This window comes from Chrysemys picta, chromosome 14 (genome assembly GCF_011386835.1).
Source record: "Chrysemys picta bellii isolate R12L10 chromosome 14, ASM1138683v2, whole genome shotgun sequence".
In the NCBI taxonomy this organism is placed as follows: domain Eukaryota; kingdom Metazoa; phylum Chordata; order Testudines; family Emydidae; genus Chrysemys; species Chrysemys picta.
In genome coordinates this window covers 44,354,832-44,839,752 of record NC_088804.1, presented here as the reverse complement: position 1 = coordinate 44,839,752, position 484,921 = coordinate 44,354,832, and the positions used below count along the sequence as shown (strand labels likewise).

Here is a 484,921-nt window from a genome sequence, read left to right as displayed (position 1 = left end):
CCTTCATAATCCCACCACCCATGTACCTCCCCACTGCCTCACCCCCACACCCCTCACCGCTGCCACCCCCAACGCATCCTCACGCATTGCCACCGCCTCATTCCGTCCCCATTTTCCCCATCCATCCACCAATCCAAATCCCTGCACCCCACCATCCAGGGCCTCTCGCATCCCTTTCATGACAACCCCTCACATCATGTCTCCATTCCCCGATCACCTCCACACTGCATACCTTTCTTCTCACCCTTTCCCGACAAACCTCCCTCACCCATCCACCTATGCATCCACCATCCCCTCACCCTTATCCCCCCACCCTACCCCATCCATTCACCCATCACACCTTATGCTTTCTTTCACTGCCATCATCCCCTAAAACCAAAAACCTCCTATTCATCCACCATAAATCCAAACCACCCCTTGCTCCTATTAAGTCACATACTCACTAAACTTGACTATGCCATCACCACCCTATCACCTCAGCATTACTTCCATCCCCTCAACCTCTCCTTATCGGCCTGTTCTTCAGAGCCTCACAGCCCTCTCGCTTCTTCTTCCCAATCTTCATGCTTCCAAACTCCCCATCTTTACCCCACCACTATTTTGCCACCCTATCACAATACCTCTCAAATGCATTATCAACCATCTTGGTACACCAAATTTTGAAGGGGAGTGTCACTGGGGGCCTCACACTGAGATTGCTCAATCAGGGCAAACTGCAAAGAATGAAGCAGATGATCCCCAAAACTGGTGGTTATTCTAATAATTAGATTTTACCAACCCAGTGTGACAAAACAGCTTCTACAATACCGTCCTGGTTACCCAGAAGCCAAAACCACAGCTCCCTTAAATCAACCCAACCTTGGGCTCCCACCCAAGGCAGCCAAGTCAAATATGACGAGGATTACTGAAAATCTCAAGAGATCAGATGTATATCCACCTGGTCAATGAATATTTCAGATCTTAACCTAATTACACACTAACAGCCAATTCTTATTAACTAAACTAAGATTTATTAAAAAAAAAAAAAATAAAAGAGTATAATGTGTTAAAAGATCATTATACATATAGATATTCATAGAGTTTCTCAGTTTCATAGTAGAGATGGTGAGCTACAAAAATTCTTTCCAGAATTAATTCATCAGGTTATAGTCCAAAATAGGCAGTTAATGTCCAAATATCAGGGTGAGGCAGACTGGAGCTGGAGACCTCAGTCTTGCTACTCAACTTCCCCTACCCAAGCTTAAGCAGATGTGAGATAACAGGATCAGGTCCTAGAGTTCTTGTATAGATCTCTGGCAGGCTAGCTATAGTACTCTTAACAGCGTGATAACACAACAGGCCTTCCTTGAATGAAGAATAGGCAAATTCACATAGTTGCTCTGAAGTAAAATTCCCTATTGCCTATGTATACACAGGTAAACGAATAGTATTCATGGACATAAGGCAATTATCCATTCAAACTATCAAGGCATTCCATTATTGCACAGACAATTTAAATGGAAGACAATTTAAGTAATATTATTTCCTGCAATATCTTACATCTTTGACCTTAAGGTTAACTGAACCATTCACAAGCATAATATAATGTAATTAAGACATCAAAGTGAATTAGCATCCACAAGCTAATCTGGTTGCATGGTTTACATCTGACAAGATATAGGTAAACACACAAATAAGTTTGAATTTCAAAAGCTCTACTCTAACGTGCTTTGTTAGCTATTGATAAGGAATGTCTCTAATTACCATTTAGCCTGCTAGTTGCTTAAATCCTTTCTGCTCAGCGTCCCACCAGTCAAACTAAAAAACAGGGCGCCTGGGACCTAACCTGGCGGTGTTACACAGGCAGTCTGACCCGACAGACCAGGGGCAGTTTTTCTTTATAGGGCTGATGCTATGATACAGCACTGAAAATACCTCGCCCCTCAGCAATCTGCCTGAGCCAATCCCCTTCCTGGGGATGGGCTCTAGGACCCGCCCATATTTCTAACGCAACCTCCCCACACTCCAGGTGCTGTGCGGGGCTGGGGGCGGGGCCCAGGCGCTGTACGGGGCTGGGGCGGGGCCAGGTGCTATGCGAGACTGGGGGCGGGGCCAAGTGCTGTACGAGGCTGGGGGCGGGGCCAGGCGCTGTACGAGGGCGGGGCCAGGCCCAGCACCGGCGTTGGGGGGGGGGCAGACGGCCGTCAGGCCAACCTCCCCCCAGGCCCCGCCCCTCAACCTCGTCGCCGGCCGGTGAAGCGGCGCCCGGGAGGCGGAGCGCGGAGGGGTCGGTCCGCGCTCGAGGGAGGCGGAGGCGGGGGCCCGGGCGGCGGAGTGACTCCACGGACGGTCGGGACAGTGGCAGCTCCGATCCCTCCAGCAGGTAAAGTAGTGCCTGAGCCCCCCGCCCGGCTCCGGCTCCTGCTGCCCCAGCGCGGCCCGCTGACACAGGGCGGCGGCCGCGTCCTCGCCGCGGTGCCGAGTCCCGCTCGCGCGGATCGCTCCGCCGGCCGTGGTGCGGAGGCCGGGCTGCCGCCATTTTGGCGCCTGGCTCCTGCTGCCCAGTCGCGGGGACCCGGCCGGTGAGTGGGGGCAGCGGGCGGTCACCCCGCTCGGCGCGTCCTCCGGGCCCGTCCGACAGAGACCCCGGCTCGGCCCCGACCCTCCTTTGCCGCCCCCACCCCGGCGCAGGATTTGCTGCCCCGCTGTCTGGGGGTGGCCCCAACCCCCCCCCGCCGGTCCCGACGCGGGGCCGCTCCCACCCCTCTGCTCTCCCCCCCACCCCCGACGCGGGGCCGCTCCCACCCCTCTGCTCTCCCCCCCACCCCCGACGCGGGGCCGCTCCCACCCCTCCTCCCCCCCGTCCCGACGCGGGGCCGCTCCCACCTCTCCTCTCCCCCCCACCCCGTCCGGAAGCGGGGCCGCTCCCCCTCCCCCCCCCCCCCCCGTCCCGACGCGGGGCAGCCCCGCCCTTGGAAATGTGTACAGGGCCTGCAGACGAAGCAAGGCTGGGAACCACTTTGCCAAGTCCAGGCGCGGGAGGTCTAGGCCAGGGCGGTGTGTTTGTACCGCGCCTAGCATCTGGGGGGCCTGTGCGGGGCCCTGGCGATCACTGCACTGCACAGACCAGCAGCAACGGCAGGGCTCCTACGGAGGGAGCAAAGTGTGTGTTTCGGGCCTGGAGGTAGCGGCGTTTCCCCTGCCAGGTCCAGCCACAGGTTCTGTAATGCTCCCCGCGGAAAGTTAGGGGCAAGAGGCTGAGCAGGGTCCCCGTCTGTTACTCTGAGTAATTGTGGTTATGTGTGTCCCCGGCACCTGCAGCACCACTGGTCTCTTCCCTGCTCTTACCTTCCAGTTGCTGAAGTCCAGTTCGTCCATCGGATGATTTAGTTGCATAACATTATACTAAACTAGTAAAACCAGAATGTTTGAATATTTGTGTACTACTTGGGAATAGTATTTCAGATATTTTTGATATCACCTCAAGGGTTGGTTAGGCAGATGATGCCTTTACACTTTTATCTTTCTTTTCAGCTCTACTTCTTTATCACTTATTTTAGTCTTAACTTACATTTTAAGATATTCAGCATAGGGTCTCCTCCTCATTTGTCTGTAAAACGTGTGCATACTATTTATGAAACTCTAGATAAGTCTTAAACATTTTACATATATTAACCTTCCATTGAATACATCTGCATCTGGGATGGAATATACCAGCAATTTTGCATCACCTACACGAGTTTTAAATGTGATTAATTCTTGGATACTTCATTACCAAAAGATATTGACAGATTTGAGAAACTGTAGAGAAGAGCATAAAAGTGATTTGAGGAAATGTGGAATGAGCTACATGTGTGTATGTTGGTTAATTGATAGGTAAGTAGTGGGAGAGAACATGAGTCTACAAGCATGTGACAAAGATAAACATCAAGGAGGAAATGAAATTATTGAAACACGTAAAAAGTGATTCATGAGTGATGTAATGAAACTGGGGGGAAAAAATTGACTGTGTATTGTTGACAATAACATTAAGATATGTTAGATTGTGGAATAGTCTATCAAGGGAAATGGTAGAAGCCTAGTTACTTCCCATATTTTAATCTGAAATAGACAATTAATCCAGACTACATATATAGGGACCTATCTTTTACAATTTGAGGGATGGATAAAATGATTTTCAGTAATTAACCATTGCTTATTCCTAGCAATCCATAGTGTCTAGAGACCCTGTCAACTGAAACATTGCATCTGTCTGAACACTTTTACTACTATTGGTGTAAGTAACATTAAAAATAATATAACTCAAGGATTCCCAAACTTTAGTAGCAGGATTCACCCACTCTCACTTGCAACCCTATAAAATTGTTTACATGTAAAAGTAATATTAGGAAGGTATTGTAGTCTAGCCATCTTCTAATACAGTGCAGCAGCTGGAAATGAGGCACTAGCACCGTGTGACCAGCCGGCTCTCTGGACCATCAGCAACCTCTGTTAGAACTGAAAAAGATTAGAGGGAAAAATTAATTTGACTTTGTGTGTTTGATAGTCACTTTCACTGTTTCCCTTGTTTTTGTGGACTTTTCACAGGCATCAGGGAAGAGAAAAATATCTTTAGGAAACTGTCTGCAAAATGACAATTTGGCAGGGACTCAGAGACATGCCTGTGACCGGCGCCTACTTTTAACTTTTTTTTTTTTTTAATTGGCTAGATTTCAATTTGACATTGTCTGTGTAATAAGCCATTGCTACTTATGCAGTATGATGTGTCTTATATACATATAGACTGTAGTGACAATGAAAGAAACTGACTTAACATATATTACACTGAAAAGGATCCATGGTTAAAATTGTCAAAAGTGCCTAAGGGACCGTGGAGCCAAATCAATGGATTTAAGCTCCTAAATCTCGTACGTACTTTTTGAAAAAATTATTCTGTCAGTTAATGTGTCTATTTTAAGGTTTTATAGCCTAGCCGATTGCTATAGTAACTGAGCACCTTCCACATAATATCAATAGCAAAGTCCCTAGTGGACTGGTTCCTCCTCCCTTTTTGAGGTAAAGCCTGCTCAGGGCGCTTTGTTTTTGTTGTTTTGTCTGTTACAGACATTTGGGTGGTGGTGCGGGTGTTTGATTAAATGGGATATCCATGTTAAGACTCATGCTTGCTATGATGCAAAGTTTTTTTTTCAAAGAGGAAGATTTTGCAGCATTTCCTAAAGATGGTCAGACTGAATTGCCTAGTTCATTTAAATAATGAAACGGTTTGGGCACTTTGCCTGTAAAGCAGATGGCTGTACATTCAACTGTAAGTTTAAAACAAGTGTAAACTTAAATTACAAATATCAAATGTAAAATTATTTTAAAACATTGATTTGTGTCCATTGTGGGAGTTGCACCTAGTGGAATAAGAGGCAGGTGCTAAAACAGGAGGAATTACCCTTTGAGCTGCAGAGATAGTTTATTGCCTTGTTCCTTGAAATCTGACCCATGCTGTGCTTGTAAAAAAATTCAGAATTTAAAACTTTGTCAGTTGGTAACTATGCAAATCTTCCAAGTATGTATACCACGCTCATCACTATTGGACAAGAGGGTTTTGTTAAAATATCAGAAGCTTGAGTTTGGGTCTTAATGGAATAATAGGTGTGTGAGAAACTAGAAAATCTGTAAATCCCTCCACGTACTTGGGAAAAGAGCATTAAAAGCCATGAATCCCCTTTACTGCATTATAAATGATGCAGGACTTTAAGCTTGGTCTTGTGTGACAAAGGAAGGAGTAAGAACAGCAAAATAAGGATAATCGACTTGAAAAAAAGCAGACTTTAACAAACTCAGGGATGTGGTAGAAAAAATCCCATGGGAAGAAAATACAAGGAATTTAGGAGAGCTGGCAGTTTTTCAAGAAGACCATATTAAAGGCACAACTGGAAATTATCCCAGTGCAAAAGAGAGAGAGCAATAGTGGCCTCTTACTACCTTCCTATATCAGGAGCTCTTTAATGACCTGAAATCAAAAAGGAATCCTACAAAAAGTGGAAATGTGAACCAAAAAGGGCTGTTGTAAAGAGGACAGTGATCGATGTTCACTGAAGGCAGGACAGGGAGTCATGGGCTGTGTTCCCTCTAAGCTGCGCAATCGGACGGCTGCCCAGGAGTGATTCAAATGCCGCACACTTGATTAGCAGAGCTGCGCACATCCAGCAGCGTGTGTTCAGGTGCCTCTCCCCCTGCTGTTTTGCTGCCATGTCGCTCTACCCTCTGCTTTGAGCCCCTGGCCAGCTGCTCCCGGGACCCTCCTGCTGGCTGTGCTGAGTGGGGGGAAGAGGGGAGTGCTGATGTCAGGGTGTCCCATTCCCCCTGCGCCATACCCCATCTCTGTAGAGCAGAGGGGCTCTGGATCAATGTTTATAGTAGGGGTGCCGAGAGCCTTTCAACCAAACTGTAAACCCTGTATATAATGGAAACCACTTCAAGTCACAGGTTTCAGAGTAGCAGCCGTGTTAGTCTGTATCCACAAAAAGAACAGGAGTACTTGTGGCACCTTAGAGACTAACAAATTTATTTGAGCATAAGCTTTCGCTCAAATAAGTTTTAGTCTCTAAGGTGCCACAAGTACTCCTGTTCTTTTCACTTCAAGTCAGGGAGTGCTGCAGCACCCCCCACACCCTTAGTTCCAATACCTATGGACAGGGCTCAGGAGTCAAATCAGGAGAGAGCTTCTGAGGTCTGAGCAAGCCTTCTGGGCGGTGAGTGAGGGCCTTAGAGACAGCGCACGGCCCTCATAGACTTCCCCAGCAGCCAGCACACAATCTCTCTCTAACTGGCTCCCCCTACCCAGGTACCCCATCTCCGCAGAGCAGGGGAGCTTTCAGTGAGTGCCTTAAAGAGACTGTGCACAGCGTCTCTCAGAAACTTCCCCAGCAGCCAGCACGCGTGCTCTCACTCGCTCACTCACTCTTGTATTGTTGTTGTTACATCTTGGTACTTCCTGCAATGTGCATATATTCTCTGTAATTTTAGTCTTTCAAAATGCATAGACCAGTCAAAAAAACTAAAATAATACATTTCATATTTATTTCTCTCTTACAATTAAATTTAATTCTCTGAGTAGCGAGTTCTAAAATGCCTAACCTCTCCTGGCTGGAGTAATTATCGCTATGGTAACTTTTTAAAAATATATATTATATCTAGGTTTTTTGTTTCTACTGGTGGTGCACCTCCACACATTACCTTGGTGCGCAGAACAAAATTTATTCCGCACATAGATGGAAAAAATTAGAGGGAACATTGGTCATGGGTGTAATTTGCAGCGAGAGAGAGGTTGTAGGAAAATCGTTCTAACAATTGGGGTAATTAAGTTCTGGAACAAGCTTCCAAGGGAGGCTGTGGAATCCCCTTCACTGGAGGCTTTTAAGAACAGGTTAGACAAACACCTGTCAGGAATGGCCTAGGTTTACTTGGTCCTGCCTTGGTGCAGGCAGCTTCCAGCACTGCATTTCTATGATTCTGTGATGTGTTCCCACAGGGTGCTGTGAAGATCAATATTTTCAGATTGTGAGGTGCTCAGATGCTGGAGGGATGGGGGCCAGATAAGTATCTAAGATGGATACAGATTGTTGTGGACATGGCATCATAATTTACGACTTTCCTTAAAGAAAGGAATATCTGTCTGATTCAGTTTGCCTATTCCTGAGGTAAGAGTGCTCTCTGCTCCATCAAACATCTTAGACTTTATAGGTGCTAGTGCTGTGAATACAAAATGTATTATTTGTATTACAGTAGTGCTTGGTGGCCCCATTGTACTAGACACTGTGCAAACCTGGAGTACGAGAAGACCCCATCCGAAGGGTTTACAATCTACATAGACAAGATAAAGGGTGGAAGAGAGAAATCATTGGACAGTACCTTTGTTCTTAGGACTTCCTTATTTTTTATTTCTTTAGCCTTGTGTGTGCAGCATTTTACAGGCAAGAAGAAAGGCAAGCCCCTGGGGAGTTTACACTCTAAATTAGGTGTGACATAGCAAGGGGTTGTGTTAAACCAGTGCTGAAGAATGGGGATGGGAGCACAAGGCTTGTATGCTGTCTGGTCTGTATTGCATTAGTCTCTGTCCCTGCTTTGGAATATGGCTAGTTGGAGTCCTGCTGAGCAAAGCACAGAGATGCTATTGTGACAGGATGGCTAGGCTCCCCGGCACTTGTGCTGCTTGCTATTCATCTGACTTCTATAAAATGCAAAACCCTATGTTAATAAAACATGTCCGCCTCTTTCTTCTCCCCTCTGTACTGTTTTCAGCGAAAAGAGTTCCTTCCTTCCTTCCCTATAGGGAAAGGAGCAGCAGCCCCTAGTGCTGCTCTACTTCTCCTCTAGTATGTATAAAACCAAGCTGATCCACTTGCCTGTCAAGAGTTTTCAAGCCCTGAGAAAGGGCGAGGTGGCTCATCGTGATATCTCTGTGAATAATAATTTTAAAAATTCGGACATCTCTGCTTGTACAAATCTCACCCATAACGTTGCAGTTCTGTTTTAATTTAAGTTTTAGGTTTGAAAAAAAGCAGAATGAGTGATCAAAACCTGTTCACTCACTGACACCTTTACGTGAACGTATTTGGATAGCTGGACCCAATGTGGTCCTTAAATCAGGAAGATAAATAGTGTTCGCTTTGTTCTGGACACTATTTTTTGCTTGTCAGTAAACTCATTTTGCAACCTTTTTTTTTTTTCCTGCGTGGCAAAGCCACGTTCTTCATAGCAGGGAGGAGCAGGCAAACTTTGAACCTTTTAAAAATAACTTATCCAAGTGCAAAAAAACTTGAAATGTCTTGTGTGAAAACTGATTCCCAACCTGAACACCTAAACAACAGCAAAAAGCTGTACCAACTTTTTTGAACAAATTCCCTTCTGCCCTGAGACACAGCGTAAGAAATCTCAGCCCAAAGAGTAAGTTTTTCAGGCAAGTTGTTTGCCTGAAAATAGGGGCTTAGACTTTAAGTTCTTCCTGATGTTTAACTCCTCACACTCACATTACCGTTCCCATCCAAAAACATGTCAAATGAAAGTTATGGTTATGTAACAATAAGTACAAATGCTATGAAGAATTTTACCATGAGTAAAAAGCTTTCCATAAAAGAATGGATATAAGAGTATGTATGAACTTTAAGGAGTTTGGTCTTGAAGATGTTAGTTTCTATGATACTTAATTTCAGTACCTGACTTTCACATCTACGCTTGTGAAAATTCCTACTAGACATTCCAGAAACAGCCTGTACTGACATAGTTACCAATCAACAAACATCACCCTTAGTTTTTTTGTTACTTACATTTGTAATCCATGCCACACCCATCACCATAAAGTCAGAGTGCCTCAATTTAAAAAAAAAAAAAAGGTGAAACTCAAACAATTATTCAAGGAAAGCGAAATATGTTGCTTAGCAGAGGTGATCTTTTGACAAAGGAGGAACAAAATTACTCATATTTTGGGGATACTTTGTGGTAGGATTAGAGTTGCCTACATGAGTGGACTTTTGTACAGATCTCACTACTTTATATTGAAATATGTTTGTATATATTGCTAATATCTGTAGTAACTATGACTACATAACCACGTATTATAATAATGTAGGGGGGTGTTGATTTTTTAAATCAGTGATTTAAATGGCTGGTTTGGGGGATTTTTTTTTTTCTGCATTTATACTTTATTTCCCCAAAGAAAAGTTTATTTTTATTGGTTCGTAACCACTCCCAGTCAACATGTTTTAACTACATACGGTCTGAACACAAAACCAGGTGTTCTTTGTTAACCAGGACAATACATTATATCTAGTTACTTAAGTAATTATATAGCTTAACATACATTTATCCAGATTCTTTTAATGTTTACATTTTTATGTTAGAAAATGATGAATGATGCATTTCTTATTTCCTGAATGAATAATTTTATGCTTATGATTTGTGTCAAGCTCCATTTGGATCGAAATTGGAATTCAATCCAAAATGTGCATTTTTTATTTTTTATTCGGTAAATAAAACTACCTTGGATACATAAGGAAAAATGTTTATCAAAATGTATTTTGCATTTAAAACTGAGTTCTTAAATAAAGGAGGTATTCTCTCCAATTAATGTATTGAAGTGATTGTCTCTGATCACATCCATTAAGATTTTAGAACTAGCAGATCTCATCCTCTCACACCTAGCTTTTATTCTTATATTGGAAGAGGAAAATAACCTTTTCTGCTTTATCAACTCCCAACTGGTTTCTTAACTTTGCATGAGCTAGTCATTGAACTGAACTAGTTGAATAAACCGAAATGAAGAAAATACTCTCTCTCTCTCTCTCTCTCTCTCTGAAGCTGCAGCTTTTGACAGCAGTAGCCTCTGCTGGTTTATCACTTCAGCAAATTGATTCCAGGTGCTTAGTCAGTCACCAGTTTCAGTGGTTTGATTTTCTTTAAAACTTAGCAGCACACATACTGGTGGAATTTTTTTATTGAATAGATTATAGTACGGTTGGGTCTTAGCATAGGCGGTCATAATTTGAAACAGGTTTATATTTAAAAACAAATTGTTTTTAATCAATTTTTTTGTACAATTATATTCTAACTATATGTAAGTGTTTATCGTACACCTCTACCCCGATCTAATGCTGTCCTCGGGAGCCAAAAAATCTTACCGCATTATAAGTGAAACCACGTTATATTGAACTTGCTTTGATCCGCCGGAGCGCGTAGCCCCCCCTCTTCTCCCCCCCCCCCCCCGGAGCACTGCTTTACCGCGTTCTATCCGAATTCATGTTATATCGGGTCGCGTTATATCGGGGTAGAGGTGTACCATATTTATCTTGTACAAATACATTTCAGTAGTATACTAAAGTTTGTTCAATGTGTTAACGAGTGGTCCGTTATTAAATAAAAAGTTTAATGTGATTTTTCACACCATTTTAAAACAGAATGTTTGATCTGCACTGGGAATTTAGCTTTTAGCAACCCTGAGCTTCTCTAACTTTTTACACATGTACCACGCTTGATATAGCGATGGTTGTTGACACCTTTGTTGTGTGGTACCATTTTGGATCACACATCATCCTGTGGCTATAGCAGCTTTTTACAGGGAGAAGTGATAGTTAGAAAGTATTTATAAATGTTTAATGAAAATTCAGTATCTCCTTTTGGTCTTCATTCCATCTGGGCCTCTGGCACGTTCTCTTCCAGCCCCTTACACACACTTGCAGGCACATGCTTGTAGGCTCTTCTGTATATTTTTCTCTCTGGCTGCCCCAGGATGCCCTGCCCCCAATCCTCCTGTTTAGTTATCTGGGTCTCTTGTTCCCTGGACATTTCTCTACCACTTTTGGCTGGCAGCTCATATATCTGTGGATGCTTCCTATTTCTTCTCTTCTGTAGCTGTGACCCCTAGTGGGGCCAGCCAGGTTGGCTTTTCCTTGTTTAGTTGAATCTACAGATATTCATTCTCTTCCATTGAGGAGTCTGTCCAACAGTAGAAGCAGCTGGAAATGAAGGTAGTAATTCCAGGTGATCCTCCACCTCTGTGGGCTGACAGCGAGGGCTTTGTTTAAGTGCCTCTGAGCTATATTACCGTGACTGATTATTCCCATGCTTCTCAAAGCTTCAATTTTGTTAACAGGCATGGTCGTGAATTGCATTTTTTGCTAATGTTGCTTAACTCCATGCTAACAGAACACTTTCTTGGAACATCCTTTATTTAATTATAAGTACTTTATATCAAAGGCCAGGTACACTCCCTAACATGTCTGTGGATTGAAGAATCTGGTCTGCCTACAGGACGACGCGATTGTAAGGAGTGGCTTAGCTAAGTGCTGGGAGATCTACCAAAGGGCAAAGAGAGAGGTCTTTCTCCAGGCCAGGGGTTCTCAACCAGGGGTATGCATACCCCTGGGGGTACACTGAGGTTTTCCAGGGGATACATCAACTCATCTAGACATTTGCCTAGTTTTACAGCAGGTGACATAAAAGGCACTAGTGAAGTTAGTATAAACTAAAATTTCATATAGAATTTGTTTATACTGCTCTATATACTATACACTGAGATGTAAGTACAATACACCTCAACCCCAATATAAAAAATCTTATCGCGTTGTAGGTGAAACTGCATTATATCAAACTTGCTTTGATCCGCTGGAGCGCTGCTTTACCGCGTTATATCCGAATTCGTGTTGTATCGGGTCGCGTTATATCGGGGTAGAGGTGTATTTATATTTCAGTTGATATATTTTATAAATGTATGGTAAAAATGAGCAAGTAAGCAGTTTTTCAGTAAGTGTGCTGTGACACTTGTATTTGTCTGATTTTTATAAGTAGTTTAAGTGAGGTGAAACTTGGGGTCTGCAAGACCGATCAGCCTCCTGAGAGGGGTGCGGTAGTCTGGAAAGATCCAGGCCACTGGGTGGTGGTGAAGCTGCTCCTGAATCAGGTCCATGGAGAGCTCCTCTTGTGAGCTTCATACGGTGCTAGGAAGGCGGCTGTTCTCCGGGAGCAAGCGTTGCCTCCTGACTGCCTGGCCAGCTATATTTCTTTCCCACTCTATGGCCTTAGTAAGGCTAACCAAAGATTTGATGAGTGTAATTGTATTTCTGCTTCTGTGGCCTGATTAGAAACTCTTGCAGCACATAGTGCTAACAGCTAATTTTTGGGAAGGAAGCCCAAAACCAACCCTAGTCTATGTACAAGACTTTGTTCAGCTTTTCATTTAACATCCGTTTCAAGTGCTAAAACATTCTAATTAGGAAGGGCATTCTTAACAATGATGCTAATTAACCACTGGAACAATTTACCAGTGGATTCTCCATCACTGACCATTTTAAAATCAAGATTGGATGCTTTTCTCAGAAATCTACCCTAGGAATTATTGTGGGGCAGGTCTCTGGCCTGTGGCTATGCAGGAGGTCAGACTAGATGACCAATGTGCTCTCTTCTGGCCTTGGAAGCGGAATCGGTGACAAAAGTCACTCATTGTGGTGTGATTATGATTGATAAACATTTGTTTTAAACTAGGATTTTCATAGGGCCTAAGGGAGTGAGGGGCCTAACTGGCACCTCACAACTGTAAATGCTTCTGAAAACCCCACTCTTAATCCCTAACAAAGTAATTGAAACCTCATTTAACCAAACAACTCAAGGCAACCTTATCTGCTGCTAATGATGCCTTCGTAATGAAAATGGCCAAAGCTTGCGCAGAGAGGCTTTTCCTTTCATTCCACTGATTGCTCAGACACGTGCTGTCCTGCCAATCACAAATTGGTGGAACTCTAAGGCACCTCCTATTGTCTGTGTTAGTGGAGTTTATTCATCATTGTTCACTTTGTTTACAGAGAAAATGGAGGTCTGCAGTCCCTCCTCCTCCTAGATGCCAGGTGATTGGCTGTGACTGGGATGGGGAGGAGCTAAACCAGGGTGTATACCAATAGGTTTTTAAAAATCTATATATTTTTAAACATTAAATACATTTTTCTTTAAAAAAATCAATTTTGAAATTTAAATTTGAAATTGACAGCCTATAAAGTTTAAACTAGGTTCAAAGGGGGAAGGTGACAAAAGCCTAAGGGTAAATATGAGGAAAGGTGACTGACAGGGGGTAGGAAGTTGGGGTGTGTTATTAGGGAAAACTTTCTAACTATAAAGATGGATAGAAACTGGAACAGGTTACCAAGGGAGGTTGTAAAATCCCCATCATTGGAGGTGTTTGGGAACACCTCTCAAGGATGGTCAAGGTCAGTGATTCTCAAACTTTTGTACTGGTGACCCCTTTCACATAGCAAGCCTCTGAGTGTGACCCCCCCCCCTTATAAATTAAAAACACCTTTTTATATATTTAACACCATTATAAATGTGGGAGGCAAAGCAGGATTTGAGGTGGAAGCTGACAGCTCACGACCCCTCGAGGGGTCCCAACCCCCAGTTTGAGAACCCCTAGTCTAGGTTTATTTTGCCCTTCATCAGCATTGGGGGATGGACTCAGACCTCTTGAGGTCCCTTCCAGCCCTACCGTTCTATGATACTGTGGCCTAAACTATTCAAGCAGTACATGTTTGCTGTAGAAATTTTAAAGAAAGCCAAACCAACTGAACTGGTGGAGGTAACTGGATAAGCACATGCAACAAGAGTGAGTGCTAAGCCTGCTTTTAGCAGCAGGAGACTCTTCCACAGCTGCAGAGAGAAGATTTTCTTTATCAAAATCCTGCATCCTGGCAGGGGTTAGACCAGTGGCTGTAGAACTGATGAATGAAATTGTTTTTAATTGTTCACTTTATTAATGTAACTTCATAAGTAAAGTTTTATGAATGAAACAATATTCATTCATCAAACCGGTTACCCCAATAACTGGCTAATTAACAATTAAGATGCTTGTTAAGAGCCATAGCTGTTCAGTCAGCTGCCTTTGTAAGTTTCACTATCAATCCAATTCCTGCTTAAATCACTAAGACTTGCACTGTTTCAGTAGTGTAATTTCTGTTCACCATTTATTACACTTGCCTACAGTGTAACTTCTGTTCACTGTTTGCCATCCATTATACTTGTCTATATTGTGACTTCTGTTCACTGTTTGCCATATTGTAATTCAAACCCCATTTTAAAATGCTTACTCCATTTTGTAAGGGCTTGCTGCAACCTTCATTTTTGCAAACCCTGCTGTAATCTTATTAGTTTAGTTTAGATGTGTGAATGAGGTATGTATGGATGATGGAATCAACCTCCAGCCTGTCCTGATTAAATAGAGTTCAAACACCAACGGCTGAAGATGCAGACAAGAGCCCTAACAAAGTAAGAAGAATCCACCCTAAAAAGAAAAGGTACAATAGAAGGAAGATCAAAGCCCGGTCCAAGGCTGAAAGTCATGTCTGCAATTGACGGGTGATCAATCACCAAACCCAGAGGCAGCGTAACACAGCAAGACCTATAGACTCTGGATTCAAACTAAAGCCTACAAAAAGGATGGGTGAGATGGAAAACTTTGGAGGAGGGTAACATTCTGCTGCCAACATGGAAGGACATCGGTGCATGCCCAACAGAGACCCAGCTGGTCCTTGTGCCCGGCTTTCCTGGCCAGTTAGCCGCCACAAGCTACGAACCCAAGCTGCAAACTCAAGCCACAGACTCAAGCAGGACTGGTAACTATGCAGCAGCTGCAGAACATCTGATGGGTGGGGGTGTGTGTGTGTAGGTATTAGGTATAATGTGTGTGTATAAGGATTAAGATATTAGTTATTGGTCATAAATCAAATTATCATAATAAATGTGGCATCTTTATCTTGTCCCCTTTAATAAGATCCTGCTAGTTTTTATTGGTATAACATGGCTCTCAACCTTTCCAGAGGACTGTACCCCTTTCAGGAGTCTGATTTGTCTTGCGTATGCCCAAGTTACACCTCACTTTAAAACTACTTGCTTACAAAATCAGACATAAAAATACATATGTCACAGTACACTATTGCTGAAAAATTGCTTTCTCATTTTTACCATATAATAAAAATAAATCGATTGGAATATAAATATCGCACTTGCATTTCAGTGTATAGTACACAGAGCAGTATAAGTAAGTAATTGTCTGTGAAATTTTAGTTGGTACTGACTTCACTAGTGCTTTTTTGTATCCTGTTGTAAAACTAAGCAAATATCTAGATGAGTTGATGTACCCCATGGAAGACCTCTGTGTAAGACCAGGGCCGGCTCCAGCATTTCGGCCGCCCCAAGCAAAAAAAAAAAAGCCGCGATCGCAATTGCGACCGGCGGTGGCAATTGGGGGGGGGGGGGGAGCCGCGATCGGGGGCAGCAGTTCAGCGGTAGGTCCTTCGCTCCTAGAGGGAGTGAGGGCCCTGCCGCCCCCGAATTGCCACACATGCCGCCCCTCTCCCTTGGCTGCCCCAAGCACCTGCTTGTTAAGCTGGTGCCTGGAGCCGACCCTGGGTTAGACTAGCTGACCCTTGCCGTCCCTTCTAACCCTATGGTTTTAGGATTTCTCAGCAGACCAAGCTGAACTCTGACTAGCTCGCTGAAAATTGAGAAACAGATGTGGAATTGAAAAAGCAGGAAATCTGGTTTTCCTTTTCCAATCTATGAATAAAAATGATGTGTGAGAGAGAAGAATTTCTAGTGCTAAAATCTTAAAGGACATGGTGACGAGAAACAGTGAGTTCAGTTCATTAACTGAAGATAATGCTTCCTTTGCTTAATCATTTAGTTTTATATACAAATATTTAATATGCTGGGTATAAGGTAGTTACTGAAAACCCAGTTTTTAAAAATGCTGGTTATGTGCAATTTTGATTGAATCCCAGTTTCCATCTAAATAGAGCTTGACCCATCACAAAGACAAATTAATCTAGTTAATAAGAAAAGTGTCATTCACCATTTTCTAACATAAAGTAAAAATCATGAATCTGAATGTTAAGCTACATAATTGCTTAAAAATAAATGTATCAATATAGCTTTTCCTCCTGGCTAGCAAAAATTATCACCAAATTGAGTTGTAAACCATCGTGTTTGAATGGGTACCCAACAATGAGTCCGCTTTTCCTTTGGAAAATAAAGTACAAAAACAAAACAAGATTAAAAGGTTTTATTTAAATCAGTTTCCTGCTTATGGATTCATGATTAAGGCCCTACTTCATTTGCAATATTGCAGATCCTACAGTATTAGGCTTCCACCATAATTTTTATTTTTATTGGCTTACTTTGAACAGTCCACTATTTTACATACATTTTGAGGTTTGCAACATTAGTATTTTGAGGTCTTCCCCATTAGTATTTCCCACCTTAACTTAGGTAGCTTTGGCAATACAGTACGCCCTGAGTATAATGCCCTTCACACTAGTGAACCTTGGACTATACCGAGCCCATCCCTGGATCCTACCATTGATGCCAAACCATTGATGCAAACCATTAAATCTTTGGAGATGTGTTCTCTTTCTATCCCTCAATCGCCCAACAGTGTAATGGATTTGACACACTGGGCAGACTTCAATGCAAAAGAAAAGCACAGCGAAGATGCAGAGCAGAATGGGTTTTTCAAGGAGTGTTCAAGGAAACAGTAGACAAACTGAAGGAACGCGACTGGAACACTGAGGAGTGGGTTGCCAGACTAGCTCAGCAAGGACCAAGGTTCACCCAGCCCCCACTGTCCTTTATAACAGCAGTTTGGGTATTTGGACTTGTCTACACTGGGGGGGAGGGGAGGGAGGATTGATCTAAGATACGCAACTTCGGCTACGAGAATAACGTAGCTGAAGTTGACGTATCTTAGATCGATTTACCTTGGGTCCTCACGGCGTGGGATCGACGGCCACGGTCCCCCATCGACTCCGCTTCCGCCTCTCGCTCTGGTGGAGTTCCAGAGTCGATGGGGAGCGTGTTCGGGGATCGATTATCGCGTCTAGACGAGACGTGATAAATCGATCCCCGATAGATCGATTACTATCCACTGATCAGTCCGGCCCTTAGATGTGAAACAAATGAATGTGTGATCAGTGCAGGGGCTCCCTCTGGAGGCAATCCCTATATTCAGCCATAAAGCTAAAGCACAGCTTTCTCATACACATTTTTAAATGAGCTTGAAGAGTTTGGGGAGTTAGCTGCAGTTCTACAGTGTTTTCCAGAGTTAGCAGGGATAGCAAAGTTACCACTAGCAATCTTGCGTAATTTTGTGGATGCTGAGTGTGCAGTATCTCGGTACGGGCAGGTCTTCCCAAAGCAAAGACAGGGCATGATGGAGACTACTGTAGCGGGCTGTACTGCATTAACATTCAGTGCTTGTAAATGTAAAAGACTAAAGGGACTGAACTTAATTTCTAAAGCAGTTGTGTTAAGACTTTGTCTTCTGAATTTTATATTAAAAAGAACAGGAGTACTTGTGGCACCTTAGAGACTAACAAATTTATTAGAGCATAAGCTTTCGTGGACTACAGCCCACTTCTTCGGATGCATATAGAATGGAACATATATTGAGGAGATATATATACACACATACAGAGAGCATAAACAGGTGGGAGTTGTCTTACCAACTCTGAGAGGCCAATTAATTAAGAGAAAAAAAACTTTTGAAGTGATAATCAAGCTAGCCCAGTCTCTACGCAAAAGAATTAATGGACACAAATCTGACATCAGGAATCAAAATACTCAAAAACCAGTGGGAGAACACTTTAACCTGTCTGGTCATTCAGTGACAGACCTGCGGGTGGCTATATTACAACAGAAAAACTTCAAAAACAGACTCCAAAGAGAGACTGCTGAGCTAGAATTGATATGCAAACTAGACACAATCAACTCCGGTTTGAATAAGGACTGGGAATGGCTGAGCCATTACAAACATTGACTCTATCTCCCCTTGTAAGTACTCTCACACTTATTATCAAACTGTCTGTACTGGGCTAGCTTGATTATCACTTCAGAAGTTTTTTTTCTCTTAATTAATTGGCCTCTCAGAGTTGGTAAGACAACTCCCACCTGTTTATGCTCTCTGTATGTGTGTATATATATCTCCTCAATATATGTTCCATTCTATATGCATCCGAAGAAGTGGGCTGTAGTCCACGAAAGCTTATGCTCTAATAAATTTGTTAGTCTCTAAGGTGCCACAAGTACTCCTGTTCTTCTTTTTGCGGCTACAGACTAACACGGCTGTTACTCTGAAACCTGAATTTTATATTGTGCCGGTCACTTTTTTTGGCTGTAATATAGCTGAAGCAAAATGTCTGGTTATCAAAAAAATTCAAAGGTATAACATACTACTTGAGTGTTTATATTGTTCCAGAAAATTTTTAACAAATAGGTTTACTCCGGCTTTTCCAAATTACCACAGTTAAAGGTCCATTATCACTTTTCTGTGATTTTTTTCATGTCTTGTCTGCAGCTCAGCTGCCATTATTTGACAGTCATCCTGCAATTCAAGTAGGGCCTTATTCATGATTGAAATGGGTGATTTAAGCCAGTCCATTCAGAAGGAACTCCTGGTCCCAGGCCTGTGGAGCAGGATTATTCCACTTGAGGTGGAGTGTGGGAGTGCCCTGAAGAGGAAGGGTTGGTTGCTCCAGGGGGCTGTAGCACAAACTGCAGAACAGAGGCTTTTGTTCCGTTCATGCCTTTCAGGCATCTAAGTTTGGCGAATTGGGCAGCTCTCCAGCTGGAGGAGGTGATGCTGTATTGGCGGAGACACTTGAGGGCTGCAGGAGACCCAGTGACCCTCCTTTCTTCTTCCTGCAGGAACTGGACGTCATGCTGGGCTCCGGGTTCAAGGCCGAGCGTTTGCGAGTCAACCTGCGCCTGGTTATCAATCGCCTCAAACTGCTGGAGAAAAAGAAAAGTGGGTATCTCATGGTGGTAGCTGCAGGGCCAACCCGACCGTGCTCTCTGCCTGACCCCAGCACTCGCCGCTCTTGCTAGCTGGGCCCAGCTGGGTGTGCCAGCCCTGCTCCCACAGCTGGTGTTTCCATCTTGTTGTAAAACTTCCAGTGTTTGAGAGGCCGAGGACTGGGGCAGGGAAGATGTAGGCAGCTGCAGAGCCACGTATCTGGGGCTCTGCTTTCCCTGGAAATAGAATTGGCTCAGGGCTTAAATCGTGCCCTGTTCCCAGGGTGTCCTAGAACTAAGAACGGCTATATTGGGTCAGACCAAAGGTCCATCTAGCCCAGTATCCTGTCTTCCAATAGTGGCCAATGCCAGGTGCCCCAGAGAGAATGAATAGAAGAGGTAATCATCAAGTGATTCATGCCCTGTCACCCATTCTGAGCTTCTGGCAAACAGAGGCTAGGGACACCATCCTTGCCCATCCTGGCTAATAGCCATTGATGGACCTATCCTCCAAGGATTTATCTAGTTCTTTTTTGAATCCTGTTATAGCCTTGGACTTCACAACATCCTCTAGCAAGGAGTTCCACAGGTTGACTATGCATTGTGTGAAAAAATACTTCCTTCTGTTTGTTTTAAACCTGCTGCCTATTAATTTCATTTGGTGACTTCTAGTTCTTGTGTTATAAGAAGGAGTGAATAATACTTCCGTATTTATTTTCTCCACACCAGTCATGATTTTATAGACCTCTATCATATCCCCCCTTAGTTGTCTCTTTTCCAAGCTGAAAAGTCCCAGTTTTATTAATTTCTCCTCATACGGCAGCTATTCCATACCCCTAACATTTTTGTTGCCCTTTTCTGAACCTTTTCTAATTCCAATATATTTTTTAAGATGGGGTGATGAGCTCTAGAAGGTGCAGATTGTCCTAAGGTCTCCCCACTAGTTCTCTCCGGCATGTGACCAGTAAGACAGGACCTTGAGCTGACAAGATGCAGGGGCTGGTACTTTTGAAGCAAGCTCAAGGGCTATGTGAGTGATCATTCCTCCCTTGGCACAATGGCCTTTAACCCCCAGCCTGGGGCTTGCAGTGCAGGAGGCAGCTTCTGTGCCCTGAGGTGGAATCTCAGGGTGACCATGCTCTTCCTCCCTAGACATTCGGGCAGAAGGATGCCCAGTGCCCCCATTTTTATTATTGCCCACAGCACCCAAAGCCTGGAATCCCTGGTCCCTGTCCAAATGAACTGGTGCTCTTGAGTGTGACAGAGTAGGGAGGCCTTGGTGAGGATGGGAGAGGGCTCCACAAAGCCATCGCCAGAGGAGAGGAAGGAGCTAGTGAATAAGATGAGTTCCAATGCTGGTGGTAGCAGGGCAGCTCTTGGCCACTGGGTAACCAGCGCTCATGCCTTGTCCTGTAGCTGAGCTAGCCCAGAAGGCAAGGAAGGAGATTGCAGATTACCTGGCATCAGGGAAAGATGAACGAGCACGGATCCGTGTGGAGCACATCATCCGAGAAGACTACTTAGTGGAGGCCATGGAGATCCTGGAGCTGTACTGTGATCTGCTCTTAGCTCGCTTCGGCTTGATTCAGTCTATGAAGTAAGACCTTGAATACAAAATGACCTGTGGGGGAGTGGGGGCGAAGGACCCGCTGGGACCTGGGGAGGAGTTATCTAGAGTAAGAGTTTGGCATGGGCTTCCCATAGTTTGGAGGGGGGCTGGGGTTGTCAGTCTGCTGAGCCCTCTGAGGACCTGTCTACACTGCGCTTAGACCCCATGGCTGGTCCATGCCAGCTGGTTCGGGCGAAGGGGCTGTTTAATTGCAGTGTAGGTGTGCAGGCCTGGGGGGAGCCAGGGCTCTGGGACCCCCCCACAGGACCCCTGAGCCTGCATGTCTACACCACAGTTAAACCAGCTGTCAGTGTAGACACACCCCTAAAGATCTGCCCTGGCTCAGGCAGACTGTCCGCTCCTCTCAGGCCTGGCAGCTCTGGAGCTGCGCACACAAGCAGCAGAGCGGGGTGGGTAAGCTACGGATTCGTGTCTCGGTAGGGATCTGGACACTGGCCTGGCGGAAGCCGTCTCCACACTAATCTGGGCTGCCCCACGACTACAGTCTGAAGTGGCCGAGCTGAAAATTGTGAGTACAGCTGTGTCTGCAGTGCTGGTTGTGGGGCAGTCTCCCCGGCCGTTGGGGACTGTTGACTGCGGCAGAGGTTTATATTCCCAGCCTGGGCTGTGTGGAACAAGAGATGGGTGAATCTCTGTGGGGAGGACTGCACCCTTGGGGTCAGAGTAGGGTGACTGATTGGGGCACCCAGGGCATGGGAATGAGAGCGCACCAGTGCGAAAGCCACCATGGACAGGAGTTGAGGTGTGTGTGGAATTGTGGGGAGGAAGCTTTGTATGTATTCTGGTTGTTTTACCTTCTTTTGATGCATTGGGGGTTGGCCACAGCTGGGGAGAGGACAGCCTGGGAGTCCGCCGAGGTCGTGCAGAGAATCTTTCCTTGGATGGTGTTTCTTGTTCACATGCTCAGGGCCAACTGATCACCAGACTTGGGGTTGGGAAGGAATCTTCTCCCATTTTCAATTGGCAGGGACCTTTGGGGGCTTTTGCCTTCCTGTGCAGTATGGGGTGCGGATCACCTGCTGGAATCATCTGGATATATCCGATCTAATCAATTCTCTGCCCTGCAGAGGCCTCTGGCATTGGTGCACCTCAGTCTCTTCTGTTTTCTGTGACACACAAGATCTTAGTCTCTTGAAAGTTGAAATGGCTTAGTGTGACTACAGTCACTGGGCTCAATATAGGGGTACCTGGGGAAATGTCATGGCCTGTAATAAACAGGAAGTCAGATGATGAGCTGGTACTAAACTCTATGAAACTATGTTGTTCTGCTCAAATTCTCCAGAATTTCTTTTCCGCTGCAGGTTGCTGACCAACTGTGTGCAAAGTACAGCAAGGAGTATGGCAAGCTATGCAGGACAAACCAGATCGGGACAGTCAATGACAGGGTAATGGCCTAGCAGAGAAGGCTAAGGGACGGGGTGGGGGCTGCATGTCACATACAGACACGCTGCTTCCGGGGAGACATCGCCTGGGTTGTTCCCAGGGTGCGTGTCACATTGGGGAGTGCTCAGAGCTGAGATAGCGCAAGCAGCCCCCCTTACTGAGATGTTGCCTGGGGCAGGTCTGGGGCGCAGACTTGCAGAGGCATGAAGTACGCAGCAGGGCCGGCACTTCCTCTCCAGCTGGCTGCAGCTGGAGGAGAAAGGCCAGTGAGCAGAGTCTTCTCCAGCAGCCCTGTCCTAGGGGGCAGCCTCACTCTGGAGCCCTTGCATCTAGCTGCCCAACAGCCGCGTGCCGGCCCAAGGATGCCAGCTCCTGGCCGCTGCCATGCTGGCTGATGGCTCTGTCCCTGTGTTCCAGCTGATGCACAAGCTGAGTGTGGAGGCCCCCCCCAAAATCCTGGTGGAGAGGTACCTGATTGAGATTGCGAAGAACTACAACGTGCCCTATGAGCCTGACTCGGTGGTGATGGTGAGTGGGGTAGAGCTGGAGACCTCTGAGCTGGCATCTTCCCCTGCCACTCTTCTGACAGCCAAACCATCTCCCTCATTCCTCTGGCACTGCCATGCGCTTTGCAGCAGCCCCCACCCTGGGCTTTGAGGTAGCCGTGAGCTCTGTCCTCTCACCTGCTCCATATACACGCCTCTCGCGGGCGTTGGAGTAGCCAGGAACCCTGCCTCTTGCTCCCCCCTTCCCATAAACTGCTGGAGCAGGCACGAGTGCCCCCCCCCCTAGTGAGGGGGGGTCTCCTTGACACTGCAGCGGCAGCCACTGGCTCTCTGGGTTAGCGACACAAGCCCTTTCTCCCCCCTCAGGCTGAAGCCCCGACTGGCGTTGAGGCGGATCTGATCGACGTCGGGTTCATAGATGACATGAAGAAAGGTGGACGTGGAGGAGGGGGCGGTGGGTTCACGGCCCCGCTGGTTGGTCCTGACGGAGTAGTGCCAATGCCTATGCCCATGCCATCGCCTTATCCACCTCTAAAGGGACCGGTGAGTGTGTCTGGCCGCCCGGGAGCCTACACACTGACTAAAGGGGAGGCGTAAGTAGCGGGGGCAGCCTGCTAGCTGGCGGGTTTGAAGGATGTCTGCGGGAGAGGCGCTGCCTGGGACCGAAGACATTGCCAGTGTGGCTGATGTTGCCCACTGCCCCTTCCATAAGCTCCAGCAACCTTCCTCTGTCTTAAGAGAGTGAGAATCCTGCAGGAAGAGAGGGTTCTCCCGTCTCTGACTGGGGCATGCTCTCACTGTGCAGCAGCTGCTTGAAGCCCTAAGCCCAGATGGGGTGAAGAACTCAGGTAAGTTCGGTTAGGTGGTGAGCACAGAGAAGAACCTGCAGGAACTCTTTGCAAGCCAGTGAGGGGAGGGGGAAAGGACCAGAGGTCTTCAGGGGAAGCCTGTAGGAGTGGAAAGACATCTGGGGGAAGGTTCTGCCTCTGACTGTGGAGCCTGATGGGCTCTCCACAGGGCAGGCGAGTTGGGAAGCAGTCCAGCCACTCAGCCGCAGGATCACGTTCCCAGCAAATGCTCCACTGGCGCCTGTGTGTGTTCTGCCCGGATAGCCTGGGCAGTGTCCAGGTTTGGGGCAGTAAACCTCTGGCCATTCAGTACAAGTCTGGAAGGGTCTCTGCCCAGGTTCCCGGAGAGAGTCCTGCATCATGCTATGGCCCCTGCATGTGGGTGGAATGCTTCAGGATCTGGGGCCGTGGCATTCTTTCCTCTCTTGGCTGGATAGCTGCGTGCACTGGAAGATGTAATGTTCAGGTTTTAGTACCTGGAGGCACTGGATTCCCCATGGCATTTGATCTGGTGAATAAAACCATTTCTCGTGTGCCGAGGCTGGGCTTGCCACTGCAGTGTCAGTGTCTGAGGCGTATTTGAGATGTTTTCTTCAATGTGTTTCCAGACATGATGATGATCACTGATGATACAGTGAAACCCAAAGCTGCTGCACTGTCCCACCGGTTCCACCCTTGGCTCTGCTGACTTTCCTCTCCCTGCTTACAGGAGATCTTCAATGGCGTACCTGTGGGGACTTACCAGCCTTTTACCAACATCCATCCACCTCCGATCCCAGCAGCTCCCCCAACGTATGAGTCTGTAAGTGCCTGAGCCTTCTTTATAAGCAGCAGCAAGAGTCCTGAGAAGAGGGCAGAACAGAAGCCAGAGGGAAGGCAAACTTTCATTGAACACTTCTTCCTCCCAAACTCTGCTCGTTTCTGAGCGGCTGGTGCTGCTTGCATTGCAAACTCTGCGACACGTGCAGGGTTCCCAACTCAGCCCCTCTGGGCAGGCTGGGGCGGAGAGCTGGCCTCTAAGCACTGAGCATGTTACACTTCATGGCCTTGGTGATGATGAAACTGTAGCAGACTCTCCTGAGCTGCCATGTATTTAACAGGCAGACTGTGAAGGGTCTGCATCTGCAGCCACCGTTGGTGTTTGATTTATCCCTCTTGGATCAATTTAATATTTAACCTTAAATGAGAATTTTGGCTGACGCCAGCTTATATGGTTTATACAGAACAAACTCTTCCTTACCCCTCACCGAGTCGTTGAGGGGACAGGGAGGGAGATTTCAGCTTGGCCTTTCTGAGCATACAGGTGTGTGTGGCTACAGTGGCCCCATCATGGCTTTTCTTCTGTCCTGTGGCTAGCATCCATGTATCTGTCCTTGGACTGTACTGAGTGGGGTGGAGGTGGGCGTGTGGCTCGGTCCCTGAGCATGCTGGCCCAGTGCCGCTTGTCATAGAAATGCAATAGCTGCTGCTTGGAGCTTTGTGTCCAAGTTCTGTTGGTTTGGTTGGATGGGACATTATCTAGAGTGGGTTCTCTCTGCGCTCCTGGCCAGACCTTGGCCCCACATCAGGTGGGAACAAAGGAGGGATGATTTCATCCCTCCATGTGGAACTCCAGAATTTCCTTGCTGCATGCGGCTTAGCTTCTTACCCCTGCCTTGTGAGCGAAGAGGAACAGTTCGGGGCTTGTCTTCTCTTTCCCCTCCTGAGGATAAATATTTCAGTTCTGCATTTGGATAAATCCTGGTTATCCAGTTCCAGTGTCCCCCGAGGACAGCTGCTTTGTCATCTGGGCTGGAGAACATGCCCCTTGTCTCAGGAAGGGAAGAGAAATGTATGGGGCATGTCTGTGCTGGCACGGGGCTCACATGTGACTGCTTCCCATCCGAGCAGCGCAGAGGGGAGCTGCCTGTCTCCACGTGGTGCGGGTGCTGTGGTCGGTGAGGTACACCTGGAGGACAGCCCCACGCATTGCTTGCTTGGAGTCAGGTCTGGGTGTGTAGTGACCATCTGTCTATTTCAGGTTGATGACCTTAGTACTGACAAGGATGTGTCTTCTGCACAGGTGGCTGGTGAGTACACCAGGGAGGCACTGGGGGCCAATGACAGCCAGGGGCATGGGTTCCTGGCATCACTAAGAGAATGTTCCCTCCTGAGAGAAGCTATGGTGTCTGGTTGGAAACATCCGTCCAGAAATGGAGCGGGCTGTGAGTCCAGACTGGAAGCGCTAACACATGGGGATGATTCAGAGTCGGGTGGCCGAAAGGACCAGCGGCTTCCCCGGTGGGGAGTCAAAAGCCTAAGACTGTTCAGTTCCCAGCAGAGAGGAGTAAGGTGATGAGAGCTGTAAAAGGAAAGGAGTGGGGTAGATATATATAATGTAGTCACTGATACAGGAGAGGGCCCTGTGCGCCTCTGGCCTCTTCTCTACGCCTGGAAGTAAGGCGAACATTTTTAGTGGTGAGAGTAATTAACCATTGGAAAACTTGGCCAAGGGCTCTGATGGGCTCTCCATCACTGACCGTTTTTAAATTGAGAGGCGGTTGTTCTGAACGCTGTGCTCTAGGAATCATCTCTCTGGCCTGTGCTGCATGGGAGGTCAGACTAGATCAGTCTCCCTTCTGAATCCGTAAGAACAAGGGGGCAGAGAGTGAAATTAAAAGGCAACAGTTTTTAAACCGATACCAGGAAATACTTTGTAAATGACATAATTAACCATATTCTGCTGCAGAAGAGAGAGGAAATGGCACAAGGAGCTGTAGGAGAGAAGGGGATGTTTGAGAACACCAGCACTGATCCTGGCTTCTGTCAGAAGATGAGCAGCAGTGAGAAAGCTTTGCTGCTGACCACAGATCCACATTCTGTAAAGGCTACTGAGCTACCCACATGCTTCAGAGTAAAAGCTCATCAGCAGTTCCCCACCAATGAACAATTCGATGCGATGTGCATTTCTGAAGCACCCTCCATCAGAGTGGTGTCTGGACACTCAGCAGGGGCATTGACCATAGGCAGAGATGGGATTCCAGATTAAATGGGTCCCTTGTCTGTTCCAGCCTGCTGCTTCCAACAGTGTGGTGGAGCTTTCTGTGCTGAGGAGGATAGTCCAGATAGTTGGTGGTGAATGCTGATGTGAGGGTTGGGCCCACGGGAGCTCTGGGGTTGGGCTCCTATGCCCCTGCTCACTTGGCATTCGAGAGTTAACTAGGTTGACATGAAGCGCACTTTGGAGAATGTGACGTTTGTCTCCTTGGGCTGGCAGAAGGGATGGGCTTCCGGAATTCAGAAACTCATTGGCCTGGGACTTGCATAAGAACGGCCATACTGGGTCAGACCAAAGGTTCATCCAGCCTAGTATCTTGTCTGCCGACAGTGGCCAATGCCAGGACTTATCTGTATTGTTCTGGGCAGTTTGACCTGCAGAACTAACTACGCTAGCGCCTTGTAGCGGGGAGTTCTACCTCCTAATATGTCAGCTGTTGGCTAGAGACTGACCTACCCATGACCAGGCGTGTTCTGCCATAGAATGCAGCTTCCTTCAAGTGTCTTCTATGATCTATGGGTTCATTCTCACCTGAGACCTGTTGGGGTTCCCCAGGGTATCTGAATGCAGCTGGAGCTGTGTGGTTCAGCTGAGTGCCAGATGCTGTGCTGCACTGCGGTAGCTTTCTGGTGCCAGGAGTCTCAGTGCTAAGCGTGCTCTCTTTTAAAAATGTAGGAGTTCTGCAGCCTTTCTGATAGGTGTCCTGGTTTGCTTGGCCTTAGCTTTTCCTGGAGTGGGGAGCCAGGATAGGAGCACTTGTCCATAGCTTGTAATTCTGGGTTTCTCATCATAAACAGGTCCTGGGCCTAAGCCAGAAGCCTCTACAAAGCCAGGAACTGGCGCTCCAGATATTTATGATAACTTTGTGCTGCCTGAATTGCCATCTGTGCCCGATACATTGCCAGCGGCATCTGCTGGAGCCAACACCTCTGCGTCTGAAGATATTGATTTTGATGATCTTTCTCGGAGATTTGAAGAGCTAAAGAAGAAAACCTAAGACTGACTCAGCTGTAACCAGTGTGTGGTCTGGGAGCTGGGACCATGCTGCTTCTCTGTGAAACAGACTCCCCTAGAAATCAGTTTCCTGTATTAACCTAAAATGAATGCTCTTTCTCTTGACCTCTCTTCCTGCTGTACTTATACCAAATGCTGCTGCTGTCCTGGTATCTGCTGCTCCAGGAGGGGAACTGTGGAGGATCCGGTAAGACTGGAGCAGGGAACAGCTCTGTCAGTCAGTAGTTCCACAAGAAAGCCTTGTTCTGCCTTCTGGGTTTGACTCCTGGTTCTCTCCATGGCTCTTGCAGTGTCTCCCACAGGGATGGAGAGGGAGGGAGGATGAAGAATGACAAGTGTGGGTCCAGGTGGAGAGTCACCAGAGGGTGCCCACCTCACACATAGGGCACAGAGTGCTGAGGGTGATGGAAATCCCTTTTGAAAGGGTCACTGAGCCTGCTGCTCAGGCTGAGATGGGGAATATTATGGCAAGTAGAAGTAGGTCTTCCTAGAGGTTTTGCTGTACCTTATACTTGCCCAATTCCCTGGCTCCGCCGTGGATCCAGTTGCAGAGTTTATCTAGGAAGCTGATGGCCTGGTTTAGTCCCACTGGATTCTCAGGGAGTCCTTCGTGGCCTTTACTGCTTTATTTGGGTGGGAGGGTCTGTTTCCTTTTCACAAGAGGGCAGTGCTGTACAGTCTCCTGTTCGTCTTCAGCCTGCATCTGTTGGGAGTGCACACTGGCAGAGCAGCGGATAAAGAGCAGGGTTCTAGTTGGGCGCTTGGCAGCAGCGTTATTGGTGCCACTGGACTCAGCGCAGCTGAAGATGCTTGTGGCCAGACCAGAGATCAATAGGCAGAGCTCCATCATTCTCCATCTACCCCGTCGCTAGCCAGTTCTGCTCTTGCTCACTGGAAAGGCCTTTAGAAGACGACTGTTGCTCTCTTCTGTGTAATGTACCTGTACATAACATTTTCAAACAGATTTTCTTTAATGGTTTTTGATTCGTTTGTATCTTGTAGATTAGTTCCTAATAAAGTCCAGGACCATAAGCGGCTGTGTCCGAAAGGCTGCGTGTTGTCAGGGGCTGGGGGGCAGTGAGTGAAGCCACTCACCACTGCCCACTCACCTGGGGAAAGGGCATCTGTGTGGCGCTGAAGTGGTGGCTCTCTCAGAAAGTGATTAACTGAGTCAGTCGTTGCTCCTGGTCGTAACCCCAGCTCTGTAGAGGGGCCTGCGGGGCCAGCCAGCAACAGGCTGGCTTGTCATTTATGGGCATGTTGTGGTTAGCCCCTCTTGCTCCTGCCTTACTGTAGTTGATGCTTTCAGCAAAACATAAGAACATGGCACTGGAACTGACTTCCTGGGTCATCAAGTCCAGACCCTGTTATCCCAGGCTACCCTGGCATATTGTATCCCATTTGCAAATATATCAAACTAGTTAGAGCAGTGACACTCAGACCACCGTGGTTCAGGAGCCAAATTAGCGATCAGCATCACCCAAAAGAGCCCCAGTCGTATGAAATCAGTGTCATTTACTCTAGGGCAGTGGTCACCACCCGCTCGATTGACCGGTCAATCCTAGAGACTCTCCCAGTCGATTGCCATCTCTGGCAGGGCCCCAGGCCCATGCTTCTGGGGGGTTGTCTCCTGCATGCTGCTCCTGCCTGAAACCACTGCTCCCATTGGCTGGGAAGAGGGAGCTGTGGCCAATGGGAGATGCAGGGTTGTTGCTCGCAGGCAGGAGCAGCATGCGGAGCCTTCCCCCCCCCCCCCCAGGGGCTGTATTGGCCCCTTCTGGGAGCAGTGTGGGGCTGGGGCAGGTGTGGAGCCTGCTTTAGCCTCGCTGCGCTGCCAGCTGGGAGCCAACCAAGGTAAGTGCTGCCCCGTGAGAGGCTGTACCCAGCACCCCATACCTCCTCCTGCACCCTAAGCCCCTGTCCTAGCCCTGAGCCCCCTCCTGGAGCCAGCACTCCAAACCACCTCCTGCCCCCCAGTCCTGATCCCCTGCCCCAGAGCCAGTACCTTAACCCCCCCCTGCACCCCAGCCCTAACCCCATGCCCCAGCCCTGATCCCCCTCTGAGCCAACACCCTGCATGCCCTCCTGCACTCCAACACTGCCCAAGCCTGGAGCCCCATCCTTCACCCAAACACCCTCCCAGCACTTGCACCCCTCACCATGTCCTGCACCCCAACCCCTCGGCCCCAGGCTCAGCCTAGAGCTCCCTCCCACACTGCAAACCCCTTGGCCCCTGTCCTAACACAGTGAAAGTGGGGGGGGGGGAATGGAGGGAGTAGGGAGGGGACTTGGGGAAGGGGTGGGATAGATCCTGGGTTGCCCTTAAATTCAAAAAGTGATCTTGGGTGTAAAAAGATTGGAGACCACTGCTCTAGGGCTATAGATGTTTAAACAGGATGGGGACTATTTAGTTGCATATTATATTCTCTCACTAAAATGACAAAGTATTACTATCTTATCAGCTACAATTGGTTAACAACACAGTAAAAGCATCCTGATTGGTTAATAAGTTAATAACTAAATCAGTGTTTTAATATCCTGTGCTGCAAAGAGCTACAGGAGACGCATTAAATTACTCCTAGGGGAATTCTGTGACAAAACATAAATAAAATATGAAGAATTTTTAGTTGAAACTGCCATGATTATATTGTGTATTTTCAATTATTTTGATAATTGATTTCAAAATATGTCAGCAAGTATGTCTGTAACAATACAGACCAAAAAGAAAAAAAGATTCTGGTAAAAAAATTTTTTTAACATATTCCTTACTGGGTATATGAACACAGAACTTTGAGTAATTCATTTAAATTACAATACAGAACTGTATTTCTTGCACCTCAGAAGCAGTGCAAAGGTTTGGGAGAGTCAGGGGTAAAGGAGGAGCTGAGAAGCCTGGAGTGAATTTGGAGGGTTGTTGGGTGTGGGTGGGAGAACTCCAGAACACAGGGGTTTGGGGGGGGGGGGAGGGGAAGGGGCAGGATTGTTAGGGAGCCTCCCTCATGCAGACCCTGGCTGATCCCAAACCTCTTCCATTCAGTCAGGCACATCTGCCCCTGTCCCGGCAGGGAGCCCCCCTGCCCCACATCCCCATGTGGCTATGAACCCTCACTGCCATTCTGAACCCCAGACTGTGACCCCCTCAGCGTTCCTGTGTGCCCTACTCTGTCCTAACCCGGCTCCATGGGCCAGGTGCTGTGATGAACTTTCTACTCCTGGGGGAATTCTGTGCTACTGGGCATGCACAGATCCCCCCACCCCACCTTCTGCCCCAGAAGTGCTGCAGTTCTACCTTTTGCCCAGCAGAGGCCGCTGTGGCACCAGGCCAGCCTGCTGCGTTCATGCTGTTGGCTGTTTTGGCACCACAGCGGCTCCTGGTGGGTGAAAGGTGGAACTGCAGCACTTCTGGGCAGAATGTATTTTCTGCAGAAAACAATGATGCAGGACACATGAATTCTGCACATGTACAGTGGCGCAGAATTCCCCCAGGAGTAACATTAAAGAGCCACTGGCAGCATGTGAGCCCCACTCAGAGTATCACAGAGTTTGCACCCACTCCTGTTACTGGAGGCTGTTCCAGAACCTGGCTCTTCTCCTGGTTAGAAACATTCTAATTTCCAACTTAAGAGTATTAATGGCCATCTTATCCCCTTTGGGTTTTGTGCCAACTCTCTCCTGTAGTTTAAATAGCTCTTCACCCCCTCTGGTGTTGAGAGAGCAATCAGATCTCCTCGCACCTGGAGTTTTGCCGGGCTAAACAAACCAACCTCTCGTGAGATCGGCCTTCCATTCCCCAATCATCCTCACAGCCCTTCTCTGCACCTGTTCAAATTAATCTTTCTTGAACATGGGTGACCAGAACTCCATAGTGTCCTAGATGAGGCCGGGCCAGTGCCCTGTCCAATGGCATTAACACATCCATTAACCGAGGCTCCAGGGCGCTGCCGTATCGTTACGTTTAGGGGGGATTCTGACTTAGAGGCATTCAGTCATAATCCCACAGATGGTAGCTTCGCCCCATTGGCTCCTCAGCCAAGCACATACACCAAATATCTGAACCTGCGGTTCCTCTCGTACTGAGCAGGATTACTATTGCAACAACACATCATCAGTAGGGTAAAACTAACCTGTCTCACGACGGCCTGCTAAACCCAGGGTTGTGAGTTCAATCCTTGAGGGGGCCACTTGGGGATCTGGGGCAAAAATCAGTACTTGGTCCTGCTAGTGAAGGCAGGGGGCTGGACTCGATGACCTTTCAAGGTCCCTTCCAGTTCTAGGAGATGGGATATCCCTGTCTCTACAGGAAATGCCTCACCTGATGCATCCTCGGATCACCTTTGTCTTTTTCACAGCCACAGCACATGGGTGTCTACAACTATAGTAATTCTGTGATGGACTGATACGCAAGTCTTTCTCCTCTGCTTCCAGTTGGTGAGCGCCCAGCTTAGACCAGAAATTCTTACAACCTCCTAAATCCATGACTTGAACTTTATACTATTAAATTCATCCTATTTCTGTTACTCCAGTCCTCACGGTCATCCAGTCCTCCCTGGGCAATACTCTGAGCCTCCTATGGGCCAACCATGCTCCCAGCTTTGAGATATCACATTTCATGAGCACACTCCTACTTTTTGTGCCAAGGTCATGAATTAAAATAAGTAAATTAGTTCAGTCCCAAGCCAGATTTTTGAGGCACTCACCTGCTAACCTTCCTCCAGCTGAATAGTTCTTTCAGCACAGCCTGTTGTCATCTCCCCTTTAGCCAGTTCCTTAGCCACCCTACAGATCTTCTGCTGATCCCATATTCTCCAGCTTTACTCATTTCCCATGTGGCATCATATCAAATGCTTCACTGAAATCCAAATTGATCCATTTCCCTTGCCAAGAGAAGGTTATTGTCTCAAAGAAAGCTCAGGTTAGTCTGGCACGATCTGCCTTTGGCAAACCCATGGTGCCTTTATCCCTTTACTTCATTAATTTAATTATATTTTTCTTCAAAATTTGTTCTGAAGTTTGCACGCTATGAAGAGAGACCAATGCGGCTGTAGTTGCCTGGATCACTTTTTTCCCTTTCTTAAATATAGAATATAGTAGTTCTGTAGCTACTATTCTCTAGTGATATGGTGCCTCCCCAGTCTGATAGATTTGTTAACAATCCTTTCTACCGGACTTGCCAGTTCTTGTGCCACTTCTTTCGGTGTTCTGGGCTGGAGATTATCTGACACTCATGACTAGACTGCATTAAGCTCTTGAATGTTACTTCCCTCCATTTCCACACACTCATTGCCTTTAGCCATCTTGCCTTTCCCCTACGGTTCAGTTGGACTGTTATCAGTCAGTTCCCTTTTAGTAGCCTTGTCCCATGAGCTCGGTCTTTAAAAATCTGCCCCTCCCCAGGGGGCTTTTTGTGGCTGAAGGAAATGCCTAGGCTGGGCGTGTGAAGACACTGGTGAACATCTGTATGAAGCACGGCCCATGGGAGTGCTCCAGCCCTGGGCTGCTGTCACTGCAGGGCTTCCCCAGACAAGAGTAGCTGCTCTGGGGATGCTGTAGAAGTGAATGAGACAGCCCTGGAGCAAGCCCTTTCTGGGTCCTGACATCGCAGTACTGCAGAGGGCTCAGGGTCTCCCCACCCTTTTTAAGGAGTGTGATTGCCCTCAGCCAGCAGGTCAGACACTTTCAGGCCAGGAGCATAAACAGCCACTCTGCTAGAAAGTGATGGAATGTAATAACCACCTAGTGCTCCCCACCAGCGCTGCCTGGCCCCTGCTGCTGCTCACGGGAACAGGGTACGACAGCGCTTCGCAATCTGGGAGATTCAGCCGCTAACAGTCTGTCGCTGGGCTAGTGCCACACCTGAAGTGGAAACATTTGTCACCAGGATGTTCCTAAGGCTTCCTTAGTAACAGAACGAAGAGCTGAGACTTTTCAGTCGGGCCGTAGGCAGTGTGGACTGGAGGCATGAAGCTAAGGATTGGGGTTGGGTAGTCCTTGGGCCGATCTCTTTATCTTTGTCTAAAATGGGACTCGTGCTTACCCCGCTGGCTGGGAAGGGTTATTCAGTTTGGCTGTACAGTGCTGTGAACAGCCAGGAACTTTGTGGCTGCTAAGTGGTAAATTGATTGTCTCGCTAAAGATCGGAAAGTGCAATAGTCAACCAGCTGGGCAAGATGGGGCTCGACCTGCCTGCACCTGTCTGGCCAGGGCCTCTCTCTACATCGCCCACAGCCCTTGTTCTCTGGGCGCCAGGTGGACGCTTCTTGTGATAGGGGCTCCTAGGCAGAGCTGCTGAGTGGCAGAGCTGAGCTCCACGAAGAGGAATCTGGTGACCAGGGTTGTAGGCATTTAACTTTTACACTATTTATTGGAAATATAACTGTCCCGCTCCTTCATTGCTCCCCCGGGCCATGCGCAGGGGGGGCAAACGATTAATCAAGACAACAGCTGAAGTTATGTAGCAGAAACACATCTCTGGGGGATGGAAACAACAGCTGTGGGCTCCTGCTTCAGACAGGTCCAGCCTTCTCGGCCGCTCCAGCCAGCCCGGTCAGCTGCAGGGCCTGCTGCTTAATTCCGAACAGGCCCCAGAGCTTTAGGAGCATCCCTTCCATCATGGACTCATCCTTGTTTGCCTGGAAAGGAGGGAGGAAAATAATAAAGGCTAATCCCCAGCTTGTCAGCAGAGCAAGTGGAGGCAGGGCCAAGCAACAGTGTTCGGCTGGGTGCTGGGAGCCAGCTGTGCTGAATGTAAACCTTCCACCTGCTTCACAGCCAAGCACGCCTGCTTCTGAGTGAGGCTGCCTCCTGCCCAGCCACCACAGGCCTAGGGGGGAGCTTGGGCACGGAGCCCGAGATCTGTACCTACCCTGGCAGACGCTCGCTCCTCGCTGAAGGTCGTCAGCAGGCCAGAGACAAACAGGTTAATGACCACGTACAGCATGGATATGACACTGGTGGTGATCAGCAAGGACCCCAAGACTGGGTCTAAGTTGATAACCTAGAAGGCAGCAGCACAGAGCCCAGGATGAAGGGGGCACAAGTACAGAGTCATGCTTCCACCTGGGCCTCTCCTTAGACCTGCACAAGCAGCTGCTCCCAGGGCCTCTTACAGAGGCTGTGTTTAACTCTGGGGCACATGCAAATGTTGCCAAACTTCCAATCTGCACAAATGCCTGTGCCTATAGCACATGCCCTGCGAAGGGGCATGTCCCAGTGGAGGCTGAGAGCTCCCTGTGGGAGGCCGAGCTGCGTGCTCGCTCCGAGGGGAGTGTGGAGTTGGCAGCAGCCCTGGGTGAGGAAGTGCCTGGTACCAAACCTGGGGTGAGTAACTGCACAGCTCCACTTCTGTGGGCCCCACCCTCTTGTTTCTCCTGCTACACTGGGATTGGAAGGGCAGCAGCAGGTCCTTGATTGCACTGAGCCCTGTTCTGGGGGAAACAAAATGGTACCAGGCTCAGGGCTCTCACCGTGTCATAGTTAAAGATCCCGATCAGGAGCCCAACAATGGTCACAGACGAGCTGAAGAAAGTCTTGTAGTTCACGATGCTCCAGCCAAACAGGAGGTTACACTGGTCAGCAATGAAGGAGAAGGACGGTGAGGGAGAGAGGGAGGACGGAAAGGGGAGCGTGCAGTGTGAACATAACGGCCAGACTGGGGCAGACCAAGGGTCCATCTAGCCCAGTGTCCTGTCTGCCGACAGTGGCCAGTGCCAGGGGCCTCAGAGAGAATGAACAGAGCAGGGAATCACCGAGTGACCCATCCCCTGTCGTCCATTTCCAGCTTCTGACAAACAGCGGCTAGAGACACCATCCCTGCCCGTCCTGCTAATAGCCACTGATTGCCCCATCCCCCAGGAACTGATCTCGTTCTGTTTTGACCCGCTACAGTGTGGAATTCATGGCCCTGCTGCTTCTGCCCAGTGGAACATGCTTTAACCCCCCTGCCTCTCTGTGCCCCCCCCCCACACACGCCAGGGCCGGTGCCAGGCCCCTGCAGAGCAACTTACAGCCATGGAGTAGCCCACCAGCAGCAGCAGCAGCACCAGCAGGAAGCCCAGCACCTCCTGCCAGGCTCGGCGCAGCGTGCCGCTGATCAGCTGCATTCTGGGGCTGAGGCGCAGCAGGTTCCACAACTTCCCCGTGGCCAGGGCGACCAGGAAGGCCAGTAGGTAGGTGAGAGCAGAGGCCACTTGCGCTGCCTCGTAGAAACTGACAAACCTGCCCCAAAGAGGAGTGGAGCCCGTCTGCACACGTCCCCAAGCGCGTCCCAGCGTCCCGCAGCCCCTGGCCCACCCAGCAGCAGAGATGGGGCCTCGTAGGCCCAGCACCGGGCTGCGTTCCCCACCCGCCCCGGGGGTGGTGCAGTGCCGGTTCCCCCTGGCTGCTGGTTCCTCCGGGAGCAGGTGGATGGTGACTCGTGGGAAGCAGGGGCACTGCGCAGGCGCAGGGGCTGGGAGTCGGAATACCTGCCCTCTATTCCCCGCTCTGCCGTGGGCCCTGTGAGCTGGCTAAGCCGTCTGGCCAGGAGCTGGGGGTGTGGGGTCTAGCCAGGGGCTGAGCATTCTAGCAGCAGTGTGAGTGGGATTGGACTAGGGCAGCCGGCTGCGCACGCCGCTGGGGCCGCATGTCTGTTGTAGCACGCTAGCCTGATGAGAGTCAGCGCAGGGACTTCCAGCTCCTGTGGGCTGCACCCTCGGTGTCCCTCTCAGCGCAGGGGGCCGGGCCGTGGGGAGTTGGGAAAGTCCAATACGGAATGTCTGTAAGACGCCAGGAGAATCTCTCGATCCCGGGGCTGTAGCAGCTCGTACTCCAAGGCTAGAAGGGACCGTTATGATGCTAGAGTCTGATGGCCTGTACAGCCCGGGCTAGCGGCTTTCCCTCCAGCAATGCCTGTTGGAACTAGACTGTGGCTCCAGTCGCGATTCAAAAACTGCCCGTGATGGGAATTGACACAACCCCTGGTAAGATGTTCCAATGGTGAATTCTCTTCTTAAACTTTTACACCCGATTTCCAGTCTCAATTTGTCCAGCTTTGACATCCAGCCCTTGGATCACGTTAGATCTTTGTTTGCTACTTTGGTCCTGTTTTCAAAGCTCTGCTCCCCTGTAGACACTTAGAAACTGGAATCCAGTCAGCCCTTAACCTTCTCTTTTCTAGCTAAATACATTGAGCTCTTTGAGCCTCTCACTCTGAGGCAGGTTTTCTGATCCTTTACTCATTCTCCTGGCTCTTCTCTGAACCCTCTCCAATTTATCAACATCCTGTTTGAACTGGACACAGTATTCCAGTGCTGACTGCACCACTGCCAAATACAGTGCAGAGGTAAAATAGCCTCCAAGGATTGTATTAGCGCTTGTGGCTACAGCTTCACACCGGGAGCTCATAAGTCTTTTTCAGAGTCCCTGCTTCCCAGGGCAGAGTCCCGCGTCCTGTAGGTGTGGCCTGCATTCTGTGCTCCTGAGTGCCCTACCTTACAACTGCCTGTAGTGAAACACACAAAGGGTAGGTCTAGACTTACCTCCGGGTTTGGCGGTAAGCAATCCATCTTCTGGGATCGATTTATCCCGTCTTGTCCAGACGCGATAAATCGATCCCGGAAATGCTCACCGTCGACGCTGGTACTCCTGCTCCGCGAGAGGAGTACGCGGAGTCGACGGGGGAGCCTGCCTGCCGCGTGTGGACCCGCGGTAAATTCGAACTAAGATACTTCGACTTCAGCTACGTTATTCACATCTCCATATATATCTCCTCAATATATGTTCCATTCTATATGCATCCGAAGAAGTGGGCTGTAGTCCACGAAAGCTTATGCTCTAATAAATTTGTTAGTCTCTAAGGTGCCACAAGTCCTCCTGTTCTTCTTATAGCTGAAGTTGCGTATCTTAGTTCGAAGTGGGGGGTTAGTGTGGACCAGCCCAAAGTTTGCTTGCGCCCAGCCTACGAAGCAATCCAAATCGCTCAGTGACTTGTCCTCTTCTTATTTACCACTCCCTCAATTTTGTGTCACCTGCAAACTTTATCAGTCAGCCGTTTGTCTTCTTCCAGGTCACTGATAAAAATATTAAATAGCCTCGGACCAAGAGCCCTGAAGGACCTCACGGGAACACTCTTGCTCAGGGGGTCCCGTTCACAGGTACATTTGAGAGCTGTCAGGTAAGGAGTGTCTCATCCATTTACTGTCTGCCCCATTGACCGCGTCTCACTCTAGCTTTTTAATACCACTGTCGTGCAGCACCATGGCAAAGGCTTCACAGGCCCTATTGCATCAGCATCATGAATCCCCTTCATCAACCAAACCTCGAGGGTTACCCAAAAAGAAAAGCTACTTTGACAGGCTCTATCTTCCATCAACTCCTGCTTCTGCAAAGCACGTTCTCTGCTGCTCCCCCCAGGCCGAGGCGGCAGAGACAGTGGGGGATTGTGGGATGGTCCCTGCAGCCCAGCTTGCCTGGTAAGATGTCCTTGGCGTGGAGAGAGATGCAGCTGGAGGCCTGCTCTGACCTGTCTGGGGGCCCCGTTTTCACAGCTCCAGGGCAGGACACGGGGCAAATTCCAGTTCAAACTCACTCAGAAAGGATTTCAGTAGCCTCCATCACCCACCTCTGCCCATAGGTGCTGGAAATAGGGGTGGTGCCGCACCCCTGGCTAGGAATGGGGTGGTGCCGCACCCCTGGCTAGGAATAGGGGTGGTGCCGCACCCCTGGCTGGAAATAGGGGTGGTGCCGCACCCCTGGCTAGGAATGGGGTGGTGCCGCACCCCTTGGCTAGGAATAGGGGTGGTGCAGCACCCCTGGCTGGAAATAGGGGTGGTGCAGCACCCCTTGGCTAGGAATAGTGGTGGTGCCGCACCCCTGGCTGGAAATAGGGGTGGTGCAGCACCCCTGGCTAGGAATGGGGTGGTGCCGCACCCCTTGGCTAGGAATAGGGGTGGTGCCGCACCCCTGGCTGGAAATAGGGGTGGTGCAGCACCCCTGGCTGGAAATAGGGGTGGTGCCGCATCCCTGGCTGGAAATAGGGGTGGTGCAGCACCCCCTGGCTGGAAATAGGGGTGGTGCCGCACCCCCTGGCTGGAAATAGGGGTGGTGCCGCATCCCTGGCTAGGAATAGGGGTGGTGCCGCACCCCCTGGCTGGAAGTGGTTTCCATTATATGCAGGGTTTACAGTTCTCAGCACCCCTGCTTCTGTCTTTGAGGGAGAGAGAGAGCAGCGTCCCTCAGCCAGTCAGGCCTTGTCTGGCTGCCCCATAGCTACTCACATGAAAACGTGGCTTCTTTGCAAAGAGGCTGACTGGCCAAAGGGTGAGAGGCGGATGAGGCCTGCCAGAGGAGGTGAGGCCTCCGCAGTTCGGTTAGAGCACGTTCCTCAGAGCACAGCCCCGCACAGCGCCCTAGGACCCCCTTGCAGCCTGACTTGGTAAGTGGAGTGGGGCTTTGGAGGCCTGAGAGCCTATTGGTGACTGAGCGCCCGGCCCTGCAGCAAAGGGCAAGCGGCTGCATTGTGCCAGGCCAGCGGCTCAGGGGCCTGCCGCTCAACCATGGCTCTGGGTATGGAAGAGACTTGTCTGGTTTGTGCTAGAGGTGACAGCATGTCTGCCCTGCAGGAGCTCTTGGCCCCACCCTGCTCTCTGGGCCTTGCTCCCTGCCCCCCCGGCTCACCGGCTGCGGTCCTGGTGATATTTCTCCATCACACTCTTCTGCAGGAGACGGCACTTGATGTACACCCCAAATGCTGCAAGGCTGATGAGAATGATGCTTATGTCCAGCACGTTTCTCTGGCTCCTGAAGTATCTCCACTTCTGCTGCTTCAGCCGCCGCCCCTGGACACCGGGGACGTGGTCAGGGAGTGCCCTGTGAATCCCTTACTCAGCCGGCGCGACAGCCAGTGCGAGGGGCTCCGCTCAGAGCAGAGCGAGAGGCCAGGCTAGGGGAGAGCCTGAGACAGGGAGTGGGCAGCCGGCAGAGCGCACTAACGGCGCTGCGGAGTGGGAGCACGAGGCCCAGCTCAGGGGCTGGACACGGGCCTGTCGGGACGCAGCGGATGGGCCAGCGGCAGTGTTTGTGCTGGGAGGGTCCCCCGGAGTGAAATTAAATGCTGTGCGCTCACCGCCAGGGACGTGCCACCTCCTTGGAGCAAGGCAGGAGGGGCTCGTGAGAGCAGGCAGGTGCGCGCCAGGCCCTGCTACCTGTCCTCACGCCCCGCCCGGCTCACCTGCACCCAGAGGTAGAAGAGCAGCAGCAGGAGGTAGGTGACTTGCGCGCAGGTCAGCTGGGTCAAGCCGCTGCTGCTGTAGAGCCGGATGCTCTGCAGCTCCGCAGAGGGGAGGAAGGCACCTGAGAGGGACGAAGGCAGCGGGAGAGGAGAGCACTCGGCTCTGGAACTCACCACCTTCCCTGCCTCCCTTGGAGCAGCCCCGAGGGGCTGGACAGGGGGAGCTGGGCCCTGCTCGGGGCCCCTGGGGCAGGACAGTGCCGGCAGGGGCTGGCTCCTGTTTCTACTAGCTGTGCCCACTGGCCCCTCTGCCGTCGGGCATTTGCCCTGCCCTCCCACTGTGCCCGCCCTGGCTGCTGAGGGAGGCACCCCGCCGCTGGGAGGAGCTGGGGGCGCGGGGGCTCTCTTGGGGCGTGAGCTGCCAGGCCTGGCTCACGGTGGGGCCACCGACCTGTCCCGGGGGTCTCCAGGAGCAGGGTGACCACACATAAGAGGTTCACATTGGCGTTGTAGACTGTGAACTCCACGAAGATGGCGCAGCTGCATCCATCCAGCCACCGGCTCCGCTCCAGGTACCGCAGGACACTGCAGGGGTGGGGGCTGTTACAGGGTGAGGCTGGGAGCCCGGGCGGCAGGACACTGCCCAGGAGAGCAGCCAGCCTGGACCCGGGCCTGGAAAGAGCAGCAGGCCAGGAGCACCGGGGCATGTGCTAATGGCCAGTGATTCACCACTGACCCCCCCTGCATTGGGGGCCGGCTCCTCTGACAAGGGACCGTGCGCCCCACCGGACCCCCGGGCCTGCTCAACTGCCATGGGGCCACCCCACCGGACCCCCGGGCCTGATCGGCCGCCATGGGGCCACCCCACCCCCACAGGAGCCCCGGGGCTGTCCCCCCCACCAGATCCTCGGGGCCATCCCCCTCAGTGGACCCCCAGGCTCGCTCGGCAGCCATGGGGCCACCCCTCCCCCCCCACCGGAGCCCCAGAGCCCTGAAATGCTCCCCACGCTGCCATTCTTTACAGCCCCCTGCTGCTACCACGTCCCTTCAGTCCCTGGTGCCTGAGGCCCGGGCTGGCTGCTCGGCGCAGCGCAGGGCTGCACAGGGGGAGTGCGGGCAGGTCCAGCACCCCGCCAGCCTGGAGAACAGGGCCTGACAGACACATGGAGTTCGCTCAGTTGAGGGATAGAGACCGTATCTGTCCCCACAGCAGGAGGCTGCAGCGATGGCAAAGCGGAGCCAAGCCGGCGGCACAGAGGCCATGGGGAGTGCAAAGGGCAGGCAGCTTGGAGGAGCGTGACCCACGCGGGCTCTGCCCCCACCTGTGTGCATGGCTGGAGTTGGTTCCCAGGTGTGCCAGGTAGCCTCCTCCCGGGTAGAGGGACAGCTGCCCCCACACGGGGTGTTCCCCCAGGCTCTCTGCGCCGTGGTTCACCCAGATGCTATCCTGTGCCCCCCTGCTCTGGCCAGGGGGACCCCAGCCAGGCCCATGGCCCCCTGCGTCCTGCTGGCGGCAGGAGCAGAGCTGGTGCTGGGGCTGGGGCCGGAGCTGCCGCAGCCGCACGCTGCCGAGGAGGAGGGCGTTTCCGTCTGAGATGAACCCTGCGGCACAAGGCGAAAGAGTCTCTGATGAGTACAAGGCGCAGGGGCATGGAGTGGCCGCAGCAGGCAGGGGGTGCTGGGATACTGGGCCCCACTGCCTACCACGGGCCCCATCGATTGTCACCGAGGCAGCCCCCCCCCCTCAGAGCCTGGGCTGCAGGTGCATCGTTTCAGAAAAACAGGGGGGGAGGCAAAGTTGCATCAGCCTGGTGCTAGGGTTACCACCTCTGAACTGCAAACTGATCAGCCCCCTGCCACAAGGCAGCTCCGCACCCCACTTCAGCAGCCGAAGTAACACGTGTTGAGAACCGCGCACGGCTCCTCACGCCCTCTCACGCGCACAGCGCTGGCGTGCTCGTGGTGGCCGACAGGTGCTGTATTTTCAACAGCTCCGATCTGCTATGGCTTAAACTGGGAAGTGGGAACACTGCAGCATCTCTAGCTGGACACAGAAACTTTTACCATTCGCTACGTCCGTGTATTGTGGTGATAATGCAAAGCTTTCGACCCAGGTAAAACCTGGCAGATTAAATGAGTTTTCTGGCAATGGCAAATACATAAAAAACGGCCAGGCCAGTCAAATCCCAGCGGGGTGGGAACCCTCCGGGTGGGGGTGTGTGGAAACCCTCCTCCCCCCCCCCCCCCCCCAGCCCAGTCTTGTTTAATCTTCTATCATTGCGGACCCCTGAAAACCTAGGCCTGGGGCCACGGCCCCTTTGGAAATCAGAGCTGGTCCGTGGAAGCCCAGCTGAAAGCCGCTGCCGGCTCTGCTGGTCTCTGGGAGCCCAGCCCCATGGGCCCCACTGCCAATGCCAGGGCAGCCCGCAGAGGTGAGCAGCAGAGGATGCACCACCCCGGGGGGCAATGAAGGGGAGCAGCCCCTCCCCCCAGCCACACCCTCGCTCTTCCACACCACGTTCTACTGTGCGGGGGGGTGAGGCGTTCCCCGCTCTGCCCACGTCTGCGTCCGCCCTGGGGACAGGGCAGGCCCTGGGGGGGCCTGTGGCATGGGCAGAGGGTGGGGGCACTCACCTGGGCGTGGCCCGTCGAGGCTGGGCAGGAGCGTGCCGTGGGCCCAGCGATAGAAGTCCCCCAGGCCGCGGATGTGGTAGAAGTTGGGTGTGATGCTCTTGCGAATGGCCTCGTTGAAGTACAGCTCGTGGGGGCTGCGCTCCGTGTAGCACACGACCATCAGGGAGGCCAGGAGAACGAGTTGTGCTGCCGGGCAGACAGAGGATGGCCGCTCGGAGCCTGCCCAGGCAGGGCCGTCCTTAGGAGTTATGGGGCCCTACGCAGTATTATTAAACTGGGACCTACAGCGCCGGCGCCTTCGGCTCTGTGAATACAGCCCCTGCCTGCTGCCTAGTAAGGAGACTGCAACACACGGGGAGCCGACCCGCTCTGACCGACGCCGTGGGTGGGTGCTCCGGGGCTGGAGCACTCACAGGGAAAACTGAGTGGGTGCAGAGCACCCACCGGCACCAAGCTCCCCCCCTCTGTCCCCCTCCCCCCGCGCCTACCAACTCCTCCCGCTCCCTCCCAACGCTCCCGGACCGCCCCGAGCAGCTGATTTGCGGTGTTCTAGCTCTGGGAGGGAGGGGCAGGAGCGGAGACGGGGCGTGCTCGGGGGAGGAGGCGGGGAGGGGGTGGAGCAGGGGTGGTAAGAGGCGGGGTGGGGGCTTGGGGAAAGGGGTGGAGTGGGGGGGATTGAGCACCCCCCCGGCAAGATGAGAAGTCAGCGCCTATGGTCCCGGTGATGCCCCACATTTTTGGATGCCCTACACAGCCGTGCATGCTGCGTATGCCTAAGGACGGCCCTGTGCCCGAGGGAGGCCAGGCCTGACCCGGTCTCCTGGCGAAGAGCAGGTGCGTTCGCTGGGACGATGGGCACCTCCAGAGCCCACAGAGGCGTGTCACCCCCACTGCCTTTAGCGTCCTGGTGGCGGCCTGACCCAGCCCCAGCCCCAGCCCAGCTGGCGGGGGAAAGACCCAGCCCCCATGGGCCCTGGTGCTCTGTACCCCCATGGTTCCAGCCCCATGGCACTGGCCCAGTCCTGCCAGCAGGCTAATTGGGGCACTCCCCATTGTTGCACAGCCCAGCCCCTAATCTGCAGCTCCCCAACCCTGCTGGCTCCTTTCCCACGGGCCGTGGGTCTAGTGGGATCTTGTGCGGCTCGGCCCTGGCCCACTGCCAGCCCTGCCTCAGGCAGCCCCCAGCGTCCTGCTCCATGAAACTGGCCCGTGCTACCCTGCGCCCGGCTCGCTGCCTAGTGCCAGCTCACCGCCCTCGTTCCATGCTTGCAGCTGGTCTGCGTGCTGGGCTCCCGGGGGCTGGGGGCCCCTTGGCGGCGCTACTGTAATACATGTCACCGACAATGCCATGGGATGAGGTGAGTGGGGGCTCCAGGGCTGGGGGCAGAGCCTGCAGGAGCTGCCATCTCTCTGCCCCATGGCACTGGCTGCTGCAGCCTCTCGCCCTTGCTGGGGCCTGGGCAGAGCCGGCCCCGCCCTACCTACGATCTCTCCCAGCTGTGTGTACAGCTTCTTCTTCTTCCAGGTCCTCCCCCTTCGAGGGGGCGCTGGTCTTGGGCACGGGGGGTGGTAGACAGGGTCATTCCAGTCTCTTGTCCCAGGCAGCTCCAAGTAGGGGCACCTGGCTGCAGAAAGACATGTCAGGGCTGCAGCACGGGTAGCGGCCGCGAGGGCCTGCCGCGGGACGCCCTCTCTGGCGGCTGGGTGGTGGGTCGGCCTCACCCCGTAACGCTCCTGGACGCAGGCCGGCGAGAGGCTCAGTAACCAGGCGAGCAAAGGGCTGAGCCGATGGCGAGCCTGGGCCTGCAAAGTTACCAGCAGGAGCCAAGGGACAGGTATTGGCACCACACCCAGGGCCTATCTAACAGCCTGCCAAGGGAGCGGAGAAATCACTGAGCTTCAGTGAAGAGTGGTGGGGGACATGACTCTGATGAGGGCACCCTCTGGGGCTAGCAGCAGGAGCTGCCATCGGGTGGGTTCGTGTCTGGCAGAGAGGGGCCAGGAGCCCCGCAGTGCGCATACAGATCACACAAAATCAGATTAAAAATGGATGGAAGGAAACGTGTTTTGCTCACTACCGCCCAGGCCTGTGGAACTCTCTGCCACAGGATATTAAGGCAGCCAGCTCAGCAAGGCTCCAGTTGAGTGAGAAGATTCTCTTCCTTCGTGCCCAGGGAGCAGTATTGCACCAGCTGGTGCATTCTGGGGCACTTATACCTCTATGAGCCCCAAGTGCTGGGCAGGGCCAGCTGGTACCATCAGCCTGTCCCGCTCAGGCAGCTGCTGTTCAGGGGTGTGACGCGAGTGTGGGTCCTGCCCCGCTGAAGGGCTCTGCAGAGTGTCTGGGACACGGCCTGGCATGTCTGCCAAGTGCTCTGACGGGCTGCACCTAAACACGGACCAGCCAACATTGCTCTGCGGCAGCTGGGCTCCATTTCGGGCCAGCATCAGGCAGCCATTGGGGCCAGCCCGCGGTACCGTCCGAGCCACACAGGGGGTGCAGCCCTGCAAGAGTCCAGCTTTGTGGTGCTGCAGACTAGGGTGCCCCTGCCCAGCCTGGCAGAGCCCCGTGCAGCCCCGTGCGCCGTGCAGCGCCTCCTGCCCTGGGTAGCTGGCTCAGGGTTTGCGATGCAAATGGGTCAGGGTAAGCCAGCTCTTGGCTAGGGACACAATGTGCTTTGCCAGGGCCCTGCCCCGTGGCAGCCATGGCTCTGGGGCAGCGCCATCAGCCGGAGTGTCTGGCGAGCTCCTGCACTTACCCAGGAGAGCCAGGATCCTCTGTAGCTGTTGCTCCTTCCCCTTGTCCTGCCAGAGCATCTTCTTCAGCACCAGTGAGAAGAGCAGGGTGAGCCCGGCCACCTGTGGGGAGAGGCCCAGGCTGTCAGCGCTGGGGCCTCCGCTGGGGCCCACAACTTCACCCTAATCGCCAGTGTCACTGTCCAGGTCACACAAGGTCTCCCGCCCACCTGCTAGCGGGAGAAGCTACACACGGGAGACAGAGACTGGTGGGTTCCCTGCGAGCTGCAAGGGCTGCATTCACACAGGGCTGGTAATCAGGAGGTGAGCCAAGCTGGGGCTATCCGGAAGTGGGGCTAATTGGTGGCCAGTGCAATAAGGGGATGGCTAGTCTGCCCATCACCTTTCTTTTGAGGTAATTAAAGAAAGAGCCTTTGGAGGAAACCAGCGGCTACTGGAGCAGCTTCGCCAGCCTGGCTGCTACCCCACCCTCTCCTGGGACCCTGGGCTTTCATTATCCTGCTCCTGAGAGAGGTCCTGGCCAGTGAGCGGGACCGAGACCAGCGCCACCTACACCGGCTGAATCCCGACGCCAGCAGGGAAAAGGAGCGCTGTCTGGGCTGGCTTTCACCGGGTCAGGGGTTACTGGGCTATAAAAGAACCCCGTCGTTACCCATTGCTGGGGAGATACAAGCATAGGTGCTGTGGGGCTGCCGCACCCCCTGGCTTGACGTGGTTTCCATCACATATGGGGTTACAGTTTGGTTCAATGGCTCTCAGCCCCCCCCGTACACATTGTTCTAGCCCCCCAAATACAAGCCACCAGAGCTCTTGTACCTCTGAGAATAGTGACTCTTCTGGGGGGCTGAGGTTGCTGGGAACTGACTGTAGGTGACTAAGAGTGTATCTTGCTGAAGTTAAGTTTAGTCTTCGAAGTGTATTTTCATTTTTGTTGGTTGCCTTTGTGAGTGTTACCCCTTGTGCCTGCACCACGGGAACCCTCTCACGTCTGCATTGAATACGCTGGTTTGCCCTGCTCTCTGAACCAGCCCCATGCTTTGATTCAGCTAAGAGACAGTTGACGCCAGTTGAGAAGAAGCTGCTGGGATGAGAGACGTGTTCCTAAATCCCATGTGTGCAGGTGAGTATGAATGACACGTTCACACATCCCAGGGGAGTGACGCGTTCCTGGATCGTGTGTGTGTGTGTGTGTGTGTGTGTGTGTGTGAGATCCCATGGGGGGGGAGGTGGCGAGTTCCCAGATCCTGGGGTGTGTGTGGGAGGGGGTGGCGAGTTCACAGATCCTGGGGTTGGGTGTGAGATGCGTTCCCGGATCTTGGTGGATGGGGGTGTGTGATGCTTTCCCAGATCACATGACGCCAGGTGAGACATTCCCAACTCCCAGGGCAGGGGAGCGGCAGACTCTGAACTCTAGAGAAGATCTGTCTGGCTGCATCTGCCTGTCAGGTGCTGTAGCTCACACCCCCCATGTCTCAGCTATCTCACCTCCACCCTGGAGCCCGACATGCTGCTACTGCCTGGGGCTGTAACCTGCCTTCTGGCGGATGCTCCATTGCTCCTGCCACTACCAGCCACGGAGCCTCCAGGACCCAGGGGCTGAATTTCCTCTCTAGGCGGGTGGCGCTCCAGGCCTTAGCAAGTCACCCCATGCACAGCGGGGATGAACTGGGCCTGCATTGCTGTGTGCTTCTCCCTCCAATGCCACTGATGTGCAGCCACCTCTGGGCTGGAACATGGATGTGTTTTAACAGCAACATGACAGCAGATTAATCTAGGAAGTGAGGTAGGATCCTGGATCCAATCACAAATGTGGAGAGAACTGCAGGAGGCCGGTAGGATTGTCTGGGCTGGGCTGCTGACTGTGTCGTGCCTGTGATTGTGCTGTGGCTGGGCCAGGCCTGTGGCTGTACCATGGCTGGGGTCCGTGGCTGTTCTGGGCTCGTGGCTCGGCTGTGGTTGGGGCCCCGGGCTCTGCTGTGGCTGTGGCGGGCCCGTGGCTGTGGCTGGCCCGTGGCTGTGCCGTGACTCTCACCCAGTTCTCTCCGGGGCTCCCGCACTGAGCTCTTTACCTTCAGTGGCTGCATTATGAAGATGTTCTGGAGGAGAGAGAGCAGCATGGAGATGACCCAGCTGGTGGTTCTCTGCCTGTCCAGCTTCAGGCTGAGCAGGACGGTGAAGTAGGCTGAGGCCAGGCTGGCGGCAGCCACGGTGACCCAGCAGATGAACGCAGCCTCTCGGGGGGGCCGGCAGGGGATGGTGGCCTTCTGCACCCGGGGCTCCGAGATGGGGAAGCTCCTCCCGCCCCTGGAACGAGGAGGGGCGGTTAGGTGTGAGTCGCGCTCTTGCCGGCAGCTGAGGGAGAGCAGCAGGCTGGTGCGTGGCTACCTGGCCGGTCCAGGCTCCGGCCGCCGGCCTGGCTGCTCCAGCTGCTCCAGCAGGCTCTGGAGCCGGCCAGCCGCTTGGAGGTAGTCGTGAGGATTGCAGAGCTTGTTCAGGTCCAGAGCTCGGAGCTGGGCCTGCACAGGCCCCAGCACATGGCGCAGGTGGCTGCTGAGATGGTGATGACTGTCTGAAAGAGCAGGTGCGGCAGCGTTAGTCCTGTCGCCCCGGGCCAGCCCCCCATCACAGGCCATACAGTTCCCAGTGCAGAGCCTGCCCTGAACCTGGGAGCCCCCTGGGGTGCGAGGGCTCATGGCTACAAGCCTGCGGGGAGCTGGATTCCATCCTGCCCCAGGCCTCTGTGCCCCGCTGCACCCAGGCGATGCCAGTTCCCAGCCTGCCAGGGGCTGGGATGGATTTGGAGCTGGTCTGAGACGATCTCGACTTCTCTTTGTTGGCCTGGTTGCAGGGGTGTCTGTGATGCACTGGGGGGTCTGTGGCGTGAGCACACGGGAGGACACCAGGGTGCGAGCGCACTGGGGGGTCTGCGGAGTAAGCACACGGGGGGCACCAGGGTGTGAACGTACTGTGAGGGTCTGCAGTGCGAGTGCACGGGTGGGTCTGTGGTGCAAGCGCACTGGGGGGCACTGGGATGTGAGCGCATGGGAGGGTCTGCGGTGAGAGTGCACGGGGGGGTCTGCGGTGCGAGCGCATGGGGAGGTCTGCAGCGCGAGCGCATGGAGGGGTCTGTGGTGCAAGCACACTGGGGGGGATCTGCGGCGTGAGCGCACGGGGGGGTCTGCGGTGCGAGCACACTGGGTGAGCGTGTTGGGCTGGCAGGAAGCACAGTCAAGGAAGCAGAGAATGGCAAACCCTGCGGGGGGGGGGGGGGTCAAGACCCAGCTGCTAGCTTGGGGTGGGGGGGGTTGCCTCACCTCCAGCCAACCTGCAAACGGGTTTTGATCGGGGCAGGCAAGCCCCTCCCCGCCACCCCCAAACTAAGGGCTAGAGCTGGCCCGTTCTCAGGAGAGGGGGGAGCCCTGCTACGGGCCGTGAAGAAGCTCGTCCTGCCCATCAGGGATGGTGAACAGCTGGGTGAGAAACGGGGTTGTAGGCTGCTGGGTTTAGAACTCTGCTCTAATTGCTTTGTGCCTACAGCTAAAATCCTCCGTGCTGTGGTGTCAGCCGTCCCGTCCCTGCCCCCCACCCCAGGCTCCCCAAGGGATGAGCCGCAGGCGGGAGCAGCTGGGTCCCTGGGGCTATAGCCCAGTGCCTGGCCTAAGAGAATGACAGCGGGAGAGCCTGGCACCTGAGGGGCGCGCTCCGAGAGCGGGCAGAGGCGCCATGGGCACATGCACTGACGACCTGTGGGCTACCGAGGGAGCTCAGCAGATGCAGCCCCCGAGCATCCCTGCTCTGGGCCGGGCCCTGGGCCTTTTGGGGATCCCTGTCCCTTTGGCACACAGGAGACGGCAGGCTTGGCAGTGGCACTGACGGCTCCCAGGGGGCGGGCACATGGGGCTGCTGGTAGGGTGGCCCAGGCCCAGTATGGACGAGCCAGCAAGGGCTAAGGCTGTCCAGGTGGGCGGGGCGGGGTGGCTCCCAGGAGCAGGCCGTTGGTGTCTGTACCGTTAGCCAGGCAGGGCTCTGCTGTCTCCACGCCCCTGTGGCTGGACCTCCGGAGGTGAGAGCCAACAAGGCAGCAGAGGCTATGCACGAGCTCAGGGACGCTGTCCATCTCCTGGGGCAGAACCTCGGGCTCCAGGCAGACCTTGGTCCTGGACAGAAACCCCACCGTCGCCTTCAGCTCCTGGATGGGGACAAACGCCAGGGACATGGCTGGCCCTGCCCAGCACCACAGCCTCAGGCCTGGGCGCACACGCTCCATGGGGGCAGGGCCGGCCCTCCCTCATGGCTGGTCCATATCCAATCACCAAGGGCCGAGGAGCAGGGCCAGGCTGGGCCGGGTGGCAGGAGGCTGCCAAGAGCCAGGGGAGCTGTGAGTCCTGAGCCGTTCCTGGCTCGCAGGGGCCCTGATCCCGAAGCTCCCGATGGCTCCCCCCTGGCCCGCAGCTGCCCCTAGGCCAGCCAGAGCATTTTGCCATATTGTGCCCCTCATCCCATGCGCTGTGGGACCAGGAAGAGACTCCCACCCCTCCCACTGGGCCGGAAAGGAGCCCCTTGCTCTGCACTCACCTGCGTGATGCGTGTGAGGGGGGACGGCCCCCGGGGGGGTGCAGAGGCCCGCGGGAGCCGGACGCCTGTGGGGGGCAGCGGCAGTTCTTGCGGCGGGACCAGCTGGAAGATGTGCCCGACAACCAGGTTTATAGGGAGCAGGATGAGCGCGGTCTGCACGCTGGTAACAAGCTCCTGCCAGGTGAGCAGGACGCGCCCTGCCGCAGGGAGAGACGGCCGTTAGCCCAGCGTGGGGCACGCGAGACTGCGCAGCGCAGGGAGAAACTGAGGCAGGGCGTTGGCAGCTGTTGTGGGGGGCCACAGGGGCATGGCCCTGAGTGCAACCCCCCACGCCCTCACCTTCCAGTCCAGCCCTTTGGAGCAGGGCACAGGGGGGCGGGCTCTCCCCCAGGTGTCCATGCTGCCCTGAGGCACCCAGCACCTGGCACCCGCGGGGCACTCCGGACAGCTGAGGCTGAGTGTGCCCTGGCCTGGAGCAGGCAGGTGCCCTGGGCCTCCAGGCAGGAATGGGGTTCGCACAACCTGCTATGGGACTCCTGGCGGGGGAGTCCCGGCTCACCTGGCTGCAGGGCCGCCTGGTTGCCAGCCTCCGGCGGGTCTCTCCAGAACATGATGTTGATGACCATGGTGCAAAGCAGGAGTGTCAGGCAGCAGGCCAGGCGCTGGAGCCGTGTGAAGGGGTTCCAGGGGCAGTGGGTCAGCACCGACAGCCACAGGTGGTCGTGTGTCACCTTCTCCACAAGCGCCGAGCAGAACAGATGCCTGAGAGAAAGGGGGGTGCCAGGCAGTCAGAGCAACCTGCCCCGCCCAGCACGGCCAGTGCGGGCCTGCTTTGGCTGTGGCTGCCCACAGTGGGGGGCGGGCGGGTGGGCGCGGGGCGCGCAGTGAGCTGGGGCTCTGGGGCGCTTACCTGGAGGAGAGCAGCTCGCTCCTGGAGGCTGCTGGGAAGACCTGATCGAGCTGGCAGTCGCCCAGGTCCGCAGCCAGCCAGGTGCTGCAGAGGAAATGCCACTTCCTCCTGGCTGTCACGTCACTGACCACCACCTGCCTGACGTACCTGGGGCAAGGGGCAACGGCTCACCTGCTGCCCATTTATGCAGCCCCAGCCCCAGGGGGACATACTCTAGGGGTCTCTCCTCCCCTGACAACAGGAGCTGGTGCCCCCTCCCTCGCCCCCTGGCACCCTCTCCCCTTCCCCCAAGGAGCACCCTCCCTGCCCCCAGGCAGCACCCGTCCCCTTGCATGTCCACGGGTGCGCTGGGCCCTGGCTCACTCAGCGGGCGTTACCAGGAGGGGCTGGAGCCAGAATTGTCATGCCAGAGCCTGATGTTGTGCAGCTCCCCCAGGGAGCTCCGGGTGGTAACGAGGAAGACGTCCAGCCCACCGCGTTCAAACACGGGCTTGTGGGGGTCCCGCAGGCAGTGCGGCTCGCTCCGTCCCTCTGTCCCGTACAGCGTGAGCACGACCTGCAGCCACAAGGGAGAGCGCCTGGCCATGCACGGCACTGCACAGAGCTTCCTGCCCGGTGCTCCTCCCTACCCACCCTGCCCGGGTCCTGTGCCGCTCTGCCCTGCCCGGCACTCCTCCGTACCCACCCTGCCCGGGTGCTGTGCCGCTCTGCCCTGCCCGGCACTCCTCCGTACCCACCCTGCCCGGGTCCTGTGCCGCTCTGCCCTGCCCGGCGCTCCTCCCTACCCACCCTGCCCGGGTCCTGTGCCGCTCTGCCCTGCCCGGCGCTCCTCCGTACCCACTCTGCCCAGGTCCTACGCCACCCTGCGTCAACCACACAGAGCTCTCTGTCTGGCCACCTCCCTGCCCATGCCGCATGGGTCCTGCGCCACCCTGTGTCAGCTGCACAGAGCTCCCTGTCCGGCTACGCCGCACTGTGCGCTGCACAGATCCTGCACCACCCCATGTGGCATATCTCCTGCGCCTCCCTGCCCTGCGCAGGTCCTGTGCTTTCCTGCGCTGCACAGGTATGACATTATGAGTGTAATATAATCTCTCATTGACGGCCAGAAAGTATTAATTATCTCACAGACTGACCTGACCCATGGCCGAACTTTAGAGACTGGTTAGGAAGATATGTAAATAAACAGAACTGTGAAATGCAGCCTGCATTGTTAGAGATAGAAGGGGAGGTGTTTGCTCAGGTCTTGTGATGTAAGCAAACAAGTCTTGTCTATTGCTATAACTTTGATTCAAAGATCAAAAAAGGAGTATTAGTATTTAGGAAGACACTTGAGTGAAATAGTATTATTGTCTATATGTCTCTTTGAAGGTTGTGGTAACCTGTATCTGAACTCTTTAATGGATAAATTATCCTGTGATAATTGCCATGATGTTTGGGAGAAGGAGAGTTAGGCCTATTGTTTTCTCAGGCCAAAAGGCTGCAGGAAATGTATAAAACCATGGGACACGATCCTGCTTCATCTCAGATCTGCTTTGAGTTTCAAGAGCGGGAAACCTTAAGCCACAAGGATTGAGATCCCTAGTCACTGACTAGAGCCACCCTGAATATGGACATTGGACTATAACCTATGGACTATTTCTAAAAGGACTTTTGGCAACTACAAACGCATCTCTGCTGTGTACCTGAACCTCAAGAATTGAATTCAAGTCTGTATGTATACTGATCTTTTAACAACACTATCTCTCTCTTTTTTTTTAAATAAATTTTAGTTTAGTTAACAAGAATTGACTATAGCGTGTATTTTGGGTAAGATCTAAGTTATCATTTGACCTGGGTCTGCGGCTTGGTCCTTTGGGGTTGGAAGAATCTTTTCTTTTATATGATGAGATAAGATTCTCAGTCATCATCATCATATCTGACAGGTGTGTCTGGATGGAGGCCTGAGGCTGGGCACTTTAGGGGAACTGCGTTGTTTGGACTCTGAGTAACCAGTGAGGTACTACAGAGGCTGTTTTGGGCTGGTTGGTAAATCTAGGTATTGGAATATCCACCAGTGTTTGGGGTGTGTCTGCCCTGTTCTGTTTGCAGTTCACCCCATGCTGCAGGGTCCTGTGCCTCCCTGCACCGGCTGCACAGAGCTCAGCACGCTGCTCCTGCCTGCAGCTCCTGCTACCTCCTCCGCTGCACAGAACTGTCTCTCCCTGGCCCAGTTACATGGAGTTCACCCCCCGGCTGGCTGGAGGGTGTTGGGCTGCATCTGAGGTGGGCTCCAGGAGGTGGATGTGCTGACGGGTACCTCGTAGAAGCCCCCTGTGGGCACCAGCACCCCAGAGCGCAGCCTGCTGGGTGGGGCAGTGAGCGTACCCAAGGGGGTCACTCGCAGCAGCTTGCCTACCTTCGCTGTTGTGTCTGCTCCCCTGCGGTATCCAGTGAAGACCTGGACCACATACCGGACGTGAGCCCCGGGGTCGCTGTCTGCCAGGATCGTGACCTTCACCTGCAGCCACAGGAGAGAGCCTGGCTGGGAACACCGGGAGCGCCCACCCCCGAGCAAGGGAGCGAGGCAGGCTTGGCCCCAGCACCCCCGTGAGCAGCGCGGGGCAGCACCCTCTGGCTCAGCCGGCAAGGCCTTTGCCAGGCTCTGGCCTGGCCCGCAAGGGGGACCTGCTCCTGTACGAGCCCGGCTGGCCAGGCTGGGGCTGCCTGTGGGTACTTGGGCAGGGGTGCTGGGGCCATGCTTACCCTGTCCCCACCAGCGGTGTGTTTTCGGCATCCCGGGGCCCCTAAGTGCGGGTTGTGGCCCACAATGCCTGTGGAGCTGGAGCAAGCACCCCGCGGGCAGGGGAGTTCTGGGGTCCGAAACACACCTGTGGCCTCCAGACGCTCCCCAGTTTGGGGTTCCCCTCCTCGGCTGTGCTAGTCAGCAGGGGACCCTCCTCTGCACCTGTGTAGCCACAGCTCCCTTTGGCCCAGCGCCCCCAGCCAGGTCGCTTTACCTTTCTGACATCCACCTGGTCTCTCCTCCATGCCCACACGCCAACAACACCATGGAGCACCAGCAGGCTGGCCAGCAAGGCCACCCCAATTGGGTTGCTGGCCACCTTGCAGAGGAGCTTGCCTGTGTCCTGAATGTCCACCGTCCTGGGCACCGTGAAGAAGGAGCTGCCAAAGACGCTGAGGTGGTTGCACAGGCACTGGACGCTGCTGACTGTGCTCTGAGGTCCCACCTGCAAAACAGGCCCCTTGAATCCTGGGCGAGGCCGGCCAGCCAGACCGACCCTGGTGCAGGTGCTGCGCTGGCGGGGCAGGAGGCTGTGCCGGAGCCCCAAGGAGTCTAGGGCTGGGCCACGGCTCCAGCCCTGCGTCGCTGCAGAGAACAGCGCCTCCTGCAGGACCCGGGAGAGAGGCATCTCTGCACCCCGCTGGGTGAGCAAACTGCTTGCATGCCCTAGCCCCAGGCCCAGCCGGAGGAGGATGTCATCCTGTCCTGCTAGCCCAGGTGGTGAAGCTCAGCATGGCATCATGTTCTCTGGGCATTGCTCTGCGGTGCACAGTCTTGGGAAGGCTTTGGCTGCCCCTGCTGCTCTCCAAACACTGCCTGCGCCGTGCTGTGCCTGTGGGTGCCAGCGCCCCGCCCTGCCGGCCCTCAGCTGACGGGACAGCCCCCCGTGTGCCAGACTTTGCTCTTTCACTCGTGTGACCCCATTTGGTGATGCAAGGTGGTGCCAGTGGGTTTGGCACCGTCCGTGTCTCACTTTCCTACACAAGTGCCAGCGCTCAGAACTTGTGCGCCTGGCATGTGCTCATGGAGACGGGGCTGGTGGAAAACCTGCCTGCACAATATCATTTCCCAGGTGGCCCCACTCCCAAGCCCCAGCTCCCAGCCCCGACTCCTGGTCCCGCTCCCCAGCCCCAGCTCCTGGCCCCGTTCCCCAGCCCCAGCTCCCAGCCCTGCTCCCCAGCCCCGGCTCTGCCTCTCAACCCTGCCTCCCAGCCCTGCGCTGAGGTGACTGGCCACCGGTTCCTCACCTGGCAGCCATCCTGTCTCCAGGCCTTCCTGTGGTGGTCCCAGAAGTGGCACTGCGTGGCGACAGTGGTGATCGTGTATGTCACGTGGCTTGGCAGCTCTTGCTCCGGGCTCTGCCTTACCACGGCCTTTATGTGGTAGGGGCCTGGGCCGAGCTGCAGCATCGCTGGGGGCAGCACCCAAGTGTAGTTGTCACCTTGGGACAAAGCATCAGTCGCACAGCTGGGTAGTAAAGAGCCCAGCAGGAGGAAGGGCCCACGCCATTGCAGGGGTGGGGGGAGGGAGCGGCAGAGGCCAGGGCCGGGCGGAGGGCGGGAGCAGTGGGGGCCCGCACCAGAGAGGTGGGGGGGCAGTGGCAGGGGTTCACACCAGGGCCGGGCGGAGGGCGGGAGCAGCGGGGGCCCGCACCAGGGCGGACGGGGGCAGTGGCTCGTGCCAGGGTCGGGGTGGGAGGGAGGGAGTGGCAGAGGCCAGGGCCTGGCAGAGGGCGGGAGCAGCGGGGGCCCGCACCAGGGCGGACGGGGGGCAGTGGCAGGAGTTCACGCCAGGGCCGGGCGGAGGGCGGGAGCAGCGGGGGCCCGCACCAGGGCGGATGGGGGGCAGTGGCAGGGGCTCATGTCAGGGATGGGAGCAGCGGGGGCACACCTGAGGGAGGCTGGGCTGCTGGGGGCCTTACCAGGGTGCTGCCCGTGGCCTGTGGGCAGGGTGGTGTTGAGGAGAGCGTGGGTGCTGTTGGGCGGGTGCTGGTAGCCCAGGTAGAGCTCGATGGGCAGGGGAACGTCGGGCAGCACACGGACGATCAAGGTGTCTTCCATGGATGTGACGTTCACCTCGACCACAAACTCCTCTGTGCTGACGTTGAGCCTAGTGGGGGACGTCTCTGCGCGCTCGTCTCTCCACAGCCGGATCTGCCAGGGAGCGCAGAGGCCTCAGGGCTCTCGGTGGTGGGCGCTCTCATAGCACCGGGCCAGGGGGATACAGGCTCTGCGTGTCTCTGAGCTGGGCCCCCGCCTCGCAGCCAGGGTACTCCACACACTGCCAGGTGGTGCTGGGCCGTGGGCAGGGCAGGGCAATGGCCAAGTAAGCTGGAGACTGAAGGCACAGGCTGGCTTGGGGCGAGCTCAGCCCGTGGGGCAGCCGTACCCTGGGGCTCACAGCCACTCATGTGACCCCAGCCATTTGGCAATGCAAGGCGGTGCCAGTGGGTTTGGCACTGTCCATCTCTCACATCCCTACACAAGTGCCAATGCTCAGAACTCATGCGACCATAGCGTGGCCAGGTGCCTGGTTTTCAACCGGAAAGTCCAGTCGAAAAGGGGACCTGACAGTGTCTGGTCAGATCTACTGAAGACACCCAAAGTCCGGTTACTGCGGGTGGGGAGACGGGGAGGTGCTGGGTCATCACCTGCGCCAGCCCCTACTCAGCCGGGGCTGCCTCCTACCTGCTTTGGGTGGCTGTAACTCCCAGCCCTGGCTCCCCAGGCGAGGGGGGAGGGGAGAAGAGGAGAAAATGGGGGATGGGGACTTTGGGGGAAGAGGTGAGGCAGTGGTGGGGCCGCAGGGGGAAAAGGCAGAGCAGGAGAGATTCCAGCACTTCTGCTGGAGTGTTGACCGGTTTTTAAATATACCAAGTTGGCAACCCTACGTTCCTGGCATGTGCTCACGGAGATGGGGCTGTTGGAAAACCTGCCTGCACAATGGCATTTCCCAGGTGGCCCTGCTCCCCGGCTCTCGGCCCTGGCTCTCAGACCCACTCCCTGGCCCCAGCTCTCGGCCCCACTCCACGGCCCTGGCTCTCAGCCCCACTCTCCAGCCCCGGCCCCACTCCCCAGCCCCGGCTCTCAGCCCCACTCCCCAGCCCCGGCTCCCGGCCCCACTCCCCGGCCCTCAGCCCCGCTCCCCACCCCCCACTTTCAGCCCCGCTCCCCAGCTCTCAGTCCTGCTCCCTGGCTCCCGGCCCCACTCTCCAGCCCTGGCTCTCGGCCCCGGCCCCACTCCATGGCCCCAGTTCCCGGCCCCGCTCCCCAGCCTCAGCTCCCAGCCATGTGTAGGTGACTAGCTGCCCAGTTGAAACGCACCTCAATGTCCTCGGGTAAGTCCTGCACCTCGATAGAGTCCTTGTTGGCGGTGAGGAAGATGTTCCCAACGCTCCTGATCTCCTTCCCGTCCAGGTGCTTGAAGGGGTTGACTGCCAGGACTGTTACCTAGAACACCAAGACCCTGAGCTGCTGGCCCCATTGCCATGGGACTTACAGCCCTGGGACGGCCCTTCCTCCGGGTTTGAGGGCAAATGTGAGCAGTGGGCTGCACCAGGGGCCATGCCGGGACTCTAGCCCAGATCAGCAGGTCAGGAGGCTGGAGACCTGCCCAAGGGGTGCGCTCCAGGCCACACATTCCCTCTGGGGCACCTGGCAGTGACCACTGTCGGTAGACAGGATACTGGGCTAGATGGCCCAGTGATCTGACCCAGTACGGCCGTTCTTATGTTCTGTTCACACAGACACACTGGGCAGGGCACCAGGCTATGCGGGACGCCTGCAGAGGCCTCTGGGACCCAGCAGCTGAAGTGTGTGTGTGTATGGGGTGGGGTGTTAGGGTGGAAATGGGCTGTGACGTTGGCAGGCCAGGTGCCAGCTCTCGCCAAGCTCCCAGGGTCTCAGCTGAACGCTGGCGATTCCTTAGCTGGGAGCAGCCTGGCTCCCAGGGCTGTATAAAGATTAGAATGGGTTTAGTGTTTAGATTAGGGCTGTTGATTAATCACAGTTAACTCACGCGATTAACTAAAAAAAATTAATCGCGATTAAAAAAAATAATCGCAGTTTTATTCACACTGTTAAACAATAGAATACCAATTGAAATTTATTAAATATTTTTCGATGTTATTCTACTTTTTCAAATATATTTGATTTCAATTACAGCACAGAATACAAAGTGTACACTGCTCACTTTATATTATTATTTTTATTACAAATATTTGCACTGTAAAAATGATAAACAACAGAAATAGTATTTTTCAATTCACCTCATACAAGTACCATAGTGCAATCTCTTTATCATGAAAGTACAACTTACAAATGTAGATCTTTTTTGTTACATAACTGCACTCAAAAACAAAACAAGGTAAAACTTCAGAGCCTACAAGTCCACTCAGTCCTACTTCTTGTTCAGTCAATCACTAAGACAAACAAGTTTGTTTACATTTACAGGAGATAATGCTGCCTGCTTCTTGTTTACAATGTCACCTGAAAGTGAGAACAGGCATTCACATGGCACTTTTGTAGCCAGTGTTGCAAGGTATTTACATGCCAGATACGCTAAACCTTCGTATGCCCCTTCATGCTTGGGCCACCATTCCAGAGGACATGCTTCAATGCTGATGATGCTCATTAAAAAAATGATGCATTAATTAAATTTATGACTGAACTCCTTGGCGGAAAATTGTATGTCTCCGGCTCTATTTTACCCACATTCTGCCATATATGTCATGTTATAGTCTCGGTTGATGACTCAGCACATGTTGTTCATTTTAAGAACACTTTCACTACAGATTTGACAAAACACAAAGAAGGTACCAATGTGAGATTTCTAAAGATAGCGACAGCACTTGACCCAAGGTTTAAGATTCTTAAATGCCTTCCAAAATCTGAGAGGGACAAGGTGTGGAGCATGCTTTCAGAAGTCTTAAAAGAGCAACATTTCAATGCGGAAACTACAGAACGTGAACCAAAAAAAAAAAAATCAACCTTCTGCTGGTGGCATCTGACTCAGATGATGAAAATGAACATGTGTCGGTCTGCATTCCTTTGGGTTGTTATCGAGCAAAACCCGTCAACAGCATGGACACATGACTCCTGGAATGGTGGTTGAAGCATGAAGGGATATATGAATTTTTAGCGCATCTGGCATGTAAATATCTTGCGACACCGGCTACAAAAGTGCCATGAGAACGCCTGTTCTCAGTTTCAGGTAATATTGTGAACAAGAAGCAGGCAGCATTATCTCCCGTAAATGTAAACAAACTTGTTTGTCTGAGCGATCTGCTGAACAGAACTAGGACTGAGTGGGCTTGTAGGCTCTAAAGTTTTACATTGTTTTATTTTTGAATGCAGTTATTTTTTTGGTATATAATTCTACATTTGTAAATTCAACGTTCATGATAAAGAGATTGCACTACAGTACTTGCATTAGGTGAACTGAAAAAATACTATTTCTTTTTTTTTTTTACAGTGCAAATATCTGTAATCAAAAATAAATATAAAGTGAGCACTGTACACTTTGTATTCTGTGTTATAATTGAAATCAATATATTTGAAAATGTAGAAAATATCCATAAAGATTTAAATAAATAGTATTCTATTATTGTTTAACCGAGCCATTAATCGCAATTAGTATTTTTTAATCGCTTGACAGCCCTAGTTTAGACTTTACTGAATGCTTGTGAGCACTGCCTGCCTCAGCGCTCCTCTCCACGTATAGCGCCGCACTAGCACTCAGTGAAGACGTGACCGATGCTGACGGGCCAGCTTCTCCACCTCCCCAGGAGGCGCTGCCTGTGTCCCACCCACATCCTGCTGGCTGCGCCTGGGGTTAGGTCGGTGTAATGATGTTGCTCAGGTGATTTTCCACACCCCTGAGTGCCATAGCTAAGTCTGTAAAAAGCAACAAGGAGTCCTGTGGCACCTTATAGACTAACAGACGTATTGGAACATGAGCTTTTGTGGGTGAATACCCACTTCGTCAAGCCACTTATACCAGCTGTAGCCCACGTTGTAAGGGACTATCTGAGCAGTTGTATTGTGAGCCTCTGTGACTGTGTAAACTACCAGCCAGGAGAGAGACATTACTTAGGGTGTTACGCCCTGCCCAAAAAAGAAAGTGTTACGCCCTGCCCAAAAAGAATAGACCATGGATACCAGATGGACTGTTGAGGGATTGGTACGGTCAACAAGAGGACAAAAGACTTTTGTTGTTATTCTACCTCCTCCCTGTGAAGATGAGTCATGCAAGGGACTCCTCGCGTCAGCTGAGCTTTGCAGCCAAAAGCATGTGGGAAGATGAGACTGAACCCTGTAACAAGATCTGATGAGCTCTATGCTGCTCGGACTCTGGGAGAAAGGTTTCTAAGCATACGCAAGAGATTCCCCAGGGCTTAGGTTGGCTTAGCCCTAAGGACATATGGATCTTGCTGGTTTTAGAATCTTCGATTGCCTTTTGAAACTGAAGATTGTAACTTGTGTGCATCTCTGCTGACCCTGCTTTAACCTTGTAAATAACCCTCTCGTTTCCTTTGCCTGTTTAACAAAGCTTCATATAGCTTATGACAGGATTGGTGACAGGCTCTGCCTTTGGTGTGAGATCTGAGGCGCAACTGACCTGGGGTAAGTGACTGGTCCTTTGGGACTGGCAGCAGCTTGAATATTGCTGTGATTCTTGGTGGAAGGGACCAGCCGTCACAAAGGAGTGCCCAGGGGGACTGTCTGTGACCCCATGGTAAGGCTGTGCTGGTGCCTGAGGAGGTCACACTTGATATTTGGTTGGTGAAATCTAAGCACAGACCTCCCAGCCAGTTTGTGCCCTGGTTCCTAGCAGGCGGCCCTGAGGATGGCATGCACGCTGTGGCGTCACTGCAGGCAGCATCACAGGGAACCCTGCACAATGAGCTGACAGAGGCTCTAACCCTATGGGCAGAGGCTTGCTGAGGAGGGGAGAGCAGCTGCCGTCTCTTGGGGACTGCCCTGCAGGCCAGGCTGTGTTGCTTTGGGCTGTAAGGAACCCAGGCAGTGCTTTCTGCAGCTAGCTGCCCTCTCTGTGCCCAGCTGGGCCTGCTTAGCACCCAGGGCTGGGCCCGACGAGGGGAGCTGCAGCCGTCAGCACTGCCTGCCCACTTACCCGGACCTGCACGCGGGGGTGTTTGCTCAGCAGCACTCCCCAGGCAGAGGCTGACGGGAAGGCCAGCGTCAGAGGCACTGGCTGAGCCAGGTGGTACGAGCTCCGGGGCAAAGTGGAGGCGTTGCGGCTAGGGAAAGGGAGGGACAGGGTTAATACACTGCAGCTGCCCTTGCCCCCTAGGCGCAGAGCTGTTCGGCCCGTTACCTGCTTAGCATCATGCTGGCCACGGGAGAGGTCACTGTTACAGACGACTCCACAGCACAGCTGCCCTCCCAGAGCACCGTCTGTATCGCCGTGAGCGCAGCCATGGTGTTCTCCAGCGCCTCCGTCAGCTGCAGGAGACAGGGCATGTCACCACCGGCCCAATGGGACAGGGGGCTTCTGCTGCTCCCCCAGGGCAGAAGGGCCCCCGAGCGCGGCTTCAAGCTCAGTGAGGGCAGCCTGGCAGCAAGCCCTGGGGCCTAGGGCTGCCTGCAGGGAGGCCAGGGAAGAGGCAATCCTGCCACGGGGACAGGCCGGAGACGTGCCGAGCCCCAGAGAGGAGCGTAGGCTCTGGCTCGTGCAATGGGGGCGAGGGCTGCCTCAATTAGGGTGGCCAGGTGGCCAGTTTGTGACCAGAAAGTCCAGTTGAAAGGGGACCTGTGCAGTGTCCGGTCAGTACCGCTGACTGGACAGCAAATGTCCAGTTACCGTAGTGACCACAATTGGCCTCTGCCACCAGGAGGGCAGGAGAGCAGCTGCTGCTGAAGGAGGCGGGATCCTGACAGCATACGGCGCTTGAGGAGCCCATCCCGTCTCAGCGTCCGGGACCTCAGTCCTCTCCGGCCCCTCGCTCCAGAGACAGACACCCAGGGCCGGCTCCAGGCACCAGCCGAGCAAGCTGGTGCTTGGAGCGGCAGATTGAACGAGGCGGCCTTCTGCCCAATCCTAGGGCGGCACGGCCGCTTTTTTTTTTTTGTTCTGCTCCTGCCGCCCTGTAAGGGGAGCGGCGTGGAGGACGGGAGCGCCCTGCAGCAAGCCCGGCAGGGCAGTCCTCGTCCTTCCCTCCCCGCCGACGGGAGCGGCGCAGAGCCCTCCCGGCAGGCGGTGGGAGGGGCCGCATGGCAGCGCCCTGCTGAAGCCCTGGCCGCCCCCCTTCTCGCTCTCCCTGCTCCCTCCTCCTCCCCCCCGCTAGCCGGGGCACATCTGCAGGGCTGGGAGTCCCCCTGCACCCTGGCTCCGGCCGCGCCGCAGTTTTTTTTTTTTTTTTTTTGCTTGGGGCGGCCAGAAAGCCAGAGCCGGCCCTGCAGACCCCCCTGCCCCGCTGTGCCCCAGTTGGGCAGGCAGGCAGGCTCCGCATCAGCTGCTCCCACCCCGGCTCTGCGGGTGGCAGGTGAGTCCCGGGGAGGGGAGCGTAAGCGACAAGGGGCCTGTAGTGTTCGGTTTTGAAAAAACAAAAAGTTGGCAACCCTACACCCACTGCAGGAGCCATGCTGAGTTTGGGGTCGCTGGGCCCCAGAGAACCTGAAGAGAGCAGGGACCAGACCCTCCTCCCCTTCCCCAGACCCTGGCCATGCCGGGTGTGCCCTCCGCGCCTCCCCAGGCCGACCCGAGTCCCACCTGGTTCCGGGCCCAGTGCGACGTGGGCGTGCTGCTGTCCATGGCCGTCAGGAGGTGGCTGAAGGACTGGAAGAGCAAGGTGGCGGCGGATGTGCTGGTGTCGGAGCCACTGCTGTTGCTGAGGAGTGGTGCCTGCAGGAGCTGAGTGCTCAGATATAGGAGCGACTCACTGGCCTCTCTCTGGGGATATCAAGCCCTGGAGAGGTCAGTGGGCTGCCAGGCGAGGCAGAGAGGAGCTCACGGTGTGACCTGCCTGGCCTGGGCATTCCCGACGCCTCCCCACGGGCAGCTCTGAGCGCCTGGCCCCTGCAGCAGAGTGGTGGGGACAGTGCTCAGCCTGGTCAGTGTGGGGCCGTCGCCCTGCTCAGCTAGGAGACAACGCTGCTCCTAGAGCCGTTCTGGCGCTCAGACAATCCCCAGGGGCCGCAGGCACTGCATGGCAGCCTACCCCTTCCTGGCACCCTTGCCACCTGTCTCTGCTCTTCCCCTCTAGCCGCGCAGCTGCCCAGCCCGCCCTCCGGCTACCTGGGCTGCCTCTGAGAGCAGGCTGGTGCCCTGTGTCAGGCGCTGGAGGGTGTGGCAGGCTCTCTGAAGTGCTGGCAGATGATGGAGAGTTCGGATGGCCTGGTTGAATTGTCTCATTGTTTCCTCCATGGCCTGTGAGGAAGCGAGCGTGTGATCAAAGCTGGCACCAGGAGCCCCCTGCTCTCTGCCAGCGAGGGGACGCAGGCTCTGCCCTTGGGGTGGGACCCTGGGCAAGCTGGGAAGGGAGCTCAGCTCCAGGTCTGCCGCTGCCAACGGCGCTTCATTTAACGCTGACAGCGGGATCAGCGCTGCTTATGTCTGGGTGTCTTGGGAGCAAAGAATGAGCTGAGAAAAGCTGCTACCATGAGCCCAAAACTCAGCTCCATGGTGCCCATGGAGCTCTGGGGCCTGGGAACAGGTGTCACAAGGCATGGGGCAGGCAGCCCCAGGCAGTCCCTGGGCCAGGAGAGGGTGTGAGGGAGGCGGGCTGATCTGTCTGGGGCTGGCTGGACTCTGCAGAGCCCCAGCAGGGCGGGTGGCAGATGCCACCAGGCTCAGCCCATCGGCTAGTGATGCTGCTGGGCAGAGCCAGTGCACTGGGGCCGGATCTCCTTGGTGAGGTGCAGCTGTCCCGGTCAGCGCGTGCAGTGACAGAGCCCGAGAACTGGAATGAGGGGCAGCTCCCAGGCAGCGCGTCTGGGTGTGTCCAGGCTTGTGTTTGAGGTCGGGTTGCCAAGTGTCCAGTTTTCAACCCGAACGCCCGGTCAAAAAGGGACCCTGGCAGCTCCGGTCAGCACTGCCGAACGAACTGTCAAAAGTCCGGTCAGCAGCACAGCGGGGCTAAGGCAGACTCCCTGCCTGCTCTGGATCTGCACAGCTCCCGGAAGCGGCGACATGTCCCTGCAGCCCCTAAGCACAGGGGCCAGGGAACTTCATGTGCTGGCCCCGCCCCAAGCACCGGCTCTGCAGCTCCCATTGGCCAGGCACCACAGCCAATGGGAGCTGCAGGGGTGGCACCTGCGGGCACAGGCAGCATGCACTGTGCAGAGCTGCCTGGCTGTGCCTCCGCCTAGAGGCCGGACATGGCGACCGCTTCCGAGAGCAGCACTGAGCCAGGGCAGGCAGGGAGCCTGCCTTAGCCCCACTGCGTCGCCGCCCAGGAGCCGCCTGAGGTAAGTGCTGCCTGGCTGGGCCTGCAGCCTGCACCCCCTCCCGCACCTCGAACCCCCTGCCCCAGCCCTGAGCCCCCTCCTGCACCACAAACTCCTCATCCACGGCCCCACCCCAGAACCTGCACCCCCAGCTGCAGCCCACATCCCCTCCCACACCCCAACCCCCTGCCCCAGCCCAGTGAAAGTGAGTGAGGTTGGGGCCGGGGAGAGCAAGTGATGGAGGGGCTGGAATGAGTGGGGGTGGGGCCTAAGCAAAGGGGCGGGGCTTCATAGAAGGGGCGGGGCCGGGTGTTTGGTTTTGTGGCAACCCTAGTTTGAGGAGAAGACAACCGGTCCCCTGGGCCTTGTCGCTCTGGATCCTGCTCAGCTCCATGGGGTTGCCCTGCCCTTGAAGGGACCAGGCCAACGCATCAAAGCCAACCCCCCACTTCAATTCCGGGGACCGCAAATGCACCTCCCGCGTCTCAGGCCATTGCGCTTCCATTTCCAGAGCAGCGAGTGGCGACACGTTCCTGGCAGCCCGCAGAGACCTTTGCAGCTGAGAGGGCCGGTTCGGTGAGGGCCCGGTCAGCTGGACTGTGCAAAGGACAGAGACTGGCAGCCTGCTAGGGCCCCACAGCCAGGAGAGGGGGGACATTAAACAACCCAAGCCCCCAGCACCTGATCCCAGTGTGCCCTTGAGGGCCCACAGAAACAGAGCGAATGCCCCAGGAGCCTGGCTTGCCCTCTTACCTGAATGGCCCTCTCCGAAGAGGCTTCCTGGAGCAAAGTCCAAGGGTTTACTGTAAATGGGTCCAGGTTAGGGTCCTGCATGGTGGTGGCTGTTCCTGTGGAGAGTGGCTGCAGAGGGGCCCCCAGAGTGGCTGGCTGCGTGGCAGGCCTCAGTGTGACTGGCTGTGTGGCAGGTCTCTGTGTGGCTAGCTGCGTGGCAGGCCACAGTGTGGCAGGCTCCCGTGTGGCTGGCTGCATGCCAGGCCTTCGAGTGGCTGGCTGCATAGCAGGCTCCGGCATAGTAGAACCCAGTGTGGCTGGGTGCGTGGCAGGCCCCTGCGTGGCAGGCTCCCGTATGGCTGGCTGCGTGGCAGGTCCCGGCGTGATTTGCTGTGTGGCTGGCTGCCTGCCAGGCCATCGAGTGGCTGGCTGCATAGCAGGCCCCAGCATAGTAGGACCCAGTGTGGTTGGCTGCGTGGCAGGCCCTTGCGTGGCTGGCTGTGTGGTTGGCTGCGTGGCAGGCCCTTGCGTGGCTGGCTGTGTGGTTAGCTGCGTGGCAGGCCCTGGTGTGGCAGGTGCTGCTGTACCTGCGGTCGTCTGGGTTCCGTTGCACATATTTTTCCTGCAGGAATGCGTCTGCTCGGAGGCAGAGAAGAGGTTAGGGGGCAACAATGTGTCTCTGGTTGAAAAGCAGGCACTGCTTCCGTGGGGCTGTTCCTTTCCCTCACAGCCCCCGCCCATCAGCACAGCCATCACCGCGATCCTGTACCCCACGCACACCTCCCCATTCACATAGCCCAGCAATCCCAGTGTCAGGCACCGGGGGCTGACTACTCACCGGCCAGGCCGTGGCTGCGTCTCTGCGCTGCACGAGGTGCCCTGCTGAGGAAAGAAGGAAGCTCAGACAGAATCGAGCCAGTTTCCCTCCAGCTGAGCTCCCAAAACCAGGGGGGTCGAACGCTTGGCCTGGAGCTGTGCCCCTGCTCTGGAGCGTGCACCCACCTGTGTGGCAGGAGGAGGTGGCCGCGGGCTCTGACTGCTCACTGCTAGGCCCACACATGCCTGCACCTGTTGTTCTGCACAGCCCGGTCCCGGGGCTGTGGGGCTAGAGCGCTGGGCACAGGATCCCCGTCAGCTCTCAGGTTGTCTGGGTCTCAGCGTGGGCAGCCAGGGCTCTGCGTAGGATGGTGGGAGAGGCTCTCAGCTCATGGCTAGACCCTCACAGAGGCCCGCACTGGGGACATGTTGGCTCACCCTGTCTGGCTGAGCAAGGCTGTGCAAGGCCCCTGGGGTGCTTCGGACAGGGAGGACTGGGTGGAAATTTGCAGTGTTTGCTCCCCTGCAGCCACTGTGCCTGCCACAGGAGGGGCAGGGTCTCCTGGCTGTGCCATGGCACAGAGCGCTGTGTGCATGGCAGTGAGCACAGGGCCGGCTGGCACCAGTCGGGGACCCAGCCCAGGGCAGACAACCTGAGAGCTGACGGGGCTCCTGTGCCTGGCAATCTCCAGCACCCTCCCAAAGACCAGCCCTCCTGCACCCTGGCCAGCGCCACTCATGGGCACAGCAGCTGAGCCCACACCCTAGAGTCCTCTTGCTGAAGCCATTCCTCGCCGAGTCCCAGAAGACAGGGCCGTGGGGCGATGGCCCTCGAGACAGACTGTCCCAGTGGCTCGGGCAGAAATGTCCTTACCTGCGGCGGGCCTGATGTCTGTGCCGGTTCCCGCGGCCAGTCTGGTGGCTGTGCCGGTCCCCGTGGCCGGTCTGGTGTCTGTGCTGGTCCCCGTGGCTGGCTTGGTGTCCTCCTGTGAGGTTTCTTTCTTGCTCTCCCCAGTCTGGTGAGCGGCGTGCGAGTCCCTCTCAGGGGAGGGATCTGTGGAGAGCTCGGCATAGAGATGAGTGTTGAACGTGGCCTGCACCGCCCTAGCCCAGCTGTAATTTTGGGGCTCTGGGCCTCTGGCCCCGTTTCTGTGGCTAATCGCTGAGTTATTTAGTATTCGGCCCTGGGAGCCTTTCGGGAGCCAACACTGAATAACCACGAAACCCACCCGCCCTCCAGGCAAGGCCTCCAGGCGCCATGGCAAGGCCGTGAGGGGACCATGGGGCAGACCAGCCGTTCCCAGCCTGCTCCACGGCACCTCCTCATGGAGCGGGAATCTCCTGGGGCCGGGGGCCTGGCTCCTCTGCCCAGCCCGTCTCTTCGCTGTCAAGAGCTGATGGGAGCCGGTTGCTGGGCCGCCGCGGGGCTGGGATGGGAGTGGGGAGTGGGAGGGGAGCGGCAGTGCCAGGTGTGTGGCGATGCCGCAGACATGTCCCGGCCTGGACTCCAGCCATGGTGGGCGAGTCTCTATCCATTGAGCTCATTCTGTGGGACTCCCTCCCCCACCAGGCTGTGGCTCATTTCCCAGCACCCTGTACTGGTCGGACCTGCCCAGGCCCACGGCGGGAGCCAAGGGCCCCACCCATGTGCAGCTTCCCCACCCTCCTCGTTGCACAGGTGAGCCAGCCAGGCACCGCCCGGGGCAGCATGGGACCCTGGCAGGCTACTGCCCCTCACCCACATGGCGCCACAGGGAGGGGGCCTGTCCCAGGCTAGCGCACCCTCCCCACCCAGCTCAGCCCCGCTTGCATAACGGTGGCCTGGGCCGTCCGGCTCAGCCCCGCTCACGTAACGCCCGGGCCATCCGGCTCAGCCCCGCTCACATAACGGCCAGGGTGTCCGGCTCAGCCCCGCTCACGTAACGCCCGGGCCATCCGGCTCAGCCCCGCTCACGTAACGCCGGGGGCGTCCGGCTCAGCCCCGCTCACGTAACGCCCGAGGCGTCCGGCTCAGCCCTGCTCACGTAACGGCCAGGCTGTCCGGCTCAGCCCCGCTCACGTAATGCCCGGGGCGTCCGGCTCAGCCCCGCTCATGTAACGCCCGGGCCGTCCGGCTCAGCCCTGCTCACGTAACGCCCGGGGCGTCCGGCTCAGCCCCGCTCATGTAACGCCCGGGCCGTCCGGCTCAGCCCTGCTCACGTAACGCCCGGGGCGTCCGGCTCAGCCCCGCTCACGTAACGCCCGGGGCGTCCGGCTCAGCCCTGCTCACGTAACGGCCAGGGTGTCCGGCTCAGCCCTGCTCACGTAACGCCCTTGGCGTCCGGCTCAGCCCTGCTCACGTAACGGCCGGGCCGTCCAGGTTAACCCCGCTCACGTAACACCCGGGGCGTCCGGCTCAGCCCCGCTCACGTAACGCCCGGGGCGTCCGGCTCAGCCCTGCTCACGTAACGGCCAGGGTGTCCGGCTCAGCCCTGCTCACGTAACGCCCTTGGCGTCCAGCTCAGCCCTGCTCACGTAACGGCCGGGCCGTCCAGGTTAACCCCGCTCACGTAACACCCTTGGCGCCCGGCTCAGCCCCACTCACGTAACGCCTGGGGCATCTGGCTCAGCCCCACTCATGTAACGCCCAGGGTGTCCGGATCAGCCCCGCTCACTTAACGCCCAGGGTGTCCGGCTCAGCCCCGCTCACGTAACGCCCGGGGCGTCCGGCTCAGCCCCGCTCACGTAACGCCCGCGCTCTCCGGCTCAGCCCTGCTCACGTAACGCCCGGGGTGTCCGGCTCAGCCCCGCTCACGTAACGCCCGGGGCGTCCGGCTCACGTAACGCCTGGGGCATCTGGCTCAGCCCCGCTCACGTAACGCCCGGGCTGTCCGGCTCACATAACGCCTGGGGCATCTGGCTCAGCCCCGCTCACGTAACGCCCGGGCTGTCTGGCTCACGTAACGCCCGGGCTGTCCGGCTCACGTAACGCCCGGGGCGTCCGGCTCAGCCCCGCTCATGTAACGCCCGGGCCGTCCGGCTCAGCCCCGCTCACGTAACGCCCGGGGCGTCCGGCTCAGCCCCGCTCACGTAACGCCCGGGGTGTCCGGCTCACGTAACGCCCGGGCTGTCCGGCTCAGCCCCGCTCACGTAACGCCCGGGCTGTCCGGCTCAGCCCCGCTCACGTAACGCCCGGGCTGTCCGGCTCACGTAACGCCCGGGGCGTCCGGCTCACGTAACGCCCGGGCTGTCCGGCTCACGTAACGCCCGGGGCGTCCGGCTCAGCCCCGCTCACGTAACGCCCGGGCCGTCCGGCTCAGCCCCGCTCACGTAACGCCCGGGGCGTCCGGCTCAGCCCCGCTCACGTAACGCCCGGGGCGTCCGGCTCAGCCCCGCTCACGTAACGCCCGGGGCGTCCGGCTCAGCCCCGCTCACGTAACGCCCGGGCCGTCCGGCTCAGCCCCGCTCACGTAACGCCCGGGCTGTCCGGCTCACGTAACGCCCGGGCTGTCCGGCTCACGTAACGCCCGGGCTGTCTGGCTCACGTAACGCCCGGGCTGTCCGGCTCACGTAACGCCCGGGGCGTCCGGCTCAGCCCCAGCTCCCAGCCAGCACTCACCGAACTGGCAGATGAAATATAGCTCCTGTGCACACGTGTCCCTCCTGGACCTGATGGCGCCTGAGTCCCTGAGGATGTAACTGCACCCGGCAGGGGAGGGGGTAACAGCTGCGTCCGCCCCGTGGGCAGAGAAGCCTGTGGGAGAGACACGGGGAGCAATGAACCTGGGGCAGGCGGCCCTGCGGGGAATTCTCACTGGTGCAGGGAGCCAGGTGCGCTCGGCATCGCCCAGCTCTGGGCATCGTGCATGGCTGCAGAGCTCAGCCTGCGCGGGGCATGCGCCCAGTGAGCGGGCAGGCAGGGCAGGGACTGGCCTTTCCCCAGTGAGCAGTGCTGGCCCCACCTAGCAGCGTGGCCTCGAGCTGCCCCATGTCACGCCAGGCAGGGTGCTCCTGGGAATCCCTGGCTGAGCTCTGAGGCTATGTCTACACAGCCAGCAGCAGCCCACGGCCCCGAGTGTTAGAGCCCAGGTCAGCGGACTCGGGCTCGCGCTACCCGCAGACGCTAGCCAGGTGGGCAGCACTTTGTCTCAGGCAGGCGCTCGAGCTCTGAAACCCAGGCTCTAGCCCGAGGCTCTAGCGCTGGGACAGGCAGAGGGCATTGTGCCTGGGAGCCGCCCCTGAGCACCGCTGGGGCCGGCTGGCCTTGTGGAACGGAAAGGGAGAGGGGTAAGGGAGGCCGAGAATGAGCCCCTGCAAAGCCCTCCTCCCAGCACAGAGAGGGGCAGCAAGTCCCAAGACCCCTCGCCCCCCACCTGGGTTCTTTTCACCTGGATGCTCTCGCAGGCCGACCCACCACTTCTCCCCTTCCGCCAGGCAGTGGCTCAGGAGGGCCTGCGTCTCTGGGTTCCAGGGGTGCGCCAGGCGCCCGCCATTGGCCTGGCACCAGGCCTGGGCTCCGCAGAAGCTGTTCCGGAGCCGGACGAACTTGTAGCAGACGTCTCCCATGCATGGTTGGTGCCAGGGGCACCTCAAGGCAGGCCCAGCTTGGGTAACGCTTGCCAAACAGAACCAAAGACACATCCCTGATGGTAGTCGCATGGTGCCGGTGGCTCCGGCTGCCCGTCCTGCCCTTTATACAAGCCCGGTGCTTTTGTCCCAGGTCCAAGCCGAGTACTGAAACAAACCCGCCCAGCTCGGGTTCCCACCCCGGGGCTGCCGAGCAAACAGAGAGAGGCGAGTGCGTCCCACCTGCCTGCCCAGGCAGGGCCATCGAGACCGGGGGCTGTTTGCAGAGAAGGGTGAGGCGATTGCTGGGCCCCGGCATGGCTGTGGACACAAAGGAGAGCGGAGGATGCACTGTCCCCATGCAGGGCACAGGGAGCTGAACACCTGCTGGGGCTGGACTGACAGCCTGCCCTTGGCGAGGGAACCCGCAGGGTGGCGGGGAGGAGGATGGGCCCAGTGTTTCTATGTTGTGATGTGAGATTCACACACAGGGACATGGGGCCCACTCTGGCTGACCCCCTGCGTGACAGGGGCTGCGCCCCCAAGTCCCCAGGATGCCAGCACTGAGCCTCGCCTGGGGCTGAGCTGGAAGCATCTCATCTAGAAAGACACAGCCTTGATTTAGGACCCCAATGAGGTCTTTGCAATGAGAATCGGGGAGCCCCACACTGGGCTGGGGCTGGGGGCGCTGGGCCTGCTGCCTGCCCAGCTTGGGGTGAGGGAGAACTGGAACTAGGGCTGGGCTGGGGATCCCTGGGGCTGGGCTGCAGGCAGGGCTGGGCTGGGGGCCCTGGGGCTGGGCTGGGGGCACCGGGGTAGGGCTGGGGGCACGGGGATAGGGCTGGGGGCACGGGGATAGGGCTGGGGGCACGGGGGCTGGGCTGGGGGCACTGGGGCTGGGCTGGGGTCTCCAGGGTAGGGCTGAGGGCCCTGGGACTGGGCTGGGGGCACAGGGATAGGGCTGGGGGCACGGGGGCTGGGCTGGGGGCACCGGGGTAGGGCTGGGGGCCCTGGGGCTGGGCTGGGGGCATCAGGGTAGGGCTGGGGGCATGGGGGCTGGGCTGGGGGCACCGGGGGCTGGGCTGGGGGTATTGGGGTAGGGCTGGGGGCATCGGGGTAGGGCTGGGGGCCCGGGGCTGGGCTGGGGGCACTGGGGTAGGGCTGGGGGCTTGGGGGCTGGGCTGGGGGCACCGGGGTAGGGCTGGGGGCCCTGGGGCTGGGCTGCAGGTGGGGCTGGGCAGCGAGAGCTCACTCAGCAGGCTGTGGAAAGGGGACAGTTACTGCCAGACAGTTGAACCGTTTCAGCTAATCCAGGGTTCTCCTCTTGGATCCTGGGGCCTCCCATAGCCCAGCTTCACGCTGCGGGCGTGATGGGCAGGTTCATCTCAGCCAATTATGCAGCATCCTCCGTGTAAATAGCGACCTCTGCCCAGGGAGCGCTGCCAGCTGTGCCCACTTAGTACGCGGGGAGCCCGTGTTCCTGTGCCAGAAATGTGCCAGCTGGAGCCAGACCCACGCCCCCAGAAGGGAGCCCCAGCCTGGCTGGGCAGCACGCGGGGCCGTTGCCATGGGAGAGCTGCAGGGAGGGAGTGCCCCCCCCCGAAGGCCGGTGTGTGCCCCAAGCTCCCCAGCACAGCCAGGCTCAGCACAGGTGGGCACTGCTGCTGGGCTCAGGGCTTGGCTGCATGGGACACTGGCCCCAGGATATGCCTGGCGTGAGTTCAAACCAACGGCACCAGGCAAGGACTGCAGAGCCACCTTGGCGTACGAGTGGCTTGTGGCAGCACAGTTACACCTGCTCATAGTTTGGGGTGCAGGCTGCCCCGAGGCTACGGTCGGAGAGATGACTCCCCCCAGCTCTCTGCCTGCAACAGCACCTGGGCTGGGGGGAGAGGTGCCTCTCCCTGCCACAGCAGCTCCGGGTCTGGACCTGTGGGAGAGACGCCTCTCCCCCAGCCACGGCAGTCTGGGCTTAATAAGCTGCTGCGTGGCCACGCAGCTTAGAGGGAATTTAGGTCCTGGTGTAACGTTATTGACATGAACTGTGACCATATAGATCATTGTTGCAACCAAGGTCCTACAGTGGCACCAAATCTTGCACAAAGGAGGTCAAATAAAGTGTCCATGCAAAGGTTATGATTTGCTGGTTATGATTATGCTGTCTGTATGCATGTATCATTTTTGTATTTAAAGTTATAAGTATTGGCTCTATACTGTCTGTATTTCAAACGTATGCTATGCTTCTGGGTGACACCCAGGGCCGGCTTTAGGACCTGCGGGGCCCGATTCTGCGGTCTGGGTCTTCGGCGGCACTTCGACGGCAGGGGATCTGCTCCGCGTCTTCCACAGCACTGAAGGACCCCCGCCGCCGAAATGCCACCGAAGATCCCGGAGCGGACCCCCCCCCCCCCCCGCCGCCGACAAAATACCGCCGGAGCAGACCGCCGTCGGGGGAGCCTAAGGCGCAGGGCCCTCTTACCCGCGGGGCCCGATTCCGGGGAATCAGCCTAAGGCCGGCCCTGGTGACACCCCAGACAATTTGGCGTCAGCACTGCCTAGCCTGCTTGATGGTCCATTAAGGACCATCAGCTATACAATTGACCCATTGAGAGAAGGCAGATACACCTTGTGACTCCACAAGGCATGCAAGGACATGCCTATGGACAGAACTCTAAGTTTTTTTCCATGCCATGTGCTGGGTAGCTTGTTTTTGGAACAAAGGAAGCACTGGCCGCCTGGCAAGAGACTATAAAAGGCAGCTGCATCTTCTCCATCTTGTCTTCAATCCTGCTTCTTACCTCTGGAGGGACTTTGCTACAAACCGAAGCTCTGAACAAAGGACTGAATGACCCATCCCAGCTGGGGATGTTCCAGAGACTTGATTTGAATCTGCAGTTTAGCCCATCACTGCTACAAGCCTGAACCAAGAACTTTGCCATTACTGTATGTCATAATCCCATTTAACCAATTCTAGCTCTCATCTGTATTTCTTTCTTTTTATTAATAAACCTTTAGATTTTAGATTCTAAAGGACTGGCAACAGCGTGATTTGTGGGTAAGATCCGACTTGTATATTGACCTGGGTCCTGGGCTTGGTCCTCTGGGATTGGGAAAACCTTTTTTCTTTTACTTGGATACTGGTTTTCATAACCATTCATCCCCATAACGAGTGGTGCTGGCGGTGATACAAGAGAACTAGAGTGTCTGAGGGAATTGCTTGTGTGACTTCTGGTTAGCCAGTGGGGTGAGACCGAAGTCCTCTCTCTTTGGCTGGTTTAGTGTGCAAAGGACCCCAGCCTTGGGCTGTGACTGCCCTGCTCTAAGCTATTTGTCCTGAATTGATACTCTCAGGAGTCTGGCTAGAGTTGCCATCAGCCCCTTGGGACAGGGGCCAGACCTTGGCCTCTGTCACCTGCAAGAGCCGACATTCACCTGAGTGTGCGCGACTCCTTCCACAGCCTGAAACGCCCTCTCCGCACAGACTGGCCCAGTCCCCTCTTACCTCCCACACCATAATGTGGCTCCCAGTTTGACCCGGGGCAGCAGTTTGCCAGCACTGGGGCCTGGGCTTGTTTCTGCCAGGAGGAGAAATGGCTGATGGAGGCAGTTGTTTATTTACAAGGAAGGTACAAAATCCCATTTCCTGGGACGAGGAACTCAACAGGAGGGATTTTTTTAGGTCACAGTTCCAACCCTCTTTCAGCCAGTGCTCAGCCCCAAAGCTCTGTCTCTCGGCTTTTCCCAGGGCCACGCTCCCAGTGGTTGTTCTGCTATGTCCTTGGCTTGCTGCTCCTTCCGTGTCTGTTTCTGTCTCTTGCTGCTTCCCTCAAACCCAGACATGCTGTTCCAATCTGCTGTCCCTCTTAGCTCCCAGTGCCATGTGGCTAGCCCTGCCCCAGCCTTGCTTTGGGCCACTGGTTCAGGAGCTTGTCACAGCGCGACAGGCCCCTCTAAGTTAATTGGGTCCAGTCCCAGGAGCGTGGGAGAGCATCTGGCACTAATCAGTGACAGGAAGGCAGCTGTGGCTGGGGAGGAGGTTCCTGAACAGAGTTCCCTGGGGACAGCCGAGGCCTAGGAGCCCAGCAGGGGCTAGCTTGCTGACCCTCCCCAGGCAGAGGCATGGAAGCCAGGAAGAAGCCTGGGAAGGACTCCAGGTGGGAGGGCTGGGGTGGCGGTTGTGGTGTGACAGCAGGCAGGGACCGAAGGCGAGCCCGGGAGTGGCAGGAGCCACTGGACCTGGTGGATGAGCTGTGTTGTTGGACTTTGGCACATTTATGGACTGTGTGCCCTGGGCGTGGGATAAATGGCCTGTGTTTGGGGCTCTCAAGGACTATTTACATTATGTGGGATAGTAACTGGTCCTGGGTAGGAGTAATATTGCACCCAAGAGAACTTGTGGAGGTTCTTTGAAGGGCCTGAGAGGGAAAATGAAATGTTAGTTTCCTGTTGTCCCACATGTGCTTGGTCAGTTGGCCGAATGTGGTAGACACCTTTCTGATGCAAGGCTTAAGCTCGTCATCTAGAGATGAGTTATCCAGTGCAGTTGACCCTAGATAGCAGAACTCGTGCACAACTTTGAGCTTGGTGTTAGCCGCTGAAACCTCTGGTGCAGCCAATGTGCCTTGTGCCATAATCATTGTCTTCTTCAGACCGATGGCTAGTCCAAGCTAGCGCAAAGCTGCACCTGGAGCTCCTCTTCACTACGTGCGATGAGCGCTGCATCACTGGCAAAAAGACATTCTCCCATCTGCAGGCATTTAACTTCACCTTTTGCTCTCAGACGAGCAATGAGGAAGGGTTTTCCAGCTGATCTCGTATGAAGATGGACACCCTTTATACTAGAGGAGAGAGAGTCTGACAAAGCAGCAGAGAGAAGAATATACTGAAGAGTGTTGGTGCCAAAACACAGCCCTGTTTGACACCACTATGGATTTCAAAGCTGCTAGACTGACCACCATCATACTGGACTGCAGCCCGCATGGAAGGCTTGAACCAGACTGAGGAGGACGGGGGAGGGGGGGGGGAGCAGTTCTCTTGAGCAGTTGAAAAAGGCTCTTTCTGTTCAGCGGGTCAAAGCCCTTTGTGTGTTATGCTCACAGAAAGCACACAGGATCTTTAATAGGAAAAGGCAAATACGTTGCATTTATTGAAAATACAACAGTTAGCATATGCTTTTCATTGAGCACAAGTGAGGAGCTGGGCTCTGTTGGTCGCGATCCGATGCTATGAGGCTTTGCAGGACTGAACCCAGAGTTTCCTGGCAAAACACCCCAGCTTTATAGTTGTAAATTCCCATTTGAGTCCCTGCATTTTGCAGTGTCATCCTGTAATCATTACTCCTTAAGTGGGGTTAATCTTGGGGTTTTCTGCTGTTATCATTTGATGGTTCTTGTCGGGCTTCCCATCGTTATCTCCTATTTGTTGTCTCGCCTTCGGGGGTGCCTGCCTCACCTCTGAGGTCATCAATGCTGTTAGCATCGGATACAATGGATGTTTTCTGATTGTCTCCTGGTTTTTCCAAGTCTCTCACTTTTTCTTGACCATCTGGACATTTGTGATGGGTTTCACACCTTATCTTTTCCTGATGCAGGCATTCCTTATTCACACAAACAATCTCTTACAGAAACCTTCAAAGGTATTCAGGCAGCAGTATTTTATATTCAGCAGAATACATTGTAAGTCAAGCCTTGCTAAATCTTATAACTAAAACAATTCACATTGGGGCTTCAGACCCTCAACATTCCTCTAATCTCCTTAACATAGATCCCGTCTCTTACTTTCTAAACCTTAAAACAAAGAAATGTATATTTAACTAGAGTGCCTAATTTGTAATACATATCGGAAACCATAGTAGACATTATAACTTATCCTAAAACAAAAGGGTGACCATAATCAGTCATAAGGATTGTTCTGGTCTGTCATTCCTTTCTGCTATTCAAAAAGGGTGGCTGGCAGGATGAAATCAAATCATACATTAATTCTCATAGTACAATTATAAAATCCTGCTCCTACACGTGAGCTCCAGGAAGGCCATAGAAACAGGTTTTCCTTCTTCTTGACACTTCTTGCAATTGCTTATGGTAGACCATTTAACTCCTTGGCTGTAACCTAGGGTGACAATCTCTTCAGCTTCCCCTCCCCCCGCCAGCTTGGAGCCAAACCCTGGCAGTGTCGATGCTGAGGGGTGTGAGCCCCACACCAGGCTTCCTGCCACGCCCCCACTAGCTCTCGCCAGGCAGCCGTGGAGACTCATCGGCAGCGTCTAAAGATGTGGCTGGCAGGTAGCCATGCTGAGACAGAAAGGGACCCCCGGGGAACCTGCACTCCAGCACCCTGTCTCCTCTGGCCTGAATCTCACCCTCCTCCATGCCCCATCCCTTGACAATGGGGTGGCTCAGATGCTTGGTGAGTTTCATGCAAATGCCAAGCCATGAGCAACAGACAGGCCAGAGACGTACAGTTTCTCCTGGGGGCAGATTCACGTGGGCAGAGAGGGGAAGGCACCGGGGTGTAAGATCCTGAGATGGGCCCGGCGTCTCCTCCAGCCTCGTGCGCACCAGTCAATAAGCAGCCAGGACTGGCATGGCTGGAGAATGGGCAGGGGCCTGAGCCTGCAGGGGGTTTCTGTGCCCCATTGCACCCTGTGAATGTCCACACGCAGCCCAGCTCTCCCTGGTGCTCCCTTCTGGGATGCTGCCTGCAGTATAGGGCAGGGAGCCGGGGCAGCCAGTAGCTTCTCTCATCCAGAGAAAAGCAACAGAGGGTCCTGTGGCACCTTTGAGACTAACAGAAGTACTGGGAGCATAAGCTTTCGTGGGTCAGAACCTCACTTCTTCAGATAGTATCAGGGGGTAGCCGTGTTAGTCTGTATCTACAAAAACAACAAAGAGTCTGGTGGCACCTTAAAGACTAACAGATTTATTTGGGCATAAGCTTTCGTGAGTAAAAACCTACTACCCCTCTGATACTTCTCATCCAGAAAAAGAAGAACAGGAGTACTTGTGGCACCTTAGAGACTAACAAATTTATGCATCCGAAGAAGTGGGCTGTAGTCCACAAAAGCTTATGCTCTAATAAATTTGTTAGTCTCTACGGTGCCACAAGTACTCCTGTTCTTCTTTTTGCGGATACAGACTAACACGGCTGCTACTCTGAAACTTCTCATCCAGAGGTTTTTAGTGAAGAAATGAACCAGCTGAGCCCAGGAGTGCGCTGCATCGCTTGGCATGGGGGGCTGCTATGGGGCGTGCCGATTAGTATTATCTGTATTCTCGCAGCAGCGAGGGCACCAGGCATGGAGCAGGAGGACTAGGGTGACCAGACAGCAAATGTGAAAAATCAGGACGGGGGTGGGGGGTAATAGGAGCCTGTATAAGAAAAAGATCCAAAAATCGGGACATCTGGTCACCCTAAGCAGGACCCCACTGGGCCAAGCGCTGTGCAGACACAGAACCAGGACAGGCCCTGCCCCGGGGCGCTTACAACCTCTGTAAGAGACACAGGCCAGAGGGACAGAGCAGGGAGCCAAGGGCACAAGGAGACGCTGTCGGAGCCAGGCACTCAGCTCCCCTTCCGAAAATGCACATGCCGAACCCTGTGATGAAGGCCCAGATGCCTGGGTTCTGTCCCGGCTCTGAGAGGGGGCGGGGTCTGGGTTAGTGGGCGGGGCCAGGACACCTGGGTTCTGTCCCGGCTCTGAGAGGGGGCGGGGTCTGGGTTAGTGGGCGGGGCCAGGACACCTGGGTTCTGTCTTGGCTCTGGGAGGGGGCGGGGTCTGGGTTAGTGGGCGGGGCCCGGACGCCTGGGTTCTATTCCGTCTCTGGGAGGGGGCGGGGTCTGGTGGGGAGGGGGCGGGGCCCGGACGCCTGGGTTCTATCACAAGGCTCACAGGCTCTGTCGAGGCGGGGCCCCGCCCCTGGTCTCGGCCGCGATTGGCTGGGCCCTCAGCCTATCAGCGGGCTCCGGAAGTGCCGGCGGTCTCGTGCCCTGTGTGTGTGTCCGCGGGCGGGATGGCGCCGCCGCTGCGGGTGAGGAGCGGGGGCGCTCCGGGGGGGGGCACTCTGGGGGGGAGAGGGAGCACTCGGGGGAGGGGGGAAAGGGGGCACTCTGGGGGGGAGAGGGAGCACTCTGGGGGGGAGGGGGGCACTCGGGGGGGGAAAGGGGAGGGGGCACTCTGGGGGGGAGAGGGGGCACTCTGGGGGGGAGGGGGGAAAGGGGGGGAGAGGGGGCACTCTGGGGGGGGAGAGGGGAGGGGGCACTCTGGGGGGGGGGAAGGGGAGGGGAGGGGGCACTCTGGGGGGAAAGGAGGGGGAGAGGGGGCACTCTGGGGGGAGGGGGGAAAGGGGGGAGAAAGGGGAGGGAGCACTCTGGGGGGGAGGGGGCACTCTGGGGGAGAGGTGGGGGGGAGGGAGCACTCTGGGGGGAAGGGGGCACTCTGGGGGAGAGGAAAGGGGGGGAGGGAGCACTCTGGGGGGAAGGGGGCACTCTGGGGGAGAGGAAAGGGGGGGAGGGAGCACTCTGGGGGGAAGGGGGCACTCTGGGGGAGAGGAAAGGGGGGAGGGAGCACTCTGGGGGGAAGGGGGCACTCTGGGGGAGAGGAAAGTGGGGGAGGGGGGCACTCTAGCGGAAGGTAACTGGCAGCTCTCGCTTTGCAGCAGCGTCTCCGGGAGGCCGTGGCGGTGCTGGGCGGGGGCGGCCTTCTCTGCGCCTCGTACCTGGTGGCCGTGGGTGAGGAGCGGTTCTACGCCGAGCGTCTGATGCCGGGGCTGCAGCGGTTGCTGGGGCCCGAGACCGCCCACGTGCTCGCCATCCGCCTGCTCAGCCTGGGGGTCCTGCCCCGCGTGGCCCAGCGCGACTCGGCCATGCTGGTGCGTCCCCTCCCGTGGGGACATGATCTGCACGGGCTGAGCCCCCCTGCGGGGCGGCCCTGACGCTCGGTGGGTGGGATATGTGGGGTGTGCGCCTGGCCCCGGAACCCACCCCACGTCGGAGCTGGTGGGATGCCCCAGTGGCCCTGGGGAAGGTGATGTCCCTGGGAGCTGAGCTGCCCCTGCTGTGCCAGCTGCACCCCTGGGGGCTGGAGCCGGAGCCAGTCTCTGTGGGGGAGGGGGCTGGCTGTTGTGGGGCTCTGCCCCTGCTGAGTGTGGGGAAGGGCCCTGGCAGCCTGTGGGAGGTCGGGCTAGACAAAGTGAGCGAGGGACCCATGTTCTCATGCGGGCTGTGGATGGTTCCCCCACACACACGCCCAATAACCTATTGGGGCTGCTCTCATGACTGGCCCTCAGCCGGGCCCCGGGCCAGTCACTGTGTGCTGTGTGGGGGGTCACGAGGCCTCACTTGCTCTCCCAGGAGGTGTGCGTCCTGGGACGGAGGTTCCGGAACCCAGTGGGCCTGGCGGCCGGCTTTGACAAGCACGGGGAAGCCGTGGACGGGCTCGCCAAGCTGGGATTTGGCTTTGTGGAAGTGGGGAGTGTCACCCCACAGCCTCAGGAAGGGAACCCCAAACCTCGGGTCTTCCGGCTGCCAGAGGACCAGGCTGTCATTAACAGGTAGGCTGGGGTCAGAGGCTGCTGTCACAGGGGGGAGGGAGGGGAATCCCATGTTTGCCTCTAAGTGCTGCCCGGGGGTCATTTTCTCCCTTCCCCACCACCATTGACCTGCAGCAAAAGAGCCAGTAAGGCTAGAGTCAAGGCTGGGAGGGGACTGGTTGGGTAGGGGTTGGGAGTCAGACAAGCCGGTGGGCCTTGGCTGTGGGCAAGGTGGGAGGGGCTGGTGGCCTGTGGGGGCAGTGAGCAGAGGCATCTGTTTCCATCCTGTATCTCTTGCTGGGCTGAGCAATGGAGGGCTTGGAGATGCAGCTTCCCCCTCTAGGTAAGTGTCTTGTGGCCCGAGGTGTGGCAGCCAGCAGCCCCCTGCATCCCACAGGGAGACCGAGGACCTCCCTTCCCTGGCATATTGTTCCTGGGTGGGAGCGATTCTAGCCCAGCTCTGTGCTGCTCGCTGACACCTCTCCTTGTTCCTGTGCAGATACGGCTTTAACAGCCATGGACATGCCGCCGTGGAGCGTAGGCTTCGGGCCCGGCAGGGAGCACAGCTCCAGCTCACGGAAGGTAAAGCTCCTTGCTGTCATGAAGATCCTTAACCAGGTTACAAGGGAGAGTGCTATAGCAGTCAGTTGTTAGCCTGTGGAACTCACTGTCACAGGATAGCGCTGAGGGCGTGATGGGATTCAGAAGAGTATTGATGTTGGGATAACGAGGAAGGCCATAAGGGTGGTGGCTGCCCCTGCTTCAGGGCATGAGCCAACAGGCCATGGCTCGGGAGAGCTTTGCCATTTCATAGCAGGCCACTCCGTAACTGCCCATCTGGAGAGTCTCACGCCTTCAGCACTGGCCACTACTACCTGCTTTTGGAGGGGGATGGGGACCCTGGGTAGCCCAATGTGTGGGGGTGTGACCTCCTACAGCAATTCCTGCGCTCTCCAGCAGGGGGTGGGCGCTGGGACCCCTGTGCATCAGGGATGGGGTAGTGCTGTGGGTCTGGTGAGTGCAGGGAATTCTCTGCCGTTGGTCTGGCACCAGCACGGCCACCCTCGGCTAGCCATGGTGCTGGCATCGGTGCAGAGCAGCTGCCAGCGTTTGGACTCTGTCTAACCTGGCCCGGCACAGCCGCGTAGCTGGCGCCCGGCTGGGCCTGGCGCATCCAGGGTTTGGTCCAGCAGCAGCTAGTAGGGCCCATACTTCCAGCCCTGGTGCCGTCTCTTGGGTGGCCTGGTTGGGGTTGCGGACAGGTGATAAGGCCGGCCCTCCTGCCTCTCTGAGTGGGACACGTGTGTTCCAGCTGGGATGCCCCTCGGAATAAACCTGGGTAAGAACAAGGGCTCGGCAGATGCTGCGCCAGATTACGTGGATGGGGTCCGGACGCTGGGCCCGCTGGCCGACTACCTGGTGGTGAACGTGTCCAGTCCAAACACGCCGGGGCTGCGGGACCTGCAGGGCAAAGCCGAGCTGCGCCGCCTGCTGGCCAAGGTGGGTAACTGTCCCAGGCCAGACTCAGAGTCCTGTGGCACCTTACAGACTAACAGACGTATTGGAGCAGGAGCTCTTGTGGGTGAATACCCACTTCGTCAGACACAACTGTCCCAGGCCAGCCTGTGGAAGCTACCCCAGTGTTTCTCGGTGCAGTATGACGGGGACAGGTTCTCCCCTCGCTGCTCCGGCTGGCGCTGCCTGGCTGCCAGCCCTTTCTTGCAGCGCTTGTCTGAGCCAGAGGTGGCTAGGGCTACCATATTTAAAAAATAAAAAAAGAGGACACTCCACAGGGCCCTGGCCCCGCTCCTTTCCCACCCCGGCTCCGCCCCTTCCCTGCTCTAACTCTGCCCGTTCCCCGCCCCTTCCCCAAAGTCCCCGCCCTAACTCCCCCTCCTCCCTCCCAGCTACGCGAAAAGGGCTGCCCAAGCGCTACCGGCTTCACGGTTTGCCGGGCAGCCCCAGACCCTGTGCCCCCGGCCGGCGCTTCCCCAGCGCAGCTGGAGCCCGGGAGGGGAAGCGCCCAGCCGGGGGCGCAGGGTCTGGAGGCTGCCCGGCAAACCATGAAGCCGGTAGCGCTCGGGCTTCGGGCAGCCCCCTTGCCTCCGGACCCTGCGCCCCCAGCCGGGCACTTCCCCTCCCGGGTTCCGGCTGCTCTGCTCCTCCCCTGACTCTTTGGCTCTGTTTAAGAGCCGAGCTGCCCGAGCGCTACCGGCTTCAGGCAGCCCCCATGCCTCCGGACCCTGCGCCGCCGGAGACAGGGAGGGGAAGTGCCCGGCCAGCGGTGCAGGGTCCGGAGGCAAGGGGGCTGCCCGAAGCAGGTAGCGCTCGGGCAGCTCGGCTTTAAACAGAGCCGAAGAGTCAGGGGAGGAGCACAGCAGCCGCAGGAGGGGATGTGCCCGGCCGGCATTTTCCTGGACAGGTTCAGCTTTTTGGCAATTCCTCAAAAAGCTGGACATGTCCGGGAAAAAACGGACGTATGGTAACCCTAGAGGTGGCTGTTTTCTGGGACGAGGGGGGAGGTGGGGAACCCTGCAAAGCAGCAGATGGACAGGAAGCTGGGACTCAGTGGGGGGCTGGGTGTCTCGCTTTGGAAGGCATGGGGGGCTGTGCTTTGGCCCCAGGGAGGGGATTCATGCCAGGCTTCCCTCCTTCCCTCCCCCCCACCCCCCCGCAAACCAGCTGTGAGCTGGCCACACTCTGCTCCCTTGTGCTTCCTCCTTGCTGAGCCTTAGGCAGCAGCACTGTCTGTATCTCTGCCCTGCCCCCATTCCGACTGTGCCTTTGGGATCGTTCTGGGGGGGCCCCTGCTCCCCAGAGACCTCTCTGTGCTGCTCTGACATACCCCCTCCGTTTCTTCCCTGGGCGCTGACCTTGCCACCCCACCTGGCTCGTCAGGCCTTCGTAACACCAGTGTGGGAGGCTGGCTGCTGGGGCTCTGTGGGTGTCCCCCTTGGCATGTCGCTCGCTGCAGCAGCTCCTGGCCTTGGTGTCCCTGCAGGTGCTGGAGGAGAGGGATGCCCTGAGGTGTGAGCGCAAGCCGGCTGTGCTGGTGAAGATTGCCCCTGACCTGACTGCCCAGGACAAGCAGGACATAGCCAGTGTGGTGACCGAGGTGGGGGGCAGGTAGCTCTGGGGAGGCTCCCGCTGCTCCAGTGTAGGCCTCGCAGTACCCAAGGAAGGAGGGCAGACTCGGCAGCTCAGGGAAGAGGGGCGGGGAGGGAAGGGAAGGGAGGAGGTGGTAGCGCCGGGGCGGCCCTAGGGGAAAGGGGCTGGGACAGGAGAAGTGCAGGCTGAACAAGGGGGAGGGCGTCCCAGCCAGGAGCTCCAGCTTGGGGCACGGAGCAGGCTGCAGTCCAATGGCTTTGGCCAGAGGGCGGGAGATCAATGGGGCCGTGTGTCAATCCTGACCGGCTGCACCCAGGGGCAGGCTCTCCCCAGCCCCCGCCAGGAGCCGCTGGCTCTGGCTGCCGGGGGTGGCTGCTGTGCCAGGCTGCTTGGGCAGCCAGTCGCTAGCAGGCTTCTGCTGCTCACTCCCCCCTAGCTCTGGTGCCCCCAGGAGGGCGGCAGGGGGCCTGGAGCTCTGCTGCCATCATGTGCCCTTGGTGTCTCAGCTAGGTGTGGATGGGCTGGTCGTCACCAACACCACCACCAGCCGTCCCAGCAGCCTGCGGGGCACCCTGCGCGCGGAGCCTGGTGGCCTCAGCGGGCGGCCCCTGCGAGCACTCTCCACGCAGACGGTCAGCGAGATGTACGCCCTCACCCAAGGTAACACGGTGCTGCCGCCCCACCGGGCAGAGCCGTGCCAGGCACTCCGCCCACCCCAGGCCAGGGCTCCATCCGCCTCTAATGCCCCTCCTTGCTCCTAGGGAAGGTGCCCATCATTGGCGTGGGCGGGGTGAGCAGCGGGCAGGACGCACTGGAGAAGATCCGGGCCGGGGCCTCCCTGGTGCAGATGTACACGGCGCTCACCTACCAGGGGCCCCCTGTGGTGGGGGTGGTGAAACGGGAACTGGAGGTGCTGCTGAGGTGAGTGAGGGGCTGGGCTGCTCCCCAGCAGTGCTCTGTGTACGAGGAGGTGGGCCTCCGTCACACCCATGGCTCCGTGCCTCAGTGTCCCCAGTGGTGTGGGAGCTGCTGGCTCTGAAAGGCCTCAGGCCGACAAGCACCAGGCCTGGTGAGGGCTCTCGCTGGCTGCTGCCATGGGCAACGTCCTGCAGCCCCATGCTTTGGGATGCTGCGAGCTGTGACCCACGGGTCCAGCAGGCTTGTGCTGCAAGCGGAGCTATTCTCTGTGCTGGGCTTCGCGCAGGACAGAGACCAGAGCATAGGGAGGACCTGTTCCTGGACTGGGGGTGGGAGCGCTGGGCTGGGCCTTGTGGAAGTGCTCACCGCTGTTTTGTTCTCGGCTTAGGGAGCAGGGGTTTCAGAGTGTCACAGAAGCTGTTGGAGCAGATCATCGGTGCTGACGGGCGTGTGATGCTGTGAATGGGGCTCTCTGCGCTGCCCCCGGATGCCCCAGCCTGGAGAAGCTGCAGCACCCTGGGAACAGGGCTTGGTACCTCTTGGGTGTGAGCCAATCTGGTCTTTGGACTGAGTCATCCCCTGTGTAGAATGTGTGTGGGGGGGGGAGGGGGGTGTGTGTCTCGTGATGTACAGAGACCCCTGAGTGGGCTAACGGGGTCATGGTGAGCTTGTGGTCTCTGTGCCAGTGGTGCCCTGGGCATGTGGGGAAGGCTCCCAGCTGCCCTGCATGGAGGGACCTGAGCAAGGCCTGGGCAGGGGAGCTCTTCCCAGATGTCTGCTGAGCAGTGCTGGCAGTGTGGGGCCGGGCTGATCCTTGCCAATCCTGAGCAGCTGCAGGTCGGGGTCCCTGCCCTATGAAGCTGTGATGCATGCTCTGGTGGCACGAGGCCTGGCCCGCTGCTGGGGTGGTGCCAAGTCCCTGCCCCCCTTCTCCAGCTGGGAAGTCTTCGCGATTTGCCTGCGAAGGGGCTCGCCTCCCCCCACCCCCCATGTGGGTGCACAAGGCCTTGAGCCTGACGCGGCCCTGGCCATGCTCTTCATGGAGCCAGCTGGGCCAGGCAGTGCCCTGAGCAGCGTCACTGGCAGCCCTGCTGTGCGCCGCTGCCCCAGCCCAGCCCTCGCTGGCCTGCAGGGCCCTGCCTGAGCGCTGGCTTGGCCTTCACCTCCCTGGCCATAGCTGTCTGTGCTGCTCCCCGGGACTGGCTGGCTGGGGGCTGTATCTGAAGGAGACTGGGGTCGGAGGGGCCATTCCTGGGCCTGGCTTCTCACTGGATTGTCAGTAAACTTGCTGCTCGTTCAGTCTCGTGTCCCTTTTGTTTTTTTTTGTTTTTTTGGGGCGGGGGGGGAGGCTTGTGGCTCTCGTCCGCAGCAGCCCGGGGGCTGGAGCAGTGGTTCAGGATTCCCTTAGCCCTACAGCCCCCCCAGCCCTGGGCGCTCTCGGGGAGGGGCAGGGTGCTGGCAGCTCGTGGGGCTGTGCAGCTGTCACTGGAGCAGGGTAGCTTGGCTGAGGAGCTGCCTGGGGTGTAGGGGGAGGGGCTGGGCTGGGCTCTACTCAGCTGTTGCCAGCTGCAGGCAGGGGGCCTAGTGCCCTGCTCTTGTCTGATTTTTAGGAGGTTAATATTATTAATTTGGCTAATACTGGTTATAGGTTTGCCAGTTAATCTGATTAGAAGATAATAGGGTTTTTGTTTCAAAATCAGTGCAAAGGACCCTCGGGGGTATGACAAGATACTTATACTGAGACAAATATAGTCTTCAAGACTTCTATTGAGATAAATGGAATTATAATGGTAATTAAATGGTTTAATAGTACTGCATTTGTAATTCTAATTATTTAAGATACATATGGTATTATATACTCTCAAGCTTTTGATTAATATACTTACACCTTTTCTTAATAACCTGGTGGTAAGAGACTGACGGGCTAAGAGAGTTTAGGTTCAGGTTTCTTAATTCTTGAATGGGAGGTGCAGAGCTTAGCTTCAGTAACTCTTAGCTCTAGCTTCTTCTAACTTAGAGTTTTACTGAACTAACGGATTTCAAACTTGACATTAAGAACTTACAGACGAATAGACTGACTTAAAACAAAGAACGAAGAAGTTTGGAGCTTAGAAAATTTAGAAAGCAAGCTCAGAAAAAACGTAGAAGCTTAGAAGCCTAGACACTTCCTTGGCATGGTGGGTTTACCCCCTTTTATAGGGCATGGGTGCTTGAGCCTTTCTTCTCTCTGTAAACCTAGTTTTCTTACCCAGCGAAGTGTTGGGGTAAATTACTCCACAGGCTGGTATGTTTGTACATATTAATGACATTAGATTATTTTTACATTTGTTATTTTTGCCCTCCCAGTTATTTTGGTTCTTTCCTTGCAGTGCACCTGTTTAGCTCCTCTGCCAACCTCCTTCAACACATTCTTTATCTGTTAAAGGTTGCAGCCATGTATGGACCTTGTGCTTTAACTTATTACTATTTATCTAGGTGAAAGGTCCCAGACGTATGTATGCTAACTTCGTCTTAGCTCAACATGCAGGCTGTGGCCTGTACGTCCCTTGCGTTACAGCCAAACTACTTTAATAAATGCCTATTATAGAAAACAAATCATTAAAACCCTAAGAAAAGAGAGAGAGGTAAGCAAGCAGGCTGCACTGCCCAAGGCAGCAGGGAAGAGCTCAGGTTGCTGCTGGCAGATGAGGATCCCTGGTGGCAGCTCCAGCCCTTGGGCTTCTCACCCCAGCTCTGGTCCTGTCTCCTGCAGCTCTCGATGTGCTGGGTAGGGATTGCTCCTGCGGGCCTGACCCCTGCTGGTGGGAGGGGTGGGCTCTGCTCTGGGTCAGGCATGGGGGCGAGGGGGAGGCTTTGGCTGTCCCAGCAGGAGGGGAGGGGGCTCTGTCCTGGAGCATGTTCAGAGTGTCATGTAGGGGTGATGTCTCAGGGCCTGTGTAGAATCTGTCAAGTTCTGGTAGCACTCAGCCCTGCCCAGAGTAGGGGCAGGATGGCACCGGCAGTGGCTGGGAGGGTGGGTGGCTTAGCTCGGGTAGGCCCTCCCAGTTGGCACTGGTCAGCCTCCTGGCTCTTCTGTCCCTGGGGGGCTCTGCTGTGGTGTCAATGGGAGTTTTAATAGTGGGTGCCATGCTGGCATGAGTTGGGTCCCCACTCCCCTTGCTGTTATCTGCCCCTGGGCACGTCTCCATGAGCTAAAGGCAGCCTACTGCGTGCTGCTTTCAGCACTGGCCCCAGCCCACCCAGCTGTGCTGGCATGGGGCATTGCCCCCTCTGCCACGCACTGGTGTGGGGTGTGGGCTGCACCGCACAGACAGGCCTCTTTCAGGGACCAGCCCCACTGCTGCTGGAGGCTGACAGACCAACAGGCCAGGTCACAGACCATAGATGGGGGACTGTGTCTATCAGTCCAGGGTCAGCACCCCCATGTCCAGCTGTCTGGTGCCCCATGTCCATCCCTGCCTGGGCTCTGATCAGGGCATGCTGCTTTTCCCCCCCCCCGCCGCCCCCGGGTCTGGCCATGATGTGACCCCTGCGAGGGAGTAAGGGGCTCGTTCCGGGCCCTGTTGTGCTGGAGGAGAGGGGTGTCACTGCCGCCCCTGCTGTTGCTGGGGCTCTGCAGGGAGCCTGGCCTGGTACAGCGCCTTGCTGGGGTCAGGTCTGGTGCCAGCTGCTGTGGGGGAGGGGGAGGGAAAGCCCTGGTGTGGTCCCAGGGGAGCACCTGGAGGGGGTGTCTGATCCCATCAGCTGCCCATTCCTCAGGCCAGGAGTAGGGTTACGGCCTGGCTCATTCTCACCAGTTGAAAGTAATGCTGGATGTTCTCTCCCACAAACACCTCTAATCCTGTCTTAAATCCTCCCGAGCCCGGGGCCCAGATTTCTTGTGGCAGTGAGTTCCACAGGTTAACTGTCACCGGGTAAAAGCATATTTCCTGTCAGTGTTTTGTTGCCTTTTGATTTCATGGCCTGTACCCTGGTTCTTATGTTCTGCAATTTACCAGTGTGGCCCCGCTGGTGAATGTGGGTCCCTCTTTCCTGCCGCCCTGCACGAAACGATCCCAATTGTCTCCTTTGGGAGACACCCCACTGAAGGGCACCATAGGGAGCCTGCTCCAGTGATATCAGTACGGGCATCGCTGACCCCGCTCCTGGCTTGGACGCTGCAGCCTGTGGGGCAACCCCAGGATGTAGCATCTGCTTGAGTTGCAAACAGGCTGTGTGGAAACTGCCAGGTGTGTTCATGGATTCCAAGCCGGAAGGGCCCATTGTAATCGTCGAGTCTGACCCCCTGCAGCGGGGCTAGAACGATGTCCCAGCTTCCTTTAAAAATGGCCAGTGCTGGAGAACTGGCCCAGGGGTTCATTGCTCTCCCGGGTAGGACTGTGCGCCGCGGTTCCAGTCCGAATGTGTCTAGCGTCAGCTGCCAGCCAAGAGCATCAGTAGGGGCCGTGCCGTGCCTGTGGGCCGGGCACGCTAGTGGAACTCAGATAGGGTGCATGCAGCAGGCAGTGCCAGAGAGCTGGCCCTGGTCCGTGCTCACCAGCTAGGCAGAGTCCTCCCGTGCCAGTATCTGGGGAGACACGGCCGCAGTGCCCGGGGGGTGCCGGGGGTGCTGTGCTGCAGAGGGGATGCTGGGCCCAGGGTAGTCCTAGGGGCACAGCTGGGAGTGACTCGGGGCCTGTGGGCTCAGGCTGGGCACAGGCCGGGGGACATGCAGGTGTGCACAGCTGAGAGGCTGAGTCTGCAGAACCCTCCTAAACGCCGCCAGATTCTGCCAAGCTGGGGCTCCCTCTGCTTTGGAGTATGGCCCAAGTCTCCATCAGGCCCTGTCTGCTCCCCCAGGCCCGGTGCAGGAGGCCAGCCCTGGCAGGGATCTCCACTCGTCACCGGGGCCAGGGACAGGCTTTGGGGAAAACAGTGACGCTCTGAGGCAGTTCTTGTGCCCAGCAGCCACCCACTGTCCCCAGCCAAGCTGCCAGCGACGGCGCCGAGTGCCTGGCTCGGGTCAGTGCCGTGCCTGCTGCCAGGGAGCAGCGAGACTCCAGGCCCCCTGCATGTCCTGCACAAACCTCGCCCCTGATTTTTTTGGTAGGCTCCTTTTCTGTCTTGTGAACTCCCTGCCCAATGACCCCCCAGGCCCACTCCCTGGCCTTTGGGCCTCCCCTCCTGGCTCCAGCAGAAAAGCTCCTGCAGGCTTCTAAAGACTTGCTCTTTCCCTAGATTTCTCTCTGGCACTGTTCTCTGCTTGGGCAAACCGCTCGCAGTCTCCAGCCCTCAACCATCTACAGGGGCTGGGCCTGCAAGTGCCAGGCGGTGGAAGCTAGCGCTGGCCTGCTGTCCTCGAACTCTCGGGGAGAATTGGGGTCCCATCCTCGGCTCCAGGGCTCCTGCTGCCACTGACTTCACAGGTGCTACGTCTATGCTGCTGCTCCAGGGCCCTCCCTGCTCTCACACTGTCCTGGCCTCCATGGCCCCCAGGCCCGCTCTGCAGTGAGACCCTCTGCCCCAACCAGCTCACTCGCTGACCCAGTCCTTGGAGCAGAAACACGGTGTTCCCTGGGAGCCGGCCAGCCTGCAACGCCCTGGCCTTGGGCTGTGGGTCAGTGGCTCCCAGTGCTGGCATGAAAACCTTACTGCAGGGGCCTGAGCAGGGGGGCTCTCCCCGGCCGTCAGAGCTGGTCACCTGGGTGGTGCGAGGGAGTTAGGGGGAGCAGTGCAGGGGGCTTGGTGGGGGGGGCTCTTCCCTGGCAGTCCATGGTTGAGGGGACCAGTGGGGGGTGCTGGCACTTGGGGGGGAGCCGGGCTTGAGGGATCCAGTGGGGGGTGGGGGTGCCGTCACGTTGGGGGGAGCGGGGCATGGGGGACCAGTGGGGGGCATTGGTGCTATGCGGAGAGCTGGGTGCGTGATCACGTTTGGAGCAGTGCACGATTTCTGGGTGGGGTATCTCATGTGGGAGAGGCTGGGAAGCGTGTCCCCCTTTGGTTTTCCGTGGGTCTGAGGGACAAGCTCACCCAGGGGGCCTGGAACAATGTGTACAGTGGGGTGCTGAGAGCCATCGAACCAAACTGTAACGGGACGCACGTCAAGCCAGGGGGTGTGCAGCTCCCAGCCTCCCTTGGTTCCCCCCAAGGGGACAGGAAAGGGGTGGAGAAGGACGGCTCCCGTTGGGTCCCTGCTGCATGGGGCAGACCCTGTGGGCAGCCAGGATCCTGCGGCTGGAGGCTTGTGCCAAGCAGGGCTCAGGGACCCAGGCTGCGTGGCCCCCTGCCAGCCCCAGGGTGCTGTGCCGCAGCACGGCCTGTTCTCTTCGGAGAACCCTATCAGCAGGGCTGGCACTGCCAGCCTGTCACCCCTTCCCCGGCTCCTCCCTACCCCCCTGCACTGCCCTGCACCACCTGCCAGCCCATCACCCGCTCCTCCGGCTCCTCCCTACCCCCCTGCACTGCCCTGCGCCACCTGCCAGCCCGTCACCCCCTCCCCCGGCTCCTCCCTTCCCCCCAGCACTGCCCTGCGCCACCTGCCAGCCCGTCACCCCCTCCCCCGGCTCCTCCCTACCCCCCAGCACTGCCCTGCGCCACCTGCCAGCCCGTCACCCCCTCCCCCGGCTCCTCCCTATCCCCCCAGCACTGCCCTGCGCCACCTGCCAGCCCGTCACCCCCTCCCCCGGCTCCTCCCTATCCCCCCTGCACTGCCCTGCGCCACCTGCCAGCCCGTCACCCCCTCCCCCGGCTCCTCCCTACCCCCCTGGACTGCCCTGCGCCACCTGCCAGCCCGTCACCCCCTCCTCCGGCTCCTCCCTACCCCCCTGGACTGCCCTGCGCCACCTGCCAGCCCGTCACCCCCTCCCCTGGCTCCTCCCTACCCCCCTGCACTGCCCTGCGCCACCTGCCAGCCCGTCACCCCCCTCCCCCGGCTCCTCCCTACCCCCCCAGCACTGCCCTGCGCCACCTGCCAGCCCGTCACCCCCTCCCCCGGCTCCTCCCTACCCCCCTGCACTGCCCTGCGCCACCTGCCAGCCCGTCACCCGCTCCTCCGGCTCCTCCCTATCCCCCCAGCACTGCCCTGCGCCACCTGCCAGCCCGTCACCCCCTCCCCCGGCTTCTCCCTACCCCCCAGCACTGCCCTGTGCCACCTGCCAGCCCCAACCCGCCCCACTTTACACTACCCTGTGTCCCCCACTCGTCCCCCAGGCCTTGGCCCACCCCAGTTCAGCCCTCCAGTGCCCCAGGATATACACCCCAGGGCACCCCTGGGCCCTCTCCCCTCATCCTGCCCTACACTGCCCAGTCCTTTGCCCCCTCCCCTACACTGTCCTCTGCTCCTGGCCCCCCGAGCCCCTATGCTTTCCCCTCTCCACCCAAGGGGCTAGGCGTGGCCCCTTCCAGCTGGCCAGAGAAGGGGAGCAGGTCAGCACTGGGCCGGGCTCAGGGTTCCTGGCAGGCGTGGGGGCAGGGCTGCTCCATGGCCAGGCCCTGGAGTTCCTGTTACTCTGGGCACAGGGTGTCCCTGCCTGCGGGAGCAAACACCTGGGACAGACAGAGGGGGTGGATAAGCGCCGGGGGGGGGGGGGGGAGCAAGGCCTGGGAAGGGGCCAGGGAACGGGAAAGTCCTTCACTTCCCGCAGGAAAAGCAGGAGAAGCCAGGCTGCCCTCACCCCGCAGAGCGGCAGGCCCCACGTCCAGGGCGCAGCTGTTGGAGTAATGTCCCCCCCAGCGCCCAGCTCCCCCGCCAGCGCCATGGGCTCCATGCCATGGGCTCCATGCCACCGGCACCATCACCTGGCTCCCCCCCCTCCAGTGACATGGGCCCCATGCCACCGGCACCAGCACCCGGCTCCCCGCCCCCAGTGACATGGGCTCCGTGCCACCGGCACCAGCACCCGGCTCCGCCCCCCCTCGCCAACGCCACGGGATCCATTCCACCAGCACCCGGCTCCCCCCCAGCACCACGGGATCCGTGCCACCGGCACCAGCACCCGGCTCCCCTCCCACCAGTGACATGGGCTCCGTGCCACCGGCACCAGCACCCGGCTCCACCCCCCCTGCCCAGCGCCATGGGCTCCGTGCCACCAGCACCATCACCCGGCTCCCCCCCTACAGTGACATGGGCTCCGTGCCACCAGCACCAGCACCCGGCTCCCCCCCTCAGCGCCACGGGCTCCGTGCCACCGGCACCAGCACCCGGCTCCGCCCCCCCTGCCAGCGCCACGGGCTCCGTGCCACCAGCACCCGGCTCCCCCGCCTCCAGTGACATGGGCTCCGTGCCACCGGCACCAGCACCCGGCTCCGCTCCCCCCCGCCAACGCCACAGGATCCGTGCCACCAGCACCAGCACCCGGCTCCCGCCCCCCCAGCACCACGGGATCCGTGCCACCGGCACCATCACCCGGATCCCCACCCCCAGCGCCATGGGATCCGTGCCACCGGCACCAGCACCCGGCTCCCCCCCGCCAGCACCATGGGCTCCGTGCCACCGGCACCATCCCCCCCTTGCCGTGCAGTCTGGAAGTGCCCAGCTCCCTGTACCCCGCAGGCCAGACACCAGCTGCTGGGAAAGTCACTGACCTCGGCAAGGTCGGGCTGCACAGAAAGCAGGTGCCGCGGCCAGGCGGGCCAGGATAAAAGCAGAGAGGAGGAGGGAGCCCTCACAGCCAGCGCCTCGTACCCGGAGCAGGAGTCGCAGCCTGAGCACAGCCCGCCAGGATGATGTGGTGAGTGTGTGCCCGGGGCCCAGCTCCCGGGGCCCTGCTGCAGAGCACTGGGCGGGCACCGAGGGGAATGGCTGCCGTCCCAGTGCCATGCCACGGGAGCTGGCTGCTCCTACACAACACTGCTGGGAGGAAGCTCACCTCCCAGTGGTGCCCAAAGCCCTCAGTGCTGTGAGCGTGGGGCTGAGGGCCCAGCTCCTTAGGCAGAGATGTCAGTGTCCTGCGTCCTACCAGAGGGGCAAGGGGTCGTCTCGCTGCTCATGGTGGCTCCTTTCCCTGTAGGATGCCCGTGCTGCTGGTCGCCAGCCTGCTCTGGGGGGACCTCGCCTCCCCCAACACCAGCCTCAACGAAGTCCAGCTCGGCAACGGTAGGGGGCAGGGGGCCCTCGGACAGGGAGGGGGCCTGGCAGGGGGCTGGGGGCAGGGGGCCCTCGGGCAGGAAGGGGGCCTGGCAGGGATCTGGGGGCAGGGGGCCCTCGGGCAGGGAGGGGGCGCCCGGCAGGGGGCTGGGAGCAGGGGGCCCTTGGGCATGGAGAGGGCGCCCGGCAGGGGGCTGGGAGCAGGGTGCCCTCGGGCAGGGAGGGGGTGCCTGGCAGGGAGCTGGGGGCCCTTGGGCAGGGAGGGGGCGCCCGGCAGGGGGCTGGGGGCAGGGGGCCCTCGGGCAGGGAGGGGGCCTGGCAGGGGGCTGGGGGCAGGGTGCCCTTGGGAGGGGGCGCCCAGCAGGGAGCAAGGGTGGGACTGTCTCTCGCCAGCAGGGGGCGCTTCGCTAAGGGTTCTCTCTGTGCCCCAGGCCAGAGCTGCCCGGTGCCCAGGTGGATCGAGCACGGGCAGGTGGAGCATGTGGCCCGTTACCAGTGCGACCCGTACTACCAACTGCGCAGCCGCGGTGACGGTGAGACATGCCCCCCGGGGGCTCGCCCCCCCAGCGGATACGCACGGGGCCCTCCCCCGCTCCCGTGGGGGATACACATGGGGCCTTACCCCCCACCCCGGAGGAATACACCTTGGGATCTGTCCCCCCGCCCCCGTGGGGGATACGCACAGGGCCCTCCCCATCCCATCCCAGGGGATACACATGGGGCCCTGCCCCCCTCCCGTGGGGGATACACATGGCCTCCCCAAGGGGACATGCCTGGGGCCCTGCCCCCCGCTGGCACGGGCACAGAGGCCTGTGTGCCCTGCCTGGGGGCGGCTGGCACTGACTCCGGTTTTCCGGCCCCCAGGCCTGTACCGATGTAGCCAGCAGCACGTGTGGGTGAATGAAGCAGCTGGAGAGGCGCTGCCCATCTGTGAACCAGGTGAGCGGGAGGTGGGGGCGGGGCAGAGCACTAGGGTGGGGGTAGGGGGCACCTGCTCTCCCAATGGCGCTGCGGCTGCCCACAGGCAGCATTCCCTGAAGCAGAGCTTCCGCAGAGCGAGGCAGAGGCCACGGCCCCTCTGGCAGCCACGTGGCTGGGTGCTGTTCCCTCTGCCAGTGACACACCCAGCCCTGGATGGTGGCACCAGGCCCTGGCCGGCCCAGGGCTGGGTTGGGTAAGGAGATGGCTTGTTGGAGCTGCGCGGTGCGGTGTCGGGGGGGCTGTGCTCTGCAGGCCAAGGGGCGGCTTACACTGGGTCCCTGCCCTCTGCAGTGTGTGGGAAGCCCAAGAACCCGGCCAGACAGGTGCAGCGCATCATTGGGGGCATGATGGCAGCCGAGAACAGCTTCCCCTGGCAGGGCCGGCTGCTGAGCCGCCACAACCACACCGCGGGGGCCACGCTCATCAGTGACCAGTGGCTGCTGACGACCGGCAGGAACCTCTACCTGGGCCACAACGAGAACAGCACGCTGGAAGAAATCGCCCCCACCCTGCGGCTCTTTCTGGGCCGGGAGACGCCCGCCGGGGCTGTCGAGCGCATTGTCCTGCACCCTGCGTTCCCGGGGGCTGTGGACCTGGCCCTGCTCAAGCTCAAGCACAAGGTGCCCGTTGGGGAGGCCGTGATGCCCATCTGCCTGGCCCAGCAGGACTATGCAAAGGTGGGGCGGGTGGGCTTTGTCTCTGGCTGGGGCTGGAACACCCTCATGGAGCACCCAAAGCACCTCAAGTACGTCCTGCTGCCCGTGGCCGAGAGCCACAGCTGTCAGGAGTACTACCGGGCGCACCCCTGGCAGCCACTGCCGAACAACCACACCTTCTGCGTTGGCATGAGCCAGCTGCGCGAGTCCACCTGCGTTGGGGACGCCGGCAGCGCCTTTGCCATCCACGACCCTGAGGACGACACCTGGTATGCGGCCGGGATCCTCAGCTTTGACCGCAGCTGCCTGGCTGCCAAGTACGGCGTCTATGTGCGGGTGCTCAGTGTCTTGGACTGGATCAAGGAGACCATGGCTGCACCCTGAACCCAGGCTGGGCCCCAGCCCCTGGACACAGCCCTGAGCAATAAAACTCTCTCCTCACACCGGCCCATGTCTCCTCTGTTCAGCAGTTCCGAGGGGGCTCCCTGGGCACCGGGCATTCAGCACCAGCCCCCTCCCAGCCTGCAGCAGGACACGGGGCGGGAAGCACCTGCCCTTGCTCCGCTCTCTGCCCTGCCCTGCCCTTTCCCCTGCCTCCCAAGGCTGCGTGCCAGACGGCAAGCCCCTGGCGCCTGTGGGTGCCGCCCGGGGGAGAGTCAGGCCGTGCCCTTCTGGGGAGTTCATCTGTCCCTACCCCCAGCACTCCAAGGCCTGGCCCCCCCGACACTGACCCAGACTCCTTCCTGAGCCTTGCGGTGAAACGCGTAGCGGGGGTTCAGTTCCCCCTACCGGCACCTGCTATGTCAGCAGGGCGAGAGCCCGCTCCATGGGCGCCTCACACACAGCAGGGCGTTGGAGGGGCATGAGCCCCCCTGGCAGGAAGGGGGTGTCACGGAGTATTGGGGAACTCAGGGCCCTGCACCCCCGGCTTCCTGCGATTCACCATGACTCTCAGCCAGACAGTAAAGCAGAAGGTTTATTTGGATGACAGGAATACAGTCCAAGACAGGTCTTGCAGGCACAGACAACAGGGCCCCCCTCAGTTAGGTCCAGCTTGGGGTCCCAGGGCATCCCAGCCCCCCCCCCCCTTTGGGGGGAGGGGTCAGAGCCATCTCTGCCTCCCAGCCATCTCTCCAGCCCGCTTCCAACACTCTGCCCTCAGCGACCCCTCCCACAGCCTTTGTTCAGTTTCCCGGGCCAAGGTGTCACCTGGCCTCCAACCCCTTCCTGGGTTCTCATGTTACACGCTCAGGTATTCGCCTTCGGGCAGACTCCCATCCCCCAATGCAGACTATCCTAGCCACACTCCCCTGTCAGCATTCACAGACCACAGTAAGAACAGTCCCAGTTCGTCACAGGGGGCAATGGGGCCTCCTCCTGGGGCTGCCCTGGGATCCCCCCACTTAGCTCTGGGAGCCAGTGCTGAAGGTGCAGCTCAGTGCCTGGCCTGAGATCAGCAGGGTTCATGCTGGAGCCCTGGGGCGGGCTGGGCTGACTGACACGGAGTGAAAACTGGCTCTGAGACTGGACACAGGCTGCGACCTGTGCTGGGGAGGGGGAAGCCGCTGTGGGGCCAGGCCGAGCACTAACTGTCTCCAGGGTTTTCTATAGGGCCCACTGCATCAGAGCAAAAGGCTGAAGGGGGGTGGGGTGGGATAACCCTGCGGGAGACATTGGGGCTATTGCTGCTGGGTTGGGACGGCACCAGGCTGCAGGCTCAGCCGGAGGAGCATTTACAGCAGGCCCTATTGCTCCAGGAGGCAGAGCGGGGGAGGCTGGGCAGCAGCTCGGCCGAGGGCCTGGCAGGCGCAGACACTGGCGGGGACCGTACAGGAGCCGAGCTGTAGAGTGGGAGAGAGGAATTGGGCGCTGGAGGATAAAGTCCAGGCCAGATCCTCTCGGCTGGGTGCGGTGCCATCGTCAGTCACTCTGGGCAGGCTGGGGCAGGGTTGAGCCTGGACCCGCTGTGCTGCCCCCAGGGCCGGCCCTGCCTGACCTGCTGCAGGACACCAGAGTGTTGTTGCTACAGGGCGGCGTTGTCTAGTGCTTTGTCTGCCCTACTTTGAAATGTCCCTTGCGCTGAGACTCCTTCCCCCTCCCCTTGGGAGACTCTCAGCCTGGGACGGCTCAGTGCCAGGGAGTTTTTTGCACAAATTTCCTCTTTCCATTACATCTTGTTACACCTCCTGTCCCAGCCTCAGTAACTCCTCTCTCCCCCGGCTGTGTAGAACCCTCCTTCTCCTCGGAGACCGTTGCTTTCTCCCATTTCCTGGGGAGTCCTTTAGCCAAGCCACGTGGATTTAGCATCGTTAGTCTTTCCCTCCAATCAACCCCTCCAACCCCCTGCTCAGTGGTTGATGGCTCTACGCCGCGGCCTAGGAACTCCAGCCAGTGAGGAGAATGCGAAGCCTGGGACTGTCTGGCTTAGAAAGGAGACGAACGAGAGGGACTCTAAAGCACTGACTGGGCTGGAGAAGGGAGACGGAGAGCTCTGGGGTTTACTTCTTTCTGTGTTAGAAATAGGAAGAGACTTAATGGGAGGCAAGTTATCCCACTTCTCCTATTGTGGGGCCAGGGGTGATGGAGCAGGCCACCAGGCCCGTCCCCTCTGTGGCCCCCCCCGTCCCCGCCCCATGGCCAGGCCAGAGCCGAGCCAGGGAGCCCAGGCCCCTCCACCTGCTTGAGAGCAGCCCCCGGCCCCTGTATCCCCAGGGCAGACGAAGGGTCCGTGGCTCCCTACAGCTGCCTGGGTCGCCTGCATGCTCTTCAGCCCCCAAGGCACCGCCCCCTGGCCAGGCCAGAGCCAGGTCGGGGTAAGAGCTGTGGGGAGCCGCAGACCCTCCGCCTGCCCTGGGCGGGGGCCCGGTGGGCAGGGACATGGGCTGGTGGCTGCTCTCGGCCCCTGCACCCTGGGCAAGTGGAGGGTCCGTGGCTCCCCACAGCTGTCCAGGCTCGGCTCCAGCTTCCGGCCTGGCTGGGGAAGGTGGCCTCGGGGGGAGAGGAGGGGCAGGGGACCGGGCCCGTGGTGACAAGTGGGAGGGCCATGGCCCCTTGGTGCCCCCTGTTCCAGCGCCCCTGGGATCTTATACCTTCCTCTGGAGCGTCTCAGCATTAGCCAGCTCTGCTGCCCCAGCACCGGGCCCCATCCCAAAAGCTGCACCCTGAGCATACAGGGCGGGGTCAGTATCCGGGGGGGGTCACGGTGTAACCCACACAGCTCCAGGGTGTGGGGCTCTGTCCCATCCAGTGGCACCCAGACACCTAGAGCGAGTTAAGGAGTCTGCTCGACAGCCTTCGCTAACAGCAGCTGGCTTTTAGCTCACACTGTAGAGGCTCATGCACTAAGCTCCAGAGGTGCCTGGTTCGATCCTGCCGGACGACGACCAGGGTCTGTTGGCGTTACACCAGCACGGGCGGGTGGTTGGGGAGTCACAGCACACAGGAGAGCAATGTCTTGGGGGCGTCACAGCATGCAGAGGGGGTATCCTGGGAGGCTGTGGAGGTCACAGCATGTAGGAAGCAGTATTCTGGGGGGGCTGGAGGGGGTCACAGCATGTGGGGGGCCCTCTAACACAGGGTGGGCGAACTACGGCCTGCGAGCCGTTTTAAGATGGCCTGCGAGCTGCCGCTGGGGAGCAGGGTCTGGGGCTTGCCCCGCTACAGCCGGGGCACTGGGTCGGGGGCGTACCATGGGGCTTGGCCCTGCTCCGGTGCTCCGGCTGGGGTGCTGGGTCAGGGGCCGCACCACGCAGCTCCCGGAAGATGCCACATGGCTCCGTGCCAGCTCCTACGTGCTCCAATGACCCCCTCTGGTGCTCCAATGGGAGCTGCAGGGGCAGTGCCTGCGGATGGGGCAGTGTGCAGAGCCACCTGGCCGCGCCTTTGCATAGGAGCCGGAGAAGGGACATGCCGCTGCTTCCGGGAGCCGCTTGAGGTAAGCACCGCTCGGAGCCTGCACCCCAGAGCCTCTCCCCACACCTCAACCCCCTGCCCCAGCCCTGATCCCCCTCCTGCTCTCCAAACCCCTCAATCCCAGCCCACCGCACCCTCCTGCACCCCAAACTCCTCATTCTCAGCCCCACCCCAGAGCCCTCACCCCTTCCTGCACCCCAACCCCAATTTTGTGAGCATCCATGGCCTGCCATACAATTTTTATTTCCCTATGTGGCCCTTGGGCCAAAAAGTTTGCCCAGCCCTGCTCTAACACCTTATTATGGAGGAATTTTGGATACATGTCCTTGCACTCAGTATTTTCAAAATTGCAGCAAATTTGTAGTTCAGCTTTCACTGTGCCCACTTCCAATTGATTTCACTCATCTCACTGTATGGAATTCATTCATGAAAATACTTTCAGTATATGCACTGGTACATACATTGGAAAATAGGTAAGAACATATTTTTTTCCAAATTCTTTAAGTTTCTGCTTCCACTTGGATTTGTCATCTTGAAAATGTTGTAGTATTTCTCTTTAACACTTGTGCAGTCTAGAAATTCAGGAGACTTTGATTGTTCAAAATTCTTCATTTAATTGGCTCATGTCAATAAAGATATAAATGTTGCATGCTTCAACAGCTTCTGTAAATTCTTCCGAAGAACACTCTTTTGCTAACGATAAGACAGTTTCTTGTGCACATTATTTTCCTTGAGGTCATATCTGTTTCATACATACCTTTGAGCTTGCTGATAAAAAAGCAGAAAATCTGTTTCACATTTTTTTCATTCATTTTCACTGATATTCTTCAGTTTGGAGTTCACAGCGTAACCATAAAATTGGTAATTTACTCTGCATTCTAGTTTCTTGTCTAGGTTGGACATTAATTCAACCATTGCAGTTACTGTGAATGAGTTTGGCTCCAGAGCTTCAATACTGTCTGTGACTATTTGTAGAACGTGGCTCAAGAAGAAACAATTCAGTCATTTCATTCTTGTTTCCAAAAAACTCTCTCATTACTTTAGGGCATTTATCTTCCCGCAGAGATTGAAAGTGACGTGTAACACATTGCCAGTGGGTCAATACCAGGCCAGAGTGCCAGCCAATGAGTGACCACCTGACAGAATTTTACTGTTTTCTACCCCAGCACATTTGCAAAACACGTTAGACTGTTGAACTCTCAGTGAGCGAATGCTACAATAGCTGTCAACTTTTCAAACTAGGTTATCTACAGTAATGTTTAGTTTGATCACTGCAAATCTTGTGCTGTTGTGTATGACACGGAGTTAGGGTGACCAGATTAGTAGAATAAAATATCGGGATGGGGGTGGAGCAAAAAAAAAAAAGGGGGGGGAGCAAAAAAAGGGGGGGCGGAGCAAAAAAAAAAAAAGTTTTAAAGGGGCCTGGGGCATTAGCAGGACCCGTGCGCTGCTCTCCCCGTGGAGCCTCCCGCCCCCTGGCCTGCCACGGGCATATGCGGGGCACGGTGGGTCCGGGCGGGGGCAGCGCGGAGTGGGCAGGGGCCGGGTGGGCGGCAGGGGCGCTGCTGCCAGGGAGCCCTGCGCCTCTCCCGCCCGCTCGTGGCTGCGGCTCCTTCCTGGTGGGACATGCCTCCCGCCGCCCCGGCCACATGCGGCGCGCGTCCCCCGCGCCTATTCTCCCTCCCGCCGGGAAGGAGCAGCTGGACGCGTGCTGCATGTGGCCGGGGCAGGCCGGGGGGCGCGTCCCGCCGGGAAGGAGCTGTAGCCGCGAGTGGGAGGGAGAGGCGCAGGGCTCCCCGGCAGCAGCAGGGATTCGGCCCATGCCCCCGCGCCACCCACCCAGCCCCTGCCCGCTCCGCGCTGCCCCCAACCGGACCCACTGCGCTGCCCCGCGGGCTGCAGGGCTGGAGCAGCCTCCAGGCTGCGCTTCCGGCCCCGGGTGCAGCAGCCCAGGCAGAAGCCCTCTGGCGCGGCGGGGGGAGTTCACAGCTGAGCCCCCGTCTCCTTCCCTTGCCAGACCCCCTTTGCCCGCCCGGTGCCTGGGTGCCGGACCTGACTCACCAGCTCCAGGATCCAGGCACCGCCACCACCCCCTCCCTCCAGGCTTGCACCACCATGCTGCAAGCCTGGGAGGGAGGAGGAATGCTGCGTGGTTGGGGAAGAGGCGGGGCCAGGGCGGGGATTTGGGGAGGGAGCCAATGGGGGAAGGAGAGGGCGGAGCCGGGGCAGGGGGGAGGGGCGCGAGCGCCAGAGTGGAGGGCAAAATTTCTTTTTTGTCCAGTGTCCCGACCAAACATTGGTCGGGAAGCGGGACAAAGAAGCAAATATCGGGACAGTCCCGATAAAATCGGGACGTCTGGTCACCCTACATGGAGTGAAACAACTGACAGCAGGATCACTGTTTCCCTCGGTTGGTTTTGGGAAAATACCGATAAATGTAGAATAATTAACACTCTCATTGTCTCTATGTATACTGACATGTCCAATCGTTGAGTCCAAATGTGTGCAGGTCAGTATCCTGAGGCTGGGGGGCGGCACAGGAGTCAGTGCCCTGGGGGTGGGGGGCGCAGCACGGGGAGGGTCGGTATCTGGCGTGGGGGGGCACAGCACAGGAGTCAGTGCCCTGGGGGTGGGGGGCACAGCATGGCGGGGATCAGTATCCGGGGTGGGGGGGGCACAGCACAGGAGTCAGTGCCCTGGGGGTGGGGGGCACAGCATGGGGGGGGGATCAGTATCCGGGGTGGGGGGCACAGTATCTGGGGGGCACAGCTCGGGGGGGTCAGTATCCTGAGGCTGGGGGGGTGTTGGCGTCACTAGGCATAGCTACCAGGTAACTCGGGGGGGTGGAAGGCCATAAGTGCCGATGAAACCCCCCTGCTCTGGGTCTAAGTGAGCCACAGTAACTCCATCTTGTGAACTTTAACCAGCCTCCATGCTAACAGCCTAAATGCTGAAGCAGAATATGTAACGGTCAGCATTTTTAGCAGACAGCTGCAGTTTCGCTCACACTAGCAGAAGCAATAGTGATAAGAGCGGGGAAAGGAGGAGGGAGAAGCCTACTACGTCTTAGTTTGCAAGGCCAAAGATAAACGTGCGGACGAGAACTTTTCTAACAGGCCACAATGTACTGCCTGCTGTAACCGCTGTCGGGAAGGGAGGGGTAAACGGGGAACAGAACAAAGGCTTGCACACAAACAGCTTGGAATATAAAATGGGAAACTTGCTTGTATTTGCTACGCTTCTGATTTAAGACATGCTGGTCTCCTGAGTGCCTTTTCGAGATTCAAATAAATCTGGTTTGCTTCTCCACCCTGGTGTGTCTATTGGTGCGACGCACACCGGGCAACGAACCCTGTTGCCCCCTCGGGCCCTCTGGGCTGGCAACAGGGGCACAGGAGTCAGTGCCCTAGGGGTGGGGGTCGCAGCACAAGGGGGTCAGTATCCGGGGGGGCACAGCACAGGAGTCAGTGCCCTGGGGGTGGGGGGGCACAGCATGGGGGGGTCGGTATCCGGGGGGGCACAGCACGGAGGGGGTCAGTATCCGGGGAGGGCACAGCACAGGGGGGTTGGTATCGGGGGGGCACAGCACAGGGGGGTTGGTATCGGGGGGGGACACGACGGTGGGGCACAGCACAGGGGGGGTCAGTATCCGGGGGGGCACAGCGGGGGGGGGCACAGCACAGGGGGGTTGGTATCGGGGGGGGGACACGACGGTGGGGCACAGCACAGGGGGGGTCAGTATCCGGGGGGGGCACAGCACGGGGGGGTTGGTATCCGGGGGGGGCACAGCGGGGGGGGGGGTCGGTATCCGGGGGGGGGGACACTACGGTGGGGCACAGCACAGGGGGGGTCAGTATCCAGGGGGGCACAGCACGGGGAGGCACAGCGGGGGGGGGTCGGTATCCGGGGGGGGCACAGCACGGGGGGGGACACGACGGGGGGGCACAGCACAGGGGGGGTCAGTATCCGGGGGGGGCACAGCACGGGGGGGTTGGTATCCGGGGGGGGGGCACAGCGGGGGGGGCACAGCACAGGGGGGTTGGTATCGGGGGGGGGACACTACGGGGGGCACAGCACGGAGGGGGGTCAGTATCCGGGGGGGGCACAGCACAGGGGGGTTGGTATCGGGGGGGGGACACTACGGGGGGGCACAGCACAGGGGGAGTCAGTATCCGGGGGGGGCACAGCACAGGGGGGTTGGTATCGGGGGGGGGACACGACGGGGGGGCACAGCACGGGGGGGGGGGTCAGTATCCGGGTCGCGGCACAGCCGGGGTGTGTGTGTTACATCACATGATACATTTCCTGTTCCGGGTTAGCCTGTATCACGTGTTAAAGGCATCTTCCTCCCTCTCCCCCGCGCGGGGCGGACCGGAAGAGCTCGGGCCTCTCTAGCCCCCGGCCTCGCTCTATGATGGGAACCAGACTCCCGGCTTGTCTCTCTATGGTGCGGGGCGGGGTAGAGCGGCTGCTGTCGCGGCGCATTGTGGGACGGGAATGGCGGCGCTCAGTGAGCGCTGAGGCGGCTGCAGAACGGGCGTCGAGGAGAGGCGCGCGGCGGGGCTGGGGGGGCCGAGAGGTGAGAGGCCCGAGGGGGACCCGCCGGGGGAGGGGAGGCCCGAGGCCGGGGGCGGGACCAGGCCGGGGGGGCCGTGAGTCGCCCCGTCACCACCGCCTCGGGCGGGAGGAGCTTGGCGGGGTGTCCGCCGCTCGCCCCCGGGCAGCCCTGGCGCCTGGCCGGTTAGCCGCGGGGCGCCGCGTCCTGGAGTCCCTCAGCGCCCCCAGCCGAGCCTGCCGGGACCTCCCAGCCCTGCCCCCCCAGGAGCCGTGAGCCCCCCAGCCCCGCCCCCCCAGGAGCCGTGAGCCCCCCAGCCCCGCCCCCCCAGGAGCCGTGAGCCCCCCGGGAGCCGTGAGCTCCCTGCCCCGCCCCCCCGGGAGCCGTGAGCCCCCCCGGGAGCCGTGAGCCCCCCCGGGAGCCGAGCCCCCCAGCCCCTCCCCCCCGGGAGCCGTGAGCCCCCCCGAGAGCCGGGCCCCCCTGCCCCGCCCCCCCAGGAGCCGTGAGCCCCCCAGGAGCCGGGCCCCCCTGCCCCGCCCCCCCAGGAGCCGTGAGCCCCCCGGGAGCCGAGCCCCTTGCTAGTCCCACTGTAAATCAGCCAACACTTGAGAGGACTTATCATAAAACAAAAATAGGTTTATTCAAGGACGTGTAGAGATTCTGCTAAGAACAAGAGAGCGAGGGAAACGGCCCTACAAAACAAAGCCATAACCTGCAAGCTAGAGCCAATACAGTACTTACCTTTCTTCTCTAATGAAGTGGGTTCCCCCCAGAGATTGGTTTGTTGTAGGGCTGGCTGGCCTCGTGAGAACAGGGATGCAATCTTCCATGAAACACTCCCAGTCAAGAAGAATGCCTCCAGGCTGTGGTTTCTCTATTCATAGAGAGGGTGGTCCTTCGTTATAATGTTGCTTTTTACCTTCAAGTGGTTTTGATGGTTTTCTGTTATCTTTGGTTTTCCATTGACTGATGTGGGATGGGGCAAGTGAGGGCAGCTGAACCTTGCATTACATCAGTGGGCCATCACTGAGGCATAAGATTTCCTGGTGACTGTCTTTTACTCCAAGACCATAGGGTGAAGTTTTCAATAATGCTACATTATTCCTTAACTGTTACACATAGATGCATGTCTTAGGCTATGTCTACACTACCACTTACAGCAACATTTATGTTGCTCAGGGGTGTGAATATGCCACCCCATGGGTGACATAAATCACGCCAGCATAAGTGCTGGTGTGCACAGCCGCTCCTTGGGGGGAGGGGGGTTAATTATGTTGGCAGGAGAGCTGTGCCACTGTAAGCTCTCTAGTGTTAACATAGCCTAAGTGATTATCAATAAATTAATACCTTGAAAGTGTGTAATTGGTGTACGCTGTGTTATTGTAGCTAGCTGTGTTGGTCCCAGGATATGGGAGAGACAAGGAGGGTGAGGTAATATCTTTTATCAGACCAACTTTTGTTGGTGAGAAAGACCAGCTTTTGAGCTACATAGAGCTCTTCAGGTCTGGGAAGGGTACTCTGAGGCCTTGTCTACACTGCCACTTTACAGCGCTGCAACTTTCTCGCTCGAGGGTGTGAAAAAACACCCCCCTGAGCACTGCAAGGTTCAGCGCTGTAAAGTGGCAGTGTACACAGCCACGTTACGTTACCACGGCAGCGCTTTAACATTACTAGTAAAGACATACCCTGAGTGTACAGCTAGCCTAAATAGTTACATTGTATGAGACCATTCTAAGCGAAGTGGCCTGTTAACACCTTTGCAGTAACCCAGGAGCCCCCTCTTCTTGCCTTCAAACAACCCCCAATCTCATGAAGCTCATCATCAGTCGGCTCCCCACAGAGACACCAACTAAGGCCTTGTCTATACTTTACAGCGCTGCAACTTTCTTGTTCGGGGGTGTGAAAAAACACACCCCTGAGCACTGCAAGTTTCAGCACTGTAAAGTGGCAATGTAGACAGTGCACCAGCGCTGGGAACTGCTCCCCTCGTGGAGGTGCTGCAACTACACAGCCGCTGGTGAAGACATCCCCTCAGAGTGGCATCAGACCCTGCCACAACAGCACATGCAAAACCTGCAGACATCAGTACCACTCAAAACACACCTTCCAAGAGCCATGGTCCTACACATGCTTGTCACAACATATGGGGTACCAAATGCCCCAAGAAAAACTATGTGGGTGAAGCAAGGCAATCACCATGCTCTCGAATGAACTCACAGAAAAATAACAGACAAAACCAGCAATACCGATCATGGGAGAACACGTTTCACAAAACAATCGCTCCATATCTTACCTCTCAGTCCTAATCCTCAAAGGAAACCTGCACAATGCCTTCAAAAGACGAGCCTGGGGCTTAAATTCATAACTGCATGACATCAAAAATCAGGGTCTTAATATAAGATCCTGGCTTTATGGCGTATTACAACAGTTTGTAACCCGCTAACACCTCCGCCCCCTTTTTTGGGGTCCTGTTACTGCAATGGGCCATGTTAATGGGCCACTTCCCCTTGAATGGTCTTTTACCATGTGTTAACTACTTATGTTAAACAATCTGAGACACTCTGAGCACCTTTCCCAGGCATGAAGAAGCTCTCTGTGGGTACGTCTACACTGTCTACACTTACCTCCGGGTCCGGCGGCAGGCAATCGATATTCTGGGATCGATCCTGGAAGTGCTCGCCGTCGACGCCGGTACTCCAGCTCGGCGAGAGGAGTACGCGGCATCGACGGGGGAGCCTCCCTGCCACGTCTGGACCCGCGGTAAGTTCGGACTAAGGTACTTCGAATTCAGCTACGTTATTAACGTAGCTGAATTTGCGTACCTTAGTCCAAAGTGGGGGGTTAGTGGGGATCAGGCCTTTGTCTAGAAAGCTTGTCGCTCACCAGCAGAAGTTGGTCCAATCAGATATTGCCTCACCCACTTGTCTCTGTATTAGTTGTAATGAGTTTGTTAGGTCTGAAACAGGAGTTGCTTGTAAAGATCAGTGAAGCTTTTGCCTGTTTGCGTCAATGGGATGCTGTATCACAGGGGCCCGAGGGTCCCTCAGGGTGTCGCTTGTGCCCAGGAGAGCCAAGCCTGGGAGTGAGGTGGGGGCCTGGGCTGAGCTTGTGGGCTCAAGACACTGAGGCAATAGCTTGGGCTGTGCAGAGCAGCAAGGCTAAGGTGGTGGGCAGTGAGTGGGTCCAGCTGGGCCCCACGAACCTCTTGTTCACTGGGGCCAGGGTGCTGTGTGGGGAGATTTGTGCTGCATCTGGGGCAGGGGCAGGCAGAGGTTTTGAACGGAGCATGCCAAACGAGCACTGTTCTTAATCCCTCACAGTACAAGAGCGAGGCATGTGCAGTGACATTGCACGTTTAAAACTGATCAAAGGAAATATGCTTTAGCCTATGTATAATTAGCTTCTGGAACTCATGGCCACAGGATATCACCAAGGCCAGTATTTTGGTAGCGTTCAATAAAGGACTGGGCATCTGTATCATGAATGAGAATATCCAGTTTTGCATTAGGATAAAAAGAGGGGTACAATTCCTTCTCTTTTAGGGCATAAAGCACCTGTCTAATTTATGGGGTTTTTCTGATGGGCAAGTTATTCCATAACTACACGCTCAACGTTTCGTGCACCTTTTCTCTGAAGCTGCTGGTGGCACAGGCCATGTCTGAGACAGCCTTGTGTTCCTAAAGGATTGCTTTGTACAGAGAATGTTTTAGGATGCCAGAAGGAGGTCAGGTTATCCAGACATCGAGCTTAGAAAGGACGTGGAGCAGGATGGGGAAGGCTGATGTTTTTTTCTAAGAATGTGGGAGGGGCCTTTTTTCTAGTAGTCAAAAGGGCTTTTACCCATGAGGTGGTCTATTGCTGAGGTGAACTCTGGGGATTGGGCTTTTGAAAGGAGACCTGGCTCCTAAGTGTCAGCCTGACAGTGTAAACGTTCCCAGTGTAGTGTCTTGGGGCTTTGAACTTCTTCAGCACTGATCCAGAAATGATCGATTCTTCTTCCCCTCAAGGGAAATTGGAACTCTGAGCTCCTCCCTCCTGTCTCCTGGGGAAGTGAGAGGCTTGCTATTTTGGGGGAAGAGCAGTGCAGGGGGCCCCATGTATGCCCCCTTCCTCTGCTCTTGTTGGTTAATCAGAAGCCCAACCCCATGAGTCTCAACAACCTTGTCTCCTCATACCAGTGCCTGATTGTTTCCTTTCAGAGAGCCCCAGGGAAGAGACAGCTTGGGCCACAAGATCCTAGCGATGGAGGATGTCCCTGAGGACACTTCGATGCACCGGCTGGAAGGAGCTGATCTGGAGACACAGGTTGGAGGCTTGATCATCAAGAAGAAAAGTGCCTGCAGCGAGCAGCATGTCTTCAAAGCTCCAGCCCCCCGCACCTCACTGCTGGGGTTGGACTTGCTGGCTGCACAGAAACGCAGGGAGCGAGAGGAGAAGGAAGACGCAGAGGACAAGAAGAAGTCCAAAGTCTCCTCCTACAAAGACTGGGAGGAGGCCAAAGATGACTTGGGAGGCTCTGAGGAGGAGGGGAGCGACAGGGCCAGCAGGAGCAGCCGGCAGGACAGGTGAAGGCCCTGGCACTTGGTGTGAGGGGAGTTTAGGGCCTCGTCCATCCCTTGGGTGGCTGCCATGTCCTCATTTTCAGGAAGGGCCTTGGAGTGAGTGCCTGAAGGCAACTGGGCTAATTCATGGAGCTAGTTGTGCTGGATCCAGGGCACATAGGACGGAAACTGTGGGCCCCAAGTGCCTGGGGAGAGGAGAGACTGAGGATTTCTCTGAGCTGGGAGCTGCTGGAGGACTGAACTCTGCTAGACAGAGTGAGGGCTCATGCATGGGGATGAGGTCTGGAGGCTTCCCCGAGTGAAAGGCCTTGGGTGGAGACAAGTCTGGTTGCCACATACATATCTCGGAGAAGGAGCCAGGTGTTCCTTGGGCAAGACCTTGTCCCAGCCCCCTTGCTTTTGGGGGTGGGAGTGTTTCCTCCTGGCTCTTGGTAGCATTTTGTCTCCGCTACTGAGGCTTGTGCTGTCGCCTTGGGGTGGAGGGTAGAAACAGGCCTGCCAAGCTGGGAGCAAGGGGAATTTGCAGGCAGGCTGCCAGGCTCAGCTCCTTGGCAGAGGTTCCAGTTGCACACTCCTTGCCAGGCTCACGTGTGATGTGTCAGGGAGTAGTGGGGGCTGCAGGCAGAGTCACAGCACGTTCCTGACCCTGCCGAACTGCCCTTTGCCCCTCAGGCATTACCGCTCTGCCCACGTGGAGACGCCATCCCACACGGGGGGCGTCAGCGAGGAGTTCTGGGAGCGCAGCCGGCAGCGGGAGCGGGAACGGCGAGAGCACGGCGTCTACGCCTCTTCCAAGGAGGAGAAGGAGCACAAGCGGGGGCGCAATAGAGAGCGGGACCACGACCGCAAACGGGACCGAGGTAACTGTCCTGGAGACCTTTGTGGTTGCTAAAACAGGCTCTGGGACCCTGGCTTTGGCTGCTCCGAATCCCAGGGCATGGTCCTGAATCTGGGGTGTGGTGGGCTCTGGAGGGTGTTCCCACCCTGGAGGTCTGACCTGGTACTCTGTTTGCAGAGGAGCGGGACAGGAGCCGTCATAGCAGCAGCCGGTCAGAGAAGGATGGCTCGTCAGAGAGGGGCAGCAGCAGGAGGGGCGAACCAGAGAGCCCCAGACACCGACCTAAGGGTAGGAGCAGCTGCCCTTCCTCCAGTGCTCTTCCACAGGAGCTGGCGGGAGGCCTGCACTCCTCTTGAGGGGCTCTGGATCCTTCCCAAGGGGAGAGCTGAGTGAAAGTCCCCTGCTGAAGAGACCCAGGACTAGTGAACTGCCTCATATCTACAACCTTCCCTGGGAGTGGGACTGGGGTGATCTTTGAGCCTGTGCCTGTCCCCCGGGAGCAGGTCTGTGTGGCTGGTATGGGGAGCTATGGCAGCTATTCCCCTGGGGGCATGTCTCCTTAGACGATCTGGGTCAGCCCATAGAAAGCCCAGGGTGAGTCTGTAGACGTGTAAGTGGGCCCCCTTGCTCTGCTCCCTGTTGGAAGGTCCCAGGCCTTGGCTGCAGCTGGGCAGGGGCCTAGGCTGGCTCAGCAGGAGACATCAATCCCAGTTTCCTTTCCCCAGATGCAGCCACGCCATCTCGCTCGAGCTGGGAGGAAGAGGACTGCGGCTATGGCAGCTCCCGGCGCTCGCAGTGGGAGTCGCCCTCCCCGACGCCTTCCTATAGGGACTCCGAGCGCGACCGCAGCCATCGAGCATCCTCCGCTCGTGATGCAGACAGGAGGGACCGGGACAGGTAGTGGGGTGGAGGGGCGGGGTCTAGCGGGGCTGAGGGGTAGCTGGAGGGGGCTGCGCTCCCTGGTAATGCTGCAAGGGTGGCGGTCTAAGTTCCCTCTAAGCTCTGCGGCTGTGTGGCCACGCAGCTGCCTATTAAGCCCTGCGCAGGGGCTCAGGGCTGCGGCGGGGAGAGGCGCCTCCCCCCACCGGACCTGGCACCGAGCTGCCGTGAGGCTGGTCAGTCATTCCTGTCCTGCTGCTGTCTTTGCAGGTCAGTGAAGAGCAAGTACCCGGATGAGACACCGTTGCCCACCCCTTCCTACAAATACAATGAATGGGCTGATGACCGGAGGCACCTGGGGGCCACGCCACGGCTTTCCAGGGGCAAAGGTGAGGCAGAGGAGAGACCAGACTGCCTAGCCCCTCCTCCATCACTGAGAATAACACAGGGGCTGGCTTCCTCCTGGCTGAGAAGCAGGGGGCGAGGGCTGGTGAGGGCCTGCACTGACCAGGTTGTTCCTTTCTCCAGGGAGGCGTGAAGATGCAGAAGAGGGTATTTCCTTTGAGACAGAGGAGGAGCGGCAGCAGTGGGAGGACGACCAACGGGTAAAAGCCTCTCGGGCGCAGGGCCGTCCTTAGGCATACGCAGAATATGCAGCTGCGTAGGGCACCATGTAATTAAGGGGAACCAAATTTTGTGGTGCCCTAGGCAGCTGCATGCTGCATGTGGCGCTGGATCCAGTGGCCAGCCCCATACCCCGGCCAGGCCCCCGCTCCGCCCCTGTCCCCATTTGACCCCTTTCCCCAAGCCCTCTCTCCTGCTCCGCCCTGCCCCACTTGTGGAAATGGCAGGAGGGGTCTTCTGGACCTTGACTTGTTGGGATGAGGCCGGCGGAGCAGAACGCACCCAGCCTGGGTCTGAGGCGCACCAAGGCAGACAGAACTGCGTCGGGGTCTGTAGGGCCCCAGTGGGTCTGGGGGAGGAGGCTCAGCAGGGTGTGGGCGGTTGGTCTGGGGTTGCTGTACATGGATGCTGTGGTGATGGGGCAGGGTCCCTGTGTGTGTGGGGTCGGGGAGGAGGGAGACTCATTAGGGGCTCAAGGATGGGATCCCTTGGGGGTTGGTGGGCTCAGTGCAGGGTCCCTGTGTTGGGTGCTGGAGGGTGAGGCTCAGTGTGGGAGCCCATGGATGCAGGGGGTCCGTTTGTGGAGATTGGATGCTCAGTTCCCAAAATGCTGCCCGAACACTTTTCTGGATCCTGTTCTGAGCTGTTGGCTCCCCCAAGTGGTGAGACTGAGTATGGCTGCGCTCCATTGCAGACAAAGCCCCCCAGCTAGTGTTAGCTTGGGGCAGCCCCTCCTCCGAGCAGGTCCTGCATGTCAGAGCAGTTCCCCTCTGGGACTGTGGTAGCAGACTGAGTGCACAGCCCTCCCGAGCCCTCTGTCTCTGGCCATTCTCACCCTGCCTTCCCCATCTCTCTCCTTCCCACCTCCATGCCTGCCCCCGTCTTTCAGCAAGCCGACCGGGACTGGTACATGATGGATGAGGGTTATGACGAGTTCCACAACCCCTTGGCCTACTCGTCTGAGGAGTACGTGAAGAAGCGGGAGCAGCACTTGCACAAGCAGAAGCAGAAGCGCATCTCTGCACAGCGGAGGCAGATCAATGAGGTAAGAGCGCAAGGGGGGCCAGGCCACTCTGAACGTTCAGGGCACTTTCCATCTCGGGATTCCCATATTACTGGGGGGTGAGGCGTGGGGACGACAGGTCCTGCAGATCAGGAGGGTGGAGGGAATAGAAGGTGACTTTGGGATGGCCTAGCATGGACGAGGGACACGAAAGAAGCTTCTGGCTTTGGGGAGCCATGCCCCATCGCTTTGGTGTTGTCCCCACCTCCACCCCCGGTGTGGGGATGGACAGTGGGAGCTGTGGCCCTGCCCTGAGTCTGGGTGTCCCAGTGCTCCAGATGTACATGGTGTGGAGGGCCCCTAGGTACTGTCACTTGGAGGCTGGGATTAGAACTAGAGTGATGGGTCCCTTGCCCACTGCAAGCACACCCAACTCCTGAGGGAATTCTGTGGCAAAAAATTAAAAATTCTGTGCACAATATTTTAAAATTCTGCACATTTTGTCAAAAAATAAATGTGGAGGCTCCAGTTGGCAGTGGGGAGCACGGGCGACTGGCTGCACAGAGGTGGGAGATCACCTTGCAGCCCCCCTTTGCCCCTCTGGGACAAGCACTCGGCAGTGAGGCTGCACTGAATCCTGACACAGCACAAGGGCAGGACCTGCCGCAGAGATCGGTCCCTGGGGGAGGGTTGCGGGGTGATCTCTCACCTCCGTCATTTTTCTGCGGGGAAGCAAAGAAATCTGTGCGGGACATGAATTCTGCGCCCATCCAGGGGTGCTGAATTCTCCCAGGAGTAACACCTGGATGCTGCCTCAGCACACTGGCTAGTGGTGTATCCAGACTCCCTGCACCGTCCTGAGCTTTGGAGTGATCCAGAGGTAGTCTGCCTGTCATACAGCACCCAGTGATGAGGGCCTCCTCCCAGGGCATCAGTTCTACAGCCCAGCCTGCCTCCCTGGTAGCCAGTGGTACCCTCCCAACAACTGTAATGTTACCCCAGCCTCTGGCTTCCCCCTCCCCATGGGGCCCCTGGTTATCGCCTCTCCCTTGAGCTGTGCGCACTGACGCCATTATCTCCTCCTTAGTGATCTCTCAGCTGGGCAGGGCAGATGGAGTGCTGCTAATCTTCCCTCCAATCAGCCTGCCAGCTTCTCAGTCACTTCTGTGGCTTGTCCTTTGAATTGGCTCAGCCTGCTGTTAGTGTGGTGACCAGATCTGAACACTGCATTGCCAGTGCCATCTTTCTAGCCCTCCCTGAAGGGGGCGCTCCCCTCTCTGTTTGTGGGCCAGAGACCTTTGCATATGCAGCCCCAAAGCCACTCTTTGTGGATGGGTTGCGTTGCAATCGGACCTGGCTTCCATCCCACAACCCTCTTCCCGGGGAGTCTCTACTAGCGTTTCTCCCAAGGCAACTGGCCTGGCTGAGCCCCATGTCCCCAGCTCACCGGGTACGCATTGTATCTGTCATCAGCCTAAAGTTCACTATGCCCAGACCAATGGCTGGCCCTGCAGCCCCTCCACGTCACTATCTTACTGTCCTGGAGCTCCTCTGTGACTCTCTGACAGTAGGGTAGCTATACAAGTCAGAGTGCTCTTTGTAGGTGAGTATGGGGGATGCCCTATTGTGCTTCCCTGCAGCTTAGATGTGAGGAATCTCTTCTCCATCTGTGAGTGTGGCAGGCTGATGAGGGAAGCTAGGGTATTGCGCCCTCCTCACAAGCCGGAGTGGGGTCTGTGACGCTGCTGCCTGTGGTTCTCCTTCAGGACAATGAGCGCTGGGAGACCAATCGCATGTTGACAAGCGGGGTGGTCCATCGGCTAGAGGTGGATGAGGACTTTGAGGAAGATAACGCAGCCAAAGTGCACCTGCTGGTGCACAACTTGGTGCCCCCATTCTTGGATGGGAGGATCGTCTTCACCAAGCAGGTAGGGGCTCTGCTGGGGGAGAGCCACTGGGCCACTGCAATGAAGCTCAGGCCTTGTCTACACTACAAAGTTTTGTCTGCAAAAGTTATGCCTCTTTAAGTAAAACTGCTGTTGTATGTCCACACTAGCTCCTTGTGTCAGCAGACCGCATCCACACTAACAGCTCTTTCATGGACACAGACAGCCGTGCACTGTGGTAGCAATCCCATGGTGCAGCTGGCTGCGGGGTGCTTTGGGAAGGGTTTGCAATGCCTCATGCATTAGGTACATCGTCACATGATGCAGGTTTCTCAATCCCATCCTTCCAGGGGCATCCTACTAGATTGTCAGCCGCTTTTTCAACTGAAGCATGTTGGGGAAGGAGAGGAGAGTGGTGTGTCTGGGGCGGGGGAGACAGCAGGCTGAGCGACCTATGTCGAGGGGGGGAGGGGGTCAGCCCCCTCTGCTCAGCACAGGAGTCTCTCCTAAAGCAGCCAACTCTGCCTGCCCGTGATTCCCTCCCAGTTCTCCCGCAGCATCCTGAGCAGCTCTGGGAGCTCTCCATGCTGAGGAATCTCAAAGCTGCACAGCTGTCTGTCCCCCAAGTGCAGGGCGGAACAGGAGCATTCCACGCTAATGATTTGCTTTTTGTTCCCCAAATAGCTGGGCTGTCAGATACTTCCCAGAGCTTTGAAAGGGGAGGGGCGCATGCCTGCAGGCGGCAGGGATCAAAACAGGCATTTGGGGATTCTGGTGCCAAAACAACCAGCAGTGTCTATACTGAGGCTTTGTCCCTTTAAGTTTGAGCAAGAACTTTATGCCTCTGGTTGTGGTTCTCTTTTGTCACAAAAGAGCGGAGTTTTGCCACCAAAAGTAGCTTTGTGGTGCGTACACCTCCCCTGTTTTGTTGGCAAAAGCTGCCTTTTGCTGACAACTTTGTAGTGTAGACAAGGCCTCAGTCAGTGCTGCTTTGGAACCTCTCCCTCTCTTGCCCCTCCAGCCAGAGCCAGTCATCCCGGTCAAGGATGCCACTTCGGATTTGGCGATCATCGCCCGCAAAGGCAGCCAGCTGGTGCGCAAACACAGGGAACAGAAGGAACGCAAGAAGGTAGGCGCCGGGCACGGCTGCTATCTCCTGGGGGTGGTGATCTGTGCCTAGGAGCCCCAGTCTTGGACCAGACCCCCACTGTGCTGGGCGCTGCACAAACACAGAACCAAAAGATGGTCCCTGCCCCAGCGAGCTGAATGTGAGACAAACGACGGGCTATAAACAGGCCAGTGGGGGAATCCAAGGAAACCCTGAGACAGCTGGTCTGCACGATAGGCTCTGCTCTCTGCACACCAGCAGCCTAGCCACTGTCCAGTTATTTGTAGGCATCATGACAAAGGAGGGGGCAAGATTGCATTTGTCAAGGCCCGAGACACAATCAAGACACCCGACGAGGAGAGCCGGGCCGAGAGTTTCAGCTGTGTGGATGGATAAGAAGGGCTGTACGTTAGAGATTTTATGCCAAAAGAACCTGCACTGTTTAGACATAGCCCAGAGGTGAGGACCTGGAGAGAGGTACGAGTCGAAGATGACTCCCAGGTGACAGGCCTGAATGTCAGGCAGGATGGTAGTGTTGTTCACAGTGATCGAGAAAGAAGGCAGTAGTAGGAGCTCAGTTTTAGCCGTGTAGAGCTTGAACTGATAGCTAGACACCCATGAGGAGATGTCAGCGAGACAGGCCCAGACTTTAGCCTGGATCAGTGGTTCCCAAACTGGGGTTCGCGAAAGGTTACAGGGGGTTCCCAGGAAAAAATTCCCTAATGGCGGACAGAGCTGTCCCTAGGGATCCCGGCAGCACGGGCCAGCAGCCTGGAGCCCCTGGACTTCCAAGAGCTAAGCAGATCAAAGCAAGCACATCTATCATACTGAGGAGATTTAAACTTCAAGACTCCTTATAAGAAATGGAAAGGGAGGTGGATATCTTTTGCTGTTTTTAAAAATAAATAGGCAGCTAGTATTGTTTTTAAAATTACTATGAAGAACAAGTTTAAGCTTTGTTGTAACATGTGTTGTTTGCCTGGACTGCTCAAGACCTGAATGCTTGTGTAGGAGGAACTCTTTGAGTTGGCTTCTTAAATCCCTTCCTGCTGTTTCACATCTGACACTCCTTGATGAAGCATAGGAGCCTTGTCTTATAACTGGCTTATTCAAAGTGATACAAGCTACGAAAATGAGATCTTGGAAGAGTTTTGCATCTTCATAATGTAATGATAAATAATAATTAATAATAAATAGTGTGTAATAAGCATGTCATAAAAACAAATTTTATATTTTCAAGATCACTGCTTTTATAATTTATACTCAGGTAAAGGAGAAAATCTCTGGAAATATTTATTTTTAGGAGGGGGTTCACGAGACTTGATATTTTAGTGAAGGGGGTTCACAGGTTGTTAAAGTTTGGGAACCACTGGCCTGGACAGAAAGAGATGGGTGTGGGGTTGAGAGGTAGCTCTGTGAGACATCTATTAGAGATGATAGTTGATGCAAATGAGATACCCAGAGAGGGGAGAAGGGGCCACAGAGCCTCATGGAACCCCCATGGAAAGCTGGAGACAGGATGAGGAGAATTCTCTGAAGAACGTGCTGATGGAGTGGTTAGAGTGGTAGGGAAAGAACTAGGAGAGAACAGAGTCATGGAAGCCAATGGAGGACAAGATTTCAAGAAGAGCATGGTGTCAGCAGCTGACAGGTCAAGGAGGATGAGGATGGAGGATTGGCTCTGAGCTTTGTCTAGAAAGAGGTCATTAGAGACTTTGCTGAGAGGGTTTCAGTGGCGTGCAAAGGGCAGAAGCTGAGTTGTCGAGGATCTAGGATGGAATTGGAGGAGAGGAACTCCAGACAGTGATTGTAGGCAGCGTGGTCAGTGAGCTTAGAGAGGAAAGGGAGATGAGGCGGTGGTTGGAGTTAAGGGACGTGGGGTAAAGGATGGGTTTTTAAGATGTAAGTGACTACAGCGTGCTTGTGTTGGAAGGGGGAAAGAGCCAGAGGAGAGCGAGAAGTTAAGCAGAAGAATAAGGGAAAGGATGGAGAGTGGGTGCGAGGAAGATCGGGAGATGGGACGGGGTCAGTGGAATTAGAGAAGGAGAGTAGATGAGAAACTTGAGAAACTTCTGCGTCTGTGACTGGGGGGAGGAGTGGGAAGGGAAGGTTAGCTGAAGAGGGGAAGATCATATGTTGTATTTTGCCAGTTTTTCTCTTGAGAGAAAAGGGGGATGGAAGGAGGAATTGAGGAGCAAGTCAGGTGGTGAAAAGGCGGCTGGCGTTGTGGGTGCGGGATTCAGTTCAGCTGGAGAAGTAGAGTTGTTCATCTGGGAAGATGGCAGAATGGAAGGAGGAGATTATGCATTTGTAATGGAGGGAATCAGCCCAGCCATGGAATTTTCACCCAAGACGCTCTGCACCACGAGAGCCAGAATGGCAGAAGTGGCGTTGTGGCTGATCCATTGCTGGGAGGTGGCAGGGTAGATCTTGTGACTGGAGAGAGGGACAAGAGAGTTGAGAAAGGAGGAGAATGAATCATGGAGACACTCAGGAAGGATGTCCATGGAAGAGAGGGAGGAGAGGGCTGAGAGCAGACAAGAAGTCAGTGCTGATGGACTGGAAATCATGGAAAGACTGAGTAACAGTCTGAGGTGGGACTGATGGGTGATGCTGGGAAGAGACCAGGTGAGGGTCAGAGAGTGGGGACCTCAACAACCAGAAAGAGCAGTGCTTGTTGGAGACCAGATCAAGGGAATGATCCTTTTGATGAGTAGGAGAGTTGAACCAGGGTTGTAGGGCAAATAAAAAGGTGAAGGCTGGCTGGCGGGGACTCAGCCTCCTGTTGCTGGGTTCCTCCCCCAACCCCTGCAACGAAGGAGACCCCTGTGTCCATGGGAATTGCATTAATAGATTCTAAAGGCAGAAGGGACCCCTGTGATTTTAGTCTGACCTCCTAGAATCATAGAATGTCAGGGTTGGAAGGGACCTCAGGAGGTATCTAGTCCAACCCCCTGCTCAAAGCAGGACCAATCCCCAGACAGATTTTTACCCCAGTTCCCTAAATGGCCCCCTCAAGGATTGAACTCACAACCCTGGGTTTAGCAGGCCAATGCTCAAACCACTGAGCTATCCCTCCCGTCCTGTATAACGCCAGCTGTAAAACTTCCTTGAAATAATTCTGGTTTGAACTAGATCAGGGATTCTTAAACTTCATTGCACCGCAACCCCTTTCTGACAACAAAAATTACTATGTGACCCTGGGAGGGGGAACCGAAGCCTGAGCCTGCCCTGGGCAGCTGGGCCAGAGCCCAAGCTCCACCACCCCAGGTGTGTGTGTTGGGGGGCAAAGCCATAGCCCAAGGGCCTGTAACCCTGAGCCCCTCCGTCAAGGGCTGAAGTCCTCAGGCTTGGGCTTTGGCCCTGGTGGGGGGGCTTGGGCTTTGGCGCTGGGCCCCAGCAGTCTAAAGCCAGCCCTGGTGATCCTATTAAAATGGGGTTGTGACCTACATTGGGGTCCCGACCCACAGTTTGAGAACCGTAGAACTAGACCATAGCTTTTAGGAAAACATCCAATCTTAATTTAAAAATTGCCAGTGATGTAGAATTCACTGCAGCCCTTGATAAATTGTTCCATTTTTTAATCCTCACTGGTAAAAATGTGTCTTGCTTCCAGTCTGAATTTGTCTAGCTTCAACTTCCGACCATTGGATCATGTTATACCTTTCTCTGCAAGATTGAAGAGCCTGTTCTCAAATATTTTTCCCCATGTGATCAAATCACCTCTTTATACTTCTCTCTGTTAAGCTAGATTGAGCTCCTTGAGTCTATCACTGTAAGGCAGGTTTTCCAATCCTTTAATCAGTCTCCTTGCGCTTCTCTGAATCCGCTCCAATTTATCAACATCCTTCTTGAACGGTGGACACCAGAACTGGACACAGTATTTCAGTAATGGTCACAGAAGTGCCAAATACAGAAGTAATATAATCTCCCTTCTATTGAATATTCCCGTTCATACATCCCAGGATCACATTAACCCTTTTGGCCACAGCGTCACAGTGGGAGCTCATTCAGCAGGTTATCCACCATGACCCCAAGTCCTTTTCAGAGTCAGTGCAACAAGGACAGAGTCCCCCCTCCTGTAAGTGCGTTCTGTGTTCCTAGGTGGATTGCCGTATGTTGGGCGTATTGAAACACACTTTGTTTGCTGTGCCGTTTACCAAGCAGTCGAGAGTGCTCTGTATTAGTGACTTGTCCTCATCATTATTTACCACTCCCCAGATCTTTGTGTTCTCTGCAAATGTTACCAGTGAGTTTGTTTTCTTCCAGGTCCTTGATTAAAGATGTTAAATAGCGTAGGGCCAAGAACCGATCCCTATGGGACCACACAAGAAAGGCAACCACTCAGTGCTTTCCTGTTTACAGTTACATTTTGAGACTTGTCATTTAGCCAGTGTTTCAGCCATTTAATGTGTACCATGGTGATTCTGTGTATTAGTTTTTTAATCAAAATGTTGTGTAGGACCCAGTCAAATGCCTTACAGAAGTCTAAGAATAATCTTTATTCTTTCTGTGGCCTCCCGCTGTGTAGGGCGTCCGCCAGGTTCTGGCATTTATTTCAGCCTTGTGCTGGTCAGTTCAAGCTGAAATTATGGACTTTGCTCCTTTCTCCAGTGTTCTGTGTCATGTTTCTATAGGTCGCTGTCTTTTTCTCCATATCATCACTTGTGGTGAAAGTCATGTTGGTGGCATTGTTAAAGTGTGTCCTAAATATTTCCGTCGTCGTCGTCTTAGCATATTTGATGCTTTACACTGGTTTGCAGTTTTTCCAATGGTCTTTGACGATCTTCTGCAGACATTTCCTTTGGAATGAGATGATCTTAACAATTTCTGTTGTAGATTGTCTTGTCTCTGCTCCCTAAAGGAGGACAGACATGATGTCAGTACCAATCAGCTGCTCTTCCAAATCTTTTTAGAGTTATGAAAGTTGTTGCTACTTTTGATAGTCGCTGCTTGACAGCTAGCATGCGTCAGCATCATTGCACATCTCACTCTTTGTCCACTCTGATGGTTACTCTGGGGACATTGGTAGCTATGTACTTTGTCTCCCTCTTGTTGATGAACAAACCAACTAGTTTTTGCTGTGTCTGCCAAAAGCTGGGCGGTGCTTTGTTTGTCCATAAAATTCTTCAGTTTCCTTCTGTGGTTACTTTCCTCATGACATAATCAATGACCAGTGCAAACAGTAGTGAACATATGAACAAAAGAACAGCCAGACTGGGTCAGACCAAAGGTCCCTCTAGCCCAGTGTCCTGTCTTCCAACAGTGGCCAATGCCAGGTGCCCCAGAGGGAATGAACAGAACAGGGAATCATCAAGTGATCCATCCCGTCGCCCATCCTTTTACTTTGTTGTTTAGCCACGGTGGCTCTTATTTGGTTCTCTTACTGTGTGTTTTAATTTGGGGGATACATTTAAGTTGAGCCTCTATTATGATGTCTTTAAAAAGTTTCCATGCAGCTTTCAGGGATTTCACTTTTGGTGCTGTACCTTTTAAGTTCTGTTTAACTAACTTCCTCATTTTTGTGTAGTTCCCTTTTCTGAAATTAAATGCTACAGTTTTGGGCTCCTGTGATGTTTTCCCCACCACAGGGGTGTTAAATTTTAATAATATTGTGCTCACTATTACCAAGCGGTTCAGCTATATTCACCTCTTAGACCAGATCTTGTGCTCCACTTAAGACTAAATCAAGAATTGCCTCTCCTCTGGTGGGTTCCAGGTCTAGCTGCTCCAAGAAGCAGACATTTAAGGTGTCAAGAAAGTTTATCTCTGCATCCTGTCCTGAGGTGACATGGACCCAGTCAATATGGGGATAGTTGAAATCCCCCATTATTATTGAGTTTTTTATTTGTATAGCCCCTCTAATCTCCCTGAACATTTCACAGTCACTATCACCATCTTGGTCAGGTGGTCAGTAATATATCCCTACTGCTATATTCTTATTATTTGAGCATGGAATTACTATCCTTAGAGATTCTGTGGTACAGTCTGGTTCATTTAAGATTTTTACTTCATTTGATTTTACGCTTTCTTTCACATATAGTGCCACTCCCCCACCAGCATGACTGTTCTGTCCTTCCGATATATTTTCTACCCTGGTATTACTGTGTCCCATTGATTATCCTCATTCCACCACGTTTCTGTGATGCCTATTTTATCAATGGTTTCAGAGTAGCAGCCGTGTTAGTCTGTATCCGCAAAAAGATGTTCTCAATGTTCTCATTTAATACGAAGCCCTCTAGTTCACCCATCTTATTATTTAGACTTCTAGCATTGGTATAGAATTACTTTTAAAACTTGTCACTTTTTAGCTGTCTCCATTACGTGATGTAATTGAATGGGACTTTTTTTCATTTGACTGTTTCTCATCAGATCCTACCTGTATTTTATTATCTTCCATCTTCTCCTCCTTAGTAGGATATAGACAATCTCCATTAGTAGATCCTCCCCAAGGGATGTCTCTGTCCAAACCATGTGCTCCTCTGGACCTGTCCGCTTTCCCCCAGCCCTTAGTTTAAAAACTGTTCTACGACCTTTTTAATTTTAAGTGCCAGCAGTCTGGTTCTGTTTTGGTTTAGGTGTTCCTGTATAGGCTCCCCCTTTCACAAAAGTTTCCCCAGTTCCTAATAAATCTAAACCCCTCCTCTCTACACCATCGTCTCATCCACGCATTGACACCCTGCAGTTCTGCCTGTCTAACTGGCCCTGCGCGTGGAACTGGAAGCATTTCAGAGAATGCTACCGTGGAGGTCCTGGACTTCAATCTCTTCCCTAGCAGCCCAAATTTGGCCTCCAGGACCTCTCTCCTGTCCCTCCCTATGTCATTGGTACCTACATGTACCACAACCACCGGCTCCTCCCCAGCACTACATATAAGTCTCTCTAGATGTATCAAGTGGGGACATGGAACACCCTTACGTTATTCAGTTGTCACTGCAAATCATTGGCTGATGATGTCACCATCTCTGACAGCAAATTCTAATAATAAGAATAATACATCAAGACCACAGTTTCCAACCAAACTTGTAATCTCATGAATTTGATATCAGGTTAGTTTGACAGGATCTATTTCCCACAACCCAGGTTGATTGGCATTAATTGCATTACTCTCCTTTAATTCTTTATTAATGGAGTCCTATATCAGCTTCTACATTATCTTGCCCAGGATCAACGTCAGGCTGACAGGCCTATCTTTACCCGGGTCGTCCTATTTACCTTTTCTAAATATTGGCATGATATACGCTTTTTTCCAGTCTTATGGAACTTCCCCAGTGTTCCAAGAGTAACAGCCCAGCAGCTCCGTGACCAGCTCTTTTAAAACTCTGGACCTGCAAGTTATCTGGACCTGCTGATTGTAAAATGTCCTAACTGTAGTAGGTGCAGTTTAACATCTGCCGTGTTATTAATGGAGTGAAAAGTGTTGCATCAGCATATGATATGACTGGTGACATGACTACATCATCGTTTTTTTCCCTAAATATAGAACAGCAATATTTATTGAACTTGTCTACCTTTTCTGCATTGTTGACAAAACTACCTTTTCTATCCAGTAATGGACTGTGTTGTTGGGATCTTTTTTGTTCTTAATTTACTTTAAAAGGCTTCCTTATTGTCCTTAACTCTGCTGGCCTTAGAATTCTCCTTGTGTCCTTTTGCTTCCCTTACCATTTTTCTATAGTTCCTACCTTATGATTTATATTCATAGAATCAAGAGATCATCTAGTCCAGTTCCTTGCACTCATGGCAGGACTAAGTTATTATCTAGCCCATCCCTGACAGGTGTTTGTCCAACCTGCTCTTAAAAATCTCCAGTGACAGAGATTCCACAACCTCCCTAGGCAATTTATTCCAGTGCTTAGCCACCCTGAGAGTTAGGAAGTTTTTCCTAATGTCCAACCTAAACCTCCCTTGCTGCAAGTTAAGCCCATCGCTGCTTGCCCTAGCCTCAGAGGTTAAGAACAATTTTTCTCCTTCTCTTTGTAACAACCTTTTATGTACTTGAAAACTGTTATCATGTCCCCTCTCAGTCTTCTCTTCTCCAGACTAAACAAACCTGTTTTTTTCAGTCTTCCCTCAGAGGTCATGTTTTTGAGACCTTTAATAATTTTTGTTGCTCTTCTCTGGACTTTCTCCAATTTGTCCATATCTTTCCTGAAATGTGGCGCCCAGAATGGGACACACTACTCCAGTTGAGGCCTAATCAGCGTGGAGTAGTGTGGAAGAATTACTTCTCCTGTCTTGCTTACAACACTCCTGCTAATACATCCCAGAAGGATGTTCACTTTTAGTTGTTTTGCAACAGTGTTACACTGTTGACTCATATTTAGCTTGTGATCCACTATGACCCCCAGATCCCTTTCCGCAGTACTCCTTCCTAGGCAGTCATTTCCCATTTTGTATGTGTGCAACTGATTGTTCCTTCCTAAGTGGAGTACTTTGCATTTGTCCTTATTGAATTTCATTCTTTGAACATCATCTTTCTTCCGTTTGTTTATATCTGTATATAAAAAGTTATTTATTTTTCATAGCTGCATTCACTTTCCCTCTAAGCTAGGTTGTTTTTTTAACCTGTGCAGCTTTCTCTTGATTGTGGCTTTTTGGGCCTCTAGAGTGAATTAGAGAGGATCCCATTGTTACTCTGTGTTCATGAGGGAGATGTTGAGGGTTTGAGTCAAGATCTAGTGGCTGGAAGATGAAGATGGACAGATTCAGTCTAGAAATAAGGCATGAATTGTTAGTAGTGAGAGGAATTAACTGTAGGAACAATTTACCAAGGGATGTGTTGGATTCCCCAGCGCTTGAAATCTTTAAATCAAGATTGGTGTCTGTCTAAAAACAGTTCTGCTCTAGCTCACCCAGCAGCTGTGAGCTTGATGCTGCAGGAGTCGTGGGTGAGGTTCCAGATTAGATGGTCACAATGGGCCCTTCTGGCCATCTACGAATGTCCCATCTGGGATGTGACTGCAGAGGGTTGGGCTCTTTTTTCCTCTGCTCTTGGCACTGCTGGTGGTGAGCTGGCACTTTGTTCTCTGCCTTTCAGGCTCAGCACAAGCACTGGGAGCTGGCTGGCACCAAACTGGGAGACATTATGGGCATCAAGAAAGAGGAGGAGCCAGACCAGACTCTGACAGAAGATGGCAAGGTGGATTACAGGTAGGAGTCTGCTTGGTGGGGTTCTGAGCCTGGGACTCGGGTAAGGTCCATGGAGTCACGCACTCAGGGGCTGCTGTGTCCCCCCAGGACAGAGCAGAAGTTTGCTGATCACATGAAGGAGAAGAGTGAGGCCAGCAGCGAGTTTGCTAAGAAGAAGTCGATTGTGGAGCAGAGGCAGTATCTGCCCATCTTTGCTGTGCAGCAGGAGCTGCTCACCATCATCAGGTACCGCTGCTAGCCCCTCCCTCCCGGGCAGCTTCTCTCAGGCAGAGAGGTGAAGCCGAATGGGCCGTCGACTCCTGTACGGCTCCTGGATGGAGCCCAATAACTTGTCTGACTGAAGCATCTTCCAGAGAGGCCTCCAGCCTTGACTGGAAGGCATCAGGAGATGGGGACCTTGCTGCCTTCCCCTGCTTTCCCCCCACCCCCCAGGCAGGTCTCTGCACCGGGGGGTCCCTCGGCTGCGGGAACAGGCTGCACAGCTCGTGCGCTGGGGCAGGGACTGAAGCCTGCTGCTGAGCGACCTCTGTCTGCTCTTCCCTAGGGATAACAGCATTGTCATTGTGGTGGGGGAGACTGGAAGTGGCAAGACCACCCAGCTGACTCAGTACCTGCATGAGGACGGCTACACCGACTACGGCATGATCGGCTGCACCCAGCCCCGCAGAGTGGCTGCCATGTCGGTAGCCAAGCGGGTCAGCGAGGAGATGGGCGTGAGCCTGGGAGAAGAGGTGAGTCTGGCCAGGCCCTGGGGTAGCCCTGCTGACTTGCTGGCAAGGTGCAGGTGCTGACTTCTCCGCTTTCCAGGTGGGCTATGCCATCCGCTTTGAGGACTGCACGTCAGAGAACACAGTCATCAAGTACATGACGGACGGGATCCTGCTGCGGGAGTCCCTGCGTGAGGCCGACCTGGACCATTACAGCGCCATCATCATGGACGAGGCACACGAGCGCTCGCTCAACACGGACGTGCTCTTCGGCCTGCTGCGGGAGGTCGGTGCACCCGAGGGTGGGGCGGGCCATGGGATGGGGTTGGGGCAGCAGAGGGCACAGGCCAGAGCCTGGCTGCTGGTAGCATGGATTGGATGCCCTGCTGGGACTTGGGGAGGGAAGGGTAGGGAGATGGAGGCTCTGGGGCAGGGGCAGTGAGCCGTGCCCCTCGCAGAGAGGGGAGGCAGTCAGTACAGTACCCTGCCCTCCGGTTGCCCTCGCAGTGTGTGTGTGTGGTGGGGAGGAGTGGCCTGGGCCCTGCCCCCTGCTGCCCTCACAGTGTTTGTGTGTGGGGAGGAGTGGCCTGGGCCCTGCCCCCTGCTGCCCTCGCAGTGTTGGGTGTGTGTGGGGGAGGAGGGGTATGGTCAGCCCAGTGCCTGCCTGAGCCCTGCCCCCCCTGCTGCCCTCCCAGTGTGTGTGTGGGGGGAGGAGTGGCCTGGGCCCTGCCCCCTGCTGCCCTCGCAGTGTTGGGTGTGTGTGTGTGTGGGGGGGTATGGTCAGTCCAGTGCCTGCCTGGGCCCTGCCCCCCTCGCAGTGTTGGGGGTGGGGGGAAGAGTGGCCTGGGTCCTGCCCCCTGCTGCATTCACAGTGTTTGGGGGGGGGAATGGTCAGCCCAGTGCCTGCCTGGGCCCTGTCTCCTGCTGCCCTCGCAGTGTGTGTGTGTGTGTGTGTGTGTGTCGGGGGGGAGTGGCCTGGGCCCTGCCCCCTGCTGCCCTTGCAGTCTGTCTCTCCAGGTGGTGGCGCGGCGCGCGGACCTGAAGCTCATCGTCACCTCGGCCACCATGGATGCAGAGAAGTTTGCCTCCTTCTTTGGGAACGTTCCCATCTTCCACATTCCTGGCCGCACCTTCCCTGTGGATGTCCTGTTCAGCAAGGTGCCCAGGGCGGGCGTGGGGGGAGGGGGGTCTGGGCAGGGCTGGCCGTGCAGGGGCGGAGGTGGATGTGCTGTGTGATGGGTCCTGTGCATGGGGGGGATTCGGGCTGTGGGCAGCCAGGCCCCCCTCGAACTGCTCTCTGCCTTTCAGACCCCGCAGGAGGACTACGTGGAGGCTGCGGTGAAGCAGGCCCTGCAGGTGCATCTGTCTGGAGCCCCTGGAGACATCCTCATCTTCATGCCGGGCCAGGAGGACATCGAGGTGACCTCAGTGTGCCTGTAACGCTAGGCCCCCCCCATCCCTCCCTGGGACCTGGCAGCGCTAGGCCTCCCCCCCCCCCCCCGGTCCCCTTGTGCCTTTTCTTGCTTTCACTCCCCTCTGTCCCCAGGTGGCCTCGGAGCAGATCGTGGAGCATCTGGAGGAACTGGAAAAGGCCCCAGCTCTGGCTGTGCTGCCCATCTACTCTCAGCTGCCCTCTGACCTGCAGGCCAAGATCTTCCAGAAGGTAGCACCTGGCAGGGTCTGCTGGGGGGAGGGAGCAGCGGCTGGGCCTGCTGCGGGGGCACCTGATGTCTGACTGGGCAGAAGGTAAAAGCCAGGGACCCACCGCTCCCCGGGGGGCGCTGATCCTGGCACTCCTTGTCTGCATCCCTGGGGGGCACTGTCCGTCGGGAGCGGGGGGCTGCCAGCCCCTCAGGGCGCTGACACCTGGTGTGTTGTAGGCTCCGGACGGTGTCAGGAAATGCATTGTCGCCACCAACATTGCGGAGACCTCGCTGACTGTGGACGGCATCATGTTTGTCATTGACTCCGGCTACTGCAAGCTGAAGGTGAGGCGAGGGTCGGTGGCGGATCCCTGCTCCCCGGAGCTGCTGCGTAGCCACCTTTTGGGCCCTGCCCGGCACCTCCCACCCTGTCTGACTGCTCCTTGCCTGCCCCGCCAGGTCTTCAACCCCCGCATAGGGATGGACGCCCTGCAGATCTACCCCATCAGCCAAGCCAACGCCAACCAGAGGTCGGGTCGCGCTGGCCGGACGGGCCCAGGTCAGTGCTTCAGGTAGGCGCCTCGCCGCAGCATTAACCCCTTGGGTGCTGAGCTGTGGACACAGCAGCTGCTTCCCCTCAGTTGGCTTGATTCTAGCTGCTCTGTGGGAAGGGTCCTGGAGCTCAGGCGAGTCTGAACTGTGTGCACACCCCAAAGTGCCCCACCTTGGAGGGGGTGCTCCCATGTCAGGGGTGTCCCGACTGCACCACAGGGAGCAGCAGGTGCAGAGCCAGGTGCCTCGGCCCCCTCGGCTGCAGCGATGGCGTCTCCTTGTGCACCCAGCCTCTCCTGCACTGTTGCTGGGTGTGTGTGCAGGGTCCACTCCCTGCCCCAAAGCAGGGCAAGCTGGAGCTGCAGCTCCTGTGCCCGGGATCCCTGCTCTAGAGAGCTCGCCGTGGCGGGGCAGGAGGCTCTGAGCTCGGGGGAAGCGGCGCTATCTGAGGGGCTGGCTGGGCAGGAGGGAATGGCGCTCACAGCATCGGTTCCCCAGGCTCTACACCCAGAGCGCCTACAAGAATGAGCTGCTGACCACCACGGTGCCCGAGATCCAGCGCACCAACCTGGCCAACGTGGTGCTGCTGCTCAAGTCTCTGGGCGTGCAGGACCTGCTGCAGTTCCACTTCATGGACCCGCCCCCCGAGGACAACATGCTGAACTCCATGTACCAGCTGTGGATTTTGGGAGCCATGGACAACACGGGTAAGGAGGAAGGGGAGCGCTGGGGGATTCGAGGGGGGGGGGGGGGAGTAGGGGGTGCTGGGAGCTTGCCTTGCTACCGGCTCCTGTGTTGCTCTGGCAGGTGGCCTGACCTCAACGGGGCGCCTGATGGTTGAGTTCCCGCTGGACCCGGCGCTCTCCAAGATGCTCATTGTCTCCTGTGACATGGGCTGCAGCTCCGAGATCCTGCTCATCGTCTCCATGCTCTCTGTGCCTGCCATCTTCTACCGGCCCAAGGTGCGTGCTGCTGCCCCTCCTCTCCTCGGGTGCGGGCTGGGGGGAGGACATCTCTCCCCTCCAGCCCTAACCCTGCACCCCCTGCTCCCACCTAGGGCCGGGAGGAAGAGAGCGACCAGGTGCGGGAGAAGTTTGCTGTACCGGAGAGCGATCACCTGACCTACCTGAACGTTTACCTGCAGTGGAAAAACAACAGCTACTCCATGCTGTGGTGTAACCAGCACTTCATCCACGCCAAGGCCATGAGGAAGGTGGGGCCGTGCTGGGAGGCAGGGCCTGGAGGGGGCAGAGGGTGGGGCCTCTGAAGTGGGGCAGGCCTCTGACAGTCATGTGCTGTTGCAGGTGCGGGAGGTGCGTGCCCAGTTGAAGGACATCATGGTGCAGCAGCGCATGAGCCTGGCGTCCTGCGGCTCAGACTGGGACATCGTCAGGAAGTGCATCTGTGCCGCCTACTTCCACCAGGCTGCCAAGCTGAAGGTGAAGTCGGGCGTGCAGGGTGCAGGCCGCGGGAGGGGCAGGGTGCAGGCCGCGGGAGGGGCAGGCCGCGGCAGGGCGCGGGAGGGGCAGGGCGCAGGCCGCAGGAGGGGCAGGGTGCTGCCCGGGGCTGTGCTAACCCGGCTCTTTCCACAGGGCATCGGGGAGTATGTGAACATCCGCACTGGCATGCCCTGCCACCTGCACCCCACCAGCTCTCTCTTTGGCATGGGCTACACTCCAGACTACATTGTGTATCATGAGCTGGTCATGACCACCAAGGTGAGCGGGCCGAGCCCTCCCTGCTGGTGGGCGGGATGTTCTCAGAGGGTGTGTAGGGGGCGGAGGGGGGGGTTGGGGCCGTGCCCTCCCTGCTGGTGGGCGGGATGTTCTCAGAGGGTGTCTGTGTGTGGGGTGGTGGTGGGGGCCACGCCCTCCCTGCTGGTGGGCGGGATGTTCTTGGGGGGCGTTGGGACCTGGCCCTCCCCAGGAGCTCTGCCTTCCATCATGCGGGTTAGTGCTGGGCTGAGGGGGCTGTTGGGGCCACAGGAGGCAGACAGTGCCGTGTGGCAGTGGTGCCTGGGAAGGGGAGGGTGGGACCCGTGGCCTGCCCTTGCCCTTGCCCTTTCTCCCCCCAGGAGTACATGCAGTGTGTCACGTCTGTGGATGGAGAGTGGCTAGCGGAGCTGGGCCCCATGTTCTACAGCATCAAGCATGCAGGGAAGTCGCGCCAGGTAAGGCTTCTCCCAGCTGCCAGGGGTGCAGGCCAATAGCTCTGCAAAGGGGGTGGGGGGAACTTCCCATGGGGCAACCTCCATGGAGACTGGGCTTTGCCCACAGCCGAGCTGATGCCGCCTGCTTTGTGCCCAGCTACGCCCACGCACCGGCAGGCCCGGGGAGCTGCGCAGGGCACCCAGCTAGGCAGGATTGGACGTAGGCTGCAGCCTATGCCATGGGCCTCTCCCCTTCCCAGCTCTGAGCCGCTGGGCCGCTGCACTCAGAGCTCTTGCCCTTGCTGCCGCTGCAGGAGAACCGCCGTCGGGCCAAGGAGGAGGTGTCGGCCATGGAGGAGGAGATGGCTCTGGCTGAGGAGCAGCTGCGAGCACGCCGGGAAGAGCAGGAGCGCCGCAACCCCCTGGGCAGCGTGAGGTGGGTGCTGGGCATGGCAGCAGGGGCTGTCCCCAAAGGGCCGCGGCACGGGCTGCCTGTGGCATGTTCTCTCCTGCAGGGGGATAACGACTGCTGTGAGTTGCGCCCAGGGGGCGGGGAGCAGGTCTAGCACTGGGGCTTCTGGCCTAGCCGGCAGGGTTCTAGGCCCTCCGGCCCTGTGGCTAACGGCCCTTGCTCTCCCTCGCAGGTCTTTGAAGATCTATACTCCGGGGCGAAAGGAGCAGGGGGAGCCCATGACGCCGCGCCGCACTCCTGCCCGCTTCGGCCTGTGAGCAGGCGCTTCCCTGGAGCTGATGGATTCCTTGCGGGGAGCTGTCCCCACTGTGTGTAAATGTGACTCTGGGGTGCTGGGGCCCTGCCCTGCCCTGCCACCTGCACACACCTTGGCACTGTTTGCTACAGAGGAGAAATAATTTTATTTGTATAAATGTTGGTGGCCTCCAGCCCTTGCTTTGTCCTGCTGCCTTTCGTGGAGCTGGGCCGGGGGCAGGGCCCCTTGCAGGTGCGAACACGACTGGAGCCAAGGCTGTGTGAGCATGAAGCAGCCCCAAGCTGTTGGGCACCGATGTGTGAGGCCCAGCTCCCACGCGCCTGGCACGGCTCCGGCCTGGATCAGCTGCCCCTGCGTCGCAGGGCTCTACGAGAGGGGCTGGTGCAAGTTCCCCAGCGCGCCGCCACCGTAGACAGTGCACACCTGCCTGCAGCCTCGCGGGGAGGTGAATGATCTACGCTGGGGGAGAACCCTGCCCTGCATCTGCCACATCCCCCGACTCTGGTCCCTTTCCCTCCCAGAGCCAGTGATTTGTGGGTTGCAGCCCCAGTCCAGGGCCCAGCACGGCCAGTTGCTGTCGGCTTCCACTAAGGCTGAGGTAGCGGTGCCCTTCCTGGGCTGAGAACAGGCAGCAGCCCGGCTGTCGCTGTGGGGAAAGGGGATGTGCTGACCTTTGAGCCCCCCATTGGCTTGATCGCTGCCCTCCTACGACAGCAGGCAATGGTAAATGCCGGGCTCCCTGCGGTGCGGCATCCTCTCCCTGGGCTGGCTCGGCCCGGCTGCTCGCTGGGGCCTGGCGTCAGAGCAAGGGCCTTGGCCACCACAATCCCAGTGTGCTCAGCTGGGCTGTTTGCTCCGCAAGCCTGCGCCAAGGGCTGGTGTTCACAGCTGCGGGCTGGGCCTTGGCCGCTGCACCTCTCCTGGGGGGGGGGGAGGGGAGAGAATCTGCCTCAGGGCTGGTGCTACGCACGGTCCCTGGCCCGCACCCCTTCCAGCGATGGGATGTGGCAGGAGGGAGCAGAGCTGTTCCAGTGACTACGCTGGATAGGGGTTGGGGGCTGTACTAGCAACACCTTTAATGGCTGAAATACATGGGCCGTTCCTGGCAAGCGGGGTTTGCTGAGGGGGCTGCAGCCCCCCCGCCGACGTGGCCAAACCACATGTGCTCAGTGACAGCCTCTGCCTGTGGCTTTATTTCACAGTGCAGGCTGGGCCCGGGGCCCGCACGGGTAGCTGAGGTAGGTGCAGAGGACGTGCCTGTCCCGTGTACAGTCCTTGCGGGATCCAATCTGCAGGTGCCAGGCTGGAAGAAGGGAGGGACCTCACTCCTCGCTCAGGAGCAGGGGCCATGGCTGCCGAAGCACGGCCCGCGCAGCTAAGCCGCTGCCCTGCAGAGCCTGGGACAAGAAACACAAAATCAGCAGCAGCTCTTGGCAGCAGGGACCCCCCAGCCCCTGCTAACGCCTGCTCACCTTCAGCCGCTCACACTCAATGCGCCGCTCGGCCACTTCGCCTTTCAAGTGCCTGTTCTCCTGCTGCAGCCTCGCCAGCACCTCCTGCAGGTGGCTGTGGGGAAGGGCAGGGAGACAGTGAGCAGAACAGGCCATGGCCCAGGGGGCAGATGCAGCTCAGACTGGTGTAAAGTATCAGAGGGGTAGCCGTGTTAGTCTGGATCTGTAAAAAGCAACAGAGAGTCCTGGGGCCCCTCTAAGACTAACAGACGGATTGGAGCATAAGCGTTCGCATGCGTCTGACGAAGTGGGCATTCACCCACGAAAGCTCATGCTCCAATCCGTCTGTTAGTCTTAAAGGGGCCCCAGGACTCTGTTGCTTAGCTCAGACTGGGTTGCTCCCCTGCCCCCACGGCCAGCTCTGTTTACATGCTGCACGTAGTGCGTGGGCTGCCCCCCACGCCTGCAGGGCGCTGGTGTAATCCTGGGGCCGGGCTCTGCGCCCAGCATGGGGATGCGGTCCCAGCTGCCAGGACCCCCCCTGGGTGCAGCGGGGGATGGGGCAGGCTCACCTGCTTCTGTCTGTTCAGGGCAGCTGCAGCAGAGCGGCGCTAGGGCCAGGATGTGGGAGCCAGCAAAGCAGTGGGGGTGCTAGCGCCCTTCCCCCACTCACAGCTAGGGCGGGGTCAGAGCCACCGACCCCCTCCCTCCCCCGTCTCAGATCCCTTAGGGCTGCTGCACAGCCCGCTGCCCTGGTCTAGACAGGTGTCTGCAGCGTGCCGGGCGCTGGTCCCACTTACTCCTTCTCGCCTGTCAGCTGCGCGATGTGCTTGATCTGCTCCCGGATCTTGTGCCCCAGTTTGTCATTTGCTTGCCTGAAACGGGGCCGGAGGGGAGGGTCAGCTGGTTCCTGGGCTGAATGCAGTGGTGGGAGCCCAGCCAGAGTCCCTGTCTCTGGGGCTCCCAGTGATGGGCACAGGGGGGGGCAGCTGTTGGGCTGGTGGCCGGCGTCTGGCGGAAATGCCGCGCAGGCAGGAACATGGCTGGTGCCGGGCTGCAGGGACGCCGCCTGATGCCTTGTTACCCCGATGCCACGGCTGCTCATGCGGGAGTGTGTGTGTGTGGGGGGGCTAGGCAGTAGTGCAGGGACTCCCAAGGCAGCTCCTTTCAGCTCCGCCCCAGCCCCTTCACTTACTTTTGCTCCTTCACCCACTGGCTGACGTTGGCCAGCACCAGCTCGCTCTCGCGGTGCAGCCGGCGGCTGTCTGAGCGTGCAGCCCCCAGGGAGGAGCGCAGCGCCTCTGCCTGCAAGAGAAGTGACACAGCACCAGCCCCGCAGCCAAGCTAGGAACGCCCCCCCCCCCCCCAAGCCCACCTGTGGCTGGGTCACGTGGCGCTGCACAGCTGCCGCTGGACACAGACGGGGTCAGCTGAACCAGGCTCCTAGCTCGAACCGGGCAGGAGCCCACCGGGGACAACTACGGAATAACCTGCCCCTAGGCCACGCGTTGCCTGAGCCCTCGGGTGGGGAGCGGCTCACAGCTGGCAGCAAACACCCACTCACGGGGCGGCTATGCCTACCTCATTGCTGGAGGCCACAAACTTCTGCCTTAAGACGTTCAGGTCCTGCTGCAAGCGGTCTCTCTGCCAAGGAAGGGCACGTTCTGAGCAGGGGGCTGGGCCGATTCTCCCAGCCTGCCTGCTCCCCAGGAACATGAGTCTGGATGAGGTTAGGGTGCGAACAAGGCTCCCCTCGAGGGTCAAGCTCACAACACTGTCCCCCCGTGGCCCGACCCCTAGATCCCCAGGCGCTGACCAGTCAGTGAGCCCTACGGAAGAAGGCACCATGCCCCCGTTGCCCCAGGCCTGGGGCTCAGAAGGGGGCTGAGCTGCACAAAGCGAACGGCCTCATCTGCCCTGCCAGCATTCAGGGCCCTGTACTGTGCCAGCCCCAGGGTTCTGCGTGAGACGCCATCGCCGCCCCCAGCCACTTACCTCTTCAGCGGCACCATGGAGCTTTTCTTTCAACGAGGCCAGTTCCACCTTGACTACGACCAGGTCCTCGTCCCGCTGCGCCAGGGCCTGCGCGTTCTCCTGGTACCGCCGCTGCCAGTGCTGCACTTGGCTGCTCTGCTCCCCCAGCTGCTGCTCGAAGGCCTGGACCTGCCAGGGATGAGGGGCGGCAGGTGGCAGGTGGGGGCTGGGTGGAGGGGGCTCAGGGAGGCGGTTGCAGCGCGCGGGTCACTCACCTCCTGCTCGTGCTGCTGCTGGAAACCCTGCAGCTTCTTCAGCTCCCCGTTGAGCCGCCTCATGCGCTCCTCACAGGCTGCCGTCCCCTCCTCCAGCTGGGCTTCCCTGGCCCGTGTCTGCACCAGCTCCGCCCGCAGGGCCGCCATGTCCTGCGCCGTCTCACTGAGCTGTCACACAGGACGGGGCAGTGGGGGCAGGGCGCTCTGGAGGGGCGGCAGGCCCTGGGGCAGACAGCTGGGCTGTACTGACATCCCCCAGCCTGGAGCACAGGCCACAGCCTTCCAGCCGAAGCGAGAACTGTGCACGAGGCAGCCGCCACGCTGGGTCAGGCCTGGCTGGGAGGGCTGAGACCCCTACTGAACCCCTGCCCCAGCACAGGCCCCCAAAGCTGCACTGAGGCCTGGGGGGGGTAGCACTGACTGCAGGGAGCTGGCACCAAAGCGGGAATGCTGGGGACGCGGTCGCTGACGGCCGGGGTGAGGGGCTGCTCCCCATGGGTGCCGAAGGGTAACATGCTCCTAGGCAGCGCGGGCGGGCTGTGTGGGGCACCCGCCCGTCTGGGCCGGTGTGAACACCCCACTCCCTGGGACCGCAGGCTGGAGGCCAGGGCGGGGCCGGCAGGCGGAGCAGGTGCACACCACGCGGCACGGGGACAGAGAGTGGGGAGCCCGAGGAGCTGTGACCCGAGTGCTCCCAGCACCAGCCCCTGGGGGTCAGCACTGACGCTGCCGACCCTGCTCCAGCTCAGGGGAGCTGGGGGGGTCCCTCTGGCAAGCCCTGGCTCTGCCCTACCTTCTCCAGCGCCTCCCTCTGCTTCTCTCGACAGGACGCAGTCGTCAGCCTCAGCGCCTGGAGGGTCTCCTCGGCCGCAGTCAGTGCGCGGGCGCTTTGCTGCTCTCTGGCCTGAGCTGCTTCCAGCTCCACCTGCAGCTGGGCCAGGGCCGACTCCTGGAGCGTGGCCTGGGGGAGGACAGCGCTGTCAGCTGGGCACCAGCGCCTGGGCCGGCTTTTGGCCCGTGCGGCACAGTGCGGCGGGCGCTCACCTTGCCGGCCTGCTGCTGTATCCGCTGCTGGTGCTCTCCAGCTGGGCGCAGCACTGCCCCAGGCTGCACTGCAGGGCCCGGCTTGTCTGCTCCTGCTCCCGCAGCTAGCACAGCGGCAGGGCTGTCAGCAAGCCGGCTCGCTCACCCCTCCACACACAGGCCCCAGCCAGCCTCCGGCTCTCCCCCCCACCGCCACTGCCCCAGCGTGGCCTTGTCTCCCGCGCTGCTGGGACCCGTCACGGGCTCACCGCCTGTTCGCTGCTGTGGAGCTCTCGCTGCAGCTCCTCGCGCTCGCTGGCCAGCACGCGCTCCCGCTCCTGGGCTCTCCGCAGCTGCCGCTGGCGCTCGTCCTCCCGGCCCTGCAGCTGGCTCAGCTCCTCCCGCAGGGCCTGCTGGGTGGATTCCTGCTCCTGGAGCTAAGGGAACAGGGGGCTGCAGGTGCGAGGCCAGGCCGCCCTCTCCCCCACGCGAGCAGGGGGCAGCGGCCAGGGCAGCAGGAGAGCCTAGGGAGGAGACGCTGGGCCGGGCAGGGCTGTGGGGTTGATGGGCTGTGGAGCTGGGCAACTGCTGGTTGGGGTGAGGCAACGCTTCCTGCATGGCTGATACTTCCAGCGGGCGACTGTCCCCCCGCCCCCACCCAAGCAGGGCGCTCCCTTTCGGTCTCGCCTGCCTGGCGCCCAGGGGCCAGGCCCCCCTGAGCAGCCCCAGGGGGAGGCCACGCCCGGCCTGTACCTGCTGCTGCAGGGCTTTCGCCTGCTCCTGACTGCTCCCCAGTTTCAGCTCCATCTTGGCCATTGAGTGCTGCTGTTGCATCCCCTCCTGCACAGCCACCTGGTGCCTCTGCTGCCACTGGCTCAGCTCCGCCTTCAGGTGCTCCAGCAGCTTCCTGCGGGCGAGGCCCAAGACAGAGCAGCTCCAGCCTCTGCTCCTCCTGCCCAGGAGCCCAGCCGGACGCCCCACACGCCAGGCTCACAGAAATCAACCCCGGCCCCTTCCCACCCGGAGTGGCTCTGCCCCGGGTCTCCCTGCCCCACAGCCAGAGCTCTGAGTGCTGCCTGGCGCTGCTCTGGGTCATGGAGCCTGGCACGGGCAGGTGCCAACATCCTGTGCCCCTTGCTGGGCTCGTCCCACCTCCGCCAGGGGCCACTGGCAGGTCCCCGGCTGCTCCCAACCTGCTCTGCTCCACCTCATCCGTGCTGCTGGACAGCTGCTCCTGCAGCACCCGCTGCTCGGCCTCCAGCCTGCGGCTGGCCTGCTCCAGCCGGACCCCCTCGGCCACGCGTTCGCTCAGCTGCTCCTGCGTGTTCTGCAGGCTGCTCTGGGCCAGCAGCAGCCGCTCCTCCTGCTGCACCAGCTGCTGAGCTGCCAGAGACAGGGAGGGACACGCTCACCCAGCCGCTGCCCCCCCAGGCCGGGCAGCAGGAAGGAGAAGGAGAATCCCTGCTCCTGAGCGTGCCCGGTGCGCCGCCCTTGACACAGACCTGAGCTGAGGCCTGCGCCTCATGGGCAGCTGGAGCCCATCACCTGGGTGTCTGGGCTCTGAGATGCCTGGCACGGGCAGGCTCCGCCGTCTGCCATCCACCAGGGTCAGCGATCCCTGTACGGGGGCTCACTCGGGGGGGGGGGGGGGGCGGCGGTACGCGGGCTCCCCCACCCTGCAGCTGGCAGATTCCAAGCGGGAACAGCCCGGGCCTGTGGCGCAGGGACCGGCACCTGCCAGGACTCGGGGGGGGGGGGGGGGGGTGTCTCTCTGGGGGATGCCCCAGGCAGGCACCGTGTCTCGCCCGCCTTCCCCGAGCCACGCGAGCCTGGAGCCGGTGGGGCCGAGGGTGCGACTGCCTCGCTCACCGGCCGCCTGCTGCTGCTGCTGGCTGTCCTGCAGGCGCTGTCTCAGCCGCTGGATCTCCTCCTGCAGGCGGTCGCTGGCCGCCTGGCTCTGCTCCCTCTCCCGCTGGGCCTGCTGCAGGCGCACGTCCAGGCTCCTGGCCTCTGCGCGCTGCTTCTCCACCTCCAGCCCCCTCTCCTGCAGGGCACTGCGCGCCTGCCGCACGGCGGCCTGCGCCTGGCGGAGCTGTTCATCCCTCCTCTGCAGGAGCTGTGCCAAGAGAGACCGCAGCACTGCCAGACACTGCCCCGGGGCCACGCCACCCGCAGGCTGGACCCTGCCCCCCGGCCCAGCCCCTCCCCAGGGCCCCACAGGTGCTGCCGCAGCTGCCTGCGACCTGCGGGGAGGCTGGAGCTGCTCCTGCTGCGAAGGCGCGTTGGCCCAGGGCCCCTGGCTTGTCCCTCCTCTGGGTCCCCGTCTCCTGGGCTCACCTGCTCCTTCTGCGCACACAGCCGGCGGCTCTCCTGCAGCTTGCACTCCAGGGGCTGGATCAGCTGCTGCAGCTTGGCCACCTCCAGCTGCTTCCGCTCCCCTTCAGCAGCTGTGTCCTGCCTCAGGCTCTGCACCTCCAGCTCCAGCTTCCCGAGAGCTGAAAAAGCAGCGCCAGGCTAGTGCCAGCTCCTGCCGACGCCCTGAGCCGCTGGCTGCTGTCGGGCGTCTCCGCCGGAGCTGTGACTCGCAGCTCTGCACACACGCCAGGAACCGCAGTGCAGCCGGGGTGCTCAGGCCGCTAGCCCCCCACCGCCACGGCCACACTGCCAGCCGGAGCCGGCGGGGGCAGCTCCAGCCCCACTGCACCCTGTGTGCAGCGCGACACGGGGCTGGGCACAGACGCCCGCACTGTGTGCCCCAGGCCAGCACCTGGCTGCAGCTCCGCCCAGGCTGATGGTACGATCCTTGCCCGGCAGCCAGGACTCCGGGCTCCCCACAGGCTCAGCAAGGAAGGCAAAGCGGGCCTAGCCCCCGCCCCCCCGCCCCCCACCAGGGCTCCTCGTGGTCGCAGCTGGCGCAGACGCCTGGTGCGTAGCCCACGGCCTGAGCAGCTCCCGGGGCAGGCCCGTGGCGCTGAGTCTCACGCTGATGGGCAGCGCTGACGTGGCTGGGGCAGCGGCTTTCCCCCAGGGGCCCGGCTGGCAGGAGGAGCGGCTGCCTCTTGCTCTACCTTTCATGGCGCTGTTCTTCTGCTCAGCCACTCGCACCAGCTCCAGCTTCAAGTCCTGCACCAGGCACTGGTACTCCTCGGCCCGCTGGCTGTGCTTGGCGCGTTCCTCGTCGGCGTGGCTCAGCTGCTAGACGCAACGCAGCAGCACAGCTCAGTCACTGCCGTGGGCAGCCAGCCAGCTGCCAGGCCTGGCTGGCCCTAGAGCAGTCGCAGGGCGCTGGGGCGGGGCAGGGCAGGCGCTGGCCGCTCAGTGCCGCCCGGCACTCCCTGCCGACAGCAGTATGGGGGGGGCTGGTCCTACCTGCTGGAGTTTCTCTGCCATGGCGGCTTGGCTCTCGTAGCTGACGTTGGCGTGACTGTGAGTGGCTGTGTAGGAGGCAAACTCCGTCTGCATGTTCACCAGAGTCTCTTCGTCTGCCAAGCACTGAAACCACAGGCAGCAGGACACCAGTGGGCCGGGCCCCAGAGAGCCCCGGGGCAGCAGGGTGCAGAGGGTTTACTGGACTCCCCAGAGGCTGAGTCTATAGACTAGTGTGCCAAAGCACAGCATGTGAGGCCTCCCCCAACAGCCGGGAACACCCAGAGGTCCCTGTGCCGTGCGTAGAGCTGTGAGGTTGGCGTGACAGCGTGAGCCTGAGACAGGTGTTCGTATGCTGTATGCGATACGCCACACACCCGTCACGCTACCCGGGCTCTGGTCAGGCAGGGGAGGAGATGCTGACCACTGTGTATTGCGTGTCTTACACGGGACGGATATTTGCATATGGGGCTGCTGCGGCTCAAGCCTGCAAAGCTGACAAGCGCTCACAGAAATCGGCGCAAGGCAAACCTAGCAAGGATGCGGCTCAAAGAATTAACCTGGTGTCTCAGGAGCGGCAGCGCCACCCCCTGGCCATCACGCAGGGTAAGCGCAGGGAGCCAGGTGTGGGGGTGCACCAAGTCCTACTACGGTTTTGCTGTACAAGTAACCATGTTCCCATATGGCGACTTGCTGACATGGGACTCGCTGCTCATGGGTAAAGAACGGCCCCTTGTCACAGTCCCCCCAGGGAAGTGGTGAAGGCGAAGCAGCGCGGTGACCCGGCAGCAAAGCTGCTCGGGGAGGGGGGGGGGGAAGGGTGTCCCGTACTGTGGGACGCTGCAAGGGTCGGGTGCTGGACATGCGTGGGGGGTGTGGGGCTCACAGGCCTTGGGGGCAGAGGGACAGCGCAGCCTGTGTAGGCTGGGAAGGGAGGGCTGGCGCAGTCGGGGAGCTGGCCCCTGCCAGGCACAGACGAGGCTCCCTCACGCTAAGGGCAGGTGGTAGCGAGGTGCCACCCAGCCCTCGGTACCCTGGTGGGAGGGTGGCGCGGGAAGCCTGGGAATGCCGGGGGGGTACTAGAAGACCGGCGCCTAGGCTGCTGCGCACGTTGTGAGAGGCCGTAGGGACGATTCGAGGGCGGGAGAAAAGGCCTGGCCTGACGCTTCATGAGCTCGATCTGTCGCTCGTCTCCATGGGAGACTGAGAGGTGACGTGATTACGAGGAGCCAATACCAGGCCTGCAAGATTCGACCCAAGGGCTGGGCGTTAAAGGCAGACCCGCTCAGCTGAACACAAGCTGTTACAGGGTGGGCGGAACAACCCGCCACGGGACGTGGGGCTTCGCCAAAGCCGATACGGACACCTCTCTGCAAGGGGCCTCGGCCACACAAGTGGGTCTGACCGTGGGGGTAACCAGGTGACACTCCTGGTACCCAGGTCAGCCTGGATAATCGGCCGCAGAGCGAACAGTTACTTGCCCTACAGAACTGCAGCTCTGCCAGCCATGCTGGCTGCATGGCTCCCACGTGGGCGAGACCAGCAGCGGGGCTGGGCCTGGGCCGTTCATGGCCCCTCTTGCCTGCCTGAAGAGCTAGAGAGCAGAGCAGCTGCACCCAGCCCTCCCTTGCTCACGCCGACCCCCAGCTCTGGAGGACTCTGGAACGGCAGGCCCAGCGAGCGGGTCGTGGGGGCCACACAGGGCAAGTCACCAGTTCATTTCCGGGTGGGGACTTGCAAGCGTGGGCCTGAGGAGGCCTGAGTGCGCGGCTGCCCTACCGAATGGGGTCGCATCCTGCGGCCGGCTCAGGGCACAGCCGGGCTTCCACCGCTCAGCAGCCGACACGGGGCTGCTCCTGGGGCATGCGGCGGATGCAGCTTGTGCTCTGGGGGCGTGAGCTGCGCTGGTCGGAGGGGGCGGTCCATCGCCATATGGTAGCAGGCTGATGTATGCGGCATCATCCATCTTGAAAGGCTCTGGGGGGAGCTGGCGTGAGCCTTCAAAGCACAGGGCTGGGGAAAGGCTTAGCCCTGCCAAGGTAGGATAATCAGGCCCCGGTGGCTCCAGCGTAGAAATGGATGTGGGAACGTAGTGGCCTGGCTGACGTGACAGCGTGACACAGCTGGGGGACGACCCGTGCGGTGAGGCTCACCACAGCCTTGGGCCCGTGGGTGCTGGGTAAGGCAGGGCAGCCACAGAGCTGTTTGCTGGCCCTTCTGGCTGGTGGGCTAGCGAGTAACAAGGCCATGTGGAGCATGAGCTGGTGTGACAAGCCCCTGGCGAGCGGCTCCATCAAGTTAAGGGCAATCCCATGTCAGACGCTCTCTCCCCAGTGGTCAGCACACACTCACCCCATCCGCCATCTGGGCAGCGTGGGGGGGGGCCTGGCCCCGCCTGCAGGGGGCGGGCGTGCTGCCAGGTGCACTTTGAGGGCACTGAAGGGGCGTCCAGGTCTAGTGGAGGGTTTGGGATGCAGGGGCCTGCCCTGGCTCACTGTGAACCCCTTTTCCATTGGCGGAGTAAATCTTCCTCATGGAGCGTCCCACTGAGCAACAGGGTCTTGTACTTGCAGGGAGCTGCCGCTGGCGAGCTGCCAGCCACCCCCCAGGCTGTCAGATGGAGCAACGTCGGGTCTGGGTGGAGTGCCTGCCCTTGGGTCCGCGCTACTCTGTCTGGAGCACCCGGAAGTGACATGGGCGCCGGGACACACGTTCGGAGGAGATCTGTCAGCATCCTGCTAGGCCTTGCATGGCACGCTTGGCAATCGGTGCACTCAGGAGCCCTTGAGCCCATGGTAGGAGGAAAGTGTGTAATGCCCCCAGGTTCGTCTCCTGGCACAAAAGGCTGGACACGTCGTATAATCCTTGGTGGTAAGCGGGTCTATAATGGGATTCCCTCCCCTCAGTGACATATTGATTGGATGATGGAGCTGGTCAGGGACCACGCATGGTTGGTGGATTGTCTGTACATGACGTCTGCCAGGTTGTTGCTGACTCCTGGAAGATGAAGAACAGCTGGCAGCCGCTGGGCTTATCCTCTGTTGTTGACATCACGTCCTCCCTCCCTTGCGTGCTCCCGGCCTAGGGGTGATGGGCAGACGCTGCCTTGTTGGGTACAACTGTAGAGAACATTGCAGCTGTGCTGGCTCTGAGCCACTGCTCTGGGGAGGACAGTGGGACAGGTTGGGATCCCATGCAAGTGAACCGGCTCACGAGTACGTTTATGGTGAAGAGCCACGTCCTTTGGAGGCGAAGTCCCTGGTGTCCGGAGTCGGTTCAGGTGTGTGCGGCACCTGATTCTGGATGAGTCTGTGACCCGTGTCTTTGCGGGAGGAGATGTGGATAAGGACCCCTCACCTGATGGGTCTCTGGGAAATCCAGGGCATTGCCCTGGGGGCTCCAATGGCCGTTTCTTCTCTGCAAGCTGCTCTTGTTCTTCCCTGTCTGCAGCCAGGGGCTGGCAGAGACGCAGGAGGGGATTGAGAGCTGGTTACTGCCTCAGCCTTTGGACACTGCGGGGGGATCCTGACCTGAGCATTTGGTCAGCCCAGTTGCTAGGAACATGTGGAAAGATTTTATCTTGAACCAAGTCTAGTTTGTTCAATTTTAGTTACTAGGAAGTGTTCTGTGTTTATTTCTCTTGTAACCATTGCTGACTTTAATAGCTTATACTTGTACTCACTTCAGATCTACCTCTTTGTAGTTAAATTTAAACTTGTTTAAATTGAATTGTTAAAGTCACAAACTGTTTCCCTTTTGAGGGTCAAAGCTCCTCTAATCCCTGAACTGGACTGTGCAGAACACACGTTTTTGGGGAAAATTCAGGACTGGGAATGTGCTGGGATCACCCTGCGGGTAGTAACCAAGGCTGCTGGAAGCCAGAGTGTGGCTGCTTTGTGGCTGACAGGCTGCTGGGCTCAGAGGGGCTGGCCCAGGGCTGTGGCTACACACAGACAGACACTCAGGGGTGACCCGCAGGCTGTCTGGCTGGTTGTGAGCTGCCCATGCTGGGAGCTACACAGCAAAGTGTTGTGAGGCACCCCAGGTCGCAGGGCAGGTGGTGACAGCCCCTCGCCGGTCTGGACTGCTCCCCGGAAGGGGACAGGTACCCGTGACTTGTGTTTCCAGCTGGGGCCAGTGCAGATTCCAGAGCACTGGTGTCCCTTGTCCCAACAGAGATGTGCTGCGTCCCGCACTACTGCACCAGAGCATGATGTGGCAATCTGAAGGGACAGTGTGTGAATGTGTAAAGGGTAAGTGTGTCCACGTGCGGTGGGGTGTGACTGTGAGTGGGCAGGGGAGCGGGTGTGAATGCTGGCGTGCAGGTGACGTTCTCTAAAGCACTGACAACATGCCAGCCCTGCACACAGGCCCTGCCCCAGGTTGCCCAGGCTGACCCAGAGACAGGCAGTGCACCGGGAGGGAGAGAGCCAGGCCAGCTGCCCCACTTCTCTTGGCTCACCTTGGTCTGAGTGGCAGCCAGCCGCTCTCGGAGGCCCTGGATGCTCTGCTCACGCTGGTGGGCGTGCTGAAGGCTCCTGGACAGCTCCTCCTGCGTGGCGTGAAGTTCTTGAGTCAGCTGCTCCACGGCCGCCTGGTTCCTCCTGCTCGTCATCTCCTGCTGCAGAACCAGCTGCTTGCTGCACAGGCTGATGATGGTGTCATCGCACTCCCGCATCTGCAGCAGGGACGAGGAGCAGCTCTCAGAGGGGCCAGCCAGCAGGACCGGCCCAGCCCGCGGGGCTGATCAGGGGGTGGGGGCTGGGCCAGTTCCCCTGCCTGAGGCCTGGCTCCCTTCCGAGGGAAGGATTGAGAATGACAGGGGAGGAGGCCAGCGGCCCACTCCACGAGGCTCCCAGGGAGGAGAGCAGAGGCAGCCAGAGGCCACTGAGCACCATGGAGAGCCTTGTGCCTGAGTCTGTGCAGCCTGACACCGGGGCAGAGCGGGTGTCCAACCTGCCGACTGTCACCGGGCGCTTTCCCAACGGTTCTGCCCCAGGCCAGTGCTGGGCAGTGCTTCTCTGAGCAGAGCTGGAAGTCTCGTGTCGCACGCTCGGCACCGCCAGCCCGGTCACAAGCCACGGGAGAGCAGCGCTAACGGCCTTCTCGTGGCCCCTGCACCAGGATGGTTCCCCTCCGATCCCAGGCGTCGGGAGCATGGTGCAGCCCCTCCAGAGCCCGGAGCGCCAGGGCAGACTCTGCTGGCATTGTTCGCTCCAGCCCCCACCCCAGCAGCTGAACTGGAGAAAGCCCTGGAGGGCGACCACAGGAAACCTCTCAGCATAGACAAGCCATGGGGCCTGTGCAGCCTGGGCCCTGTGCTGGCAAGAAGCCTGTGGGGAACCTGCTGGCCCAGCTGGGCTGCGGGGCTCCTGCTAGCATGGCCAGGCCGATGCCCAAACCCCTCCAGGGCCACAGGAGGCAAAGGCACCAAGGGAAAGCGCCGCCAGCTCGTTTCTAATGCGAGGCGCAGGCCCACCTGGCTGCTCATGTCCCGGAGCTCCTCCTCCAGGCTCTGCACCTTGCCCTCCAGCTCGCCAGCTCGGTTCAAGGCGGCCTGGTACTTCTTCTTGTACAGATCCAGGCTGCTCTCGGTGGAACTGCTCTTGCTCTTGGCCATGGCCAGGTGCTCCTGCGCCTCTCGGAGCTGCTCCTGCTGCAGGCAGAGCTCCCGTTCCTGCTTCTGCACCACCTCTTCGTAGTACAACACCTGGGAGTGCGACAGCACAGGGGAGCCGCCTGCCGGCCTTGGCCCCGCTGCGCGTGTTGGCAGTGCGGCGAGGGCCAGGCAGGGCTCAGGCCCAAAGGCCAGTCAGAGATGGACAGGTCCAGTCCGGTCCATCCCCTGGCTTGGGCAGGACTGGTCCTTACTGGTCTAGTCTCAAATCTCCCAAGCAAGAGGGCTCGGCTCCTCCCCAGAGCGTCTCCCCCCGAGCTGGGCCTGGCTCCCTGGCAGGGGACGTCCTCCTTGTCACTCCCCCGCCCCTTCCCCCCCCGATCTGTTCTCAGACTGGCCAGGTGCTGCCCCTCCCCGTGCGCAGTGGCACCGGGTCCCTGCTGTGGGTGCCGACCCCCTGGGGCAATACACGGCTGTCAGCTGAGCACAGGGCTGGGGCTTGGCCGTGGGAGGCTGCTCCTGGCACAAGCTAGTTACATTGGCCAGGGCTGCTGCTAACCAGAACCAGCCCCTTCCCTGCCTGTGGACCCACGACAAGGGGGCCCTGACGGTGCCTGACGCGAGACTCTCGCCCTCCCTGCTCCACGCCCGGGCAGTGGCCCAGCCCCAGCGGGGGCTGATGGGACATGCTGGGAGTGAAGGAGGGCTCAGCTCTGGGCTGCCTGCTGAGAGGGGGTGACTCTCCCAGGAGCCGTACCTCCTCCTTCAGCGTCTGGCATTGCTGCAGCAGGAACTCCAGGTCCGAGCTCTGCCTCTCCATCGTGGACTCCCGCTGCTGCAGGTGGCTCAGATTATCTTGGTTCTTCCCTTTGCAGATGTCCAGCTCCTGCTGAAGGTGCTGCAGCTTGGCCCGCAGCTGCTCCAGCTCTGTCTGGTGGGCTCGCTCACGGGACGTGAGCTCTCCCTGCAGCTGCTCCACTAGCATTGCCTGCTTCTGGCCCTAGACACAGCCCCGACAAGCAGGGTCCCACACTGCGCAGTGCAACGCCGGCAGCTCTCAGCGAGGCGCTGCGCCGTAACGCTCACTGAGGCTCCCCGGTTCTCGCCCCCCTCCCCGCACACGGCCCTGGCCCGGCGGGCTCTCCGGCCACAGGGGACCTGGGAAGTTGGAGTGAAACCCGTCACGTCACGTCTGAGTTATTCTCACAAGCTCGAGATTCGGGGCTGGGCGAAGGCCAAGGTAATGGAGGCCAGAAACGCACAGTGGGACCAGTTCTGTGGAAAACGCCAAGGAGGACGTAACCATTTACAGCCTGCAGACTCATGCAGGCCACTCAGCGGGCTCTGTCCCCAGTGGGAGGGTGTAGCTGAGTATCCCAGGCCTAGACCGTGCACAGACCGGCCCCCCCGCGGTACCAGACAGACCGACGGACAGGACAGACCGGCCCCTCCGCGGTACCAGACGGACAGGACTGACCGGCCCCTCCGCGGTACCAGACGGACAGGACTGACCGGCCCCTCCGTGGTACCAGACGGACCGACGGACAGGACTGACTGGCCCCTCCGCAGTACTAGACGGACCGACGGACAGGACAGACCGGCCCCTCCGCGGTACCAGACAGACCGACGGACAGGACTGACCGGCCCCTCCGCAGTACCAGACGGACAGGACAGACCGGCCCCTCCGCGGTTCCAGACAGACCGACGGACAGGACAGACCGGCCCCTCCGCAGTACCAGACAGACCGACGGACAGGACAGACCGGCCCCTCCGCAGTACCAGACAGACCGACGGACAGGACTGACTGGCCCCTCTGCGGTACCAGACGGACAGGACAGACCGGCCCCTCCGCGGTTCCAGACAGACCGACGGACAGGACAGACCGGCCCCTCCGCGGTACCAGACAGACCGACGGACAGGACTGACTGGCCCCTCTGCGGTACCAGACGGACAGGACTGACCGGCCCCTCCGTGGTACCAGACAGACCGACGGACAGGACAGACCGGCCCCTCCGCGGTACCAGACGGACCGACGGACAGGACAGACCGGCCCCTCCGCGGTACCAGACAGACCGACGGACAGGACTGACTGGCCCCTCTGCGGTACCAGACGGACAGGACAGACCGGCCCCTCCGCGGTTCCAGACAGACCGACGGACAGGACTGACCGGCCCCTCCGCGGTACCAGACAGACCGACGGACAGGACAGACCGGCCCCTCCGCGGTACCAGACGGACCGACGGACAGGACAGACCGGCCCCTCCGCGGTACCAGATGGACCGATGGACAGGACTGACCAGCACGCAAACGGACTGACGGACAGGACTGACCGGCCCCCCATCGCTACCAGACGGACCAATGGACAGCACTGACCGACCCCTCCGTGGTACCAGACGGACCGACGGACAGGACTGACCGGCCCCTCCGTGGTACCAGACGGACCGACGGACAGGACTGACCGGCCCCTCTGCGGTACCAGACGGACCGACGGACAGGACTGACCGGCCCCTCCGCGGTACCAGACGGACCGACGGACAGGACAGACCGGCCCCTCCGCGGTACCAGACGGACCGACGGACAGGACTGACCGGCCCCTCCGCGGTACCAGACGGACCGACGGACAGGACAGACCGGCCCCTCTGCGGTACCAGACGGACCAACGGACAGGACTGACCGGCCCCTCCGTGGTACCAGACAGATCGACGGACAGGACAGACCGGCCCCTCCGCGGTACCAGACGGACAGGACTGACCGGCCCCTCCTCGCTACCAGACGGACCAATGGACAGCACTGACTAGCCCCTCTGTGGTACCAGACAGACCGACGGACGGGACAAAGGAGCCAGGAGGCGGCCCCAGTTTCAGACAATACCGAGCTGCTGGGGCTGGGAACTGCTCAGAGATACACTGAGGGGCAGACTTAGGCAGCAGAGGTACCGACTCCGTGGGTACTCCAGGGCTGAAGCCCACCCATGGAAAAAAATTAGTGGGTGCTTAGCACCCACCGGCAGCCAGCTCCCCTCCCCCCAGTGCCTCCCACCCACCGGCAGCCCCTGCCGTTCAACTCCTCCCGCTCCCTCCCAGCCCCTTCTGTTCTGTGGCATGCAGGAGGCGCTGGTGGGGAGGGGTAGGAGCGGGAACGGGGCAGGAAGAGGCGAGGTGGGGGCGGGGCGGGGCCTGGGGCGGGAAGAGGCGAGGTGGGGGCGGGACCTGCGGCGGGAAGAGGCGGGGTGGGGTGGGGGCAGGAAGAGGCGGGTGGGGGCGGGAAGAGGCGAGGTGGGGGCGGGACCTGTGACAGGAGGAGGCGGGGTGGGGGTGGGAAGAGGCGAGTTGGGGGCGGGACCTGCGGCGGGAAGAGGTGGGGTGGGGGTGGGAAGAGGCGAGGTGGGGGCGGGAAAAGGCAGGGTGGGGGTGGGACCTGGGGCGGGAAGAGGCGGGGGTGGGGGCAGGACCTAGGCCAGGAAAAGGCGGGATGGGGGTGGGAAGAGGCGAGGTGGGGGCGGGACCTGCGGCGGGAAGAGGCGGGGGTGGGGGCAGGACTTAGGCCAGGAAAAGGCGGGGTGGGGGTGGGAAGAGGCGAGGTGGGGGCGGGAAAAGGCAGGGTGGGGGTGGGACCTGGGGCGGGAAGAGGCGGGGGTGGGGGCAGGACCTAGGCCAGGAAAAGGCGGGGTGGGGGTGGGAAGAGGCGAGGTGGGGGCGGGACCTGCGGCGGGAAGAGGCGGGGGTGGGGGCAGGACTTAGGCCAGGAAAAGGCGGGGTGGGGGTGGGAAGAGGCGAGGTGGGGGCGGGACCTGCGGCGGGAAGAGGTGGGGTGGGGGTGGGAAGAGGCGAGGTGGGGGCGGGACCTGCGGCGGGAAGAGGTGGGGTGGGGGTGGGAAGAGGCGGGGTGGGGGCGGGACCTGCGGCAGGAAGAGGCAGGGTGGGGGTGGGACCTGGGGCAGGAAGAGGCGGGGTGGGGGCGGGAAGAGGCGAGGTGGGGGTGGGAAGAGGCGAGGTGGGAGCGGGACCTGCGGCGGGAAGAGGTGGGGTGGGGGTGGGAAGAGGCGGGGTGGGGGCGGGACCTGCGGCAGGAAGAGGCAGGGTGGGGGCGGGACCTGTGGCGGGAAGAGGTGGGGTGGGGGCGGGAAGAGGCGGGGGTGGAGGCAGGACCTAGGCCAGGAAAAGGCGGGGTGGGGGCGGGAAGAGGCGGGGTGGGGGTGGGAAGAGGCGAGGTGGGGGCGGGACCTGGGGCGGGAAGAGGTAGGGTGGGGGCGGGAAGAGGTGAGGTGGGGACGGGACCTGCGACGGGAAGAGGCGGGATGGGGGCAGGACCTAGGCCAGGAAAAGGCAGGGTGGGGGCGGGAAGAGGCGAGGTGGGGACGGGACCTGCGACGGGAAGAGGCGGGATGGGGGCAGGACCTAGGCCAGGAAAAGGCAGGGTGGGGGCGGGAAGAGGCGAGGTGGGGGCAGGACCTGCGGTGGGAAGAGGCGGGGTGGGGGTTGAGGGAAGGGGGTGGGTAGGGCGGGGCGGGGATTTGAGCACTGCCAGGGCCTGGAGGAAGCTGGCACCGGTGTTAGGCGGAGGCTCAGGCCGTGCTAGCAGAGATGGTAAGTCTGCACATTGAACGGACCCAGGGCCAGGGCTGGCAACGCTCCCAAAGCCAGACAGCTCCCATCGCTCGCTCCTGTCTGTAGAAGCCCCAGGAAGCCAGTTGCCTGGCTGAGGGTAACTCCACGGCAGCACTGGCTACGGGCAGGCAGTGCTGGGCAGAGAGCAGGGCTGGCAAGCGCTCACCTGACCGATGCAGATTTCCCGCTCGTGCTGGAGCTGCTGGATGCAGCAGGTCTGCTCCGCCATGGCCTCTTCCCGCTCCCTGCAGATCTCTTGCAGGCTTCTTACGTCATCTTGCAGCTGGTGGAGCTTTCCCTTCAGGCCGCTCCCCTCTGCGGCTCTCTCCTTCCCCTGGGCAGCACGGCAAACACACGTCACTGAACCCGACCGTCAGGGCAGAGGCAGTGGGACGGCGTCATGTGTTAGCCTCAGCGCACACAAGCGACAACATGGCGACAATGCACTGGCTCGGCTGATGGCACTTGGGGCCCCAGCCCCTCCCTGCTCTGCTGGGCTCCCTCACACCAGCGGGTCTCGCTTTGCACCAGTGGTCAGCGGCTGCACAACTCCGCCCTTTATATCCTTCACCCCGGGCTCCCAACTGCACACGAGTCACATAAATTGGGGCTGCAGAGCAATTGTCCTGCGTAAAAGGCCACGGCGTGTGTTGGAGCACGGCCCGAAGGGGCTGCTCGCCCAGTCTCCACGCCCAGCTGCCACCCCGAGGCAGCGAGAAACGGGAACGGACTAGCGGATTCGTCCTGGGGGGACCTGCTAGTGCTGTGTTCAGTGAGGGGCCACGCACTGCGGCCCTCGCCGGGCAGCGCTCCACACATAGCCCCCTCGGGCAGCTCGCGGGGCTCAGGGATATGAGACTGGCCGCACGAACTGCAGAGCAAAGGCTGTCACACAGGGCACGAGCCAGCACTTGGAACTGTAGCCAACCATGACGATTCCCCGCTGGGCCCACCGTGCCCCACTGCAGAGGGGCTGCAGGGCAGATGGGTCCCCAGGCCATGGACAGACTATACAGCCAGCGCTTCGGCAGTGCTGCACCCTGCAAGGAGCTCCTCGCCCCAGGAGACGCTGAGATCTGAAAGCTCACCTCATCCTTCGCTCGCGCCAGCTCCTCCTCAGCACTTTTCAGGTCTCCTCTGAGCTTCCCGATGGTCTGCTCACGGCTGCACACCTGCAAAGCCCATGGCTGGTAACGCAGCCTTCCCGCAATGGGAACTCTGGAGATAATGCTTAGAACTTAGAACCCCACTTCCGAAAACATTCCACCGTGAGCACGGCCTGCCCCGCTCCCGCAGCCTGGGGGGCCATGTGAGGAGGAAGGCAGCCGGCGGGGGCAGGGCTAGCAGGGAGACAGACAACAAAACCGAAGCAGCAATTAGCCCAAAGCATCAGAGCTCCAAGAGCCGGGAGGTGGCCGAGGCGCTGCCCTTCGGAAAGGGACGCTCAGGCAAGGTGAATCTAGGAAACCGCAGGCCGGGGGACAGCAGGAGAAACCCCCGCCCAGCAGCCTGCCGAGGATGGTCTGGAGGAAGAGAAAACCTTGTTGTCCTCTTCCCAGTGCTGTCTGCCTACCTCCTGCTGCGCGGTCTTCTGCCTCTCCCTCAGGACGGCCAGCTCCCCAGCCTGCTGCTGTTGGTCTGAGCGCAGCTCTGCGAGCTGCCCTGCGCACCTGGAGAGCTCCTCTCGGGCTGCCACGAGATCCGCTTTCTGCTGCTCCACCACCTGGTCACGCTGCAGCAGCTGGGCAGAGGAAAGGAACAGCTGGAGCCAAAGCCAGCTTCCCAGACACTGCAGCCCAGCTCAGCTCCCCAGGCGAAAGGAGCCCGGGAGCGCTGGGGAGATGGGGCAGGCAGCCCCGCAGTGCTGCTTTGGAGCGTCACACCTGGAGGCACTGCTAATGCTGCTGCTTTACCTGGCCAAGGCGAGGCCCTGCTGGCAATGAATGGGAAACGCAGGTGGCCCACACGGGAAAGGAGCAAAGACTCCTGGGACTGCCCGAGACAGGCTGCTGGAAGGGAGACGGCTCCCGGGTGCTGGACCCTCGGCCTGAGACAATCTTGCCAATACAGCTCTTGCCACATGCACGCTCCTGCCTTAGCCCAGGGCAATGGGAAGGCCCAGGGGCTCTGGATGTGCCCAGGATCCATGTTGGAACAACGGGCCCCTCCGTCAGAGGGCAGGGCACCAGGACACGGGCCTTGGAGGGACAGGAGGAAAGAGGGGCTCTGCGTGGCTCTTGGGTTGCCAGTTGTCCTTGAGCCAGGGCAGAGGGAGCAAGCTGTGGGGACTAAGCGAATGGTCACCCCGGTGCCGATTGCAACCCCCCCCTGGTCCTGCAGCAATGCCACCTGGTCGCGCCCCTCTGTCCTCCAGGCCGAGTGGGAAGGACAGGCAGGATCGGGGTCGGGTGTGGCACCAGTTCCAGGAACGCTTCCCACTCGCCCCACCCCAAGGAAGCCGCATGAGCTGGCCATGTGCATAGGCACAGACAATGTGAATGGAGGCTCAGGGGTCTGCTTCTTTCCCTGAGCCTAAGCTGGGGCCTACCTGGGTCTCTGACTCCTTCTGGACGTCCTCTTTCCCTTGCCTAGCACCCTGCAGTGCTTCCTGCGAATCTCGGAGCTGCTCTTGCAGGCGCTGGAGCGCCTCGTCTTTCCTCTGCAGCTCCTTCTTCAGGGAGCATGACTCCAGCTGCGACGTGCTCAGCAGCGCCTCCAACTGGGCCGCCTGGGAAACAATGCAAGAGGCTGTCTCAGCGTGTTGCTGGCGGCCACTGCTGTCCTTTGGGCCTGTCCTGGAGCAGGAAGCAGAACTTGCAGTGTGAGCCAGACCAGGCCTGGGCAGAACAGTGACACACCAGGCACTGGCTACCCAAGGGAGCATATTCCTGACCGGCGAGGATGGTGCAGATCTCTCACGTAGCTGTGTAAACGCATTCTCAAGGGATAGGACAAGAACACCCGACCCTTCAAAGGACCAGCAGGGGCTGACAGACTAATGGCGACAGGTACAAGGAGCAGGGTGGTCACTAACCACGTCAAGAGTGTGACGTAACTTGTCTGGATCAGGGTATGAAAGGAGATGTCCTAGGAGGGTCTCTTTGTACTTGCCAAGGGGATGGCAGCCTGGTACGCTGACTGAGCTGGTACCATTGTTGTGTGCACCAGGTGTTAGTGCACCTCTAACCACAATGAACCTGGCCAAGCGCCTTCGCCACCGAACCCAGCCAGGTCTGCAGAATGAACACACTGCACTGGCTGCTAATGCCGCTGGCACCCGGGCTCCAGGCACAGCAACGCTGCAGCATCAGCAATGCTTCGCAGTACTGACCACGTCTGCCAGCACGGCCTGCATCATCGCCCTCCACCAGCCCCAGGCCTGGGGCCTGCGTGCTGCCGAGCCTGAGGGATGCTAGGGACACAAAATGAAAATGGGAGCCATACGGCCACAGTGCCTGCTCCAGAAGCCTCTGCCCAGCGATCTGGGACACTGCCCACAGCCTGGCAACACGGTGCCAGGCAAGACTCTGCCATGCCCTTTGTGTGTGAAATTAGAAGGTTCCCTGAAACTTCAGCCAGAGACCCCTGTCACGGAGTATTGGGGAACTCAGGGCCCTGCACCCCCGGCTTCCTGCGATTCACCATGACTCTCAGCCAGCCAGTAAAGCAGAAGGTTTATTTGGATGACAGGAATACAGTCCAAGACAGGTCTTGCAGGCACAGACAACAGGGCCCCCCTCAGTTAGGTCCAGCTTGGGGTCCCAGGGCATGCCAGCCCACCCCCCTTGGGGGGTCAGAGCCATCTCTGCCTCCCAGCCATCTCTCCAGCCTCCTTCCAGCCTGCTTCCAGCACTCTGCCTTTAGCGACCCCTCCCACAGCCTTTGTTCAGTTTCCCGGGCCCCGGAGTCATCTGACCTCCAACCCCCTCCTGGGTTCTCATGTTACAAGCTCAGGTATGTTCCCTTGGGCCGGCTCCCATCCCCCGATGCAGACCATCCTAGTCACACTCCCCTGTCAGCATTCACACACCACAGTAAGAACAGTCCCAGTTCGTCACATCTCTCCCCCCTTCGAGACCGAACTGAGCGGGGTCACTTTAGCCAGTGACCTGGGGAAGTTCGAACCTACCCCCGTTCCCATGGATGCCCCCGCATCCCTCCAGTTCCTTGGTGGGAGTTACACCAGGCCCCTTCCGTTCCACGCCCCCCCTTAGGTCGGGGGTGCTTGATGGCACTCGCAGTTCGCATGTGGGAAGGTTTATGCGGCCTGTGCCCTTTCCCCACCCCCATACCTCTGGGGTTCCAACTGGGCTGTGGTCTTCTCCCAGCGCTCCAGTCTGGAGGTCTGTGCTTTGGGCTCTCTTGGTTTAGAGCCGCCCTTTTAACCTTGGCCACACTCCGGAAAGGCTCCTCTATGCTGGGCAAGGGTCCTAAGGCTGTTTTCCCCTTGTCCCAGGCCTTCCTCCCCCTCTGACAGGGGTCACAGGATCGGCAGTACTGTCGGACAGTAACAAAGACCCCAGGCCAGTAAAAGCTCCGTAGCAGCCTCTGCTGGGTACGCCAGGTTCCCTGGTGCCCTGAGAGGGGAATGTCATGGGCCCGGCACAGCAGCTGGCGGCGATACTTCTGGGGTACCACCAGCTGCCTCCTGATCCCCCCTGACTCCATTTTCCCTGGGGGAGCCCATTCTCGGTACAGGAACCCCTTCTCCCACAGGAACCTTTTCCGGCCGCCTCGTCCCATGGTCTGTACCGCATTGAGGTCGGCCAGGTCCCTTATCTTCCGCAAGGAGGGATCTCTCTGTAACTCGGCCTGGAACTCAGCAGCTGGGACGGGGATGGCCACCTGCTCTTTCTCGCCCGCTGGGTCCGAAGCTGCAGCCTCCCTGAGCCGCGTCCCTGGGCGTTCCCTCCCCACCAGGTTAGGGTCCTGCGCCTCAGGCAAGGCACCCCCCCCAAGGCCAGGGCGCAGTGCCCCTCGCCGGCTCTGACCGCGGGTCACAACTAAGGCGGTCTGGGGGCTGCTTGGCCAGTCCTCTAGGTCCCCCCCCATCAACACCTCAGTGGGCAAATGGTGGTGCACTCCCACGTCCTTGGGGCCCTCCTTGGCCCCCCATTTCAGGTGTACCCTCGCTACGGGAACCTTAAATGGGGTCCCGCCCACCCCGGTCAGGGTCAGGAAGGTGTTGGGCACCACCCGATCTGGGGCCACCACCTCGGGCCGGGCCAGTGTCACCTCTGCGCCCGTGTCCCAGTATCCATAAACTTTCTTCCCATCCACCTCCAGGGGAACAAGGCACTCGCTCCGCAGGGACAGCCCCGCGCCAACCCTGTAAACGGAGAACTTTGAATCCGGAGCATCTGGCCCTCCAGAGAAGCTGGCCGGGGGCCCTTCTCTCTCTTGAGCAGTTGATAAGCTGCCAGCCCCTCTTGCGTGGGAAGCCTGCCCCTCGTCCATCTGGGCCTCTACCAAGTTAACCCGGTGCGGGTTCGGTCTGCTCAGTCTGTCCTTGAGCTTGGGGCACTGGGCCCGAACGTGGCCTCTTCGGCCGCAGTAATAGCAGCTCAGGTCCCGTGGGTCCCCTCGAGCCGGTCGGTTGTCCCTGATGCTGGGCCTTCCCCGTGGGAGGGGATTCCCCATATTTCCCCTTTGGGAGGTCCCAGGGTGACTCTCTCTCTGCATCGCGGCGGGCCTGTTCCTTTGGGGCTCCTCCCTGCCACCCCCTGACCGGCTCTTTACAAACTCATCAGCCAGCTGCCCGGCGTGTCGCGGGTTCTCTGGCTTTCTGTCCACCAACCACAGCCTCAGGTCGGATGGGCACCGCCCATACAGTTGCTCCAGTACCAGCAGTTTAATCAGGTCCTCCTTCGTCTGGGCCCCACCAGCCCACTTGCTGGCGTATCTTTCCATGCGGACGGCTAGTTGCAAATAGGAGATCTCAGGGGTTTTATCTTGACTCCGGAACCTTTCCCGGTACATCTCAGGAGTCAGCCCAAACTCTCGTAGCAGGGCCTTTTTGAATAGTTCGTAGTCCCCTTTCTCTGCCTCTCCCAGTTGGCGGTACAATGCCACGGATTTGGGGTCCAGTAAGGGGGTAAGGACCCGGAGTCTGTCCGCGGGATCCACCCGGTGCAGCTCGCAGGCCGTCTCAAAGGCCTCCAGGAAGTCATCCATGTCCTCCCCCTCCTTGTATGGGGCCATGATGCACTTATCAAAGCCCCGTGCAGTCCTGGGTCCCCCCTCACTCACCGCAGCCGGGGGTTCGCTGCCCTTCAATCTCGCCAGTTCCAGGTCATGCTGACGCTGTCTCTCTTTCTCCTCCCGTTCACGCTGATGCTGTCTCTCATTCTCCTCCCGTTCATGCTGTCTCTGTCGTTCACGATCCTCCAGCTCTCTCAGTTTTAGCTCTTTCTCCCATTCCAGCCAATTCCGCTCCCCGGATGCCGAACGTCGCCGGGAGGATCCTCTGCTGGCCGGCGGGCTTCGCCGGGGGGACCCCCTGCTGGCCGGGGGGGTCACGGCGCCTTCGGTATTTGCTGGGCTCCTCCCCACCCTTCCCCTAGGCATAGGAAGGAGGGGTCTCGGGAAGCCCTCAGCAGCCGGCTGACCACTCCCAGCTGGGACAGACACTGGTGCCTGCGCTGCATTTGCCAGGCTGCTTCCCTGAGACACAGGGATCAGTTCATTCGCGCGATCTTCCGCCTCCAGCTGGGCAATGAGCTGTTCTTTGGTGAGCCTCCCAATGCGCAGCTGCCTCTGCTTGCACAGCTCCACCAGGTCGCTCTTAAGCCGCTTGGCATACATCTTCCTGCTGGCCACTCACCGGCCTGTGTGCTCACAGCTCCCCACGGTTCCCAGGGGGACCCCTAGTGTGCCAGCCCTTCTCGAGGTCACCACCTCTCTGCCAGGGTCGAGCTGCAGACTCCTCCGCCCCTGGGACCACTCGCTGCGATCCCCCCGGGGGACCCTGTTACTGCAAAAGTCCTTCTCGCTGGTCACACACTCCCAGGGGTAATAACCGTCTCTCTCCCACTCTTCAGCACGCCTGGTCCCCGTCAATCCCCCTTCGTTTTACTGCTCCCCAGTCACTTACTGCAGGAAGCGCCGTCCACGGGGTGCAGTAGATCCCACCGCTGCCACCAGTTGTCACGGAGTATTGGGGAACTCAGGGCCCTGCACCCCCGGCTTCCTGCGATTCACCATGACTCTCAGCCAGCCAGTAAAGCAGAAGGTTTATTTGGATGACAGGAATACAGTCCAAGACAGGTCTTGCAGGCACAGACAACAGGGCCCCCCTCAGTTAGGTCCAGCTTGGGGTCCCAGGGCATGCCAGCCCACCCCCCTTGGGGGGTCAGAGCCATCTCTGCCTCCCAGCCATCTCTCCAGCCTCCTTCCAGCCTGCTTCCAGCACTCTGCCTTTAGCGACCCCTCCCACAGCCTTTGTTCAGTTTCCCGGGCCCCGGAGTCATCTGACCTCCAACCCCCTCCTGGGTTCTCATGTTACAAGCTCAGGTATGTTCCCTTGGGCCGGCTCCCATCCCCCGATGCAGACCATCCTAGTCACACTCCCCTGTCAGCATTCACACACCACAGTAAGAACAGTCCCAGTTCGTCACAACCCCCCACGACAATCCTGCCAGCGCTAGCAGCAAGCAGGAGGGGTGGAGAGCGGAAGGCGGAAGAGACAGCAGATGTAGGTTCTCACTCAGTGACGGTGCAAAGGGAAGAGGTGCTAAGTAGTGGGCAGGCAGGCTCCAGGCGGGGTACCTCTCTCTGCGCCATCTCCAGCTCCTGGTGCAGTGACTGCCCTTTCCTCTGCAAACCCTGCAGCTGCTCTTCTTTGTGCTGGGCTCTGGATTCGGCTGCCTCCTGCGAGACCTGGGTCGCTGCCAGGCTATCCTTCAGCTGCCCGATGGTGTCCTCCCAGCGCCGGGCCTGTCCCACAAACCACACGCATGTCAGCAGAAGCCCTCCCCCCCCTCGCCTGCCCTCCTGCTGAGCTGGCAGCCCAGGCGGGAGGAGGTGCACCCACGATAACAGCATGAGGTGGAGCCTGGGTTCCCTCAGCCGCCCCCCTTCCCCCCCAGGACTGGGCGGTTCTCCCGCGGGTCACGCTGGAGGTGGGGGCTGGCAGGGGAGGGGCACCTAACACAGCACCCACTGGTACCAGCCTCGTTACCCAACAGCCTTCTGCACCTGCTGCAAGCAGAAGCCTGCGCCTGGCAAAGCACGCAGGTGAACTGAGCATCAGCCTCCATGTGACCAGCGAGTGGCTGAACGGGGTCAGGACTGAGCCCTGAGCAGTGCGGCTCTCTCACTCCGGGCCATGGTGCAGAAGAACTAGGAGCCCAGAGCTGGGGGCAAGAGGAGAGAGGCTGGAGTCGCACAGCCCAGGCTGCTTGCTGGCCGGGGGTGCAATGGTGCAACCCACTTATCGGCAGGCACAGTATATGTCGCTTACGTTGCAATACCCACAGTGCCCATGGGGAAAGGGAGGCTGCGAAAGGCTGGGCACTCCAAGGCAGGGACAGGGCTTAACATCAGCCAGGAAATGGCCCAGGAGAGCCCCAGCCCTGGTAACCTGCTCGGGCTGTGGGCTGCAGGCTGCATCGGAAGGTGTCCTACAGGAGCCTGAGTGCCTCCGGCTGGAGTGTATAGACAGGACCTCAGTGGCGAGTGGGGCGGGGGGAGAGCCAGAGAAGTTCCTGAAGTTAAGGGAGGAGCTCACCCCAAGCCTGCGCCGCGGAGAGGTGGGGACGCCCGCTCCCGAGGGCCTTGGAGAGAGACAAGGGTGAAGCAGAGGTGATGGGGGAGACAGGAAGGGAGTGCGGAGCACTGCCTGCCCTTGCAATCCCAGCCCACGTCCCCCCGAGGGGACGGGGGAGACAGGAGGGGAGCGCGGAGCACTGCCTGCCCTTGCAATCCCAGCCCACGTCCCCCAGAGGGGATGGGGGAGACAGGAGGGGAGCGCGGAGCACTGCCTGCCCTTGCAATCCCAGCCCACGTCCCCCAGAGGGGAGGGAGGGACATGTACCTTCTGCTCAGCTGCTTGCACCTCAGCCTTGGCCTTCAGCAGCTCTCTCGTTAACATCTCCACCTGCTCCTCTCTGTGGCGTGACTGTGGAGAGCCCAGAGGGGAATCCAGACATCAGAGCTGGGAAGTGCTGATAGGTCCCATCTAGTCTGTCCCCCGGGGCAGTGCTGGATTGTTTCCTGTGGCATATTTTTCTGGTGCTTTGCCCAGTCCAGTTTCATCTGGCTGAAGCACGGGGGCTTTCTCCCCTCCCCAGCTGGCCCATGGCAGACAGGCCCCTGCCCCAAGGAGCAACCCATCTAAGTGATGGGCCTGACAAAGGGGGGGATAAAGTGCCCCCAGGATGGCTGGGGTGAGGGCAACCATGCACAGACGCCTTGAGCGAAGCCAGGCGGCACAAGAGGGCTTTCAGAGAGGGCACGGGGGAGCACATTGGCAGGGCGCTGCCTGGTGAGACTTGCGCAGTAGCTCTTCCCATCAGTGGCCAGGGCGGGGACCCATAGCCCAGCAGTTCTACACACTCTAGTCTTTGTGGGTCTTTCCTGCTGGCTTGTTAATTCCTTCAAGGCTTTGCCTGCGATCTGCGCCCTCGGCTCCACAGCACGACAGTCTCTTGTCTGAGAGCCAATGAAGCTGTGAACACAAACCTGGCCTCGTCCACCAGCCTTCCTGCTCCAGCCTCTCCCCAGCCAGGAGCTCCCCCCCGGCTGCCTGGTGCTCAGTGCTGACAGGAGTAACGGCTCCTCAGACCCTGTCTCCATCGCTGCGGGAGTGGGACCTGGAAGACGTTGCCCTGGCAGCAGCCCGCCTGCCGACATGAGAGGCTGCACTGGCCTGTTGCTCCCCGGGGGCAATGTGCCTTGAAGCCTGCTGGCAGTCCGGTGGCAGGAAGGGCGCACACAGGGGGTGTCCTTTGCTCTTACCAGGACGCACAAAGGGCATCTCAGGAAAAGGGGACTGGTTCCTGCCAGTGTTTTCCATTAGAAATTCAGCTCTGGCACCTGGGGAGACGCTGTGGCAGTGTCTGCAGCAAGGAAACTTACAAACTGCTGCTGGCGTCACGAGAGCGCCGGCCGGAATTCCCCCGGAAACGTTCTCTGAAGGCGACCAGGGAAGGAGTGGAAGGTGGGAGCCCAGTGCATGGTGGCAGCTGGGAGGGATGGCGGGTCAGGCCGGTGGCTGAAATCAATTTGGTTCTTGTTTTCCTGTTAACACCTTCAATTTGCAGAGGACTGAAAGTGATTCGGGTGAGTCAGGCCTAGAGCAGACTGAGGGATGTTGGAGGATGGCAGGCGCCAGTCAATGCTGCTAAATACAAAACTCTGCGCATTGGAGGGCACAACGTAATGTCAACGCCTCCCAGATTCTGCCCGATCAGCTGTGCCAGCCCAGGGAGCTGGGCGCCATGGCAGATGGCAGCCGGATGGCGAAAATGAACACACGTGTCCCTGCTGCAAAGAGCAGGAGTGCTCATCCTTTCTCCCAGTGCCAGCGCTGCTCACTTGGTTGGTTACCAGCATGTGCTCATTCTCCAGCACCAGGCCTTGGGCCTCCAGCCTGGCATGCAGAAAGCCAGTCTCCTCCTCCAGGTGGTGACAATGGGCCTGCAGCTGGGCTTGCTTCTCTTCCAGTGCCTGGATGATCTGGTGCTGCCTGCTCATCTAGGGGACAAGGAGGTGTAAGAGATACTGGCATTAACATGTGTCTTGAAAATACGTTGTTGACAATCTCTCTCTCTCTCTACTCCCATCTAGCTATCCAGTGGCAATCACCCTCATGCATATCCACACCCCAGCTTCCTCTCCAATGACAGTCAACAGGCCCATCCCCACAGGCGAGACATCCTCTTTGCGGAGCGTTAATTAAGCTAAAGCTAAAATACGCCATTCCCAGGGAAGTACAGCTCTGATGCTTGTTGCGGAATTTTCCAACTCTTGTTAGTTTCTCAAACCAAAGACTCCCATAACTCACTTATGGATGAGCCACCGCTGAGTCTAGCTATGGAGAGCCCCTGGCCCCTCTCCCGTGCAGAGCGCCTGATTGTCTCCCATGTGTTATACAGAACGAGAGAAGAGAAAAAAACCAAAGTGAAGGGTTAAACCAATCAGGACTACCTCGGCTGGTGCCCCAAAACCAGTGAGCGTTCCAGAGGTCAAACTTCCTGAGACCTCCAGATGCCGCTCTCTCTCTCTCTACTCACCTCAACTTACACACTGTATGCTTGTTTGCCTTCTGAACCAGAGAGTCATCTCTCCACATGACTAATTTGGCCAGTTCCCCTAATGCAAAGTCTCATATGCAATGGTAAGCCTTGAACAATGTGAAAAGGGTTAGATATAGTCAAAGAATGTATGGCTAATGTCCACTAGACTTAGAAGACTCTAAGGGATTTTGTTTGTTTTCTTTGTAAATGATTGTTGCACCCTAGAAGTGAGAAGAATTTTAGGGCTCTAGGAAGAAGAAAGCGTATTTTTAACATGCTTTCTTCTTTCTAGAGCCCTAAAATTCTTCTCACTTCTAGGGTGCAACAATCATTTACAAAGAAAATAAACAAAATCTCTTAGAGTCTTCTAAGTCTAGTGGACATTAGCCATACAATCACATTGTCTAACACTAGAATATTAAGAGAAATTGCTTGAAAAGTGGGATCCCAATTGATAGTCGGGGGTAATAATGAAATACAGTCCATGTAATGCTTGCCTGGAGAATGTGACTGAGTCTGCCGAGACTCATCAAGCCCTCGGACCGCTACCCCTTCCTACTTCGCCATGTGGGCACCAATGATAGTGCCAAGCATGACCTTGAGCGGATCACTGCAGACTACGTGGCTCTGGGAAGAAGGATAAAAGAGTTTGGGTGCAAGGGGGGTTTTCTTCCAGCTTCCCTGTTGAAGGAAGAAGCCTGGGCAGGGACGGTTGAATCGTGGAAGTAAATGCATAGCTACGCAAGTGGCAGGGCCGGCTCTAACTTTTTTGCCACCCCAAGCAAAAAAAATAAAATAAAAAGCCCGCCCTGCCGTAACAACCCCCCACAGCGCCGCCCCGCCAAACCAAAAACAACAACAAAAAAACCCGAGTGCCGCCCCGCCGAACCAAAAAAAAAAAAAACCCCTGAGCACTGCCCCGCCAAAACAAAACAAAACAAACCAACCAAACAAACAAACAAAAACCCGAGCGCCGCCTCGCCACCCCAAGATTGGCCGCCCCTTACAAGGTGCCGCCCCAAGCACGTGCTTGGTCGGCTGGTGCCTGGAGCCGGCCCTGGCAGGTGGTGTTGGCAAGAGAGTTTTGGCTTTTTCGACAACGAGCTGATGTTCCAGGAAAGTAGATTACTGTGTTGGGATAGGCTCCATCTATCCAGTACTGGGAAAACCATCTTTGGTCATTGTCTGGCTAACCTGGTAAGCACAGCTTTAACTTAGGGATGGTGACAAAAAATCCAGCTAATGCGCATCTAAGCTCAAGTAACAAAGACAAAGGGAAGGGGTAATTTTTGAAGACGGGACTAGAAATCAAAACTTGCATTAAAAAGGCAAGAGGAAAAGCAAAATATCTTCGATGCCTCTACAAATGTAAGGAGTATGGAGAACAAGCAGGATGAACTGGAAGTCATGATAGATGAAGAAAATGATGATTTAATTCGCATCACAGAGACTTGGTGGGACAACACCCACGATTGGAGGACCAGCGTTGAGGGCTATAGCTTGTTCTGAAAGGACAGGTATGGGAAAAAAGGAGGAGGTGTTGAGCTGTCAGTCAAGATTGGATACACAAGGTCCAAGGGGAAGTGAGTGACAGACCTAGTGAGCACAGGCAGTGAGTTATATGGGCCCATGGTGCCCGTGCGCCATCAATATTTAGCAACGTGGGCCTGGCTCCACTAATGTTTGGGGTTATTGTGCTTTGGGGGGCCCTGCACTTCAGGGGGACACAGGGTCCAGGGCGGCCTGGGGGGTTAGCAGGGAGTCTGGTGCTTCCCAGAATGTGCATAGGACAGACTGGGGCAACCGCCCTGGGCCCTGCACTTTGGGGGGGCCCTGCACTTCAGGGGGACGCGGGGTCCAGAATGGCCTGGGAGGTTAGCAGGGAGTCTGGTGCTGGCAGCAGTGAGTGACCCGGCTCCAGCCTGCCCCACTCCACTCCCTCCCCGCCCCCATTCCACCCCTTCCCCCAACCCCAGCCCTGCCTCTTTCTGGCTTCCGCCCCCTCCCCCTGAGCGACTCCAGGAGCCAGTGGGGTGGGCTGGGGCCTGGGGCAGATGCCTCGGTCTGTCCTATGGACGTTCTGGGAACCGCCAATAATTATACAAACCTGGCGCCCATGCTATTGAGAGTCTCTGGGTGAGGATAAGGGAAAAGAACAGAAGCGATGTTATGGTGGGGGGGGGGTCTATTATAGACACCGAATCATGAAGAGGAAGTGGATGACTTAATCTACAAGCAGGTAACAAGATTAGCTAACATACGAGCTAGTATTGATGGGGGATTTTAACTTCCCTGATATCTATTGGAAGGCAACTGCTGCAAAACATAATACATCCTGCAAATTCTTAGCATGTGTACGGGACAGCTTTCTGACTCAGAGGTCGTGGAAGCTCCTTCACTGGAGGTTTTTGAAAGGAGGCTGGAGAGCTCCCTGTTTTGGATGGTTAGACTCAACAAATCCTGCATCTTGGCAGGGGGCAGACTGGCTGACCCTTGCAGTCCCTCTAACTCTATGGTTTTCTGAGTCTATTAATAGAGCCCTGCAAATCTGCGGATATCCGTTTTATTTCTGCAGATGAGGATATCCGTGAATGACTTTTGCAGAGCGCAGATCAGATGCGAATACAAATGTTGTATCTGCGCAGGGCTCTATCTATGAAATGGATCAAACCCTCCGAATAAAAGAAACATTGAAGAAATTGACTATACACTTCTGCCATCTACTGGATATTGATGGAAGCAGCAGAGAAAGTGAGCAAGTTGAAAGCTGCGCGCCAGTTGGCAAATGACCAATAGAAATCCGAGGGTGGCCCCGCCAATGAATCCCAGACTCAGGGTAGATAAAACTGAGGTCATCAGCAGGTGGCACATCCCAGAGCTGACTACAGCTGCAGAATCCCCAGTGCAACAAGGAAGTGGTGAGATTCCATTTCCGAGATTGTTTCTCCTTCCGTTCTTTCACATAAATAACTGAAGTTTACCTGGATGAAGTTGACACTCTGTAGTGACCCATCAAGTACCCATATTTTAGATTCTGGCTAATGCTATATGCATGACTGCCTTTATAAATTCAAGCAAACTGACCTAAGAGAGCTGAACTGTAACTTCAAACAATTGCTTTTGATATTCTAAACTTGCCCCCTTTGGACCAATCCACTCAAATACCTGGGACCATATTCTTGAAAGTCCCTTAAAGACAAGTATGTTCTTGCTGCTTGGAGAAGTACTGAACACATGATAAATGTATTGGGTACTAAGAACTGATGATTGATGTCAGAAGTAAATGTAATATGAGATAAGACGGTTACTCACCGTTGTAACTGTTGTTCTTCGAGATGTGTTGCTCATATCCATTCCATTAGGTGTGTGCGCGCCGCGTGCACGATCGTCGGAAGATTTTTACCCTAGCAACACCGGCGGGTCGGCTGTGGAGCCCCCTAGAGTGGCGCCTTCATGGCGCTGAATATATACCCCAGCCGACCCGGCGCCCCCTCAGTTCCTTCTTGCCGGCTACTCCGACAGTGGGGACGGGGGGCGGGTTTGGAATGGATATGAGCAACACATCTCGAAGAACAACAGTTACAACGGTGAGTAACCGTCTTTTCTTCTTCGAGTGCTTGCTCATATCCATTCCATTAGGTGACTCCCAAGCCCAACTTAGGTGGTGGGGTCGGAGTGAGACATTGCTGTGTGCAAAACCGCTGATCCGAAGGCAGCATCGTCCCTGGACTGCTGCACTAGTGCATAGTGAGCCGTAAACGTGTGGACTGATGACCAAACCGCCGCTCTACAAATGTCCTGGATGGGAACTTGCGCCAGGAAAGCCGTCGAGGAAGCTTGGGCCCTCGTGGAGTGAGCGGTAAGGTGCGGTGCTGAGACACCCGCCAGGTCATAGCAAGTCCGGATGCAAGACGTAATCCAGGAGGATAGGCGTTGTGAGGAGACCGGTGAGCCTTTCATTCGGTCGGGCACTGCAACGAAGAGTTGCGTCGTCTTTCTAAAGTGCCTTGTGCGGTCAATATAAAAGGCCAGGGCTCTGCGTACGTCCAGAGAATGCAAACGTTGATCCTGGCGAGTAGCATGTGGTTTAGGATGAAAGACCGGGAGAAATATATCCTGGTTGATATGAAATGGAGAAACCACCTTAGGGAGAAAGGCAGGATGTGGGCGGAGCTGCACTTTATCCTTATGGAAAACTGTGTAAGGGGGCTCGGATGTAAGCGCCCTGAGTTCAGAAACGCGCCTTGCTGAGGTGATGGCTACGAGGAAGGCTGTCTTCCAGGATAGGTACAGAAGTGAACAGGTGGCCAGTGGCTCGAATGGAGGACCTGTGAGCTTGGAGAGAACCAGGTTGAGGTCCCACGTCGGAACGGGCTGACGTTGTTGTGGGTACATCCGGTCTAAGCCCTTGAGGAATCTAACGACCATCGGGTTAGAGAATACCGAAGACGCGAGTTCCCCTGGATGAAAGGCCGATATAGCGGCCAGGTGAACTCTAATTGAAGATATCGCCAACCCTTGCTGTTTTAGGGAGAGGAGATATTCCAATATGAGAGGAATAGGCGCCTGTAACGGGGACGTGGTTCGTTGTTCGCACCAACAGGAGAACCGCTTCCACTTGGCCAAGTATGTGGTCCGTGTTGAGGGCTTCCTACTGCTCAGCAGAATCTGTTGGACAGAGTGCGAGCACTGCTGCTCTGCCTGGGTGAACCATGGAGCAGCCACGCCATGAGGTGGAGTGATTGCAGGCCGGGGTGACGCAGGCGGCCGTGGTCCTGAGAGATGAGATCCGGGCATAATGGAAGCGGGATCGGTGTCTGAACCGAGAGCTCCAACAGCGTGGTGTACCAATGTTGTCTCGGCCACGCTGGGGCGATCAGAATCACCTGTGCCTGGTCTCTGCGCAATTTGAGCAGTACCTTGTGGACCAGAGGAAACGGAGGGAAGGCATAAAACAGGTGGTCTTTCCAGGAAAGGAGAAACGCATCCGAGAGGGAGCCCGGAGCTCGACCTTGCAGGGAGCAGAACACGTGACACTTCCTGTTGTCTCGAGATGCAAACAGGTCTATCTGGGGAAACCCCCACTTCTGGAAAACGGAATGTATGATGTCCGGACGGATAGACCACTCGTGCGTTTGAAAGGACCTGCTGAGTCGGTCCGCCAGAGTGTTCTGGACTCCAGGGAGGAACGATGCCGTGAGATGGATTGAGTGGGCGATGCAGAAGTCCCACAGGCGAATGGCCTCTTGGCATAGAATTGACGAACGTGCTCCTCCTTGCTTGTTGATGTAAAACATGGCAGTGGTGTTGTCGATGAGAACTAACACACAGCGGCCACGTAGGAGATTGAGAAATGCCTGGCACGCCAGGCGCACCGCCATCAGTTCCCGAACATTGATGTGCAGGGCTATCTGGGGTGCAGTCCACAGGCCCTGGGTATGGTGTTCGTTGAGATGGGCGCCCCAACCCAGGGATGAAGCGTCTGTGACCAGGTGCAGAGAGGGTTGTGGGGCGTGAAACGGCATCCCCTCGCAAACCACCTTGTGGTCTAGCCACCATGTGAGGGAGGTCAGGACCGAGTTCGGGACCGTGACCACCATGTTCAGGCTGTCCCGATGTGGGCGGTATATTGATGACACCCAGGTCTGGAGTGGGCGAAGCCGAAGTCTGGCATGCCTGGTTACGTACGTGCAGGAAGCTATGTGACCCAGCAGGGTAAGGCACGACCTCACCGTGGTAGTTGGGAAGGCCTTGAGTCCTTGAATGAGGCTCGTGATGGTGCAAAAGCGATTGTCTGGCAGGATGGCTTGTGCACGTCTGGAGTCTAGAACCGCGCCGATGAATTCTATTCTCTGGGTAGGTTCTAGAGTGGATTTGTCCTTGTTGAGTAGGATACCCAACTTGTTGAATGTGTGCACTATTCTGTGGACGTGATCTCGAACTTGTTCTTTGGTGCGACCGCGTACCAGCCAGTCGTCTAGGTACGGGAACACCTGTATCCCTTGCCGACGAAGGTACGCTGCCACGACAGCCATACATTTCGTGAGCACCCTTGGGGCCGAGGATAGGCCGAAGGGAAGGACTGCAAATTGGTAGTGCACCTTGCTTACCACGAACCGCAGGAAGCGTCTGTGAGGCGGGTAAATTGCTATGTGAAAGTATGCATCTTTAATGTCGAGGGCGGCGAACCAGTCTCCAGGATCGAGGGAAGGGATAATGGTCCCCAAAGGGACCATGCGGAACTTCAACTTTACTACGAATTTGTTGAGTCCGCGCAAGTCCAAGATGGGTCGCAGACCTCCTTTGGACTTGGGAATGAGGAAGTAACGGGAATAGAATCCCCTGCCCCTTAACTCCACTGGAACCTCCTCTATGGCCCCCATAGTAAGGAGCGTGGAAACTTCCTGTATAAGAAGTTGCTCGTGAGAAGGGTCCCTGAAGAGGGACGGGGAAGGGGGGGAAGAGGGGGGAATTGAGGAAAACTGGATAGCATATCCCCTGTCCACAGTGCGAAGGACCCAACGGTCCGAAGTTATAAGGGACCAGGCATGGTGGAAATGGGAAAGGCGATCCCGAAAGGATGGGGCTGGATCCTGTGGGATGACTGGGGCGCCGTCCTCGACCGCACCTTCAAAAGTTCTGCCTGGGGCCTGAAGGTGGTCTAGGTGGCCCCTGGTTCTGACCAGGTTGAGGGCCGGTCCACCTTCTTCTACCACCTCGCCCTCGCCTCCGGGTCGAGTCCTGTCTCTGACGAGGCGGGGGGGGGGGTAGAAGCGCTGAGGCTGCGGTCTAAATGGCCTGCGCTGAGGGCCCACAACATGCATCCCCAAGGAACGCATGATCGTCCTGGAGTCCTTGAGGCTCTGCAGGCGAGAGTCCGTCTTTTCTGAAAACAACCCTTGTCCTTCAAAGGGCAGATCCTGCAGGGTTTGCTGCAGTTCCTGAGGCAGACCCGAAACCTGGAGCCAGGAGATCCTCCGCATAGCGATACCTGAGGCCAGGGTTCTCGCAGCAGAGTCCGCTATGTCTAAGGAGGCCTGTAAGGAGGTCCGAGCCACCTTCTTACCCTCCTCCACCAGGGCTCCAAACTCCTCCCTGGACTCTTGGGGAACCAACTCCTTGAACTTCCCCATAGAGTTCCAGGAGTTAAAGCTATAGCGGCTCAAGAGCGCCTGTTGATTAGCCGCTCTAAGTTGCAGCCCTCCGGCTGAGTAAACTTTACGGCCGAATAAATCGAGGCGTTTAGCCTCCTTCGATTTGGGCGCTGCGGCCTGTTGACCGTGGCGCTCCCTTGCGTTCACTGATGCCACCACCAGTGAACACGACTGGGGGTGGGTATACAAGTACCCGTAGTCTTTAGACGGGACAAAGTATTTCCTTTCCACCCCTCTCGCTGTGGGTGGAATAGAGGCAGGAGTCTGCCATATCGTAGATACATTGGCTTGTATTGTGCGGATCAGGGGTAACGCCACCCTCGATGGGGCATCCGCTCCGAGGATATTCACGATGGGGTCGTGCACCTCCACTATCTCCTCCGCCTGCAGGTCCATATTACGGGCCATCCTACGCAGAAGATCTTGGTGAGCCCGAAGATCTATTGGAGGTGGACCTGTGCACGATGTGCCCGCCACTGCCTCATCCGGAGAGGAAGAGGAAGATGCCTCCGGTGGAACAGGATCCAAGGGAGGGTCCTGGTCTCCCTGCTCCTGGGCCGGAGCATCACCTGCGCTTGAGTCCAGGGCGTCAGGTGGTGCGGACACGGAAGCCTCCATGCCCCCTGGCGGAGGCCGAGAGATGGTGGACTCCGGGGCCCTTCTAACAGAGTGGCCGGAGCGAGAGGTCGAAGCAACTGGAGCCCCTTGCGCCTGATGGTACGCCCACGGGGTCCAAAACGACCAGTGAGATGGGCCATGAGAATGGTCCTCTGTTATATTCTGCCAATGGCTCAAGTCCTGTTCCTCGGCTTGCCCCTGAGGGGGGTATGCCGATCTCGAGAGGTCCTCCGAGGAGCGAGACCCCGATCTCGATGGCCATGGCGGTGCCGAGAGCGTCGAGACGATTCCCGTGGGCTGCGGTGCCGCACGGTGCCGGTCTGGAGATGATCTATCTCCACGCGGTGCCGGCGATCGGTGCCGGGACCGCGACCGGTGCCGATGACCTCGTCGGTGCCGGGAGTCGGATCTGGACCTCGACGAGGACCTGGAGTATGCCCGGTACCGGGAGCGGCCTCTCGACGTCGAGCGGCGACCGTAGCGGTGCCGAGAACTACGTCTCGACGTTGATCGGTGCCGACGATCATAGCGGTGCCGAGACGTAGAGCGGTGCCGCGAAGAAGATCTTGGCCGCGAGTACGACCGGTGCCGAGGTGATATTCGGTGCCGGGACTGCGAGCGGCGTGGGGACCTGCTTCGGGACCTGGATCGGTGCCGAGGTTCCAGCCCTTGCGATGGAGGGCGCATCAAGGCAGGTTTCCCCCTCGCCTGGACCGGGCGAGGCAACGGTGCCGTCGGTGCCGGTGGTTGAGGCGGTGCCGGCTCCGTGAGAGCTATTAAGTCTCTCGCCGCCGCGAAGGTCTCTGGCGTCGACGGGAGGCACTGTATCACCGCCGGCCTCGGTGGAGACGCCGTCTGCACCGGACTCAACGGCCTCGGCGCCGGAGTCGACGGTGCTGGAGGCACCTGTTTCCGGTGCTCCACCGGCGTACGCGGCTCTACCCCCGGCACTGGGGGAGCCAGCGTCTTCGGCACGGAGGTCCCCGTCTTATGGGCTTTCTTATGCCCTGGGGATAATGACCGGCGCCGAGGCACTTGCTGTGCTTGCGGTGCCGACGAGGTCCGGTGCCGGGAAGGCTCATCTGACGCCACTCGCGTGGTCGTCATGGCCGGTGCCGCCGGGGCACTGCGCACCGAGGTGCTAGGTGCCGGGGCCTGACTTGTAGATGGAGCGTCCGGACTAAGTGCCGCCTCCATCAGGAGTTGCCGGAGCCGAAAGTCCCGCTCCTTCTTGGTCCTTGGTCTGAAGGCCTTACAGATCTTGCACTTATCTGTTTGATGGGACTCTCCCAGGCACTTCAGACAGGAGTCGTGCGGGTCGCTCGTGGGCATAGGCTTAGCGCAGGAGGCGCACAGCTTGAAGCCGGGAGCGTTGGGCATGAGCCCGGCCCCGCGGCCGGGGGAGAAAGGGGGAGACGACCCCCTTAATCTCCTGAACTATTATAACAACTAGATAACTTTTAAAACTATTGAACTATTTAACTATAAACACTAGGACTATAACTATAACTACGAATAACGAACTAAGCTAGGGAGAGTGGAGAACAGCTAAGCAGCGCTCCACAGTTCCAACGACCGTCAGGGGCGGTAAGAAGGAACTGAGGGGGCGCCGGGTCGGCTGGGGTATATATTCAGCGCCATGAAGGCGCCACTCTAGGGGGCTCCACAGCCGACCCGCCGGTGTTGCTAGGGTAAAAATCTTCCGACGATCGTGCACGCGGCGCGCACACACCTAATGGAATGGATATGAGCAAGCACTCGAAGAAGAACTTGGTGATTTGCATTGTTCCTCTGTGTAACTGCTAGCATCGCACTACTCTGGCCGGTACTGGTGTAGTTAGTACTTGCCTAGAGCACTGGTTGTGTCTACACTCGCTTGGTGAACTGCCACTTGTATATTGGTGTGGCGCTGCATGAATTCATAAACTGTTGACTGGTTAAGAATAAGCAAGTGTCCTGATTTGAGAAATACTGTTCAAGTTAAAAGTTGACCTGAAAAGACCCCAGCACTGAAATCAGTAAGCTAACACTCCCTGGACTCAGTACACAGGGCTTATTCTGTTCGATTCCATTCTAGATATGCTAGAACATGTAGCCAGTTGGCAAATCTAGGTTCCAGGTTTAAAATCTAACTGGCACCTCAGAAAATTCCTGCAATCGACTCCCTTGTGAGCTTACAGAGTCTCTCAGGATTGTCATTCTCGTGCCCTGGGTCGACAGGGTGTGAGAGAGGAGAACCCGTTTGTGTCCTGCTTTGGGGCTGCCCAGAGCTGCAGGGCAGAGAGGGGGCGGTGACTATATTGGTAGTTATGAGGCACCAATTAGGCTGATGGGTCGCGTTCCAAAGGCAGGAATTGGTGCGTTACTTGGTGCTCGGGCAGTTGATGCAGCACAGGAGTGCCATGGGCACGGCACATGGGATTTGCAAGTCTGTGCATGTCAAAATCTGGTCCTAGAGCAAAATGCTGAGAGCTCAGATTAGTAAGCGTACCGAAAACAGTCCCAGAAGCAACAGGTTAGTCAGTGTTTCACAGCAGCAGGCTGAGAGCGTCGGCTTTAACCAGGTCCCCCGTTTAGTCTTGCTGGGGCCATGCTGGCACCTGGTCAATTCTTCCCTAGCTCTCACTGCTCTGTCAGCGCTAGCTGCTTTCTGGAGCCGAACCCCCCTCCGTACAGTGCCAGTTCATCCACAGAGCCCTCCTGAGACGTGGTACCGCTCCACTGTGCTCCAGCTGCAACTCAGCAAGGAGCCAGCCACTCCCCGGCAGAACCCAATGAGAGATTTACACCAAACCCAGGTGTGTGGCCTCCAGCAGCACGTGGGTTAAACACCCTGTGGTCAGTTCGGCAGTGAACTGTTGAGTCGCTAAGGTTCTGGACAGCAATCAAAGCCAGGTGCAGCTGCAGGAAGCACAAGACACTGATTTCTAGTTTCATAGCAGTGACTTCCACTAGAGTGACAGTTCTGAATGTCACTTCACCACATCTGTCAGGACCCTGCACAATTCCTCCTCTTTCTGCTTATTGTGCCTAATCTCCTGGCTCGTGGGCCATGCAGGCTCCTGTCCGGGGAGGAGTCTCGGCGCTCCTGGGAAAGCAGGGCAGGGGCTGGGTGCAGGATGGAGAGAATGGGGTGAAAGTCTGTGGGCCTGATCCTGCTCTCACAATGGAAACGCCATGGCAGCCAGTGTGTTACACAGGGGTAGGTGAATGCAGAACCAGGGCCACTGATTCCTGATGGACTCCACAATACGGGGGGAGGGATAGCTCAGTGGTTTGAGCATTGGCCTGCTAAACCCAGGCTTGTGAGTTCAATCCTTGAGGGGGCCACTTAGGGATCTGGGGCAAAATCAGTACTTGGTCCTGCTAGTGAAGGCAGGGGGCTGGACTTGATGACCTTTCAAGGTCCCTTCCAGTTCTAGGAGATGGGATATCTCCATTAATTTAATTTATACTCTGTCCTGTCCCCTCTCTGAGGCAGACGACCAGGAGGTGGGGACAGCAGGCTCCCACCCGGGAACCTCACTCACAAGAATGAGGAGCTGCAGGGCTGATGCAGTTGTGACAGGGACTTGGTGTTCAGCCTGGATCTCTCCAGATGCAGCCACAAGCTTTCTCTAGTGAAGCCGGGCACCCCCAGCCTTGTGCTAAGCTGGGCTGGCTTAGTCCTGACACGGCATGGGAGAGCCCAGCATGTCCAGGCAGTGCATGGGGCTTGGGGCATGCCGTGTTGCCCATGCTTGCAGTCATTCTAGTTCCCAGCCACTCTTCGCCGGAGCAGGGTGACAGTATCACTTCCTGCCCTATGGCCTTGTGTAATGTTGCTGTGGCCATTAAGTAGCTGCCATGCTTCCCTCCAGACCTGGCTGCACGAGGCCAGGTAAGCCGATCTCGCGGGCTGTTAAGGGTGCTTTAGTGCTTTGGGATTCCTTAGGACAACAGGTGCTCTCTGCTAACAAGCACTGCCCAGGTCGATGGGGAAGGGACCCTGGATAGCTAACAAGTATCTAAGGCAGGAGGTTGCCTAATTTCTTTCAGTTCCTTAACCAGAGATCCCATGCCCCATCTCCTGAGGCTAGCCATTGGGTGAGTGGAGCGCCAGGACCTGCCAACAGATTTCCTCTTGCTCACTTTGAGCATCTGGGTGTAGGAAAGAACCTTTACCCCGAGCGACGCCCCCTCTTTCTAGCCAGTCCCTTTCTCGAGAGCAGGGCCTGCTGGACATGCCCACCCCGCCAGTACCTGCTCCTCAGCGCCCTGGCGCTTCTCCAGCTGTTTCTGCAGCTGGCTTTGCAGCGTGCGGATGGTCCCGTCCTGCTCTGCTGTCCTCAGCTGCTGTGCTTGGCTGGCCTCCTGCAGGCTCTGCAGCACCTCACCTCTCTCTGCAGCCTGCATTGCAATGGGACAGTGTAACTCGCTGGCCTTGCTGGCATCGTACACACAGCTGGGCCAGGGGCGAGTGTGGCATGGCAGGACGGTCAGGGTGGGGGCACCTGCCAGCCTTTTCCAGGATGCCTGGATGACTCAAAGCAGGAAGCCACTGCAGGGCTGAGGGGCAGAGGCGGAGGCTGGCTCGCACCTCCAGCCTCTGGCTTTGTAACCCCAGCCCTGCAGCCACCGGAAGGCCCTGGCAGGAACGTGCAGCGCGCTCGGCGGAGCTATTGACCACCCTTTCTGAGGCTGTTGCTCCGTGTTTCTACCTGTCCGAAAGGGTAGAAATAACAGAAACAAGTTGTTGGAAATGAAATTTCAATCCCTCCACGCCCTTCCCTGGCGGCACGGCTCCCCAGCACGGATCAATAGTCTTTAGACAGCCAAGGAGGTTTTTCTTCCCCTTAAAGCATCAGATCAATAGTGAAAAAAGCTGTCCAGCCCTCTGTGCACGTTGTAGTAAATGTGAACATCAGAGGCCTCCAGCTAACGGATTGACTGGAGGCAGTAGCAGACCAGCACTTGGTAAGCAAGCGCCCGAGACGGGGAGGGCGTCTGCCCGAATGGGGGGGCCACGGATCTCTGCAGCTGGAGCCCCTAGCCCCTCACAGGGATAAAGGCAGGCGCTGCTGGGCTGAAGCCCTGAGCCTTGGTGCCTCTGAGGAGCTGAAGCTGGGAGCCAGGGGGCTGAATCCCTGAGTCCCCCCACAGGGCTAAAGCTGGGAGCTGTGGGGCAGAAACCCCGAGCTCTGGTGCCCATGCAGGGCTGAAGCTGGGAGCCATGGGGCTGAAGGCCTGAGACCTGAGTTCCGGTGCCACCATGGGGCTAAAGCCCTGAAACCCCTGGGCCCTGCCCCCCCAAATAAAAGTCAAACTACACTTATCACGAAGGGTCCCCCTCTCCCCGCTAGGCCCTGTTTTTATAGCATGTTGTGTGTGTGTGGGGGGGACGCAGAAAGAAAGAGGGTGAGACCCTCTGCTCTGCACCGTCAGGCTCCGAGATGGGCTCTCTCTTTCCCCACTATCGTTGCTAGCAGAAGGCCAGGGCTGGTCACTGGAGGTAGGAAGAGGCCCTCGCTGCAGCCATTGTCACGGAGGGCAGGAGAGGTGGCAGCCGACGTGCAGGGCAGGGGAAAAGCAGCAACAAAGCTGTACCCGGCTATCGCAGCCCTATTGTAATGTGCCTTAAAGTGGGTTTCTGTAGCTTGGATGGTGCATTTCCCACTGGTGCGAGCTGGGGGCCTGAGCACCTCTCAGCTGGGCCGCTGCAGGGGAGGCAGGGCTGGGCCCGCACCCCGAGATGAATGGCCAGAGGGCAGAGCAAACAGTGACGGCTCCTTGGCTCAGTCACCGTTTGGCCTCCTGAATGGGACAAGGGGGCCAGGTAGCTGCTCGTTCGCTTTGCGGGCTGAGGTGCCTGACTGCACCTGCAGTTGCATGCTCAGTAGCCTGCCTGAAGTGTCTGAAAAATCTGCCCTTGTGTCTGTTTAATGCACATGAAGGTGATGGCACCAAGGGATAAACTCGTTTGGATCTGTAACTATGGGATAAATTGCATTTGTTTTGTCCCCGTCGTCCTCACTTGTACAGAACTCATGGCTCCAGCCCCAATCCGCACCTCCCAGCCACCTGCAAATAGCACCACCTGCTTTTAAACGACCCCGCTGCCAAAATGGTCCCCCCGCTCCTCACAGGAATGGATCACGGACAAGCAAGAGCTGAAACTGATACTGAATCAGTCTGGCCTGGGCCAGGGAGCGACTCCAGGGTTCAGAGCCCATCGGCTAGGCGGGGTAGAAATCCTTGGCATTTCGGGAAGATGCTATACACAGAACTTGGCCCAGATGCTCCAGCTCTGTTGAGGCTGCAGAGGGATGCTCAGGCAGCAAGCACTGGCTGGACAGCTGCTCCGGCGGGATAGCTGGCAATTTCCCCACTTTGGGGGAATCTCCGGGGTGTTATAAAACCGATCTGCCGGCTCTCCAGGGCCCTTCCACAGAGGGGTGTGTGGAGGTATGCAGGAGGGCACAGCCCGCTGGCCAGCCTTTGGCATGCAGCGTGCTCTCGCTGATCAAACACTCTGAAGGGCTGTTACAAGTGGGGCCGGCTGGAAAACAAGAATCCCATTTTGCAAAAGGTGGAGGTTTAGGAGTTTGTGTTTGTGCCGCAGCAGGATGGAGTGGCCGACTCAACCTCTTAAAGCTTTTTGTGAAAAAAACAACCACCAAGTCAGAGACATCACCAGACTCGGTACCACATGACACTGATATAAAATTAACATGGCACAAATTCAATGGATTAAAACCTGGCTACCTGCTAGGTCTCAAATTGTAACTGTAGAGGAATTATCGAGTGGGTCTGTCTCCAGTGGGGTGCTGCAGGGACCAGGTCTTGGCCCCATGCTATTTAAGGTTTTTATCAATGACTTGGAAGAAAACAAAATCATCACTGATAAAGTTTGAAGATGACACAAAAGTTGGGGGAGAGGTAAATCCTGTAGAACCTCAGTGTTACAGATACCTTGGGAATGGAGGTTGCTCATAACTCTGAAATGTTCCATAATTCTGAACAAGACGTTACAGACTTCAGCCACAGGGGAGTTGGGTCTGCAGCCACAGGGTGGGATCAGAGCTCTGCGGCGGGGTCGGGACTTCTGACCCTAGGGGCCACTGGGGCTCCGAGTGGGAGGCTCAGGGCTTCTGCCCCACAGGAGCACCAGGGCTCTAGACCTGGGGGAAGCACTGGGGCTCAGGGCTTCAGCCCTGGGGCTCCATTCCCAGCTTCTGCGGCTCTGGGGTTACCCAAGGCTCCGCTCCCGGTTTCAGCCTGGGGGGGGAGCACATTGGGGCTTTAGCTACGAGGGGAGTGCTGGAGCTGAAACCGTAAAGCCCTGAGGCAGTACAGTATTTGATTGGGTTTTTTTTTTGGTTCCCGCTACTGCCTGATTGATTACTTCCAGTTTCACAGGTTGACCGGCAAGTCCATAACTCTGGTGTTCGTAACTTTAAGGTTCTACTGTAACGAAGAGGACAGGTCACTGATACAGAGCCAGCTGGGTCGCTTGGTAAATTAGGTGCAAGCAAATTATGCATTTTAATACAGCTAAAAGCAAAGACTGTGGGCCACACTTACAGGGCGGGGGACTCTACTCTGGGAAGCAGGGACTCTGAAAACGGTTTGAGGGTCGTGGGAGGTAATCAGCTGAACATGAGTTCCCATGTGACTCTGTGGCCAGAAGGGCTAATGGGATCGTTGTACGTGTAGCCGTGGGCGAGTAGGAGCAGAGAGGTTATTTTATTTCTGTATTTAGCACTGGGTCGACCACTGCTGGAATCCTGGGTCCCGTTCTGGTGCTGCCCACAGTTCAAGAAGGATCTTGAGCAGCTGGAGAGGGTTCAGAGAAGAGCCACACAAATGAGGAAGGATTAGAAAATCTGCCTTATAGTGACAGACTTCACTTTCTGCCCTTTGGGGCTGCCCTGGCAGGCTATGGCCCCCTCATTGAGGGGAAGCTGTGGATGCCTTGGGCTGAACCCCCTCCTCCAGCAGCAATACAATTGCAGGTCCCATAGGTGACTAGACTACATGGGGGGGGGGGGGGCAGGGACTGCATGGTGATTTGACCTTGTTATTCTTCATAACCAAGAGCTCCGGGTAAACTCGAGAGCTCGTCTCTCACCAACGGAAGTTGGTCCAATAAAAGCTCCTATCCTGGGACCGACCACTGAATAGAATGAAAGGTTCTCGTTCAGCAGAACCCTTATCTCTGCCCCGCAGTGACCCCATGCAGGCAGTTCTGATTAACGCACTTAGCGCTGCAGATCTCAGATCAGATTAAACTGATTGTTAAAGGCAGGTTCCATTTTTTCCTCCCTTTTATTTCCCTTCATGGTGTCACTGCAGGGCCAACCTCAGGGTCTGTCAGTGCCTCCCCGCACGGAGAGCCTCCCGTCGCAGTGAGGGCCCTAAGCACTGGCGGTTCAGAGACTCCAAGGCCAGCAGGGACCACTGTGGTCACCTAGTCTAACCTCCTGCACATCACAGGCCAGAGACCGGCCCCACAATAATCCCGACAGCAGATCTTCTAGAAAAGCCTCCAACCTGGATTTGAAATGAGCAGTGATGGAGAATCCACTGCAACCCTCACTAAATTGTGCCAAGGCCTCTCTGTTAAAAATGTGTGCCTTGTTTCCAGTCTGAGTGTGTCTAGCATCAACTCCCAGCCCTTGGACCATCCTCGACCTTTGGCCGCTCGGCTGAAGAGCCTGTTATTAGATATCGGTTCCCATGCGGATACTTACAGCCTGGGATCAAGTCACCCCGTGCCCTTGTCTTGGCTAAGCGCAATAGACTCAGCTCCCTGGCAGAGGTTACAGCTGCCCTCCCCTACCCCAGCCCTGCTGCCTGCCAGCTCCAGGTTCCTCCCCGAGCACAGCAGCTTGGCGGGACGCTTGTCCCTTCTCCTGCTGCTCACCAGGAAAGGAGCAAATCCCCCCAGCCCATGGCCAGGACTGGAGGCCTCAGTTCTGCTCATGATTGCCAGTGGGAACCGTGAGAGGATTTTTACAAGCTCCCCTCTCCAGCTAACTTGGCTTTGGGAGTGGCTAGCGGGGCTTCTGATTCAGCAGCGTGCAAGGGCCACCACTAGGGTCAGTATCCACCCAGGGGCAGGGTTTGGCTTGTAGTGAGGAAAGGATTTATCTAGGGCAGGGGTCCCCAACACGGTGCCCGTGGGCGCCATGGCACCCGCCGGGGCATCTAAGTGCACCCGCGTACTGGCCGGCGGACAAACATCTGCCAAAATGCCACCGACAAGTGGCAACGTCAATAGGTGTCGCTGCCAATTTTCGGCGGCATTTCAGCGGTGACACCTATTGACCTTGCCGCTTATCGGCAGCATTTCGGCAGATGCTCGTCCACCATCACGGTCCTCCATGTCTCGTCGTCTGGCGCCCGCCAGACCAAAAAGGTTGGGGACCACTGGTCTAGGGCCAGCAGAGCCAGCTCCAAGCGTGGATCATTGATTGGTGTGGGACTTGCTTCTGATCTGTGACTATCTACCACACTGAGGTTGGGGCAGCAATTTCATGGTGCCAGGTCCTGCTGCTCCTATTTCTCTCCAGGGCTCTTCCTGGCATCCTGTGGCAGTCAGACCCTGTTGGAGGGCCGGGCAGAGTTGGGATGGGTTTGAGGATTGCAACATCGATGATGATCATTTCCTTGTACAGCCAGAGGATGTTGATAATGAGCAAATTACCTTCTGCTCCTTCTGGTGGGGATTTGAACCTGGCTGTTAACAGAGTTGCTAATGAGTTTCAGACTAGCAGCTGTGTTAGTTTGTCTCAGCAAAAAGAACAGGAGTACTTGAGCCACCTTAGAGACTATCAAATTTATTTGAGCACAAGCTTTCGTGGGCTAACGGCCACTGGATGAAGTGGGCTGTAGCCCACGAAAGCTTGTGCTCAAATAAATTTGTTAGTCTCTAAGGTGCCACAAGTACTCCTGTTCTTAGAGTTCAGTTAGCACCCGACTGTTCTAGTCTGAGTCAGCTTAAGCTTTGCCTGGGGAACAGCTGAGCTGAAACACACATGGAGTTGCAGGCCTACCTGTAGCACTTGGTGTCAGGAAGTCGGATTCCCTTCCTCTAGCCCAGTGGTTTTCAACCTTTTTTCATTTGCAGACCCCAACAATTTTTGCATGGAGGTGCGGCCCCCTTTGAAAACTCAGAGTCTGCAGCCGCCAGGGTGAAAACCACTGAACTAGCTTGAACTTGGCTACCGCCTGGAGCTTCGCGTTCCTTCCCAGGGTATGTCTGCGCTGAGTGCAGTGCTGCAGCTGTCACATATTCCTGGGCTATGCTGGGAAATAAGGTCAGTCTAACTGTGTGGCCAGGGCTGTGAAAAATCCACCTGAGCGACGCAGCTAGTGCGACCTAGTCCCCGGTGGAGACCGCACTAGGTAGATGAGGGAATTCGCCTGTGGCTCTAGCTACCCCCTCTCAGGCGCCGGAAACCTCCGTTGAGGGGAGAGCCCCTCCCACTGACATAGGCAGTGCCACTGCAGCATCTCCCTGTGGCACCGTAACCCAGTTCCCCCCAAGGAGCACTGCCTACACTGGGGGCTAGGTAGCCACAGCTACCTCTCTCAGGGGCGTGGAGATGCAGCCCCTGTAATTTCCCAGTGTAGACCAGCCCTGTGTCTTTTCCCTTTCCATATACAATGAAAAGGCCTGAGTTCCCTCTCTCATTCTCGGGCCCTTCTGCAGCACATACAGTATACCTGGCGGGAGACTTGGGGTCTGGCTAGAAACACTGCAACAGCACAACCGGAGCATACACTGTAGCAACAGACGGGTTTTCCCATCCCTGTAGTAAATCCACAACGAAGGGCAGTAAGTTAAGCTAGTCCAGTTCCTACTGGGCAGAAGTAACATGGATTGGGGCGGAGAGCGAGAGCAGGGCAGGTGAGAAGAAAGAACTGGGTAGAGGATTTTCTTTAGTTGCAAGTGTACAATTAATGCATTAGCCACCTTACTCTGCTAGCACAAGCAGGAGAGGGCTGTTTCATGAGCAGTTCAGTCCCTGGAGGAGCTGTGTGTGCAGGAGATGGAGAGGAAGATGCCCTCTGCCTGCTCCCCAGCTCAGTATGGCACCTCTGGCCCGGAGCTGGAAAGACCTGGGGGAGGGAGAAAAGAGGAATGAGCCTTAAAGGGCAGGAGAGAAGGAAAGGGGACATGGGAGTATTTCAGTCTAACCATTCAAGTCTCCCAAGGGAGAACACAAAGTGTGGGGAAGGTAGAGTATCCCTGTGCCCATCGCCTCACCGCGTCAAAGGGAAAAGGATCAGCCCGTAATCCATCCTGTTCCCCTTATGGCTCCACCAAGGAGACAGAGGACCAGCCTGCAAACTTCCACCTCCCTTGGCAAACTTCCAGAAGCAGGAAACAAAACACAAATACAGCGCCAATGGAGCTGCCTCTGAGAAGCAGTTTCCCAGATGAAGTGGGAGGGAAGGTGGATGAGGAAGAGGAACACTGGCACAGAATTGCCGGTGGCTGCCATATACCCTGCAACCTACCCTAAGAAGCTGCAGCAGGATCCATCTCCGACAGGACTTTCAGAGCCGAGGGGGGCACACCCTGGTCCCTGTGTGGGTAGGGTTTGAAAACCAGTTGCTATAGGGGAATCCAACCCTTGGAATGACTAAAAGAGGTGCCACAAGCAGACTCTTCAGTCGGAGATAACCAGACACCAGGATTTACGGGGAGCTGCATTCTCAGCGCTACCGTGTTTTTAAGGGCCTGCTTGACACCTGGTTTGTGGCAGCGTCCCTTGTGATTAGGTCAGGCTGGCAGGAAGGACGCACTATCCCAGAGGCTCCGGGGGTCACTTGTGAAAGCTTCTACAGCGCTTGGCCCTATTTTGCGGAGGTTCAACAATTGGACCCAGTGGACAAATCTCCTTGTGCTGAGGCCACAGGGGCAAGGCCCTGCGAGAATTGCAGGCTTTTAAAAATCCACGGCAGCATCCCGAGAAGGTGTTTGAATTTCACGGATATGCACAGCCCCCGAGTCCCCACGCACCCTGAATGGCGGGGATTTTCCCAACAGGATGGAGGTGGACGTGGCCATCCCTGCTTCTGGGGCTAGCGGGCCAGTCCCATTGTGGAGGGGGCAACCCAGTCCTATCCCAGGGAGAAAGGGGAGCAGCAGGGGGTCTTTCACTTCATGGCACTGGCTGTCCAGCCTGGCCTGGGGCAGGGACCAGGGCCTGGCTCAGTCCTGGCCCAGGCCACCGCTGCTGCTTCCTGTCTGGTGGGGAGCTGGGGGTGGGGCTGACAAAGCAGCGATTAGGGGCCTCAGCCCGCCCCACAGTGGCCCCCAGCAGGCCCAGAGAAAACCCACAGCACTTGCTGCTTGGAGCATGAGCAGGTATATGGGGATGTGTGTGTGCCTAACCCTTCACCCCTACCCCGATCTCCCACCAGCGAGGTAGGGCCCCTCACACACCTGTCATGCAGGGCTCCTGTGTGCTACTGTGATACTATAGGTGGATATACACCTATCCGTAAGGTTGCCTGACATTTCCTATTATAAGACCCTGTTTTCAGGTGCTTATGACTTCCCTAACTTTAACTGTTTTTGCTGAAATTTTCCATGCCAGGTGTCTGCTTCAGGCTGTTTTTTGGAAAGTTTCAGCTGAAATGATTCAGCCATTTCCAAGAATGAGAATTAGGGAAAACTGTCTCATGGTTTGTGGGGTCTGACTCATGAGCTATGAATTGTGGGGTTGGCAATGCTCCTTTTTCTCCCTGCTGTTCCCTGCCTCAGTCACTACAGCCCATCCAGCTTCTGCAATACATCAGGCAGGCATTGACCAGACAGCCTGCCTGACCACCCAACTCTGATTTACTCCCAGAGGATCCTGTCCAGTGCACTAAATCAGACAGAAAATAGTATGTGATCACATAGCTGAAGAGCATATCAAACTGCAAAGAAATGCACAAAGGGCCACAATCTCAGCTTTCTACTGCTTCCCTTTGCATCCTTAACGATATCTGACTGTGGTTCTAGTCTAGCAGATGTACACCTTACCCAGAACTGAATCAGGGAAAGCTGGGGAAGGGGAGGTCATTGTGCGAATAAGGGGCAGGTCGGGGATGCAGTGAGTGGAGGAGGATGTGGCTGCAGGGAGGGAGTGGGAAGCACTGCACGAGGGTAGGATTGAGGCGAAGGGCTGACTGAATGGCAGGGGCACAGCAACCAGGTCGCAGCTCACACTGAGAAGCCATTTTACCAAGGAACAAAATAGGAGAAACAAACCCCAACGTAAAACGAATTGCAATGATTGTAAATGCGACGACAGGAGCACCACTGCACCTGCTGCACTGGGCGTGGAGGAGCTTCTGGGGCTGGGGTTAACTGAAGCTCCCTGAGTGTTTTCAGAGAGCAAACTGGCCACACAAATGCCTTAGCTCATCAGGATGCAGGGAGACACTGGCTGCTGTGCTTAGACATTGCCTGGAAGTCTCTCCAGAGACAGCGCTACTGAACCTCACCTCATTAGCCACTCTCTTGCCTTTGAGGAGGCCTGATGACCTCTGGAAAAGAGCCAGGACTTAAACCGATGCTCACTAGGTGGCACTGCTGTTCTGCACAAATGTCACTTGCAGAGCTCTGCTCCGCCAGAGACCAGGGGCTCTGAGGCTCGCAGGACAGTGGTCTCCGCTGGAATTTCACGCACAGCACATGCTCCATGTGGCGTACCAGGGCACAACGGCACTGCACAAGTGTTGGGGCTCGGAGATCACAGCTCTGGACAAGCAGTCCAGTTACTCTCACATCATTTTAGCATGTCCAGCTCTCTCTGCATGGATACCATGCTCCTCACGGGTATCTGCTAGCATGGTCTCTTGGGAGAAGAGCTATGTATGCCTGCTGAGTGCCAGGAGACCCTGGTGCAGCGCTCAGCATGGCAGCAGGGATGCCTGTCCCTGTGGACAATAGCAGGGGGCACTAGTGAAGCAGGGTGTGAGCTGGATGGACACTGCATCACTCACTGCCTTTGCAGGGAATGGGGAGCTTCAACCAATCTTTCAGGAGAGCTGGTTTGTGCCCTTCATCCAGCCAGACTTACATCTGCACCTGTCCCTTCATTATCCAACTGCTGGACTGTGGGAACCTCCCTTTCCGTTAGTACCATGGTGAGGATGGAGGATAGCATCCTCTCCTCCGCCGGCGGCGTCTCCAGGGGGCTGTGTGCTGCTCACTTCACCTGGTGCTGGTGTTTGTCCAGATGGTCCCCTGAGTTGCTCCAGGCCACCAGTGTCACCAGGGGCTCTGTTGAGCCTCCTCAGTTACTGTTGGTTCTCAGGTGGGCTGCACAAAGGGCCAGTCCCTCCATATGCTTTGGCACACTCCTTGTCCTTATCATGGCTTCCGGGAGGCAGCGCATCACCCTGCTCCATAGCTGGCTCATAGGTGGCCTGGACATTGCCCTCACTTTCAAGTTGCCCTTCAAGGTCCTTTCTTGCCTCTCCTCGGGCAGCCTCCTTTCAGTGCTGGCTTCTTGGTCACTGGCTGGGCTACTGTCCATCCTCAGCCTCCTCTTGTCCGATTTCTCCCCTAGATGAGAACATGGCCGCCCGGGGGGAGGGGGGGGGGCAAGTAGGGCAATTTGCCCCGGGCCCCACGAGCCCTGGCCGAGAATCCCTTCCCTCGCTACTCACCCGGCGGTGGTCCGGGTCTTTGCGTCTGCGGCAGCACCGAAGGACCCGCCGCTGAAGTGCCGCTGGAGCGAGTGAAGGACCCGCCGCCGCTGCTGCCACGGAGCGCCGCCCAGTGAGTACAAGTGCCGCAGCGGGGGGCGCCTTTTTTTATGTCCGCTCCCCCACTTTGTCCCAGGCCCCCTGAATCCTCTGGGCAGCCCTGGATGGGAAATCTCCACAGCTGAATGGCTCCATGTGCTTCTCTAGTTCCATATCCCTGCATCCTCCTCAGCTGTCTCCCGTGCCTTCCTCTCGTCGATCTAACTGGCTCCCCTGCTTTTTCTTGGCACCTTCTGGTACAGGTCGAGTCCGTCTGCCTCCCCCGGCAGAAGAGAAAGCGCCTGGTGTGCAGGTAGCTCTCCTGGGCTCCAGGCAGGAAAAGGAGCATTGAACATCTGCCCTGCCAGAGGGCCTTGCTTCCTGCAGAAGATGGTCTCTATCCCAGCTGATGGCCCCTTGTGATGCCCGCCTCAGGAAGTTTATCACCCTCTGGACTTCCTCAGGAGTCCCTTTGTCAGTCCCTAGGTTTGCTGGCCCTTGGCTGAGATGTTTGGCTCAGCTCTCCTCCACTTTTGAAATCATTCACAATTTACCCCTCCCGCAAGCGCTCTCCTGGCTCTTACACAGGGGGCCGAATTCTGCCCCCACTTTGCCCACTGAGTCCGTGAGGTTGTCTGAGAAGAGAATTAGACCCAACTCCCCCCGCTCCCCATGTATCATCTAGCTCAGCTGCACTGGCCCCCACCCAGCCCGGGCTGCATCGCGTACCAGGCCACTCGTGACCTGAGTCTGTCGGGCAGGACACAGGCCCTGGAGAATCAGTACATTACTTCACTGGCATTCTCAGCACAGCTGGACCCCTGACAATGCTACACATGAGAATCCCCAGTCCTGGCCCAAGCAATCTGCGGGACACCAGCCTCCCAAGCAGGCCCTGGTCTCATCTCAGGTGAGAGCCTGTGCAGGCCACGCTGCACATGAACTGCACCCGAGGAGCTCAGCAGCCAGACTATACTCAGGGGATCCCGGGAACAGGCCACAAGCCAGCGAGGGGAGAGGTTCCTCAGGAGCCCACCAGCTCAGCTCCTCAAGGACATCCGATTCCCACCCCCACGAGTGCAGCCCCTCGTTCTGCTGGGCGGCTGCCTGCTGGGAAAGGCTGAAATTTCACCCAAACCGAGCAGCATGAGGGAACTGAAACGCTGACCTTCAGCTCCTCAAGGTCACTTGGACGTCTGGATTTGCTTATGCCAAAATCTGCCAGGCTGCTGGGTCCGTATCCCAACTTCCCCTTCAGCCGTCTGGGGAGAGCAGGCAGTCGTGGCCTGCTTAGGGCCACACGTCGGCCTGGCTTCAGTCTCTCTCTTTCTCCCTCGCTGAAGTTTTGTGTTTTCTCATAAATAAATATTTTAACTGGGAATTTCCAAGCGTCAGCCAGGCCCAGAATGTGAACTCACATGTACGGTAATAGAAATCATCAGTTGCCATGACGACCTGTTCTAAGAGCAGACTGCAGTCACATGAGCTGAGAGAGCGGAGTAACAGGAACACATCAGAGAGCAGGGCCACTTAACCTCAGTTGCTGCCAGCTATTGTGCAGAATGCAATTGAATTTAGGCCTAATTTCTGATAGTGCAAAGGAACAAAATTTCCCTACAGATTTTAATCTCGCTCCGGCGGCAGCAGCCAGTGCTCACAGCCTGGTCAGGCCTTCTTTACAGTCTTATGCTTCACCACTTCATTACTCTTCTTTTTAATAACAGGAGCTTCCCCTCCCACTGCAGCATTCTGCATGTCCCTCGGCAGCCTGGAAGAAGCGCCCTGCGGCAAGGAGTATGGCACGGCCACTTGGGCTGTGCTGCTCCTGCAGCCCTAGGATGGCCTTTATTGTAATAATAACAAACAAGAAAAAAATTTAGAGCTTGAATTTTTGCCCTAAGCATAGTTGGGTTCTTAAGGCCCTTAAGCAGCTGTTGAAATGGTTAAGATACATGACTAGTTTAGAGAGACAGGCAGACATGCTGAACAGGTGACTGAAGCCCAAGAAAGGCAGAGGTGATGTTGGTGAGCAGAGGAAACACACTCGGAAGAGTTTGCAGTGATGGTGCAGCATCCCCTGGTAAAGGTTAACAGCCACAACTGGCAATTCGGTCCATAGCTGAGAAGTGCTCCTGGACTTCTCACTGGTGCTAAGCTCTCACACAACAGCACCCATGAGAAACGCTATCTCCAGTTGGCGAAGAGACTCTGCCGAACGGTGGCCTTGCCTTGGCTACCCACTCCTGTGTCACCACCCATCTGGTCAACAGCAATGCAGAATATGTGGGCATGAAGCCATCAGCCTTGAGGAAACTCCGGCTGGTACAAAATGTGGCAGCGTCTCCTCAGCAACACAGGCCACTGCAAGACCGATCACTGCTCTATACACGGACTTCCCGCAAAACCTCGAGTCATGTTCAAAGTCCCAGCCCTTATCTTCAAGGAGCTCCGTGGCCAGGGCCTTATAAGCGCCTTATAATCCAGGCTGAGGGCTATGGACAACAACTCTGCTCCGACCACAACAGAACTGTCTGCAATAAAAGCAAAACTTGTCTGCAGGAGACAGTCTTCTCAGGGACCTGTCCTACCTTAGGTGCACGACTCCATTACTGTAGCATCAAGAGCCTCACAATCTTTCCGGTACTTCTCTCCACCACCCCACATCTCCCCTGTGCAGCAGGCAGGGCTGTCATCCCCACTGTACACATGGGAGAGGGCTCGGAAAGACTCAGGCCACACAGGGAACGAGTGGTGGAGTAAGGAAGTGAACCTGGATCCTTGAGACCCCAGGCTAAGGCCCTAACCACTGGACCATGCATCCTGCCTGCCAAGCGTGTGGAACAAACTCTCACAGGAACTGAGGCCATCCCAACCCTCCCACACTCTGCTCTCTGTGCCGGACACACTTCTCGGACATAAACATGGAGCACCGGGGCATTCCAAACCAAAGCACTCCACACACAATTCTCCCCCAGGCGGGGACATGGATGAAAACAAACTGTATGTGACAGACATTAGTCACATCCCTTGGGAATGAGGGACTGGAAGGGACCTCCTGTCACCAAGTTCAGACCCCTGAAATCACAGGCCACCCATCATTTAATCCTGTTCATAAATGTAGCAAGCGCCATCTTAAACCCAGTGAGGGTGTTTGCCCCCCTGCACCTGTGGGAGGAGGGTCCAGAATCTCCCTCCTCTGATGGCTAGAAACAGTCTGCTCATTTCCAGCCTCAATTTATTAAGGGCCACTTTATTTCCATTTGTTCTTGTGCCAACTTTGTATTCAGCTTAAAAAGCTCTTCACCCTCCCTGGTGTTTGCCACCGACGTGTTTCTACAGCAATCAGATCCCCCCTAGCCGGAGTTTCACTAGGCTAAACAAACTAAGCTCTTTTAGTCCTGTAACAGGGTGGCTTGTCCCTGTTACAGGACTGAATGGCCTATAGCCAGCCACCCCGATTACTACAAAGGTACACCTGGGCTGGATCTGGTAGGGCCTGGAAGCAGCCTGCCAAAGCAGGAAGGCCTGGGAGGAGGAGGAAGCGAGGGCCAGAGGACTGAGCTCCAGCAAGAAAGGGATGGGACTGGCAGCTTCAGGTGAAGCAGATTGGGACCGAGGAAGAGCTCCAAGTATGGCAGAAGAACCAGGCCAAGGATGAACTTTTGGGTTATGGTTATGGACTTTATTCTGGGGCCCTGAGGGTTGTTTGAACCATTTCTGCTATTAAACTAGCCTTAGGGCTGAGGCGAACATGGGGAAGTTGCCTGCAAAGCAACCCCTAGGCATGAAAAGGCCAGGGCTGGCCTTACCATGAGGCGGCCACCTCAGGTGCCAGACTGTGGCGGGGCGCCACTAGGACCCAGAGTGTAGAAAATTGTGTCTGCTGGTGGTGCGTATGTATTCTCTCTGCTCTAGATGCACAGAGATGGTGGAGTGCTGGGCTGGAGGAAGGAGGCACAAGAGACATAAGAGGCAGGCAGGAGAAAAGGGGAGAGGGAATAACAGAAAGCAGCTGGAGCTGCAGGGAGAGAGCAGAGGAGCCTCTTATGTACCTCTCTAGCAACCCCAGGAGCCTGGACTGATTAACACCAGCTTCTCAGGGAGCTTCCTGTTTCCTGCTGCTTCCCTGAACCCACTTGAGGAGAACAGGCAGTCAACTGAAGTAGTAGGAGCCAGTTAGGCCCTTAAGACGCTGATATCTTCCCTCACTCAGGCCCTGCTACCAGCCTGCTTATTTGTCCCCTTCAACTGAGTGTTGAGAGCCACTCTAGCTGGCGCAGAACAGCAGTCATGGGTGAAAGAAGAAAACGCCCCCCTGGGGCAGCATTCAGAAAAAGAAAGAAAGCAAAGGAAGCTTTTCTATCTAAGCAGGAAGGAGCTCTCCTGAGATACATAGACACAAATGTTCTCGGTGAGCCTTCCGGACACAGTGAGGATGTGAGTGGTGAGGAGATGCCTGATCTTCCAGTTAGTCAGAGTGCAGGTGACCTGACAGATACTGCAGCATCCAAATCTCCATCTCAAATGGATGTAACCAGGCACATTCCTGAAGAAAAGTGTAGATCAGAGAAGAGTGTGATGGAGGCACAAGAAACAGCTGCTGCTGAGTTTAGTTCCTTAAGTCTAGATGATCCAGGACTGTGGACCCACTTGAGCAGTAGCCTAAGGGACTTCCTTGTACTGCATGGGCCACAGCAAGTGAAAAACTTCATGTTCCCCAAAGACAATGAAAATAGAAGTTTCCATCCAACACATTACTGGTGTGAAATCCCCAATGGTGACAAAGTGGAGAGGCCATGGCTTATGTACTCAAAAACCCAGAATGCTGCATACTGTTTTTGTTGCAAACTCTTCCAGTCTAATGTTCCAGCCACATTGGGTTCTACAGGAACAAAGGACTGGAAAAATCTGGCTAGAAATCTGGCATGCTGCGAGAAGGCAGCAAATCACCAGAGAGCATTCAATAGGTGGAAAGAGCTTGAGTTGAGACTAAGGTTAAAGGCCACCATAGATGATCAGCATCAAGAGTCTCTTTACTGGCAAAAATGTTCTGAAAAGGCTCATTGCCATTGTGAGAACGCTTGCTACCCCAAACCTAGCACTGCGTGGCACTGCAGATCAGCTGTATGTGCCAAACAATGGAAACGTCCTTAAAATTGTGGAGCTGATGGCTGAGTTTGATGCTGTACTCCAGGAGCATCTAAGAAGAGTCACCACCCAAGAATTGTACACACACCACTACCTTGGAAGAACAATATAAAACGAGATAAGACGGTTACTCACCGTTGTAACTGTTGTTCTTCGAGATGTGTTGCTCATATCCATTCCATTAGGTGTGCGCGCGCCGCGTGCACGATCGTCGGAAAATTTTCTACCCTAGCAACACCGGCGGGTCGGCTGTGGAGCCCCCTAGAGTGGCGCCTTCATGGCGCTGAATATATACCCCAGCCGACCCGGCGCCCCCTCAGTTCCTTCTTGCCGGCTACTCCGACAGTGGGGAAGGGGGGCGGGTTTGGAATGGATATGAGCAACACATCTCGAAGAACAACAGTTACAACGGTGAGTAACCGTCTTTTCTTCTTCGAGTGCTTGCTCATATCCATTCCATTAGGTGACTCCCAAGCCCAACTTAGGTGGTGGGGTCGGAGTGAGACATTGCTGTGTGCAAAACCGCTGATCCGAAGGCAGCATCGTCCCTGGACTGCTGCACTAGTGCATAGTGAGCTGTAAACGTGTGGACTGATGACCAAACCGCCGCTCTACAAATGTCCTGGATCGGAACTTGCGCCAGGAAAGCAGTCGAGGAAGCTTGGGCCCTCGTGGAGTGAGCGGTAAGGTGCGGTGCTGAGACACCTGCCAGGTCATAGCAAGTCCGGATGCAAGACGTAATCCAAGAGGATAGGCGTTGTGAGGAGACCGGTGAGCCTTTCATTCGGTCGGCCACTGCAACGAAGAGTTGCGTCGTCTTTCTAAAGTGCCTTGTGCGGTCAATATAGAAAGCCAGGGCCCTGCGTACGTCCAGAGAATGCAAACGTTGATCCTGGCGAGTAGCATGTGGTTTAGGATGAAAGACTGGGAGAAATATATCCTGGTTGATATGAAATGGAGAAACCACCTTAGGGAGAAAGGCAGGATGTGGACGAAGCTGCACTTTATCCTTATGGAAAACTGTGTAAGGGGGCTCGGATGTAAGCGCCCTGAGTTCAGAAACGCGCCTTGCTGAGGTGATGGCTACGAGGAAGGCTGTCTTCCAGGATAGGTACAAAAGTGAACAGGTGGCCAGTGGCTCGAATGGAGGACCTGTGAGCTTGGAGAGAACCAGGTTGAGGTCCCACGTCGGAACGGGCTGACGTTGTTGTGGGTACATCCGGTCTAAGCCCTTGAGGAATCTAACAACCATCGGGTTAGAGAATACCGAGGACGCGAGTTCCCCTGGGTGAAAGGCCGATATAGCGGCCAGGTGAACTCTAATTGAAGATATCGCCAACCCCTGCTGTTTTAGGGAGAGGAGATATTCCAAAATGAGAGGAATAGGTGCCTGTAACGGGGACGTGGTTCGTTGTTCGCACCAACAGGAGAACCGCTTCCACTTGGCCAAGTATGTGGTCCGTGTTGAGGGCTTCCTACTGCTCAGCAGAATCTGTTGGACAGAGTGCGAGCATTGTTGCTCTGCCTGGGTGAACCATGGAGCAGCCACGCCGTGAGGTGGAGTGATTGCAGGTCGGGGTGACGCAGGCGGCCGTGGTCCTGAGAGATGAGATCCGGACATAATGGAAGCGGGATCGGTGTCTGAACCGAGAGTTCCAACAGTGTGGTGTACCAATGTTGTCTCGGCCACGCTGGGGCGACCAGAATTACCCATGCCTGGACTCTGCGCAATATGAGCAGTACCTTGTGGACCAGAGGAAACGGAGGGAAGGCATAAAACAGGTGGTCTTTCCAGGGAAGGAGAAACGCATCCGAGAGGGAGCCCGGAGCTCGACCTTGCAGGGAGCAGAACACGTGGCACTTCCTGTTGTCTCGAGATGCAAACAGGTCTATCTGGGGAAACCCCCACTTCTGGAAAACTGAATGTATGATGTCCGGACGGATAGACCACTCGTGCGTTTGAAAGGACCTGCTGAGTCGGTCCGCTAAAGTGTTCTGGATTCCAGGGAGGAACGATGCCGTGAGATGGATTGAGTGGGCGATGCAGAAGTCCCACAGGCGAATGGCCTCTTGGCATAGAATTGACGAACGTGCTCCTCCTTGCTTGTTGATGTAAAACATGGCCGTGGTGTTGTCGATGAGAACTAACACACAGCGGCCACGTAGGAGATTGAGAAATGCCTGGCACGCCAGGCGCACCGCCATCAGTTCCCGAACATTGATGTGCAGGGCTAGCTGGGGTGCAGTCCACAGGCCCTGGGTATGGTGTTCGTTGAGATGGGCGCCCCAACCCAGAGATGAAGCGTCTGTGACCAGGTGCAGAGAGGGTTGTGGGGCGTGAAATGGCATCCCCTCGCAGACCACATTGTGATCTAGCCACCAGGTGAGGGAGGTCAGGACCGAGTTCGGGACCGTGACCACCATGTTCAGGCTGTCCCGATGTGGGCGGTATATTGACGACACCCAGGTCTGGAGTGGGCGAAGCCGAAGTCTGGCATGCCTGGTTACGTACGTGCAGGAAGCCATGTGACCCAGCAGGGTAAGGCACGACCTCACCGTGGTAGTTGGGAAGGCCTTGAGCCCTTGAATGAGGCTCGTGATGGTGCCAAAGCGGTTGTCTGGCAGGATGGCTTGTGCACGTCTGGAGTCTAGGACTGCGCCGATGAATTCTATTCTCTGGGTAGGTTCTAGAGTGGATTTGTCCTTGTTGAGTAGGATGCCCAACTCGTTGAATGTGTGCACTATTATGTGGACGTGCGCTCGAACTTGCTCTCTGGTGCGACCGCGTACCAGCCAGTCGTCTAGGTACGGGAACACCTGTATCCCTTGCTGACCAAGGTACGCTGCCACGACAGCCATACATTTCGTGAACACTCTTGGGGCCGAGGATAGGCCAAAGGGAAGGACTGCAAATTGGTAGTGCACCTTGCTTACCACGAATCGCAGGAAGCGTCTGTGAGGCGGGTAAATTGTGATATGAAAGTATGCGTCTTTCATGTCGAGGGCGGCGAACCAGTCTCCAGGATCGAGGGAAGGGATAATGGCCCCCAAAGAGACCATGCGGAACTTCAACTTTACTACGAATTTGTTGAGTCCGCGCAAGTCCAAGATGGGTCGTAGACCTCCTTTGGACTTGAGGATCAGGAAGTAACGGGAATAAAATCCCCTGCCCCTTAACTCTACTGGAACCTCCTCTATGGCCCCCATAGCAAGGAGCGTGGAAACCTCCTGTATAAGAAGTTGCTCGTGAGAAGGGTCCCTGAAGAGGGACGGGGAAGGGGGGGAGGAGGGGGGGATTGAAGAAAACTGGATAGCGTATCCCCTCTCCACCGTGCGAAGGACCCAACGGTCCGAAGTTATAAGGGACCAAACACGGTGGAAGTGGGAGAGGCGATCCCGAAAGGAGGGGGCTGGATCCTGGGGGATGACTGGGGCGCCGTCCTCGACCGCACCTTCAAAAGTTCTGCCTGGGGCCTGCGGGTGGTCTTGGTGGCCCTTGGTTCTGACCGGGTTGAGGGCCGGTCCACCTTCGTCTACCACCTCGCCCGCGCCTCCGGGCCGAGTCCTGTCTCTGACGAGGTGGGGGGGGGGTAGAAGCGCTGAGGCTGAGGCCTAAATGGCCTGCGCTGAGGGCCCGCAACATGCATCCCCAGGGAACGCATGATTGTCCTGGAGTCCTTGAGGCTCTGCAGGCGAGAGTCTGTCTTCTCTGAAAACAACCCCTGTCCTTCAAAGGGCAAATCCTGCAGGGTTTGTTGCAATTCAGGGGGCAAACCCGAAACTTGGAGCCAGGAGGTCCTTCGCATAGCGATACCCGAAGCCAGGGTTCTCGCAGCCGAGTCCGCTATGTCCAAGGAGGCCTGTAAGGAGGTCCGAGCCACCTTCTTACCCTCCTCTACCAAGGCCCCAAACTCCTCCCTGGACTCTTGGGGAACCAATTCCTTGAACTTCCCCATAGAGTTCCAGGAGTTAAAGTTGTAGCGGCTCAGGAGCGCCTGCTGGTTAGCCGCTCTAAGTTGCAGCCCTCCGGCTGAATAAACTTTACGGCCAAACAAATCGAGGCGCTTAGCCTCCTTCGATTTGGGCGCTGCGGCCTGTTGACCGTGGCGCTCCCTTGCATTCACTGATGCCACCACCAGTGAACACGGCTGGGGATGGGTATACAAGTACTCGTAGTCTTTGGAGGGGACAAAGTACTTTCTTTCCACCCCTCTCGCTGTGGGTGGGATAGAGGCAGGAGTTTGCCATATCGTATTTGCGTTCGCCTGGATCGTGCGGATCAGGGGTAACGCCACTCTCGATGGGGTATCCGCCGCGAGGATATTGACGATGGGGTCCTGCACCTCCACTATCTCCTCCGCCTGCAGGTCCATATTACGGGCCACCCTACGTAGGAGGTCCTGGTGAGCCCGAAGATCTATTGGGGGTGGACCTGTGCACGATGTGCCCGCCACTGCCTCATCCGGAGAGGAAGAGGAAGATGCCTCCGGTGGTAAAGGATCCAAGGGAGAGTCCTGGTCTCCCTGCTCCTGGGCCGGAGCATCACCTGCGCTTGGGTCCAGGACGTCAGGTGGTGCGGACACGGAAGCCTCCATGCCCCCTGGCGGAGGCCGAGAGATGGTGGACTCCGGGGCCCTTCTAACGGAGTGGCCCGAGCGAGAGGTCGAAGCCATTGGAGCCCCTTGCGCCTGATGGTACGCCCACGGGGTCCAGAACGACCAGTGAGATGGGCCATGAGCAGGGTCCTCTGCTACCTCCTGCCAATGGCCTATGTCCTGCTCCTCGGCTTGCCCCTGAGGGGGGTATGCCGATCTCGATAAGTCCTCAGAGGAGCGGGACACCGATCTCGATGGCCATGGCGGTGCCGAGTGCGCCGAGACGAATCCCGTGGGCTGCGGTGCCGCACGGTGCCGGTCCGGAGATGTTCTATCTCCACACGGTGCCGGCGATCGGTGCCGGGACCGCGACCGGTGCCGATGACCTCGCCGGTGCCGGGAGTCGGATCTGGACCTCGACGATGATCTGGAGTAGGCCCGGTGCCGGGAGCGGCCTCTCGACGTCGAGCGTCGATCGTAGCGGTGCCGAGAACTACGTCTCGATGTTGATCGGTGCCGACGATCATAGCGGTGCCGAGACGTAGAGCGGTGCCGCGACGAAGATCTTGGCCGCGAGTACGACCGGTGCCGAGGTGATATCCGGCGCCGGGACTACGAGCGGCGTGGGGACCTGCTTCGGGACCTGGACCGGTGTCGTGGTTCCAGCCCTTGCGATGGAGGGCGCATCAAGGCAGGTTTACCCCTAGACTGGACCGGACGAGTCAACGGTGCCGGTGGTGCCGGTGGTTGGGGCGGTGCCGGCTCCGTGAGAGCGATCAAGTCTCTTGCCGTCTCAAAGGTCTCTGGGGTCGACGGGAGGCACTGTATCACCGCCGGTCTCGGTGGAGACCCTATCTGCACCGGACTCAACGGCCTCGGAGCCGGAGTCGACGGTGCTGGAGGCACCTGTTTCCGGTGCTCCACAGGCGGACGCGGCTCTACCCCCGGCACTGGGGGAGCCGGCGTCTTCGGCACGGAGGTCCCCGTCTTATGGGCTTTTTTATGCCCCGGGGATAATGACCGGCGCCGAGGCACTTGCTGTGCTTGCGGTGCCGACGAGGTCCGGGGCCGTGGGGGCTTGTCCGACGCCACTCGCGTGGTCGGAATAGTCGGTGCCACCGGGGCACTGCGCACCGAGGTGCCAGGTGCCGGGGCCTGACGCGCTGATGGAGCGTCCGGGCTAAGTGCCGCCTCCATAAGGAGTTGCCGGAGCCGAAAGTCCCGCTCCTTCTTGGTCCTTGGTCTGAAGGCCTTACAGATCTTGCACTTATCTGTTTGATGGGACTCTCCCAGGCACTTCAGACAGGAGTCGTGCGGGTCGCTCGTTGGCATAGGCTTAGCGCAGGAGGCGCACTGCTTGAAGCCGGGAGCCTTGGGCATGAGCCCGGCCACGCGGCCGGGGGAAAAAGGGGGAGACAACCCCCTTAATCCCCTTGAACTATATAACAACTAGTGACAAGTGAAAAACCAACTATTTAACTATAAACAACTAGAACTATAACTATAACTGTGACTAAATAAGCTAGGGAGAGTGGAGAACAGCTATGCCGCGCTCCACAGTTCCAACGACCGTCAGGGGCGGTAAGAAGGAACTGAGGGGGCGCCGGGTCGGCTGGGGTATATATTCAGCGCCATGAAGGCGCCACTCTAGGGGGCTCCACAGCCGACCCGCCGGTGTTGCTAGGGTAGAAAATTTTCCGACGATCGTGCACGCGGCGCGCGCACACCGAATGGAATGGATATGAGCAAGCACTCGAAGAAGAACATACAGTTACTGGCAACAAAAGTCAAACAGAAGATTGTGGCAGATCTGAAGTCAGCAAGATATTACTCTGTTATTCTGGACTGCACACCTGACATCAGCCATACGGAACAAATGACTTTAATGGTGCCTTTTGTAACAACAACAGAACCTAGTGAAAATGTCCCTGCAGTGGTGACTGTCAGAGAGCATTTTCTAGACTTTATTGACATTGATACTACAGGAGCTGGTATGACAATTGTGCTCCTTAAAAAGCTGGAAGATACGGGAATTGCGATAGCTGACATGAGAGGTCAGGGCTATGATAATGGTGCCAACATGAGAGGAAGGAACAGAGGAGTGCAGACACGGATCCGAGAGTTAAACCCTCAAGCTTTTTTTGTCCCATGCAGTTCTCATTCATTGAACTTGATGGTGAGTGATGCAGCATCAGCTTCTAGTGAGGCTGCTGAATTTTTTAATGTAATTCAAAGCATCTATGTATTTTTCTCTGCATCAACTCATGGATGGCAAATTTTGAAGCAACATCTGGGAACATCCTCTCTGACACTGAAACCACTGAGTGCCACACAATGGGAAAGTCGAGTGGAGGTGATAAAGCCTATCAAACACCAAATTGGGAAGATAGATGATGCCATAGTTGCCATTATGGAGGAGAATGCTATGGCAGGAACTGTTCGTGGGAGAACAGTGGCAGAGGGAAATGGAATCACCAGAAACATACATAACTTCAAATTTCTGTGTGGCTTAGTGTTGAGGACATACTGTTTGAAATAAATGTTGTAAGCAAGAGACTCCAAGGTGTTGACCTTGATATATCTGGAGCAATGGAACAACTGGATAAAGCAAAGTCATACCTACAGTCTTACTGGTCAGATGAGGGATTTCAAAACATGCTGAAGAGTGCACAGAAGTTGGCAGAGGAACTTCATACTGAAGCTATTTTCCCACCCATTCAAGAATACAAGAGTCACCGAAGAAGATGACATTTTGATTACGAGGCACAGGATAATCCCATAAGAGACCCCGAACAACAATTCAAAGTTGAATTCTTTAACCAGGTGCTAGACTGTGCAATACAGTCAGTTGAAGAACGTTTCATGCAGCTCAAGGAACACAGCAGTATATTTGGGATGTTGTATGATATTCCAAAACTCCTCACTATACTTGAAGACCTACACCAGCAATGCAGGGCACTAGAGACAGTGTTGACACATGATGACATGCGCGATATTGATGCAAGTGATTCAGGTGATGAACTGAAAGCCCTTTTAAGATACATTTCAGCAGGATCAACTCCAAAGGCTGTTCTGGAATATATGTGCACAAATAAGATGACCACCCTCTTTCCAAATGCTTTTGTTGCTATGTGCATATGTCTAACACTTCCTATAAAATAAAATAGGAATGTATGAAGATATACCTATCTTCTAGAACTGGAAGGGACCCTGAAAGGTCATCAAGTCCAGCCCCCTGCCTTCACTAGCAGGACCAAGTACCGATTTTTCCCCAGATCCCTAAGTGGCCCCCTCAAGGACTGAACTCACAACCGTGGGCCAATGCTCACGGGCAAACCACTAAGCTATCCCTCCCTGTGACAGTTGCCAGTGGAGAACGCAGCTTCTCCAAGTTGAAGTTAATAAAAACACATCTACGCTCCACAATGACACCGAAGAGGCTGGTTGGCCTTGCAGCCATTTCAGTAGAGCATGAGCTGGCCCAGGCTATGGACCTTCAGCAGAAGCAGTTCAAATCTTGGCAACCAAGAAGGCCCGGAAACACCACTTTGATTATTCAAACAGATAAAAATGCCAGTGTTTACTATGCAGACAAGAAAAGTTACATTTGCTGTTCAGGTGTTTGAAAGTTAAGTGTTAAAATTTTTGAACAAGGCATTTTAAGTTGTTAGTTTTTCTTTATTGGGGTAGGTAGCAGAGCAGTACCATGAGAGGAGTAGAACAGGAAGAAGGCAGAATTGAGATCTTGTGAAGTTTTGGCCCAAGCGAGGGGGCATGGGGGCATCATTTGAGCTCCCCACCTCAGGTGCCAAAATGTTATGGGCTGGCCCTGGAAAAGGCACTCAGCAACCCTGCTACAACTCTTCTCTTGTAAGATCGGCCCTCAATTCCCTGCTCATCCTCGCAGCCCTTCTCTGAACCTGCTCCAGTTCGAATTAATCTTTCTTGAACATGGGTGACCAGAATTCTAGTGTGTCCCAGATGAGGCCGGGCCAGTGCCCTGTCCAATGGCATTAACACATCCCTGTCTCTACAGGAAATGCCTCACCTGATGCATCCTAGGATCACCTTTGTCTTTTTTGCAGCCGCATCATGCTGGCAGCTCACAGTCATCCTAGGACTGACTAATACACCCAGGTCTTTCTCCTCCTCCTCTATGGTTTCCAGCTGATGAACCCGCAGCTTAGAGCAGAAATTCTGATTGCCCCTCCGTACATGGCCTTGCACTTTGTACTATTAAATTTAAACCCATTTCTATTACTCCAGCCATCCAGTCCCTTCTCTATAATAGTTAGGGCGTCAAACGCTTAAAAACCACAATTAATCGAGAGATTTAAGAAAATAGTTGTGATTATTGTTTTTACAGTGCAAATATTTATAATAAAAATAATTGTATAAAGTGAGCACTGTACACTCTGTATTCTGTGTCATAGTTGAAATCAATATATTTGAAAATGTAGAAAAACAGCCAAAAATATTTATAATAAATTTAAATTGGTATTCTATCATTGTTTAACAGTGCGATTAGAACTGCAATTAATTGTGACTTTTAAAAATCTAGTTAATTTGTTGTACACTAATTGCACGCATGTCTGCAATTGACAGTCCTCATAATATTCCGATCCTCCTCTATACTGACGATGTCTCCGAACTTCATGTCATCAGCAAAGTTCATTAGCGCACTCCTGCTTCTTGTTCCAGTCCGGAATGAAAATGCTAAATGAGACTGGTCCCCAAACTGGTCCTTGAGGAGCTGCTTTTAGCACAGCCCCTTGTCATCTCCCTGTTAGCCGGTTCCTGACCCACCATAAAATACCCCCATTAATCCCCATATCCTCCAGCTTTACTAATAATTTCCCAAATGACACTGTATCAGGTGCTTGATTGAAGCCCAGAGAGATTAAATCTACTCCATTCCCCTTGTTTAAGAAATCAATTATCTTATCTGGTAAACTTATGTTGCATTTTATCCCATTTTCCTTTTACCTCCAAGTCTTTAATTATTTTTTCCTTCAGAATTTTTTCTAAACTCTTGTATACTATTGAGGTCAGACTAACAGGTCTGCAGTAGCCTGGTTCACTCCCCCCTTCCCTTTCTTATACATAGGGACTATCTTTGCCATTTTCTAGTCATATGGGACCACCCCAATTATATTTGCTACTGGATTAGCAATCTCCTGTCCCAGTTCTTTCAGTATTCTGGGATGGAGATTATCCAATCTTCCCGATTTGGGCACATTAAGGTCTTTGAGTTTTGTTTTCATCTCAGATCTGGTAATTTCCATGTCTATACACTCATTCCCATTAAACATCCTGCCCTTTCGCCCACATTCTACATTAGCTTTATTAAAGACTGAGGCAAACATTCATTTAGTTTTTTGGCCATACCTAGATTATCCGTAATCTCTGCTAATTAAATTAATAGGCAGCAGGGTTAAGGAAACATAAGGAAGTAGTTCTTCACACAACACATAGTCAGCCTGTGGAACTCATTGCCAGGGGATGTTGTGAAGGCTAAAAGTATAACACCTGTCCTCCATGAGTTTATCTATCAGTGGCTATTAGCCAAGATGGCCAGGGTTTCCCTAGCCTTGGATTGCTGGAAGTTGGGACTGGACGACAGGGGATGGATCACTCAATAATTGCCCTGTTCTGGTCACTCCCTCTGAAGCAGCTGGCACTGGCCACTGTTGGAAGACAGGATACTGGGCTGGATGGATCTTTGGTCTGACCTGGTCTGGCTGTTCTTCTGTACCTCATCCTCACCGCATGGGGCCCCGCTTCTTCTTCTGATCTCTCTTTATTTATGTGGCTAAAGACCTTTTTATTCTTTTTTCTTTGCAAGGTCTAACTGAGCTTGACTTTTGGCAAATTTCACTTTCTCCCTACACTTTTTGACCTCCAAGATGTAGCCCTCTTTGCTGATCAATCTCTTCTTTCATGCCTTGTAGGCACTCTGCGTCCTCCTACTATCCTGTGGGAGGCAGTGATTCATCCAGTTAGGTCTGGACCCCTTTCCCACAAGCTTTACTTGCTTGGAATGCACATTCCAGATAGCTTTTGCACCTCTGACTTGAAGAAATTCAAAGCCTCTTACACATTTACGTCCCTGAGCTCTTCAGTCCAGTTGTCTTTGCTAATTTGTTCCCTCAGTTTCCCAAAGTCTGTCCTTTTGAAATAAAAAACCTTAGTTACTGGTTTGATTATCCTTCCATTGAATTTAAACTGAATCAACTTGTGATCACTTGAGCCAACGTTATTTGATACAGCCTATTCCCATTATTTCTATAATGTCCTCACTACTTACCAAAATAGAGTCTAAAATAGTATTGCCTCTTGCTGGTTCAGTGACTATTTGGTGAAGAAATATGTTGTCTATCACATTTTGGAATAACTAGGCATGACCATTATTAGTAGCATTTGTTCTCCAATCTATAGCTAAGAAGTTAGTCTCCCATAACGGCATGATTTCTGGTAGTGTTTCTCTCTCTAGTCATATCTAAACTTGACCCCTAATAGAACCTCTCTCACAATCCTTCCCCAAGGTGATTTTGACTCAGACTGATTCTGTTTTATCCATACTCTCAATTCTTATTTCTTTACAGTCTACTGCACTATAGATGTACAACACTAGCCTACCACCTTTACTTTTATTTCTCTGTCCTGAACAGTGTATACCCGTCAATACCTGAATTCCAGCGTGGCTGCTAGTCCACCATCTTTCTGTTAGCCCTATAATGTCCAGGTTGATGTCCTGCACCAGTAGTTCTTGTTCTTCCATTTTGTTGCCCAGGCTCTTCAGACTAGTGTCGAAATATCTCAGTTGTTTCTCTCTGACCTCACCCAATCTCACTCCCTGCACTACAGGAGGGTGTTCAGATACTAGGGAGATGAGGGCAGTGTAAGGACCTGTACAGAACAGAATAGAATCAGAGAGCGCTTTGGCAGACATCATGGGGTCTTGCACTCAACATCCCAGCAACAAGGATAAGAGCTGGGCTCCCTGACAAGTCTGCTCCATGGCCCTTGGAGTCCCTGCACTGCTTGTATTAACATGATAACTCACAGAAGAAGCCTTGGGGTGGGGCTGGTAGCCACCGAACACTCCCCGCAAACCCTGAGCAGAACTCAGCATCTCCTGCCTCCTTTTACACCCTGTGACGAGGCCTGAGTGGAAGCTGACACTTCAGCTTCAGTACAAGCTGTTCTTGCTCCTGGGCTCTGGTGTTTAAGGGGAAAGGGAGGCACCACTCCCCTGGTCAGGTCCCGTTAGTGGTCAGGCTGGACACCAGGAAAGGGAGAGACGCTCCTTCTCTTGACTGTCCTCGCCAGGCTCTTGCTTTTGCAGTGACCTCCCCATTATTAGTGTCACTTCTTCGTGACTAGGAGCCTGTTTCAATAGCTAAACAGAGACCATCTGGAGCTAAGATTTAAGGATGAGCACAACTGAGCTCAAGACACCCATTAGTAACCTTTAATAGGGGAGCGGAGTGGAAAAGCTCATGTGTTTGATTCCAACTGCAAAGCGAAAGGTGCCAGCCACTTCATCTTAGGTGAAGCTGGAACAGAGGGGAAGGAAGGTAGCTGCACTGGCTTCAGATCATGGTCAGATTTCCAAGCAGGGCTAGTCTGATCTTCAGGATCACTTCTCCACCCACAACAGCTCACTTCTCCAAGTACAGTGTGCGTGTGTGTGGACATGTATAGAAGGGAGCTGGGGAGCACGGGCTGGACCAGCTGGTGCTATTAGCAGTGCTGTATGCACAGAACAGGGGAGCAGTGCAAGTCACTCTCTTGCTAAAGAGGAAATATCTGGTGAGAAATGAAAAGGTTTTGTATTAGAGATCAATAATCAGGCAGAAATTCTCACACTAGGAGCTGGTCTCACACCAGACATTGTCGTATGGCTCCCTCTGCTCCTAGTGTGAGAATTTCACAGCTGTGTCCTACACAGCACCTGGGAGGTGAACCTGCGGTTCCCACCATCACCTCCTCTTCTGGCACGTTAATTTCCTTCCTTACTAAGAAGATTCCAGCTTAAACCCCAGGACAAACCTACCCTGCAGCTTTCTGCTGAAGCAAAAAACAATGTCCTGCTACTGCTGATAAACTGGGGTGCAGAATTAAGTCCCACTATAAATATATGCTAGCAGTCGTTACCATGGTACCTTACCAAGGAGTTCCGAATCTTCTGTTGTTTTAAGTGTCGTGTTTAGAGCTCATTAGAAGGAGCCAGACGGAGAGCTCTGGAGACGGAAGCTCTCTACCGACAGCAGATCCAGGCCTGGCAGCTGCAGTGCTAGCTTCCTCCCACTGCCCAGCCATGTGCATCAAGCCTTTTGGCTCTCTGTCAGGGTATTACCAGAGCCCCGATTTGTGCCTGGTGTGATGGTCGCCTTGTGACATGGACACAGCTCAGCAGAAAGTGAACGAGGACACATGCTACCAAACAGCTATTGGAGGGGAACAACTAAGGACTTCTCAATGGGAGGAAATTTCCTGACCCAGCTACACCAGAAGATATTCTGCTATTGTTACAGCGGCGCCAGTTCCCACGAGGACACTGCTCGTGTAGACAAGCCCTAGGCTAGGGCAGATTCAGATCAGTGACATGGAGGTTACAGATTCTGTATCTCCAGCCCTGTCTCATGACCAGTGCAGCTACATCTGTTCACACATCATACGTGTTCCGAGACAATACAATCACACGTACCCAGCTTTCCACACCCACCCTGCCTTGCAGCTCTGCCAGCCAGAATTGTCCTCACCATTTTAGAGCTGGTATTTGCCTGTGATATAGCAACATTTGCATTGGTGCAAAGCGGTAAAACAAAAACAAAGGTTTGCAGGGAGCGTTAGGTTTCTGACAAGCTAAAAAGTCTGTTGGTTGGAGCAAGTAACTGTTCATGCCACGCTGCCTGTTTCCAGATATGCCCTTTGTTCTCTCATAGCAGGGCTGTCCTGACTATCCTGTGGATGCCCTGGGTCAACTGGTTATTCCTCATTTTGTTTTTCATACTTTGAGGTTCATTGTTTTTTCTTCCCACAACCTGGTGAAGCAATGAGCTATGCATGAGGAAAAGGGGCCAAACCATGAACAGCTGTGCCTGAACTCGGCACTCGGAGGCAATCCACATGTCCACCGCATCATCGGTCTGCTATTAAAACAGGTGTTTAGGTAACACCCCAGTCATCCATCAGGCAGCATTTGTGTATATTAACTATCCTGTGCTTCTCTTTGGAGCATGGATTTGCCATATGTAACACATAAGCTGTTTCCACCTTGATCAAGTTTGTCAAATCCAGCAAAGGCGCCAGTGCTCCATGAGGACCAGACCAAGACCAGATTTCAATTTCCAAACACTTTTGCTCTAATGCAGCCTAAAAAATGTGGTTAGAATATCTTTAGAACCAGAACAAGTGTATTTTTTCCAAACTCAGTAATTACTGATGAGTAAATCTTGGCAAATCTTGGACAGAGCATCACCCTGGGAAATTCCAGGTCAAAAGAGGCATGTGAAAATGGGAGCTTTGAAGGGAGAATGGTTTGCAACATCTCTCTCTCTCTCTCTCTCGTTACTGTGGTACCTGTCAGGCCATCCTGTAACCTTAACAAATGTGAGCACCTGTTATAACACACAGCACTTACAAGTGTCGGGGGCATATAGATACAAGGCAAAGAAATTAAATGCAAAAACTTATGCTAATGAAGCATCAAGCTTGCAAAGTTAAACACTTAGAAGTCAGGAACTGCAAAAGTAAGGGTTGAGAGCACAGCCTCCCTCATGTCCCTGACACGCCTGCATAAATAATTAAGGGACTACTTATGCTAAACGATCTGTTGGACCTTGTATTCAGCTGTGAACTCTGACTACCTTTCCCAGACATGAGGAAGAGCTCCGTGTGGCTCCAAAGCTCGTCTCTCCACCAACAGAAGTTGGTCCAGTAAAAGAGATTACCTAAGGAAAAGCATTTCTGTCCTGATGACTTCCTATCCAAAGCATCAACACCACATTTCCAGTCTGCACACCCAAGTAGTTCACTGTAGATGTGAGAATGCCACAAATGAGCTGTTAAAATCCTACCTATTCCTTATCTGTTTACAAGACTTGCTCCCCAAGCCAGGAAGACGATAAATGGGTTATTCATAGATTCTAGGACTGGAAGGGACCTCGAGAGGTCATCGAGTCCAGTCCCCTGCCCGCATGGCAGGACCAAATACTGTCTAGACCATCCCCGATAGACATTTATCTAACCTACTCTTAAATATCTCCAGAGATGGAGATTCCACAACCTCCCTAGGCAATTTATTCCAGTGTTTAACCACCCTGACAGTTAGGAACTTTTTCCTAATGTCCAACCTAGACCTCCCTTGCTGCAGTTTAAACCCATTGCTTCTGGTTCTATCCTTAGAGGCTAAGGTGAACAAGTTTTCTCCCTCCTCCTTATGACACCCTTTTAAATACCTGAAAACTGCTATCATGTCCCCTCTCAGTCTTCTCTTTTCCAAACTAAACAAACCCAATTCTTTCAGCCTTCCTTCATAGGTCATGTTCTCCAGACCTTTAATCATTCTTGTTGCTCTTCTCTGGACCCTTTCCAATTTCTCCACATCTTTTTAAAAATGTGTTGGAGTGCTAATAACTGCATAATGCACACTAAAAGTTCAACCGTCCTTTCGTAACCAGTCATGACACTCATCTGATTCAGCAACACACTGTTCACACTGCTGTTTTTTCCACAACACAGCCATGTGTCAACCAAGCTTGTCACCCACACCTCTCATGCTGCCCAGCTGTCCGCATCGGTGCATTCTGGGAAGTTCAGGACAGTTTTCTACACAAGATGTGCACACCCCACAGCATGTAGCACAAGGCACTTTGCAGAGCTGAGGAAGGTGGGCCTGCCGCCCAATTCATTAGAGGGTCTGTGTGCACAGCAAGCCAAGCATTACAGCTTGGTTACAGGAAGACAGACATGCTCGTCTTGGCCTCTCCAAGGGGTGAAAACACTTTTAGCTGCCACGGTTACTATGCATTGACCATCCTCTTTAGAGCCAGCCATGCCAGTAGCCAGTAGCCAGCTACAAATGTGGTTAGAAGCAGTAGTGTAGAGTGGTCTTAGAATGTACCGGATTCCCTCCAAATGGAGTATGTGAAGGGCCAGGTGCTTTTGGAGAGGGGAGAGGGAGCGAATCAGGAAGCTTGTCCAGCGGGATGGGAAATCAGAATGATTATCAGTGGGGAGAGGGCTGAAGAATCAGCAGCATGGGAGAGTGGAGGGCAGTCGGAGCCAAGGAAAGGAAGTGGGGTGGTTACAGCTTGTTGTGGGGAAGGGGGTCACTCCAGAGCGTCTGGGGGGTGTGGTGGCATTCAGGCTAGCTCAGCAGCACGGAGTGGACACTACACAAAGCAGTAAGTCTAGTGAAAGTTGCACCCCTATAGCCCTGGGCTGCCATTCATGTGACAGGAATAACAAAGCCCAAAGCAGCAGAATTCCCCCAAACCCAACTCAACCTCCTTTGCTATGACTCAGCTCCCCACAATCAGGCAAGCGCTGGAGGTGAGAGAGAAGCCCTGTCTCACTTTAATTACTGCCTTAATGGTATTCTTTTCAATGCCATGTTAATTGAAATTAAACAGCTGCCACGTTCTGGCGGGGACAAAAGCAAATCCTCTCTCATTCCTCTCCGATTTAATGAAGACTGACATGCTGTGAGAAAACCAAAAGGCAATACAGCTGCCATATTTCACTGAAACACACACACAATCACCAATTAAAAACAAAAGGAGCTGTAAACCAGAGGAGGGAACAAGTTAAAAAGAACAGACTGAGAAGCAAAATCCATGCTGCCGTAAAGAGACCAGCAGCCACTGTTCAGGTCAGGCCCAGGAACTGTCCCTGAACTCGAAGATGCCGGCTTGGTCCAATAATTCCAGTCCTCTCTCTGTCTTCCTGCTTCGATCCCTGAGTCCCCAGCAGGTCCGAGGAGAACATGGAGCTGCCTCATCTCCCCCCACAGCCTCAGCATGAGAAGTAGGGAAGCCGAGGGCAGAAACCTCACCTACAAGTGAGATAATCAGGAGCAGGAGGGGATGGCGAAGATGATGTGGGGAGAAAGTGGGGCATGGATGCTGCCTATGTAAGTACCAGGAACATAAACAAACACTACAAATCTGTAGGGACAAAATTAGAAAGGCCAAGGCACAAAATTAGATTAAACTAGCTAGCGACATAAAGGGTAACAAGAAAACATTCTACAAATACATTAGAAGCAAAAGGAAGACAAGGACAGGGTAGGCCCATTACTCAACTTGAGGCTGTGTGCGCGTGGGAGAACAATAACAGAAAATGTGGAAACTGCAGAAGTGCTAAATGACTTTTTTGTTTCCGTTTTCACCAAAAAGGTTAGTAGTGATAGGACATCTAACATAGTGAATGCCAGTGAAAATGAGGTAGGATCAGATACTAAAATAGGGAAAGTACAAGTTAAAAATTACTTAGATAAGTTAGATGTCTTCAAGTCATGATGGCCCGATGAAATGTATCCTAGAATACTCAAGGAACTGATCGAGGAGATATCTGAGCCATTAGCAATTATCTTTGAAAAGTCATGGAAGGCGAGAGAGATTCCAGAGCATTGGAAAAGGGCAAATATAGTGCCCATCTATAAAAAGGGGGAAAGACAACCCGGGGAATTACAGACCAGTCAGCTTAACTTCTGTACCTGGAAAGTGCTGGGTGACGGATGATGGAGACTACTGGCTGGCACTCACTTGTGCTAGGGCCAAGGGTCATGCCAGAAAAGGGAAGGGTCCGCCTGAGGCGGAAGGGCAGGGGCAGGGTCAGCCTGCCCTGGCACTAGTGGTTGGGGAGCGCTAGGACCCTGCGGCAGCAGGCGATGCCGGGAGCCAGCGGAGCGGAGCGTGCTGGGGCAGGGTTGCTTGCTGCTGTTGCCGCAGAGACTGAGCCCGAGCCTGAGGGGCTGTGGGCAAGAAAAAGAAATAAACGTCCGGGCCGGTGAGTGTGGGGTGTGGGCCTGACCCCGGCTGCCGGAGTCAGGCTCCCTGCTAACGCTCTGGACTGCCCTGGCCCCCCCGCGCCTCCCCTGATGCGAGGGGCCCGGGGTGGTTGTCCCGGTCCGTCCTGTGGACGGGATGGCTCTGGGAGGCGGAGTCCCCAATGATTGCATTGTGTTCTGAAAAAGTGTGGTCTCACACCCATGTCACTGCTCTACCGATCTCCGATAGGGACACCCTTGAAGAAGGCGACAGAAGAAGAGATGGATTCGGTAGAGTGTGTAACCAATAGGCTGGAGGAGTTGTGCTGTGAGCGTGGGCGTGGTCACACTGTCTGGTGCACGTTGAGACCCACTTAGAAAGACTTTGGGCAGATATTGCGGAGCCCTTGGATCTTTCCACTCTGGAGAGGAAACGCGTAGGGGACTTCCCGAAGGCCTTCGTCCTGTCCAGGTAGAAGGGCAGGGCTCTCCTGCCCACCAGGGCATGCAGGATAGCCTCCCTGCTGTCTTGGTGAGGCTTGGGGTAGAAGACTGGAAGGAGAATCAACTGATTCATGTGAAATGGGGAGGTTACCTTAGGGATGAATTCTGGAGGCGGCCTAATCGTACTCTTGTCTGGAAAGAATACCTGGGGGGGGGGGCGCGGCAGGGATGCACCATCAGAGCAGCTCTCTCCCCTATTCTCCTGGCCAAGATAATCACTATCCAGAAGGCTGTTTTCATTGATAGGTGCGTAAGCAAACAGATATCCATGAGTTTGAAGGGGGGCCTAGTCAATCCTTTCAGTACCAGATGAGGTCCCACGTGGGAGTTGGAAGTCAAGGTTGTGGGAAGAGGTTTACTATACGCTTGAGGAACTTCTTAGTGATTAGGTGAGCACTGAGTACCTGTGTACAAGTTAGTGGAAAGCTGTTAAAGCTGCTTAGTGGACCCTGAGAGAGCTTAAAGATAGGCCTGATCTCTTTAGAGTCAACGCATAGTCTAGGATACGTGGAAGAGTCGCGGATGTTGGGGAGAGCACCAAATTTGAAATCTGGACCATTTCTGCAGACAAGTATGTCGAGTTGAGGACTTTCTGCTGTGAAACAGAACCTCTTGTACCACCCTTGAACAGGAGCTTTCTAGGTGTTGGAACCAAGCAGGAGCCATGCCTTGAGGTGGAAAATCCCCCAGTTCGGATGTAGGGTACATCCTGTTCTGTGAGAGGATGTGCGGAATGACTGGGAGAGGGATCGGTGGGCATGTCATGAGCTGTGACAGGTAAGGATACCAGGTCTGTCTCGTCCAAGTAGGAGAATTCAGAATGATGTGGGCTCTGTCTCTCTCAGGACCTTCAACAGTAGCAGAAATGGAGGAAAGGTGTAGAGAAGGTCCGTGTTCCTGGGAATGAGGAGAGCATCGCCCAGGGAATGATGACCTATCCCAGCTCCAGAGCAGTAGTGTGGACATTTCTTGGTCAGGTGAGAGGTGAACAGGTGGAGGGCGTCCCCCATCATCAAAATACGTCATGAAGTACTGTTGGGTGTATCTCCCACTCATGGTTGTGTGGGAATTTGCTACTGAGACTGTCTGATATCAAGTTTTGTGTGCCTGAGAGGTACACCACAGAGTGTAACATTGTGGGAGAGACACCAATTCCATAGCCTCATCACCTCTGCACATAGGGAGGGTGATCTGGGTCCCCTGTCAACAGATGTAGTACATACAGACTATGTTGTCTGTTAGGATCTTTGTGTGTGATCTTGTGATCAGCGGGAGGAAATGGGCGCAGGCATTTCTGACCACTCTTAGCTTGAGGAGATTGATGTGAAGGGACATCTTTGTCGGTGACCATTTGCCTTGCATCGTGAGGCTGTTTAGGTGCGCGCCCGAGGCTATGAGTGATGTGTTGGTGGTGAGGAGCAACAATGGTGATGTTTGCTAAAAGGGGACCCCTTCGCAAATGTTGGCAGGGTCCTGCCACCAGTCCAAGGAGTTTTTGATCCTGGTGGGTGGTGAAAGGGATTTATCCAGCCTGTTCGTGTTTGGTCAGTAGACTGAACTGAACCACATCTGGAAGGTATCGCAGGTGAAGCCTGGCATGTGGTATCACCGTCATGCCCACTGTCAGATGCCCCAAGAGTTGAAGGCAGAGTCTGGCTGATATTTGTGGGCTGTTCTGAACAGTCTCTCTGAACGTGACTAAGGACAGGAACCTATGTTGAGGCAAGGGGGCTCTGTCCTCTAATGAGTTGAGGTTGGCCCCTATGAACTCCAGGCGTTGCACTAGAGTGAGGGTTGACTTCTGGGTGTTGATCTGTAGACCTAGTTCTGTAAAGAAGTGCATCATAGCTTTGGTGACTTGGTGAGCCTCCTGGAGAGATTGGGCTCTGAGGAGACAATCGTCCAGGTAAGGGTAGATCATTATTTCTTGGGAATGTAAATGAGCAGCCACCACTGAGAGAACCTTAGAAAATGCTCTTGGGGCCACTGATAGCCTGAAGGAGAGCACTCGGTACTGATAGTGGTCGTGTCCCAGAGTGAATCTGAGGAATCGTCTGAGAGTCGGTAGGATCAAAATGTAAAAATAAGCATCCTGAAGGTAGAGGGCCAAAAACCAGTCTCTCTGTTCCAACACTGGAATGAACATTGCTAAAGTGTCCATCTTGAATTTTTGAGCCTTGACAAACTTGTTGAGAGCTCTGAGGTCTAATATGGGTCTCCAACCTCCCTTCCTTTTGCGCATTAGGAAATAATGAGAGTAGAACCCTTTGGCTTGTAGATGTTGAGGTACTGGTTCTATGGCTCCGAACTGGAGGAGACGGTCTATGTCTTATTGCAGTAAACTCTCGTGAGAAGGGTCCCTGAAGAGGGATGGAGGGAGTACCCAGCTTGAACGATCTCTAGGACCCATCAGTCCCACATTATGCATTCCCAGGCACTGTGGAACACTGCCAATTGGCCAAATGGGTGTGAAACTTTGGTTGGCTGTGTCAATTGGGGGGAGTGGTCTAATGGCGCCTCAACCCTCATGTGAAAATTGGTGCTTCGAAGTAGAGGTCTGGAACAAAGAAGATTGTGGGCCAGGTGGTTTGTGCTTAGGGAATTTCTCTTTCTTTCATTGCTCTCATAGTGGCATTCAGACTGACACTGAGATGTGTGTGGTCTATGTTGGGATTGGGGACTAAATCGTCTCTTTTGTCCCGGTGTATGGATATCCAGTGACTGAAAAGTACCCCCGGAGTCCTTGTAGCGATGTCTTTGCCACCAATTGGCCCTCCTGGATAATGGCCTTAAATTGGTCACAATGTGATTCTGGCATCTTTTCAATAAAGTCATTCAGTTTTGAGTAATTTATATAATCATATTTCGCCCTGAGGGTCTGGAAGTTGGTGATACAGAATTGGAGAGTGGCCAAAGAGTACGCTTTTCTACTGAAAAGGTCTAAGTGCTTCCAATCCCTATTGTAGGGAGAAGCCCTTGACTGGTGGTGTTGACCACGGGAGTTAACAGCATCCACCATGATGGAGTTGGGTGGCAGGTGGGAGACTAGGAATTCAGATTCCTTGGCAGGGACATAGTATTATTTGTCCACCTGCTTGCAGGTAGGCGCCACTGACCGGGTTACCCACACGGTTTTTGCTGAGACTAAGATGGCCTCGTTGATAGGGAGGGCGATCTTTGAGGAAGAAGAAGAGTGGAGGATGTCAAGGTGTTGATGGTGGGTGTCCTTAACTTCCTCCAGTGGTATCTGATGGGTGTCTGCCACTCTCTTTGCCAGCTTCTGGAAGAGGCAAAAGTCGACTACCAAAGATGGCTTCGTACCGAAAAGAGGAGGATATGGTCCTCAATGTCACGTCTTCCTTGGCACTGGCCTCCTATTCTATATCTTGTGGCGGTTCCAAAGCCCTGGATGCTGTGGTTTTTTGGGTGAGACTTGAAGCCTGAGAGGCATGCTGGCAATGTGCCACCCAAGGGTCTCAATATGGCCATGGGGGGGCATAGAGCCCGGTGGTGGTGCCTATGGGAAGCTGTACCAAGATGGTGGTGGTGGGGCCATCTACGGGTATATCCTTGGGCTCTGTTGGTAGTGAGTATCATATGGGGCTTGGGAGGAGTACTGGAATGCTATCTCCTCTGGCTCACTGTCTTAGCCCTCGCTAGAGAGTGGAGGGGCATGTCATGGCAGCGGGGATACTTCTCGTGCTCAATAAAGGTCTTGGTACCAAGAGGTGGGACTCCGGTGCGTCCGACATGCGGAAGTCCGTGGAATGGTGGGATTCCACTGGTACCGACTGACTCAGCGTTAGTGGTGGTGCCAGGGGGGAATGGGGACATTGAGTGCACTGGCAGGGTCGCCCAGAGGGGGGGGGGGGGCAAGTGGGGCAATTTGCCCCAGGCCCTGGGAGGGGCCCCCACAAGAATATAGTATTCTTTAGTATTGCAACTCTTTTTTAATGGAAGGGGCCCCCAAAATTGCTTTGCCCCAGGCCCCCTGAATCCTCTGGGCAGCCCTGGGCACTGGTCGTTCCGGTGCTGGGTGAGCTGTTGCTGGTGGTACCGATGCAGACTTGTGTACCATGCATGAGTGCTTACTCCTGTCTTTCGGTGCCAATGATAGTGCCCGTGCCCATCGGGTCAGTGGGCCTATCACGGTATCGGTTACTGTCAGTATTTGAGCCACAGGTCCCAGACTGAGATGGTCTTGGTGCCAAAGGTACTGAGCAAGATGGAGATCACTTATTGCTATCTCGGGGCTCACGGTGGGGACTTCCCATTCTCTTCTCAGATGATTTCTGAGAGGGGTCCTCAGCTTGTTTCTTAGATGTAGAGGGCTGGACTCACGTCTGACAGGTGATTTGGGAGGGAGAGCAGCCTCCATGAAGATGATCTTCTGGCAGAGCTCTCAGTCCTTATGGGAACTTGGCCAGAGTTGTTGGCATATTTCTGCTGGATGTGGCCTCCCTGAGGTGGTGAATGCACGGAGAGTGCATTTCCGCACCTGGGATTACCTCTTTACAAGGCACTTTTTGAAGCCCAGTGAACCAGGTATACCCTGTTGGGGGGAAGGGTCCCCGATGGGGGTGGGGGGTGGAAGAGCGGGAAAGAAAATAAAGGTTTTTATTTTTTAAGGATAAAATAAGAAAGGAGAAAACCCCCCACAACTAGAACTAGACCGAGGCGTGTGGGTCACGGGTGTAAGAGGCGTGGGGAGGCTAAACCTCCCCAAACAGGGCATGAAATGTTGGATGTGGCGCACTTCCTGCTGCCTTTGGAGCACTGCCGCCGGAAGCTCCTGAGAAGTGGGGGGCCACCAACGCCTGAATCATGGCCCCACTTGCACTCTGCACCGAGGCTTAGCTTGGCCTCTTGTCCCAAAGCCCCACCCTCGCTCTGCCTCTTCTTGCCCTTGCTCCGCCTCTGCCCCACCCCCACCCCGGTTGCTCACCCTTAAGGCAGAAAGGAGCAAGAGGACAGAGAGGAGTGAGTGGTGGGTGAGGGAGCCTCAGGGGACAGGAGAAGTGGACACGGGGCTTCGGGCGGGGGGCGCAGAGAGGAGCACGGAGGGGATGGCTGAGTGGGGGGCAGGGCCACAGTCTGGGTGAGGGTGGCCCCCTCCCCACTTCTAGGGAGCTTCCGGCGCTCATGTCCAGCCTTCCCAGACGCAAGAGTCACACGCCGCCTGTGACTAGGAGACTAACTAACTATCGGTATGTAACGAAAAGCGACAGTCTTAACGGATGCTCACGGCTCTGTCTCTAGCCAGGGCAGCTGAAAAGGAACCAAGGGGCGTTAGCCTGCATGTGCTGAGTAGCCTCCTGGCACAGCACAAGGAGAGACAGCACGTGTGCAGGCCCAACGGACACGGCTACCCAAGTTCTGCGATCAGCACCGCAGGGGCGCACCCATAGGGACGCTGCTCGAAGAACTGTGTGTGCAGCACACTCGTGTGTAGTAGATTCACACTGGCTTGCTGCACTCTAAGGCTCCATGCCGACAAGCCTGTAAAAAAAATGCACGCAATGAGGATGAGAACCTTCCCTGCTGGAGATGGATGGCGTATATGCGTGAATGAAAAGGGGTGCTATGGGATGAGGTTCTGGTGGTGTGGTTGATGGTGTGAGCAGAGGGAAGAGTACATATGGCTGCGATGCAAACCTAAACACTGATCCATCAATGTACATAAGTATAGGGATCCCAGTCCAAAATCCAGCTCCATGTCACACGGTGAATGACCTTCCCCTCAGGGAAAACTCAGGACTAAACTAGCCTGGAGAAGCCAGAGGCAGCTTGACTGCCAAGTAACACGGCCAGGTCACATGCAGGAAGGAAGCTTCCACATCTCCGGACCCGAGAGTGCGGAGAACTGAAAAGAACATTAAACCCCCCCAAGGAAGCGGCTGATGTTCTGCAATCTGTGCAGTGCTCAAGTCTCTGTGAGCTCCATATTTCCCACGGGCTGCAGGGTTATAGCAGGGACTGCTCCCCTGGGCTACCCTCAAGTGGAGGGGCTCAGCTCCTCCGTGCCAGACCTAGGAGCTCACGCGGTCAGTCATGCCCAAGTGAGTCCTGTCCAAAGGCACCACAGGCCAGGAATGAGCTGCAGTGTCTGGTGGCCATTTGACAGACCAAAGATGAGCGAGGAGCCCGGTCTCCCACTCAGCAGTCATGATGTCCAGAAGCTCAAATAGCCTCAGAAAAGCATCACTCCAGGCAGACTCTGCGTGGCTGGGAGTCACCATGTTACATCGACTCTCCCACTTTTCTACAGGCCTGTAGTTTTCGGATTGTGGGTTTGCTGTAAAAACGAATGGGCTGTGACAGGTGCTGGGAGTAGCTAAAGAGCGAGCCCTTTGGAGCCAGCACCCTGGTCCCTGGGTGTAGGTAGAGTGGCAGGCACTCAGGTGGTTTGGGTTTGGAAGGGAAGAAGGGATCACTTGCACCGGCAGAGGGCCTGATGAGGTAAGCAGCTCACCCGTGGGTAGCTCAGCAAACAGAACAAACGGCTGAGCGAGGGAGCAGGAAGGGGGCTCCACAAAACTGCTGCTATGTGGGGATGTACTTGGAACATGAACGATCATAAAGACGCTTGCTGAAGGGACCCCGGTGGACTGGGCATGCTGGTTAATTCACAAGGAGGGGTTAACCAGCCAGGGTTTCCGGAAGCTCATTGACATGGCCCCAGTGCTGCCCTTGAGTGTCTCCTACAGTAGCCCATGGACCTTTCCCATCTCCCCACTCAGATCTGCATTCTGGGTAAGTGGCCCTGGCATTCAGCCGTGGCACCATGGCAGACTGTGCACTCTCATTGCACCTCGTGGAGTCAGAAACCATGGCAGGGTGTGTCAGGGAGACCCACCACAGACCTGTAAAGTCTGACAGGCTAAGCAAAGAGAGAGGCACTACATTAGAAAAAATTCTGCATCCAACCATAAGCAGTTTTCCTGCTTAAAACTAAGCGTGCGCGCTTGTGATGCCATTCAGCACTTTAAAATATGCAAAATGAGGAGCTGGTGTAGACCTCATTAACACCCGCCTCCAACATCATTAAGATGTTTCCAAGAAAATTAATTGAGAGACTCATTAAAAATAAATTAAGAAAAATGTGTTGCAGAGCGCCTGCTCCGAGCTCGTAAATCACAGCTCAAAGCTTCGGGCCACTGCGCAGGCAATTAATGCCAGCCGATTTGTTTTATCCTGACTGGGAAAATTAGAAAGCAGACGTGGAGATTAGATTAGGCACGTCTGTCAAGCGGAACTCGGAGTGAATATTTTAGGATACAAAATGGAAATCAGGAAAACAAAGAAAGCCGAGCTTTCATTCAGAAGAGCTGACAGACAGAGATGTGGCAGGGAGGAGAGCAATAGAGATGTTTTCTATTTCGAGGAGCGGCACTGTGTCTGTCCTTAGACACCCCTACCTCGCTCTCACACTACCAGACACCCTTTCCATCCCCACAGGAAGACTGCACACCCCCAGTGACTGTGTGCAGAGATACTGTCTGCCCAGGATGGGGAAGAGTTCTCATGTCCAGAAAGTGCTTTGACGTTATGTATTATATGTCCTCAAGCCGTCTCTCATCTACATGCTGATTACCCACGGATTAGCAAACACACTCCAACAAGGCTGGGTCAGAGGCTCGGGACTTAGTAAGCGTTATGCTATCAGTACTATTTTGTCCATCTCCAGCACCTTCCATGTGAGGATCTCAAACCACTCTATGACCATTAATTAATTAAACCTCACCATCCTCCTGTGAAGTAAGCAGGTATCATTATGGCCACTTTGTACAGCTGGCAATTAAGGCATGGTCAAATTAAGTGCTTGATTTTCTAAGCTATATGCATGCCTAAACTGCACATGCTGTTACTATGACTGCACATGCAAATATGGTATTTGTGCAACCCAATGGCCAGTTATATGCATAATGGGCATTTGTGCAGACAAATACCTAGTTGTGCATGCAGTCTAAATATGGTCATTGTGCACACAAATTAGGTCTGTCATTTTGCAACTTCTGCATACACAGCTTAGAAAATCCAGAGCCAAAGTGACTTGTTCAAGATCTAACAGAGTCTATGGCAGAGCTGGCAACAGAAGACGGATCTCCTGACCTAGTGCCTTCTCACAGTAGATGTACTCTTCAGTAGGCAGCAGAAGTACTGATCAGCTACCCATTGGTGGAGAAGGGGCACATGACCTTGTGTATGAAGTGACCAGGTGACCTAATTTTCAATGAGTCAATTGACTTTTGGCCTAGCCTAAGGTAGGAGGCCAGGTGTCCTATTTCTTGACATAGCCATCCGAACTGTCCTACGTTTAGAGAACAAAGTTCATGCTGCTCCAGGCCAGAAAGAAAGGAAAGCTTCACCCTGGGCAGAGGGAGATTTTCAAACATTTCTAACTTTATTTCTTATCCAAATTTGTTCAAACATGTCCAAGGCCCCTGTGACGAGTGAGACCCAGCTCCACAACACGCCTGAAGGTTTAAAATAAGGAGCTCTCAGAGTGTGAAAAGGTACCAGATAAACCGAGCAACGGAAGGACTTGCTGCCTGCAAGTTTATTTTGGAGGAACCTTCTCTTAGACCAGCTGTCCAATTACCCTGGCTAATGAGCGTGGTCCACCCTGCCAGAGTCATTTTAGCCAGGGGTTTCAGAGTGATCCTGGAATACATTTCAATACAGCCAAATATAAGTTCACACATCTAGGAACAAAGAATGCAGCCCATATTTACAAGAGGGGAGGGACTCTATCCTGGGAAGCACTGAATCTGAAAAAAAGACTGGGGATCACGGTAGACAATCAGCTGAACATGAGCTCCCAGTGTAATGCTGTGGCCAAAAAAGCTAATGTGATCCTGAGATGTTTACATGGGAATACTGAGGAAGAATAGGGAGGTTATATTACTTCTGTATTTGGCACTGATGCAACAGCCAACTGGAATGCTGTGTCCTGTCCACAACTCAAGAAGGATGTTGATAACTTGGAGAGTGTTCAGAGAGAAGCCATGAAAATGATTAAAGGATTAGAAAACATCCTTATAGTGATAGATTCAAGAAGCTCAATCTCTTTAGCTTAACAAAGAGACAGTTAAGAGGTGACTTGATCACAGACTTGAGTCACAAGTATCTATATAGGGAACAGAAATTTGAGCCTAGCAAACAAAAGTATAACAAGATCTGATGGCTGGAAAATGAAAGTAGACAAATTCGGACTAGAAATAAACTGCACATTTTTAATAGCGAGGTAATTAACCACTGGAACAATTTACTAAGGGTTGTGGTGGATTTTCCATCACTGGCAATTTTTAAATCAAGATTGGATGTTTTTCTAAAAGGTCTGATCTAGTTCAACCACAGATGTTGGACTTGAAGCAGGAATTAATTCAATGAAAGCTGATGGCCTGTGTTATGCAGGAGGTCAGATCAGATGATCAGTATGATCCCTTCTGGCCTTAAAATCTAATAATCTATTTTCCACATTCCTGAACTGGATATACAATATAGTGAGATGGTCCTTTCCTGACAAATCACTTATTATTCAGGTTTATGTTTAATGGGGCTGATCAAGACTTTGAAGAGATTGTCTGAGAATTCCTGTAGGAGTTCTTGGACTGAATGAATTATTCCAGCTGTTTGTTCTCCTTAGACAGGATATTCCATTAGAGCAGGTGGGCTGAAGTTACACACACGCTTGAGGGTTTGCAGGATTGAGGAAATAGTTAGGATCACAAAACAGCTGGCATGAAAACCTCCCGTGTTCACATGCTCAGAACTCTCTTAAACAGTCACATCTTGGGGCTGGAATTTTCCATGCTGAATCTCTGCCTGAAGATTCATTTATTCAAATGTTTGAGTAAAATTTCTTCACCTACTTTGGAGTTATGGAGAGAGTGAAAAAGCTACTTCCACCAGCATCAAAGAGTTCTGACCACACTTCTCTAAACGGGGCCATAGAAAAATAGCTACATTTTTAAGCTTAGCTTGGACAACCTTCCCGAGGCCTAGCACCTTCCCAAATTGAACATCAAACTAAGCAAATGCAAAATATCACTTTGAGTATGCTCAGTGGGTATCTGCTAAGCTCTTTTTCTTAAAAAGAGTATAATGGAAGCCCCACCCTTTTGACAGATCCCAGCACATTCACCTTTTGGGTCCGGACCCAGGGCTGCTGCTGGGACAATTTGCATAAGAGATTTTAAAGGTCTCACTGAAAATCTCCCAGGAAAATCTCCCATGCACCCCAAAAATACAAAAACACCCCAATACATTGACAAAGAAAAGGAGAAAATTATGGGCATGGATCCTGTGATTTAGAGTTTGCTATTTTTGCTGCATTCTGCAACTTTCCACAGATGTATAATTTTTTTGCATTTATTTATTTATTTAGACTTTAAAGCAACATAAAAGACACCTGTCCCAGGTGTAGATGCCCTGCATCAATTAAAACTACCATTCAGAACAATAAACAAAGAACAGCAAAACCACCCACAGAAAACAGCGAGACAGCGCGGAATACTAGGGAGAAAACGATTCCTTCCACTCTCCCCAAACAGATGGCCTTTATAACACATCCCGGAGAACAAGTCTGGGCTGTACCAGCCTGAAAGCAGACATGCCCTCACAGAGAATGTTCTGCCAGCAGTTCCCTTCCTGTTACAGCAAGGGAGCCCCGGCTCCAGCCAGTCAGGGGTGCACCACCATGGCATGGGGCAGAAACAGGTCCCAGCCCATTTATAGTTTTATAGGTCAAAACTGAACACCTTGGACTCCATTCTGCTGGGAAGCACAAAGCAGTGACAGGGTGGGACTCAACATGCAAACTCAAAGAGGCAAATTCCCCAAGTATCCCAGTTATTTACTTTTGGGGGGTTTATCAAGAGCACCTTGAAGAAGTCTGTGGGCAAAAGCTGCACCAGCTGAAGGCTGTATATTGATTTTGTGGTGTTAGTGAAACACTTGAAGCAAAGACATGTAGCAGTTCTGCAGAGCTCTCCGCATGTAACTCTGTCCTTTTATGCCCACAATGTAGCAGTCCCCTAGTCAAATGATTCTTAATATCCCAAGGAGGAATTTTGCTAGAGTCGGATAGATTAGAAGCCATGCTTTATCAGGCTATCATTTAAAATGGAAAGCATCTGCCTTCACCTCTCCCTAATGCTCTGCAAAGAGAATATGATGGCTTGTTTAACAACCAGGGTGTGCAATGACTTTTCTAGAGCATGCCTGAGGCTGGAGTAAAATGGTGAAGAAAGAGACTCTGGTTCAAATGAAACACCATGTTCTTTTTAGGAACTAAATCTGGAGCTAGGTGAAGCATGATTTTATTGGGAAAGGACTGCAGGTAGGGATTTCTGATTGAAAGTAGTTCACTTCATCTTCTTGTTGAAGTAACGGCTAGGAAAAAGACTACTTTAAATCTCCTTTAGTACAAGCACAGCTGCCTTTCTTCACAATTTAATCAATACGTGAAGAACCAGACTCAAGGTCTGCTGGCTGACAAAGGGATGTCTAAATGGTCTCTGAAGAATCTGGTGGTATGCAGCTATAGAATTAGGTTAGAAAATGGCAAACGTGGCTTGAGAGTGCCAGAAACCAGAACCTCACATCTGAGGGAGCTGAGGCTCATGTCTTTATGAAAACTTGCTCAAAGAAATTCCAGTGCATCTCTGACTGCTGTTCGCAAAGTAACTGAGTTTCTTTCCGCACATGATACCAACCAAACTCTTCACACCTTCCTGTCAGAGTCGTGCCTCATCTGGAATAAGGAATCGTTCAGACACTGCAGCAGCTCTGCTGAAGCAAGCTCAGTCTCTCACCTCCAGGCCATTAGGTGCCGTCTCAGGACATCGGGACTCACCCGAGTCGCACAGGACAAGTGTAGGTGTCCCCTCCCTGTGTGAAGCAGCAGAGAGTTAGGCCCTTCATTGGCCAGAAAGGTGGTACTAGCCCTTCGAGCTGCCTGAGCTGCAGTATGTGGAGAGAAGCGGGGACAGCTAGGCTGCTGGCAGGCGGCACTGAGAGCCGTGCCTCCTGAGGGGAACCATAAAGCAAGCAACAGAGGCTCTGGGGAATGGGAGAGAAAGTGAGCTTTGTCTTTCTTCCCAACACAGGAGACTCCTGAGCCAGGCCTTAGCTAGGGGAATGGAGGAACGGGGGATTACTTGCCTAGCTTGTACTTTCCAGGCATTATGCTGATGACCACAAGCTGTAACTGCAGCAAGATCTGTTTTTGTTTGTTCCTCCAAACATGATCCTAGGCTGAAAGATGCGACCAGGTGAGGCTCTGCCTTGTTACCATTTTATTTTCCTCTGGCTGAGACTGTAATGTTATTTGTCCCCTTCTTCCCAGAAGCTGACTTATCTGTCCACCAAGAGAGTTACCTCCTAACCCCTAATAGTTAGAGATTGGCTTATGCTTTGAAGCACGAGGTTCTCTCTCTCTTCTAAAATGTTACCATTAGCTATAACAATTCTGTGTATTCTTTTTATCCATCAAAATGTCCAGGTCTTCTTTGAATCTTGCTAAGTTCTTGTCTCAACAATATCCTCTGGCAATGAGTTCCACTGTCCAACGCTGTATAAAAAGTATTTATTTTTATTGAGTTTGAATTTGACAACTTTAAGTTTCATTGAATGTCCCACGGAGAAGAGAAGCTCCTATCCTACTCTATCCAGACCATTGATTGTTTTATGTACTTCCATCATATCTTCTCTTATTCATCTCATTTCTCAGGTAAAATCCCAATCTCTCTTCATATGAAAGCTTTTCCAGCCCTTACCTGTATCGCGCTTCTCTGATCCCCTCTCATTCTGCAATGTCCTTTTTGAGATGGGGTGACCAGTCCTGCACACAGTATCCAGATGAGAGCAAACCATTGGTCTCTATATGGTGTTATATCAGCCTCTGTATTTTTCTCTACCATTTTCCTTACGCAGCCTAACACCTTATTTGTTTTGTTTTTTTTAAACATAGTTGCATGTTGAACCAAGGTCTCCTGAGCCATCCACACTCCCATGAGCCCAGGGCCTTTCTTGAATTGATATTGTTAATTTAGAACCCTGTAAGCTGTAGTTCACATTTTCCCCTCTCCTTCAAGATAACCCTGCAGATGTCCTTACTGGGTAAGGACATCAATGACTGTGGAGCGAGCAGAGCAATGAGGATACATTAATTGACCTGGACCTGGGAAGGAAAATGCAGTTCTGTCAGGCCTAAGGATACCTCTGACTGGGGCAGAAATCCGGGACCTTCCTGTTGGAGAAGTTTGCAATATGATCCACTGGTGGTACAAAGTACTTTTGGGTCAGATCAAGGGCACTCTTGGTTGAGGTTCCACGTACTTGGGAAAGAATGTCTCCTCACGTACCATGTTTTCCTTGCAGACATTGCTCAGAGGAGCAGATGGTTTCTCTGGTCCCCTGGCTGCTTGTTGCCATAGGGGAGGGTTGTCGCCATTCATACAAGTGGCTGAGATTCCCTTTAGGAGTTTGGAGAGGAGAGCTTTGGTGTCCTTCCCAACTGCTTGTGATTTGAGGGGTTTATACTTAGCAGGTTTCTATCCAGGTCCATCTTCCCTAGGTTACATCTCTGGATTACTGGCTGGCGTCCATTGGATATGGATGGATGAGTGCTCTGACAGCATTTTCCCTTAAGAAGGTTGGCGTGGGGGGAGCAAGCAGTTGCGTGTGGGATTTCATGCTGTGGGCTGAATGGCCCACAAGTGTAGTATTGGCTTCTGGGCCACAGTGCTCACAAAGAAAACAAGTGTTCTGCAGAAGGGATGGGGCTGCAGCCTAGGAGACCTGTTACTGAGTGACAGAGATTTGATTTTTTTTTCCGGAACAAGTTCTGAGGACGGGCCTCTGTACCCCCATGTGTCTTGGAGCAGGCTCCTTGGCAATGAATCGGGGAGCTCTCCTCTATCGATTATGAGTTGTGCTGGTGAGAATGGGTGGTTTGTGGAATACGAGAAGCTACTTCTCTTGCTCAGGCAGCCTTTCCCAGAGATCCCATAAGGAGAGAACGCTGCACTCCTGGCTCACTGGTTCGAAGCCATGATTCCCATCAGCTTTGGGAACGCCGTGAGGGCCAAGGGCACCCCAAATAACAGTCCTGCACTCTGGAGGAGATGCTGTCTGCTATGAGCTGAAGGAATTGTAGATGATCAGACTGGTATGCTTTGCAGATATGGTAGGGTCTTGAGGTCTACAGAGCAGATAATGGGGGAAAGGAAAGCGAATATTGCCTTCCAAATCCTCATCCTACCAGAGACTGAGCAGTGACAGACACAGCACTGGACGAAAAGCCTCCTGTCTCCTTGGACACGACTAAGCCCTGAAATGGAAGCCAGGCCCTCCTTCATGGCTAGGGGAGATGCCCAGTATCCAGCAGCTTCGGGACAGCTGACATGACTGGATTTCTGTCAACCTTACAGCGACGAGCTTCCTTTGATCGGTGGGCTTCCCCCCTGCCAGGCTGCTCAATATCTGTCGCAAAAGAGATTCCCACAAAGAAAATGACGAGGACAACATGTGTAAGGGTCCTTTGAACTCTACTGGGTAACTCTGGTGAACTCCCTGGAAGTTCTGTGTCTTCAGAAGCGGGACCAGTGCCATTTCCCAGCCTTTCTCCTCAGGGCACCTGCCCTGGCTTGCACCATATACCCTGCTGTATGTGGGCAAGAGGTGCCAAAGAGAAGAGCTGGCAGAGGGTGAGTGTGGTTCCGTGGGTTTTTCAATAACGTGACCAATAGAGGGGTGTGTGTGTAGGAGGGTGTTTGTGTGCCAGTCTAGACATGGGCTTGTGATGAGCACATGGTGACAAGCTGGTGGTGACCCACTGGCTTGCTGTCTGCACTCCTGCTTGAATCCAAATCTCTCTGGAGGACTGGTGAAGCAGACTCAGGCCTGGCTGCCCAAAGGGCATCTCTTAATGCTGCAGTGATCTTGGGTTCTTACCCTTAACTCCCCTACTGTCCACACCCCGCCCCCTTCTCACCCCAGTCTGGTGGTGCTTTCGACCCAGCCTAGCTGGCCCAGGTGGGGGCATAGGCTAAAACCCAAGTGAGGCTTTCACTTGGGCTGGTAACTTGTCCACTCTGCAGTGAAGATACAGGCTAAATCAGTGGAATACTCATGACCCTCCAATGACATCCCACAATTCATCCTATGTGCCCAGAAGGACAGACAAGTTCTCCTACTACTCCCTGGGACAGACTCCTAGCGCAGTGCAATGCAAAGAACCATGGGCTGTGCCCACAGGTCCTAGCAACACACACAAGGGAGTGCAGCGCCAGGGAAGACACAGTAACTTGAGTGTGAGTTTGCAGTGTGGTTGCTCACACCTGGGCTAGGCTGACCTAGGTGCTCCCACCTGGGAGCCGATCACCCGAGTTAAAGCTGCAGTGCAGATACATCCTAATCGCTGCCGGGGCAGCAACAGGGATTGCCAGGCTGCCAGGGGCTTAAGATTTTGTCTCAATTTTGATTCGTACCAAGGGAAAAGATTGCAGCTTCCCACGAGGAGGAGGAGGAGTAGAGTCCTCAGAGACAAGAGAGAGCTTCTGCGCTGGCTGATGGAGCCAGGGAATAGGCTTGCGGTGCAATGCAGCATCTGACCAGCGGGGAGAGGGGGGGGACGGGGAGGAGGAAGGAGTCTTCAGCAAACCTGCCTGCACAGATGAACGAGGTGGGCAGAATATCAGCCATGTGGCACCTGAGCAGAGGAAGTGCCAGGTGTGCAAAATCCTCATTTTAAAACTCTGCAGTGGGGTCTCCACAGGGAGCCTGCACATACACACTCTTGCTTTGTGCAAGCGGCTCCTGGCTGTAATGTCCTGGCTTGGCAGAGGGGGAGGAGGAGGGTGTCCGCCACAGACGAACAAGGTGCTGTGGTCTGTTAGCAGGGCTTTTGCAGAGGATGCTATGCAGGGACTGAAGTCTCTTTGCTAGAGAGAGATGCAGGAATCCATTTGAGTAGCCCTTTGAGAGAGCATTTCCTCAGAAGAGAAGAGGGGAGATAAGGCTCACCCAGGTACCCAGCGCTGACCCACCACTGCCACAGCCAGGGGAATGCCTGTGCTTTTAGACACAGAGCCATGCGGAGAAGCTCAGCACACAATGGCACAAGGCTTTGAAACTTCAGCTTTAAATCCCCCCAGCATAGCTCAGTGGAGACCAGGACCCTAGTCAAAACATCCTGCTACTATTTATAGGTGCCCAGCTCTCTGAACAATAAACAGAGAAGCCATCCCTGTGCTTCCGTGTTCACGCCGTTATTGTATAACGGAACAGCTCCACTGGCTTAGAAAAGCCACTAGAAACGTCTCTTTGTGACTGCGGGTGATTGGCTACACATCTCTCCTCATGCGGGAGTGTGGCCACCTTGGACAGAGCGGCAACCACATTGCCTTTAGTCAGCCTTTGTTTACTAGGCATTTCAGCGTGTGAACAGCAGAGACTAGGTCACAAAGGGTCCAAAATCCTTCCTTCTTCATGCCCCCCCAATTCCCTCTGGGTAGGTGCCTTAGCTAGACCTCATTTCCACAGGCATGGCTGCTGACCAGCACTTGGGGGGAGAAATCCTTTTTCCATGTGGATCTTTGGACCATGTTATTTCATGGACCACAATATATTCTGTAGGTACAGAATCCATTCCCCCCCGCTCAAAGGGTTGATAGCTAATTCCAGCACCTAGTCTATTTTAATTAAGACTTTTTCTCCTGTGTATACAATTTTCATTAGTGCTGAAGTTATTTTTAATTTGTAATTAACACAGTCTACTTCCCATTATGTATGTCTTGCTGGAATGACACGTTCCAGCTTACATTTTGCAGTACCTCAAAGGGGCAGTAGGTGTCTCTCTTAGCCTTCCCTTGGCCCACCTGCCCTCCTTGTCCCTGAGACGGTGATATAGTGCATAATTCCAAAATGGCAGCTTTTTGAAAATTCACCTTGATTATCAGACATTAAAAGTGACTCATCCCGCAGTGACTGTCTGGCAGAAGGATGGGATCAGACAGCAGACAATGAGGGACTGGACGCATTAACACACTATATTACAGAGCCCATCAAAAATACCTTTGTTCTGTCAAAGATCCAATCATTTCCTAGTTGTGTTCTTCTGAAGAGAAAGAATAATAATAATAAAAAAACACAGAGGAATTTAAAACCTCCCCCGATCTCTTTATTCTGGGAGGGATGGAGGGAGGGAGGGACATGTTTTCTTAATGCCTGATCAACAATCAGGAGGAGATGGGACAATGGGAGCTGCTGGGCTGTGGAAATGGGACTCTGCAGTAACACACAGCACTTGTTTGCTCTTGAAAACCACCATATTATTGCCCCCGATTCTGCTCATTGAAAACTCATTAGCAGGCAGATGCCTCAACTAAATATTTACAGCTGCACTCACACCTATGCTGCAATCTTCTAATCTCACCCAACAGCAAAAGCAGGGACCAAAGGGTTTATTTCATACTTAATGTGCAAAACAACCCCAACAACTGGAGCTTTAACCTGTAATCATCCTGGCGTATTTCATCTGCACAGAGAGCGAGAGTGTGGAAATGCCACCGCTGATAAATACTTTATAAGCAGCCATAATAGCCCATAAGTATAAGCACCGGAGTCTTTCCAATAACTGTAGAGCTTGCAGTCTTGCAGCGTACATGCATGTGTCTGTTTATAGGAAACCATGTGTGGGTGTCTCACTGGGTGAAACATACCAAATCCTCAGCACCGCTGAGAGTGTAAGAGGCTCACGCACTTGCCCGAGTCCCCAAGGAGACAGAAAAAGCCCAACTGGGAGGTTTTGGCTCTGGTTTTATCATTTCCATCGCTTGCTTATGAAGCTAGGGAAACTGTCCAGGGCTAAGCAAAGCCTTTATCAGTCACGGAAAATACCCCAAAGGCAACATGCCACAGATCAAAGGCATCTCTGGCGTTTGTGCTCATATGGGTTTCCCTGCCAAATAGTTTAAGTAATATGATTATGGAATTTGTGTTTTAAACATCAATTTCCCATCTGTTTAATAATAAGAAGGTTCTGTGTCATCAGTGGTTTCATTCCCCTCATTGGATTCATTAATATTCCATGGGAAAGCAAGTGTTGCCCTCAGCCCAACCTGCACAAGGCGACACCTCCTGGCAAAGGGATCCGGTTCCCCAGTTGGGCACAGGAGCTGAAGGAATATTCCATCCTTGGGGTGGGCGCAGGGAGCAAGGGGAACTGCTGCAGACGCAATGAAACGGTAGGGGCTGCTGTAATTAGCAAATACAAACAATACACCCCAACACATCACATGGGGGCAGAGAGCTGTCTGGAGCATCCTGCAAAGCTTCTCTTTTCTCTTCTGACTCCCACTGTTCATCAGAGGCCAAGACCATGCAGTAAACAAGGCCCCCCACCCTCTCTCTCTCGTTCCCTGAACTGCACCAAGCAGCAGCAATTTCACTTCTCCTCCAGACAGCCAGAAGCAGGGACAGGACTGGGGGCGACCAGAACTCCACAGTGACATTGCCTTCTCCGATCTACAGCACACATCCCAAGGGGCAGGAAAATGCAAAAATGTTGTATGCAAAATCTCTTCCTGAACCTGATGAGCGGAGCCCCAACCCACCCCACATTGAGGGTCTGCAACACTGGGCTAGATTCATGAAGGGAAAACAGGAAGAGAGTTTCTGTTTATAGAATTTTAATGAGCCCTAAAGGTTATTTCTCTGCAGTTCTAATGATAATTTCCAGCTCTCTATGTTCATAGGAAACTGGTCCTTTAGCTCTAATCACATTTGGATACTGTCTAGAGCACACACTGCATGTCGGGCTGCTGCAGAATATCAACAAACAAATGATCAGCAGCATGCTCGGATTCTACAGGGGAGAAACAATACACAGGGAAGTCTTGTATGGTTTGCACTCTGCAAATGAGAATGATCTCACTACCCCTGCCAGGGACTCAGCAGGTCACTTGAAAGCCCTGCAGCTCTTGGGAGAGGGTCCCTCCAAGAGAACGAGGGAAAAAAAACGAATGTGGAAAAAAAAAGAAAAGAGAAAACTCTCAGAATGGCATCAATAGCCAGGAACCTGCTTTCCTGTTCATGTGACTGCATGTCCGACTCCTCACACGTGAGCTGAGCCAACCCCCAGGACACAGGGGCGCTGGGCTGCGCTGCCTGCCCCCCGCTCCCCTCCCATGCCATGCCCGACACCCCCGGGACACAGGGGACACGCTGCCTGCTCCCTGCTCCCATCCTACACCCAACACCCCCAGGACACAGGGGACACACTGCCTGCCCCCCGCTCCCATCCCACGCCCGACACCCCCGAGACACAGGGGAGCTGGGCTGCGCTGCCTGCCCCCCACTCCCATCCCACACCCAACACCCCCAGGACACAGGGGGACACGCTGCCTGCTCCCCTCTCCCATCCCACACCCGATACCCCCGGGACACAGGGGACACGCTGCCTGCTCCCCTCTCCCATGCCATGCCCGACACCCCCGGGACACAGGGGACACGCTGCCTGCTCCCTGCTCCCATCCTACACCCAACACCCCCAGGACACAGGGGACACACTGCCTGCCCCCCGCTCCCATCCCACGCCCGACACCCCCGAGACACAGGGGAGCTGGGCTGCGCTGCCTGCCCCCCACTCCCATCCCACACCCAACACCCCCAGGACACAGGGGGACACGCTGCCTGCTCCCCTCTCCCATCCCACACCCGATACCCCCGGGACACAGGGGACACGCTGCCTGCTCCCCTCTCCCATCCCACGCCCGACACCCCTGGGACACAGGGGACACGCTGCCTGCTCCCCTCTCCCATCCCACACCCCCGAGACACAGGGGACACGCTGCCTGCTCCCCTCTCCCATCCCACACCCGATACCCCCGGGACACAGGGGACACGCTGCCTGCTCCCCTCTCCCATCCCACACCCGATACCCCCGGGACACAGGGGACACGCTGCCTGCTCCCCTCTCCCATCCCACGCCCGACACCCCCGGGACACAGGGGACATGCTGCCTGCTCCCCTCTCCCATCCCACGCCCGACACCCCCGAGACACAGGGGACACGCTGCCTGCTCCCCTCTCCCATCCCACACCCGATACCCCCGGGACACAGGGGACACGCTTCCTGCTCCCTGCTCCCATCCCACACCCCCGAGACACAGGGGACACGCTTCCTGCTCCCTGCTCCCATCCCACACCCGACACCCCCGGGACACAGGGGACACGCTGCCTGCTCCCCTCTCCCATCCCACGCCCGACACCCCCGAGACACAGGGGACACGCTTCCTGCTCCCTGCTCCCATCCCACACCCGACACCCCCGGGACACAGGGGCGCTGGACTGCGCTGTCTGCTCCTCATTTCCCATAAATCTCCACGGGAGCAAAGATCTCTGTGTTGAGCAGGTTTGGAGGCACCCAGGGCTCAGTCACACTTTCGTGATTCCTTGGCACTGGGGAATCGGGAACGTTCTGGCTGCCTGAACGGCCAGGATTGAAACTCAACTGCAGCACAGAGGACGGGATTCCATGTCTGGGAAGAGCTCAGGTGGGCGGCCCTGAGAACGGAGATGCTTGCCCTGCCTCGCTCCCACTTCTCCAGCTCTCTAATGTTGGCAGCATTTCCTGTTTCTTAGCCAAGGCCAAAGGGAGCACGGCTGGTTCAGAGAACTAGAGTCAATGCTCCCACGTTAGCACTAGGCCGGAGTGACCCTGAAGAGGGCTCACGGGCAGCATAGGGCTGTCCCTTCTGGGGGGGGTCCCATTAGGTTGCCTTCACTATTGACAGTACCTCTTTCTGTGCCATGCTAGATTTGCTCCTCATGGTGACCACCTCCACCTCTGCTTCAGTAAGCTGATTCTTTGTCTCTTGTGCCTGTAGGTCAAGAAACATTAGGAACCATTAGGAAATGTATAACCAGACAGAAATATCCCATAATGCCACTATATAAATCCATGGAATGCCCCACCTTGAATACTGCATGCGGTTCTGGTCGCCCCATCTATAAAAAAGATATATTTGAACTGGAAAAGGTACTGAGAAGGGCAACAAAAATGATGAGGGCTATGGAACGGCTTCCATGTGAGGAGAGATTAAAAAAACTGGGACTGTTCAGCTTAGAAAAGAGACAACTGAGGGGGGATATGATAGAGGGCGGCAAAATCATGACTGGTGTGAAGAAAACGAATAAGGAAGTGTTATTTGCTCCTTCTCATAACACAAAAACCAGGGCTCACCCAATGAAATTAACAAGCAGCAAGTTTAAAACAAACAAAAGGAAGTATTTCTTCACACAACAATCCATCAACTGGTGGAACTTGTTGCTGGGGATGTTGTGAAGGCCAAGAACGTAACTGGTTTCAAAAAAGAATTAGACAAGTTCCTGGAGCACAGGTCCATCAATGGCTATTGGTAATGGCTGGCTACATGTTAGTCCTTTCACTGCCACTGCATTGTCTTCTCCCCTCCCCTCGGCCTGTCCAGCACAGCCTGGGTCCACCCTACTCCCCATGGAGAGGCCGGCCTCGGCTTGGGACCTGCAGGCAGAGCTGGGGAGAGGAGGAAGGAACAGTGTGGGAATTAGCACGGAGCCAGTGGGGCCATTTTTTGATCAGGGGGACAGACATAGGGGAGACGGGGGAATAACAGATGTGCGAGGTTTGGGGAGACAGATTAAGCCCCCCACATTCCCCATAGCACAACTCTGACCCCTCCATTCCACCTCACAGCCCCCCTCAACACATCTTTAATGGAAAGGGAGAATATGGGGCTGACAGGCGCCTCTACCCCTAATCCACCCCCCCACCACACACTCCCATTTCCCCTCTAATCCTCCCCCTCCCTTTACCACCCATCCTTATTTATTCTCTGCTCCCCAATCTCCTCCCCCCTCCTCACTGCACTATTCCAAGGCCTTTCCATATTCCCCTTCACTGCTCCGACACCCCATATTCCCTCACTCTGCACCCTAAAAGTTACAAGAATCTGAAAATGACATAAGCAGCTGATGTTAGGGTGGTTTCATGTCAGGAACCCCAAGACCGAATGACGCAGTGACTTGCTTTCCTTTGATCGCACTCAGGTCCAGTTACATTACATTATCCTAATGTAATGGGAGAGGGATAGCTCAGTGGTTTGAGCATTGGCCTGCTAAACCCAGGATTGTGAGTTCAATCCTTGAGGAACCACTTAGGAATCTGGGGCAAAATCAATACTTGGTGCTGCTAGAGAAGGCAGGGGGCTGGACTCAATAACCTTCGAAGTCCCTTCCAGTTCTAGGAGATAGGATATCTCCATTTATTTAATTTATTTTTAACTGCTCACTAGAATCCTTCTTCCCACTAATTTCTTTGACAGCATTTCTAAAGTAAGATTGGAGTCTGTATATGGATTTTTTTCATAGATTCCAAGGCCAGAAGGGACTGTTGTGATCATCCAGTCTGACCTCCTGCACAGCACAGTCCAGAGAACTGCCCCACAATAATCCCTAGGGCAGATTTCTGAGAAAAACATCAGATCTTGATTTTAAAATTGCCAGTGATGGAGAATCCACCACGACCCTCCGTAAATTGTTCCACTGGGTTAATCACTCTCACTGTTACACATTTATGCCTAATCTCCAGTCTGAATTTGTCTAACTTCAACTTCCAGCCATTGGACTTTTCTGTGCTAGATTGAAGAGCCCATTATTAAATATTTGTTCCCCACATAGGTACTTACAGACTATGATCATGTCTCCCCTTAACCGTCTCTGTGTTAAGCTAAATATAGTGATGGACTCAAGGAGCTCAATCTAAGGCAGATATTCTAAGTCTATATTCATTCTCATAATTCTTCTCTGAACCCTCTCCAAATGATTAACATCTTTCCTGAGTTGTGGGCACCAGAACTGGAAACAGAATTCCAGCAGCGTCACACCAGTGCCAAATGCAGAGGTAAAATAAATTCTCTACTTCTACTCAAGATCTCCCTGTTTACGCATCCCAGGAACAAGCTAGCCCTTGTGGCCACAGCACTGCCATGGTTGCTCTTTAAAATATTGCTCTGAAACCAGAAATGATGGTCTCATGGAAGAACTTCCCAAAGAAGTCCTGCAGAATGCAGTCTGAGAGTCTAACATGGGGGTTACACTAGCTGACCCTTGTGATCCCTTCTAACTCTCTGGTTCTGAAAGTTCCCAAGGTTAGGCAACCACAGCATGTCACCTTGTGCCACCTGGAGCCTGGCTATCCCGTTCCTTCTCTCCAATGAGCTGCCAACCTGCCCTCCTGTCTAGCAAGCAATTTGCTGCTTTGTCAACTGGCCGACTTTAGAGCTAACCCGGCTCCTCTTACTCCCAGGGAGTGGTCTCATTGAAGCCAATGGGATTCATATGCGCAAGTGAGTCTTCACTGCTCTGACCCGGATGTGGTCCCTAAACCCCTCTGGTCCATACACAAAACCCAGTCATGCCAGGTCAGTGCTTTCAAGTTTCAACCCAGGCTAGCTGGCTTGACTAAAGGCCGAGTGAGGCTTTCGCTTGGGCTGGTAACCTGCCCACTTTGAGTGAGGAGGCCAGCTAAATAACTCAAGTGCTGATAGTCCTCCAGTCCACCCAAAATTGCCCTTGTGTGACCAGAAGGACAGACAAGTTCTCCCACAATTCACTGGGAAAGAATCATAGAGCTTCTCAGCACAAAGAGCCATGGGAGGTGCCCCCAGAAGTCCTAGTGATACACACTGAGGAGCGCAGCCCCGGAGAGGACACAGTACGTCGGATAGGGCTTTGCAGTGTGGCTGCTCACACCTGGACTAGGCTAACCTGGGGGCTCAGACCTAGGAACCAATCACCCAGGTTAGCCCTGTATTGACGATATACCCAAAGGGAAGCCAACGACCAACAGAACATGAAATCCTGACCCAATGCTGAGCGCTATAGCCAGTCAAGCCTTCCTGAGTCTACGAGCCCCTGATCAGCCTGGCAGCCGGGCACTGCCCAAGCAGGTTGGATAATATGCATCCTACTGTATTTTATTTAATAAGTTCTCTTAAAATCTTGCTGCGAATCAACACATACATAAAAGACAAGACAGGGAAACAGAGGAAATGCTGCAGGCACGGATACAAGTGGGATGACAGCCCCATAGTCACTGGAGCCCACGGCATTGGCGTATGTGGAAGGGGCAGCACCAGCAGGATGGTTGCAAGGTGTTCCAGGTAAAGCGCCGATGCCCGTGGAATCGCAGCAAACACGGTTTAATTCTGTCCTCTAGAGCAGGGCAGAGCACGAGGCACAAAACCTAAGGAACAGTAAAGAGGGATGTATGTAAAGAAACGCCCACGGGGAATCTGCGGTGTTCCAGCTCACGGAGCTAGCAGCTGTAATAACGCCGTTTGCACATAGCCACAATGACACTATTGCTAACATCAGGTCTTTTGTCTTAAAGCGAAGGCTTTCCCACTGATATTCAATGGAGTGCTTTGCACACAGCACATCAGCCAGTTTAAAAAACGTATTTACTGACCATGCATTAACCTGACAAAATACAAGGAAAGGGCTGGCCACAGGATCAAACTGCTCCTTAGCAACACTCTGGGGAGTCCACACAAGGCTGATGTCTGGAGCCCCAAGCATGCTAGGTCAGTGGTGCTCAAACCACTGTGCATGGCTCTTTGGTGTCAAGAACTGCCCTTACTGCCGTCCTGCAGACAGCTGGCTAGTCACATGGTGCTGGCTCGCCTGGCTTTCGGCTGCTAAATTTAATTAAGACAGCTAGAACAGATCATACACTTTCCTAATATTACTTTTCCTAGTAAGCAACTGCTGCTGTTGCTGCCACAGGCATGTGCAGCCATGAGTGGGAGGAAGGAGATGGTTTGTGCCAGCACAATTGTGCAGGAGAATCTCGCTATGTACTTCTCACTGTAAAATATCCAAGAGCTGCTGTGTAGGCGCTTTACAGGCCGAAGGAAAGAAATGGACGTGCCCTGAAAAACGAACTATCCACATTCAGATGTGACAGAATCAGGAAAGGGAACAAACAGCAGCGAGAAGGAAGCAGAACGGCTACAACCATACAAAGCGACAAAGAGTCCTGTGGCACCTTACAGACTAACAGACGTATTGGAGCAGGAGCTCTTGTGGGTGAATAGGCACGCCTCCGACGAAGTGGGTATTCACCCACGAAAGCTTATGCTCCAATACGTCTGTTAGTCTATAAGGTGCCACAGGACCCTGTCGCTTTTTACAGATCCAGACTAACACAGCTACCCCTCTGATACTTACAACCATACAGTCTTGCAGAGACTACCCAATAGATGAATGCACACATCTCAATGGTTCCATTACAGTCCTACAATCATTCTGCAAAGCTTCGTAAGTCACGGCCATGACTTCCCCGATCTTTATTGTTATTTCTGCCCCGAAGTATGTCCCTCCAGAGCTCAGAACGCCCTGACATACACTGAAAAATACAATAAAGAAGAGTTACATAATCAAACAAAAGACACCCTCATGGTCACTTCAACCTGGTCTGCCTGATCCCGAGCAAATCGCCTCCGGGAATTGTTACATCTCAGACTGTGTCTTGCTGTGGGAGTCGTTGGGGCTTGGTGATCGTTATATACTTGTAAAACACTGACAATGACTATTTAATCATTTTCCAATGGAAAGTCAACATGCCCACAATGCCCTGGGTGTGCCAGGATGCTCCCCGTTTGCCATTCACTAAAACGATGCCCGTCTGCCATGACAAACAACCAGCCTGTTCAAGAGCTGGGGTCAGTTCAGGGCAAGGCTCTGCAGCACACCAAATCAGGCAACCTCTGATTTCTGTCACGTTTCCCATCTTCCCTTGGAGTTTATCTGACCAGCTGCTGTTCCCACAAGGCAAATTTAGATGAATGAAAAGAACAAGCGTTTTCGATACTGTGTCATGTGATCTGGAAAGTCCTAGTTTGGATGAACTAGCAAAATTCCAAGAATCAATCACCACGATGCAGTGTCGTATTCTAGAATGAACTACCAGCGGAGAAACCAAATGAGGATTTTAGGAGATGGACCCAAGCTTCACTGTCTATTTGAAGCCTCTGACACTGAATGCAGGTTCCTGCCAAGGGTATTGACTCTTGTGTGTGCCCTGCTGCAGGCAGCAAACAGGGCCACACCTGCACGTGAGGGGAGCACCTCCCTGCACCAGCAGCGTCACTCCGATCACAGTGGCTGCCTTCCTGACAAGGCGAAATGCTCCAGGAATCAGCTTCACGTCGAAACACATTACAGGCTGAACGTGCCCCCACTTCTCCTGGGCAGGGGTTCAGGCACATCCCCCAATGCCTGTGGAGCTTAAGTGTGGGTCTACACTGGAATAAAAGACCTGCGGCATGGCTGCACCTGGCCCAGGTCAGCTAACGGGCTGTGGGGCTCAAAATTGCGGTGTAGACATACGGGCTTGGGCTGGAGCCTGGGCTCTGGGACCCTCCCTCCTCCTGGGGTCCCAGAGCTTCCAGCCGGAGCCTGAACATCTAGACCTGCAGCCCAAGCCCCGTGAGCCTCAGTCTCTGGCCTGTGTGTTTAACTGTTGTGTAGTCGCACCCTGAGGCCAGTTCTTCAAATGTCCCTCGCCTAGTGTCGTGACTTCCTGTAAGTGCACACACAGACCCTCAAAGTCAGCACACGTTTCCCATCTCCTCCCTCCCTCACGGTGTTCACTGCAATCCTCCAAGCCTTCTAGCTGACGTTTGACTTGAAACACGCAGGGACTGTGTCGAGGGGAGCAGAGCACAGTTCAGGATCTGTACTAACAAAAGAAGACCCTGTCATTCCATATTATGGTGAACCTGGAATCCATGGAGTATGAAAAAACTCCCAGAATGTCAGGTTGGGGGCTTGGTTTGGTACAGCTGGTGCATGAAGTCATTCTGTGCTTACAGCGTCTGACAGAAGATGGACCCAATCAGAAGCAGATGCTGATTATTCTGAATAACCACCCTGCTCCCCACACCTTGACTACTCTTCCCCCCCTTTACACCTGCAACCTTCCTCTTCAAGCCCTCCTGAGAAACCGCCTTCTTCCCCAGTGTCTCCATCAGAGATACCAACCCCCTCACCAACGCCTGACATTCCCAGCGTGATGCACCTTTCCAAGTACATCCCACAACCGCTTTCTCCAGAGCCAGTGTTCTCCCTCCCGCTCATGCCAGGGTGCCTGTAGCCTACAGTGGGCGGCACAGGGGAGATCCTCTGAACTGATTTGCTCTGGCACGGTATGCAACTGTCCAGTAATCGATCTACAGCCAGGAGAGCAGCTCCTTAAGCTTAGCTCTTCCTTGGCAGCATGCCAACGGTACCGGGCATATTTTACAATACCAGTCACTGTGTCATCACTGGAGTGACTACGCAGTGTCCTCTGCAGTCTGTTACGCTCAGCTCTCTGCAATGTTCTGACGTAAATGCTCCTGCCTTCGGATCCATGTCATGGTTCGAGTGTCTCTTCCCTCCCCATCAGCGATACTCTGACCAAGGCTCGCGAGCTGCCAGTGGCTCTTTAATGTGTCTCCTACGGCTCTTCGCAGCACAGGATACGAAAACAATGTCATTTACTTATTAAACAGGCTAAGTTATTAGCCAATCAGGAGGCTTTTACTATTCTCCTATTGCAGTTGATCAAGTATTATTATTTTGTCAGTCATTTTGCTGTGAGAATTACATGTATATAAAAACTCAATATTTCCCCTGCCCTACGGTTTGAATAGGAATCTGTAGTCCCATAGTAAATGACACAATGATTTCACACGACTGGGGCTCTTTTGGGTGATGCTGATCACTAATTTGGCTCCTGAACCACTGAGGTCTGCGTGTCACTGCTCTACATATCCAACTGCATGCCGTCTAGCACCTCAGCAGAACACAGGGTCCGCTCTGGGCCACAAGGAGCCTCACCCATCCCTTAGCATGCCCCACTCTGGGTGACCCCAGAACTTGCATGGAACACCGTGTCACTTCCTCAGATCAGAAGCACAAAACTGGGGTAGCTCTTCCCAGGACTGTACTCCTCTGATGAAGTGGGCATTCACCCACGAAAGCTTATGCTCCAATACTTCTGTTAGTCTTAAAGGTGCCACTGGACCCTCTGTTGCTTTTTACAGATCCAGACTAACACGGCTACCCCTCTGATACTTTTTCTTGTTGTTACAGCACAGATTTGACACTCTGGAAATGCTCCCCTCTTCCTGAAGTTTATTAGAACAATCACAATTCTATAGCTGTAATTCTTTCCATTCCTTTCTTTCATTCTGAATTAAAGACCATCCACTTCAGAACCCAGCCAGGTGCTTTCTGATATCAAGGAAAGTGCCTGAAGAATAAATTGCTCCTATCAGAAATAAAGCATTTTCGTTCTGCCACAAGCAGGGAGATCTGTGTTTCTAAGTCTCTCCAAAGGCAACTCCATCTTTACTGCTCTCTCTCCTTTTCCTTTGATGCACAAAGCCTGCACATCACAGGGCTGTGATTGCGTTCAGCTTTGGAGCAGTAGAATTGTAAATATTCATTGGAGTCCAAGCTAGTTTTCCCAAGTCTCTCCTAAGGACTCTGCGGCTATGCAAACAGCAGCGGCTGTGCATTAGCCTCCCGGCCTGGAGGCTGCCTGTTTCTCCACAGCCCTCAGGACTACTTCTTTACAGAAACTGCACGGAGTGAAGCCAGCCTTAATGACTATTTCAGCCAACAGCTCCCTTCTTTTCTTTATTCTCGCCACATTTGACAGGGCAGGCTATCGGTCCCTCACCACATCATACCTACCATGGACACATACCTGCTCTATGCTAGGACACTGATCAGTTGCTGACAGCTGGCATCAGCAAAGGTGTGCAGACACACTCCCAGCTTAGTATGGGCACCAGGCGTGCTGCGCACACTCATGTAGCCCCCGTCCTTGAGGTACAAACCCCGGGCACAGGCCCAAGTAAACTCACAAATGCCGCACACCTTAGGGGCACATGTCTGCTCCCCACACCCTGAGTCCTAGGAAGACAAATGGACGCACTCACATATGCCCTTGAACCCCTGGAGTGCCCACGGGCACACTTGCATACACCCCCGCTACACACAGCGGGGTGCGTGCCCACGGGCACACTCGCATACACCCCCCCTACACACACCTGGATGCGTGCCCATGGGCACACTCGCATACACCCCCCCTACACACAGCTGGATGCGTGCCCACAGGCACACTCGCATATGCTCCCTCCCCCCCCCCCCCCGTGTGGAGTGCACATGGAGACATACAGCAAAGGTGCAGTGAAGGGCATGAGTCACTCTAGGTTGACAGGACACAATCTTGCCCCTCACCAAGGCTGCCAGGAAGGTAACAGGACATTTATTAATGTCCAGGCAACTCAGTCTGCACAGCCACTAAAGGAATCACATTTGCACCCAGAAACAGGCTTCCCCAGCCTACCGTGCTGGTGCTAGGACAGCCGAGGCGTGCGGGGGAAACGCTGGGTGGGCATCTGCGCCAGCCCACTGAGATCTGTGCGGTTCAGCCACGCACCCCCCATTGTCTTCTGCACACACTGCAGTACGTACTCAGCCTCCATCCAGGGTAACTCGTTACCAGGTGACCAGGCAGATCAGAGGCACCTCCAGCTTCCTAGGAACGGTCACCCCTTCTTCGTGGATGAAGATTTGGCCACCATGACCCACACACTTGTTACCTGGCTGTGTTACCGCAGCTCGCTGTACCTGGGAGTGACCGCAGAAGCAGAGACTGCAGACCATGCAGAATGTGGCACCCCACCTCCTCGATCGGATGAGCATAACACCCTACGATCAGCTCCCTCCAGTGACCCTGGCTGTTGCCTGTTCAAGACCTTGATACCCATGTCAAACCACCGAGCGGTCAGGACCCAGCTCCATGCAGGACCTGCCAAGACAGCTAGCTCCTTTGGGGACTCAGCCGAGGAGCACCGTCGTCACAATAAAGCACTCTCAGGTGAGAGGCTGTGGCTGTGATGTGGCCTTTCAGAGGGGATTAGATCAGTTCAGGGCAGCCGGGCCGGCAAGGCCTGCCTCTCTGAGAAAGCTTTTCCATGTAACCAGAATGATTATTACAATGTGTGCATTTGTGTGCACACCTGGGTCCCCCACCAAATATACACCCCCTGCCCCCCGCATGGATTCCCATAGCCAGGGAAGGGAGAAGACTCTGAAAACAAACAAGGACTAATTTACCTGACACTATGGTACAGGTGGAGGGGCATTTAGAAAACAGGGACAGACTATGAGAGGTCAGGAAACTGAAATCAGTCAAGTCAGAATTGTTACTGGAAATACAATTCTGCTTCTGTACTGGTATTATGAGAAGTGATCTGGCAAGCCTTGGAGCAGTGTGCATTTTCCCGTTAGCCTCTTTAAGAACTGACCCTTTTGGTCTACTGCTCACTGAGGACAGAGCCCTCTGCACGGACAGCCAACCCTTCGGCCTGCAAGCTACAAGGAAATAGCTCAAGACTCTCCGATACTTGCTGGCGTCTCTGTCCTGCCTACAGCACTGTGAGCACATCGAGTCACCAGGATGAAGGGAAGAGTAATTCCCGCAACAAAGAACGCCTGGGAACCTGCTAACTGACCAAGGCTCATCTTTTCTTTACAACCTCCTGTCACAGCCGCTCAAATTCAGTGGGCTACGAAGTACTATGAATGGGACAATCAACCTGCCAACAGTCAGCCAGCAACGATTTCTTCCTAAGACCAGAACTCAGCCCCCGCTGTGCAATTAGCACCCTCTGAGACATGGATCCATTCGGAGAACATCCAATTCAGAGACACAAATATATAACGGAAAGGAGAGGCAGAGGAGTGAGAAAAGAAAAAAAAAAAAGTCCTTCATAAAAGTCCAAAATAAATAGCCCACAACTTGCAGGGATCCTTTCTACATAGAAAGAAACAAAAATAACAGAGAACAAAGCTGATCTTGTGGTGACAAGGAGCCCTGAACTCATTGCTGGTTCTGTCGGTGACTCAGTGTACTCGGGAAAGTCAGTTAGCCCATGTGCTGCATCTGTACAATACTTGCCCACCTCATTTTAATTCACGAATATCTGTTAAAAGATGGAACATGCTGGAGAAGGGGGAAGTATTACTCTCCTAATGATTAGTGCTCAGTTGGTGGGAAATGAAATATCAACCACCTATGGTTTAATACAAGACTTTGCGTGTAATACAGAAACTGCTTGGATGCTGCTGCAGGTTCAGTCCTGGCACAGTTGTCACTAGTACTCCATGCATCAGGACCAAATGGGGGGTTCATGGGGAGTGTGCTGACCGCATCCAGCTTAAAGTTTGCTGAGGACATAAAAATTGGGGCAGTGATAAATAATGAAGAGGACACGTCACTGATTCGGGGTGATCTGGATTGCTTGGTAAACTGGGCACAAGCAAGCACTATGCATTTTAATGCAGCTAAATGTAAATGTACACACGTAGGAACAAAGAACGCAGGCCATACTTACAGGACGGGGGACTCTACCCTGGGAAGCAGTGACCATGAAAGAAATTTGAGAGTCCTGGTGGAGAATCAGATGAACAGGAGCTCCCAGTGTTGACGCTGTGGTCAAAAGGGCTAATGTAATCCTGGGATGCAGAGAGAGAGGAATCTCGAGTAGGAGCAGAGAGCTTATTTTACGTATATATTTGGCTCTGGTGTGACGCTGCTGGAATAGTGTGTTCAGTTCTGGTGCCTGCAATTCAGGAAGGATGTTGATCAGTTCGAGAGGGTTCAGAGAAGAGCCAAAGGAATGATTAAAGGCTTAGGATACCTGCCTTATAGTGATGAGTCAGGGAGCTCAATCTATTCAGTTTAACAAAGAGAAGAAGGCTAAGGGGTGACTTGATCACAGTCAGTATCTACAAATTTAATAATGGGCTTTCAGTCTAGCAGAGCAATGTATATCACAATCCAATGGCTGGAAGTTGAAGCTAGACAAACTCAGTCTGGAAATAAGGCATAAATCTGTAATGGTGAGAGTAATTATCCAGTGGAACAATTTACCGAGGTTGTAGTGGATTCTTCATCACTGACAATTTTAAAAATCAAGATTGGATGTTTTTCTCAGAAATCTGCCCTAGGGATTATTGCGGGGCAGTTCTCCGGCCTGTGTGACACAGGAGGTCGGACAGATGATCACAATGGTCCCTTCTGGCCTTGGAATCTGTGAATCTGTGAAAAGTGTAACCGCTTTCTTTCCAAAACTGGATCAGACAGAGCGGGGTTAAGATGAGGATGACGATGGGACTGGTTTCGGCGTACTGCTTGCCCCACTGCACTGCCAAATTGCTCGGTGAGCTGAATGAGTTCCTCCCCATCATGGCATTGGAAAGGCACTGACTGTGTGTTCTTGGAGATTTCAATCCGCATGCAGAGGATGAATCTTCTGCGCTGGCTTAGGGTTTCCTGGTATGTCTACGCAGCAAGCAGAAACCCGGGGCACTGTGTCTCAGAACTCAAGTCAACAGACTGGGGCTCACACAGTGGTACTAAAAACAGCTGTGGGCTCAGGTTGGAGCTTGGGCTCCGAAGCCCACCCTCCTCCCAGGCTGGCCATTACCCCTACATTTGAGGCTGGGGCTCATCTCTCCTGTTGTTTCGATGGTCTGTCCTCAGAAGGGCTGCAGAGAGCTCGGAGGGAGAGTCTTGTTCCGCTGACTAATCCCATGAAGGTTTGGTAGGACACTATAATACTCTTATGTTCTCCACCACTGACACAGTGGTCCCATGGCACCTTCTTCACTGGCTTTGTTCTGACAAGGTCACCCAGGCTCACAGGTGATCTGCAATAAATGAAGCGAGAGGGGAGACAGCTGGCGTGCTGGTGCTGGAAGTCCTATGCCAAGGCTGATCAGCCGCACAGGGGGCAAAGAACTAGTTCTTTTCCTTCACTGTTGCATCCATAAAAACCTTGGTCAGCAGGTTTGTTTTGAGTGGTAGTCAGAGAGTATAGTAAATCAGTCCTGTCTCAACGTGGTAGCTAAACCTGAGCATTGGCCTGCTAAACCCAGGGTTGTGAGTTCAATCCTTGAGGGGGCCACTTAGGGATCTGGGGCAAAATCAGTACTTGGTCCTGCTAGTGAAGGCAGGGGGCTGGACTCAATGACCTTTCAGGGTCCCTTCCAGTTCTAGGAGATGGGATATCTCCATATATTATTGCTTCCCTGGACAGAAAGGAGCTTTGCTTGTAGGTGTTGGCTGGCAGGCAGAGTTCCCTCCTGAATAATGATTATAATGCTGCCGGATTCTATTGTCATGCCACGTGTCAGAGAACCCAGATCACTGTTCAAACATCCTACTAATGGCAGTGAAATCACTGTGTAACTATCACAACCTCTCCTCAACAAGTAGCACGTTTTAAACGTAGGAGCCTAAAGTTAGGCCCCTAAACCCATATTTAGGCTTCTAAATCAGTGGCCTGATTTTCAAAATGCTGAGCAGCCAGCAGCGCTCACCGGACTCAAGCTGCCTAAATAAGGGCCCGGGCGCCTAGAGCTAATCTCCGCATTCCCAGATCACCTACGGGACAAGCCAGACGAGAACCATCCTGCATCTACTTCTTACTGATCAGACTGACTGCGATTAATAGAGAAGGTGAAACCAGCGACAGCTGAGCACAGTAAGGAATGGGACGCTCACCAAATCCAGCACTATGTAGGCATTAGATTTTGGGAAAGCAAATGATGTACAATTAAGAAATGTAGCGAGAAAGAAGTAATTGGAGGAATAATTCAAATCCATAAGCGTGGGGGAATCTTACTTGTCACCATAATTAGGGCACAGCAGATTACAATTCTTCAAATAAGGAAAAGGGCAGGAACATGGCTAAGGGCTGACTCTGAGTTGGGTTCTGTACTGTCATCACCACAGCATGCAAATGCACAAGATTTGCAGTTGGGGTGTGAACAGCTGGGGAGGGAACCACACAGAAACACAGAGTCAGTTAAGGCGGAAAGGGAAAGGCTGCTAGAAAGCAGATGAGTTAATGTTGCCAAAAGCACTAAGAGAACTAAAAAGCACTTTTACAAAGCTATCCAGAGAATACACGCCCCAACTAAAAGCAAAGAAGGGGGACAAACCAAGATTGCATCTGAAATGGTTGACACTGGACTCTAGATCTCTCTAGCAGAAATAAAGGGGGGAAAAGATTGTACAACTAGGAAATCAAGAATATCTTATTAAAAGAGCTATTCAAGTATATAAAGGTTGTTACAAGGAGGAGGGAGAAAAATTGTTCTCCTTAACCTCTGAGGATAGGACAAGAAGCGGTGGCCCGGCCCATGCTGCTTCCCGTAGCTCCCATTGGCTGGGAACGGCGAACTGCGGCCGCTGGGAGTTGCGAGCAGCTGGGCCTGCAGACGCTCAGGTAAACAAAGCGTTTCACGGCCCGCCAGGGGCTTACCCTGAATAAGCCACGAATCAAGTTTGAGAACCCCTGGTCTAGACAATACTTAGTCCTGCCATGAGTGCAGGGGACTGGGCCAGATGACCTCTCGAGGTCCCTTGCAGTCCTACAATTCTATGATTCTATTGCTAAACATCAGAGAAAGGAAGCTTTGGGAAAGCTGAACATATTCAGTTCAGCGGAGCCAAGTGATATGAATCCAAAGGTATTACAGAAATGAGCCCATGAATGAACCAAATCAGTAACAATCATGTCTGCAGTTACAATTGGGTAAGTCTAAGGCTAGCCCATCTAGGGCTTGACCAGCTGTCTCTGTGACAATGGGAATTGACTCCTAGAAGGTGATGAGCAAGGAGCACTAAGCAGCACTAGCCCTTTATAAAGAAGGAACTGAGCTGCAGGAAGGGCTTTACAGCCAGGTGTGCCCTGGGGTGGAGGGCTCTGCTCAGGGTGCTCACCTTTGCAGAAGGGGATACTACTCACTAGTAACTGTGCCCTGAGCATTCGCACTTGTAGGCTATGGCGCCCCTGGCAATGAGCTGTGGAACTGCCTTGAAAAGCCCACTGGGGTACACGAGCAGTCAGGCATGAGGGTGATATCATCATGCGACTCGGCATAAGGGAGTGCACCCCCCTCAACAGCCTTAGATCCTTCTCCATAGAGTCCAGAGCCCTGACACCGAGCAGAACTCTGAGGTAGAGGGAAAGCGGGCGGGTTGTGTGAATGCACAGAGGTGACTCTTGGGAAGTAACTTCGCTTTCTTCTTTGAAGGCCTCTGTGGGAGATTAGCAAGCAGAGTTCCACCAGGTGGACGATGGGCAAGGAGTTCTTAGCTAAATATGGACAGCCCAAGGAGCAGTCTGGTGAAAGTGTGCTCTCAACTCCAAGTTGCTGCTTTGCAAATCTCCACCACCAGGGGAATCTGTCTGAAGAAAGCTACTGATGCTGCAGTGCCTCTTGTGGAGTGGGTCTTCCTACCAGCAGTTACCGGCTTCTGAGCTAAGATGTAACAACATTCTGCACAACTCCTAATCCAGTGAGAGTCTCTGGTTGGTAATAGGTTCTCCCTGTTTGTAAGAGGACTACGTTACTGAGAACTGCATGTCTGTTAGTTTGTGCCGGAAGTCTTCACATGGGACAATTACAGCCCAACATTTTGGTGTGCTCTGCAATTCATACCCCTGTAGTCCGTACTGTGGTGCAGTGTAGACATGTGCAGAGCCAGCAGGAAGGAACTTAAGAATGGCCATGCTAAGTCAGGCCAATCCATCTAGCCCAGGATCACGTCTTCCGATAGTGGCCAGTGCTGGGTATTTCAGAGAGAGAGAGAACAGAACAGGGCAATTATCAAGTAATCCATCTCCTGTTGTCCACCCCAGCTTCTGGCAGTCAGAGGTTCAGGGACACCAGAGCATTGGTGACTATCTTGGCTAATAGCCACCGATGGGCCAATCCTCCATGAACTTATCTAGGTTTTTTTTTAACCCAGTTATTCTTTTGACCTTCACAACATCCCCTGACAATGAGTTCCACAGATTGACTGTGTGTTGCATGAAGCAATACTTCCTTATATTTGTTTTAAACCTGCTAACTATTAATTTCATTGGGTGACCCCTAGATTTTGTATTGTGTGAAAGTGTAAATAACATTGCCCTATTCGCTTTCTCCACACCAGTCATTATAGACCTTTATCATATCCCCCACTTTATCATCTCTTTTCTAAGATGAAGAGTCCCAGGTTTTTTAATCTCTCCTCATATGGAAGCCGTTCCATACCCCTAATCATTTTTGTTGCTCTTCTCTGTACTTTTTCCAATTCCAATATATCTTTTTTGAGATGGGGCGACCACATCTGCACGCAGTATTCAAGAAGTGGACATACCATGGATTTATATTATATAGAGGGAATATGATATTTTCTGTCTAATTATCTATCCCTTTCTTAATGATTCCCAACATTCTGTTCAGTTTTTTGAGTGCCGCTGCACATTGAGTGGATATTTTCAGAGAACTCTCCACAATGACTCCAAGATCTCTTTCTTGAGTGGTAACAGCTAATTTAGACCCCATCATTGTATATGTACAGTTGGGATTATGTTTTCCAATGGGGGTTACTTTGCATTTATCAACATTGAATGTCATCTGCCATTTTGTTGCCCAGTCACCCAGTTCTGTGAGATCCCTTTGTAACTCTTCGCAGTCTGCTTTGGACTTAACTATCTTGAGTAATTTAGTATCGTCTGCAAACTTCACCACCACGCTGTTAACCCCAACATCATTTATGACTATGCTGACTAGCACAGATCCCAGCACAGATTCTTGAGGGACCTGGCTATTTACCACTTTCTACTGTGAAAAATCACCACTTATTCCCACCCTTTGTTTTAACCACTTACTACTCCATAAGGGGACCTTCCCTCTTAACAGGAGCAGCTGAAAGCACAGTATCTGACCTGGAGAGATGTTTTTGTGTTGGGGTACAATCTGAAAAGAGAACTTTTGGTGTGTTATCAAAAGAAGCTGTTTTCTGCTATTTGATTCTTTCTGTGTTCAGAGACACAGGACTTTGCATATTCTTTATAAACAGATAAAACTGCATCAAAGACATACCTGACCCTCACCAATTTCTGCTCCCTGCCGGAACACCCACAGCACCTCAAACTGCCACTAGCCACTCAGATCGAAAAGGGGCAACAATAATAAATGGCAGTATCATCTCTCTAGCAGACATGGTGGCAATCTCAAATCACCCCAGCAGACCACAGCTCTCTGGCTCCAGCTGTAGGTTTTGTGCATGCAGCCATATTCTCCAGCTTGGTGCTTCAGTGTGTGTCTTACCAGCAGGCTAGCATCCCGCAGCTCGGCCTGGAGCCTGTGCACTGCTGTCTCTTTCTCCCGCAGCTCATCCTGAACATCAGCAAGTCTCTGCTGCAGCTCTGCCTGCTCCTCCCACTGGCGTGCTGGCATCTCACAGGAAAGACTCCCACTGGCTTTTTCCCAGGTCCTCAGGCTGGACATCAATTTCTCAATCTGATGGGGAGACACAACAACTCACCAAAGGAAGCCTGGGGCTAGCCCCGCCTGGCAGTCCTGTGGCCGACACTGTGCACACATTAATATCCTGCTGCCCGCGGGTGCAGTCTGCAGCATTGCCTTCCCAGAGACCTGGGGTGTCATTCTGATGGTCTGGCTTCCAATTCCCTGTGTGATTCGGACTCCAGCGGAAACTGCCGCCAATCCCTGCAGATGCTGGACATTAAACTACCCGCTCTCGCCATTACGCCATCAGTTGAATTCTCTGTGTCTCTTGCCTCAATGCCTGGCAGAGTCTCAGCCCAGACTGGCTGATGGTGCTAGGGGAGGATTCCATTCTTGGCAGGGTGTGGGCTTTTTGCTTTGTTTAATATTTTCTAAATGGACAACCAACCCGAAATTCTCAATTACTGAGGGACAATCTTCACTCATTGCTATATTTGTTTTCCACAACCAACTCTCTGAATAACTTTTTATGAGTGATGTACCCGAATACTTGGATGCTAATATCTAAACTGTATTCTTAAAATTATTCACCTAAATTTGGGTTATTGCTGATTATGCACTATTTGTATCTTATGACTTTTAAAACAAACTGTATTTCTGGATAATCTAAGCACTATACCCAGATGTACAGACACTATTTTCTTAACCTGTGTACTATATAATTTTTTAACATTAGCTTTAATCAAATTTGTAAGTATTTAAAAGATGAAGGTTCAGGGAATGCCTTCCTGTCCCAGCCAGGGATGACAGCATCTGCCTGAGAAGAGAGAGAGAGGATCTCTTCCTCCCGCTGCCTCTTCCAGGAGACCCCAGCAGTTTTAGATCATGGGAATTTTCTTCTCCTGGCTGGCCCCGCCAGAGTGACTGAGTCCCCAGAGGGCTGCTGCAGGGTGACTGAAACAGACAGAGACCTTCCCAGGTGAGAAGCACTCAGAGGAAGTGCTTCCAAGCAGCAGCTGCGGAGATTTCTGTTAAACACTGAAAAATGGGGTTCCTCCTAATCTCCCAGAACGACAAGCTGTCTCCTGCGCTTGCAGGACCAAGTCCAGCCCCTTCCCTGTCTGCACTTGTGACCGTGCCACACTTTCAGGGTAACTGCATCTGTACATGCCCCGTGTGGTCCAGTGCAGGAGTGCCCAGCCTGGTCTCAGGTCTCCAGCTGCCACCCTTGTCCCACTCCCTTCTGGCTGCCCAGCTCCCTGCCGTACACTGTCATATCCCTAGCAAGCCAGCTCTGCGTAACGGACATTGCTTCTCCCCCAGGGCTCTGAGCAGGGCTTGATGGCCGTGACCACTCAGCTCTTCCTATGCAAACACTTTCCTCCTTAACGTAAAAGCATTACAGAGAAAACCTATAAAACCAATACACATTCCTATATGCATGCTAACTGCTACCCAGAGGTCAAAGTCTTCCCAACCCTTCTGTGAAGGTTGGGACCCGCTTGGACCAACGGTCCTGTCCAGTTGCTGGATCAGGAAGAAGGCCCTAAGTCAGTGTAAACGTTGCCTTTTTATATCAACATCCCTTTCTTTGTCAGTTGTCTCCAGAAAACCCAGTTTGAACCAGTCCATGAAAGCCTCTGGGGAGGGGGGCACCTCTCTGTGTGCCAACTATATGATCCGCCTTAATCACTGGTGACTGTGTTTGGTTCCTGGAGGAGCAGTGGGAACCCTCCCCCTTGGAGCTGCATACAATCCCTAGCCCACACTGACACAAAACGTATTACGAGATGGTCCCCAAAGCCATCACAGGCAGGTGCAGTATCTGCCTCACTCTTGTTACGCTGGAGAGATATCGGGTTCTGCCTCTCCCTGCTTCACAGGTCACTGGGAGAGTCCATGGAGACCAAGCTCAGCTCGCACTCTTGGCCTCTCCAAACCAGAAGACAGGGAATGCAAAATCTGGGGCCAGACACCATGGACAGGGAAAGGCCTCGCTGGCTGTGCCCACAAACAGAGAGAGACTGAGATGCCCAGCTCTGTGCCCCCTGCACTGCAGAAAAGGTAAGAAGGGGCCAGGGTCTGTATGATGGGATCAGCTTGTGCCCCGACATTAGAGAGAAAGTGGGTACAAGCAGAGGGGTTGGTTGATGGGACCTGCCTGGGCTTCTACATTGTGGGGTGACTATAAGTGCGGTGGTGGGGAGGGGGCTGCACTGCAGGGGAGATGGATATAAGCTGGGGGGGGCTGCAATGTGGGGTGTATATAAGTAGGGGGATGCAATGCGAGAGAGATGGGTATAAGTGGGGAGGCTGCACTGTGGGGGTGATGGGTAGAAGCGGGGGGGGCTGTACTACGGGGTGGATGGGTATAAGCGTGAGGAGGCTGCACTGCGGGGTGGGTGGGTCTAAGCGGGAGGAGACTGCACTGCAGGGGGGATGGGTAGAAGCGGGGGGTTACACTGCGGGGGGCTGGGTAGAAGCAGGGAGGCTTCACTGCAGGGGGGCTGGGTAGAAGCGGGGGGGTTACACTGCGGGGGGCTGGGTAGAAGCAGGGGGAGGCTGCACTGGGTAGAAGCAGGGAGGCTGCACTGCGGAGGGGATGGGTAGAAGCGGGGGGGTTACACTGCAGGGGGGATGGGTAGAAGCGGGGGGGTTACACTGCGGGGGGCTGGGTAGAAGCGGGGGGAGGCTGCACTGGGTAGAAGCAGGGAGGCTGCACTGCGGAGGGGATGGGTAGAAGTGGGGGGGGTTACACTGCGGGGGGGGCTGGGTAGAAGTGGTGGGAGGCTGCACTGCGGAGGGGATGGGTAGAAGTGGGGGGGGTTACACTGCGGGGGGCTGGGTAGAAGCGGGGGGAGGCTGCACTGCAGGGGGGATGGGTAGAAGCGGGGGGAGGCTGCACTGCGGAGGGGCTGGGTAGAAGCGGGGGGAGGCTGCACTGCGGAGGGGATGGGTAGAAGTGGGGGGGGTTACACTGCGGGGGGCTGGGTAGAAGCGGGGGGAGGCTGCACTGCAGGGGGGCTGGGTAGAAGCGGGGAGGCTGCACTGCGGGGGGGGGGCTGGGTAGAAGCGGGGGGAGGCTGCACTGCGGGGGGGGGCTGGGTAGAAGTGGGGGGAGGCTGCACTGCGGAGGGGCTGGGTAGAAGCGGGGGGGGGTTACACTGCGGGGGGGCTGGGTAGAAGCGGGGGGAGGCTGCACTGCGGAGGGGCTGGGTAGAAGCGGGGGGAGGCTGCACTGCGGGGGGGGCTGGGTAGAAGCGGGGGGAGGCTGCACTGCAGGGGGGCTGGGTAGAAGCGGGGGGGTTACACTGCGGGGGGCTGGGTAGAAGCGGGGGGGAGGCTGCACTGCGGAGGGGATGGGTAGAAGCGGGGGGAGGCTGCACTGCGGGGGGCTGGGTAGAAGCGGGGGGAGGCTGCACTGCGGGGGGGCTGGGTAGAAGCGGGGGGAGGCTGCACTGCAGGGGGGATGGGTAGAAGCGGGGGGGTTACACTGCGGGGGGCTGGGTAGAAGCGGGGGGAGGCTGCACTGCGGAGGGGATGGGTAGAAGCGGGGGGAGGCTGCACTGCGGAGGGGATGGGTAGAAGCGGGGGGAGGCTGCACTGCGGGGGGGCTGGGTAGAAGCGGGGGGAGGCTGCACTGCGGGGGGGCTGGGTAGAAGCGGGGGGGGTTACACTGCGGAGGGGCTGGGTAGAAGCAGGGAGGCTGCACTGCAGGGGGGATGGGTAGAAGCGGGGGGGGTTACACTGCGGGGGGGCTGGGTAGAAGCGGGGGGGTTACACTGCGGAGGGGCTGGGTAGAAGCGGGGGGGGGGTTACACTGCGGGGGGCTGGGTAGAAGTGGGGGGGGTTACACTGCGGGGGGCTGGGTAGAAGTGGGGGGGGTTACACTGCGGGGGGGCTGGGTAGAAGTGGTGGGAGGCTGCACTGCGGAGGGGATGGGTAGAAGTGGGGGGGTTACACTGCGGGGGGCTGGGTAGAAGCGGGGGGAGGCTGCACTGCGGAGGGGATGGGTAGAAGCGGGGGGGGTTACACTGCGGGGGGCTGGGTAGAAGCGGGGGGAGGCTGCACTGCGGAGGGGATGGGTAGAAGTGGGGGGCAGCACTGCGGGGGAATGAACTCTCCGCTGATATAACAAATTGCTTTCAGTGCAGCAGCACAGTCTGAGATCTCCTGGGGCGGAGCAGGGGGTGCAGAAACGACAGTGTGGTAGGGATGCCAGGGGGCTAGTGGCCTCTGGGAAGTTTAGCGCCCAGCTGTACAGTGCCGGAGGCGCCTGCGGTACGAAGGATGGTTAAATCTTTGCACTCCTTCTACGTTCCCGGGAGTTGAAAAGCTTCATCTGCCTGGACTGGAAGCTCTGCCCTTCCCCTGGCCGCTCCTAGCCTGCACAGCCGTCCATTTCCCAAGTAATGAGAATGGAGTTCGTGGGAGTCCCCGCCTGATGATTTATCCGGGTCACAGAGAGGACAGCCGGCTAACTGAGGTTAACAGCTTTCTTGGGTTCATTTCAGAAAGACATTAGCATGGGGCTGTATTAAACAACGATGTGCCAAATCCTGATTCATGCCCCTGGCGAGCTCCCTGTCAGGCAGGGGACCCAGCTGACGGGCAGGGCTGCGCTGCGCTGCTCGCCTGGGGGGCAGGCCCATAATTCATGCTCCTGGTGCTCAATTACACCTGACCTGCCAGGCCGTGGCTCCGGTACCTCACCAGCTGAAACAGCCCTGGGTGGGCCCCGAGCCTTCGCCAGTCAGGAGTCAGCCCCCCCCCCCCCCCATCATGAGACAAGCTTCAAAACAACAACTTTAAACAAATGGGTGTTTCTCACCTGCCGCCCCCCTCCCCCGTTTGCGTGTGATCAGCTCAGGGTCACAGTCTGGCCTCACCGACACAACCAGAAACACAGGCCTCCCTGACAAGAGGGGACCCTTGACCTCTGCTCCCCCTGGGCTATGGGGAGCTGCTAGCCTTGCCTCTCAGTGCCCCTCATGCCCACGCAGCTGCCCCCTCATATTCTCCCTCTGGGCGACTCCATGGTCTTCTGCCCCCCACCTGTTGGTACATTCACTGCCCTATTTCCCTCCCTTTTCCCTCAGTCTCCTCCACTTCATGCTATCCCCTCAGCCTCTGCCCTCCCCTGTACCCCCATCTTCCTCCTGCTCCCCCTCACACCCTGCACCCCCAAACCTCCGCCTGCTTCTTCCCCTGCACCTGTGTACCCCTCCTTCCCCTACACACTACACCCTTCTCTACTTCCCCTGCACCCCCATACCCCCGCCTGCTCCCCTTCCTTCCTCTGCACCCCCAGTCCTCCGCCTGCTCCCCTTCCTTCTTCTGCACCCCCAGTCCTCTTCCTGCTTCTTCCCCTGCACCTGTGTACCCCTCCTGCTGTCCCTCCTTCCCCTACACGCCCATACCCTCCCCTACTTCCCCTGCCCACCCAAACCTCCACCTGCTCCCCTTCCTTCCCCTGCACCCCCATACTCCCGCCTGCTCCCCTTCCTTCCCCTGCACCCCCAGTCCTCTTCCTGCTTCTTCTCCTGCACCCATGTACCCCTCCTGCTCCCCTTCCTTCCTTCCCCTGCACCCCCCAGTTCACCTTCTGCCCTAACATTCCCCAGCTCCCCCTCAGGCCATCTCCTACACCCAACCTTCCCCTGCACTCCTTCAGTCCGATTCCTGCCCCCTATCTCCCTCTATGCCTCCTTGATCTGCCTCCTCCCCCCAGCTAGTCCTTACCTTCTTTTTAGTAACAGGTCTATTTACATGATCTCCATTACTACTCAACTGTCCTATTTCTAACAAGCTTGTCTTCCATGCACTCAGGCTGTCTTACCGCTAACATCTGCTCAAGCCGATGGCCTCGTAGAGCCTCATTCTCTCCTGCTACCTGGGCCAGACACGCATTACACTCCCCAAGCTGAAGAGAAAGGGAAACATATTAGACATTCAGCTCCACCTTAGAATGGCTTTACTGGGTCAGACCAAAGGTCCAGATAGCCCAGTGTCCTGTCTTCCCACAGTGGCCAATGCCAGGTGCTTCAGAGGGAATGAACAGAACATGGAATCATCAGGTGATCCATCAAGTGAACACTCATCATCATACCAACAAACCAACTGCACGTCTCTGCAAACCAGTGGCAAGTGCCACTCTCATGTGTCCTTAACACAACTCACACATCCCCCTATTAATCAGTCCTTGAAGGCTCTGTCATACAGGAAAAAGGGGTAAACAGCAAGGTGGTTAAGTTTGCAGACAATACTAAATTACTTGCGATAGTTAAGCCCAAAGCTGACTGTCAAGAGTTACAAAAGGATCTCACAAAACTGAATGACTGGCAACAAAATGGCAGATGAAATTCAATGTTGATATAGTAATGCACATTGGAAAACATAATCCCATATAAAATGACGGGGTCTAAATTAGCTGTTACCACTCAAGAAAGAGATCTTGGAGTCATCGTGGCTAGTTCTCTGAAAACATCTGCTCAATGTGCAGTGTCAGTCAAAAAACGAATCGAATGCTAAGAGTCATTGGGAAAGACAGAAAATACCACAATGCCACTATATAAATCCACGGTACGCGTATACCTTGAAATACTGCGGGCAGTTCTGGTCGCCCCATCTGAAACAGGGTAGATTAGAATTAGGAAAGGTGCAGAGAAGGGCAACAAAAATGAGAGGAGTGTGGAGCAGCTTCCACACGATTAAAAAGACCGGGGTTGTTCATCTTAAAAAAGAGACTGCTAAGGGGGATATGAAAGAGGTCACTAAAATCATGAATGCTGTGGAGAAAGTGAATAAGGAAGTGTTATTTACCCCTTCACATAACACAAAAGCCAGGGGTCACTCAATGACATTAACAGGCAGCAGGTATTTCTTCACACAGTGCACTGTCAACCTATGGAACTCATTGCCAGGGGAGGTTGTGAAAGCCAAAAGCATAACTGGGTTCAGAAAAGTATTAGATAAGTTCATGGAGGATCAGTCCATCATTGCCTGTTAGCCAGGAGGGTCAGTGATACAACTCCATGCTCTGGGCGTCCCAGAGCCTCTGACTGCTGGGACTGGATGACAGGGGATTATTCACTCGATAATTGCCGTTCTGTTCTCTCTCTCTGATGCAATACAGCACCCAGGCATGGAGTTAGGCCAGCACAATGGTAAATAATGCAATGAAGTGAACTCTGCTCTAGTTAGGACCTACAACCCTGCAGAATGCTCCGTGCACCTTGGATTCCAAGGCCTGACCAGTGCAATGGTTCTGCAGCAGATTCAGTTTGCCAGGTTATCCAGTGCCATAACTGTGCTCGGTGCTTTACAGACACGTAAGGCAACAAGGTTCCTGGCCAATGGTGCTTACAATCCAAATAGGGCAGATGATAATGAGAAACGACTGCAGACCTTGGGGCTCAGGGATGGGAGGAGGAAGACATCAGAAACAGGCCATACAGCAGATCATATCCCTTAATTTGTGTTGTATATTACTTATTTTCCTAGCTAGCTATGTGAGATGTTTTTTTATGGTGCCTATCACCATTGGGTCTGAACTGAGACTAAACAGAAATGGGGTTAGCTGTGTTGGTTCCCGTGCAGATAGGGCTGTTTGAATGGTATGCTGTTCTTCCTCCTTGTTAGTGCTCTCTGGTGCCGTTCCAGGTGAAAGTCTGGTTTCAAGCGGGAGGGGTGCGGGCCTTACATAGTCTTACCTGTTCTTGAGAAAACACAAGCTGCTTCCTTCCCTCCACCCCCCTTTCAGGTGAACAAGAGAAGAAACGAAGCTAAGTCCAACCCAAGCAAATTCTGCAGCCCCATTCCACCCTGTGTCACAGGCTTGTCCTCACGAGTCTGTGCCAACCTTCCAGCTCCGATCCCTTTTCTAGGGACCTTCCGGCCTCCCTCCTCTCCAGTCTCCAGTTCTCTAGCCTCACCTCACCAGGGTCCCAGACAATGAAGCAGGCATAAGGTCTGCTCCAAACTCTCCCTGCTTCTGATTCTCCAAGGTCATTAGTATTGTAGCCACAGTCCCGTAGCAAAGTCTGCTTTCTGGACTTGTCTATGTCTGACTGTCCAGACAAATTCTGCACCCTCTACTCTAGGCATCCCAGAAACGTCCCCAGCCAGGGACAGTCTCTTCAGGGCTTCTCCCTAGCCAGTCTGCTTTGTTACCTCTTCCCAGTTCTGTTCTCCTAGCAGCGGTTCTCAAACTTTTATACTGATGACCCCTTTCACACAGCAAACCTCTCATTGCAACCCCCTTTATAAATTAAAAACACTTTAAAATCTATTTAACACTATTATAAATGCTGGAGGCGAAGCGGGGTTTGGGGTGGAGGCTAGCAGCTCACGACCCCGCATGTAATAACCTCACAACCCCCTAAAGGGGTCCCAGTTTGAGACCCCCTGTCCTAAGGGCTCCGTAACAAAGCCCACTCCAACATTCCCTTTCTGTGTGGCCTACTCTGAGGCCTCTTGACCAGACAGAGACAGAACTCTTGTCCCTTTCCTCATCTCTCTCAGTAGAGAACGCTAAAGCCTGCTCCTTTCCAAGCTCCTTCTAGTCTCTTCACTGGAGACACCTACCAACAGCTCCTGCTCCCTGCAGATCTCTTTCCACTTGGAAGGAAGGGAGTTGTTTCTGTTCCCTCGCTACCTTTCCCAGCATTCCTGCCCCCCCTTACCCCCAGGGACCTTGCTACAGGAACAGGATAGGGGCGGACCATGGACTTGCAGATAATCTGATCTCTTCTGGCAGGATTTCCATAGTTGTGGTCCTGCCCTGAGAATGCTCTGTCCCATGCTCTGTGTAGGGTGTAGAGCTCTGGCATGCCAGTGCAGCGAGGTGTCTGAGCATGCTCCAAGCTTGAGAGATGAGGTGCAGGATTGTGAACCCTGTTGGGTTAGGTTGGGGCCCCCCTAGGAGCAATGAGTCCTGGAGTTATTGGCCTGTTTTCATAAATTCAAAGATTTTAAGGCCTCTATAATCATCTGGCCTCTCCTGCTACATAGCCTTGAAATTTAGGACAAGAAGCCTGAACCTGACGCTGCGAAGGAGAGGGATCCACAGATGGTGATCTGGTCTCATGGAGGTTAAAGAAAAGGGGAGAGAATACTGAGCCATGTGGTGCTCTGGAGGGATGAGGGGGCACAGGCCCAAACATGGCAAACTCTGTCCAATAGGAATGATTAGAGCCAGCACAGTGCTGTCCTCTTCACTCCCACAAGCTCTCCTGTGTCCCATCAATGCCACATGATCAGTGGCTTTATCCTTGTTCTGTGTTTGCTTTGTATTTTGTGGCGAGCACACGGGCAGGGCTAGGAAGCACTGAGTGGAGCTGAGCGAAGAACAATTTGTGGAGGGCTCTGCAGGAGCAGAGGAGGATGGTTCACGCAGAGAGAGAAGGAAGTGCTCCAGGCATAGAGGGCGCTGTGAAAACAAGCACAGAGACACACATGGGAGGGAAGAAAACAATAAGCATCAGAGAGCCAGGAGAGAGCAGAGCATAAAGTGCAAAGTGAGGGTAGGAGACAGGCTGAGTGACACCTTTCCTAGCTCAGGTGGCATTCCAATGCTACTCAGACTCGCCAGAACTGCCAGAGAGGGGCTGGAAGGTGTGATCACTCCAGCCCCACAGGTAGCCCTGGAAAGGGGAACCAGTCCCGGCAGCTTTAGCTGAATGGCCAGTTCAATTAAACATGGAGCTGGAATATGATGAGCCCCATGCGACCAAGACGATGGGGAGCCCCCGGCCTGGGGCCCGGGATGGCAGGGAGCCCCCAGCCTGGGGCCCGGCCCCGCAAGCCTAGGAGGGCAGGGAGCCCCCGGCCCGGGGCTGGGACAGTCTGATGGGATCACTGGTGGAGCTGGAATGCAGAGATCACCTTACTGATTCTGAAGGCTTGAACTCCAGGCAAACCTCCATGTTTGTGGCCAATGACACAAGCAGCAGCACTTGGTTGGGAGTTTCACAGCATAAGGCTCTTGGCACCCTGACTGTAAGCTGGAATGGTCCCCTTCCCCTTCCCCTGTCACACCACACAAAGGAGCCAGCATGTGTGAGCCATGAAGGGCAGAGGGAGCAGGGAACGAGACAGAGCATCAACATCCAGCCTGATTCCGCCCCCGGCATACACCGACACAGACTCACACTTACAGACAGATGCACAAATAGAGAAACGTGCACACACGGATACACTCACAGACTCACACACATGCAAACAGACACATTCACACATCTTCACACAGTACATGCCCGAGAGCTACTGACAACCGGAGAGCAGGGCTGCTCTCCACCCACGTTTCTGTATACGCCCCCCCATGCACGACTTGACAGCAGGAGGAGCAATATCCCGTTACACTCCTGCCCAGGGCCAGAGCAGTATTGCAGCACCACCAAGCTACTTGAAACAAAACAAATTCCATTTTCCGCTAAAACTCTGAAATGCTGCCATGTTCTGGACAATCCCTGCCGTGGTTAGCTCACTCCTGTCCAGCAAGCAGGGACCTGATCCTCTGGGGTTTAATCTTCCAGTATTCAGAGCGATTTCCTTATCAGTTTGTTACACAGGCAGACAAATTGCTCAGGCTTATGGGATGCTGAAAGAGAGCTGCAATGGTCCAATGGGTCACATCGTCAGGTTCAGCAAGTAGTCCTGCAGTGCACAGTGGGACCAGCTGCGGACTTTCCGCACTGGCTACCATCACACCAGTGTCCACTTGCCATATTGATCCAAATGACAGCTGTGGTCAATACCCTTCACAGCTACGGGCACCTGACAAGCCAGCAAGCGTGGAACTCCACGGCTGAGGTGCCTGTGGAGGCAGTAGGCACGCCCTCCCCACTGTAGTCACACACAGCAGGAATAAATTGTCTAAGCAAAGCGGTTAACTCCTGGCAGACTCTGAAGCACAGAGCCTGCTAATAGAGATCTGTAAGGACAGGAAACCCAATGGATACAGGAAGGGGAGGAGAAAATGCTAAAAGGGGACCTTGGGGCTACAAAGGAGCTAGGCACAAATACTGCCAAGCAGAGAGGCTGTTGCCAGGGTCTGCAGAAGCGTTGGGACAGTTTCATTATAAGGGTGTGTATCTTCTGAAGCAAATTCAAGATTTCTATCCCAGGGAGCCAAGACCAATACATCTGAACAAGCCTCATCCTGACTCTCCGTTTACTGCTGGTACCACCCATTAGGACAGCTCCTTCCCAGGGGTGCAGTCCCTCTCCTGTCCTCCACAGGGCCACCCGATTCCTCACTCTGAGAGGATTTGACAGCAGGATGCAGGGATCAATACCTAGGACATCTGCTCAATTGCAGCCGCTACCCCTGGAGTCAGGGTTTGGGCAGAGTGCATCTCTGCAGCTAGCAATGCAGCGGTTTCTCTCCTTGGTTTCCCATGCTCTCCCTTCTTCACTGGGAGCCTCCATTTTCAGGTCTTTAGCCCTTTCTCATACTGCATCATTTGCATGAGAATAGAAGCATGTCACTGCTGCTGGTTTAGGTTGCTAGTGCATTAAATAAAGTTACTAGCCAGGCCTATAGAGCTGGAGCTGGAGTGCAGTCTTTCTTACCTGCCTCTGGGATTCCTCCTGTAGCCTGCCGCTGGCCTCCAGGTCTTGCTCGAGCTGCTGGATCCGGCTGCATTTCTGCTCCAGTTCTGCCTGCCTCTCCGTCTGCTTGGTCTGCAGTTGATAGATCCTCTGCTCTTGAGCATCCAGCTATTGACCCGCCCAGGGAAAGAAAGAAAAAATGGAAAAAAAAATCAATTAATACTAAACGGCTTAACAAAACCCTGAACAGCACAGGCCTGATGCTACTGGGGGTGGGGACTGAGGGGAGGAGAAACACCCCCCCACTAGCTGCAAGAACTTGATGTTCTGGGGACAGGAAGCCAATATGGTAGGTGCGATTTGCTAGCACTGCCAGCCGCAGTACTGACATGTCCAAGTCAGGGGAGGCAGGGAGCTGCAGACACTCCGCTGAGGGACATTTGCCCTCACCCCGTCTCCGGGGGAAGCTCTACGGAGCCTGGACGAGGGACAGAAATAGAAGGCGACGGCGCAAACACAACGTATTTAAAGAAACAAACAAATAGCTGCCAGCGCTGGCTACGTGTTGCAGCTCCAGGCGGCTCTGCCCTGTGCGACGGAGCGCGTGGACACTCTCCTCTGGCATGGTCTGTACAGAGGAAAGAGAAAGGAGGGCCTTGGTACCTCGGTGGCCAGCACATCCCTTTTGTCCTGCAGGAGCTGGCTTTGAAGAGTCTGGATTTTTGCATCTCGGCGTTCCAGCTGGAAAACGTTTACATGGAGAGGGAGAAAGGAAGAATCACGAATGCCAACCAGTGAGCAATGATCAGGACAGGACTAAAGCACTGATCCCCAAAGCTAACTGTGTGCAGGCCCCATCACTGACCGGCGTCTCAGCTGCTGGGGACTTTCTCTGGACAGGCAAGGTGGAAGAGGTGGCAGTAACTGCTTCCTCTCTGCAATGGCCAGGCGTGACTTCGGTCGCTGGCAGAGCAGACAGCAACTGGGAGGCAACAGATTTTGCTGGCCATAGATCCGGAGAGGTTTTTTTAAACTCAGCATTGGGAAATCCTCTGCAGTGATTGGTCAGTAGCGTGGCGATATCCTGATATGACAGCTGGGGTTGGAACCACTTTTGTTCCTTGTCCCTTTCCACAGGTGATATCAACACACCTCATTTATTGGGGCCTGGGCTGGCCCAGAGGAGTGCTTGTTTTAGGAGAAAATGGATTATCCTCCATGATCTAGTAAGGCTAAACAAATAATGCACATTAACTAAATACAGTAACAGCTTCCCAAGCACCAGGCCACTTGAGAGGAGAGACATGGGGTTTGGAAAGGACGTGGCTGCAGCATCCTCCCACTGGAAATTAGCCATGCAGAGCTCCTCCTGCCACAACTTCTCCCACTCTCCTGTCTCCAGCAGGGAAGGATACAGGAAGCTTCAGCCTCACGAAGCTCACCCACTCAAAGGCTTCCCACACAGAGAGGGCCCCAGGCTCGCTCAACCACAGAAATCTCTTCCTAGAGCCAGTGAAGAACAAAGGCCTGGACAATTCCACGAGCGCTGAAATGCCCAGGTCCCTGCATACTTGATTCTTGTCCAGAGCGCCTCCTGCAGAACCCACAGCATTCTCCGGGTCCCCCACCGTGCTGTATGGCCCAGAGCTGCCCCCTTGGACCCACAGCCACTTCCCAGGTCCCCACTGCCCTGTATAGCCCAGAGCTCCCCTGCAGAGCCCACAGCACCTCCCTGGGTCCCCCACAACCCTGTACGGCCCAGAGCTCCACATGGCTGAACCCAAACAGAGAACAGTGGGGGACAGACAGCCCAAAGAGCAGTGGCGGAAGGGGAACGTGGAAATAGGCAGGCTTGCGTCTGCGACAGGAATCAGATTCTCTCCCCCAGACGTCAGGAGTCAGCCTCGGCTCACAGAGCTGTAACCAACGGCACTGTTAAGGAAGCTGCACGTCTGTGCTGCAAAAGCCTGCTTGTGTCTGGAAGGGGCGCAGCACCAGATGGGCTCCAGTTGCTGCCCTGAACCCTGAGCCCTCGGTGCAGGTGCCTTACAAAGACGTGCCTAGCAGCTCAATCAGCTCCATACCTGGGATTTTTGTCTGTGTCTGGCTTAGCCAATGTCTGGTCTCACACAATGAGCTCACTAGTGATTCCTGCTGAACATGCAGGCAGTCTGCACCCTCCCTTCCTGGCACGGCTGCAGGTCGGTACACAAAGAGCAGAACTCAAAGCTTTTTGCACTGTCCTGCAGACAACATGGTGGGGGAGACGCAAGCTGCAGAGGCATTGGCTATGGTGCTCCCTTTGTTCATCACCTTCCACCTCACCATTATTACTGGAAACAACGTGTAGTCAGTAGCACCTAGAAGCTTGACCCAGGCCACTGTGCCAGGCACGGCACATACCCAGAACAGGGAGTTTGTGCCTTCCTCTGCACTGCCCCAGATCTGGCAGCCTCAGACCCTTTTGCCCCAGGGCACTACGTGCCAAACTCCTTCTCTTGAAAACCCACTCCTGGAAGCCCTCAAAGGCAAATCCATGTCAGTATTGTACCAGCACTGCTCCAACTCTGCCACGCTTCCCGCTGCCTCCCCTGAGGTATTCCCAGTTAGCGTTACCCTCTGGGGGCTCCCAGGCTATCCTGTCTGGGGCAGGCCCGGTGCGTTACAAACAGGCCCACCTGGCTGCCCACACTGCCCCCTCCCCCTCCGAGCCCACTCAGTCACCTGCACAGCAGTTGACGAGCTCTGGTGAAACCTAGCCAAACCCTATGAACACGTTGGAGACGGCCTTGAATACACCCAATGGCTAAGATGCGTTTAATTAGTAACTATCTGACTACATCTAGCAGAATTCATATAATAATTAAATGTTAATTGATTAATAAAAATATATTTACTGAAAACTGTCATCCAGTTGTCAACATTCAATAAATACATTCATAATTAATTTGAATATTAGTAACATAAAACTATTTTAATATCTAAATTAAATCTGTAATGGAGCCACCACCACCATCATCATAATATATGGAGATAGGTCTATCTCCTAGAACTGGAAGGGACCCTGAAAGGTCATTGAGTCCAGCCCCCTGCCTTCACTAGCAGGACCAAGTACTGATTTTTGCCCCACATGCCTAATTGGCCCCCTCAAGGATTGAGCTCCCAACCCTGGGTTTAGCAGGCTAATGCTCAAGCCACTGAGCTATCCCTTCCTCATATTGTGCCTTCCTCAAAGCTGTAAAGCTTTAGTGCTGCACTATGCTATACATGCACAGCCCATTACAACCACAATGGGAAACGGCTGGAGTTGCACAGGTAAGCACTCAAAACCCAGCAAATGCTAAAACCCTAAATGGCGCCGTGGACGCCACTGTGTGTGTGTGTGTGTGTGTGTGTAAGTCTGGGCTTGTGATCTACCAACCACCTCTGTGAGCAGCCAGAATCGGAGAAGACTTGCGACATGGGGGGCAATGTGGAAAAGGCAGTTCCTGGGACAGATGCCAGGCTGGCAGGCCCCTAGAAACATACAGGATTTCCTTTTATTTTGACTAACTAAGCCAAGGCTCCGCATCTAGATGATCTTGAGCTGGGTTAAGCACTAGATATGTTCTGCAAGCTAGTTCTTTTAATATGGTTTTCAGTCTTTTCCGAATCCCAAGACCAAATCCAGCCAGTGGGGTGACTTGTACAGAGTGACCCAAAGAGAGAAACCACCCCTAGAAGGGAGGGCTTCTGACGTCTCACCCTATTCAAAGGCCTTGATCAGAAGGGCATCGAAGAGGGGACCCTCCCTCGGACCACTTGTTGCGCACAAGGAAGTGGTTCTGACAAACACAAGGCAGGTGGGGATCAGCCTTTCCAGACGACTGTCCCCATTTCAGGAGTTGGATTGGTCTTGCGTACCCCCCGTTTCACCTCATTTAAAAACTGCTGGCTTATAAAATCAGGCATAAAAATACAAAAGTGTCACAGCACGCTGCTACTGAAAAACGGCTGACTTTCTCCTTGTTACTATATAATGATAAAATAAATCCACTGGAATATAAATATTGTACTTACATTTCCGTGGGATTCTGAGCCTGTTTTTCACCTGCCTGAAGCCCAGGCCCTGCCGCCCTGGGGCTGAAGCATGTAACTTAGCTTTGCAGGGGGCCCCAGGCAATTGCTCTGCTTGCGACCTCCTAATGCCAGCCCCCTAAACCCATCCCAGGGCCGCCCGTGGGGCTGCATACCCCAGGTCGAGAAACACTGATCTAGATGAGTGGAGTACCCCCGGGGTACATGTACCCCTGGCTGAGAACCACTGCCACAGAGGACACACGGATTTAGTGGGCGCAGGCACCAGCCTCATCATGCATCCAGCAAAGTCAGGCCTGGTCCACCAGACTGTGGCGTTGGACCTACTCTGTCCTTTCTTGCATGTCACAGGCCTAACGAACATCCTGCGGTTTTCTGGAGGCCTGGCCAAATCACAGGGCCAAATACCAGCCGTGATTAGAGGCCTGGAGAGAGAATGAACAGACTGGAGTTTTTACCCAAGAGGAAGAGGAACAGGAAAGGGGATATATTTGAGGGATACATAATAAAGAAGGCCGTAGAGGAAGTAGCACATACACCTCTCTCATAAGACTAGGACAAGGGGACTGTCCACAACCCTCAAAGGATCACACTGAACATTGAAAAAAGAATTACTTACGAACACAACACAAACGACCCATGGAACTCACCCCCACCTGATATCATTCAGGCCGAGAGCCTAGCAGGACTCTAAAAAGGAGAGGACATTTGGATGGATGATGGGACTAGCCAGTGTCACATGAAAGAGTTAAACTGCCCCGGGACTCCTGCTTCAGAGCGTCTGAAGGAACATGGAGATGAAGCATCTCCCTCAGCAGGACAGTCCTGTGCCTTGAGGCTCTTTCCTCCTGCTGCACTGAGGCGTGAGGGCTTCAGCCGTGTTCAGACCAAGTCTCCTCTGAGGGTTAAGGGAGCCTGCATGGGAGAGGACTAGCTGCCTTTTGTGGCAGGCAGGGTGGAGTCTGGTAACAGCAAGTACCGCACCGACTCCTTATTCCGGGGAGGCGGGGCACATTTCAGCTACAGCTCCCAACAAGCTAGCCTCACAGAGGTCAGGTTAGGGCACACCAGCTGGGGCATTGAGCTTTATCTCCCAGACTTTCCGTGCTGTGCGTATCCTACTCCTTTGGCAAGCAGAATAATGCACCTGTGGCCTCACATGTGGACTGTGCGAGGAGAGGGGTTACCACAGCTGCTCTCCCTTACCAGAGTCTGTCCCACGGGGCCACAGGGCAGGGGGGTGCAGGTACCATTTCGGTCAGAGTGTATCCTGCAGCACTGCTGGCCTGGGACAGCCTGCCCCTCTCCTGCCAGCCAGGCACAGGAACAGCCCCGTGCTGCCCACCTTCCCCTCAGAAACAGGAATCCATTTGCTTGCTGCAGGAGAGTCGGTGGCATGTTTAGGGCGAACATTCCCCCCACTCCCCTTCCTCTCTCATTTAAGTGGAATCAATTGTGCCATTTCTGCTTTGCTTTTCAAAAGCAATTACTTTCATGTCATTTCTACAGACATTCAGAGCGAGCGAGGGCTTGATTATCCATCCCCACCCTCGTCCTGTGGCTTCCGCAGCGGCGGCGAAGTATTAAATGAAATGAGGTGTCTATGGAGCTGCGATGGTTTCAGGTCAGAGACGCTATGGAAAGCTGTATGCTGCTCTGCTCCTGTATATGTAAATGGATATATTAAAACCACTGATGTCAACTTGCAACACTCATCTCCTCTGCTCTCGGGTGATCAAAGCTGATTGCTGAGGCAATTACTGCAAAGGGAAGGAAAATCACGGCCTCCTGCTCATCCCTGAGCTGCTGGAGTTTAATTGCTTAGTGTAGCTGAAGCTGCGGCTCCTTCTCCCTTGTGCGCACGCACACACACGTGCGAGCATTTCACACAAGGAAATACACACAGGAATGCTCAGTTTTGGTGACGCAAGGACAACAAGAAGCACCCCAAACACACAGAGACCACAACATGAAAAATAACCATGTTTTAAAATGAATAAGCCACTCCAGCAGGCAAGCAACCAGAGCAGCAATGGAGGGGGGAAACCAGAGCCACAAAATACAAGCTCTCAGCAGCAGCCTCTCTCACGCTCTACCCCTTGGACCCAGAGTCACCGTAACACAGAGCCCTTTCATAAACAGTAGTAAGTGAGGTTTTTACCCACGAAAGCTTCTGCCCAAATAAATCAGTGAGTCTTTAAGGTGCCACCAGACTCCTCGTTGTTTTTGTGGCTACAGACTAACACGGCTACCCCCTGATACGGGCCTCCCCAAACCATGTGAAGTAGGTCAGAGCCATTACCGAAGGAGAAGCGTGAGGCACTGTCCGTGTCCTACCCCCGTGAGTCCCAACTCCCTGCCCTGCTATCGAAGCACTAGATCACATTTACATTTGCTTCAGCAAAGGCTGCCGCTCAGCCAGTGCTGAGGACAGTTTAACTGCAAGCAGAGGGCAAACCGTGTTCAGCACCACTTCAGAAACGGCGCTTCACGCTCAGCCATTCAGCTGCAGCAGCGCTTCCACCCAGGGTCACCTGGGGTTTGTCTACACTGCAGTGCACGGCGTGACTGCAGCACAGGCAGACAGACCTGCGCTAGCTTTGACCGAGGGCAGCATGGGCTGCGCAAGTCTATCTGCTTGTGTGACCCAGGCCTGCTCGGTGCGGCGCTGTCCCCCTCTAGTGGCACCTCGACCATCTAGAGATTGGTGAGAGACATGTGGCTTTTAGTTCAAGCAGTAGAGGCTCATATCCTAAGCTTCAGAGGTCCCAGGTTCGATCCCGCCCGCCACCAACCAGGGTTTGTCGGCGTTACACTTGAACGGCTAGCCCACGCTGCCGCGGCTTCAAAGCTACTGTTATTTGAGCTAGCTAGCTCAAAGTTAGCTTGAGTATGTCTGTACATGCTGCACTGACACCTCTGATTGCAGTGTAGACATACTGAGTGCCGACCAGGCCTTAGGGCTTGTCTACAGCGTGGACTCCAGGGGTGTGAACTGCAGAAACCACAAAGTGGTGTGCTCTCACTGCCCCATGTGGACACTGCTGGTGTGAAATAAAAGGCATTTTGTTTGCATTAATATAATCCTAGTTCACGCCATTAGCATGAACACAACAGTGTGGTGCGCTCTACAGTTCACACCACTAGAGTCCACACTGTGGTGCCACAGAGATTTAGTCTAAGGGCTTGTCCACCCAGGGAAGTTAGTGCCCAGGGAGTGAGGGTGTGAACTTAAAGCAAGCTGGCTCCTCCGGCGTAACTCCCTGTGGGGATACTCACCCAACACGCTCAGGTGGTTTAGCTCAGTACTCGGCCCCAGTGCCCTAAGCTAATGTGCACAAAGGCACTTGCGCAGTAAGAGTCCACACGGACCTACTGCGTAGGAGTGAGTGTGCACCAGCTGCTGCTGGCTTTTCCCTGCGTAGAGAGGTCCTAAGGCTCCTGGAACCCACTTCACATGCTGTTAATTCAAACTACAGACATCAGTTAAGAAATATAAAAAACTGAGGACAAGAATCCAGTGCCCAGTTAAACTCTGCACACAGACACAGTGCCTGGTGCATGCACACACACACAGGCTGACAGGCATTAGACTGTCTTTTAAATCCTCCTCTCTAAATGCTTTGTTCCTACTGCTAAAATAATCCGTGCTGTGGTTTAAGCAGGCTGGCTGGTCCTTGTCCCCCCACTGCTCCCAGACTCCCGAAGGGAAGGACCGCAGGTGTCAGCCCCAAGTGGGACATGGTGGATAAGCCTGGTGGAATCACTGGGTGCGTGCAAGAAAGGCATGATTCCACCCCAGCAGATATAAAGGCCCGAGGCCCGACACTGGAGGAGGCACATACAGAGAGACAGGGGGAGGGTAAGCGGGGGCAGAGGTGTGGCTCGCCCTGTATCATACAAACAATGGCATCAATATTTAGAAGAGGCGTTACCTGGATATGTTCCTCCCTGGGGGGCTCATTTTCCCAGGGTAGACATGCTCAGAATCTAAAGAGTTACAGCTTCGATGGTGGGGATCAAACCAAAGGGCCTTCTACATCGTGAGGCAATTCTTTCTGAGATGGAGCATAGGGCCAGGGAGTCTGACGCTTGTCAGTTACTTGGGGGTTCATCGCAGTAACTCCTGGACGAGAATGAAGCTGCACCCATGGGAGGCAAATCGGGCCCTATCCGTTTATGTTCTGCTTCATTCCGTGATTTTCTCCAATACACTTTGCGCTATTTCAATTCCTGCACTGAGCTGTGTGACGGTCAGTGAGGACAGGCCCTGCCAGGAGCCTGGCGCGGAAGGAAAATGCACTTGGAGTGGAGATGATAGGCAGAGCAGAGGGCGAGGAGTCACAACCCCTTCCTCCAAAGCTACTCGGTAGAAGTTGGCTGTGGTGAGGGTAGATGCCGTGACTGCCGCTGTAATGGATCAGAAGCCAGCAGTCAAGCCCAGCACAGAGTATTTGCAAAATAATAAATGGGGGATCTTTTCATTTCCCTGCTGGTTTTGAGCCACGGCCCGGGGAGCTGGAATGTCCTTTTCCTTGCCGGTTCGGGCGGAGATTCTGCCACTGCCCCGTGACTCTAGCTGGCGTGAGACTCCCTCTAAAGCCTGGGGCCGGCCCCCCTGGAGGAGCATGCCCTTCTTTAGTGTCAGCCATGCACAGAGCCCTGCCTGCTGCACTCGATGGCTTTGCCAGGCCTGTGCCACACCTCCTGCTCGAGCTGGATTTGCAGCCAAAGGACGTGATTCTCTCTTCCCGGCTGCCTGTCTCTTTTCATTTAGCTCAGAGCCCCTCCCCCACTGCTGCTGCGGCGGCTGCTTTATTCAATTCAACACTTGAGGGAACTGCAGATGAAATGGCTGAATCTAAATTGCCGGGGATAGAGCTATTCCCTCCTTGACCTGCCCAGCCAGAGTCCTCATGCACACGGCCTCTCACGCAGCCCCTGGCACCGAAGGAGCACTACTAGGCACAACAAGAAGATCCCAAAGGCCCCATTATTTCCTTCTCACAGCAGCCCCCACTTGCCTAGCCAGGTAAATGAGCAGAAGGTGTGTGCCCGAATGGGGGAGCGTGCCAGTGGAGAGAGGACATGGACATCCCTCTGGAGCAGCAAAAGGTGCGACAGCCTGTGTTACAGAAAGACCAGCGGGGCCCTGATTCTGCTCACAGGTGCATGCCTGAGACCCCTGACAAGGGCAGAGACAAGGGGGTGTCATCTCTTTTATTGGACCAAGTGCTGCTGGTGAGATATTCCCTCCACCCCTCCCTGGCCTCCCAACCCCAGCACACAAACAATTCACAGTCAGAATTGGGCAGGCACAACCAGGGCCCCCCCAGTGCTGGGCACAATTGGCAAGGCTGAAAATCAGCCCACATTGTGTGTGGGGGGGAGGGGAGGGGGAGCCCACTGCACTCCTCTCACCTCCTGGACAGTGAGGGGCAGGGAAGGGTCCCACTGGCTCCATTCCCTGGCAAGGCACAAGACAAAGCTCTTCTATGTACTCAAGCCCTTCCTGAGGAGCAAGTCCTGCCTTCTCCTCGGTGCTTGCAGGGCTCGGCGGCAGAAGCAAGGGGGGGCATTTCCAATCCAATTTGCACTTGTGCTGTTTTTAAACCTATAAATGCACCAGAGCATGCAGGGAAGGACAGGTTTTCAGAACCAGCAGGAAGCTGATGTCAGGGCCGGCACCAGGCACCAGCCTACCAAGCATGTGCTTGGGGCGGCACCTGGAGGGGGGCGGCGCTCCGGCCTGAGAGCGGGGCCCCGGCGCTCCCTGCCGGGGGGGGGAGGGCACAGCGGGAGGCTTTTTTACCTGGGGCGGCAAAAAAGCCAGAGCTGGCCCTGGCTGATGTGCTTCTTTGCCATGCACCCGCCACACCAAGGAGATGGCACATGCACAAGCCCCATAGGCAGGGAACTAAACAGGGTCCTCCGGACTGTGCTGCTGTCAGCTTTCCCTTCCGCCCACTGCCATGGGCCCGTTTCCCCACTCAGATCCGCACTTTGTCCCCTTTGGGGTCAGAGTCGGGAAATTACACACTGGGACCTGGCTGTAGCCTGAAGTGCCAGGCAATTTCTGAGAGTGGAAAACCATTGCCATCAAGAGAAAGGGGAGCTCTGGACATTCTAATGGTCTCCTGCTACTGTCACCGAAGAGTAATGACTTGGACTCTGGGCTGCACAGACAAATACGTTGTGTGACTGCACCCTCAGCCTGCGCAGCTGCCTTCCCACCCTCTGCCGCAACGAGTGACTCAGGGTAGGGAGGGGGAGCTGGAGTCAAATTCTGTGTTAGGGAAAATGTGCAAGCCCCTCTCTTTCCATTTGAATGGCATTTCATTCTGTCCAGTTCAACGTTTGCTGATCGGTTCTGCCGGCTGGAAAAGCTTTGATTAAACCTCCTAATTTTCAGCTAAGCTTTTCCTTTCTGCAGGGCAAGCCCCTGACCTGAGAACATAGGAAAGTGGTCAAAAGGAGTAACAAGCAAGGAGAAGGGAGGTGCAGGGCCTGGGAAACAGAGGAATTAACTAGAGAAGTCACTGTGCACTTGTCTGGCAGCCGCCCTGCCAAATATTTACCCCCCTCAGAGCTCTGACTCATCCAAAGATTACCGAGCCTCCTCCAGTGCCTGCCCACCTGTCCGTCACCAGGCTGCTGGCCCAGAGGCCACAGCTACTCAACATTTGTTTTGAGGGCCCAGCCCTGAATCAGCTCCTTGGCACCAGAGTGCAGCTAGGGCTGGCAAAGCAGGAGCTTCTATTTCCTTACAGGCCAGGAGAGATTGTAAGACCCTGGGATGCAGTGTGTGTTACACCTAGTCTGTAAGGATCACAACAGCAGATTCCACCGCCGTCCTTCTAATCTCATGAATGTGCTGAACAGCAACAATGATTTACTCCAGATTGATATCGTGTAACCACGAGCAGAACCTGTCCTCTAGAGTGACAGTGACACCAGACCCAGCCACTGCCCATTGATGGCATCCGTGTAGCTTCCTTAACTCTATGAACTCTCGGCTACTTCCTGCATTGTGATGGCTCTAGAGTGAAGCTCTTCTAACTGCTCTGTAGTGCGGCTCAGCTCTCCACTCACTCTCTCACCTGGAAAAAATTCGACAGATCTTCCAGGAATCAAACACGGAAATGCTGATCAGCTGTCACTCCCGCTGTAAAGTCAATGGGCTTTCCTCTCCCCAGAAACGGGCTAAAGACGGACAACCTACAAACATGCACTCAGTTATTAAAGGCTTCACATTAGACCAAAGAAGCCGAGATCCCCTTGCATCACACAAACTGCTGATAAATCAAATTCGAGCTGGTGCTGAAGCCAGAAGGGTGCAATGCCCAGTGCTGAAGAGGGCTGGGGCAATCCAGCGCTGTGGTGAAGTGATGTGCAGGTGATCTGGTAGCTGGGAGGTCAATGGGTACTAGAGGCAGTCCGAGGTAACAATCGGATTTCTCGCAGGGCTTGGTAGCCGTGAGATCCAATCCAAGGGGCCAGGTTGGCATGATAGGTAGGTGAGGTCGGATGAGGCAGCAAGGCAGTGTAATCTGCAATGGCCTTTGGTGAGCCTGCTTCTTCTTCCTGCTGGGGTCTTCATATAGGCCAAGCAGCCATGAGGAATGCTGTCTGTCCAGCCAATCAGGGGCTTGGCTGTTGTGGAGCTGTAGATTCTTCGCACGAAGGCTGCTGGGCAGTGGCCGTGGTTCAGCATTACCTCTGTGGCACGAAGGCTAGGGATGCCATTTAGGGACCCCACAGGCCTGGGTTTGACAGTGACATCCTGCCATAGCGGCTAGGAAGTGAGCCTGGGAACAGTCAAGGGAAGGCCTGCACATTAGATTTGAAATGACTGCATGAATATTGCCCTGGGAGCAGGAGAAACATCTCCTGGGGGAACTCTGTAAGGGAAGTTACTCACCTTATTGTGAATGCAATTCTTCCAGATGTGTGGTCCCTGTGTGTATTCCACTGCGAAAACACACGCGCTCCAGGCATCTGAGGTGTGAGAATTCTGGAAAGCTGCGTCCACTGGTCCACACCGGCGCCCCTGCTCTCCTTGTGCTCCGCACGGAGGGCATAAGGGGTGGGGCAGACTGGCCACCTCTCCAGTTCCTTCTCTACCACGAAGCTTGTCCTGATCTGAAGCAGAGGGGAAGGAGGACGGGGTGTGAAACATAGATAGGGACCACACAGCTCAAAGAACTTCAGTTACAATCACTTCCCTTTCTTCTTGGAGGCCGGTCCCTATGTGTACTCCACGGTGGGTCTTATTGAGGAGGAGGGGGTGAGGATGCGGGTGGACTGGCCACTTGTAGAACCACTGCCTCAAAGGATGCGCCAGCCAAGTGGAGCAAGGCGGGAACTCTGGGCGGATCCCCTGCAAATATCAAGCAAGGTGCCTCTTGAATTGGTGCTTCGGAGGCTGCTTGTGCCCTTAGAGAGTAAGCTCTTACCCTGTGTGGGGGAGGAGGCTGTGCCAACTGACAACACAGTAGGATACAGCCAGAGATCCACTTCGGTGTCCTCTGAGAGGTTACAGCTTGTCCTGATACTCATTCTGCTATGGCAACAAACCAGCTAGGTGACTTTCTGATCGGTTTTGTTCTCTGCAGGTAACATAGCAATGCTCTTTGCAAACTGAGGGACTGAAGTCTCCTCTCCTCGCTAGGGGCAGGGGAAGAAACACAAGTACATGAACTGACTGATTATTGTGAAAGGCCAAAACTAGCTTAGGGGTGAATTTTGGGTGTAGTTGTAGCAAAACTTTGTCCTTCTGGAATGGTGTGTATAATGGATCGGCCCCATGGGCCCTGAGCTCACCTGCCCCTCTGGTAATGAGAAAGGTGGCCTTCATTGACAGGTGAGACATGTAGCTGTTCAAAGGGGGGCTTAGTGAGTGCTGAAAGCACTCAGTTAAGGTCTCAGTGAGAGTTTGGTTTCTTTACTGGTAGACAGGTTCTGATCAGACCCTTCAAGAACCTGGCTGTTAGAGGGCGAGTGTGACAAAGTGGGAATTGTCTGTAATATTTTTATTAGGCCTACGCACGCGTCAGTTTCCCTATGCACTTTGCACTGCTACCCAGGGGGTGCCAATGGGTTAAATCTGCTCTTGGGGCAGAGCAAACTATGTGAGGTGCTGGTTCCCATAGTTGTCTGGGGTGGAATGAATGGTTAATTAAATGACTGGCTGAAACAAACCCGTATCACGAGAGAATATGGACAATGGAAGTCCCAAGGACTGGGCAATTGACCCCTACCCACAGGAGTCTCCAGCAGGCAGAGCATGTGAGCTCTGCATGGGTCAGCAGGCTGTGGATAAGAGCTGGTCTTTGGGACAGGCTCAGTCGCTCTCACTTTGGACTGACAAAAGAGACAGAAATGGAGTCCATGACAGCTTGGCTTGGTGGAACGCTGGCTTGGCCAGAATGGAGCACGTCTTAATCTTTATTTATCTATGCTTACCCAAGGATGGCCCAATGCTGTGCTCCAGCTGACTAATAAATCTGCAAAAGCCTCTGACAAGGAGTCCAGCAGTTGGACTCGCTGGGCAGAGCTCGGTGTGAAGCAGGAGGGCTGGAGCCTCAGTCTTGGAGGCACTGAGACCGCACGGCCTACACTTAAAGATGAGTGAAACCCTTTGGGGTCTCCCACACAGAAGAGGATTCTCCAGGGACTATTTAATAGCTGGGGCATAGCACAGATCCTGTGGGTCCGTGACAGCGAGTACAGATCAAGGGACCGTCTGTGGGCAGGTGACACATGCCGATTGCCAGCAGGTGAACCCGAGGTGAACCTGCTGTCTTGAGAGTAAGAAGATAATCCAAAATAGCAGGAATATCCATCGTCTCTGGAGAGATGTGTGTTTTGCTGGGTCCAGACAGAGAAATGTTTTCACTTAGCTAAGTAACATTTTTATTGAAGTCCTGTCTGCTATTAATAAGAATGGTTTGTGCAGCTTCAGAGCAGAAACGTTCAAGGCTTGAAGCCCGTCCAAATACAAAGGCCTGAGATGAAGAGCATCTGGGTTGGGATGGCTGCCCCTGCTATTCTGCTGGGTCAAGAGATCCAGGAAGGTCCAAATGCGGATAGGTGGATGGGATAACATTTGTAGGAGACTTGGAAACCAGAATTGCCTGCACCATTTGGGGTCAATGAGGATGACTCGTGCCCTGTCTAGTCGAATCTTCCACAGCAGCAGTTCTCAAATTGTGGGTCAGGACCCCAAAGTGGGTTGTAACCCCATTTTAATGGGGTCACCAGGGCTGGTGTTAGACATGCTGCGGCCCGGGGCAGAAGCTGAAGCTTGAACCCCAAGCTGAAGCCTGAGCCTCACCGCCTGGGGCCAAAGCCCAAGGGCTTCATCCCTGGGCAGCAGGACTTGGGCTTTGGCTCTGACTCCCCTGCCCGGGGCAGGGGGCCTCAGGCGGGTTCAGCCTTCCGTCCCCCATCCTAGGGTCATGTAGTAATTTGTGTTGTCAGAAGCGAGTGATGGTGCAATGAAGTTTGGGAACCCCTGTTCCACAGAATCCAAGGTAACAGTGGGATGGGAGAGAAGGCATAGCACAAATTACCTGCCCAAGGCAGGAAGAGATCATCCCCCTTGGAGTACTGTCCTCGAATTCCCCTGGAGAAGTACATGCTTCTGTTTGCCTTGGTGGCACAACAGAAAGTGGGAGTTCAGTGGTGAGCAATCTTCACTCTGAGGAATCGTGTAATTCCCACTCGTGATCAGTGGCAAAATGGCTGCTGAGGCTGCCCACCAGTGCATTCTGGGTGCCTGGAAGGGCAATAGGGTGATGCGATTCTGGATACACGAACTGCATATGCCGGCTGCTTCTCTACACAGGGTTGGATCTTGGCCCTCCCAGCTGATTCCATTGTCTCATGTTATCAGGATGTGCTGGGATCGTGAGAGTGGTAGGAATGCTCTGAACGTTTCTTGTACTGCTCTTGGTTCCAGCAGATTTATGTGCATGTCAGCTTCCCAAGGAGTCCAAGTGCCTTGCACGGTACAATCATGCTATTGGGCTCCCCAGCCTATCTGTAGTTATCGTCCTGTTGGGTACGGGGAACTCCCATGCCATGCACACGGGTCCAGGGTCCCTCCATCAGGTCAGTGGGGATGGTCACTATGGTATGGATGCTGTGCTTGCTCGGCGTACATACTGTTCAAAGCCAAGCTTGTAGGGAAAGGAGGTGTAGTCTGGCAAATGGCATTATATAGGTACGACACCATGTGCCCAGGACAGTGAGGCATATCCCAATTGATGATTGAGGGCTGCGTGTAGCTAGACTTCTCAGAGTACTCATGGTGTGAAATCTGTCCTTGAGGAGATAGGCCTTTGCCCGGATCAAATCAAAAGTCGCTCCTATAAATTCTATGGCCTGCGCTAGAGTCAGGGTAGACTTCTCTGTGTTTACGCAGGGATGCCAGAAGGTGGAGCAGTGACAAGGCTGACATTAAGACTTCCAGATACGACCTACCAGTCAAAAGACAGTCATCCAGGTATGGGAAGATGGTGGAGCCACCTTATCCAAGCTGAGCTGCTACTACAGAGAACACTTTTGTGAAGGCTCTGGGAGCTGTAGCTAATTAAAATGGGAGTATCCTGTACTGACAGTGGTGGGGACCCCCATAAACCTGAACAGGAGGACTTGTGGCACTTTAGAGACTAACAAATTTATTTGAGCGTAAGCTTTCGTGGGCTACAGCCCACTTCTTCGGATGCATCCGATGAAGTGGGCTGTAGCCCACAAAAGCTTATGCTTGAATAAACCTGTTAGTCTCTAAGGTGCCACAAGTACTCCTTTTCGCGGATACAGACTAACATGGCTGCTACTCTGTCTGAAGAAATTGTCTGTGTGGAGGGATAAATATCCACATGAAAGTATGCATCTTTCATATTGAGAGTTGTGAACCATGAGTCCTTTTCTAGGGATGGTATTATCAATGCCAATGTAACCATGCGGGATTTCAGTTTGTGAATAAAAATGTTGAGTTAACACAGCTGAAGAATGGGTCTCCAGCCTCCTTTCTTCTTGCTAACTGGGAAATATTTTGAATAGAACCCTTTTCCCTACTGTTGAGAGGTACCTGTTCTATTGCTCCCCACTGGAGAAGAGATTATACCTCTTGAAGGAAGATTGCCTCATGAAAGTGGTCCCTGAAAAAGGACAGGGTAGGGGATTTTAGGGAAGGTAGGGAGAGAAAGTCTATGATATAGCTGGAATGGATGACATTCTGCACCAATTTGTCTGGTATCACCCTCCAATTGTGGGAGAATTTTGCTAGGCATCTCCCAAAGTGGATCTCGGAATCAGGCAGATGGATTGATGTTGGTTCACAGCTTTCGAGTGTTTAGTCACAACAATTCTTGGTCAGGAGGCGAGGTTGTGTAGTTATGGTTGAAGTGGAAGGTGCAGGGTTATCTTGGCCTTTGTGTTTTCTGCCATTTGTGAGGTGGATTGTAAAAGCATTGGCGATAGAAGGGTTGCAGTAAGGCGTCAGTTTGTAGGGTTGTTTGTGGTGTTCTCTTCTATCCCAGTGTATACCCAGGGAGCAGAGGGCTTTTTCATTGAAAAGATGAGCCTCAAAGGGTGTTTTGGATCCCTGGGAAACTGCAAAGTGCAGCCATGATTCCCGTAGCACCACACTGGCTGCTGCCCTGGATCTTGCTGCCATATCAACTGCAGCTTGTAATGAGGTTCTGGTCACTAGTTTAAGAACGTAAGAACGACCAGACTGGGTCAGACCAAAGGTCCATCTAGCCCAGTCTCCTGTTTTCCGATAGTGGCCAATGCCAGGTGCCCCAGAGGGAATGAACAGAACAGGGAATCAAGTGATCCATCCCCTGTTGCTCATTCCCAGCTCCTGGCAAACAGAGGCTAGGAACACCACCCCTGCCCAGCCTGGCTAATAGACATGGATGGACCTGTCCTCCATGCATTTATCTAGTTCTTTTTTGACCCCTGTTATAGTCTTGGCCTTCACAACATCCCCTGGCAAAGAGTTCCAAATGGTGACTGTGCGTTGTGTGTGAAGAAATACTTCCTTTTATTTTAAACCTGCTGCCTATTAATTTTATTTGGTGACCCCTCGTTCTTGTGTTATGAGAAGGAATAAATAACACTTCCTTATTTACTTTCTCCACACCAGTCATGATTTTTAAGACCTCGATCATATCATCCCTTAGTCATCTCTTTTCCAAGCTGAGAAGGATGGGAGATACACTTCTCTCAGACATTTCAATTCTCACTGGTATTAGAATCTCCCTATGAGTATCAGTTCCGCTAACAAGGGAGATTGTGGGTCCATGAGGATGAAAACATCCTCCAGAGTGGTATAAGTCACCCGCCCCTTCAGAGATTGTGTACCGCCAGAGTAGGTGTAGATGATGGCTCCTTATCGGGCTGTGACAGTACTGTCAGTGCATGAATTTCTGACCTGGTGGTTTTCGAGGGTCCCAGTGGTTCCTGGTCCTTCGGGTCCCCAGAGTTTCATTTTAGTTGGTACCACAGTCAGCAAAGTTGATACCAAGGCTAATACAGAAGAAGCCTTGCTCCTGTGTGCTTTCTGATCATGTCCATAAGGCTTGGGAGGCCTACGTCCTTGTGGCTTAGGCATGAAGGCTCACCCGATCTGGACTGGGTCCGGGAGGGATATCTCCCCTTAGAGGGTCTAGAGGGGATCTGCTTTTGTGTTTGTGAGAGCACCCTTTACTCTCACGAGAGGGCCCAGATAAAGGGTCTTTCCCTCTTCTCCTTTTCACTCTGAAGTCCAGCATGGTATGAGGTGGCACGCACCTTGATGACTCTGGCTGATGTAGAAGGGGGTCTCCCTGGTCTGGGTCTGACTGGGGACTCACTGGGTGCTCCATTCTGAAGCTGGAGTTCTTGCATCTGTCAGATTTGGCTGGAAGAAGAGCAGCAGATTCCACACTTAGCAAAGCTATGAGCTTCTCCAAGGCAGTAGAGGCAGCGCTGGTGGTCATCACTGACTGAGAAAGAGCGGGGTCAGGAGATGCCGGTTTTGAAGCCCTGTATCCAGGGCACAATCTAAGTCCTGTACTGGGAGGGTTTCCAGGGGTGGGGATTCTAACACTAACTGGGGAACTATCAAAACACTAATTAACAACAACAAATAAGAATAAAATATAACTGAGTATTTGTAGGAAGAAGAGAAAGGATCAGCTCCAGACACTGGAGGTTCCAACTCAGGCCATGCTATGCTAAGAAGGAACTGAGGAGGTGGTCAGTCCGCCCCACCCCTTATAGCCTCAGTGAGGAGCATGAGAAGAGTGCGCCTGGACCAATGGACAAGACTAACCAATTGCAAGAACTCTCCAGTCTCAGGCACATGGAGCAGATACTACCCACAGGGACCAGCACTCAAAACTGCCCTTCCTAGAATTGGCAGCCTCTGCACAAGGGACGATATGTTATGAGCCATGCGGTGGCCATAACCTTAGAAGCAACATGTTTGCACAAGGGCTGTCAAGCGATTAAAAAACTTAATTGCAATTAAATCGCACTGTTAAACAATAATAGAATACCATTTACTTAAATATTTTGGCTGTTTTCTACATTTTCAAATACATTGATTTCAATTACAGCATACAAAGTATACAGTGCTCACTTTATAGTGTTTTTATTACAAATATTTGCAATATAAAAACAAAAGAAATATATTAGGTGAATTGAAAAATACTAAGTACTGTAGTGCAATCTCTTTATCATGAACATTGAGCTTACAAATGTAGAATTATGGCAAAAAATTACTACGTTCAAAAATAAAACAATGTAAAACTTTAGAGCCTGCAAGTCCACTCAGTCCTACTTCTTGTTCAGCCAATCGCTCAGACAAACAAGTTTGTTTACATTTGCAGGAGATAAAGCTGCCGGCTTCTTGTTTACAGTGTCACCTGACAGTGAGAACAGGAGTTCACATGGCACTTTTGTAGCCGGCATTGCAAGGTGTTTGAGAGCCAGATATGGTAAACATTCGTATGCTCCTTCATGCTTTGGTCACCATGCCAAAGGACACGCTTCCATGCTGATGACGCTCGTTAAAAAAAAGTGTGTTAATTAAATTTGTGACTGAACTCTTTGGGGGAGAAGTGCATGTCTTCTGCTCAATTTTACCCACATTCTGCCATATATTTCATGTTATAGCAGTCTCGGATGATGACCCAGCACGTTGTTCGTTTTAAGAACACTTTGACTGCAGATTTCACAAAACGCAAAGAAGGTACCAATGTGAGATTTCTAAAGATAGCTACAGCACTCCACCCAAGGTTTAAGAATCTGAAGTGCCGTCCAAAATCTGAGAGGGACGAGGTGTGGAGCTTTCAGAAGTCTTAAAAGAACAACACTCTGACGTGGAAACTACAGAACCCGAACCATCAAAAAAGAAAATCAACCTTCTGCTGGTGGCATCTGTCAAGGCTGAATCCCCATTCTGGCACTTTGAGTGCAGAAGGTAGAGCCCGCAAGGATTCTAAAAATTAATACTGGCCACTCCAGGCTTGTATTAAACTCCCAAGGTTACAGCTTGTCTCTGACCTTGGCTTGGTAAACACTGCCATCACACAAATGCAAAAAAAACCTTTGGACCCAGGAAGGAGCACTTGGCAATTCCTCCTTCTGGGGTACCCTCAAGCCCTTTCACACACCCCTTCCGGGGAAGAGCTGAGAAAGAAAACAAAGGAAATTAGCTGTTGCCTCCAGCTAATCAAACAGCATATGCACAAACCTCTTAGGACACCAAAAATCCAATCCTGTTCTTAAAAAAGGTAAGTTTTATTAAAAACAAAATTGAAGAAAATAAAAATACACCTTTTGCTAGATTTTTAAAAAGAGCAATTCAAAAAATTTAAGCACCCAAAATAGCTTTCTTGGGGGTCATCTTAAAGATTACAAGCAAACAAAAGCATCTGGGGTTAGCCAGAGGAGATCCACAAGCCAAAATAAAGAAATAAATCTGATCGCGTCTATCTAAACATTCCCTATCCAAATGATTCCTTCTAGGTATGGTAGATAATTTTTCATACCTGGTTCAAACCTTACACAGCATTCCTGCGTATAGCACTGCTGCGCTGTGTCCCTACAGCCCAGAGAACAACAGACAAAGAGAGAGTTTCTTCCCCAATTTTAAAAAGTTCTAGCCTTCCCATTGGCTCTTTTGGTCAAGTGCTCACTTTTTTTTTTTTTTTTTATAATCTGGGGGACTTTTTGACCCTTTACAGGTAAAGCAAGTAGAGAACAGCTACCAAGAGGGATTTTACAGTTAACGGGCTGGCTGGGTGTCCATCAAAGGGAGCTACCCCCCACTTTATTTATCACAGCATCTAACTCAAATGATGAAAACGAACATGCTTTGGTCCACACTGCTTTGGATCATTACCGAGCAGAACCCGACATCGGCATGGACGCGTGTCCCCTAGAATGGTGGCTGAAGCATGAAGGGACGTATGAATCTTTAGCACATCTTTAGTGCTTTTATTTGACCAAGCTTTCGAGCTACACAGAGCCCTTCTTCAGCCTCAGACCCATAGAAGCTCCGTGTGGCTCCAAAGCGCGTCCATCTCACCAACAGAAGTTGGTCCAACAAAAGCTATTACCTCACCCGTTTTGTTTCTCTAACAACAGATCTGTGATGTACAGACAATCACAGACATAGTTAAGCTGATCGTTCTAGTGACCAGATGTCAGGGGCTCTGTGTCCCACATTTCCCTCTTTCGATTTTCTGATTCCCCCCCCCCCCCCCAATTCAACAGGGATCTGCCCATTGATAACTAGAACATTTCCTAAAATTTTGGACTTGCGTAGCTTTGGCATTCAAAAGTTATCATTTTCCAGACAGACAAGCAGAGAAATGCTGTCAAGTTGATGTCAGTCCAAGAGAAATGTTTCTAGTCTGTTGGTTGTGAGGAAACCTATAACAATGTGGGCTGAATATAAACGGAGATAGTATCCTTTTTTGGGGTTTGCAGGCAGCCTGAAACCATACTCCAGAAGATATGAATTGCCTCATTAATATCACTAGCTTGTTCACTGTGAAACCTAATGACAACTTTATTTCAGTACTGATGCTTTCACGAGAAACAGTCAGCTAGTGTGCTTATTCCACACAACCCCAACCATCCCACCTCCAAACCATCTCCACATCTTCCTAGATACCCAAAACCCAACAGACTCCTACCCTGCTCCCCCTGGATAAATCTGTACAATGAACATATATTCAATATAAAATCGACAGCACACTGAAAACATGATGAGAACAAAATGAAATCTATATAAAAATAGGCACTGCAAGGTGCACAACAACTGCTTAGTTAGGACCGTTTAACAAAGCCAGTCACCATGAATAATATATAGCTTTGAATATGTGCAGGAAGGAGAGAGAGGATCAGCTCCAGACACTGGACTCGGGCCATCCGGCACTAAGAAGGAATAGAAGAGGCAGTCAGTCTGCCCACAAAGCTAGGGCCTCCATCAGATCACTCCAAACATGGACTGGTCTATAAACTACTGATTGTCAGCCTAGGTGGGTCCTGGTACCTTCGGCTCATTAGTGGACATTTAGTGGCTCACATGCACGTCAGGAGTTCCATGGAAGTCCCAGAGCACACATGGCACATGCTTCATAAGCTCTCTTCTCCTGGAGTGGTGGGGTGCCCGAAAATCAACATCGTCTAAGTGGCTTGAGCTCAGTGCTGGGAGCTGTGAACTCCTGAGTTCTAGTTCCACGCCATTGACCCTGACACTTCCAACATGTAACCATGTTCCACAAGATTAGCAGCTTCTTTGTACAAATGAAGAAATGGAGGCTCAAAGAGGATGAGTGACTTGCTCAAGGTCATATAACAATTCAGTACCAAAACCAATGATTGAGTCCTCACCCCAAGCCTAATCCATTACCCTGCATGGTCTCCCATGAAAGTCCTTTCACCTGTTTCTCCCTGTTGTGCCTGTCTAGTAACACTGCTGGGTTGGGTGACTGGTGGGAAACAGGTCATGGGCGTGCTGGTCCAGGGAAGGGGGAAGATGGGCAGTGCAAGTGGCACCTGCAATGATCCAGGGGGAGGAGGGGAAGACAATGGCTGCCACAGAGACATACAAACCATTTTGGCAAATTTTTGAAGTTCTTCTCATTGGCAAATTTAAGCTTTTTGTGATAATTATTAGAAACTCAAGGTTAGAGAGCACCAGACATCTGCAATCCGTGTCACTTGAGGCCCAATACCATACATTAGCTCTAACTTAACTGCCTAAAGCCCAAGGTGACAGAAACTTCACAAAAAACAGAGAGAATAAAAAACCCAAAACCCAACACTGCATTTCCCTCTGATGCAAAGGTGCATTTGTCTTCTCTGTCCTAGAACCCCTTGTGTTGTTCTTTCCTGCTGGTGTTCTTTGGGGGCAGGGGCTCTGGGCATGATTCTCCATGCCTTATGCAGTTGTGTATTCCTGTGCAGAATGGGTGTAAAATACCCCTCTTTTTGTGTAGTCCTTCTGATCGGATAGTAAAGAGGGGAGACTCAGGCCCAGGGCTGGTCTTTGTTCTGTGAGGTGCTGTGCAACTCTGTGATTACACCTGAGTAATCATTACTAATACTGACCTGACTTAATAAATATTGTGACAAAGCTCCAAGCCTGTATTGGTGGGTCCCGCGCTTCCTGGCGGATATAGTGGCCTCAGAAGCTCACTGAGGCCCTCAGTATGACCTCCCTTTCCCAGTAAGGCGGCAAAGGTTACAGATTATTGAGCTACTTTCGTCACAGGCCTGTATGGGAGGTGGGAAGGAGGAATACCCACAGTCTCTGTTGCTCCTTAGGCACAGTCTGGTCTCCTGCTTGGATCCAAGTCTGTTTCCCCTTTCAAAGGGATCTCTGTGGATCATGGGGGGGGGGAGGTGAGGGGGGGAGAAAGGGGGGAACCCGGGCCTGCCCTCTACTCCGGGTTCCAGCCCAGGGACCCTAATGATAGCAGCTGTTAGCGGCTTCCCTCCTCCACTGACGCTGCTTTGATTCCCTGGGCCACTTCCCCGTGGTCCCCTTTTCCAAGCTTCACCCTTACCTCAGGGTACAGTAATGCTTCCTCTCCTCCAGCTCCTTCCACCCGGGCTTCTCCCGAGAGAACTGGAAAGGAGAGCTTTTAAAGCAGTATAAGTGGGACCTAAATTGATTCCAGCTGTCTCCATTAGCCTAACAGTCTTACCTGACCCTCTGTCAGTTAATTGAGGTCAGGTGCCGGCATTAGCCTAACGACCTTAACTGGCTAAATTGGTGTCAGGTGTCTTGATTGGCCTGGAGTAGCCCTTGTTTGGCTATCCAGGGAACAGGGCTCTGCTCATTCTGAGGCTGATATACCTGCCTTCCACTACCCTCTTCTATCCTTCTGGCCTGAGTCCATCACAATATACTGTCATGATATGCTTGCATGCCTACATGCACATCCCTCCTCACCATGACATGTGATCTTAAGGCTCTGAACTCACACTCTGGCCTTTGAGGTCGGTCATTATCAGCTAGTATGGAGCCAAGTCTTTTGAGAAAGGCACTTGATGGAGCTGAAGATTTGCATGACGAGTGGGCGTTCTGATCTGGTCTGCTACCGGGGAGTTGCTGGGGCTGTTGGGGAGTGGATGCTTGGTTAGCAAGTAGTTGATATGTTCAGCTAACGCAGCGGGACACCCAGGGTTTTCAGACACACACCTCTTTTTGTATAACTAAATAAGGATGGGCTGAGCAGTACTGAACCAGTCTAACTTGGTGAGGAGCATGGGGAAATTCCCTCTTGCTGCAGGAAACCAGAACGATCAGCATCACTCGCATTGTCTTCCTGGCCACTGCCAAAAGGATCACTACAGAGTGTGCCCAGGCTACTAAGCTCAGCAGCCCCAGTGCCCGGCTGGGGCATTAGCTATGTAGCGTGTCTATAGTCTAGGAGGAGCTCAAGCTAGAAGAGATGAGGTGTGTTCTGAAGAGGACAGACACTCTGATCTTCAAAAGCGATGATGCCAAGTTGCAGATCCTATAAATTTCATCTGGAATTATGGATGCTCGGCACCTCTGAAAACGAGAACCTACGTTTCTAGAGAGGGAAGGCCCAAGCTGCAGAATGTTACAGCTCCTGATACTTTATTTGTATGGAGTTAAATTCAAGCCTGCTTCTACAGGGAAAAGACGGAAGCCCAGGTAAAAGAGGTGAGAAAGTGACAGGCGATAGCATGAAGGGAGTTGATTGGGGCCACACTGCAAATAAATGCAACCAAAGACAATGGAGGGCAGAGAAAGCTTTCACTTACAATCTGCCTGAGGGATTGCACTGTGGTCTCCAGCAGGTGCTTCTCCTCCAGTTGACTGACTGCCTCTGAGTCCTTCAGGGAAATTTCATGGTGAAGGTCTGTGATTATCTCCTGCAGCTCCTGAATCTTAGCTTCCTTCTCCAGAACCTAGGAAAGCGAAACAAAGTGAAAGCATAGTGCTCCGGAATAGGCAACGGGGACGCAAAAGGAGCATTAGTAACAGGTCTGTGTTCTGCAATTCCACAGCCATAGAATTTGCCATGAAATTCCCTGCTGGCTGCAGCATTGTGCTCCAGAGTCTCTCATTTAAACGATGTTTCTAGCCCCATGGTTTTGTGGAGACTTTTAAAATGTACATCAAGTGTAAATCAATCCACAATTGAGTCTTGATTCTACAGATAACCCAAAACGGTGTCCTGAAAAGTGTGAGCTATCCCATTTGGCACAATGGGTTGTTAATTCTGTAACCTAAAGATACTTGTTTAAAAGTTAACAGTATCAGTTATTTCACTGCTGATCATTTTAGCAGATATAGCCAGCTAATGTGTTAAGTCCACAGTGCAAAAATGCCATGAACAAGCTCTCAGGTTCCCAAAGGACCAAAATGCCCCTACCCAGCAGCCAAAACTTCCAGCATTCACCACTGACAATTTCCACAAATAGGCACTGCTCCCCTAAATTGGTAATTCACAATATAAAATGCTCATCCCCTTGGCACTAAATATGCACCAGCTAAAAACAGGATAACAAAATAAACTGAAACCCTGCCCCCATCCCCTTCTTAGGAGCCTGGGAAAAAAGATGGGCTTGGCAGGTTAACAAATCCGGACTCTGGCAGCCAAGGGAGAAGCAAATTCCAAAGGGAAAGGGTCCCACACAGAGAACACCCTGCTAGCAGCTCCCCCCAGGTGTAAAAAGGGAGCTCCAGCCTGAAGCACAGCTGCTGATGGCCAATGTGACAGTAAGTGTTCCTTTCAGGAACCAGGTCCCTAACCATTTAGAGCTTCACAGGTGAACCCAATACCTCAACATCTAGTCAGAAATGCATTGGCAGTCAGCCTGGAACCCAGAGCACTGGTGCAACATGGTCCTGGTCAGAAACTCTAGTTAATAAGTGGGCAAACGCATTCTGCTCCAGCTTATGTTCTGGCTGGTCCATGTAGAGTGCATTGCAGCCCCTTAATCTGAGTGACAAAAGCAGAGGTAATAGCAGCAAGGTCCTGCATCAAAGAATAAAGGCTACATTTTCTCTTCATGAGCAGATGGAAAAGTGCTCTGGTTACAGGCTGGAGGAGATGAAGGATGTATAGGAGGATTTGCTTTGAATAACTCTCCACTGTCTATTGATGGTCATGCTGAAAGGTGACCTGTCAGGCTAGAGGGAGGTTACTAGTGGAGTTCCTCAAGGATTGTTTTTCATTTTCATTAATGACCTTGGCACAAAAAGTGGGAGTGTGCTAATAAAATCTGCAAATGGCACAAAGTTGGGAGGTACTGCCAATGCGGAGGAGGACAGGAATATCATACAAGAAGATCTGGATGACCTGGAAAGCTGAAATAATAGAAATTGAATGAAATTTAATAATGCAAAGTCATGCACTTAGGGACGAACAAGAAGAATTGTTGCTATAAACTGGGGATGTATCATTTGGGAGTGACTGAGGAGGAACACATGGGTGTATTGGTTAATCACAGGATGCCTATGAGCTGCTAATGTGATTGCAGCTGTGAAAAAGGCTAATGCAATGCTAAGATGCACCAGGGAAGGTATTTCCAGTAGAGATAGGGAAGTGTTATTACCAATATAAAAGCTACTGGTGAGACCTCATGTGGAATACTGTGTGCAATTCTGGCCCCCCATTTAAGAAAGATTAATTCAAACTGGAACAGGTGCAGAGAAGGGCAACTAGGATGATCAGTGGAATAGAGAACCTACCTTATGAGAAGAGACTTAAAGAGCTTGGCTTAACCTAACCAAAAGAAGGCTGAGGGGAGATATGATTACTCTCTATAAATATATAAGAGGCATAAACACCAGGGAAGGACAGGAGTTATTGAAATTAAGGGCCAATGTTGGCACAAGAACAAAAGGATATAAACTAGCCATCAATAAATTTAAGCTAGAAATTAGACAAAATTTGACCTTAAAGTTTGAGTCTAGAGCAAAAACCAGAGTTATGGGCCTGGACAGCCAGCGTGACCTGGGCCAGGGTGGAGAAGGATACAACGTTAAAGAAGTCTAACTCCTCCGCGACCTCCTCAATCTGTAGGTTCAAGTTAGCAACCACCCTTTTAAGTATCAGGGGGTAGCCGTGTTAGTCTGTATCTACAAAAACAACAAGGAGTCTGGTGGCACCTTAAAGCCTAACAGATTTATTTGGGCATAAGCTTTTGTGGGTAAAAGCCTCACTTCTTCAGATGCATAGAGTGAAAGTTACATATGCAGGCATTATATACTGACACATGGAGAGCAGGGAGTTACTTCACAAGTGGAGAACCAGTGGTTTGGCCAATGTACATGGCAGAGGGGCATTGCTGGCACATGATGGCATATATAACATTAGTGGATGTGCAGGTGAATGAGCCCTTGATTGCGTGGCTGATGTGGTTGGGTCCTCTGATGGTGTCGCCAGAGTAGATATGGGGACAGAGTAGGCAATGAGGTTTGCTACAGGGATTGGTTCCTAGGTTGGTGTTTCTGTGGTGTGTTCACCAGCAACTACTCACTATCATTGAACAAAAAAACTTCAGAAACAGACTTCAAAGAGAAACAGCAGAACTAAAACTCATTTGCAAATTTAACACCATTAATCTGGGCTTGACTAGGGACTGGGAGTGGCTGGCTCATTACAGAAGCAGCTTTTCCTCTCCTGGAATTGACACCTCCTCATCTATTATTGGGAGTGGACTACATCCACCCTGATCGAATTGGGCCTGTCAACACTGGTTCTCCACTTGCGAAGTAACTCCCTGCTCTTCATGTGTCAGTATATAATGCCTGCGTCTGTAACTTTCACTCTATGCATCTGAAGAAGTGAGGTTTTTACCCACGAAAGCTTATGCCCAAATAAATCTGTTAGGCTTTAAGGTGCCACCAGACACCCTTTTAAGGAGGGCCTGGTGCTCCTTGAAGTCATTGGGGGGGGATGGCGCTTTTGGGAGGGACCCGCAACTGCTTCGTCCAGGGACAATGACAACGACTGCACCACCTGTGGAGGAGCAGGTTTCCCCTCGCTCTCCAGGGACGGCTCCTTTGGTGCTGAGGTTTGGGGCGCTGTCCCCACATCGGATTCGGCATTACCTTCCGACTCTGGTGCTGGCGGTGCTGGGGCCAGTTTGTCTGAGGTGGCCAGGGAGGGCTGGTGGGAACGGGACCAGCATTACTGGCATGCCCCACGGATTCTAATACAGCCATTGAGCGGGCCATTGTCGCTGCAGGTGCCACGCCAGTTTCACAAGTCAGCGGCAAATCACCCCTTGTTGGTGAGGTGCTGAACTCCCGGTTCGACTCAGACCATTGCCCTTCTGGCGACCAGGGCAGACCCGTCGAGGCCTGAGTTTGCTGACTGCCCCTGTTGAGCGATCGGCGAGGCGAGGGTGAGGAAAAAACGGTTACTCACATTTGTAACTGTTGTTCTTCCAGATGTGTTGCTCAAATCCATTCCAATTAGGTGTGTGCGTGCCGTGTGCACAATCGTCGGAGAATTTTTACCCTAGCAACACCCGGTGGGGTCGGCTGTGGAGCCCCCTGGAGTGGCGCCTTCATGGCGCTGGATACATACCCCAGCCAACCCAGAGCCCCCTCAGTTCCTTCTTACCAGCTACTCCAACAGTGGGGAAGGAGGGCGGGTTTGGAATGGATATGAGCAACACATCTCGAAGAACAACAGTTACAAATGTGAGTAACCGTTTTTTCTTCTTCGAGTGCTTGCTCATATCGATTCCAATTAGGCGACTACCAAGCCTTACCTAGGCCGTGGGGTCGGAGTGAGACATCGCTGAGTGCAGAACTGCTGAGCCAAATGTAGCATCGTCTCTAGACTGCTGTACTAACGCGTAGTGAGCGGCAAAGGTATGAACGGATGACCAAACCGCCGCTCTACAGATCTCATGGATTGGAACCTGGGCCAGGAAAGTGGTCGAGAAGGCTTGAGCCCTCGTGGAGTGGGCAGTGAGGTGTGGCGTCGCGACACCGGCCAAGTCGTAGCAAGCACAAATACAGGATGTGATCCAAGAGGAGATACGTTGCGAGGAGACCGGTAGGCCTTTCATCCGGTCAGCCACTGCAGCGAATAGTTGAGTCGTCTTCCTAAACGGCTTCGTACGCTCGATACAGAATACGATGGCCCTGTGCACGTCCAGAGAGTGCATACGTTGATCTTGCCACGTAGCTTGCGGCTTAGGGTGGAAGACTGGGAGGAAGATATCCTGGTTCACATGAAAAGCTGATACCACCTTGAGGAGAAAGGCAGGGTGGGGGCGAAGCTGCACCTTGTCTTTATGGAAGACTGTATATGGAGGTTCTGACGTGAGGGCTCTGATTTCAGAAACATGCCTTGCTGAAGTGATGGCTACGAGGAAGGCTGTCTTCCAAGATAGGTAAAGGAGTGAGCAGGTAGCCATTGGCTCGAACAGGGGCCCCGTGAGCCTGGAGAGGACCAGGTTAAGGTCCCACGCTGGGACCGGTTGACGCAGTTGTGGGTATAGGCGATCTAAGCCCTTTAGGAATCTGATGACCATCAGGTTAGAGAAGACTGAGGAAGCATGTTCTCCTGGATGGAACGCCGAGATAGCTGCCAGGTGCACCCTGACAAATGATATTGCCAGGCCCTGCTGCTTTAGGGATAGGAGATGATACCACTTATACTGGACTGACGCCTGCAAGGGGGGCGTGGCGCGCTGCTCGCACCAACCGGAGAAGCGCTTCCATTTGGCTAAGTAGGTTGCCCGTGTGGAGGGTTTCCTGCTCCCTAACAGAACCTGCTGCACGGATTGTGAGCAGAGCAACTCCGCCCAAGTTAGCCATGCAGCATCCACGCTGTAAGGTGGAGCTTCTGCAGGTTGGGGTGACAGAGTCATCCGTGGTCCTGGGAGATCAGGTCCGGCCACAGTGGGAGCGTGATCGGAGGCTCTACCGACAACTCTAGGAGCGTGGTGTGCCAGTGCCTTGGCCAAGCTGGAGCGACCAGAATCATGTGAGCCTTGTCCCTGCGCAGCTTGAGCAGGACCCTGTGGACCAGCGGGATTGGAGGGAAGGCGTAGAACAGCTGGTCTTTCTTACTTCCGTGGAAAGCGTCTGACAGGGAGCCCTGAGGGCGCCCTTGGAGAGAACAGAACACTTGGCACTTCCGATTGATGCGCGAGGCGAAATAGGTCGATCTGGGGAAACCCCCACCTCCGGAAGATGGAGTGGATGATATCTGGACGAATCGACCACTCATGAGTTTGGAATGACCTGCTGAGACGGTCCGCCAGCGTGTTCTGGACTCCTGGGAGAAACAACGCCATCAGATGTATCGAGTAGGCTATGCAAAACTCCCACAGGTGAATGGCCTCCCGGCATGGGGGGACGACCGGGCTTCCCCTTGCTTGTTGATGTAGAACATGGCTGTGGTGTTGTCTGTGAGGACTGCCACACAACAGTCATGTAGGAGACCGCGAAATGCCTGACACGCTAGGCGTACTGCCATCAATTCTTGTACACTGATGTGCAGAGTTAGTTCGGATGTGGTCCAAAGGCCCTGCGTCTGGTGTTCCCCGATATGGGCGCCCCAGCCCAGAGATGATGCGTCTGTGATAAGGTATAGGGAAGGCTGTGGGGCGTGAAATGGTTCCCTTCGCACACCGACGTGTGGCTCAGCCACCAGCTGAGGGAGGACAAGATGGACTCCGGAACCGTGACCACCATGTCCAGGCTGTCCCGACCCGGACGATACACACAAAGCGAAGGAAGTGCCTGTGTGGAGGGTAAATCGCTATGTGAAAATACGCATCCTTCATGTCAAGGGCGGCGTACCAGTCTCCAGAATCCAGGGAAGGGATAATGGTCTCCAATGAGACCATGCGGAACTTCAACTTTGCCATGAATTTGTTGAGTCCACGCAGATCTAATATGGGTCGAAGCCCCCCTTTTGCTTTGGGGATTAGGAAGTAGCGGGAGTAGACCCCCCTGCCCCTTCGTTCCGATGGAACCTCCTCGATCGCTTCCATGGACAGGAGCGTAAAGACCTCCTGTATAAGGAGTTGCTCGTGAGAGGGGTCCCTGAAGAGGGACGGGGAGGGAGGATGGGCAAAAAGAAAATTGGAGAGAGTATCCCCTTTCCACCTTTAACATCGGTCTGAAGTTATAAAGGGACCACACACGGTGGAAATGGGAGAGATGATCTCTAAATGGAGGGAAAGGATCCTGGGTGGTGGCTAGTACGCCGTCCTCGGGCGCACCTTCAAAATTTTTGCCTGGGCCCTGACGATGGTTTAGGAGGGCCTTGGTTCTGACTGGGTTGGTGGCCAGTGGATCTCTTTCTATCACCTCGTCCACGTCTTCTGTAAAAGTCTTGCCTTGGACGAGGGGGAGGGTAGAACCTTTGAGGCTGTGGTCTAAAGAGCCTGCGCTGGGTAACTGGGACATGCATCCCCAGGGAGTGCATGATGGTTCTGGAGTCTTTTAGGCTCTGTAACTGAGAGTCCATTTTGTCTGAGAACAGGCCCTGCCCATCAAATGGTAGATCCTGCAGGGTCTGTTGCAGTTCTGGCGGTAAGCCAGACACCTGAAGCCAGGAAATGCGTCGCATAGCTATGCCCGACGCCAGGGTCCTAGCAGCAGAGTCCACTACATCAAGAGAGGCCTGTAAGGAGGTCCTAGCCACCTTTTTGCCCTCTTCCACTAAAGCCCCGAACTCATCCCTGGACTCTCGGGGAATCAACTGCTTAAATTTACCCATGGAGTTCCACGGGTTATAATCATAGCGGCTCAAGAGTGCCTGTTGGTTTGCGGCTCTGAGCTGTAGGCCCCCCGCTGAGTAAATTTTGCATCCAAACAAATCGAAGCGCTTAGCGTCTTTAGATTTGGGCGCTGCAACCTGTTGACCATGTCGTTCCCTTGCGTTCACTGAGGACACCACCAGTGAACATGGCTGAGGGGGAGTATACAGGTATTCATACTCCTTAGAGGGAACAAAGTATTTCCTCTCCACCCCTCTGGCTGTAGGTGGGATAGAGGCAGGGGTTCTGCCATATAGTCTTGGTGTTGGCCTGAATGGTGCGGATGATGGGCAATGCTACCCGGGATGGGGCATCAGCTGAAACGATGCTCACCACTGGGTCCTCCAACTCCACTATCTCTTCTGCTGGGAGGTCCATGTTACGTGCCACCCTACGTAAAAGGTCTTGGTGAGCACAGGCAGTAAGAAGGAACTGAGGGGGCGCTGGGTTGGCTGGGGTATATATCCAGCGCCATGAAGGTGCCACTCCAGGGGGCTCCACAGCCGACCCACTGGGTGTTGCTAGGGTAAAAATTCTCCGACAATCGTGCACGCGGCGCGCACACCTAATTGGAATCTATATGAGCAAGCACTCGAAGAAGAACAGCGCCTACGTGACAAACAGCACCAGGGTGAAGGGATTGGTGCTGTGACAAGAAGCGCCTCCAACCCCGGGCGGGGATTGACATCTGGGAGACCGTCTGGGTGAAGGTGACCTGGGCCACAACGATCTCTGATGGGAAGTTCGCCGGTACTGTTGATGCCCACGATGGGGATGAGGGGTTTGGGGTGTGGGAGGGGCTCAGGGCTGGGGCAGAGGGTTGGGGTACGGTGGCGAGGGCTGTGGGGTTCAAGGTGTGGGAGGGGGCTCTGGGCTGGGGCAGGGATGCAGGAGCAGGTCAGGGCTCTGGGCATGAGGAGTTTGGGATGCAAGAAAGGGCTCTGGGTTTGGGGGGGCAAGGGCTTACCTTGGGTGGCTCCTGGTCAGTGGTGCAGCGGGGGTACTAAGGCAGGCTTCCTGTATGTCCTGGCACCACAGACCGTGTTGCGCCCCAGAAGTGGCCAGTAGCAGGTCCAACTCCTAGGCGGAGGTGCACAAGTGGCTCTGCACAGTTCTCACCCGCAGGCACCGCCCCCCAGGAGTGTGGAGCCAGTGATTGGGGTGGGGGCAGCACGCGGAGCCCCTGGCCCCCCGCCTAAGAGCCGGACCTGCTGCTGATCACTTCTGGCTTTCATAACCACCATATGAGCAGGTACCTTTCCCAACTTGCTCTGCAAACACAGTTTAAGCTCCCCCACTTCCTGGGCTTTGGATGTAATGGTAACAAAAATTCACCCAAGCTTTCTCCACAGACCCCAGGTCCTATCTTCTCAGAAGACCACTCCCATTCTCTGATATCCAGGTGCCTCACCCACCTCAGTAAATCACCAGGACCCATTGAAACCTTTCCCACTAAGAAAACACAGCCAATAGGGTGGGAGCGTTACAGGCACCCACTGCCAGCCTGTTATACCTGGATTTGAAACCTGATCTTTTCCAAGAAGAAAGATTCATTATCTGGAGTAGGGCTTGGTGCTGAGATGACATGACCAAAAATCACACAAAACTAATCACACAATTGAGTTACGGGATCTGTACACTTTAAGAATAAACCTTAAGAGCAGCAGAAGCTTCAGTGAAGTACAGTAGAGCAAACAGATAATCCAGTTTCACTGGGGGTGAAGAAACGTCGTGTTGGAGTCAAACCACAGCTTGAGCTGAGTATCTAGGACTAGTGAGGCCAGCAGAGTGGATGTGGCAGGCACACCGCACTGCACTTCGATTCCCGAGGCTGTCAGTCTCAGAACAGTAGCCGTGACTGTGCAGGCCTCAGATCTGGCACACCAGGGTTTGCCCTTCTGAGCCACTGCCCCGGGAAGGGCTCTATGCGGCTGAGCACTACTGAGCCACGCAGTCTGTCCATTGGCTTGAAAGCACTAGTGATGATGGCGAGGCTCTGAGGCACCGTCTGCTCCCCCAGAACTCACCAGTCGTCACGGAGAGCTAGAGGGCAGATCAGAAAATATCACACAGATAAAATAAGATAGGAGGAAAACCTTAACCGCACTCTGCAAAATGTAATAGCTTTGTCAAAATAAAAGCCACAGCTAACCTCTTCTGCTGCACACCTCCCAGCTCTGGAAACTGTTCAAGCAGAGAGACATTTTTTCTGTCAGCTACAAACTCTGCATGCAGGAGAGAGACTCCGGCATAATATCTGCACAACAGCACCTCCATGCAAACACTATCCCAGTAATGGGAAATTTTAATGATGTAAAGCAGCAAGGTCACACGATGTGTCCAGGCAGCTCTTGGAAAGGCACAGTCTGCAGATATTACAGAGGAGAGCTCAGAATTGCTCTTGGTTCATTAGGCTTTGCCTGAGGGTTTTTCTCCCACTATTAACTACAAACAAGGTTCAGGTTCTTGTTACTCAGTTTCGTGCACACAATGCAAAAAGGTGAAGGGCAAGGTTTACCAAGAGCCGTTTGTAAATATGCTAAGACAATTCACTTGTGTTTTTAGAATCCTTCAGACACTCTGTACAATAAGTAATCTTAAACAGAAAAACTGAAAAAAGTCTTATAAATATTGCAACACTTTTTCAGCATAAGAACCTTGTATCTACACTGGTACAGTGACTGCACATAAATATACATACAGCCTACCGTGGTACAATTCCCTTCCCCCTCGACACAGACTACATTTCCCTACAGCCTGCCTCCTTCTCCCAGCTTTATGACCCCAATGAGATGAGCTCTCACTGTTTTCATCCTCGTTACATTTTGATATTTCAAAGCATGGCCCGCTTCTCACTTCCATCTCCCCGCTCCACATTACTAATGAATTGGAAAGCAGACATCATTAGTTTTTGGAGACCATTTCTTTTAAAATTTACAGAACCCTTCATCTGAATCCCTAGAGCCAGTCTGCTGTTCTCATCTTAGAATCTTATTAGCATCATATCTTCTGTATCCTGCCATGCAAACTGCATTGCTATGCACTTTCTAGCACTTGACCCTTTTGCGGACGGAATTAATTTCCTCTTTGAAGATACAGCAGCATGCTGTTGTGCTTGTTAAAGAAAGAAAACTCAAGCAAGAAGACAGGGAAGCAAGCAAAGAATATTCTCAGTTAAATATAAGCCACTGTCGGATTTTGTATAGGAAAACAGAGAGACAGAAAGAGCGGTCAGGAGAAATAACAGAGTGATGACTCTATTACCGGAAGCATGTTCCAAAAGCGCATGCAAATAATCTGATTGACAATACATACTTGGAATTTTCATTTTAATGGTGTGTTTCTTTTGGTCTAACTCTCCACATCCCTCACCTGGTTTCTGTGTGCAAAGTGCTACGAGACTTTTGGTTGCACAATTAATGGGAAGGTTGAAAAGAACCAGGGTTTGCTTTCTGCTCAGGGCAATAAAAAGCTATACTTAGTATATCTGTAGAAGAACACACAAAAAATAATCCTCACTGAAAAGAAAACCTTCTCTTACCATTGAATTATACTTAGGAACCCAAAACACATTAAGGTAATTAGAATTACCCCCTTGAAATGTAAAATATTTCTATGGGTGGAATAAAACATTTCTTGATCAGTCAGGGAGGTCTCTAGTCCTATAACTTGTTATATATTGTAGGATTTTTATGCACTTACATTGTTTACACCATTTTGGTTCCCTAATGCAGTTTTAATAGTAGACAAACAAGTGACCCTCCCTCTGGGAGGAATTCTTTAGAAGGTAGGCTTTTCTCCCCTCCATAGGCTGGGCAGTTCAAAGGTTTAGCTTTATAAAAACGTACTGTGTGATCACACAGCCCAAGAGCACGGGACAGCAGAGCAAGAGTTAAAGTTTCTGGCTCAGCAAGGCCTGTGACAGAGGCCAACAGGACACTGGATGGCTCAGGTGACTGGAAATGAGATATTACAGCTTTTTACCTCCAGGTCTCTAGTTCAAACTGGTAATGACTGAAAGCTGCTACCCTCTGAAGGCCGTTCAATGGCCTATGTGAAATGAGTAGGGAGGGGTCTCAGTCCAGCTGGACTCTCAACCCCACCAGCAGCACTGACTGGCATGCTTGCTGATACACTCAGGGCATGTCTACACAGCCTGCAGCAGGGAGTTTCCCAGCCTGGGCTGACAGACATGGGATAATGGGGCTCACGCTAGCGCTCTAAAAGCAGCCATTCACACAGCACACTTGGAAATTGCAACTCCGGCTCAGAAGCCTCCTACCTCCCTAGGCATCAGAGCCCAAGCTGCAGCTTCCAAGTGCTGCCTACGTGGCTGTTTTTAGAGTCCTAGCATGAATCCCGCTAACCCAAGTCTGTTGAGGTTCGCTGCTGCGGGTTGTGTAGACATGCCCTAATGCACCGAGGATGTCATGAGCCATGGAAATGCACAATGCTTTCACACTGAATATCGCTCTTCCACATCAGGTTGAGACTACATGGTGGGGCAGCGTGAGGAAGCTTGTATAATCTTGGGGGAGGAATTGAGGACTACATCTCCTATGTGTCAAGTATCAGAGGGGTAGCCGTGTTAGCCTGAATCTGTAAAAAGCAACAGAGGGTCCTGTGGCACCTTTGAGACTAACAGAAGTACTGGGAGCATAAGCTTTCGTGGGTCAGAACCTCACTTCTTCAGATGAAGAAGTGAGGTTCTGACCCACGAAAGCTTATGCTCCCAGTACTTCTGTTAGTCTCAAAGGTGCCACAGGACCATCTCCTATGTGGTCACTCGGGAGCTTCACTGGCATTACAGTTTTTAAAAAGAAAAGAAAAGGAAACTAGATGGGGGTCAATACCCAGGAAGATATTTTCTATGGGGTTACTCATTCAGAACATCCAAGGTTCGAACACATAACATCTGTTTGATCCAACAAAATTCAACCCAGAAATTGAGGCAGGTATTCTTCATCAGGTTTGGCTATACATATACTGTAGTTCTCTCACTCAAGAGGCATATGCTGGTGCCTGTATTTAGGCATTTCTACCAGGCTGAACTGGAGCATGTAATTAGTTGATAAGCCATCAGAGAGAGAGAGAGAGAGAGAGAGAGAGAGAGAGGCTAGTTCTTCTCTCAGAAATTATATTCAGATACACCACATCTGATGTCCCTTTCCCTCAGATTTTTCATTGTCTTCTGGTACTTCATTCTCCTTGGAAGAGGAAATTTGGTGGATACAAATTTCCCAGCAAGTAGCGTGAATATATCCTGGAAATAGCTGGTGACAGGTTTATGTCCCATCCTCTACCATAGTCTCCAGAAGAGCATGTGAAAAGAAAGGAGGCTACGGTGCAATGGAGCCTGTTTTCTACTATCAATCATTAGAAAACTTGGGAAATACTTTCCTGGGGTCAAGCAGGACAACAGGTGGTGTTCAGCACAGGCAGCGTGAGTGCCAGAACACAAACTGGCAGAGAGCTTATGAATAGCACAATGAATGATCTGTAGCAAGAGCCATGGGCAACAGCTAGCCATTAGTCTGGGGCTTAGTAATGCACTCCTTAAGTACATTACTCACCAATCCATCAGGCAACATGCTACGGAACAGAGAGATTCCAGCACTTTTAAATCTGTAACGCAATGGCTGCCAGGCTGCACTACATGCCCTAGGTTACAAGGGCATGGAGGAAGACAATTCATTTTGTGTCATAGCCAGTATTTCTTCTTCTCCTTCTTCTGTGTGTACTTAAGAAATGGGCCTGTTATTATCTTCAGATTAATAGTCGAGAGAATGCTCTGGTGTCTCTATTAACATTAACTATTGAGAAAGGCTTTCAAAGAATGCCTGACCAGTGCGATTTTCATTAGCTGGAGTGAGAACGAAAACATTCATGAGAACAGATGTAATTCCTTCATTTAAAAAGTATTACATACAACAGAGCTATTTTAAAAGAACACTAAGGTTGCAAAGTCAAGCACACAGAAAGTTTGCAAATGCCAGCATTAAGGTTGCCCATGTGACCTTAATTTGGTCCCCTGGTGCATATGCATTATGATACAGTCTTTAATTACATGATCATATACTATTTTTCCACAGGACCCCTGTCTCTGAGTGTACAGGATCGATAATGCTCAGAGAATGGGTGACTATTCATTATTTCTTTTTAGTCTCATCATTCAATGTGTGGCTCCAGCCTTATTTATTACACACCATCCAAACCCTGCACGGAATACAGAGTTATTAATTTCCTCATGTGATTTTCTGTGGTGCTGTGATGGGGCACACTCACATCTCATGGGCGCCCCCCCGTTGGCTGTTGCCCCTTCTGGGGTAACAGTCCAACAAATGGTTGCAGCGCTCTCTGTTTAAATTCTAGCCCTTTTCTTGCGCGTTTAGTGCTGAGTCTTATCACCTTCGTGGGGCGTAGGTCGCTTCCCCAGGGGCAGATGGGGCGGGGGGGACTCAGGCCCACCCACTACTCTGGGTCCCAGCCTAGGGACCCTGCAAATAGCAGCTGTAGGCTGCTTTAATAGCTGCTGCTACTGCACTGCCTGGGCTTAGGGTGACCAGATGTCCCAATTTTATAGGGACAGTCCCAATATTCGGGGCTGTCTTATATAGGCGCTTATTACCCCCCATCCTGTCCCTATTTTTCACAGTTGCTATCTGGTCACCCTACTTGGGCTGCTTCCCACTCTGTCCCATCAACTGCTTGGCTACTCTGTCTGTTCCCTGTTTGAGCAGGGTCTCTCCCAGGCCTCCTTGCCTGAAGAGTTGCTCCATCCCTGTCCTGATTTCTCAGGGTCTTCTCCCAGGCCTCTTTGCCTAGAGAGCTTGTAACAGTCTCTGCCCACTTTTTAATTTCTCAAGTCCCTGCACCTGGAGAGCTTCCCAGTCCTGTTCCTGCTTGAGCAGGATTTCTCCCCAGTCTCTTTACCTGTGGAATTTCACAGCCGTCCACTCCTTCCTCACCCTTCTGGTCCCAGCCAGCAACTGACCTGCTCAGGCCCTGCAGCTCCTTTTAACTGAGTCTGCTGCGCTCTGATTGGCTGCTTCCCTGCAGCCCTTCTAGGCAGGACTGGAGGACCCACTTTCACTGCTCCTTTTCTGGGGCAGGGTTTGGTAGGTCCATGAGGCCTCCAGCAGGGGGCCTCAAAGGCCCCAGTACACCTAGGGTTATAACCCAGCTGGTATTTGACTGGCCTGGTCAGTTTTTTTTTTATGGATTTGCTAGTTGCCAGAAAAATAATGTAATCTGCTGACGTTTTTCACGTGGGTCTAAAGATTTTCATTAGCGTCACAATACACAGGGATAGCGAATGACAAAAGTTTCTGTGTCCAGCTAAAGATGCTGTAGTGTTCTGACTTCCCAGTTTAAGTGATGACAGATCAAAACAGCTGAAAATACAGCAGCTGCCTGCCCACCATCGTGTGCGCATGTGCGAGAGAGGGTTTGAGGCATGCGAGAATGAGGAGATGTGTGAGGCGTATTAAATAATCGAAGATCAGGGTGATGGTGCAAGTGATCCTACTACACTCCCGAAAAAAAAAAAGCTCGCATCAGAAACTGCACAGTCAATGGCAATTGGCTAAACAAAACAGACTACAAAGACTGGCTGGCAAAACATGCTGGTAATACAAACGTCCGTTTATCATCAATCTCATCTAGACGTGTTCTCTCTCTAGATACTATACGTGGCTGTTGAAAGGGGGGAGCTGCAGAGTTACCTTGTGGTTGGGGTTGCGGTGGGCTTGCCTTGTCGGGAGGGGGGAGTGCTGGTTTTTTTGCATTTCAAAGGTGGTAACCCTAAGTACATCCCATCACAAGTGCTCATTGCTATAATATCTGAGTGCTTCACAAACATCAATCAATCAATTTATCTTCACAACACCCCTGTGAGGGAAAAGGGGTATAATTATTCCCATTTTACAGATGGGGAATAGAGGCAGAGAGAAATTAAGACCAACATTGTCATAAGCTTCCACTAATTTTAGGTGTTCAATTTGAGACATCTAGTGCCTAATATTTCACTTTATAGGACTTTTTATGTTCAAAGCACGGCGCCCATTGACTTCGGTTGCAATTGTGAGTGCTCAATACTTCTACAAATCAGACTTCAGGTGTTTCAAGTTGGGCAGTCTAGAAAATGAGGAACACACAATTAATGGGCAACTGTGAAAAATGTGATTTAAGTGACTTGCCCAAAATCATACAGGTACTACGTGGCAGAGGCTGACATTTAACTGCCTGAACCATGAGACCTTCTTGCAATCCCTTCCCTCATTCACTTCACACCTTCCAACTTCTGCAACAAACAAGGCAGCATTCTACAGAAATCAGCATCGTTAACTGCACTACCCTGATTCTTTCCTAGAGCACTGTCTACCCTGTGCACTGACTGGAGCAGGTATCCTGTGGAAAAAATAGTACATGATGGTGTAATTAAAGAATATCGTGAGTCACACACACACAACGGGGACAAAGTAAAGTTGCACAAACATCCTAATTTAAAAAAAAAAAAGGGCAAATTAAAACCCAGAAATTCCATCACATGAAAACATATTGGCCCCATAAGGGTCATCAACAAGATTGGAAAATGGAGGTTACTTGTACCTGGAGTTCTTCTTTGAATACCCTCTGCATATTCCCACCCTTAGGATGCGCCAGCCTGGTGCAGCTAGGACAGTGGAACCTTCTAGAGCAGTGCCTTTTAGAGGCATCTCACCCCTTCCCTCCTGTGCCCAGTGCTTGTGCCAGTCAGGGGCGGGGCCATAGAAGGAGCGTTGGCACTGTTGTCACCTCAGTTCCTTCAAAATGCTAATAGGAAATACTGAGTAATGATACAATTAGGATTCTGCAGAAGCATGGAAGGCAGGCGGGGAGTGTGAATGTGCAGAGTGTGTCTCAAAGAACTCCAGTTACAAGCAAGTAACCTGTATTTCTTCGAGTGCCCTCTGCATCCTCCCTTTCTTGGGACGTTTGGAGAGCAGTACCTCAATATGGAAGCGAGACAAAGAGGCCTTGCAAATGTCAATAATGGGAATGTGCTTGAAAACTGTTGGAGATGCAGCCATTCCCTGATACTCTGAGCTCTAACGGGACCTGGAGGGGAAAGCAAAGCTGCCCTATAGCACTCCTCTAGACAAAGTCTGACCCATCTAGATAATGATTGCGCTGAAATGGTCCTACCCTTTGAATAGCTGGTATAAGAGATAAACAACTTAGGACTTTAGCTGTTCTCCTGAGTTCTATCCAGGTAACATGACTGTACTCTTTTTGCATTTAAAGACTGTAATCTAGCATCTCCCGTACTTATATGAGGTTTGGAAAAAATACAGATACATTTATATACTGATTTACATGGAAATCGGAAACAATTTTTGGAATTAATTTAGGATGTGGCCTAAGGACTACCTTGTCCAATGGAAAACAGGATAGGGAGGGAATCTGCCATTCGTGCATGCAGCTCACCAATTCATATACCAGCAATGATTGCTCCCTATTTCACCGTTCCTTAAAACCAGCTTTTATAATAGCAATTTTATAATAGCTCAAAAGGCCTCATTTGAGTCAGTGCTAAATTCAAATTCCAAGGGGACAAGGTCCCTGGTGACTGGATAAAGATTCAGCAGACCCTTCAAAAATCTCTCCACTAGGTCATGTGAGAAAAGGGGTCTGTATGATGAAATAGCCACTAAGTGTACGCTAACAGGTGATAACAACAGACCCTCTGTTTCTAAGTGTAACAGATATTCTAAGACCATCTGAATGGGGGCGGAAACTGGATCTACAATTCCATTTTCTGCCATATCATGAATCTTTTCCATTTGAAGTCATAACACTTTCTAGCAGAGCGTTTCCTAGCATTAATAACATTCACTGAACCTCAGTGGAGCATGAGCGCTCTATTCCCATCCAAGTCCTTTTACCCAAGCTGTTAGAGGTAACAATTTGAGATCTGGGTGGAGCACTTTCCCCTGTGGCTGTGAAAATAGGTCCATCAATAATGGCAGAGTTCTGTAATTGACATGGGATAAGTGGAGTAGGTCGGCATACCATTGTTGTCTCAGCCACGCTAGAGTGATTATAGTCATCCTGGCAGAATCTTGCTTTAGTTTGTTTAGAACTTTGGGAATTAAAGGGAATGGGGGAAATGCATACATGAAATCCATTCCCCAGTTGGGGAGAAATGTGTCTGTCAAAGATTGACTGTCCACTCCTGCTTCTAAGCAGAAAAGAGGGCATTTTGCATTGAGTGTGGTGGCAAACAGGTCTGCAGTCAAGACTCACCAATGTTTGAAGATATCCTGAATTAATGAATTCTTTGGGGGCCATCTGTGCATTTGTGACAATTCTCTGCTGAGGCAATCTGCTAACTTGTTGTGTTCTTCTACAATATGTAAGGCAATCAGGTAAATGTTGTACTGTATGCACCAATCCCATAGCTCTATTGCTATGTTGAACAGGTGGGTCAAATGAGTCCTTCCTTGTTTGTTCACGTAATAAACTTCAGCCATGTTGTTTGTGGCAACCTGGATAACTTTATTGCATATCTGCAGGAGAAACATTTTGTGGGCCAAATGGATTGCCCGTAGCTCCAATACATTTATGTGTAACTGGGATTCTTTGAGGCTCCAAAGACCCTTTACTACCTGAGTTTAAAGATGTGCCTACCTTGGATGCATCCAGGGTTACTATGAATTTTGGCTGAGATGGGTTGAATACTTCTGTCATAACTATAAAGGGAAGGGTAACAGCCCTCCTGTGTACAATACTATAAAATCCCTCCTGGCCAGAGACTCCAAAATCCTTTTACCTGTAAAGGGTTAAGAAGCTCAGGTAACCTGGCTGACACCTGACCCAAAGGACTAATAAGGGGACAAGATACTTTCAAATCTTGGTGGGGGGAAGGCTTTTGTTTGTGCTCTTTGTTTTGGGGGTTGTTCGCTCTTGGGACTGAGAGGGACCAGACATCAATCCAGGCTCTCCAAATCTTTCTGAACAAGTCTCTCATATTTCAAACTTGTAAGTAAACAGCCAGGCAAGGCGTGTTAGTTTTTATCTTTGTTTTCTCAACTTGTAAATGTACCTTTTTGCTAGAGTGTTTATCTCTGTTTGCTGTAACTTTGAACCAAGGCTAGAGGGGATTCCTCTGGGCTCTTTCAGTTTGATTACCCTGTAAAGTTATTTTCCCTCCTGATTTTACAGAGATGATTTTTACCTTTTTCTTTAATTAAAAGCCTTCTTTTTAAGAACCTGGTTGATTTTTCCTTGTTTTTAAGATCCAAGGGGGTTGGATCTTGATCCACCAGGAGATGGTAGGAGAAAGGAGGGGGATGGTTAATTTCTCCTTGTTTTAAGATCCAAGGGGTTTGGATCTGTATTCACCAGGGAATTGGTGAAGAGTCTCTCAAGGCTACCCAGGGAAGGGAATTAGCATTTTGGGAGTGGTGGCAGCGGACCAGAGCTAAGCTGGTAGTTAAGCTTAGAAGTTTTCATGCAGGCCCCCACATTTGTACCCTAAAGTTCAAAGAGGGGAAGAAGCCTTGACAACTTCCTTGGGCACATTCTGCGGATGTAACTACTGTGTAAGAGAATGAAGAGTTTCGGGCGGTACTGTAATCCTCTTCAACATGCTGGCCATACTGGGATAGAAATTCTTCAGGACTCAATGCTGAAGAGGCCTCATTCTGAGTCTGGCATAGGTGTTACAAATGTCATCGATGCCATTAGTCCCAGTGGCTTCAGAAAAAGCCCTGCCATATAAACTGGGTGTCATCAGTGAAGGTAGGGAATCTGCTATTTTCAAACTCCTCTCCTCCAGCAGAAAGGCCCTTCCTTTGACAGAGTCAAAGGGCTCCCCTATGAAGGGAATGAGAAGTGATTTTTGTTTGTTTATGATGAGACCCAGGGTTCCAAATAGAGAATAAGTGTTCTGAATGACTGCCTCTAATTCTTCTTTGGATTGGTCCTTCAGCAACCAATCATCTAAATACGGGAATACAGAAGAACCTTGCTTTCTTAGATGTGCCACTACTGGAGTTAAACATTTGTAAATACTCTGGGCGAAGTGGAGAGACTGAAAGGTAGGACTCTGCATTGAAAGAGGTATAAATGAAGGACAAAGCATAAGTACTTTTGGTGGGATGGTCTAATGGGAATGTGGAAATATGCCTCTGAGTTCAAGAGCAGCAAACCAATCTAGAGCAGAATAATTAGATCCCAGGAAAGCATCCTGAATGGAAACTTCCTGATATATTTGTTTAGATCCCAGAGATCTAAAATCAGTCTGAGGTCTCCCTTCTCTTTGGCGATTAGAAAAGAATGGGAGTAGAATCTTTTGTTTCTGGCAGCCAAGGGAACTTATTTTATAGCAACCATGCTCAGAAGAGCTTGTACTTCTATCCATAACACGCTCCTGTGGGAGGGGTCCCTGAAGAGGGAGGGAGGGAGGGATTTGTACAGAGAGAGTGATCTGAATGGGACACTAAAACCTTCTTTTACTTATCTAAAACCCATTCAGTCCAAGATGATAGTTGTCCAAGAATTGTAAAATTTGGACAGAGGGCTCCCAAATTGATTTACTAAAATTGGTTTGAAGGTCTCAACTAACTGGTCAAACCTGAGGCTTGGCATATGGTAAAGCAGATGTGGCTGAGGGATTCTTTATCCTCATATGAAGTTTGAAGTGTTTCTTCCTGTCATGTATCTGAGAATGTTTGTTGCTGATAGTGCTGCTGATGGTACAGTTACCTCTTCTGATAAGAAGTGGATGAAGAAGGTGGTATGTGCTGTCTGTGATATCTGAACACTGGGGTACAAGTTCTTCTGTAAGGTAGCATGAGTCCTTGAGACCTAGCTGTAACAGAATCTCCTTCAGCTTACCAATGTGTCATCAGTCTTAACACTAAATAAACCATCTCCGTCGAAGGGTAAATCTTCTATTTTGGCCCTGACCCGGTGGGAGAGAAGCCAAGCATGTCTACATAGAGTTATTGCTGTTGCCAATGATCTAGAGACAGCATCAGATATGGCAAATGATGCCCTAAGGGAATGTCTGACTATATTTTGGCCTTCATTAATAATGGATGATGTCAACTTCCTTTAGTCCTCTGGTAGATGCTTGTGCAAAGAGCCATCTTCTCCCACAATTCAAACTGATACCGGGCCATCACTGCTTGGTAGTTAGCTATATGCGTATTTAAGGATGTATAAGAAAGTAAGAACATAAGAATGGCCAGACTGGGTCAGACCAAAGGTCCATCTAGCCCAGTATCCTGTCTGCTGACAGTGGCCAGTGCCAGATGCTTCAGAGGGAGAGAACAGAACAGAGCAATTATTGAGTGATCCATCCTCTGTCATCCAGGCCCATCTTCTAGCAGTCAGATGTTTAGGGACACCCAGAGCATGGGGCTACATCTTATCTTATATCACCTGATCATCTTAGCTAACACATTCTCTCACAAATGAGGGCAATGCACCTATTGCAGATAAGAACATAAGAACGGCCATACTGGGGCAGAGCAAAGGTCCCTCTAGCCCAGTATCCTGTCTGCCGACAGTGGCCAATGCCAGGTGCCCCAGAGGGAATGAACAGAACAGGGAATCATCAAGTGATCCACCCCCTGTCGCTCATTCCCAGCTTCTGGCAATAACAGGCTAGGGACACCATCCCTGCCATCCTGCCTAATAGCCATTGACGGATCTATCCCCCATGAGCTTATCGAATTCTTTTTTGAACCCAGTTACACTTTTAGCTGTCACAACATCCCCTGGCCACGAGTTTCACAGGTTGACCGTGCACTGAGTGAAGAACTTGTGTTTGTTTTAAACCTGCTGCCTATTGATTTCATTGGGTAACCCCTGGTTCTTGAGTTTTGTGAAATAACACTTCCTTATTCAATTTCTCCGCACTATTCATGATTTTATTCAAGACCTCTATTCTTTTCCCCCCCAGTTGTCTCTTTTCTAAGCTGAATGGTCTCGGTCTTTTTAATCTCTCCTCATATGGAAGTTGCTCCACACTCCTAATCATTTTTGTTGCCCTTCTCTGCACCTCTTCTAATTCTAATCAATCTTTTTTGAGATGGGGTGACCAGAGCTGCACCCAGTATTCCAGGTGTGGGCACACCATGGATTTATGTAGTGGCATTATGTCTTCTGTCTTATTATCTATCCCTTTCCTGATGGTTCCCAACACAGTTAGTCTTTTTGACTGCCGCTCTGCACTGAGCAGATGTTTTCATGTTCCCTCCATGGAAGTTCTTTCAAAATGACTAGCTTGATTTCACAATGGGAATTGTGAGGGTCTGTTTCAAGCATAGTGCTAGTGTCTATGTGGTTACGACTCCTCTTAACTTGCCTCTGGAGATCCTTTCCTTTCCTTACCGGTGATCAGATTCAGTGATCACCCCCCCATCAACCCAGTCACCACTAGCCACAACCTATGGTCACTCCGTCACTTGGGCAATCCTTTCAGCACCGTGTCATCTTGTCTCACTGTAAATCAGTGGCCTGGAATCTGAATCTTTCATCTCCACCAGCTACTCCTTTCCCAATGCCAATCGTAAGTGGTCGTCATCTGTGATGGACTGGACTCTTTTAGGATTCACAAAGCTAGGCTTTCCAGCAGTGCTACAAGCAGTTGAGTTGCAAGAAATACCTGTGCAGACACCTTCCTGCATGGTTCATTCAGACCAGAGACATGGTACCTGCAAGCAAGGCAGAACCTACCTCTGCTTTTGACTTTTCCTGGCTGTGATTTGCCTCCCTCAGATGGACATTTAACTGATGAATAAGCTGCTCTTTAGATGCCAGTTGAACTCTCAGTTCTTCTTGCTCCATCATTTGCTGTGGTGGAGTGACACTGAAACAAATGAAAATACCAGTGAAAAGGGACTCCCAGCAGAGGAAGGACAGAAATCAGAGACGTGTCATTGTGACATGACTCTTAGCAGCCAGAGAGAATGTGCACAGGTGGCCCAGGTTAAGCAATAAGACATCCTCTCTAGAAACTACTGCTAATTTACAGGATTCAGCTGACAAAATACAAAGTCTCTGGCCACATTTCCTTCCTGCAGCTGAACAGTCTAAACTCTAGCAAGCAATAAAAAAAACCACCATAAACAGAGCAACTCTTACATCTCGGAGCGTCTGCTTCTGGTCAGCAAACCCCAGGGCTGGCCTCTCATGACAACAGCCCTTTCGAAGTTCACATTCAGCTGCCCCTGACTGCATAGGTCAGGAAGAATCCCGGCTGGGATTTAGCCCCAATCCCTACCTCCCCCCCCCCCATGCCACTGTCTGGCTTGGCAGAGCCTCTTCCTAAGGACACTAGTGAGGCAGGGTGCAGAAAGGCTGTAGGACCCGTGCAGGGGACACCAAAAGCCCTGTACACACAGTCACTGTCTTCAGTAGGTAGGGCATGGTAAAGAGACAGCAGCTACATGGCCATGACCGTCCACACAGGAACCCAGATGCTCCCATCCAATGCATGGTGCAAAGGGGAGCAAAATCACACACACACAAAAAAAATCTACAAGAATAGGTGGGGGAGGGGGAAGGCAGCTAGGTGATCGCATTCTGCACCACCACCTAGTCATCCCCACCTCCTTTGTGGCTGCTATGTGGGTGCTCAGAAGACAGTGTGCCCAGGAAAAAGGAAGGAGTCAAGGACCCCCCACAGCAGTTTCAAAATGGCAAATCAATGGCTGTACAGTAGGATAGTGTGCCAGGCGACTGGAGCTGGAGTGGTGGGGACTTGAGGTAGCATGGAGGGAATCTCTCTTGTGGGACAGGGAGCTATAGGGTGTTTTCCTACAGATCTCAGCCCAATAAAGCATTTGGCAAGCCATGCGCCTTGTACTGTCTGCAGAGCTGCCAGCCCTTCCTCTCCAAGGTGAAGATTCAGCAGACTGTCAAGCTAATACACCCCTTGAGATTTACAGGTGAGTTTTCCTCTCCCACAGGCTTTAAGTAGGAGGGGAATATGTGGTACTCGATTCACCCCGTTAAGACAGGCTGGGTATGCAATTTGCATCCCCTAAGCCAGTGGAGGAAGCTGCTCTTCACAGAGCTAGTCACAGGGATTCTCCAGGAAAGAGCTTTAACTTACATTCTGGGTTCCACAGACCCCTCGCTAGTGGATAATGCCTAGGGGATATGCTCATCGGATGCATTTCCTGGGCCCCTGGCTGGTGCTGCCCACTTTTGGGACAGCACTGGCTGGCTCTGGGTCCCTAAGCAAAATAATGGGGGTTTCAGGTGCCTTGTGCCATTGCAACCCTCCTCCAGGCAGACTTTCTGCTGCCAGTGCATTACAGCTGGGTTCTGTCCTTGGTTAGCCAGGAGAGAATCCAGCACGTAGGCTATGGCTAGGAAGCATAAGACACACCCGCATCCATTTCCTCTTGTTGTAATAAAGTTGTCTGTGCAGTCAGAGACGCAAATTCCACGTTTGCATTTCCTCTACTTCTCTCCCCTTGTCTCTTGCTCCCACCGCCTGTTCCCAACCAAGGAGTCAGAAATTGGGCAGGACAATAGTAGGAACTAATGAACACAGAGGAGAGACAAAAAGCAAATTGCAGCAAAAAAGCAACTATTTATAATCAACAAGCGTATGTATGTGTGTGTGTGTAGGTCGGTAGGAGCCTATCTGTAACAAACATAGCAGTCATGACTGCTGCGGTAAAAATGACAAGGGAACAACATACAACAACAAAATGGGAGCAAATGAAAATCACCTTGCAGGCTCAGATGTGCATGAGCTCACAGACACACACAACCACCACAAACAGAACTCGGCTCTGCCTACTGGGAATGCCAACCCTCAGGCGAACCCTAAAGCAAGTATTAACCTACTTATCGCACCCTTAGGCAATTTGCAGGGCCAGGAAACTGAGCATTTGGGGAGCAGGCTGGGCAGATCTCAGCATTTAACTACAATATCCTGTGATCGTCTGAGGCAAATGACAAGAACTATTTACCATATTAGGAACATTTTTCAGCCATTTCCTTGATGTGGCTGGAGAAAAGGTCATTTTGTTTAACTAGAAGTGCCAGGGTTTTTAACAGAACAATTGCCATAGCAGGATTAGAACCGTCAATGAGCTTCTCTTCCTCTAACATATAGGAAATAAACGTGGAGCAAATCAAGAGCTTAGTTGTATCATCCACATTCAGATCACTGTTCTGGCCTATCTCAGAGCATATGGTACAAAACAGGAGCACTACCTTTGGCCCCACTGACTGAACACTATCAACCAGAGCGGTGCAGACCCATGAGATTGTGAACTAAGGCAGCTTACACTAAAGACTCTGCATTCCTGGGAACACAGGAGGTAAGCAGCAGAAGAAAGGATTGCAGGAGCCTTCAACTTCTACAAAGCTGGGCTCAGAGGTGGATATGGTCACGCAGAAAGGAGTCAGTCAGTCAGTCAACATAGCTTCTTCAAAATTCCAGTGACATCCCACAAACAGTCTCCTGATCTCCCTTCCTTCTCATTTAGCTCAACAAACCTGCCCGCTCCCTTGCTTGTCACCTTGAATCCCGATGAGCAATCTTCATTCAGCCACATGACACCCCGGGGCATCAGATCGCAACCCAGAATTCTCACTGCCAACTGTCATGGTGGTTTCTTTGAAATCCCGGGGCTAAGGACTCTGGGCAGATTTAAGACATATAAGTGCCAACATTCACAGGTCTAGTTCTCCCACTAATGGAGAAGGACCAGCAAACATACAGTGGGAGAAAGGGCAGGGACACAGACAGACAGGTGAAAAAAGAGGGAGAGTATAAAAATAAAAAAGGGGTCGCTGAAGGCAACAGGCCCCAAACTACATAGCTGGATTCTAAAACATGAACCATGAGGGGTTTTTTTCCCTGAATTTATTAAATGTAAAAATAAAATGTTTAGAGAATTTCCATTCAGAATTTTTTCTTAAAAAGCTGTAATAAACTGTCTGAACTTAGAAAGGTTTCAGAGTAGCAGCCGTGTTAGTCTGTATCCGCAAAAAGAAGAACAGGAGTACTTGTGGCACCTTAGAGACTAACAAATTTATTAGAGCATAAGCTTTCGTGGACTACAGCATCCGAAGAAGTGGGCTGTAGTCCACGAAAGCTTATGCTCTAATAAATTTGTTAGTCTCTAAGGTGCCACAAGTACTCCTGTTCTTCTTTTTTTGAACTTAGAAAAGGAACAGAAGGTTTTAATGAATAAATCCATAACTTCAGTTATAATTGAAACAAATCCTACTGAGAGTTTGATCCCACAAAATCTCAGCTTGATTTTTCAATTACAGAAGCACCTTCCAGTGCTGGGTGCATTTTACAGTCCTTAGGTATTTAACTACCCATTGCACCCACCAATTAGATGGTGAAAGTTCCACGTAGCATGAACAGACCTGTAGGTACAGTAACAGAGGGCTATGTTCAGGCTTTTCTGAAATTCAGGGCTTTATCATCAAGCTGAGCCCTACCTCAACACCTGAACATATTACAGAAAGAATTCTTGATCCACAAGAAGAATCAGAAGTACTCCGAGCACTGGGAACATCCTGCTCTGTTCCTCCTTAGGTACTACTTGCATGAAAGCCGCTCACTTCCTGGTATTTGTAAGCCAATCTGTTTTGACTGTTTTTCCACCATTTGTATTTTCAGTGCCCTACAACTGAGCAGCTTGCTTCCTTTTAAAGCCTGCAGTAGGTTTTAATCTACTTAGCCGGGATTAATGAGAGATTTGTTAAAGATTTAAAGATTTCACACACTTTGCCTGATATCTGTTGAGAACAGTAGCTGTGAGCAATCAGTGTCATGCAGACAAGCCATTTCTAACTGCAGGCACCTTTGTCAGGTGTGGCCCACAGTATTCCCCCCCAATTTTCCCCCACATCACCTCCAAACGGTGCACGTAACAAAATCCATGTGGCAGAGTGGGGCTGAGGGATTTGGAGTGCGGGAGGGGGCTCAGGGTTGAGGTGCGGGGGGCAGAGGGGCAGGGGTGTGGACTCTGGCATGGGGCCGGAGAGGAGGGGCTCAGGGCTGGGGCAGAGGGATTCGGGTGTGTGGGGGTGAGGATTCCAGCTGGGGGTGCGGGCTCTGGGGTGGGGCTGGGGATGAGGGGTTTGGGGTGCAATGGGGCTGCCTGGGGCTATGGTGGGGAGAGAGGACTCCCCCCAGCTTTCTCTCCCCACTGCAGCACCTGGGCTGGGGGGGGAGAGGCGCCTCTCCCCCGGCCATGGCAGGTCCAGGGCCGGGCTGGGTCGGGGTCGGGGCTGGGGCACCTGTCCCCTAGCCGCCGCAGGTCCAGGGCCGGGCTGGGTCGGGGTAGGGGCTCCGCGGCAGGTCCGGGGCCGGGGGAGAGGCATCTCCTGAGCGGCGCTGAATAGGCAGTGGTGCAGCTGCACAGCTTAGAGGGAACTTCGGGGATTTGCTGCCTGAGGACCCCAAGAAGGAGTTCCAAGCAATCCTCGAAGAGGGCAAAGCGGTAGCCAGAGCAGCCCTCCAGGTGGCCTCAGACGCGGTAGACTCTATCTCGATAAGGAGGGCTGCAGTCCAACAGTCAATACAGGACCCCCCATTCGATGGCCAAGCTCTATTTGCTGAACAAACAGACACAAAACTGCACGGGCTCAAGGATTCCCAGGCGACCTTTCGGACCGTGGGCCTCTACACTCTGGGCCTGGCCAGAAAGCGGCTTAAACCGTAGCAGCCCCAGGGCTCTGGGAGCCAACCCAGGTTGGAGCCTACCCGTAAAAAGAGCAGAGACTACAGACTCCAGCAAGGTCACCAGCCAGCGCCCTCTGCCCAGTCGAGCTCCACCCGCAACCAACAGGGTGGTAAGCAGCATTTTGAGGGTGCGCCTGAGGGTGACCTACCAGCCTGTTCCCCGGATCCTGCTTCCCCATGTTTCTCCAACAGCTTGTCTCCTTTCCTCCCTGCATGGGCCTCTATAACTTCAGACTGCTGAGTCTTCAACACCGTGGCACAGGGTCATACCCTCCAGTTTCTTTCTGTCCTCCCCTTCCCCGTCCCTCTTCAGGGACCCTTCTCACAAGCAACTGCTCACCCAAGAGGTTCAGAGCCTTCTGCAAGTGGGGGCCATGGAGGAAGTCCCTCAGGAGTACAGGGGCAAGGGCTTCTACTCCCAGTACTTTCTAATCCCCAAAGCCAAGGGGGATCTGTGACCCATTCTGGACCTGCAAGACCTCAACAAGTATCTCAAGAAGTTGAAGTTCTGCATGGTCTCCCTGGCCTCCATCATTCCTGCCCTGGATCTGGCCTGGTGGTTGGCCGCCCACAGCTGGAGGCTTGAGGACGAATAAACCTTTCTTCCAAACAAATCAAGCCTCCTTGAGTCTTTATTTTTCGGGGTTGTGGCTGGCTGGCCTTGCCTTGCGTTTCCCATTCATTAACCGCCAAGACCACCAGGGAGCTTGGGGCAGAGTGCGTGTGAAGTGTGACAAAGTTCCTCCTCTATCTTGGTGGGTCCTGCACTTATTGGCGGATTTTCTTGCCTCAGAGATTCACCATGTGGGTTGGGGAACAGCCAACAGCCAGAGACCTTCCCCTCTGAAAGAACCTACAGTCCAGGTCAATTGGGAGGTTTGGGGGGAACCCGGGCCCGCCCTCTACTCCGGGTTCCAGCCCAGGGCCCTGTGGACTGCAGCTGTCTATAGTGCCTCCTGTAACAGATGCATGACAGCTACAACTCCCTGGGCTACTTCCCCATGGCCTCCTCCAAACACCTTCCTTATTCTCACCACAGGACCTTCCTCCTGGTGTCTGATAACGATTGTGCTCCTCAGTCCTCCAGCAGCACACCCTCTCACTCTCAGCTCCTTGCGCCTCTTGCTCCCAGCTCCTCACACTCACACCACAAACTGAAGTGAGCTCCTTTTAAAACCCAGGTGCCCTGATTAGCCTGCCTTAATTGATTCTAGCAGCTTCTTCTTAATTGGCTCTAGGTGTCCTAATTAGCCTGCCTGCCTGAACTGGTTCTAGCAGGTTCCTGATTACTGTAGTGCAGCCCCTGCTCTGGTCACTCAGGGAACAGAAAACGACTCATCCGGTGACCAGTAGATTTGACCTTTACCAGACTCCTGCACCCCACTGGTCTGGGTCTGTCACAAAAGATACTCAGAAGCTTTAGCAGGCACATAGTACTTGTGTTCTGCCCTTTTTGCGTTGGGGGCAGCGATGAGGGGGTCTGCCCCAGGGACTTGGTGATCTTTGCCACCCCCTCGTGCAAGGGCAATGCCACCTGGGCTGGCGCTGCCAAGTTAAGGACATCAAATAGGGAGTCCGAGGGTTCCTCCAGCTCCTCAGCATGAAGCCCCAAGTTCAAGGCGACCCTTCTTAGCAGGTCCTGATGGGCCTTAGCACCATCTTGCGGGACTGGATGAGGGGGCCCTGTAATCACTTCGTCAGGCGAAGATGAGGAGAAAGCCGGCACCAGAGGATCTGCCGCCTCTGAAGGCTGCTCGGCTGGTTCCTCCATGGGAGCTGGGTTGAGCTGAGGGGTTTTTTCCCCAGAGCTCTCTGCGTCAGCGGGGCAGGTGGGAGATTATGGCTGATGGTTTATCCGAGGCCCCTGAGGCTGACCTGAGCCCTTGCGAGGGCTGTGGGAACCCCCAATGGTTCCAAAGGTACCAGGGGCTAGGCCACTGGCCCGGGGGCCACAATGCAACGGGCAGTGCCGCTGGCAGAGTGGGTACCCACGGTGCGGGACCCTGGCACTCTGGTATAGACTCCTGCTCAGAGGAGGGATCGCATCTCAGAGACCAGGACGGTGCTGACTGTTCGCAATGGTGCTGATCCCGGCGTTGTGACAGGGATCTGTCAGAGGGTGATGAGTCCCCACGCCGAGCTCCCGGAGACCAATGGCATTTGGCAGATCTGCGACGGCAGCCCAGCGATCAACGCCTCACGCTTCTTGAACAGTGGCAGTCCGTCGACCGGTGAGGTGTGGAGTGTTGACCCGACAGTGGCGACCCGTACTGGTGCTCTCGTGACCAGTAGCGAGGCTCTCCGGACCATTGACCTGTGTCTCTGGAGCGGTGCCGCACACTAGGAGAGCGGGTGGGCCAGTCCCAATATGTGACTGCAGGGACAGGCACACCTCCATGGGCCTGCACCAAATCACCGGCAATTCGCGCCTTGAGCCCGGCGAGCGGTGCCCTGAATCCAGTGCCCTCTGGGCTGGCTTCCCGATGCCTGAGGCCTGGCAGCTCCATGCGGGTGAGCACTGGCAGGACACTCCCTGAGGTGGGGAGTGGTGCCGCACAGATGGGGACCGCTGGAAAGGTCCCAGTGCGGGTTTGCCCTTAGAACGGGGCACCGCCGTGGCTGGCACCGGTAACATTAAGCTGTCCTGTGCTGCCTGCAAGGCCTTGGGCATCGACAGCATGTCCAGGTGCCGGAGGCCCATGTCGCTGTCCCTAGGCTGAGTCCCGTCCGGGACTAACTAACTAAACTAAGGGAAACTAATAACTTTTAACCATATACGGGCAAAAGTTCGTATCAACAGATTAAGAACGAGAAAGCTTGTTGAAGCAAGATGATGTTCCAGCACCGTCACTGGTGGTAAGAAGGAACTGAGTGTTGGGGGGAGCCAGCGGCGCCCCTTATACCGTGCCATCAGAGCCACTTCAGAGGGCACCAGAGCCAATCGCCTATGGATACTGCTGAGGGAAAAACTTGGGCACCGGTGCACGTGGCAAGCGCACACCCCTACAATGGAATGGACACAAGCAAGCAGTTGAAGAAGAATGAACATTGTTTGCTTGCTCCCAGTTTACTAAGTGATCCAGATCACTCTGAATTCGTGACTGGTCTTCGTCATTATTTACCACCCACCCAATTTTTGGGTCACCTTAAACTTTATCAGTGATTATTTTGTTTTCTTTCAGGTCATTGATAAAAAACATTAAATAGCATAGGGCAAGAACCAATCCCTGCAGGACCCCACTGTAAACACACCCACTCAATGACAATTCCTTGTATACAATTACATTTTGAGACCTATCAGTTAGCCAGTTTTTAATCTATTTAATGTGTGCCATGTAATTTTATATTGATCTAGTTTTATAATCAAAATGTTGTGCAGTACCAAGAGAAGTCTAAGTAGATTCTTCGACGCTATTCCCTTTATCCACGAAACTTGTAATCTCATCAAAGAAAGATATCAAGTTAGTTTGACAGGATTAATTTTCCATAAACCCATGTTGATTGGCATTTATTATATTATCCTCTTTTAATTCTTTATTAATTGAGTCCTGCATCAGCCTGTGTTCAATTTCTGGCTGACAGGCCTATCATTACTCGGGTCATCCCATCCACCCTTTTAAAAAATTGGCACAACATTAGCTTTCTTTCAGTCTTCTGGAGTTTCCCCAGTGATCCAAGACTTTATGGAAAATCAACACTGATGGTCCAGCAAACTCATCCAGCTCTTTTAAAACTCTTGGATGCAAGTTGTCTGGACCTGCTGATTTTTAAAAAATGTATTGGCAACACTTCCCACTGATCCATCATCCCACCAACGAGACAATTGCCACAGGCCTGCCACCATGGGCCATACACCATGGGCCATACACCATGCCTCCTGCGGACCCCTCTCCCCCTGGCAGCCTGTAGCAATGCTTCTCATAGGTCTGCCATCCCCCCCAACAGGCTGCAGTGCTGAAGCCTCTTGTGGGCCCCAACCCTCTACTACAACTTAGTGATGCCTCCCACAGATCTGCTATCCTGCCCCCGCCGACACTTCTCAGTGATGTCTCCCATGGGTCCCCATACTGCCGTAATACCTCCCCCACTGATGCTTTGCTCTTGGACAACAGGACATGGGATCTCTTCCATTACCATCAGTCATTCTGTAAGAAGCCACCTGTCCTAGGGACACCTGGCGAGTTCCACCCAAGGCTACAGATAGTGCTGACTGGTAACTTCTTTACAAGGGTCAGTCTAGCTCTTCAAATGTAAGAGCATCACCTCCACAACCACCTGTGCTTCCTATTAGAGCAGATGTGCTGTTAGTCCAATCCCAATTTCACACACAGCATCTACCACCTGTTTTGTTTGTCATGATACAGCATGACAAAAGTATTTTAAAATTAGTAATGCCCATAAGGAGAGCGAGACCAGAGCAGTGTCTCAGCTCAGAGAGGCAGGATTTTGAATCGCTGCCTGACGACGACTCCAAGTGGCTGCCTGGGAGAGTTCAGGAAGCTGGAGTGACCTCAGGCTGGCTCCCCTGAGCATCAGGATTCTGACTGAATGGCTTTTATTTGACTCTCCAGCCAGAGTCATGCCATGGACCGTCAAAGGGGAATACTCCACGGCTCTGTATCATTCACAGGCACCGAAACTGCTTGCACAGTTTGGGCAGTGAATGAAAGAGAGAAGCAGGATGTGCTTTTTTTTTTTTTAAAACAGAGATTGCACAATTATTTTTGGAGCAGACACACTGGCAACTGGGCCTGTGCCCATGCTGCTACAGCCTTGTCCTGCTGGTAAAGCTGGACATTTCTGCTAAGCCTCCCTCCTTCTAAAACACCCTCGTTTTCAAAATGTGAAATGTTTCAAGCCTGTTGTCTCCAGTGTGTACTTGGACGTAGGCTGGGCCTTAGAGGTGAGGAGATGAGGGTTAAATCTGAGGCAATGTGGGGATAGTGGCGAACTTCAAAGAGCAGGTTGGTATGGGCAGTTCATTTAGATTAGACAGACAGACGTGCTGACCCTGCTGCATTTATCAGTGACTTTCAGCACAACTGGCCATAAAGAAGGGCAGGCCCACCTACACAATGTGGCAGGGATCATGGGAGGTGCACTGAGCTGGGATCAGGAATCCCCTGGGGCAGATACCAGAGAGTTATCGTGAGAAATTATTCTTGCTCCCCAAAAGCTTCAATGTGCCAAGTCCCACCAGGCTCAGTTTTATTCCCCCTCCTATTCAACAGCTCTGTCCGACCACTCAGGGAGAACATACAATGCCATGGGCTCAGACATTCACTGTATGACTCCCTGCTGTACAACTCCTTGTATGGAGTGAATGGTACTGTCAGCAAGGCCACCCTGTGACTTCAAGAAGCAAACTGCTGACTCAGGAGTAACTTGGTGAGATCAAGACAATGCTAGTTGGAAGGCGGAAGCTCTTCCATGAACTGAAACAAGCAGAAAACTCCCCCCCAGTTGTCAAATGCATTGCCTCAGGGTCCTGAAAAAAGGCACACTCAAATGTTATCAGTGGGCAGAAATGCATTTTCCACCTACGCTGAGCAGGTGACTCAAAGACTGTACCCCTTTGCCAAATATATCCATCTCAGGTGAGCACCCCATCTCCAGGCCAGACTATCACCACTCTGTTTATCCATTTTAAGGTCTTATATTTCACAGCTTGCAAGGGCTAGAAAATCTTTGGCACAGGAATAGATGCTTCAGTCCTTAAACCTAGGATGTTCCTAAGTGCAAGGCACAGGTTACTCTTTCGAAAATCAGTCTAAAAAATGGTAGCTGGGGACAAAATGGAGAATATGTGCGGGTTTTGTTTTACAGAAATACCGACAGTCACCACTTACATGGGAACAGAGTTTCCTCAGGTTCTACCCAAAGAGAATGTAGAGGACACACAAGTTCATGAAAGAGGGAAACAACATTCTTTGGCAGTTGTTACTTTTTCACAAAGGTTTGAAAAGCACCCTCAGTATTCTGAGGGGCAGCACCCTAAAGATTAGCTCTCCTAAGATGCCCTCAGCTTCTGCCATTAGCCTGACTGGGAGCAAACACGTAAGAAAAATTTGTCAGTCACGAAACACCAATGCCTCTGTCACAATTCAGATTCACTGACATCTTCATAATACCCTGCCACGAACGTAAGTAAAGGGCACTGCAGGCTGCATTAGCAGAACTGGGGTGTGGGACAGGAATAGCAGCAGGAGCTCCAGGTTAGGATGGGAGTGGCCTGGCAGAAATGCAGGGGAGAGGGGCTCCAGGATCCGAATACAGGGCGTTGCTGCAGAGCAGGACTGAGGCGAATCAGCAGAGCTTTGTGAAAGAAGCTTCACCAATACCTTCCAGCACCCTATTTTATACCAGTCTAGTTGTCCAGAGAAGCAGGTATGCTTCCAGTCAGAGGGGAAACTAACCCAAAGCCATGTTTTAAGCCAGTGGTTCTGCAGTTTGTTCATTCTGTGAACCCCTTGGTAAGGGAAAGATCCCTTGATGGACCAGTTCTGCTCTACAACCTCCCCCGTGTCACACTATATGGTTCTCAGCATGTTGCCTTCTGCAGATCCACAGACCATAGCTGGAGTTTGTAAAGCCCCAAAGCAGCAAAATGACACAGGCTAAAAGTCTAAAATGGAGCCTGTTATCCCCACGCCAGTGGGCTGCAGAGGGGAGGAGAGCCCCTCAAGGCCCCTCCACAACCCTCTAGGCAGCTCAGGGGTGGCACTGAAGGTGTCCAGAACGAGTTGTGTAGGTCAGAAGAGAGCAAAGCAGGAAGAGCAGGGTCCCAGAAGTATACATAGCATCCCAGGAAAGAACAATAACTTTGCTTCATTTAGTTTAAAACTTATCAATATTTCATTTGTGCTCTTGCTTATCTAAGGAATGACTGGACAGCTGACACTGACAGCCAGAGAGCAGCAGCGAGTTGAGCCAGTGCCCTGCAAAGAGTGAAAGGCAGACAGACAGACAACTCCCACGAAGTAGGGACAGAATCCCGATCCCGATAGCCTGCCAATCATTTTACTCACACAATAGATCCCTCACTCCCATCGTCTCAACATCAGCCATACCCCGAAGGGATTCTCATCACTGCTAGCGTCAGAAGGACAATGCTAAAACCCTACCATTGTGCTACCACTCCACACCCTGCTCAGGAAGCCTTTCTTCCCTCACTGTTCCTCAGGAGACCAGCTTTTCCCTCACTCTCCAGTGCTACAGCATCATTGTTCTCCATTCCCTTCCCATCCTCTCTGGCCAGCTGCTGCTTCTCCACTCCTGACTCCCAATGGTGCTGATGCCCTCTGACTTGCTAGGATGCCCCCATTCTCTTTGTCCAAGTGTTCATGGTGTAGGTCACATATCCTCCCTATACACAGGCTCAGTCCTCTCCTGGAGGCACATTCTAAGTTAGCCTGAGCTCTACCTGGTGAGGAACTGTGTGGTCTGATGCACTGCAGGGGCTGCTCAGCAGATGCCTCTCTTCTCAGAGCAGGAAGAAGGCAGCAAATTTCCAGGTACTTGGGGAAAAACGAACAAACAAAAAAACCTTCTGAAGTCTAGATGTGTAAGGTTGTCACTGCTTTCTCACAGGTTCCTCAAAAACTCTCACCTTCCCTTCCAAGATTCAAAACACATCTACTTTTTCTTCTTGTGACCTCACACCTCAAAATTATGTTGTGCCCATGTCCTGAAATCCATTGTGCTGTTTTAGCCACACACAAAAACATGGTAACACACAATAATTTGTTAATATTTTAAAAGCTAATTATACCATGTATGGCCAAAGCCAACACTTACAGTGCATATAAATATGGTAACTTTACATACAGAATTATATTAAAAGTATGAATTTATGCTTTCATATGAAAGCTGTCATTAATTACACGTTCATCAATTAAGGCAGCTTCATTCACATTCAGAAACTTTTCTTTGAAACCAGAAAGATTAGAAACTTGCTAAATTTTTAAATGAAAATTGAGATTCCTGTGAGAAGTTTTTGACTCTTCTCTCCCACTCAGAAACAGCTTCATAACCGAATGGGGCCTTTTCAACTCAAAACTGACAACCGCTGCCACACACTCACCCCAAGCGCTGCACTCACTCCCAGAATGCCAGTACTAGGAGTTCAATGACATCCACAGACTGTTAACATGTTTAAAGAGGCAACTCCAAACCACTGAGTTCACTTTGGGATCAAAACGACCTTCCCATATGTGTATGGCAGAGTCAAAATTGAAAATCCGCCTTCCCAAATATCGTTATCAATAATTACTTACTCTTGTTCTAGGTCTTTCTCAGGCAGGCATCCATGTAGCATGTGGGTGCCATTGCACCACTGGAAAGTACCTGGGCGCTCCGTTATTTACTGTAATTCCAAGCCCTGCAGTCACTCTAGGCTCAAACAGGACTCTCTCAAGTCCTGGGTAAAAAGTAAAGGGCATAAAGAGCCTTGATACCAGTCCTGCATTTTCAGAGCATTTCAAAGACTTTCTTATGGTTGGAACTGGAGCTCGCCAGCTCCAGCCATGAACTCGCTCTCGCTGGGTAGTGCCATCACTAGATCGACCTTCATAGCCCTTCAAGAAGTCTGACACAGATCCCTTACTGAAATCATGAGTTAGACACAATGCATTTGAAACACCGAGCAATCTCACTGACACATGCCACAATGCCTGCTATGTACAGAAACTTAAAATGCTGTTCCCTGATACACACTGCATCTTCAAAGCCAGTCTGTCTCAAAGACACTGCTGGAAGGAGCAGACTCTTCTTCTCATCCACTGTCTCCAAGTCATCCTGATTCAAACAAACAAACAAGGAAGCAAGCAAACAGCAAGCTTGCCCAGAAACCGTCTCTCTTTTCCAACGGGTCGTGAAATCCTATGCATTAGTCATGTGGTTTGTGGAGAAGTTAGAAGTGGGGGTGGGTGGACTTGGAGGGAGGGACAGAAAATAAAGGGTGGGGAGAGACAGAGCGAAAGGGGTCTTTGCCTCTGATGGGTTAATGAGCATTTGGAAGTTTAATTTCTGCTGCTGCTACCAGGGAGCACTTTGAGGAGAAAGCTCAGAGCTTCCCCGGTAGGGCAGCAAGCCAAGCCGCCTTCCCCATGTCTCACAGGCTCACTTTTTTTAAATTATGGGAAACACTTTTAGACAGACACTGGCACTCATAAATTATACAGCCCATTTGCATATTCCAGTCATGAGACATTATGCAAATGTGACGTGATTTGCATAATGGATTCCTCTTGTCGCTTCACTTGCTTCATGCTTTTAAAAAACAAAATGAAATAAAACGAAAGCATAAAAAAGTGAAAGCAGCAAGTTCCAAGCATTGCCATGTCTCCTCCCATCTGCACTGTAATTTGCCCTCATTTGCAGCAGAGATTGGGGGTGAAGGAGAGAGAAATCAAAAAACAAAGCTCTCACATGGTAAATTTTGTTCTTAATTACAACAAGCCAACTTTCCCCCTGGTTGAGATTCTTCACCACTAGCAACACATCTGAGCCAATTAGGGAGACAAAAAATACGGGGAAATAGGACCAATGTATAAAAGGCAGCAATATTCAAACTGCCTACCCCATCGTTTCAGTGTGCTTGGGGTGGGGAGCCCTCTCCTTCATAACTACTTAATTAAATAAAGCAAAGATGGGTTTTTTTGTTTTTGTTTATTGTAATAAGCCATTTTTTTCCTACTCAAACTTCCGCAGCGCTTTCATTTTTAAAAGGGGGCGGGTGACGGAGGGAGAGGAGGAGGAGTTGCTTTGATTACTTATAAGAAAATATAATGGCAACATATTGCAAAGGATGAGACTGTAGCTCGTCGGCTTCCATCAGCTGTACTTCAATAAGCAGACAATGTTCCCTCAGCAGTGGCTAGTTTTGCTGAGGGCTTTTCTCTGCCCCCCTGCACCAGTGTGAAAGGCAGAATTGTGCCAAGCGGCTGGCGTCTGTACCCTGTGGGAAAAGTTAACTGTAATTCTTCAGCTTTTAAAATCAATTAACCCGTGTGTTAATTAACGTCAAGTCGATGGGGGGAGGAGGAGGAGGGAGGGAGGGAGGGAGGAAAGAAGCTGCAAGGGCGGATGGCAGAAGAGTTGGCACAGTGCCATCCATTCAGTGGCAACGCCACAGTTTCGTGTGATAACAGCAGCGGGTATATGTTACAGGGGCCCTGTATGCGGGCCAGACAGTGCGGTAAAGCTAAGGGAGATTATCCAGACCCCCAGGAGCAAACAGCAAGCAGCAACCGAAGGCGCAAGTGCCAGGATTACAGACTAGGTTCTTCCACTGCAAGCCCGTCCTCGGACACAGGGACTCAGCTACTGGGGATCTGGGGGACTCCCCCACCGACGAGGCACAAATCTGACTTTCAGCACTTTTCCCCCCTGTACACGTCATTCTGCCGCAGTGGAGCCAGCATAAGGGATGCTTTCACACCCTGTGAAACAAAGGCCGTCGTCTCCGCCATGACACCGCTGCGTTCCAAGCCGAGGCCGGCATCCTGGAGTCTTTATTTTTAAAGGGAACAACAAAAACAGCAAAAGAGAAACCACAACAACAAACCCCTTGTGCCCATCCTCCGTGCCAGGGGCAATCTGGGCATCTGTCGCAGCAGAAGGCGCTTGTGCGGGGCTTTTTTTTTTTTTTTTTTTTTGCAAGCTGTTGGCTTGTTTGACATTTGGGTTCATTTATAAATTAACTAAAGAAAAAACCAAAACAATAAAACAAAAAACCCCAGCCCAGTCAACAACAAACAAAAGGGAGTTGCCGACATCGAGAGAGAAATGCCACAGGAAGCTGCAAGAATGCAGGCTACAGCCGATGCCACTTGCCATTCGGAGAACCTCAGGGAAAGGTGCCAATTCTGCAGCTCGGGAGAGACAGAGAAGGGAGCATAAAGGTCTCCAAACAGAATTCCGAAAGAAGCCTGGAATACAGCTCTTATAGGGCAGGATCATAGATGCACACAGCCTCTGCTGGGAGGAGGGGGAATGTTTATATAGATATAGCTAGAGATGTTTATCTGTGTGTATATATATATATATATACACACACACACACACATATGCACACACTGCCTCAGACATTTTCAAGCACATAGATGTGTATGTATGTGAGGTATGTGTATGTTTATGTATACACACGTGTGTATTTATTTCTCTCTCTCTACGCACACGTGTGTGTGTGTGTATATGAGACACACACCCACACACGAGTGTGCATGTGCATGTACATCCCATTTTTTGACCCAGGTATACACAGAAGACAAAATAAAAATCATACTCCAGCAGCAAGCAGGCAGGCAGAGATTTATCTACATTCACTGCTATCACCAGGGAGATGAATGGGGCCGATCTGAAGCCCTTTACAAGATCCACTATGGGAGTGAAGGAGGAGGAGGGATGCCACACAGACATGCACAAACTTGAAGACGGCGAGATTTGGAAGGTGCTACTTGTGAAGCCGGGTGGCACACTGGAGGGGTGAGAAGGAGAAAATCCAGACACACACTTGGTGGGGTTTGGGGTTTTGGAAACGGGTTTCAGGGACAGCTGGCTACTTACGTTCGCTGCGCTGCCGTGGATCCTGAAAGGTGTTCTGTTGGCACCGGGCGCTGAGCCAGGGATGGGCGCTGGAATCGAAAGGGAGAGACAAAAATAAAGTCATACAATGGGAGTATTGATTGCCTCTCTTGCGGATTTTACAAAACATACAAACTGTTTTCTTTTCCTTTTTTTTTTTTAAAAAAAAAAAATGTGGATTGGCGCGCGTCCCTTTTGAATGGAAAATACTAGCACGGGATTTACAGCCCAGCTACAGGGCTCAGGATTAACAGCGCTGGCATCTTTTGGGCATATTTTTCCTTTTAATGAATGAGCTTTCGCTGTTAATGAGGAATAATCGTTTGGCTAATGAGCTTTGAAACATTAAGAGAAAAGAGGTTTTTTCCCGTTAATCGCCCTGGTGCGACCGCATGGGTGGATTACAAAAGACAGCACTAGGAATGCAGTACAAAGGGGGAACGTCTCCTGGAGTGGGATAAACGCAGAGATGGGTGATGCGTTCCTGCATCTCTCCTTCCTTCGCTTTCTCTCTGCCAACTGCTATGGGTTTCCATAACTCCGCAATCAAACTGGATGTTCAGGAAAGATTATTACAGTCAAACAGTGAAGCGTCGGCTGTTAATGTCTCCAGTGTTTAATCATCATACAGTAGAATGGTTTTATGCATATTTCATTTGCATATCATTAAACCGCGTTAGCGTGGGACATTCAGAGCCAGGAGAGGTACAAAGTTGTGGGGGGAGAGAGAGAAAGGTCCCTCTGATGCCTATCTTCAAAAGCCAGGGACTCGTTCCATGAGCTGTCTTCACTTTTACTAAAATCATGATGACTGGGAAACCTTTGATGTTGGATATAACCTTGGATTCTTCTAATTCCAGCAGAGTGGTGTATTAAAAAGAGGGAAATGGTGCTGCGCTAGACATTTAAAGGAATATAAACCACAGTGGTATGGAAATAGGATCTCTTTGGGGAATGCACTGGCAGAGCCAGCCACAGCTTTGACAAACACCACTACCCTATCTGGTTAATATTAATAAAGGATACACATAGTAAAAGTAAAACAATGAAGACAACATACACATTAACATGGGAATTATATTTCTCTCTCTCTTGCTCTCTCTTTTTTTTATTAAGGTAAAGAGAGGGATGGAACCAGCGGTAATTTACACCCTAATTAGCGAACAGTTGCCTCTTTATGTTTGTTATTTCTTTTTTTCTTGCTTGCTTTTTGGAGAGGAGTGTTGTCACTGGTGAAGTGATTAATCAATTATTTGGTAGCTAAGATCAGTCTCCAGTGGCACTGGCCAGGGAATGAAGGTGGTGGTTGGGGGGAGAGAGGAATACAGTGGGCTCTTTGTAGATCTTATACATGCACAACATATTAATTGGGGTCTTTCTAAAGCTCCCTCAATGGACTATTTCATTCCTGGTAAAACAGCAGCTGGTTAGCCACTGTTGGCGACTCTTCAAATATCACTTCTACTGGGGGCTTTTCTGTAGCTGTTTGTTGTTGTGTTTTATTTTTCCTCTGGATGGAGAGGGTATGTGTGCAATGCTACCCTACTGCCCCCCAGATTTTGAATGGTGCAGACAGACCATTTGGATTTCAAATCTATTCCTTGTGCAGAATGCACACCTTCATTTGGAAATGCAATGCTGTTTTATATTGGAATTCTCCCCCTTCCCCTTCCCCCACATTTCTTCTCCTCCAAAGCTTTGTCTCGGCTATGAATATTCAGATGAGCCATGATGTGATTACACTGTACAATTACTCGTGTACATGGTGGTGGCGAAGGAAGCTGAGGAAAGAGAGCCGACATGCTCAGAGCTCATTCGGGGCTTGTTTTCTGTATTTTTCCCCATCTCTGTGGCGCTGCGGCACATGCAGATGTCGCTGTTGTTCTTTATAAAGCCCTAATGATATGCGAAAGCATAACGACCTCATTTGTGCGCAAAGCATCAGCGAAATATTAAAGGGGGGGGAGAAAATCCTGACTGAAGGAATGTCCACATAAATTATTTTTATTTAAACGAGTGGGAAGGAGGAGGTGGCAAGTCAGAAGAAGTCACGTGGAATACATGCATAATGTTAATATGCAGAAAGGTTATCACCAAGGAGAAGAGGCTCCTCAGCACAGCGCTTGGGACAAACAGGCTCATTAGGGAATGGCACAACCCACTGCATGATTTACTGATTTACCTTTACCCTTATTTAAGCCGCAGCACCAGGCACCACATGCCGCCTGGAGCCTCTTTTAGGACTGGAAGCTGGTTGCCCAGAGAATTCCCGGTTTTCATCCAGAAGGTTTGGCAGGAGGGCAGGGAGAAGAGGAACCAGAGGGAGGGGCTGCTTCATATCACAGCTCTGTAGCAATGGAGCAATCCAATGAAACAGCCTCAAGGCGGGAGTGAAAACAAGCGGTGTGCAGCTGGGGCAGGACTCCACCCAGGTTGGCTGCTGCTAAGACCAGCCTCAACTATGTTCTTCAAGGTCAGGAGCCCTGGGGCAACAGCTGATAGGTCTCTGCCCTACTGGCTTTGTCTCACTACCACTGAAAACCAAAGGCAGGTCAAGTGCAGCTCCTTCCGGCTCAGGCAGCTGTGGAACAGGGGTGTTCACTGCTGCCACTATCACAGGTGCTGCTGAAGAGCAGATAGAACCGTCATTCCCAGCACAGGCCAGATCCTCCTGCCAGTTAAGCCCATGACTTCAGGGCATCTGTTCCTGTAACAATTCCAGTTATTGCTCAATATTACAAGTGCAAAAAATAAAGGTATATATAGGATAGGGATTACTGGATATTTTGCAAGCATGTTCAGCTAGGAATATTCCTCTGGATCAGTTGGGTTGACCTATAGATGAGAACAAGGGGTTAATAAGAAGTATTGGGGGCATAAACAACCAATGGCAAACAGAAATGTGGTCACTTCAGCTGTGGTCGACTGTGCTTAATAGCTGCTTCAGAAAAACCCATGTCTAGCCACACACAGAGTGCAAACAGCTCCAGCCAAGACAACATCCTTAGCAGCACTCTGGCCATTGGCACAGCTCAAGCTGCAGACAGAGCTCATCTCCAGAGAGAGGGGGGCTATTGGTCTCTTCCCTGCCTACAAAATAAGCAGGTGGTACTGTGAGAGAAGAGCAGTTCAGGTGGTCTCTACCATGAAAAGAATTCCTCTCTCATCCCACACCGCAGACACAGATGAGGAGAGACCTAGTCTGTTGCTCAGGAAACTCTAAGGGCCAGATGTTCAACTGGTATATGCCAGCATAGTTTCATTGGCCGCAGTGCAGTTATCCAGATTCATACCAGCAGAGGATCGGGCATAATTGTATGTTTGAAAGAGGTTCCATAGTGCTCTACTGAAGTGTTCTTAAGGCCACAGTAACCAGGGTACAAGGTCAAGCCAGGTCTCCTCCAAGCAGAGAGCGGGTGCTGAGGTGACCCAGGCAGAAGAAAAGCAAGATGGACAGGCGAGTGCTCTCTTCTCCTATAACTATTCCAAGGGGGACACTGGGGGATGGACTGGTGCTGTGGCAAAGAGGAGAACTCCCAGCTGAAGCTGCTTGTATGTACTCAGGCTCATGGACTCATCTCTCTATTGCTGCCACTTTCATCATGCATGAGAAATAGATGTATCAGACACACACACACACACACACACACACCCTTCCTAGAAGCTGAAAAGGGTGAAGAGCAGAACCAGCTCTATGATGCAGGTCTAATTTACCTGGTCTCTGCTCAGGTACTATGGTGATGGCAATGCGGTCTGGAGAACTGAGTAGAAAGGGATTGAGGTCAGATCATCCTAACTTCTGATCCTGGCTCAGTCTCACTCTCTGGCCTAGCACAAGTCACTTCACCTCTCTATGCCTCAGCTTTCCTTCTGTAAAATGGGAAGGATATTTACCAACCTACCATCCAGGAGTGCTGTGAGGATTAGCTAACAGCTGTATATATGAAGGTCCGCACTATATAAGTACTAAATAAGATAATTTCTGGTGGGCTCTATAGACATGCCTAGGATAGATTAGAGAACGTGGTGAGCACAGGAGCCCTGCCACACCTCAGTGCAGGCTGTCACTGTCCATTTCTGAGGCAGAATGGATCACAAGAGTACCAGCCTCTAGGCAAGGATCACCAAACCAAAAATAACTTTCCTGAATCCAGGTGAAAGCACGCGAGTACATCCTGCACACAAGACATGCCAGAGCACAAGCCCCCTGTGAAACACCCACTGGGGCCAGGAAAATATGGAATAATATAAATAAAGCAAATATATAAAAACAAATGAAGAGAGAGATGACTAACAGGATGTGTGCATGCCAGCATCTGGTCACTGTGCTCAGGTGACCCGACCTCTGTCTGGCTTTTTCTTCTTTAGACTGTAAATTCTTTGAGACTCGAACCATATGTTTGCCTGTGTTGATGCAGAGATCAGCCGAATGGGTCCTTGATCCTGACTGGGGTCTATGAGCACAACCACTAAACTGTATACATACCAATGATGGGTTAAAGAGAGCAGGTACCTGAAAACAAATATGCTTCTTGAGTGTCAAATTCTCCTTCACCTGGAGAATCTGATACCCAAAAGCAGGGAGGTTGTGTCACTGAAAGGCAGGAGGTGGCATGCCAGCTGAGCCTGGCAGGGAAAAGGCTGTGTTGTGATGTGATGGATGGGAACTCATCTGACAAATCAGTGAGGAAGGTCTTGATAGGTTGCTGGGATCTAAATGGGATCACGCTGGGTCACTATTAAATGAGTCACAGCAGGAGAATCTCAGAAGTCATGTTAAGGGAATCTTAGAGGGGAGGGGATTTGCCATCTCAACAGGGTGAAGGGTCATCATCGTATCATGGTGAAATGTGCTGTATTGAGTTGGAGGTGTCACGTCACATCAGGGACATACCTTTTTCAGATGAAGGGATCACATAATGTGAAGGAGAAATGGCTGATACTAGGGGCTGGGACTACCATTTCAGGGTAAAGGGGTCACATCAGACAGGGCAAGTTTAAACTGGTCCGAAGAACAGCTGCATCCCCTCAGTTCTCCAACCTGGGGTGCCTTTTACACTGCTTTGCTGTGACAGCAACCACTCCTGGTCTGCCCACACCCAGCCTCCAGCATGTAAGTTACTCCCAGTTATAGTATATCTGTGCTATAGCCAGCCACTCTTGAATTACAGTTCAGGGCAACACCAGCAAATTCCCAGCTCCATACTTGCCCCAGAATGTGCATCTTGTACTGTCCAGCCCTCTCCTGAGCAACAAAAGCTCACATACAGTCTGTTATTTTATTAATAGAAAATGATATGCACAAATCCTGTTATCCCAAATGGAGTTTCCCAATCACACTTCAATCCAAATACAGTGGCTTAAATAAATCAGTACAACAAGTTTATTAACTACAAAAAGATAGATTTTAAGTGACTACAAGTAATGAGGTATGAAAGTCAGAATTAGTTACAAGAAAATACAAGTAAAATGCAACTAATGCCTAACTTAACAAGCTAAGTGAATTCAAAGCAAAGTCTCTCTCACCACATCCTTCAGCAGTCTTGCTGTCTGAAACTCTTTCAGTCAGGATCCCACCCCCCAGTCCAATGCTGCTTCCAAGAATTGTGGATGCCATGGGTAGAAATAAAGGGAGAGATAATTTGGAGCATCTGCTCTCCTTTCTTATAGCTCTTTCTCTTCTCTGAGAATCATCTCCAGCTGAGATTCAGGGGATGGAAAGTCTGTGTGAACAGGAACCCTCAGCTGTTTCTTTGTCAAGATATAGATTTTCACCCACATCTTCTTTAGTGCCAAAGAATGGCCACTTAACCAGGTGATGGTCCATTTCATGTGTTTGACACCTGGCTGAGTCGTCAACTAATCTTTTGTCTCTGGGGAACTGGTTTGTGACTGCTCTTCAGGCTTGGAACATGTCTTAATATCATACAGTAGAATCTTATAACTTTACATATGATGTCGCCACACATTTTTCCGGGCCAATAATGTTCAGCAAATTATGAGTTTTTAAATACCACCTCACCAGGCATATTTTGTACAAAAATGATCATAGTCTTGTAAAAAGGGTGACTATAGGGGTACAGACTGTCCCAAAGGCACCACTGTGTCTGGGTTTAATGCACTGTGGTGTGAGGGCATGTCAGTACAAAGTGGAAGGGGCCATGGTGAGTGAATGGGAGGGTGTTTCACTAAGATTACATATGACACTTTTGAACAAGCCAGTTTCTAGCTCCAAATACAGACAAGGCACTTGAGGTAGCTGAAGAGTTAGGAGGCCAGTGGATAGATAAAGGAACTCTAAGGAGAGGAGAAAGAATTAAGCTAAAAGAGCCAGGATACTGCACTTCCACTCCCTCCTTCCACTTCTTCAGCCTCCCAGGGAACATGGATTAGTAGTGTTTAAAAACATTCAGCATCTATAGGTAGCTCCTCATTTGACAGAGGGAAAGAGAGCGCTTCAGGGCAGAGATTAGGTGACTACTGAGCCTTGAGAGAGGTGGCAAGTTGCAAGTCAAGGAAGGGTGGCCATGTAGTGAGGGACATGCAGGCTGAGCTGGGGTTGGCAGGCCCAGGCTGTGGGGCTGGAGCAGTCATGGAATGCTAGTGGCTATGGAGCCTCGAACTGGGATGCATGAGCAGGGTGTGGGAGAGGGAGCTCTTTCAGAAGGGAATGGCTGCTAAATCCAAAGGGTTGCTTGAGGAGGTTGAAGAGGCAAGTGGTTGAGCCTAGGTTTGGATCTCTGTCCTAGCTGAACCTCTCTCCGGGCATTACACACACTTAAAACAGTTCTTCCCTGTGTTTTATCTTCCCTAAAAGGTCTTGGGTGTCTGTAGCAGAGGAGAAATCTCACTGGTTTTGATACTGACTGTGGAATTCACTGGAGCTGCTGTTTTATCTTTTTTATGTAAACCAAAACCAAATCCATGCACTAGAACTCTCGTCCATTCTTAGAATAAGATTAGGGTTGTGACACAAACTGCCAACTGCAACAGTATGGAGGTCACCACTGCTGGCTGTAAATGCTATTTTACATGCATAGAGTTGAAATGTGATCAGCGGCTATCCCAGCACAATGTTTCTAATTACAAACAGGTGACCATTCTGAAGCAGCTCTCCCCACTACAGTACTAGCATGGGGCACTTGATTTAATGCTGCAGGAGCCATTCCTCTGCCTGTCATTTTACCAAACCCCCTGAAGAAATTGCTACTTAGAAAAAGGAAATTCAAACATTTATGAAACATATTGCTATTTAAAAAAAAAAGGAATTGTTTTGCAAATAGGAGGACTATTGAAAGGGGGAGAGAGAAGTGCATCAGTCATTTGATATTACATATAAGCAGTTCATTAAAGAATTAAATATTTATAGACTACAAAGCAAGGAGGGTGATGAGTCGCAAACAGCTTGCTGAGAAATACATTATCAAACAATGAGTCTGCCAATGACTGATAACATACGAAGAACACAAATGTTTTATAAAATCATGAAGCTAGCTATGAATCTCCAAAGCTGCAAAATGAGACACTGCAATAGCAGTCAACACTCATACTGCAGCATGTGCATGCAGCCAATATGGAAGGGAAGAGATCTGAACAGAGATATAGCTTCCTTCCTTGTCCCAGAGACGTGTGCAGAGCGCTCACAGGCCTGGCTAGAAAGGTTTAATTTTTTAACATTATTTTAAACGGAGATCTGTTAATAGAGAGTTCAGGATTTTTGAGACTGTTCCAGGCAACTCCATTCCTAGTTGCTCCCACAATTTTCTTTTCCCTTTGTAATTAGCAGAGTGGTTGTGATTCAGACTGAAATACCCATTCCATTGGGAGCCCCCCAACAGAGCTGAAGACACTCTAAACAGCAGCTTCCCTACTCCAAACACATGTATCTGAGTTGGACGTGAGGCCCAGGCCATTGGCATGTCATACAGAGGAATTAAAATCTCCAGAGGATACAGAGTTGGAGCAAGTTGTTTCCAGCTCTCGCGGACAAGGAATCCTCGTAGTTTGCAGTAATCAGGAGGTGATGTTAGCAGTGTGCTGTTTTGTCCATGTGGAAATTCTAAGTCACAGTATTTCACTGAGTGCTGGCATCACCTACGTGACACTGGGACAGCGCAACTTTTTAATAATAACTAATAAAAGAAGCTCCAAATGGTTCATTATTTTTGTGAAGCCAGACCAAGCCCTAGACATCTTCATTATTTCTGGTGCTGGCAGAACTGAAATCTCTGTTTCAAAGGTTTGCTACAATCGTGTCTACAGATGTCAATTGTGGTGGGATTTTCAAAAGCACCCAAGTCCCATTACCTTTCCATGGATTTGTGCTCCAGAGTCACTTAGGCCCCTGAGAATATCCCACCCATTATGAATTCTGTTTCCTCAAAGACAATCACCTTAATAGCTATTAGCCTCCTAAGCAATTAGGCCAAAGTTTATACTGCTAAACACAAAGAGGAGGGGATATAAAAATGTGGGAGACAGCAGACACTGCTGCCTCACTGCTACACCCACTGAAACCTTCTGAAGGACAATCTTTTAACTAGCACAGAGGCTAAGGGGTCAGAGAGAGTCTGTTCTAACCAGCTCCAAATTACATCAAGGCTGCAAAGAGACAATGCCACCTGATGTTGTCAGTTGCTTTCTCAGTACCCAGACAAGGCTGCAGCAGTGATTATTGGTTTGACCACAATGGTTCCTTCTGGGCTTGCAATCTATGAATACTTCTATCTAATATGACCAAAACAGAGACTTCTCCAATTAATAGGGAGCAGTAGTCTTCCCTTCACAAACTGTATGAAAGCGGATTCACCACAGAAGGTACACACACCTACATTTCAGTTTAATATCAGTCCCTCTGTTCTTAGCCAGGAATTTCTCTCAAGAGGGTAAGAATCATCAGTCTTTTGGGGTTGGAGTGAAAGACAGAGGAGGTGAAAAGTGCAGCCTTGTCACAGTCGGATCATTAGATTTCACATGAGGAGGTCAAAGCCCACCTACTCCACAGGGGCAGAGGACACATTTTGATGGTCCATCCTCAGATATGAACAAAGTCAGTTAGCCTCAGAAGTCAGTGCTAAAGAATGCTATACAGGCTCAGGAGCGCGCTATCCCTGGCCTGCTGGAGCACACTGAACAGTGTTTGTCCTCCAGTATCGAGAGACTCTTACAAAAGGCCTTGTCATCTGCATCATTGTCACAAGTCACCACAGTGTTGCAATAGGCTCCAACAAAGGAAAAGAAGGAAGACTGGAATAGTCCACTAGACTAGGCGGACTTCCTTTCCCTTGTGTTTATCCCCTCCCTCAAACGCTCCCTGCCCTCCATTTCTGACCTCTCTCAATATAAGCATACCCTAGTCTCTTATCCTCAAGAAAATCATCCCTCAACCCCATCTGCTTTCCCAACTATCATTCCACTTCTCTCCTTCCCTTCATCCTAAAATCACTGACCAGTTTGCAACTAATGCCCCCTTCTCCAGCTGTGTTGGATCCCTTGTTTCCAGTCTACTGAGGCTTCTATCACTAGGGTCTCTAATGACCTGTTCCTGGGCTGTCCTCATCCTCTGCAGCTTTCAGTACTGTTGGTCATCCTCTCCTTTTTGACATCTCATCCTCACTGGGCTTTCAAGATACCCTCGACTAGTTTTCCTTCAACCTCCCTGACCATTCTTCCAGCATCTTTCAGTGGAAATTCCTTCCCTCACCTTCTCTCTGAGAGGTTCCCCAGTGTTTTCTCTAGGGCCCTTTTCTCTTTTCACTTTACATCCTGTTTCTAGGCATCTCAATAGTGCACAAGTCTTCCACTGACCTGTTCCCTTCCATCCAGCTGTGCATTTTAGCTTGTTTTTCAAACACCTCCTCTTCTGTGTCTTGTTGTCATCTTAAAATAAACACTGTCAAAACCAAGTTACTTATCTTTCCTCCTATTCATATCACCATCACCAGACCATCCACACCATCACTCATGCCTGCAACCTGAGGCTGATTTGTGACTCTTCTCTTCACCTTGCCCTGCACATCCAAACCATTTCCAAATGCTGCTGCTTCCTCTTTAACAGCTCCAAGATTTCCTTGTCTCTCTGTCCTGCCTGGATTACTGCAATATCCAGCACTCTCCAATGCACATACCACCCCTCTCTAGCCCATACAAAATCCTGCTACTAAGCTCATCTCTCTTGCTTGTTGATCTGATCATGTCACTCCCCATTTTGAATCCCCCCCCGAGGCTTCCCTTCTGATATATTATCAAATGTAAGCCCCTTGCCACCACATGGAAAGCTCTGCCCCTTCCCACTTATCCCCCTTCATCAAGCTTTGTGTTGCCTCGATTCCCCTCTTCCTGCCAATACACCCAAACTCATCTGCCTGCTTGTCAGGTTCTCACAGTCACCTCTGTGTCTCATTCTCTGCAGCCTCCAAGGCATGGTGCAGCCTCTCTGTCCTCATCCTCAAGGCCTTCCCCTACACTGATATCCCTCTTAAACACCCACTTCCACTGCACTGCCTTGAATGAATCACACTGACTTGTACATACAACTTACTTCCATTACGTACTGTCCCTGCCCTTTCCCAATCTTCATCTCCTTGTTTGTCCTTAGAATGTGAGCACCTTAGAGCCGGGTCCATTCTCCATAAGCATTTTGAGAGTGCCTCGCTCATAGTGAGCGCTACCAGAAATAAAGAATAGTTTAAAAAATACATAATAATAGACTAGACAAGGGCACCCGTGAGGGAAATCATGCCCCCAGCTCAGCCAATCAGGCCATTAAGAGTTTGCAATGTCTTATGCTGTGGTTGAATTGGAGGCAAAAGTCCCAACCAGCAGATCTCTTCTGGGAGGTAATTGCTTCCTCTGAGAAATAGAGGCAAGCTTTAGCCGGGAGCAGTTTGCTGCCTACTTCTCAGGAGAGATTGATTGGATTGGGACTGGAACAGCTGCTTTACTGATGGCAATTCCACACTGAAGGAAAATTCCAAATGTTAATGGTGGCTCTCTGAGAGCTCTTCCCCTCTGTAGTCACTCTTGTGAGCTACACCTCTACCCCGATATCACGCGACCCGATAGAACACGAATTCGGATATAACATAAGAAAGGCCGTACCGCGTCAGACCAAAGGTCCATCTAGCCCAGTATCCTGTCTACCGACAGTGGCCAATGCCAGGTTCCCAGAGGGAGTGGACCTAACAGGCAATGATCAAGTGATCTCTCTCCTGCCATCCATCTCCATCCTCTGACAAACAGAGGCTAGGGACACCATTCCTTACCCATCCTGGCTAATAGCCATTAATGGACTTAACCACTATGAATTCATCCAGTTCTCTTTTAAATGCTGTTATAGTCCTAGCCTTCACAACCTCCTCAGGTAAGGAGTTCCACAAGTTGACTGTGCGCTGCGTGAAGAAGAACTTCCTTGTATTTTTTTTAAACCTGCTGCCTATTAATTTCATTTGGTGACCCCTAGTTCTTGTATTATGGGAATAAGTAAATAACTTTTCCTTATCCACTTTCTCCACATCACTCATGATTTTATAGACTTCTATCATATCCCCCCTTAGTCTCCTCTTTTCCAAGCTGAAGAGTCCTAGCCTCTTTAATCTCTCCTCATATGGGATCCGTTCCAAACCCCTAATCATTTTAGTTGCCCTTTTCTGAACCTTTTCTAGTGCCAGAATAGCTTTTTTGAGACGAGGAGACCACATCTGTACGCAGTATTCGAGATGTGGGCGTACCATCGATTTATATAAGGGCAATAATATATTCTCAGTCTTATTCTCTATCCCCTTTTTAATGATTCCTAACATCCTGTTTGCTTTTTTGACCACCTCTGCACACTGCGTGGACATCTTCAGAGAACTATCCACGATGACTCCAAGATCTTTTTCCTGACTTGTTGTAGCTAAATTAGCCCCCCTCATTGTATGTATAGTTGGGGTTATTTTTTCCAATGTGTATTACTTTACATTTATCCACATTAAATTTCATTTGCCATTTTAAGTATCGGGGGTAGCCATGTTAGTCTGCATCTACAAAAAACAACAAGGAGTCTGGTGGCATCTTAAAGACTAACAGATTTATTTGGGCATAAGCTTTCGTGGGTAAAAACCTCACTTCTTCGGATGCATAGAGCGAAAGTTACAGATGCAGGCATTATATACTGACACATGGAGAGCAAGGAGTTACTTCGCAAGTGGAGAACCAGTGTTGACAGGGCCAATTCAATCAGGGTGGACGTAGTCCACTCCCAATAATAGATGAGGAGGTGTCAATTCCAGGAGAGGAAAAGCTGCTTCTGTAATGAGCCAGCCATTCCCAGTCCCTATCACTTAGTTTTGTGAGATCTTTTTGAAGTTCATCACAGTCTGCTTTGGTCTTAACTATCTTGAGCAGTTTAATATCCTCTGCAAACTTTGCCACCTCACTGTTTACCCCTTTCTCCAGATCATTTATTAATAAGTTGAACAGGATTGATCCTAGGACTGATCCTTGGGGAACACCACTAGTTACCCCTCTCCATTCTGAAAATGTACCATTTATTCCTACCCTTTGTTCCCTGTCTTTTAACCAGTTCTCAATCCATGAAAGGACCTTCTCTTTTATCCCATGACAGCTTAATTTACGTAAGAGCCTTTGGTGAGGGACCTTGTCAAAGGCTTGTCATGTTCTCTATATGTGTATATATACCTCCTTACTATATGTTCCATGCATCCGAAGAAGTGGGCTGTAGCCCAGAAAAGCTTATGCTCAAATAAATGTGTTAGTCTCTAAGGTGCCACAAGTACTCCTGTTCTTTTTAGTGCTCAATCCACATGAACAGGCACTGAGTGGAAATGGCATTCCCTTTATATGCTAAAGGCTAGCAAAGCCTTGAAAACTTCCTAAATGACTTCGTCCTATCTGAATAAAAACACAATGCCCTCTTGGCACCTATGGGATGGAATTAATTTCCTTAAAACAAGGTTTGGGGAAGAATATGGAGAGATTAATGATCTGATTCAGGTGCAACTCAGACACCTGAAAGATTACAAGGATGCAGGACAACACTGTTCTCATAGAACACGGTGATAGGAGGATCAGGTACTGACTACAAATTGCTCACTTTTTCATATATAATTGTGAAAAAATTGCTGTGGTTAGTAACAAGTGGCACGAAGAGCATACTCCCAAAGCTCAGAAGGTGAATGGGACCAAGATACAGTCCCATGACAGAACAGTTCTCTGACTGATGAGGAGACATTAATAAGGAATCAGGTTACGGTGGGATACTGAAGAACGGTCAGTGGCAAATAATTCACTAAAAGAACAAACAGTACATCTTGACAGAGGACAAGAAGAAGCTGAAAAGGAAAAAAACAGGTATAATAAATAGCCCAAAACAGATTAAATGAACACAGAACACAGACAATTATCTACTGCCCAAGGAGAAAGCTTTTCAGTGTAAGGCCCAGATTTTTAAAGGTTATTAGGCATTGCTGTGCTCAGCATTGCAATGCTTAAATGATTTAGAAGCCCAAGTCTAATTTTCAAAAGGAATGTAGGCACTTAGGAGCCAGAAATCTCATTGACTGTCAAAGCCGAATTACCTTTAAATATCTAGATCAAAGTGACAGTTGGGACTCCACCGGAATTGCCTATACTTCCACAGAGCATGTCAGGTCAGGAATAGCTGCAAGGTGCAGCATATTCTGATCAGAACTTATTTCTAGAATAGCAGCGCTGATGACACTGGCAGAAGGAACAGACTCCTATGAGAGAGGTAGGAGATCTCCATACCAATAATGTCTGGACATGCTGAAGCAATCAGCATGACCTGGGCGCTATCTCATCATAACGTTTTGATATCCGTGGAAAGGCATAAAGAAGCTCTAGTCCAACAGAAATGCATCTGAAAACAAATCCCTACAAGTCCATCCCTGCTCCAGACCGGATCCAAGGACATACTGCAATGCTGTTTGCCACAAAGACGCCTATAGGACAGACAGCCCCATTTCTTGGGCAGAAGAACCATAAAAGTCTGAAAAGCCATAGGACTATATTTCTCCAGAATTATAGGACAGAATATTCCAAAAAGAACACAATATTACAATAAATGTAAATGACAAGAAGCCTCCTATTTTCACATATAATGGTCATGCCAGCTAAACTTTTTGGGCAGAAGTAACAAACACTATAAAAGGACACGTTAGAAATTGCTCCTAAAATACCACAATTGTGTATCCCTGGAATTAATTACATTAAAAATTCATGAAGTGGATATCAAAACTCTGTTAGCATTGTTAACATTGCCCAAAAAGGCAATCATGAACGCATAGACAAATCCAGTAATTGTATAAATTCCATAAATTATATGGCTCATCCTGATCAGAAGAAACTTCATATCATAGCACATCTCAGCCAGAGTAATATAGAACTTGAACTAATTTGAAAAGAAGAGGGAAACAACCAACTGTTTCAAAACAGATAACACAGACTTACCCCCACCATATAGCTTCAAATCCATTGGATATTATATAGATATTGTGGTATCCTTAGTTAGAGACTTAGACTTTTTTTTTAAAAAAAAAGGAAACAGTGAAATACCTGCATACTCTTGACGTACTTGAAAAAGAGAGGGTTTGTTTTTTGTTTTGTTTTAAATAGCTTGTTCCAAGGAGTACTTGTTGTCCCTGACGCCTGTGATGAGGTTGTTTGCTAGCATACCCTCTGTGCCTGCCAGATATATAGTCATCAGTGGCACCTGAAGCGCCTGGCACCAGTCCCACAGAGCCATCGTCTCCTGAAAGAGAGGCTGGGAGCGAGCTTCCTTTCTGTTTGTTGATGAAATACACTGCTCCCATGCTGTCCGCGAGTGCTTTAAAAATCCAAGCTTTGATCAGTGAAAATATTTAGTGGCTCCCTTACCTCAGCTACAGAACATGCAGCACATCCCTCACATTCCACCAACAGTGAACAGTCAGTTCCTGGAAACAGGCTCCCTCGTCCCTGACAGGATGAATCAGTGATGATCACAACACTGGGAAAAGAGGACTGAAATGAACTCCCTTCAACAATTTAAAATTGATGAAAGGAAATACCTTTCACACAATGGACAATTAGCCATTGGAACTCCTTGCCACGAGATCTCATTGAGAATAAGAGCTTAGCATGCTTCAGAAAAGCTTTAGACATTTATAAGGATCAAAATTCAATAATTAACCAACAAAAAAACAACAACCACCAAACCTACAAAAGTTTCAGAAGGTATATGGCACAGAACCCCTCATGCTTCAGGGCATATGCCAGCCTCTGCATGAAAGGAGATAGAAAGAAGCTTTGCCTGTAGGCAGGTTAACCCATAATCTTCCATAGAGGAGTGTCTTGCATTTTCCTCTAACACATCTGATACTGGTGGCACCTTAAAGACTAACAGATTTATTTGGGCATAAGCTTTCATGGGTAAAAACCTCACTGCTTGCATCTGAAGAAGTGAGGTTTTTACCCACGAAAGCTTATGCCCAAATAAATCTGTTAGTCTTTAAGGTGCCACCAGACTCCTTGTTGTTTTTGTAGATACAGACTTACACGGCTACCCCCTGATACTTGACATCTTATACTGGTTACCATCAGAGACAGGATCCTGAAGTAGATGGACCCTGATCTGCTCTAATCTGGCAGTTTCTATATTCCTATGATCTGAGATCTCCCCTCTCTCCTGAGGGCTTTTGGAGGAATACTAATCAGCATTCCCATATTGTCCACATCTGGAGTGAATTCTGCTGCCAGCCGATGCTGTAGTGGCCTCAATTACTGATGTGCAAGAGGTGTCATATGTATGTGCAAGAAGCCGTGAGCCCCATTAGCTTCACTGAACTTAGATGATCCTCTCTGGAAGAGAACAATTCAGTAAATGTTCCCGAACTTCTCTTCTGGAAGAAATGCTATGGCCTTATGATTGTATAACTCTTTTAAATTAAAAATTAATTGCTCGAACCTCTTTTAGATGGTATAAAAGATTTAAACGATCTTATTAGGAAAAAGAGCCAATTTTAGGTGGTTGTTTTTGAGTTGTTATTGTTGAAGTCCAATGCCATTTCTTTTTAAGACAAAAGAAATGCACAGCACGGGAAGGGGGAATAGCTAAGTAAGATGCAGTTTTTGCATCTGGCAAACTTTTACTAAAATTACGCTGCAGCCTGTTAAGGTATTGTTTTAGCTTGCCCTCTAGTCACAGCAGTTTCATAAGTCTAGATTTGTCCTGATTGGGAAAGAGGTAGAAATAAGGTAGCAGAAGAAAACCAATACTAGGGGCAGGATGAGAGAAGTGCCGCACAGGTGTTGGCTCTTGGGATGGATTTTAACTGGACGGCATAGCTTCTTTCAGTGACTTTTAGGATCAAAAGGTCTGTGATATGATCAGTTCCCAAGCCTGAAAAAATTGGAACAGTCACCCCATAAAGGGAAAAAAAGGAAGGAGAAGGTGGTGCTGAGATACTACAGTGATGTGAGTCAATGTGAAGAACCCAGATAGATTGTTAAAAGTCTAACTATCTGGATTACTGTAATCTCCTCCTCTCCAGGTACAGCGATAGCCACCTCAGTTTTACCAATACATCTAAATGTGGCTGTTTGAATTATATTCCTGACCATGTCACTTCCTGCTCCCACATCCCTGAACCCATCATGTGCTCTTTTAATCTCCATGTCAGATTTAGTAAACTTTTTATCCTCACCTTCAGTGCCCTACACAACTGTATCCCAGCCTACACCACATTTCCTCCTCCACTACAACCCATGCCACTTCTCTATCATTGATGCAAAGCCTTGACAATCCATTTGTCTCCTTCTCCCACTCCTCTTTCTGCCTTTTTCTATAATACCCAACATGCGGAACACCCACACTCATTCAAATCTCTCCCATAGACACACTTCTTTTGTGCCCACCAGAAGTGAATCATTAGCTGTTAAAAACAAACAAACAAAAAAAACGCATGCACACACAGCAACACTAAAACTTCTGGAAAGCCCTGAGACCTTCTGGTGGCTGAGCTCATAACAGAGTCATCTGGAGACGAGAAGAATGAGGTGTGCTTCAGAGGCCTGCTCCTCTTCCTCCTGAGCCCAAAAGGATCAATCCTATCTATAAATCAATCGAGTCAATCTGTAGCAGGGATCGGCAACCTTTGGCACGCGGCTCGCCAGGGTAAGCACCCTGGTGGGCCGGGCCGGTTTGTTTACCTGCCGTGTCCGCAGGTTCGGCCGATTGCGGTTCCCACTGGCTGCGGTTCGCCGCTCCAGGCCAATGAGGGTGGCAGGAAGTGGCGGCCAGCACATCCCTCGGCCCACGCCGCTTTCTGCAGCTCCCATTGGCCTGGAACAGCGAACCACGGCTAGTGGGAGCCATGATCGGCCCAATCTACCGGGCTGCGTGCTAAGGATGCCGATCCCTGATCTATAGCATGTTCATCATCATAATATGCAAATGCCTTTCCTCAGAAGCACTGGGAGGTAGAGAGAGCTACTTTGGTGGCCTAGAACATTTTGATCAGGTATAAAGAACACTCTGAATTCCACTTTCTGTTGAACCACTACCACCATCGAGGACAAGACCCAGCAGATACAGTTCTAACTACATTCAGAAAATTACTACCACACCATAGCAACTAGCAACTTTTAGAAAAGACAAGCAAATCTCCATCCTAGCTATCAAGATACTCATTGTATTGCCAGGTTAGCATCCAAATACTAGTGCAACACAGGAGAAGGTGGTGGAAAGTGAATTGAAGAGTGGTTAGGGAGTGGCGGCTTTTATATATCCTTAGTCCTTGAACATCAAATCAGAGAAGATCTACTGACTACTTGAAAAGCTGCCATAGCTCATATGGCAGGACAAACAGCTTCTACCCTTATATGTGTACTATCTACAATGCAGCAGCGCCTACAGGCCCCAATCAGAAACCAAGGTCCCATTGTGCTAGGTGCTGTACAAACACAGTAGAAAAGACAGTCTCCGTGGGCTTACAATCTAGGCTTGTGACCAGATGCAACAGATAGAGGCAATATACAAAAGAGAAACGGGGAAGTAGCAGTAAAATAACACTGGTCTACAATTTTTGAGAAGTCGTCTGCTTCAGAGATAAAATGTGCTATTTATTATGTATTTTGATGTCCTGAATTCAAATATGACAATTAAAACAACTGATTGGCTACGGTTTCTAAGATATTTAAGTTTTTACATTTTGTGTCTATGTATATTGTGTAGATAGTAGAGTTTTAATCATAAATTGTAAACCTAGGTCTTTTCCTGTGTTTATGGTCGCTTTACATGATAATATTTCACCTGTCCTGTTTATGTAACACTTTAAAAACCAGCAAAAGGGTTATATAAATAAAATTTATTATGAAACAAAAGGCAAAAAACTATTATTTACATAGTTTAGTCCTATTCAGTGTCTACTTGGCGCTTCTTGGCTTGTCTCTTGTATTCATTAAATGGAGCATCTCTTGTCACTGTCCAGCAATAGTTTGCAAGCATTGATGGGCTCCATTTGCCCTGATAGCATTTCTCCATTGTTGCAATGTCCTGGTGAAATCGCTCGCCGTGCTCGTCGCTCACTGCTCCGCAGTTCGGTGGGAAAAAATCTAGATGAGAGTGCAAAAAATGTATCTTTAGTGACATGCTGCAACCAAGGCTTTTGTATGCCTTGAGGAGGTTTTCCACCAACAGCCTGTAGTTGTCTGCCTTGTTGTTTCCGAGAAAATTTATTGCCACTAACTGGAAGGCTTTCCATGCCGTCTTTTCCTTGCCACGCAGTGCATGGTCAAATGCATCATCTCGAAGAAGTTCACGAATCTGAGGACCAACAAAGACACCTTCCTTTATCTTAACTTCACTTAACCTTGGAAATTTTCCACGGAGGTACTTGAAAGCTGCTTGTGTTTTGTCAATGGCCTTGACAAAGTTCTTCATCAGACCCAGCTTGATGTGTAAGGGTGGTAACAAAATCTTCCTTGATTCAACAAGTGGTGGATGCTGAACACTTTTCCTCCCAGGCTCCAATGACTGTCGGAGTGGCCAATCTTTCTTGATGTAGTGGGAATCTCTTGCATGACTATCCCATTCGCAGAGAAAACAGCAGTACTTTGTGTATCCAGTCTGCAGACCAAGCAAGAGAGCAACAACCTTCAAATCGCCACAAAGCTGCCACTGATGTTGGTTATAGTTTATGCACCTCAAATGTTGTTTCATGTTGTCATAGGTTTCCTTCATATGGACTCATGACCAACTGGAATTGATGGCAAAACATTGCCATTATGCAGTAAAACAGCTTTAAGACTCGTCTTCGATGAATCAATGAACAGTCTCCACTCATCTGGATCGTGAACGATGTTGAGGGCTGCCATCACACCATCGATGTTGTTGCAGGCTACAAGATCACCTTCCATGAAGAAGAATGGGACAAGATCCTTTTGACGGTCACGGAACATGGAAACCCTAACATCACCTGCCAGGAGATTCCACTGCTGTAGTCTGGAGCCCAACAGCTCTGCCTTACTCTTGGGTAGTTCCAAATCCCTGACAAGGTCATTCAGTTCACCTTGTGTTATGAGGTGTGGTTCAGAGGAGGAGGATGGGAGAAAATGTGGGTCCTGTGACATTGATGGTTCAGGACCAGAAGTTTCATCCTCTTCCTCGTCTGACTCAAGTGAGAATGATTCTGGTGCATCAGGAACCAGCAGTCCTTCTCCGTGGGGTACTGGGCGTATAGCTGATGGAATGTTTGGATAATGCACAGGCCGCTTTTTCTTCTTTGACACACCTTTCCCAACTGGAGGCACCATGCAGAAGTAGCAATTGCTGGTATGATCTGTTGGCTCTCTCCAAATCATTGGCACTGCAAAAGGCATAGATTTCCTTTTCCTGTTCAACCACTGGCGAAGATTTGTTGCACAAGTGTTGCAGCATATGTGTGGGGCCCACCTCTTGTCCTGATCTCCAATTTTGCAGCCAAAATAAAGGTGATAGGCTTTCTTAACCATAGTGGTTAGACTGCACTTTTGTGATGCAAAAGTCACTTCACCACAAACATAGCAGAAGTTATCTCCACTGTTCACACAAGTACGAGGCATCTCTGCTCACTTTGGCTAAACAGAAATGTGTCCCTTTGCAAAATCAAACACTGACAAATAAGATAGCACGACACTGTATGATTTCTAGAGCTGATATAGGGCAATTTGTTCAGCAGAGTGATGTAAGCTTCGTTATGATTGCATCATCCATGACTTCTAGGAATAACATGATGCAATTCATATCATGTATGACGCAATACCAGCTTCAGATTGCATCATTCATTGATTTGCCTAAAAAGCAAGTACTGTCCAAACCCAGTCATAGATTTATTCATAGATCCAGTCAAAGATGTATTTTAGTCATTTCTGGTTTACATTGAGATCCCTTCCCTTTAGAACTCACTTATCCTCCGATATTCCGAAGTCAAGGGTCGTATATACTGACCCAATAGCATATCTTGAAAACTAGAGCCAATCAACAATTTTAAGCATCATTTTCATTCTCAGTGACCCAGAATTAGTAAAGTTTGACTACATTTATTTCAGAAGCATTTTGGCAGTAGAGCAGTGTAATGGGAATCTGCTAGGCAATGTCATGAAGACCTTCATCTTAAATGCTCCTGATGCAGAGGGAGATGCTTCCTCTCACTGTAGAGGGAAAGGGGAGAGCTACTTCTCTCCATCACTGAGGTTGCGGGGCATGGGGAAGTGTGAGCAGTTTGCTCCTCCCTGCCTGGTTTGGGGTAGAAGCGGGCTTCATCCCACTGCAGAAAAGACAGGTCATGAGGCCTCCCCCCATCACAGAAGGAATAAGCTTCTTCTCTGAGCTGTATTATTTATTTTAAAGGTGAAAATGAAATCCCCATTGGGCTGTAGACTTTGATACAATAGAAGAATTTTATGGAAGTTGCTACGCCACTATGGAAACCCTCAGAACATGTGACTGTCGTTCAGAACTTCTATGAAAATAAGACATGCCAAGTAATACACAACAGCAAACTGGCTAAGCCACTCAAGGTTACTATGGACATCAGAAAAGGATACCGTATGTCACCCAAGATCTTTTTACTCATAGTGGAAAGGATAATGAGAAAGACCACAGACACCAAGGGATATATCATGGACTGTCTGCAACACTTTGGGGTTCAACCCAGATCTGAAGGGGTTGTGTCACCGTCTGCTCTGCTACCTTGGGTACCTCTGTGCTGTGCGGCTTTGGTTCAGAGCCCTGACCCAGCAGCCTGCTTACAGCACAATAACCCCATTCTGGCATTCACCAACCTGGTTACTCCTTGCAGGGTGTCCAACAGCCTCCCAGACCCAAGTTTTCCCCAAATTGCCTGTAGAGTCCATTCCTTCTGATGGCAGCACTTTCAGAACCTTAAGAAGTTTGCTGCTCCTTAAAAGAGAGACAGTACACAACACTAACCTGTTCATGTAGCTGAGGACTCACACATCTCTTAATATATAGCACTGAGATGGTTTGTAGTACAACTAAAAATAAGTTTATCAATAAAGAGCATAGGATTAAGTGATTTCTAGTAAGAGAATAAGATATGAAAAATTACAAACAAAACATGCTTTCTAGTGACTAAATTTAACTTCAGCAAGTTACAGTCTTGGTCTAAGCAAGTTTCTCACCTATAGTCCGTTTCCAGAGACTTTCAAACCGCTTCGTTAAAAGGTTAATTTTTCCCAGCTGTACAAGAGCTCTGGCTTCTTGTATCTGCACAGTAATGGATGCCAAAATGGCTTTCTGTCCTTGCTTATATCTTCCAAAGAAGCACTTTTATGGTACTTCGTGGCACTTTCATGTATAGAAAACAATTGCTGACCCAGGACGGACTTTTGCTGAGCATGGGTTTTGGGCAGGGTTAATTTTGTTGGGGGGTGGTGTTAGGAGTTCTACACTAGTGGGGAGGAAAAGGAAACCTCTGTCTGACAGGTTGGATCTTTGTTAGTTAAAGTTTTGACAGTGCTGAAGCTCCTCCGTATTAGAATGAGTTCTGTAGAAGTGAACTAGTGGCCAGATGGCAGGCAAGGTGGTCAGAAATTCATGATAAATTAATGTAGTGTATGGATCTCTGATTCATTTAATGTATCTCACCTTTGTGTGCGTGTAGGTGTAATAGGTGTTAAAATATTCCATACAAAAATGTGCTAAGATAATGGGTTGCATGGTTAATCACTCTAACATGAAGGAAATGCCTGCTTTCATAATGCCCCATTTTGGTTATGTATTTCCAACCAGTCTCTAATTACATGATAAGAACATAAGGAAGAACATGGGTCAGACCAAAGGTCCATCTAGCCCAGTATCCTGTCTACCGACAGTGACCAATGCCAGGTGCCCTAGAGGGAGTGGACCTAACAGGCATTGATCAAGTGATCTCTCTCCTGCCATCCATCTCCATCCTCTGACAAACAGAGGCTAGGGACACCATTCCTTACCCATCCTGGCTAAAAGCCATTAATGGACTTAACCACCATGAATTCATCCAGTTCTCTTTTAAACGCTGTTATAGTCCTAGCCTTCACAACCTCCTCAGGTAAGGAGTTCCACAAGTTCACTGTGCGCTGCGTGAAGAAGAACTTCTTTGTATTTGTTTTAAACCTGCTGCCTATTAATTTCATTTGGTGACCCCTAGTTCTTGTATGATGGGAATAAGTACATAATTTTTCCTTATCCACTTTCTCCACATCACTCATGATTTTATAGACTTCTATCATATCCCCCCTTAGTCTCCTCTTTTCCAAGCTGAAGAGTCCTAGCCTCTTTAATCTCTCCTCATATGGGATCCGTTCCAAACCCCTAATCATTTTAGTTGCCCTTTTCTGAACGTTTTCTAGTGCGAGTATAGCTTTTTTGAGATGAGGAGACCACATCTGTACGCAGTATTCGAGATGTGGGCGTACCATTGATTTATACAAGGGCAATAATATATTCTCAGTCTTATTCTCTATCCCCTTTTTAATGATTCCTAACATCCTGTTTGCTTTTTTGACCACCTCTGCACACTGCATGGACATCTTCAGAGAACTATCCACGATGACTCCAAGATCTTTTTCCTGACTTGTTGTAGTCAAATTAGCCCCCATCATATTGTATGTCTGTATGATCACTTACTATTACTATCCTCATTCAGGTCTCATTCTTGCTTCCATGAAAGTCACTAGCAAAATTCTCATTGACTTCGGTGTTGCAGGATTGGGCCTGCAGTTCTCATTTCAACGGGGTACAACTGCCATTTACAGTGTTGTAATTGGTGACTAGAATGAGTCCTAAAATGAACCAGGGATCCTCAAGGCCACTGTCTCATTCATTGCACTCCATCCTTTCTGAGCAATGAATGAGGCATGGTCCTATGGAAATAATATCAGGTGACCGCCTATCTGAAGTCTCTATTGTAACGTACGTGATGGGGAGTTAAGAGTGTGCATGCAACCTTAATGTTGGCATTTCCCAGGTTTTGAGAAAACCGTAATTCTTTTTACAGAATTGCCCAGCATATTTTTTTTTTTTTTTTAAGAAAACAAATGGAAGGACTGTCACTGTTTGTCCAGGAAATGTAGCTAGATACCATAAAAACACAAAAAGCGAATGCACATTTAAGAATACAGTAAAGGAGAGTGCACACTGGGCATTCCTGACTAATTCACTGCACAGTGAGCACCCCTGTAACTCTGTCTCATTGACTGTGCAGCGTAATGATTAGAATGCACCCTATTTTATATTGTTTACTGTTTTCCATCTTCCCAGGGAGCCCTTGCCTCATTCAGTGCATAAATTCACTACATCCAACTTAGCCATACATGCATATGCAGTGCAGTCCACCTTCATTTAGAACATCAGACAACAGCTGTCTAAAAATACAAAAATAAACTTACCTTGCATGTTCAAACCCTTTTAACTTGGCTAAAGCACAATGCATTTTACCAGAACACTGAATGAAAGTCCTGTCTCCTCCCTGATAACTTTCAAAGTCTTTTTCCCACCCACTTCCACACCGAGTGCTCTTAACAAAAAAGGAGAAAAAGATGCTGTGTGTCACTAAAAGGGTGTTGACTGTAAACCAAAATGAAAACTTGGAAAAATGCAATTTACTGAGGAAAACTGCTTAATGCTGAGCCTTCATGTAGTACGACTCTTACTAGAAGCTGTTCATTTTCTCCACATGGGCTTCTGACTGTGATAACAGCACCCATTTGTGTGTCCTGGACAAGTCTGATATAGTATTCAAGTATCTGTTTCATTCTCATTCACCATCAGATGACTTCTCTGAGGCTACGTCTACACTACCCGCCTGAATCGGCGGGTAGAAATCGATCTCTCGGGGATCGAATTAAAGCGTCTCGTCGGGACGTAACAATCGATCCCCCAATCGACGTTTGTACTCCACCAGCGCAGGTAGGAGTAAGCGCCGGTGACGGGGGAGCTGCGGAGGTCGATTTGCTGCCGTCCTCACAGCGGGGTAAGTCGGCTTGGATACATCGAATTTGCGTATCTTAAATCGACTCCCCACCCCATACTGAGGACGTAGCCTCAGAAAGTGGTTATAAGCCTTTTCAAGATTGATGAATACTATGTGCAAGATTTTCCTCTTTTCTCATATTTTTCCACAAGCAATTTTAATGCAAAGATAGCATCCACTGTTGACTTTCCTGGCATAAATCCAAACTGACTGTTACATAACTTTACTTCTCTTCGTAGAATCATAGAATATCAGGGTTGGAAGGGACCTCAGGAGGTCATCTAGTCCAACCCCCTGCTCAAAGCAGGACCAGTTCCCAACTAAATCATCCCAGCCACGGCTTTGTCAAGCCGGGCCTTAAAAACCTCCAAGGAAGGAGACTCCACCACCTCCCTAGGTAATGCATTCCAGTGCTTTACCACCCTCCGTAGTCTCTTATCAGCAACTTTCTCTCAGATCTTCATCATGTGGTCATGAGTTTAATGCTGCAGTAGGTACCGCAGACTTGCATGTCTCCTTTTGTCTTAAATATTGGTACTAATATGCTTTTTTTTTTCAGGCCTAAGGCATCTTCTCAGTCCTCCTGATGAAATTAAATAGTTTTGTGTCAATATGTTCACACCCAATTTCCCTAGGTACTTCCTACTTCTGCTGGTATGTCAAGAAGGCTGAGAGGTTTCTTATTCTATTATTTCTTATTTTTTATTATTAAAATTATTTTATAATTATTAAATTTAATTTAAATTATTTCTTATTTTTGTTCACATTGGTGCTTGATGCACTCACAGGAAGCATCCGGAGAGTGGAATCCTGATGAATGCTTTTTGCAGATAATGTAGTACTAGTACACCTCTACCCCGATATAACGCAAATTCGGATACAACGCAGAAAAGCAGTGCTCCGGGGGGTGGGGGGGGGGCTGCGCACTCCAGTGGATCAAAGCAAGTTCAATATAACACGGTTTCACCTATAATGCGGTAAGATTTTTTGGCTCCCGAGGACAGCGTTATATCGAGGTAGAGGTGTAGTAGGGGAGAGTAAAGAGGAAGTGGAAGAAGAGTTCGAGAGATGGAGGTGCATAGTAGAAAGAAATGGCATAAAATCACAAGAAATAAAACAGAGTATATGGCCTATAGATTTGATGATACCATTTTGTTGTCTTCCTGCAGGGTAAATCTGGGACGCCAGCCTCTAACAAGTACCTAGGTTTGATAGGACAGGATAATGGTGAACTCGGTGGCGAACTTATAAGCAGAAGAGGAAAGACCTAGACTAAATGGAGAGAAGCGAGCAGAATGATCTACAATAGGAGAATACCTATCAATCAAACTGAAAAGTAAGATCTACATGACAGGCCTGTAGTTTTATATAGCTCCAGATGCTGGGCAGTAAGGAAGAGACAAGAGCAGATCTTGAATACAGTGGACATTAATACATTAATATGGATGCTTGGAGTTAAAAGGATGGATCATCTTGGGAATGAATTAATTAGGAGAGTGTGAAGGTAGTACTAATTATAAAAAAGATGAAGGAATCCAGACTCAGATATTTTGAGCATGTGAAAAGATCAGAAGAATATACAGAAAACAGGGTGTTAAATTTAGAAGTAAAAGATAAAGAAAAGGTTTGGAAGATCCAAAACTAGTTTAACAGATGTCAAACAAACAGATTTGATTAGCTGCAGAGTATCTGAGGAATTGCTGCAAGACAGACTGGAATGGAGAAGAAGAATTCAAAGAGCTGACCCCAGATTAATGAGTCCAAGACTAGAAGTAGTAGTACTAGGACTCATTGATCCATTAGAAAACCTTCCCTCTTGTCCCATGACTGCATACTTTGCTTGAGAGGTTTCATGGTAGCACTTCTCAAAGACTTTTCTGAAAGTCCACATACATCCACTGGATCACCCTTATCAACATGCTTGTTGACCCTCAAAGAATTCCAACAGATTGGTAAGGCATGATTTCCCTTTACAAAAGCCATGTTGATTGTTCCCCAACTTATCACGTTCATCTACATGTCTGATCATTCTGTTCTTTACTCTAATTTCAGCCAATTGCTTGGTACTGAAGTTAAGTCTATCAGCCTGTAATTGCCAATATTGCCTCTGGAGAGTTTTTTAAAAAATCAGCATTATATTAGGTATCCTCCAGACATCTGGTACAGAGTTTAAGCACTGCATCTGTTCTGCCAAGCCAACCACTCCTCCTCAGCGTGCAGATGTTCTTGTTGAAATTGTAGGACTTCAGATAAGGCTGGAGAGCACCCAACAGTGAAGCTTGTAGACGCTTTCTCCAGTTTCTTAACCACAGGGCACTGGAGGTGGCTTCTTCCCTGAAGGCATCGAAAACAAAAAAGCAAAGCAGCAACCAGCTTCCCTAGAGCCAGTCTGACTTTCCCGTGCCAAGCCGAGCGTTCGAGTGTGTTCTATTCGCGCTGAATCACATTCCCACTTTGTGGGAAGCAGAGTAATTCCCCGTCCAAACACCATTTAAGCAAAGGGGAAGAAGATGAGCTGAGATGGCAGCCAGAAGACCATGGCTTCAAATCTCATGTCTTCCACTTGCTGCTGTTCATATTTGTGTGCACTGCACAGCCAGGATTATTGTGCAAGGCCTCATCTATCCCTATCTCCACTTTAGCAAGGCTTTTGATACTGTCTCATATGGCATTTCCATAAACAAACTAGAGAAATATAGCCTAACAGAACATACTATATGGTGGGTGCACAACTAGTTGGAAAAGTGTACTTAGAGAGTGGTTAGCAATGGTTATAATTAAGCTGGAAGGTCATATTGGGTTGGTTCCGGCAGAGCTCTGCCTGTGTCTGGTTGTATTCAACATCTTCACAAATTTGGATAGCAGCACAGAGAATACACTTAGGCCTGGTCTACACTGGGGGGAGGGGGTAATCGATCTGAGTTATGCAACTTCAGCTATGTGAATAATGTAGGTGAAGTCGACATACTTAAACCTACTCACCGCGGTGTCTTCACTGCACTGAGTTAACTGCTGCTGCTCCCCCGTCATCTCTGCCTGCGCCTCTCGTGGCGGTGGAGTACAGGCGTCGACGGGAGAGCACTTGGGGGTCAATTTATCGCATTTAGACTAGACGCGATTAAATCAATCCCTGCTGGATCGATCGCTACCCGCCGATCCGGCGGGTAGTGTAGACATACCCTTCTAAAGTTTACAGACTATTCCAAGCTGGGAGGGGTTGCAAGTGCTTTGGAGGACAGGAATCAGAATTCAAAATGATTGTGACAAACTGGAATAATCGTCTGAATTAAATAGAATGAAATTCAATAAAGACAAATGCAAAGCACTACACTTAGGAAGGAATAATCAATTGCATAAATACAAAATGGAAAATGACTGCTTAGGAAGGAGGACTAAAGGAAAGGACCTGGGGGTTATAGAGGATCACAAATTAAATAGGAGTCAACGTTGCAATACTGTTGCAAAAAAATTGAACATCATTCTGGGATGTATTAGCAGGAGTGTTGTAAGCAAGACATGAGAAGTAATTCGTCCATCTACTCAGCATTGATAAGGCCTTAACTGGAGTATTGTGTCCAGTTCTGGGCACCACACTTCAGGAAAGATATGGACAAATTGTAGAAAGCTCAGAAGAGAGCAACAAAAATTATTAAAGGTCTAAAACACATGAGCTCTGAGGAAAGATTGAATAAAATAGGTTTGTTTGGTCTGGAGAGAAGATTGAAAGGGGGATGATAACAACCTTCAAGTAAGTAAAAGGACAAGACAAGAAGCAATGGGCTTAAATTGCAACAAGGGAGATTTAGGTCAGACATTAGGAAAAACTTTCTAACTGTAAGTGTAGTTAAGCACCAGAACACATTACCAAGGAAGGTTATAGAATCTCCGTCATTATAGGTTTTTAAAAACAGGTTAGACAAAACACCTGTCAGAAATGGTCTAGATAATACTTAGTCAGTGCAGGGGACTGTCTAGATGACCTCTTGAGGTCTCTACCAGTCCTACATTTCTATAATTCTATCTTTGGACACCAATGCTAGCCACACACTTTTACAAATGAGTCAAGTGAAATGTTCAGCAAGGTCCTTTCTAGCAGAGTTGGGCATAGAAGCCTTTCCTATAGTATGGAGACCCCAGCCTCATTCACTCAGCCTCTCAGAAACAGTCTGTCAAACCTAGCTGCTTGGCCATGCTCTCTATAACCAGTAGCTCACATTTCTTCCCAGAGCCAGGAATAGTACCCAGGAGTCCTGATTTGCAACACTGCACAGTTGTTTAGCAAATAGTCTTTGTGGTGTTTCACTCCATATTCTTTATGAAAATATGCTTATGATATGAATATGATGTAACTGAGATATACTTTATGCAAGATGGCTCATGTAAGAGATCATTGGAAAGGTTATGATTTACTGAATGTGATTATCCAATGTGTATGCCTATATCATTTCTGTAACTGAAGTTAGAAATATTGACTGTATCTGTATTTCAAATGTGTCACTTTGGGTGTCACCCCCAAAAAGCCCTTCAGGTCCAACAATGGAAAAGCCAGACAGGGCTAATGGGCCATTAGCAGAGACAACAGACTGTGAAAGAGCGTAGTCTTCCTGTGGACGCTCCAGACAGCCTACGAGTATGGCTACCACAGCCCTGCAGAGACATGGGTGTCAGGCCCACCCCTTGGAATGCCAGTGTCCTTCCACTGGGAGACAAAGGGTTCCCACCATACACAAGAACTATATAAGGCAGGGGAGTGACATCATCATGGTTCTCCTCTGCCTCCCCACCCAAAGAGACACTGAAAAACACCTGGAAGCAAGAACTGAACTGGGGGGAAGAAGGGTTGAGCCCAAGCTGGAAAGGCACCTAGCTTGTGAGTAATAATACCTGAGGTCTCAAACTGGAGACCAGTGTAGCTGCCTTTCAAAACTTTCTGTAATCTGCCTGCAACAATATCTAAGGTGAGAAATTACTATTTGTAACCAATTTCTTTAGTGAAACAAGCTTAGCTTGCACGTTTTGTTTTATTTGCTTAGTAATCTGTTTAGTTCTGTTATCTCTTATATTCACTTAAAATCCACCTTTTGTAGTCAATAAACGTATTTCTTGTTTATAATATAACCCAATTTGTGCAATTCATAATTGGGAGTGGGGGGAGGGAAATCAGAGGCTGTGCATACCTTCCTCCACATTGAGGGAGGAGGCAGATTTCATAATATACCTTTGGGTCTGCACTCCAAGGGAGTTGGATATCTGAATGCTGGGGCAAGTCCCTTAAGCTGAGCCTTCCCAGAACTGATCTCAGTGTCTGTTTTATTCTGCAGTTGGGTGTGGCCCTGCCTATGTGTGTGCTGGAGGAGGCTTAATAGCCTGGCTCAGCAAGACAGGTAACAGGCGGCTCAGTGGCATCTCAGCACATCAGGTGGTACCTTAAGGGGTCCAAACCGTCACAGTTTTGTAATTCACTTGCAAAGTGTGTGCTAAATATGTGCCATGCTCCCATTGTCCAACCAGAGGGAAGATAATGATTACTCAATTAGTAAGAGTGGTAATGATCTGGGTGGGTGATCTGAAGGTCAAGGGTTCCAATCCTGTTGATGACCACGAGTAAGAGTCCTTATGGTTGCATGAGAGAATTCTAGTTTTCTTTTTTTTCCAAAGTTGATTTAATCCACAGAGTGGAAAAAAAAACCCTCTTAAACAGGTTTTATAGCAAAGAGCCAGGATCAACTATCAAATATGGCCCAATGACCAACAAAGACACAGGTGTTCCACATTTCAATGGTTTGTGTTGCACTGGGGCAGGTTTGAAGGTTGAGCGGTATGATGGCAGGCTTTCGAGAAAGGGTGGCCTTCTTCCCTGTGGCCTCAGTCCCACTGGAAACAATGGGAAATGGGGGCTATCTTCATTAGCCACCATGCCCCCCCATATCCATCCCCAAATGAAAAGGTGACCATCTTTACTGGAGACATAAACAGCTTCAAAACAACTGTGTTGCTTTAGTGCCTTTATAAGACAGAAAATGGTGATTATTTTGAATAAGGACAAATTGTAGCTATAATAGGAAAGATAGGAACAATTATTAATAATTTTTCTAAGTTACAAGCAAGTTTCTTGCAATGCACATTCAAACATACTTGCTAATAAGTTTCAGCTATATGGAAAGTTAGAAGGGTAACAAGCCAGCCAATTTTTTAAACCAGTTATCCCTTCCCTTCTCCCTGAAAAAAGACACTGGAAATTTCTTAATACCTACAGAGGTGTAACATCTATGCTCTCTCCCACACTCTGACCCGACCAATACAGTTTTAGGGAATATGCTGGATATACACTGTCTGAGTGCCAGGATATAGTATGTACAGTCCCCAGCTGCAACTTTGACATCTCTTATTGGATATCCAGCCACCAGCTCACACTCAACAAGGCAAAAACGGAACTTCTCTTTTCTTCCTAACCTTCTCTCTTCATTCCCTTCCGTCCCCTCCCTTCATTCTTCCTGCCACCCACACTCACAACCTGGGGGTCATTCAGCTCAGTCCTCTCCCTTCTTACCCATCTCCTTGTATCCAGGTCATTGCTAAATTCTGCCTATTTTTTCCCTACAATATTTCCAAAAGCCATTCCTTCCTCGCCGTCCTTTCTGTTGAAACGTTGCTCCATGCTCCGGTCATCTCTTGTGTTGTGCGGAAACCTCTGTATTTCTAGCTGCCTCTGTTCTCACACAGCATCTCTCAGGTCCATCCAACATGTTGCCACTAAAATCACCTTCTTCACCTGCCATTCCTACCATGTCACCCCCACCCCTAAATCTCGGAATTGGGTTTTGATCTCTTTCTTTCTGTTCAACGGTCACTGAAGATCCCAGCCTTCACTCCAGATGCTGCCCTCAAATGTAATATTCCTGACAATAAGCACATCCCATGACCTTCCACTGTCACCCTTGTGCTTCCATCCCCTTCCCCAAACCTTCTGTGACACTATCCTTTGCTATCTTATGTCTACTTTCGATTGTGAGCTCCTCAGGGAAAGGGCCTGTAAAGCACCGTACACACCTCGAGAGCAGTGTAAATAAAGTGGAGGGCACAGTACAGTATTCAATCTACAGGCTGCCTTTTGCCTTTACCCATTTGCAAGACTTTTCCTCGTGAAGTTCACCCTCCTCCCCCACCTTCCTTTTTAATTTAAAGGGCTTTTAAATGATTTGATTTTAATGAGTGCAAGGCCTAGAGTAGAAATGCTGTATTTCTTCCTCCTGAGTGATGAAGTAGGCACTTGGAGACTCTGCATTGATTTCTAATCTGCCATTTCGTTCTCTGACAGGGAGCCCCGTAAACCAGGCTCAGTCACCTGTTTCAGTGGAGGGTTCAGAAAATAAGAGTAGCCGAGGCTGGCTAGGCCCCACGTGGAAGAAGAGAAGAGCAGAGTCACAGCCCTTCCACAGCCGGCAGCTGTTTCAGTGAAGCCATCAGGAGCTGAGGAAAAATCAAAAAAGTGAAGGGGGACAAGGGGACTTCCAGAGAGAGAGAGCAAAAGGGAACTCTGTGCTCAGACAGGAACTCTTGGACATTCTCTCACAAATGAGGGCAATGTACCTATTGCAGATAAGAACATAAGAACGGCCAGACTGAGTCAGACCAAAGGTCCCTCTAGCCCAGTATCCTGTCTGCCGACAGTGGCCAATGCCAGGTGCCCCAGAGGGACTGAACAGAACAGGGAATCATCAAGTGATCCATCCCCTGTCACCCATTCCCAGCTTCTGGCAGACAGAGGGTAGGGACACCATCCCTGCCCATCCTGGCTAATAGCCATTGATGGACTTATCTTCCAGGAACTTATCATGTTCTTTTTTGAACCCTGTTATAGTCTTGGCCTTCACAACATCCTCTGGCAAGGAGTTCCACATATTGACTGTGTGTTGTATGAAAAAATACTTCCTTTTGTTTGTTTTAAACCTGTTGCCTATTAATTTCATTTGATGACCCCTAGTTCTTGTGTTATGAGATACTGACATGAGCAGGCATAGGCCTGGCCATAACTAATGGCCCGCTCCCCCAACCAAGTGGGAGGAACCACTGAGCTCAGTTGGCAACAAATGAGGGTAGTGTAATGGTGAGAAGGAGAATGTGCAGTGAAAACTGCACAGAATCCTATAGCAAATGACAAGTCACACAGGAAGAACAGGAGTACTTGTGGTACCTTAGAGACTAACAAATTTATTTGAGCATAAGCTTTCGTGGGCTACAGCCCACTTCTTCGGATGCATAGAATGCATAGTCACACAGGGTGTTACAGATCCTCATTTTGATATACGTTTTCTATATATAAAGCTCCTGGCTCCCACACATCAGGGCAAGAGAACCAGGAAGCAAAGCAATTCTTGCACTGTAATAACGTACAAGGAAACCCTTTAAGACAGGAGCACAGCCATTTACAAACGCCACACTAATCATACTTTCCCTAGGCAAAACTAATTTTACGTTTTCTGAGAGGAAACGCTTCTGGGTGACAGAGGCTCTCCCTGTACCCATGGGCAGGTAACCGAGATCCACAGGAGACTTTTTTATTTGGTACTACAAGGTTTGGGCTTCTCACTTTTGGGTATCTTTGACTCAGAACTCAAGAAATATAATAAAATATTTTAAAAAGCAAGGACATGGAAGTAAAGACCCCTCAGACATTTAGTAGTTCTGCATTGCAATCGGTAGCATTTTCTGCAGACACCAGTATATAAAAACCTACCCATAGCATCTGTCTACATATCCATCAGCACAGATGTTCTAACCAACCTCTTACTCATACCCAGACCACCCACCATGAAGCCAGAAGAACTATTCTTAAAATTCATCCAATGCTATAAAGTCAAAGCTGTAAAGTCAGATCTTTTCCTCCTTTAAATGTGACTAGCTATTTACTCCCTAACAGTTCTGCTTCAGAGCTGATTTAGCATTTTTATTGGAATGTGAAAGCTCTTAAAAGAAGAAAAAAATCTAATCAGGAAGAAGAGATAGAAAACTTGCTGAATTTTCTCTCCCCCTTCGCACCCCCTCAATCCTATCAAAAGCACATCTTCCATTCATTGCTTCCCGATGTCATTATGACAAGCGGCTACAAATCAATAGCAGAAGGAAAGGCAGGACCAGCCCGCACTCACCAAGTGATAAAGATTCACTCTCATCCCCGATTTGCTAATAGCACATAATAGCAGCCATTGGCGCCCTGCATTAAATCATACATTTCACTCTGCGTTTATTATGGGATTTTTAAAACTCCTCACCAAATTGGATTTTCTCGACAGTCTCTAATTTCCACATTTATCATTTAAAATTAAACTCCTCTGTGGGGAAGGAAAGGGGAGGAGGGGAGGAAAGGAAGAGAGAAGCCAGGCAAGTCTGTATTTTTTCCCTCTTTCTTTTTTATGAAACCCCATAAATAATCCCAGGTATCATCACCATCAGCATTGAACTTTTATATATAAAAGAATGCTACAAGTTAGGCTGGACTAGCTTGGGGACTCTGCTTACCTACATGCAGGGCTGTGAAAGGAGAGGAGATTGAAGAAGAAACAATAAGGAAACAGATTTTAAATGAGAGAAATAAATCAAACAAAATATTCAAAAAAGTATGGTAGCATTAAAGTTGATGTGGAGAATTACCCTAGATTCTGGCTGAATGACCTAAGTAGCAAGGCCAAGAGAAGCATTACACAGATTTATGTATTGATTTATTTTTGTTAAATAAATGCCTTATTCTTTTTTACAGATCTCAAAAGACATATTTTACAGGCACCCAGCAGAAATATGGGCTTTACTCTGCTCACAGGTGAGCAATTTTACAACAAACTTACATTTTTATACAGATTCTTATTTGATCTACTAAAACTCTGCTGAGAACCACCCTCAAATGCATCCGTCCCAGACATCAGAAACTCCTAAGAAGCAATACAGTCAAACCACAGGAGCTCAGGTAAGGAAGGGACCAATTTTAAGTGCTGTGTATCATAGTGTTTAGAAAAGGGTAAAAGTTTTTTTTAGCATTATTGTTCTATACACTTTGGGATAGAAAATAAGAACATGTAAAGTCAGACCCTACAACTGAAGGGGGGGGGGGGAAGCTGTTTACCTGGTCCTCTGCAGGCCAATACTCTCACCCAGGAGGGATCAGTAGGAGCTGTGGCAGACACCTCAACCCTTTTAGAATCATTTTTGATTTTGACTCCTTCCTCATTTATTAATGGGTCTGTTTGTCCATGCCATTTCTTTGTGCTTCCCCCCAAATCACTGCATGTTTGTAATGTCCCCTCCCCTCAACATGCTGGCACCATTAACTCAGTCTGCTTTTTCCTTACCTTCTCTCCCAACAGCCAGATTGTATATTATTTGGATCCTCTCTCCCCCTTTCCATTTCTAGTACAGGCTCCTTTTAACCTCAGATCTTTGAGTCAATGCCCCCTGAAGCCACCACTGTAGGGAGACCAGATGGCTCAATTTTCTTGCATTGTTCTGGTTTGAAAATAGAATGGCCGGAGCAGTTTTTGTATAACTAAGCTTCTATTCTGGCTTCAATAGAGCAGGCAGGAAAATATCCAGGAACATGCCTTCTCTGGCTCCTATCTCTCTAGTTTCTGCTCTCCCCCTTGCTAAACTGCAACAGAATAAAGAGTCAGGGAGAGGGCCAACAGAAAAGCAATCTAACAAGGTGGCTGCACATTGAGTCCAGCAGAGAGGCAACTGCTGTAAGTTAGGGGAAGAGTGGAGAGAGCTGAATATCCAGTACAAGGTTGGAAGGGAATGAGAATCAGGATTGGTTCAAACACATCTGTGCTTGTTTAGGATTAAAATATATGTTTTTTTACTGTATTTTATAAAAATACATGCAACTTCTCTTTTTTAGAGCAGGCTGACTGAGGGTGGAGGCTTTCCTACTTGGAATTAGCAGAATGTCCCGAACCTCTGCCAAACAGCTTCTATCCACAGAGGTCAAACCACCAGCAGCCAAGTCATGAGACGCAGAGTCAGAGGATCTGAGTAAAGGACTAGACCAAGGCTCTGTCCTGGTCCAATCTATGAAACTCTGTCTGTAAGGGCTGGTAGCATGGTGGGTGGTTAAAGAGACTGATTCATCATCTCGGAGACCCAGAAATGGAGAGGCCAAGCTAGTGCATTATCAATCAGGCCTGGTTTTTTCTCACCTTCTGGGGGATTCTGGGAATTAGTGCAGATGGCAGGAAGACATACAGCAGATGACTGCCCCAGTGACCCAGGAAAACCACCAATATGGAGGTCGGGCTTATGCTTCCCAAGAGTAAAACATGTGACAATTTGTGCTCTCCTTGGTTGCTAAGAGATATATGAGGGGAACCTTCCACTCCTGAAGTACCCAACTGTTCATCACATCCTTCAGGGCCCATTTGTGCATGGAGGAGTCCTTTCTGCTGAGGTGATCTGCTAGACCATTTTGTACTTCCAGTAGACAGAGAGCTACACATGTGATGTGATTCTGAATACATCACTCCCAGAGGAGCTGATCTTGTCCCTCCTTGTCACTTGATGTAATACCTTGCTGTAGTATTGTCTGGCAGGACCTGAGTGATTGTTCCCTTTAGGAGAGGTAGAAGCATCCTGCATGTTAGTCTTATCACTCTGAGTTCCAACATGTTTATATGTAATTGGGAGTCCACCAGGGACCATAGTCTGAGTCTGAAGTTGATCTTGGTATGCTCCCCAACCAGTCCTGGGGGCTTCTGTAAACAAGTTCACTGAGAGATGGGGAAACTGATGGCAACTTTGACAAACATTTTTCACATCATTCCAACAGAGACAACAGGACGCATCCTGGAACCATCACCTCCAAGTTCATGCCGTGCCTACTCGGTTGACAGACTGACTGCAGCCACCTTTGGAAGTGTCTGAGGTGAAGTCTGGCATCCAGTGCTATGAAAATGCACGAGGCCATGTGTCCTACTGGTGTGAGGCAGATTCTTCCCAAAAATATTGGATGCACGTGAAGCTTAGATGTGATATGCTGAATCATGCAAAACCTATTGGGAGGAAGAAAAGCTTATGCTGCTCTTGAGCTGAGGATTCCTCCTATTAACTCCATTGACTGGGCAGAACTAGGAACTGACCTTGAGACCCAATGAGGAAAAAATAAAAAGACCCAAAGAATTACGTACACAGCCTTGGTGACAGAGAGAGAACATTTCCACAATGTAACTAATCATAAATATAAGGGTAAATATAAAGACTTTGCCTCTCTGAATGAGCAGCCATCACAGAGAGACATTTTGCGAACAGTCTTGGTGCAGTGGTTTGTAGTTGTCCTGGATGTGATATGTGAGAATAGACAGGGCCGGCTCCAGGCACCAGCCCTCCAAGCATGTGCTTGGGGCAGCACCTGGAGGTGGGTGGCGCTCACCCGGGGAGAGCGGGGCCGCGGCCGGACTCGCCGCCCTCCCCGGGCTCCGGCCGGCCGGGGAGAGCGGGGCCCCAGCCGGGCTCGCCGCCCTCCCCCCGGCGCTCCAGCCGGTCGGGGAGAGCGGGGCCCCGGCCGGGCTCGCCGCCCTCCCCCCGGCGCTCCAGCCGGTCGGGGAGAGCGGAGCCATGGCGGGCTCGCCGCCCTCCCCTGCCACGCTCCCCGCTGGGGGGTGGGGGTGGGGGCCCTGGGAATAGATGAAGGAAGCCGCCTTGGAACGTGCTGCTCTCTAATGACTTAGCGATATGTGTGGAAGATCGAGAGACCCTGCAAACCAATTCTGAATAGTGGCAACATAGTTGTGAACAGGCTGGACTTAAAATGAACATTAGTAACACCAAAGCTATGATAACTGAGAGAGGAGGACTCACCATAAAGGATATATCACAGGCAGAGAGCTTAGAAAAGTGAAAGAATTTAAATACCTAGGATTAGGGGTTGCCGATGATCATAAATCCTAGAACCATAGGATTCGAAGGGACCACAAGGGTCTTGATGGTTACAGCCCTGTGCAAATATAAAATATGCATCCACATCCAATCTGCAAACATGATCCGGGAATATAAAGTCAATATCCAATTTGAAGGGCTCTAATGATGGTGCCCTCCTGAATGATGCTGGCATTGTACTAAAGCTGCCTGGTGCAAATGGTGAGAGCTGACCCCAGTTCTCAGTGACAAAAATGTTGCCAATAAAGTTAAAAGGTAAAGTGTATACAATTGTCATTCTACCCATCTTAACATACAGAACAGAAACTTGGCCAGCCACAAGAATGGAAATCAGTATGCTCTTCACCATGGAAATTAAGATGTTGAGATGATCAAATGGTTGGCCACTTCATGACAGGAAACAAAATGAGGTTGTAAGGGGCCTAATGCAGGTTACTCCAATTAAAGACAAGTTGAGGGCGGCTAGACTACATTGGTACGGGCATATCCAGCGGAGACCTGAGAGTTATATTGGTAGAATGGCTCTTGAAATGATTTGGCTGGAAGACAACCAAGTAGGAGACCAAAGACTCAGTACATGGACCAGATATCAGTGGACCTCAAAGAGACCGATCTATGACAGCCTGGCATACAATCAAGAGTTTTGGAAGAAGGCTATAAAAGTTGCCAACCTCAAATAGGAAAGTGTCAAGAAAGAAGATGACGACTTTTGATGCAACAAAAAGATCAAAAGGGAGTAGTCTGAATTGGTAGTGCATCCCTGCTGCTACAAATTATAGGTACTTCCTGTGGGCTGAATGGACGGACATATGAACATAAGCATCCTGTAAATCAAGAGTTCAGAACCAGTCCATGGGATCTAGGGATGGGATTAAGGAAGCAAGAGTAAACCATGAAAAACTTCATGTGGCAGATAAATTTGCTGAGCCTCCTGAGGTCCAGAATAGGATGCCAACCTTGATTCTTCTTTGGAATTAGGAAAGATGGATAATAGAATTCCCTATCCCAGAAATTGGGAGGCACTGTCTCTGTCAACAAGAATTTTTGCTATAAGCTGGGGACTTATCAGTTGGGAGCAACAGAGGAGGAGAAACACCTGGCTGCATTGGCTGGTCATAGAACTCTTGACCACAGTGTCAACTTGTTGCCTTTGGTTAGACCCAGCATGAGATATTAGAGATGACGAAGCAGAACTTTCCCTCTTTTTATAATCCGCTCTCTTCTTAAAAGGTTCAGTTGCTCTCTGATGATAGAAGTAGGAAGAGGATGGTATCTGTCTTGAGGAAACCTGAGGTTTGAATTGCTTTGTCCTGTTTGCTGGGGTATATAGGCCTAGAGACCAAAGAGTTGACCTTGAATCTTTCAATCAGTCTTTGAGCTAAATAAGTAATGTCTTACAAAAGATAAGTCTTCTGTTGTGGACTGGACTTCTTTTGGGATATGAGCTTGAATCAACCCACATGCTCTCTCTCATTGTGTCACCAGAAGCCGTTGATCTTGTGGCTCTATTTGCAGTATCAAGAGTTGAATCTAGAGATGATAATCAGCTGCCCTTCAGAGGACAGAGACTTAACTTCTTCCTTAGACTCTAAGCAACTTTATCCAAAAACTGAAATTATCACATTGGAGATGATCATACTTGGCTAGCAAAGCCCAACAGTTGGCGATTCTGACTCAAATTAGCCAAAGAATATAATTTTCTTCCCAAAAGATTCCAACTTTTCTGTTTCTTTATCTTTTGGAGTTGATTTGGGTGGACCAGATTGTTTGCCACTGACAACTAAAGAACCTGGGATAGAGTTATTATAAAAATACTCAAAGCCCCCTGGGAGGACTTGGTATCTGTAGTCTGCTCACTAAGATGTGGCAATGATTGAAACTGGGGTCTGCCAAAGATCCTTGATTGGATTTTGAATTCCCTCAGTAATGCTCTTTAGTAACTGACCCTGGGAAACCGGATATAATATATCAAAAATGTATATGATTTTTCTTGTATCACCTCTAGCGGTATCTCCAGGGCATCTGCTATCTGCTTAAGAGGGTCTTGGAAAACTTTACAGGCATTGTGATGGGGTGGCTGCCCCTCACTGGTATGTAAGGAGTTAAAGTAACCCTGGGTGGGCCATGCGGGAGGCACCCAATAAGGAAAGGCTTGTAGTGCCAGCCAGTTATGGGAAGGTTTATTGGAGGAGCCAATCAGCCAGGTTGGCCCATATAAGAAGGGGCTGCTGAGCAGAGCAGGGAGTTCGAGGGAGGAGGACTGGCTGCTTAGAGGGCTGGAGCACCATGGACAGAGCAGTGCTGGGCAGCGTCAGCAGAGTAGGAGAAAGCTCCAGCCTGACGGCTGCCAAACTGATGCCCTGATATAAGGGCAGAGGAGGTGCTGGGGCTGTGGGGAAGTGGCCCAGGGAAGGAAACAGTGGAGTTGGAGGAGGAGCAGTATGTGGCTGCTGGCTATAGGTCAGGGCCTGGAGTAGCGGGCGGGCCCGGGCTCCCTCCTTCCCCCCACTGGCCACTGAGGGGAATGGCTAGTACCTGGACTGCAGATTGCCACTGAGGCAAGTGGTAGGACTGAGGACTGTCGTTCCCCCGGAAGGGGGGGAAGAGCCGAATTGCAGTCATGAGAGCAACACGGGACCTGATGACAGAAGCAATGGTGGCAAGACACCACTAGATGAGGGCGCACCGGCAAACCAGAGCTAATTCTCAGGACGGCCAGCAGAAGGCGCCGGGGTGGTGAGTCAAACCCCATCACAGACATCCATAGTAGTTGGAGCTGTTGGAATGGAAGCTTCATTGCTGAGGAAGAAGACAATGCCATGTTTGTCAATGAGTCTTCCTCTTAAAAATTACCTTCTTCCTCACTTCGCATTTCCTGATCTTCTCTGCAAGCAACCTCAGGTTGAAGTAGCTGAACCCCTTTATGAGGTTTCACTGGTGTAGGAGATTCACCCCCAGGCATGGCGTGATCCACATTATATGGAATTGAGTCATGAGAGTAAGGGGTCCAAGATGGCCAGTATGGCTATGATTGTATTCTGTACAGATAGGGCATATCTGGTGCCAAGGAGGCTGTCTCCATGAGGTTTGAGATCTGTCCAACTCACATCTCCTATGATGAGAGTCAGATTGGGATGTCATTCTTCTTTCTTCTCAAGAGGGTTCAAATGAAACAGAACCAAGAGGGACTGCTATTAGACACAAATGATGATTAAACTGTAGAAGACTCCTCCTCTATGGGAGGTACTGCTCCACATGGGTTCACAGCAAGTTGTAGAGGACTCAAGAGCACCCAGTGAGAAGTCAGTATTAATGAAGAGGGATGTAATGAGATCTTCATGATCAGTACATTAGGGTCGTACCATAACTGATTTAGAGACTGCAGATAGAGGTGAAACTTCCAGTGAAGGAGATTCAGGTTCAGAAGAGTCCCTCAAATTCCAGGATGTTTAAATGAAACTGGAAAGAAGGATGTCTGCACGGAGATGATGGAGTTGGTATTAATGTTGAAGCTGGTGCAGAAGAAATTTTTCTTTCTCTAGCCAGTATTGAGCTAAATGAGGTAGACAGTATCAAGTTTCATGTACCACAGGGTGAAAACTGGCAACCTGTGATCAGTGCGGACCCGGTATTACGGCATAATTAGCATGCTTGGCATAATTAGGTGTCAATTTAGCTGCTGTACACACACAGCAGCATATCAAGCCTTTAAGACTTATTAACTTTTTCTTTTACGATACCGGGAGGGAGATCAGTGCTGAGCTCAAGACCTTGAACTGGGGTTGCTGACTGATCCAAGGAGATCCTCACCATGGTTTTAGAGACTTTTTTGGTATGAGATCTCCTTGGTCCCCAAGAACTCGTGGAAATCTCTTTAGTGGCCAGGGCATTAGCTAACTGCAGTTTTGAACAGGGAATAGTAGGCTCTTGTGCAGGAAGAGTTTTGGAGTCAGATGCTCCCTTAATAGACTTCTCCAATAAAAAACAACTTTAAATGCACCTCCCAAGTTTTTTGAGTGCTTGGAAAGGGATTTACACACTATGCATTTCCCAGGGATATAACATTCTTCTAAGCAAAAAATGTATTTGACATGGTCATCTGTCAATGGTATAGCTGCATCACATGACAGGCAGATTTTAAAACCTGGTGATTTTGAGTCAGCCATGTAGCCAATGCTCTGGTACCAACGCACAACCAACTACATTTTGAACTTTTTTGGGGGTAGGAGGAGAGACCATCACCTGATTAAGTGGCCATTTTTTAGCAGGAGAAATGGTGCGAGCAAGAAATTTACATCTTGGCAAAGAAACAGCTGGAGGTTCCTGTTCACATAGATTCCGTCTCTTGAACCACAGCAAGCGATGATTCTCAAAGAAGAGGAAAAGTTATAAGAACGGATACCCCAAGATATCTCTCCTTTTTTCTCTACCCTCGACAACCACAACACATGAGGAACAAAGAAACAGCTTTGGACTGAGGGTGGGATCCTGTTTGAAAAGAATACAGCCAGTGAAACTGTTGAAGCATGTGGTGAGAGAAACTTTCACTTTGAATTCACTTAGCTTGTTAAGTTAATATTAGTTGCATTTACTTTTATTTTCTTGTAAGCAATTCTGACTTTCATGCCTCATTACTTGTAATCTCTTAAAATCTATCTTTCTGTAGTTAATTTTTCATTGTTTTATTTAGACCAATATGCTTGGACTGAAGTGTCTGGGAAACTCCATTTGAGACAACATGATTTGTGCATATCATTTTCCATTAATAAAATGATGGACTGTATATGAGCTTTTGTTGTCCAGGAGAGGGCTGGGCAGTACAAGATGCACATTTCTGGGGGCAAGTCTAGGACTGGGAATTTGCTGGTGTTGCTCTACAGTGTAATTCAAGAGCAGCTGGCCACGGCACTCATAACTGGGAGTAACTTACATGCTGGAGGCTGTGTGTGAGCAGACCAGGAGTGGTTGCTCTCACAGCAAAACAGTGTAAAAGCACCCAGGGTGAAGAATTGAGGGGACACAGCTGTTCAACAGTCCAGATTGTACCCTGGATAATGACAAAGAGGGTATAGTGGACAGTGAGCTAAAACACAAGTGAAAAAAAAAAGCTATATTAACAACTACAGCTAACTTTACTAACAACGAACACTGTACTACAGGGAAGCTGGAGGGACACAGAGGTTGTTCAGTCTTGCTGCCACAGGCTGTGAAAAGGAACAGAGTGGTGATTGGGGCCGCTCTGCTCTTTATGCCACATGGGGTTGCAGGAAGGGCAAGGGCATGCAGGACATATGCCCAGTCCCCACAGACCAGACACAGATGGTTAAGAGTCCAATCTCGCATGCGTGGGGCCCATGTACCCCTAGAGTGGGATACACGTGGACAGATATGCAAAGAACTTCCCAATTTATCTGAACTAGACACACTGATCTTTGTGGACTGGGAAGAGATCAGTGCCATAAAGGACCTTATTAGGTAAGACAGTTCCATTCCGGTTCCTGACCTCTTGGCCCAACCTGTACCCAGAAGGACACGGTTAGCAGTATGGAGAAATGAGGGAGAAGACACGGAAAATCAGATTATTTTCCCCTTCCTGATAGAAAAAAAAGTCTGTCTTGGTTTAGGGATGAGCACCTTTCTACCAAGGCTGAATCCGTACAGGACAACAGACCCAGCTTTTAGCACTCAGTGATGGCATTAGTAACACAGCTGTGTGGCATGTCTCTTCTGGAGATAGCCGTTGCTTTCGCTGATAAAGCTGCTGCCACAGCTCTGCTCACAACATGAGAATCTAATCCTGGATTTTTTCATCTGTATTGTCCCGGAGGCTCATAGAGGGTGGGGGTGGGAGCTGGTAGCTAGTCCCAGACCATTCAGACCATCATAAATTGGGGCCTAGACTGTGAATTTAGTTTTAGTGAGAATAGGGAGCCAGTAGTTTCTGAGGCACAAGGGTGGTGTGTTAAACATGGTTGATATATCTGGGGGAGCTTTTGCTGTTTATGAGCTGCATCTGTGAGATATGAATTAACTCTCAGGAACTTAATCAGCCCCTCCCCTCATATCCAATCAGCACTATCAGTACATCACTTCAATGTACAACTCCTAAGCACTTAAACTAACCCAGGTTATGCCAAAAAGAAGCTAGAAATTTCTTCTCTCAAACCTTGTCTTCACAAAAATTTTAGAAATAACATTCCTATAGGTATAATCAACAGTTCAGCTGCTTCAGACATATCACCTCTCTGGGAAACCCTAATACAGACAAGACTCCTGCAACTTCTGGTATTTTCATCACTCTGTCAATTTAACCTCACCTGAACTAGTGGCAGCTTAAGTTAAGCGTTTCCCCCTTAAGTTCCTGGTGCAGTCATGGCCCAATTTTATTCCAAAGTCACTGCCCTCAAAATAAGGCTGTGCATTGTGTGTTTACTTCTCGGAGCACCAGCATCACTGATGAGAGTGGCAGGAGTGTATATGGCTCCGGGCACAGTGCTGGCTAACCAATTGTTGCAGAGCAACTGGTAGAGTTTGCACCACAACAGGATGCTTTTTCCCCTCAAAGTTATCAGCACTTGTTGGGATGGGGAAACAAGTACACAAGTAAAATCCAGACAGACAATGTTCAACACTACAGATTTAAGGTTAGTCACATTTCAGGCCCCTGAATCTCACGGGAACACAGGTTCATTTTTATTGGAGCATTCCTATACAACCAGAGCATGGCCCACGCCCATGCAAAGCAGGCAGTAACCCTCTTTCACCAGAAATCGGCATGTCAGTACAAGTGAACCTATGGATAGGGAGAAGGAAAGGGAAGTAAATACCCACGTTTTCATAGGTGCCAACTTGCTCAGATCCCGGGGGGGGGGTGGGGGTGCTTGACCCCTGCTCCGTCCCAGGCCCACCCCCACTCCACCCCTTCCTACAAGCCCCCACCGCCACCCTGCCTCTTCCCGCCCCCACTCCACCCCTTCCTCCAACCCCCATCCCTTCCCCACCTCTTCCCATCCCCCCTGCCCCCACCTCTTTCCGTCCCTCCCCCCGTCCCTCCCCCACATGGCAGAACAGCTGATCGTGGTGGGCGGGAGGCACTGGGAGGGAGAGGAGCCAATCAGTGGGGCTGCTGGTGGGTAGGAGGCGGAAGCGCTGACCTGTGAGGCTACTGAGCACCCTCTTTTTTCCTGTGGGTGCTCCAGCCCCAGAGCACCCACAGAGTCGGCACCTATGCATGTTTTAAATTCAAATATCCTGTGAAGGCACAAGGCTGAGCTAGAGCCAGGATAAGCAGCTCATACCAAGCGTCTCCTCCCCTTTTGGTAAATGGCTTCACGTATGTGCTAGAGCCCCATCTCTATCGCTCCCCCTGCCCAAACACAGTTTCAGGTATTCAGACCCCACCTCCTCCCTCTCTTTGGTACTTCGGTACCTACGATGTGGTGGGCTCCTTGGTATCTGTGCCTCTTGGATATAGTTTTGGGTAGGTACACTTACAGTATATTCCATGGAGTGGCCTCACTGTTTCTTACTATTCCAGAATCTGAAACATCCTGTGGTTTATTGATCCACATAACCACGCTCTGGCACTGATGTTTATCACTTGCATTCTTCCTGACTAGTGCATCAAAACCGGAAGTGTGTGACACCTTGGTCTCTAGTTGGCTGGGTTTAAATACCACACAGTGAAAGTGCCCTCACATCCACCAGAAACAGCTTCCCTTTCAACTGTAACTGGCCTTAAATTACCAATTCGATCCTACAGCTGCTGAACAGGCCAAGAATCATAGCTTCACACAACAGATGCTTCCATCCTCCCTAAGCTGAACACAGCAAAGCAGGTAATCAGGTTCTTCCCCTAGGGAATCCTCAATCTAACGCAAGAAGCAAAGGGAATTATCACTACTGAGCCGCTGATGCAAGAACAAAGCTCATGCTGTAATCTCCACAGGTTACTCCACAAATATGGATTTGCAAACACCCCTAAACATATCACTTGAGAATACTGTGATACCCCCCTTCCCCCCCCCAAGAGTGCTCTAGAACAGGCCCAGGAATCAGAACAAATGAAAACAAGAGGATTCTTGAAGAGTTTGGATGCTTAGAAAACTGCATCTTGGGTTTAACAATTTTCCCTTTCACTCTGAGGAGGGATCAATAAAAATGAAGTCTCGTCCCTATGTTCTAGTCAGTGGATCAAAGGATTAGAATACTCTTTCATGAGGAGAGCAAAAAAGGCTACTCCAGTCCTGGAAGTGGATTTCTAGTTAGCCAGGTACACACCCCAGCTCATTCACCATTACACATGCATACTATGGTTCCCCTGAACTTTGGTAACAGTTTCCTTTTCTTACAAAAATGCTTCCCCCATCCCGCCCTAAACATAGCCTAGATCACATGTCCTTTCGGGCCCTTTGATTCAGAGGACTGACATTAAAATAAGTAGACTAATATCACATCCCCGCCTGGCCCCTCCTTCCTTCTCTCCCTAGTATGGCCACAATCTCAAGCAGAGATTACTGCTACCACCATACACACACACACACCACATCACACAAACGTTACCCGCTGCCTCCCTCTGTTAAAAGTGTCATGTTTCCATTACAACCGCCCACTCCTATGTCAAGGATCTCATGCTCACAATAAGCACATTCAACCCTCCAAACTGCCACCAAACCCTGCCCCACCCATGTCATACCTTTGGGAGCATCCCATACTTCCCCACTCCCTGTGTCCAGGTAATGTAGGACATACATTACAGCCTACCCCACTCCCTACACTGATTCGTAGGACTCTCGCACCCTTGTCACCACTACTGGGTCTGTCCTAAAAGAGCTTAGACACATTCTGTTTCACAGGGGCAGCGTTGTCACCTCTCCTGATTTTATCACAACTCTGGAATATTTGGTATTTTTGTTCAAACCTCAGGTCCTGGAGACATGCAGTATTGTGAGATTCTCAGCTTCCATTTGAAAACATAATTTTCTAGGCTTCCTGGTTGCAAAGGAAAACCTTAAAACATTAATCCTAAGGTTCAATCTCCAGACAGAAACCCAAAAGATCTATAATATATTTTTAATATCTTGTGATTTTTGAGAACTTTAGGTTGGAAATACTGTAAAGGGGGAGTTTTCCAAAAGCTGATTATTACTTGTTTTAACAGAGTTAGGAAAATGTACAACCTATACAAAGCCAGAGCCCTGGCGGGCTGGCTCCTTACTCTGGTAGGGTGTTCTACCAGCTGGGATATTACAGAAAGATCAATGGTGCCATTCCCAATGCATCCAGACACCTCAAGTGCTAACAAGCAGAAAACAATATGCCAGCCCTGCCTCACTTTGGGGTGTGTGTGTGTGGGAGGTGTGTAACCGTCGTGTCCCCTGATCATTTGGGCATGTGCATGTAAAGTTCCTCTCCCCACCCCCACCAGCTTGAAAAAAAGCTAATACAAGCACCTCTGGCAATAACCTGGAGTCCTCAGATACCCAGATAGAGAGGTTACTTACTTGTATAGTAACTTGAGTTCTTTGAGATGCATGGTCCCTATTGGTATTCCACTATGAGTATGCATGTACTCCATGCACCTGAGACAGGAAGATTTTTGCTAGCAGCGTCTGTTGGTCAGTGCTTGCGCCCTTCCTCTCCTCAAGCGCCAAACCAAGGGTATAAGGGACAGTATGAACCTACCGTGTTCTCCAGTTCCTTCTCTACTATGAATCTTGAGTAAAGATCTGAAGCAGAGGGGAAGGAGAGTGGATAGTGGAATAGAGATCGTGACCATACATCGCAAAGAATTCCAGTTACTATACAGGTAAGTAACCTTTTTTCTTCTTTGAGTGCTGGCCCCTATCTGTATTCCTCTTTCTACTGGGGAGAAGGGTGCAAAAACTTGTGTGGTATTGATGACAAAAGGACTGCTGAGACAAAGGATGCATCAACTCCAGAGGCTTGCATGAGAGCATAAGGTTTTGTGAGGGAAGGGATAGAGCTCCATGTTGCCACTTTACAGATGTCAACAAGTGGGGCGTTTCATGAAGCATGGCTCTGGAAGCTGCCTTGGTTCTGGTAGAGTGGACCTCACACCTTGTGGAGGAAGGGTATCAGCTGACTGGTACTAGAATAGGATACGGCCTGAAATCCACTTAGAAAGTCTCTGAGAAGAGTTTGCCTGTCCCTTTATCCATTTTGCCAACGAAATGAACAATTCAGATGATTCGCTCATGATTTTGTTCTTCGTAGGTAGAATACCAATGCCAGGCGTACACCCATGGAATGAAGTCTCCTAGCCTCACTGGTGGCACATGGCTTCAGAAAAAAGAGAGGTAAAATGTATTGTGTCGGTTAGGTGACAGTCTGAGATTATTTTTGGGGTGTAGTCCCAAGGAAACCTTATCCTTATGGAATATTGAGTATGATGTATCACCCATAAGGGCCCCTAGCTCTCCTACCATTTTTGTCAAAGGGATGGCCCCTAGAAAGATGATCTTCATAGATCAATGGAAGCGAGCGTGTCACTAAAGGTTCAAATAGTGGCTCAGTTAACACCGAGAGGACCAGGTGAAGATCCCAGGTCAGAGAAGGTTTCATTACTGGAGGGAAGTTCTGACTAGGCCCTTTGGAAAACAAATATTTAGCAGTCACTGGATGGCTGAAGATGGAGTGCTTGTCGGTGGGAGGGTGGCAGGCACTAATTGCTGCTAAGCGTGTTCTTAGGGAGCTAAGGGAAAGACCTGAGGTCTTTAAGGTGAACAGATAGTCTGAAATAGTGTAAATGTCTGATTCTTTTGGGGACAGCTGGCAATTGTTGAGCCCTAGTAGAAAATCTCTTCCACTTAGCTAAGTAGCACTTTCTGGTGGATTCTACCTGTTGTTGCTAAGGCTGGCTTGAATGGCTACAGAACATGTCTGCTCTAGGCTGAGCACCCATCCAAATACCAAGCCATAATGTAGACGGATTCTGGATTAGTCTATCTGATTTTGCCCCATTCTGTGTCAAGAGGTCTAGCTGATCAGTGGGCAGGATGACAGTTGGAGAAGGTTAGGGAATCAAAACTGTCTGGGGCATCGGGCAGCAATGAGGATGATCACCACCCCATCTTGCTGCATCTTCCTGAGAACTCAAGCTAAGAGTGGGTTGAGGGAGAAGGCATACTTTAAGTGTCCCACCAATGGGATTAGAAGGGCATCTCCCCTGGAGTCCTGACAGCGCCCCCCGGCAGTATATTTTCCATTTCCTGTTTTCTCATGGCGCAAACAGGTCCCAAGATACAGATCACCATTGTCTAAACACGCTCCTCACCAGGGAACCACGTAGCTCCCTTTCATGGTCGATCAAGAAACATTTGCTAAGGTACTGATTTGGTTTGTTCACAGACTCTGACCTCCTGGCTTTGACCTCTGGTCTGCACCTGGGCTGCAACTACAGTGCTGTTTTGGCTTGTCTACGGACTCTGATCTCAGGCCTGCCCCCAGCCTGCCTCTTGCTCTCAGTTCCAGCTCCGCCCTCTGCCTAGTCCTGACCCTACATCCAACTTCAACCACCTGTGTGACTACTAGGCCTGACTATCAGGAGGCAGCACTTGACACATGGGCTCTTTCCGAGCTGATGGATTACATTGGTCATCAGTTGGAATCTGTCCGGAGGTAGGTAAGCTCTGGCCCTGACGGCATCTATAGTTGCTCTGATAAATTGGAACTAAAATGCACTTTTTTGTGTTCACGCACATCCCCAGTGATGCTAGATGACTGAGCAGAGATCAGGTTGATATCAGTAGCTCCTGACGAGATTTCCCGGTCAATAGCTAATTGTCTAGGTAAGGAAAGTCTGTCAAGCTGTGTAGCTGGAAATGTACAGCCACTACTGAAAGCACCTTTGTGAATACTCTGGGCACCGTTGCTAGGCCAAAGGTGAGCACCCTGTATTGATAATGGATTAGATCTACAGTGAACCTTGGGAATATCCTGTGGGGGGGTGGATATCTATATGAAAACAGGCATCCTTCATATCGAGAGCTGTGAACTAGCCATCGTTGCTTAGGGGCAGAATGATTGATGCCAGGGTTCCCATCCTGAACCTCAACCTGGATAAAGACACTTACCTGCTGGGAGGTCTAAAATTGGTCTCTTTCTTGGGGATGAGAAAATATTTGGAACAAAATCCCATTCCGGATGGGGCCTTATGGCTCCACACTGAAGTAGGGAGCCTACTCTCTAAACTAGTATCTCTTGAGAGTGGTCCCTGAAAAGGACTGGGGAAGAGGGTTTTGGATGGGGAGGGGAAAGGAACTCTGTGGCATATCTGAAATGAACGATGCAAAGAACCCATTTGTCCGTTATCCACCATGCCGGGGTAAAATTCGGTAGGCAGCCACTAATTCGGATTTCTGAGGTGGGAGTACATGACATCTGAGTTGGTTCACAGCTCTCTGAGATCCTGTCAAAAGTATTTCCTGATGGAAGGTTGTGGTTGGTAGGAAGAGCGTTGCATTTGTTCTGCTGCATCCTCTGTTGCTTTCATGGTGGTTCATATTCTCTTTGTGGGCAAAAGGGCTGCAATGCTGCTCTATGCTTGTACGGTTGTCTATGATACTTCCTATTTGGTGCTGGAGTGTATCTCTCAGGAAGAGGAGGGTTGCCCTTGAGTCTTTTAATTAGTGTAATGACTCATCCATCTTTAACTATATAAATTGTCCCCATCAAAGGACAAATCCTCCACTGTGGATTGAATTCCTAATCCTGAAAATGAAGCCAGGACTGCTGATGCATGATGATTAGAGAGACAAGGTGGGGGAGGTAATATCTTTTATTGGACCAATTTCTGTTGGTGACAGAGACAGGCATTCGAGCTATCCGGAGCTCTTCTCCAGGTCTGGGAAAGGTGCTCCGAGTTCTACCTACGCTAAACTGTCCATTTGAGCTTGTATTTAGCTGTGACACTGAGTCACTTTCCCCTGGCCTGGAGAAGAGCTCTGTGTACCTCACGCATCTGGTCTCCTTAATTGTCATGCATCAGCAGCTAAATGGACAATTGGTCTGACCCACTGTGGTCATTCCTATGTTCTTATCAGGGAGAGACCAATAACTCCCCCACCGAGACACGCTAGCCTTTATAGACTATCCATGATCTCCAAACTCCCCACACCCGCCCCATGACGTCACAAAGTGTGTACCCTATGCCATGGGGACCTCCTAAACTTATGCTGGACCCCTTTCACTGCCTTACTGGGGACCATGGGACCCATGCATGCAATATCTTGAATCGGTCCAGTCCCATCGAGACCCACATCAGCCGTTTCCTTCCAGAGACGAGCTTGAGCTCCTCCAGGGGCCCAGGGAGGACGACAAGGAAGAGCCAGCTCAACAGTATTGCCGGTCCGAACAGCGAAATCGCGGAGAGCCTGACAAGAAGCATATTTGGCTCCACACTCGTTTGCTCTGTACCGTATCCTTTCCCAGTGCCAAGCTGGATGATGGCATGAATCTTGGTGCAGGAACAGAGTGCATCAAAGCTGTCAGTGTACCTAATACTCACATACGCAACACCAAAGAGAGCACCATAGCAGAGATTGGTGCAAAGGAAGGCACTACACCCAGTGCCAAAGCACTCAGTACCTCAGTAATTCCTGATGCTCTAGCCTTGGTACCAGAAACAGCTAATTTCAGGGCTCAACCCCACATTCCCTTCAAGCTCCCACAGAACCTGATTTAGGCCACGAAGTCTCTTCAAAATGGGAACAATGAGGTGACTTGCCTTTTTGACAGACGTTCCCATAGACGATATGCTCCTAACTGTAAAAGAGGAGCGGTGCTCTTTTCCTTCTAAGCACTTAAAATAGCAACCGTCCTTCCAGAGTCTGAGGCCAGAGCTTTCAAAGATGGAGCCCAGGGGCTAGTGGATCCATAGCTCTCAGGCACTTCGGGACTGCGGTGGAACATGAACATGAAGCATTTGTTGGAGATGTGGAATTCCCCTAAACAAAAAAGGCTTCTGGTATGCCCATCATTTATAGTACCTGCCATCTTGCAAGAGAAGCAATGTTTAAAATCAGGAGAATCAAGGAGAGAGATTTAAAAAAAACACCTTATTCAAAATGCCAATGGACAATTAAACACACACTAACCTAACTAGCACTATTAAAATTTAGAGATTGAGAAAACGATGAGTAACAATGCAAAAACCAGGAGCTGTCTCGCACCTTCAGACAGTGAGAAGGAAATGAGTGGCAGCTGGGCCCTTCATGCTCTCAGGTCAGGAGCACAAGAACATTCAGTGCACATGCATAGCCCCACTGGACTGCTGGCCAATGGTATCCAACCTTGAGCACATGAGTAGTATGCACTCCAACAGTGGAAAATATAAATGGACAAGCTCTCAAAGAAGAACTTTACCAAATCCTACCCCTTCTAAAGAAGATAAAATAAAGCAAATTAGCCCTGAGTTAAGGCTTCCCATGTTCTCATGACTCACAAAAAGTCCTAGGTGGGAGAGAAAACAGGAAATCCAACAGCCTAGTAGCGAGCACAGACTGTTCTGTGTCACCCAGAACTTCAGACTGTTCCTGCAAACAAAAGGAAAAGGGCCTGCTCTTGGGCTTTCAGCATTTTAAAACTTTCTAGGATAAAAACAGGAAAGAGTACGTAAAAATAATGTGCAAATGGGATCTCCATCCAGTAGGGTTTCCTGCTGGGCATTTGCTTAAGAATTCAACTTCAGTGCATTTCTTCCACGCCTGCCACAACTCAGGAATGTTTCTCTGCATTTGGCAGCCAGTAATTCATTACCCAAGTCCCTGAATTCACTCTATCAGCTAGTTTCTCCTAGGCAACGCAGAAGAAGCCAGTCTTCCTTCTGTGGATTATTATTCCTAACTTTTATTGTGGTAGTGCTCAAAGACAATGGGGCAAGCAGCTCTGCACAGGGATGGATGGCAAACACTAGTTGACACATCAGTAGAAGGAGACAGCCCAGGGAGAAGGCTGGGTCTTGCTGCCATAAATCACAGGGCCCTAACAGGGAGCTAATAGGGCCCTCCAGTAGCCAAAATATAGAATCATAGGGCTGGAAGAGACCTCAAGAAGTCTTCTAGTCCAGTCCTCTGAACCCATAAGTATTATCTAGACCATCCCTGACAGGTGTTTGTCTAACCTGCTCTTAAAAATCTTTACTGATGGAGATTCCACAACTTTCCTGGGCAATCTATACCAGGGCTTAACCACCCTGACAGTAAGTTTTTCCCTAATGTCCAACCTAAACCGCCCTTGCTGCAATTTAAGCCCATCATGTCTTGTCCTATTCTCGGAGATTAACGAAAACAATTTTTCTCACTCCTCTTTGTAACAACCTTTTATGTACTTGAAAACTGCTTTTTTTTTTGCAACATTGTTACACTGGTGACTCAGATTTAGCTTGCAATCCACTATGACCCCCAGATCCCTTTCCGTAGTACTCCTTGTTAGGCAGACATTTCCCGTTTTGTAGGTGTGCAACTGACTGTTCCTTCCTAAATGAAGTACTTTGCATTTGTCCTTATTGAATTTCATACTATTTACTTCAGACCATTTCTCCAGTTTGCCCAGATCATTTTGAATTTTAATCCTATCCTCCAAAGTATGTGCAAACCCTCTCAGCTTGGTATCATCCACAAACTTTATAAGTGTACTCTCTATGCCATTATCCAGATCATTGATGAAGATATTGAACAGAACTGGACTCAAAACTGGTCCCTGAGGGACCACACTCAATATGTCCTTCCAGCTTTACTGTGAATCACTGATAACTACTCTCTGGGAACAGTTTTCCAACCAGTTTTGCACCCACCTTATAGTAGCTCCATCTAGGTTGTATCTCCCTAGTTTGTTTATGAGAAGGTCATGCGAGCCAGTATCAAAAGCCTTACTAAAGTCAAGATATACCACATCTACCACTTCCCCTCTACACACAAGACTTTTTACGCTGTCAGAGAAAGCCATTAGATTGGTTTGACATGATTTGTTCTTGACAAATCCACGCTGACTGTTACTTATCACCTTATCTTCTAGGTGTTTGCAAATTGATTGCTTAATTATTTGCTTCATTATTTTTCTGGGTACAGAAGTTAAGATGACTGGTCTGTAATTCCCGGGTTGTCCTTATTCCCTTTTTTATAGATGAACACTATATTGGCCCTTTTCCAGTCTCTGGAATCTCACCTGTCTTCCATGACATAAATGTTCCCCAATCTTTACTCAAAATAAAGCATAGAATCATAGAATATCAGAGTTGGAAGGGACCTCAAGAGGTCATCTAGTCCAACCCCCTGCTCAAAGCAGGACCAATTCCCAGCTAAATCATCCCAGCCAGGGCTTTGTCAAGCCGGGCCTTAAAAACCTCCAAGGAAGGAGACTCCACCACCTCCCTAGGTAACCCATTACAGTGCTTCACCACCCTCCTAGTGAAATAGTTTTTCCTGATATCCAACCTGGACCTCCCCCACTGCAACTTGAGACCATTGCTCCTTGTTCTGTCGTCTGCCACCACTGAGAACAGCCAAGCTCCATCCTCTTTGGAACCCCCTTCAGGTAGTTGAAGGCTGCTATCAAATCCCCCCTCATTCTTCTCTTCTGCAGACAGCATGGCAGCGCACCTGTGCCAAACCCCCAGAATCACCAGAGATTCAGTTCTCCCACACATCTGAGGATTCCAAAGGCTGGGTGGCTTCTATCAGTCCAGCAAAGGAAACGTCACCCAGCCTCAGTCTATCTCAGAGCTGAGGACACTAGTAGGTGTGGCTCTTTCCACACACACAGGATTCCCCTCCTTCCCCTTCCAGCACTGAGGGCTCTTATATAGAGTGGGAGGCAGAGGAGGGCCTTCCCTTCTCGACAACTGCCTCTGTCCCTGTGAGTGTCTCTACAGTAATGACAGGCAGCTGTTCCCTGCCAGCCCAGGGACAAGGTCTATATACCCTGTCACTGGCCTTGATCAGGGTCAAGATCCCACTGTGCTACATGCTGTACAAAACACACGGAAAGACAGTCCCCACCATGGGGAGGTTATAATCCAAATGGGTTTTTGATTCTTAAAATCAGTGGAAAACTAGACAAGTCCTTATCTCAAGTGGTTAGTGATATTATAACAGCATACATAAGCACTGCTGTATAAAGGCACTGACTTCATTTCCAGTATACTGTAAATCATGGTTTGGTGGGAAGAAAGAATGAGCTGAGATTTTGCATCCAAACTGACAACTTGCACATCGTTTTCTGACACACAATTACAGAGAGGGGTTCGGCCCTTTGTGTTGCAGACAGCATGGTTACAGCCAGCAATTTCTAGGGATTGCTAAAGATTTAAAACAAAAAACACACAAAGCAAATCTCTAGACTACGGACGTTCTCAGTTGGGAAATATATAATTTTGTAAAAAGAGTACTCCTTTAATTCATCTAATTCCTCTTAATATTTTGAAGAAAACATGTTTTACAATGGCCCTGAAGTTAAAATCTGACCGTCACCTACTTATCTCACACAGAATTTTGTTTTCATATAATTTTTTCCAACAAAGGCAGTATCATATTGCGTCTCTGAAGTGCATAATAAGCTGTCAAGCTTTTTTAAGTGCCTTTTCTTGCCTATTTCAAATGGCACTGGCCTAAGACTTAGTTAAGATATCTGTGCAAATGTTCTTTTTCTAATGAATAAAAATTGTTTACTAAATGATTAAGCCTTTTCTGGCTTATCAATAGTGTATTTAAACCTTTTTCACATGAGCACTCGTCACCTTTCACAAGATTGTTAGTACTTCTAACTCCTATTCTGCTAACAATGAGGCACAGAAAATACACGGAATGAACAGAATATGGGTGTCAGTTATCTAATTTCAACATCATCCTGCCTGTAGCGTTACAAGGAATTATTTTTGCCACCTGTGGTGTGTGACTGCCCTGTACCCCATCAGCTTCTGCTCCCAAGCATTCTACTACTACTACACCCCTGCAGAAGAGCAGCATGATCTCAACACCATAGCAATGCCATGGATACTGGCACAAAGCACAGTAATATTTAGTAGGAAATACTCCATGGTAAGTATATAAAGGCTGGCTAATATTGTTACTTAGTGAGAAACAGTAACAATATTAACCAGCTTTTATAGACTTACCATGGAGCATTTCGTGCTAAATATTACTGTACTTTGTTCTAGTATCCATGGACCCACTGTGAACCTGGGATGTTCCTTACATTGAAAATATGTACCAATCTTGAAAAAAAGGGAAATATATAAAAACCTTTATTAAAACTACTTTAACAGCCTGATTTCCACCCACAAAAGCCACAATATTCATAGTAAGGTTGCAACTTTATCCTTAAAATTTTTCTTCCATGTCAGTATACTGAAGACAAATTCAGTTTGTCCACCGTTCCTCAGTGCCTGAATAAGGACTGTCTGAACAGCACATAACCGACAGCTGAATGTAAGTGACAGTCTCAGTTCTTATTTCTTGGCACTTGTGGGTTGCAGTCAGACCTTTACCATCATTTGAATGCAATTTTTGTATTTAATTTCACAACGGTTTCTTTTTTTGCCAGTTCTGCAGTCTAAAATTACTGCTTTTCCCACACTCTCTTTCTGAGGCTATGGCCTTTGGCAAAGAGAATGACAGCGAAAATATTTATAAGCCATAGACCTGTCATCAATTCCATCCAGGCAAAGGATTGGTAGTAATGCCCCACTGCCAGACTTACAGATAGCACTAAAGAGCTTCAGGAATTTTCATTTTTAATAAATTTCTAATCAACCAATTTCCCAGACCAACTAATCGAGCTGTCCAAGTCTGCTGGATGTCAGTAAGGCCACGCATTGCTTTTCCGACAGAGAGCAGAGCCCATTATGAATAATGCTAGCATATACGTGAAAGAGACTGTCCTTTCTACAACTTACGGCCTGAAGGCTTCATTATTTCATTGGCCATAATTCAATTTGCCCCTTCTTCAAAGATCTGCTTCTGTGACCCACTCCCCACCCCTGAAAACATGCTCAGGTAATAATTTCCGATTAATGCAATCAATTACTAACCTCTCCCCCAACCCTCACTACTCCCTGATAGGGCCAGAGAGAAAAGGAAGCTGCAACTAGCTGGGGAGGAACAGAAATAAAAAGTAATTACATAAAAATGCTAACCACATTACAACGGTTCGTTTGCTTAGCCCAGTGGGCTTGAGAATTCCAAGTATCTGCCATTGTCTGTGCTCAGGCAGACAAGAATAATAAAAACAGGGAAAGGATCTTTCAATAAGATTATTAAACCAGTGCATGAAAAATAAGAGTTGTCATTACACTGCAAAGGGGGGAGACCGAGAGAGAGAGAGAAACTCACTGAAATTTCTTTCTGTAGATTTGCCTTTGTGATCTGCAAGGTGCTATTCTCCTGCTTATGCTCTGTTACCCTGGCAACATACTCCTGTAAAATAAAGATTATTAAAGCGCATATGATTATTTGGCCACTGAATGAATGAGGCAGCGCTTCTGAAATTCCTTATCAGAGAAATTCAATTTTAGGACAAATTGTGTTTTTGCCGTCTCCCAGCTTCCCCCTCCCTCCCACAATACCAATAAAATCATCATTGCCACAGCTGTACATGATATCTTGTCACTAATTCTTTCACGCTTTTCCTTTCCCATTCCAGGTTTTATTTTAATTCCATAAAAGCAGGTGCTTTCCCCAGTTTGTTGGATTTGTTTTTTTGTTTTTTGGTAGGTGGCTTTTTGATAACTCGAGCCCATTTTTCTTCTGATCTACATAGCTACCAATAGCACAGCTAGGAAGCCAGTCAGTAACCTGCTCCTGCCACACAGTAGTAGTTATAGGAAAGATCCCACATTCAGCCTGTGGTCGGAGAGGCCATTATGGAGTGTTGCACCCTTACAAAGCAGCCGCTCCCGTCCATTCCCTTCCTCCTGGAGCCTATTTCCCTTTGAGCTCCATGTTGCCTCTGCTCTATTTTAAATTCATCTCAAGAGCAGACAGTTTGGAAGCCTGATGATTAGCCAGTCTATGATGATTTTCGGCTAATGCCTTCCCTCCTGGGCACTTAATTGCTGGCGACAATATTCAACTCCAAAACTATTTATTGTCCCAGAGAAAGACATCCTGCAGTCCCTTAGAGTTAAAAACACGCCGCTGCCTTTGTAAGGCTGACTTAGATAGAACATAACATTGAGCTGGCAGACATCACCTCATGGCTTGTGAATCAGTCGGAAAGAATCTCTCTTAGGTACTTTTAAGGCACCTACCACTGAGGTAACGTAAACACTGTTTTGTTACTATGGCAATTTATGCTATTTCTATACCACAAATAGACTGAATTTTTTGTGTTGTCCAAAGGTGCTTTCTTCTCTCCAACTGCCCATTATTATGATGTGTTTGAATTCTGGCAATGTTTGGAGGGCTTGCAGCCCCATTGTGCCTGGGACATACACTCAGAATAAGAACAGAAGACATTTCCTCCCACAAAGAACTTACAAACCAAATAAGATAAACAAAAGGTCCCATACTTTTTTCTCCTTTCACCTCTTTGTTCTCTCACAACCTCTCACTGATAAACTGTCATGGCTTCCATTAAAGCCTTCCTCTAGTATCTTGCATTTCTCTGAACACCATCAGACTTGGGCTCAGTCCACAGGGAAGCCAAAAGTGGCTGACACAGACAAAGTGACAGGAGCTCCACCTTCCCCTCAAGAGGATTTCATCTGCCAGTGTGGGTGAGAACAGCTGATACGAATGTTCATGGTGGATGGTGTTACTTCTGTTAAGGTGTGCACCGTAATACCCTACAAATGTGGACCAAGAAGCAATGGAGAGGTGCCTTACAACAGAGCACAGAAAGTTGACATGTACTAAACTTATGAACCGAGTCAGATTCAGGAACAAACTCATCTCCAGGCCCTTTTTTCAAGTAAGAGTCTTTTAGTTCAGCTTTGCAATATTTCTGATTAAAAAAAAAAAGAATTTGTAAGTTATTCCAAAGAAACATTCTCACACTATTTTTACTCCAAGCTTCAATCACTTGCAGAATGCAACACACGAACCGGAGCCCTGGGTACAGGCAGACAGCACTGCAGAAAACTTGCAGGTGTTAGTTACTCCCAGCACTGTGCAGCAGGTGTCACTACTGGCCTGAGGAATTTGGTAGTTGGGGGTGCATGGAGAAAACTGGACACAACAACAACTAAATGGACAATGGACTTTGCATTGGTGAAGAAAAAGGCTGTGAAACATCTACATAAGAAGGGAACAAACACTGATTACATGCCAAGAAAGTCACCATCCCAACAGATAAGAGCTGAGTTTTCACAGAAAAAAAAAAGGGGGGGGGGCGGGGGGAGAGAAAGAAAGAAAGATGCTCTGACCACAGGGAGTCATTCTACAGGCAGCATGATGGGGGGGAGTGGAAATCACAAGTTGGGTCAGCCTTACTCCTCTAAACAGGTTCATCTCATTATCACATCAACTTGTGCAGGCTGCACTCGACCATAGGAAAGAGGAGATTGGAAGAATAAGGACAATAAAACATGAAGTCTTTAATTTGAGAAGCCACACAAATTAACTCCAATTACTGTCACAGTCACCACAATGGAGGGTGGGAGACACAGGACTTGTTGCTGCACTCCATCTTGCTTTATTGGGATTGTCTCTGCTCACTCAGGAACAGTGAAAACCTATCCCCTTTACGGTACTGCACCTTTTAATATCTCCTCTTTTCCCCTCGCAGTTTAATTAAAAAAACAATGAACCTTTTAAGTAGATGACTGAAAAATATAAAATTGCACTATTCTATCAAAGTTTAACATCTCCACATTCTGAGAACATGGGGAGAATGCAAAAGAGTATACTAGTATACTGTAATTTATTCCTGTAAAGGGAAATCGTGTCTTACTAATCGATTAGAGTACTTTGAAGGGGTCAACAAACATGTGGACAAGGGGGATCCAGTGGACATAGTGTACTTAGATTTCCAGAAAGCCTTTGACAAGGTCCCACACCAAAGGCTCTTACGTAAAGTAAGTTGTCATGGGATAAAAGGGAAGGTCCTTTCATGGATTGAGAACTGGTTAAAAGACAGGGAACAAAGGGTAGGACTAAATGGTAAATTCTCAGAATGGAGAGGGGTAACTAGTGGTGTTCCCCAAAGGTCTGTCCTAGGACCAATCCTATTCAACTTATTTATAAATGATCTGGAGAAAGGGGTAAACAGTGAGGTGGCAAAGTTTGCAGAGGATTCTAAACTGCTCAAGATAATTAAGACCAAGGAAGACTGTGAAGAACTTCAAAAAGATCTCACAAAACTAAGTGATTGGGCAACAAAATGGCAAATAAAATTTAATGTGGACAAATGTAAAGTAATGCACATTGGAAAAAATAACCCCAACTATACATACAATATGATGGGGGCTAGTTTAGCTACAACGAATCAGGAAAAAGATCTTAGAGTCATCGTGGATAGTTCTCTTAAGACGTCCATGCAGTGTGCAGCTGCGGTCAAAAAAGCAAACAGGATGCTAGGAATCATTAAAAAGGGGATAGAGGTATATAAAATCATGAGTGATGTGGAGAAAGTGGATAAGGAAAAGTTTTTACTTATTCCCATAATACAAGAACTAGGGGCCACCAAATGAAATTAATGGGCAGCAGGTTTAAAACAAATCATCTTCACACAGCGCACAGTCAACTTGTGGAACTCCTTGCCTGAGAAGGTTGTGAAGGCTAGGACTATAACAGTGTTTAAAAGAGAACTGGATAAATTCATGGAGGTTAAGTCCATTAATGGCTATTAACCAGGATGGGTAAGGAATGGTGTCCCTAGCCTCTGTCTGTCAGAGGGTGGAGATGGATGGCAGGAGAGAGAGATCACTCCTTTGCTTCTCTCACCAGAAGGCTGGGTACTGATAATTAAAAATCAGGCCAAGGTAAATGCATCTGATTCACCAAGCACAAAGGATTCTGCTCCTTCAGGTAGCATTTAAAAATGTACACAGACTCAGAAAGGAAAGGAAATTCCTTCTTTTAATGATACCAAACTCAGAATTGTTCTTGTTTTTCTTAATGGATAATAACTATGAGCCGATGCAACTAGTAGCCTTTGCGTGCCACTATTAATGAGCAACTGAAATGCCCACTGGATGAGGCCATCTCAGATTATGAAAGGGATGACAGAATATATCCAAAGGGAGCAGTAAAAGTCTCAGAGTAAAGTCCTGTGACTGTTCCTTTGGATTAATTTATCAGGAAGAGTGGCCCAGTGATCAGGGCAATAAGCCTTTGAGTTTGGCGAGCTGGGTTCAATTCCCTCTTCTACCACAGACTCCCCAGGTGATCTTTGGCAAGTCCTTGTCCTTTGTCTCAGCTCCCAGTTATAAAAGCATTGTTCTACCTCAGAGAGGTGTTGTGCAGATAAATACATTAATGATTGTGATGGGGCCTGGCAAGGAATGTACTACCTTGTTAGGTTTCAGAGTAGCAGCCGTGTTAGTCTGTATCCACAAAAAGAAGAACAGGAGTACTTGTGGCACCTTAGAGACTAACAAATTTATTAGAGCATAAGCTTTCGTGGACTATATGCATCCGAAGAAGTGGGCTGTAGTCCACGAAAGCTTATGCTCTAATAAATTTGTTAGTCTCTAAGGTGCCACAAGTACTCCTGTTCTTCTTTCTACCTTGTTAGGAGCCACAAGAAGAACCACTTGCATTATAATCAAGGAGGCTCCCTGCTGCTTTGGGGAGTTCTGAGGTAAGGGCCTTTAAACTGTTTTCCAAATGCTCCTTTCATGTGGCTTCATTAAATGGAGACATACTTATGTTAATTAGTGTGTTTGATCTCTCAATGCCCACATCTGAGAAGCACCACTTGCTGACAACCAGTTGGGATGAAGTATGGCGAGGCGTATCTGCAGTACCACATCTGGCCATCTGGGAGTGCAAAGGGTGGCTCATACACACGATAAAGGGACCTCTTGACTAGTATTTAGCTTTTCTAATGTATGAAGAAATATTGTGCTAGTCTTAATTCCTAGATTCTAATGAAACTGCATTCCTAAATACTTTACTCACTACAGCACTCGTTTGTTTGCAGGCAGCCCAAAATAGATTAATCCCTTCCATACATTCTTATGATATCTGCCTATTTAGTCATCAAGACACCCATCTTAGCTATTCACAGCCCACTGTTTAAAAAAAAAAAAAAAAAAAGGTTTAGTATTGCTTTTGTCCAGCTATCAATCTCAAATATGTTCACGCCATTACAGAGAGACAACTTTTATCTTGTGATTAAAACCAATCCATGTTCTATTCCTGCCTCTGCCATTGTCTCAAGGTGTAACATTGGAAAATTGATTTAGTCTTTTTGCCTCCATTTCCCCATCTGTAAAATGCAGTAACTCCACTGACCCAACTTTGGAAAGCACTTTAAGATCTTGGAGTGCAAGCTCTATATAAGTATGAAGTCTTCCTATCATATTGTGAAGGCCTACATTCTGCTTCTCTCTATCTACGCCTATCAGCTGCTGTCTGGCTAAAGGGTTTGACCAGAAGTTAGTCACAGATGGCACTGTCCACCAACCTCATCTCTCTTCACAGCTCCCTATCACCAAGGCTCAATCGGCAGGGACCCCAAAAGCATCACGTAAAGCAGTGACACTTAGACCTCAGTGGTTCAGGAGCCAAATTTGTGATCAATATTACCCAAAAGATCCACAGAAGTGTGAATCCATTGTTTCATTTAATATTATATATATATAAATAAAATTCTCTCAGCAAAAGGATTGACCAAGTATTATTATTTTATCAACTACAATTGGTTAATAACATAATAAAAGCATCCTGATTGGTTAACAATTAAATTACACAGTGTTTTAATATCATGTGCTGCAAAGAGCCATAGGGGACACATTAAAGAGCCACTGTCACTCGTGAGCCTCAGTCTGAGTAACACTAACTCACAGGTTTGAGTTAGACAAGTTACCACTGATCCAATAGCTATGAGATATTGTCATCAACTTCTGGGTTAGACTCTGTTCTATGTCAGCAACCACAGAGTTTATAGACATAGAATAATAAAAATATAGGCCTTTAAAGGACCTCAAGAGGTCATCATATCCCACCCCCTGCGCTGAGGCAGGGCCAAGTAAACCTAAACCATCCCTGTCAGGTGTTTGTCCAATCTGTTCTTAACCTCCAATGATGGATATTCCACAATCACCCCTATTGATTATTCAGACTATTCCAGAATATAACTATCCTTACAGTTAGAAAGTTTTTGCTAATATCTAACAAGTCTCACTTGCTGTGGATTAAGCCAATTACTGCTTGTCCCATCTTTAGTGGGCAAGGAGACCAACTGATCCCTGTCCTCTTTATAACAGCCTTTAATGCATTTTAAAACTGTTATCAGGTCCCCACTCAGTCTTCTTTTCTCAAGACAAACATCCTCATTTTTTTTTAACCTTTCCTCATAGATCAGGTTTTCTAAACCATTTATCATTTTTGTTGCTCTCCTTTGGATTCTCTCCTATTTGTCCTCATCCTTCCTAAAGTGCAGAGCCCAGCTGAGGCCTCATGAATGCCAAGTAGAACAGGACAATTACCTCCTGAGTCTTACATACAACACTCCTCTTATTCCCCCCCAGAATGAGATTAGCGTTTTTCACCACTCCATCACATTGTTGACTCTCATTCAATTTGTGCCCCACTATAACCCCCAGATCCTTTTAAGCACTGCTACCGCCTAGCTAGTTATTCCCCATTTTGTAGTGGTGCATTTTATTTTTCCTTCCTAAGTTAAGTACTTAGCATTTATCTGTATTGAATTTCATCTCGTTGATTTCAGACCAATTCTCCAATTTGTCAAGTCTTTTTGAATTCTAATCCTGTTCTCCAAAGTGCTTGCAATCTCTCCCAGTTTGGGGTCATCTGCATTTTATATTTTAGCATGGAAAACCTGGGATGACCATATACACCCCAAAAATATATGAAATGTTGAAAATAGTTAAAAGCATAAATCTTCCCCCCAAACCAGACCCCATTCTCATAGTTTGTTACACATACAGTATGAAAAATAACTGGAGCAGGATTGGGGTGAGGATTAAAAGGAAAAGTAGGTCCAACCAAGGCACTGTAATTAACTCCTCAAAGACCAGGCCTAGAAAGGAAGTTTCTCATAACACACACATATACTGTAGCAGTAAAAGAGAAGGAGATAAGTAGTCCCATAGGCATTTTTAGTCAGGTTTATAGAATGCTCTGCAAACAGAGGGTAATGACCCCCGAAGAGCACAATACACACTTTCTTTGGTACATCCATGTACAGCAAACAGTACCTGAAGCTCTGCCTCTAGTGTAGCCACCTTCCACTCAGACTCTCTCTCCAGTTCTTCCATCGTCTGAACTAAGACGCTATTCTGGTCACTCAGGTCCATTACGTAGGACTGGAGAAGCCTCACCTTCATCTGTAAAGGCAAAAAGTAGCTCAGCTGTAAATTATCATGAATATCTATGTGACAGTCACATGCAAATGCCCCAACCAGACCAGGGTCATCTTGTATTAGGTGCTATATACACACACACATAGTATGAGACAGTCCCAGCCACAAATAGCTTACAAACTAAAGACAAGACACAAACACAAGTGTGAGACACATACAAAGGGACTAGGGACAGAAGAATGAGGATAACTGACAGGAACACATGCCTATACAGACTTACTAGGTGCACCAACTAGAGACTGAGTCTTTTAAAAAGAGGTGGTAATAAGAAGCAGTGATCTGTCCTGATACTCTAAAAAGAGGTTTGCACGACCATGTAACGAAGTTTGGACTGAAGTACCAGATATCCAACTTTCGACAGGGGTACTGGGAGGCCTGGCCGAAACATAAAGAACGAGTATTGTTCTAGTAGCTGTGAAGAAAAGGACCCCTCTTCCAAACAGGAAATCACTAGGTATCTAAATGGGCCAGTCCCACCGTCTGTCATTTAACATTTAGGAATAAACAGTGCAGAAACCAGCCTAATTAACAGCTTTGTACACCAGTTTATGGCATGGTTAGGCTGTGCCTGCACTGGTCAAGGAAAGCTTCATAGAAACCTAACAGGAAGTACTATGGTGAAACATTGTGCTCACTGTGGTTTTTCTAAGGCACCGTAGCAGTGCTGTCAACCTGGTCTGGCTTTGGGCTAGCTTCTGCCTCAGTTTCCCCTCATTCATGTTGGCTCGCTTGACCTTCCAGCCTGGTTTAGCTACTGCAGTGACTTGGCCCTCTGGCTACATCATTAAAGGAAAAAAATCCAAAACACTAGAACAAGAGTGTCCAGTGAAAGTGCTAATCCAGCTTTGCCTGTGTACCTCTTGGTGCCCCAGCAGCAACTGCCATAGCAATTAGATTACTTACAAACTCCACAGTTCAGCACCGGGGTATGTGTACCAGCGTTTGGGAAACCCTGTTATGGTGGGTTTCTCTGAACCAGGACTTTCAAAGCAGGTGTCTTCAGATGTTATGACACATTAGCAGAACCTCAGAGATAGAAGCCAGTTTAACCCTGACTGGGTAAACAAAGAGCCTTAAAAACAAACATTTGTGCTTTTGTTACAGCTAGCTTTTGGGAAGGAGGTGGTGATGGAAGGCTCTGGCACTGACATGCTTTTGCTGAGAGCTTTGAGATCTGGAAGAAAGGAAAATACTGAGCATTGGCATTAGCTCAGCACACGTGGCCCTTGGTCACTTGGATTGCTAAGGCAGATATCCCTTAAGAGCAGAAGATGAAGCTGTGGAAAAGCTGGAGTCGGGGAAGAGGTTCTACTTCAGGGTCCATTGCAGAGGATGGTTTAGGTTTTGCAAATAAGGCAGAAACAGAGAATGTCTGGGATGCACTGACTTGCTACTAAAGTTACACGTTTGTTTTTCTCTTTTAGTCTTCTTCAGTTTCTCCTCTCTTAGGCTGTTACAGGGCAAGGTCTTGATCCTGTCTTCTCTGTTTACACAGAGTGTTTGGAGACTTTCAACTGATAAACACCACCGTTTAGTTTACTTACATTGTCCTCCCACCACCTTTACTGATCCATCCACCACGGAATTTACAATATCAGTTCCTCCTCGGATCGCTAGCCTGCCTCTCTCCCAGCATTTCCTTCCTGTGCAGCCCTCTACCCTCTGCACTAATGGGCTAATTACCTCTTCAGTCCTCCCCAGCCCATTCTAATCTGCCAATTAGGGAGAGTCAGGCCCACCCAGGTGAATGAATTGGTGTTTAAGTGATCAGAGTGCTAGCTTAGCTGTTGGTTCACAGCACTCTGCCACATAGGGGCATCCACTTCTTGTGAAAGCCTTAGCTAAGGAAAACACTGGAATGGGAAGCCAGGAGGTCAACATCTGTGCTGTCCACGCTATACAATGCAGAGCTACATGGGAGTGTTCAGGAGACTTGGACTGGCATCAAGCCCCTCTGGAATTGCATTGGCTGTTCAGGCCTGCTGAAGGGTGATAGAAGGGTTTTCACCAATTAAGTTATGGACAAACAATCCACTCAATGAAATAACTAGCATTAAACTTTTTGAAAAATTCATTACACAGTTTATCTAACCATGGCCTTTTTCATAGATGCAAGTTGAGAAAAATGTGGATAATTTCCCTTTAAAATAGCAACTCCCATGGCAGCTATCTATAAAGGAAATTCTTGTCATAAACCATTCCACTAATCTTCATAAAAGACAGCATGCCAAAGGTACAAATTAGTACACTTAAGAACATTTGAACATAGTCTACCATTCGTAATCTTGTTCACACTTAGTATGGAATACCTTTAATTAAGGCTAGAAACTGCTTGATTAAGGCTAGAAACTGCAATTAAAACCCCCACAAATATTTGTGATACTATAGTTAGAAATGCCTTGTTGTTACTCGGACAGCCATAGGTATGAAATGAAGTCTCAAATGATAAGAACGCAAGAATTACTATACTGGATCAGACCCAAGGACCATCTAATCCAGTAGCCCATCACGGGAAGGTGCAAGAAAACCATAGTAGGAAAATGTAGAATAATCTGCCCCCTGCATTAGGTCTCGCTGTGGTGTCTAATAGATAGATTGGCTTAAACCCTGAAGCATGAACTTTAATAACTATCTGAATTTTAGCATTAATTATAACAACTCTAGATCATCTCAATGTCCATATACATTTCCACTCCTTTTTGGAATTTTGCTAAATTCTTGCCCTAAATGACTTCCTATGACAATGAATTTCATAATCTAATTACATGTTGTGTAAAAAAGTATTTCTTTCTATTGGTTTTGAATTCAGCACTTTTTAACCTAATTGAATGTCCGCTTGTTTTTGTGTCAGGAGACAGAGAAAACAGAAGCTCCCAATCTCCCTTCTCCAGACCAGGCATTGTTTTATGTACTTTTATCAGGTCCCCTCTTATTTATTGCCTAACTAAAACAATCCCAATCTTATCAATTTTTCTTCATATCAGAATTATTCCCAGGCCCTTGACCCTTCTTGATGCTCTTCTCTGAACATCCTCTCATTCTGCAATATCTTTTTTGCAATGGGTTGACCAAAACTACATACACTATCCAGATGAGGCAACTGAACTGATTTATATATAAGGCTTTATAATGTTCTCTGTTATTCTCCATTCCAGTCCTCATGCATCCCAGCATCTTGTTTGGCTACAGCTGCACATTAAGCAAAGTTCTTCATTGAGCTGTCTGTAATGAGGTGCAGGTCCCTTTTCTTTAGTCAATACAATTAATTTGGAACCCTGTAAGATTTATAAATAGTTTACATTTTCTCTCACCAGTATACTACTTTGCTTTATTGATACAGAATTTCAACACTGACAACATTTCAAATTTCAAAAGAGGATTTTTTGTTATATTGCTGCCAAAAGTGCCTATTTCAGCTTCTAGGCTGCTTCCCACTTATGAAATGTTCTTTGCCTTATCCCTTTGTCACCGTGCCTCAGTGATTCAACAGCTGAGAATGCCAGATTCAGGACAAACTGCTGAGAAATAGATTAACCAACAGTGTAGGGTGAGTTTGCCCTATCATTAGATTATACCAAGCCAGTAACAAAAGTAAACTTCTGTCTCACCACATTGGTTAACAAGAAGCCAAAAATGCAGTCTCGTTAGGCATCACAACCCTTATTTCACCATCCAGACACTAGACTCTATGATGAGTGGTTATTGAAAACCAATTTCATCAATCAAATAAAAGGTTCTTCTGATCCCAAGAGACCAGCCACACATATAATCATTGCAAAGTTCTTATATCAGGTTTGTAGCAGTGATGTTTCAGACTGCTGGCTTGTAAAGTCTCTGGTAACTTCCAAAAGATTGGAAGCTCCTCAGTTCATAGATCACAATGCTCCTTTTAGATGCAAGTCCACAGTCCAGAGAATCAGAGCAGAAAAAAGGCACCATGAAGATGTTTACAGGGTCTTTTATACTCTCTGCCATGTGCCTGGAATTTTATTGTACCAAACAAAAGCCCACAGCACAGTTTGTGGAAAATTACTGGTGCAATATGGAGTTTAGGGTCACATGAGCATGTCACATGCTTTACATGGCTTATTGACTCACAGGGGCAGCCATTGGCCACTTGGAGGCTAAAGCATCTGCAGGAAGAGCCATCTGGGTGGAATGAGTTTCTTCCATGGCCCACTGTGAGTTAAAGTGTCTTTGATGGGCCATCAACTCGAATAGTCCATTCAGAGTATGCTGTTAGACTGGATGTAAACTACCTTGTGGGTGTTACCCCAGGAACAAACACAATGGTGATATGGATATATAGCCAATATTCATCACTTCAGATACAAAACGATACATGCATATAAATAGGATAATCAATAACTTTAGCCAATAACTTTTCCATTGACACATTACATGATTTTGATTTAGTTGGGGATTGGTCCTGCTTTGAGCAGGGGGTTGGACTAGATGACCTCCTGAGGTCCCTTCCAACCCTGATTTTCTATGATTCTATGATATACTTTGTACAAGATTTGTTGCAATTGTCTAACAGTGGCAATGTCAAGGATATACATGGTCATATTTCAATCATATAGCATCACACCCTTCCAATCGGGTTTGGCGGATCTTGCTCTTCGCCTCCAAGCATTCCTGTCAAGTGCATCTTCCAAGCAGCCATCAACCTTCATGTCTTTAGTGTCTCAAATCACCTTTTTTCTAGGCCTTTGCCCTGTGACTACTAGCTTTTGTACTCTCTGACCAATATATCCCACATCTCTTTGTTTCACATGACCCAGTCATCTCAGTTGATACTCCTTCAGCTATTCTGGGAGCACTATTATTCATACTATTCCATTGTGTAGCCTATCAGCTCTTGTCTTACCCAGCATCCAATGAGCACTCTCATTTTGGCAGTGTGAAGTAGTTGTTCTCCTCTTTTTCTCATTGGCCAGCATTCCAACCTGTATGTCATGGCTGGCCTAATCACGATCTTACATACTTTGCTCTATAGTTTACCTGTCATATTCTTATTGCAGAGAATTCCTGTCAACTCCCTCCACTTACATCAAGAGCTCTTCATGCAGCTCCTAACATGCGCATCCACATTCCCATCATAACTCAACACTGAACTGAAATATTTAAACTGTCACATGGTCTTTAACCCTCTGCCATCTAGTTTTATTGACTTCTTGTTGTCCCTCTCAAACAAGCATTGCCTGTATTTCACCATTTGTCAGCTGATTCGTAAGCTATTTTCTTCTAATGCAGTCCTCCATAGTTCCCACTTCTAAAATACCCTTATGAAATCTGGACTGCCCTGATGACACCATAAAGGGTTCAGTCTTGATCCGTAGGTAATATCTCCTGTTTGGGGAAGGGTTGAAGCAAGTTTGAGATTTCTTTCCATTTCTCTTTTTATCCAAATGGGCAGTACACCACTTAACTTCACAAGAAACTGCTGTTATTTGGATTCCTAGCCTTTTAAGTCCCATATCCCTCTCATCAAGTGTAGGAAGGATTACTGTGGTGGGAAAGCCTAACCTTTTATAAAAGGGCTCAGCATATAAAAGTTGACATTCAGAAAACAATTCCTCATCTCCACCACATAGAGATTAATTCAGACACGTGGCTTGTGTATTTAGCTATTTTTCTGTATTGACTGCTTTACTGTTTTCTTCAGAGATAAAACCTCCATTTCTTCAGCCTGTTGTTTAATAACAGATAACTGTTTTTTAAACTGTGTTTACATGGAGCAATGACCAAATCCAGAGATACCTTAATGCTACTGAAAATATGACCTAGAACAGGTTTCCATCTGAAGCTTTAAAAAGGATAGATGAATGCCAGTTGTGTTGTTACCTACATATTTAATTATATGTTTATTTGCCATATATTATTCAGTCGCTGGATGTCTCTGTATGCTTTAGAGAGAGATCCAGGCAGCATGTGGTTCCTGGTAAACAACAAAGACAAAGGCTGGTACTGAAGCTGTGTAGAAGCCAGTTGTAGTTGTTTTATGTAATGCATGCCTTTAAAAAAGTATGTGATGCGATATAGCATGAAAGACCTTATATGCTCCTTATGTTACTGAAAATACAGAGGTCAGTTATATTAACCTTGGTAACTCTATTCCATAGACATAACCTATAAAGAAAGGATGTATAACTAAGCTTCCCCATGCTCTTCCCCCCACATGTCATATTTAAGAAGTAATTATGAATTTCTTAACTTTTCTAGGGTTAGCTCAGAACCTGAATATTCCACAAGCCTAGCTCTTTGTAATGGTAGTGTTGCTCCTCAGCAAAGCAATACTCAATAATGGGGCCTTGAACTAGGTTCTATTTCCACTGTTGGAGAGAAATTGATGTCACAGAATCAGGTATGGTATAAAAATGGTTACTTACCTTTTCTGTAACTGTTGTTCTTTGGGAAGTGGGTTCAGACATGTATTGCACTCAGGTGCATTTGTACCGAATGCACTAGTTGGAGACTTTTTCCCCCACAGCAGTGTGACACGTGTGCCCTACACCTCCTCATGGATCCCATGCCCTATGCCTCCTCATGGCCCCTTCCAAGGCAATATAAGGATAGCATCACCCAATGCCCCTCAGTTCCTTTGCACTGGAGTGAGTGGCTTAAGACTCCATTGGAGAGAGGATGGAGGGTGGATTGTGGAATACATGTCTGCACCCACATCTCAAAGAACAAGTTACACAACAGGTACGTAACCATTTCAAATTCTTTGAGTGATTGCAGATGTGTACTCCACTCAGATGACTCCCAAGCAGTACTGTTTGGAGGTGGGTTCAGAGTCTACTTGAACAACGATTAAAATACAACTTTGCCAAAGTTCACATCTGACCCAGAGGCCATTGTGACTGCACTGTGCTGAGCAAATGTATGTACTGAGGACCAAATAGCAGCCCTACAGATGTCCAGAATGGGAGCATCCTTGAGGAAAGCAATTGATGGAGCCTGAGTCTTTGAAGAGGAGGAATATTGGCTACATCAGATGGCATTGTAACGCAGGAGATGGTCCAGTCAGAGATAGTTTGTTCCGACACTGTCAAGCCGTTCATGTGATCTACATAGGACACAAAAAGGCAAGGAGACTGAAGGACTTGGACCTGTCCAGATAAAAAGCCAGCACTCTCCTGATTTCTAAGTCACATAGACATTTCTAGTCTCTGCTAGCATGCAGGTTTGGGAAGATCATCAGGAAATATATTGCCTGGTTTAAATGAAAAGCAGGTCCAAGATAAAAACTTCAGGTATGGTTGTAAGCTACTTTGAAGAACATCGTATAAGGAGGACCCACCATCAATGCTTGCAGCTCAAATGTTCTCCTAGCCAATGTTATGGCTATAAGGAAAGCAATCTTTTGACTTAGGGGAAGCCAAGAACAAGTTGCCATAGACTCAAATGGTGGGCCCGTAAGGGCTTCTAATATGATACTGAGGTCCCAAGGGGACACCAAGTCCTTCATGGGGGGGGGGGGGGGGGGGGGAGACAAGTCACACCTTTTAAGAAATTTAAGAATAACTGTATTGGAAAATACCAATCATCCCTGGGCTGGAGAGTGGATAGCTAAGCTCTCTGCAAGTGCATTCTCATTGAACTCAAAGACAGGCCTGGTTACTTCAAGCGTCAAAGATACTCTGGGATGTCTTGGATCTTTGCTGCCGAAGGTTGTATCCCACAACTAGTTGATGAGATGGAAGACCGTTTCCACTTGGTCAGATAAGCAGATATCACTGGTTGCTTTCCATTATTGAGGAGGATCTCCTTAACCACTGCAGAGTATGCTCTTTTTCTTGGTCTAGCCATCCAGATGCCAAGCTCTGAGGTGGAGGTTGCCTGAGTCTGGATGCAGTATTCAACTGTTCAGTTGCAAGAGGAAGTCTGTGAGAAGAGACAGAGTGTGAGGAGGATGAACTGAAAGGTTGAAGAAATCTAAAAACCAGCACTGCCTCGGCTTGGCCTGTGCAATGGAGGATAAACTTGACATTTTCCTGTTTCAGTTTGTGAATGACTTGTGGAAATAGAGGGATTGGAGGGAACATTTACATGAGACCCGGTCTCCATCAGTCATTGAACCTGGACAGTGACCTGCACAAAAACAAAACTGGTGACACAGGTTGACAGTCCAGCTCTATCCCAGGCCTTTGACTTGAATCTTGTGGATGTTATGAGCCCATCTTTGATGAAGAGGATGACGAATCTCTCCTTGATTTTGAACGTCCCCAATCTGGTTTTGGGATCCTCTTCCAAGGTACTTCAGGGGATGCAGATCAACAGCTTTCCCTTTTCAGGGAAGAATCAGAGTCCAGAGGTCTGTTCGCTACCACCAACAATGTGGAAGAGGGTTAAGGGCAGCTAGTCCTGCTGGCTGAAGTGGGTCCCAGTGCCAATACAAGCTTCATAAACTATCCCAACAGATTAAGGTCTCTTGCAATCTGCATTCCCTTTTTGAAGGATCAACAGATGTTACATCTCTCCTTACTGTGACCTTCACCTACACACAGCAAGCAGCGAGCATGGGGGTCAAGGTTGGGGATAGAGACCCCACCCGATGGACAATGTTTGGAGCCCAGAGAATGCTGCATCCCACATGGGGCTCAGCACTACAAATTACTATAAAAACTGACTAGCTAGAAATTATACTAGACCATGGGTGCTAACTATTACACTTGTTACAAAAGAAGTCCCAGAGATAGGAGTGTGACACAGAGAAAATAAGCATGAGGAGGAGACTCGCACATGGGGAGCTCTGACTAAGGTCACTGGCAGTAAGAAGGATCTGAGGGAAGGTTGGGGAGCCACTGCCCTTATATTACCTTAGGAGTGGCCATAAGGAGGGGAAGGTACATGTGCCACCACCACCCCGCCCCCCGCACACACATGGGTATTGCTGTGGGGAAAAAGTCTCCAAGTCTGGTGCCATTGGCACAAGCAGACCTGAATGGAATTCATATCTGCAACTACTCAAAGAAGAACTAGTCTATTTACACTAACATAAGAACAGCCGTACTGGGTCAGACCAAAGGTCCATCTAGCCCAGTATCCTGTCTTCCAACAATGGCCAATGCCAGGTGCCCCAGAGGGAATGAACAGAACAGGGAATCATCAAGTGATCCACCCCGTCGCTCATTCCCAGCTTCTGGCAAACAGAGGCTAGGGACACCATCCCTGCCAATAGCCATTGATGGACCTATCCTCCATGAACATATCTAGTTCTTTTTTGAACCCTGTTATAGTCTTGGCCTTCACACCATCCTCTAGCAAGGAGTTCCACAGGTGGACTGTGTGTTGTGTGTGAAGAAATACTTTCTTTTGTTTGTTTTAAACCTGCTGCCTGTTAATTTCATTGGGTGACCCCAAGTTCTTGGAACCTTATTATTCTTAAACCAACAGGACACAAGCACCTTCAGAAACCTCAGCTAAATCACCCTGAGCAGCCACTCGGAACCTCTACTGCTGTCTCAGGATTCCAACTGCCATGGAACCTTTTCCTCCTGCCCAAGCTGTCCTCCTCCAGTCAAGAGCCAGAAGAGCAGCAGGAGATTCACCCATAGCAGATTCATCACACTGCCTTCTACTGACCTTGGAGGATTCGTCACAATACACATTCAGGTCCTCTGATCTAAGTGGTAACAACAGGGCCAGTAACTTTGGTCATAAATTAAAATATTCAACAAACCCTATTGACATAGGACAAATGGGCATGATTAACTGCAACAGTATGCCCCACATACTGTACCATATTCCTACAACATCTCTACATGTGCTGCCACAAATTTCATGCACAGCACACTGTTTTCTTGCGGCGCCAAGAAAGATGTTGCCCGTGGTCTCCTCCATATCCCAGAGGAAATACCCCAGATCTAATTTCCCTTTAACAAGTGACACTGAATTCTCTAGGTTTCATTCTGAGTATGAATATACATCTTTAAGAGAATACACAATATACAAGCTTCTGTTTCTAGCTGAAAGGAAAGAACATATTTCAAATTGAATTGTATTAGCTACCCATCTAGATCACATTATCTTTGTATCATGAGATTAAGCACACAATTTTAAATTCTGTTGTCTTCTTTCCAGAGGCCCACTGTCCATTGAAATCACTCTGTATACACACTGGGGGTACAGCTACAGATGTGTGCAAAAGAAAATTTGAATACAATGTTGGGAATATATTGTGTTATCGCAGTGAGGAGCAAGATTTTCTCCATATCGTTCAAAACAAGGCTTAGCACCCTATTAAAATAATAATAAAAAAATACCTTCAGAATATCATGGGAAATGGACTGGCCAAAATCAGGAAGTGAATAGAATTTTGTATATTTCACTGTTGTGGTTGCAAAACTGCAGTGAAAAATGCATTTTCAATGCACTTGTGTAAATTTGGCTACTCCATCTGAGTGGATCCATGGAGTTTGGAACACACAAGTCCACAATCAACAAGTGGGGAAGGAGGCTAAACAGAGGTTTCTCAGGTATTTCATTAACTCAAAGAAACCTACAACAGTCCAGTAACTTAAACTGAATGAACAGGAAAATATAAAATTATTTGAATATACTATGAAGTTATTTTATGAGACGACACCATAGGATAGAACGAAAGTCTGATACCATCGAGCTAATGGTGAAAACCCGGCCCCATTACAGTCAATAGCAAAACTTAAAAAAAGTCAGTGGGGCGAGGATTTCACTCTAGACATGGAAAAGGTTTATTAGCTAATCTTGTCCATTTCCTTTTTAGTGCAGAATTCCCTGTGGTATGTTCTCCAGTGCAATTTTAATTGACACAGTCAACGGGGCTTTCCACATTTCCCTGGCAAGCTTTTCTACCGTCTAATAAATCACTCTGATAGGACATATTTCCTGATATTCAGCCTAAATTTTTTTTAGCATATTTTGAATCCATAGCTCCCAGTTGCACCTCTTTGTCCCCATTCTAAATAACTGCTCTCCCTTCCTTGGTGTTTACACTCTTGAAATGCTTGCGGATTGGAACAACCACCCTTCAGTTCATTAATTTTGGCAAGTTAAATATACTTAATTCTTTCCATCTTTCTCCATAAATCATTTTTTCCAGCCTTAAATGCACTTCTACTCAGAAAAGTGACTTTAAAAATAGCATTGTGGAGTTCTGTTTATTATCTCTCAACCAGATCACATTTTTCAGGTGTTTTTCTAGCTGCCAGTGCCTCAAACTCACCCCACAATCTTTTATTCTTGAGTATCACTATCAATAATAAACATTCAGAACCTTGTGTTCTGAACGCCCACCTCAAACCTGATCTCAGACATCTCTGTCACTTCAAGTCCCACCTAAAAAGTCCTTTCTGCCATCTTGCCAGTGAGAAAGGAGGGGAAGAAAACTAAACAATAGACTCATCGAGACATGTACATGCCTTACATGTGTAAGTGTCTTATCTGATTGCCTCCCTCATCACCTCTCCCCTTTTTGTCTATGATCCTCACTTATTACACCATGTCATCTGACACTAGCAGTCCTTGAGAGGAGCTCTGTCTACTTTTTTTTTTTTTTTTTTTTGATGTGGCACCTATCACATATTTAGGTGCTAAAATATAAAAAATATTCTGCAAGCCAAATTTTGCCTTCACTTACACCTGTGCAACCTACTACCTTCATTGGTTTGCACAGCTGTGACTAACTACAATTTCACAAACGATTCTGTTGAGGATACACAAAAATAGAATAGAATCCAGCTCACTCAGTCTTGCCTCTGCAGGTCTAAGCAAATAAAGTAAGTTGCAGTGCTTTATGAATCAGTAAAGTCAGCAGAGCTGACTTTAAATATACAGGACAGCAGATCTGCTGAATAAGGAAGTGCCGTTTTCACACAGTCCCTTTTAGAGTAGAAATGTATTTTAGTGCAGACTCACAAAAATGAGTAAAATGCCTCCAAATTTGTCTTGTTTCTTATTTTTAGGCACCTATAATTATTCAGTGCTAAGAGGCTTAGCACTGAACTCCCAGCCACGAGGCCTTATAGTACCTTTAAACCACCTTTATCCCCACCCTCTCAATTTTTGGCTGCTCGGGGGGCTGGAGAAACCCCCAGCAGTGTTGCCCAAAGTCCACCCCCCCACTCCCTGCTCCATCCCACACTCAGCCACATTCCTTATGTTGGGGCTCATGAGGGAGTCTTCTGTAGCCAGGTATGCTTTTAGAACCCCTTTACACTGCTCCAACCCCTTTACCTGGTGTACGGGGCCACAGCAGGGCTGAAAAATCTCACCCATGCGGTTTACCCTCTTCCAGATCACTAATGAAGTCTGCCTGGCAGAATTTGTTCCTTATAAACCCATATTGTTTATTGCATATGGTTCCCTCATCCCCTAGATATTTACAGATTTGTTTCTATCACTGTCCCCCAACCCCAGAATTTTACTAGATGCTGAAATAACACTAAACAGATGGTAATTGCTAGGATCATTCTTTCATCCATTTCTGAAGATCAACACCACATTTGCTTTTTTCCAATCCTTTGATACTTCTCCAGTTCTGTTACTTTTCAAATATAATTGCCAGTGTTTTTGCTAAATTCCATTAACTAATTTCCTTTACATTGTGAGATATAGGTCACCTGGAACCAGCAGTCTGTATATTGTCAATTTTCCTACATATTCTCTTAACTAATTTATTCCATATCTTTATTTGAAAAGTCTTTGTTACTTTTTAATTGCCTGTACCATTTTTCTTTCTTTTCTTGTTAAAGAACCATTTATACAGTCAGTTCAGTAGCTCAGCCATTTTAGACTTCTAGCTGACTCTCCTTTTAATAATGGAGCTCTTTACTTCCCTCCTCCCCCCCACCTCCCCCAAGATATACAATGCAAGTAATATCTCTTTTATTCCTCTTCAGCTCTTTGGCAGAGTTTACTCAGCCTGCTTTATTGCTGTCCCTCTTTTCCACATAAATCATAACTGATTCTGAATATTTTTGTTTGTTTCTCTTCCCCATCTTCATTCCAAATAAAGGCCTCTTTGTATTCTCAAGTCTTTGGGCTCCGTCAGTCACTTCTTGTTCCCTGTATTTTTCTTTAGCAGAGAAATTATAGTCTGTTGCAATTTAATTATTATGGTGTATTTAGGTTCTTCCTGTCTTTCCACATTCATGCTTTTTAAGATTTCTTGCCATTACATCAGGTTTCTTAATTTCTCAAAGTTTACCCTCTTAAATTCTAATACGCTGGTACTACTCCATTCTTTGAGACTCCTCAAACCCCCTCCCCCCACGTGGTGGAGTCAGGCATTCATCTGTGTGTGAGGAAGCAGAGTCAAGATGGTTTTTCCTCTGGCTGGACTCTGTCCTGTTCGCCCACCTGTAGATTTTAAAATGAGGCAATTTAAGGGAGGTGAGGGGGGACAAGTTTTTCACTCACCCCTCCCAAGGGTTCCAACAGCAGTAGATTATTGCTGGTACTCTACTTACATTCAAGTCTTTTGAACAGTTAATGGAAAGTTCCTACCAGATATGGTTTGGGAAAGAAGGAAACCAGAAATTTCACTTAACTATTATGGACAAGATGAGTGCCAATCCCATATCTGTCTGTAGTAAAAATCATTCCTTTTACTACCTCTCACCTCAAATTGCTCACCAGATATTTATGTTTCTACCAAGTTGTAATGAAATCAAGACAGAGAGATCTGTTCTGATCATTTAATTTTAAAGTTGGTTCGTTTCCTTCCATGCAAGGAAACTTGTGCAATGTGTTTTCAGGGATTCTTCAAGAATATGTTATGTTTGATCAACACACTTAGAGTACTCACTCATTTCTCAGTCAAGAAAGCCTGAAAGAACATGTGTAAACTGACTTCTTTGGAAAAAATTCTCTGCGAAGAGCTGAGGGAGTTTTTCTAATATACACATACATATGCATACACACAAGAAGAAACATTTGGTTATCAGAAACACTCTTCCACTGCTGAACACTTTCAAACAAGTAACAAACTACACACTCATTTGATATGGAGCACACGAGCCTATAGGGATTCCAGTGCAGCAGAATATAAAGCAAAGAGTACAAAAGACGGCTGGGAGGATAATCTAATGTCAGATGGGCTTAGATGTCTTCATCCTGACTTTGTTAGAAAATGGTAGAACACTGTTTGAGAAGGGATTTTCAAGGGAAACATTCTACTACTGTTTGTTGTGGTCTCTGCTGATTTTGACTCTGGGATGTCATTTTTATTAATTAATGTATAAACCTCTAATTCATCTATCATCTCACAGCCCCAGATAGGCCTATAATATTCATTATTCATTCTACTCTAAGGTCTGTTAAGCAAGAAAAACGGAAAAATTGTTAAAATGGCTGTCAAGCAGAACTCTCTGCTGGTTGCTGAGTATGCTAACAAACAAACATGGTTTGTATGTCTTGGAGAGATTCTAGATGCAAAAATAAAGAATTTAAGAACAGGAAAACACGCACAGGGCCAGGTAGGCAGGCAGAGCTTCAGAGTCTCAATGCGTGGATGAGACAATGGTGTAGAGAGGAGGGCTTTACATTCATTAGGAACTGGGGAAACTTTTGGGATGGGGGGAGCCTATACAGGAGAGATGGAACCAGACTGCTGGCACTTAACATTAAAAAGGTTGTAGAGCTGTTTTTAAACTAGGCGATGGGGGAAAGCCAACTGCTGCAGAGGAGCACGTGGATCGGACAGAGACTTCTCTTAGGGGAGAGTCTAATGATAGAGAATCTCCAGGTTATAGTCAGGAGCAGAGGATGGAGAAGGATAATGTAAGGGCCAGATCAGATGATAGATTATTTTTTATGTGAATGTTTAACACATCAGAAAAGGGCAGACAAATAAACAGTGACAACTTTTTAAAGTGCTTGTACACAAATGCTAAAAGTCTAAATAATAAGATGGGTGAACTAGAGTGCCTCGTGATAAAGGAGGATACTGATATAATAGGCATCACAGAAACCTGGTGGACTGAGAGCAATCAATGGGACACAATCATTCCGGGGGTAAAAAATATATCGAAGGACAGAACAGGTCGTGCAGGGGGGGGGGAGTGGCACTATATGTGAAAGAAAATGTAGAATCAAATGAAGTAAAAATCTTAAGTGATTCCACATGTTCCATACAATCTCTATGGATAGAAATTTCATGCTCTAATAAGAATATAACATTAGGGATCTATTATAGACACCTGACCAGGACGGTGATAGTGATGATGAAATGCTAAGGGAAATTAGAGAGGCTATCAAAATTAAGAACCCAATAATAGTGGGGGATTTCAATTATCCCCATATTGACTGGGAACATTTCACTTCAGGACGAAATGCAGAGATAAAATTTCTCGATACTTTAAATGACTGCTTCATGGAGCAGCTGGTACGGGAACCCACAAGGGGAGAGGCAACTCTAGATTTAGTCCTGAGTGGAGCGCAGGAGCTGGTCCAAGAGGTAACTATAGCAGGACCGCTTGGAAATAGTGACCATAATACAATAGCATTCAACATCCCTGTGGTGGGAAGAACATCTCAACAGCACAACACTGTGGCATTTAATTTTAAAAGGGGGAACTATGCAAAAATGAGGGGGTTAGTTAAACAGAAGTTAAAAAGTACAGTGACTAAAGTGAAATCCCTGCAAGCTGCATGGGCGCTTTTTAAAGATACCATAATAGAGGCCCAAGTTCAAGGTATACCCTAAATTAAGAAACACAGTAAAAGAACTAAAAAAGAGCCACTGTGGCTTAACAACCATGTAAACAAAGCAGTGAGAGATAAAAAGACTTCCTTTAAAAAATGGAAGTCAAATCCTAGTGAGGCAAATAGAAAGGAGCATAAACGCTGCCAAATTAAGTGCAAGAATGTAATAAGAAAAGCCAAAGAGGAGTTTGAAGAACGGCTAGCCAAAAACTCCAAAGGTAATAAAATGTTTTTTAAGTATATCAGAAGCAGGAAGCCTGCTAAACAACCAGTGGGGCCCCTTGATGATCGAGATACAAAAGGAGCGCTTAAAGACGATAAAGTCATTGCGGAGAAACTAAATGGATTCTTTGCTTCAGTCTTCACGGCTGAGGATGTTAGGGAGATTCCCAAACCTGAGCTGACTTTTGTAGGTGACAAATCTGAGGAACTGTCAGAGATTGAAGTAACAGAGGGTCTTGTGGCACCTTTGAGACTAACAGAAGTACTGGGAGCATAAGCTTTCGTGGGTAAGAACCTCACTTCTTCAGATGCAAGAAGTGAGGTTCTTACCCACGAAAGCTTATGCTCCCAGTACTTCTGTTAGTCTCAAAGGTGCCACAAGACCCTCTGTTGCTTTTTACAGATTCAGACTAACACGGCTACCCCTCTGATACTTGACAGATTGAAGTGTCACTAGAGGAGGTTTTGGAATTAATTGATAAACTTAACATTAACAAGTCACCGGGACCAGATGGCATTCACCCAAGAGTTCTGAAAGAACTCAAATGTGAAGTTGCGGAACTATTAACTAAGGTTTGTAACCTGTCCTTTAAATCGGCTTCTGTACCCAATGACTGGAAGTTAGCTAATGTAACGCCAATATTTAAAAAGGACTCTAGAGGTGATCCCGGCAATTACAGACCAGTAAGTCTAACGTCGGTACCAGGCAAATTAGTCGAAACAATAGTTAAGAATAAAATTGTCCGACACATAGAAAAACAAACTGTTGAGCAATAGTCAACATGGTTTCTGTAAAGGGAAATCATGTCTTACTAATCTATTAGAGTTCTTTGAAGGGGTCAACAAACATGTGGACAAGGGGGATCCAGTGGACATAGTGTACTTAGATTTCCAAAAAGCCTTTGACAAGGTCCCTCACCAAAGGCTCTTACGTAAATTAAGTTGTCATGGGATAAAAGGGAAGGTCCTTTCATGGATTGAGAACTGGTTAAAAGACCGGGAACAAAGGGTAGGAATTAATGGTAAATTCTCAGAATGGAGAGGGGTAATTAGTGGTGTTACCCAAGGGTCAGTCCTCGGACCGATCCTATTCAACTTATTTATAAATGATCTGGAGAAAGGGGTAAACAGTGAGGTGGCAAAGTTTGCAGATGATACTAAATTGCTCAAGATAGTTAAGACCAAAGCAGACTGTGAAGAACTTCAAAAAGATCTCACAAAACTAAGTGATTGGGCAACAAAATGGCAAATGAAATTTAATGTGGATAAATGTAAAGTAATGCACATTAGAAAAAATAACCCCAACTATACATACAATATGATGGGGGCTAATTTAGCCTCTGTTTGTCAGAGGATGGAGATGGATGGCAGGAGAGAGATCACTTATGTTATGTTAAGGTCAGCATCCCTGAGAAGCAAAAGCTCAGGCATAATTCACAGAAGTGAAGATCCAAGGTTTTGGTGCAACTCTAGCCCAAGAGACAAAAGAAAGGTGCAAGAGGTGAGATGAGAAGACAAAGTGAAAAGAAGGAGAAAAAACAGACTTGCAAAAGAAGTAGATAATATTATTTCTTAAAATGTGATTATACACTGGTAAGTGATACAGTAATAAAAGTATCTTGAGGGTCCCAGTTTATTATGTCAATGACTTCCAGAGCAAATTTGCTCAGTTTATAAGCCAAAAGATGATATTTCCACCTGCTAGCTCTGCAGTTTCAACCTGGAATCTAAAAGTCGTTTGTGTTCTGTGACACCACCAGTGATACACATTCTGCAATCAAAACGTAGTTAACAACTCTGATGACGATGACTGAGCCACAAAATAATCCAGCTCATTCTCCCATAACTATACAAGCTCTGCAGAACCAACAGGTGAAGGGGAAAAAAGCAACATCCACAAAATAATCCAGGGCAGTAAAGCAAGCAGATGTGACTCCATTGTGTCTCAGGTTAGATTTTAAATGACATACAAATTCCACCACATCAGTTTAGAACTCTGTGATGGCTTTATACCAAGACAAAAATACACACACACTATGATAGCATTAACTGGAATATCCTGTTGAAAAGTCCCATTTAAAAAAAACAGACTGTACAGTATGTTCTAATTAAACATAAATCCATACACCAACTTCTTGTAAGATTTTAATAAAGACCTAGAATAGGCTCCAAAAGGCAAAAATCTTACATTTTTGGCATCAATATAATTTCCACAGTAGTAGTGAAGGATCCAAGATTTCAAAACTGGATACATGTTTCATAATGAAAAGGGTTAATAATAATGCTATTACCAACAACTGCAAGTAAAGAAATTTTCTACATTTGCACGCCACTCAGGACAACTGGAGCTGTGCCTCATAGCAACAGACAGATAACAAGGGCAGACAGAGAAGAAAAAGCTCTTATTCATGCTCAGATTTTGTCAATAGTTACTATTACCAAAAGAAATAAGGAAACAATGGGAATATAGTACAGGGGTGGGAAAACTATGGCCCAGGGCCACATCTGGCCCTTCAGACATTTTAATGCAGCCCTCAAGCTCTTGCCGGGGAGCGGGGTCGGGGGCTTGCCTCCGCACAGTTCCCAGAAGCAGCACACACCCCCTCTGGCTCCTATGCGTAGGGACAGCTGGGGGCTCCACATGCTGCCCCTGCCACAAGCGCTGCACCCGCAGCTCCCATTGGCCAGCAAACGGGGCCAATGTGAGCTGCAGAGGCGGTGCCTGCAGACAGGGCAGTGCGCAGAGCCACCTGGCTGTGCCTCCGCATAGGAGCCGGAGAGGGGACATATCGCTGCTTCCAGGAGCTGCTTGAGGTAAGTGCCGCCCAGAGCCTGCACCCCTGAGCCCCAATCCCCTGTCCCAGGCCTGATCCCCCTCCTGCCCTCCGAACTCCTCGGTCCCATCCTCCTGCACCCCAGAGCCCTCATCCCCCCCAACCCCAGCCCGGAGCCATCTCCTGCACTCTGAACTCCTAATTTCTGGCCCCACCCCAGAGCCTGTACCCCCAGCCAGAGCCTTCACTTCCTCTTGCACCCCACCCTCCAATTTTGTGAGCATGCATGGCTCACCATACAATTTCCATACTCAGATGTGGCCCTCGGGCCAAGAGTTTTTCCACCCCTCATATAGTAGCTGCTTTAGCAACAAGTCTTCTTTCCCAACTTTTGCTTCCTGTTCGAAATCTCCTATTCTAAAAACAAGGCAAGCTCTAGAACAGTACAAACTATTCTCATCATCAGGTCAATGTCAGAGAAAGGAAACTAGGAGAAAACATCCCAATATTAATTTTTTAAATTTAGTCCAATTAAAGGTAACACTTTCAACCTTCATTATGTTGTGTTTTCCAAACATTTTAAAATATTAACTACAAAGTGCTGATTGTGAGAAAAGCCAAAAGCAATTTGTTAAACCTTGCCAGGAGTAAGAGTTGTCCCTGGGAAATTGGCAAACATTTGGTCACATGGTCCAACGTATGTTACACCAACCTTTGTCCTATACCAAGGGCTTCCTTTAATCCAATTGTTCAGATATAGCCTGACATTATTATCCTAGATCTCATTACCACATTGCAAGAGAGCAGACTGTAGGTTCTGAATCAAGAAAATAGAAGAGGCTATAAAAACAGAGCCAATGCTGGTATGTCCTACACTTTCAAAACCCTGCTGGCAAAATGCATTCTTATAAAAAATGAGTCTCAACCACCTAGTCACCTCACCAAACAGTACCGTTTACAGAAACAAAAGTCATGGTGCCACGACACTGTCAAGAAAAGAAAACCCAGCAAAATCCTCCTCCTCTTACCTCTTTAGGGATGACCCTCTTCTATATGACTAAGACACAGCTGGTGTCAGGAACCTGCCCAAAAAAATGCCTATTTATTCCACAACTCTAGCTATAGACATGCTGTGAAACAATATATACTAACAAGTCCTGCAATTCTCAAAAGTGCATGTATGTGTATTCCTCTTGTGAATAAATTTACTATGCTGGCTTTTTAAGTATATATCTGTATCTCCTATCTCTTCTTTTTGAGGAGAAAGGGCAATAGTTTAATTCCTTGCACAGGGCGTTTCAACCAAGTAAGCTTAGTCGGATGATAAAAGATAGGGAAAATATCTCCACATAAGGAATTGTGTATGGAATAAATGATAAGTCACTACTTCAAATTATAATTTTATTATCTGGGTCCCTGTGGCATTACACCCACAATCACTCCAAAATATACACAATTACATCTGAAGCAAAATGTTGGGGGTCCTACTGCAGGTTCTTCAGCAATTTTGTCTTGTGAGATAGCTGATTTTGTCTTTTTGTTTCACAGGTTTGTGTAGGATCACTGAATCTTCTGGTACATCGGAATTGTCAGACAATCACATTAGTGGTCAATCTAGTCCAGTATCCTGTTTCCATCAATGGCTAATAACACCAGTGGTTGAGAAGAGAAACTTTGCAGCAGCCACGCCTAGAAAAGAGGATCGGCTGCCGCTGGAAGTGGTGCGAGGAGCTGGGAATACTGGTGCCGCGCATAAAGACCCTGGACCACACCATCATCACCCCAACCGCCAGAACAATGCTGGAAAGGACCCTGAAAGACGCCATCCGCTGCCACTATGCCGAGAACCTCAAGCGGAAGCCGGACCAGGGCAAGGTGTTCAAGGAGTCCAGCTAATGGGACGCCAGCAACCACTTCCTCCCCGGGGGCAGCTTCACCAGGTTCGCCGACAGGCGGTTCGTCCACCAGGCCCGATTCAACTGCGTTCCCCTCAATGGAGCCATCCGCCATGGCAACTGGGACAAGCGCTGCAGGAAGTGCGGCTACGCCAACAGACCCTGCCCCACGTCCTATATGGATGCAAATAGCACTCCGGAGCCTGGTGGCACCGCCAAAATGCCATCTAGAACCGGCTGGTGAAAGCCATCCCGTCGTCCCTGGGAAAGATCACCATTGACTCCGCCATCCCTGGGACGGGCAGCTGACTGCGACCCGACATCGTCATGATGGACGCAGAAACGAAGGTGGTCCTCATGGTAGACGTCACAGTGCTATTTGAAAACAGGTCACCAGCCTTCCACGAGGCCTGAGCACGGAAGGTGTTGAAGTACACCCCACTGGCCGACACCCTGAGAGCCCAGGGCTACGAAGTCCAGATACATGCCCTGATCGCGGGAGCCCTGGGCTCATGGGATTCCCACAACGAGCAGGTACTGAGAGCATGCGGAGTCAGTCGATGCTACACCCGGCTCATGAGACAGCTCATGGTGTCCAACACCATCAGGTGGTCCAGATACATCTATACGGAACACATCATGGGACACCGTCAATACCAGGTTGAGTAATCGAGACTGCCGACCAGAGAAATAACCTACTTCCTTCCCTGACGAACCAAGGGATGTACCCCACCCATGTACTTATTCGCGACACTGATACTGATTCAGACTCTCAATACATTCCATGGGTGGCGTACCCGAGCCCACCTATCCACTGACGCTCTAAAAACTCCTGCACCCCAATCTGGGTCTATGCTGGTTATGTGATATGTATCTATCTCGTGATCCTTGTAACCAATACCTGTAATCCCTCACAACTCAAGCCTGACCCCAGATGTACAGTACCTTCCCTCTTAACTTGTGTATATTTAATTTTAAACATTAACTTTAATAAAAATTTTAAATCCTGCCCTCAGGTAAGTTTCTTCCGATCCAAAAATAGTTTATAAGATAGTTTATGCCCTAAAGCAGGAGGATTTATAACCCTTCCGAAGTTATTGTATTTTTGTAAGTGTACTCTAACAATTCTGGATCTTTCTATTATCTATATAAATGTCTAATATTTTTCTGAATCCCACTAATTTCTTGTCCTAAATGACATCTTGTAGCTGTGAATTCTGCCGGCTAATTGTGCAGTGTGTGAACACACATTTCCTTTTATTAGTTCCGAGTTTGCCACCTTTGAATTTAATAGAATGCCTACTTGTTCTTGTATTATGAGAATGGGAACTTTTATTCACCCGATCTACTTTACCTATACATTTATTATTTTGTATTTTATCATCTTCCCTCTTATTTGTCTCCTTTCTATGGCAAAGAGTTCCAGTCCTTTCATTCTCTCTTGATATGACTTTTTCCATGTCCGTAATTATTTTTAATCACCCTCTCTGAACCTCCTCTAATGCCACACAGACACAAAAAATCTTTTGAGATGGGTGTGACCATAACTGAATTCAACATTCTAGGTTGATTTATACAATGGCAAAATATTTTCAATATTATTCTCTATCCTATTCTGCATACAGCCTCATATTTTGTTTGATATTTTGAAAACAACTGCATATTGGGCAAAGATCCTCAATTGATCTGTCCGCAGTGATGCCCAGGTCTTTTTCTGAATACATACAGTTAATTTAGAACCCAATAAAGTATAGAAGGAGTCAAATTATTCCCTCTAATGTGCACTGCTCTGCATTGTCCAACACTGAATTTAATCACATTGTATTCGTCCTAAGATTTTTGGGGAAGGAATCTCTTCCTCTTTTTTGTGAAAGTCTCTAAGCATACTTGTATTGCTAAGTGCTCAGCAGAATGAATAATAATAGATATCTTCTACATTGTAATTTTGGAGCTAACTTTATGTCCATTTTTAGTTTGCCAGCTCTATGTTTTTGGTGTGTTTAGTAAAAAGAGATGCAGTAGAAACTCAGGGGAGGGGAGGTATTTCCTGATAGGTCTTACAGGTGCAGTTATGCAATGCATAATTAGCCTGCTCAGCTCTTGGTTGCAATATATCATTAGCAGGATTCAAAAGTGGATTGGCCATTTATACAGATAGTGAGAACATCCGGAGTTATGTTAATAGGGATTTAAAAGAAAACTACACAATACTTTGATAGGAAACTGAAGCTTCATGCTTCAAAGCATAAACCAACTTCTAACTGATAGCAAGAAATTTCTTCTACGAACAAGTTACCAAAGATGTGGCACTCACTAATGAGTATACCGTGAACCTAGCAATGGAGAGATTACAAACTAAATTCAACATGACAACAAATGAGGCTCAAACACACAAAGAGGGAGAAGAGAAGGAACACAAGTGACAAAAGTCAGACGAGGTGGGCGAGGTAATATCTTTTATCGGACCAACTTCTGTTGGTGAGAGAGACAAGCTTTCAAGCTTCACAGAGCTCTTTTTCAGTCAGCATGGCTACCACAACACTGCATACAAAATTCAGACCAAGCTGTTGCTCAAGCCAATAAAGCTAGTACACATTGTAATCATTGCAGGATTTAGTTGTTTTTAAAGTTTATTTATTTGCCCTCACTTTTTGAAGATTTCATGGCACAAGTACATTTTCAGGAGGATTTGCATGAGGCAAGACTTAGATCAGCAGCCCTTTAGGAATAAGTTGGGGAAGGAAAAAGCAAAATAAAGGGTCTTGTTTTACCTCTGTACCTCCATGGGACTTCCCCCAAATCTCACTTTCCCCTAGCTTGCTGACTCAACATCTGGCCCAGAGCAAGCTGACAACTTGCAAGTTTAAACTAGTGTAAATGGTGAATTTTATGTAACTTGAAGCCTTTAAATCATGATTTGAGGACTTCAGTAACTCAGCCAGAGGTTGGGGTCTATTACAGGAGTGGGTTGGTTAGGTTCTGTAGCCTGCAATGTGTAGGAGGTCAGACTAAATGATCATGATGGTCCCTTCTGACCTTAAAGTCTATGACTAACTCCCATTAGCCATCAAAGCAAGCTACAGCCAACTTTATAAAGAAGCTTGCTTGGCTAATGAGAGTTGCAGACTGTTACAGTCAAGGTTTAGAAGCTTGACCTTTCCAATTCAGATTTCTATTTGGGACTAAACCCAAACACAGCCCAACACAAAGTTCTACAAATATACACTTACAAATCAAGTGTATTGACTCTGCAACTTTCCACAGCAGGACAGCATCATGCAAGGCTAGGTGGGAGGGTTACATTAGCAGAGATCAAATGGGGATGCCTTATTCATAGTCTGCATTGTGCTTGGACCAGATTATCCCATTAGCCCTCTGTCATCGGGGTCTATTCACCAATAGAGACACCTCCTCCTGGCTGATCTGGGTATTAGCTCCACTCACATCCAATGCCCCGTTCTGTCACTCATTCATCACCTTGCGACTTCTTTCTCTACAACTTGGGATGCTCTCTTTTCATGACTTGGCCCCTGGCCGCAGTGACGTGCTGGCCACCACTTCCAGCAGCTCCCATTGCCCGGGAACAGCGAATCGTGGCCACTGGGAGCCGCGGGCAGTTGTGCAAATATAAACAAAACTGTCTGGCGGCCCACCAGCGGATTACCCTAATGGGCCGTGTGCGGCCCGCAGGTTGCCCACCACTGCCTTAGTTCCTTCCACTCATTCAGAGTCCATATGGTAGACCTGATGAAGTGGGAACAGGTGGTGCAGAATGTGGTACAGAATAAGTGGTATGTATTCTGATGCTTTCAGATACTAAGGCCTAGACTACACTTCAAAATTAGATCGACCTAGTTAAGTCACGCAGGGCTATGAAAAATTTCACACCTATGTGACGTAGTTAGGTTAACCTAACCCCTGATGTGGCTACAGGTAGGTTGACAGAAGAAGGTACTGTCTCTCAGAGGTGGATTAACTACATCGATGGGGAAAAAAAAACAACTTGTCAATATTGGAAGCATCTACACCGGAGGGGGGAGGGGAGGGGCAACCTGAGCCTGAAAAGGAGCCAGAATTTACCAGTGTACATTGCCAAAGAGCCACAGTATTATGTAATGAGTGTGTGTGTGTGTAAGTCCATGTTTAGTTTATCCAAATGCAGCAGCAGGTCTGCAAGAAATGCCAAGTCTAGAATTTCCACACCAAGTAGTAGTCACTGTGTACTTTATTCAAGGAGACACAGGCTCTGCCCCCTTCCCCAGCAAGCCGTGTCCTTGCTTCTCCCCCTCTCCCTCCCAGAGCCTCCTGCCAGCGTGAAACAGACCGCGGCGGGAGGTGGGCAAGGGGATGGAGGAAGTGGTGCTGGAGGAGGGAGTGGGGAGACTGCGGACTGGGTTCTTGCTCCTCCCTCCCCCAGCACCTCCCTCCTGCCACTATCAGCTGCTTCACAGCGCTGCAGCGCCTCTGGGGGGAGGGGAGAAGTAAGGATGTGGCACTCAGCCCCCCTTCCTCCCCCCCAGACCCTCCACAACGCTGCAAAACAGCTGATCGCGGCGGTAGGGAGGGGCAGGCGCTGATGGGGGGGCACTGGCAGGCACTGGGGGAGGGGCGGGGGACTGATAGGCTGCCAGTGGGTGCTGAGCACCAACCTTTTTTTCCCCCCCCAGAGTTGGCTCCAGGTGGGATTTGGCCTTCCTGATTTCACTCCTGCGTGCCGAAGCAATATTTGTATACTCCCTGGTCATTTGTCCAACATTCCACTTCTTGTAAGCTTCTTTTTTGCATTTAAGATCAGCAAGGATTTCACTGTTAAGCCAAGCTGGTCGCTTGCCATATTTACTATTCTTTTTACACATCGGGATGGTTTGTTCCTGCAACCTCAATAAGGATTCTTTAAAATACAGCCAACTCTCCTGGACTCCTTTCCCCCTCATGTTATTCTCCCAGGGGATCCTGCCCATCAGTTCCCTGAGGGAATCAAAGTCTGCTTTTCTGAAGTCCAGGGTCCATATTCTGCTGCTCTCCTTTCTTCCTTGTGTCAGGATCCTGAACTCGACCATCTCATGGTCACTGCCTCCCAGGTTCCCATCCACTTTTGCTTCCCCTACTAATTCTTCCCAGTTTGTGAGCAGCAGGTCTAGAAGAGCTCTGCCCCTAGTTGGTTCCTCCAGCACTTGCACCAGAAAATTGTCCACTACACTTTCCAAAAACATCCTGGATTGTCTGTGCACCGCTGTATTGCTCTCCCAGCAGATATCAGGGTGATTAAAGTCTCCCATGAGAACCAGGGCCTGTGATCTAGTAACTTCTGTTAGTTGCCGGAAGAAAGCCTTGTCCACCTCATCCCTCTGGTCTGGTGATCTATAGCAGACTCCTACCACGACATCACTCTTGTTGCTCACACTTCTAAACTAAATCCAGAGATTCAGGTTTTTCTGCAGTTTCATACCAGAGCTCTGAGCAGTCATACTGCTCTCTTACATACAGTGCAACTCCCCCACCTTTTCTGCCCTGCCTCTCCTTCCTGAACAGTTTATATGCATCCACGACAGTACTCCAGTCATGTGAGTTATCCCACCAAGTCTCTGTTATTCCAATCGCATCATAGTGCCCTGACTGTGCCAGGACTTCCAGTTCTCCCTGCTTGTTTCCCAGTCTTCTTGCATTTGTTTATAGGCACTTAAAATAACTCTCTGATTGTCCTGCTTTCTCAGTCTGAGACAGGAGTCCTCCCCTCTTGCATTCTCCTGCTCGTGCTTCCTCACTTACTCATGCCTCATTTCCCCCACTTACCCATGCCTCATTCCCACTGGTATTCCAAGATGGAGTCCAGTACCAGGTGACTTGGTCACATGACCCTATAGGGTCCTGACAGCCATGAGTCAGAGGCTGTTTACAGCAGGGGTTCTCAAACTGGGGGTCGGGACCCCTCACGGGGTTGCAAGCTGTCAACCTCCACCCCAAACCCCGCTTTGCCTCCAGCATTTATAATGGTGTTAAATATATAAAAAAGTGTTTTTAATTTATAAGGGGGGGTGTCACACTCAGGCTTGCTGTGCGAAAGGGGTCATCAGTAAAAAAGGTTTGAGAGCCACTGGTTTACAGCGTCCGCAGGAAGCTCCCTGGTGGGAGATTAGCTTCCACTAAGACCTATTGTTTTCTCCTAACGGCCCTGTAACCTGAATGGGCCCTTCCCAGACAGCCATCTAGACTGACAGTCTTTCACATAGTGACAGGTTTCAGAGTAGCAGCCGTGTTAGTCTGTATCCGCAAAAAGAACAGGAGTACTTGTGGCACCGTAGAGACTAACAAATTTATTAGAGCATAAGCTTTCGTGGACTACAGCCCACTTCTTCGGATGCATAGTGGGCGTTCCCCAGGTGTAAACACATTTGTGATACATAGAATCATAGAAGATTAGGGTTGGAAGAGACCTCAGGAGGTCATTTAGTCCAGCCCCCTGCTCAAAGCAGGACCAACCCCAAGTAAATCATCCCAGCCAGGGCTTTGTCAAGCCAGGCCTTAAAAACCTCTAAGGATGGAGATTCCACCACCTCCCTAGGTAACCCATTCAAGTGCTTCACCACCCTCCTAGTGAAATAGTGTTTCCTAATATCCAACCTAAGCCTCCCTCACTGCAACTTGAGACCATTGCTCCTTGTTCTGTCATCTGCCAGAGAACAGCCAAGCTCCATATGTAATTTAATAAAAAACACACACATATAAGGACAGATCCTGCAGTGAGTTCTGCCTAGGCAGATTTTTGTCCCTCGATGAAGCCGCACTGATTTTAAGGGAGCTCCATACAGACACAGAGGTCCACCTGCATTGGGCTCATGGCGAGAATAAGGCCAAAATCTATTTCTTTTCAGAGCATCATCCCCACAAATAACGATGATTAAATGGGTCAGATAACTTTTCACAACACATGCCTCTCGGCTTCAAATACACGTTAAAGAAATCTGATATTAAATGAGAACTATAAATGAAAATGAAGACAACACCTAACCACAGGTCTGAGTATTCCCAGGCTGTGGGTGCCACTGTGGCCAGAAATTAATTTTAAAATTTAACTTTTAAAAACTCTTTCCACCACCTACTACAAAATTCTGTGAAATCCTCTTGGTACTTCCTGGCTTGGTGACTGTCCCAATGACATCAGCAATTCTGTAAGGGATTGTCCACATTGCACCCCAGTGAAGACTACAGGTATGTGAACTACAGAGAGCCCCCTCTATGTATCCCATGTAGCTGCTGCTGAAGTGAACTAAAAGGTACCTAGTTGGCCTTAACATAATCCTTTTTCAAACAGGACATTAATGTAAACTAGGTACCTTTTAGTGTGCGCCAGAAGTGTCCACAAGGGGCAGTTAGAGGACCACAATTTGGTGTGCTCTGCAACTCACATCCCCATGGAGTCCACACTGCAACACAATATACACAGGTTTCAGAGTAGCAGCCGTGTTAGTCTGTATCCGCAAAAAGAACAGGAGTACTTGTGAAGTGAATCATTCATTGAATCTATCTCCCCCTGTAAGTATTCTCACACTTCTTATCAAACTATCTGTACTGGGCTATCTTGATTATCACTTCAAATTTTTTTTTTCCTCTTACTTAATTGGCCTCTCAGAGTTGGTAAGACAACTCCCACCTTTTCATGCTCTCTGTATGCGTGTGTGTGTGTGTGTGTGTGTGTGTATGTATGTATATATATATCCATCCATCCTCAATATATGTTCCATTCTATGCATCCGAAGAAGTGGGCTGTAGCCTACGAAAGCTTATGCTCAAATAAATTTGTTAGTCTCTAAGGTGCCACAAGTACTCCTGTTCTTTTTGCAATATACACAGACTCTCATAGCAAGCTGTGCAATAATGGTATTTGTGCTGTCATAGAATGATTCAGAGATTCTAATGCCAAAAAAGGACCATTGGGATCATCTAGTCTGACCTCCTGTATAACACAAACCAGAGAATGTTCCAAAATAATTCCTAGAGCAGATCTTTTAAAAAAAAGTTTCCAATCTCGATTTAAAAATTACCAGTGACAGAATCCACCACCACCCTCGATAAATTGTTCCAATGGATAATTACTCTCACTGTTAAAATTTAGACCTTATTTACGGTCTGAATTTGTCTAGCTTCTACTTGCAGCCATTGGATCGTTATACATTTCTCTGCTAGACTGAAGAGCCCATTATTAAATATTTGCTCCCCATGCGGGAGGGATAGCTCAGTGGTTTGAGCATTGGCCTGCTAAACCCAGGGTTGTGAGCTCAAACCTTGAGGGGGCCATTTAGGGAGCTGGGGCAAAAATCTGTCTGGGGATTGGTCCTGCTTTGAGCAGGGGGTTGGACTAGATGACCTCCTGAGGTCCCTTCCAACCCTGATATTCTATGATCCTATGTAGATATTTATAGACTAATCAAGTCACCCCTTAAAACCTTCTCTTTGTTAAACTAAACAGATTGCACTCTGAGTCTATCACTATAGAAAGCAGATTTTCTAATCCTTTAATCATTCTCCTGACTCTTCCCTGAATCCTTTCCAAATTATTGACATTCTTCTTGAATTTTGGGCACCAGAACTGGACACAGTATTCCAGCAGCAGTCGCACCAGTGCCAAATATAGAGGTAAAATAACCTCTCTCCTTCTGCTTGACATTCCCCTGTTTATGCATCCCAGGATCAGATTAGTTATTTTGGCTACAGAGTCACACTGGGAGCTCATGTTCAGCTGATTATCCACTACGACCCCCAAATCTTTTTGAGAGCATTGCTTTCCAGGTAGAGTCCCCCATCATGTAAGTATAGCCTACATCCTTTCTTACTAGATGTATACATTTACATTTAGCTGTATTAAACTGCATAGTGTTTGCTTGTGCCCAGTTTACCAATTGATCCAGATTGCCCTGAATCAGTGATCTGTCCTCTTCGTTATTTATCACTGCCCCAATTTTTATGTCATCCGCAAACTTTATCAGTGATGATTTTATGTTTTCTCCCAGATTATTGATAAAGATGTTGAATAGCATAGGGCCAAGACCATAGGTGCCGACTCTGTGGGTGCTCCGGGGCTGAAGCACCCACAGGCAGCTCCCCACCCCGCCCCCAGCTCACCTCTGCCTCCTCCCCTGAGCGTGCTGCTTGCCCGCTGGATTGGTGGGTAGCGATCAATCAATCGGGGATCGATTTATCGCGTGTAGTGTAGACACAATAAATCGATCCCTGATTGGTCTCCCATTGACTGCTGAACTCCAGCTGGGCGAGAGGTGGAAGCAAAGTCGACGGGGGAGCGGCAGCCGTCGAGGATTCGTAAGTGATTCTAAGTTGATCTAAGATACGTTGACTTCAGCTACGCTATTTTCGTAGCTGAAGTTGCATCTCTTAGATCAATCCCCCCCCCCTCCCCTCCCCCCCAGTGCAGACCAGGCCTAAGTGAGGTCAATATCATCCCTATTTTACAGATGGAGAAACAGAGACACAGATAGGTAAAGTGACTTACTTAAGATCATCCACAAGGCTAATAATAGCAGAGCTAGAAATAAAACCCAAGTCTTGAGCCCCCATCCAGTGCTTGATCCACTAAGCCAAGCTGCTTTTCTACCTGTACAGGGAAACTGCACTGCATTTCTAGTCCAAACAACAACTAACATGAAGAAACCGAACAAGCACAGCTAAATCCCAAATAGCCATGTCTATTAACAATATGAAAACATACAAGGTCTTGCTTCATACATACTACTGCTGCTCCGACTGCTTTCTGGGCAGTTCTAAAACTCCAAACACAATGAGCACCAGTAGGGATATTGCCCTATTCCTATACACCACCTACTCACCCCCTTTAAATGAAAAAGGACCTGAAAAGTTACTAATGAATTTATATCAAAACTACTATAATTAAATAAGAAGCATGCTACAAATTACATTGGAGAGATGGTTTATGACATGTCTCTGGATAATGTCTCACAGGCATCACCACAGTATCTAGAATAGCACCTGTACTTTCTCTATCAACATAGCTTCCCTGCTCTATAGCATGGTGTAATGTTAAGGTCACTTGTAGAAACAGGGCATGAGGCTCTCTGGTACTATCACAAGTCACTGCAGCTGTACAGTAGGTTCTGTATTTTCAACAGACATCACTGGTATCAAACATCCTGTGGAACTAATGCTTAAAAACTGGTTTATCTATATCTTCTCTAAGACATGCTCAGTGTCTCTTTTCTCTGATAAAGCAGAGGACCATTCTGTAACACAAGTCACTCCATGTTTCCATGAATTATCACACTCTTCTCTTACTAAGGGTTTATCTGAACAATGATTTAGTGCACAGCACAATGGGATGTAGAGCTGCAGCCCTCCCGGTTGCTGCACACGATCTGTGTGGACTCTGATGCTGCACACAAAAAGTTCTCTTGCATGCACTGACTGCTGTTTGAAACATATATGCCTTAAGACTCCTTCTCCCACTTGAAAACAGCACAGCTGGAGGTGATTTGTGGCCATTTGATCACATTGTGTCTCAAAAATGTCCCTCTATAGAGCAGGATTTAATAACTCCAGGTGAGACCTGAAATTACATCCCATAGACTACATTGCTGTGTCCAATTTGTAGTAGCATGGACTGCATTTTGATAGACCAACAGAAAATTTGCAGTCTTGTACAGTAACCGATGTTTAGCCAGAGTCATAATACAAATCACTTGCTTGAATGTCCGGATAAATCTTTCCACTAATCCATTTATGGCATCATAGTATATGCGCAAATACTTTTTGGAGGTTCTCATCATTGGCTCCCAATCATCTAAACAACAGTGTCAGGAATACTCTGGTACTTATTTTTATGGCTTGCTAACAAAAAGCAGGTGTGATGCTACTCCAAACACTAGCCTGTTACACGAGAGAGAGAGAGAGAGAATGTGTGTGTGTGTGTGTGTGTGTATTTATATATACAAAACACACACACACACACACACACACACACACACTACTTGTCCTCTTCAATCTCCATTTCCAGGTAGGCTTGGGTAAGGAAGATCTTGGAGGAACACCACCAGCTCTGAGGCAAATATACCCTATTCAAGGTAAAGCATCCAATACTGAGTTAATGGTAATCTTGAAATCACCACAGATACTGATGACCATATTCTTTTTGTTATTGACATTATAGGGATGTTCCATTCACCCCCATTAACTTTGGATCAAGTTGCAGAACCTTGTAAGTGCTGAAATCCTGCCTCTACACTTTGGCCATATTGCAAAAGATACTGGACAAGCTTTGAAAAAAAATTTAGAATTGCTTCCTCTTCAAACACAATTTTTGCTTTCACATGTTTTAAGGTTCCATTACTATCTTGAAAGACATCAGCCCCCCTTCTCCAAAACTTCAGGTGATTTCTATTTTTTGTTGAAGTCGATAATTTTATTTTTAAGTATCGGAGGGGTAGCCGTGTTAGTCTGGATCTGTAAAAAGCAACAGAGGGTCTTGTGGCATCTTTAAGGCTAACAGATGTATTGGAGCATAAGCTTTTGTGGGTGAATGCCCACTTCGTCAGACATTTTATTTTTAAACTTGTAGGGATTTTATGCTTTCCCAGTCTATCTGAATCTCTCAGCCGTTCTCTACCAAATAATGAACTACCTACTGCTTCACAACAGAAGTTTTGCATAAGCTGTTTACAGTTATGTTACCTTCAACCGTAATATCACCTGGGGGAAATGAGGATTTTTCTCTCTATATGTTTTTAGTAGCACTGAGGTATTCTGCAAGTTCACCTCTTTAAGCAGCCTCTGATACTGCTGTGAAATCACAGACACAGCAGAACCAGTATCAAACCCCACTTTTAATCTTACTTCTTCCACTTGTAAAGGAATCCAAATAACACTTTTGTTTATCATGATCTAAATTAAACAGTTGTAGAAATGTTACAGTGTTCTCAGTGGACTCAGTCTTGTCATCTGTAAACTGATGAATCTTAAACCCTCAGATATGCTGTTGTGAGGTGATCTCTGTGCTTTTTGCACTGACCTGCACATGTCTGGGCCCCAATTTGCTGCCTTTTCTATAGGGTTTATCCTTAAACCAATAATCATTTACATTGCAAGCCAATTTCACACAATGAAAGAACACAATATTTGGCTGGTCATCACTCTGATCTTAGTGCCAGGTATAACAAGTGCTGCTTCTAACCAGATTCCTGTTCATACACAAAAATATCTAGGGCCTTGGCTACACTTGCGAGTTGCAGTGCTGTAAAGCCGCCCCCAGCGCTGTAACTCACTCCCTGTCCACACTGGCAAGGCATTTGCAGCGCTGTATCTCCGTGGTTGCAGCGCTGCATGTACTTCACCTCTCCGAGAGGAATAGTGAGTATCGCGCTGCCACTGCAGCGCTGCGGCGCCAGTGTGGCCGCCCAATGCGCTGTGACTGGCCTCCAGAATTATTCGGCAGTATCCCACAATGCCTGTTCTAGCCATTCTGGTCATCAGTTCAAACTCTACTGCCCTGGCCTCAGGTAACCAACCATGTGACCCACCCTTTACATTCCCCGGGAATTTTAAAAATCCCCTTCCTGTTTGCTCAGCCCGGCGTGGCGTGGAGTGCTATCAGCGAATCTTTCCAGGTGACCATGCCTCCACGCGCCAAGCGAGCCCCAGCATGGAGCAATGGCGAGTTGCTGGACCTCAGTGTTTGGGGGGAGGAAGCTGTACAGTCCCAGCTGTGCTCCAGCCGTAGGAATTACGATACCTTCAGGAAGGTATCAAAGGACATGATGGAAAGGGGCCATGACTGGGACGCCCTGCAGTGCAGGATTAAAGTGAAGGAGCTGCGGAGTGAATACCGCAAAGCCCACAACGCAAACGGCCGCTTGGATGCTCCCCCTGCGACCTGCCGATTCTACAAAGAGCTGGATGCGATACTTGGGGTTAACCCCACCTCCACTCCGACCACCACCATGGACACTTCAGAGCCAGCGGGGGGGGGGGGGCAAGAGGAGGAAGAAAACAGGAGTGATGGTGGTGGGCCGGATGGAGACACCCCAGAATCCCTGGAGCCATGCAGCCAGGAGCTCTTCTCGAGCCAGGAGGAAGGTAGCCAGTCGCAGCAGCTGGTACTTGGTGGAGGACAAACAGAAGAGCAGGATCCCGGTAAACGGGGTTTTTCTTTTTTTTTAAGGGAAGGAATATTTTCGGTGCAGGCTCTTTGGGAGAGGAGGGTTAAGCATGCATGTCTAGATGCAGAATAGTGCATTGATGTGGTTTATCACATTGCGGTAATCGGCCTCGGTAATCTCCTCGAATGTCTCATGCAGAACATGTGCAATGCGCTTGCGCAGGTTTATCGGGAGAGCCACCGTGGTCCTTGTCCCAGCCAGGCTAACGTGTCTGCGCCACTGTGCCACGAGGGGACCATTGCTGCACACAGGCCAGCTGCATATGGGCCAGGGCGGAAGCCGCATTGCAGTAGAAGACCCTTCCTTGCTTTCCAGGTCACCCTCAGCAACGAGATATCGTCCAGGACAAACTCCTGTGGAAAATGTTGGGACAGTGTTCAGTGTAGGTGCCCCCTGAAGCTGTTGGCTCTCCCCCAAGGCATAGAAACCCAGAGGACAGTGCAGCCCTGAAACAATCAGTCCCCCTTACTCACCATTTTGAGGCTCCCGTGGGATGTGTGTGCTCTGTTTCGGATGGGAAAATTATGTTATTGTGTAGACCCTGTGTGTTTTCTACTCCTTAAGTGTGTGTGTGGGGGGGGGAATCATTACTCTGTCTGGTATAAACAATGCTGCCTCTGTTAAATGTTGCATTTTGCCTATACACCTGCATCAACCTTGAGACCTCAGCCGCCCCTCTTATCGCCTGCTCAGAGACTGCAAAGACTCAGGAAGAGACCGCGAAAAAGCAAAGAAGACATGCTGCAAGAAGTAATGCGGCAATCTATTAAAGAGAATGAGAAAGCACAGGACTGGAGGGAGAGAGAAAGCAGGATCCGCCAGGAAAACGCAGCGCACCGGCGGCAAAGCACTGATCGGCTCATCAGCATCCTGGAGCGCCAAGCAGACGCTATCCAGGAGCTCGTAGCCATGCAGAAAGAGGAGCAGTACCGCAAACGCCACCCCCCACACAGCCCTTGTCCCAAAACTCTTTTAGTTGTGCCCCACTGTCACCTCCAACCCACTTTCCCCAACCTCCGTGTTCTTCACGCCACCCACTGCCTCAAACACCAGTATCTTCACCACCCAACCCTGAAAACCATGACCCTTACCCTCTGCACTCAACCCCCATCACCATGCAGTATAGCTGTCCTGAAGTGCAGCACTCACTGCACAGAACACCAGACAGGACATATGCGAATCTGTGATTGTACCGTTCCCCACTCCACCCCCTTGTTTCTTTTCAATAAATGGATTTTTTGGCTTTGAAAACATTCTTTATTATTGCATAAAGTAAAAGACTCCTTAGCCCAGGAAATAAACAGGCACTGAAAGTCTGCTTGTCTGCTTAGCAAACACTGATTCCTAAAGATTGGAACTACTGCACTTCACTCCCGTGCAGGGCACCAGATATTACTGCTGGTTTTCAGTCTCGAATTGCTCCCTCAAGGCATCCCTAATCCTTGCAGCCCCGCGCTGGGCCCCTGTAACAGCCCTGCTCTCTGGCTGTGCAAATTCAGCCTCCAGGTGTTGAGCCTCAGAGGTCCATGCCTGAGTGAAGCTTTCACCCTTCCCTTCACAAATATTATGGAGGGCACAGCATGCAGATATAACCACGGGGATGCTGTTTTTGGCCAAGTCCAGCTTCCCATACAGAGATTGCCAGCGGGCCTTTAAACAGCCAAAGGTACACTCCAGTGTCATTCAGCACCGGCTCAGCCTGTAGTTGAACTGTTCCTTGCTGCTGTCAAGGCTCCCTGTGTAGGGTTTCATGAGCCACGGCATTAACAGGTAAGCGGGATCTCCAAGGATCACAATGGGCATTTCAACTTCCCCTACCGTGATCTTCCGCTCTGGGAAAAAAGTCCCGGCCTGCATCTTCCTGAACAGCCAAGTGTTCCAAACGATGCGTGCGTCATGCACCTTTCCAGGCCAGCCTGTGTTAATGTCAATGAAACGCCCTCAGTGATCCACAAGCGCCTGGAGAACCATAGAGAAATACCCCTTCCGATTAACGTACTCGGATCCTAGGTGGGGTGGTGCCAGAATAGGAATGTGCGTCCCATCTATCGCCCCTCCACACTTAAGGAACCCCATTTCCTGCACGTTACCCAGAGTCATGGTTCTTCTGAGTAGGATGCGATTAATGGCCTTGCAAACTTGCATCAACACGATTCCAACGGTCGACTTTCCCACTCGACCGACCGGTAGCTGTCTGGAGTTGCCAGCTTCCAGATTGCAATAGCCACCCGCTTCTCCACCGGCAGGAGAAGCGGGTGGCTATTGTGTCCTTGTGCCGCAGGGTGGGGGTTAGGTCCTCACACAGTCCCATGAAAGTGGCTTTTCTCATCCGAAAGTTCTGCAGCCACTGCTCGTCATCCCAGACTTCCATGACGATGTGATCCCACCACTCGGTGCTTGTTTCCCGAGCCCAAAAGTGGCGTTCCACGGTGCTGAGCATGTCCATGAATGCCACAAGCAATTTCGTGTCGTACACGTTATGCGGCTCGATAGCATCGTCGGACTCCTCACCTTCGCTGTCACTTTGGATCTTAAGGAATAGTTTGACAGCCAAACATGACATGCTCAGCAGTTCGGGCTCCATTTCCCACAGACAGATCATGCTGCAAAGAAACTGTTGAAAGATGGCGCCAAAGGTGGACGGAAACAAAGGGATTTCTGGGATGCGAAGCGATGCATCATGGAGCGATGGGACAGGACCCAGAATGCCCCGCAGCTATGCCCCCTTCCCACAACCCACGGCGCCAGAATGGGAAGAGGTGCTCTGTGGGATAGCTGCCCATAAATGCACCACTCCCAATAGCGCTGCAATTGCCGCAAATGTGGCCCCGACAGTGCGCTAGGCAGCTGTCAGTGTGGACAGACTGCAGCGCTTTCCCTACTCAGCTGCACGAAGTCAGGTTTAACTCACAGCGCTGTACATCTGCAAGTGTAGCCAAGCCCTATCTCGATTTAAGTGGTGCTTTAAATGAGCTAGCTGGCCTGGGGGGAGGGTGGAGACGGGCAGGGAATTGGCTGAAGTCTGAGTACTCTTGATGCTCAAGATAGCAATCCAAGGGGATGCAGCTATAGGCTACAAGCTCAAATCAGCACAATTGATCAGCTCCTAATCCAATTACTCCCTGTAGCTCCAGCATTGTTTCACAGCGTGGCCACTCTGATTCAAGCGAGGTTAGTTAGACTGGAGTAACTCAAGTGTAGTAATTCGACTTAGCGGTTACAGTTGAAGACGAGCCCTTAGGCTATTTCTACACTGCACAGTTAACTCCGGTGATCTGAGCACCTGGGTTTGCCTAGCCCAGGTGTGAGCATCTCCATGGCAAAGCCCTACTCTCATTACTGTGCCCTCTCTGTTTCAGCACTCACTTGTGTATCTCTGGGGGCATAACTCATGATTCATTGGGTTGAGACACTCTAGGATTCCTTCCTCGTCAACTGTAGGAGAACATGTCCATCCTTTGGTGGGGGGGGCATTATGGGAAGGGCATTAGAGAACTATCAGCAGTTGAACAATGCAGTGTGCATTCTCACTGCAAAGTGAGCAGGTTCCGCATCGACTTAAAGCAGAGCCTGGGTTCTAATCTACACTCCCAACTGGGAAAACTTGCCTGACTTTAAAGCACCTCCAAACAGGTGTGTCTGTGTGTGTGGGGGGTGTGTGTGTTAAGACTACCTTAGGTAAGAGCCCAGATTAATTGTGCAGTGTAGCGATATTAGAGTTTTCCATGTTCTCCTTCCTACTTGACCCCCAGTTTATCTGTTGCACAAATTCTATGGCAGTGTTGCAGCTCACTGACATCTTTAGTAGCAATCTCCATTGATGCAGCAAATGTATAGGACATGTTTTACAGTAAAAATCAGCCACCATCATAACCATTTTTGGGTTGCTACATTCTGCATACTATTCGCTAACCAGTCCCTTAATGCATCATCTCTCCAAACTGTTAAATTTCTTAAGTTAGCTTCTTTTTAGTGTATGCGCAATGTGCCTCAGGTGGCATATGGATTCACCACTGAATTTGGCATGCTGGTTGGATCATTAGCTTCCCCAGACTGGGCCGGGTACTGACAGGGAGTGCGACAATTCAGCTATATATGCAGGAATTGTTTCATTTTCTTGTTCATTCAGTTTATAAAAGCAGAAATGCTGTGCAATCACCAGAGGTTCTGGGGATCATGGAAATTCTACAAAATTACCAATCTCTGCAAATGTTTTGTCTGCTGAATTAATAGGAGGTATTTGGCTTTGGAGCAGGCTATACATTTTAGCTCCCATTTCACTCAGTAATACCACCACCTTCCCCCCTCCCCCCACTCACATATAGCATCAGCTATTATATACTGTAACAGTCTCTCAAGATATGTGGGCCAATCCTCTACCAAACAAGTACATTTCCCCTAAACAGCCAGACATTTTTAACCTTTTCTTCTTCTGAAGGCATCTTTGCAGTCACAATGGTTAAGGGTGCAGTTTCTTTAGTTTCACTGTCACCTGGCCTCTGCAGTCACTCTCTTCCTGGATTAGGATACCACTCTTGTCTCCAAATGTTTATTTACTATATGCAAACATATAAGATCTGACTATAGGAGAGACCTTCTCTTACAGGTCTCTGGTGGCCTCAACCATAGTCCACCACTAGAGGGCTCACAAACTATTTAAGGGGATAATAGGGTTTTACAAGTTTCAGAGTAGCAGCCGTGTTAGTCTGTATCCGCAAAAAGAAGAAGTGGGCTGTAGTCCACGAAAGCTTATGCTCTAATAAATTTGTTAGTCTCTAAGGTGCCACAAGTACTCCTGTTCTTCTTTTTGAGGGTATTACAAGTTTCATTACAGTCTATCCCACCCCAAAAAGTAAAAAAAAAACATAATTAGGTACAGATATAGATGTCTGATTTTTTCAATGGCAACACAAATGATTTTTTTTAAAGTCTCTTTAAAGCAAGAAGAGAGACTGTCGAATCAAGAGGTTTAATGGTTTTGGAGCAAAGAATGGTTGGTGGAGCTTGTATCTATAGCAATAGGCCTCTGAAGCATGTTGCTCTAAGCTTCCTAGACCAGATACAAGCTCCACCAACCATTCTTTGCTCCAAAACTATCAAACCTCTTGATTCAACAGTGTCTTCCTGCTTTAGTAGGCGAGTTTGTAAAATCCTGTAATCAAGTAAGTTGGCAGTTACTTGCTGAACCCCGCCACATACATTTGAAGTATAGAATTACAGTTTAACAGAATGTACATTACCTGATTTCTAAACCATTTTCTTTAAACTTAGCTAAGCACATACTACTCATGAAGTCCTGTTTACACCATGACAGGGTGCTGTCCCTTCCCAAGAGAGGCAGGCTAGAAATCCTCTCCATGGTATAAAATAAGGCTATATCTACCGGTATACTATAGAAGCTACAGAGACACAGTTAAGGCATTGCAGCTGCACTGCTGTAGCACCATAGCGTAGACATTTGCTAAAGAGACGAAAGGGGTTTTTCCATTTCTGTAGTTAAACCACCACTCCAAGAGGCAGTAGCTAGGTCTACAGAAGAATTATTCCATAAACCTAGCAGCATCTACACCAGGGCTTAGGTTGGCGTAAGGACGTTTTTCACCCCTCTGAGTAGCTAGGTCAACATAGGCTTTAGGCAGAGACCAGGACTGAGTGCTTGTCTTCACATACAGCACTGCAGCTGCACTGCTGTAGTGCTTTAATGAAGACACCACTATGCCAACAGGAGAGCTCTTCCCATTGGCATAGTTAATCCACCTCCCCGAGAGGCAGTGGCTATGTCAACGGGAGAAGCTCTCCCACGACAGTTTTACACAGAAGGTTAGGTCAACATAAAGTCGCTCAAGAAGGTGAATTTTTCACACTTCCAAGCGACATAGTTATAACAATACAGGTCAGTAGTGTAAACCTGGCCTAAGAGTTATCAGACAGAATTAAATTAATTAATTTTTTTTTTTAATTAATGGAGATATCCCATCTCCTAGAACTGGAAGGGACCTTGAAAGGTCATTGAGTTCAGCCCCCTACCTTCAATAGCAGGACCAAGTACTGATTTTGCCCAAGATTCCCTAAGTGGCCCCCTCAAGGATTGAACTCACAACCCTGGGTTTAGCAGGCCAATGCTCAAACCACTGAGCTATCCCTCCCCCACATAGAAGTCAATCTAGATCAGGTTCTGGTGGAGGAAAGGCCTGCAGGCACTCGAATGGGCTTAGGGCCTAAAAAAGGAGCTCAGTTTGGATATATGGATTATGCCTTGTTTGTTTGTTTTTTTTAAATTCATTTCTCACACTTTGTGGCTAATAAGCTGGTATTTGACCTTATGTACCCCTGAGTCTTTGCAATTCTTAAACTCTGATCTCTGGGATACAGGTGACTATGTGTCACACACACCCTAAGACTGGAGTTTCAAAGTTCAGCTGCTTTATGTTAACTTCACATCCATGTACACACACACACACACACAGGTTCAGAGTACAATACTAAGGATTTTAAAAAATAGTCCAAACAAAACCCAAGAGTTTTGGAAGAAATAAATCCTCATGCTTTAGGGCATAAGCCAACCTCTAAATAATGGGGAGTTGGAAGAAGCTTTCCCTGTAGGAAGTTTATTCCTCAACTCCCTGCAGCAGGGTTTCTAGCATCCTCCTCTGAAGCAGTTGGTGCTGGCCCCTGTCCCAGATGGGTTAATGGACTAGAAGCATCTCTGGTTTGAGCAAGTGGGGCTATTTCTATGTTTCTATGACCAAAATATTTTTAAGGGGGGGGGGGGGGGAAGAATGAGGAGGAAAAATAACCCCTCAACTCCAGAATGGCTGAAGGGATTTTCCTCAAGCTTTCCCTGATATTTATTTTCAGGTAGACACCCATGAAATATTTAGTCCCAAAGATAGATGTTTTGGAAAATTATTGAGGGGTGACCATAACCACAGTGGTCGCATTTGACACTCATGCTATATTATAATCAGCAGTATGTCAAAGAATAACATGAGGCGGAGAGGAATCTATCAGATGCAGGGGCACGGGAATGGCGGGACCAGGGGGCCATGGCCCCACCACTTTTAAAAGTAGGCCGTAAGTCAGGTGACAGGGGGAGTGGGTGGAAAGGAGTGGGGGGAGGACGACTTGGGGGAAGGGACAGCATGAGGGCAGGGCCACAGTACAGGCACCAGTGGCCCTTCCACTTTTAGGGAGCTTCCGCCACCCCTGATCAGATGAGTTGAAGACAAAGCCAGGCAGTTTCCGCATCGGAGTTTTGCTCTTTTAAGACTTCTGAAGGCATGCTCCACACCTCATCCCTCTCAAATTTTGGGAGGCACTTCAGATTCTTAACCCAACATTTAAGTGCTGTAGCTATCTTTAGAAATCTCACACTGGTACCTTCTTCGCGTTTTGTCAAATCTGCAGTGAAAGTGTTCCTAAAACAAACACGTGCTGGGCCATCATCCCAGACTGCCATCACATGAGGTATGTGGCAGAATGCGGGTAAAACAGCAGGAGCCAGACTATTCTCCCCCCAAGAAGCTCAGTCCAAAATTTAATTAACACATTATTTTTCAACGAGTGTTATCATGGAAGCCTGTCCTCTGCAATAGTGGCTGAAGCATGAAGGGACATACGAATGTTTCGCATATCTGGCATGTAAATACCCTGCAATGCCAGCTACAAAAGTGCCATGTGAACACCTTTTTTCACTTTCAGGTGACATTGTAAATAAGAAGCCGGCAGCATTATCTCCCGCAATTGTAAACAATCTTCATAGAATCATAGGGTTGGAAGAGACTTCAGGAGGTCATCTAGTCCAATCTCCTGCTCAAAGCCAGACCAACACCAACTAAATCATCCCAGCCAGGGCTTTGTCAAGCCGGGCCTTAAAAACCAATAAGAAAGGAGATTCCACCACCTCCCTAGGTAACCCATTCCAGTGCTTCACCACCCTCCTAGTGAAATAGTGTTTCCTAATATCCAACCTAAGGGTAGTTTCCTAAGGAACACTGCTATCACAGCCATACATTTTGTGACGGGGCACATGGCACCCAAGGAGCTGCAGACAGGCCGAATGGAAACACCATGAACTGGTAATGCAAGTGCTTCACTACAAATCTGAGGAACTTTCTGTGCCCTTGGTATATCGACACATGAAATTACACATCTCTTAAACAGAGGGCAGCATATTGGTCTCCAAGATCCAGGGAGAGAATAATGGATGCCAGGATGATCATGTGAAACTATCTTTTTAAGATAGATGTTGAGCTGATGCAGGTCTAAAATAGGTTTGGAGACTTCCCTTGGCTTTTGGGATTATGAAATAAGGGGAGTAGAAACCCTTCCCTCTTAAATTCTGCTGAACCTCCTGTATGGCACCTGAAGGAGAGACTGAGCCTCCTGGACCAAAAGTTCTTCATGAGATAGGTCCCTGAAGAGGGACAGGGAGGGAGGGAGGGTGGGCAAGTGGAGAAGAAATAAATTTGCAGGTGTATCCCACTTCTACAATGCTCAACACCCAATGGTCCATGGTGACATGGGACCAAGCACTAAGGAAATGGGAAAGATGGCTTGCACACAAAGGAAAAATGGAGTCTGAAATCCTGGGAACTGGTACAGCGTCCTCAAGCATCCCATCACAACACCTGCTTAGAACCCCTTGGATGTATAGGTGGAGGCAGGCATTGAAGCAGAGGTAGAAGAAGGAGGTGGTCCACTGAGAGTATTTGCAGAAGCAATAAGAGTAATTCTAGCAATTGTCATGGGTGGTAAGATGGAACTGATAGGGATGGTGGTCAGCTGGGTGCTTTATAACAGCATGCCGCAGCAGGAAAAGTTCTGGTGCCTGTGTGTGGGGCAAGCAAATACCAAGAGTGTGCTGCACACGTACAATCACTCGAAGAAGGGGACTAGCATGCTCTGGTGAGGACCATGAGAAAAAAATAGACCTGCTTGGTACCAGATCAGGTAGAGCTGCAGGAAGTGACTGCTTGGAAATGACATCCCTCTAGACTGCCAGAAGAGGACGCTCCAGTACCAGATCGATGAACAGGTCAGCCAGTACTGCGAAGGGCTGAAGATGTGGAGCACAGTACCAGAGTGAAGGTGAAACAAAGCGTCTCAGCGCCGAGATTGGTGCCAGAGCGCATGGCACCAGTCTGGTACTGGAAGCAGTGTAGCCCTTGTGGGACAAAGAAACCATTGATGTCACAGCACTGGAAAGAGACTCTAAACTACAGGTCTTAGCCGAGGGAGCCTAAGGAGAAGTGTGGAGCCTCTTATTCAGGGTCAACGAAGGGGGGCACAGCACCAGGACTCTTGACTAGAGTGATGCTCCTTTCTCCCTCTCTCTAAAGCGGTTGAGGAGTGCAGTCTATGGGAGGAGGCCACTCATGAAATAAACATAGAACAGCAGCTGACTCTGGCAAGGCAGGAGGAGGTTGATCCTTTCCCAAGCTTCTTGTGCATGGAAACTGGGGGGCTAGTGGGATCTTTTCAGCAGGAATTACTTTAGTCTCACCTCTCTATTCTTAAGGTTCTCTTGGAGAACGAGCAACATACAGAGCAGCATTCTTATGTGCCCCTGGGCCAGGCAGATTAGACATTGAGAGTGACCATCATTAATGGGCCTGGGGACATCGTCTGATGGACAGTTCTTGAAGCGAGGTGACTGAAGTCTGCCATGTTGAAGGAGTTCCCCTCTGTAGGGGATGAGGTGTAAATATAGTTAGACCCCTTACTTTTTTTTCCTTGTTGTTTTTAAGCCTATAAGCAAATAAACACTAAACTAAAATTAAAAACTAAATATTAACTAGGATTGAAGGTTCAAAACCATGTAAACTAGAAGAGGTAGCTATGCTGCACAGGGACATGGAGACTGCCAGCATTCCATCTTGCACCATGGGCAGTAAGAAGGAATTGAGTGAAGGTTGAGGCAGCCCTACCCATTACACCCTTGGCTATGGGGGCTGAGAGGGCATGAGGGAAGTAGGTACAGTCAAAATGGATATTGTTATTAAAAAAGAATCAAATTGTGCATGCACGCACAGCTAGAGAGTGGAACTTTATGTGCAGTTTATGCTGAACCAGAACCTGGAAAACCAGGCGAGGAGGAGGCTGCGACTGCAGCGCAGCGACGAGAGTGATGAGGACATGGACACAGAACTCCCTCAAAACCGTGGGCCCCGGCGCTTTGGAGATCATGCTGTTAATGGGGCAAGTTATAGCCGTGGAACACCGATTCTGGGCCCAGGAAACAAGCACAGACTGGTGGGACCACATAGTGTTGCAGGTGTGGGACGATTCCCAGTGGCTGTGAAACTTTCGCATGCGTAAGGGCACTTTCTTGGAACTTTGTGACTTGCTTTCCCCCGCCCTTGAAGCGCCAGAATACCAAGATGAGAGCAGCCCTCACAGTTGAGAAGCGAGTGGTGATAGCCCCGTGGAAGCTTACAACACCAGACAGCTACCAGTCAGTCGGGAATCAATTTGGATTGGGCAAATCTACTGTAGGGGCTGCTGTGATGCAAGTAGCCAAAGCAATCACTGAGGTGCTGCTACCAAAGGTAGTGACTCTGGGAAATGTGCAGGTCATAGTGGATGGCTTTGCTGCAATGGGATTCCCTAACTGCGGTGGGGCGATAGACGGAATGCATATCCCTATCTTGGCACCAGAGTACCAGGGCAGCCAGTACATAAACCGCAAGGGGTACTTTTCAATGGTGCTGCAAGCACTGGTGGATCACAAGGGACGTTTCACCAACATCAATGTGGGAGGACCGGGAAGGGTTCATGACGCTCGCGTCTTCAGGAACGCTACTCTGTTTAAACGGCTGCAGCAAGGGATTTACTTCCCAGACCAGAAAATAACTGTTGGGGATGTTGAAATGCCTATAGTTATCCTTGGGGACCCAGCCTACCCCTTAATGCCATGGCTCATGAAGCCATACACAGGCAGCCTGGACAGTAGTCAGGACCTGTTCAACTACAGGCTGAGCAAGTGCAGAATGGTGGTAGAATGTGCATTTGGACATTTAAAGGGTTGCTGGCGCAGGTTACTGACTCGCTCAGACCTCAGTCAAACCAATATTCCCATTGTTATTGCTGCTTGCTTTGTGCTCCACAATCTCTGTGAGAGTAAGGGGGAGACCTTTATGGTGGGGTGGGAGGCTGAGGCAAATCGCCTGGCCGCTGATTACGTGCAGCCAGACACCAGGGTGATTAGAAGAGCACACCAGGAAGCGCTGCGCATCAGGGAAGCTTTGAAAACCAGTTTCATGACTGGCCAGGCTACCGTGTGAAAGTTCTGTTTGTTTCTCCTTGTTGAAAACCCGCCTCCTTGATTGACTCATTCTCTGTGAGCAACCCACCCTCCCCCTTCGATCACAGCTTGCTTGCAAAGGAAATAAAGTCACTATCGTTTAAAATTCATGTATTCTTTATTAATTGATTATAAAAAGAGGGAGAGAACTGACAAGGTAGCCCGGGTGGGGTTTGGGAGGAGGATAGGAGGGAAGGAAAAGGCCACTAAAAAAGTTCAATATAATGACAGCCTTTTGGTTGAGATGTCCACTGGGGTGGAGTGGGAGGGTGCATGGAGCCTCCCCTCCCCCCCCCACCCCCCCAGCGTTCTTACACGTCTGGGTGAGGCGGCTATGGAACATGGTGAGGGGGGAAGGCGGTAATACAAGGGCTGCAGCGGCACTCTGTGATCCTGCTGCCGTTCCTGAAGCTCCACCAGACACCGGACCATGTCCGTTTGCTCATGCAGCAGCCCCAGCGTTGCATTCTGCCTCCTCTGATCTTCCTGCCACCACCTCTCATCTCGAGCGTCCCTCATGGCCTCACGTTCACTGGCATCTTTCCCGTACTGTGATACTGTGTCCTTCCACTCATTCAGATGAGCTCTTTCATTGCGGGTCCATGATTTCAGAGAACATTTCGTCTCGTGTCCTTTTTTTCCGCCGCCTTATCTGAGATAGCCTTCGGGACGGAGGAGGGAGGCTTGAAAAATTTGCAGCTGCGGGAAGGAGGGAAAAAAGGGAGAGAAGTATTTAAAAAGATACATTTTACAGAACAATGCATACTCTCTTTCACGGTGAACAATACTATTCACATTACATAGCACATGTGATTTCAGTACAAGATCGCATTTTGCATCTTAATATTGAGTGCCTGTGATCTCTAACATCAAAGCCGCAGACGCAGGTCTGGGCAACAGAATTTGGCTTGCATGCGGCCATGGTAAGCCATTGTCTTTCGGCTTCTGCAGCCTTCAGAAAAGCAGCACCCTCTTTTCCCACATACCAAGCAAAGCCCATCGAGTGCTGTGGTTTTCCTGTTAACGTGCAGCAGCAGAAACCAAACTAAACACTCCCCCCATCCAATTCTCTGGGATGATCGCTTTATCCCTTCCCCCCCCCCCCCATGGCTAACTGCAGGGAAGGATTTATTTTCAGCCACAGGCAAACAGCCCAGTAGGAACGGCCACCTCTGTCCCCTTAATTAAATTCCCGTATTTCAACCAGGTTACCATGATCGATATCACTCTCCTGAGGATAACACAGTGAGATAAAGAATGGATGTTGCTTGAATGCCAGCAAACACAGGGACCATACGCTGCCAGGCTGTGTCATGCAATGATACCAGATTACTTGCTACTAGCATGGCGTGGTCAAGTGTCCTACCATGGAGGATGGAATAAGGCTGCACCGTCCAGAAACCTTCTGGAAAGGCTTTTGGAGTACCTCCAGGAGAGCTTCATGGAGATATCCCTGGAGGATTTCCGCTCCATCCCCAGACATGTTAACAAACTTTTCCAGTAGCTGTACTGGCTGTAAATGCATCTCAAGTCCTCAGTGCAAATTAATCATTAAAAAAAGCTTGCTTTTAAACCATGATTTATATTTACAAAAGGTACACTCACCAGAGGTCCCTTCCATGGCTTCATGGTCTGAGAGAATGCGTTGGGAGGGTACTTCAGTCAGGCTGAGAAAAAGATCCTGGCTGTTGGGGGGAACGGAGTGCTGTGTGCTCTCCGCAAGCTCGTTGTCATCATCATCATCATCATCATCTTCCCAGTCTGCAGAATCCTCAGGCATGGCTGAGATTATCCCCTCCTCGGAATCCACAGTCAGGGGTGAAGTAGTGGTGCGGCCCCCCCTAGAATTGCATGCAGCTCAGCGTAGAAGCGGCATGTCTGCGGCTCTGCCCTGGACCTTCCGTTTGCTTCTTTGGTTTTCTGGTAGGCTTGTCTGAGCTCCTTAACTTTCACGCGGCACTGTAGTGAGTCCCTATTGTGACCTCTCTCCATCACGCCCTTGGAGATTTTTTCAAATGTTTTGGCATTTCGTCTTTTGGAACGTAGTTCTGCTAGCACTGAATCCTCTCCCCATATAGCGATCAGATCCAGTACCTCCCGTACAGTCCATGCTGGTGCTCTTTTTCGATTCTCGGACTGCATGGTTACCTGTGCTGATGAGCTCTGCGTGGTCACCTGTGTTCTCCACGCTGGGCAAACAGGAAATGAAATTCAAAAGTTTGCGGGGCTTTTCCTGTCTACCTGGCCAGTGCATCCGAGTTCAGATTGCTGTCCAGAGCGATCACAATGGTGCACTGTGGGATAGCTCCCGGAGGCCAATACCGTCGAATTGCGGCCACACTAACCCTAATTGGAAATGGCAATGTCGATTTCGGCGCTAGTCCCCTCGTCGGGGAGGAGTACAGAAATAGATTTTAAGAGCCCTTTATGTCGAAGTAAATGGCTTCGTCGTGTGGACGGGTGCAGGGTTAATTCGATTTAACGCTGCTAACTTCGAACTAAACTCATAGTGTAGACCAGGCCTAAGGCTGTGTCTACACTTTGAGCTAGAGGAATGATTCCCAGCTCATGTAGACATACTTGTACTAGCTCTTGAGCTAGCATGCTAAGAATAGTAGTGTAGCCACAGTAGCAAAGGCAGCAGCAAGTGGCAGCATGGGCTAACTCCCCTGAGTACAAACCCACTGGGACTCCGTGGGTACATACTGGGTACAGATAACCCATGCTGTGACTCGCCACTGCCCACACTACCTAGGCCAGTGGTTTTCAAACTGTGGGTCATGACCCAGTACTGGCACTAGGTCGCGGCGGCTCTGGTCAGCACCGCCGATGGGGCCATTAAAAGTCCCGTCAGCGGTGCTGCCCAGCTAAGGCAGGCTAGTCCCTACCTGTTGACACCGCGCTGCGCCCCGGAAGCAGCCAGTAGCAGGTCCGGCTCCTAGGCAGGGGGGCTACGGGTCTCTGTATGCTTCCACCGCCCCAAGCACTGGCTCTACACTCCCATTGGCTGGTTTCCAGCCAATGGGAACTAGTGGGGCAATACCTGCAGGCTAGAGCTGCACAGAACTGCTTGCATGCCTCTGCCTAGGAACCGGACCTGTTGCTGGCCATGTCCAGGGTGCAGTGCAGTTCATGGTGCCAGGATAGGCAGGAAGCCTGCCTTAGCACCTCCACTGCGCCACTGATCGGGAGCCACCTGAGGTGAGCCCGTGCCCCAATCCCGTGCCCCAATCCCCTGCAAAACCCCTCATCCCCGGCCCCACCCCAGAGCCTACACCCAGAGCCCCGACCCCCTCCTCTACCCCAACCCTCTGCCCCAGCCCTGAGCCCCAAACCTGGAGCCCCCTCTTGTACCCCACACCCCTCACCCCCGGCCCCACCCCAGAGCCTGCACCTCCAGCCCAGAGCCCTGACCTGCTCCCGCACTCAGCCCCCTGCCCCAGCCCAGAGCCCCCTCCCACACCCTCAACCCCTTATTCCCAGCCCCACCCCACAGCCCTCACTCCCGCACCCCAACCATCTGCCCCAGCCCCTCATCCCCAGCTCTGTTGGGTCACAGGCATCAACAATTTTCTTCAACTGGGTCACCAGAAAAAGAAGTTTGAAAACCACTGACCTAGGCTACACTAAAGTCCTTTGGAAGAGCTGCAGAGTAAACATATGCTTCCCAGGGACATTCTCACAAACTGTGAGATCAAGTATCCCATCTGAAATTTCAGCACTGTGGTGGTTAAAACAGTGAGAGAAAAACAACATTGTTTTGCACTTAGAAACCTGTTTCTAATCAGCCGAGCTACTCCTATGGGGTCAAATAAAAATGATTAGCTTATTAAAAGCATAGCTTTGCTATTTAATAAGCAAAAATGATTGAAAATTCTGTTCCAGATCCTGATAATTTTAGTGTTTCTAGTTAAGCCTGCAAAATTGCATTCATTATTAGTGTCTAGATTCATTAACAATTCAATTTATAGATATTAATGCTTATAATGCATGCTTCGCTTGCCAAAACTTGAAGAGAAATTGTTTCAATTAGCTTTCATGGATCATGAATCCTACCGGCTGGGTATTTTTAGACAAAAGATACAAACACATCCCCAAGCAATGCTAATGCACAGCTGGGATTCGTATATAAGGTCACTTGAGCTAAAAGTTTAAAAGGAAAAACAGTAAATGAGTTTTGCCCAGAAGAGATAGACAGGAATAACGTGTCTTCAGCTACCAATCAAATATTTGTATGTCATACTAGTGACTTGGGGGGAGGAAGGAGACCAGGATCCTTGGCTTTTTATATTGCATTTTTAAAAAGCCAAGCTGTGCAGGCCCAAACCAGTGACTAAATTACAGGGCAGTTTTCACAGCATATGAAAGAACACAGTGGTTTACGTGCATTTATAGGCCCCAGGCCAAGTTATTCTGCTCTCAGTTAGATCCATGAGATACCGCTAAAGTCAATGAGGTAGCACAGCACAGAGTTAACTGAGGGCATAATTTGGCCCCATGTATTTTTTTTACTCCTTCCTTAGGACAAATCCTGTTGCACTGAGGAAAGCAAATATTCAAATATCTTTGTGCTGCACACACATGCATAGTCACAGGACTGAGGAATAAAATCTTCAGGCCCAAATGACCAAGCTGCATGTCATAACCACTTTTAATAAGCATGATGAGAAATAGCAGACATGGCAAATATACACAAATGGCAAAAACTTCAACAAGCCCCAAGATGACTCCAAGCCAGAAACAGTGGTGCCTTGCCAAACAGTGCCTTAGCTGCAAGCACAAAATTCCTTTTGAATTCACTGGGAGCTTTATTCAGACATCCCAGGGAACAATATAATCTCAAAATTGAGATTACCCATTTATTTGTGAGTGTCTAAAATAGAAATGTATGGAACGGCAGAGTCCACCCACTAGCTCCAAGTAATATACAGGAGTTGGTATAAACAAGTCAGCATTTGCCAACAGTTACTGATAATCCTAGTTTTTCCTCTTATACTTAGAATAGGAAATAGCCCTGGTATCTACTGGTAAATGCTGGTATTTTAATTGCTGTACCGTTTTCACAAAAACAAGGTATCACAAGATAGAGGATTCCCCTGAAGTAGACAATCTTCATATTAATACAAATACTATCCCCCTCTGCATTAAACTCACTAACCACAATAAATAAAGCCCAGTATGTTTGTTTATCTTTTTCTTTTTTAATTATTTGGAGGTAGGAGAGGTTTCCAGATTTTACTTTTCTCTATAATGAACAGTTACATGTAGCTCACTGAATGAAAAATGCCAGGGCCCGTGAAACAGTGAATGGAATGTGCAGAAGGAAGGTGATCTGAATTTGAGTCACCCATTTACTGGTCTAGAAGACCATTTCTATATTACTTATGGAACAAAACTAGTTGATGTCATGCAACCTGTTATCCAAAATAGGAAATGAACCCAAAGAAAACAGTTAAGTAGCTTTCACAAGCTGATCCTATGAAATGGAGTAGAATGGCGACAAAAAAAACCTGTACTATTAGCAGAGAGATCCATATTTCAGGGACCCAGAAAGTTCAAGAGGTAGCTATGTGTTCTGCATGTACTAACTAAACCATATGAGCTAAAGTGGTGCAGAAAAACAGTGAGTACATTTAAGAGCACTCCTATGACGGGAAATGAAATATACAGTGTCTAGCACAATGGGGCCCCAATCCCAACAGCGACGGCTAAGTGTTACTGCAATACAAATAATAATAATATAGATACAAGCAGACATAAGAATGCTTCAGAAAAAAATCTGGGGGGGAGGGGAAATCACACACAACAAAATGGAGACATTTGTTTCCATCTGGGATTAAGAGCTGTCACTGCAGTTGTGTAATGTAGTGTTAAGGAGCTTTTTATTTGAACCTTGAAATGTATATGATCCCTGAGCGCCAAAAACTCTTGCTTTGGACACAGCCTTTAACACTTGATTCCAGTCAACTAAACTATGCAATATGCATACCTCCCAAAAGAGAGTTCTCCAAAACACTTTGGTCTGAACCACAGAGACACTTCCAGGACTCACCCTTCCACTTCTTTAAGCAATCCCAATACGCAATCACTTACTTAAAACAGCTACTGTTCCAAAGGTTTGGAGTGTAGCAAACATTGCATCCATATTTATAAAATGCTCCAGGGATGTTCCAGGGAATTACAGACTAGTAAACCTTACATCAGTACCTGATAAATTGGTCAAAACGACAATTAAAAATAGAATAGTAAAACATCTGGAAGATGATGATCTGGTCTAACCAGCACAGTTTCTGCAAAGGAAAATAATCTCTCGTTAATTTCTTACAATTTTTTGAACATTTCAATAACGTAATGGATAAAGGACAAGCAGTTGACATACTTATTTAGACTTTCTAAAGGTCTCTCTCAAGGTCACTCACAACAGGTTAGTAAAGAAGCTAAGTCTTCGTGGGATGAGAGGCATACTATTTTAATGGATCAAAAACTGGCTAGTAGAGAGAGAACAAACAAGTAGGACTGAACAGTCAATTTTCATCACAGCAAAAGATTAAGAGCAAAGTACCTCAAGGTTCTGTATTTGGTCCAGTATGGGTTCAATATATTTATTAATGGTCTGGAAAGGGAGGTGAGTAAAAGGTAGCAAAATTTGCAGATGTCCAGGGTTATTTAGGTTAGTTAGGACCAGAGAGAATGGTCAAGAACTTCAGAGAGATCTAAACAAGCTAGGTGAATGAGCAACATGAAAAATGAAAACTACCCATACACCCTGCAGGGTTCTAAATTAACTGTATTAACTCAGGAAAGAGCCCTAGACCTCTGCTCAATGTGCAGCTGCAATGAAAAAAAAAGCAAACAAGATACAGTAAAAGCTTTTTTTATCCGGCATGTTGGCGGAATGGGCTGGGGGTTGCCGATAAGTGAAAAATTCCAGTTAACTAAGAGGGAGGGAGTTTGGGTGTTGGAGAGGGTGCGGGGCTGAGGGGTGGGGTACAGGAGTGTGTGCAGGCTCTGGGAGGGAGTTTGGGTGTGAGTTCGGGGCAGGAGATTTGGACACAGGAGGGGTTTTGGGGTACCGGATGGGGGGGCGTGCTCACCTCGGGCAGCTCCCTGCAAGTTGCGACCTATCCCTCCCTGTTCCTAGGCGGAGGCACAACTAGGTGGCTCTGTGCACTGCCCTCGCCCCGAGCGCTAGCTCTGCAGCTTCCATTGGCCAGGAACCATGGAGCCTGGTAGAGTGGAAGGACCCAGGCTCCCCTACCAAAACCCCCCTCTGCCGGTTGAAAAGCCTAACCACTAGGTCACATTCCCCACGAACACAAGCCATCAGAGAGAACAAAGGAAAGGCAGTCTCCATTCCCTCAGTACCAGTGGCTGGGCCCACAGCAACCAGTGACGTAGCCTGCAGCAACCCAGACATGCAATTGCAGGGAAGTCCTGCCCAACCCTGGGCTGAAACATGTCCAGGGCAGACAGAATCTTCAGAGATTTCAACTGTTAAGCTAGCAAGTCTCTACTGAACATGGGTGAACTGCAATTTTAAAATAACATATAATTTGGCCACATTTGGGCAGAGTTTCATGGGGACAGCAAGAAGCACATCCCTGACCCAAAAACCACTATGCTGTCAAATTTCAAGTCCCTGCTACAAAGCATGGGGGTGCTAGTGCACTTCCAAGAAAAGGTCGCCAGACTTATATTTGTTTTTTAAAAATATATATATATATATATATTTTTCTTCTAGCCTTGTTCATGGAAATAGCTGAACTGTTCTGGGTGGAAATTTCCAAAACAGTTCAGCCTGAGAAAGACACCCGCCATGGAAAATTTCAGCACTAATAGTTAAAGCTTGGCAAAGTTATAAGCAACTAAAAAACGGGTCTTATAGTCTGGAGAAGGTATCATAGAATCATGGAAGGTTGGAAGAGACCTCCGGAGGTCATCTAGTCCAATCCCCTGCTCAAAGCAGGACCAACACCAACCAAATCATCCCACTTAGGGCTTTGTCAAGCCAGGCCTTAAAAACCTCTAAGGATGGAGATTCCACCACCTTCCTAGGTAGAGCGGGAGCTTTCGTTCTCTTTATTTCATAATGCAAGAACAAGGGGACATTCAATTAGATTAAAAGATATAGGATTCAAAACAAATTACAAGAAATATTTTTTCACCCAATGAGTAATTAGACTATGGAACTCACTGGTACAGGAATTCATTGAGGCCAAGAATTTAGCAAGATTCAAAAAAGGATCCATATAAAAGGTACAACAACAAAAATATCAAGAGTTATAACAAATGATAAAAAAAAATCTGGAAGGGACATTAAACCTCACACTTCAGGGCTCGATCTCTAACTACTAGAGATCAGGTTAAAACCTAATGTGGTGGGCAGATCTTACTAGATCTGCCTATTGTTAGCCTTTTATAGCTTCCTCAGAAGCAGCTGATGCTGGCCACTGTCAGAGACAGGATGCTGGACGAGATGGACCTCAGATCTCATCCAGTATGGCAATTCCTATGTTCCCAATACACCACTCACCTATGCTGTAAATATGCATCTTTAGAAGAAGAGAAAGAACTCCTCTTCTTCTGAGTCTCCTAAAAAGTCCTTTGCAACGCCACAGGCCTTTGTCTCATTTTAAATAGCTACAGATTCAACTAATATACAAGCAACACAATTGGATCGTCTCATTTTTGGCATGCACAAATGCTCATATTAGCACAAATTTAAGATTCTATCATTACAGTAAGTAAGTTGCATCATACCAGTTCTGCATTGCCTACCCTCAGATTCAAAAGTTCAAAGTAACTGACTTTTTCAGGCCCATTTCTTCCAGTAATTAATCAATCAATGAATTCAAGACCCTCTTTGTAACATTCATTCAATGATCTCTCCTCTCCAAAAGCAGGTGACATTAACTTCCAGGCAGGCAAATGCTTTTCCCAGATTCAGTCTCACAAACCTTTCCTGACTAAGATGTTTCACTGGAGAGTTTACCTGAGTTATCTAGCCTCGAGTTACTTCTGTCAAGGTAGTCTAGCAGCTCAAGTGAGAGCAGCCACACTGATTTAACATTCAAGCTGCTGTGTCCACCCTGGCATTGCACTGACTCGTGCATGGACCTAAGCCTTCTGGGAGCACATCCCTTGGTTTTTTGCACTGCAGTGAGCTGAGCCACTCTAATTCCTACCCAGTGAATTATAAGAGACCTTGTCTGTCCTTTCTGCACACATGGGGGGAAATTGTGGAAGAGCATTGGAGGACTAGCGGTAGTTGAGTAGAGCTAGCCTGCATCCACACTGCAACGTGGTTGTGTTAGCACAACTCATCAGCTGCAACCTTTCATTTAATCAGAAATTTGCTAATGTAGCAATACAATATGGCCTCTTCCTCAAAGCCTTGTTCCAACCACATTATGCTGCTCTGGCAGTGCATAGGGGACTGGAAAGCTTCCCTAAAATGCTGTCAAGTCCTTTCCCCCTGCAGAGGACTCTTCAGATAGTGCAAAGGTGATGTAGCCAGCTCTACCCCACCTGCTCTCCATCACACACACTTCATACAGATCCTGTCAGAGACAGAAAAGTGGGAAGGGGGCTTACTGGGAGCAGAAGGGGGCACAATGACAGTGCATGGTGTTATAGTCAATCCTTGACTGGCAATCCTTAGGGGGCCACTGCAGCCACTGTAACTTAGGAGAAACCCTCACACTGCTCTAAATTACCCCAAGGACTCTTTGAGCACCCAGCTGGCCTAAGAATGAGAGGAGCAGAAAGCTGGCTAAAGCCACATCCACCTTCTTCACCTGCACGAAGTGTGAGAAACACAAGTTCAGCATAGCTGAGGATTCAGCCTCTACCTCCCATGGTTCCAAATTCACAAATGCAAATTTACATCTTCAACAACTACAGTTTGTAAAAACAAAACAAATTAAGTCATTGAATAAATGAATCTCCTTTAAAAAAAATTCTCAGAAGCAAAATGACAATGCCAGACTTACTGCCAAGGTCTGTGGTCAGCAATGATGTCATTAACAAGAACAAACTGTTATTCAAGACCATAATTCATTCAATATTAGAAGATCCACGGGCCTGGCTTTGCCACACTAAAAACAGTGGACAATAGGAATCCCTCTTACGAGGAGCTCACTCCCCACCACACACCTGCATTCATCTTCTACCAGCTTCTAAGTGCTCTGATGAGTCTTTTGTCTCTCTGTGGCTAATCTACCACTCTTCCCTCTCACTCCACGCCCCTTCTTTAATTACAAAACCGGTAACCTCAGGAACAGTTAAATATTTTCAGCAAGATGAATGGGGAGGCAGAATTAAAGGGAATAGCAGACTATATTTCCAGATGGAAAATTTAGTTTTGTGCTCATAACTTCATCCAGGACATCAGGGTCTGTATTTCTAGCGCAAGGCTTTGTAGGAACACTCAATTTCCCCTGCAGCAGTCAAAGCACATTTCACTGAGCAAGAAGAGGCTTGTTGGAAAATGCAGACCCTGGCATTTTAGGATTAAACCTGCCTTACATTGGAGACAAGTGCCCCCATGCCTTGCCTAGTATAGATAACCTTGCCAAGAGCCATAGTGCAAATGAGTGAAGGGGTTAATCACTTAAGGATGGATTTACAAAGCTATTCAGACACCTAAAGATGCAGATCAGCATCTAGAGGAATTTACAAATGTACCCCCTACTTAGGCACCAAGCAGAATTTACAAAAGAGCCCATCTGTGTCTTCAGGCACCTAAATACCTTTGTAAATCTGGCCCTTGGACCTTTGGATTTGCATGGCAGCATGTCAAAACTAGTTACCTTTAATCACGAGTCATTTCCTTGGAGAGTATCATCAGTTGATTTGGGAACGCATCTCCATAGGACAAAAACCCAAGGCACGTGATGGGACAGTAAAGACATAACATAAGAATTGACAGTCTAGATCAGATCAATGGTTCATCTAGTCCAGTACACTGTCGATGACAGAGGCCAGTACCAGACAGATGCTTTACAGAATAGTGCAAGAAACCCAGCACTGGACAACTGTACAGAAGTTTCTTTCAAACACTGACTGGCACTTGGTTTATATCCTAAAGAATGAGGTTTTACACCCCTACTAATTTTTCTATTCATATAAATTTTTTTTTAAAAATCCCACTAACATCGTAGCATTCACAGGTTAATTATGCATGTGTAAACAAATATTTAACCTAAATGAGGATGCTGAATGCGTCAGTCATCTAAATTCTCTGTGCTTTGCTTCTACCTAGATTATAATGTCGGTGTCCAGCTATTTACAATTTATATAGCACCAAAAGTGAGTACTTATTATTTTAATTTATAATTGAATTTAAATAGTAATTCTCCCTAAAATATAAATTTATATTCATTGTAAATTAACATAAAAGCACTTGAAAGATGGTCTCTAAATTACTCGGATGAATTCATTATCTTGGGTCAATAAAATCTGTACCCCAGTCTCCCTAAGCTATTCGTTCTTTTGGTCTCTTGGTTAGGTAGATCTTCATTTAGAATCCAATCCAGCAAACACTTCTGTTTGTAACTTTGCACACATGAGTAATGGCTTTAATGGGATGAAATTTTTCTTGGATGAGGCTGTTTTGAAACTCTTCAGGACAGGGACCATGTCTTTTTTAGGTCTGTAAAGTAACTACACCTCTACCCCAATATAACACGACCCGATAGAACACAAATTCGGATATAACGTGGTAAAGCAGTGCTCCGAGGGGGACGGGGCTGCGGACTTCAGTGGATCAAAGTAAGTTCGATAGAACGCGGTTTCACCTATAACGTGGTAAGACTTTTTGGCTCCCGAGGACAGCGTTATATTGGAGTAGAAGTGTACGATCAATATTTACTATCTTTCCTCACTTGTGGGAACCATTAGTGCACTAGTTTGCATGTCCTACTGTATCTACCATTTTTTCAGATGGTGCGCTCAAGTCAGAGCGCTGCTGTCATTATACTTGTCTGTAAAGCATTAGGCACACCTTTGGCACTGTATGAGTAGTAGCAGTAGCGGTAATAACAACAACAATGTAAACCTAGCATTAATGGGCTGGTGTGTGAATGGCTAGAGACTTAGGGTGTATCTACACTAGCAAAATTCAAACCTATGCCACCAGTGCAGCTACCACTGGTGCAGCTGCAGAGATGGTGAATTACAGGTCCAAATTTGGCTAGTGCAGACAAAACCTCAGAGGCTAACTATGTAAATATTGATGCTTGCAAGTGGACACAGAAAGCTACTGCACTCAAAAGGAATCGGATTGCATTTGAAAGCCAGCAGCAGTTCCCAGATGTTTTAGTGCCCTGGGGTCTGAGGAGTAATGAATATCTACTAGATGGTTGAGTTAATGAAGTGTATTTCCCCTGGAGATCCCAAAGAATATCTGGAAGGCACAGTTTCCTATTTTAAGGAGATAGAAATGTGAACGATTTACCAGCTATGTGTCCATCTGCAGGAGTATTGGTTGGAACTTTTGTTGTTTTTTTAAAATGATGTTACTACTTCTCACTCTCTGCTTCCTAACAACAGAAAAGTGGGTACTCCCACCCACCCAACCTTCTCTCTACTCTTTTTGTGCTTTCTGCACCAAAATGCATTTAGTGAAGGATCCAGAAGTAACCCCAGATAGCAGATTTCATCTGCCAAATCTCAGTACTTTTGCCTTACAAAAAACCCTCTAGTTGGTGGCTTTTTCATCCTTACTACTAAAATGTAAGCGATTCATCTGCTTCGGGTGATTTTTTTGTACCTCTGGAAATTAGAAAAACTGATGTCAAGGCTAATTCCCCACTCTGGCATGTCGAGTGCAAAAGGTGGGGCCTGCAAGGATTCTAAAAATTAATACTGGTCACTCCAGGCTTGTATTAAACTCCCGAGGTTACAGCTTCTCTCTGACCTTGGATGGGTAGATGCTGCAACCACCCAAGTGCAGAACCACTTTGAGAGCCCAGGAAGGTGCACTTGGAAATTCCTTCTTGTGGGGTACCCTCAAGCCCTTTCACCTCCTGCCAGGGAAGAGCTAAGAAAGAAAAACAAAAGGAAATCAGCTGTTGCCACCAGCTAATTAAACATGTGCCCTAAACCTCTTAGGACAAAAAAATCCAATCCTGTTCTTTAAAAAAGTAATTTTTTTTTTAAATAAAAAGAGAAGAAGAAAATACTTCTGGAAACTCAGGCTATTGCTAGATTTTTAAAAAAGAGTAACTACAAGGATTAAGCACCAAAAATAATTTTCTTGAGGTCCCACTTAAAGGTTACAAGCAAAACAAAAGCACCTGGGTTTAGTATAAAGGAGTCCACAAGCCATAAAAATATAAAGAGATAAACCTAAATCGCATCTTCCTAGACATTTCCTGATCTACTTACATATCTGGGGTTTCAAATGAGTAGTTTCTAGGTATGATACTGAGGATTTTTCATACCTGGTCCAAGCTTTTTACAGCATAGATGCTCTGTCCTTCTCTCCGGGAGAACAACCAACCAGACAGACAAAAGGGGAGTCATTTTTCAATTTTAAAAAGTTCTAGCTTTCCCATTGGCTCTTTTGGCCAAGTGTCCACTCACTTCCTTTTACCTATGCATAGCAGTGAGACTTTTTAACCCTTTACAGGTAGAGCGATGAGAGAACAGCTACTAAGAGGGATTTTATAGCTACTGGCTGGGTGTCCATAAAAAGGGAGCTCTCCCCTCTCCCCACTTCATTTATCACAACTGATAATAAGAAGCTGTTGACAAGGTCCATCACCAAACACTTAATTAGGCCATCATGGGATGAGGGAAGGTTTTCTCATGAATCAGTAACTGGTTAAAAGATAGGAAACAAAGGGTAGTAATAAATACTCAGTTTTCACAATGGAGAGAGGTAAATGGTGAGATCCCCTAAGTATCTGTACTGAGACCTGTGCTGTTAACATTCATAAATGATCTGGAAAAAGGAGTCAATGATGAGGTGGCAAAATTTGCAGATGATACAAAATTTCTCAAGATAGCTAAGTCCAAAGCTGACTGCAAAGAGTTACAACAGGATCTCACAAAACTGGATGATTGGCAACAAAATGGCAGATGAAATACAATGTTGATAAATACAAAGTAATGCACATTGGAAAAAATAATCCCAAATAGACATAGCTAATTTAGACCCCATCATTTGGTGTTACCACTCAGGAAAAAGATCTTGGTGTCATGATGGATAGTCCCCTGAAAATCATCTGCTCAGTGCAAAGCAGTAGTCAAAAAAGCTAACAATGTTAGGAACCTTTAGGAAAGAGATAATAAAAAGAGAAAATTTCATAATGCCACTATAAAAATCCATAGTATGCCCACCCCTTGAATACTGCATGCAATTCTGGTCACCCCATCTAAAAAAAGATACATTAGAATTGGAAAAGGTACAGAGAAAGGCAACAAAAATGATTAGGGGTATAGAACAGTTTCCATACCAGGATAGATAAAAAGACTGGGACTATTCAGCTTAGACAAAAGATGACTAAGGAAGGATATGATAGAAGTCTATAACTCATGAACGATACCCATTCACATAACATAAGAACTAGGGGTCATTTAAATAAATGACTAGGCAACAGGTTTAAAACAAACAAAAGGACATCTTCAAACAATGCACAGTCAACTTGTGGAACTCGTTGCCAGGGGATGTTGTGAAGGCCAAAACTATAACTGGGTTCAGAAAAGAATTAGATAAATTCATAGTGGATAGGTCCATCGATAGCTATTAGTCAGGATGATCAGGGATGCAACCCTCTGCTCCGTGTGTCCCTAAGCCTCCAATTACCAGAAGCTGGGATGGACCACTCAAAATTGCCCTATTCTGTTCATTCTCTTCAAAGCATCTGGCACTGGCCACAGTCAGATTTAGGATACTGGACCATTGGTCTGACCCAGTCTGGCCGTTCTTATGTGATGAAGGATAGAGGGCCAAATGTTATACATATGAGGAAAAGGAGAGCAGTGAGGTGAGGATTAAGAGGATAGGTGTAGGTAATGTTGCCTGGTGGGCAAGGTAGACTGTTGGCAAATAAGAGAAAAAGCTCTTCCCACCATACAGAAATACACACCTACCACTGATGCCAGCTTAAATTTTAAACTTGTCCACTTCTCCCACAAAGGTCTTTGGTTCCTTCTGTGTTCCCCTTACACATGCCCTCCTTGAACTGATCCATAAAACTAAAACCTTCTCAAAGTCCAATACTACTATGACTACATGGAATCAACCCATTTTTAATGTACAGCATGAGGGGCATTTGATATTGGTTTGTATAATTACAAAAATAAAAGTAGCAAATGTACTGAAAACTATCAACTGGGTACCTGAGCATGTCACAAAAGTGTTTACCCTCATAACCCTGTGTGAGATATGGGGATAAATGATACTGGCCTTTTATAAATGGAAAACGGACAGAGAAAGATTAAGGACCTGCCCAAAGTCTCACAAGAAATTGTGAAAAAAGCCAGAAATCTAATCTTGTGCCTTAACTAAAAGACTATTTTTCTGCACACAGAATAAGGCAAGCGGAGTATCAATTGATAAACTAGATCAGTCTAGTGATCAAGATGAGCAGCCACACAGAAATCTGAGTTTAGTACTTCATTCCCCAAGCCCACATGGCGATGTAGACTATGGAAGGAGAGAGTGCCTCACATTGTCCTTAAGCAAACCTTCTCACCAGAGCCCTGTACAGTGTGAACTGGTTACAGAGGAAAGCGTTCCAGTTACACTGACACTACACCTCATATTCTTCATAGAAATATTGTTATATGATTATAGCATATCTACAATGTATTTTATACAAGATGGGCCTTTTGAGATATCACTGGAAAGGTTATGATTTACTGAATATGATTATCCTATTTGTATGCATGTATCATTTCTGTATCTAAAGTTAGGAATATTGACTATACATCTGTCCTACAAAAGTGTTTGCACCTGGGGAACGCCCTACAGACAGAATGCAATCAGTCTGGCTGGTTAGCTGGGAACAGTAAGTGACGATTAGGGAGAACAATAGGTCTTTGAAGATGCTAATCTCCCATCTTCTGGAGAAGCTTCCTAGGATGCTACAAACAGCCTTTGACTCATGGCTCCATTGACACTCCAGGGTCATGTGATCATGTCACCTGGTACTGGACTCCACCATAGAAAACCAGTATTTTTCCATTGAGGGGGTGGGAATCACACTGAAAGACGGAAAGGATTCCCACAATATGTAAATCCTATTTAAGGCAGGAAAGTGAGTTAATCAGGGCTCGTTCTTCACTGAAACCCACACAGGATGACTGCTGGAAACATCTAAGAAACAAAGAAGAAGTGGGGAAGAAGGACTGAGCCCACGCTGGGATGGTGTCTGGCCTGTGAAAGAAATACATGGAGTTTTAAACTACAAGCAAGAGCAACTTGTCTTCAAGAACCACAACAATCTGCCTAAAACAACATTTGAGGTGAGAAATTACTACTTGTAACCAGTTTCCTTAGTGTATTAAGCTCAGTTTGTGCGTTTGTTTTATTTGCTCAGTAATCTGCTTTGAACTGTTTGCTATCCCTTATAATCACTTAAAATCTCTCTTTTGTAGTTAATAAACTTGTTTTTGTTTTCTATAAACCCAGTTTGTGGAATTCATAACTGGGGGGTAAAAAGCTGCGCAGATCTTCCTCCACACTGAGGGAGGAAGCGAATTTTATGAGCTTATGCTATAAAGTTCTCTGTGCAGCGCAAGACAACACAATTTGGGGTTTACACCCCAGAGGGGGTGTACACTTGAGTGCTCGGCAATTCCTTAGCTGAAGCCTTCCCATGCAGAACTGATCTCAGGGTCTGTGTCTTTCTGCAGCTGGGGGTGTCCCTACCTGTGTGTGCTGGAGGAGGCTTTAGGGCCTGGCTCAGCAGGGCAGTGTAAGGGAGCCCAGGCTGGTGGAACAAGTAGGCTCAGTGGTACCCCAGTACATCAGGTGGCACCCTGGATGGGGGGTAACCCATCACACACACCTTCAGCCAAAAGGAGAAAGGGGCAAATATAAGGTGAGGTCAGAGGTGGAGGATTAAAATAAATGGGAAAAGGAGGAGGCGGATCCTGAAAGAGGCCAAAAGAATATCTGATAAGATGTGGCAGGAGAAGAAAGTTATGATTGCTCACAAGTTCAGTATCTTCTGAAACGAGTCTCAGGTCTTTCCCTCTCTCATGGGACATAATTCCTGTGGTAACCTCTGGCTGGTCCATTCATCATTCACTTATTTCAAATATCTGGGAAAAGTGGGGTCTCATTTATCCCCACAAAGAGGTCAGTCTGGGAATTATCAGCCAAATAATGTTTCTTTTCAGTTTTTTTTGTTTTGTTTCAATCTCTATAAAACCATGGAGAAATTTCACTTTGAGGATTTCCACCACAAAGAAACATTTCAATCCCAACCTGACCATAAGTCCAGAACTTTGCCTTGTCACTAAGGGAAATGTATAGCCTGTAGAAAAAAAAAAATACAGATAATCATTTATGTGCTGGAAAAAATGCTTAGTTAAAAAAAAAAAAGAAAAGAAAACTCTGCCTCTCTCATACCCACCCACCCATATTGGAGAGGCAGACTCCTTGCTGGTGTTTGACCTTAGTAAGAGGAAGCCACTCCCTCGTTAAGACATATCCAACTATGGTAATATCATGAAGCCCAAAAGTAGTAACAGATTTATTATTACCACAGAGTGGAAATAAGATATGTTTTTCTCTGTTATCCAATCCAGTTAATTATCCATGCAAAGTAAATGTATTCCTGGCAGTTCTAGAGACAGAACTGTAACTTCAACAATGTTGGGGGTGGAGAGGTTGCTATTCAGGAGAAGAGACAGGAGTTCTATAATCCAGTCCAAACAGATACATTGGACCTTTTGACTACAGGGATGGTGTCCAGGGATTCACTATGCCGAATGTATTAGTTTTAAGCTTATACCTTTCACTCCATGCCAAAGTGCCTGAGTAAGGGCTGCAACACATCCCAAAAACCCTGGAAGGAGGTCATTTTTCAGGATACAGTCCTGATGGGAACAGGAAAAGTTAGAGGAAGTTTCAAACCATGCAGATCCCACTGTACCGCTGCATTCTGGGCTTTCACTTAAAAAGCACAACCAGTAAAGAATTTCTAGTGATTACTGCACAATTTCACTGGTGTTACAAAGCATAAGACTGAAGGCCAGCTAACTTCAATCACCCAACAGTCCCTTGGAAAAGCACTGTCTGTTGTGCGGGGGTGGGGAAATCGGATCCCAGCGCCTACGTAGTATTATTGGCATGGGCAGGATTCACAGTCAGCAAGCTCCATATGCCCCAAGTTCTAGAGACATGTTATATTGGTTTTTCAAGCTCACTTCTCCTAAGAAATAGCCCCACAGGCAGGTTTTACTGTAGGAAGAAGTTCCTATGCCAGGAATTTATAAGGGGGGTGGGGAGCCCAAGCAGCAGCACAAAAAAATAATTAGCAAGGGTGGGAAGGAAAGAAAACCAAAGAATGCCTCCAAAGTGTATTTACCTCATCCCTCCATAAGATACCATGCTTTAGTAAACAATGAGAACCATGGGAAAAGAAACCCCACTCATTTTTTTCACTGTAGTAAAATACAGACCACCAAGAGCAGTTTGACTTGAATAGCCAGCACCAGTTCCCACACCGGAGCTGTTATTGTTGGCCTCAGTACTTGAGTACAACAAGATTCTGCTAATGTTTTTAAAGCCCTTGCCCACAGCAGTAAGGCTGCAGGAGATAGTTTTAAACAGTGAAGGAAACAAAGGAGAAAGACTCTGTGAAAGTATTGTGCTCCTCCTCTTAAATAAAATGTTCAGATGGAGCTCTTTTTATTTCCTTAATTTAAAAATATATAGATGTTTTTCGTTCTCTTTAGCAAGAAGCAGCTCTAAAGGGCATTGGTGAACATCTGCAATTTACATATGAGGGAGATACCATTGCCAGAGAAATGCAGATTCCACAACTGTTAACCCAGAGGACAGCCCAAATTAAGCAGATCTCTAAATAAGGACTGAAAGGCACACACTGATGAAAGGCAGCATTTTTTCCAAAATTGGGAGTAGGTCTTTCAGCTGCCAACTACACTCGAGTCCGATAAGCAATGTTCTACACTCACCTGATTATTCCACAGTAAATCCATCACTTACAGATAAGTAAAAATGACAAACAGATCACTGAACCTTACTTGTTGGTTACATGTATTTGTGACTAGCACATGGAAGGATTTTCCTTTCTGTGTGTGCTTCCAGTTCTCTCCCCCCACCCCGCCTTGATTTCCATGTTAGTGAAACATGCTAGACTAACAGCTCTGAAGACTGAAGTCCTCATTAATCCACAGAACAGATTCAGCATGGGCAATGACAGTGCAAATATCCTCATACTAGGTCAATTCTTCAGACCTGACCTACAGTGAACAGTTGACTAGATCGCCATGTCCATTTAATCATTGGTCTCTCTGCTGAGACGGCAAGAAGGGGACCAATTAGTACTAAATATGCTGGGGAGGTGGTGACATGAACGTTTCTTCTCTAGGAAATGGACTGAGATCCTTGCTCCAACAATGGGCCAAACAACATAAGGAGGTAATGATTTTCGGTCACTATTTCCAAGCACCTTCACTCCTTTCCCCTAATGCACACATCTATCTATGGTAAACTAACTCGCGGTAGGTGCACGAACACGCACAGAGCACTTGGTAATAAGCAGAGAAAGCAGAGCACAGTATAGTTTAAAAAATACAGTGAAGTTAATTATAATTTTGTTTTAAATTGCTATGTCCCAAATTCCATCCTATTTTCTAAAGAGACATTTCTTTAAGACTTTATCCTTTCCACCCTTGGCAGGCTCTAGTATTAAATGGGACTCTGTCTGTTTAATGGTTAGAATGATGTTCCATCTCACACAAATAATCCTTTTCCATACTAGGGTCTCTTGTTTAAGTTATAAATAAAATACCCCAACTATTTTCTTTTCCCACAGATGAGAACATTAAAACTCTGACATTTTAATCTGTTCTGTACAAGAGCGAGTTGTGTCAGCACACTGCTTCCAGCTACAACAACAGAAAAACCCAAGTTTAATTAAAGACAGAGCGGAAAAGCTGTATTGTGGTGTCTGAGCCACAAGGACTCATTGCGCAGTCTCTTGCTCACTCTTACCATCGTCAGGCTAAATTTCCTCCTTAGATGACTGTTTGAGCAAGGAGGGAGGAGAGAGAACACGTTGTCCATTTTCAGATCAGAATTTGGAAAGGTGAGACCAAATATTTCAGTTTTACACTTTTCTTTTCCAGTAAATTTACGGGGTTCATGAAAGCGAGGCACTAGCAGAATAGCAGAGTGCTGGCCAGCCACACCCACATCATCACTGCTGTTGGGCTCTTCTGAGGAAAAAGCCATGATTGAGACCAACTGATGACTGCATTAGAGGCACTGTATATAGACGTGAACGAACAGCATCTCATTTCACCGATGATTATAACAAATTTACACTGAAGTCTCCAGGTGAAAGGTTACATATTTTAGTTATTGTGCCACATGCTTCTTGCCGACAAAGAGCATCACAAGCAAGGTACATACTTGGAGGAGGTGCAGTTTTTCAAGACAGCACTATTCTTATGCACGTAAGACACAAGCGCAGCACAGCCCCACTGGGATTTCAGGCATCCAGCAGAGATTCCCTTGCAATTCACCCTCTTTGGCAATGGGGGTCACTGTGGTGATGGGACTAAGCACAGTGAGTGCTCCTTGCTCTACTCTCCATGCTTCCCTGCAGAGCCAGTCGCAGCCAGGTATCCCTGGAGCTCATTGGCAGGCAGAGGTGAGAGGCTGAAGAGAATAGAAGGGAGACAGCGTCCCATCCCTCCACCCACCCACCCCAGGCTCTGAGCTCTCTCACCTCTATCACTCCTATCCACTACCCCTAATTTTACTCGGCTTCTAACAGCCTCTTCCCTCCAGCCCACAGACCTACCCTTGGCTCATTCCAACATCCTGTTGGCCTCGGACTCCCATCACCCTGGCTTCCCCAGCTCCGCTTCCGCCTTCTCCCTTACCTGCTTCCACTGCAGGAGGAATGGGGGAGAGGAAAGAAGCAAACACTGAAAGAGAAATCATTCCCCTCAGTGAGAAATGGCACACAATGCTGCATAAAACTGGTAACTACATCCTTAACACTCACACGTTCATATGTCTAGCACTAATGTGCTGATGATTCTCAATAAACAAACACTTATTACAAGATCAGAATTCTTCACAAGCATGGGGATTTAAAATCATTTATCACAGACCTTACTCTCACTCGGCCCTACGGACTCATTTTCAAATAATGAACTTAACTTTTCCAGTATAAAAGTTAATCCAGACTTGTGGTTAAAACACTTCTACATGCTGCATCACATATACAGTGCTTCAAATATAATAGAAATAAAACAGCATCAGTGAAGTACATCTGATAGCTTCTGAACACCTGGCAACTGGAACATTCCAGATACTAAGGCTGAGTCATGGGTTTCTCCTATAAAATGAACATTCGTTTACTTTTAGTGTAAATATCCATGAAGAAGGTAAAGAGGCATAATCAACACTCATATATTGTATCATGAGCCACCGGCAACTCTAATCTACCCTTTACTAAAGCTGGTCTCTTTGCAAGATAAGCTTCTCAACTGGCAAGCTGAATATCCAGAGACACAGATGGAGATGCAAAGAAACAGAGCAGTAAACTTACCCAAAAACTCAGGATACGTATTTAAAATCAACTGTTTTCTGCCTCTTTCCCACACTAGATAATATACAATACCCTTTTCTGCCTCTTTCCCACACTAGATAATATACAATACCCTTTTCTAGTTTCCAAATAAATGGAATATCCATTCAAATTATGGGCCAGAATGTCAAAAAAAGGCTCAGCTCCTATTTAGGCACCCAAAAAAGTAGCCAAGTTTTCAGAAGAAAACAGCAGGTTGACTGCAGAGTCCCTTTGAAAATCTGGTCCAATTATGTGTGCTGAGCCCTTGAATATAGCCCTGTGTATATTGCATTCCTGCCTCTGCCAGTAATTCATTTGTATTAATTACCTTGTATATCCACACATACTGATCTGTCTAGATACATCTGTTGTACCTTTGGTGTATGCTACTGTACTGTGCCCACATGTGAGATACTAAGTGACTGCATATGGAGTATTCTTACACACTGCATCTTAGCCATGAGTGTGTAGTACTGTATGCACATGTACTTTCCTCTCTGTATGTAGAGATTATGCAGTGTCTTGAAGACTCTCTTGAAAACATGGTGTGTGTCAATTTTATAATTTTCTCAGTTTATAAATACTGTTCTAAATTTCAGATCTGTGAATCCTGCGTCAGGAAGGACCTTAGCAAGAGAATTCTTCCCTCCACTCCAAAGGAAAACAAAAAAAACAAAACAAAACAAAAAAAACTCAATTTAAACTCACTGAATTCAAGTCTGGACTCAAGAGGTCCTTTTAGACAATTGAAAGCAGAATTTTCCAACCCAGCAGCTGTAGTTCATTAGATCTGCCATGAACCGTGAAAGCCACTTGCCAATAGTGTCGAAAGACTATTACTCATTTCAGTCTCTCCAAGAGGACAGCTCTCTTTCCAGCAACGCATTAGTGGAAAACACTGAGTTTGTGACTAGAACAGTTCAGCACACACAAAAACGGAAGATGAATATTGAAAACTAAAGCCAAGCTGGGATGGCAGAGAGATACTCCAGCTTTTCACCTTCAGAGACCAGAGCTTCCATCTAGATTACAATGGGGGAAAGTGTTTTTGCATTAACAGTACACTTGTATTGTGTATGATAATCACACAGTCTGACCTGGCAGAACTGTCAGTCTAAACAGCAAATTCTCTGCATCTGATTGAGCCTTATTAATCCCAGCAGTTCACAACAGAAAAAAAACTCTGGGGCCAATCAAATCAGCTCAGAATGTCAGTCACTGTCCAAGCAATGCAGCTAATCATAAATATCAAGATCTCCCTCTGAAATAATCTCAGGTTCCTGGTCTGAGGTAACAACAATCAGACTCTGAGAAACACTAATTTTTCCCACTTTCATGAATTCATAGATTCACAAATTCCAAGGCCAGAAGGAACCACTGTGATCATGTAGTCTGACCTCCTGCACAGGACAGAGAAATTCCTCAAAATAATTCCTACGGCATTATTAAAAAAAAAAATCAAATCTTTATTTTAAAAATTTATGGAGAATCCACCACAAATGTTGGTAAATTGTTTCAATCGTTAAATTACTCTCTCTTAAAAGCGTATGCCTTATTTCCAGTCTGAATTAAACTCTTATTAAATTGTCATAAAAAGATCATATTTATCTGAGAGGGGATAACTGGATGGGCTCCTGACCATTCAGGCATTTTTATTAGTGGACACTGTACTGCATGACTGGAAATAGATTACAACTGTGTCGTACCACTTTATTTTCTTGGTCATCCCATCCTACCTCACAACCCAATTCTAACAGGTTCTCTCTTCAATACCAGGTTTTCCCTTCACTTCTAACATGTATACAGTAGCACTCCATTCACAGGAGTGTAGTTCCCATAGTTCCAGGTTGTATTATTAGATGCCTGACCACAACTTGAATTCTACATCTCAAACCAAGGTGAGTGCCTCCAAGTATCAATGCCTGTTATGTTATAGCTTAGAAATATAGGTATTGCCAGACTATCAAACCCCTGGGTCCATCTAGTCTAGTATCACGTCTCTGACAGAAGCACCAGCTTCTTCTGAGGAAGATGCAAGAAACGCCACAGAAGGCAGATGTTGTATAATCTTCCCCCCTTGAAGGTCTCATTCTAACCCCTAATACAAGGGTGGGCAAACTTTTTGGCCCAAGGGTCACATGTGGGTGGGGAAATTGCATGCAGGGCCATGAACGTAGGGCTGGGGCAGGGTGCGGAAGGGAGTGTGGGGTGCAGTGTGCAGGAAGGGACTCAGGGCAAGGTGTTTATGCACAGCAAAGCTGTTTTCTGCGGTGAAACTCCCAAGGTGTACACACTGGCAAGCCACTTTGTGCGCAGAAACTGCGCAGTTGCAGCGCTGTAAAAAAAACCACCCCAAGAGGTGTACCACTTTCGGTGCTGGGGCTACAGCACTGCGGTGCCAGTGTAGACACCCTGATCGATTACAGTGCTGTGATTGGCCTCCGGGAGGTGTCCAACAACGCCTGATCTCGCCTCTCTGGTCATCAGTTTGAAGTCTACTGCCCTACCCTCAAGTGACCAACCGTCAGCACCACCCTTTAAATTCCTTGGGAATTTCGAAGTCCCCTTCCTGTTTGCTCGGCAACACGTGCAGTGGTCTCAGCACATCTTTCCAGGTGACCACGCGCCAGGCGATCCCCGCTTGGAGCAATGTTGAGCTGCTGGACCTCATCAGCATTTGGGGAAAGGAAGCTGTCCAGTCCCAGCTGAGCTCCAGCTGTAGGAATTATGATACCTACAGACAGATTCCATGACGCATGACAGGAAAGGGCCATGATAGGGACACAATGCAGTGCAGGGTAAACAGTGAAGGAACTGCGGAACGCCTACCACAAGGCACGGGCATAGCTTCCCACGAGCTGCCGGTTCTACAAAAAGCTGGATGCTATACTCAGTGGTGACCCCACCTCCACTGCGAAGAGCCCCAGGGATACTTCAGGGGCTCATGTGTCAGTTGAGATTGGACCAAGCCAGGTGGAGGAAATCTTGGACGAGGATGTGGAGGGGGACCGAGAGGCAGAGGACAACTCGGTGTTCAGAGATATATGCAGCCAGGAGCATTTCTCTACCCCAGAGGAGGCTATCCAGTCACAGCGGTCGGAGCTTGGTGAAGCGGAAACAGGAGAGGCAGCCTCTGGTGAGTGGCTTTCATTTTGGGAATCACTGAAGCGAGTTAGTGGGGGAAGGAGGATTGCAGAAGGCCAGCTTGTTTCTGTGTGCGGAGCTTGCGGAGAAGAATTTGCAGAAGGCAGGCTTTTGTCCGTGTGATGCGCGTACCGCCATGTGCCTAGTCAAAACAGCAGAACAGAGTGTTGATGGACTCCCTCACTTCACGTGAATCTGCCTCAGATCTCCACAAAACTCTCACGGAGATACTGGGCAATCCACTGCCACAGGTTCTTTGGCAGAGCTGCTTTGTTTCTTGCCCCATGAAGGGTAAATTTCCCACACCACTCTGCCGTCATGGGGGCCGGGGTTCCATAGATGCACACGGGCAAACCACATAAGAGCCAGGGCGAAAGCCAGAGTTTTGGAGAAGACCCTCCCTTGATTCCCTGCTCATAAGGAACACAGCCTGTGGAAAATGTGGGGACAGTAATGATTTTAATGCCCCACTGTAACGATGCTGGTTCTGGCAGGACCCAACTGAGAGTGCCAATTCAGGACCAATTGCTTAAAACAGGGCAGTTACAGCCGAAGGCTGGGGTTTTTCCACCTCAAAGACAAACCAAACCAGCCAGATTAAGAGGACTTTGGTTTTACCCCACTGGCTAACCACAAGTCACACAAGCAATTCCCTCAAACACTCCAGTTTCCCAGTATCACCACAAGTGCCACTTGTTATGGGGACAAATGGTTATGAAAACCAATACCCCATTACAAAAAAATGTTCTCTCGATCCCAAAGAATCAAGCCCCAGACCCAGATCAATATACAAATCAGATCTTACCTACAAATCACGCTATTGCCAATCCTTTAGAATCTAAAAACTAAAGGTTTATTCATAAAAGGAAAAAGATATGGATGAGAGCCAGAATTGGCTAAATGGAATGAATTACATACAGTAATGGCAAAGTTCTTGGTTCAGGTTTGTAGCAGTGATAGAATAAACTGCAGGTTCAAATTAAGTCTCTGGAATACATCCCCAGCTGGGATGGGTCATCAGTCCTTTGTTCAGAGCTTCAGTTTGTAGCAAAGTCCCTCCAGAGGTAAGAAGCTGGATTGAAGACCAGATGGAGGAGAGGTATCAGCCTTTTATAGTCTTTTCCAGGTGTAAGAACACCTCTTTGTTCTTACTGTGGAAAATTACAGCAAAATGGAGTCTGGAGTCACATGGGCCAGTCCCTGCATACTTTGCTGAGTTGCAAGGCGTATTTACCTTCTCTCAATGGGTCAATTGTATAGCTGATGGTCCTTAATGGGCCATCAAGCAGGCTAGGCAGAGCTAACACCAACTTTGTCTGGGAAGTCTCCCAGAAGCATAGCATAAGTTTGAAATACAGACAGTATAGAACCAATATTCATAACTTCAACTACAAAAATCGATACACACATATAGACAGCATAATCATAACCAGCAAACCAGAATCTTGTCTTAGACACCTCATTTGACCCCCTTTATACAAGATTTGGTGCCACTACAGGACCATGGTTGCAACAATGATCTATATGGTCCCAGACTATATCAATAACGTCACCCCACACCCCCCTACAGTGCTGGCTTTCCTCAACAGCCACCTGCCCAGTACTGTCCTGGAACACTCAATTCCCAACACCCCTGCAGCTACTCACCATTTTGGGGGTCTTGCGGCTCATGTATGCCTGCCTGGGGTCAGCCAGTTAGTGATAGGTATATGAATATTGGTTGTTTTAAAACACTGATACAGTGGTCTGTGTATTGCAAACAATAGTGCTTCTGTAAAACGTTACATTTTGGCTTCACAGATATGGCATTTGGAGCCCAGCCTACCTCTTTGCTATTGCCATCTGAATGGCTGCGCAGGATTAGAAAGCGGCGACGAAAAAGTAGAGAGGACCTTCTGCATGATGTCATGCTGCACTCTGCGGCAGAAAAACAAGAAATGAAGGAGTGCCGGGACAGCGAGAAGAGAGGAATGAAAGGAGAACGTGGCACGCCAGAACGAAGCCATGGAGCGGCTCTTAAACGTTATGGAGCGCCAAGCGGACATGCTCCAGACGCTCCTAGCACTGCAAACTGAGCAGCTCCGCGCCCGTCCTCCCCACCGCCGCTGTTGTAAAACTCTTGCCCATGCGCCCCCCCAGACACTGCCAACACACTCTTGTCAACATCCTTGCTCCAGTCAGTACCCGCTGCATTCCACACCTACCCCATCACAGTCCAGCCCTGCGGACTCCCAATACCAACTGCACACAACACCCGTCCCTCTGCAGTTTAGCCCTGCTGAAGTACAGCACCTGCTGCACTGTACTCCAAAGGACAAGGTTGCATATGATACCTGGATATATACAAATCTTTAACCGTCCCGGGACCCCACCTCCTCCTGGGACCCTCCCTTCCACCATCCCCCACAGTGCTAATTTGTTTTTTTGCTTCTCTCTCCCCTCCGGTTGTTTTTTATTAAAAGAATTGTTTTGGTTTGGAAGCAATCTTTATTCCATTAACTGAAAGCAAAGATAGCCCTGCAAAGCAACAGGAAATTTTCTTAAACCTTCACACTGCATCGTCCGCACCAATCACCTCCTAGCATTACAAGCACGGCATTTCCGAGCATAGCAACAAATATTAGTGGCTTTCAGCTTCAAATTGCTGCCTCAAGGCATCCCTGATCCTTATGGTCCTATGCTGTGCCCCTCTAATAGCCCTGGTCTCTGGCTGTTCAAATTCAGCCTCCAGGCGCTAAGCCTCAGCGGTTCAGCCCTGAGTGAAGTTTTCACCCTTCCCTTCACAAATATTATGGGGCATACAGCACGCAGCTGTAACCATAGGAATATTGTCATCAACCAGGGCCAGCCTGCATATAGGCAGCGCCAGCGGGCCTTTAAATGGCCAAAAGCACACTCAGTCATTCTGCACTTGCTCAGCTTATTGTTGAACCGCTCCTTGCTGCTGTCAATGTTCCCCGTGTATGGTTTCATAAGTCACAGCATTAAGGGGTATGGGCATTTTGACTTCCCCTACGGTGATCTTCTGATCCGGGAAGAAAGTCCCTGCTTGCAGCTTCATGAACAGGCCAGGGTTTTGAAAAATGCATGAGTCATGCACCTTGCCGGACCAGCCTGCGTTAATGTCCATGAAACACCCACGGTGATTCACAAGCACCTGGAGAACCATTGTGAAATACCCCTTTCGATTAATGTACTTGGTGGCTAGGTGGTCTGGTGCCAGAATTGGAATATGTGCATCATCTATCGCCCCTCCGCAGTTAGGGAAACCTATTTGTGCAAAGCCATCCACAATATCACACATGTTGCCCAGAGTCACAGTCTTTTGCAGCAGGATGCAATTAATGGCCCTGCACACGTCCATCAACACAAGTTGACTTTCCCACTCCGAACTGATTAGCGACCGATCGGGAGTAGCCAGCTTCCACAGTGCAATCGCCATGTGCTTCAACAACAGAGCAGCTCTCATTCTCATGTCCTTGCGCTGTAGGGCTGAAGCGAGCTCATCACGCAGTCCCATGAATGTGGCTTTCCTCATCCGAAAGTTCTGCAGCCACTGCTCATCATCCAGACGTGCATGACGCTGTGATCCCACCGCTCACTGCTTGTTTCCCGAGCCCAAAAGCGGCGTTCCACTGTGGTCAGCACTTCCGTGAATGCCACAAGCAATCTCCTGTTGTAGCTACTACATGTGGAGATATCAATGTTGGACACTTCTTGCCTTTGTAGTTTAAGGAATAACTCCACTGCCACTCGTGATGTGTTAGTGAGAGCGAGCAGCATATTGGTCAACAGTTCAGGATCCATTCCTGCAGTCCGAAGAGGCAGGGCGTGCACTACACAAACCGTTGAAAGATGGTGCCAAATACGGACGCAGGGCTTTGGAGCTGTGCTCCGGCTCCACTCCAGCTCCAGGCAAAAACCTGCAGTTACACTGCTCCGGAGCTGCTCCGCGCTCCAGCTCCGGGCTCCGCTCCAAAGCCCTGTACAGATGGAAGCACGGGAATTACTAGGATGCAAAGCAATGCATCACGAGACATTGGGACAGGACCCAGGATGCCCCGCGACCTCCTCCACCTTCCCACAACACTTAGCAGCCGAAGAGGAAGAGATGCTCTGTGGGAATGCTGCCCAGAGTGCATCGCTCCGAATGTCAATGCAAATGCCCCAAGTGTGAACACGCTATTGCGCAGGCAGCTAACAGTATGAACATACAAAAGCAGTTTCCCTTCAGCGCTCTCTGAGTGGTGATGTAACAGCCAGCGAAGAAACTCTGCTGGTGTAGACATACCCTTAGGTAACAATCCTATTTTTTTTTTTTACTCTCTCTTCACAGAATTCTTTTATGCTTTTAAATCACTCTTCCTCCTTCTCTGAACACCTTGGCAGATAGGATATAGAAGGACCACTCTCCTAACCAAACTCTGTGTGTGTGGGGGGGGGGGTGACATTCTATACCTTGGTGGGAGCATCCTGGAACCCGCATATTCCTCATTTTTATATCATTGTGATCTTACATATAAAGCATGCCTTGTAAGGTATCGGGGAAAGGTTATGATCTGCTGAAAGTCATATCTCTATCTATATATGTGTATCATTACTGCATATGAAGTTATGAGAATTGTGTTGTATGGTTGTCACTAAAACGTGCTGTAAGTTGGGGAATCAGCCAGATATTAGCTCCCTAGAGGCAACAGCAAGGAAAGTAACCAACACCTGGGCGGGGTATCAATCAACCCATCAACAATCATTGATCAACAAGGAGCTACAATGCAATGACTTACCCGCATGAGGCCACACCAGGGGAATTGCTCAACCTTGCCTGGAGACTCAGCAATGCACCCAGACATGCCTGGATTTGTGTTTTCCAAGCACATGAACTGAGGGTATAAAACAGACACAGAGCCCATATGCTGGGCCCTTCTCCTGCCACCACCTATGCTGCAAGCAACCAAGACACTGAGAAGACAAGATTCCAACAAAGGAGATTGGCCCAGGTTTAAGGAACAAACCTGTATATTAAGGACTGCAATATCCAGTGGGGTGAGAAAAACTGCTTAATCTAGATGTTGCCCAGCCCAATAGGGTTGAAAGTTTAGACTGCGTGCCTGTATTTGATTTCTTTTGGTAACTAACTCTGACTTTTTGCCTGTCACTTCATCTCTCTTAAAATCTACATTTTATAGTCAAAAAATTTGTTTTACTGTTTATCTTTACCAGTGAGTTTGTATGATGTGTGTGGCAAATATGCTCAGGTTTGACAAAGACTGGTGTATGTCTACTTTCCATTGATGAAGTGGTGAACCAATTAATAAATCTGCATTGCTCGTCTGGAGCAGTGCAAGATGGTATATTCCTGAGGTACACTGCTGGGAGGATTTGGCTCTGGTACCTTACTCTGTGTGATTCATGAGTGGCTCTGGGAGCATTCATGCAATATAGCTGGGTGTGGGGCTTCACATGCTGTTGTACTGAGTGATGACAGTGCCTGGAGGGGTTTGCTGCTGGTCACTAGCAAGACATTGTGAGAGACTGCCCAGGCTGGAGAGAGTTCAGGGGGCACAGCAATCGCTCAGTCCCAGGCTGCATCCCGGGAATCCCATCACGTGTCTTTGCATCATCCCCCTGAGAGTCTTAATATCCTCCTGCTTCATCAACAATGTCTCTTTGAACTGCTTACAGAATTTCCACCCTCTCCCTTTACACACAAGGACAAAGTATCTTCTCCCAGCTTCAGCCAATCACTTTAGCAAACCTACTGTCCCAAGGCGCTTCATCATGAACAGATTGTTTTTTATTTTTAAGGACCCACCATTGTCCCTGGTCTGGCAGAGATGTGACACAGCCCTGCCATCCCACAGCGGATACACACAGACAAAGGGGCATTCAAGATACAGATTTTTCCATGATAACTTCATATCATCAACCAAAATTCATAAGTCATACATAGGTTCCTCAAAGCATCACAACATTAACACACATAGTTTTCCAGATTAGGCTAAACCACTGATTTATAGAATGGTATTATTTTATTTTCCTTACTATTCTTCATTCCAGTCCTTATGCAACCTAACATTTAGTTAGCTGTTTGTTTTGTTTTGTATTGGGTGGAGTTTTTTTTAAAACCATAGCTGCAAACTGAGCAGGGGCCTTCATTGAGCTGACACAATGATACCCACATCCCTTTCCAAGCTGATAGTTAATTTGGTGTAGAAGCAGTTCAAATTTTTCCCTCCAATATGCATTGCTTTGCATTTAAGTCTGAATGTCACCTGCCATCATGCTGCCCATTCACCTAGCTTGATTAGGTCCCCCTGAAGCTCCTCAGTCTCCTCTGGACTTCAATAACTTAAATAATTTTGTGTCATCAGCAAATTTTGCTACGTCACTGCTCACTCTCTTTTCCAGATCATTAATAAATGTATTAAGCAGCACCAGCCCTAGCATGAACCCTTAAGGCACCCCCCTGTTAACCTTTCACCACGATGAAAATTTACCACTTGTTCTTTACTCAACTAACTCACCTTCTCCATTACACACTTCACCACTATAGGCATCTGCCCTCAGATCATCAGACTGCTCTGCTGCTTTGGGGTTGCTTTAACATCCAAATAATCACAAGAGCAAAAAAGGTCTACTTCCATCTGACCAGAGGACTACACCTGATCCTATCAGACACAGAATGCGCCTAGATACTTAGACACAAGCTCAGTTTGATAAACCCTCCTTAACTGGACAAATGAAGTGAGGTTTTTACACTTAACAGCATTTCTCCATTTGTCTGTCTGTAACATGATAATTTTTTTAAGCTGCATCTGATCAATTCCAGAAGTGTCAGGAAGTGTCTAGGCCAGTGGTTTTCAAACGGTGGGTTGCGGAATGCAAGGCACTGGGTCATGGCAGCTCTAGTCAGCACCGCTGACTGGACTGTTAAAAGTCCCATCGATGGTGCTGCCTGGCTAAGGCAGGCTAGTCTCTACCTGTTCCAACACCGCGCTGTGCCCCAGAAGTGGCCAGCAGCAGGTTTGGCTCCTAGGCGGGGGGACCACAGGGCTCTGCGCGCTGCCCCCAACCTGAGCACTGGCTCCACACTCCCATTAGCCAGTTCCTGGCCAATGGGAACTGGAGGGGGCGGTGCCTGAGGGCGAGAGCCACACGGAGCTCCTTGCGTGCAGCTGACTAGGAGCCAGACCTACTGCCGGCCACTTCTGGGGCGCAGCGCAGTCTGAGGTGCCAAGACAGGCAGGAAGCCTGCCTTAGCACCCATGCTGCGCCGCTGACCGGGAGCCACCCAAGGTAAGCCCATGCCGCAACCACCTGCCCCAGCCCAGAGCCCCCTCCCACACCTTGAGCCCCTCATTCCCAGCCCAACCCCACAGCCAACACCCCTGCATCCCAAAATTGTGCCCTAGCCCTGAGCCCCTCCCATACCCCAAACCCCTAATCCCCAGTTCTGTTGGGTCATGGGGCTCAAAAATTTTCTTCAACTGGGTCACCAGAAAAAAAGTTTGAAAACCATTGTTCTAGGCACCAGTGGCCAGAGCCCTTCTGATTTCAGTAAAAATAGTAAGAACTGAAAGGGAGAAATGGGGGACACGTGGAGTCCCTGGCATCTGGTTAGCAGAGCCAGCAGCTTTAACCAGATCTGTAATTGTATATAGACCAAGAACCCCAGCATAACAATATCTTCCATATTTGCTCAGCTGATACTCCCAATACAGTTTAAACTGTTGACTCCTGTCACAGTATAGGATAACAGCACCTGTATTCCCTGTCTGTGGTCTAGCAAGGGCACCAACTCTAGGCTCACCAGGTTCTCAGCCATCACCTCTCTTGGGCAGAGACCCACCTCTCTCTCCCTCCTGACCAGGGTATTTCCAAACTCTGCAGCTCCCTGCCTATTCTATGAACTCCCCAGCAAAGTCAGTCGGCCTCAGGAGGTTGGTTTTACTTTTCTCCTCAGAGACAGAAACAGTGGAATTGCCGCAGTTAAGCTACCACACAGCTCTTCCTAAGCAAGCACATTTAGTCTTAAAATAAAAACATTACAGAGAAAAACATATTAAAAACAACATAAGAACCTAGCCGCACACTAATAAGCTTACCAGAGATCACCCCCCGACTCCAAACTCTGTCCAGGGTCCTGTCCATTTGCTGGATGAGCAAGAAGCCCCTGAGTCAATTTTAACTCAAGCTATTTAACCAAAAATCCTTTATCTGTTGGTCCCCAGGCAATTCAGCTTTTTGAACTGGCATATGCAAACTTCTCTCCAGGTGGTGGTACATCTCTACAGCTGTTACAACATGAGTGAATTCGCCTACCCATCCCGCACTGGTCTTAGCTCCTGCAGGGCTATGGTCCCCCTCCCTCATGGAACTACAGATAATCCCGCAACAGTACATACGTATTTACTATAGCGAACTCCTAAAACACTTGAACTTAATTCAGTAAGATTTAACTTAATTCAATAAGGTTTGTCCAGGATATTGCACTATATTGTCATTTCTTACTCCTGGAGGAATTCTGTGCGGGGGGGGGGTAAGGAGAGGGGCGCAGAATTCATTTCTTCTGCAGATTTCTTGGCTCCCCCACAGAAAAATGGGGGAGCCAAGAAATCTGTGGGGAACACATGCCCCTTCCACAGCAGCTCACCACAGGGAGGAGGAGGGAGGCTGGGAGTGTGTGCATGCCTCCGTAGAGAGACATGAGGGTATGGCTGGGTGCCTGCCTGCATGCAAACAAGCAAGAGATACTCACTCTGTCCCTTTCTCTTGTGGTTGTGGCATTCTGGGCTTGGAGGCACAGGGCTGTGTGAAGCAGGCTCTGTCCCTGAGGCAGAGCAGAAATGTAACAACTAAACAGGCAGGCTGCTCATGTTCATTAATTGTTCCCATTCTTAGTCAATTAAGGCTCCTTTACCTTGCCAGAGTGGTGTAAAGGAGGCTTATTGTAAATGACAGTAACGGACTCCTCAGCTAGAAGGTCTCTGGGCTTTCTCGCTTCTTCTCCTGGGCCAGAGAGGTACAACGGGGTTAGATTACAGCTCAGGATCTATTTTACTTATCCATTTAAAAAAATGCAGGACAATGATTAGCTAACCTGTAGGACTTGTGTGAAAGTCTGAGCAATTTAAAGCGACAATCTACTTTACAGAACCACAAAACACCAAAATAAAAGTAATGTAATTTAAATGAAAATCCAGGATTATAACTGGAATGCCGGGTCTTGGCTACCAAATACACCTCTACCCTGATATAATGCAGTAAGAGGACAGCGTTCTAGGTGAAACAGCGTTATATCGACCTTGCTTTGATCCACCGGAGTGCGCAGCCCCCCCACCCCGGAGTGCTGCTTTACCGCATTATATCCGAATTCATGTTATATCGGGTTGCGTTATATTTGTAACTTAACCTTCATGTGTTTCGGAAATGCTGAACCGTTATTGTGATTTTTTTCTGTATGGTAGTTTAAATAAATTACCAAGATAAGAGAAACTGGTGTGATTATATTGCCTTATTTTGACAAATAAAATAAACAAAATTTTGCAGAATTTTGGATTTTTTGGCACAGAATTCCCACAGGAGTAATTTCTGTCACAACTTTGTGAAAGACTTCTCTCCCAGACAGAAAAAAAAAATTAGAATGGAGGGTAGGGGAAGACAGAGCCCCTAGCATCAGGGAGGCCCTGGGAGGGAATGCAGTTGTAGTAAGCAGAAGGCCTGAAATATAAGGCCTGGTATGACACCTGAACTAAGGTAGTGGTCAAAAGTTTGCCAATATGAAGCAAAGTCAGGTTGTGAGCAAGAGGCAGGCCCTGCTCACAGAATTTGGGAAGCACAGGGCTGATATTGCAAAAACACATATTCCAGAAGGATGGTACCAGAACACCTCTATAGCAACACATTCACCAAAGATAACAGGAACACATTGACCCATCTTAAAGATAAAGTTAGAACAACAGCATAATGAATAGAAATGTTTTAATTAAACCAACATGTACAAGGCAATGGGTGGCACCCTGATATCTCAGGGGCAATACGTAACTCCTTTGAATCTGTGTATAAAGATGTATTTCAGAGGGAGCGTCTTTGGCCAGCCTAGGGAGCAATGGAAAGTCCTGCCACAGACTGAGTTGCATCCATTGTCACGAGCATACATATCTTAGTAGCCTCGTAGAGTCTGCCAGGTGCTACTACCGTGCTTCGTCGACAATAAACCTGGCCAGGCGCCTTCCCTACTAAACCAAGTCTTGTGGTCTTATTGGGCAGTTCATTTGGAGCCTGCTATATGGGCTGTCTGGCCAGAGCCAGTGCAGAATGCAGAAAGAAGACATGCACACAGCCAAACATCTGATGATAGCAGTGAGTCCCTGAAATAGAGGGGGATGGGTGGGTAGCACACAGGAGCTTGAGAGGAGGAATGGAAGGACACAATGAGCCCCTCGTGTGTGCAATGCACTTGGCCTACAGAAGCCACAAAGTGAACTATCTAGTTTATTTTGCTGTGCCTAAATACAGACACTCCCCAACTTACGCAAGCGTTCCATTCCGGAATTTCTTGCATAACTCAAACATATACCCGACCATTACACACACAAAAAAATCCACCTCCTATTTCTAGCTTACGGAACTTTTTCCATAAGTGCAGATTTGCGTAAATTGGTTTGCATAACCCGGGGGGGGGGGGGGGGGGGGGGCGTCTAATATGAAAAGTGTGGGATACTGCCCAGGTCTCACTGAAGTAAAAAAGGAGGGTGGCCATGGTATAGGAGCACGAGCAGTTCCAGAATGTGTTAGATCACTCCCTGTCTTGAGGTCTGTACCAGTAGAGTGATTTTTGCTCTTTACTCCCAACCTCCCAGCTTCTATCACTCATTTGGTTTTGGTTTTAAAATGATGTTTTTATAGATTACCAGCCTACTAGAGCCCAGCCCATCTTAATTCCCCCAAGTCACAGCCTAGTTTGGAACAGGAGGAAAAACACAACACTGGAATTAGAAAGTTGTAAAAAGTTCTTAATAAAAATTGTGAACAGATAAGTTTGCACAGTGTAGACCAGTGGTCCCCAACCTCTCTGTTGCAATAGCATATTCATGTTCCCAGAAGAGCGTGGCGGGTGCAGCCGAAATGCCGCTGAGAAGCGGCATCATCAAGAAGCGTCGCTGCCGAAATGCCGCCGAGAAGCAGCGGCATTTTGGCGGCTACACTTCTTGGCGTTGCCGCTTCTCGGCGGCATTTCAGCGGCTGGCTGTCCGGTGGCCGCACTCCTCAGTGGCGGGTTGTCCGGTGGAAGTGCTCCCTTGTCAGTAGGTGGGCGCACATAAATGCCCCGGTGGACGCCATGGCGCCCGCAGACACCGCATTGGAGACCACTGGTATAGACTCTCTTCTTACAATGTAGAGTCCAGGAAGTGTAGGGAAGAGATGGTCTATATTAAAAGGTGCGTTATACCACAAACAACATTGCACCTGCAATAAACTCACTTTCTCCATACTATTTTGTTCTGTTTAAGCACATTCAGATGAAGAGGGCTGATAGAGTGAACAGAGAGCCCAGATATTTGCAGCCTGGGTAGCAACTGCCCCAATTTTTCTCTATACATGGGAAAGTATTTTAGCAACTGCCTTTCCTGACCGCAAGAACCTTGCACTAACTGACCCTATCAACACTTTACTAGAAAGTCCAACTCTACAGCAGAGAAGCGAAGCTAGCAAACAGACTGATTGTTCGCACTCATATGAATGTGCATGAAAGAGAATTCTTTCCAAAAGAAGGCAAGAAAAAGAGGCATTCAAGTAGTGAGTTTTATGAGAGAAAAAACAAACCGAGTTCAACAGGTTCCTGAAATCCCAGCAGTAATCGATAAATCGACTTTTGCTTCACCTTATATGAAGTGGCTGTACTTAGCAAATCACGGTGTAAGCTGCCTCAATAACAGCACTCCTGCGATCAAGTTTACTTGCAACAATTCCAACGAAGAAATTAATTTCTTAGATGACATGAAAAGGTTATCTAGAATGAGGAAAAACACAGGAGACTCAGCTTTCCACTAATAAAACAGACAAATATCAGTCTCTGTACTGAATTCGAGGCTGTTCTTTTTTTCTGCAAGATCTGAATTCCCTGTGGCCCAAACACTAGAGCTACAAAAAATAAAAACCTCACAACACTGTTCAAAGGATGAGTTCCTAAAAATACAAAGAAACTGTAATGAACTGGCTCTTTTTTCCCTAGACAGTACAGTAATGCACCTGTGTGAGCAACTACTCATGCAAAGGCCATATCAAGAGAGATTACACCACTAGAGCAGCTAGTGGTCAAAACCTAGCACTATATATTAGGAATCTGCTCTTCTAAGTCACTCAATATTTTGCTCCACTTCAAGAATTTTAAGACAATTTAAAATACCCTTCCCTCATAGGTTTCCCAGGTTTCAGATCTTGTTCCCCAATCTCACGTTATTGCATGTAGGTGCACCTCATCAAGATTTAGCCAAATAAGAAAACCATCCCTCCCAGTCTTTCTATTGGTTCTTATTGTTCAATTCATTTCCAACAGGCTATGGTTGGTTTGGTAGATAGAAGTCACCTATTCTATTTTCCGCAACATAAATTCAAATATCAGGTGCTTTCTTAGAAATAGGTTTCCTTCCCAGACACCATATTAGTTTATGCTATCCCTTTTTTCTGTTACACTGGGATCAGAGGAACACATGACTGAGTGGCTAGTGTCATTTTATTTCCCCCCTCTAATATTCATATTTTATGCATACAAAGTGAACAAACTTATATTCAGTACCAAAATGCCATTCCATTAGGGACATGACCATGAGAATAGAAGGAAACACAAATATTTGCTTGACAAAAAATTTCAAAAAACCCCCACCAAAACACTCATGCAGGAATGGGGACCAGACCCCCAGGGTCTTTACAAGAGAAATTTGCTGTTCTAAGAACCGTTCTAACACCCTTGAACACTTGTAAAACACTTAACATTATCCACCCATAAACATGTTCAAACCAGTTTGATACAGAAGATCTGTATGGATGAGACAAGGGGTGTCAAACACCCAGCCCGCAAACAACATGTGGACCGCTTGATGGATTCATGTGGCTCATTGGCATATTTAGATTATGCAAACTTCTTTAATTTAAGAAGCTTGGAAAGTTTCTAGCCCTCATGCTTAAAAAGATAGAGACTACAACTGGTAGGGACAGAAGCAGCCACAGCAGGGACTGCAGTACTGACGGGCAGGGGGTGAAATGGGGCTTAGCTGGGCCCACTCTTCTCTCCAGTACCTTCCTGGACCCAAAACTGTAAAGGGAATTCCAAGGGGCAGTAGGATGTTGCCTTGGGGGGAAAAAAACTGCAGAATGAAGCCAGCCAGCTAAGCAGTTTCAGCCAAAACTTTGTTGCTTTGGACATTCAGAGAACTTTCTACAGTTTTGACCAGACTGTCTCTGCCCTGTGGTGATGGGCTGTTTGTTTCAATCCTTCCCCTTTCCCATCTTTTAACCTCTGCTTCATTCCATACCCTCCCCTGTCCCCCTCACCTCCTTCCATTCCCATTTAGCTTATCCCCTGGTAAGCAAACCCAGCCCCTCGCCCTCCCCCCCCAAATTGTAGAACTATCATGACACTTACTGCCCTCACACTGTTCACTCTGCTGATCTGCTCTACCTTCCTTCCTCCCGCACCGGCTGGGTCCGTTTGGTCTACTTAGATTGTAAGCTCTCTGGGGCAGGGACCATCTACTGCTCTGTCTGTACAGAGCCGAGCACAACAGGGCCCCATTCTTGGCCCTTAGGCACAACCGTAATAAATATGATTATTAACAACCACTATCGTCTCAATATGAATCAAGTGTAAACTGGAAGCAATGAGGGCAGTCTGAAATAGTGACTCTGGGAGGTTTGAACCCCCCACCCCTCCCATCCCTGCTCGTCTCACTGGAGACATGTAAAGCTTAATTATGACATTTTAAATGTCAGCATAACTGTTTCACTGCTAATCATTTCAGCAGACAGAATGGGGAAGGGGTGGAAGTGAAGCCCATGGGTGTTGAACACTGGGAATTCACCAAGGAAGGAAATGCAGAGAAGAATGGAGAAGATAATTTATAACAAAGCATACTGATCCCTTTAGGAGTGGATGCAACAAGCCCGGTGGTTATTGCACGTTTGGCCTATTAATACAGAGGCGCTCTTGGAAATGGAGTACCGATAAAGGACTAGTAAGAGATGTAGTCCCACAGGGAAGTCATAGGCTTGTGCTGGGATTTTATATAAGTCAAACTGGTAAACAAACTGGTATAAGTCAATCTAGGAAGGAAGGGATAGAGGTAAGCCCATAGAAAGACCAAATTCTAGGTAACTGGCAGAAGACAGTAGTGCTAGGACTTCTATGGAATTCAACCATTAATGCTGATTTTCAGTAAGTCTTGGAAAACTGCGGAAGCTCCAGAAGACTGGAAGAAAGCTAATGTTGTGCCAATATTTAAAAAGGGTAAATGGGGTGATCCAGGTATTATAGGCCTGTCAACCAGATATCAATCACGGGCAAAATAATGGAAAAACTAATATAGGATCTGATTAATAAAGAATTAAAGAGAGTAATATAACTAATTCCAATCTACTTGGTGAAATGGTTCACTCGCCGCAGATGTCCCCTTGTGGCCAGGGATGTGCACATCAAGTTCTCTCCTTTCCTGCTTCCCTCTACAGACAGTCGCAACAACACTGCAGTGGTCTGGTCCCTCTCGCAACTTGGCCCTCCAGCCAGATCACGCACTGATGTATATAAAGAGTCCTGCAACAAAGTAGCCCTACTGGATAGGCCAGGGGCTCCAGGCCTCTCCTGGATCGAGATCTGAGGGACTTGCCCCTTCTGTCTTCAAAGCCTCCTCTACAATCCCCTGTATCAGGCCATGACGTTATAGGATTAAAATATGAACATGTAGATCATTGTTGCTACCACTGTTATACTTTGTACAAGATTTGTTGCAATTATCTCTCATATAAGGTGTCAATGGAAAAGCCATGCTTTGCTGAATATGATTATCCTATTTGTGTGCATGTATCATTTTCAGATCTGAAGTTATGAATATTTGACTGAATACCTCAGACATCTGTTGGGAAAATAACAGCAGGGCATAGATTATCCAACAAGTTCTTGGATGTATTGGAGACAATTTTTTTTATTTCAGAAGGTGAAGAAAGCTACCAGGAGAGGCTGTTCTAGATTTGATTTTGACAAAGAGAGAGGAACTGATTGAGAATTTGAAAGTGGAAGGCAGCTTGGGTGAAAGTGATCATGAAATGGTAGGGTTTATGATTTTAAGGAATTGTAGGAGGGATAACAGCAAAATAAAGACAATGGATTTCAAGAAGGCAGACTTTAACAAACTCAGGGAGTTGGTGGGTAAGTTCCCATGGGAAGCAAGTCTAAGGGAAAAAACAATTGAAGACAGTTGGCAATTTTTCAAAGAGACATTATTAAGGGCCCAAGAGCAAACTATCCCACTGCGTAGGAAAGATAGGAAGTATGGCAAGAGACCACCCTGGCTTAACCAGGAGATCTTCAATGATCTAAAAATCAAAAAAAAAAAGAGAGTCCTACAAAAAGTGGAAGCTAGGTCAAGTTACGAACGATGAATATAAAAAACACAAGTATGTTGGGACAAAATTAGAAAGGCTAAGGCACAAAACGAGATCAGACTAGCTAGAGACATAAAGGGTAACAAGAAAATATTCTACAAATACATTAGAAGCAAAAAGACAACCAAGGACAGGGTAGGCCCATTACTCAATGAGGGGGGAAAAACAACAACAGAAAATGTGGAAATGGCAGAGGTGCTTAATGACTTCTTTGTTTCGGTTTTCACCAAGAAGATTGGTGGTGATTGGACATCTAACATAGTGAATGACAGTGAAAATGAGGTAGGATCAGAGGCTAAAATAGGGAAAGAACAAGCTAAAAAATTACTTAGACAAATTAGATGTCTTCAAGTCACCTAGGATTCATTTAATCAGGCCTTGATTACTCAAGGCGCTGACTGAGGAGATATCTGAGCCATTAGTAATTATCTTTTGAAAAGTCATAGAAGACGGGAGAGATTCGAGAAGACTGGAAAAGGGTAAATATAGTGCCAATCTATAAAAAGGGAAATAAGGACAACCCAGGGAATTACAGACCAGTCAGCTTAACTTCTGTACCTGGAAAGATAATGGAGCAAATAATTAAGCAATCAATTAGCAAACAACTAGAAGATAATAAGGTGATAAGTAACAGTCAGCATGGATTTAGTCAAGAACAAATTGTATCAAACCAACCTAATAGCTTTCTTTGACAAGGTAACAAGCCTTGTGGATGGGGCAAGCGGTAGACGTGGTATATCTTGACTTTAGTAAAGCTTTTGATATGGTCTCACATGACCATCTCATAAACAAACTAGAGAAATGCAACCTAAATGGAGCTACTATAAGGTGGGTGCATAACTGGTTGGAAAACCGTTCCCAGAGAGTAGTTATCAGTGGTTCACAGTCATGCTGGAAGGGCATAACGAGTGGGGTCCCGCAGGGATCAGTTCTGGGGCTGGTTCTGTTCAATATCTTCATCAATGATTTAGATAATGGCATAGAGAGTACACTTATAAAGTTTGCAGATGATACCAAACTGGGAGCGGTTGCATCATGGAATACGGATTATAAATTCTAATTGTATAGTATGAGAATATATTCATGTAATGTTTAAGAAAAGTTTTGTAAATGAGTTTCAATAGTTTATGGATTAGGGACCCAATCTTTTGGGGTCCCAGGGCCTTCTGTATAGATTTAGGTTAATCTTTCTATCTACCCAATGGGACTCAGTGCTCAATCTAGAAGATACCATCAGAGATGCTTAGTTTTGCAGTTCTCAAACTGTGGATTTGTGTCTCCAGAGATAACATGCTTGTTAACAGCAAAAGTGTTTTTATAGCTATAGATATACAGAGAGAAATAACAGACCTCAACCCTATTGTCCCTCTACAAATTTATGTACCCAGAGTCAATCCCTTACCTCTCTCTAAAAGTGCAAAGTTTCAAAAAGTTCAATGAATAGAAGATTGTTGGGGGCGGAATAGATCTGGACAAGGAGAAGCCTGGAGATAAATGTGAGAAGGGAGGAACAGGCAGTAGAAACAAAAGTGAAACTGTTTGAGCAATATATTCCAGAAGTCTTGAGGTCTTTTTGAGTATAGCCGTCATTGATTTGAGATCTACCATACCATTCTCTCACTAGAAGGGAAAACCTATAAAGGCAGCAGGCCGTAAAAGAGACCCAGTTTGGGAATATTTTAATGAAGTTCCTCTACCTGTGGGTAGGACAGGTATGCGTCCAAAATGAAAGAGGTGCAACAAAGAAATGAAAGGCCTGGTTGCCCGAATGAAACAATATAATGAGAAGTGTTCCTTCTCAGGAGGAACCTGCATTGAAGATGATGAAAGGAACATGTCTGAACATGCAGGATCTCCAGGTTGGTAAACTTTATTTCATATTTCTTTCTTAAGGATTGCCTGTCTTCCTTCTGCAATATTCTTGAATTCTCATGTTTCAGCAAACAATATAGTTGTTACTCTATGGTACTATCATTTTAGATGCAGTTGTGATAAAAAAATAAATAGCAGAAATAGGCAGATCTTCCTTTTACAAATTTCACCTTTAAAGTAGTACTGAGTGTCAGTGAATGCAATGAGCAATACTAAATGAGCAGTATGGTAATAATAATTAAATAACTGCATTGACTTATTTTGTTTAGGAGAATCCATCCTCAACATACAGGATTCTGAAGACTATCCACCTTCAAGATCACCATCATTTTCTATAGTTTCAGAGTTATCTGCCAATGATAGTGTTTCAGTCACATCATGTATGTCAGTGGTTCTCAAACTTGGGCTGCCTTGCTTGTTCAGGGAAAGCCCCTGGCAGGCTGGGCCGGTTTGTTTACCTGCCGCATCCACGGTTCGCTGCTCCAGTCCAATGGGGGCTGCAGGAAGGGCAGCCAGCACGTCCCTCGGCCCGCGCTGCTTTCTGCGGCTCCCATTGGCCTGGAGCGGCGAACTGCGGCCAGTGGGAGCCGCAATCGTCCGAACCTGCGGACGCGGCAGGTAAACAAACTGGCCCGGCCTGCCAAGGGCTTTCCCTGAACAAGTGGCGGCCCAAGTTTGAGAACCACTGACGTAGGTCACATAGCCACAGCATATCACCTGTAGCAAAAAGAAAAAATCTCCATTACCTAGAAACATCCATAGATAAGTTTGTGATAAGAACCAGCAGTTTACAAAAGGTGGTAATCGATGAAAAAATTGCCTGGTTTGTTTATGCAACAAATTCTCCTTTCCATCTGATTGAGAACCCACACTTCATTAACATGGTTCAGTCATTAAGACCAGGATACAGTCCACGCAACAGAGCAGATGTCGCAGACAAATTGCTGGATAAAAGTGTATGAAAGAGAAATTGAGCAGTGTGCAAAAGGTCTAGAGGGTAAAATTGTTAACCTGAGTCTTGATGGGTGGAGCAGTGTCCACAATGATCCTGTTGTATGTGCTTGTGTGACAACAGAAGAAGGGAATGTCTTCCTCACAGAAACAATTGATACATCAGGAAATGCACATGCAGCAGAATACTTACAAGTAGCAGCAGTAAAAGCTGTAACAAACTCTGAAAAAAAAATTCAAATGTCTAGTACGCTGCTTGGTCACAGACAATGCTGCAAATGTATCCAAGATGAGAATAAATTTAGAAGAGAGTCCCAAGCTAACAACATATGGTTGCAGTGCCCATTTGATGCACCTCCTAGCCAAAGACTTCAGTGTTCCAGAAATAAAGGCTAATGTTGTTAAAATTGCAAAATACTTCCGTAACAACCACTTTGCAGCAACTCCTCTGAAAAAAGAGAGAGGAACCAAGCTACCTCTCCCACAAGACGTGCGATGGAACTCAGTAGTGGACTGTTTTAAGCACTATATCAAGAACTGGCCTAACCTGATGACAGTTTGTGAACAAATTGTGAAAAAATAGATGGTACTGTTGCAGCCAAAGTTCTCAACATTGGGCTGAAGAGAAACGTTGAACACACGCTGATTACCCTGAAGCCTATTTCTGTGGTCTTGAACAAAATGCAGGGAAATAGCTGTTTTATTGCTGACGCTGTGGAAAATTTGGAAGGAACTGAGTGAGATCTTAAAAAGAGAAATATGCAAGACAGAGTTAAATTACAAGCATTAAAAAAAATGAATGGAACAAGCACTATCTACAGGTCATTTTCTTGCAAATATTCTCAATACTCAGTACCAGGATCAAACCTTAACTGCTGAAGAAAAGGAGCTGGCTATGACATGGACATCCAGCAATCATCCCTCCATAATGCCAACTATAATAAACTTCAGAGCTAAGGGTGAACCATGCAAGAAATATATGCTTACTGATGATGTTTTAAAGAAAGGCACACCAGTGAACTGGTGGAAGTCACTTAAACACTTGGATTCAGACTGTTGAAATGATAATCTCACTTTTAACAGCAGTAGCTTCTTCTGCCGGTGTAGAAAGAATATTTTCTTCCTTTGGACTAGTTCATTCCAAATTGAGAAATCATTTGAGACCTGAAAAAGCATGAAAGCTTGTTTTTCTTTTCCAGATTATGAACAAACAGGAAAATGAAGGTGAAGACGACGGAGTTAGCTGCAGAAGCCAATATTTTAAGTATCTCATGTTGACCTGGCTGACATAGTTGATTTAATTTTTTTTTTAATTTAAATTTAACTATTTTAGTTAAAAACAATTTTAACAAACAAAACTGATTTTAAAAAACTTGATTGTTCAACTAAATACAAAAATTCATATGCTTGTTTTGTTAAAATATTATATGTTTGAGGTGGAAGAAAAAAAAATCCAGAACACATAATGTTGTTGTTTTAGTTAAATAAAACAATTTAAATGTCTGGCTGGCGATGTTCTTCTCCTAATACAGCATGGCAAGAAAATACTCCAAATATTAATGATTAGCCTGTTGAATTGGAGATAGTTTACCACCCAGTGACTTCATAAATATCTGCTTCAATTACCTTTGGTAAATGAAATAACCAATCAATCATTAGTTTTACAGCTATAGCTGTAAAACTAAACTGAAAAGTTTTCAAAATAAATCACTTTAAAAATGTATAGTGTGTACCGTCTAAAAATGAAACCTACATCTCTGAGTTGTGAAGAATATGTACTAAAGTTATAACAACCAACAAGAATGCACTTTTATGTAGAAATACATAATTAAATCGAGTCTTCCTTACTAGTAATTTAAATCAATTTGATTTAAATCAACTCCACCCTGGTCAGAGCCTGGGCTCCAGCTGGAGCCCAAACATCTACACTGCAATTTTTAGCCCTGCAGCCTGAGCCAATTGACCCAGGCTCTGAGACTCAGTGCCATGGATTTTTTTATTGCAGTCTAGACATACCGCATGTGTGCTATACTGTTGCCTCCCTGAATCACTTCCTACAGTCCCCTCTTTCCCCAACAGTTCTAGTAAAACATTAAATAACTGAAACTGAAAATAGTCTCAGACCTTCTGAGTGTCACGAGTGTCTTCTCTGTGGGTTTGGCACAGTGGCATCCGTGCTCCCTCCTGCACTGCTCCTTCCCAGGAGCTCAGAGGGTAGGTCCGTTCACCTTCACTGTCTGCCCTGCTACGGAATGGACCTGTTCTTTTTGAGCTCCTCCTCCAAACCCTGCATGATTTGTAGGTAGGCAGGGTGGGGCTACTCAGGTTAAGAGCAGCTGCTTAACCCCTTCCTTACTGGTGCAGGGTTTGCCAATCCCATCACACAGGAATTTATGGAAAACAGAATCTGTCAAACTAACTTCAGATCCTATGATGAGACTACAAGTTTGGCTGATAATGTTTATGATATTGAAGTAATATACTTAGACTTCTTTAACACATTTGACCTGATACTGCACGACACTTTGATTAAGAAACTAGAATGATACAAAGTCAACATGGCACACATTAAGTGGATTAAAAACTGACTAAATGACATCTCAAAATGTAACTGTAAATGAGGAATAATCCGTGGGTGGGTTTGTTTCTAGTGAGCTCCCACAGGGATTGGTTCTTGGCCTTATACTATTTATCTTTTTATGAATGACTTAGAAAAACACAAAATCATAATTAATAAAGTTTACAGATGACACAAAGATTGGGGGAGTAGTAAATAACACTAGCACAGAGTAATCTGGATCAATTGGTAAACTGGACCCAAGCAAACAATGTGTTTTAAATACTGTCACGTGTAAGGTCCTACATCTAAGAAAAAAGAAGGTAGGTCACACTTACAGGATGAAAGACTCTACCCTGTGAAGCAGTGACTCTTCACAGGGGATTATGGTGGATAAATCAACTGAACATGAGCGCTGGGTGCAAACTGTGGCCAAATGTGATCACTAGTATCTTTGGAGGATGTTAAACAAAAGGTATTGAAGTTAGACACTTTTGAGTCAGCAGGTCCAGATAACTTGCATCCAAGAGCTTTAATAGAGATGGCTGAGGAGCTTAGAGGACCATTAATGTTGATTTTCAATAACTTCAAGAACTGCGGAAGTTCCAGAAGACTGGAAGAAAGCTAATTTTATCCCAATTTATAAAAAGGGTAAACAGGATGATCTGGGTAATTATAGGTGTGTCAGCCTGACATCAATCTCAGGCAACATAATGGAGCAACTAATCTTGGACTCGAATAATAAAGAACTAAAGGAGGGTAATATAATTAATGCAAATCAATATGGGTTTATGGAAAAGACAGAACCTGTCAAACAACTTGATTTTTTTTTTTAATGAAATGACAAGTTTGGTTGATAAAGGTAATATTGCTGACATAATATACTTTGACTTAGTACCACACATTTAGATTAAAAAAACTAGAATATGAAATTAACATGACACTCAGTAAATGGATTAAAAACTGGCTAAGCGATAGGTGTCAAAATGTAACTGTAAATGGAGAATGGTCATCGAGCAGGTGTGTTTCCAGTGGGGTTCTGCAGGAATCGGTTCTTTGGCCTATATTATTTAACATCTTTATCAATGAGCTGGAAGAAAACAAAATCATTACTGAAAGTTTGCAGATAACAGAAAAATTGGTGGTAAATAATAAAGGGGACAGGTCATGAATTCAGAGCCATCCGAATCATTTGGTAAACTGGATGCAAGCAAACAATATGCACTTTAATAAGGCTAATATAAAAGTATACCTCTAGCAACAATATAGGCTATACTTATAGAATGAGGGACTCTACTCTGGGAAGCAGTGACTCTGAAAAATATTTGGGGGTCATGGTGGATAATCAGCTGAACATTAGCTCCCAGTGTAATGCTTTGGCCAAAAGAGTTAATGCAATCCTGGGATGCATAAACAAAGGAATCTTGAGAAGGAGCAGGGAGGTTATTTTACCTCCATATTTGGCACTGGTCCAACCGCTACTGGAATACCGTGTTCGGTTCTGGTGTCCACAATTCAAGAAGGATGTTGATAAATTGGAGAGAGTTCAGAGAAGAGCCACGAAAACAATTAAAGGATTAGAAAACATGCCTTACAGTGATAGACTCAAGAAGCTCAATCTATTTAGCTTAACAAAGAGAGGGTCAAGGGGTGACATGAGTTCAGTCTATAAGTACCTACATGGGGAACAAATATTTAATAATGGGCTCTTCAATCTAGCAGAGAAAGATTGAACATGATTCAATGGCTTGAAGCTGAAGCTAGACAAATTCAGCCTGGAAATAAGGCGTAAATTGTTAACAGTGAGAGTAATTAACAATTAGAATAATTTACAAAGGGACATGGCGGATTCTCCATCACTGACAATTTTTAAATCAAGATTGGGATTTTTTTCTAAAAGATCTGCTGTAGGAATTATTTTGAGGAAGTTCCATGGCCTGTATTATACAGGAGGTCAGACAGATGATCACAATGGCTCCTGCTGGCCTTAGAATCTATAAATCTATGAACAAAAAAAATCAAAATCGAACGGGTTTCTAAATCATGTGCTCTAGTTCACTGTTTCTCAACCTTTTTGATACCAGGTACCGGCTTGCTGCCTTCCTAATCTGTGTCAGGGAGATCTCAGGGACCAGCGCTAGTCCATAGATGGGTTTTTGAGAAACACTGCTCTTGTTCAACCACATCTATTGGACCAGAAGCGGGGATTAATTCAGGGATGTCCTCTGGCCTGTGTTATACAGGAGATTAGACTAGATCATCACAATGGTCCCTTCTGGCCTTCAGGTCTATGAATCCATGAATTAATCTACGAACACTGGGAAACAGGAGAGCTGGTGGAGTGGAGCCTGAAAGGGGCCTAGAGAGAGGATGTAGAAAGGCTTTGAGGAGGGGTGAGAGAAGGAAGAGGCTGAGGCAGTGTAGTGCAGAGTGGTGGTGAGGCCTGCAGCAATTACTTAAATGCCCAGGCTGCGACTTCAAGCAAGACTTGGAGAAAAACTTCCTTTTCTGGCCCAGTGTCAGTGGGGCGGATGAACTGCTGAGCCTACAGAAAGCGAGAATGGACTGATGGATCCAAGAGGGCATAAAGAGGAGCAGTAGCCCAAAGAATGCAGAGACCCTGTTTAGCCAGGACTTTGGAAAATCTGCCTCATAGAATCTTCTTAGCAGCACTAATAGCCATACTAGCTGTACACTGCAGGCTAAGGCTATTAACTAGTCTTCCATGTTTCCTAGCCTGTATCCTAAGGATTTATTTTCTTTCGTTAGCATGGTAGGTAATTTGTGAAAAAAGCAGTGTCCTGAGCATGTCTGGGTTTAGTTTGTCAAGTTCATTCACTCTTCTTCCAAATTGCATTCCTGAAATATTGCTTTTGTCAGTTTCTCTCATTTTAAAAGCACATACAGAATGAGCAGAGTGCATGAAGTCCAGTTTACCATCTATTGATTCTTTTCTGGCATTGATTGTAGCTATGCTGGCACAGCTATGCTCTGTACCAACAGAAGATAAAGGGCTAAGGAGCCTAAGGAATGCTGGAAGACTATTCTGTTTATTTGCTCCCTCGGATGTTTCGGTTATCCCCAGAAGGGTAAGGACTCGTCCAGTGAGGCTTGTCCAGATAGCTATATGCCAGTAAACCCATACAACCTACTCCACCTGGAAAGACAGTGGGACAATTGAAGAGAAGTTGTGGCACAGACACACACGAACCAACATCACTCATTTGCACGCACACAAAGACAGGGAAGAAGGGGAGAAACTGAATGAGGGATTGAGAAGGAAGACAAAAGAGCAGGCAGAGGAGAAGATTTCCTACTAAGTGATGCTGAATGTTACAGGTACAGAACAAAATCATAACTAAAAGCTTAGTTATTACATTAAAGACCAGATTCTCCCATTGCACAAAGGCTAGTACCTCAAACATGTTTATGAATTTATTCTCACAACACCCCCATGAGGTAGGGAAGTATTGTTTTCCCCATTTTACAGCAGGAGAAACTGAGACACAGAGAAAGATTAAGGGACATTATTAAGTGCTCAAGGTCACACAGGAAGTCTCCTGACTCCCAGTCAGATGTCTTAACCACAAGACCATCCCATCCTCCTTCTGTGAACTGTGCTGAGAAATGTAAAATAGACACCAAGAGGGCCACACAACCAAAAACACTTTAGAGTAGCTCTGTGGTGGACATGGAGCAAAAATACAAGAATTCTTAAACTACACCAGCATGCTGGTGTGAATGCACTGAAACATTTGCTTAAACCAGTTATGTCCAACTGATTCAGTTACAAAAGGTTAACACAGCTTAACGACCTGGCTTCAGAATTTGTCATCTCTGGTCATTGTATTAACAATATTGCCAAATCCGTTGATAGGATTCCTCAGGCCTAACCTATATTATAAAACTGAACCACTCCGACAACTGTTATCAACAATAGTTGCAAGTTGAGCTGTAGATGTAGAATCTACAAGAATCAAGCCATATTCAGCTCCATTTCAGCATTCATGGTTAAACAGTGCTTTGTTAAAAGATCTTGAAATCATACTAAAGGGAAATACAATTAGGAAAAAATTCACCAATTGACTTCAGGAATCAACCTGAAGTCCCTCAACCAAATTCCACTGAGTATGGACAAGCATGAGAGTTCAATCCTTGAGGGGGCCATTTAGGGAACTGGGGTAAAAATCTGTCTGGTGATTGGTCCTGCTTTGAGCAGGGGGTTGGACTAGAGGACCTCCTGAGGTCCCTTCCAACCCTAATATTCTATGATTCTATGTCTGTGGGCCAATCTCCGGTACATTGGAGACATTGTACCCCACTTGTAGGTGTAAAATGCATGACTTCAAAGCACAAAGGGGCACTCAAACAGCGCTGGAAAAATCAATGCCAAACAAAAAACAAATGGCTTTCAAATGATTCTGGATTCTTTAAAACAAAAAGTTCTTATTTTTAGACCACATACAATAGTTTAAGGTGTTTTTTCTTTAGTCCCCTGGATGGTAGTTAAGTAACTACACATGCCTAGCCTGGTGCCTTTCTGATGGTAAATAGGAGATTTTGCATTTAAGTTACAATATGGAATACTTCAGAGCAACCTCATGCCAAAATGGCACATTTCTGAAGGATGCAAAGGTATTCAATAAAAAGCTTTTAAAGGCATATTTTTAAACTTGCAGCAGGAAAGCTTTTCTGTGTCAAGACACTAATTCTTTTAACAGCATTGATCAAAATGTCATTCTTTTATGAGTGTACAATACCTTTTAATGGCATACAACAAGCTATTAGGGTTATACACCTCCAGACAGCTTACTGGAAAAAAGGGAACACTAGCCAAGATACAGTCACCAGTTTTTATACTTCTAATAAGGTTAAGTTTTTTTCCCCCAGCTCTATTTCATCCTAAAACCCACAAGTGAAATTATCCAAAGATTAAACCAAACTTCCTATCACTTCACCAGCCACAATTATTTTCACAGGGACCCACACCTACACCCAATATTCCCAAGAAATGCCTCTTTCTAAATACTGTAAAATATTCCGGCTTTCCAAATGGGACTCTGCCATCAAAGATGTAAACACCTGTGCTCTGCTTTCCCCACAAATGATCAGACTTCTCTCAATCAGCACTGGCTGAGGACTAGAAGTTGGATGAATTGTATAGTTTTGTTCTATATTTTTAGTTTCCAGAAATAAAAAAATACTTCTAACAATCCAATTCTATCCCAGGTCTCAACCATTCTACAGATAATGTGAATCTCTTCAAGTGCATCAACTCTTCAGAGAGTCTAAGCATTATTGGTGATTGCATTTACTCTGCTTGAATGAAAGGCAAGCATGAACTCCTGAAAAGTGTTCAGCACTACTTCAAATCCTTGCTTCAGTTAAAAATACCGATAGGAAAGGCAAAGAATACTGTCATCCCATCTTTGAGAGATTTCATGGTAAGGGTAGTGGGCTATTTATGGGGTTTGGTAAAAGATGATGGCTGAGGAATGGGTGTAGTACAAGAATTTTACACAGTTCATTCGCTGAAATATTCATAAATAAAAATTAAATTAATGGAGATATCCTATCTCCTAGACCTGGAAGGGACCTTGAAAGGTCATCGAGTCCAGCCCCCTGCCTTCACTAGCAAGACCAAGTACTAATTTTGTCCCAGATCCCTAAGTGGCCCCCTCAAGGATTGAACTCACAAGCCTGGATTTAGCAGGCCAATGCTCAAACCACTGAGCTATCCCTCCCCCCCCCATTATCATAGATAATATTAGATCTTCCCTTCAGCTTCTCAGTCCCTGGAAAAATCATGGAGCAGGTCCTCAAGGAATCAATTATGAAACATTTAGAGGAGAGGAAAGTGATCAGGAACAGTCAGCATGGATTCACGAAGGGGAAGTCGTGCCTGACTAACCTAATTGCCTTCTATGATGAGATAACTGGCTCTGTGGATGAGGGGAAAGCAGTGGATGTGTTATTCCTTGACTTTAGCAAAGCTTTTGATACGGTCTCCCACAGTATTCTTGCCGCCAAGTTAAAGAAGTATGGGCTGGATGAATGGACTGTAAGGTGGATAGAAAGCTGGCTAGATCGTCGGGTTCAACGGGTAGTCATCAATGGCTCCATGTCTAGTTGGCAGCCGGTTTCAAGCGGAGTGCCCCAAGGGTCGGTCCTGGGGCCGGTTTTGTTTAATATCTTTATTAATGATCTGGAGGATGGTGTGGACTGCACTCTCAGCAAGTTTGCAGATGACACTAAAGTAGGAGGCGTGGTAGATACACTAGAGGGTAGGGATCGGATACAGAGGGACCTAGACAAATTAGAGGATTGGGCTGAAAAAACCTGATGAGGTTCAACAAGGACAAGTGCAGAGTCCTGCACTTAGGACGGAAGAATCCCATGCACTGCTACAGACTAGGGACTGAATGGCTAGGTAGCAGTTCTGCAGAAAAGGACCTAGGGGTCACAGTGGACGAGAAGCTGGATATGAGTCAACAGTGTGCTCTTGTTGCCAAGAAGGCTAACAGCATTTTGGGCTGTATAAGTAGGGGCATTGCCAGCAGATCGAGGAACGTGATCGTTCCCCTTTATTCGACATTGGTGAGGCCTCATCTGGAATACTGTGTCCAGTTTTGGGCCCCACACTACAAGAAGGATGTGGAAAAATTGGAAAGAGTCCAGTGGAGGGCAACAAAAATGATTAGGGGTCTGGAGCACATGACTTATGAGGAGAGGCTGAGGGAACTGGGATTGTTTAGTCTCCAGAAGAGAAGAATGAGGGGGGATTTGATAGCAGCCTTCAACTACCTAAAGGGGGGTTCCAAAGAGGATGGAGCTTGGCTGTTCTCAGTGGTGGCAGATGACAGAACAAGGAGCAATGGTCTCAAGTTGCAGTGGGGGAGGTCCAGGTTGGATATCAGGAAAAACTATTTCACTAGGAGGGTGGTGAAACACTGGAATGCGTTACCTAGGGAGGTGGTGGAGTCTCCTTCCTTGGAGGTTTTTAAGGCCCGGCTTGACAAAGCCCTGGCTGGGATGATTTAGTTGGGAATTGGTCCTGCTTTGAGCAGGGGGTTGGACTAGATGACCTCTTGAGATCCCTTCCAACTCTGATATTCTATGATTCTCCTTATGTGGACAAATTGGCTAGACCATGCTTAAGTCAGAATTAAGCAAACAAAGAGAAAAAACAATTCCTTGTGAAAAAGTAATATCAACAAAGGAAAAGCTAACAAAATGCAAATATAAAATAAGATTCTGATTAGAAACAAAAAGAAGGGAGATATCAAAAGTTATAAAATCATAAGCTAAAGCACATTCAATCATGACAATAGGCTTGTTTACACAGCAAATTAATTCAGTGAAAGCCAGAATGTGAATCTATCGCACGCCATGCCCTAACTCACCACATGAACCCTGCTACCACACACTAGAAGTTCCACAGCGTACTTTGACATACAAATGCACTCTAGAACTTCTAGGGGGCTGTAGCAGGGTCCATCCAACAAGTTAGCACAGAGTTACCAAGTCACCCCCAAAGAGCATGACCTGCCCAGCCAGGTCAACTAATAATGCAGACCAAACCAAGTCAAGATTAGAAGAGCAGTGACCTAAACCAGCTATAGCTAAGAAACATATCCAAGTAGCTGATACCTGAACAGCAATTATATTGTTATGAACAGTAACACACACCTCCTGTGCTTGTAAGTGCAGCTCCAAACCCTTAATCACCCAAGGGGTCCTTGTCACACAAATAGGCTAACCAAACTCAATGAGACTACTCACATGGACAAACATTGGCAGTATCAGGGCCCTAATGGCTTAGTGATATCAGCTGATGATGGCAGCAGAGCAGGTGGTAGGGGAATACCAGTCATATGGTTAACACATGACTGAGCCTTAGATCCCCTCACCTGTATTTAGACATCTTTGGGATGTGTTTTCTTGACTTTGCTAACAATGTGTCAGTCTTACTATAATTTAAACAATGTATATATTTATTTTGTTCTGTGCATTTTATTTTTTAAGCAGGATTATTTCTAACAGTAAAATGAGGAAAAATATTTTGTGGAAGGTACTGTAAGGTGAAAATAACTCATCTCACCAGTAAGCAATATGAACTACCTGTTTAATAGGGATTGTTTTTCTGACTATTATTTACCAGAGAGTTCACAGTTGATCAGTCACAGTTGTTGAAGTCAAATGAATGAATACATATTCAAGTACATGTTCTAATTTCCAGAAACATATGATTTACTAGATTACAGCTGTGTGTCAACCCAGCTGCTGTGCTGTGCAGTAAATTGCAGCTCATTTTAAAAACTGATCTATATCATGTGCTATAAACAATGCAGCAAAATGTAATAACTACTGTTCGAATTATCGAAGTACAAAGTATCAAATCACAAAGCTCGGGTGCTCAAACTTTCAAAATTTAACTGCCTTGCAGACTCTTCAAAACTGACAAAGATTTAGTCGGGAGCTAACTTTTTACCCCTGCATATGAGGATTTGTAATGGAATGATGGCCTCCGCTTTGAACTCAAGGAATAAACAGCATAACTACACAGTGACCCACTCCAGTGCTGAAGACCTATTCCTTGTTATGTATTTTAATTTCAGTCTGCACAAACACACACACAATGTCAGTGTGATATGGAATAAAGGTGTGGCTACCCCAAACTCATGCCTACCCACAAAATTAGAGGACGTGGGGAGATCAAATAAGGATTTTAATAAACCCGGATTGCACTGGTCACAATCAGTACTTTCATTATTATTCCTGAGGGATTTGTGTGCCAAAAAATTTAAAATTCTATGTGCAATATTATAAAATTCTGCAAATGTTGTCAATAAATAAATGTGGAGGCTCCAGCATGGCAGTGGGGCGCACAGATGACTGGCTGCATGGAGGTGGGAGATCACCCTGCAGAGCTCCCCCCACCTCGGGACAAGGACTCAGCGGTGAGGCTGCACCCAACCCTGACACAGCACAAGGGCCAGGGCTGCCCCAGAGGTCCACATCCCAGGGAGAGGGCTGCAGGATGATTTCCCACCTCTATGCAGCCAGTCACCTGTGATCCCTGCTGGAGCCTCCACATTTATTTATTGACAAATAACATTTGCAGAATTTTGTAGAATTTTAAAATATTGTACACAGAATTTTTATTTCTTTGGCACATAATTTTTAATTTTTTGATGCAGAATTCTCTCAGGAGTAGCAGGAAGCAACTCACCAGGATTAGCAGTTACATGTCAGGCACATCAGGTGTAGGGAGGCAGATTCAGCCCAGCAGGATCCAAGTGTGGAGGGGCTTAGTGTGTGTGTGGGGCGGGGGGGAGAAGAGAGCCAGGTGTGGGGTTAGAGCAGTGGTTCCCAAACTTTAAACAACCTGTGAACCCCTTTCACTAAAATGTCAAGTCTCACGAACTCCCCCTTAAAAATGAATATTTCCAGGGATTTTCTCCTTTACCTGAGTAGAAATTATAAAAGCAGTGATCTTGGAAATATAAAATTTGTTTTTATGACATGCTTATTACAACCTATTTATTATTAATTATTATTTATCATTACAGTATTTCTATTACATTATGAAAACAGCAACACTCTTTCAAGATCTCACTTTCATAGCTTGTAGCACTTTGAATAAGTCTGTTATAAGACAAGGCTCCTATGTTTCATCAAGGAGTATCAGATGTGAAACAGCATGAAGGTATTTAAGAAGCCAACTCAAAGAGTTCCTCCTACGCAAGCATTCAGGTCTTGAGCAGTCCAGGCAAACAACACATGTTACAACAAAGCTTAAACTTGTTCTTCATAGTAATTTTAAAAACAATACTAGCTGCCTATTTAATTTTAAAAACAGCAAAAAATATCCACCCCCCTTTCCATTTCTTGTAGGGAGTCTTGAAGTTTAAATCTCCTCACTGTGATAGAGATGCTTGCTTTGATCTGCTTAGCTCTTGGAAGTCCAGGGGCTCTGGGCTGCTGGCCCCATGCTGCCCAGGGTCCCTAGGGACAGCTTTGTCCGCCATTAGGGAATTTTTTCCTAAGAACCCCCTGTAACATTTTGTGAACCCCAGTTTGGGAACCACTGGGTTAGAGGGTTCTGTGTGCGGCAATCTGGGTGTGGGTAGTTCAGTAGGGGGATCTGGATGCACAGGGGCAATGGGACTCTTCAGGGGGGTCCAGGTGAAGGTGTAGAGAAAGGTTTGCAGGATCAGGTGATGATAAAACTCATTTTAAAAATAAACTGGAAATTACCCCATTGAACTATTGCATAGAATAAATGGTAACTGTCAAATATGCCTCTGTAAGGGATCAGCCTGGCCTCGCCTGATTAGCAGTTATCCCATTTAATTGCATAAATTAAATAGCAACTGCTAATGTCCCTTTTTAAAATAAAAGGAGTTTTGGTCTAGGATCCAAATTCAATCTCTAGTGTAGAGAAACGAACTCCTGAAGCAGAGCAACAATTGCTACAACTGCCATTTGGATTCTCTCAGAAAAATAGGCTTGAGTCACTCAGGAGCAGTTCCACAAATGTGTAAGGAAAATCCCTTGAACAACGACACTTTATCTTCTTCCTTTGGTAGAAAAAGATCAGCCAATAACACAATCATATCCATCTCTGTAACCAGATTGACCAAGGTCAAGGCAGCTTGAGGAACCAAGAAATTGTCAGAGGTGCTCACCCACAATTTTCTCCAACAATAGATGGAATGCCACTTGAGAGTTAACCAACTCTTGAGCCAACAATCTGGCTTTCTTGAGAATGGGCCTCACAATAGCTTAAAAACACAAGGACCACAACCCCTTCATCCCCCCAGATAGAGAAACCTCAACCAACAATGGACCCAATCCTTCCCCACTGGTTTTCACCAGCCAGGAAAGACATTAGAAGGTAGAGTGTCAGCACAACATTTGGGGCTAGCAGAGAGTGTGATGACAACAGGAGATGCAGTTCGGGAGAAAACAGAGACTGAAGAAGAATCACCTTATTGTATCTTTCACCCCAACTCCTCATTCTCCCTGTAAGCAGTAATACTTACATTAATATACTCAGCAAGAGGACAACATTAACATAGCAACAGAGGGTCCTGAGGCACCTTTAAGACTAACACAAGTATTGGGAGCATAAGCTTTCGTGGGTAAGAACCTCACTTCTTCAGATGCAACCTCACTTCTTGCATCTGAAGAAGTGAGGTCCTTACCCACGAAAGCTTATGCTCCCAATACTTCTGTTAGTCTTAAAGGTGCCTCAGGACCCTCTGTTGCTTTTTACAGATTCAGACTAACACGGCTACCCCTCTGGAACATTAACTTTTTCTTATATTGGCTCCTGTTACCCCCCACCCCCATCCCATTTTTTCACAGTTGCTATCTGGTCACCCTACTTATATCCATCCCATTAAAAACCTCTGGCAATTGCAACACGACACAAGCCAATGCAGTGAGATGTCTTGTTGCTGAGCTCCACCAGCAAAGCATCTGGTGCTTCTACACCTCCCGAAAATGATGAAGTGATTCCTCCATTAGCTTCTCTCCTTGTATAATTGGGAGACACACAGTTAGGATGAGCCCCAGGTGCCCTGAAGGTTGCTCAACAGGACAAGGAGGTGCTCCATTGGGAAAGACTCACTCTGAGAATCTCCTCCTGTGTATCATCCATGATTTCGAGTTGGCGCAGGCGCTCTTGATACAACATATGGAACTCTCCAAAGAGTTGCTTCATCTCAAAAGAGCAACAGGGATCATGGGCATCTGCTTCCCTTTCATCACCAACTTCTGCAGGAAAGGGCAAGTAAAGCAGCTATCAAGGTCAGGTTAATATATTTAAGGTCAGTAAGGACCGATGTGATCATCTAGTACTACAGCCTGTATAACACAGGGCATAGCTTTTGATTGGGTCATTACAGCATATCTCAATTAAACACTTCACATAATGCAGAATCTACCACATCACTCGTAGCTTGTATGCTTAGCCCCACAGGTGTGAGTAGCAGCATGCACTAACCCAGTGATACTCAGACTGAGACTCACAAACCGCAAGTAACTCTTTAATGTGTCTCCTGTAGCTCTTTGCAGCACATGATATTAAAACACTGTGTGATTCAATTATTAACCAATCAGGATGCTGCTGGCATCTCCCTCTGGTTCCTAGGCGGAGGGAAGGCAACAGGGGCTCTGCATGCTGCCCCCAGCACCAGCTCAGCAGCTCCCATTGGTCAGGAACCAGGGTCAGTGGGAGCTGAAGGGGCAGTGCCCACAGGCTCGGGCAATGCGCAGAGCCCTGTGGTCACCCCTCCGCCTAGGAGCCAGAGAGCGATGTTGCTGCTTCCCTGGAGCTGCCTGAAGTAAGCACCGCCTGGAGCCTGCACCCCATCCCATGTTCCAACCTCCTGGCCCAGCCCTGAGCACCCCAAGCCCACCCCAGAGCCCACACCCCCAGCTGGAGCTCTCACACACACCCCCACTCCAACTCCCTATCCCAGCCCGGAGCCCTCTCCTGCACCCTAAACCCCTCATTTTGCCCTCCCCCAAGCCCACACCCCCAGCCCAGAGCCTGTACCCCCTCCCACACCCCAACCCCCTGCCCTAGTCTGGAGTCCCCTCCTGCACCCATCTCCAGCCATACCCCAGAACCCCTACCCCCAGCCAGAGCCCTCACCCCCTCTCACACCCCAACCACCTGCCCCAGCTCAGAGCTCCCTCCTGCACCCCAAACCCCTCATCTCTGGCCCCATCCCCCACCTGCTGCCTCACCCCCTCTCATACCCCTGCCCCAGCCCAGTGAAAATGAGCGAGTGAGCAAGGGTGCGGGAGAGCGAGTGATGGAGGGAGGGGGGGGGATGGAGGGAGCAGGGGCAGGGCCTCAGAGAAGGGGCAGGGCAGGGGTGGTTGGTTTTCTGCAAATATAAAGTTGGCAACCCTGCTGAGGTCTGAATATCACTGCACGAAAGTGGTGCACTGTAAATACCTGCTACCACGAACTAAAGGTACCTAATTCACATTAACAGAGTTCTGGCTCTGAGCCCCGGTCTACACTACAAACTCGTGTCAGTAGAACTACACTGCTCAAGGGTGTGGAAACGCCACGCAGGGCATGACACTAACGCGCCCCCCGCCCCAGCCCCCGTCACAGGGCGATACACACACACACACCCCGTTAAAAGCCCCCCCGTCACAGGGCGTTACCCTGACGACCCCCCCCCCGGGGCCTGTGACATCGGCCCTCACCTGGGGCGACCCCCGCGCGCGCCGCGCTCCGGCCCAGCCGCTCCATGCTGCTCGCGGGTCCCGGCTCTGCGGTTCGAACGAGGCCGCCAGACCCGCGTCCCGCCCAGCTCTTGACCGACAAGTCCCTCTGCCATTCGCGATGCGTCCTGACCACGACTCCGCCCCCTACCGCGATTTCTGTCCAATCAACGGTCAATGGGGCGGGGCGCGGAGGCAGGCCGGGACGTGCGGCAGTTTCCTCGGAGAGGGACGCTCGAAGCTGCTGGCGTCTGGGCGGTACTTAGCGTTGAATAACAGATGCGTCCCCCAATAGAAGTGCAGCATCTCGAGCATGGGCGAGCTCCATTGGGCAGAAGGAGGAGGCGGGACTATCGGTGAACTGGAGGAAGCTCGGTGGAGAGGACGCCAAGCGTCCGGTCGCTATGGAGACGGGCTGGGGCAGCTCTGTAGGAGGAAACGGGAGCGGCCAGCCGCGGTTCCTATGGTGACGGGGGGGGTCAAGTTCCCGGGTTAATGTGTGTTCGGCGGCTGCGGGGAGGGCGAACAGTCCGGCTTCCGGGACAACCCCCCTCCGGGACAGAGCCCCCCCCTCATCCCCCGCCCCTACGGGACAGCGTCCCCCCTTCACATCTCCCCCCCCATCCTCCGGGACAGAGCCCCCCCATCCCCCGCCCCTCCGGGACAGAGCCCCCCCCACATGCCCCCTTCCCCCCCATCCCCCGCCCCTCCGGGACAGAGCCCCCCCCACATGCCCCCCTCCCCCCCCACATGCCCCGCCCCTCCGGGACAGAGCCCCCCCTTCACATCTCCCCCCCATCCTCCGGGACAGAGCCCCCCCCACATGCCCCCCTCCCTCCCATCCCCCGCCCCTCCGGGACAGAGCCCCCCCGCCCACATCCCCCGCCTGCTGCCTCCCCGGGCTGAGCCCCCCCTCCCACAACCCCTGCCCCCACAGTCAGACAGCCCTCAGTCCCCTTCCACAGCCCCTATCCAGAGAACTCCTCCCCCCACGGGCAGAGAACCCCACAGCCCCTCCCCCTGGGCAAAAAGTCCCCCCCACATACACATGGTCCCTAGCCCTACAGGCAGAGAGACACCCCCCCAACTGCC

General features: G+C 50.6%; 7 protein-coding genes and 1 long non-coding RNA gene across 17 annotated transcripts in view; 4 read left to right on the top strand and 4 right to left on the bottom strand.

Annotated features, from left to right (window-relative positions):
- The window catches only part of ZNF821 (zinc finger protein 821), a 19,458-nt gene extending 17,445 nt beyond the window's left edge, over positions 1-2,013 (bottom strand). For 2 of the 3 annotated variants that reach the window (XM_065567714.1, XM_065567715.1), the window contains exon 1: positions 1,826-2,011. Coding sequence is in view for 1 of the 3 variants with exons in the window: in XM_065567712.1 (XP_065423784.1) it covers positions 621-633 (13 nt within the window). In the remaining 2 variants the exon portion in view is untranslated. Of the gene's footprint in view, positions 1-620; positions 714-1,825 lie in introns of all 3 variants that reach the window. The other variant, XM_065567712.1, reaches the window with a different exon arrangement.
- A 129-nt stretch (positions 2,014-2,142) lies between these two features.
- IST1 (IST1 factor associated with ESCRT-III) lies at positions 2,143-28,743 on the top strand. Of its 5 annotated transcripts, none has more exons than XM_065567728.1 (10): positions 2,143-2,362; positions 19,207-19,306; positions 20,710-20,890; positions 21,344-21,431; positions 22,225-22,308; positions 22,724-22,834; positions 23,179-23,355; positions 24,370-24,458; positions 25,681-25,729; positions 27,495-28,743. In XM_065567728.1, the coding sequence occupies exons 2-10, from the start codon at positions 19,219-19,221 to the stop codon at positions 27,678-27,680; spliced, it is 1,053 nt and encodes a 350-aa protein (XP_065423800.1). In that variant the 5' UTR covers positions 2,143-2,362; positions 19,207-19,218; the 3' UTR covers positions 27,681-28,743. The 5 variants fall into 5 exon arrangements, with proteins under 5 accessions (XP_065423800.1, XP_065423798.1, XP_065423796.1 ...); XM_065567724.1 differs by having other exon boundaries at positions 2,145-2,362; positions 24,370-24,462; XM_065567725.1 differs by lacking the exon at positions 2,143-2,362 and adding an exon at positions 2,412-2,561 and having other exon boundaries at positions 24,370-24,462.
- LOC135975692 (uncharacterized) lies at positions 12,653-20,713 on the bottom strand. Its single transcript, XR_010592692.1, has 2 exons — positions 18,640-20,713; positions 12,653-17,824 (listed from the first exon to the last, which is right to left on the bottom strand). It is a non-coding gene; the product is annotated as an uncharacterized LOC135975692 (long non-coding RNA).
- A 2,894-nt stretch (positions 28,744-31,637) lies between the features above and the next one.
- On the bottom strand, positions 31,638-61,127 carry PKD1L3 (polycystin 1 like 3, transient receptor potential channel interacting). The gene is given in 23 exon segments (XM_065567745.1): positions 31,638-34,340; positions 34,574-34,705; positions 35,175-35,276; positions 35,715-35,925; positions 39,364-39,524; positions 39,917-40,331; positions 40,334-40,501; positions 41,239-41,518; positions 42,551-42,806; positions 44,036-44,175; positions 45,310-45,409; positions 47,377-47,688; positions 49,883-50,079; positions 50,442-50,644; positions 50,793-50,939; positions 51,170-51,348; positions 53,191-53,292; positions 53,792-54,022; positions 54,825-55,018; positions 55,499-55,730; positions 56,901-57,026; positions 60,712-60,838; positions 60,916-61,127. Coding segments are annotated over 23 exon segments (4,287 nt in total). The 5' UTR covers positions 61,062-61,127; the 3' UTR covers positions 31,638-34,214.
- Positions 61,128-77,948: 16,821 nt separating this feature from the next.
- DHODH (dihydroorotate dehydrogenase (quinone)) lies at positions 77,949-85,444 on the top strand. Its single transcript, XM_065567427.1, has 9 exons — positions 77,949-78,106; positions 78,734-78,946; positions 79,428-79,627; positions 80,106-80,188; positions 80,919-81,106; positions 82,608-82,721; positions 83,221-83,374; positions 83,476-83,635; positions 84,021-85,444. The coding sequence occupies exons 1-9, from the start codon at positions 78,089-78,091 to the stop codon at positions 84,073-84,075; spliced, it is 1,185 nt and encodes a 394-aa protein (XP_065423499.1). The 5' UTR covers positions 77,949-78,088; the 3' UTR covers positions 84,076-85,444.
- Positions 85,445-86,260: 816 nt separating this feature from the next.
- Positions 86,261-94,774, top strand: LOC101947936 (haptoglobin-like). Of its 3 annotated transcripts, XM_065567428.1 has the most exons (7): positions 86,279-86,399; positions 88,850-89,037; positions 92,163-92,340; positions 92,620-92,705; positions 93,128-93,229; positions 93,561-93,635; positions 93,969-94,774. In XM_065567428.1, exons 3-7 carry the CDS (start codon positions 92,333-92,335, stop codon positions 94,715-94,717), a joined length of 1,020 nt encoding a protein of 339 aa, XP_065423500.1. In that variant the 5' UTR covers positions 86,279-86,399; positions 88,850-89,037; positions 92,163-92,332; the 3' UTR covers positions 94,718-94,774. The 3 variants fall into 3 exon arrangements, with proteins under 3 accessions (XP_065423501.1, XP_065423500.1, XP_065423502.1); XM_065567429.1 differs by lacking the exon at positions 88,850-89,037 and having other exon boundaries at positions 86,261-86,399; XM_065567430.1 differs by lacking the exons at positions 86,279-86,399; positions 88,850-89,037; positions 93,128-93,229 and having other exon boundaries at positions 92,197-92,340.
- A 7,898-nt stretch (positions 94,775-102,672) lies between these two features.
- DHX38 (DEAH-box helicase 38) lies at positions 102,673-128,804 on the top strand. Its single transcript, XM_065567689.1, has 27 exons — positions 102,673-102,824; positions 107,000-107,365; positions 108,035-108,222; positions 108,378-108,488; positions 108,926-109,097; positions 109,350-109,468; positions 109,608-109,684; positions 110,593-110,748; positions 112,473-112,634; positions 113,614-113,721; positions 122,741-122,853; positions 122,941-123,078; positions 123,398-123,584; positions 123,661-123,846; positions 124,578-124,718; positions 124,869-124,979; positions 125,107-125,223; positions 125,441-125,548; positions 125,663-125,775; positions 126,254-126,462; positions 126,563-126,717; positions 126,813-126,968; positions 127,060-127,194; positions 127,348-127,473; positions 127,830-127,925; positions 128,219-128,340; positions 128,549-128,804. The coding sequence occupies exons 2-27, from the start codon at positions 107,043-107,045 to the stop codon at positions 128,631-128,633; spliced, it is 3,714 nt and encodes a 1,237-aa protein (XP_065423761.1). The 5' UTR covers positions 102,673-102,824; positions 107,000-107,042; the 3' UTR covers positions 128,634-128,804.
- Positions 128,805-129,682: 878 nt separating this feature from the next.
- Positions 129,683-484,007, bottom strand: PMFBP1 (polyamine modulated factor 1 binding protein 1). Of its 2 annotated transcripts, XM_065567688.1 has the most exons (34): positions 483,812-484,007; positions 482,214-482,359; positions 379,375-379,503; positions 315,580-315,647; positions 299,019-299,151; positions 277,308-277,454; positions 253,581-253,658; positions 252,939-253,085; positions 247,204-247,287; positions 241,224-241,415; positions 224,744-224,827; positions 170,197-170,343; positions 157,482-157,640; positions 155,980-156,063; positions 154,713-154,880; positions 149,494-149,673; positions 148,519-148,686; positions 148,034-148,117; positions 147,112-147,279; positions 136,725-136,847; positions 136,424-136,550; positions 135,693-135,850; positions 135,225-135,471; positions 134,549-134,738; positions 134,109-134,262; positions 133,625-133,792; positions 133,126-133,293; positions 132,333-132,500; positions 132,079-132,246; positions 131,665-131,727; positions 131,279-131,388; positions 130,884-130,958; positions 130,105-130,198; positions 129,683-130,029 (listed from the first exon to the last, which is right to left on the bottom strand). In XM_065567688.1, the coding sequence occupies exons 1-34, from the start codon at positions 483,855-483,857 to the stop codon at positions 129,955-129,957; spliced, it is 4,500 nt and encodes a 1,499-aa protein (XP_065423760.1). In that variant the 5' UTR covers positions 483,858-484,007; the 3' UTR covers positions 129,683-129,954. The 2 variants fall into 2 exon arrangements, with proteins under 2 accessions (XP_065423760.1, XP_065423759.1); XM_065567687.1 differs by lacking the exons at positions 129,683-130,029; positions 130,105-130,198; positions 130,884-130,958; ... (14 more) ...; positions 482,214-482,359; positions 483,812-484,007 and adding exons at positions 141,184-141,399; positions 142,201-142,431; positions 143,096-143,338 and having other exon boundaries at positions 132,476-133,293; positions 133,625-134,262; positions 155,980-157,468.
- Between the last annotated feature and the right edge of the window lie 914 nt (positions 484,008-484,921).

Coding starts and splice junctions, on each gene's coding strand:
- IST1 (XM_065567724.1), top strand. CDS start 19,219: ATGCTGGGCTCCGGGTTCAAGGCCGAGCGTTTGCGAGTCAACCTGCGC. Junction 22,835..23,178: donor AGCCTGACTCGGTGGTGATG/GTGAGTGGGGTA, acceptor CTCCCCCCTCAG/GCTGAAGCCCCGACTGGCGT. Junction 23,356..24,369: donor ATCCACCTCTAAAGGGACCG/GTGAGTGTGTCT, acceptor CCCTGCTTACAG/GAGATCTTCAATGGCGTACC.
- DHODH (XM_065567427.1), top strand. Junction 78,947..79,427: donor AGCGCGACTCGGCCATGCTG/GTGCGTCCCCTC, acceptor TTGCTCTCCCAG/GAGGTGTGCGTCCTGGGACG. Junction 83,636..84,020: donor GAACTGGAGGTGCTGCTGAG/GTGAGTGAGGGG, acceptor TTCTCGGCTTAG/GGAGCAGGGGTTTCAGAGTG.
- LOC101947936 (XM_065567429.1), top strand. Junction 93,230..93,560: donor ACTGCGCAGCCGCGGTGACG/GTGAGACATGCC, acceptor TCCGGCCCCCAG/GCCTGTACCGATGTAGCCAG. Junction 93,636..93,968: donor GCTGCCCATCTGTGAACCAG/GTGAGCGGGAGG, acceptor TGCCCTCTGCAG/TGTGTGGGAAGCCCAAGAAC.
- DHX38 (XM_065567689.1), top strand. CDS start 107,043: ATGGAGGATGTCCCTGAGGACACTTCGATGCACCGGCTGGAAGGAGCT. Junction 123,079..123,397: donor GAGCTGCTCACCATCATCAG/GTACCGCTGCTA, acceptor GCTCTTCCCTAG/GGATAACAGCATTGTCATTG. Junction 128,341..128,548: donor AACCCCCTGGGCAGCGTGAG/GTGGGTGCTGGG, acceptor TCTCCCTCGCAG/GTCTTTGAAGATCTATACTC.
- PMFBP1 (XM_065567688.1), bottom strand. CDS start 483,857: ATGGAGCGGCTGGGCCGGAGCGCGGCGCGCGCGGGGGTCGCCCCAG. Junction 253,659..277,307: donor TGCAATCCCTCAGGCAGATT/GTAAGTGAAAGC, acceptor AACGTTTTCCAG/CTGGAACGCCGAGATGCAAA. Junction 130,959..131,278: donor CAGTGGGTGAAGGAGCAAAA/GTAAGTGAAGGG, acceptor GCCCCGTTTCAG/GCAAGCAAATGACAAACTGG.